The 568,388-nt window shown below is 48.2% G+C and overlaps 13 protein-coding genes, 4 long non-coding RNA genes, 1 other non-coding gene and 1 pseudogene across 85 annotated transcripts; 8 read left to right on the top strand and 11 right to left on the bottom strand.

The window, feature by feature from the left end:
• Positions 1–14,614: 14,614 nt before the first annotated feature.
• On the bottom strand, positions 14,615–35,358 carry LOC147348596 (putative serine protease 42). Of its 3 annotated transcripts, none has more exons than XR_015151735.1 (5): positions 19,100–19,327; positions 18,652–18,808; positions 18,030–18,300; positions 16,974–17,134; positions 14,615–15,476 (listed from the first exon to the last, which is right to left on the bottom strand). XR_015151735.1 is itself a non-coding variant. In XM_086368349.1 (5 exons), exons 1-5 carry the CDS (start codon positions 35,220–35,222, stop codon positions 15,243–15,245), a joined length of 918 nt encoding a protein of 305 aa, XP_086224475.1. In that variant the 5' UTR covers positions 35,223–35,358; the 3' UTR covers positions 14,615–15,242. The 3 variants fall into 3 exon arrangements, 2 of the variants coding, with proteins under 2 accessions (XP_086224475.1, XP_086224474.1); XM_086368349.1 differs by lacking the exon at positions 19,100–19,327 and adding an exon at positions 35,120–35,358 and having other exon boundaries at positions 18,038–18,300; XM_086368348.1 differs by having other exon boundaries at positions 18,038–18,300.
• An 11,417-nt stretch (positions 35,359–46,775) lies between these two features.
• On the bottom strand, positions 46,776–52,541 carry MYL3 (myosin light chain 3). Its single transcript, XM_086368926.1, has 7 exons — positions 52,348–52,541; positions 49,909–49,936; positions 49,616–49,765; positions 48,661–48,834; positions 47,402–47,479; positions 47,223–47,265; positions 46,776–47,023 (listed from the first exon to the last, which is right to left on the bottom strand). The coding sequence occupies exons 1-6, from the start codon at positions 52,486–52,488 to the stop codon at positions 47,237–47,239; spliced, it is 600 nt and encodes a 199-aa protein (XP_086225052.1). The 5' UTR covers positions 52,489–52,541; the 3' UTR covers positions 46,776–47,023; positions 47,223–47,236.
• Positions 52,542–67,118: 14,577 nt separating this feature from the next.
• On the top strand, positions 67,119–93,104 carry PTH1R (parathyroid hormone 1 receptor). 13 transcript variants are annotated; one of them, XM_086368924.1, is made up of 17 exons: positions 67,136–67,267; positions 69,710–69,767; positions 72,096–72,218; positions 83,049–83,219; positions 83,401–83,503; positions 85,340–85,474; positions 87,074–87,184; positions 87,294–87,412; positions 87,597–87,691; positions 87,865–88,057; positions 88,511–88,664; positions 90,192–90,252; positions 90,591–90,657; positions 90,948–91,042; positions 91,664–91,805; positions 91,909–91,950; positions 92,583–93,104. In XM_086368924.1, the coding sequence occupies exons 3-17, from the start codon at positions 72,144–72,146 to the stop codon at positions 92,958–92,960; spliced, it is 1,941 nt and encodes a 646-aa protein (XP_086225050.1). In that variant the 5' UTR covers positions 67,136–67,267; positions 69,710–69,767; positions 72,096–72,143; the 3' UTR covers positions 92,961–93,104. The 13 variants fall into 13 exon arrangements, with proteins under 13 accessions (XP_086225046.1, XP_086225038.1, XP_086225040.1 ...); XM_086368920.1 differs by lacking the exon at positions 83,049–83,219 and having other exon boundaries at positions 67,119–67,267; positions 91,668–91,805; XM_086368912.1 differs by lacking the exon at positions 83,049–83,219 and having other exon boundaries at positions 67,119–67,267.
• On the bottom strand, positions 68,980–70,814 carry LOC147348594 (uncharacterized). The gene is made up of 2 exons (XR_015151956.1): positions 70,684–70,814; positions 68,980–69,532 (listed from the first exon to the last, which is right to left on the bottom strand). It is a non-coding gene; the product is annotated as an uncharacterized LOC147348594 (long non-coding RNA).
• Positions 93,105–106,262: 13,158 nt separating the features above from the next.
• Positions 106,263–144,055, bottom strand: CCDC12 (coiled-coil domain containing 12). 4 transcript variants are annotated; one of them, XR_015151731.1, is made up of 8 exons: positions 142,507–144,055; positions 116,032–116,092; positions 114,770–114,837; positions 109,032–109,111; positions 108,092–108,153; positions 107,833–107,867; positions 106,757–106,833; positions 106,263–106,660 (listed from the first exon to the last, which is right to left on the bottom strand). XR_015151731.1 is itself a non-coding variant. In XM_086368343.1 (8 exons), exons 1-8 carry the CDS (start codon positions 120,196–120,198, stop codon positions 106,572–106,574), a joined length of 579 nt encoding a protein of 192 aa, XP_086224469.1. In that variant the 5' UTR covers positions 120,199–120,286; the 3' UTR covers positions 106,263–106,571. The 4 variants fall into 4 exon arrangements, 3 of the variants coding, with proteins under 3 accessions (XP_086224469.1, XP_086224471.1, XP_086224470.1); XM_086368343.1 differs by lacking the exon at positions 142,507–144,055 and adding an exon at positions 120,092–120,286; XM_086368345.1 differs by lacking the exon at positions 116,032–116,092 and having other exon boundaries at positions 142,475–144,055.
• On the bottom strand, positions 116,278–116,544 carry LOC147348592 (uncharacterized). The gene is made up of 2 exons (XR_015151734.1): positions 116,439–116,544; positions 116,278–116,347 (listed from the first exon to the last, which is right to left on the bottom strand). It is a non-coding gene; the product is annotated as an uncharacterized LOC147348592 (long non-coding RNA).
• A 592-nt stretch (positions 144,056–144,647) lies between the features above and the next one.
• NBEAL2 (neurobeachin like 2) lies at positions 144,648–175,337 on the top strand. Of its 10 annotated transcripts, none has more exons than XM_086368297.1 (54): positions 144,648–145,203; positions 153,948–154,036; positions 154,115–154,243; positions 154,345–154,426; positions 154,509–154,633; positions 154,804–154,886; positions 156,600–156,685; positions 156,778–157,060; positions 157,215–157,321; positions 157,810–157,890; positions 159,314–159,397; positions 159,800–159,898; positions 160,195–160,808; positions 160,891–161,023; positions 161,102–161,221; positions 161,420–161,741; positions 161,959–162,041; positions 162,140–162,232; positions 162,404–162,578; positions 162,706–162,839; positions 163,200–163,359; positions 163,573–163,675; positions 163,848–164,001; positions 164,108–164,266; positions 164,454–164,613; positions 164,788–164,873; positions 165,044–165,550; positions 166,181–166,359; positions 166,440–166,599; positions 166,836–166,973; positions 167,065–167,421; positions 167,508–167,657; positions 167,802–167,959; positions 168,114–168,238; positions 168,325–168,460; positions 168,944–169,104; positions 169,206–169,522; positions 169,623–169,718; positions 170,084–170,208; positions 170,291–170,431; positions 170,599–170,729; positions 170,829–170,938; positions 171,036–171,153; positions 171,281–171,378; positions 171,449–171,565; positions 172,154–172,243; positions 172,322–172,431; positions 172,546–172,718; positions 172,859–172,953; positions 173,196–173,312; positions 173,408–173,566; positions 173,643–173,791; positions 174,643–174,778; positions 174,855–175,337. In XM_086368297.1, the coding sequence occupies exons 1-54, from the start codon at positions 145,153–145,155 to the stop codon at positions 174,957–174,959; spliced, it is 8,253 nt and encodes a 2,750-aa protein (XP_086224423.1). In that variant the 5' UTR covers positions 144,648–145,152; the 3' UTR covers positions 174,960–175,337. The 10 variants fall into 10 exon arrangements, 9 of the variants coding, with proteins under 9 accessions (XP_086224423.1, XP_086224424.1, XP_086224425.1 ...); XM_086368294.1 differs by lacking the exon at positions 144,648–145,203 and adding an exon at positions 152,787–153,389; XM_086368298.1 differs by lacking the exon at positions 157,810–157,890.
• Positions 175,338–175,487: 150 nt separating this feature from the next.
• On the top strand, positions 175,488–179,246 carry LOC147348589 (death domain-containing membrane protein NRADD-like). 7 transcript variants are annotated; one of them, XM_086368342.1, is made up of 6 exons: positions 175,488–176,556; positions 176,977–177,132; positions 177,632–177,827; positions 178,076–178,259; positions 178,375–178,517; positions 178,615–179,246. In XM_086368342.1, the coding sequence occupies exons 3-6, from the start codon at positions 177,671–177,673 to the stop codon at positions 178,932–178,934; spliced, it is 804 nt and encodes a 267-aa protein (XP_086224468.1). In that variant the 5' UTR covers positions 175,488–176,556; positions 176,977–177,132; positions 177,632–177,670; the 3' UTR covers positions 178,935–179,246. The 7 variants fall into 7 exon arrangements, with proteins under 7 accessions (XP_086224468.1, XP_086224463.1, XP_086224465.1 ...); XM_086368336.1 differs by having other exon boundaries at positions 175,597–175,760; XM_086368337.1 differs by lacking the exon at positions 177,632–177,827 and having other exon boundaries at positions 175,488–175,760.
• A 2,336-nt stretch (positions 179,247–181,582) lies between these two features.
• Positions 181,583–264,535, bottom strand: SETD2 (SET domain containing 2, histone lysine methyltransferase). 6 transcript variants are annotated; one of them, XR_015151717.1, is made up of 22 exons: positions 264,403–264,535; positions 241,083–241,122; positions 235,055–239,415; positions 232,115–232,246; positions 230,480–230,608; positions 227,358–227,481; positions 223,028–223,105; positions 221,190–221,287; positions 218,940–219,066; positions 212,576–212,710; positions 211,396–211,515; positions 209,118–209,780; positions 206,250–206,532; positions 198,749–198,797; positions 197,377–197,560; positions 195,014–195,683; positions 193,576–193,710; positions 192,376–192,515; positions 189,449–189,560; positions 184,556–184,636; positions 182,754–182,855; positions 181,583–182,409 (listed from the first exon to the last, which is right to left on the bottom strand). XR_015151717.1 is itself a non-coding variant. In XM_086368304.1 (21 exons), exons 1-21 carry the CDS (start codon positions 264,474–264,476, stop codon positions 182,248–182,250), a joined length of 7,716 nt encoding a protein of 2,571 aa, XP_086224430.1. In that variant the 5' UTR covers positions 264,477–264,535; the 3' UTR covers positions 181,583–182,247. The 6 variants fall into 6 exon arrangements, 3 of the variants coding, with proteins under 3 accessions (XP_086224430.1, XP_086224431.1, XP_086224433.1); XR_015151718.1 differs by having other exon boundaries at positions 206,316–206,532; XR_015151719.1 differs by having other exon boundaries at positions 206,365–206,532.
• LOC147348588 (uncharacterized) lies at positions 189,891–194,150 on the top strand. The gene is made up of 2 exons (XR_015151733.1): positions 189,891–190,356; positions 192,599–194,150. It is a non-coding gene; the product is annotated as an uncharacterized LOC147348588 (long non-coding RNA).
• KLHL18 (kelch like family member 18) lies at positions 264,344–391,070 on the top strand. 16 transcript variants are annotated; one of them, XM_086368325.1, is made up of 18 exons: positions 264,344–265,106; positions 276,668–276,807; positions 277,691–277,790; positions 298,584–298,656; positions 301,550–301,732; positions 301,853–302,064; positions 303,390–303,544; positions 306,429–306,611; positions 308,114–308,195; positions 359,688–359,818; positions 362,447–362,587; positions 366,804–367,002; positions 369,714–369,874; positions 371,081–371,217; positions 372,721–372,958; positions 378,978–379,082; positions 380,846–380,957; positions 381,683–384,959. In XM_086368325.1, exons 9-18 carry the CDS (start codon positions 308,193–308,195, stop codon positions 382,067–382,069), a joined length of 1,614 nt encoding a protein of 537 aa, XP_086224451.1. In that variant the 5' UTR covers positions 264,344–265,106; positions 276,668–276,807; positions 277,691–277,790; positions 298,584–298,656; positions 301,550–301,732; positions 301,853–302,064; positions 303,390–303,544; positions 306,429–306,611; positions 308,114–308,192; the 3' UTR covers positions 382,070–384,959. The 16 variants fall into 16 exon arrangements, 7 of the variants coding, with proteins under 7 accessions (XP_086224451.1, XP_086224452.1, XP_086224450.1 ...); XM_086368326.1 differs by lacking the exon at positions 298,584–298,656 and adding an exon at positions 277,078–277,211; XM_086368324.1 differs by lacking the exon at positions 298,584–298,656.
• Positions 292,512–329,671, bottom strand: KIF9 (kinesin family member 9). 8 transcript variants are annotated; one of them, XM_086368317.1, is made up of 22 exons: positions 329,272–329,357; positions 328,032–328,277; positions 326,004–326,101; positions 324,185–324,350; positions 322,291–322,397; positions 319,439–319,663; positions 315,831–315,914; positions 315,626–315,718; positions 314,747–314,894; positions 313,608–313,672; positions 311,591–311,668; positions 306,133–306,201; positions 305,210–305,314; positions 303,922–303,977; positions 303,092–303,182; positions 302,484–302,617; positions 300,743–300,934; positions 299,397–299,611; positions 297,155–297,331; positions 296,740–296,855; positions 296,239–296,343; positions 292,512–292,816 (listed from the first exon to the last, which is right to left on the bottom strand). In XM_086368317.1, exons 2-22 carry the CDS (start codon positions 328,219–328,221, stop codon positions 292,766–292,768), a joined length of 2,565 nt encoding a protein of 854 aa, XP_086224443.1. In that variant the 5' UTR covers positions 328,222–328,277; positions 329,272–329,357; the 3' UTR covers positions 292,512–292,765. The 8 variants fall into 8 exon arrangements, 6 of the variants coding, with proteins under 6 accessions (XP_086224443.1, XP_086224444.1, XP_086224441.1 ...); XM_086368318.1 differs by having other exon boundaries at positions 328,032–328,274; XR_015151720.1 differs by lacking the exon at positions 328,032–328,277 and having other exon boundaries at positions 305,149–305,314; positions 329,272–329,671.
• Positions 314,620–323,707, top strand: LOC147348585 (uncharacterized). Its single transcript, XR_015151732.1, has 4 exons — positions 314,620–314,907; positions 322,471–322,552; positions 323,039–323,155; positions 323,440–323,707. It is a non-coding gene; the product is annotated as an uncharacterized LOC147348585 (long non-coding RNA).
• Positions 319,904–321,644, top strand: LOC147348586 (SRA stem-loop-interacting RNA-binding protein, mitochondrial pseudogene; annotated as a pseudogene).
• Positions 391,071–393,728: 2,658 nt separating the features above from the next.
• Positions 393,729–398,243, bottom strand: LOC147348582 (15 kDa protein B-like). The gene is made up of 4 exons (XM_086368346.1): positions 397,601–398,243; positions 396,819–396,920; positions 395,052–395,144; positions 393,729–394,450 (listed from the first exon to the last, which is right to left on the bottom strand). Exons 1-4 carry the CDS (start codon positions 397,778–397,780, stop codon positions 394,310–394,312), a joined length of 516 nt encoding a protein of 171 aa, XP_086224472.1. The 5' UTR covers positions 397,781–398,243; the 3' UTR covers positions 393,729–394,309.
• An 11,501-nt stretch (positions 398,244–409,744) lies between these two features.
• PTPN23 (protein tyrosine phosphatase non-receptor type 23) lies at positions 409,745–431,942 on the top strand. Of its 2 annotated transcripts, XM_086368309.1 has the most exons (26): positions 410,932–411,131; positions 418,039–418,113; positions 418,407–418,496; positions 423,982–424,109; positions 424,296–424,372; positions 424,863–424,912; positions 424,999–425,130; positions 425,317–425,397; positions 425,487–425,618; positions 425,702–425,749; positions 426,078–426,134; positions 426,216–426,274; positions 426,421–426,500; positions 426,613–426,727; positions 426,816–426,881; positions 427,174–427,319; positions 427,507–427,818; positions 427,894–428,048; positions 428,137–428,288; positions 428,360–428,539; positions 428,628–430,329; positions 430,405–430,589; positions 430,683–430,787; positions 430,857–430,995; positions 431,071–431,184; positions 431,255–431,942. In XM_086368309.1, exons 3-26 carry the CDS (start codon positions 418,476–418,478, stop codon positions 431,732–431,734), a joined length of 4,716 nt encoding a protein of 1,571 aa, XP_086224435.1. In that variant the 5' UTR covers positions 410,932–411,131; positions 418,039–418,113; positions 418,407–418,475; the 3' UTR covers positions 431,735–431,942. The 2 variants fall into 2 exon arrangements, with proteins under 2 accessions (XP_086224434.1, XP_086224435.1); XM_086368308.1 differs by lacking the exon at positions 418,407–418,496 and having other exon boundaries at positions 409,745–411,131.
• Positions 431,943–432,193: 251 nt separating this feature from the next.
• SCAP (SREBF chaperone) lies at positions 432,194–482,221 on the bottom strand. 4 transcript variants are annotated; one of them, XM_086368310.1, is made up of 22 exons: positions 482,088–482,221; positions 459,283–459,412; positions 445,394–445,551; positions 444,416–444,636; positions 444,132–444,237; positions 443,428–443,600; positions 442,922–443,048; positions 441,311–441,423; positions 440,269–440,363; positions 438,914–439,012; positions 438,536–438,754; positions 437,437–437,813; positions 436,755–436,943; positions 436,472–436,673; positions 436,278–436,393; positions 435,673–436,195; positions 435,507–435,592; positions 433,965–434,047; positions 433,696–433,862; positions 433,057–433,137; positions 432,666–432,872; positions 432,194–432,588 (listed from the first exon to the last, which is right to left on the bottom strand). In XM_086368310.1, the coding sequence occupies exons 1-22, from the start codon at positions 482,207–482,209 to the stop codon at positions 432,343–432,345; spliced, it is 3,840 nt and encodes a 1,279-aa protein (XP_086224436.1). In that variant the 5' UTR covers positions 482,210–482,221; the 3' UTR covers positions 432,194–432,342. The 4 variants fall into 4 exon arrangements, with proteins under 4 accessions (XP_086224436.1, XP_086224437.1, XP_086224438.1 ...); XM_086368311.1 differs by having other exon boundaries at positions 435,673–436,192; XM_086368312.1 differs by lacking the exon at positions 482,088–482,221 and adding an exon at positions 459,511–459,567 and having other exon boundaries at positions 432,666–432,894.
• On the bottom strand, positions 482,168–560,780 carry ELP6 (elongator acetyltransferase complex subunit 6). Of its 5 annotated transcripts, XM_086368329.1 has the most exons (9): positions 558,248–560,780; positions 554,627–554,705; positions 553,530–553,600; positions 550,729–550,847; positions 549,559–549,760; positions 547,525–547,671; positions 526,370–526,448; positions 517,375–517,463; positions 482,170–482,307 (listed from the first exon to the last, which is right to left on the bottom strand). In XM_086368329.1, the coding sequence occupies exons 1-9, from the start codon at positions 558,299–558,301 to the stop codon at positions 482,212–482,214; spliced, it is 936 nt and encodes a 311-aa protein (XP_086224455.1). In that variant the 5' UTR covers positions 558,302–560,780; the 3' UTR covers positions 482,170–482,211. The 5 variants fall into 5 exon arrangements, with proteins under 5 accessions (XP_086224457.1, XP_086224455.1, XP_086224459.1 ...); XM_086368331.1 differs by lacking the exon at positions 517,375–517,463 and having other exon boundaries at positions 482,168–482,307; XM_086368334.1 differs by lacking the exons at positions 482,170–482,307; positions 517,375–517,463; positions 526,370–526,448 and adding exons at positions 543,424–546,290; positions 552,719–552,769 and having other exon boundaries at positions 558,248–558,394.
• On the bottom strand, positions 493,125–493,233 carry LOC147348579 (U6 spliceosomal RNA). Its single transcript, XR_015152020.1, has one exon. It is a non-coding gene; the product is annotated as a U6 spliceosomal RNA (small nuclear RNA).
• Positions 560,781–568,388: the final 7,608 nt, after the last annotated feature.

Genomic DNA, 568,388 nt, shown 5'->3' with positions numbered 1-568,388 from the left:
TTCACTCAAGCAAACTGTACATCTGTTAAGCTGACTTATCAGCTTTTATCATGGGATATCAGTTTTACTTAAAAGAGTGACTAATAAATTGTGGTAATTTAGACTTACATATTTGGCAGACATATGATCAAGAATAAAGTTTTTTTAAAGAGTCTGCAACTTTTAAGAAAACAAGTGACAGTATTTGTTGCCAATGATAAGATTTGAGCTTAGAGGTGAAAAGTTTTGGAAAATTTATATTTGCTCTCATGAGTTCAACACCTTTCCAATAGTTAAATACTTTTCTGACAACAGTAGTGGTAACATGAGTGAGTGTGATTTTTTATTATGTAATGAAATGTGTCAACATTTGGGAATTCTATATAACAAAGTGAACCAATATTTTTCAATGATTTACAAAATTATGCATAGTTTCAAAAGATCCATTAGAAGTGAAAGATAGACTTCTGAAGTTCAGTGTATTTTCATATCCTTACTTGTCATCTGTGCCTTCTTTCTATAAAATGTTTGCTCATAATATCTACTCAGTTTTACATTTGAGCTGATTTTAAAGTACTTTCTGTTTAGTTTTTTTATATGCGTCCTAATCTTTTGTTGGAGTGTTGGTGTTGGAGAAGACTCTTGAGAGTCCCTTGCACTGCAAGGAGATCCAACCAGTCCATCCTAAAGGAAATAAGTCCTGAATATTCATTGGAAGGACTGATGCTGAAGATGAAGCTCCAATACTTCAGCCACCTGATGCGAAGAACTGACTCATTGGAAAAGACCCTGATGCTGGTAAAGATTGAAGGCAGAAGGAGAAAAGGACAACAGAGGATGACATGGTTGGATGGCATCACTGACTCGATGGACATGAGTTTGAGCAAGCTCCAGGAGATGGTGATGGAAAGGGAAGTCTGGCGTGCTGCACTCCATGGGGTCTCAAAGAGTCAGACACAACTGAATGATTGAACTGAATCCTTTGTTAGTAATGGGTATTTCAATTATCATTCATAATCATGATTTGTCTTTTCACTTGATTACATGTTTTGATGAACAAAAGTTATTTAACTATAATGCAGTCAGAAGTAACCATCTTTTTCTTTATCATCTATGCTTCTGGGGTCTTATTTTTAAAAGCCTTCCACACCCTGGGGTTTTAAAGGTACTGTCCTATATTTTCTTCTAAAAGTTTTAAACTTCTGTTTCTCATGTTTAGTCTTTCATCCATGTAGTTATTAAATACATAGCATGAGACAGGAATTCAGTTTCTTTTTTTTCTACTTGACCATGTCTCCTAACACTATGTACTGAGTGGCCTACTATGCCCCCATTCATCAACAGTGCCACCTCTTTTATATATATATACGTGTCCATAGATACTGAGTCTGTTTCTGGCCTCTCCAGTCTTTCCATCGTTCAATTTACCTATGTCTGTGCCAGTACTATGGTTTCTTGACCACCAGAGCTTTTGCGCATCAACATATGAGAGAATGCATTCTCCTACCTCAACTTCTTCATTAGGGTTTTGGCTACTCTTGGTACTCCATACACGTTTTAAAATAAGTTTGACAGTTATTTAAACTGTTGAACATTCTATTTGAATTGCATTAAATCTAAAGACCATTTTGGGGAGAACTGCCATATTCATGGTATTACCCTTTCCTATTCATGAACTTGGGGTATCTCTCCTATTTAGATCTTCCTTCACATCTTTCAATAAAATTTCATAAATGTTCCCATAAAGTCATGCACATCTTTCAGAAATGCAATTTTATGTTATTCTTTTATTTAATAATGCTATCAAATTACTTTATCAGTTTGGAAAGTTTGTAGATTTTGATGGGTTTCTATACTGACAACCAGGTTATGTACAAATAATTATATTTTTTTCTGTAATGAACATGTTCTCTTTGCTCTTCATGAACATTCTCTCATTCTATTTTGGGTAGTCCTGTCTTGCTTAAAAAAAAAAAACTAAAAATTATAAATTGTTTACACAGTCATGATTTTAGATATCTGTTATTTCTTCTTTGCTCACTTTATTTGTTAAGGTACAGGCTAAAATGTGGTAACAGAGATATCTGAAGATACAGTGGCAAAAATAACAAAGTTTACTTCTCTCATACCCGTCCACCTATAGGCAACCCAGGTCAGTTTCTGCCACCCTTAAAATGGGCATACACCTGCATCCAAGATGGCACCTCCATCTTCCTCACCTTCCACTTTGGGAAGGGGAAAGAGCCAAGAAAGTCTGCCCATGTCTGCCGAGGTCCACCCTGGCTGATCCAGGGTATTCGAAGCGGGGACAGCGTCAGCGAATACACTGGCTTTAATTAAATATTAATTAGAGATATAAAGAGTAATAGAATGAGGATAGCTCAGCAGGAAAATTCAGTGGAGAAAAGAAGCTGAGTAGCTTGGTTTACGCGGGAAACCAATAAAACTTCAAGACAAGAAGCTTGCACCACTTACGTAGGCCGCAGGCATCCTTCCGTTCTCCCAAAGGAGAGGAGACACTGAGGCCTCCCCGGTTGGATCTTAGAAGCCCAGGCATAATTAGTAAGCATTGCTGACTCCGCGCTCCAGATGGAGACTCAGCCAGAGTTTGAGAGAGAGGGAGACATGGGGAGACCAGTATTTCGAGGAACTGATCCCAATTCTTTATTTTCCAGAGTCTGTTTCTATACACTGAGATGTTATACAAAAGTCACGCGGGGACAGCAGTCCTGACTTTTATTAAAGTCAGGTGCTTCATACAAATATATACAGAGGTCTTAGTGGTGTTACATCATCTTCTGGCCAGGGGGGCCTGCTGACAATTTATGACCCTCTCTTTGTGACAGCGGTCAGTCAACCAGAACACTTATTTCTCCATGGGTGATTATTTTTGAAACAGACGCCACCCAAATAAAGTTACATTCCTATAGGGCGAGGGTGTAGTGGGTTTTAGTTAAAGAAAGAATTTACTTAGCCTAAGGTCCAATGTAATTAATATCAAAGTTTAATACTTATTTCTTCTATATATTCATTAACGTGTATAAGGGCAGGGGATGTGGAAACTTAGCAGTAAACATTGGCTCAACAAATGAAAAACCCTTCACCAATACAATTTCTAATCAGCCCACTATACTTATACTAATAGTTTTTTAACTTCTCTAAAGAACCTGTTTTTAGAAGGTTTAAAGCATCTCATGCCTCTCACGGTTGGGAGGCTGTGAGCAATCACATGTGGCCGGACAAGCCTGTCAGGCAGGCTAGAGAACCTTCAGAGGAGTTTGTAGGTTGAAACACTCCTATCATGCCCAGGAATTATTATTAACTGGAGCTCTAAGCTAACTCCTTCTCCAAAAGAGGTGGTGGGGGACAGTCCCCTGTAAAGTCAGAGGTGTAGGTGAGAGCAAAAGTAGTAAAGTAGGCAGGCTCTGGTTATGGGGGTAGATGCTCGAGAATTTCCAGGGGGACTCCTGAGGCTCGATCCCACCTTTGCGTATGTCAAGCCTCCTTCCTCATGACCTTTGCCATTGGCGGAGTGCCTCCCGCTGGCTCCCTGCACATGTCCCTTTGAAAGGCACATCCCTCCAACAGCACACATTACTTCTATTTACATCTGCTGCTGCTGCTGCTAAGTCGCTTCAGTCATGTTCGACTCTGTGCGACCCCATAGACAGCAGCCCACCAGGCTCCCCCGTCCCTGGGATTCTCCAGGCAAGAACACTGGAGTGGGTTGCCATTTCCTTCTCCAATGCATGAAAGTGAAAAGTGAAAGTGAAGTCGCTCATTCGTGTCCGACTTTTAGCAACCCCATGGACTGCAGCCCACCAGGCTCCTCCATCCATGGGTTTTTCCAGGCAAGAGCACTGGAGTGGGTTGCCATTGCTAATGAAACATAAATTAGATACATGGTCCCCCTAGGCTTCAAGGGAAGCTGACAAAGGTAATTTTTAAGTGGGTGACCACCCAGATCACTCAGGATCCATTTTACCAGTTTGGTGTACCCATCCCCAAACTGCTCTGGTTACAGCTACTAAGAACTCACACTTGCATCATTCTCAGGAGGTTTACCTTTGAGAACATGGAGTCTCATTACAGGAGGTGACAAGGAGTTGCATTCCTACTTCTGATCCTTCCAGTCATCCTGGCTTCCAGTGTGCCCAGTGATTTAGTGGTACTAGGGCACAAAAGCCCAGCTCCTGTGCCTTAAGACTGGAAGAATTCTCTAGTATAACACAGATCCCAGAATTATGCTACCATAGACGTCACCTATCATCACTTTCTTACTAAACTTTTTCCCCTTACCTATCCTGCTTCCTTCACACTCATACAGGTTTCCCCTGAAAATAACCCTCTTAAGTGTTTGAACATGAATCCCTGTCTCAGAATTTGCTTCTAGAGAAATGATCCAGTGGGTGCTGGAGCTGGCTTGTACCAGTTCACGAGAGCCAGTAGTTAATTTGCAGCAATTTTGTGAGCTAGTTGTTTAAAATTACTATTATTGTTGAAAATTAAAGTATAAAGCCTACAGTTAAAGAAATTACATTAAAAACAAAGGTAATAAATAATCAAAAGCCATCACTTTTGCATTATTTTACTGTATTTACCTGTGCTCTTGGGGTTATGTCTACTGTAGCTGTATGGTAGAAATTCTGTATAATGGTGCACATCTCTTCCCAACTCCAGACTCAATAATGTCATGTTACTTAACTTATATGCAGAGTACATCATGAGAATCGCTGGGCTGGAAGAAGCACAAGCCGAAATCGAGATTGCCAGAAGAAATATCAATAACCTCAGATATGCAGATGACACCACCCTTATGGCAGAAAGTGAAGAGGAACTAAAAAGCTTCTTGATGAAAGTGAAAGAGGAGAGTGAAAAAGTTGGCTTAAAGCTCAACATTCAGAAAACTAAGATCATGGCATCTGGTCCCATCACTTCATGGGAAATAGATGGGGAAACAGTGGAAACAGTGTCAGACTTTATTTTGGGGGGCTCCAAAATCACTGCAGATGGTGATTGAAGCCATGAAATTAAAAGATGCTTACTCCTTGGAAGGAAAGTTATGACGAACCTAGATAGCATATTAAAAAAGCAGAGACATTACTTTGCCAACAAAGGTTCATCTAGTCAAGGCTATGGTTTTTCCTGTGGTCATGTATGGATGTGAGAGTTGGACTGTGAAGAAATCTGAGCACCGAAGAATTGATGCTTTTGAACTGTGATGTTGGAGAAGACTCTTGAGAGTCCCTTGGACTGCAAGGAGATCCAACCAGTCCATACTAAAGGAGATCAGTCCTGGGTATTCATTGGAAGGACTGATGTTGAAGCTGAAACTCCAATACTTTGGCCATCCCATGCAAAGAGTTGACTCATTGGAAAAGACCCTGATGCTGGGAGGGATTGGGAGCAGGAGGAGAAGGGGACGACAGAGGATAAGATGGCTGGATGGCATCACCGACTCAATGGACATGAGTTTGGGTAAACTCCAGGAGTCCATGATGGACAGGGAGGCCTGGTGTGCTGCAATTCATGGGGTCGCAAAGAGTTGGACACGACTGAGAGACTGAACTGAACTGAACTGAATAGTTTGAAATAAGCCTGGATGGAAGTATTTCTATCACAGAAATGTGCAAATGTTACAGATCAGGACTTTTTTCCCCTACAGAGCAACTTGTTAAAAATTTTCAGGTACCTTATGAGAATTACCTAAGGCATCAGGTCATTGCATAAGACATCTACTGTTACGAAAGGAGAAGAGAATGGATATTGGGGCTAATTAGAATGCCACATAGGCCTATTTTTGTTAAAAGCTGGAGGCAAAAGTTTCATAAAGTGAAATACACAGATCTTAAATGCATGATTTAAGTTTTAATGAATATATGGGACCCTGTAACGACCATCTCAATCAAGATATAGAACATTTTGGAGTTCCCTGATGGTCCAGTGGTTAAGAATCTGCCTGCCAATGGGTATACAGGTTTGATCCCTGGTCTGGGAAGATTCCACATACCATAAGGCAACTAAGCCCATGCGCCACAACTACTAAGCCTGTGATCTAGAGCCCTAGAGCTGAAACTAATGAAGCCAGCGTGCCTAGAGCCCAAGCTCTGCAACAAGAGAAGTGAGTGAAGTCGCTCAGTCGTGTCCGACTCTTCGCAATACCATGGGCTGTAGTCTACCAGGCTTCTCTTGTCCATGGGATTTTCCAGGCAAGAGTACTGGAGTGGGTTGTCATTTCCTTCTCCAGGAGATCTTCCTGACCCAGGGATCGAACCCAGGTCTCCTGCATTGCAGGCAGACACTTTACCCTCTGAGCCACCAGGGAAGCCCTCACCACAACTAAAGAAAGCCTGCTTGCAGCAATGAAGACCCAGTGCAGCCAAAAAAATATTAAGTAAATAAGTAATCTTAAAAAGAGGTATAGAACATGTCAAAACCCCAGAGAGTGTCTGTGTGCCCTCTTCAAATCCATCACAGGCAACTGCAGGTTACCTGTTTTGCTTGTTTGGTCTTCACATAAGTGGAATCAGAATACTGCACTCTTCCAGGTCTGACTTCATTCAGTCAACATAATGTTTTTGAATTTCATTCATGTTCCTGTATATAACAGCCCTTTATTCTCTTTTATTGCCAAGTTGTATTTTAGTGACTGTCGTTTATCTGTTGACAGACATTTGAGTTGTTTCCGGATTTGAGCTATTATGAATAAAGATGCTGTGAACATTCGCAAGTCTTTGACTATACATTGTTGCTTCTTTATTCTAGTCTGTGGCTTTTATTTTCATTTTCTTAACAGTGTCTTTGAAAGAATAGAAGATTTTCATTTTGATGAAACCCAATCTTTTTTTTTTTTCCTAAATGGTTCATGCTTTTCCCACCCTATATAAAGAATCTTTGCCTACTCAAGGGTCACAGAGATTCTTCTTCCAAGTTTCTTACATTTAGTTCTATAATCCATTTTGAGTTAATTTTTCTATATACTTCAAGGTAAGGATTGAGGTGCTTTATTTTTTATTTATTTTGTATAGGAATGTCCCATTGTTCCAGCATCATTTGTAAAAATAAAACTATCCTATCTCCAGGTGAGTTATCTTTGCACCTTTGTTAAAATCAACTGGCCATATAAATGTGGATCTATTTCTTAACTCTTGATTATATTCCCTCGATCTATATGTCTGCCCTTATGCCAATATCACATTGTCTTGATTACTATACCTATATATTAAGTCTTGACTATCCTGTAGTTCTTTATTTTGCTTATTCTAGGCCCTTTGCTTTTCCACATATATTTTAGAATCAACTTTTCAATTTGTACAACAAAAGCTCAGGCTTGAAAAACATGAAATTTTTTCAAATTTGGAAATATCACACTATCAAATTTCAAGACTAACTACAAAGCTATAGTAACTAGGACACTGTGAAGTTAGCATAAAAATATACAAATAGATAAGGAATTGAACAGAGTCCCAAAATAGGTGCACATATATCCTGAAAGATGATGCTGTGAAAGTGCTGCACTCAACATGCCAGCAAATTTGGAAAACTCAGCAGTGGCCACAGGACTGGAAAAGGTCAGTTTTCATTCCAATCTCAAAGAAAGGCAATGCCAAAAAATGCTCAAACTACCGCACAACTGCACTCATCTCACACGCTAGTAATGCTCAAAATTCTCCAAGCCAGGCTTCAGCAATATGTGAACCGTGAACTTCCTGATGTTCAAGCTGGTTTTAGAAAAGGCAGAGGAACCACAGATCAAATTGCCAACATCCGCTGGATTATGGAAAAAGCAAGAGAGTTCCAGAGAAGCATCTATTTCTGCTTTATTGACTATGCCAAAGCCTCTGACTGTGTGGATCACAATAAACTGTGGAAAATTCTGAAAGAGATGGGCATACCAGACCACCTGATCTGCCTCTTGAGAAATTTGTATGCAGGTCAGGAAGCAACAGTTAGAACTGGACATGGAACAACAGACTGGTTCCAAATAGGAAAAGGAGTACGTCAAGGCTGTATATTGTCACCCTGTTTATTTAACTTATATGCAGAGTACATCATGAGAATCGCTGGGCTGGAAGAAACACAAGCTGGAATCAAGATTGCCAGGAGAAATATCAATAACCTCAGATATGCAGATGACACCACCCTTATGGCAGAAAGTGAAGAGGAACTAAAAAGCCTATTGATGAAAGTGAAAGTGGAGAGTTAAAAAGTTGGCTTAAAGCTCAACATTCAGAAAACGAAGATCATGGCATCCAGTCCCACCACTTCATGGGAAATAGATGGGGAAACAGTGGAAACAGTGTCAGACTTTATTTTTCTGGGCTCCGAAATCACTACAGATGGTGACTGCAGCCATGAAATTAAAAGACGCTTACTCCTTGGAAGGAAAGTTATGACCAACCTAGATAGCATATTCAAAAGCAGAGACATTACTTTGCCAACAAAGGTTTGTCTAGTCAAGGCTATGGTTTTTCCTGTGGTCATGTATGGATGTGAGAATTGGACTGTGAAGAAGGCTGAGTGCTGAAGAATTGATGCTTTTGAACTGTGGTGTTGGAGAAGACTCTTGAGAGTCCCTTGGACTGCAAGGAGATCCAACCAGTCCATTCTGAAGGAGATCAGCCCTGGGATTTCTTTGGAAGGAATGATGCTAAAGCTGAAACTCTAGTCTTTGGCCACCTCATGTGAAGAGTTGACTCATTGGAAAAGATTCTGATGCTGGGAGGGATTGGGGGCAAGAGGAGAAGGGGACAACAGAGGATGAGATGGCTGGATGGCATCACTGACTCGATGGACGTGAGTCTGAGTCAACTCCAGGAGGAGGTGATGGACAGGGTGCTGCGATTCATGGGGTCGCAAAGAGTTGGACATGACTGAGCGACTGATCTGATCTGATATACTGTCAATTAATTTTTGATAAAGCACCAATGCAAATCAATGTGAAAATAAATGTATTTTCAACAAATGGTACTGGTATTGGATAAACATTAGAGAAAATCAAACCTTGTTCCCTATCTCACACTGCATCCCCAAATTTAATAAACCTCAGACTTCAATGTAAAAGCTAAAATTATAAAGCTTAGGGAGAAAAAATAGAAGAAAAATCTTTGCAACCACAAGTTAAAAAGTGAAAAAAAGCAAGCCACAGACTTAGGAACGAATAAAAAGATAAGTCTCTTGATTTAAAATGAGCAAAAGAATTAGAAAGTTGATTCACAAAAGAAGATACACATATGAGCAATAGTACAGGAAAATGCACTCAATATCATTAGTTACAGGGAAATGCAAATTAAAACCTCAGCGAGAGACCACTTCATACCTGTTAGAACTGGCGATCTTCACCAGGTCCTGAGGAGGGAGGATATGGATCAAGCGGAACCACCATTTACTGCTAGTAGGAGCGTCAGTTCAGTTCAGTCGCTCAGTCGTGTCTGACTCTTTGAGACCCCATGGACTGCAGCATGCCAGGCCTCCCTGTCCATCATCAACTCCTGGAGTTTGCTCAGTCTCGTATCCATTGAGTCAGTGATGCCATCCAACCATCTCAGCCTCTGTCGTCCTTCTCCTCCTGCCTTCAGGATCTTTCCCAGCATCAGGATCTTTTCAAGTGAGTCACTTCTTTGCATCAGGTGGCCAAATTACTGGAGTTTCAGCTTTAGCATCAGTCCTTCCAATGAATATTCAGGACTGATTTCCTTTAGGATTGATTGCTTTCATCTCCTTGCAATCCAAGAGACTCTCAAGAGTTTTCTCCAACACCATAGTTCAAAAGCATCAATTTTTTGGTGCTCAGCTTTCTTTATGAGCCAACTCTCACATCCATACACGACTACTGGAAAAACCATAGCTTTGACTAGACAGACCTTTGTCAGCAAAGAAATGTCTCTGCTTTTTAATATGCTGTCTAGGTTGGTCATAGCTTTTCTTCCAAGGAGCAAGCGTCTTTTAATTTCATGGCCACAGTCACCGTCTGCAGTGATTTTGGAGCCCAAGAAAATAAAATCTATCACTGTTCCCACTGTTTTCCCACCTATTTGCCATGAAGTGATGGGACCGAATTCCATAATCTTGGTTTTTTGAATGTTGAGTTTTAAGCCAGCTTTTTCACTCTCCTCTTTCACTTTCATCTAGAGGCTCTTTAGTTCTTCTTCACTTTCTGCCATAAGGGTGGTGTCATCTGTGTATCTGAGGTTATTGATATTTCTCCTGGTAATCTTGATTTCAGCTTGTGCTTCATCCAACCTGGCATTTCACATGATGTACTCTGCATGTAAGTTAAGTAAGCAGAATGACAATATATAGCCTTTACATACTCTTTTCCCAATCTGGAACCAGTCCATCGTTCCATGCTTCCTGACCTGCATATAGATTTCTCAGGAGACAGGTAAGGTGGTCTGGTATTCCCATCTTTCTAAGAATTTTAACAGTTTGTTGTGATCCACACAGTCAAAGGCATTGGCGTAGTCAATGAAGCAGATATTTTTCTGGAATTCTCTTGCTTTTTCTATGTTCCAATGGATGTTGGCAATTTGATCTCTGGTTCCTCTGCCTTTTCTAAATCTAGCTGGAACATCTGGAAGTTCTCAGTTCACGTACTGTTGAAGCCTAGCTTGGAGAATTTTCAGCATTACTTTGCTAGTGTGTGAAATGAATACAGTTGTGCGGTAGTTTGAAAATTCTTTGGCATTTCCTTTCTTTGGGATTGGAATGAACTGACCTTTTCCAGTCCTGTGGCCACTGCTGAGTTTTCCAAATTTGCTGGCATATTGAGTACAGCACTTTCACAGCATCATCTTTCAGGATTTGAAATAGTTCAACTTGTATTCCATCACCTCCACTAGCTTTGTTCATAGTGATGCTTCCTAAGGCCCACTTGACTTCACACTCCAGGATATCCTGCTATAGGTGAGTGATCACACCATTGTGGTTATCTGGGTCATGAAGACCTTTTTTGTACAGTTCTTCTGTGTATTCTTGCCACCTCTTCTGAATATCTTCTTCTTCTGTTAGGTTCATACCATTTCTGTCCTTTATGGTGCCCATCTTTGCATGAAATATTCCCTTGGTATCTCTAATTTTTCTGAAGAGATCTCTAGTCTTTCCCATTCTATTGTTTTCCTCTATTTCTTTGCACTGATCACTGAGGAAGGCTTTCTTATCTCTCCTTGATGTTCTTTGGAACTCTTCATTTAAATAGGTAGATCTTTCTTTTTCTCCTTTGCCTTTCGTTACCCTTCTTTTCTCAGCTATGTATAAGCCCTCCTCAGATAACCATTTTGCCTTTTTGCATTTCTTTTTCTTGCAGATGGTCTTGATCATGGCCTCCTGTACAATGTTATGAACCTCCATCCATAGGTCTTCAGGCACTCTATCAGATCTAGTCCCTTAAACGTATTTGTCACTTTCACTGTACAATTGTAAAGGATTTGATTTAGGCCATACCTGAATGGTCTAGTGGTTTTCCCTACTTTCTTCAATTTGAGTCTGAATTTGGCAATAAGGAGTTCATGATCTGAGCCACAGTCAGCTCCTGGTCTTGTTTTTGCTGACTGTATAGAGCTTCTCCATCTTTGGCTACAAAGAATATAATCAATCTGATTTTGCTATTGACCATCTGATGATGTCCATGTGTAGAGTCATCTCTTGTGCTGTTGGAAGAGGGTGTTTGCTATGACCAATGCATTCTCTTCGCAAAACTCTGTTAGCCTTTGCCCTGCTTCATTTTGTACTCCAAAGCCAAAGTTGCCAATTACTCCAGGTATCTCTTAACTTCCTACTTTGGCATTCCAATCCCCTATGATGAAAAGGACATCTTTTTTTTGGTGTTAGTTCTAGAAGGTCTTGTAGGTCTTCATAGAACTGTTCAACTTCAGCCTCTTTACAAATAATTTGGAAAACTCTGGAATTTTCTAATAAAGTTAACCATACATCTATTCTATGAACAAGCAATTCCACTCCTATGTTTATTCCCAAAAGAAGCAAAAGCATATATGCACAAAAAGTCTTGTACCCGCGTGTTTACCAGCACCTTTATTCATAATAGCCCCTAACTAGAAACATCCCAAATGTCCATCAACAAGAGAATTAATGAACTGTGAAAACTCATGAAATGGATAACTATTTAGCAATAAAAAGGAATCAACTGATGATACACATGAGAACATGGATTAATCTCAAAAACAGTATGTGGAATTGAATGAAGGCAGTCAAAAGGTACAAACTTCCAGTTATAAGATAAATAAATTCTAGGGATGTAATGTACAACATGATTAGTATAATTAACAATATCACATGTTACATATGAAAGCTGCAAAGAGAACAAATCATAAGAGTTCTCACAAGGAAAAGTGTATTTCTATTTCTTTAATTTTGTGTTTATAAGATGATGGCTGCTCACCAAACTTAATATGGTAATCATTTCATGACATATGTAAGTCAAATCATTAGGCTGTACGCCTCAAACTTATACAGTGCTATATGTCAATTATATGTCAATAAAACTGGAAGGAAAAAAGACAAAAACAGTATGTGGAAGGCAGACCCAAAAGAACAGACTGTATGGTTCCATTAATGTGAGATACAATAACCTGCAACTCTAATGTGACAGTAAACAGAACAAAGGTTATCTCTGGGAGGGGATGATAGAAAGGAATATAAAGCAGCATCTGGATCGATGGAGATGTTCTCCATCATGATTTTGATGTTAACATGGGTATGTATTTGTTAAAACTCATAAAAGAGTACACTGCAATATGTGCATTTTACTGTATATAAATTATACCTCAGTAAAGAAAATAATAAGAGAAATACATTGAGATAATAGTCATTCATCAACATAAACCTCTAACCTTATCAGTTTTTAAATATGACTAGAGACGGAGTGCAGAAGAATTGATGCTTTTGAACTGTGGTATTGGAGAAGACTCCTGAGAGTCCCTTGGACTGCAAGGAGATCCAACCAGTCCATACTAAAGGAGATCAGTCCTGGGTGTTCATTGGAAGGACTGATGTTGAAGCTGAAACTCCAGTACTTTGGCCACCTGATGTGAAAAGCTGATTCATTGGAAAAGACCCTGATGCTGGGAAAGATTGAGGGCAGGAGGAAAAGGGGACGACAGGGGATGAGATGGTTGGATGGCATCATCGACTCAATGGACATGGGTTTGGGTGGACTCCGGGAGTTGGTGATGGACAGGAAGGCCTGGCATGCTGCGGTTCATGGGGTCGCAAAGAGTCGGACACAACTGAGCAACTGAACTGAACTGAGAGAAGGAAGCAATGGCACATAGCAAAGTAGAAATAAAAATAATTTAGTCTAAATAAGAAATGATTTTAAAAGCTTCTATTCATAACAATCCAGAAATAAAGCTATAATACCAACTGAATTAAAGTGAGATTTTTCTATGAGTAACTGAAACTGAAGATGATGGTGGCTCAATTAAGAGAGTTTATTTCTCTCTTGCATAAAGAGATGTGATGGCATCTATATTTGCTCTATAAATTCCAGAGAGTCAAGTTCCTTCTGAATTTCTGTTCTATACCCTTAACGTGTTCCTCATGTTCCAAGATTGCTGCTCAAGCTCCAGTCACCATGAATATACTCTAGCCAGCAAAGAAGAAAGTGACAAAGGGCTTGTTCTCCTTTCTTTGAAAGGTATCTTTAATACCTTCCAAAATTCATACTCAACATCACTACTTACATTTTATTGACCAGAACTTATTACCAAACTTAAGACAGGTGGGAAGGTTGGAAATGTATTCTTTATCCTGACACCATATATGCCCAGAAGGAAGGGTCTGAAAGAAGCCATAAGACCATCAAGTTGACTTTTTTATTCACCTAACTATTCATATGCACCTTCTCCCCATATGCAAAATGCACGATCCTCTCCTAAAAGAAGGCAAACTCAAACTTTCATGAAAGAAATCAAGAAACAGTGAAGTGCTCTGCACAATGACAGAGAGGTAATCTGGGACCACACGGTAGTGAGGGAAACAGGCCAGTAGAGACACACTGTGTGTGGTGTTGGCCGCTCAGTCATGTCCAATGCTTTGCGACCCATGGAGTGCAGCCCACCAGGCTCCACTGCCCAAGGAATTCCCCAGGCAAGAACACTGGAGTGGGTGGCCATTTCCTTCTCCAGGGGATCTTCCTGAACCAGGGATCAAACCCAGGTCTCCTGCATTGCGGCCAGATTCTTTACTGTCTGAACCCCAGTAAGTGACCCAAACTGTCCCCTCCCTGAGTCTCAGTGCTGTTCTCCATAGCCTGGCCAAGGCAGTCCGGTGCTCCAGGCTCCATAAACCTAGAAGGGGAGCAACAGAATCACACAGAAAAGTGGGGTGATGTTTAGGCATAACGCCCTGACCCCTCTCCGGCTTCCAGGCTTCTCTCTCACTCCCTCCTTCCCAGATGCAGTGGCTAGCAAACTCACCTGCAAAGGTCCCTGCAGAGATGCTAATGGCTATGAGGGACACAGAAGCAGGACCCAACTTCTAAAGCCATCTGTCCACTCACATCACATCAAATCACTTCACTCCAGGGCTTTAAAAGACCATGAATACTTTCCTAAGCTAAATGTGAGATAAGTTCTCTTCAGTGACCCCAGACCAGTAGAGCTGCAGAACACACAAATGATTCTCCAAACATTTATTGGGTTGACATCAGAAGTCTCCACACTCTGTAATACTTCAACACAACTTGGGGTGAGCCTGGATGTGGCCACTGGAGCCCTGGGAAGGGGGTTCCAAGACTGGGTTGCCCCCGGAGGGCTTGTGTGGCAGAGGCAGATACTCACAGGTGGATCTACGCTGGGGAGCAGGGGACCTTTTCCAAACCTAGATAACTGAGTCACATGAAGACATGGTAGGGCCTCCTCACTCTCTCCCAACAATCACCACACAGACCGGTTTGATAAAAGTGTCAGATCTAACACTGCTTCACCAGTGACGATGTCTCTTCTTTGCCAGATGTTCCCCATGATGTGGATGAAGCATCATGTCCACCTGGCAGATCGCTGTCCATCCAGCTGGGATGTTTTCACCCACTCCTTCCTGGCAAGCAGAGCACGGCCAAGGGGTAGACATGGATGAGGCAGGGAAACTTCCAGGGCTTCTTGCTGCCAGCTCTCTGTCATGTGAATCTCCACAAGATCAGTGGATACCAAATGGAATTCAGGAATTGGCACTAAAGTAGGAGTGGGAGGTCAGAGGCAGGGCTAGGTGTGAGACTCAGAAACAGGGGGGAGTGTGGACCAGGGTGATCACAGGGTCACCAGGAGGCCCAGGGGCAACACCACACACAGCAACAGGAGGAGCACCACTGGATACAAAGAGGCAGCCTTGTTCACCACTGCAACTAGCCACTTAGCGTAGAGAGCAGTTTCTGTGTAAACTCCAGGCGTATTGTTACGACCACAGCCAACGCCCCAGCTCACAATCCCTACCTGGACCCATGTGGTACTGTACTGACAGACCAGAGGGCCCCCAGAATCTCCCTGAAAAAGAGAAAGAAATCAAACATCAGGAATGGAAGAGCACCCACATCAGGGCAGGCTGACTGCACAGCAAGACACTGAGAGACGGGCATCTGTGAGCCTTCCCCAGACATCTCCCAGGCCCAGATTTCCGTGATGGTAAGAACTGAGGACTGAAAAGTCAACTGGAAAATTTTAGTATCCTCTGAAGACATTATGACTGGTCATTTCCTACACTACGTGCATGTGTGCTAAGTTGCTTTAGTCATGTCCAGCTCTTCGAGCCCGCCAGGCTCCTCTGTCCATGAGACTCTCCAGGCAAGAATACTGGGGTGGGTTGCCATGCTCTCCTCCAAGGGATCTTCCCAACCCAGGGATTGAACCCAGGTCTCCTGCGGCTGCTGCACTGCACACAGATTCTCTACCACTGAGCCACCAGGGAAGCCCTCCTATACTACAGTGGTTGTTAAACACTTCAAATACGACCTCTGCACTGAGCCCCTTAATCCGTACACCTAGCCTAAGTTTCTGTAGAGCTCCTGACCATACAGCCAGCTGACTCCATATATTAAGCTACACTCTCAAGACATCCCACATACTCATCCCAGCTCATGCAAACACTGCACATCCTTTTCCAAAACTGCTCTGGTGCCCCCCACCAACCAGCTCAGTCTGAAACTCAGAGTCCTCTTCAAGCTCTCCCTCACTCCCATCCTCACATGCAATTGGTTACCAAGAACTGATGACAATGTGCTTCAGATCCCCTCCACCCCTCCATGAGCCCAGGTCCTGCCTGGGGCTCAGCACCATTGCCCACATGGAGAAAACAAACTCCCGGCCTACAGGCCTGCCTGGACAGGACCAAGAAGCGCAGCACAGCACTGCAGGCCACACATTCTGACTCCAGCCCCTACTCTGGCCATACTGGCCTCCTCATTGCTCCAGACTGGAAACCCATTCCCTAAACAAGACCGGTGCTTCAGACCTTGAGCCTCGAACTCACTGCTCCCTCTCCCACAGTGATGTTCTCCTCTTGCCAGGATCCAAACACTCATCCTCTGAGACCTGTCCCCTGCTCAGGAAGCTGCTCAGGGCAGAGGGGATGCTGTGGGCCCAGGGCTCCTACAGGCACTCCCAGAGGCCCTGGAACTTCTGTCTCTGGAGGGCCCACATCTGTATAATAAGATGTATAATGTCTAGGTGGCTGGGTTGTGAGCTGGGAGACTGAGCTAATATGGGTGAATGCTGAAACTGGCACAGAAGTGCCCATAAAAAGAACTCAATTACAGGAACTACATGATTATCATCATCACCCCCAACTTCACTGCATCCTGGCAGCACCCCCAGGATGTAGGGCTCCCCCCTATTGGAGAAACAGGCCAGGCCGGCTCATGGGTATCATGAGGGGTTCTCCCCTGAATCTCCTTAAGTAAAGACTGAAAGATAAGGTGGGAAATAACCCAGGCCCTGTCACTGGGGAAGAAGGATACAGACGTGGCAAGGGACCCATGAACTTACCTGACAAGAATCTTTTCCTATACTATTATAGCCGCAGATCACTCCTTCTTGTACTAAATCCTTATCTGTTCGTAGGGCCATCTGGAGCAGCCCATTACATTTTTCATAGTACATGATATATTGGTCGATCTCCTGGAGAACTTCAGACACAAGTGGGCCTTCTACAAACAAAGAAGAAACTCGGCAGGTGGTAGATCTGCACAGGTGAGTGATAAGCCCCCAAACACCTTAAATCCCACCTCCCCCCTGAAGAAGGCATTATAGAGGTCATTGTCCCCATCTGACAATGGAAGAAACTGAAGCCCCAAGCTGGCAAGGGGAGAAGAGAAGGTAGGAACCAAATCCACAACAAAATAAGGAAGAACAGATCAGGACAGGAAGAGGCAAGCCTGACCATTGTGAGAAATGATAACCAAGCATCTGCCACTCTGCGTATCAATAGTAATCATGAAAGGCATCGCATACATTGGCAAAATGCCTTTACTTTAAAGCAGAATCACAGATGCTCAGACAAGGAGCACCCGAAAGCAACAATCCAGGCTCTTTCCAGAGATAAGAGGCCCTATAGCCTCAGCAACAGGGGTCTTCTGGCTCTGCCAAGACGCCCAAGGACAGAAAGTTCCCTACACACCAAGGCAAGTACTTCCAGCAACAGACAGCTCTGACTGGCAGACAACTCATCACATCCTGAAGAGTTAACCCTGGAGAGAACTCCAGAGCATCCGGTTCTGTCCCCAAGGAACCTAAAAATACCCCCAAACCAGTCAGGCACACTTCCCCACAAATCTGCAGGAGACTTTGCCCATGTATTTTTTCTTCAGAGGACAGCTCTGGTTCCCAGGACTGGTGCCTTTCATAAATGGCTGGCATCAAATATTTGTGTTGCAACAAAAGATTTCAATCAATTTCTGGGCTCCAGCCATTTGGGAACCATTAACCTGGCTGCTCCCTTACCCACCCGCCAGGTGGTAGCCTCTCCCACCCCACCACTTTAGTGCTATTGCTTACTCCAGGGATAAGGCTGCCCCCCTCTACCCAAGGTTACTACCTCCTCACCGTCTCACCAAATTCTTGCTTCCTTCCCCATCCGGTCACCCAGCACCTGGTCCCAGCTTGCACGCGGAAAGTCTTCTCAGGGATGCATATAGGCTGGATAACGCCAGTGAAATTTACAGGGTAGCGGAGCCGGAGAAGAGCAAGGTCATTTTTAACGGTTCCACTTGTTGAGAACTGAGGGTGAACGACGACGCGGCTGACAGGGACCACCAACCCTGATAATGTACCCTGGAGTTTCCGATCTCCCATCATGACACTGTACTGGTAACGGCTGTGGGAAGAGGACATGTCCCTCATAGAGACCCTGGGAAGCATCCTTTGTGCCTTTCCACACACATCAGCTGTTTCCCAATCTGGCCCCAACCTCCCTCACCACTCTCTCCATGCCCCTATCCCCAAAATCCCCTCCTAATGACTTTCAAAATGGATTTGCTACAACTGGATTTGATCATCAAATTAGCATTCCTGGTAACAAGACTACCAAAATGCAGAATCTCTCCCATTTTTATTGTGCGGGCTTTGGTTTGGTTTGGTTTGGGTTTTCTATCAACTTGCAGGGCAATAGAAACTAAAGGGTGTCTGAGGAGGGCAGGACTCTGGCATCTCCACTGTCATTACTCACCTTAAAATACAGTGGCCTGCAGTCAGCACCCACCTCTCTGTGACGAGGGAAGCTCCGCACACATGTCTGTTACGGACCCTCAGGCTCACCTGCCAGGGCCACTTCCCTTCCTCGCTGTCGTGTCCTCCCAAGATTTTCAGGAACACTTGGCCGCACGCTGGGGTGAGGACAGGGTGGCAAGGAGAACCTCTGAGAAACAGGCCCTGACCCCCGGGAGCCTCCGATACAGCCAAGAAGGCCATGTCCTCTTAGGCTCCAGGGCAGCGCTTCCAAACCCGCAGGCCTTGGATCCGCACACGAGGCTCACCGCACCCCCCCCCCCCACGCCTTGGGTTCCACAGCAGGGCTGCGCTGATTCAGACCCCAATCCTCCCAAGCTCCTGAGGAGCAGCAGCTCCCACCCTGGCGCCTCAGCCCGCCCCTCCGGACGCCCAACGCTGAGAGTCACCTAAGCTAAACTCCACCAACTTGGGGACTTCGGAAGCGCCTCTGAGGGGTGGCTGGGCCACCGTGCGGTTCTTCGCGTCGCCTCCCGAGGGAGCTGGAGGGGGCAAGGACGTAGCCGACCCATCCTCCGAGGCCTCCGTGAGCCAGGGTTGAAGGAGCAGAAGCCAGACCAGGAGGGTGTGGGGGCCGCCCAGGGACGCCATGGGCTCCGCGATAGCCTCCGCGCTCTGCGGCGCCCCCTCGCGGCCGGCGGCTGAGTGGCAGCATGGGGACCACGGCGCATCTGGCTGCTGCAAGCCGGCCTGAGAGCGCAGTCACGCTCTCGCTCTCAGATCCTCATCCGAGACAGTCTCCACCCAGAAATCAGCCCAAGACCGAAGGGTTAGAGTCCATCTGAGGAGACTGTCCTTGCTAGGGGCCTGCCAATTTAATGTTTTTGAATTGTGGTGCTGGAGAAGACTCTTGAGAGTCCCTTGGACAACAAGGAGATCAAACCAGTCAATTCTAAGGGAAATCAACACTGAATACTCATTGGAAGGGCTGCTGCTGAAGCTGAAGCTCCAATATTTTGGCCACCTGATGCAAACAACTGACTCACTGGAAAAGACCCTGATGCTGGGAAAGACTGAAGACAAAAGGAGAGGAGGGCAACAGAGGATGGGTGGTTGGATGGCATCACCTATTCAAGGGATGTGAACTTGGGCGAACTCTGGGAGACAGTGAGGGAGGGAGGCCTGGCATGCTGTAGTCCATGGGGTCGCAAAGAGTTGGACATCACTTAGCGAGTGAACAACAACAATTTAAAGGCAGGTGCTTCCTGACACCCCTGCCCTTCTTGGTGTGGTACCTGGCCTGGAGCTGGTGAGGATGGGCAGTCTAGGAATTTGCTGAGGAGCCCTAATTCTCCATAACAGTTTCTCAAGGCACGGCTCATTCACCAGACCTAGACTTGGAGGTAGGGGGACTGCAGATGAAGTGGGCTGGGCAAAGGACCTGGCTGCCATGGCTTTTTCCATCATGAGGATGGATACCTTTTAAAATGAGCCTCCAGCAAAGATACCTGTGGGTCAATCCATTCTTATTAGCTCTATGTCCCTGATATCTATTTGTCTTTGTTGCTTAAATGCTTCTACCAGGCCTCTGCCTCTCTGGGTTTCATTATTCCTGTCCAAGTCAGGGGGAAAACAATACTAATGTTTGAGTTTCAGTACTTCCCACTTTTCCCCAGCCAAAAGAGGATTGCCAGTTACAATGTTTTTGAGGATGTGGGTGTTCCTCTAACAATTTATTTTCAATGTCTTGTTGAGGGGGTTATTATCTAAATTCCTCTTTCTCTGCATTTCTCTCTACATTGAGCCAGGAAATTTCTGGCATATCAACTTCCTTTTGTACAGTCTACTACTGCATTCAGGTTTAAGACAACCCAATAAACAGGTATCCATAGAAGCATTCCTACTTGCCTGAACCACCAAACTGAATTCCAAATTTCTAGCAAGTGCACTCTTCATAAATTTGGCCCCAACCCTACCCAATCAAGAATCCCTCAAATCCAGTAGTATCCATATACCCTTGTTTGTTCCCATGTAGATCAGCAAAATCTTGCAGTTCTTTTTGTAAGGAAGCCTTCTACCCTGGGTTATACTTTGCCCCTATCCTAGAACATGCTGGGATCTTACACTAGTTATTAGGTCTAGAAGCAGTGAAGACTGGGTGGTATAGGGAGAGAATTCAGTTCAGTTCAGTCGCTCAGTAGTGTCCGACTCTTTGCGACCCCATGAATCACAGCACGCCAGGCCTCCCTGTCCATCACCAACTCCCGGAGTTCACTCACTCATGTCCATCAACTCAGTGATGCCATCCAGCCATCTCATCCTCTGTCATCCCCTTCTCCTCCTGCCCCCAATCCCTCCCAGCATCAGAGTCTTTTCCAATGAGTAAACTCTTCGAGTGAGGTGGCCAAAGTATTGGAGTTTCAGCTTCAACATCAGTCCTTCCAATGAACACCCAGGGCTGATCTTCAGAATGGACTGGTTGGATCTCCTTGCAGTCCAAGGGACTCTCAAGAGTCTTCTCCAACATCACAGTTCAAAAGCATCAATTCTTCGGCGCTCAGATTTCTTTACAGTCCAACTCTCACATCCATACGTGACCACTGGAAAAACCATAGCCTTGACTAGACGGACCTTTGTTGGCAAAGTAATGTCTCTGCTTTTGAATATGCTATCTAGGTTGGTCATAACTTTCCTTCCAAGGAGTAAGCGTCTTTTAATTTCATGGCTGCAGTCACCATGTGCAGTGATTTTGGAGCCCCAAAAAATAAAGTCTGACACTGTTTCCACTGTTTCCCCATCTATTTCCCATGAAGTGATGGGACCGGATGCCATGATCTTCGTTTTCTGAATGTTGAGCTTTAGCCAACTTTTTCACTCTCCTCTTTCACTTTCATCAAGAGGCTTTTTAGTTCCTCTTCACTTTCTGCCATAAGGGTGGTGTCATCTGCATATCTGAGGTTATTGATATTTCTCCTGGCAATCTTAATTCCAGCTTGTGCTTCTTCCAGCCTAGCGTTTCTCATGATGTACTCTGCGTATAAGTTATATAAGCAGGGCAACAATATACAGTCTTGATGTACTCCTTTTCCTATTTGGAACCAGTCTGTTGTTCCATGGCCAGTTCTAACTGTTGCTTCCTGACCTGCATATAGGTTTCTCAAGAGGCAGGTCAGGTGGTCTGGTATTCCCATCTGTTTCAGAATTTTCCACAGTTTATTGTGATTCACACAGTCAAAGGCTTTTGCATAGTCAATAAAGTAGAAATAGATGTTTTTCTGGAACTCTCTTGCTTTTTCCATGATCCAGCAGATGTTGGCAATTTGACCTCTGGTTCCTCTGCCTTTTCTAAAACCAGCTTGAACATCTGGAAGTTCACGTTTCACGTACTGCTGAAGCCTGGCTTGGAGAATTTTGAGCATTACTTTACTAGTGTGTGAGATGAGTGCAATTGTGCGGTAGTTTGAGCATTCTTTGGCATTGCCTTTCTTTGGGATTGGAATGAAAACTGACCTTTTCCAGTCCTGTGGCCACTGCTGAGTTTTCCAAATTTGCTGGCATATTGAGTGCAGCACTTTTACAGCATCATCTTTCAGGATCTGAAATAGCTCAACTGGAATTCCATCACCTCCCCTAGCTTTGTTTGTAGTGATGCTTCCTAAGGCCCACTTGACTTCACATTCCAGGATGTCTGGCTCTAGATGAGTGATCACACCATCATGATTATCTTGGTCATGAAGATCTTTTTTGTACAGTTCTTCTGTGTATTCTTGCCACCTCTTCTTAATATCTTCTGCTTCTCTTAGGTCCATACCATTTCTGTCCTTTATCGAGCCCATCTTTGCATGAAATGTTCCCTTGGTATCTCTAATTTTCTTGAAGAGATCTCTAGTCTTTCCCATTCTGTTGTTTCCTTCTATTTCTTTACATTGATCGCTGAGGAAGGCTTTCTTCTCTTGCTATTCTTTGGAACTCTGCATTCAGATGCTTATATCTTTCCTTTTCTCCTTTGCTTTTCGCTTCTCTTCTTTTCACAGCTATTTTTAAGGCCTCCTCAGACAGCCATTTTGCTTTTTTGCATTTCTTTTCCATGGGGATGGTCTTGATCCCTGTCTCCTGTACAATGTCACAAACCTCCGTCCATAGTTCATCAGGCACTCTATCTATCAGATCTAGGCCCTTAAATCTATTTCTCACTTCCACTGTATAATCATAAGGGATTTGATTTAGGTCATACCTGCATGGTCTAGTGGTTTTCCCTACTTTCTTCAATTTAAGTCTGAATTTGGCAATAAGGAGTTCATAATCTGAGCCACAGTCAGCTCCTGGTCTTGTTTTTGTTGACTGTATAGAGCTTCTCCATCTTTGGCTGCAAAGAATATAATCAATCTGATTTCAGTATTGACCATCTGGTGATGTCCACGTGTAGAGTTTTCTCTTGTGTTGTTGGAAGAGGGTGTTTGCTATGACCAGTGCATTTTCTTGGCAAAACTCTATTAGTCTTTGCCCTGCTTCATTCTGTATTCCAAGGCCAAATTTGCCTGTTACTCCAGGTGTTTCTTGACTTCCTACTTTTGCATTCCAGTCCCCTATAATGAAAAGGACATCTTTTTTGGGTGTTAGTTCTAAAAGGTCTTGTAGGTCTTCACAGAACCGTTCAACTTCAGCTTCTTCAGTGTTACTGGTTGGGGCACAGACTTGGATTACTGTGACATTGAATGGTTTGCCTTGGAAACGAACAGAGATGATTCTGTCATTTTTGAGATTGCATCCAAGTACTGCATTTCGGACTCTTTTGTTGACCATGATGGCAGAGAACTGGTGTGCCCTTATTATGTAATTTACTCACATGAGGTCATTACAGTGTCTGTAAGGCAGAGAGACCAGCCTTATGAAATGGGAGGAGGTGCTGTTTCTGTTAGCAAGAGAGGCTCAATGTGGCTGGGCGTCAGGGCGTCCTAAATCTATCCAAATGTATACCCCCTTGTAAATTTTCAGGGTCTCACTCCCAAATCTATGGCCTAACTTTTTCATAAGAGTGCTGATGAATCTCTTAATTCAGTTGATGTTGAAATTCAGCAAACCCAAAAATAATGAGCCCTAAACCCCGTGCTCCACAAGAAGCCACTGCACTGAGAAGCCCACTCGGCACAACTGGAGAAAGCCCATGTGCAGCAATGAAGATGCAGTGCAACCAAAGCTAAATTAATTCATTTTAAGACAGAAAAACCAATTGCAAATTTTCTATTAATGGTGAACTACAATGATATTTTATGTGTTTCATCGGTTTTTTTTTTTTTTTGCCACATGGCATATGGGATCTTACCGAACTTCCCCAACTAAGGATCAGACTCGCCCCCCTGTATTGGAAGTGCAGAGTCTTAACCACTGGACCACCAAGGAAGTCCCTATACACTTCATCTTTAAGAGTACATTTCATGCGGAGAAGTGTCACCAAATGCTATTAACCCATGAACATATGGCTTGAAGCAAAAAAATCTTCACTTGAAAGGTATTTGTTGAGTTCTTTTGGATTCTTCTCCAGTCATTTGCCTTTTATCCTGTCATTACATTGCAAATTAATCACTTCATTGAAGTTTAGGTGGAAGCCACTCAACCACCATGTTAAGTAGATTTTTGAAATATGTAAATCTCCTTTGCACTGACATTGAGGTACAAAAACTGCCTCTGGAACAGTAACAGAAAACTCAGAAAATATATCTACTGCAAATGTGCGTGGAAATGCCTGTCTTACATCTTGTTTTAGCTTTGGACAGCACAGGGACTTTATAAAGTAGCTAATACAACTTGTGATTCAAAAAATGTTACTTATCGTCAAAGTGATTTACCATAATATAGATAATAATGGGCTTCCCAGGTGGCACAATGTTAAAGAATGCAGCTGCCAATGCAGGAGACAGGAAACACGGGCTCAATCCCTTGGTCGGGAAGGTCCCCTGGAGTAGGAAATGGCAGCCCACTCCAGTATTCTTCCCTGGAAAAGTCCATGGACAGAGAACCCTGGTGAGCTACCGTCCATAGGGTCGCAAAGAACTGGACACAACTGAGCAGCAGCACACACACACATACACAGACAACAACACAAAACTAATCGAGGATTGGGAAACACTGTCACAAGGCACTTGCACTACCTGAGAAACAAATACCAGTATTTGAAAGAAGAGGACTCATCTCAATATACTCACTGTAAACTCAAGGGAGACCAAAAAAGGTAAATACTGCAAGTAAGACAACAGTGGGCCTTCCCTGATGGCTCAGAGGTAAAAATCTGCCTGCAATGCAGGGAACACGGATTTGATACATGGTTCCAGAAGATTCCCTAGAGGAGGAAATGGCAATCCACTCAGGATTCTTGCCTGAAAAATTCCATGGACAGAGGAGCCTCACTGGCTACAGTCCATGGGGTTGGAAAGAGGCGGACACGACTGAGTGATTGAGCAGAGCATGAAGACAATAGTGAGGGAAAAAAAGAATCACAAAAAAGACTCCATCGATGTAAAGAGAAGGGGAAAGAGAGGAAAAGAGAAAGAAGAGACAGGAGAAATAGAAAAAACAAGCAAGCTGGTAGATTTTAATCCAACAATAACAGTACTTACACCAAAGGTAAATGAATCTATTAGATTACATTAGTAGTTTTATTAATTCATGTTCATGTCATATTATATGAATTAAGACAGACTGCAGAGATTTTTTTTTAAAGCACAACTATTTATCCACATTAAATATAGACAGGTTATAGGGGAAAGTATAGAATATAATACATAATGCAAATACTAATCGAAAGAAGAAATGGCTAGATTACTATCAGGTAAAGTCAACATCAGAACAAAGAATATTGTCAGGGATAAATAAAGACAGTAATTGCATAGTAATAAAATCTAAATATGTTAGGATCCTAAATGGAGCTAGTAACAAATCTTCAAAATTTACAGAGCAAGGGCAAAAAAAAAAAAAGATATTATGACCACAATTAGAATTTGGAACTTTAACATGTCTTTCATAATTGATAGAAAAAGTATACAGAGAATTAGTAGGCATATATAAGATCTGCAAAACACTATCAGTGAATTAGACCTAATTGACATTTATAGAATACTCTATCCTAACAACAACAGAATATATCTTTTTTTGAGTGCACATGTAGAATACACCAAAATACAGCATATTATGGGCCATTAAACAAATGGCAGCAAATTCAAAAGAATTAAAATTGTACAAAATATGTCTTCAGATTATAACAGTATTAAGCTAGAAACCAATAATATAAAAATATCTAGAAAATTGCAAAATGTTTAGACAGATATTAAAACTTTAATTTTGTACTTCCAGAATGGCTGCGTGAGGAACTTGATTGATTCTCTCTTTAGAGAGCAAGCTATTTATAGCTGGTGAAAATTATTTAAAAAATAACTAAGTTCTCTGGAAATTGGCCTGAGAGGACACAGAAAATTGAGAAATATTTATGCAAGAAAATCTAAAAAATCTTGGTGAGAACGAAGAGTTCTTGGCAAGAGTCTGTGGTATGTGAGCCATGACCAGCTCCTATCCCCACTCCTTAGCTTCATATTATGGAACTGTGCTCTGGGCAAGTGGCCAAGTCAACTGGGTCTCCCTCTCTCCCAACTATGGTTTCACTCAGAAGTAGATAGCTGTGTCTTTCACTCTCCCAAGACCAACTGCAGAAGCTCTATTCTAGCAGGCACGACTAAGAAAACCTTCCTTCCCTCACTTAATTCCTGCTCAGAGCAGAGGCTCTAGTCCAGGCAGAGCAGGCTAAGAATCCCAAGTCTTCAATGGCCCCCTCCCAGTTCCCTCCCAGAGCAGAGATTCCAAGCTGGAGCAAGGGAGATACCATCTCACTCTCCAGTGCCCACTCCTGGAACAGGAGTTTCACTCCAAGAGAAGCAGGCTGCCATCCACTTCCCTAGCTCTGCTGCAATAGCTCAAACATCCTGCCCAGGAGAACAGGCTCTGTGACTCTGGTTGAAATAACTGAATTTATTATTATCTGGAACAAAGGGTGGAGAAACTCATGCCTAATGGAGTTGTTAAGAACAAAAGACATCTTCCTGGTGAGCATTTAAGAGAGCGGCAGTAGCTCCATGATGCTAGTGACAGATTAACAGCAGATTAACCAGAAGTTGAAAAGAGAAAACCAGTGAAAGAGGTGGCCAAGAAGAGTTCTCCTGGAAGCACACTCATCCCCGGCGGGGGGGGGGGTCTAAAACACTGCGTATGTGCTAGGCTATGCCAACTCAGGAACAATAAGAGCAGGAAGTAGGGGTTTTCCTGGTGGCTCAGTGGTAAATAATCTGCCTGACAATGCAGGAGACACAGGTTCGATCCCTGATCTGGGAAGACCCCACAGGCTGCGAAGCAACTAAGCCCCTGCGCCACAACTACTGAGTTTGTGCTCTAGAGCCGGGAAGCCGCAATTACTGAGCCCATGCACCCTAGAGCCCATACTCCTCAACAAGAGAAGCCACCGCACCACAATGAGAAGCCCAAGCACCACAACTAAAGAGTAGCGCCCCCTTGCGGCAACTAGGGAAAACTTCGTGCAGCAACTAAGACCTGCTGCTGCTGCTGCTGCTAAGTCGCTTCAGTCGTGTCCGATTCTGAGCAACCCCATAGACGGCAGCCCACCAGGCTTCCCCGTCCCTGGGATTCTCCAGGCAAGAACACTGGAGTGGGTTGCCATTTCCTTCTCCAATGCATGAAAGAGAAAAGTGAAAGTGAAGTCGCTCAGTCGTGTCTGATCCTAGCGACCCCATGGACTGCAGCCCACCAGGCTCCTCTGTCCATGGGATTTTCCAGGCAAGAGTACTGGAGTGGGGTGCCATTGCCTTCTCCAACTAAGACCTAGAACAGCCAAAATAATAAATAAAATGATAAAAAACATAAGGGCACGAAGTAGAGCAAATATAAATGTGCTTCCCAAACCAAACACAGATCTATCAGCAGAGGGCAGAACCCTTGCTAGTTCAACAGATCAAAGCACAGCCTGCACAATGAGCTTTTCTGACCCAGAGGCAACTCCTAAAAAGCCCAGCTTAAAAATAAAATCACACTCATCCATAGTTGGCTGAGAGGCAGTGCACATACCAAAGGCTGTATCTTTTAGGAATGAATGGACAGGGAATTTCCAAGTTTCTAGTCATCAGATGAACATGTGGGGGAAAAGTAAATTCCCTAAACGGTGAAAACAGTCTCCAAGACATGCACACATTTCCAAAGGTAAACAGTGAAAATAAAACTAACCAAAGGGGCTTACACACAACCAGTGACCAATAAGAGGCTTATGCTGATCCACGAGTTAACACTAGGAAGCCAGGCTACAAAATAAAAATAAGGAAAAAAAAAAAAAACATGAGCAGGGATATCAGAGGCTGCAAACTGAGAGGGAAAGAGACTTCACAAAATTATCTCACACAAATACTAAACAAACAGACAAATGATCACAATCCACGGTAACCAGGGTAAACAAATGATCACAATCAGTATCCAGGTTTGTACTACATTATCTGTGATGTCTGCTATTCAATGAAAAAATTACAAAGCATACAAAGGGATGAAATAAAATTTTAAACATAAACTTCTGTCTCCACCTGTTTGAGCCACTACCCCCTCATCTTTAGCATGCACTGTGTATCTGCATCATATAACTAAGTCCATTAGAAGACACGGGAATGCCTACTCACCAAAACAAAAGCAATTTCCTCCTGACACCAGAAGGTAACTCCTTAGGAGATGACATTCCTTTCTCAATCCTGTAAGAGGTCGCAGTAACCCTCTAACCTTACTGGACTACGTAAATTGTCAATATGTGACTCTGTGCATAAACCTTTGTCTCAAATCTTATATAACTGTGCAATGACCTCTAAGAGGCAGAACAACACAGTCCGGAGAACTTTCTGAAAGACTGTCTCCTGGATTATAATCCTCAAATTGGCTCAAACAAAAGTTTCCATTTCTTTCTTAGACTGACTGATTAATTTTTTTTATCAACAAAAGATACACGAAAGTTTAACCAATACATAGGAAAACAAGCAGATAACAGAAACTATCTTTTAGGGACCCCATGTGTTGAACATAGTAGACAAAGGCTTCAAAATAGTTATTTTAAATATGTTCAGAGAAGAAAAACAAAATAAGCATGCACACACATACATACATACATGTCATCTCAACTGAGGCAAGAACATTCCTTTCTTTGGGATTCCCTGGTGGCTCAGACAGTAAAGTGTCTCCCTGCAATGCGGGAGACCCAGGTTCGACTCCCAGGTCGAGAAGATCCCCTGGAGAAGGAAATGGCAACCCACTCCAGTACTCTTGCCTAGAAAATTCCATGGATGGGGGATCCTAGTGGGCTACAGTCCACGGGGTTGCAAAGAGTCTGACACGACTGAGCGACTTCACTTTCACTTTTCAATACTCTTTTATGATCAAAAAAAAGGAGTAAACTAAGAATAGGAAGAAACCTCCTCAATATGATGAAGGCCATATATGAAAAAGCCACAATGAGGGGCTTTCCTGGTGGCTCAGTGGTAAAGAATTCACCTACCAATGCAGGAGACATAGGTTCAATCCCTGGTCCAGGAAGATCCCACATGCCATGGAGCAACTAAGCCTGTGTGACACGACTGCTGAGCCTGTGCTCTAGGCCCAGGAGTCACAACTACTGAGCCCGTGTGCCGCAGCTACTGAAGCGCGCATGCCTAGAGCCTGTGCCTCACAACAGGAGAAGCCACCTCAATGAGAAGCCCGAGCACTGCAACTGGAGAGGAGCCCCACTCACTGCAACCGAGAAAGCCCGCGCAGCAGTGAAGACCCAGCCCAGCCAGAAATAAGATACACACATAAAATTATATATAAAAGAGAAAAACCCACTATGAACACCATAGTTAATGGCAAAAGACCTAAAGCTTTTCCCCTAAGATCAGGAACCAGACAAGGATTCCCACTTCCACCACTTCTATTCAACATAGTATTGAAGGTTCTAGCCAGGCAATTAGGCAAAATAAAGGCACCCAAACTGGACAGGCAAAAGTAAAATCATCTCTGTTCACATGATCTTATATATAGAAGTCCCTAAAGATTCCACACAAAGAAAAACCCTAATAGAGATAACAAATGAATTCAGAAAAGTTGCAGGATATAAAATCAACATGCAAAGATCTGTCACATTTCTATACACTAATAGTGAACAATCAACAAGGAAATTAAACCAAATATTAACCAGAAATCAATGACAGCTTAAATATCAAACTGAAAACTCCTAGGGCTACCCCGGTGGCTCAATGGTAAAGAATCCACCTGCCAATGTAGGAGACACGGGTTGGATCCCTGATCTGGGAAGATCCCACATGCTGCGGAGCAACTAAGCCCGTGTGCCATAACTACTGAGCCCACGTGCTGCAGCTACTGAAGCCCGTGCCCCCTAGAGCCTGTGCTCAGCAACAAGAGAAGCCACCGCAATGAGAAGTCCTCAAACCGCAACTAGAGAAAGCTCGAACAGCAACAAAAACCTAACACAGCCAAAAATAAAGAAATAAAAATTTTCATACTCCTAGAAAAAATTATAAGGGCAAAATCTGTGTAACCTTGAAGTAGGCAAATACTTTTGTGACGTAATGCGTGCTTAGTCACTCATTCATGTCTGACTCTTTGCGACCCCATGGACTGTAGTCCGCCAGGCTCCTCTGTCCATGGGTTCTCCAGGCAAGAATGCTGGAGAGCGTTGCCATTCCCTTCTCCAGGGGATCTTTCCCACCCAGAGACTGAACCTGTGTCTCCTGTGTTTCCTGCATTGCAGGCAGATTCTTTACCTACTGAGCCACAGGGGAAGCCCCTTTGTGAAGTAGATACAGAAACAACTGATAGAAGAAAAATTGATAAATTGGACTTTATCAACATTAAAGAATTCTGTTCTTTGAAAACTACTGTTGAAAGAATGAAAAATTCAAGGCAGAGATTGAAAGAAAATATTTGCAGTACATCTATAGGACAAAATATTTGTATCCAGAATACATGAAGAATTCGTACAACTCTGTAAGAAGACAAATGGCCCAGTAAAAACAACAAAAGCCAAATACTAGTGACAGGAAGCAGAGCAGTGGTTGCCTTGGGCCAGGGGCAGAGGGAAGAATGAACTGTGAAGGGACACAAGGGCACTTTTACAGGGGATGGAATTGTTCTGCATCTTGATTATTGTGGCTTTACAAATATATCTCTCTCAAAGCTAGTCAACTATGTGCAATTTACTGCACTTAAAAATACACCTTGCTAAAATTCATTTTTAAAAATAAATAAAATCAGGATTAAAAAAAGGAAATGACAAAAACAAGTCCACTTGCAATTTATATCAAAAAGAATAAAATACTTAGAAATGCATTTAACCAAGAAGGTGAAAGTATACTGAAAGCTACAAAAACTTCCTTTAAGGAAATTAAAGATTTAAACAGAAAGGCATCCTATACTGAAGAATAGGAAGATAGAACTGAGAGCTCAGAAAAAAAAACACCTCATATATATAGTCAAATGATTTTCAACAAGGGTGTCAAGAACGTTCAGTGAAAAGAGGATAGAATTTTCAACAAACTGCGCTGGTACGACTGTATATCCTCAGGCAAAAGAATGAAGTTGGACCCTTACCTTACACAATACACAAAAATTAACTCAAAATGAATCAAAGACCTCAATGTAAGAGGTAAAACTATAAAACTCTTAAAAGAAAACATAGGAAAACATCTTCATGACATTGGATTTGATGGTGATTTCTTGGGTATGACTCCAAAAGCACAGACACAAAAGAAAAAACAGATAAACTGGATTTCATCAAAATAACTTTTGGTTTACAAAGAACACTATTAGTAGGGTTGAAAGATAGTCCACAGAAAGAGAGAAAATATTTGTAAATCGTATATCTGATATGGGATTAGTATCCAAAACACATAAAGAACTCCTACAACTCAATGACAAAAACCCCAACAACCCAATCCAAAAATCAACATAGGTGGTGGGATGGGGAGGGTGGGAGGGAGGCTCAAGAGGCAGTATATATATATACATACATATATATACACACATACTTATGGCTGATTCACATTATTGTATGGCAGAAACCAAGACAACTTTGTAAAGCAATTATCCTCCCATTAAAATTAAAAATAAATAAATTTAAATGAACATAGAAATTGAGTAGACATTTTTCCAAAGAAGATACACAAATGGCCAGTAAGCACATGAAAAGACATCATGTCTTTTACCCAACATCACTAATCATTAGGAAAATACAAATCAAAACCACAAGATATTACTTCATACCCATTACGATGGCTAAAAATAAACAATCTGAAATCAACAACACAGAAAATAACACGTGTCAGTAAGGATGTGAAGAAATTGAAACCCTGTGCATTGTGGAGAGGGAAGAGGAAGGACATAAGGGGAGAGAGTAGGGAGGCAAAGCAGAGGGGGTGCAGGGAGGGACAGAATGGAAGAAGCTGAACTATTTATACACAGGAAAATCAAAACGCATCATTTGCAGAAGATACAATTGCTTTCTAAAACAAATCCAAACAAACCACCTGAAAAATTAATAAAACTATACAAAAACAAACTAAGAGGGCTGGGAGAAAAGATCAATATACAAAATCAATAACTTGCTATCTGTAGCAATAATAAATTAGAAAATGTAATAGAAAAAAAAAAGATATTGCATTAAAGATAGCCGCACACTTTTTTTTTTTAATACCTAGGAATTGGCACAAGGCTTTGCACCGTCTGCCTGTGTTCCTCTGATCTTTTTATTTTTTTAACTTTTATTTTGTATTGGGATATAGCCAATTAACAAAGTTATGATAATTTCAGGTGAACAGCAAAAGGACTCAGCCATCCATATACATTTATCCAGTCTGCCCACAAACTCCCCTCCCATCCAGGATGCCACATAACAGTGAGCAGACTTGCACATGCTATATAGTAGGTCCTTGTTGGTTATCCATTTTAAATATAGCAGTGTGCACATGTCAATCCCAAACTCCCGATCCTCTCCCCCATCCTTCTCCCTGGCAACTGAAAGTTCATTCTCTAAATCTGTGAGTCTATTTGTTTTGTAAGTAAGTTCTTTTGTATCTCTGACCCTTTCTTACCTCTCTCTTCCTCATTCACAGGGCTCCAACCCTACTGGCCTCTTCCATATGCCTCACTGCCTCCTGCCTCCTAGCCTCTGCACTGGCTGTTCCCTTTGCCCCCAGATAACCACACAGCTTATTTCCTCACCTCCTGGATCTATACCAGGATCAGTAAATTTTTCCTGTAAAAGGCCAGATAGTAAATATCTTAGGCTTTGTGGGTTGAGAGACAAAAATCTAGTGTATGCAGGTACTTAGATAACAAGAAAGAAAATGAATTTCCACAAAATGTATATTGATGAAATTTAATACACAACCAGAAGAACTGAGTACTGGGTTTGTTTGGGGTTTTTTTTTTCTTTTGGTTTTGGTTGGGGTAATACAGGTCTACTAAGAAGAATGGAATTCTTTAGGGGGATAACATCAAAATTAGTGTTCCCTATCATGGAAATGATTGCAAATGCTCTTCTGGAAAAACTATTCTTGGCTAAGAGGTGGTGAACCAGATTTGGGGTGTACTCAGAAGGCAATAGCACCCTACTCCAGTACTCTTGCCTGGAAAATCCCATGGATGGAGGAGCCTGGTAGGCTGCAGTCCATGGGGTCACTGAGAGTCGGACACGACTGAGTGACTTCACTTTCACTTTTCACTTTCATGCACTGGAGAAGGAAATGGCAACCCACTCCAGTGTTCTTGCCTGGAGAATCCCAGGGACAGGGGAGCCTGGTGGGCTGCCAGATGTCTATGGGGTCGCACAGAGTTGGACACGACTGAAGCGACTTAGCAGCAGCAGCAGCAGCAGCAAATGTCTCCTCACTGAGGCTTTCCCAGGACACCCTCTCAAAAAGTGTGCCCCTCTTCTCTGCCCTCTTGATCACCCTTATCCTCTAATTTTCTCTGTGGCACTTCTCACAATTTGAAATACTATATGTTTTACTCAGTATATGTGGGCTGTCTTCCCCCTCCATACGTAAACTTTCTGGGGACAGGGTTTCTATCTGTCTTGTCACTGCTGGAGTCCCAGCACCAGAACAGGACTGGCACACAGCAGGCACTCAATAAGCATCTGTTAAATCAATGAACGAATGAATAAAACTCTGGGGAAGAGAAATGAGCAGAGTTGAGATCAGGCACCTGTAAGAGATCAGAGCACTGCCTGGCACATGCTTTGCTCGGTATTAGTGTTACTGTTGTTCCTTTCGGCAGGGGCCCAAGCATCCAGAAAGTGTAAGCCCCAAAGCAAACAAATCTTCCAGCCACCAGATGCATCCATCGCTCACCTATCCACCTGCTACAACCCCTCTCCCTGTCCCCCAAGAGGGTTCCTGTCCCTCCACTGAAATCTGTGTCCTCCTCTGGCTCTCTCTGTCCCTCAGCTACAGACGGGGCTTCAGGACCAGTTCCCAGGGGCCCTCGCCCCCTCCAGTGCCTCTAACAGAGTCCCTACTCACTGCCAGGGATGCCTGGTACCCAACCGTCTGATTCCACTCTCCATTCTGGCCCCCACCCCACCTCTTCATTGCCTAAGTATTCTGGGCCCCCATCTCTCAGCCTGACTAACTGCACCTCACTCTTCGCTTTCTCCTCTGCAAAGCCTTTCCTGACACCCTTCCCTCACGGGGTGTCCTCAGCTGTCTATGCTGGCCCTTCACTGAACACTCTCATTCCATCAGGACATCTGTGCTGCCCTATTTATCTCCCCCGCAGGCCCTTCCTTTACCTCCCCAACTCCGCTCCAGGAAGACCTAGACTTGACCCTTGGCCCCTTAGCTCTTGAGAGTCCCCGCCTCCAGCCCCCTGGAAATTACTTGTTCCTGGGGTCCATTTGCTCCCCCTTGCTGGTCCTCTCTCTAATCCCACAACAGCCCCATCCTACAGGGGAGGAAATGAGAGGTCAGAGGTTAAGCGTTTTGCCAGGACCACACAAGGAGGCAGGAGGGAAGCGGGACCCTGGGCAGGGCTGAGGAGGAGTGGCGCCGGCAGCACTGGCCTGGGGTGCACAACATGGCAGACAGACGGAGGGACAGATTTTTGGATGAGCCAGCCGCTGGGCTGGGGCTGGAAACCAGAACGCCTCCTCTCTGCAAGGCCAGGCGTCAGGGGCTCACCCTGAAGCGGCTCCCCCGCCCGCTGGCCCACCGCCAGCCGTCATCCCCGTGAGGTCAGCCACGGGGCCGCGATTTCGGGGAAATACCAGCTCCTTATTAAAAACAGGCGGTGGTCAGGCCCCTGCTGCTTTCCCAGTAGAAACTAGGCTGTTTGTTCCAACAGGAACAAGAGTGGGCAGGGCCGCGCGGGGGCCAGAGCCGCGGTACCTGGCGGAGGGTCCAGGCGGGCCTGAGGAACGGGGGTGAGGTGGGGGTTGGCTTCCCACGTCTTAGCGAAGGCAGCCGGTAAGGGGACTGCCACCCAGCACATGGCCGCTGGGTCAGGGGCCGGGACCTGACACCGCGCGCGAGGCAGACGTGACAGGCTTCCCGGCAGCGGGACCTCGGCTCCAAACTCTGGGAGCCGGCAGCGCCAGAGACGCGGGCGGGTTGCTAAGCCCCGCCCCTTCCGGGTGCAGCCCCGCCCCCCATCCCGCGGGCGCCCGCTCGGCTGCGAGCCGCCGGGCCCTGCAGGGGGCGCCAGAGGGCCGTGCTCCACGCTCCGGGCGCCGGCCGCCGGGCATCTGGAGCGCGTTAGACCTGGGCGGCCGGCGGCGGCGTGAGCTCATCCCGGCCGGCCCGCTGCGGTTTCCAGGCGCGGCGGAGGGAGCAGAATACAGAAGCTCCGCGCCGCTGGCCCCCCGGGGGAGCGCGGCGGGAGCCGAGCTCCTCTGGGATGTGGGTGTGAGCCGGGGCGGCGGCAGTGTGTGTGTGTGTGTGTGTGTGTGTGTGTGTGTGTGTGTGTGTGTGTGATGTGGGTGGGTGTGTGTGATGTGTGTGGGGGTGATGTGGGTGTGATTGGGTGTGAGCCAGGGCGGCAGTAGTGTGTGTGTGTGTGTGTGTGTGTGTCCCCGCAGGAGAGATTGCCTGTGATAAGTTGCACACATCACAGCACATACTCCTCATTTTACAAAAAAGAAGCCTGAGTGCAGGGGAGAGAGGAGAGGGCCGGCTGGGTGACACATGGCTATGACTCCAGGTGCCCCGCCCCTCAGCCTGTGTCCGTCTGTGTGCGTGTGTGTCTGTGTGTGTGTGTGTGTGTGTGTGTGTGCCCGCGCGCGCGCGCGCGCACCAGCGATGAGCCGGCCCATCGTGTCCCACAATGCCGGGGTCAGTGCCGGAGGTGGCCAGGGGGCGGGGTTCCTTCCCACCATAAGACATTCTTCCTGGTCCCTGCCCCATCCCCTGCCCACCCCGATCCGCGCAGGACCTTGGCATTCATTTCCTTCAGGAAGCAGGGAGAGACTCCTTCACACAGAACCCTGGTGAACAGTGACACACACGTAGGTCCAGACTCGCACGTGGAGCACACACTACATAAGAGAAAACTTTCAGTTGTCAGGGCTCCCCCGAACTGGGAGGGCCAACAGGCAGATTGCAAAGTGGCGACAAGCTTTGGAGGGGCCTCTTGGTGAGATGCCCTCATCTCACCAAGGGAACAGGAGGGGCTGGAGGTCACTGAACCCTGCATCCTGGGGGCTCCAGCTCCCTACAGGGTGGGGGCACTTGTGGGCCGCACCAGATGGAGGGGGAAGCTGGGGCTGGAGCAGGCAGCTCTGAGGATCCAGGGTTCCCCTAACCCATCAGGCCGGTCCTTCCCTTGGGCCCTCACCTCAGGCACCTACTGTCCCAGCTTTGGGTGGTCATTGCGCCAGCTGTGCTGGAAACGAGGGACGTGGCCCAGCACCCGCCAGCCTTCCTGGCTGGGCTCGAAGCTCTGTCATGCCCACATCCTCCTCTCCTTGCCCCACAGCTGGGCAGAGGCTCAGAAACAAAGACCCTGCCTGCAGGACGGGCCACAGGGCTCCATCAGCCTGCTCACTATTGCTCCCTGGGCCCAAAGCACACATCTGCAGGGGGCTGGTGATGCTGGGCTTGCTGGGAGCTCTGGGCCTCTGTGACCACTCTGTGTTGCCACCTGTTTAACACTGAGGCCATCCTGCCCTGGCTAGGCCTTCACGGGAATGTAAACTGTAAAGGGCTGTGCATCTACTGTGTCCCCAAGGGTCCTCAGCTCCCAAGACACTGGGGCCAGCTGGGTGAGAGATTTTTTTTTTTTTTTAAACTGGAATGACTCTGGTTTGCATAACCAGAGATTCCAAATTACTTAGCAAAACATGTTTGCTTTTTAATTAACATGTGCTTGAAAAACAATGGTTTTAATTACAGTGGGTGGGGGAGAGAAGGGATGCTGGGGGAGAATACTGCAAGTTCCAAGGCCCTAGTCAGACTTCTTAAAAATAAAATGGGGTCTTTGCTTCAAGCTGGCAGAGGCTGAGAGGCCCTGATCCTTGGGGAGCCTTAAAAACATGCCTACCTGACTTCACCCTCTACAGCTCCCTTTCTGGGCATTTACTCTTTTGCTGATGGTTTACTCACTTACCCACTGTTTTCCTGGCCCCCTCAGGAAAGGGGTGTTTTTTTTTAAGAAAACAGTCTTGGGGAGTAGGTGAGTAGGGGTCCATCAGACAAAAGGAACAGTATGAACGAAGATGGAGAGTGTAGACCTTGTTGGGGGAACATTAAGTTTACTGGGGAGGGAGGGAGAGGAGGTAGGGGGAAGTGACCCATATAAAAGCCAAATGCCCCAGACTGGTGGGCTGGAAAGGCAGAGCTGGTCCCAGGGCCTGCTGAGGTCCGAGCCCTGGTGAAGGCGCCAGGGGTGGTACTGAGCTGGGGCCAGGAATATAGGAGTGGACGGAGGTGAGGCCACAGGAAACAGGAATAGGCAGAGCAAGGGGAAGGGCTGTGCAGACTGGAGACAGGAAGTGGCCTGGGGCTTGGGGGCTTGCTGGTCGGATGCTGGTGGGCTCCGTGGATTTGATGGCTCCAGCAGGGAGGCAGTGTTGACCCCACCATCCTGCAGGCAGGAGACACCTACCCGGCAGGTATTCAGTAAATGCTTGCAGAAGGGCGAGGATGAGAAGCTCCATCCAAGTCAGCCATACCAGCTCCCCCACTGATCATTCAGGGCCAGCACTGGGGTGCAGCCCCGTACAGGGGTCAGCGCGGAGATTGGGCAGGACCCCCTCCCCTCACCCATGCAGACAAAGGGAGGTTGAGAGGAAGCTTTTGGGGAGTGAGAGTACCCCCAGGGGTAGGGTTAGGTGACCTTGAACCCCGAGCTCCCAGTGGCCCATTCAGGACCCTGTTTCTCATTAGGGGCCTTCTAGCCTTCCCCAGCCAGCACCCCCACATGAAACGTGCCTCCCTGTACTTAATTCATTATGTGCAGGGTGGGAGGCCCAGTGGGTGGGGGTTATTTTTTCCCCTGAGCTCAGACATTCCTTGCTTTATTATTCTCCACATTTCAAAGCGACTGTCGCCTCCCCTACCCCCATCGCACCCTCCCACCCTTGCTCCTGACTGCCCCCAAACCCCCCCAACCCGAAGCTCAGACTCTAGAAGTAGCCTCTCCAGGGCTCAGAACAGTTGAGGTTCCCACACCTCCAGCCCCATATAGGAGGGAAACAGGCCCAAAGAAGAAGCCCCAGAGCAACATGCAGGGGACCCCCCTCTCTCACAACACTGCCTTCCTTGCCTGGATTCACCCCTCCAGGCCTCCTTCCGCAGAGGTGACCTCAGAGCCCTTTGTGGTGCAAAAACAGCCCTTGCCTTATGGCACCTGGAGCAGGTGCTCGGACAGTTCTCGGGGCCCAAGAAAACTGAGCCCCCAGCAGCTTTACAGAGGGTAAGGCCCATCCTGGAGCAAGGGATCAACCTAGAGAATAGCAAGACTGGGGTCAGCCTAGTGGATCACAGAAGGGTCAGGTGGGATGGGGAACACTTCTAAAGACCCAGTTTCTGAGAACTAGAGAGGCCTGGATAGGTTTTCACCCTACATCAGAGAGCTGCTTGCCTGGCTGAGCGGGCTCAGCTGAGAGTGAGCTCCATGTTGCTGGGGGTATTCAAGCAAGCAGCAGCTCATCAGACTTGTCCTGGAACAGATGTTGGCTCTGATGTCTGAGGCCTCTTCCTGCCCAACTTTAAGGTGGGAGTCAGGCTGGCAGGCACCAATAAGTGGAATCAGGGTTCTTCCCTGCTCACTCAGGTCGGAAATCACAGGCCACAGGAGCTGGGCCAGAGCCAGAGTTGGACTCGGCCAGGGAATTGTTTTAGTTCACTACAAGGTGCTGGCACCTGGTGAAGCACAGGGAGCACAGTAGATGCGTGGTCACTGTGCAGTGATGAGTTAAATGGGCCCTGCGAGAATCAGGGGAGGAAGGCAGGTGCAGGGGTCAGGGCCTCCTCCTGGGAGGGGGACTCTGACCACACGGGAGACCCAGGCAGGAGCCCAGGGCAGGCAACTTAGGGGTGCTGGGGACTGAATTTCAAGGTCACTCTTGATGCTCTCACCATTTTGCCCCTGCTGACCCTAGAGCGAGGCCTGTCCACCCTGAGTCCAGGACTTGATGGCTGGATCCCCAGGTGCCCAGGATGGTTGGAGTCACTCTGCCATGTGACCCTGGAGCCACAGCAAGCCTGGGGGTGTCCCTCACCTCCAGCTCTACCCTCCAGACCAAGGCACCCTTTTGGCAAGGGAATGCACAGTACCTGAGCTCCTGAGAGAGGGAGAAGCTGGCTACTAGCAGCCCAAGCCGTCTCCACCGAGAGCCGTGGGGTCCGGGTGTGTCACCTTCTCGAGGGCTCCCAGCCCAGGCCTTGCAGAGGAACCCCCCGAGGCTCCCGGGATGTGCCCAACTTCCCTTCTCACCCCTCAGCCCTGAGCACTGCTGCTCTGCGCCAGCTGGAAGGCCTTCAGTGTTTGCCTTTCTGCCCCAGCTGCCACCATCCCAGCCCTGAGCTGCAGCAAGGGAGGTGAGGTCACTACCACGCTGACTTCCCACCAGAAGCACACATAGTTATGGGCATCCAGCGGTTTGGAAATACCTGGAATCTCAGGATCCCAGATATTCCAGTGCAAGGAGCTGAGGCATCTTTACTTGTGTGCTCACCCTCCCCAGCCCCAACCTCACCAGTGCCTGCTTGTCGCAAGGGCTCATGCAGTGCCCCTGCCAAGCCTCCACTCCCCACTCCATCCCAACTGGCCAGGTCTCCGTTAGTCATCACCGTACAGCCCAGTTGGCACCTGATTCAAATGAGCCTTGAACCTGAAAAGGACCTGTCCCATTCAAGGGCCTCTCTCTGGGTATTGGGGGAGATTTTTTTCACTGCAACAAACTGAGATTTCCTCAAAACTCAGAAATGGACTTGTAAGGTCTTATTGTGCCAAGTTAAGACATGGAAAACAACTGCTACCAGCTACCATCCCTGATGTTTATAAACGAAATAATATTCTTAAGGCAAAAAAAAGGCAGAATGTAATCTTTGACAAAAAACACCCAGGCCCTGAAGATGCATGAATTGAGTTTCATGGATAACATGCAACATGGGCCTTATTTTTCTCCAGTGAAAGCAGTCTTGCATATTGTCATGTGTTGCACCCTGGGACTTGGAAACACCCAAGTGCTTCCAATCTCCAGCAGAGCAAGAATCCCTTCTGCAGCCTTTCTGATTGGAATTGGTTCCCCTCTGCTTACACACCCCTTGGGACAGGGTGCTCAGTACCCCTCCCAGTTAACCTGGGAGCTGAGGATGGCATTCTAGAGCAACTTTAAGTGGCTTCCAAGCAAGCCTACTATGGGAGAGAAGGAAAGAGATGAGGAGGGGAGTGATGGATGAGGTACTGAGAGGAGAGAAGACAGGCCTCCAGACCCAGAGCAGATAGTAGGGAAAAGGGGTGCTCATGTTCGGCTGGACCAAAGTATAAAAATTAAGAAGTTGGCCAAGATGTGAGACTTCCCAGGAAGCACTGTCTACCCCACCTCGGGAGCTGCAGAGCCTTCCACTGCCTTTCCCCATTCCCAGCCCTCCAGAAAGGCTCTCATCCTCGCCAAGGCCTCAGTAGACACGCCAGGTATCCAGATCCACAGACCCAAGAAGACACTGGAGGTTGGAAGAAAATGATGGAGTCTCAGGTGTCCACAGCCTGGCTGGGGAGGAGCAGCGGGCAGGGGCCCTTCCCTGTCGTGGGGGACCTGGGCCCTGGCCACTGAGACTGGAGGGGCCTGTTGGGCGGGCGACCCTGGGGAGCCTCGTGTACACACTCACATACACTCCACATTCCAGCTGTGCTCTGTCAGCATTCGGGCAAACCAGGATTGTGTGGCTTTGGGAGAGCGGCAACAAATAACCCCTAAACTTGGGCAAGGGCGGGCCTGGGGCTGGCTGGAAGGGGCTTGAGAGAACCCCAGGGAGGCTCTTCTGTGCTGGGTCACTGGGGTTCAAGGTCTGGGGTTTGCCTACTGTTCCCTGAGGTGCCTGGGCTCCCTGGGGTGTGGCTGACCCAGTACCCAAGGGCAAGGCTCATCCTTGCCCCCTCCCCTAAGCCTTCCTCACCACCCAAAACCTCAGAAACAATAGCAGAGCACTCCAGCCTGGCACCCCAAGCCCCCCTTACACAGGGTGAGGGCTGCCCAATTTCCGTTTGCTGCCCGCCCTCCTCCGCCACCTCCTTTCCACACCCCACATCTGACTTTGTGCATGCCTTCGCTTAGATCCTTTTACCCTACCCGCCCCCCATGACCCAATTTCTCTTAAGATCTCTATCAGCTTTCTGTCAGCTTCTCTGCCGCAGTGCTTTGATCCCCAGAGTCCAATGTCTCACGCCCACAGTTTGACTTCCTTCCTCCTTGTGACCTGGTAAGAGGCTCCTCTGATACCTGATTTCCTCAAGACCCTGCCTGACTTCATTCTGTCCCAGCCTGAATTTCTGATCTTCTTGGCCCCCCATTCAGTGCTATCTGCCCCACATCTCGGTGGTGGCCCCCAGATCCTTACAGATGGTGTCTGGCGAGAAGATGCAAGCCGTGGCAGGCTGCCAAGCTCCCTGGAAAGCTGAGACCTCAGAGCAGAGAGGGCTGCTTAGCTCTGGGGTCCTGAGGCTGAATTCTGCCCCTGGCTCCCCAGCCCCCTGATTGCCCCACTGACCCTCTGGTTCTGCCTCGACCAGGACTGGAGTGGTGAATACTCCTGTCACCTCACAGAGACCTCAGAGCTAAGGCCTCGGACCAGATGGGGGAAGAAAGGCATAGAGAGACCCCAAACCACATTCCAGCCAAACGGGGCACATGACCTGGCACCTGAGGTATGGAGGAGACCAGGCTGACCCAAGGGCAAGCCCTTTGCCACCCACCCATCCCTTCCCACCGGCCGCAGGGACACTGGATGGACCACCCTGCTTGAGGGGGGAGCTGGGACCAGTGTTTATGCAACTGTGGGGAGGCCACAGCCTGGCAGGGAGCGCTGCCCGCCCAACACAAGCACTGACTCAGCAGAGCCCCCCAGCACGTACACACTCAGACGTGCACACAAACAGACACACACACATACACAGAGGGAAATACACATGTGCATGTGCGCAGACGCATAGGCACCTGCATTCGCGGGTATGCACGCACACTCACAGACACAGTCCCAGACACAAGTAGGCGGGCACACTTGTGGACGCACACACACATGGACACAGGGACACACAGAAATGCACACGCATGTCACCCGGCCATGGCAGGTGGGAGGCTGCTGAGCGAGAAGCCTCACCCCCACAGCTGAGTTCCACCCTCCAGGCCCCCTCCGCTCTGACACTCAGACCCACAGTCAGTGACCCAAACCCACACGGTGTCAGCACAGCCACATACAACAGGCAGAATGCCCCCAGAGTGGCACCACAGCCATGAGTGCGACAGAGACATTCCTAGTGGAGTACAGCCCCAACAAGAGGGCGCCAAACAGTCCCAGGCAGGGCTCAGCAGACACCATAGCCCCAGCTCTGCCTCTGCCAGCCCCTGCAGCCTGTCCACTCTCGGCCCACCCTGGAAGACTGGTGGGTGGGAGTTGCAACGTGTCCTGTAGAATGTGTGGGGTATTCCCTTCCACCTCCAGGCCAAGCCAAGTAGGGTAGTAACTCCCAGGAACTAGGGGAGCCTACAGGACGGAGGGTGTTTTTGGGAGAAGGCTTGGGGCCCTGCAGGACCATCCTGGAAACCAGAGGAGAGGCGGGCTTTCTTGGGAGAGCAGAACACATATCCCCTGAGATCCCGCACCCCTGGAAACGTGGAGGCAGGACCGCTTCCTGCCTGGGGATGGTGACAGCAGGTGTGATCCCTGCCAATGGGATTCAGCCCAGGACGGGCATCCCTGGAAAGAAGAAACTGGACCATTCACCCAGGCGGCCTCTGGAGACCTTTGAAGGGAATCTCAGCTGCTCCTGGACTTGACGTCCGAGAGCAAGGTGGCTAGGACAGACAGGAGCTGCGGCCTGCCCAGAAGGATATCAGCCAATCAGGGGGCTCTCTTCCCTGACTGGGGCCAAAAGGAGACCCTGTTGTCATCTGTGGAGGTCCTCAACCATCCATTGGCCAAGGAGGCTAGGCAGAGTCCAGCAGAGTCACACGCGCATATGGACACCCCCAACTAGAGCCTCTGCTTCCTGCCCCACCAGCCAGCTGGACTGTGCGTGATGGAAGGGCAGACCATGCTCCCCAGCCCTCACCAGATCCGGGGCTGGACTGGATTGTGTTTAGATAAGGAAAGGAAGAAGAAAGCCTCAAAATCTGCCCAAGGTGTTGCTGAGAGTGTTTTCAAAAATAACCTGGAATCTGATCTCTTTGCACCATATCCGCTGGACCAAGCGTGCCTCTTATCTCTCCTGGACCCTCCTACCTGGGGTCCCTGATTCGGCTCCTGTCTGCCAGTCTGTTCTCCACACGGCAGCTGATAGACCATCTCCCCAGAGCACACACCAAAGCCGTTCCCATGGCCCAAGGACACTCCTTCGCATCCTGTCGCCGTCCCACCGCACTCTCTGCTCCTGTCTCCACTGGAATGTCTCTTCCCTCTGATGCCCTCATGGCTCCCTGGAGCAGATGCTGAAATAGTGCCCCACATGGATGTGCCAGCTTACCTCTGGGGCGCCACCCCAAGCAGCAAAGGTGGGAGCTGGTGAATGAGTGGTCTGGTTCCCTCACCCCCTCAGTGGGACAACACCACCATCTCCTGGAGGTCCCCAGCAGGGCTGAACCCCCAGGATGATCTGCTCTCATATACCCAGGGGAATTCCTTCCCTGCACAGATGCTTTCTCCTGCTCCCTGAGGCTACCTCCCAGGAACACTACTTGCATTCAAGTCCTTGTCTCATCTCTGCTGCTGGGAAAGCCCAGCCTAAGACAACACCATCTCGCCTCTCTTGTTTTTCCTTTTTTATTATTATTATTTTTTGAAATGTATTTATTTTAGTTGGAGGCTAATTACTTTACAATATTGTAGTGGTTTTAACCATACATTGATATGAATCAGTCATGGGTCTTGTTTTTCTTATCTTCCACAACACTTCCCCATCCCTCCCTCCCTGCAACCCCTGGCAACCACCATTCTATCCTCTGTCTCTGTGAATTCTAGAAACCTCCTTGGAGTGGGATCGTGCTGTAATTGTCGTTCTGTGTCTGGCTTCTTTTACTTTGCATAATGTCCTCAAAGTTCATCCACGCTGTGGCGTGTGTCAGAATTTCCTTCATTTTTAAGTCAGAATAATATTCCACTGTATGTATAGACCAACCACACTTTGTTTATGCATTCTGTTGATGGCCACTTGGGTTGTTTCCACCTTTCAGCTATTGTGAATAGTGCTGTTGTGAATACGAGTTTACAAATACCTCTCCAAGTCCCTGCTTTCAATTCTTTTGGCTATATACCCAGAAGTTGAATTTCTGGGTCATATGGTAATTATGTTTTTAATTTTTTGAAGACTGCATACTTTTTCCACAGCAGCTGCACCATTTTATATTCCCACCCAGAGTGCCCAAGGATTCCAATTTCTCTCCTTTCTTGCCAACACTTGTTACTTTCTGTTTTCTGGATAATAACCATCCTAACGGGTGTGAGGTAGTATCTCATTGTGGTTTTGATTTGCATTTCCTTAATCAGTGATGTTGAGCATTTTTTCACATGCTTATTGTCCATTTGTATATCTTCTTCAAAGAAATGTCTGTTCAGGTCTATGGCTATACCACCCTAAACGCATCCAATCTCATTTAAAGCAATGTCTATTCAAACCCTTTGCCTATGTTTGAATTGGCCTGTTCATTTTGTTGCTGTTATTGAATTGTAGGAATCCTTTATATATTCAGGATATTTACTCTTCTCTTCTCAGTCTTTGCCCAACCATTGCCTTCTCAGATAATCCCTGATCTGATTATTTAACAGGCCAACCTCCTTCCCAACACAGACACTCACACACACACCCTGAGCACACACGCACCGCACGGCCCCTCCCCTGCTTTGGGTTCCTGCCCAGCCTTGATCACTGGTTGATACACTCTATGGCTTGGCGATTTGTCAGGTTTGTATGAGCGCCAACAAGCAGGGCCTAAAGGCATACAGTAGGTGCTCAATAAATGCTGAAAAGATGACGGGAAGGCGAAACAGACTCCTACACACACACTCACAGGCCCTCACAGACTCTCACACATACTGCCAACAGTTGCCACACACACCTGCACACACATGCTCTCACACGCAGAATCCTGCCATTCTCCCCACACCACACCGATCCCCCCAGGCAGCCTGATCCATGCAAGCCCTCTCACCCACTCTCACATGCCTGCACTCACCTCACAGGCAGGTGCGCTAGCATCCACCCGCACCCTGGGGGGCTGCCCTGACCTCCCGCGTCCTCCTGGCCTGCAGGCTGTTTCCCCCCCTGTGTGACCCACCCTCTCCACTCTGGGCCCTTGATGTCCCCCACACCCCTTATCTCTAGGGCCCCCAACCCTCCCTGCAGAGCACTGCTCTTCTTCCCCATCAAATCAGAGTAGATCACCTCCTCCGGGAAGCCTCCCCTCGCCCATCCCACTAGGCTCTGAAAGGAGGGGAGGGCCTCACCCCAGGACAGGGCTGGCAGTGGAGCTGGCACTGCTGGGGGGGGCGTGTGCACCCTGGTTGTCATTCCACACCTGTCTCCTGCTGAGAAGCCTAGGGCTGAGGAACCACTGGTGGCCCTGGGGTGCTACCCCTCTGGCCGAGAATCACACCACAAGCAGAGAACAACTTCCCATCCGTGTCAGGCGGGGGTCTAAGGCCTCCTCGGCCCTGAAAGCCTGGGGACAATATTGGCTCCTCCCCCACCACCTGTTCCCACTGTGACTCAGGCAGAGCCATTCTCCGCTCTGGGCCTTGGTTTCCCCACCTGTGACATGGGTGGCTCTGGGCCAGCGCCCCGCAGTCCCCTGATGGCTGGTCGCCATGTTAGATAGCCCGCACAGAGCTCCCAGGCTGCTGGTGCATCCTTGTGTTAGAGACCAGAGCATGACTGCTATCTGCAGAAGTGGGAAAGGGGAGGGGAGGCAGTCCTCATCCAGCTCAGCCCAGCATCCTGGTGGGCAGGCACTGAGGGTCTGGCACACCAGATGGCACAGTTTCGATGGGATAAGCCAGGAGGAGAGATTTCAAAATGATTCCCCCCTACCATTTTGTCCAGAGCTCACCCTGTGTGGCACATAGATATTTCACAAAAGTCAACCAAAAGGCTATAGAGAAGAAAGAAGGTGGAAGGGGGAGGGCGGGGACTTCCCTGGTGGTTCAGTGATTTAAGAGTCTGCCTTCCAATCCAGGGGGCGTGGGTTCGATCCCTGGTCAGGGAACTAAGACCCCACATGCTGTGGGGCAACTAAGCCCGTGTGCTGCAATGAAGTCCCAGCACAGCCAGGGAAAAAAAAAGAAAGAAAGAAAGAAGGAAGGAGAGAAAGAAAGGAAGAAGAAAGCAAGGAAGTTAGGAGGAGGAAGTAAAGGAGCCATTTATTCATGAGGCCCAAGGGGTGGAGTCAGCGATGCAGTCACTGGCCAAGGTAGCCTGATGGCAGTGATGACGGCCTGCAGGGTGGTCTGCAGGGTTGTGCAGAGAGAGCCTGTGTAGGCGTTTCCATGAGCTCCCCTCCGGCCCTTCACAACTCCAAGCCTCTGGTGTCCGCATCACGAATAGAAGACGAGCTGCCCCAGCACCGTCTCCCCCCGGGCTCCCTGAGAACAAACGTGATCACAGGTTACTGCAGAGCGGGGAGCCGGGCAGCAGGATGTCAGCTGAGAACTGGCATTGCTGGGGCTGGGGAGGGGGCAGCAGGGAAGCTGGATGAAAGAGGTGGGAGGGGGACCACAGGACCGACATCAGCAGAGGTGGCAAAGGTGGTCACAGGTTTGGAAGGGAGTAGGGCGGTCTCACCTGGGGTGAGAGGTTCAGCCGGCCATGATGTGCTTGACAAACGCTGGAAAGAAGGAGAGTGAGCTGCAGGGTTTGGCCCTGGGTAGCCAAGGGTGATGACGCCCCACTCCAGCAGCCAAGGGTGGGACCCTAGGACCCCAATGCGTCCCCCCAGCAGACTCCCTGCCTGCTGAGTTTACCTTCATAGTTGATGCAGCCATTGGAGTCTTCCTGCCCCGCCATCAGCTTCTCCACCTCGTCTTCTGTCAGTTTCTCACCTAGCAGGAGTGGGAAGCTGAGTCAGCACTGTCGAGGTGTGAAGGGTGGGCGGACCCCTGACTGCCTCTGGACGGTGGGTGTGCCTCTCCAGTATTCCCCATGCCTCAGACCGGTATACCCCGAAGCCTGAGCTGTCACCCCTCAGTTCTGAAACCAGGAGAATCAGTGACTAGTCAAAAAGAACAAGCCCTGGGGTGCAAGCCTGGTGCCCGCTCTGAGCCTAGACTCCGTCCATAACAGCGCCATCTTGCTGTTCAGGTCCCCGGCACAGACTGTCCCCTGTCCTCAATAGTCTGGCGGGTCTCCCTCCATCAAGAGGAGACCAGGGAAGATGTGCAGGATAGAGCTGGGGACCTTGGGGATGACCAGGGAGGAGCTCTAGAGACACCACCACTGCTGCCCAGACAAGGCTGGCCCTTCCCTTTCCTGACTCTGTGCTTTTGTGTGCCATGCCGGTCCCCCCAGTGGAACGCCCACTGCAGTATCCCTCACACCTCCTACCTCCCCCAGCCACACACACACACACACGCGCGCACACATACATAACCTCCGCGACCGGCACAGGGCTGATCACACAGTGCTGCTGCTGCTGCTGCTAAGTCACTTCAGTCATGTCCGACTCTGTGCGACCCCATAGACGGCAGCCCACCAGGCTCCCCCGTCCCTGGGATTCTCCAGGCAAGAACACTGGAGTGGGTTGCCATTTGCACTCAATAAATATTTGATGCAGGAAGGGTCGCTTTGAGTAGACACGATCTGAGCTCAATGAATATTTGCTGTAGGAAAAATTCTGTTTGAGAAGGGGACATTCCTGCCAGCCAGGGCCCTGATGGTGGGAGTCAGGATGCCCAAGAGGCAGGCACAGTACCTTCTCAGCTCCGGAATTTGACCTTGAGGCAACAAACACCAGGACTGGATTGACTGACCCTCCTTGGGTGCACCACCCCGTCCCGCCCCGTCCTCAGAGCCCTTCCAGTTCTGTGAGCTGCACCCACTGGCTTTCTTTATCCCCCACCTAAATTTCTAAATTCCCTGCATAGATTTTCTAGGTCTCCTGCCGTGGAGGCACCTTGACAGCATCACCCTCCATTTCACAAGGGAGTAGCAGGCGGGGGACAGCGTGCTTTCTCCCAGATGTCCCCGGAAGGCGGGCTGGGAGCCGGGAGGAGGCCGCCCTCACCCAGCGTGGCCAGCACGTGGCGGAGCTCAGCGCCCATGACTGTGCCATTGCCCTCCTTGTCGAAGACCCGCAGCCCCTCCACGAAGTCCTCATAGGTGCCGGTGTCCTTGTTCTTGGAGATGTGCTGGAGCATGGGCAGGAACGTGTCAAAGTCCATCATCTTGGAGTTGAGCTCTGTGGAGAGATGGCCAAGCACCCAGCTCTGAGGGGCGGGCAGGCAGCCCCTTTGCCATGTCTGACAGTGAGGACCTGTTCCCCTCACCCAGCTCCCCAGTGCACTCTACACCAGTTTGCCATTTACCAAGCGCTCCAGCAGGCACTTTACAGTCAGCTGAGAATTGCATGACTGTCATGGTCCTCTGCTGTTCATAAGGACAGCGGCACCACTGTGGGCTGTCTAGCCCCTCTGTTCTCCTTTGGGGGAGCAGTTCTTCCTAGCACCTTGTTATTTTTCTTACAGATGCCACTCTCCTCACTACCTAGGGTGGGACAAGAGCAGCTGGACAGGTCAGAGACCTTGTCTGGGGCTTCTGTACCTGCGGCGGGGGCTTGGGTCTCAGTCTTCCTTGGGGCAAAGTGGGCAACCGTCTCTGGCCAAGGCGGTGAGGGCAGCTGGCCCTGTCCCCTCCCCAGAGGGATGTCCAGGGGGCCAGGAGGGACAGGGCGAGCATGCTGGAGACCCAGGCCAGGTCTCACAACTCCACTGGAGCTGGTTTGTGCTGTTGTCAGTCCCTATGACCAGGAAGCCCGGCTAACAGGCATGCGGCCAGATGATACAGGAGCCATCGCTGCTTGTGAGCATCCCCTGAGGCTGGGCTCAGGTCCTCCTCCAGACAACGGGAGGGTGTCAGAGGAGTGCACAGTGGGGACACTCCCATGTTGCCCCCCCACCAGCGAGGGCAGTCTCCCCCAGGGACTGGCGCTAATGGGGACATCTTAGGCTGAGTGCACCCACCTTCCTGCTTTGGCTTCCCCAGGACACGGAGCACCTCGGCCTGTGTCGGATTCTGGCCCAGCGCCCGTAGCACGTCCCCACACTGCCCGTACGTGATCTTCATCTCGCACTTGGGCGTGCGGTCGAACAGCGTGAAGGCTTCCTTGAACTCTGCCGGGAGGGGGCGTGAGCTGTGGACACTTCCAGAGGCAGCCCACCCAACTTGTCCCACACTGCCGGCAGGACTCTCAGCCTGGGGACCCGGGACCCAGCCTTGCAGCCCCAGGGCTCAAGACCCCCACACACACACTCACCTTCAATCTGCTCCGGAGTGAACTCGATCTGAAAGGAGACCCCCAAATTCTGAGTGCCGAGTTCAGAGGATGGGGCCAGGCCTCCTCCTGGTCACTCCACTCCATGGCCAGCCGGGGCCTCAACCCCTCGGTTGCCCCGACCTGTCCACATTTCAGGATCCCAGCTTCCACCGCCCAGGACCTCCTGCCGTCCACCTTGACTCCCACCCCCCACCTCCTTACCCCTCCTCACCTGTCCTATGTGACGGCATTGGGTCTGTGCATACCCAGACCTGACACCAGTTAGGCCTCATCCGGGGAAGTGATGCGGAGGGAAGCCTTGTGCCCTGAATCTCCATCCCAGGGCCTTACCTGAGACCCCCTAGTCCTGGACAGATGTGCCTGAAGCCACAGAATCTAACTACACTGGCTTTGCCAGCTCTGCTGGGCCTGGGGCCCAGTGGGCAAGTCTGTCTATGAGATGGGGGCACCTCATCTCACTGGGAGTGGGTGGCAGGTGGCAGGAGGGGCTGAGCTGAGGGTACAGGCCAGGGAGCCCTGCAACATAAGAGCTCATCTACAGGAGGGGTGTGTGTGATGAACATGTGCATTCACACACCTGTGTGTGCACCTGTTTGCGTGTGTCTGCCCCCCCCCGCCGCCCAGAGCCCTCGAGGCTGAGCACTGTCACTCACCTGGCCCCGCCTACACCTGAGTCTCACACACCCCCATCTACAAGCCCAGGGCAGCCCCCAGCGTGGCACAGGATGGGGCCAGGGCCCGAGCTGTTGAGCATTTGCAAGACCATGGCAGGGGCACCTGAGGTCAGGAGGCCTCCTGGGACCCGGTTTCCCCCTCCTCACTCAATACCAGGTCTATTTTTATCACTGCAGTCACTCAGCCCAAGGTCAAGGACGCACCAGGGAAAGGAGCTTGGGGGAGGGGGACTTGACTGGCACCTCGCCCACTGAGGCTCCCGTGGAGTCCCCGCCCCAGTGCACCCCAGCGCAGAGCAGAATCCTGCCCCAGCCACCCTGCCGGGTTGCCCCTCCCAGCCCTCCAGCTCAACCTTGTGCTGGGAAGACCCGACCAAGTTGTTCCTGGCCACCTGAAAGCTCCCTCTGCCAGGAAGCCCGCGGAGATTAGGTGCCCTGGGGTCCTGGCCTGGCTTTTTGCAGAGTTCGCAGGAGAGACCTCATGAGTTCCTCTGCTCAAGGGCAAATCTGCAACCTCAGATCTGTGGAGACCACACAAAGCCACCATGGGCCCTGGGGTTGTCCAACCCTCTGCCTGTGGGATACACACTTGGGGTCTGAGGGTGGTCGGGGTGGGGGCAGACTCCAGGGATCACTTGCTGTGAATGTTTCCCGACAGCCTGTGAGGAGGGCTCATTGTCCCATTTCACAGCTGAAGAAACCAAGCCTTAGAGCAGCGATGGCAATGGAGCAGATATGGGGGATTTGAACCTTTGTGCTGTGCTAAGTCGCTTCAGTCGTGTTCAACTCTGTGCAATCTCATGGACTGTAGCCCACCAAGCTCCTCTGTCCATGGGATTCTCCAGACAAAAATACTGGAGTGGATCGCCATGCCCGCCTCCAGGGGATCTTCCTGACCCAGGGATCGAACCTGAGTCTCTTGTGTCTCCTGCGTTGGCGGGCAGGTTCTTTACCACTGGCGCCATCTGGGAAGTGGAGGTGGATCTGTGAGGACTGGCTGCAGTCTTGCTGGGAACCTTGAAGGGCTGGGATGGCTCCACAGGGCCCCTTTGCCAGTAGCCAGGGCAGCGGTGGCCAGTAGCCAGCCAAGAACAGACGCAGGCGGGACGCCGGGTGCGTGCCACTATGTGGATGCCACAGGTGGCAGTCACGGCGCATTCTCCAAGTTTAGACTCTGAGAAAGACTTCCGAGCCAAGCTGGGGAAGGGCTCCTGGGGCCACTGGTCACAGCTCCACGACCAACTTTCTCCATGACCTAGCCAGACTGTGGCTCAGCGTCGCCACCTCAAAGCTGAGGCCCCACCAGCTCTGGGGCTCAGGGACCTTGGCGGGGGTGACTGTGACCCAGCCTGGGCAGGAGCCTTGCTTCCCACCCTGTCTCCCCCCAGGGGACTTGGCATGGACTTAAAACCCCACAGTATGACAAGAAAAGTCCCTGCCTGGCTGCAGGGGTGGGGGACACTGGCGGGCCCAGAATTCCCCAAGGATGTAAGTAAGGTCCAAGGAAAAGGACAGGGGAATGTGAGTTTCCAACCACCAAAAAGACAGCCCCTTCAGCAACACTGGGGCAGTCCTGCCTGCTGTCTGACCACCGTCTCTCCTGCTGCAGCCCTCCTGATGCTGAAGCTTCCAGCTAGAGCTCGGTACTCACTTTCTGGAGCCCACTCTCCCACTGGGTAGGTCCACTCTGGGATTCATTTACCTACCCTTCCCTTCCTACCTAAAACATGGCCTCCGCACCCACCTTGATCTTGGAGGGATCAAACTCAGGTTCCTTGGAGGGCTCGGGTGCAGGTGGGGGTGCAGGTGCGGGAGCCGGAGCTGCAGCTGCTTTGGCGCCTGCCTTGGCCTCATCCTTCTTGGGATCTGGCTTTTTGGGAGCCATGGAGGCTGTGAGCACAGAGGCGGGGCTGTAGAGAAGGAAGCCGAGAACAGGGTAGGTGAGCCTCCTGCAACCAGCCTTTATCCCGCCTGGACACCTCATGACCCCGGCCCCACCCCTGCAGGGCACAATGGGGACAGGGCCATAAAAGGACATTGGATAGACTCAGGGGCTATTTTGGGGCCTGGGAAGGGCATTGTTCAAGCTCAGGAATGGGTGGGGGAGAGGGAGGGCTCTCCAGGCCTCCCAGTCACCTGTTGAGGAGAGAAGGGGGAAGGGTAGACAGCGGCCACTGCTCAGCCCGCATGCATTCCCCGAAAAGCACACACACACACACACACAAGGGCCTGCTGTCCCTCGGAAGGCCAATAAACTGAACAGGTGCGGGAGGATGGACCCGGGGCATGTTGGGCGTTGTGCTGGATGCCGAAGGACAGGGATTACCTAAGGGCACCCCTTGGGTTACACTTCCCATCTGCACCTCGAATTCCCTGTGTCTACACGGAGGTGGAGAGGGAGGGCCGTGTCTGTCCACGTGCGTTGTCTGTTTGTCTGGGTGTTGGCATGCAGTGGGGAGGGTCTCCGCGTATCTCTGGTAGGAGGGTCCGTGTCTCTGTGGGGCCCATTCCGGTCCGTGAGTGTTGCTTCTGTGTGTTTGGGTTGGGTGTTTATTGCGTCTGTGTGAGTGTCTGGCTCGCCGGCAGCTGCGGCCCCCGGCTCTGGGAATACCCTAAATGGCAGTAAAAGGGGGTCTGCTCCCTTGAGGGCCGGCACCCAGCCCAGTTCAGCAGCCCAACAGCGCCCACCGCCTCCTGCCTCAGCACCTGCCTGGCCCCAAGGTCAGCGTCTTGGTTTCTCCCTCGCTTCCTACGGCCCCTCTTCCATGACCCCTTTCCCCACACACCTCAGGGCTTGCTCCCCACCAGACCCTCGTTCACACACCATAAACCCTCTGCCCTTGCCCCTCCTCTGGTTGGCACATTCAAGGCATGGCCTCACTGCACCCTCCCGGTCCCACCGCCCCAGGCTGCCCTCTGCCAACCTTTTAGCTGGGGCCCTGAGAGGGTCTGTGTCTCTGAAGGATCCCAGGGGGCTGGGAGGGGTGCCCCCGGGGTGTTCAGCCCGGGGTGCCCCACCTTGTCCTACCCCCTAGTGCTACCTTGAAGTGCTAGCCCTCAGCGGATGGCGGTGACATTGGGCAGCCTGGCTGGGTGACCCTTGGGAGAGATGGGAGGGCGGAGGTGGCAGGAAGCCCTTCCAGGCACAGAACTCAGAGCGCTGGGACATCTTGCAAACACATTGGGCTCGGTTCCTTGCCGGGAGTCTGTGCTGGGGCGGGGGGAGGCGGGGGAAGGAGGTGTTCCCTGTTATTTTTAAATGCCTGGAGCCTTTGATAGAAACTTCAGAGGCATTGCCCCCCTCCCCCTAGGCCCCCGGGGATTTCCCAAGTGTAGGGAGGTGGTGGGGGGTAGAGCCGGAGGGGAGGCTTCACTCCACCTGGGTGCCCCCAGGCCTTCCTGCGGAGCCCAGGTCCCCTCGGTGGGGGGGGACAGCGGTCCAGGGGTGGGGCCGGGTCCCCTCCTTGCTGGAACACAGGACAGTCCTCCCCTCATCTGGAGGACAGAACACCCTACATCTGGAAATCTGACAACATCCGGCGCTGGGGGGGAGGCAAGTTTTTCACTTTTCTTCCAGATGTTTGGCAAGAGTATTGAGAAAGAAAGGGGTGGGGGAGGGTCCTCAGAGACCAGTCAGAAATACCACAAGAGGAGAAGACAGACAGAGGGGGACACAGAGAGAGAGATCTCTCTGCTGACCTCAGGACAACTGACTCTGGACGTCCTACGGGGAGTCCAGCCACCCACAGGCACAGCCAACAAGACACTGCCCAACCCCGCTTCGTTCATCGTTGGGGGAACATGGCGGACATACACAGGGGCGCCCAGACTCCCAAGCGCATTGATCCATCCGTACACAACTGCCACCCGCCGGAAACCTCCCAACACCAGCGAGCACCAGAGGAGATGAGTGACGTGCGCCTCCTTGAGCCTCGGGGCCCATGTCTGTGATGGGGTGTGCAGACTCAGCAGGCCCACCAGAGCTACACAGCACCGCCTCCCTCTGCCTGGAGAGGGGGTCAGGGAAGGGGGGTCTTGGTCCCCTTCCCTCAAGCCCAGAGCAGATATGGTCCTGCAGTGGGGAGATCATATACAGAGCCATCCTCCACTCCCTCCCCAGGACTCAGATGGAGGTCGGGACCTGGGCCTTTGACTGTCAAAGCTCTGATTCCTGGGAGCAGCGGTGCCCAGACTCTCCCCAGAGGGCCACTCTCAACCCATTACTAATGCCCAGCCCCCAGCAGGGACTCTGCAGGGATCAGCCCCCTTGACTTCCAGCAAGATGGACTGTGGAGGACAGGAGGAAAGCGGGGCAGGCAGGTGGGCGGTGGGCAGGTAGGTGAACAGGGGCGGGGACTTTATGACAGGGAGAGACGGGCATGGAGAGTAAAGACAAGCCACACAAGGCTTGGCACTCACGCCTCTCTCCCAAGCCCCAGCCTGGGCGCCATGCCCTTCAAGAACGACAGCCCAGCAGACAAGATCCTGGCAGAGCCTGCGGGAAGACAGGGAGTCTGGATCCTTCTCCTTTGACTCCCCCAGCTCCAGTGTCTGAGCTGTGGCCCATCCAGTGCATATGGCACATTCCAGAGACCTCTCTGGGGGCAGCCACCTTACTATCCTCCCCACCCCGCACCCCGCAGCTGAGGAACACGTGGCCCCGACTTCTGAGGGGCCCATGGAGAGAGGCAGGAGATCCCTGGCCACACTGGCTTCCTTCTTAGTTCTTTCCGGCCCCCATGCCTTTGCTATTTCCTCCTCCTGGTGTCCTTGTTTACGACCCTGGCCATGACTTGCTCCTTGTCACCTCCAGGCCACAGTGAGATATCACCTCCACTTAGCAGCCTCTTCAGACTGCTCCGGACCAGCTCCACCCGCCTTATCTCTCACCCTGACCCCCCATTCTTGCACCCTAATATGAGGCTGTTCCCTTGTTTCTTATGTGAGCCCCTTTCCTTGAATGTCAGTTGGCATAGGAAGAATTTTTGGTCTTCCAGGGCTGTATATCCACAGGGTCTCGAACAGAGCCTGCTGTACACAGTAGGCACTCCATAAATGTTGGATGAGCCGATGTCCCAAACATCTCAATTTACCGACCTCTCACAGGAAGACTGGAACCCTTGGCCACACCCCATCCCTGGAGTAGGGCCAGGGGAGATTTGCTGATGGAGCGACAGTTCTGGTGTCTGCCGGGGGCGCCCCGGACAGCAGTGCAGCCAGCAGCTGCCCCTCAACCCACCTGCCACCCCCTCAGCTCAGGCCTGCTCTTCATGACACTTGCATCCATTCTGAGACTCCCCTCAAGAGCCTGAAGCTGTGGGGACGGTCGGAAGGTACAGGCAGTGACCTGACCATGATGACCAGCCAGCAGGGGGCGTAGAAGGGACAGGAACTGGTCTTCGGATCCTGAACCCAAACCTCGGAACCCAGGATCCCAACTCAGACCCAAGACTCCAAATCTGGAGCCTGGAACGCCAAGCCCAGACCCCAGACTCAGGCCTCAGGATCTGACCAAACTTAGATCCTGAAACCCCGAACCCACGACCAGACCCCACTCTGAGGACCCAGACTCCAAAACCCAGGGTGTCCAATCCAGACCTGCCACCCAGACCCCAGACCCTAGGCCAAGGACTCAAGACTCTGAAGCCAGAGTCCAGATCCAGGACTCAATACCCAGGACCCAGTTACTCGAAACCCAGACTCCAGACCTGTAAACCCAAACCCAGACCCCAGAACCCAGACCCATGAAAGGGGCCACTGGTTTTCCAGATAGACACTGCCTGCTGCCCGGTGTAGACAGGAGCAGGCCAGGGGAGGGGTGGGCTCCTGGCAAACAGCAGAGGGGGAGAGCTTGGCAGACCTTCCCACCAGTGTTCAGAGGGGCTTGAGGAATGTCCCTCATCCTGTCACAGCCAATTAGTGAGCTCAGAATATGGTGGCCACATGCAGGGAGCAGTGGAGAGTGGGGAGAGGGAGGGATGGGGAAGGCCTGGCTGTCCCTGGGGGCCAGGAACCAGAGGCAGGGAAGGAGGGTCGGGCTCCCCACGTGCCCTGTCCCCCAGGCCGCAGGCTCCACAGGCCGCCCTGGCCCGCCCAGGACCGCCTCTCCTGGCCCGCGGCCCCTGGGCTGGGACTTGGGCCCAAACTTCCCGGAGGAGTCAAGAACGCGGCCTGGGCCAGACCCAGAGCCTTAGAAGTAGGTCAAATGTTGCTGTGCAGCAGGTCCCGGGGACCCCATTTGGGCGGGGGCAGGCCCGTGGGCGGCAGTTCACCCACCAGGGCACACGCGTGTACCCACACGGATGTGCGCTTACCGCAACGTGCTTGGCGCGCATAAACATGAACCCTATGCAGAGCCCCTAGTCCCTGCCCAGCTGCTTAGATGAGGCGACCGAGGCCCCAGGAGGGGCAGGAGGAGCTGCCCAGGCTCTCTGGCTAGAGGCGGCACGAGGCAGCCACGAGGACCCGGAGAAGGAGAGGAATTTGTGTGCCATCCCACGCTCCTGGAGCCTTGGGTGAAAGTCTGACTCCAGGGAGGACTTCCCAGCAGGGTTGCTCTGCCACCAACAGGATGTGGCCTGCTTCCCGGAGGCACAGCCCCAGGCCTTGAAAGATGGGAAGCAGCGGCCAAGGGGGAGGCCGGAGACTTCTGCTGCTCTTGTAACCCACCCTGGCTGGTCCTGGTTCCTCTGGGCCTCAGTTTCCCCATCTGTACAATGGCCGTGGGTGGGGCCCGGTGATCCCGAGTTGGAGGACAGTCACTGGCCCTGAGCAGTGATGAGCCCATCCCCGCCACCCCCACACCACACACAGACAACTCTGTCCTCTGCAGGCCAAACACACCCCTCAGGCCCCTCCCTCTGCCCACTGTGCTGACGGGGACCAGATGCTCCAAACTTGTGGTTCTGGGGGTGGGGGTGGCAGGGCCCAGCGGGCTGGCAGGCAAGCCCTGGGTTTGGCCCAGGGACCTATAATCAGCTCCTGCCCCTCTGATCCCGGCCCAGGACTGACGCTTGGGGCTGTGGTGTCCTGGCCGGCTGTGGCCACGGCCGCTATATTTGGGAGCCCAATTGAGGATGAGGGAGGGGTGGGAGGGAGGCAGCCTCCAGGGACCAGCGCCTCATGGGGGACAGGGCGGGGGACACTGTTGTCCAGGCTGATTCTCCTTGCAGGAGGGCGCAGCCTGGGCTGTGGGGGTCCACTTTGGGGGGCGGCGTGCTCTGCTGTCAGGAACCCAGCCTGGGGGGGGCATCAGCCATGCCCTCAATGGCTGGTCTAAGGAGGTAGATTGGAAATCTGAGTGTGTGAGAAAGGGGTGGGGGGTGACAAGATGAATAGGAGTGGGAAACGGCTTTCACGGGGTGAGGTTTGGGAGAGAGGAGTCTGAGGTGGGAGGGATAGGAGAAGAGGGTGCCAACATGCTACGCAAAGGGATGGAGAAAACAGAGCCTTGATGCTGGGGTCCCAGGGAAGGGAGTGAGGTGCAGCCTAGCTCTGGTTCCCCCGTTCTCCTTGCTGGTGGAGCTTCTAGAGGGGCTCGGCCCCTCCCCCAGCATGGCCTGCGGCCTCCCTGAACTGCCCTGGACATTCCCCGCCGCTGGGCCAAACCCTGTACCCTCCCACCAGCAGCTTCCCAAAGAGCAAATATTTATTGTCCTTGGAAGAAAAAAAAAGAGTCCCCTTTTAGGATCAGGGTCTGGGAGCTGCTACTGAGGCTTGCAGGGGCTCGGCAGCGGCCCGAGATGACCACCTAGAGGCTGAGGGCGGAGGAAGGAGGGTGAGCTGGCCTCAGGGGAGAGGGGCCGGCTGCCCCAGGCTGCTACTGGGAGGGGGCTCTGCCCAGGTTTCCGTCTCCCCAAGATTGCCCCAGAAGGGGTCTGAGGAGGTACAGTCGCCGACCCCACGGCATGAGGTATGAACGTGTGTGCGAGCGGGTAGATGTGTGCAGTCTGTGTGTGACAAAACGCATCCCTGTGTGCACGAGGATGGGAACACACACGGGGTGTGATCTTACGGGCGTATGTTGTCTCGTGTGCTCACGTGTGTTACACGAGGTTGTGACCCTACGTGTGTAAGAAGCATGCCTGGGCGCGCCTGGATCTGTGTGCGTGTCCATCTGGGAGCCCGTTCATCTGTTAGCGTGGGGCGGGGTATGGGCATGTGGACACAACCTCTGTTGAATGGCCAATTCAGTCAAAAATGCAAGTAAATTTAGCAGGGAGAAAAAAAAACCCTGTCAGTCAGACGAGAAGTCTGAATTGGGTGGTTGTTTGACTGGATGGACCGACTGTCTCAGGCAAACAGTTCACACTGGCTGCGGGGAGGAACCAGCTCCCCTGGGCCGTCATGGAGAAACTGGAGACAGGGACCCTGATTGCGGCAGAGACGAGCCACAGAGGCTGACAGAGAGGCGGCGACGGACCCAACGACCCTGAGGTGGAGACAGGAGGAGACAGGAGCGGGAGGGTCGTTGAGGTCGGCCAGAGACAAAGGGAGCGTCCAGGGCAGGATGGAGCTGCCCAGAGCCTGCGGACAATGCATGTGCACACAGCCTTCCCGCCCCCAACCTCAGCCCTGCGCCGAGTATAAGGCAGATTCATTCTTCCCTTCCACTCCCCCTAAGGCTGCCCCAAGTGGACAAGAAGCACTCATCAAACTGGGATGCAGGAAGAGAGGGTGGGATGGGCGCTACAAGGAGGCAGTGGTAGGACTGTAGGGCAGGGAACAAGGATGGTGGGGGCAGGTGAAAGCAGGGCATGACGAGGAGGTGAGGTGGGGGTGAGAGAAGCCGAGGCAGTGGTGGCCGGGAGGGCCGCCCTCCCCGTCCCCTAGCAGACCGCACCTAGCTGGTGGCCCCACCAGACCCCGGCTGTCCCCACCAGACCCCGGCAGTCCCCACCCCACCTACCTAGCACCAGCTGTGTCCTTGCCTCCAGTGGCCACACAAACACCCTCTGTGGCTCAGGGTGTGGAGCTGCATTAAAAATGGCCCAAGCCCCCGGCCAAGAATAGTTAGGGTCAATTCCCGTACCTGCCGGTGTGGGTATTTATATACCTGCAGCCCGCCTACCCGCTGTATTTATGTCTGAAGTACAACACACACATGCGCGTTCACACACACACACACACACATTCACAGGGTCCCCTGGTCAGGCTAACCCACCCTCACTGTGTGTCTGTGTGTGTCTGAAGACGCCCACTGGTCCCTGGACGCACCCCCAAGCCACCTGATCCCTTTCAACTCTGGGGCTGACTAGAATCACAACGAAGTGTGTGCATGCACTGATGCACTCATACGTACTCAACAGGCTCACAGTCACTCAGGAAGCCTGTCCACAGGTGCTCGGACCATGAGCCGGCACACTCCTAAGCACACACCTTTAAACACAAACCCTCACACTCTGTAGATGCCTTTGCACACACCCTCATACCCAGGTGCACATACCCTTTGCCCACACATGCCCTTTGCACGCGAGTATACACTCATTCACGTGCCTTTGCATACACACACCCCTAACACCTCACACCTTCAAACTCATGGTGTAGGAAGAGCTCTGGGTGGGAATTAGAAGCTCTAGGAAGTAGGAGAAAGGCAGAACATGAGAGCAATGAGGGCCCCATAGCAGGCCTGCCTGATGATGAGGTCTGGGTGGCAGTGTGAGTGCACATGCATGTGAGTTTGAGTGTGTCCACAGTCTTGGAACCTTTCCACGGCCTCCCCTCTGAACCCCCTGGAGAGCCATCCCTACCCCCACCCCATTCACAGAGGGGAATAGAGGCCAGAGCAGAGCAGCTGGGCCTGGGGAGGTCAGCGTCCCCAGGTTCGGGGCCTGCGAGCCTTAGCATCTGTGTTGTTCTTGGAACGCCTGGGCCAGATAAGGACCAGGGTCAGAGCTCGGCTCTCGTGGGAAAGGACTCTCTGGAAGGCTCCCGACCCATTCTTTTCCCAGATGTTGGACCCCAGAGCAGGCAGTGGGAGGGCGAAGGGGATGACGGGGAACAGGCAGGGGCCATCGCGCTGGGCTACAGAGCTGCAGGGACACCAAGGCAGATTCAGACTCACAAATGCCCGGGAATGCGCAATGACCCCCTCAAACCAGCCCAGGGACCTCCAAGCGTGGGGGCCTGGAGCAGAGACACAGAGAGGACACCCAGTCCCCAGCTCTCTGCAAAATCTAGATTTGAGACCCTTGGGTCCAGGAAGCCTCTTATATTCTGGAGCCAGGGCTAATGGTCAGAGACTGTGTCTGAGAAGTCTGCAGCCTGGCTGGCTAGAGAAGCTGTTTTGAGGGTGATGGATGGAGTGCTGGGAACATCAAAGCATTACGTCCCACCCAAAGCTGATCCAGGCTTTGGTCCTGGGATTGGTTATCAGAGCCAGCAAGGGACCCCTGTTCTGATCCTGGCCCCTCACTGACTACTGGAGACACTTCCCCTCCGGAGACCTCAGTGTTGCCCATCCTGTACAACGGAATGGGGTCTTGGGTCAGCTCGGCAGACACACAAACCCCTCTGGCAGTCAGTTTGGGACATCTTTGGACATGAGTCTCCTCCTTCCCCAACTCGCACCAACCTTTGCCCCTTGCCCAGGTCACAGTGCCTCGGAGAAGGCTGGAGCTTCTTTGAGGGAGCTTAGAGCTTAGCACCAAGTCAACAAGGGAACAATCGGCTGGAATTCTGCATGAATACAGGGCTCATGCAAGGCTGCAGATAACAGAGGAGGGTCTGGGGGGCTCCTGTGCCCCTTGGGACTTTTGCCTGCCTGTAAGCCCCACTCCTCTGAAGTCTTGGTCTCCGGTAGGCATAGCAGGCCCCTCCCTCAGCCCACTTCCCACCTAGCGTGCTCAAAATCCCCATAATCAATGTAGATGCAGTTTGGGGTCAGGAACCAAGAGGAACCATCAATTGCTCCAGCCAGGAGCCCTCTCCCCTTCCACAGCCCCCTGCTGGCCTTGGGATCTCCCCAGACCCATCTTCCTACTGAGGTACTGAGGACAGAGGCCACAGGTTCAGCTGGGCTGGTCTGGCCTGGAGCACTGGAGTGGACACTCCATGCAGACCCAGGCCGCCCAAGCTTCAGTCTCCTATCGAGGTGTTGGACTCCAGCCCCTCTGGCTGTCCCCTAGCTTCCCTGATGGCTCAGATTGTAAAGAAGCTGCCTGCAATGCCAGAGATCTGGGTTTGATCCCTGGGTTGGGAAGATCCCCTGGAGAAAGGAATGGCAGCCCACTCCAATATTCTTGCCTGAAGAACTCCATGGACAGAGGATCCTGGCAGGCTACAGTCCACGGGGTCACAAAGACTCGGACATGACTAAGCAACTAACACTTTATTCCCCCAAATCCATCAGGTTTAACCTCATAAGACTCCCTGGAGAAGAACTTTCTAACACCGCAGAACAAGAGATGTGTCCAAAGGCTGGAGGAGGCTCCTTCTGAGATCCTGGGATTCCCTCCCTCCTCGTGGGGAAACTGAGGCTCAGAAGAGGAAGGCCGTCTCCATAGCAACTGAGAGATAAGAGGGGCAAGGGGCAGTCCAAAGCTCCAGCAAGTAATTCTCCTCTCCCCCAGAGATACAGGATGAGACAGGGCTTGGAGATGACCCACAGAGGTGACCCAGTCCCTGCTCTCAGGGCTTGCAGTCTCTCAAGAGAGGGGCAAAAATCAAGAACCTGAGGTCTCACAGAAGCAGATGCAGGAAGACCTAGAAGAAAAGGGGACATTGAAGAGCATATGAACCCCCCCACCAAGCAATGAAGAGGAGGGCAAGTCCGGCAGTAAGGGGCAGAGACTCCTCGGGGTTCAGTCAATGGGAACCCCGGGGCAGTGGGGCCTGTAGGGAAATGGGTCCCAAAGGCAGGGCCTCCAAGCCTCTGAAGCCAGCCCAACACACAATAAGGACTCAAACATTTGAGGAGTAAGTGATCTGATTCAGGAGGGCCACAGAAAGGCATCTGATCAAAGGAGAGGCTCCATGAGGCCTGACCCTCAAAAATACTTTCCTTTCTCTCCCATCCCGCTCCTCTCTCTGCTAGGTCATCACTTCTTTGCCCCTGTCCACCCCTAAATAGCCCTCTGTGGTCATGCTTAAATTGGAAAATGTATGTGGAGCTCCCAGTGGGAGGGGCGGGGGTGGCCACCCTTCCATCTGGGACCCAGCTCTGCTCCCTGGGCCAGAAATGGCTTCTGGAGCCGGCTGTGGGGCAAAGGGCATTGCAGGAGGGGTGGGATATGTTAGGTGGCCCAGAGGTCAGTGCTCCTGTTCCCTGCCTCTGCACCCTCAACAGCAGCTCAGGAAGGTAGGAAAGGAAAGGGGTCCCGCAGAGGCAGAGGAAGCTTAACTACCAGCCTCCCGGTGGAGAGCATGACTGAGTCCATGGTCCCCGGGGCCTCTGCTTTCCCCCTGGGAAACGGGGCTTGAGCTTTTCATTCACTCCTGAGGAGGCAGAGGGGCCCCAGAGATGGAATAGTGGCCCAGGACAGGAGGAGCTGGGTGTGTGGCTCTGAACTGCATCCAGTCCTCCCTGGATCCAGCTGGTGAGCAGTGCCCCCTCCAGGCTCCAGGGAGGTCGCTGAGCCACGCATAGCCGTTCTTCGGTCACCCCTGGATTCTCCTCCAAGGTGGTGACTCACCTGTCCCCAGCTGGGACCCTTCAGCCTCTTCCACAGCCCGAGAGGGCCCTGGGTATTGGGAAGGCTTGGGGACCTGGTCTGGGTGACCTCTGGCCTGCCATTGTCCCTCTCTGAACATCGCTCTCCCACACAGTTTTATAAACTTCCCCAAAGTACTTCCCCTTCTGGCCAGTTCAGCCAACGTCCACGGCGCCTCTGGGCCAGGCTCTGTGCCTGCCGGGTGTTGGACAGCCAGGCAGACACAGCTCTGGTCGCAGCCCGAGATGTTCCCAGTGTCACTGCCAGTTCATCGCTTCGCCCAGCTAGCGGGCCCTGAGGCTTTCAGGATGAGGGGAAACTGAGGTCCAGAGAGAGATGGCCCAGCAGTCCTCAAATGGCCCGGTCTGAACAAGGACCACCCACATAGAGGGTCCCTCCAGGCCAAGGAGAACCCCCACTTGCAACAACTAGGGGTTCCCCCACCCCAGGCCTCCCCACTACTGCCCCCAGGCGAGACCCACGGTCTGAGCTAACCCCTTTCCCACTCCTCCCTCCTCCTCCCCGGCCCCCTCGTCCCTTCAAACCGCAGGGCTCAGCCGGCCTCTGGAACGTGTGCCCAGGACCTCAGTGATATTTTGAGTTTAAGAAAACTTTGCAGTCGGCAGGAGCTCTTAAAGGTTATAAATAGCAGCAGCAGGAGCCCATGCCGGGAGAGGCGGAAACACGTGTCAAACACGCCTGGGAGGGGGGTATTCCGAGGCACAGACCCCCGTCCCCCTCCACCTCCCCCTCCTTTCCCCCACCCCCACCACCACTAGGGACCCACCAGGCTTCAGGGGATTTTACAACCGCTGGAGCGGGAAGTCACACTCCACCTGGAAGGCGTCAGGGAAAGGAGACTCCGCTCTTGCCCCCAGCCAGGGTCCCTGAGCGGATGGCCAGGATGCCCCCATGCATGTGGGGGAGCTACTGAAAGGAGTCTGTGGTGGGAAGTCTTGCTCCCACCTTCATCCTCCCTGGCCAGCATGGAACCCCGGCGGCTGAGCAGAGTTTTGCTTTGCATCCCCTCTGAGTCCGGTCAGCGCAAGCCCAGAGCAAAGAAGGGATTTTTCCAAGGTCACACATGAGTCAGGTGGGATCAGACCCCCAACCCACAGTTGTTTTCACTAAATGCTGTTGTATTCCTTCCATCTCAAGGGACCACAGGACAATATCTGACCCCATCTGATTAAGCAGAGTGGGAGGATCGTGTGGTGGGACTCTTGATATGAACCACCCCTCCTGATCTGCGAGTAAGCAGACCTTAGGACCTCATCGCTCAGTGACCCATCCAGTCCCCACGTTTCCACTTCTCATGAAGATCTGCCTTTGAATAGATGAGGAAGAGAGCGCTCGAGACGGCCAGGGCCTCTCTCCACCCCGGAGGGCTGCACACCCATGCCCACCTTGCCAGGGCGTGGCTTGTGGACAACCCAAGGACAGGCGTGGGGTCCTTACCAGGAAGTCAGCTCTGGTTTGGACCACCATAGCATCAGGCTTGCCTTGAAGGTGATGTGCTTGGAGGACATGCTCTCGGGAGCCTGGTTCTAGGGGAGACAGCCACGAAGACCACTCCGATTTCCCCAACTGCTCCACAGTACGCGTGGGCAGAAACCGTTATCCCAAGGCAAAACTCTGGCAGCCGAGGCATGTCTGGGTCCCCCATGGCCATCCCCGGCTTTGCCTCCCTCATGCCCCACATGCTGCCCACAGCCTCCAGCAGGTCTGGGGGCGGCAGCCAGGCCTGGCGTCCAGGCGCTGTGCACCTCAGGGAGCCCCGAAGGGTTTATGGGGCTCCCAATGAATGGGCCTGTTGAGCTCAGAGGGGGCCGGGCCCGAGTAAACATGACTGGGTCTGAGCTGCCATTCTCCCCCTGCCTCCTTCCTCAGGACCCGGGACCAAAATATGACTTCCTGTCCCCGGAGCTGAGAGCTAGACTCGCCCCTCAGAACCCTGGGCTGGGGCCCACTGGAGGAATACTGCCTGACCTGCACAGGCAAGCCCCCAAGGCTGATGGGGAGAAGGCACCTCAGGTTTTCAGATTCCCAGGTCTATATCCAGGACCCGAGGGCTTGGGCACTTTATGTGGCCCATTCCGGCCTTGAACTGCCCATCTGCTAATGACACATTGAGAAACCAAGGCCACGAACAGGATCCACAAGTCAGAACAGAACAGGCGCTGAGCCCCAGCCTCTCGCTTCCCTGGCCAGGAGGGATGGGAGCAGGGGGGTGTGTGTGGGCTCAGAGGGCGGACAGACTCCATGGGGGAAAGCTCAGGGCGCTGGGAAGTTTGGGACAGAGGGCACAGGAGGTCTTCCCCCTTGAACACAGCTGCCCGCTGACCTGTAAAGCTGAAGTCGGCCCCCTGCCCCTCCAATGGCCTTACTCCTCGCCCTGGGATACTCCCTGGAGTCAGACACTGGGAGTTGCCCAGGCCAGGAGCAGGAACCCTGTAAGTTCCCGTAAGAACCCTGTTTGTCATAGTCTCGCTATGTGCCCCTGGCCAGTCCAAGTCTACTCTCTAAGTTTCATTTTTTCTTCTTTTTTTTGGCATGCCGGATCTTAGTTCCCCAATCAGGGATTGAACCCACGCCCCCTGCAGTGGCAGTGCAGAGTCTTACCCACTGGACCACCAGGAAGTCCCACCGAGCTTCGTTTTCCCTACCTGGAGACCAGGTATTGACAAGCTCCCCACCCCTCTTTCCAGCCTGTGAACTAGAGAGTTACTTTCGAAACTATAAAGTGTGCTACCCTCCTCCCCAGGAGCTGGGAAGACCTGGGGAGAGGTCGCCCCTGAGGTGGGGGGGCCCTAGGAACATGCCCCAGCCACTAAGTGTGGTTCCGGGCCAGTCATCTCACGTGCTAAGCACTGGGGGTTGTGGCTGGAATGTGTGGAGCAGCAGCTACCACGTGAATCATTACACCTCGTCAGGCTGAGCCTGAGACTTCCAGACTCAAACCAGCTCAGACTGGGCTTCGGCAGAAGGGCAGCCTCTGAGCCCTGAGGTGAAGTTCCAAGATCTTACACGGTCTCCTCCTCACCGTCTTCACCCTTAGCATCCAGGTCCAGCCCTAGTTCTGCTACAGTTCATTCTGCAGAACCACAGAGGGAGGTCATCTGTCCTCTGTCCACCACCTCCCTGTGACCTGCAACAGCAGAAGCAGGCCCTGAGCCTTGGCGGGGGCCTGCTTGGGGACCGGCAGGGGCGGGGAGGGGGCGGTATGGGAGCGAGCAGCCTGTCAGGGCTTCCTGGCTGATTTCACATCAGGAGCCCATGTTCCAGTGAGTAAAGAGTCAGATAGAGAGAGAGAGGCGTGGGTCTGCAGGGATCAAGACAAGGGCTGGGTAGAATGAGGGTCCCCATCTCTCCTATCTGGGGGACACTGGGTGCCCAGTGCTTGGAGGGCAGACCTTCCCAGCCTCAGTTTTCCTGCTTGTGGCCTGGGTTTGAACCACTCTGGGCCATCACCTGATTTCTCCAGGTGTCCAAAACTTGAATGAAGTCACTCATAGGGGTTGTGCTCATATTTCATGGAGGCCTGAAATTTCTGAGATGCGGAAAAGGCTGGAAGGGGCAGGCAGTGGGTACACAGGAGCAGACAGAAGGACAGCTAATCAGAGGAAGGCTTGGCAAGGCAAGGAGACCACTGAGGCACACACACACCTGAAGAGCTGAACTGGCCTGGGCACCTGGCAGGCAAACCCAGGGACAGTAGCAGAGAGGCCCAGCCCAGGACACCTGAACACTGATTTGCTTGGACCTGCCTCTGTTCCTTGACCAGGGGTCTGGGACAAAGTCCTGGGCTAGTGCAGAGTTTGGTAAAAAAAAAAATAATTAATTTTTTTTTTCAAGTGAAAGCTCTGACTCAGGCCTTTTCCTGTCCCGAACAGCAACATCCTTGCTTAGGCCTGAACCGCAGAAGCTACTCAGGGCTATCCATGACCTTCTCATGGCCAATTTGAATCTGCTCTGTGGGTCCAGGCCCTACTTGGACGGTCTTATGTGTTCCAGGTGAGTGGGGTCCAGGGGAGCCCTGGGACTTGAGTGTAGCTGGAAGAGGGGGGCTCGGGACACCTCGTTTGGTTAGTGCGTGTGTCCCTGTGCCCGCGGGGCAGAGAAGGTATGCCTACTAGGAGACACCTATGGATCTGGTGTTACTGCAGCAGGGGGCTGTGATCATGTGACCAAAAGGGACAGAAATCCCACAACTACAGCCGCCTGCCCCTGCCCCTGCCCCAGGAGTGCTCTCTGCTTGGGACGGGGCAGCCCATCCCCCTGTGTCCCAGCTTCCTGCCATTCGCCTCCCTGAGAAGTGAGAAAGCCAGGCCTTCTGCTGCAAGGGGAGGGGGCTGCCCAACCAGCTGCCTGGGAGCCTCCAGTGACTCATCCGGGTGGGGGGTGTTTATGAGCAGCCGAAATGGCTGTAAAAGTGGCACCTCGGCTCACTTATGGCCTGGCCATCCCCTCCTCAGCCAGCCCCTTGCATTGAACAGCTTCCAGAGGGGCCTAGGAACCTGGAAAGAGGTCTGGGATTGAGGCCTGGTGGAGGCTCAGCTTGAGGTCAGGGTTCAATCAGGGGTTAGAGATCAGACTGGGATAAGCATGCAGGGGTAAGGCACGGGGGTTAAGCTAACTCTAGGGTCAGGTCAGAGGTTGGGATTCAGGCTGACTTTGGGGCTAGGGTTGAAGAAAGATGGGGGTGGGGGTGTTTCTGTCTGTGGGCTAATTCTCCCAGATAGCCTCCAGGCTAGGGAAAGGGGTTTTCTGAGGGAGTGAGGCCAGGCTGCAGAGGTCTCAGAGAGCCTTTGTTTTTCCCGTTTGAGTCTGGTGCCCACTCTGGCCCCAGGGTCTGTGTACCTTGGCCAGAGCCCTACTCATGGTGGCAGTGACGGCAGCAGAGGCCTGTCAGCCCAGGGCTGCTGAACTGGAGTCCGGCCCCTGCTCCCATTCTGAGCTCCAGCCGGCCTTGGCCCCTCCTCCTAGGCCCCAGCCTGGGGGTCAAAGAGGGGAGACCCTATCCGGACTTATTCCCACTTACCACCCCCAACCAGGCCTTTCCAGACACCATTGAAACTGACCTGAAACTGACCAGAAACTGACCCTGGGGCCCTGGGGCTTGCCTGTCAAAAAGGGTGGGCTGTGCTCTGCCAGGCACTGGGGTGCTACCAGTTAATGTGTGACACCCCCCACCCCCATGGTGGCACTTTAACCAGAGGCCTGGGGCTGATTCAGGGGGGTCAGAGGCCCCACCCACAGTGATGGAATGTCCAGCAGAAGTCTGGACTGAGGCGCATGAGTTATAGCAAAGGAAACACCCTTACGGGGCCCAGAGCCCATTAGATCCTTCTCTGCAGCCCTATCCATAGCCCATCCTGGTCCTCCCAAGCAGAAATACTGTTTGTTTCTCAATCTCAAGGCTGCTGGTGTCAGATCTGAGAAGGACCCCCTGCGTCAGCCACTAGCGCTACCCCTTAGTGCCTCCAGTCCCTCCGTGAACGTGCTTTTCCTATCATCAAGGGCTGTGGGTCATCCAATCATAAAACTTGGAATCGAATTGCTTAGAAACAGAGACATAAAGCTTCTCTGGAGTGTTCTTGAGATGCCTGCTCTGGACACCTGAGCCTCTCTCTTCTTGTTCCGGAAGAGCCCATTCATCATAGGGAGCAGCCCCCAAACCACAGCGGCTTCACTCTCCCCAGTAACGGAAGAGATGGAGACGCAAGGAGACAGAGATGTCCTTTATGTCAGGCAAAGAAGTATGAGCCTGGAAGAGGAAACTACAAAGGCAAATGCAGGGGAGTGAACACAGAAAGAGGGCCAGGAGTCTAGTGAACTAGAGAGTCACCTTTGGAGGACACTGCCTCCGACAGCACAGTCCTTAAACACCAGGGTGAGAAACTTGAGGGTAGTGGGCATGGAAGAGAGTATGGCCATAGAAACGTGAAGGAGACCGCTGTGGGTACAGTCTGGGAGATGGGTGAATTTGAGCAGGCATAGGCTGCAGTCCATGGGTTCGCTAAGAGTCGGACTCGACTGAGTGACTTCACTTTCACTTCTCACTTTCATGCATTGGAGAAGGAAATGGCAACCCACTCCAGTGTTCTTGCTGGAGAATCCCAGGGACGGTGGAGCCTGGTCGCACAGAGTTGGACACGACTGAAGCGACTTAGCAGCAGCAGCAGCAGCAGGGATGAGTTGCCAGGAAAGTTGGCAGCAACTGGATTCCAGTGGCCTTAGGGCTTGTGCACTCATTCATCTTGAAGAAAGGGGCCAACCCTGAGACATGGGGACAGTTTGAGGGCTCTGAGGAGCTCAATTTCCACAGGGTGAGCCTGGGGAGCCCTCGAGTCCACGGTCTCTGGGAAACCCCAAGAGATACCCACCCTCCAAGGCACTAAAACAGTAAAGTCAAAAGTGCCCTTTGAATCAGCTGCTGAGCTTCCCATTTTACAGATGAAGATACTGAGGCTCAGACAGCAGGAGAGTCGTCGTGTCCAGGATTACACAACTGGTAAGTGGTTGAGCTGGGGTTGCCACTTAGGGTCCCGACAGTCACATTAGCTTCCTCCTGAAGATGCCTAAAGCCCTCTGCTTCAGGCACCCCCGGCCTTCCCTGAAACTCAGCTTGCCCACTGTATACTTCGAGGTCGTAGGTTTGGGGTCCAAGGCCCCCTCCTCTGAGCACTCCTCTCCAGGGCGGAGCGGGTGCACATAAGCCCGGCCCCCGCCTGGCCCCCGCCCCCAAAGCCTCCTCCCGCCCTTTTCCCAAGTCGAGGGTCCCCAGTGCGCCAGAGCCGGCCAAGAGCTTTTGCGGGTGTGAAAGGGTGGAAGAGAGAGGCGGAACCTCATGGTGGGGGGCTCAGCTGAGTCTAGGGTCTTGCAGTCTCTAGCCGCCCGGGGTGGAGTCAGGGGCGGAGCTACAGAGGCCCGGCCGGCGTCCGGATGGGTAGAGATTCGGAGAGACCCGGACCCGGGAGAGAGACTGGGGAGGGAGGGAGAGGGGTGTGAGGCCAGAGACGCGGGGAGGGACGGGGGCGGGCCTAGGGCACAGCACACCGACCCACTCGGGAGCTGCCTGAGGCTGGGGGTCCAGGCGAGGGCGGGGCGGGCGGGAGGGCGGCAGCGGCGGAGCCAGGCTTAGGGGCTGGCGGCCGAGCAGCCTCCCCGGGGATCCCGGTCCAGCCTGAGCGGGAGTCCCGCGGGCGAACAGACAGCGCTGCAGCCGGGGGCCCGCGGGGTACCGCCCGTGAAGAGAGCCTGTTTGCGCGGCTGAGGGCCGCTATTCACCGGCCCGGGCCGAACGATCAGAAAAAAAATAAATAACGTCTGTGCCTTCCCGGAGAGGAAAATGAAGCGGCGGCAGCGGCTCGCGCCACGTTCTCGGGCCCCGATGTCAGAGCTCCCGGCCCCGTCCCCTGCACACTCACATCCCGCCGCTGTGCGACCCCTGGCCGCGGCCTCTAGAGAATCGTCCAGGAGCAGGGGCCGCGGGCTCCTCTCCGCCGCTCCGCACACCCGCGTTGGAGACGGCAGAGGGGAGCGGGGGGCGGAGAGGCCCAGGGAGGGCGCGGGGGAGGGAAGAGGCGCCCGGGCCGCGGGGGGAGGGGGAGCGGCAGACGCCGAGGCGAGGGACTCGCGCGGCGGGCGGCGGCTCTGAGCAGCGGCCGGGCGGGGGGCGCTGGAGGCCAGGCCGGCCAGGGGGGATCCCAAGAGCTCCATGAAGTCTCCCCGGGGCCGTGGACGGGGCGCTGTCCTGGGGAGGCTGTCGGGGGATCCCCGACACCCATGGCTAGGCGGGGGCCGCGGCGGCGCGCTCGGAGTAAGTCGGGGTTGGGGGCCAGCAGCGAGGGGAGGAGGATGGAGGTGGGAGGGTGACTCCCGGCCCGACCCGGGCGGGCGGGAGGGCTGGTTTGTCTCGGGGTCGGCGGCGCCTCTTCTGAGCCCCGTGGAGCCGTCAGCCCCGCGCCGCTCGGCTCCGTGGCTTTTTTGGAAACTTGCAAATGTTTTCGTAGAGAGAAAAGGGGGAGGGGAAGGAAGGAGCGAGGGAGTGACCGAAACGGAGCTCGGGGCTGCTGGAGGAACGGAGGCCAAGGCCGGGGGAGCTAGAGACGGACTGACAGACAGGCAGACAGACCGAGCGTCCCGGCCGCAGGCGCGCTCTAGCGGCGCGGGCGCAGGCGGGGCTCCGGCCGAGGATGGAGAGGGAGTTGCCCGAGCCCGCCGCCGACGGGATGGGGTTGAAGGGGCGAGGAGCTGGCGGCCTGATCCTCGAAGGGCTCAGCGTCGTTGCAAAGTTGGGCTTGAGTATCCAAGCTGCACGCCCCGAGCTGCGCAAAACGCGCCCCCTGCCCCGCCCCGCCCCCCGACTTGCGCTAGCCGCGGAGCTAAAAATAACAGTCCCGTTCGCCCCCCGCAGACCGCGACCCCAACCCCTCCCCCGACCCCTCCCCCACTGGGCGTGGGGGCAAAGCCACAGCTCCCAGTTCCCCAAAAGAAAAAAAAAGAAAGAAAAGGCGGCGCGGGGTGGGGGTGGGGGGGCGGGGGGCGGGCCGGGGGCGGGGGGCCCGGCCATATGGATGTGATTTCTCCGCTCGGAGGCAGACGGGCAGCTCCGCAGCTCTCGGCGCCCGCCCGCCGCCCGCCCGGCCCCCGGCTGCCTCCCTTCTTCCCTCCCTCTCTCTCTCTCCTTTGCGCTCGCTCGCTAGCCCTCCGCGCATGGGCCCCGCGCCGGGCCCCGGGGCCTCGGGCCGCCGGGCCTCCGGGGTCCCCTAGGCCGTGGCGTGGGCGGGGCAGCCCGGCCTGACGCAGCTCTGTACCCCACCACCACCACCACCACCAGGGCCGGCGGCGGCGGCTGCCCCGAGGGACGGGGCCCTAGGCGGTGGCGATGGGGGCCGCCCGGATCGCGCCCGGCCTGGCGCTCTTGCTCTGCTGCCCAGTGCTCAGCTCCGCATACGCGCTGGTAAGTCACCCGCTCACACTCCCGGACAGGCTTCGGGCTTGCTCTGGGGTCCCTGGAGGGGGGATGTGTGTCCAGAGCTCAGAGGCTTGAGTTCTCCCCAATAATCTGAACTTTGGGTGGGGGTCTCCTCCAGCCCGGGATCCTTGGTGCCTGCTGTCTCTGGGATGTCTGAACTCTGGGTTGCAGATGCCTATAAAGGTTTCCTTATTTCTGAAGCCTGGGGTTGGGGTCCCAGGTCTGGATATCTGTGTTTGGGGTTCTCCTGTCTTCTGCTTCTAAGAGCATCTCTGCTCTGTGTCTCCCTTGAAGATGACAGTGTGATCTAGCAGAAGACTGGGCTTTGGCCCTGACTGAGGTCGGATCCCACAGACTTTGCTCTGGGGGCCTGTGTTTTCTCTAAGTTTTGTTTGCAATCTGGGACACAGGGCTGTTGGTCTGACGTCAGGGGGTAGGGTTCAGGGACCCCCTCCAGTTTGCACCATTGCACACACACATGCAGGCTTGCACTCATGTCCAGCTTCACCCAGATTGGAAGATGTCTGCCCAGGGAGGCGGGTATGGTGTGTGGTATATGGAGAAGGGATGGAGGTCCCCTGAAGGAGATTGACCTCACAAAACACTCCCACAAGAGAAACTCGATCGGGTGCGTGAGGGGACCCACGTTGTACCCTCCTGAGAGCAGAGGCCAACAGGGGACCAGGGGGAGAAGAAGCGACAGAATAGGAGATGAGGTTAGACAGAGAGAAGAGAGAGACAGAGACAAAGAGGGTGGGAGTGAGAGCTCCCCAGGGCAAGAGGAGCAGACAGACCAAGAATAGCAAAGAAAAATAGGGGAAGACTGGCAGGGGCTGAGGGCTGGAGGCACGAAGCGTGAGTACCCTCCTCATTCTGGGCCAGGTCTGGGATCATTTCCTGGGGCGTCAGTCGGATTCCACAGCAGCCCTGTCTCGGGGGACCCGCCGTTGCTGAGGAGACTGTCCGCCTGTGCGTCTGACTTCAAGGCCCCAGTTGCTCCCCCTCACCTCCCAGGTGCGGGCATTTGCCTTCTGGAGAGACAGGCAAACGGCCCCCTCCTGCCCGGCTCCCTGTCCAGAGGGAGCCCCAGGTGGGAAGGCGGGAGCTCTTAGATTCTTCCAGTTCTGCCAAAGCCTACGTAACCTTGTGTTATCCTGGTCCCCACCTCAGTTTCCCTATCTGTAAAAAGACACCAAGAAAGAAACATCTGCCTAAGAATTCCCTGATCTGCAGCTCTCCTCTTCTCTGTTGGCTTTAGCACATCCCATTCACTGTTGTCCATGCCCACACAGCATGGCACCCCAAAGCCAGACACATCGCTGCATACAAGGATGTGTTGATGAGGAAACCGAGGTTCAGAGATGATCAGCACCCTGTGCAGGTGTGCTGCAAAACCCTGGTGAATGCCAGGGTCCAGAGCTATTTCCCAGCCTCCCCTCGGGCCAGGGTCACCCTTCCCAGGGCCCCTTCCAAGGTGCATGAGCATAGCCACTGTGCAGAGCCAGCCAGCGTGGTCTGTGGACATGCAGTGTGCAAGCGACTGTTGAGGAATAGACGGGGTCATGGGCGTGGGTGACCTATGAGTATATCTGTGTCTCCAGGAGGGGCACAGTGGGACTCGGAGCGTGGTATTCCCTGGGTCTGTGCAACTGCGAGTGTCCGAGTCCTTGTGTGAGTTCACGTGTGTCTGAGGCTGTGGGTCTGCACGTGACTTGCAGGAGCATGGTTGTGCATACGTATGTGTTGTGTATTTGTGATCACACTTGCATCCAGGTCTGTTTTTTTTTTTCCTTGTTTTTATTTAATAAATGCTTCTCTACCGCTGTCTACTTACCAAACACTGTTCTAAGCACTTTACAATATTAGCTAGTTCAGTCTTTCCAACAACGCTCTGAGAAAGGGTTGTTTTTGTCTCCTTTAACTGACCCTCACACAACCAATAACGACCATTATTTGTTGTGTGTCCACCATGGTCAAGCCCTGTGCCTCTATCAGGGACCCATGGGGACCCACACTGTTTTCCAGGGAAGCTGAAGCACATGCAAAGTATTTGCCTGGCTTAGCCCTGGCCCACGGCTGAGGGTAGGGAAAGAGAAAGGATGCCAGGGCTGGGTCTGCCCTGGGACCTTTTTGGAACATCTGTGGCTGACACGTGGGACATGAGTACATTGAACCTTCGCTGGCTCTGGGGGTAGAGGATATGGCCTGAGGGTTCCCCCAACAGCCTGTGGGCCCCCTGGGCTCAGCTGGAGCCAGCAAGAAACTCAGTCTGCCTACATCCTCTCCTACACCCAGTGGATATCGCTTCATCCTCAGCAGATAGATTCTCATCACCAAACCGACATACTGCCCACCCAACTGGCCCCAGTCCAGGGACCTCACAGTTGCAGGACCAAGAGGTCTCCCAGTGGGAGGACACTGGCTGTAGCCAGACTCAGCTGGTCCCTCTTGTGCCTTCCATCTTTTCTGTGCCAGAAAAGAGTAGCTGTAAGGTTGAGGGTCAGGTGGGGTGACATTTGGAGGGAGAGATGGGCCAACAGATTTTGAGTGGGGGAGCGGGGAAAGGGGTGGTCTTGTCCTCGGGGATGCCTCATCCTAAGGACACCCTTGGCATGCATATTGTGAAGGAGAAACTGCAGTGGGAGCAGCCGAAGGTCGGCATTGTGGGGTTGGGAGGGGCAGGCTTAGAGTGTAGAGATATGACCTCAGGGTCAGACTCAGGAGAGGGCACGGTGAGTGGGACTCCACGGAAGCACTCCTAGCATGCTCCAAGGTCAGCTAGCTACAGGGGCTCACTTTTATAGATGGGGAGGAACTGACATGTATTGAACAGTGGCTATCCCCGGATTCTGAGCTAGAAACCATCACAAGTCTTTTCTCATTCCATCTGTTCAGCCACCCATTTTATGGGAAAGGGCCCTGAGGGTCACACAGTGAGTCTGTGCCCCAGGTTAGATTTCAACTCAGGTCTTCAGACACCTGCACTGAGCTTCTTCCTCCAAAGTAGGGTGAGGGCTTCTGCTGGCAGGAGACCCCTATATCTCCCTTTGGTTTCCTTTTTCCTCCTTTTCTTTCTTCTTTTCTTTCTAGTAGAATCCTTTGGCTATTTTACTTTTATTTTCTTATTTTAATTTCAGAACTATACTTGAATTGTTTTCTTTTAGAAGATTCAAGTAATAGAGATTAAAGAGACGTTAACCTTGATTCCTCCCAAACCCCATTCTCCGTTCTAGAGAAAAAGCTTTTTTTTAAAACAGTCTGGGTGGGAGATGTTCTCCTAGAGCTTTTTCTCCAAAAAGTTCCCTTTGGTGTCCATACAAAGGAGATAGTTTTAGTCTGTCATTTTCTGTTTTTTTTTTTTTTTAGTAAATGATGGCAGTTGGTAGATAAGGGCTCTGCCATATGCATTTTTCTACTTAAAGGTGTATCTTGGAGACCTTCATGTCAGTAAATATAAATCTGTCTTTTTTAATGCTGCGTAGTATTTCCAAAGCCTGAGATTCATTAGCAGTCCCTTGAAATGTACATTTAGATCATTTCTGCATAATTTTCAAGTGTGTGTGTGTGTGAGAGAGAGAGAGAGATTTCAGACGGCAGCAGGGAAGCCCCTTGAAATGCCCTCCTGTGCCCTTGTGCAACCATTTCCCTGTAGGATATTTCTAGATCCTATCATTGCTGGGTCTGAGAACATGCATATTTTTTTTTACTTCAAGAGACATGGCCAAATAGCCCTCTAAAACGCCCATGCGGGTTTATACTCTCGGCCCTAGGAGTGACCAGCAGGCCTCTAACGCACACTCTCTGTTTCAAGGGATAGTCTGAAGATTCTTTTCCTCACGTTTGCCGTGGTGTCTCTTGTCATTTTAACGAGAACGACATGAAAAATGGTGTCTCTTGTCATGTTAATTCGCTAATGACCAGTGAGCCTCTGGACTTGTACGTTGGTTTATGGTCCATCTTCTAAGAGCTTGCTCAGAGCCATTACCCCTCTTTCTATGGGTTATTTGTCTTTTTTTGGTATTGATTTGTTGAAGCTTTTTATATCACCTGCCCTTAAACACCCCCACCCCTCCACCCGCAGCTCTGGGAGCGCCTGTGGACAGAGCAGGAGGAGGGGGCTGAACCCTCCCGGGAATTTGGGTTTTCTTCGGAATGTTTTAATGAGGCGTCAAGAGGCCTCCCCCAGATTCCTGTTGTGGGCCTTCTGGGGACACTCCCTGGTCCGGCCACCACATCAGGAAGGCAGCTCTTTCAGAAAGTCCCCAGGAAAAAGAAAGGGTGGGGTGGGGGATTTGCAGACGCCAGAAATTGTCTGCAAAATACAGTGCGACTGGGAGAGGGTGCAGAGTTTTACTCAGACTCTAAGAGACATCAGAAACCCCCAAACCTTTCAGAACCCCCAGCTCTGGAACCTGCCTTGTGCAGAGGTAAGACTTGGAAGGATTCTGTCTTGCTGACCACCTTAGGGTTAGGCTAGTTCATACCATCCTTTTGGGCCTCGCTCCCCCAGCCCAGGTAGAGGCTGCTTGTGAAGATCCACCAGGTCCTAGCAGCCAACTCTGCCACCCCAGGCTCCATCCCATTGCCTGCCCTGAAGGCTTCCACGTTGGCCAGGATGAGAGGCGTCACAGTGCCTCCCCCCAGCCCCTCCCAGCCCCGAACACAGGCAGCCTGTTCAGGAAGGCCAGGCGAGGGGGAGGAAAAGTCAGCACTTGTCAGCGGTGGCGTGGCGGGGCAGGAGTGTCCCCGGCAGGGAACCCATCCCAGCCTGCTCCGGCCAGCCAGACAGACGGAGGGCAGCAAGGGGCAGGGAGCAATCCCCAGCCAGCTGGCATGGGAGACATCGAGGGGTGCCAGCACAGGTCCCAGTAGTGGAACCTGGAGAAGAGGTGCAGGAAGGCCAGGAGGTCACCAGGGGGTCTCCTGTTAGCCAAGGTTTTCTCCTTGTGGCTTTTCTGGAGGTGCGAACTCCCCTTCCTCCTAATGTGTGAGCGAGCAGCTGTCCTCTGCCCAGTCAGAGCTGAGCGGAAGCTGCCATCACCAATAAACACCATCACCATCTGATCACCTCCACATCTATCAGCATCCCCAAATTACCTCTGTGGAAGCTGCTCTAGATGCTCTGCAAAGAGGCTCTTGCTTGACACAGTGAAAGATACAATCCAGAAAGGCTCTGAGGAAAACTGGTATTGAGGCTGACTCTAGCGGATCCATGTGGCAGGGCACCTCCTCCTTTGTTTCCCATCCTCTGGAGTTGCTGCTGCTTTGGTATCAAGCAGACCTTGGCTCCGTTCCTGGCCCTCTTCTTTCTAACTGTGCTCTCAGCCTCAGTGGCGGCGTTTGTAAGACGGAGATGTGATGGAAGGTGGAGGAGAGGTGGTTAAAGCTCCAGGGGCAGTGGTGGGTGCCAGCCTGCAGAGGGGCTGTCATGGGGTGGGAGACACTGGCCACACCCAGTGATGAACAGCAGGTAGATCTGCTTTCTCTGGAGGTGATCAAGAAGCCAGCAGCTGCCTGCCCCCGCAGGGAACCAAGCTGACCCTAGGCAGAGGGATGGATAAGATGACCCAAAAGGTCATCCTGAGGCAGATACCATCAGTAGAGGAGCCTCTGTCCCAGAGACAGGGGTGTCAGCAGCTGAAGAAGGATCCCTTGTATTTCCTCCTTCATTTTGCCCGAAGGAGGAGAATTGTAGGCATGTCTGGGATCACAGACAGCAAATGTGTGGAATTTGGCAGTTAGGAGATGGACCGAGAGGAGCAGCCCTCATTTGGTCAGTGGCATGGAGCTGGCTGTCCACCACTCCGCACCATCACACCTCCATTGCCATCACCGGCCTCCACATCGCCCCACTCGCTGTCTGCATCTCCAGCCCCACTGCCACCATCCCTGCCTTCCCAGCTCCAGTACCATCCTCCATGGGGGCACCCCGGGAGCTGAGTTAGAAGGAGCTGCTTGCCCCCACCCCTCGGCAGGAGGGGTACTGAGCAGATGGCTTTTCTCTGCCTGTGAGCTTCTGAACTCAGGAAATGAGAAACACATCCGGGCTTCTTGACCACACATTACTCTCTCCCTGAGACAGCAGCTTCTATGTTTGTAAATAACATACTGGCTTTCAGCCCCGCTCTGCACCCTGCCTGGAGCCCCAGAGATACCAACTCTGGGCTCCCAGGCCACCTCTCTCCCTGCCTATTCACAAACTGCAGATCATGTACATGTGTGCACCCAGGAAGGTTCCATGTGGGAGCATGGAATGTGGGGAGAGTGCTGCAGCCAAGCTCTACAGTGGTCAGGTCAGGGGAAGTCATCCCTAACCCAAGACCCTAGGAGGGGTGTGGGAGGAAGGGGGATTTGGGACACCTGTCCCCAGGGCTCAGTGACCCTATGAGTGGTACGTATGAATTAACTGCCCCCTTGGCCATGACGCAGCCTCTGGCCCCTCAGTCCTCACCAAGGAGACCCAAGATGCACAGACTCTCTGGATCTGAAATGATGTAAGTCTGAGTCCTCCTTACCAGGAGCCAGGCCAAGGAGACCTGAACTCTGCAGGGGGAAAGGGGCTGGTTGAGGAGGGCACAGCGGATGGAGTGGCCAGGCCAGGAGGAGAATCAGAGCTATCAGCATTTTCTGAATCTGTCCCAGGAGATACAACCTCCTCACTCAGAGCAGAAGCAGAGGAAGGGGCCCTCCTGCCCCTTAAGCCCGAGTGTGGGGGGTCTGGCAGTGACCTGGAATCTTAGTGTGAGTCCAGGGTGGATCTAGAAATCCACATCTGGAGTTGTTGGAATGCCTTTCACCCCCAAAGCTTGCCAGGCACACCTCACCCTGCAGGCTGTCCTGTACTCCCCGCCTCCCAATCGTCCCTGGAACCCCATCCCCGGCCCGTGCCCCTCACTGTGGCCCCGTGGACTCAGTCATCTACTCAATCTCCCCTATCTCTCTAGGTCCCCAGCCTGGGGGCACCCACGGTGTCCCGCAGCACAGGGGTCCATAAGCAGACTTGGAAAGCCATGACTTGGTGGTGCTGCTGACCTGGTAGCAATGGTAGCCAACAGCTTTCCATGGGCTCCACCTCCATGAAGCTCCGTGAAGGTGGAGCTCCTCCACCTCCATGAAGGTGGAGCTCGGAGCTCCACCTCCGAGCTTTTCCTGCAGTGCCTTGTTTAACTCTCACAGCAACCCTGTTATTTATTTATTTTTATCCTTGGCAGTGCTGCACAGCATGTGGAAGCTTAGTCCCCCAACCAGGGATCGAACCCATGGCCCCTGCAGTGGCAGTGCAATGTCTTAACCATTGGACCACCAGGGAAGTCCCCGAAACAGCCCTCTTATTGTCCTGATTTTACAGGTGGAAAGCTAAGGCACACGGGTTAAACAACTGTACCAAAGATACAAAGCCAGTTGGTGGTGGATGCGGGATTCACGCTCCAGTGCTGGTGGCAGAATCTCCTTAGATGAGAGGGTGCAGGTGCAGGGAGACGTGATGGCATCCCAGGTAGGGGGTGCTGTGCTCTAAAGCAAGTGGGGGTGCACTTGGTGTAGGGCTGCCCTCCATTCCAAAGCAAGTGGGGGTGCACTTGGTGTAGGGCTGCCCTCCATTCCAAAGCAAGTGGGGGTGCACTTGGTGTAGGGCTGCCCTCCATTCCAAAGCAAGTGGGGGTGCACTTGGTGTAGGGCTGCCCTCCATTCCAAAGCAAGTGGGGGTGCACTTGGTGTAGGGCTGCCCTCCATTCCAAAGCAAGTGGGGGTGCACTTGGTATAGGGCTGCCCTCCATTCCAAAGCAAGTGGGGGTGCACTTGGTGTAGGGCTGCCCTCCATTCCAAAGCAAGTGGGGGTGCACTTGGTGTAGGGCTGCCCTCCATTCCAAAGCAAGTGGGGGTGCACTTGGTGTAGGGCTGCCCTCCATTCCAAAGCAAGTGGGGGTGCACTTGGTGTAGGGCTGCCCTCCATTCCAAAGCAAGTGGGGGTGCACTTGGTGTAGGGCTGCCCTCCATTCCAAAGCAAGTGGGGGTGCACTTGGTGTAGGGCTGCCCTCCATTCCTTGGGGAAGTGCTTATATGTGTGTGTGCGCGCGCGCTTATATATATATATATATATATATATTTGGCTGCACGAGGTCTTAGTAGTGGCATGCAGGATCTTTTAGTTGTGCCCTGTGGGATCTAGTTCCCCAACCGGGGGTCGAACCCAGATCCTCTGCATTGGGAGCAGAGTCTTAGCCACTGGACCACCCGGGAAGTCCTGCAAGTGCTTTCTTGACTGACGTGAATTCTTCTTGCTGCAGTGGCAGTTCTGTTGTGATTGGGTGACAGGCAAATGGGTCATACAGTTTAGGGAGGCCAGAGATGATGCCCCTGACCCTGTGGGTGAAGGAATCTGGGGGCTATTTGATGCCTGAAGCACATACCCTCCCCCTTCCTGGGCATTCCCAGACCCACCGGGAAATGAGAGTTCAGGGCAGAGAATGTGCCTCCTCTTGGCCACAGAGGGAGTGCAGTAGTTAGAGGCTGAGCAGATGCATTGGGCCTGTGAGAGGGTAAGGAGTGAGTTCCTGGTCCTCGCCCAGCTGCACACCTGTCTGTCTGTCAGTCTGCCAAATGGGCAGTTTTCAACCCACGACTGCCTGCCTGCCTTTAGTCCAGGGCACCAGCTGTGACATTCAGTCACATCAGTGGGCTAGTCTGTCTGTGGAGAGAGCCGGTGTGCCAGGCTTTGGGGACTGGTGGAAGTCTGTCAGCTACTTGGGAGGTTTCTGTCAGCTGGGAGAAAAAAAAAACAAGTATGGTGAGTATCTGTTCGTCTTGAAAGAGATAAAGGTGGACAGAAGGAGAAGGGGTGGTGGGGAGGGGGGCTGAGGGAGTAAGACTAAGATACCGGAAAGATGGTACTGACAGTGGCTATGGGGCTGGTGGCAAGGATGGTGCTCACGTTGCCTTTGGTGGCTATGGTGCTGGTGAGGGTGGTGACGGTCGTGGTGGTCCTTGTGCTGGTGGAAAAGGCACTGGTGGTGGTGATGGTCATGATGTGCGACCAGTTGTCACGGTGCTGATCGTGGCTTTGCCAGTGTTAATAGTGGTTAGTGCTGCTGCTGGTGATGGGGGTGGTTGTGTTGGTGTTGGTGGTCAAGGTGATGATGGTGCTAGCTGACAGAGTGCCAGTTGGAATAATGGAAATGGTGGTGAAAGGGTGCTGTAGTGGGGGTGGGCTCAGACCCCTCAGCAGCCTGGGTCCCCAATGCCAGAGGCACAGAGAGAACCTCAGGTTAGTCTGGGAGCTCCCCGAATTAGGGCAGACCGGAGTTGCCTCCCTCAAACCCCAGTTCTCAGGGCCACTTCTGCCCTAGTCTGCTCAGTCATAGCTGGAGGTGGGGGAAATGAGAGAAGCTGTAGGGGCCAGCAGCAAACACGTGAGAATCTCTCCAGCCCTTCCTGGGCACTGGGTCCAGCTGAGATCTCAGGGTCCAGTGCAGATGCCAGTGATACGGGCGCAAAAAGCACGGATACCCGCGAACATGCAGGCTAATAAGCAACCGTTATCAAACACTCGCAGACACGCACAGGCGGACCTTTGCCCAGAAACACCCTCACAGACACCTCAGGCTTACGTCCCAAACGTGCACGCTGGAGATCCCCACGTGAGAATGCACAGAGACAGGGGCACACACAAGTGCACACATCGCCAGACGGCGTGTGCGCGGCCACTCAGGATGTGCAGCCACGCACGCGCACGCGCGAAGACGCGCACGCGCCTCCGCTAAGTGAAACCAGCAGAACCCACGTCCGACCGAGCCAATTGGAGACTCCTTGGCTCTAGAAGCCCTTGCTGCTGCCACCAAGAGACTCGGTCAATTAACTTCTCCCTGCAGCGGGCTCCCTGACCCGCCCGGCCGGCCGGCCCGCCCCCTAGCGTGGGTACCCGCCCCTTCCCCGGCCGCCGCCTCCCTCCTCCTCCTCCTCTGGGCTCTCCCGCCCTGCAAAGCTCCGCGCAGACTGGAGGGACCCGGTCCTCCCGGGGGATGTCTGAATGGATGCAGCTCCGCCCGCTGAAGGTCTAAGAGAACCCGGCTCTGCCCTGTGGAGTCTGAGGAGTCACAGCCCAGCTCTGGGTCTGAGTAGTCTCATGGGACACGTCTCCTAGTTCTGGGGCTCTGGCAGGGACGCGGCCCTGTCTTGGAAGGAGAAGGTGGGGCCTAAGGGGATGTATTAACCTCTTGTGGTCCCTCATGGCAGTGGCGGGGCACACTGAGTTGTTCCCGGGGCAGGATGCTGCCTTTAACCTCTGACTCCCAACCCCAAGTCAGGGAAACAGAGGCTCAGAGTGAGTCCCGCCCCCACTCCCCCCTACCATGATGTTCCTGTTTCCGTCCTTAAAATACTGCCAGTGAACCTAGCGGGTGGCAGCCAGTACCCAGGGTGTGCAGTGTTGGAAGGAAAGGAAGGAAGGACATCCCGGGCAGAGGAGAGAGCAGGAACCAAGGTCTGTCCACATCATCAGAACACAGGGTCTACAGGGATGGAGGAAAGCTTCCAGATAAGTGATGGATGTGGGTGACTCCCACCCACAGCCTGCACGGGAGTGCCCCGCCCAACCCAGACCACTTGCCAGCAGTTTCTCCATCCCCTCCCTCCTGGGACCTCAAGGGTGGGAGGGGCCGAGGCACTCGCCATTCACGGGGAAAGCACTGACTGGGGAGAGGGCCAGGATGGAAATCGGTGACTCCTAAGGTCCCACGGGCACTAGGACTTGCAGGAATCCAGGCCCCCCGTTTGTTTCCCCAGAGTTCGCCACCGCTTACCCACCCCCTCCCTACCCAGGGCCCCCAACAGACGGCAAGATCCGGTGAGCATCCATCCTGGGACATTCCATCCCTTTCCCACGCACCCTTGGGGAACAGACTGGACAGCGACTATCAGAAGCTGCCTTCTATGGGGTTACTATCGGACAAGTGGGGGACAGCCCCTCTTCCTTCCCCTTTTTTCCCTCTGGTAGGTCAGGCCGTTCCCCTTGAAGCCAAGGCTGCCTGTCTGTAAAATGGAGCTACATAAGGCGGATTTCCCACATTCTTTGTGTGTGTGTGTGGGGTGTCCCTCAAGGAGGCTGCAATGGTTGTGGCGTCCAGCACTCTGCGGGGAAGTGCTGCCTGCAATCTGACCTTCCGCTCGGTAGGTGGATGCAGATGACGTCATGACCAAAGAGGAGCAGATCTTCCTGCTGCACCGTGCCCAGGCCCAATGTGAGAAGCGGCTCAAAGAAGTCCTGCAGAAGCCAGGTGGGGGCGGGGCCGGAGGAGGGTCTGGGGGGCAAGGGCAGGAGACACAGAGGGGCCAGAGGAAGGTGGGAGCCCAGGAGGCAAAGGCGGGTGGCACCAAGGGAGGGCGGGCCCAGGTCAAGGGGGCCAGGCCACAGTGAAGACCAAAAGTGGGGTGAGTCAGGTGAGTTGAAAGTCAGCAGTTTCCGAGATGCCCTGAGCCTCCCCTCCCAGGGCTGGGATAGTAGGGCATGAAGGTAGCTACAGTCTGAATCATCTCTAATGGGTAGATGTGGTGAGGCCCGTCAAGAGCAGGAGCGCCGGAGTGGGCCAGGACTGACTCTTAGAGGAGGAAGCAGTACCCAGTGCCGGTCCAGAAGCGTGAATACATCTTTGAAAGAGGACCCCTGGGCACAGAGCAAGGCAGGGTGTCCAGGCTCAGGAGAATGGGGCTGGAAGGGAAGGAGAATAGAGGAATACGGATGGGTATCCATGTCAGTCATGGTCACTGTCCAGTAGAGGTCTCCTGAAGGGGTAGGAACGCTCCCTCCTACCAACACGGCATCTCCAGGGAACCCCAGCCATGGTCAAGCTGGGAGGGGCAGTCACCTGACCTCACAGCTCCCGCCCCAGTCTCAAGCTGGTCTCTTCCTTGAGTCCATTTCCTGGAAGCGGAAACGGGGCTTCATGAGTAACCAGCACAGCCTCTGACTTCTATTTCATTAATCCCCTCGACCTGGAAGAGACCCAGACCCCACCTGACTGGCGGGCACTGGCCTCCCTGCACTGGCCCTCAGCCCCTGGGAGAAGGTGGTGACGTACACCCCGGACGCAAGCTCACAGTGACATCCCCTGGAGCCCACAGCCCCTGCTTCCACTCACAGGGACTCACATGGTCTCTGCTGTCAGAGCCCTGCCCACACGCCCCACCAGCGGGTCCCTGGTCCCCTGCCCCAGTCACATCAGGGGCTGGGGGTGTCTGAACCCAGCCCTCTTTCTGGTTGTGGAAGCCTGGAGGCACCTCCCTCTGCTGTCTCTGTTCAACCATGGAGGCCTTCCCTTCTCACTCCATCACGTCTTGCTGCCCCTGCCCTACTGATGCCCTCAGGTTCAGGTGGGAAAATGGGCACAGCCGTTCTGTCTCAGCCCAGGGTGTCTGCAATTAGCATCCCACTGTTGCCACAAAACCCAACATGGGAAGGCCAGGAGGCTGCAGCTGAAGGTCAGATAAGGAGGAAGACTTTTCAGCGAGGAAGAGAGACCTCAGACTTCTAACAGAGGGAAAGGCCAGGTCCCATCTGAGATGGAGAGGCTCCAGTGTCCCTTGTGGAAGCTGTGAACCCCTTATTCGGGTATCCCAGGGCAGGGGATGGGGTAGGTGGGCTCATCGGCCCTCTCCTGACAACTGCACACTCTTGCCCTTGTGTTTCACACCACCAGCTTCTAGACCTACAGAGACGCTCTGGCCAGACTTCATTTTTACTCTCTCACCTCTCTGCTGACATAACCACCGCGGTCTGCTTTTGCCATACGCCCCCTGGTGGGCTTTGGCTACAACTGCTGAATCAGACACTTCTGCCTGCGTTTACTGCTCAAACTACTAGTTGATCCCACACCTGAATGGTGTTCGCTCCCCTTTGAACCCCTTGTTGACAGTCTACATGCCTGCTGATTACTTCTGTACCTGGCAAGCACTTTGCTGTTTGTAAAGCATGTCTCTACCTGTCGTCAGGCTGGGTGTCAGCAGGGCAGGGGACGACCCTCACTGTGTGGAGGGGGCGTCCGAGGCAGGAGGGGACCCTGGGTCTCCTGCAGTAGCGGCACTGTTGACAGCCATAACTGCCCTGATTTCTCTAGCCGACATAATGGAATCAGACAAAGGATGGGCATCCGCGTCCACATCAGGGAAACCCAAGAAAGAGAAGCCATCTGGGAAGCTCCACCCTGAGTCCGAGGAGGACAAGGAGGTGCCCACTGGCAGCAGGCCCCGAGGTACGTCTGTGCTTCCATGCAACCATCTGAGACCAACTCGGACCCGCCTGCCCCATGGCTCTGCTGCCTCCATGTGACGTCACACTCCTTGGCTCTTGGTGGAAGGGAGGTGCTGGGAGGAGATGGAGCGGAGTGGGCAGGCAAGCGGGATGGGCTTGGACCGAGAGGTGGGCAGAGAACTTGACCCACACACCTCAGGGGTAGACTCTGGGTTATGGCCCCTCCCATGGAGAGAGATGACAGAGAATCTGGGAAAGAGAGGAGCTAGGGAGAGGCTGGGAGAGACATGGAGACATAGACACAGAAATAAAGAGAGGCAGGGGGAGACAGAGGGGACCAAGAGGCACCGGGACGGGGACTCAGTATGTCGGAGGAGGTGCATCAAGACACATGGGGTGGTAAGGAGAGGGGGGGCAGGACAGGAAGGTGGCTGTGAATGGGGTAGGGCCAGACAGGGGGAGGAGGAGGGCAGAAGAGAAGAGAGGGAGGGACATGTGGCCTGCATTGTCCCTGGGGGAGGTAAGGAGAGACAAACGTGGAACCCAGGCTGCAGCCACAGGGCCAGTTTGAACCGGCTGGGTGGGCAGCAGATTCCAGATGGGCCACATCTGGGAGGCTGTGGTCACCCTGTGGCTCCCCGGGGATCAGAGGGAATTGTAGGCCTGGCCAGGCGGGGCTGGGAATATGGTGCCCAGGACAGAGAGCCTTTCACCAAGCCAGGGTGGGTCTAGCCATCAAGGCAACCTTCCAGGGTGGCTGGAGGGTCCTGTGGTTGGAGCCCTGTGGAGAGAGAGAAGGGAGCTGGGGGTGGGAAGTGGAAAATTCAGAGGCTGGAGTCTTTCCAAGGTCACTTAGCATCTCTGCTGTGAGGCTGGAGCCCCAAAGTGGGATGTGTTGCCCTGCCTTGAATCCCACAGTTAGCACTTATAGATTTGGGGGATTATGTGTCCCTCCAGGAGTGGTCACCAAAGTCTGAGAGCAGGTGCTTGGGGCGGGTCTTGGGTAGTGGTGGAAGTGCGTATCAATCCTGATTCCCCAGTGAGGGAACTGAAGTGCAAAGAAGGTGGACACCTGCATGAGGTGGGCAGCTCTTCAGGAGTCCAGCTGGCACTGGAAACGAGAGTTCCTGCCTCCAGTCCATGGTCCTTGGGCATGGATCATGCTGGAAGCATTCTCAGCTGAAGGAGAGTTACTCTGGGAACTTGCCCTTCTCCAGGGACACCTGGAAGGTGGGACCAAGAACAGAAAAGAGGGAGGCCTGGCCAGGGCTGAGAACTTGAGGAGGGCAGAGCCCTGGGCTGTATGACCTTGGCAAATCACTCGCCTCTCTTGGCCTCTGCTAGCCAATCTAGAAAATGGGGCCATTGCCAACACCCACAAGGAGGGGCTGTAGTGAATTCTACGAGGCCAGGGCGTGCAGGGCACAGTCGGGAGTAAGGGCTCAATACATTCTCTCCAGAATGCTCCAAGCCTGAGTTCTCCAGTCTTAGGGTGCACCCTGCAGGAGCCAGCGACCACAGGTGTGTGTATTCCTCTGGGTCACTAACTGGATCTAGACAGGTGTCCTCCACCTTTTTCTGTCTGTCTCTGTGGGCACAGGGCGCCCCTGCCTGCCGGAGTGGGACCACATCCTGTGCTGGCCGCTGGGGGCTCCAGGGGAGGTGGTGGCCATGCCCTGTCCCGACTACATTTATGACTTCAATCACAAAGGTAAGGCAGGCTGGAGTAGGGTGGGGGACCCCGGGCACCGTCAGGACTTGAAGCTTAGGGGTTCAGGGGTTCCAGACCTGACTGCCCTGACCCCGCTGCGGACCTGCAGGCCATGCCTACCGCCGCTGTGACCGCAATGGCAGCTGGGAGCTGGTGCCTGGGCACAACCGCACGTGGGCCAACTACAGCGAGTGCGTCAAGTTCCTGACCAATGAGACGCGCGAACGGGTGCGAGTCTTCCCCCCCTCCCCCGCCCTCACCTGACCAGGATCAGGCTACCCCACCACCACCACCCCCCGGTGACCTCTGACCTAGTCCTGACTCCTCCAGCAAACGTACCTGCTCTCTCCGACCCTTAACCTGGTGCTCACCCGAGTCCCAGGGCTCTGACGGTAACTCCCCACCTGCGCAGGAGGTGTTTGACCGCCTGGGCATGATCTACACCGTGGGCTACTCCGTCTCGCTGGCATCTCTCACCGTGGCGGTCCTCATCCTGGCCTACTTTAGGTGGGCGGGGCGAGGAATGGGACGCGGGTCCTTGGGGAGGGGACGTGGGCGGGGCCAAGGGCATGGTTGGGTGGGGCCGAAGAATTGGGCCTCCCTACCCATCCCTGTACCCCCTGCCCGCCCAGCACGCGCCCCCGTGCCCCCCACCCACCGTGCTGTCGCGCGCCCTGCAGGAGGCTGCATTGCACACGCAATTACATCCACATGCATCTGTTCCTGTCCTTCATGCTTCGCGCCGTGAGCATCTTCGTCAAGGACGCGGTTCTCTACTCGGGCACCGCCCTCGACGAGGCTGAGCGCCTCACGGAGGAAGAGCTGCGCGCCATCGCCCAGGCACCGCCGCCGCCCGCCGCCGCCGCCGGCTACGTGAGTGCCCCGCTCCGGCGGCCCGCGGCCGCCCGCCCTGGGCCCCTCGCCACCGCCCGCTTCGCGGGAGCCCCACGCACCCTCACCCTCACCCGTCTCCTGCGACCACGCACGCACTTCGGGCCGCTCACACCCGCCCTTTGCACCCCTCCAACCCCTGTTGCCTAGGGCTTTGTGAATCCCCTCCCCGCCCGGCGTGCACTTTCATCAACTCTCCTGCCTCAGCCCAGGCCCCCAACCACCCCACCTCTTCTCCATGATCCCTGCGTCCCCACCACTGCTCTGAGTGTCCTCCTATCTTTTCAGCACACACTCCTCAGCCCCTGCCCTTAGAGTAGCTTGTCTGATCTTACCAATCTTACGGGCATCCCCTACCATTGCCTGCCCTCAGTCCCTCCCAGCCCTCCCCAGATGCAGGCCCTGCGCTCTGGCTAACACCAGCTGGTCTCCTAGGTGGGCTGCCGGGTGGCTGTGACCTTCTTCCTTTACTTCCTGGCCACCAACTACTACTGGATTCTGGTGGAGGGGCTGTATCTGCACAGCCTCATCTTCATGGCCTTCTTCTCAGAGAAGAAGTACCTCTGGGGCTTCACAGTCTTCGGCTGGGGTACGCCGGCACGCGGGCGGGGTGGGACCATGGACAGTAGGGTCAGAGAGTGCCACTGCGGGGAAGGCACCCACACGGCACATCCTGTGCTGGATGTGGGGCAGGAGATGCCCCCCAGGCTGACCCCCCAGGCTCAGGGAGCAGGGCTTGGCCAGAGGTTCACTTGGGGTTGGCTCAGCCTGAAGTTGGGGCTCTCCTGGAGGCAGGTTCACCTGGAGTTGAGGCTCAGGCCAGTAGAGGGAAGGGCAGGCAATTCTCAGGTCAAGACTCCACTCAGGATCAGAGCGGACCTTGGGTCAGAGGTCAGCATGGGGCTGGAGTTGGAAGGCGGCTATGCTTGTCACTGTATCACCAGTACTGGAGCTGGGATCCGGAACACCTCCCTCCACCCTGAGTCCCGTTTCTCCACCACTCCCCACACTGTGTGGAGCTATGCAGGCCTCTGCCACCCCCGTGCACAGGGTCTGTGGCCCAGAACTGGAGGCCCTGGCTCTATAGCATCCTCTGGGCTTCGACAGCCCCTCTGCAGAATGGGTTGCTGGGGCTCTGCCCTCCTCCCCGATGGGCTCCGGGATTGAGTTACCGATAATTGTCCATTATTGTTGGCAGCTCCAGAGCTTGGCCGGGCTCCGGGGCAACTGGCCAGACTGCAGAGGGGCAGGCTGGGTGGGTGGAGCCCTCCCTGCGTTCAGCACCTCAAGGCCCTCAGATCGATAATCCTAGCCTCCCTGCTCCTTGGTGGACACTCTGACCTTGACCTCACCCATGGCAAGCCCCAGAATTGCAGGCTGATGCAGGCTCTGGGGTAGAGGGTGTCCGCACACAGATAAGGGAACAGACAGAACTTTGTGGCACAGGGACATCACAGCTCTTTTCCTTGCACAAACCCAGGTCATGCCCTGCCCCTCCCAAGGGTACACCTGACCTAGGATGAAGTGGGAGGGGGTGGAGAGTGGGGAATGGGGCTCCTTCCTAGAGCAAAACTCACTCAGAAGTACCACGTACCATCTGAACTGGCTCGGGCCTGGGCACACTGAGATTCCTCTGTAGCTCCTGGATCAACAACCCTCACACTATCCATCCTCATCCATGGGGACTTTTCAAAGCAGGGGATATGCTGGAACAGAAGACCCCTGATTGTAAGCTCCCCTCCACAGGGAGCCCCCAGCCCAGAACAGCACCCTTTAGAGGAGGGGAGGGCAGAATAGACTAGGTGTGAATAAATTAGTGATCCCTTATTTCACCAAGTGCCCAACAGGAGTGCATGTGTGTGGTATAAGATACAGAACCAAGATGAGGGCAGAGGGCTGAGCTGGGTCCTGGGGGCTGGAGCCCCGAGGGGAGGCTGTGGGGACCGCAGGGCAGCACATGTAAGAGCAGGGCTGTCACCAAGCAGCCCATTTGCCCAGGGTGAGGGGGGTCAGGGACAGTGGGGGGGGCTAAGCCGGGGTCACCAGGGATGAGGGGAATGGCACAGAAGTGGGCAGCAGCTAGAGCCCCTCACACTCTGTCCCGCTCTGCCCACAGGTCTGCCTGCCATCTTTGTGGCTGTGTGGGTCGGTGTGAGAGCTACCCTGGCCAACACCGGGTAGGTCCAGCTGGAGAAGGGAGCAGGAGGCTGGGACACGGGCCAGAGAAACCCCTGGTACCCTCTTTCTCTGTAGAACATATGAGGGGGCACCTCTTGCCCCTGGCCCTGAGCGGCCCCAGTTTCAGGAGTTTTCAGCCCAGCTTCAAGCTGGGTGCCCACTCAGGGTCACCAGAGGCCACTGCAGAAGGGGCTCTGTGGGTGGCCTCGGGCCCAACCACATCCCCACTCCCCTGTCCTGTGCTCTGGGGTGGGGGAGTGCAGCTGATGTCAGAACCGACTTGCCCTGGAGCCTCCTTGTGGGGAGTGTGGGGGGCTGACGGCCTCGGCCTTCTCAGGTGCTGGGATCTCAGCTCCGGGAACAAGAAGTGGATCATCCAGGTGCCCATCCTGGCCTCCATTGTGGTGAGCAGGGGACCTCAGGGCCGGGTGGGAGTGTGGACCCTGGGTCCCGGTGATCAGCCCCTGACGGGGACCTATAGGGGCTCCTCTGTACCCCAAGGTTAGAGCCACAGTGCTAGAGAGGCAGCTGACCCCCACCCCAGTCCACTTGGGGAACCAAGGACCTCAGGAGCCACCTGGAGACATACTTCGGCAGAGCAGAGCCTGGGCGGGGCTGTGGGTCCCAGAGTCCTCGCCCCTCCCTGCTGGGGCTGCGGCCTCAAGACCCATGCAGCCCTGCCTCACTCCCACAGCTCAACTTCATCCTCTTCATCAACATCGTCCGGGTTCTCGCCACCAAGCTGCGAGAGACCAATGCTGGCCGGTGTGACACGCGGCAGCAGTACCGGTGAGCCACGTCCGCCGTGCCTATACGCCTCAGAGCCCGGGGGTCGCTGGAGCCCAGCAGCACGTTCAAAAGCAGGCAGAGGCCCCAGGGATGAGCCTGTCTGAAGGAAGGGCTCAGCTCCTGTCTCCCTGGCTGGCCCTGCTGGCCATGATGGGATCTTGCCTGGCTTCTGGGGGCACCCCTTAAGCCAGCCTGGGCCACTTGGTGCCAGGCCCCTGCACTCAAGCTGGGGTCTGTGAGGGCAGGACAAACCCAGACCTCTCCTCAGAGAGCTGGTCCCAGGGAGTCTGAGAGACAGGTGGGCAGTGGGTGAGCTTGAGAAGGTGGAAGTTTGGCTGAAACCTGAGGAGGGTCAATGGGATAAGTGAGGGGAGCACCAGCAGAGTGACCAGCAGGTGCAGGGACAGGACGACATAGCTTATGGTCCACTCTGGGGCACCTCAGAATCAAGGGGCCCTATTCACACTTTGCTGAGACAGCAAAGTGTCACTGGCTTAGGTGAACTGCCAGAGCTCTGGGCCTTTTAGGGGCTTCTGGAGCTTGGGGCTGGCAGGTTGAGGTGCACAGTGCCTGTTGAGGCCGAAGTGACTCCACCCTGACCCGCCTGCCCCACTGGCCCAGGAAGCTGCTCAAATCCACACTGGTGCTCATGCCGCTCTTTGGCGTCCACTACATCGTCTTCATGGCCACGCCGTACACCGAGGTCTCAGGGACGCTCTGGCAAGTCCAGATGCACTACGAGATGCTCTTCAACTCCTTCCAGGTGTGCAGCCTTGAGGGTGGGAGGGACGGGTGGGATGGGGGAGGCTGCTTCCACCCTCTCCAGATGCCTCTCTGGGCCCTGACCCACGACCCTCTCTCCACAGGGATTTTTTGTTGCCATCATATACTGTTTCTGCAATGGCGAGGTAAGCGGTGGGCCAGACTGGGGCAAGACGGGGAGGCCGCAGGAGTTCCAGGGGCCGGGGGTGGGGTGGGGTGGGGGGACTCCCTGGCAGTCCAGTGGTTAGGATTCTGCGCTTCCACTGCAGGCGGCTTGGGTTTGATCACTGGTTGGGGAACTAAGGCGTGTGGTGTGCCCAAAAATCTAAAAATTAAAAAAAGAAAGAATAAAAAAAGGAGTGCCAGGGGCTGCCCAAGTCCTGTCCCTTCATTCTCCTGCCTGGTTTTCACTTTGTTCCTCCAAGAGCATCCCAGAGGACGTTCTGAAGGCAGAGAGAAGTCTTTCCAGATGATTCAGGCTCAGGATGTGTGGGCATAGCCAAGCGTTTTCTCAACCCCACGGTTGAATTGTCTGTCATCCAGTTTGAACACTCAGCCACCCTTGGGGTCATTTGAGCCTTCTACATGCTGGGTGTGTCAATTGCCTGCTGCCAGGCACCATGTTCTGAGAATGACGGGATTTTTCTTGGCCTTGAAATTTTCCAGTAATAGTGCTGAGCGTTGTTAGGGGCAGGGATGCGGGCACTGCTGGGGTTGGGGACATGTGGCAGAAGGGCTTGGGGCACACCTGACTGCTTGCCCTCCTACTGCCACCAAGGTACAGGCTGAGATCAAGAAATCCTGGAGCCGCTGGACACTGGCACTGGACTTCAAGCGCAAGGCACGCAGCGGGAGCAGCAGCTACAGCTACGGTCCGATGGTGTCTCACACGAGCGTGACCAATGTAGGGCCCCGCACGGGACTTGGCCTGCCCCTCAGTCCCCGCCTGCTGCCCGCGGCCACCACCAATGGCCACCCCCCGCTGCCTGGCCACACCAAGTCAGGGTCCCCGGCTCTCCAGGCCACACCACCTGCCGTGGCTGCTCCTAAGGAAGATGGATTCCTCAATGGCTCCTGCTCGGGGCTGGATGAGGAGGCCTGTGCGCCAGAGAGGCCACCTGTCCTGCTGCAGGAGGAGTGGGAGACAGTTATGTGATCAGGGACCCAAGGGTTGGACCTGTGGACGTGAGCATGGACAGGCGGACCAAGAGACGGGTTGTTGGACAGTTGCCCACTCAGGGCTGGGGCTGGGAGGACAAAACAGAAAAAAAAAAAAAAAAACAAGAAAAGGGAAAAGGAAGCAGTGTCTGGCTTCCTGAGGTCTGAACTGGGGACTCATTGCAGGAGGGGAGGGGCTGGGAGCCACGGGGGAGTTCTTGGTCTCATCTCAGGAGCAGGGTCTGGGAACCGTGGGCCAGCCCCTGGGGTATCAGGGCACAGGGGGCAGAAAGGGCCCAGGAGAGGCCACTGTCTAAGCCTAGAGAAGCTCTGGCCCCCAGTCTCTGTCACCCAGTGCTGACAGTAGACCCCTTGGGTCCCTGGCCATGTCCCCAAGCCTTGGACCTTGCTACAGGGCCCCCTTCTGCCAGTCTAGTGGCCACACTATGCCCTTTGGAGGCTGAAGCATGCAGGGAACCCTCCAAACGTGACCCCCAGTCCTGACCCTGGACCTGACACCCCTCTGGCCACCAGACAGAGGGTGCAGGAGCAGTGCCAAGGCCATCAGGTGAAAAGCGGGCTGGGGTCCCTGCTCTGGCGCAGGAACTGTGGGGGGAGCCAGGGCTCTGAGCCCAGAGGCTGGCTAGGGTGGGCGTCCAGGTGGGTGTCTGCGAGACTCCACACATCCACTCACCATGGATCTAGCGTGGTCATTAGCATCCCCACCCGACACCCACCCACCCACCACATTGCCCCCTCAGCCCCTGCTGCCTGCCCCCAGTATTGGGGTCTAGAATGGCACAGGCTCTGCTCAGCCTGACAATCTGAGAAATGACCCGACTGCATCTCCACCGTGTGTTCTGACTGGAGCAAGTTGCTTGCTCAGACCCGAAGACGCCCCTGCCTCTGGGTCTGTGCACGAGCTGGTGCCCCTGCCTAGCCCACCCTTTCTCTCATCTCCAGTTCCAACTCTGTTCTCCATGGACTCGGCATCTGGGGAGTGCTCCCTGTCTCTTATCCCCACTTCTGCTTTCTCCCACCATCAAGGGCTAGGAGAGAGGTCATGAGGCTATGACCAGAAATTCCCTGAGGTGCCAGGCACTGTGCTGTGAGCGGCTTCAGGTCCAGCCGGCCTGCCCATCTAGATGGAAGGAAAGGACAAGCAACTGTCCAAAGGCCTGATGCGCCCATGGAGTGCCATCTGCTTGGAATGGTGTGAGAGGCACAGGGCAGGACCTGAAGGCCACTGAGTCACCAGGCTGAGCATCAAGGATTCCTGTGAATGCTGGGAGCCACTGGGTGTTCTGAAGGGAGAGCAGCAAGGTCTGAGCAACGTGCTCCAGTGTCCAGGCCCGAGGAGGTTACACGGCGGTCAGGGGAGAGGTTCCCTCGCGGGGGGCTGGGGATAGGGGTGAGAGGTACTACTGTTAGGAAGGGCCCTGGATGAAGGAGACCTAAGCAGGACAGAAGCCCCATTCCCGCCCCCTGTCCCCAGGGGATTATGATGCCCGCCCCCCCGCAACTACTTCCAGGGCTTAGCCATGGGACCTCCAGATCACTGGGCCTTCAGGGGAACTCACCCCACCAACCCCACAGGCAGAGTCACTCACCCCCCAGCTAGCTGGGCCTCAGGGCCCCATCTTCCAGCCCAGATTCCTCAGGAGGCTTCCGAAGTGCAGTCCACAAGGCCTCACCCCAGAACACTCACACTGGGTACCTCTGGGACAAAACCGTGTTTCCCTTCAGATGGGGTACCCCCAGCACAGAGTGGAGCCTCCCTCAGATTTCCTCTGAACAGGGGAAGCCTCTTCCCACAGACGGGAAACTGTTCCACCTCATGACAGGGCTGTGCTTACCCCTCAGACTGGACTCCCCCAGGACTGGGCTGTGTTCATCTTTTAGGTGGCTAACACCACGCCCTGCCCCCAACAGACCGGCCACCCCCCAAAACAAGGTGGCGCTCGCCCCTCAGACTTGTTACCACTGGCCCTTCAGATGAACCCCCCGCCAAGTGCTTTGAGCTTTTTCTTTGGACTAAATGTCCCTGAGACGTGCTGGGTACCCCCTCAAGTTGGTATCCCCACACAGGGCCAGGTTCCCTCATATCCCCTTGAATGCCTCCTTCCCAAGGGCTGGCCCTCCTTCCTCAGGACTTTCGCACCCAGGACAAGGCCAGGCCTCCTCTTCTAGACCCAGGACAAGGCCAGGCCTCCTCTTCTAGACTGAGCACCATGTTCCTCCTTAACCGGATGTCCAGGATAGAACTGGACTTCTGCTATCAGTCTAAGCTCCTGGTCCAGGACAAGGTCCCCTCGCCTAGACCTGGAGCTCCTGGGCCAGGGCTGGCCTCCCCACTCAGAGGGGCCCTGAGCCCCGCCTGGGGCATCCAGGTGTTGGCAGAGGAAGTGGGAGCCCTCAGAGGGCCTGGCAGGCGGTCAGGACCCTGTTTGCCTTGAACAGGGGCTGGAGCCAGGTGGTCATTTCTCCCTTCAAGGCTGCGTAGCCCGGCCAAGCCGCAGGGAACACATAAACAGCAGCCGAGCCGGGCGGCAGGCAGGCAGGGCGGAGGACACCAGGAGACCCTGACTCGTCAAGTCTCTTTGGCCACAGTGTCTGGGCACCTCGTGGGCTGCTCTGGACTCCGACTGGGGCCAGTAATAGATGGGCTGCAGCTCCCACCTGTCTTGGATTTGCACAGGCCCTGCCTTCTCTGGCCTTGTCTACCTCCAGCCCAGGCTGAGAGGGGGACCTCTGAAGACACGAAAGGAATGCAACCCCCGGGGCTCTTGAAACACAGGCCAGGCTTGATGGGGAAGCTGGGTGAGTCCCAGTTCAGAGTAGTTCCCAGCTCAGAGCAGGTCTGAAGGGTTCAGGGGTATCAAAGACAGGCCTCTGACGACCCTCACATGCAAGCCTGTGGAGAAGAAATGACTGAACGGGGCCCATACATGAGCCCGGAGTGAGCAAGCTTTCACTGTGTACTCCCACTAGCACTCAGTCTGGGATGGTGGTAACAGAGAAGACAGAATGAGGAGAACAGAGACTCAGTTCCCTGGAAGATGAAAAGCATAGGACCCAGCCCAGAGGTCTGAGGAGAGCCTTGGTCTGACGGCGTGCGAGGGGGACGTGGGCTTCCCTGGAGGACTAAGGGGTTGCGGCCATGCGTTGAGGGCAAATGAGGAGACTGGACCCTGCCCGGGGAGTCTAAGGGGATACAATTCTGCTGTGAGGAGGCCCTAAGAGGCCTGACCTTTGCCCAAGGGTTATGTTGGGCCTGACCCCTAAGCCTGAGGAGTCTGAGGGAACACAACCTGCTCTGAGGGCAGGTGAGGAGACATTTACCTTCCGTGAGGGTCCAAGGGGAGCCGCCCTGATGAGGGTGAGGGAAGTGACAAGACCTGCTCCATGTGCTCTGAGGAGACCCAACCCTTCCCTGTTGGCACATGAGGGGACACGGACCTTTTGTGGGTGCCTGAGGGGACAGAGCTCCCCTCTGAGGGCATGTGCTGACAGAGCCTGAGGGGAGCAAGCCCTGCTCTGAGGGCACCTGAGGGAACATGGACCTCTGGGATCTGAGGGGAATAGAGCTCTGCTCAGAAGGTCCAAGCTCTGCTTGGACATCCTGAGGGGTTCTGAGGAAGACTGAGAAGTGATAGTTGCACTGTGTGGGCTACAGAGACACAATCTTCCCCTGAGGGCAACTGAGGGGATATGGACCTTTTGTGGGTGTCTGCCCCGAGGGGGAGCGAGGGGACAACACCTGCCCTGAGGAGACAGAACCTTTCACCTTTATCAGGAGTCTGAGGGCGTCTGAGGGGACATCGGACCTCCTGGGGGAGTGTAAGGGGACCCAGCCCTGTTCTGAGGGTGAATGAGGAGATGAGACTGGTCCTGTGTGGTCTAAAGACACACAATCCTTCTGAGGGGACATGGACCTTCCGTGGGAGTCTGAGGGGAGACAGCCCTGTTCTGAGTGTGCGTGAGGGGACATGACTCAGTTGGGGAGAGAAACACTGAGTGGGCACAGCCCTACACTGAGGGCTCCTGAGGAGCATGGACCTCCTGAGGCGGTCTGAGGAGACACAGCCCAGCTGTGGCTGTGGTGGGGCGGGGAGGGGAGGGGGGCGGCGGGTGGTGGACATGGGCCCTCTCTCAGGGGTTCTGATAGGGTCCTGGCTCTGCCTTCATTTTTAGATGTGAGGTCTGGCTGTGGGGACCTGGTCAGAGGGTGCTTGTGGGGCGGCTCTCATCGCCACGAAGGCTAGGTGGGTTGCGTTCAGCTATATCCCCATTGTCTCCTCAGCCAACTCCAGAATGATTCCAGCCTGAGGCTCCTGTGGCCAACTGAAACAAGCCTTGCCTGGGGCAGAGGGGCTGGGACTCCAGAGACAGGCTGGGGTCTGGGCCATGGCTGGCTCCTGGTGTCCGCTGTGTGATCTAGGGCAAGCTGCCTGCCCTCTCTGAGCCTCAGCTGCACTTCTGGGACCAGGATCCCATCTAGGTCTCTTGACCCGCGTGGTCTCAGTACCCCTTTTGGGTCCCCAGGCTGGGTTTTAGCTTCCTGTACCAGGACTTTTTCTTGGGCAACTAGGAGCCCTCAGCATGGAAGACCAAGGACACCCCCCAGTGACAGGCTCCCAAGGACACCCCCCAGTGACACGCTCCCTCCTTCTTTGGCATCTGGGTCATGCAGGTGGTGGGGGGGGGGGCGGGGGGGAGGAGCGGGGGGCCCAAGGGGGTGGGTGCAAGTTCTGTGCAGCTTCTCCCCATCCAAAGGCTGGGGGTCAGGAAAGGGGCCAGGGGCTGGGAGGCAGAAAATAGAGGCCTAAAACCATCCCTCTGGGCCTCTGCCTTCCGTGAGTGAAGGGCAGGGCTGGGGAGGTGGGGCCCTTCGTGTTCCTGCATTAATTATGCTCCTCCACCACCTGCAGGGGAGAGGAGAGAGGAGAGTTTCAGTTCCCCCAAACGACCCCTGCCTGGAAGGCCTGCTCGGCCAGCAGCTCTGGTGGGGGTCTCTGCTGATGAGCAGCCCCATGGGGCTCCTGTTGGCCTTGCTTCCCAGCGGTGAGGAGGAAGCGGGCGAGGCCAGGCTGGGAGGACGGTTCCGGGCATGGCGCGCTGGGCTTGTGGCTGCTGCAAGCTCCCTTCTCAGAGCTTCAGTACCTGTGGCTCCAGACTCCCAGGGCCTGGCACACGAGGCCAACCACCTGCTCCTCTCCCCTCCCCACGCTGCGCTCTCCAGCCAGCCCTCCTGGGGGCCTCTGCCCTGGCACCCTGTTCCTGCTGCAGCATACATGAGTCAGGGGACAGTCTTGGTGTGAGCCGCGCCCTGGCCCTGCACAGAGGCCGCACTGTCAGGATACCTGCTCCCACAAGCTCACCCCCACCAGGGAGACAAGAGAGACGTGTTGTGTGTCTGTTGTTATGTATGTTTGGGTATATGTGCCTGTGTATTTGTGTTGTGTCTATGTGCTTAATTGTATTTGTGCATGTGTCTTTGTCTACGTGTGTTTGTATGCATCTAGTTTCATGTGTCTGTTGTGTCTATTTGTATTGTGAGTTTGTAGTTCTATTTGTACCCGGTCTGTGTGCTATAGATGTGCTCATGCTTGTATATGTATCTGTGTCCATTTGCATGTGTGCATTTTCACGTGTCTGTGTGTATGCGACTGTATCGTGTGTGCACCAGTGTGTCTATTTGTATTTATCCGTGTGTATGTCTGTATATATATGTGTGTCTATTTGTGTGTGTGTGTCTGTGCGGACCCGTGGTCTGAGAACGCCGCCTGTGGGTGGAATTTGGCCTGGAGATGTGTTTGGTTTGGCCCACAGAGTATTTTCAACATCTCGAGCCAACATTTAAAAATCAGGATATTTCACATAAAAATTCAGCTTTTCAATTTCTCTTAAAAATTCAGAAGCCTTGGCAGCCTTGGGCCTGTGTTCCCATGAGGCCACTCTCCTCTGGAGCTGCACGGGAGCTGCCTCGTCCTCCCACCCTCCACAGCCTCACCACTTGTCTCGCCCACCAGCACCTTGAGGATGACTGAGCTGTGATCCCAGAGTGTTGTGGTCACAACTGAGTAGAAGCCTGCCTGTCAGGGAATGTGTGCATGAGTGTGTCTGTGTGTTTAGGGGGAGGGGGGTGAGTTTTCATGTGTGTATGTAGGGGTGTGTGTGTATGTGTATGTATAAATCCATTCTGCAATGGGGTGTGTTCATGTGTGCATAGGAGGCCAATCTGTGTGACTGGGCTGAGCGCATGTACAAACGAGTCGGTATGTGTATTAGGCAAATCTGAGTGTGTGTGGGACACGGGTGTGTGTGCATGTTTGTGAGGCATCTGTGCATGTAGGAGTTTAGGTGTGTGAATGCATGGGTGTGCAGGCACCCACACGGGGTGCGTGGACATATTCGTGCCATGTGGGATGTGTGGGCCACCTCGGGCTGAGCACGATCCGCATAGGAGCTTCTTCCGGCCTTTGAGGGGGAATCGGATTCCGCCCTTCTGGCTGGGCGGCCTTGTGGGATTTATTTCTGTCTCAGTGCCGACCGGAGGCCTGAGTAATGGGAACATTTAAAGAAAACCAGTAAATACATAAAGAAAGGGCAGGCTGGCCGGGAAATAGGCTGGACACCCCTGCCCAGCCCACGGCTGCCAGAGGCCCTGAGGCCAGGCCTGAGGCAGGCAGCCCAGGGACCCAGTGTGCACACTCACTCTGCTCTATGGATGCCCACGTGCCTCAGATCAAGGCATCGTAGAAGCTTGGCTCTGAGGAACAGACTTTCAGGACAAGCCCCGGGGGCTATGGGGACCCGAGTCTCCAGGCGGGGCCCCTTCCCCAGCCAGGCTACAGACATCCCTGGGTGTGTCCACACACCTCACACACGTGCAGACCCTCCCTCGGGAGGGATGAGACAGGGGTGGCACTCCCCTCAGGGCTGTGAGGGCACTCCATACCCTCCACTTGGAGCCCCCACACCCTGAAAGTGCCTGGGACCTGGGGAAGGCTGGCATGGGGGTGCGAGTGGAGGGTACTGATGCTCCCCAGGACACAGCCACCAATATTCTGGGTTTCAGGTTGACGGAGCCCCATTCTTGGGATCACCTCTGAGGCCAGCCCCTTAAATGACACAGGCCCCAAGGGAAAAGACAGGGGTGCTTCCTCTGGTGGGTGAGGTTTGTTACAGAAGACCCACTTGAGCAGCAGGAAAAGCAGGCTATGCTGACCCACACCGAGCAGGGGCCCTGGGTCGGTGTCCTCTGCTGCCCCCCAGCGGCCATGTGAGGACAGTTCATGGAAATGAAGACTACAGGTTGACTCTTCTCCATAAAGGTCTCTTGGCTGAACAGAATCGCTGGGCCCTCGGGGTCCTATCTACTCACTAAGGCTCGCTGTGATGCCCAGTCAGATGGTCTGGGAAAAGGAAAGTCTTTTAGACTGGTCTGACAGAAGGGATATGGCTCCTGGCACAGACCCCAAGACCATGTCAGCTCCCGGATAGCAAGGCAACGTCAGGTTCACTGGAACAGTGTTCAGCACAAGGCTGCTGTTGTTTAGTTGCTCAGTCGTGTCCGGCTCTTTTGCAACCCCATGGACCGTACACAGCCTGCCAGGCTCCTCTGTCCATGAGATTTCCCAGGCAAGAATACTGGAATGGGTTGCCATTTCCTTCTCCAGGGGATCTTCCTGACCCAGGGATTGAACCCATGTTGCCTACATTGGCAGGCGAAGTCTTCACCACTGAGCTACCAGGGAAGTCGTCAGCACAAGGCAGATACTCAGGCAACAGGATGAATTAATGCCTGAATCCCCAGCTCCTGGAGGGGTGCTGCAGCAGGCCCCAGCTGCAGCTCAGAGTCCCATGGAGAGGCCCCTGGAAGGTGAGCGGGAGTCTCACACAGTGGAGCCCAGGGGTGGGGAGCAGCAGCATGGAACCCCAACAGGGGACTTGGCTTGGAGGATGCCAGGGGCTTGAGGATGTACAGGCGGAGTCCAGGGGACTCAATTTGCCCAAACTGGCCAATTTCACACACTTGACCTGCAGTCCACTAGGCGGGACAGAACTTTCCCTCATAACTTTGGAGGCTCTGCCTCTCTCTGACCCAGAGTCCGCTGTTCCTCACATGGTACAGGCCCTGTACCAGCCAGGATGTCCACCTGGCCTCTAGGGTCCTGTTCCTGCAATCCCAGGTGTGACTTCCTCTCAGCCCTTGTGCTGTCCTCCCCCCTCTCCCCCCATCACCCAGAGGCACCCAGCCTGAGTTTCCAGGCCTGCAGGCCCTGTGCTCCTGTCCACTGCTTGGCGAAGGGGCATCCATGCTGTTGCAGGACATTTCAGGCCTGACACCTGTCCTGCAATGACCCAGAGGTCAGATGTCCTTGAGGATTTTAAGCAGGAGGAGGGGCGTGGAGCATTGGGAGGTCAGTCGGGGCTGTCCCAGAGGAGTGCCTGGTGGGCTGGGTAGCAGTGGCACACCAGGCTTCATCCAGAGAGCTGGGCACTGCCACTCAGCCCATTTCTTCTGCCCGATAAGAGGGGCTGCTGGGGCCTGAGAGCTCCCACCTCTCCCTCCAATCGAGAGTTCTTTATTATTCTAGATATGAGTTCTTTGTCAGATACGGGGTTTGCAAATATTGTCTCAGTAGCTTTTCTCTTAATCCTCTTAACAGGGTCTTTGTTGGAGCAAAAGTCAAATTTGCTTTTTTTTCCTTTATGAATTATGCTTTGTCACATCTGAGGACTCTGTTCGCCAAGCTCTAGGTCCTAAAGGTTTCCTCCTATGATCCACTTTAACTTTTTTAATAAGGTTTGAAGTTTAGGGTTCCTTTTTGAGGGGCCTATGGATGGATTTCCAATCAGTCCAGCACCATCTGCTGAAGACTATCCTTCTTCACTGAGTATCTTTGTCAAAAATTAGTTGGCTGTACCTGTGTGGAGCTACTTCTGAGTTCTCTGTATCCTTCCATTGATCTATGTGCCTATCTTTCCACCAATACCACTATCTTGATTACCATAGCTATACAGTAAGTCTTTAAATGGGTAGATTGGCTCCTCCTGCTTTATGAAAGTGGAAGTGTTAGTCGCTCATTCGTGTTCGACTCTTTGCAACCCCATGGACTGTAGCCTGCCAGGTTCCTCTGTCCATGGGATTTTCCAGGCAAGAATATTGGAGTGGGTTGCCATTCCCTTCTCCAGGGGATCTTCTCCACCCAGGGATCGAACTCAGGTCTTCTGCATTTCAAGGAGACTCTTTACCGTCTGAGCCACTAGGGGCTTCATTCATCTAGTTAAAAATTGTTTAAGCTGTTCAAGTTCTTGTAACATTCCTGATACATTTTAGAATATTCTTGTCCATATATAAAGATCTTATTGAAATTCTGATGTGAATTGCATTAAACCTGTGTATCAATTCTCCAGTAAAATCACCTGGGCTTGGAGACTTCAAGAGGTCTCAAATTATTAACTATTAATGCAATATCCTTAATAGTTACAGAGCTATGCAAATTATCTTTTCATCTGGGGTGAGTTGCGGCAGTTTGTGCTTTTCAAGGAATTGGTCCATTGAATCAACCTGTCAAATTCATGTGGGTAGTTATTTACAGTTTCGCTTTATTGTCCTTTTGATGTCCACGGGGTCTGCAGTGACTGCCTTATTTCATTTCCTAATATTCCTAATGTACGTCTCCTCTTTCTTTGTTGGTCTTTCTTTAGTCGATTACTGATTTTTGTGCGGTTTACTTTTTCTTTGCTCACCACTTCTTCCTGCATCCTGTGGCAGGCACTGCTGGCTGCCTTTCCAGCACTCTTTCTGCCCTTCTTCCTTTCTCATGGAACCTCAACATCAATCACGGTGGCAATGTGCCCAGCTTAAAATACCCTTCCTCCTGCATGTCTGAAGTTAGGACTGAATTTGACACAGTGATGGCTGATCAGACGTGAAGGCAATCGTGGGGGACTGACTGGGCTTAAAGCCATGGTTTCTTCAGCTGGTTTGCCCTTTACTCTCTCTCCCCCCACTACTCCCCCACACCTGGAGCTTGAAGCTGGAGGGAGGTGGGGGAGGCTCCTAGGGGAGCTAAGGATGGCAGCTGGGGACCCAGAAGGAACTCATGTCCTTGGTGGTCTCAAGGAGTCACTAGATGTAACACAAGAACAACAGACCTCTCCCTAAGATCTGTAGGTGCACCTGTCAAATGCCATCCCTGCCCCCACCCCACTCCTGCTATGGAGTATCCTTTCAGCAAATTTCAGTACATAGTAAACAGTGTCATAAGCCTGAAAACATCTGTCTTGCCCTTATTATTTATAATGGAGCATTATGACATAATTGACATTTATGTTTCCTCGGCACTTAGGAAAATTTTTCCTTCCGTTTCTCCTACTGATGAAAGCGGAACTCACTCATCAGTAGGCAATCTTTCTGTGTTTAGTTTTGTTTTCCTCCTGTAGCTTGTAGGATTTTCCTCTACCCATCTTGACCATTGTAGTGAAAATGCAGGTGCGGTATCACTTCAGCTACCCGAGAGGCCCTTCACTTTCAGTCTTTCTCCTTGAAAGACTGGCTTTAGGTTTCTTTTTAAATAGCATCAGACCGAGGTTTTGTTTTGTTTTGTTTTGTTTTTAAAGCAGTAAGATACATTAATAGTAATATATGACATATTTGGATGTATTTGCCTCTTCTTTTTCTCTTTGCCTTCTTTTGGATAATTTTTCTCATTCTATTTTTTTCTCAATTTCTTTGGAAGGAAGCACATTCTATGTTTACTTTTAGGGTTATTCTAGATATGTCAGCCTACCCATATACTAGAGTCTTTTCTCTCTTCCTGGGTGAGTTTGGTTGATGGCTAGAATTCAGTCACCTCTCACTTCGGGACATACACACCATGGTTGTTATGTATTCTAAGTAGCTCTTTTTTTACTTCACAATGCCTATTTGTTTTATAAGGTCAGTGCCTACTTAAATGTATATTTTCTTTCTCTTAGTTTCTCCTTATATCTCAGATTTTCCACCTGGAATTGTGGCCCTTCAGTCTGAAGACATGCATTTTAAGAAAATGGATCTCCAGCTTTACAGTCTGAAGACATGCATTAAAAAAAAAACAAAACAGCTTTATTGAGATATAATATATACCTCATACAATTCACCCATTTAAAGGTACAATACATGGGGAGGGAGATGAGAAGGAGTTTCAAAAAGGAGGGGATATATGTATACCTATGGCTGAGTCATGTTGAAGTTTGACAGAAAACAGCAAAATTCTGTAAAGCAATTATCCTTCAATAAAAAATAATTTAAAAAAAATAAAAAATAAAGGTACAATACAAAGGGCTTGTAGCATATTCACAGACTCATACAACCACCACCACAGTCCATTTTGGAATATTTTCATTACCTCAAAACAGATTTTTAGTCTGCTGGTGACAAAAATCTCTGGTTTTTGTCTAAACATATTTTGCACTTGTCAGGCATGTTCTTGTCAGGTATAGAATTTTCAACAATTACCTTTGTCTGTCAACACTGATATTAGAAGGTACCATTCCAGTTAACGCCAGCTGTGGTTGAGACATCTGCTGTGCGCTTGCTCTTTGCAAGATGATATAATCTCTAATTTAAAGATCATTTCTTGGTCTTTTTGTTCTGACAGTTTCTTACACTGTGCCCAGGTATGTGTTGGTTTTAAAATACACCCTCAAATTCTTAAAGATTCCACCTTGAGGTGTAATCTACATCTTCTCCCTCTGAGTGTGGGCTGGATAGAGTGACTTGTTTCCAACAAACAGACTGTGGAGGAATACCACTTCCAAGACTTGGTCACAACCGCCCCTGCTTTCACTTTTGAATCATTCTGCATGCATGATGCTTCTCTAAACAGTCCTTATTTCTCTCTCTCTGCCACCTTTTGGATCTTCAGCTTTAATTCTGATGTATTAATTCCTTCTTCGACTATAAGTTATCATTCAACTCATTCAGTGAGTTTCTTATTTTAATAAACATTCTTTATTTTCAAGATTTCTCATGTTCTTATAACAAATCCCTGTGCTTGAGTTGTGAGGGGGGTCAGTCCCTCTTTGATCTCTCTGGTGATGAAACAAACGCTCATTTCAAAGCCCATGAGGATGTTACTGTTTTACTTTCTTCCAGCAGAAATTCTCCCACTTGTTGGATTGCATCCTGCTTCCAACTGCAATCCCAGGAGGTGTGAGCATCTATTCATCCTTTATGCCTAGAAAGGGAAACAGCTCGAGACCCCTGGCTATGCAGAGGGAGCCTGGCTCCAGCCCTGACACCTGGGGGTCATGTCTGATCCCCGTCCCTTGTGGGGGGAATCCGTTCTGGCCTTGTCAGCCACCTACCACTTCGGCCCTTACCTACAGCTGCGACTTTCTGCCCCTTATCCTAAGAATTGCCTTTTTAGAGGAGTTGCGTCACTGTGCGTTCAAGCGTCTGCTTTATCGTACGAGTGTGGCAGTCTGTGCGCAAGCTCATTGCCCTCTGTCGCCTGACTTCTCAGCACCGTCCACCGGAGCCAGGCCGCTGTGTCCCTGAAAACTAGCACAGAGGACACAATACACTGCGATGTGACCCATGACTGGGGCAGGAGGCTCAAGGGTAATCCAGAAGGAAACTCAGGATCCTGGAGGAGATGAAACTAAATGGTCACAGGTTCCTGGAGTCAGCCTTGTGGTCAGCCGGTCATTCTGGACAGTAAGCTCCACAGGGGAGGCTCATGGTCCTAAAGCCAGGACCCTGAGGGCCCAGGGTCCAAGGCCATTCCCAACATCCAGGCTATAATACCCCAGTGGTGAGCAGAATGGGCCAGCCTTCCCCACGCAGGGGCCCTGTCCCGGGGAAGCCAGAGTTCAGCTCTGACGGGTGAAGGGGGAAGAGGGCTTTCTGGGGCTGAGTGGATGTGAATGAACAGTGCCAGGACCTCGAATCTGTGGCAGCCCAGAGCTGAGGCTTGCCAGGATGCAGCGCACCCCTGTCAGGGGCCCAGTCTCTTCTCTCTCTCTCTCACTGTCAGGGGGTCTACAGAGGACCACAGCGAGAACCTCTGCAAGGTGTCCCACAGATTACTGTGAGGTCCACAGCCATCACCCGAGGGCTTTGAGATGATGACCGCTAACCAAGGACTGGGCCAGGACCTAGACATCTGAAGGTCAGGCCTGGCCCTCCCCACCCCTCCAACCTCAGCACACTGAGCCCAATACAGGGCTTCCTCATAGTAAGCATCACCTCTGCAGTTGCCCTGTCTTGGGGCCCAAACTCAAAACATCCGCAATATTCAGACGGTTTTCTGCCACACACATGGGTCAGTGTGTTTCTATTTCCAGATAGAAAAAGAAGTTCAAAATACATAGAAGAAGCACAGATACAGCATGCCCACAGGGCTGTTGTAGCCTCTGCCCCCACTCAGCATGGAGGGGGCCCTTCAGGAGACAAGGAGCTGACCTCACCCAGTGGGACGGATGGGGTTCAGACTCGAGGCAGGGAGTCAGTTCTGAAGGCAAACTGGAGGTGGTGGCAAGTCCAGCCCCCACCCCGGCCCAAGACCATCTTCCTGTAAGACAGGCCTGGTAGCGGGTGAGGGGACGGCACGGCTCAGTCGGAGTCACAGGCCTCTGGCTCGGTGGCGGCGGTGGTGGCCACTGCAGAAGCCAGGTTCTCCTCCTGGCCCTTCAGCCTCTCGCCTGGATGGGGGCAGATGGGAGGAGTGGAGCGGGGCCGCGCGCCTGCGCCACCGCCCGGAGGGCAGGGGGCCCCGCCGTGCCAGGCCCCGCACTTACGGATCAGCTCAGCGATGGCCCTCTGGGTCCGCTTCTCCAGCTTCTCCAGTTTCTTGGCTACGTCTCTCTTGAGGTCCCTGGAGCAGGGAGGCAGGAGGAGGCGGAGGCTGAAGGCTGGCCCAGTGCGGCCCTGGGGCTCCCTCACCTCCAACAGCCCCTCTGGCATTAGGAACCACGGTGGTGTGCCTCCTCTCTCTCCCTTTCTGCATCCTCCAAAACCCAGCAGCAGCTGCCCTTTGCAGCCCCAGGGAGGCAGGGGCTAGCACCACAGCCCGCCCAACCCAGGGGGCCGAGCCGAGGCGCGCAGGCCAGATGGCCCCCAGGGCCCCCTCCCGGTCTGCTCCCCTTGGTCACCGCCAGGGAGTGACGCGCCCCGGCCCGCGGGGGGGTCCTGCTCCTCCTCTGGCCCCAGTTCCCCTCACCCCCAGGAACTTCCACAAGCACACACACAGCTTCTTCCCCCTGGTTCGGGGTTTCCGAGGACATACGCCCCATCCTTTGTCTTGTCTAATTAGAACACCTTCAGCTGGTGCCCACTTGACACAGAACTGCAAGCGAGAAGGGTGGGGGACGGGTGCCTCTGGCCCAAGGTGAACACCTGGCCCTCTCTCATCCTCTGTCTCAGCCCAGTCACAGGGGCGCCAGGACAGTGAAGATTCCCATTTCAGAGAAGAGGGAACCAGGATCGAAGGGGGACAGGCTAGCTGGTGGCGGAAGTGGGGCAGAAGCCTACATCTGCCCTTCCTGCCATCTTGCCTCCACCCTCCGGCTCCCTGAGGACAAGGGTCAGCCTTGTTCAGATGGAGCTCTCTGAGGCGCAGTGGGCCCTCATCCTTTCGGAAGGGACATTTTGGAGGGGACTGCTGAACCCCCTCTGCCTGAGCCACTCCCCACCCTCAGGTGTCCTGCCCCGCCACGTCCCTCATTCTCCACTTACATCCTTCTCAGCACATACGTCAGACTGCAATTATACCCCAGGGCTGTCTGTCTCCACTGCCTGCCTCCTGCTGCGAGCCCATGCCCGGCACCAAGAACACCCGGTCAGTCTGCACTGGTCCCACACGGGCAACACTCACCAATCCGGCTTCCGGGGCGCGAGGTTGGCCAGGTCCTGGGAGGGAGCAGACACATGTCAGTGCTGGAGGGGCTCAGGAGAAGACGGGGATAGAAGTAGGAAAAGGGGAGGAAAGGGGGGAGCGAGAGGGCTGAGGGGAAGCAGGGAGGTAGAAAGGGAAGAGAGAAGTGAGGAGAAGGAAGGGTGAGTGAGGAGAGCGGGTGGGGAGGAGAAAAGGACCCGCGGAAGCAGCAGAGGACAGGGCCACCCCCAGCACTCACCACTTCCTCGATGACCGGCTCTGGCTTGGCGGCCTCCAGCTGCTCCTTCACCTTCTCTTCCACTAGAGGGCGCAAGACACCAACGGATGCCGGTCGGAAACCAGCCACCACTCCCCGATGTGGCCAACTGCAGCCGGCAGCCGCAGGTCGCCAGGGGGTCTGCGCTTTCTTACCCCTGCCTCTCCCCTCAGCCCCTAACTCCCTAGAGGCAAAGACCTTGCCAAGACAGCTCTGGAGGATTAGATTTGTGCTCTCAGGGCCCAAGGAGATGGGGAAGAAGACTGCAGGGGTGGGGTGGGGTGGGGTGTGGCTGAGTAGCTAACACTTTATTCTTTTATAGGATAAATGTACTTAAAATTAAAAACCAAAGAATAAAAACCGAGCCAGAGTCAGGGATCTGCATCATAAGAAGCACCCAGCACCCTCCGTGTGGATGGCTGTGGACAGGCCACAGCTGGCCAGATGCTCCCCATCCAGGCGTGACTGGGCCAGGCCCCTCAGCCCACCAGCGAGGACACCTCTCCCCACCGTCTGTGCCCCAGTGCTGCCACTCCCAGAGCTGGGCAGGTGTCTGCCTGCCCAGTGCTCTCCAGGAACCTGGACAGTCAGCCCCTCTTCAGGGTCTCTCTGACCCTCCAAGGGCCCACAGGACCCTCCTCCTGTTCCTGCCGTCCAAGGGCCCAGGGCCACGTCCACCTCCCAGCTCAGAGAGTCCTCTGAGGGACCTTCCCTTGGTCCTGCAAGGCAGGGTGTGAGCGGGGCGAAGCAGGCGTGACAGGCCGCTTCAGTGCCCTGACCGCTTCTATTTGTCCATCCGCTGTGATGGTGATGGAGGGTCCCAGAGGCCCAGCTTCCAGCCCGGGCACTGCCAGTTACTCTCCAGGAGAGGGTGATGCCTGCCAAGGAGGAGGCGGCTGACAGGGCCACAGAGCCTACCTACCTGCGACTGGCTTGGCCTGGGGCACCCTCCTCTTCTTGAGGTCCTCATCCTCTGGGACGTAGTTCCGCAGCCTGAGTTCCCTAAAGGGCAGTGAGGACAAGCATAGAGGAAGTAAAGCGCGCGCGGGACACAGTCTCGTTCATCTCTTACACTTGCAGGCTGGCGCGAGATGAGGCACAGGAGCCGGTCACTTCCTGACTTTGCTCTCTCTGCAGATGACCTGGGACAGGCGGACAGCACGGGGATAGAAGCATCTCTGAGCCTCAGCCCCTCATCTTCCCGGTAGCAGCCAGGCTGCGTGCTCTCCCAAAGCCACACCTGCAGTGGAGGTTCTCGAACAGAGCTGGGGCCAGGGGCACGCGGAGAGCACTCACTTTGTCTCTCCAGCATATTCTACTTGACAGTTGTGGCAACTGAGGGTCAGAGAGTTTGCACCAGTTTTAGAGGGTCACACAGCAGTGGCTGCAGCATGAGACAAGGCAAGCTATGACTCCAAGCGAGGACCAGAGCTCTTGGGCTGAGTTACTCCTAAAAGAGAAACCAGCGGTCACCCACTGGTTCCCCAAGCCTGCCTCCCACTCACAGCCTTCGTGTCCCGGAGCCTCAGACACATGTGGCAAGGGTGTGGCACACTGGGAGTGGCCAGCCAAGGCTGAGGGAACAGGCATGGCAATGTGCGAGGGCAGGAAAGCCACAATCCGCCTGGACAGCCATAAGTTCACACACCTCACTCCTGCACAAGGGCTTGAAAATCAAGCAGGGCGGACCCCACGACCTCTATGACGGGGGAGCAGCCACGAGGAGCCAGAATCGCACGGGGATTGGCCACCCACCGTGGTCGGTTGTTTTCCTTGCATCTTCTTGGGCAGGGCGGGCTGTACCAAGTGGAGGCCTCCCTGGCTCAGCAGCTCATCAAATGCCAAGCTCCACACACAGCAGCCCACATAGAGGCCAGGTCCTCAGCTAACTCCACAGGGCAGCAAAGAGAGAGAGGTCCTGGGAGCTGCTGCTTAATAAAAGCAAGAGAGACACTGGGACAGATCCCACGCCTTGGGGGAGGCAGAAGTGCCCCCCACCCGCCAGCCTGTCAGCCAGATGGGACTAGATGTGGGTCCTTCTTCCCCACAAGCTCTTCTGAGCCCTCTCTGCACTGCTGGCCCCTCGGAAGTCCTCGGAACATTTCCCCAACAGAAGGCCTCCTGCAGTCTCTCATCTAGGGGACCCTGTGTCTGTGCCAGGGAAATGTGGCTGATTTCTCCAGCTGCGGCACAGGCAAGCTCAAGTGAAGGAGTCCACAAGGTGTGTGTGGCTACACAAGTCAGCGAGGGGCACGGTCTCAACTCGGGGCTTTTGTGAGCCTCACCTGCCCTCTGCCAGGGCCCCCATGGCCTGCAGTCCTGGGGCTTGGCTAAACCCCCATGTCCCGGGGCCATACCAGCTGGGCTGGTGTGGAAGAAGCCTGCTGCCCACTCCCACGGTCTGCCTTCTCTATGAAGCAGGGACGCTGCCCTGAACCCCATCCCCTAATGCCTGCCTCAGGCCAGGAGGTAAATGCCAGGTCACTGAAGCACCGGCGGGGAAAGTGGGGCAGGATCGCTAATGCTGACTTTCATTTATAACAGGGTGGGGAGAAAAGCGGAACAGAAACTGGGCATGGGAAGAAACCTGCAGGGATTAGTGAGAATGAAAAAACACCCTGCCACTCTCAGAAACCGGCTCCAGGGGCCTGGGCCCTGAGATGAGGGGAGAGAGGAGAGTCCAGTGGAAGCTGAGCCCTGAGATCACAGCACCCACACCCTAGCACCCCTTGGCTGGCATGAAGGGGACACAGCAGGGGAGGGGGGCGCCAGTGGCAACAGGCAAGAGCGGCATCAGCCAGTGGGCTGGCCGCTCAGCGACCACTGCCCCCAGCAGCCGAGCCGCCCGCCGTCCCTGTCCTCCCCTAGAGCTGAGCGCTGGTCATGCGGTCAAGAACCTGGGTCCCAGTCTCTGTGGGACTACCCCATCCTGAACTCAGATTTCCACACTTGTAAACAAGGAGGCCTGCTGGGTGTGTCGAGCTCTGTGGAGTGCGGTTCAAGCCCTGATTCACTCAGCTGAGAGCTAATGAGGAGACTGACCCACACTGATGTCCAATTAACTGCTCCTCCCGCCCCACCCCGATTACTGCCAAATGGCAAAAGTCTCTGGACAGAGTTCACGGGGCACTTGGTGCTGCTCTAGGGTCTAGCCTTTCTAACAAAGGACCAAGGTTGAATTCCCTCCTTCTGCAACTTAAAAAAAAAAGGGGGGGGGTGCGGAATTCACTCTTCTGGAGGCCACTAGAGGCACACGCTGGTTCTGCTACTCCAATGTCATGTTTTTAGAAATTTTTTTTAACCCCCATTTTAGAATGAAGTAGCTGCTCAGGGGAGGGGGTGAAAAGAGCCTCGTTCTGCCAACACCATGAAAGTGAAAGAGTGGAAGCCACTTAGTTGTGTCCGACTCTTTGCGACCCCAGGGACTGTAGCCCGCCAGGCTCCTATGTCCATGGGATTTTCCAGAGAATGCTGAGGGTAGCTGTTCCCTTCTTTGGGGGATCTTCCCAACCCAGGGATCGAACCTGAGTCTCCCTCATTGTAGGCAAATTCTTTACCATCTGAGGCACCAGCCTGGGCCCAAATCCCAGCTCTGATGCTTCTGAGACAGGACGGGCAGGCTCATGCTTTCACTGGCCTCCACGTGAAAATCAAGGATTTCATTTCTCTTGAGGCTGTAGATGATATAGACTGTGGACATCAACCCTGAACAGAGTGGTGCTCTGCAGAGCAGGGGTCAAATCTCACAGGGGTGTCCCACTGCTGCCCTGGAAGCCCCCTCCCAAACCCTGAGTGCTCTCTGACTGTTAGGATGAGATGAAGGCAGACTGTCCCGAAGGCAGATGGGAAGGAACAGCCCAGCAGACACACGTACAGCCTACAGAGGCTTCTCGAAATACTGCCCACGCAGGTGGCAAGTGGCCCACAGCGTGGCAGGGATTTGCCTGTCACACACCAAGTGGCAGGGCGGGCCAGCGGCTGAGGCCAGCCAGGATACAGCCTCCTATGTGCCTCCCTAGCGAGTCCTGGAGCGGGAGTGGCGCGACTCAGGGGCTGTGGGTGGGGGCCGCTCTGATCCGCACTGCTACATTGCTACATTGCTCAGTGGAGCAATGTCTGCTGAATCAAGCTTGCGTCACCGGTCTGTGAGACACTCTGGTACACAGCCACCATCCTGGGGACCCAACTGACAGACGGGAGAAGGCCTGGCACTGGCCAGCCTAAAGGGCTCGGGCACTGGGCCAGAGCTGGGCCGGGCCTCAGCTGGGGTGGGACCTTTCTCCACATGGAAGTTGCAGAACCGGTTTTCCATCCCCACGAAGGAAGGTGAGTGGCCTAGTTCCTTCTGTGGTACATGACGCTCACCCAGGGTGAACCGCCGTCCCCGAGCGGTGACTGCTCTGGCTGGGTGCTGACCACGATCTTAAGCCAGGGGCTGTGGGGGCTGAGGGTTTGGGGCTGGCTTGTTCAGACACTTAACAGGACACGCTTCCCTGCCCCGTGCCCAACGGAGTGTGCAACGCCACCCGTTCCCTCCCACCTGGCTGGGTGGCCATGACTGTTGGCCACAAGCCCTACCCTCGACATACCTCCACGGCACACACCAACCGACGTGCCATCAGGAGGAAGTGACTGAGGGCTTATGAAAAACACAAGCAACTGACATGAGTGTCCCTTTCTGAGGCCAGGTTTCCAGGGCTGCGGGATCACCTCTCCTCTAGGCGGCAGGCAGTGGGGCTGTGTTAGAGGTGGGCCATGAGGGAAGGAGGGCTGGGAGAGGAAAGACCCAGCCCAGAGGAGAAGCGGGGGTCCTCCTGGGGGTGGGAACATGTCTTTCCTTCACACAGCACCTGGTCGGCCTTTGGGGAACTGACTCTCACTAAATGGGGATTTGGTTGTAGGGGAATGGGGCAGGATTTATCCTGAAGAGAGTAAGAAAAAAAAAATGTTTTTAAGGTATTCTGAGCTATAGATTCCATGTAATACAAATGGAAACTCTAGCAAACTTTTTATTTATATTAGCTTATCATTATTTTTAATAAGTAGGCAACAATAGACACATACGCTTAGATGATGACGACATTCTGAAATTTTGAGAGGAACTGACAGGAGACAGTGTGCCCCTCCCACCGCCTCTGAAATACCCACAGGCGGGGCCACTAAGGACTGGGTTAAGATAACAGGGAGGGCACCACATCCAGAAAGCCCCCTCTTCCTCTCCCGCTTTCCACAGCGTGCCACTGTCCCCCTCGGTCACAATTTACTCTGTCATCTTCAGCAAGCTTTTAAAACAGATATTAAGCTGACTCTAAAATTTATAAGGAAAGCCAAAGGAACTAAAACAGCCATGATTCCAAAAAGGTCTCTGTGGACAGATGGGCCAGAGGACGGGCAGAGAGCAAGGTGGGTGACTCCCCAGCAAGGTTGGTGAGGGGTGAGGTACCAGGGTGCCTGCCTCTAGTCCTACTGGACTTTCCCATTTCCTCAGCCACCACCCCTGACCCTGCACTGTATCTGGGTAGATGACCAAATCTGAGACATGACTCAGGCTCCAGCCAGCAATCAAAAACCTGAGGACAAACCCAGGGGAAACCAAAGGGTCTCTCAGCAGTTTCCACAGAAAGGCGGAAACTGCAGGCACCCACCGCCAAGCCCTTGAGCCTGCGGTCACTTGGCAAATAAAAGCGACGACCTGGCCTTCGTCTCTGTCACCGGTGCGGGCTGCACAACGTGCTGGGGGGCTGAGCCCCAACGAGAAACCACAGAGCCTGGAGCTGGGGTGACCAGGGTCCCTGCACCAGCGTGGAGCATCACCAGCCTCCTCAGCGCAGGGCCGTCACCATCTCTGAAAACAAGTGAGGTGGCGAGAGCCCCAGGGCCTCCGTGGGGATGGTGTGAACACACTTTGCAAACTGTGGAGTCACAGCATGCAGACACACATGCACCCCTGTGGGCTTGAAAAGGCCCCATCTCATCTGAGGTCAGCGCCTGAACACAGAGGCGCAGACGAGGCACCGGTCCCCGGAGAGGGCTCCACTCACCCTGGCGGAGGAGGCCAGGGCAGGCTGCAGCGTCGGGAAGTCGCCGGCCCAGTGGCCCCGTCCTGCTGCACCCCCTCAATGCACAGCTCACCGGGATAAGCTTTCTCAGGGCCTCGATAGCCAGTACCGGGGACTTCCCTGGTGGTCCAGCGGCGGAGACTCCGCACTCCCAACGCAGGGGGCCCGGGGTTCAATCCCTGGTCATGGAGCTCTAGAACCCATATACCGCAAGTAGGACCCAGTGCAGCCCAATAAGCAAATATTAAGGAAAAAAAAAAAGCTCCAGTCCTCACAGGGAGCAGGAACCCAGGCTGATGGCTGAAGCAGAGCTAGACACACCAGGGAGAGTCTGGACCTGATTCTGGGGTTGCTGTAGAACCATGTCACCCCAAGTATTTTAGAAGAGAGTGAGGAGACATAATGTGAGGGGTCTGGTGGCTGAGAGTCAGATAGCCAGTGAGGGCAAGGGTGCAGAAAAGGTTCCAACAGGAGGACCATCCTGTCTGAACAAAGTGGCCATGGGGTGGAGAGGCAGCAACAGGACAGATGTGGACGGGACGATGCTGGGACGATGTGGAAACCAACAGGTATGGGAAGAGAGCTGAGTGCGAGGCGTTACCTGTGCTTCTCGCCTTCCTCCTCCCCTTCTCTGAGCTGCTTGGTGTTTGGCTCCCCGTCTTCCTTGTCCTGCAAAGGAAGGGAGAGAAACCACTGCTCAGATGAACACCCCTCCCTCCAGTCCACACCACCCAGGCAACTAACGGAGAACAGGACGGCCTGGCGAGGACCCGCCTGGGGTTCCAGCCAAGCACACGCCTGATGTAGCTGACAGGCACAGTGCTGGAGCCGCCCTTCCACCCCTTGGCTCCCCCAGCAGAATTTAAAGCCCCTGACCCCAGCCCAGGCCCAGACCCAAGGAGCCCTCAGATCGCATGTGCTGGAAGAGCTGGAAGGTCATGGGTGCTGAGAGATGATGACAGTCAGGGTCGAGGAGGGCCCACGCTGGCAGGCCACCAGCCACCCTCATGGGTCTGGACGGAGCCACCCTCAGGAGTCGGGAGGGACACAGCGAAGACGAGTCACCAGGAGCCAGGGCAGGACAAAAGCTCAGGCCTCCTGAAACCCCTCCAGGCCAGAGGCTTCTCCAGAGATACCTATTTGGCTCACTGCAAGAGAAGTATCACTCAAGTTAGGACCAGGCTTGTACAAGTTCATTCTTGCAATGTATTAAGGGGGGCAGAGGGGAGGGGAATTGGTTTGAACTTTCTATGGGAACAATTTCTTCTAAATCTGGTTCTTTAAAAAAAAAAACAAAAAACGTATTTATTTGGCTGTGACGAGTCTTAGTTGCAGCACGTGGGATCTTCCATCTTCGCCGTGGCATGCATGTGAACTCTTGGTTGCAGCATGTAGGATCTAGTTCTCTGATTGGGGGTTGAACCTGGCCCCCTGCCTTGGGAGCGTGGAGTCTCAGCCATGGGACCACGAGGGAAATCCCTAAATCTGGTTCTTTTCTCTTCCTTGGCACGCCTGGACTTCCTTCCCCCACACCACCATCCTCCCCAGCCTCTCTGGAGGTCTAGAGAAGCCACGTTCATCTCAACCCCGACGGAGTACGCTTGCTCTCCAGGTACGCCGAGAGCACGGCAGAAAGTCACCCTGTGCTGTTTCCACTCCTTCCTTACCACGAGACCACGGCCGCTGGATCAGACCTGCCCGCAGACAAGTGAACACGGAGCATGCTCTCGCATACGTGGGCCCCCGCCCCCAGTGCCTGTCCTGAGAGGCCCTGGGACACAGCCCTGTCGGGGGTCTCCCTGCACGCCAGGGCTGGCCCTTCAGAGGGAGTCCCTGTGCCCCTGATTACCAGCCATGACCTGCCTTTGACTCTCTGGAGCATGTTTCGAGGAGACGATCGGAAGCTCCTGCCACGGGGAACCTGCTGCCAGGGAGATAAGAACATACAAAGTCTAAGTAAAACAGCTGCTCGTGTCACCTCTCCTAGAGGTTTGTTTATGCTACTGACACGGCCTCCCTGAGGGTGGCACTCACATTATGAGTCACTTCCTGCCAGTGTTTGTCATGGAGACCCTGGGAGCCACCAACCCCGGCTGGGAGGTCTGGCCCAGAGAAAGTTTTCTGTGATGTGAACAGGGCAAGATGCTGACCTGGCTCTCAACCCGGGTGGCTCAGTCTCCTGGGGAGGAGGTGGCAGGAATGAATGACAGCAGCTACCTGAGTGAGGTCAACATGGGTTTGTGGGGTGGGTGGGTGGGGGGGCTTCCTACCTTCCTACTGAGGGGTGGGCAGAATGCAGGTGTCATAGGATGGGGAGATAGGAGCAGGAAGGGCGTTCCCAGAGAGGAGCAAGCTTGAGCAAAGAGCGGGTGTGGTCTGAAGAACACACAGGTGGTTGGAGCACATACACACAGGTGAGGTTGTCAAGGTTGGGGCGGGGGGGCGGTCACATAGGGCTCTGGCCAGGGTTCTTAGGCAACGGGAGCCAGAGGAGACCGCGGGAACTACAGGCGGAAGGACCAGGGGCCTTTCCCAGAAGCCTGCTGATGAGGCTGGGAAGGGAGGCACAGAGGCAGAGGCAGATTTGGTGATGGCCAAAGAGATGGGAGAGCAGAGTATAAACTCTTAACTAAAACAGAAGTCAGGGTTCCCCATGTGGCTTCCCACCTGCGGACACCCCTCCCTGACAAATGCTAGTGATTACACAAGCCAGCGGAGCCTGGCGGCCGACAGTCTAAAGGGCTGCAAAGAGTCGGACGTGACTGAAAGAAGAACACACGCACACAAGCCAGAAGCCAGGACATTCAAACTCCTTCCTAGCTGCAGCCAATGGACTCCCAGATGGCCAGCGGGCCTGCCTCAGGGGACGAGGTGATGGACACACACACACCCGACAGCAAGGACAGAGGAGAGAACAGCAAAGGCCCAGCTTGCCCCTCAAGGGGGCTGGTGGGCAAGCCCCCAGCAAGACCTCTTTCCCTGTGGGCTCTGCTAACCTGGGCCAGCTCGGGGCAAAGGGTGGGGGCTGTGGGAACAGCCTTTGGGAGCCAGTCCTTTGCAAATCCCATGCCCGTTTCCCAGCCCCCGAGCAAGAACAAACTCAGCAGTGTGTCTGTCACCACCCTCCCCGGGTCCCGGAGACGCTCAAGTGTCTCGGCAAAGGCCAAGTTACTCATTAATAAGTGAGAAAACACCCAACGATCTAAATGACATTTACAGAAAACGCCCCGCAGTCCGGTGGGCGGCTGCGGCAGCGGTGCAGGCTGCAGAGGTCAAGGAAGCCCCCTGTAGTCGGGAGAGCAGGGTCTGTGTGAGAGCAGGGGCTCAGGAATGGTACCCACGTGTGTGTGGGGGGTGGGAGCGGGTGAACAAGTGAGCAGGCCACATGAAGGTGCGCTGCAGTCGCCGTTCAAGGCAACTCGGGTAGCACGGTGAGCGTCCATGAGAAGGGTGTGGCTTGGGGAGACCCTGGCCTGGCTCACAACGCTCACACTGCTAGGCAGGGTGATAGGAGGCACTGAGCAGCCTCATGGTCCACCCAGCCCGAGAGACTCTTGAAGACCCTCAGATCTGAAGGATTCAGGACCGCCGCCTTTTAAGCCCTCAATTCAACCCACGGGGGAAGCTGCCAAGTGGCCCTCAGGGAAAGGAAAGACTGGCTCGGGGTCACAGAACGTGTCAGCGCTGGCTGTGGGTCTGGGTCGAGGTCTTCCTGAGCCCAGCCCTGCATTCCTGCCAAGGAGATGGGAGAGGCACTTACTTTCTAAAAACAGCTCTGGCCTCGGTCTCTTCTGCCACGCTCCCCCCGTGGATCAGACCTGGCCTTGTGAGATCAGACCAGTCACAGCCAGCTGGGCCAACGTCCACACCCTGGAGGACACCCAAGGGTGTGCAGGCAGAAGGCCCGAGGTGCACGGCGTCCCAGGGGATCTGGAGACTCCTCACCGCCCCCCAGACCCTTAAATCCAACTCACTGCCTAGCCCCTCCAACACACACCTTCCCCAAACCCCACCCTTTCCCCTTCTTCCAACCCCATGTTCTACCCCGCGCCCATGGTCCCCACCGCAGCCAAGCCCACAGCTACACCCCCTCTGCTTTGGAGAACACCACGGCCTGCTGCGTTCTCTCCTTGTCTTTCTAATCCCCCTCCCCTACCTCTCTCTGCACCTTGTCCATCCACATGGATGGAGCGTGTGCTCTTCTGAAAGCTCTCATTGGTCCCCATACCCTCCGGACAAGCTCCGGACTACAGCATCCCCCTCGCAGCCTCCCCAGGCCCAGCCCACTGCCCGTAGCCCGTCCGCACTGGCCTCATCCACACACTGGACCCTTCGTCTCAAGTCCTGTCCATTCTGATAACCCCAAAGACGGCCCACCTGGCCAGTCTAGACACCAGCTCAAAGGCCACCTTCTCAAGGCCACCTTCTGAGGTGACTGGGCTCTGTCACCCCTCTGGGCCCAGGACACAGGCCTGTGGTCATTCCTACTCATCATCGGCCCCCCTTCCTCAAGTCCCTCTTGGTGGGGGGGTGTCTCCTGGACTCCCTCCAGGCATAGCCTAGAGCCGGGACTAGATCACCTTCATGAACTCTTTGCCAACTTTACCAACTCTTCAACTCTCCTCACCAACTCCAGAAGAGCCAAATTCTTACAACACCAGTGGCTCAGGGCAGGGAAGTCCTGGCCTGGCCCGGGGTCCTCCCCACAGCCCACCTGTCCGTTCCTGGAGGTGCCTCACATTTCTGACCCCAGCCCAGGCTTCCACACGAGAGCCCCATCCCTGCTCTCACCCTCCTCACAGCCCATAGGAGGAAGGCGCCGCGGAGGCAGGACTTCAGGGGTTCTCAAAAACAGGCCTGCCCCAAACGGAGCCTGACTAACCTGTTTCATAACGCTTGAAATCCTTTTGCCAGAAACAACACTTTTACAAATAAAATTAGTCTTGTGCAAGATTGGTGTTATTTTTTCTTTACACATATGATAAGAACTCATCTTGGCCTGAAGTTTTCCTTTGTGAGGTTTTAGGTAAGAGGCTCATTAGATTTCCTTTTTCTTCTTGAGTCAATCTTATTACATAGTGTCTATCAAGGAAATTTCCATTTATACTGAAATTACTGGCCAAAGTCACTTATAATATCCTCTTATTATCCTTTTAATGTCTGCAGGATCTATGGTGATATCCACTGATACTGATAATTTGCATTTTTTCTCTTTCCTTATTAGACCAGCTAGAGATTTATCAATTTGGGGATACGTTCAGACTTGGTGCTTTGGTGGGGGGTTGTTCTTAATTTGGGGGCCATCCCTGATTGAGGGACTAAAATCCCATATGGCATGTGGTGCAGATAAATTTAAAAGAGAGAAAGAAACTAGGCTCCAAACCTTAGTCCCCTAGGAAGAGGGGAAAGTGGCCCTGGTTTGAGCCGTTCCAGCCCCGACTTGGCCCAGGATGGGGAAAAGTCACAGAGAGACGGGCTCAGATGCCAGGATTGGGGAGCAGAAGGGGACTGACAACGTGGAGGGTGAATGGGCATGTTCCACTGCACCACCCTGCCACACATCTTCAGAGCCAGGGCACCTTGGGGGAAGGCACAGGGACTTCCTGTCAGGGGCAGCTGCAGCAGAAGCTGTGTGCCAAGGGCACTTGAGGGTAGGGCAGTCACCCAGAGTCTGACTCATCCTGCGGAGCCAGTGATAAGAGCCACCATGCCTGGACATAGACGCTGCACAGTGCTCTACTGCCCAGAGATGGGGAATGGAGTGGGCAGGAGGGTCCGAGCCTCGTGGGCAGTGATATTCGTGGGCTGTACGGGCCCTGACTCTGCGCCCTGGCACTCAGCCTGCTGCTAGGACCACCTGGCCTGTGTGCCCACTGTCTGCCCAGGAGACAGGGAGATCCCTGAAGGCAGATGCTTGTCTTACCCTTGGGCCTGACACCGCCTACAGAAGGCACAGCTCATGGCCTTGATTTCACCTTGCTGTGTGACCTTGGGCAAGTCATTCAACCTCTCTGGTCTGGATTTTCTCATCTATGAAGTGTGATGATCACACCAACATCATGGCCCTGTTATAAGAAAGAAATGATCAGGGAAGAAAGAGGAAGGCCTGCAGCTTGGGTGACAAGACAGCAGACCCTGAGGGCAGGAAGGGCTGCGGAGAAGCCACAGGCCCAGACTGCCGGCACCTGCGGAGGCCATGAGGACTGTTCACTTTCACTGTCTCCACCAGGCATTCTCTGCAGTCCCCAGAGCATTAAAATGTCTGCTTCACAAACACATCAGAAGGCATGTCAGACAATGGGCATGGGGGGGACAGATCTCCTGTTCCCCTTGGTTCAGGCTCCACCAGGAATCAGAGGTCAGCAGGGGAGGGTGGGGACTAACGGCCCCAGAGCCGCCCAAGCTTTTAAGGGTGCGGACATTCTCTAAAGGCTTGTGAGCGGAGAGAACAAAGCTACAGGGAGCGGAGGGCTGGGAGGACAGAAAGGGAGAGGGAGATAAGGCTGCTGATAAGAGCCCGGAACTAGGTCAGGGCCAGAGCGGGTGGGGTGGGGGGGAGACAGAACAAGGGGGTGCCTGAAGCGGGAGGAGTCAGAGACGACTGAGGTCCTGACCAGGGGAGAATGAAGGTGCCTGAGACAAAAACGGTGCCAGGGCTGAGGGGACAAAGAGAAAGGGTGCGGTGGCTTTCAGGCTGTCCAGGGTTGAGGTCCGATGCCTGGACTCTGATGATGGTTGGCGCATAGGCCGAGGTTCCAGCGCACAGCCTTGCCCTGGACGACCGCTGGCGTCCTGCATGTGGCAGAGAAGCATGGGGAGGTGGCCCCAAGCCAAGTCTGGTCCTATTCTGGTCACAAGTGCAAACGGGGAACTAGTCACGCTCAAAGGAGGCGGCATGTCCTCCAGCAGTCTGTTGTTATGGTTTAGTCGCCCAGCCGTGTCCAGCTCTCTGTGACCCCATGGCTGCAGCGCACCAGGCCTCCCTGTCCATCACCATCTCCCGGAATTTGCCCAAGTTGATGTTCATTGTATCGGGGATGCCGTCCAGCCTTCTCACCCTTTGACACCCTCTTCTTCTACCCTCAATCTTTCCCAGCATCAGGGACTTTTCTAATGAGTTATCTGTTCGCATCAGATGACCAAAACACTGGAGCTTCAGCTTCAGCATTAGTCCTTCCAGTGAATATTCAGGGCCGATTTCCTTTAGGATTGACTGGTTTGATCTCTGTGCTGTCCAAGGGACTTTTAGGAGCCTTTTCCAGCCCCACAGTTCAAAGGCATCAATTCTTTGGCGTTCTGCCTTCTTTACGGTCCACCTCTCACAACCATATATGACCACTGAGAAGACCATAGCCTTGACTACACAGACCTTTGTCCAGCAGTCTACCAGTCAAGAAATACTGACTGGCTCCCTTTTGCTAGGCACTCCACACTGGGTGCCAAGAAGGGAAAAAAAGAACCAGTAGGTACCGGCTGTTCGCAGCCAATGTGGGCACTCAGCCTGGGTCCATGGACAGGATTTCATGATCAGACACACACGCAGGCCCGCTGTGCAAAGGCTAATTGTTCCAGAGGAAGAATCCACAGCTCTTCAGATTCTCAGCGGGGTGGTGGCCCAGAGGAGGAAAGGAAAGGTCACAGGGGCTTCTTTGGGTGGCACCTGAGGTGTCTGAGGAGGCTTGCCAAAGGAAATACCACCTTTCTTTCTCTCTTGTTTTCTTTTTTTTGGGGGGCCCTGTGGCATTTGGGATCTTAGTTCCTGAACCAGGGATCGAACCCGTGTCCCCTGTGGTGTAAGTGTGGAATCTCAACCACTGGCCCATCAGGGAAGACCCCCACTTTCCTTGCACTTTAAAGGCTGAGTGGGACTGGGGCTGGGAGGAGGGCAGCAGAGGGGACGAGCACCCTGAGTGTGCAGAGGGTTAACAAGGACCCTCCCACGGCCCCACGGCCCCTGCAGGAAAGCCACTGGGACGAAACACTGAGGGCAGAGCAAAGACAAACCCCTCCTTTCCTTCACACACAGCCAGCCTGGACCAGTTCCCCTGCGCAGCGAGGCAAGGCTCCCAGCTCCTGCCCAGCCCCCCGGAGGATGGATGCACTGTGGTCTGCAGGAAGCCAGGCGGCAGGGCTGGACAGACCAGCGGTCGGAAAATCCCTCTCCATCACTTACTGCTGGTGAGACAGTGGGCACCTAAAGGACCTCTCTGAGCCTCCGCTAGAGGCTCTCCCCACTCTGCTAAAGTGGGGCTGGTGCTCTGTCCCAGGGTGTTTGAGGATTAAAGACACTACCTCGGGATCCGCCATCTGGGGCAGAACCCTACATGATACCCAGTGTGGGAGAGAACCGCTGGCATCCTGGGATGTCCTGAGCCCTGCCCTCCATCAGCGGTGGGGCCTGGAAAACCAGGCGTATCCTCTCCTTTCCTCGCCACCACCCGCTTCCCTGAGCCCTCGGTATCCTTTTCTGATAGTGCTTCTTTATTTTCTGCCAAGTTTCTGTAAGTGACCAACTGTTCATTTTGAAAATTGAGACTCAAATGAAGAATGGCCTGTCTGATTCCCTCAGGGGCCCCAGGCTGGGAGAGCAGACACCACATGTGTGAGGCTTCCCTACAGAAACTTCTTTCTGCATCCACCGCAGAGCTCCACGGCAGCTGGAAGACAGTTGGTAGGTTGCGGCACTTTCCCCCCCGGCTGTGGGCAGGCTGAAGGTTACACCCCTTTTTAACAGAAGGGCGTTCTTCCCAGGCAGGCCATCAAGTGATAACTGTCCCAGACGTTTGATTTTACCTTGATTTGCCTATTCGAGATTTTGCTTGTCATCTGTCTTCCTAGATTAAGCTACAAAAGGCTTGCCCATCACTGCTCCCCAGCACCTGACACATGGCAGCAGGTGACAATGGAGAACAAATGAATGGGCAACCTGGGGTGGGGGCAGGGAGAGGCAGGATGCACATGTTAATTCACCCCCTGACAGACAAGGCTCTCCTCCCCACGTGGTCTGGGCCGCCAAACTGCACTCACGCACCAGGCATCACTATCCTTGCCTCCAAGGACGCAGGGTCTGAGGCCTGGTGACACCTAACACAGGTCTCTGTGCGTGTCGGACCCCAAGGTCTTTCCGTCAGTTTGAGACAGACAGACAACTGGAAGCCAGTTCCCTGATGCTACATACACGGTTCCTTCTACCAACACATCTGCTTGTTCACCCCTTAGCTGTCTGTCCTACCCTCCCCCTGTCAATTATCTGCACCTCTTCTTTCCTGGAGAATGAGGGCAAATAAACCCCAACCGTGCCCACTTCCTAAGAGAGTGGGAAGGATCGAATATAACAAGGTTCCACACAACATTAGAAGGCTTCCCAATAGCAGGTGAGCTCTGGGGAGGGCGGGACCCAGCTGTTCTTCACCTCTGTTCTACTGTATCTCCTAGCAGTCATAACAGGATGCCAAGCAACTGACTATTCAATGAATGGAAATAACATTATTTAATTCATCAGCATAAAAAATAGTAAGGTCAGCACTGCTTTCTCCTCTCACAGATAAGAAAGTTGGAGGCCTGGGGATGTTACTGTGAAGTAACTCGCCCGGAGTCCTGCTGCTCGGGCTTGCCGGCGCCCCAAGGGGAGGGTGGGCCTCCAGCCTCGGGGTCTCCACAGAACCTCGGCTCTGACCCTCCTTCCGCCCACCTCAAACACTCAGAGGGTCTCACTGGCATCTAACGTCACTCCACCTCACATCATAGGGCTGACATCCCTTCCTGGTGTCATCTCTGGGAAACGCAACCAAACTACGAGGAGCCCCAGGTACGGCTGTTTCTGGGTCAGGAACTCCCGTCCCAGGAAAGCACCACGGAGACAGAAGGGCGACATACACAGAGGTGCTCCCCCTGTGTCTCTCGTGATATGGAGCAGTGGGGCCCGGAGGAGGCTGTGACCTGCGGGCGCAGGGAGGCAGGCCAGCGGCTCACGCCCCCCGCCAGTCGGTTACTGGAGTAGCCACCTGACCGGCATCACCGCGAGACAGGACAGGATGCAGGGGGCGTGGAGCCACACACGTGAGCGTGAGCGAAGCCATGGCGACACTGACGCGGGACGGTCACACAACAAGGCTGTGGGCAGTGCTTCCTCCGTTTCCTTTCCTTCTGTTGTCAAATGACTTACGAAATGACTTAAAGACATAAGCGACCGGAGGAGCCCAGCTGCCTGCCGCTCTGCCTGTGCTGGCCTGTGCTCTCACCCTGGACTCTCCTGACCTTCACCTGCCCCAGCGGGCCAGCAGGGAACCATAGGTAGCCCTCAGGCCCGACCCAGCCCGGTCAGGGTTTAATGACCTTTCTCAAGCCGAAAACAAAAACAAAAACCCCAGCACTGCTGGGGAGAGAGGAGGGCAGATGGAGGCCTGCACATACTGCGGCCCTAAGCGCCCAGGGACAGGGCCCGGCGGTCCAACCAGCAGCCAGGCTGCAGGCCGAGCGCCTCCAACCAGGCCAAACGTCTCCCTGTGAATAATCAGCCTGAAGATTTCAGTTACGAAGTTAACAGGTGGTGATCCGTGAGGTCACCCCACTCCCCTCCCTGGCCCCACCATTTCCCTTTTTTGGAGGGAGGGGGAAAACGCCTCCCCCGCCACAAAGCAGAACTCACAGCCCCCGGGACTTCCTCACCGTGCGAGGCTCACAGCTAAAGCCAGAGCAAGCGAATCCCAATGGCAAATGGTAAGGTCCCCGAAGGCCCCCTGCCTGGGGATGGGACAGCCACATGCGGCTCTGGGGGACTGGCCACAGGGGACAGTCAGAGTCATCAGGCCCAGCTGATCAGCTGTGGGGAATTGAACAGCCCCCTGGAACCCCATGGTGTCTGACCCTCTCCAGGTCGGCCAGGCTGGAGAACAAACAGCTTCTGCACTTGAACTCTGGCTGATGGGCGGGGCTCTGAAGTGGAGTCCTGGAGGGAGGCCCGAGGGTGCCTATCTCCTGTGTGTTCACCATCTTGGATTCCATGGAAACAGGGCCTGAAAACTGGGAGTGGCCCCTGAAATGACACTGTCCCACCTCCCCCAGACACCTAAGCACACATGCCCGTTCACACCAACGGTGGTGACCCCAAATGGTTCTCCCAACAGCCACCAACAGGACAAGATCAGGGCTCCTGTTACCAATGTCACGTGGCTGGCTTTTTACAAGCCTGTGACCCCCTAAAACGAGCAGCTCTTCATGCGCACAGCAGTCAAAGCAAGCCCACTCCATGACTGAGCAACAGACTCACTAGACTTCACACACCGTGAGGTTGATCTTGCTGGCATGGCTGCCGCCCGCAGACTTTTAAATAAGCCCCTGCTGCTGCTGCTAAGTCGCTTCAGTCGTGTCCGACTCTGTGCGACCCAGAGATGGCAGCCCACCAGGCTCCCCTGTCCCTGGGATTCTCCAGGCAAGAACACTGGAGTAGGCTGCCATTTCCTTCTCCAATGCATGAAAGTGAAAAGTGAAAGGGAAGTCACTCAGTCGTGTTAGACTCTTCACGACCCCATGGACTGTAGCCTACCAGGCTCCTCCGCCCATGGGATTTTCCAGGCAAGAGTACTGGAGTAGGGTGCCATCGCCTTCTCCCCTGAACTCCTCCCAAACTCCTGCTTTTCTTCCAGGAAAATCTCAGCCGAACCAACTCCCAGATCACGTGCCCGTTGAACTGCTTCAATTCGTCGTTCTGATGTTTATGTAGTGCCCCGAGTCCTGTAACCTGGCAGAGGTGACTAAGACATGACTTGCTGCCCTCAGGGAGCTGAGGGGCAGGTGAAAGAGGAAGCAGACAGGTGAATGGAGAGTTCCTGCAGAGCCGTGGGAATGCAGGGTGACTAACAGCTGGGCGGAAGATGAAATTCAAGCTGACCTGGAGGGACAGTCAGTCAAAGCAGAGCAGGTAGGGCAGCGCAGGGAGTGCCAGAGTTACTGGAAATAGTGGGCGTGTGAGGCTGGGCCCTGTGTCCGAGGGGCGGGCAGAGACCCCCATGGTGCCCTTGGAGGAGGAACAGGCAGGGAAAGGCCTGCCCCGGGGGCTACAGACTTCATCCACAAGCAGCGTGAAACCAGCGAGCAGTCGAGGACAGGCAGGGGGCAACAGTGTGATGGGGTGTTCATAAAGAACATTCGGGAAGGGCCAGAGAGGAAAGGGCAGCGGTCACTGGTTGAGGCCACGGGAAAAACAAGCCAGGAATGGGTTAAAAAGGCTGGCAGATGGCAGCTGCCCCCTGGGTGTGTCTGGAGGGACAGCCCCTGCCAGCCGCACGGTGCCAGGCTGTGCTCACACAGCTGCCCACGCTTCACCAGTGCACACGGGGCCTCTGGCCCCCACAGCCACCCCTGGGGTCAGGCATTATCATCCCATCCAGACGACGCCAACGAGGTTCAGAACAGCTAAGGAGCTTACTCAACAGTTCACAGCTAATAAAAGACAGGTCAGCTTTTAAACAGAGGTTTCTGATCGCAGCACGCCCCCAAAACTCTTTCAAATAAACAGCCTCAAGGCTTGGGAGTGCTTTCCGCACAGGAGCCACCGAAGGATCACCACGTCCATTACCGAGTGAGAAAAGTAACAAAGCCACCAACTCTAGGGCTGCAAAGACCTCAGGTCCAACAAGAACTACATCCAGAGGCCCAGGACACGCGTTCAATCAGAATCTTGCAGGGTAAGACCCAGGAATCTGCATGTTTCAAGGGCTGGCCCACTCTGGGGTCACGATTCCAGTGAATGGCCCCAGCTGAGGAGCCTCTGAGTCAGACCACATCCCTCCTCTCAAAGAGGATGACCAGTGGGGGGAAGTGACCTGTATGAGGCCACCCCAAGCTGCCTGAGGGCTTACTGTGGTCATCGGGGTGGCCTCTGCATCAGAGTAGACAGGATGAGAAGAAACAGAGAAATCTCTCATACAACATAAACACAGGCCACGAGAGACCCAGGCAGAGCGCAGCATGAGAAGGCCAAGAGCTGGGCTGGTCTAGACCTGGGGTCTCTTGATTTCAATCAGACTGGTATGTTGTCTATTTTATCACGTTGCCTGGAGCCACGCAAGAAGGTGACTGGAACTTGAATTCCCAGGTCATTCTATGGGCTGCCCAGTGCCCACCCACACCCTTCTCTTACTTGGGAAGGCTCCATGTGGAGTCCTGGGAGAGGACGAGCCAGCTTCACGCTCTAGAAGCTGAAAGTGCCCACTACTCGCTGTCCCAGCAGGGAGAGGGGCCAGCAAACAGACTTCTCTCTGGAAGTGTTGGCAGCAAGCAAGCTGCTGTGTCTAGACATTTGAGGGCAAGCCCTTTTCCTGTGAAACGCTGGGCTTCTTTCTGACTGCCTATCTCCAAGGTATGCTCTCTTTTCTTTAATGAACTAACCAGCCAGAACAGATTTCTGTTGCTTGCAATTAAGTACCCTGGCTTCATGTGACCACATATAAGAACAGCACAAGAACACATCATGAGCATCACTTTAAGCACTCCAAGTTTCTTAAATACCCTGACTCATCTGATCCACAGGGAAGCCCTGGATACAAGCCAGGCAAAGGTCCTGAGGCCCAGTTTGCAAATGGAGCAGCTGGGCTCGGAATGTAAAGTGTTCTGTGGATGTGTTTCCAGAATCCCACCAGGTCCACCACAAAGGCCGACGGCAGATGCAGGCAAGCCAAAGGTCGCACCTGGGTTCCTCTCACTATCCCACTATCCCTCCATCCCAAACTGGAGGTGAGCTTGAAATGTGCAGGGCCCCCACCCTGGCACCCCGGTTCAAACAGCAAATTCTTGACAAGTCAACTCCCAGGCTAGTCAGGTTTACAGAGCAACAAAGTGCGCTGAAGCTCCTAGGAGACTAGAAGCTATTTTAACCTCTGATCAGCTGCTTCTCAGAGTGTCACAGTCTGAGAAGTACAGGGAAGACAGCTGTCTCCTCTCTGGTGTGATCTCCAAGTGATAAAGTCCTCATTAAAACCAAATTTAAACTACAAGCCAGAAGTGGCACATTTATTTGTGGGGGAAAAAATTGCTTGAACAAGGTCTTTCGGTTTTCACCTACACATATTTCCTCTGGAAGCAAAGCAGTTTTTCTTTTAACCATGTGCTGGGCTGAAAGGTTGAGAAGCTGAACCGCACAAGGAAGCAGAGCTGTGGGACTCCTCTGAGTTCGTGGGCCTCTCTGAGCAGCACTTTCCAAAAGTGCAGAGGGGTGTTAAATGAGGGAGCGTCTGTGACGTGCGGAGCTCTCTGCTGTGGCCACACCATGAACAGTAGGCGCCGACCACGATGATGATGACGGCGACGCCGGACGCTCTCACCTGCATCCTGAGCACGAGGCCCCTGAAATTCCATCACCCAAGTGAGGCCTGCTCCCTTCACCCCATCGCTGAAAAGGGGCACATGACTGACCCCACACGCACGCCTCTCCCCTCCCCTCCCTTCATCCCGAGGAGAACCTAGGCTTTGCCCTTGAGCTGACCACGGTTTAGAAGGGCAGCTCCATCATGCGTGCAGGGGATGTGAGTCCAGGTCAGAAAAGCCAGCCGCAGTGTGCGGGGTTGCTGGGGCAGGGGCTTCCACAGGCGGTCTCCCTGAAGTCAGACACCTTCCCACCGGCCTATTTTGCTCCAACCCCACCCTCCTTCTCCCAAGGCTCCAGACAGCCAGCCCCTCACACCCCTCCTCAAGGGTTTTTGCAGCACCTCCACCAGGTCAGAGTTAGGCCGCCTGGAGCACAAAGCCCAAATGAAGATGTGACCCACAGGCCAGTCAATAACATACAGGAGATTCACAGTGGGTCCAGGACTCCCTCCTCCACACTCCCTCCTCCTCACCCCTCCTGCGAGCCCACACAGCTCTCTTGGGGCACCCCCCAACACACACTCCGGCCCTAGGACAGTGCACGCCAGTCAGCAGGATTGCAACCGGTGTGCACAGGTCCATCGCCCCACTGGGCCCAGCCTCGCTGAAATTGGCCCCCATCACAGGCCCAGCACACAGCCGGCATTCCTCAGCAGGAGTGAGGCGAGGGCTCGGAAACTTGCTGCTCACCCCAGAGAGCCTGGCTCGCAAGGACTCCTGGACCCAGGGCAGGAAGGCTCTGTCAGCGGAGAACTGCCTCTCCAGCTGTCACACTCACACACACACACACACACACACACACACACTCTCTATTTAGTATTCAGATCGTGCATGCATGCGCGCGCGCGCACACACACACACACACACACACACTTCTTTTTTAGCATTCAGATCGCCCTGCCAGACCCTGTGTGCAGCCCTGCCCTGAACACGAGGAGAGGTGGGTTGGTTGGAGGGAGACGGAGTGCTGTCCTTGAAAGGACAGCCACTCGCACTTTCTCTAGACAGAGCAACTCTTGAGAGCCTGGAGTCAATATAGCCCTGGAGTGTAGATTTTACTCCCCACTGGGAGTCGTTACCATAGCAACTGTTTCTCCTCTAGGAATTCTTTCCAGAGTACAAGCTGTTGCTTCCTTCCACAACAAAACCGGGGAGAAGCCAGGCCGCCCAGGAGTGAGGGAAGGGCCCTGGAGGAAGCAGGGCCAGCCGTGACCCCCAGCCACAGCGAGCTCCGCCACGGGGTCTCCCATATCTCTGCGGGGGCTTAGAAGCTAGACACGCGAGTCCTCCCAGCTGTTCAGGGTTGTGTGTGCTGGGGGGAGGGCAGTGTTGAGGGCGTGGGGCATGGGGTGTGGGGCGTGTGTGCTTTGGGGAATTATGGGATGCGTACAGGGGTGGGATGAGGGGACTGAGGGTTGGGAGTACAGGAGGTGTGGGCGTAGTGTGGCGGGTTGCTGTTTGGGGTGTGTGGGGAGGTGTGGGGTGCAATGATGCAAGGGAGTCCACGGGGGTGGGAGGTTTGGGGGTATACTGTTGTGTGTATGTGGAGGTGAGTTGGGGTATCTGGGGGGGTGGGAAAATATGAGGGTGTGTTTTGGGGGGAGGTATTCTTCAGTATCCCAGGATGAAACATGGGGCATATCTTCTCCTGAAACAAGAACACAGAGGGAAAAGGGGGAAAGAGATGCACTGGGAAAATGGGACTGACGCACACACATTACTGCTGTGCTGTGCTTAGTCTCTCAGTCACGTCCAACCCTGCGACCCCAAGGACTGCAGCCCGCCAGGCTCCTCTGACCATGGGGATTCTCCAGGCAAGAATACTGGAGTGGGTTGCCATGCTCTCCTCCAGGGCACCTTCCAGACCCAGGGATTGAACCCAGGTCTCCCGCACTGCAGGCGGATTTTTACCGTCTGAGCCAGCAGGGAAGCCCAAGCATACTGGAGTGAGTAGCTTATCCCTTTTCCAGGAGATCTTTCCGACCCAGGAATTGAACGGGGGTCTCCTGCATTGCAAGTGGGGTTCTTTACCAGCTGAGCTACCAGAGAAACCCATACACATTACTACTATATATAAAATAGGTAACTAATAAGGACCTACTCTATAGCACAGGAACTCCACTCAATACTCTGTAATGGGCTATATGGGAGAAGGATCTAAAAAAGGGTGGACATATGTCTATGCATAACTGATCTTCTTTGCTGTACACTTGAAACTAACACAACATTATAAATTAACTAGACTCCAACAAACAAATTTTTTAAAATAATAATAATAGCACAGATCGCATTTCAATCCTGGATTACAATACTTAGTACCACAGAGCAACCACATCTTGCTCCAAGGGTCAGCAGGCGTGAATGGAAAACACAAAGCCCAAGTTTAGACAACTGACCTAGAAGCAACTGTTCGAGGCAACTCGTATTTCTAGTCAGAACAGCCCCTAGTTGCTCCAGAGTATGGACAGAGTGGATGGAGTCTAAGTGGCTTTGGGGAGCCAGTTGACAGGCCCCCGCCCTCCTCATGAGTCCGAAATAAGTCCCTTTTTGTGCACAAAGCCAACAGGCTCAGAGTTATGGGACACAGAACGCGCAAGACAACTGCCCAGGCCATGAAATGTCTAAATCCTTGTCAAAATAAATCTGAGTTGTCCCTGCTCCAAGGAGCTGCCTATCTCTTGGGGGGCTGGCATGAACTGGGACTCAGTAACATTTAAAGCAAAAAAAAATCACTACTACTATTATTATAATAATTACCACTACTCTCAGATGCTGCGGGGGAATTCCCTAGTGGTCCAGAAGCTAAGACTCTGCTCCCAGTGCAGGAGGCCTGGGTCTGATCCCTGGTCAGGAAACCAGATCCCACATGTCACAACTAAAGAGCACACGTTCTGCATCTAAGACCTGGCACAGCCACATAAATAAATATTAAAAAAAAAAGAAGTTGCGGGAGATTAGCAGTATGTCTTATCAAGGACACTGCATGCCAACCATTCAGAGAAAAATAGTCTTCTTTCTAAAAAAATAAATAGTGCTGAGTCACTGATATCCATATGGGGAGAAAATCTTGACATCTACTTTAAACCACATAAAAATAAATTTCAGATGGATCAGCAATTTAAAGGTGATAAAACTAAATCTAAATCAATAAATCTAAAACAATAAAACTTTTAGAATACAACACAAGGGGATATCAACATGACCCAGAGTATGCAGCCATTTCCTAAATGGGCCACGAAGCATTAGCAGAAAAAATGGATAAACGGGCCTATGTTAAATGAAGAATTTCTCTTCATCAAAGAATGTGATTAAAAGCAAGAAAAGTCAAGATCCAGAGAGACAGCTATAGTACATATACAGAACAAAAGACCCGCTCAGGACTGGAATAAAGAACTCTCCAAAATCAATAGGAAAAAGTGCCAGGCAACCCAATGGATGGCATCATCGATTCAATGGACATGAGTGTGAGCAAACTCTGGGAGACAGTGAAGAACAGGGAAGCCTGGTATGCTGCAGTCCATAGGGTCGCAAAGACTTGGACACAACTAAGCAACTGAACAACAGCCCAATAAAAGGCATAAACAGGCACTTCCCATAAACATAAGAAAAGATACAGAATTTTATTAGGAAGAAAATGCAAATTTAAACCACAAGGGGATACCCCTACACTTCCATCAGCAAGGCTAACGTGAAAAAGACTAACCATACCAAGTACTGGAAAGAACTCTCATACACTGCTGGTGGGAGTATAAAACGGTGTAGGCACTTTGGAAAACTGTTGAGTAAGTGATAGTCACTCAGCTGTGTCCGACTCTTTGGGACCCCATGGGCTATAGCCTGCCAGGCTCCTTTGTCCATGGAATTCTCCAGGCAAGAATACTGGAGTGGGTTGCCATTTCCTTCTCCAGGGGATCCTCCTGACCCAGGGATCGCACACAGGTCTCCTGCACTGCAGACAGATTCCTTACTATCTGAGCCATCAGGGAAGCCTACTATTAAGAGACATTTCTAAGTATAAAGACAAGTCAAGTTGAAAATTATCAGCAGATACATGTTTGACTTTATCTTATAATCTATAGATAATACATTAAAATGTGTAATGAATCCATACACCTTTTCCAAAGGAATACCTGAGACAGAAGTAGCAATAAAGTTATACACTGTTAGGCAGTATCTAACCCCCTCTGCTGTCTAAGCTCGGTACCCAGGGGATCTTGTCTAGGGCTTCGAATCCTCCTACACAAGAATCTCTCAGCAGAGCAGATGCCTGCCTAACAGTCTCTCTCCACTTAGGTGTCTAATAGTCATCTCTGAACTAAAGTGGCCTAAACTGGACTCCTGATTTCCTCCGCAAGACCACTCTCCCGTGGACTTATCTCAGGAACAAGGGCCCGTACCCACCCCTTACCCGCCCCTCCCATGGAAGCCCCTGGAGGCAGGGAGGCAGTCTTATTCACAGGTTAGATCCCCAGGGTCTGACAAACAGCTGGTACTCAATAAATACTTGTTGGGTGGCTGGCTGCAGAGTTTCTGCAGTGAGGAAGGGCTCCAGGAAAAGGAGTGTTCCACTTCCTTTTGTCAAGGGGGGATGTCCAGGGAGTGATCCGGGATTTCCAGATAAATACCGTATCAGAATCATCTGGGGAACTTCAAAAATGCTCAGATTTCTAGCCACTATCCTAAGATCCCGACAGGAGGTTTCGGATGGAGCCAGGGAAGAAACTGCAAGTTGTGTCCCCAGGTGATCCTGGGGCACCAGTAGGTGTGAAGACCTCTGACTGATTCAACACCTTTATTTGACAAATGAACAAGTCAGGGCCCTCTGAGGGGATGACTCAATCCAAGGTTTCAATACTGGTTCATCAACAGGTGTCTGTGTGGGGAGCCCAAACCTCCCACCCACGAGGTTCTCCCTTTCACTGGCCTCTAAGACCTCAGGGTCCGAGCAGAGGTGGGGAAGTGAAGATTGGTCCTTAGGATGAACGGGTACTGCACACCTCATTGAGGGTGCAGCTCTGCAAATTCACTTTTTCTTTTTTTGGTTAATCTAAACCTTCTGCACTAAAAATGAATTCTATTGATACCTTCAAGGAATTAGGGCTGGGCTGAGTAGTCAGGGGACCAGGAGGATATCCTCTTTGCTTCCGCTGGAAACAGGGTGGGCTCTACCCACTGTCACCCAGCAAAGAGGGCTGGAGGACCACCTGAACTCCCGCTTCCAGGAGGGCAGTAGAGACAGGACAGACGCCCACACTGGTAGAAGGCCCGTGTGCAAGACTTTAAGATGGACTCTTTTGGACCCCTTCTCTGTGCTCCTGGCTACGGACAAGGTCTGGATCTTACAGACAGAGGTAGGGAGGTCTAGAGCTTTAAAGATTTGCTCTCATCCGAAAGAGGTTATGAGTGGAGCTGAGATTTGAACCGGACAGTCTCCACACACAGAGCACATGCTCTCTGCTGTGTCTTGTGGATCCCTCCAGGCAACCTGGTGGCAATTTCTGTACGTGATGGGAAGGTGACCTCTTCTTCAGGGGGTGAGGAGTGGAGAGGGACACAGAGCCAGAGCTTAAGGGACCACCCGGGACTGACAACATGACAAAGCAGACATGAGAGGTCCCTACAGCCCCAGGTCTCCTGACCTATTAAATAGGGAGTAATCAACATCTATCTTAAAGGACTGCTTCAGGAATGAACAAGTCATGAGACCCTATAAGCGGTCATGTAAATGTTGGGTCTGCCAACCTGCAAAAGGCTGTCAACCCAGGAGACATGACTGCCTCAAGTGACTTAGCAATCAGGCGGCTGGGCATGGGGATGCGGCCATATGGGGTGGGGACAGAGACAGCTTTCTGAGAGATGAGCAGGTCACGGACAAGTTGGACTACCCCTGCCACCCCAGCTCGCTCGTCTCTCCTCCATCATCCCTCGCTTGCTGCCACCCTCTGCTGCCCACAACCCATGCAAGCCCTTCCCTCCAGCTCCCTTTTATGCCCTCACCCCACACTGGCTAGGACTTTACCCGCAACACCCAAGTCAGAGAGTTTCAACTTGCTCCCCTCTGCCTTGGCACTGCTTCCGCTCTCCACATGCACGTGTCTTGAGTGTGAAGATCACAATTGTACCACCGAATGGTCAGCATTCAACTCCACTGGGTGTACACTCAAAAGGTCAGGAATATACATTGGCTAGAGATGCTGGCCACAAAGACTGACAACTTCAAAGCCTTCTGCCCCAACTCTAGACCCCGAGGCTGACGTGATGGTCACCTGGGTTGCCACCTGCCCTCTCCCTCTTGGCTCTTAATAAATGGGCGTTCAGGTGAGACACTTATGGTCTCTTATGAGTTGGATGAAATGGAGCAAGCCCTCCAGAGATACACTGTTCTATAAGGCAGTCATACGTTAAGGATGGCTGTCTAAATATAAATTAATCTGCATTCGTGCTAAGTCGCTTCAGTTGTGTCTGACTCTTTGTGACCCCATGGACTGTAGCCCACCAGGCTCCTCTGTCCATTGGATTCTCCAGACTAAAGAATAGTGGAGTGGGGTTGCCATGTCCTCCTCCAGGGGATCTTCCCAATTCAGGGATCGAACCTGGGTTTCCTGCGATTCCTGCATTGTAGGTGAATTCTTTTCCACTGAGCCACCAGGGAAGCCCATGGAATAAAATTAACGCATGTTAGCCACATTTCAAGGGTTCAAGAGCCACATGTGGCTCACTGCTGCAGCGCTAGACGGCACAGATTGTACGGAGAACACTGAACAGCGCTGCTCTGCTCTCTCTAGAGAGAAAAACAGGAACTGCTGTTGAACCTGAAAGCTGACAGCCAAACCTTGGGCCTGAGGTCACACCCAATCCCTGAGGGGCTGGCTGAGCAGACAACCAGTCTCCAAGTCTCAGGGCAGAAAGAGACAGTCCAATCCAGGCCAAATGTCAGAAGAACCAACAGCCAAGGGGCGAATGTTTGTGCCAACTGAATCACTTTTGGAAGCCTCCATCTGGCTGCTGATGAGGATGAGATTAGAGAAGAAAGTGGCCTCAAGGTGCCCTGGTGGCCAGGACGGAAGAGAATGACATAGAGCTTCATCGACAGCCTTGAACTGTTCTCCTACTCACCTGGCTTGGAACTTCTGGATGAGCATCAGGAAACGAGGTTCCAATGCTACAATACAGAAATATGTGCCCGGGGAAGGCTGGCCGCCCTCCCAGCCGGAAGCCCTGGCTCCTGTAGAACTTGGCCACCAGACTGCCCAGCGGCACTTTTAGACCTCATTCCTGCCAACTGTGTGCTGTCAAACCCTCTGGAGCATCCCCTGCTGGCCTCTCTGTGCCCCTGATGTCCCCACCTCTGAAATGCTCCCCTGGAACATTCCTTTCCAGCTACTTTAATACTCCAACCTCAGTCCCATCCATCACAACTCAGCTCATGTTCCACTCTGCCTTCCCGTGAAGCATCTCTGGACCCAGCCTGGCTTTCCCAGGAACCCCAGGAGCACGGTCGAATATTGTATGTGGTCTCTCCACCTGTCACCCTGGACTGGCTGACTTGCAGGATGCTGCTACAAGTGAGGCTGCCCCTGAATAAAAGCCCCCTCTAGCAGAGGGTCTTGCTTGAGCTAGAATCCAGCAGAGTTACTTAGGCTCCATGACCTTGGGCATCCCAGCACCTCTGAACCCCATCTTGTCTTGCCCCTTCTCAAATCAGTGGCATCACATGGGCTAGCAAGGAAGCACTCTGGAAAACTGCCAAGCTGCACAACCATGATGGAGCTTTACTACTGAATAACACACGGAAACTCTGTGACTGGAACCTTGAGTCCGTCTGTCACACTCTCAGGACGGATTCCTCCAGACGACACTACATTATGAGTTTACAGTCTTGTGAGGGAGAAGATACACCATGAGGAAAATCAACCTCATGCCTGAAACCATGATACCTCCAGCAAAACCATGTGCACAGATGGTATCAATGAAGGACCTACCACTGAGTCTAGGGGCCAGCAGGGAGCCACCCCCAAGGGGCAGACAGGCACTCTCCACCAACAGGCTGAGGCAGTGCTCAAGCCTGGAGTCTGCCCCACAGCGGCCTCGTCCTCACATCAGAGGAATGAACTATAAAAGCGGGGCATCACTTCCTCTCTGGGTGAGGAGACCCCTCGCTTCCTATCTGCCAGCAGCAGGCAGGCTATACTTCCTTCCCACTCACAGGTCCCACAGGAAATGACTATGGGCTGGAAAATTAACTCTGACTGTAGACTCTTGACTGTCTTTTTCCCAGGCATCTACCCCAACAATAACGTCACTCAAGAACTGTGAAGATTAAATATGACACTAAAACCACAGGTAACAAAAGGTAAGAAAAGATAAATCGGCATTCATCAAAATTTTAAGAACTGTCGTGGATCAACGGACACTACCAATAAAGTGAAAAGACAACCCACAGAATGGGAGAAAATACTTGCAAATCCCATATCTGACCACAGTTTAATATCCAGAATATGTAAAGAAATCAACCACAACTCAACAGCAGAAAGACAAACCACCCAATTAAAAACGGGCAAAGGACATGAATAGCTATTTCTCCAAAGAACATATACAAATGGAAAATCATAAAAAGGTGCTCAACAGCAATAATCATCAGGGAAATGCAAACCAAAACCACAATGAGACACCACTTCACACCTACCAGGAGAGCTAGAATTTTTTTTTTTTTAAAGGAACATCACAAGTCTTGGCAAGTATGTAGAGAGGTTGGAATCCTCATGCATTGCAGGTGGTAGTGGAAAATGATACAGCTGCTGTGGGAAGTAGTTCGGCGGTTTCTCAAAAAGTTAAACACAGAATTACAAGTAATTCCACTCCTTAGATATATACTCAGAAGAATTAAAAACAGGGACTCAAAGATTTATACACCAAAAAGTACACCAATATACCAATGGCAGTACTAACCACAACTGTCCAAAGGTGTCCATGAACAGATGACTAGACAATGTGTTGTGTGTATATATATAAGGTGAGTGTGCGTGTGTACATATATATATATGTATATAATGGAATATTATTCAGCTTTTAAAAGGAAACTGTTACATACTGGAATGGATGGACCCAGAATTACAAGCATTATTTCACTAAGTGAAATAAGCCAAATACAAAGAACAAATACTGAAAGATTCCTTTCTATATGGGATATTTACATTAGACAAATTCAGAGAGACAGAAAGTAGGTTAGCAGCTACAAGGGGCTGCGGTAAGACAGGAATGGGGAGTTATTGCTTAATGGCTGCAGAGTTTCTGTTTAGAGTGATGAAAACGTTGCAGAAATAGTGGTGATGGTTGCGCAACATTTGTGAATATATTTAATGCCGATGAAAAACAGTTAAATGGCAAATTTTAGGTCACCCAGATTTTACCAAAATAAAAAAATATATCAAAAAGAAAGAAAAGGAACTGTGGCAAATAAGGCCACACCCATCCTTGCTGGTGTGAAGAAGGGCCAGAATCAGGACTAGTTAGGGTCTTAACCAGAAAAGATTAAGGTATGTGGGCAGCTTGGATTGAGGTCTATACTCTTTTGCCACTGTTGTTTTTGGGGGGATGTAATTCATAAAACCTCAAGGAATCACAAATACATAGGAAGGTTTCTCAACCTTCCCCACTCTGCCTCAGAGAAACCAGTCCCATTCAGTGAGTAAAGACAGCCACCCCGTTCTCGTGGTCCCTCCTCACCCCGGCGCTCATTTAGGGTACCTCCTCGTTACCTGACAAATAAAACCGCCTCATGTTTATTGGTCTCAGTGCTTCTGCCTACAAATTAGCCCTCTTCCTTCTTCTCAAGGTTGTCATCAACACCAGATAAGATAAGCCAGGCAGGTGGTATCATTAACCATGTTAAATCTGAAAATACTGTTGCCTTTAATAAAGAAATTAAACTGCCAGAGCTACTGAGTAAAACAGGAGCACCATCTATGCCCCATCTCTCTTCCTTCTTTCCTTTTCTTCATAACACCATCTCCATCTAACGTGAGATACATTTTGCTTGACTATGTGCTCCCCCAGCTAAATGGAAGCTGCCCGGGGCACAGGCTTCTGTTTGCTTGGTTCACTGTGGCACCTCCAGCGTCTGAATGACTGGTGCACAGTGCACGCTCAATAGACATCTGCTGAACGAAAGGAGTACTAGCTCTAATAACCCATGTGCAGACAAACCAAACAACATTTCATCGCCTACCACTGCTGCACCATTGACACCACTGTGTGGAAACTGAAGAATCAACTAAAAATTCTAACTTCCCTTTGTAAGCGGGAAAAGGCTTATATGAGTGGAATAGTCAAGAGCTCCTAGCTAGACCTGCCAAAAAAGGACGTTCAATGATGACATGATCTTATATGCAGAAAACCCCAAAGAGTCCACCAAAACAGACAAACAACCCAGCCAGATAAAAACAAACAAGAATAAAAATAAAAACAAAAAACTCAGGAACAATAACAAATTCAGCAAAGTTCCAGGGTACAAAATCAACTGATGAAAATCAGCAGCACTTCTGGCAATGAGCAACCTGAAAGGAATTTAAGACAACAACTCTACCTACAACAGCACGAGAAAGAATAAAATACTGAGGAACATTAATACCGATTTACCAACGAGGCTGAAGACTTGTACAGTATAAACTAGAGAGCACTGCTGAGAGGAATTGAAGATGTAAATAAACATAAAGACATCCCTTGCTCTTGAACTGGAAGACAATACTGTTAGGATGGCAATACTCCTCAAAATGATCTATGGATTCAGAGCAATCCCTATCAAAATCTCAATGGTGCTTTTTGCACAAACAGAAAAAATAAAAGTAAATCCATATGGAATCTCAAGGAATCCCAAATAGCCAAAAGAATCTTGAAAGAGAATGAAGTTGGAGGACTCATTCTTCTTGATTTCAAAGCTTACTACCAAGCTACAGTAATCAAAACAGTGTGATACAGCCCTAAGGACAAACAACAGACCAATGGGACAGGAGAGAGAGCCCGGAAATAAACTCCTGCATATATGGTGAAATGATCCTCAACAAGGGTACAAGGAACATTCAATAGAGAAAAGGACAGTCTTTTCAACAAATCGTACCGGGAAAGCAGGACCTTCACATGCAAAAGAAAGTACATTATACCATATACAAACATTAACTTGAAATGGATCAAAGACCTAAATGAAAGAGCTAAAACTATAAAACTCTTAGAAAAAAACAGAGGAAAAGCTTCATGATCTTCTATTTGACAATGGTTCATTAGGTGCAATACCAAAAGCAGCCTCAACAACAGAAAAAGGAAAATGACCATCAAAATTTAAATCTCTGCACATCAAAAGACATTATCAGAAAGTAAAAATACAACCTTGGGAGTGGGAGAAAATATTTACAAATCACCTATCTGATATAGGCTTAATATCCAGAACACATGAAGAACTCCTACAACTCAACAACTACAGTCAAAACCCAATTAAAAAATGAGCAAAGCAATAGCAAAAAGAAAAAAAAAAATGGGGAAAGGATTGATAAACACTTCTCAAAAAAAAAAAAAAAAAAAACCACACAAATAGCCATAGGCACATGAGAAGATGTTCAATATTACTAACCATCAGAGAAATGCAAATCAAAACTATAACCACAATTAGTATGTATATAATCAACAACACAGAAAATAACAGGTGTTGGCAAGAATGTGGGGAAACCGGAATCCTTAAGCACTGCCATTGGGAATGTAAAATGATGTGGTTGCTATGGGAAACACAGCGGTTCCTCAAAAAATTAAACACAGAATTACTGTAGGATCCCCAAATTCTCCTGGATATAAGTGCAAAAACAGAGACCCAAATAGATGTTTGTACACCCTCTACATACTTACAACAGCTAAAACCCAGAAGCAATCCAACTGCCTGCTAACAGATCCTGACACATGCTACAACATGGATGAACCCTGACATTATGCTGAATGAATAAGCCGCTAAACAGAGAGACGAGTACTACATGATTCTACTTATATGATACCTAGAATAGTAAAGAAACAGAAAGAATGGTGGTTGTCAGGAGCTGGGGAGACAGGGGAAAGAGACATTGTTTAAAGGGCACAGATTTCCATTTGGGATGATGAAAAAGTGTTGGAAATAGTGGTATAGTTATATAACATTCTGAATGTCCTTAATGACACCGACTTGTACACTTAAAATGGTAAATTTTGTGTTTATGTATATTCTACACAACTTTTTTTAAAGCAAAGGGAAAAAATAGGCTCGTATTTTCAGCCCATTGAGAGAATCCCTCTTAAAAGCTGAGTTTTGGACTTCCCTGGTGGCTCAGTGGTAAAGAATCAGCCTGCCAATGCAAAAGATATGGGTTCAACCTCTGATCTGGGAAGATCCCACATGCTGCGAAGCAACTTAAGCCCGGGTGCCACAACTATTGCGCCTGTATCCCAGAGCTCCACAAAACGAGAAGCCACTTCGATGAGAAGCCCTGTGCATCACAGAGTAGCTCCAGCTCGCTGCTGCTAGAGATAGGCCCACTCAGCAATAAAGACCCAGCACAGCCAAAAATAAATATATAGTGTATTTAAAGGTCAGTTTTCTGATAGCCTAGGCCTCCTTCCCATTGTAAGGGGCATTCAGGATGCTGTTTTGTTCTTTGTATTCTGCCCTCAAACCCAAATTTCAATCATCTGGGCCCTAAATCTAAGCCAACAGCTCCAGTCGACTAGCTAATGTTTATAAAATTGAGGTCCTAAAAAAAAATAATAATAAAGTTGAGGTCCTGAGCATGCCTGGGCCATGAAGTTTGCAGAGATGACTGTCGGACAGGACCGAAAAGTTGCCAATAAACACAGAAGGCAATTCTGCTGGCTTTCACTCTCTATTACTTCCCCTTCCTCTTTTCTAGCAGGACATCAGAGAGCCATGCAGAAAGGTAACAAACCAAAGGGACCTGCCTTTTTTTTTTTTTTTAGTTGGAAAATGGCCTCCCTGTTTTCCCCAATCCCTTGCAGGTCTAGATATTTAACATCCTTTGTAATTTGCACACTTGAGGACAAAGTTTTTGCCCATCCAAACACAGCAGAATAAACAACGTCCATCCTCTGTACTCTACAGTCTCCAGTGCTCTTGCATATAGATAATCTAACAGAGTAAATAACCCAGTGAGAACGAACGTTTAGGGGTTGTTACCCTCCACTGGAGACATGAAGAAACCGAGGCTCACGGAGATGAAGCAATTTGTCCCACATCCCACAACCCCAAGTGACAGGTCCAGGGTTCGCACAGAAGCAGTGAGCCTCAGAGTTCTCCTTTCCCTCGATTACTTTCGAGAGATGAACAAAGTAGAAACAGAACCAGGCCATTTTGGTGTCAAACAAGACAAAGGAACAACGCTTCCAAGTCTGGCAACCAGTAGGACTAGACGGTCCAGCCCCAAAGAAGAGTCTGGTAAACAACTAAGCGCCCGCCTCTTTCCCCGAAGTCTACCCTAATCTAGAAATGGATCATTCTTGTCGGTTTCTGCACTCAAGGCTTTCAGCTGGGCGCCCAGAGTACAGTACGTACTGCCGTTCTCCGAGCGCTCTGGCACACAGGCCGGACGGTCAAGGGAAAACGGAAGACTCAGCGTGTTCAGACGCGAACAAACCACGCCTAAACCAATGACCATGCTAAACTCGTAGTGGCCCTGGAGTCCCATACGGAAAACACAGAGGCCAAAGGGACTGCGGAGCGACGACCACTGCCCTACCCGTCGCTACGCATGCGCGACAGCACCAGCGAAGGACTAACAGCTCTAGCAACGCCACACTGGGCCGGCACAGACGCAGTGCGCATGCTCCAACAGCGCGCATGCGTGACCTCGGCCGTTGCCTTTTCCCAGCAGCCCCCTGCCCTCTCGTCGCTATGGCGGATCCAAACGTTGGTTACCTCAGCCACGGCCCTCACAGGGCATTCCTCACCTTGCGTCCGGTTTTCTCCCGTAGGGCCTTCAGCCGTTCCTTTCGCCGCAACGCCTCTTCCTCTAATCGGCCCACACCGGCTGCAGTCGCCGCCATCTTGCCCACAGACAACCCCCTCCCCCAACCTTCTTTCGCCCCTCAGCGCGCAGGCCCAAGGTGTAGATGAGCCTCTCGCGGCCAATCCAGGGACGAGAATGGGCGAGCAGGAAGACCTGAAAGCCAACCAACGGACCCGCCTTCTTCCTCCCTCGCGACTCTCCGAACTCTTCGGGGCCGGTGAAGAAGGCTCCAAGGCTCGATTCGTCCAATGCCAATTAGGAAGAAAAGCGGCAAGAGCAGCCAGACCTGAGTGAAGGAGGATAGAGCGCATCGCTCTCTCTGGTTTTTACCTAGGCGCCACTTTGCAATTCGCTGACCCATCTTTTTCTTCTGAGTAAACTGCGGGAGTTGCTGATGGACAGGGAGGCCTGGCGTGCTGCAGTCCATAGGGTCGCAAAGAGTCGGACACGACTGAGCTACTGAACTGAACTGACCCATCTTTGTCCACTTTGATTCTTCAAGGCTCGAATGCCTTCCCTGACTCCATTCCGACCCCAGATTAAGTGGTCTGCCTTTCCTTTCCTCTAAAGATACCAGTGGCTTCCATGATACACTTGTTCATGGGCCCCTGGGCCCTTCTCTGGCCGCTGTCAGCTCAGACAGAGCCTGAGCAGAGCAGGGCTTGGCTGAATGACCATTTTTCTCTGGGTTCAAGGTTGCTCCCCTCCCACCCCTAATCCCTCATGGGGTGGCAGAGTACCTAGAGCCAGACTACCTAACCTGAAGAAGAGCAAACCCCAGCTTGGCCCAGGGGGCCCCAAGTTCCTGAGAACTAAGCTGACGGTGTGGTGCACACAGTGGTGCACCAATAGGTGCACCGCTCCGTAGCTGGAGCTGCCAGGTATCCTTTCCCAAGTTAATTAACATGCCCTGACAACCTACAACAGACAGACCTCTTTGGTCGAAGTCAGTACCTTCTGATAGCCTATCCAGGTTCCCAGAGCCACACTTCCTCCCGTCTGAGGAGAGGAGGCCATGCCCCCCACCCGCCCGCCTACACTGGTGACTTGTCTCAACAAGGCTGTTCCCTGCTTGCGGTCTCCCAGTCTGACAGCAGGTGGACACCCACTCCTTCTTTCCTTCCCAGTTCCCAACAGAGATCTCCAGGGCCACACAACCCTTTTTAGCCTGTCCCCACAAATGACCCTCTTGACCTCTGTAACCTGGGCCTTTTGGTGCTCTCTCCCTTGCACTGTGTGGGGTGTCCTTCCAGGTATCCAGGTGATACACAATACGAAGGTAGTCAGTGCTCAGGAAATGTCAGAAGTAGGATGGATGGGGCAGGGGAAAAGGCCAGAGTGGAGGAGATGCCCGTGAACCCACGAGGACAGAATAGGATGGGTATGGAGACAGAGTCTGTCTCCTCTTGGCATCAGGGATCTAGTGGGCTCCAGACTAGTCAATTCCTCCAATTGATGGTAACTCTCTGGGTCCTGCAACCCCACCCCCACCCCCCGCAGCCCCAATAGAGGGCCTTACCCTTGGCCACCAAGGGCCCTCCTCACTTCTCAGGGAGCTGCGGGTGGCGGAAGTAGGGAAAGAAAGAGGCCCAGGGGTGATGGTGGCACTGGTTCTGAAAACTGTCCGGCATCTGTCCCTGTTCATGCTGCGCAAATGGTCCTCATTTGGTCCATCGGGGCTTCAGTTTCTCTGCCTGTCACAGAGACACGAGGCACCCTTTAGCCTTTATCCTCTTGAAGTTAAAAGATGTGAACCAAATGCTGAACCCTGGAGTGGAGGCTGCCTCCACTTGGAGCATCTAGGAAGGCTTCCTGAAGGAGGGGATCCAGGCGAGGTGAAGACTACTGCTAAACAGGTGGAGGAAACTGCTCGCCCAGAGCTATTTGAGTTTTGTCCTAGTTTTCTTATCCCCTCGCCCCATTCCACACTCCTGTCACACTATCCTGCTCCACTAACAATAGGATTAAAAAAAAGGTGGCACTTGGGTCTCCGCATAAAGCTCTTAGACCAGCACCTGGCACGTAGTAAGTTCTACAAGTGGTCGTCACGGTTACTGTCCTCACAACTTGTTGAAGGGCACTGTCCATCTACACGCGGCCTGCAGCCCCTTCCTCCAAGCCCGCGAGCCTCTCCCTTGCACGAATGGTGGCCGTTCCAGCCAGGCGGGCTGCTTGTCGGTCAGGTCTAGACCTGGGGCAAGCCTGGAATCCCAGACCCCGACCCTAGTCCGGAAGGCTCAGATTGGCCCTACCCGAGGCACTGGGAGGGGGCGGGGCCGCTGGGCGCCCTTCGGGCCGCCCTGACTTCAGGCTCCTCCTCCCGCCGGGCTCCCCGCCTTCTGCTCGGTCCCGGGAGGGGCGGGGCGGCGGTGGCAGCCGCCGAAGTGCAGGAAGCCGGGCGGCGGCCGACCGGGAGGAGGAGGAGCGCGGCGGGGGCCAGTACTACTTCCCCCAGTAGTACCGCGCCGCTCCGCCCTGGAGTGACGCCCTCCGCTCATGGGCCTGGCCGTGGGCAACTGGCGGGCGGCGCGGAGGAGGAGGCGGTGGCGGCAGGTGGTGTGCGGCAGCGCCGGAGCCCGATCGGGCCATGGCCGCCTCGGAGCGGCTCTACGAGTTGTGGCTGCTCTACTACGCGCAGGTGAGCCCGCCCCGCCCCGCGCCCGCCGGGCCCCCAGCTCCGCGCGCCCGGCGCCTGCTGCACCTGCGCCCGGCACAACCTGGGCCGCGTATCTGCGCGCGAGCCGGGGTTGCTCCGGCTCCGCACGCACGTGTGCGCCCCCGGCCCGCTGGTGCCTCTGGCGTTTACACCTGGGGGTCGGTCCTTACGGGCGCGCGCCACACTGGAGCCTCATGGGTGCGGACTGGGTAGCATCGGTTGTGCCGGAGGAGAGGGGCCTGGACCAAGCCGGCTTTTACCTTTTACAGATGGGGAAACTGAGGCCCCGGCGGGGGCGGGAAAGAGACTGGCCGGGTTGGGAGGCTTACTTTACATTTGGGCTTGTTCCTCCTGACGGCTGCGCCCAGTTGGGTAGTCTTGGTCGAGTGGGCTGGGTGGGAGGTCCCTACTTCGGTCTTGGGTCAACTCATCAGATCCGCTGCAGCGAACTGACCGTGGTGAGTTCCTGACCCCAGCCGGCCCCACCCCAACCCCGGGCGCGGAGGAGGGTGTGGGTTACCGGGGGTCCAGCCCAAAGAAAAGATTTTCTCTGGATGCTGAGGGTGGAGACGGGGAATGCAGACAAGCTGGGAGGGATGTTTGAAAGGGATGGAGGGATACCATTGTCTCCTGAGATTCTCATCCTGCCTCATTGATTACCTTAAGTGGCCTCAAGGTTATGGGAGCAACACAGGTGTCCCCCAAACTGTATCGAACACATAGGGCCCCATTTTCCTTCTGGGAGAGAACCAGGGAGAGAACCCAGGGCAACACCCCTCTGCCCTTCACCCAGCACCAACCTTCCTCCCTGCACCTGCCTGGCATCACACTCCTGGCTCAGGTGCACCTTGGGCACAATGGACTATTGTATGCTCCTGATCTGGGCACTGGGGGGAAGTTCATGCTCATATCAGCGGGCCCTCTGAGAAGAGGCTAGCCCACTGTCTCTCGGGACTGTAGGCTAGGTCTGGGGCCCCAGGGACCAGGAATCCAGGCCACAAAGGCCATAGCTTCTTGAGCCCGCTTGGGTGGTGAGAAATCCAGGCATCTGGCAGGAGGCAGTGAACGGAGTAGAGTCCATCTTTTGTGTGATTCAGGGCATGCATACTGTTTACACCCTGAGCTCCGTTTCCATATCTGTAAATTTGGCACAGTCCTGGCCTGGAGTGGCCTGGACTCTGCAGAGGGGTAGCCAGTATGACTGGGGTGGCCAGTATGACTGGTCTAGGCCAGAGAAGTTTCCTGCTTCCCTGCTCCATTGGATCCTGTTCCCCCGGCTTATCTGTCTCTATGTCCAAAGACTGGTCCTGGTGATGGGGAAAAGCTTTAGGAGGAAACTTGCCACTGGCCCTTATGCTTCTCATTGCCCTCGTGGTTGCGGGCAGGTTCTTGGTCTTCACTTCCTTCAGTTGTAACCAGGTGAAGGGGGGCTTGATCTGAGGGATGTTAATTGTGCTTCTGATTGTCCCCGTGGTCGTGGGCGGGTTCTTGGTTGTGAGTTTCTTCTCCGTGATCAGGTGAAGGGCTTGAATGAGGTGGTGAGTCTGAGGGCTGTTAATGGTGGGTCTTCGGGCAGGGTGGCATGCTGCTGGGGGAAGGTGTGTCTTGGTTTCCCAGAACTGTACCTCCAGCATGGGTGCCTCTTGCTGCCCCTTCTAGCTGAGCTCTGCAGGCAGGCAGTCCCTCACAGGTGTTTAGCATTCACCTGTGCTGAGTCCCTTCTCCCCCTCCTACTCCTCACCTCATTTGGAAGGTGTGGGGCACAGGCTAGCTGGTTGTAGCCTTGGAAGCCTGGGCAGGCAGGGGACAGCCTGGGGCCAGGCAAACAAATCCAGGATATGAGTGTGAACCCCGGAGCCGGGAGGGGCCAGGTTTCCTGGGGAGAGGAAGCTCCAGCCAGCCTCCCAGCACGGCCTTCCTGCCGGCTTGGTCCTGCTCCTGCTCCCGGAACGTGGTCTCCACCCTCTGCACTGAGCTCCCAGGGAGTGGTTGGAGTGGTTGGTGGCTGTCCTCGTCAGAGCCCTGCAGGGACCTATTGTGTGTGTGCTCAGGGGAGGGGAAGATAGGTAAGGGGTTGAACTGATAGAGGCTATTAAGAAACCCTGAGCTGGCCAGCCACCCAGCCAGTAGGTCCCCCAATACTTTCACCCCTCCCTTCAGCAGTAAGAGCTGACATCAGCTGGCAAACCTGTTTCCCCAGTTGTGGGTTTGGGCCCGCCCAGGGAGCACCCCCGTTTCTGCCCTTCCTTTCCCCTCACAGACCCTAGATTCAGCCCCACTCACCCTGTACCTCTGGGGGCCACGAGTGGGTGAGGGGGCTGTGGGTGGCTACTGAAGGAGGAGCAGAGTGCGCCCTAGACATCACTCAGTCCGAGCCTCCCAGGGCCTTAGCGGGGAAACCAAGGCGGGGTCGTACGAAGGTTGTCCAGCAGAGCTCCAGCCAGCCTCCGTCCTGCGCTCCTTTGCCCAGGAAAGATCTAGCCCCGTGGGCAGGACTCAGGTGGGTCTGCGCCCGGCCCCCCCCACCCTGACTGAGCTGGACTGAAGCCCAGGCATGTCCTCGTTTGCACACTCGTTGTGCTTGCTGCTCCACAGTTTCACCTCATATTTAGTAGGTGCTCCCTGGGTATTAGCTGAATAGCTGAATGGAGGCATTAGGCCCCAGAGCAGTGACTGGTCAGGGATGTGGTGCCAGAGGACGGAGTTTGGGCTTTGAGATCTGAGGGCGCAGGACAGGGAGGATCAGGCACATGGCCATGGGAAATATGAGAGGCAGGATGTCAGGAGTGAGAGGGACGGGTGGCAGCACACCGAGAGGACCCCCCCCAGCAGGGCTTCCCCAGTGAGGGCTTAGGAAGTGGGTGCAAGGGATAAGGGGACTGGGGACAGCACCCAAAGGCTAGCAACTGGTGTGTAAAGGTGATGCAAATGATGCAGATGAGCGGCCCCCTTGCAGCTGGAGCAGCAGTGTTGCTCGGTAGCCCTCCAGTGAAAGGGAGCACTTGGGTGCATGAGAGCTGAGGGGCACTTGGGGACCCAAAGGTCGGGACAGATGTTGAGGGTGCAGGTGTGGACCCCAGGCTGAACTCCGTTTATGTCATTGAGGACACGGGGCTCCAGGGAGGTCAGGTGAGAACTCCAGCTGACCTTGCTTTGCCCACCCCTCCTGGTCCCTCACCCTGACCGATGAGCTCTACTGCATCATGGAAACCTAGTCAGGCCCTCTGCTCCCTCTGGGACCTTAGCTGGGCCATATTTCTTCTTATGCCTCAGTTCACCCTCTTGAGATGAGGAAAAGGACCTCCTTGCTGCTTGGCCACACCAATCCCCTTCCATACCTCATAGGGGCAACCAGGGTTTCCTCCTCCCTGCCTTCATTACTGAGGCAACTGAAGAGGGAGAGACTGAGGTAATGGGGAGAGTAGCACAGAGCCCAGAGTTGGGGGAGGGGCTGGTAATCACTGGAGTTGTTATGGCAACTGGGGAGCTGATGTGGAAGTGTGGGGTCCCCATGGAAACAGGTCGGTTACTATGGGGACCCTGAAAGGAAATTCTTGGTTTCCATAGTGATAGGACAAGGGGAAGGTTAAGCCCTAGGGGTGTTTCGGAGACCAGAAGGTCCATGCCTTTCAAGAACCCCTCCCCAGGTAAGGGGAGCAGCTTGCCCAGCCACCTAGGCCCTTGGACCACTAGTCTCACTTGCCTTGGCCCTGGAGAAGTCCCCATCTTCGTTTCATTCCTTGGCCTGAGGTCCTCCGAGTCTGGCCTCCAGTCTTCCTGGTGTAGCCCAAAGCCACTTTCAGCTTGACATTTTGATGCTGACTGGGAAGACACCCAGGCCTGAAAGAGGTCATCCTGATTGGGCTCCATCCACCTTATCCCATTTCTGTTTGCCTGTTCCAGGAGAAGGGGTGCTGACTGGGAGGAGTCACCACTATGGAGCCTCGGTCTGCTCTCCCTACCCTGCTCCTAACACTAACCCAGGGTCCACCATGATCCTCCGATTCCACTTGCCTGGACAACCCAGCTGGGGAGTAGCCCTTGGGACCTTGGTTCAGCCAGTGAGCCAAGGTCTGCCTCTCATCTGTCACTCATGGAGGTGGGTGGGGAGAAGAGAGGGATGCTGTAGAATGCCAAGGGCTTGGGAAGGCAGAGCCCACTCACCTTACCACATGCTGGTGGGTGTGGTTGGGGAGCCTTTACCTGTTAAACAAAGCAAGGATTTTTAAAGAGGCAGCTGAAACAGGTTAATGTTTTGTTTTTTTTGTTTTTTAGATTTTTGTTTGTATTGGAGTATAGTTGAGTTACAATCTGTGTTTCAGGTGTGTAGCAAAGTCATTTAGTTACACATGTACATATGTCTATTCTTTTCTCGTATAGGTTATTTTAGAGCACTGAATAAAGTTTCCTATGCTATACTCCTTTATAATTATCTATTATATATATATGTATGTGTATATGTGTGTGTATGTGTATGTTAACCCCAACCTTCCCATATATCCTTCGCCTCTACCTTTCCCCTTTGGTAACCATTAATTTGTTTTCTAAACCTGTGAGTCTGTTTCTGTTTTGTAAATAAGTTCATCCATATCACTTTTTAAAAGTTAAATTCCACATATGAGTGATAGCACATAATATGTCTTTTTGCCTGACTTCTTTTAGTATGACAATCTCTAGATCCATTCATGTTGCTGTAAATAGCATTATTTTGTTCCTTTTTATTGCTGCATAATATTCCATTGTATATATATACCACATCTTCTTTATTCTTTCCTTTGTTGATGGACATTAGGTTGCTTCCCTATCTTGGCTATGGTAAATAGTGCTGCAGTGAACACTGAGGTGCATGTATTTTTTTCAAAGAATGTTTTTTTGTGTGTGTTTCCAGATATATGCCCAGGAGTGGGATTGCTGGGCCATATGATTGCTCTATTTTTAGTTTTTTAAGGAACCTCCATACTGTTCTCCATTGTGGCTGTACCAATTTGCATTCCCACCAACAGTGTAGGAGGGTTCCCTTTTGAGAGATTACTGTTAAGTAAGCTACCAAGTGTAAGAATCGGGACTGGACTCCAGAACCCATGCCCTTACCCACATTCAGTGTGGGACCCCCGAACTCTGAAGTTCCAGACAGAGCTGCATCTTGCGGGAGGTGCTGAGTCTGATAGGGAACGTTCAGGCAGAGGAAGCACGGAAAGCCAAACACATGCAGACCTGCGGGGGTGGGGACAGTGAGTAATACCCAGCGGGGCATCCAGTGAATGTGGCACGTGAGGCTGGAGGTGAGGTGGGCACCATGCCAGTGGGGCTTCAGTTGGAGGAGGCGGCAGTGGACATACCCTGAGCTTGTGGTAGAGCGGCCGGCCAGCTGCCCCAACAGTGGTGTAACCGATGTGCCCTGGGGGGCGCTGGGTGCTGTTTAAAGAACTTTCGTGTTTGATGGTGATGGGGGATTTGGGGCAAAGTCTGGGGCCTGGGACACAGAGTAAGCCGGGGCAGTTGTCAGGCTTGGGGTAGGGCAGGCAGGTCTCAGCATGGCGCCAGGCACTCAGTGGTCCCTGTCCCCCCGACAGATAGCCGTGCCCACCCATCCTCCTGGTTACCTCAGAGTTTGAGGAAGTGGTGGTTCCCTGCCCATCCAGGGCCTCACCAGCCCTCGGGAGCTCCCCTCCCTCAGCACTGAGTGTCCTCAAGGCTGGTGGGGCATAAATTGGGGTCCCTACAGGGATGACTCTGAGAACCGCCCCCCCCCCCGCCCCGGGAAACTGACCTCCCCCACACCCACAGTTTCTCCCGGCTGCAGGGCCCAGGGCGGAGTGTGGCTGCTCCTGACCTTCCTGACGGGAGGGGCAGGGTTGGGACCCCGGGCCAGGCAAGTGGGGTAGGGAGTGGGCTGGCCTGCCCATGCTCCTGTTCAGAGCTGGAGTGGGAAGGAGGAGCCGGCAAGGCGGAGCGTTGAGAGGAGTGTGGGAGCCCAGGCAGCACAGCCGCCTCTTTCAGGCTCTGGAAACTTCTGCACGTGGCACTGCCTCCATGCACAAGGCCCCTGCTCTGCTCAGCCTCCCAGTCCCCAGCACTGCAGCCTCAAGTCATAGGACCCGGGTTAGAGCCAGGCTGAGGCGTCCAGGGGTAAAGAGGTGAGACCCACAGAGCCAAGACAGGCAGTTACCCCTTCCCCTGCCTAGTCCTGTGCTTCAGAGACCCCTCCAGAACCCACCGAGGCTGCCGCCTGCATTGCCTCAGCCCTGGACCTGCTGGAAGTCTGCAAGACCGGACAGGCAGAGGATATGGTTCTAGGGACAGGAAGCAGGAGGTGTGCAGAGTTTGAGGGGGCCTGTCCGGGTCTGGGAGGGCTGATCGAGGTGATGGATATGAAGAGGGTGAAGGATTCCTGCTTAAGTACCACAAGCACAAGTCACAGACGGCAGCGGGGCCTGGGTGGGGAGCAGAGGCCTGCACAGGAGAGTATGCATCACAGATACGAAGGCCAGACAGGCTGGAGAAGCAGGCCCTGCTTGGACTAGGGACCCAGGATGCCTGCCTTAGCAATTGAGCCTTTATCTTTGGTCCAGGGAGGGAGGACATGATCATATGTGGCTTATAGGTGCTCATCAGAGCTACAGGGGGCAAAAGAGACTCATGTATTGGGTGGGAGAGACGGTGGCTTGACTAGGGGTGGTTTAGGAGTAGAAGGGAGGATGGTGTTGGGAGAGTTCTGCAGGTAGACCGGGATCTGTGGGATCACCAAGGCAGAGTCGTGAGTTGTGTGGTCAGCTGGGCTGACTGACTCTAGCCACCGTAAGTGGGCCTGGCCTAGTACACGGGTCTGGCTTTTAGCATCCTCAGAGGTACAGCTGCAGCTGCGGTAGTGCATGAGGCATCCCCTCAGGGGCCTCCCGTTTTCCCATCTGCCATGGGAAGACTTCAGAAGAAATAGTCTTGAGAGCCCTGGCCGGCTCTGGTGTTTTCAGGGCTGGGCATGCTGGGTCCTTGCTGGTCTGTGGAGAGGAGAGGTATGGAATGGACAGAGGTAGGTGAGCAGGGAGGCGGCCAGCAGCATAGGGTGGCGAGGTCACCAAAGAGAACTGACCGGCAGAAAGTCCTCATGGTGTGCACCTGGGTGGCCGCACCCTCTCTCTGAGCTGCCTGGGTCTCAGCTCTGTGACAAAATGTATGAGAGGGTTCAACCACGGGGTGGATGGCTGCTCTGCCGCAGTTTCTGGGAGGCCTGGCCCAGTCTGCTGGGGTCAGGCCCTCTTCCCTGGGGCCCGTTCAGTCCTGGCCCTGTGGTCTGAGGCCCACAAGTGGCCAGAAAATGAGCTGTCCATGCAAAGATAGTTGTGCAGGGCCTGGAGTTGAGGTCTTGGCAGCCGGGGAACAGTATCGGGGTGTTGCCTGTGATGAGTCCCTGGCCCGTAAAGTTTCTCCACTTTAGTCCCTGTCCTTCCCCTCTGCCCCTGGGAAAGAAAGTTGCCTTCTGGGCCCTACTGTTAGATGGGAGCTCCAGATGACGCCTTCGTCGAAGGAGGGAAGGTGGAGGGACGGAAGGAGGAGCTTAGTTCCAGGCTACCGCCCACTTTATGCCCTGGGAGGAGCTTAGAGGTCAGGGCTGTCTGGGGCTTACCTGTGTCCCTGAAGCAGAGAGACCTGCAGGGCCGATGGGGAGCCAAGACAAGACTTGGCCTGAGGGCAGGGCAAAGGTATGGATGAGTCTTCCAGTATCATTTCCTGGGCCAGAGGCCTCAGACCCTGCTCAGGGAGCTGTGGGTGCCCTGAATGAAGGGCACTATTGTAGTAGGGACCACAGCCTGTCCCTAGATAGGCCGAACTTCACGCCTGTACAACTAGTTTCTGTCCACAAACTCCACCCAGGGCAGTGTGACCCCCGCCCCTTTGTGCTGCAGGCCCCACCCCCGGCGCTAGGCTGGGTCCTTCACAGCTTCTTTTGCTGGGCCCTGGGTGCCCCAGGCCCCCCCACATCCCTGCGGTCTGCCGGGAGGAAGCGGCCCCCTTCCCCCACCGTGACTCTGCGCTTCCTGCCCCAGGGGCCAGGGCGGGAGGGGACGTTTCCCGTTCACACCAAAGTTTCCCTGGCTGGTGGCGCCCAGACTTGGGCTCAGCCGCTGTCGCTCTTGCCCATGGAACCAGCTCTGGGACCTGGGGTCCAGGTAACCAGCCAGGGTGGGTGGAGGTTCCTGGGGTGAGGTCAGGCATTGCGCCTGCACATGTGGGTGGGGTGTTGTGTGTGCATGGCTCTGCCTGGTCGATGGTGCACATGCATCCTGAGATGTACAGTCCAGGAAGGTTTCCTGGAGGTGGTGCCTGCGAAGCTGGGAGAAGGTAGCAAGCGAGAGCCCAGCCCAGAGCTTTGGGTTCAGGGAGGCTAGTGGGTTGGAGACCTATAGCCCCAGCACCCTTGTGGGCCACAGCCACACTCTAGACATGTACACACTTAAGCTCCTCCCCTGCTGGTGTCAGGCTTGCCTGGATCCCCAAGAGTTTAGGAAGTGGGAGCAGAGACTGGGAGGCCAAGAAGTGCAGACGGGGGTGCCTGGGAGAGTGGTCAGTATGTCAGGCAGTCCTCTGATGTTGACCTTCCACTTCCTGTCTTCCCCCCTTTCTCTCCCCACCCGTAACCTCCCCTCCTGCTCTGCCTGCAATCTCTCTCCACCCCCATTCACTCCCCGCCTGTGTCCACTGTGCCCCTCCTGCGCCCTCCTTTGCAGAAGGACCTGGGCTACCTGCAGCAGTGGCTGAAGGCCTTTGTGGGTGCCTTCGAGAAGAGCATCTCACTCTCCTCTCTGGAGCCACGCAGGTGAGGCTGGAGCTCCTCAGAGGGTGGGAGACTGAGGGGTCCTCGGTGCCCAGTGACGCCTCCCCCCACCCCCCGCAGGCCAGAGGAGGTGGGTGCCGAGGTGCCGCTGCTCCCTCTGGACGTGCTGCATGTGCTGGCCGAGCAGCTGGATGCTGGGGACCTGGAACAAGCCCTGCTGCTGCTCAAGCTCTTCGTCATCCTCTGTAGGTGGGTCCCTGTTGTCTTCTCCACGGTGGGAGGGCATGGAGCTGGGGCCCAGGGTAGGGACTGGCATATCACTGGGACCTCTCCCATCATTCACTCATCAGGAACCCTGAGAACGTAGAGGCGGGCTGGGGCCGGGTGCTGGCGCCCCGGGTGCTGGCGCTGCTGACCCAGTTGGTGGCCGAGGTGAGGTGGCCTCTACCCTGGGGGTGGCAGGTGGTAGCCACGGCCCAGCTAACACCCTTCCACCCTCTCCGTCTGCCTACAGCTGAAAGGACCCCCACCACCGCAGGAGGACCGTGGGCCCCAGCTAGAGAATGTAGCCCTGCATGCCCTGCTCCTCTGTGAGGGCCTCTTCGACCCATACCAGACCTGGCGGCGCCAGCACCGGGGGTGAGAGGTGGCCCACTGGCAGAGGACCCAGAGAAGACCGGGGAGAGGATGGGGTGGCCCAGGTGCAGGGGTGGGAGGGGCCGGGGTGCAGGCCCCTGAGGGGGTGTGACCCAGGAGGAGTGACGCGCAGGCCTCACCTTGGCCCCTACCCCATCCCCGCCCCCCACCAGGGAAGTCATCAGCGCCAAGGAGAAGAGCAAATACAAGTTCCCTCCAGCTGCTTTGCCCTCTGAATTCAGCGCCTTTTTCCGAGGTCAGGCCCCACCCCCATCCCACTCGGCTCCATCTGGCCCCGCCCTCATACCCGAGCCCCTTCCTGTGGTTTCCCCATCGCACATGTAGTAAGGACCCATTTACTGTGGCTGCACTTGGTGCTGGGAGAAGGAATGTGAATGGGCCTCTATAGGGAAATGGGAGTTGAGGGGCAGAGAGGAGAGGAAGGGCATGTCTGCACAAAATGAGTAATTTCTTTTCTGAGGGGGGAATTGATTTGCCTCCCTGCTTCTCTCCTATCTCCTGGATCCCCCCAGTGACTTGTACCCCATTCTGGCCTGGACCGTCTTCAAACTGTCTGGTCCAGTCTTTTTGTCCCTGTAGCTCCCCCCAGTCTCCTCACTTCCGCATGACAGTCTCTACAGTAGGTGTCCCCCCTTCCTGCTAACCCCTCAGGACATCTCTGGGCACATGTTCTCCCTGGGCACCTTATGCCCCTGGGTCTCCCCTCTCCTCTCTTTGGAGGGAGACTGGCCAGGATCTCAGATGGGCCTAGGGCAGGGTCTTTCCTGGTGGCTCAGATGATAAAGGAATCTGTCTGCAATGTGGGAGACCTGGGTCGGGAAGATCCCCTGGAGGAGGAAATGGCAACCCACTCCAGTATTCTTGCCTGGAGTATCCCCTGGACAGAGGAGCCTGGCGGGCTACAGTCCATGGGATGGCAAAGAGTTGCACATGACTGAGTGACTTGCACTAAGCCACTACTAGGGCAGGGTGTTGCCTGGACAGGGGTAGGCCAGCTTGGGAAGGCGGTGGCGTATTGGGCTAGAAAATATCTCAGTGTTTCTGGGTTGCCCCAGGGAGCCGTGGGCTTGGGTCTGGAGTTGGGGCAACACCTCCAAGAGGGGAGATGCCCCTGGGGAGTTTCCTGGCTCTGCTGTTCCACAGCCTGAGTACTCTTCTTAATACATGCAGGATTTTGTTCTCTGTGCTATAAATTCCTCTCTGGGGGCCTGACACCCTCAGAATCCCATCCTGCTCCTCCCCACAGCCTTCCTTTTCAGCCCCACTCACTCTCTGCTCTCCAGCCATGGTGCTGTTCCTGGGGAAGCCTCCCTCCCCATCCCACCGGTCAAGGCAGCCCTGCATGGTCCCAGCCCCTACACACTCATGTGACCCAGAGCTGGTCCTTTCTGCTCTCTGGGTTTCAGTTCATGTCCTGGCATCCTGTCCAGCTTGGCTGGAGCAGGGCCAGGTGGGCCTCCCAGATATGACGCTGTGAAAGCCCCTAGAAGTCCCAGTGCGGGTGTGGGGGATGGTGTGTGGGGTATCTGTGTAGTAGACACTGCAGGGCCCCCAGAGCTGCTCACGGCAAGCTCCAACCGTCACAGCGCAAAGGGACAAGGAGATTTGCATCTAAGAAACTAAACCCTAGGTTGCCGTGGGGAAGTGTGTATGGGGGGCGCTCACCCTGGGGTCCTCACTTTCAGGATTAAGGATCCAGGGATCTGGCTAGGCTCTTAGGGCAGGGCCATGCCCCTTATAAGCTCCCCAAAGAAGGGCTGTGTCCTCCTGAGAACCCCTGGCACAGAGTCACGACACTTTAGAGATTCCCAGCGCAGAGCCAGTCTTCTCCTTGAGATGTGATCTCCCAGTCTCCCCCTGCCACCCCAGGGCACCCACCTCTTGTGTGGCCCCTGGACCCACAGCCCTGCAAGCTTGCTGACCTTGTCTTGCCCCCTCTCCCGTCCAGAGAGCCTGCGAGATGCAGACCGCTTGCCTTCTGTACTCCTGCTGCGTCTCATCCACCTCTTTGGAGCTGTTCTTGCGGGAGGGAAGGTAGGCTTGGAGGAGACTGTGGGCCAGGGAGTGGCTGTCTCGGGGTTTCTCTGCTGGGTGAACCAACTCCCCATCTCTGCCCACACCTGCAGGAGAACGGGCAGAAGGCTGTGAGTGCCGGCTCTGTGCAGGGTCTGCTGGATGTGGTGCGGGGCTGGGGCCACAGGCCAGCCCAGGACCCCCGCCTGGTGCCGCTGGCCCTGGAGGTGCTGGTGGGTGCTGTACACGTCTTGCACGCCAGCCGCGCACCCCCGCGGGGGCCAGAGCTCCGAGCCCTGCTGGAGGGCTACTTCCGCATCCTTAATACCGACTGGCCAGCCGGGCCGAGCCCGGACCCTGGAGAAGCCCATGTCACCCTGCGGGTCAGCATGCTTGGTGTGTATGGCCTCTCGGGGAGGTGGCATTAGGAGGGGAAGCCCCAAATGGTGATGGAAAGGCCGGCCTGGGCAGCATGGGAGGAAGGTTTCAGGCTGACCAGAGGTGGTGCTGGCAAGATGCTTGGCGGGGCTGACCCTTGACCCCTCCACAGATGCCATCCCCATGATGCTGGCATGCGAGGACCGGCCAGTGCTGCAGGCCACCTTCCTCAGCAACAACTGCTTTGAACACCTGATTCGCCTCATCCAGAACAGCAAGGTGGGCGGGGCCCAGGTCAGGGGCCTGGAACCAGAGGCTAGGGGCACCACGTACGGATGCTGAGCAAATGGGCTGGATGCGCTGGGGCTGGTGGGGTGGCTTGCTCTTCAGTGGGAGGGCCTGGAGTCAGGATGCTCTGGACCCCATAGGAAGAGGGTGTCGTAGACGGACGGGAGCTGCCCTGGCCCCCCGTTTTCCCTTCTCCCCAGTCCCAGGTGTCGGGCAGGAGGGAAGGCTCAGCTGTTTCGGATGCAGTGTCTACTCCTGCCCACTCATCTGCCCCCGGAGCTGTCCCTCTGGGCAGGTGTGGGTGGCTCAGCTCCCTGCTCTGCCCTTGTGCCGGGGGGCACTTGGCCTGGGGCTCAGGGCACATCCTTGCCTGTGGGGGGAGCCCTGGCAGCCGCCCCAGGTCCTGCTCTAACCCCACCCTTCCCCCATCTTTTCTCTCCTCTGCCCCCTCCACCTTATGCCCTCCCGCATCCCCACAGCTGTACCTGCAGGCCCGGGCGCCCCCTGAGGGGGACAGTGACCTGGCTACCTGGTTACTGACTGAGCCCGATGTCCAGAAGGTACCACCCTCAGGCCGACACCACCTCAGTCACGCACGTCCCTGGGCATGTACCCCTTGGGGCTCCCTCTTTGAGTCTTTCTGCAGTTTGCAGGGGGAGCAAGCAGATCTGTGTGAGGCCTGGTGGAGCCTAGCGATGGGGCTGGGTCCCCCACGCTGTCTCACCGGCCTTCCAGATCCCCAGCCCAGGGAGCCACACAGGAGGGATCTGTGCCCTGCCTGGTGTTAGTCCTGGGAGCTGGGGTTTGGCTTTGCCGAGCCGGAAGGAACCTTCGATACTCAACCACCCAGCTCCATTGCACCAAAGCAGAAACAGGAGGCCAGATACTCAGGGATTTGGCTGTGGGCGCTCACAGAGGGGGTCCCTCACATGGGGCCACTTCTTTGCTTGAATCCTTGAACTTGCCCTAAGCAGGTCCCTGGGAGTTCCCCGTCCCCTCATGACCTCATGCCGTGCCCCCTGCTCACCTCACCTGCGGGCTCCAGGAGGCTGTAGGGTGTTGGTTGGGGGCTGTTCATGGGGCACCCCCTCTGTGGCTCAACACCTGGGCCCCCGTGTCCGGAGCCCTGCCCTTGCTCTGGCCTCATGAAGCAGCCCCGTGTGTCTATTGCACTTGGCTGTTTTCTGAGAACCTGCAGGTCCATTCCTCTACAAAGCAGGCGAGGCTGGTGAGACCCCTGCTTGTTACAGATGAGGAATCTGAAGCCTGGACAGGGGAAGAAGATTGCCTGAGATCCCTTGGGGAGTCGGGCAGAGCTGGGGCCAAGGGCTCCACGGAGCTGAAATAGTCTAGCAGCTGCTGACACAATGTCAAGCCCTCCTGGCCCCTCACGCCTCTGTAGGGCCGGGTGAAGGAGTCACATGCCCTGGGTCGTCAGGTCTGTCCAGGCTGAGCCTCTGTTCCCACCTGGATCTAGGGGAAAGGGGCAGGGTAGGACTTAAAGGTCTCGAAGGTTCTTTTGGTTCTAACATCCTGTGATTGATTGTCCCTAAATCCCCAGACCCCCTGTCAATCATCATGGGTGATGGGGCACTTGCCAGCCTGCCTGCACGTGTGTCTAGCTTGGGTGGGGATGGGTGGAGACTGAGGCCTATGAACCCACCAGACTGTGGTGGGCAGAGGGCTGCAGCAAAAGCGTTCACTGGTGATCTTCCCAGCCTCGGCTTCTTCCGGCCTCTCTCTGAGCGGGTCTTGCCAAGCGGTTCAGAGGGGGCCCTAAGGTCAGGGTGAAGGTCACAGTAGTTTGGGCAAAGGTAGACACACTGGTGTCCATGTCAGGGTGCCAGCTCTTGGGGCCCCAAGCCCACTCAGCTACTGGCCTGGGGGCATCTCCCCCTGTCCCTGCACCCCTTTCACTGCAGGGTGCTGCCAGCTGCGACATCCTGGCACCTGCCTCTCCTGACTGCCCCTCCCCACCCCAAGGTACTGGACCAGGACACAGACGCCATTGCAGTCCACGTGGTCAGAGTGCTGACCTGCATCATGAGTGGCTCCCCCTCCGCCAAGGTGAGGATGCTGCCGTCGCACTACAGTAGGGCCATGGGGTGGAGTTAAATAGAACGGGTCTGGCTGATGGCTGTCAGAGCAAGTGAGCTGGGGAGGTGGCCATCCTGTCCTCTGGGGTGCAGATCAGCCCATGGGGCAGGTATGGTCATTCGTCATTAGTCCTGGGAGCTGGGTGTCCTGGCTGGAGGGGAACGGATGCTTGTGGCTGACCACCATCTGCAGCCCTCCGAGGCAGAGCCGTTCCCCCCCATCCTGCCATGGGTCCCCACCCCTACTATCACTGTGATCCAGAGTCAGAGCTGGGCGAGGGAGCCCTGAACCTCCTCCAAGGTTCCCATGGGTTGTGAGCATGCCCTGGGGCCCACATCCGTGCTCGCGCCTTTCCCATCCATCCTGGCACAGGAGGTGTTTAAGGAGCGCATTGGCTACCCTCACCTGCACGAGGTCCTGCAGAGCCACGGTCCCCCCACCCATCGGCTGTTGCAAGAGCTGCTCAACATGGTGAGGGCAGGGGCTGGGGGTCAGGGTCCCTGTGGGCAGCCAGGACTGAGTCAGGGCAAGCACAGAAAATGAGCTGTCCGCTTTGGGGGACCATACTGACTGTGGCCCGTACACAGTGTGACCTGTGTCCTAATCCTGTGTGTCGGGGTCACTGGGGCGAGGACTCTGAGCTGCATGGGGTCCAGAAGCTATTGCTTGTTAGCAAGTCCCAGGACGATGCAGGAAGTCCCACTGTTGTGAGGGTGGCCTGTTCCATGCCAGATGCCTGGGGGCTAGCCCATCCTCTCCCCCCACAGGCTGTGGAGGGCGACCACAGCACGTGTCCCCCACCGCCGATCCGCAACGAGCAGCCAGTGCTTGTGCTGATGAGGTGGCTGCCGAGCCTGCCCACGGCTGAGCTGCGGCTCTTCCTAGCACAGCGCCTCTGGTGGCTCTGTGACAGCTGCCCTGCCAGCCGTGCCACGTGCGTGCAGGCGGGTCTGGTGGGCTGCCTTCTGGAGACGCTCAGCGAGGGGGTGGCCCTGGGGACCCGCTGCCAGGAGCAGTTGTTGGCACTGCTGCAAGCACTGGGCCACGTGTCGCTAAGGCCCTCGGAGCTGCGGCGCTTGCTTCGCCCGCCGCCAGGGTTGGACTCGGGGCCAGGTGGAGCAGAGGCTGGGCAGGCCCGCCACGCAGGTGCCATCATCCGCGCGCTCTCTGGCATGGCCCGGCACCAGGGCCCAGCACGAGCCCTACGCTACTTTGACCTAACACCCAGTATGGCGGGCATCATGGTCCCCCCTGTGCAGCGCTGGCCAGGCCCTGGTTTCACCTTCCATGCCTGGCTCTGTCTGCACCCCATGGCTGGAGCACCTGCCCCCGCCCCCACCCCCACCCCCACCCGGCCGCTCCAGCGGAAGCAGCTGTACAGGTAGGTGACTGCCAGGGGTCAGGGCAGGCTGCCAGGGTAAGCGGGAGAACCAGCAGGCTTAACCGGCTTGGCTGGCCCTCAGCTTCTTCACCAGCAGTGGCTCGGGGTTTGAAGCCTTCTTCACGGCGGCTGGAACCCTGGTGGTGGCTGTGTGCACCCGGAAGGAATACTTGACCATGAGCTTGCCTGAAGTGTCCTTTGCCGACTCCGCCTGGGTGAGCCTCCATCCTCACGTGGCCCGGGAGGTGCAGGGGACACCAGGGCCTCACCTGATCTCGTGGCTTCTGTTGTAGCACTGTGTGGCCATAGTCCATGTGCCCGGGCGCCGGCCCTTCAGCCAGAACCTGGTCCACGTCTACAAAGACGGCCATCTGGTCAAGACAGCACCCCTTCGCTGCCCGTCCCTTAGTGAGGTGTGCCAGGCAGGGTTTGGGGAGGTTTGGGTAGCTGGGCAGCCTTGGACAGGGTGGGCCCTGGAGCCCCTGTTTCCCTTCCCCCACCCCACAGGCTTCAGCCTCTGGGGTCTGTGCAGCCTTGGGGGTCCCTGAGGAAGGTGGAACCCCAGGCTGTAACGTGACCTGACCGACCGCCCCCCAACCCTGGCCCCACAGCCTTTCTCGTCTTGCTGTATCGGGTCTGCTGGGCACCGCACAACGACCACCACCACGGGGCTGCCTGCGCCACCGGGCCCCGCCGCCCTGGCTCACACTCACCCCTCGCTCACCCGCTCCCAGTCAGTCCCGGCCACCACAGGGCTTGGCTGGGGGTCCGGGCTGGTGGCCCCCCTGCAGGAGGGCAGCATCAGCTCCACCCTTGCTGGCACGCAGGACACTCGGTGGGGCAGCCCCACCTCCCTGGAGGGCGAACTGGGGGCTGTGGCCATCTTCCATGAAGCCCTGCAGGCGGCCGCCCTGCGCGTCCTGTGCGCCCTGGGTATGCAGCGTGCTCCCCACGCCCCGCCCCAGCCCTACCCCTGTTCCCACGACCCAAGAGGTTGGGTCTCACAAAGTGTCCAGGCCCAAAAGTAGGGCTCCAGTGGGGAGTGGGTATCCCCAAGGGTCTGTCTTCTGATCAGGCAGAGGAGAGGCAGGCTCTGGGTGGGGTCTGGCTGCAAGCCCAGCCAGGTCTGAAGCCCCCTGCCCACCTCCAGGGCCCAATGAGACAGCACCCTTCAAGCCTGAGGGTGAACTGCGTGAACTTGGCACCAGACTGCTCCTCCATTACTCACCTCAGGTATGGGGGCTGGGCAGTTGGCTCAATCTCCCCTGGCTCCCACCCTCTGTCGCCTGCCTCCCCCACCACACTGAGCCTTGCTCACCCCCTGTTCCCAGGCCTGTAAAAACAACATCTGCTTGGACCTGTCCCCTGGCCATGGGCTGGATGGCCGCCTTACGGGCCATAGAGTGGAGACCTGGGACGTGAAGGTGTGTGCCCACGTGGACAGTGTGAGCACGGGCAGTGTGCAGGGTGGGCTGGAGTGGCTCCGTGCCCTGGGAGGTCTTAAGGAGACCCAGGATTCCAGGTTGGAGGGTCTGCAGGGTGGAGGGGGCAGGAGATGATGGGGTGCTGCCCTCACGGAGGCCCCCTGCCCACAGGATGTGGTGAACTGCGTGGGAGGCATGGGTGCCCTGCTGCCCCTGCTGGAGCGAGTGGCTGCACAACCCCAGGAAGCCGAGGCAGGTCCAGCAGAAACACATGACCTTGTGGGGCCCGAACTGACCTCTGGCCAAAGTGCCCAGGGCCTGCTTCTCCCACTGGGCAAGTCCTCAGGTAAAGTGTCCCTGGTGCCTGTGTTGGTGAGAGAAGACCTTGGCCTGGCAGGGGGCTGGAGTGCTTGAGGTCTTGTAGCCCCTGACAGGCCTTTGACGCACACCTGTCCCCTTCCTGGTGGTGGCAGAGGAGCGAATGGAGAAGAATGCAGTGGCTGCCTTTCTGCTGATGCTGCGGAACTTCCTGCAGGGCCACCCCGTGAATCAGGAGAGCCTGATGCACTGCCAGGGGCCCGCCATCATCGGGGCCCTCTTGCGCAAGGTGAGGCCTGCTGGGGCAGGCGGGGAGGGGACTCCTTCATCTGACCAAGGGGCTGTTGGAGGGACCAAGCCGGGGTGCCTGATGCCATCAGTCAGGGAGGGCCTCCTGGGAGAGGTGGCATTTGAAAGGCGGGGCAGGGTTGGGCCAAGAGGGTCTGGGGAAGTACCAGCACAGGCTGGGGCAGGACACCCGCACAGTAGGCTGGGAGCTTGTACTTCAGAGGGCAGGGAGCCGCCAGAGGGTTTGGAGCAGCCAGGATGTTTGTGTCCATCTGCCTGTGCAGGGCAGGGTGGAAACTGGGAGGCCTGATAGTGGGTGGACAAGGCCTGACATCTCACCCCAGCTCCTGCCCCCACCCAGGTCCCCAGCTGGGCCATGGACATGAATGTGCTCATGTCTGCCCAGCTGCTGATGGAGCAGGTGGCAGCCGAGGGCAGTGGGCCCCTCCTGTACCTGCTCTACCAGCACTTGCTCTTCAACTTTCACCTCTGGACCCTCAGCGACTTCGCTGTGCGCCTGGGTAGGTGTGCCGACTTGGGTGAGGAGATGCTGCCAGCCAGGGTGGCAGTGGACGTTCTCAGAGGCTACAGCCCTGTAGCTGATCTGAGGGGACGACGACCCTCCCCTGGTCGGGGTGGGGGTGGGGGTCTGGCAGTGGCATGGCCCTGTCCTGGATGATGGAAGGAACCCAGCGCAGCCTGGTGGGCTGAGCCCTCTGCTGATGCCCGCTCAGGCCACATCCAGTATGTGTCTAGCATAGTCCGTGAGCACAGACAGAAGCTGCGGAAGAAGTATGGGGTCCAGTTCATCCTTGATGCCCTGCGTGTCCACTACAGGTGAGGCTGGTGGGGACAGATGGGGTGGGGTGCTGATGCTCCAGCCTCGGGCCTTGGGGGCAGGTCTGTTCAGCCCCGCAGCTCACCTGCCGGCCCTCCGTGTTCTCGCCTCCCTTCCATGTCCTGGTGGTTTCCCTGGCCCTGGGTGACCTCTCTGCTGGGACCTGCCCAGTCCGCAGCGCGAGCGCCCCCTACCCGCCGACGACCTGCGCACAGTGCAGACGTCACTCCTGGGCCTGGCCCGGGAGTTTCTGGTGCGGAGCTCTACCGCTGATGACCTGCAGGTGGTGCTAAACTTTCTGGCGGCCTTGGGTGATGATGGCCAGGTAGGCTAGAGGTTGGCAGAGGTGAAGCCTGGATGAGGGGTGGAGCGTGGACCATGTTGCGGGCCTTGGGGCTGGGTGCGATTAGCGTAAGCCTTTGTGTCCCCAGGTGGTGGGTGCGCTGGATCTGCTGCTGGCGCTGCTGCAAGGCTCCCCAGCACAGGAGTCTCTGGCTGTCTTCCTGCTGGAGCCGGGGAACCTTGAGGTGCTGCTGGCACTGCTGGTGAGGCCGAGGCCCATGCCCTTGCTGCCCGACCGAGTCTGCAAGGTACATCTAGCTCCCCCCGAACCCTGCATTCTCATTCACTGGGGCTCCTGCCTGAGTCCAGGGATAGGCAGAAGGCCCTGGGCTAGTGGGTGGAGCTGTCTTTGCAGGCCTCTCTTGGAGCCCCACCCCTGTGTGGTGGCTTACCCTCCTACAGTAACTCCTTCCCCTTGATGATGACCCCACACAGATCCTGCGCAGACTGCAACAGAATGAGCGCTTACCTGAGCGCAGCCGTCAGCGGCTCCGGCTGCGAGAGTGTGGTCTCCAGGGTCTCGTTGCCTGCCTGCCAGACGGCGCCGTTTCCCCCCAGCTCTGCCAGGGCCTCTACAAGCTGTTCCTGGGGGCAGGTACAACCTGGGCGGGGCCAAGAGGCAGGCCAGGTAGAGGGATGACATGGATCCAGGAGACAGGGCAGGTGGGAATCAGGAAGGTGTTGGTCCAAGGGCCGAGGCTGACCCAGCAACGGGGCACAGTTCCCCTCTGGGGTCAGTCCCTCAGGCCTTTTCTGGCCATCTTCCCAGATTGCCTGAACCTCTCTGATCTGTTGGCTGTGGTGCAACTGTCCCTCCAGGCTGACCTCAGCGTCCGCCTGGACATTTGTCGTCAGGTGAGTGGAAAGTGAAAGCTTTGTTGGGGGTGTGGGGTGGCTTCCACCCTGAGGGCTTTGCCTGCCTGGGATGAGGGGTCTCTGCAGGCCTCCCGTGCAAAGGCCCCCTGAGGAGGTGCTGGGGCAGGCTGTCGAGTGAGTCCCTCACTTCCTGTGCCCTGGCCTGGCAGCTCTTCCACCTCATCTACGGACAGCCAGACATAGTGCGGCTGCTGGCCCGCCAGGCCGGCTGGCAGGATGTGCTGACCCGGCTGTTTGTCCTGGAAGCTGTCACAGCCGGCAGTCCCCTGCCCTTTACCCCTGAGCCACCCACCTCCCCGGAGCCAGCCTCACACAAGCCACCCACCGAGTCGCCTGAGCCTTCAGACGTCTTCCTGCCCCCAGAGGCCCCTGACCCTGATGCCTTTTACCACGCCCTCTCCCCGTTCGCCACCCCCTTTGAGCTGGGCCTGGAGCGGGCCAGTGTGAGCTCAGGAAATACTGCCGGTGGTGGCAGTGGCAGCGGGACTGTCACTCCAGCCAGCCAGCCTGGCACACCATCCCCACTCGATGGACCCCGGCCCTTCCCTATGGCCCAGGGCCGCCACAGCTCCAGTCTCTCCAACGTGCTGGAGGACGGCAGCCTGCCAGAGCCCACCATCAGTGGGGATGACACCTCCAATACCAGCAACCCTCAGGTGAGGCGGGCTCTGAGGTAGGGCTCCTCGGGGGCCCAGGGCAGCCAGTGGAGCTTTTCCAGAGGTGTGGTACTGTTTGACATCAGGGCTGTGACGGCCGGTCAGGTCCAGCGCTGCCCCCTCATAACTTTCCTCTGCAGTGTGTTCTCTGAGGGGTGGCGGATATTCCAGAACAGGGCAAGTTGTGCTGAGACAGCTGGGGGCACTTGCCAGGCTTTGGAAGGCCCTTGAGAGCCTGTGGGACACGGGCTTTTCAGGGCTGGTGAGCAGCATGGCTCTAAGAGTCCTGCCTTGTGCTTCTGGATCTGGGGAGGGGCCTTTGCTTATTCAATGGCATTATTCCAGAGGGTTCTGGGACAGTCCTTGAGGCCTGTGAGGTAACTATGTGAACTGCCTCATCTCCTCTTAGGAATCCTGGAACCCCAGGATCCTCCCTGGAACTCAGGTGGTGGTCGAGTCCCACACTGTTTGTCTAGGCCCTCAGCAGCACACTGGCTGGGCCGTTGGCCAAAGGCTCAGCCTCCTGCTGTGCCTACTAGTGGGTGGGCAGAGGTGCTGAACAGGGATGGTGCTGGGGCAGTGATTCCCTCCCTCCCCAGCCTGCACTCCACACACCCCCTGTGTCCACAGCAAACCTGTGAGGAGGAGCTTTGTAACCTGCTCACCAACGTGCTGTTCTCAGTGACGTGGCGGGGTGTGGATGGCAGTGACGAGGCCGCCTGGCGGGAGCGCGGCCAGGTCTTCTCCGTGCTCACCCAGCTGGGGTCCTCAGCCACGCTGGTGCGCCCACCAGACTGCATCAAGCGCAGGTGAGGGAGCAGGGCTGTGGGGAAGCCTGGGGGTCCAGAAGGCAGTCAGGTAGACACCAGAGTCCCTCATTCCCCTCCAGCCTCCTGGAGATGATGCTGGAGTCAGCCCTGACCGACATCAAAGAGGCCCCCCCTGGGGTCCTGGCCAGCCTCACCCAGCAGGCGCTTTGGCTGCTGCGTCTGCTGCAGGACTTCCTGTGTGCCGAGGGCCATGGTAACCAGGAGCTGTGGAGTGAGAAGGTATGGCAGCTCGGGGCAGGAGCACTGTGTTCACATGCCCGGAGGGCTCTTGGTCTGCAGAGTGGCTGAGTATACATGTGCAATCATGGGGACCTCAGCTCTGGTATCTGTGAGCAGAGGTCTATCTGTATGTGGAAACCCTCTCTGGCCCCCAGCCCAAACCTTACTTCCCTCTCTCCTCACGGGCTTCTGGCTTCATCTGGTGATGGCCACCTGGAATATATGGTGTGCGGCAGCTGTTCGAAGGAGTGTGTAGCCTGCTGGATCGCCTGGGAGCCTGGCCACACCTGGCCAACGGCACAGCGGACCTCCGAGAGATGGCGCAGATCGGCCTGCGCCTGGTGCTCGGCTACATCCTGCTGGAGGACCCGCAGGTGAGCGCAGGGCGGCTGTGGGGGGAGGGTGCGCAGCGGATCTAGGGAGCTCGGGGAGTAGCTAGTGACACCCCTACTCTTCCGTCCGCAGCTGCACGCCCAAGCCTACGTGAAGCTGCACGCGCTGCTGCAGACCGCAGTGCCCATGCGCCGAGAGGAGGCTTGCTACGTGCTCTCCAAGCTGGAGGCGGCGCTGGCGCGGGCGCTGAACACCTCCCCATCAGAGACCCCCACCGAGAACGGGGAGCCCCCAGTCGCCGCCGCTGCTGCAGAGCGCTGCTCGTGGTTGGTGCCGCTGGTGCGCACGCTGCTGGACCGCGCCTACGGCCCACTGGGGCTACAGTGGGGCCTGCCTTCCCTGCCGCCCACCAACGGGAGCCCCACCTTCTTCGAGGACTTCCAGGCCTTCTGTGCCACCCCCGAATGGCGTCACTTCATTGACAAGCAGGTGCCTGGGGCCAGGGGCACGGGCAAAGTAGTGGGGGCTGGGGGCCCACATCGAGCGCGGTCGCCTCTCCCTGTCCGGTCCTCCAGGTGCAGCCCACCATGTCACAGTTCGAAATGGACACCTACGCTAAGAGTCACGACCTCATGTCGGGCTTCTGGAACGCCTGCTACGACATGCTCATGAGCAGTGGGCAGCGGCGCCAGCGGGAGCGCGCGCGCAGCCGTCGGGCCTTCCAGGTGTGCGACCTGCCCTGGGGGCCGGGAGCAGCTCCACACTTGGGCCCTCTGTGGACCCAGAGGACGGCTGCTGGGACTGAGAGGAGAGAGAGGAGCTGGAAGCACCCAGCGGGCCTCACCTGTTCCTCCACCCCCACCCCGCAGGAGCTGGTGCTGGACCCTGTGCAGAGGCGGGCGCGCTTCGAGGGGCTGCGATACGCGGCGGCGCTGAAGCAGCAGGCAGCGCAGCACTCCACTGCCCTGCTGCACTGGGGGGCGCTGTGGCGCCAGCTAGCCAGCCCCTGTGGGGCCTGGGCCCTGAGGTGGGCGGGGCTTTGGGAGGAGTCTCGTAGGGTGGGTGGGTCTTGGGAGGGAGGGGCCAGGAGAGTGTCTTTGAGGAGAAGCCTGGGAGGAAGGCAGAGGGGTCTGCAACCCGCTGCTTCCCACTCATGACCGTAAGTGGGGTCATATCTGTAGGGATCCGCCCACCCCCCACTGGAAGCTCTCCAGTGCTGAGACCTACTCGCGCATGCGTCTGAAGCTGGTGCCCAACCATCACTTCAACCCTCACCTGGAGGCCAGTGCCCTACGCGACAACCTGGGTGAGAGGGTGTGCCGAGCTGTGTCCACCCAACCTCATAGCCCTGTCTTGTCCAGCTCTGGCTGAGCACCCTTGGGCCCATTGCAGGTGAGGCCCCCCTGACACCCACCGAGGAGGCCTCACTGCCTCTCGCTGTGACCAAAGAGGCCAAAGTCAGCAGCCTACCTGAGGAGCTACAGGAAGACCAGCTGGGCGAGGACGAGCTGGCTGCACTGGAGACCCTGTGAGTGGGGCTGGGAAAGAGCTGCCCAGGGCAAGGGGGCCTGTCCAATGTGTGCCTGCCAGTGGCAGAGGGCTTCTCAGTGTACTTGCCCTCCTGCTGTGGGGCTAACCACCCTGAAGGGACAGTCCAAAGTCAGGTGGAAGGGTTAGGCAGATCTGTAAGAGGATGGAGAGTTGCTGTTTGATGGCCAGGCACCCCAGAGCAGGACTGAGAAGCCAGACCAGGATGTGCGCCCATGGGAGTGGGCAGGTGCTGAGTGAGGGGAGGCTGGGGACAGGGGTTGGTGTCCTGGCAGGAACTTTAGAAGCCCAGGTTTCAGGGCATGGACTGGGGCCAGTCTGGACCATGGGCAGCTCCTCCTTCTCCTATGGGATCATGAGCAGCGTGCCTCCTAACTTAGTGGTACTTTGAGAGTGTGGTCCTTGGGTTGGTTGGGAATGGGGGTCCCAGAGCCTAGTACCTAAAGTGGGTGCTGGCCCCCAGGTTGGAGGCCGCAGAGCTGGATGAGCAGCATGAGAATCTGGTGCTGTCAGCTGAGTGCCAACTGGTCACCGTGGTGGCTGTGGTCCCAGGGCTGCTGGAGGTCACCACGCAGCACGTGTATTTCTACGATGGCAGTGCCGAGCGGGTCGAAACTGAGGAGGGTGTGTTCTGCTGGAGCGGGCTGGAGGGCCGGCAGGGATGGGGGCTGGGGTCTCGTGGGGCTGGGGCGGGTAGCTCCAGCACCTGCTCTCCATCCCTACAGGCATCGGCCATGACTTCCGGCGCCCACTGGCCCAGCTGCGCGAGGTCCACCTGCGGCGTTTCAACTTGCGCCGCTCAGCTCTTGAGCTCTTCTTCATTGATCAGGCCAACTACTTCCTCAACTTCCCATGCAAGACGGGCGGGGCCGCAGCCTCATCCCCTTCCCCCGTGCCCAGGCCCCAGCCCTCCCTCATTCCACCCCACACCCAGGTGCGGAACCAGGTGTACTCCTGGCTCCTGCGTCTGCGACCCCCTACCCAAGGCTACCTAAGTAGCCGCTCTCCCCAGGAGATGCTGCGCGCCTCAGGTCTTACGCAGGTGAGAGCCCTGGAGGGTGGGGGTCAGGTGAGGTCAGAGCCCCACCACTGGGGAGAGTGCTGGCAGCCCACCGGCTCACCTCGTATCCTTGCCCCCCCAGAAATGGGTGCAGCGAGAGATCTCCAACTTTGAGTACCTGATGCAGCTCAACACCATTGCGGGGCGGACCTACAATGACTTGTCTCAGTACCCTGTGGTAAGGGCCTGCTACCCCTCCACCCACCCTCTGCTCTGCCAGCCCTGGTCCACCCAAGTGTGGGTACTGATAGAGGGCCAAGCCCTGAGCTCAGTCCTGGGCAGGTGCTGCCTGAGGCCTGGCCTCTGTTCTCGGCTCAGTCCCCCACGCCCTGCTGCCCCCACGCACACCCAGCCCCACTCCCTTCCCCTCCTGGCCTCTGTTCTTGAAGGAAATCCTGTCTCAGACAATCCCTCCTGCTCCCCGTGGTGCACCCCCACCTGTGGGCTCCACCCATCTTCCTGAGGGTGAGGGTGCGGGCAGGGCAGGCTGGCCATGTAGGTCATCAGGACCCTCATGCAGCTCCTGCCCGGGTGGGCGGCCAGTTCCCCTGGGTCCTACAGGACTACGTGTCCCCAACCTTGGACCTCAGCAACCCAGCCGTCTTCCGGGACCTGTCCAAGCCCATTGGTGTGGTGAACCCCAAGCACGCCCAGCTTGTGAAGGAGAAGTGAGTGCATGAGCAAGGCTGGGCTCGGGGCTGGGGTGGACCAGGGAGGGCTTCCACTGATTCCCTCCAACCGTGGTTCTAGGTATGAGAGCTTCGAGGACCCAGCGGGCACCATCGACAAGTTCCATTATGGCACCCACTATTCCAATGCGGCTGGCGTGATGCACTACCTCATCCGCGTGGAACCATTCACCTCCCTGCACGTCCAGCTGCAGAGTGGCCGGTGTGGAGGGGCAGGCAGATGGTGTGGGGCGGTGGGCAGGGTGGATGAGGGAAGGGTGGGTCTTCCAGGCATCCTGGACAGGCTGGCTCCCTGCTTGTCCAGGGCTGCACCTTTTCATTCCCTGTCTCCCTTCTCACTGCCTCACTTTGGCCCGTGCCCCTCCCCAGCTTCGACTGCTCGGACCGGCAGTTCCACTCAGTGGCAGCAGCCTGGCAGGCCCGCCTGGAGAGCCCCGCTGATGTGAAGGAGCTCATCCCAGAGTTCTTCTACTTCCCCGATTTCCTGGAGAACCAGAACGGTAGGCGCTGGGTGGGGGCGGGAGGCGTGAAGATGGAGGGTGGCCGGGGAGCTGGTGAAGAAGGCACAGCGAGACAGCTGACCCAGCCTTCTGTGCCAGGCTTTGACCTGGGCTGCCTCCAGCTGACCAACGAGAAGGTGGGTGATGTGGTACTGCCCCCATGGGCCAGCTCTCCTGAGGACTTCATCCAGCAGCACCGCCGGGCACTGGTGAGATGTGCGCACACATACCGGCAGGTGGCCAGAGGGGAGGGCCGAGGCAGAGGGTCCATTGTTCCTGGACTGACGGCCACCTCCCTGCCCCTAGGAGTCAGAGTATGTATCTGCCCACCTGCATGAGTGGATCGACCTCATCTTTGGCTACAAGCAGCGGGGGCCAGCTGCAGAGGAGGCCCTCAATGTCTTCTATTACTGCACTTACGAGGGTGAGCGGTGCCCTGGACGCCGGTGAGGGTTGGGGTGCAGAGGATGGGGCGTGCAGGGGGCACAGAAGGAGTCCTGACTGCCCGCCCCCGCCCCACCCCACCCCGCCCCCAACCTGCCGATGCTCAGGGGCTGTGGACCTGGACCAGGTGGCAGATGAGCGGGAGCGGAAGGCGCTGGAGGGCATCATCAGCAACTTCGGGCAGACACCCTGTCAGCTGCTGAAGGTAAGGCCGGCTGGGAAGACCGTGGTCAGGGAGGCCCTGGCCGCGGTGCTGAATGGTTCCTTGCCCACAGGAGCCCCATCCAGCTCGGCTTTCCGTGGAGGAAGCAGCCCAGCGCCTTGCACGTCTGGACACTAACTCACCTAGCATCTTCCAGCACCTGGGCCAGCTAAAGGCCTTCTTTGCAGAGGTGAGAGGAAGCAGGGTCTCAACTACCTACCCAGTGAAGTTCATTTAATTCCACGGTCCTTGCCAATCTCTTGGAGATGGAAAACCTAAATCAAAGTCCCTGATATTAAGACATCTTAGAAATAAGAGGTAAATATCGAGGAAATAAGAGGAAATATGAGGTAAACATCACTGAGGGTTGGGTGCCATCTTCATGAGGGAGGGTCAGGCCAGGTTGACTCCCCTGGTCATCCTTAGGGAGAACAGAAGGAGGGAGTCTGGCCTCAATACTCTCCTCACCTTCCTGCCTGCATCCCAGAAGGCCCCCAGCTCCAAGGTGTTCAGGCTCTCCTCTCCTCACGCTAGCCGACTCGGAGATGTGGAGTCGTGGGGTGGGATGACCAAGGTTGAACCCAAGCTTGAAGGGTCTTCCTTGTCCATCTGGTCTCTCACTTCCTGAGATGCCCTGAAGGCCCACTGCTCTCTGCATGTCTCTCAGAGTGACCTCTGCCTGTCACGTGATGCCCCGGGGCTGAGGGCCAAGAAGCAGGTAGCATGGTGGGGGCTCTAGCCGGCTGCTCGGGTAGCTAGTCCCGCCCTGCCCCCGCAGGTCATCAGCGATGGCGTGCCCCTGGTGCTGGCCCTGGTTCCCCACCGGCAACCCCACTCCTTCATCACCCAGGGCTCCGCAGACCTGTTGGTAAGTGCACCGGGCCGGGCCCCATCTCAGCTCCACCCCCGACTCTGCCCCAACCCACCTCTGTCCTCTCTCGCCCAGGTGACCGTGAGTGCCAGTGGGCTGCTGGGGACCCACAGCTGGCTGCCCTATGACCGAAACATAAGCAACTACTTCAGCTTCAGCAAAGACCCCACCATGGGCAACCCCAAGTAGGACAGAGGGTTGTGGGCCAGGGTGGGCTCTAAATGCTCTGGCCAAGGTCTCTGAAGGCGAGGGTCTCCTGTGTAGCCTGGCCTCACCTGTGGTCCTCCTCACTGGGTCAGGATGCAGCGACTGCTGAGCGGCCCGTGGGTTCCAGGCAGTGGTGTGAGTGGGCAAGCCCTGGCAGTGTCCCCGGACGGAAAGCTGCTGTTCAGTGGTGGCCACTGGGATGGCAGCCTGCGAGTGACTGTGCTGCCCCGGGGCAGGCTGCTCAGCCAGCTCCGCTGCCACCTTGGTACGTGCTGCCTGGGAGCTCAGGTTATGCGGGTGGGAGCAGGGCTCCGGAGCTGGCCAGGGAGGGGTAACTGCTCTATTTTCCCTCTTCTCCCCTCCCCTCTCTCTTTCCCGTCCCGTTTCCTCCCCTCTCCTGTGCAGATGTAGTAACCTGCCTTGCGCTGGACACCTGTGGCATCTACCTCATCTCAGGCTCCCGAGACACCACATGCATGGTGTGGCGGCTCATGCAGCAGGTGTGCTGGGTGGCAGCCCCGTGGGCCCCCTTGGTCCAGATCTGCGGCCCATCTGCCCCTCTAGTGGGCCTCCAGTCCTACCCTGCTCTCTTCCCCTTCCTACTACTACCGTGAGCGAGTCTGGGGCTCCAACTGTCTAACTTTGGATCAGACCTTCACTTTTCTGAGCTTTTAGCCTTCTCACTCTGGGGCCAAGGTGGTGGGGTGCCTCAGTCCTGAGCCAGCCCTGGTGTTCCCCACAGAATGGTCTCTCAATGGGGCTGGCATCAAAGCCCGTGCAGATCCTGTATGGGCATGAGGCTGCCGTGAGCTGTGTGGCCATCAGCACTGAACTTGACATGGCGGTGTCCGGATCGGAGGTGTGTGTCTGCCTGTGCCCAGGGGAGGCTGTTTGCTGGGCCCTGCCCCTGGAGCCAGATGCCTGTGCCCAGCACCCTAAGCTGCCTTCCTGCAGGACGGAACTGTGATCATCCACACGGTGCGCCGTGGCCAGTTTGTGGCCACACTCAGCCCTCCAGGAAGCACGTTGCCTGGACCTGTGTCCCACCTGGTGCTGGGGTCTGAGGGCCAGATTGTGGTGCAGAGCTCAGCGCGGGAGCGTCTGGGGGCTCAGGTATGGGAAAGGGGCGCCCAGCCAAGATAGGGGTAGTTGGGATTCTGTCCTTGCTAACACGTCCTGCTTCCTCCAGGTCACCTACTCCTTGCACCTGTACTCAGTGAATGGGAGGTTGCGGGCTTCACTGCCCTTGGTGGAGCAGCCCACAGCCCTCGCGGTGACAGAGGACTTTGTTCTGCTGGGCACGGCCCAGTGTGCCCTGCACATCCTCCACTTGAACAAGTGAGCCTCACTGTTTATGGGTTTGTGATCCCTCAGTTCAGTTTAGTCGCTCAGTCGTGTCTGACTCTTTGCAACCTCATGGACTGCAGCACGCCAGGCCTCCCTGTCTATCGCCAACTCCTGGAGCTTACTCAGACTCATGTCCATCGAGTGGGTGATGCCATCCAACCATCTCATCCTCTGTCGTCCCCTTCTCCTCCAGCATTCAATCTTTCCCAGCATCAGGGTCTTTTCCAGTGAGTCAGCTCTTTGCATCAGGTGGTCAAAGTATTAGACTTTCAGCTTCAGCATCAATCCTTCCAATGAATATTCAGGACTGATTTCCTTTAGGATGGACTGGTTGGATCTCCTCGCAGTCCAAGAGACTCTCAAGAGTCTTTTCCATCACCACAGTTCAAAAGCATCGATTCTTTGGCGCTCGGCTTTCCTTATAGTCCAACTTTCACATCCACTACTGGAAAAACCAGAGCTTTGACTAGACAGACCTTGGTTGCCAAAGTGATGTCTCTGCTTTTTAATATGCTGTCTAGGTTGGTCACATGATCCCTCAGGTGGTAGTTATTGGCAGAGGGACACTAGGAGGTGCTCCGTGGACCCTAACCCCTTTAAATGCCCTATGGACACATTCTTCAAGGCCTGTCTCTGTCCTCCCATCCCCCAATGGGGAGATCTTGCCCTGGGCCTCTTTTAGGCACACACTTGTGTGGGACCCTTTTGTCAGGATTTTCCTCCAGCCATCCTTCAAATGAGGACTGGGAGGTGGATGGGAGAATGAAGAGACAACTATGTGCTGGATGCAAAACTCCTTGCAGTTGCAAGTTTGTATATATCACCTCCTTCCCTCCCTCCAGACTGCTGCCAGCCGCTCCTCCCCTGCCCATGAAGGTGCCGATCCGCAGCGTGGCTGTGACCAAGGAGCGCAGCCACGTGCTCGTGGGGCTGGAAGACGGCAAGCTTATCGTGGTGGGCGCAGGGCAGCCCTCAGAGGTGAGAATGCGGGCAGGGTGGGCCTTGCACAGGGTGGGAGCGTTGATTCTGGCTTACCCATGCCTGCTCCCACTAGGTGCGCAGCAGCCAGTTTGCACGGAAGTTGTGGCGGTCCTCCTCCCGGCGCATCTCCCAGGTGTCCTCTGGGGAGACAGAGTACAATCCTGGAGAGGCCCGCTGACAGCCCGCCTCCTCCTGCCGCGCCGCCCCGCCCCCAGCGGGCTTCGCCCCAGTAGGCTCCGCCCGAGAGCCCTCGGGGGGCGGGGGGACACCCCGCCCACACTCAGGCGGGGGTGGGCGGGGCCCCACCTCTGCCCAGCTCAGGGATTGGCGGGCGATGTCACTCCAGGAAATCTTGCCCCTCGCCGGCAGAGGGGCCGCCCGGAGTCCCAGCACTGGCCCCAGCGGCCGCACAGCACTTTTTGCACAGTCTGGGGTGGGGAGCCCAGGCTCCCGATCCCCGGTCCTGGCGGAGCACAGGGGCCGGGCTGTGGCCTTAATCCTAAGGGCGACCCCTCCCGCTCTCGCATCTCAGCAATAAACATGGACTAGTTTTGTAGTTGTTCTGCCTCCGAGCATGTGTGCGCGTCTTAACTGGCACTGGCCACCGCCCTGGGCTGGCGTCCCCTGGTCCATGAGCATCCACACCGCACCGTGCCCCTAGCCCCCCAATTACGCCGCCCCTGTCCCTAGGGGCCCGGGCCGGTTTTTCTGGCAGCTTCACGCCCAGTTCCGCTTCAGGCTCACCTCCACGCATGTGCGGGTTCCTGGTCCGGGCGGGGCCAGACCGTGGGCGGCCCCGCCCCCATCATCGCCCCGCCCCCTCGGTGTCCAGTCCTCTGCCGCCCGCTTTCGTCTCCGCCGGGTGAAAACCTGGCCTCTCCAGGGACTCCACTGCGTGTTCCCTGCTGGCTTAAGGCCGGGAGGCCCCATCCTGCAGGCAAAACCGATCCTGGGACCGACGGAGGGTCAGCCACCACAGGTCAGGAGCGGGTTGGGGACATAGCGTCGGGTCTTCCTGGAAGGAGGGAGCTGTGGCTGCCTCTCTGTACCTCCCCCATTCTGGAGCCAAAATCCTGCGCGGTTGTGGTGCCAGCATCTGGGTTGGGATGCCTGTGGGAAGTCAGGGTAGTGTGGGCGTTTAGGGTGTTCCTGTGTGCGCATGTGTGCATATTTGTGGGCCTCCAGATGGGTGTGTGTGGAGGAGGGGTTGGTAGAGGCTCCAGTCTTGCAGCTCGAGGTGGGTCGGGCACAAGGCCTGGCTGTCTCTGCGAGCTAGCATTAGTCACAGGCTCACCCGCCAACCCCGATCCAGGCAGGGTTCCTTATGTGGTAAGTGACACAAATGTACATACACATCCTTCATGTTGCAAAGGTCGCCACAGGCTCCATGCCAGACCCACTTGTCTAGTGTGCGTTTTGCTGTCCACATCCGCCCCTGGCCTTATGGAGGGAAGTGAATTTGGAGTGCAGGGGTTGGGCCAGATGTGGATGTTGGGGAGTTACAGGACTTTCGCCCAGGTCTCATCTCCATCCCTTTTCCAGGCAAGCTCCCCTTCTCTGCCCAGTCCAGGGTCTCTCTATCCAGGCCTCAGGAGGGAGGTCCCAGCAGGATCAGCCCTGTAAGGACAGATGGGTCCTGGAACTGTGTGTTCTTCAGATTTCCAGCCTGCAGGCCCTTTCCAAATTCCCAGATAAGAAAGGGCCCGGGTACCTCTGGGCCCACTGTGTTGGCTGAACCCACCAAGGAAGCCTCCCATCCTGCCCCTGACCAGGAGGTAAGGGCTGGACATTGACCCTGGAGGCAGGAGTGAGAGTTAGTCACCCCAGGAACTGTGCTCTTCTAGGAACTCTGGGGAGCTTCCATCAGCCAGTGAGTCTCCGCCTGGCTCTGACTTATGGGGGACGGGAGTCTCCCTGGTCTTCCTGTGCTGGCTCTGGACTCACACCCGGGGTTTGCCAAGTCTTTGAGACAGCTGCACTCTGGTCTCCTCCAGCTTTGGCCAGCTGGGACCAGCAGTATCAGCTCCACCCCATTTGACACCAGAGGAAACTGGTCCAGATTGGCGAGTGGGAAGATGGGGAGGTGCGCAGCCCTGGAATGAATCAGGATGACATGAGCCAGCAGAGGGGGCAGACTACCCCAAGGGACTCCTGACTTGCAGCCTGAGGGATTTCCTCCTTGTTCCTACACACAGCCCCTGCTGGACTCAGAGGTCTCCCAGCTCCTTTTTCTGTGCGCTGCTCACGACACTCCAAAAACCTCCTCTAAGAAGTGCAGCCACTGGGAGCACTGCTAGCTGGTAGAACCATGCTGCAGAACTCCAGCCACAGGGAAGCCATGGTCCATGTGGGTAAGTACTTTTCGATCCAGATTTTGGGCACTGGGTAGGATGGGAGGTATCCATGGGTCCCTGGTCTTGCAGACCACATACAAGTCTGGTCACAGCCCTGGAGCATTTTGTTTTTGGTGCCCTGCCTGCACTGGATTGTAGGGACAACTGACTTGCTGGCAGAAGTGAGCAGCAGCATTTACTTGCCTTCTGGTTCAGTTTTTATTTTTGGCTATGCTGGGTCTGTGTTGCTGTGAGGGCTTTTCTTTAGTTGTGGCAAGCAGGGGCTACTCTGTTGTGGTGCATGGGCTTCTCATTGCAATGGTTTCTCTTGTTGTGGAGCACGGGCTCTAGACACAGGCTCCATAATGGTGCACAATGTGCTTAGTTGCTCTGCAGCACGTGGGGTCTTCCTGGATCAGGGCTCAAACTCATGCCTCCTGCATTGGCAGGCTGATTGTTTATCACTGAGTCACCAAGGAAGCCCCTGGTTCACTTTTATTTTGTAAAAATTTGCAAGGTCTCCCGTGCACAGAGGCTTCCACAGGGACTAGCGTGAATGACTGTGCGTGCACAGACCAGACTTGCTGGGGGCGACAGGACACGGTTTAGTGCCACTGTAGACAGAGGAGGTGCCCCAGGAGCCAGGAAAGGGAGAGACTGGGAGTCACCAAGGATGACTTCCCAGAGCAGGAGATTGCTGCCTGGGAGCAAAGGTAAGCCAGCAAGAGCAGACGTCTGGAAGCCTGGAGAAGGTACATCCGGGGCTAGGTGTCCAAGCGTGGCGAGCCAAGGGGAGGCTGTGGGAGGTGATGGTAGGGAATGAGCCAGTCAGCTTTTGTTGTCATGGTATGAGCTTTTGTCACTCCATAGTAGGGGCTATGATTTCCACCTTTTCTAGCAGCAAAATCGACCCCTGGTCTTGATTCCTTGCCGCTGACCCTGTCTGTACTTTTCTCCACAGATAAGACCCGGAGGGAGCAGGACAGGGAAGGGGTGTGGGCAGCGGCAGGGGGAGCCCTGGCCCCCAGCACCTCCTCCCCATTCTCCCCTGAGCCCCCAGGGGCCTCAGGCAGCATCATCCCTGTCTACTGTGCCCTCCTGGCCACCGTGGTCCTTGGTCTGCTTGCCTACGTGGTCTTCAAGTGGTAGGTGGTCTAGGCACTGCCCTGGGGTACCCCTCCTCCCCGTCTGGACTCCCAGCCAGCTCGCCATCTCAGTGAAGGCTGGAGCAGGCTGGCAGGTTCCCCCTGCTCCCCACAGCTGGCGCTCACGCAAACAAAGGCAGCAGCTGGCCAAAGCTCGGACCGCAGAGCTGGGGGCCCTCAGCAGGGACCAGCTACATGGGGACAGCAGTGTCTTCCGGGACTCTCCAGCTGGCCTGGAGCCCTGTGCCCCCAGCCAAGGTGAGCCCCTTCCCCTACCTGTCGCCCTTTAGACCTGCCCAGCCCCGTCGTACCAGTCTGTCTAACCCTCGCGTGCCCCTCACATCTCCCATCCCAGGGCCGCCACCTGAACTTGGCTGCCGGCTGTACCTCCACCTTCCTCGGCAGCAGCAGGAGGAAGTGGAACGGCTCCTGGAGGTGTCGGGTGAACCGGCCAACAGCTGGCGGGGCCTGGCGGGCCGCCTGGGCTACCAGGCTGAGGCAGTGGAGACCATGGCCCGGAGCCCAGGGCCCGCCTCTGCCCTGCTGAGGGACTGGGCTGTCCAGGAAGGCAGTGGCGCCACCCTCAGAGCGCTAGCAGACGCCCTTGCTGCCATGGGCCGTGAAGACGTGATTCGGGCTCTGAGCTCCCCGGCTGAGGGTTGCTCTGTGGTGTGAGTTGTGGCTCCACAGCCTGGCCTCTCAGGGAACCTGCTCTGGTGCTCCCCACCACCCCCACCTCATATACCTTCCCCTTTATGGGCTTCCTGGCATTGGTGACCTCAGCTTGTTCTGTTTTGGGGGGACACACAAAACACCAGTCACCTCCCCTCCCCCTGCCTTCTTCCAGGACAGGGATCAGGATGTGGGCGGGAGACAGCCAGACAGGGAGTAGCAGTCTTGCCCTGCCCCGATCCCCACTCACCTCCCCATAGTCTCAACTGTTTTTTCTACTTTTGTACCCCATATTAAAGGCAACTCTGGACTGTTGTAGGCTCTGTCTGGCTCCGTGGGCCTGTGAGACAGTTGGGTAGCTAATGTGGCAGAGGCCTAGGAAAAGGCTGGGCTCCCTAAGGTGAAAGGCACCCGAGACAGAGTGTGTACCCGCAGAAGATGGGTGAGTTCTGTGGGCAGAGTCGAGCTCACATCCTGCATCTGCTATTCCCCAGCTGAAGTGTGTTAGGAAGCACTTTCCTTTTTGAACTTACGCTTCCTTAGCTGGAGAACAATAGACTGGCACCTTCAGAAGCCTCCCACCTGCTAGGACTCTCAGGCCTTAGGTTTGAGACCATTTTCCTCATCTGGGCTGTGACTAGCCTCAAGGGGAGGCTGGAAGCCTGCCCCCTCCTGGGCAGGCAGTAAGAGGCAGACTGGTCCTGGGGAACTAGGACTCTGTTCCCAAGGGCCTCCAGGCATCTTTAGGTGAGAAAAAGGAAGAAAGTGTTCTCCTTTCAGGACCCACATTCCAGACTCGGGAGAGGGAGGTCCAAAGATGCTTCCACACAAGCCAAGGACAGGCAGGTCATCCCACCTACCTGAGGACAGGGCAGCTGCAGCCAGACCACCTGCATCCCTCGCATATGGCCGCCCTGAATGCAGGAGCGGCAGGTCCGTCACTGTGCTTCCAGGGTGTTGCTACAGCAGACAGGCCCTGCCTAGGAAGGAAAAATGCTACATCCTGGCATCCATCAGGATCAGAGTGCTGAAGAAATACAGCCACCTAAGCTCAGCAGACGTGAATCCAGTCACCATCCAAGTGCCCAGGCTAGACCCCGTCCCCTCGCTGAGATGTGACCAGTGTTGGCTGTGCTGGGAGACCGCTGCGGCTGCTGTTCCTCAGAGTTTACCAGGGCTGCTTAACCCTCTAACTCTTATCCTTAAGATCAGGGCAGGTTTGGAGCCACCCTCATCCGGAGATGACCCTTGGGCAATAACCCAGAAAAGAAAGGCTTGGTGTTCGGTCAGCTTTAAACAGGCCAAAGCACTGCAGACATCGTACAGGCAGGGAGTTGGCCAGAGGACTGTGGAGGATTAGATCGGCAATGAGTGTGAAATCCTGCATTGAGAGGAATGAACCAGCCCTGGATTAGCCAGTAACCCTCATCACCATTGAGGGGATTTGAGCCTAAAGGTTTCAAAGGGTGACTGGAAGGGAAGGATTTTGACAAAAAACAAAAACAACAAAACACTCCAGGAGAAATGAAGTAACAGAATTCCTCGTCAAAGTGGTCCTTTCTAAAACCTGGCAACTCCCTGGTCACCACCCTTTAACAAAAGGCTGCCTAGATTTCCTGGGAAAATGTGAAACCTGGAGCCTTGTGTAAAAGCATGAGTTGGGCTTGGCTGCAGTGCATATGGCTGCACCTCTGTATGGGAAACCTACCCCAAACACTTCTTTTTAATGTGCTCAAATACATTAGCTGAAACATCTTCCTTAATAACACTAAAATGTTAAGGGGGTTAAATCAGGGTTCCTCCATCTGATATAACATGCTTGAGTTAGGGTTAATGGTATAAGGCTGTAACCCCACGGGAAATACTCTGGCTACCTTGTTAAATAGCATATTTAATGGGTATGCCTTTAAAATAGATGTATGTCTCTCTCCACAACCTTTGATACAAAGATGAGTTACTGAGCCTCCGTGAACCTCAGTCTCCTCATCCAAGAAAGTGCCAATTCCTGTGCCTCCGGGTTGAGAGGATCAAAGGAACCCAACCAGAGCGCTCAGTGCCCAGCAGGCAGTGAGTGTTCCAACTGCTCCACGCCCCCAAGATCTGGCAGGCCCCAGCCTCTTCCCCAAGGGCATGCTGCATTGAGCAAAACCACCCCAGTGAGGAAGAGGTGGGATCAGCCTCTACAAAGAGGCTGAACGCTCTGGCCCTTCTTCCCGCCCGGGCAAGTGGTCCATCAAGGGTGGGTGTGTCTCCACTGAGCCCTGTGTCCTCTTATCACCTCAGTGATGTCCCCCTTTGATGGGGACTCCCTCTAGGACCCAAGCCCAGTGGCAGGGGGCGTGGTGGGCAGTCAGGGAACCCAGACATCAGAAGAGCATGGCTGGGAAGTCACTTCTCGCCAGCCACAAGGTACAAAGGCAAAGACAAGTGCCTTTCTCTTGAGTGGCCTGTTAACCTAAGTGAAGAAGCCCAGCACCAGAGAGGTGGCAGGTCTACTTCCTTTGCTCGGAAATGCACGTGGTAAGATGCCTAGGACCTGTGGGGAAGGCCTGGGATAAACTCCAATCTCAAGGATTAACCTTGGACTTCACACACTTAGGGCCACCATCTCCTTTCTCTCTCAGCACAACACTATAGACAAACACGCCAAGTTCTTTAATTGATTTTATTTTTTACATAAAAAGTTCAGTAAAAATTGGATAAAGTAAAGTGATTTTAAGCAGTAAATCAATCTTATCAACATAGCACAAGGCTGGCCGAAACCACAAGGCAGCCTGCTTTGGAGTATTTACATGATAACAAATTAAACCTTGCAGGAGAACTTAAACCATCCTTACAAAGTCTTCTGTGATCCTAGCACATAGAGGCTTAAAAGCAAAACAAAAAACAAAACCCAGGAAAAAAACAAACAAATTATTTTCAATATATTCACATATACATTAAAATATAATACAGATGGTCAGGGTCGGGGATTGTGGGTGGGGATGCGCATAAGCCTGTGCGCTGACAGCACCGCCAAGGAGGAGACCCAGGTTGGAGTGGGGTCAGGCTGAGCAGGTCTCAGAAGGAAGGTCTCAAGGGCCTAACCCCTGGCCTCTGATGGCCTCTACCAACAGCTCACAACCAGGGACCACGTGTTGTAGATGGAGCTCAGTATTGTGGCTTTCAGTTTAATCCGCAGGTTTGAAGTCCCCAGGGTGTTGCGTCACCAGCAGCACACAGCCCTGACGGTGGGGTGGGGAGAGGGCCCACAGGATGTCTTCTCCCCACAGTCTCTCCTACCAGCTTGCCGGGCCTCCCACCCTGGCCCCGTAGGTCACTCTAACTCAGTGTCCTCTTTGGGTTTGTAAACAGCCCCAAACTTCTGCATGTACTTCTTAATGTACTCCTTGGTTTTGTGTTTCACATTCTCATTGCACTCCAGGTCCTCGGGGTTCTTACAGTACTTCAGCTCCTTATTCATAACGCCATGAGTCAGCTGTCCAGGACACAGAAAGAGACCACAGGCCACCAATCAGAGTGGAAATGATTCAAGGGGGAAGGCAGTCTTCTGCCCCAGGACCCTTCTCAGTGAAACTAGGAGGTGAATTAGACGCAGGGAGGTTGGGGCAGGCTGGTGCTGAGGTCATCAGAAACAGGAAGCTCAGCTGTTAGAGAACCACTACCCTCCAGGAGGGTCGCCTCCCTTCCCAAATCTTCCCCTTATGTTCCTGGGTCTCCAGCCTGGGCATGTGGCAAGGAAACCCTTTTATGATGAAAGGGACCTTTTTAGAAGGTCTAGTGTGCCGAGAACGTTGTCAGACCACAAGCAGGGGAGAATACCTTGCGAGCTAGGTGTTTGAAGTCTTCGGTTGTGGTAATTCTTCCCACTTTGCAGTCAGGTTTCCGGTAAGGGTTCAGGCACTGGACGATAAACTGGGACATCTGCAGGCAGGGGGAAAAGAAGGCAAGAACGTTGTACTGAGGAAATGCAGAAAGGCAGCAAGCAGAGCCAGCCCGTCCTTCCCTTTCCCTTACTCGGGCTGGCTGGTGTGGGTAGAAGGAGTCTAGTATGCCAGTGGGACAAGAGATAAGGATCGGGGTAGCCCCAAGAGAGACAGGGCTCCCTCGGATGGGCTGGGCAATGGAGGGACAGAAAAGCAGGACTCCACACTGAACCTCATGGTAGCCCCAGGTTTCAGCTAAGAAGTCTCCTGTCCTTCTCATAAAGAGACTGTAGCTAAATTCTCTGGCTCCTGCAGGCAGGGCAGAAAGGGCCTTTCTGTGCTGCCAGGAGGCTCAGTAACCCCAGGAATGCAGGTGTTTTGTTACTGAAGACTGCTTAGATTCTGTAAGTGTTGCACTTCATGGGATTTATACACATCAGTGTAAAGCAGATGGATGGTCGCATGTTAGAGCAACTGGTTGGAGACAATCTGGGATAAGACCCCGGTCACTACACAACTTCCCAAGTCCTCCTGAGCTGTCTCTAGTGTCTGTCCTAGCCCGTAGCTCTCAAGAGTGATCTAGGCGCAGGACCTCTGGAAGCATCTGGGGCACTAAGCCACAAATTTGACTCCCGAGGACAAAGGGAGCGAGGCGGTGAGTCACTTCATCAAGGAGCACCATGAACAGGGTCTACCCATTCCTGAAAGTGAGCTGTCAGACACTCAAACGACAAGGCTGTGTCACCAGGTTGGCACTAAATAAACAGCTGCTAGCTGGCTGAGCTGAAACGCCTGCCGATCATTTTACACGGTGACAGTGAAACACTAAGGTTTATCCTTGAGGAAGGCTTTTGATCAACAGTTTTTCTGTGGTCTTCTGCTTCCATACTTTCCCTTCAATCTGTTTCCCTGAGTACAACAGGGGATTTCACTATTCCCAGCTTAAAATCATGCGGTGGTTCCCTGTAATTCAGTATGAAGCAGCACAATACTGTTCAGCTTCATCTTCCCCCACCTCCGCCACACCCTGAGCCACAGCCCCCAGAGTCCAGGAAAGGGATGCCGCCTTCTGCCTGCATTGCATATCCGGTCAATCCCGACCTCTGACTCAAGAGCCCTTCCTCACACCCTGAGTAGTGACCTCCGAGCCCCATCACTTCTTTGCAGGTCTGCTTCCTCCAATGGACTATGAGCCCCTTCAATGAATGAAGACTAGAGTTTAGAATCTGGATGCCCCGAGGCAGGAAAGGTTAGTGTTCTGAGAACTGGAAACATATACTTCTAACAGCATATAGAGGAGCTGCTTTTTCTCCATCACCACCAAAAGAGCCATCACGGGGATCAGGACTCTGAGCCAGAAGGCCCAAGTTCAAGTCTTCTGTCTAGAGCCTGTATTCTCTGAACCTCAAGAGCTCCTCCACAAGCAGAAGAGAAATGACAATTCTGGTGCTTCTACCTTGAGTGCTGTTGTGGGGGTAAAATGATACAATGGACATGAAAGTGCTTATTATCCAGCTGCGAAGGACCATACCCACGTGTCACCAAACAACAACTACACAGTCCAGTCACAGAAGCAAGGGAACACCCAAAGGCAGGGCCACCCAGTACTGCAAACAGCTGTGCCTACTTTGGACAAGAAGGAATGGGGCTCAAGTTTAAGTTTTCCAAGCTTAGTACCCACATCCCAGCCAACCTTACCTCTTTTCTGAATACTTCTTTGCTTTTCTTAGCCAGCTCACTGGAGGTGTCTGCTTCTGCTGTCTTAGGCTTTTTTGAGGTCTAGAAATGGTAAAGAAAACACCACGGTGCAAGGATGAGAGGTCAGGTCAGTGATGTCCCCAGATGGGATACCCAACTCTTGGTATTATTTATAGGGTCCTAACGGGACACAACCTGGAGTCAGCCGAGCTGTTGTTACCACTCTCACTTCATGTCTAAATCCAGCCATCTGGCTCCAGCCTCATTTCTATAAAGCAAGTTCTAATTCTCTATCCTAAGAGAAAGTAGATCTTGGGTATAGCTGGTAACCCTTTGTTTCCGGGTCACCTCTGCAAGGGAGTGTGCTGTGTGACTTGGACCACTCAGGTCCCTGTTGTGAGATGCAGCACCCCACATTGCGAAGTTAGCCCCAGGCTCACCAACTCCACCTCTCCCATCTCTTGACATCCCAGGACTCTGGGACAAAGGCAGAATGCGCTGCCCACCCGATCGTGGTCCAAATACCATGCTCCGCATCCTAGTCTCCTAGACTGTAGGAGACAGTCTCAGCATGCAGGAGAGGCTCCTTCAAGGTTGGTAGCCTCAGTCCAGGAATGGAAAGACTGAAGAGGTATCAAGGTACTAGGGGTGGGAAGCGGAGGAGATGAGAGTTATCCAAGTCACTGACCAGATGACTAGATTCAAAGACAGAAGATCCTCAGTCTCAAGATGCTGAAATGATGACACACTTAGGAATACTTCCCTCCAGCACTGCGAGCGGGGAAGCTGCCAGTCCCTGCCCCCCACCCCCCACCCCAATCAGGCACTGCAGAGAGGGAAGGGGATGGCAGCCCTGGCATTCAGAGCCTCCGCTGGGCAAGGCCATTTTCCCACATTTTAGATCACTGCCAGTCATCAAGCCCCTTCCTAGAAGCGTACTTGTCCATGGAAAAGATTATGAGCGTCCCCCTTCGAATACCACTCGCTTCAGGTGGATGCAGGAGCTGCAGTTGGCATTACAGGTACTTCAGGGTTTAGCTGGCTGCTTACAGCACAGTTTTTTCTAGTCCCAGCCTATCACCAGTTCTGATTCCTCTTTTTCAGTATGAAGGTACTGGTGATGAAGGGACAGTTCAACCCCTTCTGCTCTGGACTGGCTCCAGAGAAAGGTGGCACACCCCCTGGCTTCTGTAAATCAGCTTTCTCTGACTTGTTATAAATGCTTTGCATATTTTCCCCTTTTCTACTTTCTGTGGCTGTGGGACCAGGAAAGGGAGGCCAGGGTAGAAAGAACACACAGATTCAACCTCTGGTTTCAGGAAACAAAACGCAAATTTTCAAATGTTTTGCTTTGAGATTTTGTGGTTATTTTTTTCTAGCAGTAGAGAGTATAGGTGTGCTCCACAATAAAACCTCACGTAGCAAGGGATCAACTACACCCTGAGTAAGCCAAGATAATTTCATCACACCCTAAGCTATTCTCTTGTGGATCTCGGAAATGAGTAGCAACAGCAGTAAGTACAGAAAACCCCTCAAGGTATAACAACTACCTCAAGGCTCTGGGTCCTATAGAGGAGGCCAGGCTCTCAGTGAGGGCACTGTGTAAACAGGCATGTCCTGCTTCCCTCTGAATGGGGTATGTGTTCAGAAAGCAAAATAATTCCAGTGCATTTCTAATTTAATCTCTGACTTGGTGAGGCTGCAGGGCTTTAAAACCAATTACTGAGCACAATGTCCTGAGCTCTGTCTAGGAGCCTGGTCCAGAAGAAGTTGAGCTATCAGAAACACTGCATGTGATTCAACCTAAATTCTGCAACACACCAACCTGTACATGCCAATTCAACGGTTAAGAAAGAAACATCCTTGAAAACAATACAAAACTCAATATATTGTTTTGAAGTTCCTGCCACCTTTGATAACAAAAAGAGCAAAATAACTTTGGTTCTAGACCAGGCACTATATACCAAAAAGAGGGGTCGGGGGAGGAGGGCAGGAAGTGGGGATACAGGAACAAATTGTTTCCACAGCACTTTCAACAAACAGGGGCTGTTCCTGGCCTTTTTCATATCCACTTGTGTCCTTAGCCCCAAGTGATGCTTCTCAGATGCCTTTGCATGAATCTTCAACATCTCCATTCTGAGTTCCTCACTTTGCCTAAACTATTACAATACTCCTCAATCTGGGTTCCACTGCTGCCAACCTCATTTTTTCAAACGGGCCTGTTTCACTCAGGGGACACACTTGACTGCCGGACTCACTGCTTTAAAAGTATCCATGGCTTTTAATCATACAATAATCACACTGGGAGGACACCAAGATCTTAGACCATTAACATCTGATATACTTTTCCATATTTTTGTCTGGCTCACTACCCAATATGTACCCAAACTCTCACCATAATCAATTATTTGTATTGTTCTCTTTCTCTCTCTATATGCTCTGTCTTGTACTGACTTTATACTTTGCAAAAACTACTTTATTTGCCCAGAATTCTCTTTCCTGCTCAGCTTAGCTATAGGTCAACTCATGTTTTCTATGACATATCACTGGTGCATTTTCTTAAGACCATTAACCACTGTATTCCTATAGCATTCTGTACATTCTTCAACTACAGCAATTATCCCATTGTATTTCAAGTTTATAGATGTGGCTATTTTCTTAGACTGAACTTCATGAAGACTAGTACTCAGATTTATTTTTCCTTCTATGTGTAATACCTCATGAATTAAGGAAAATTTACAATATTATGGTCTTCACTTCCAAGGGCTTTAAAATCGAAATGAAGACCCTAAAGATGGGGGGAAAAAAAAAGAACAGAATAAACACATGCCCCACAGGCATCCTTCTGAGATGCTGGGTGAACACAGCAGGACACCGGTGAGGAAGGTGAGATCCAAATAAGTTCCTGGTTATCATACAGTCAGATCAGGTCCCCATGACAGAGACTAAGGCTTGTGCAGGACATGCGGGTTTGATCCCTGGGTCAGGAAGATCCTCTTGGAGAAGGAAATGGCAACCCACTCCAGTATTCTTGCCTGGGGACTCCCATGGACAGAGGAGCCTGGCGGGCCGCAATCCACGGGGTCGCAGTCGGATACGACTGAGCGCACAGGCACCTGCCTCTATGAGAACTCTCCCACGGAAACTTCACGCACTACTGGCAGATGCACAGTGACGTAGCAACTCGAGAAAACAGCTGGGCAGCTGCTTAAGAACTCAGACGCACATATTAACATTGTCTAATCGACCTAGCAATTCCACTCCTAGGTATCTACCCAAGAGAAATGAAAATGCATGTCCAAAGACTTGTACACCACTGTTCATATACCATTATTCATAACAGTCAAAGAGTGAAAACAACCCAGATGTCCATCAATTGGTGAATGGACAAATAAAATGTGGCACATCTAATATAAAGGGATATTAGTCAATGCGAAAAAGAAACAGGCTACCAAGCCATGAAAAAGCATTGGAGAACCTTAAATGTATACTGCTAAGTGAATGAAGTGAATCTGAAAAGGCTACAGAGTCCAAATATATGACATCTTATAAAAGGCAAAACTGGAGAACAGTAAAAAGCTCAGAGGTTGTGGTGGATGGGGACGGGGGATGGGGAGGGAGGACACGATGAAGAGGGGAGCACAGAGGACTTTCAACACAGTGAGACCACGCAGTGCACTCTAACAGGGGACACACGCCTCTACATGCTTGTCCAACCCACGGAAGTACCGAGAACCCGGAGGCAGACTGCAGACTGAGTAATAACGATGTACCAATGTAGATTCGATTGCGATAAATGCACCACACCCTGGCAGGCTGTTACAGTGGAGGACGCTGTGCATGTGTGGTGACGGGAGATGTATGGAAACTCTATACTCTCAGTTCAACGCTGATAGCAACCTAAAACTACTCTGAAAAATAAAATCTACCAAGAAAATAAGAGTTACAATAAGGACCTTTTCAGACAAACAGAAACAAGAGAACTCATCACCACTAGACCTGAAATACTCGAAATATTACAGGAAATTCTTCAGACTAAAGGAATGCTAACTATAACACTGAACAAAGAAAAACATATCCCTCAAAGTGAATAAAAATAAAATGAGCTATGGATTTGTTTCCACTTTAATTCTCTCTCACTCCAATTCCTTCCCTACTTTTCTCTCTCATGTTTCTCCACTGACCTAACTAGTTGCTGCTGCTGCTGCTAAGTCACTTCATTTGTGTCCGACTCTGTGCAACCCCATGGACAGCAGCCCACCAGGCTCCTCTGGCCACAGGATTTTCTAGGCAAGAATACTGGAGTGGGTTGCCATTTCCTTCTCTGGACCTAACTAGTTAAGTGCCTCTTATTTTCAAAATTAAATACTATTCAAATCTTAGAACACAAATATATTATCTTTGATTTCATTCAAGACACCACCTCCTTGGAGACAATGAGTCCTGTTCCAAGTGAAAAAGGATAAAGTTGTTAATTCAATTGCTGAGAGTCACACTGATTTTACATGACCTCTAATCCTAATTCAACTGGAAGCTTGGAGCATCCCCTCAGCTGTAGCAAGTACAACTGTCTCTAAATATTATCAAAAGTCTCCTGAGGAGCAAAACTGCTCCTAGTTGAGAAGCCCTGCATTAAAAAACTAACAGTATTTATCTCCAGAGCGGGACTATGACGAAATGGGAGCAATAGAAAGAAATTAAGGGTTTTATGTTTTGTTCTACCATACCTACTCTGCCCTGTGTGGATCCCCTACCACCTCCGAGAATGTTTCACATGCCTAATTCTCCAGGACAATAAGGAAAACAGAATTCCAAGATAACGTGGCTAATGGTACTAAAAAATGACAAGACAAAGACTCCCAAATGACCAGGAAACAAGTAAGCCACACTCACCTTCATGGGATTTTCATCATATGTTGGGGTTCCCAAGTCCATCTCAGCTTCATGCTCAAGGCTGGCATCATCTCCTGGGCTTTCCCAAGTAGGAGGATCCCACTGAGTCTGCCTAGAAGAAGGTAAGAACAGCTATGCTGTCATGGCCAGAAAACAGAGGACTCTGGCATAGGTATCTCTGCTCATATACTCATAAAAATATAACATGCAATGAAACACAGAGTAGGTCAGCTCCATGAGAGGGACATTCTTCCCAACAGCAATAACTCTATCCCAGAGACATGTTGTTTAGGCCACTGTATTTCTATAGCCAACGTTGTGGCAACATTTACTAAGTATCAAAGACAACAGTAAAACCAAATATTCTGTCTGGCTCTCATCTGGCTCTTAATGTCCTACAAATAGGATTCAACAAAGGCTAAGGAAAGTACATGCAGTAGGCGCCTGCCTACGCCACCCTTTTGCAGGTGAAGAGATCAATCATAACTGTACCTAGCATGTACGTGGAGGAAAAGAAAATAAATCACAACACCCTCTTCACAATCCTTGATCATGTGAGAAAACTCTTTCCTGCTTTAGGAGTCTTCTTGTTTGTATTATTAATAATAGTTTTGCTCCTCTGGTTTGATGATTGACAAAATGGAAAAGATGTGATGAACAGGTTAAAAACTTGTGCCTTCTGCTAAAAATAGTCTCAACTGACTACAAAAAAAAAAAAAAAGAAAAAGAAAGAGTTCAACCATGTTAACTCTTTGCATGTTGTTTTCTTTTTTCTTTTGGCTGCACTGCAAAGCTTGCAGGGATCTTAGTTCTCCAACCAGGGATTGAACCCTGGGATCCTGGGCTAGAGTCCTAACTACTGGATTGCCAGGAAATTACCTCACTGCATGTTTATGGTTGTTTTGAAGGTAAGCAGGCAAAAGTGGCTTTGTTTTTATTAAAAAACCTAGATCTGTAAAGTAACAAGTAGAATTAAGGAAACTCATATTCAGAAGTCAGTTGTCACAAGAAATGCTGTTAAGGGGAATCACTTAAAATGTCAAAAGCCTCCAAGAAGCTAGCAACATGCCTGACAGGTCTATCCTGTCGTTACAGTCTTGTGCTTTTCTCCCACAGCAATTTTTAGTCAGCAACATTAAAAGCATTTGATGTAAATCAGTTCTGTAGATGATTATGAAAGTATCTCTAACCGACAGAATTAATTTAAAAAAAAAGGGCTCAAGATTTCTATTGTAATCAAAGAACCACATGGAGTTGTGGGTTTTATTATGGGAATTAAACAGAGAGGGAGGTATTATGCTCTTAGGTGCTAGCTGAAGAAAAGCTAGAAAAGTGCAGACATAAATAAGAAATACAATTTTTTTTTTCCTGGAAAAAAGTGGTAAAGTTTGCTTTGGTATTGGGAAAAAAACAAAGTCCTGATAAAATTTGCAGGCACTGATTTTTAAAGTCACAACACTTTCAGTCAGCAGTATAACAAGAGCTTGTTTTATAAAGATATTTTTACAGAAGTAATGAAGACCTAAGTAGAAAGGGAAAATACTTGAGTGTATGAAATTTTTCATTTCCTTCTGTCACAAGACGTTACCAACAAGAACTTGCAATATTCTTGGATTAAGAGATCTAACGATGCTAACAGAAAATTGTAGATGCCCCAAAAAAGCAATTCACAAAAGATAAAAATGGTCAATAATGAAGACTTTCCATCTCAAAAATAAAAGAACTGAAAATGAAAGTAAGATTTCTTATCTACTTTCTTACATGAGTTAAAAAACCTACATGAAAAAAAAGGTATCTTTGTATATACATTATGTGGGAGGCAAAACTGGTATGATTTTTTTTTCTTTAAATGATAAGCTGACAATACATGTTAATTTAAAATGTATATCACTTTTGACCAAATATTTTGCCTCTAAGAACCTGCCTGAAGAAGGCAGTAATTATTAGCGTCTGTAAGAATGTCTAGCTTTAGAGCTATATATAAAATAGTAAAAATCCATCCATCGGAATAGGTTAAATAAAATTTGGTATAGTCAGACAGAAGAGCAGGGGTTAGGGGAACTTCTATAAAGGATCTGTGACCTTGTGGACCAAATGATCTCTTTCACAACTAGTCTACCGTGACTGGAGGATGAGAGCAGCTGTAGATAATTCCTAAATAAATGGGTGTGTTCCAAATAACTTTATCTGCCAAAACGAGTAGCCCATGGGCTGGGCATAGTCAACTGACCCCTACAACACATAAGCAAGTATTAAAAATACTGTAGTTTTATATTAATGGATAAGGGAAGTTCTATAAATAGACTGGTAAATAAAGCAGATGACAAAACACACACCCCAACAACTTACATTATATACCAATGTATACAGAACACATATATATTCACATAAAGCTATCTGCCTAAAATATATTTTTAAATTCTAAGAATAAGATAAATCAGGTTTTTTTATATACAGCAGGGGTCAAACTATGACTCACGAACCAAATTAAGTTTACTCAGAACAAAGACACGCCCATTCATTTATGTACTGTCTATGGCTGCTTACGCAACAACAGAAGAATTGAACAGTTGTGACAAAGACTGTTAGGCATGTAAAGCCTAAAATACTTATTCTCAGGCTTTTTACAGAAAAGGTCTGCCCGTGACCCGAGAAATCTACTACGCTAGATGAAGTTATTACCATTTTTTTAAAAGATTCCTTAATTTTCTTCAAGAGTCTTGCATATTAAAAACACCAGAATGTTAACAAAAAAGGACAGAAGTCTAACATATGTTCCAACATTTATGATGTGTTTCTGGAAAGCCAGCAGCCCTCAAGCACAGTTAACAGCTAGTGACGAGTCTATAAACATAAAACCCGCCTCGTGGAGGCAGCTTCTTTGACCAACTGAAAGCCGACGTGGGGGTGCCAGCAGCTTTTCTTACCTGGTGACCACATGGTAGTAGTAAATCTTTCCTTCTGGGTCTCGGGCTGTCTTCCAGTTGGGAGGTAAGACAATGGTTTTTGGTTTGGGAGGAGATGGGGGTGGTAAATCCAGGAGATTATTTGTCACAACCATTTCAGGCTAAAAAGAAAGACACATAAAAGGTCTTGATCAGTTGATCAGTGACATTCCTTTTTTTTTTTTTTTTTCCTTTCACTTTTCAGCTACACCACATGGCTTGTAGGATCTTAGTTCCCTAACCAGGGATCAAATCTGCACCCCCTGCACTGGAAACACGGAGCCTTAACTGCTGGACTGCCAGGGAAGTCCCGGTGACATTTCTTTTAATTTGGCTGAAAAGGACAAAAGTAGTTACCTTAAGCAGTATGTTTCAATAAAAACATTACATGTATTCTTAAAAAAAAAAGACAGAAGGGTACAACCTGGGGAATGATCAGAGATGGTTCACATGAAGAGCTTTTAGTAATCTATCAGAAAATTTAGAGCAGGCTCCAAGTTCACTATCCAATGCATCATATTTAAAAATATTCAGCAGCTCATTAGAACAATATTTTTTGATCTTAAAAAAAACCAATGCTAAATGGCATATAACCAACTCCAGGGTACTGATTAGCTGAATGGACTTAGGACATAAACACATGTGATAGAATGTTAACATTTATCCATTATTTATTTTCTATGTTTGAAATCTCATATTTACATTTTAAAAATATAGAAATGGGTGACCAGGTTGGTGGTTTTTTTTTCCTCCAGTTTAAAAATTATTTTCTAAACAAATAGCTTTTAAAAATTTAATGCTACATTATGAAAAAACAGAAAAACTTCAGGCTCCTCTGTCCATGGGATTCTCCAAGGCAAGAATACTAGATCAAGTTGCCAAGCCCTCCTCCAGGGGATCTTCCCAACCCAGGGGTCGAACCTGTGGTGTCTCCTGCATCTTCTGCACTACAGGAGGATTTCTTCACCGCTGGGCCACCCGGAAGCCCAAAAACTTTATAATCACTGTTATAAACTGAATTCTGCCTCTCTCAAATTCGTATGAAGCCCCAACCCCCAATGTGACTGTATCTGGAGACAGGGCCCTTAAATAGGTAATTAAAGTTAAATGAGGTTATAAGAATGGGGCCCTAAGCCAACAGGTGTTACTGATGACAGTTTTATCAACTAAAATATTTCTTACTGGCTGTAAGGGCTGGGGCTGCCCTGGTGCAACTATTGTAGTCACGGCTGCGGTTGGCTGTACCACCACTCCTTGTGGGTGAGCTGTGAAAATCTGTTGTCCCTGGATGTACTGAAGACTTGGCTGGGCATAACTCTAAAAGATAAAATTAAGAAATTCACAATTCATACATTTCTAGCTCTAATAAAGCTGTATCTGACTTCAAGTTGACATAGATGTTGACTGGAAGAAACATCCATTAACTTTTTTAAACTTTCAATGTGAGTATTTTACTACAAATTTGTAAAACAGTCTTTTGTAAAAAGCTAAGAAAATTGACAGCCAAAACCCAATAATGCCCATTCTCTTACCAGCTGTATTTAGCACTGTAACATTAATTCTAAGCCAAACACGAAAGGAAAACCACACATACAAAACTAAGCGTAAGAACGTCCAGTGCAGTGATATTTATAATTCTGAAAAAGAACTTTCAATTTAAACTACTACTCCAGGAAAACGGATAAACAATAACCTTACAAGCAAATGTATTATACAGTCATCAAAACACATACAAAAAATAGAGTAATTTGGAAAAATGGCTAAGAATCATGTTACACAGAAAAACATGATAAAAAGCGTCCAAATTCAAAATACTTAAAATATATAAACGTGGTAAAAGAGATCATAAAAAATGAAGGCAGTTAATACAGTTTAGGTTTTCATAATCAAAGCAGGACACTTTAAAAAGGGAAATAAAAAAAGCAGGATACTTTGTCATAGTCTTCTGAGCAAAATTTTGGTACAGCTTCATCATACACAAAAAAAACTAACAAGTAAAAATTACTTCTTTGACTTCAATACTAAGTATGTCTACAGGAAACATGTTAGGGAGTCTCTGCCATCACAACAATTCACCTTTAAGGGGTGATGAGGAATGATGGGAGGGACACAGGAATGTGATGAAGATGATGCCTTAAAACAGTCTTCTTTTTTAGAAAAGCTTAAAATGTGTTGGTTTTACAAAAGATTTTTTAAGACTTGATTAAAAACCACAAAAATAGTCACCTTCCCTCCCCCAATCCCTCTGGGGGAAACCAGCTGGAATACTGTCAGCAGTCCTATTTAGGGTGGAGTAAGGAACCAAGAGCAGCTAACAACATGTGAGTGAGCTTGAAAGTAAATGTTCCATCCTTTGTCGAGCCTTCAGATCGCTATGGCCCTGCTTAACAGCTTGACTGTAATTCTATCAAAGACTCTGAGCCAGAACCATCCAGCAAAAGTGCTTCTGAATTCCTGACCCACAGAAACTATGAGATAATTATTTATTGTCTTAAGCTGTTAAATACTTGTGACAAAACAGATAATTAGTATATTCAAAATTAGCAGCCTAAAAGTGCTCAAAGGCAGGACACCCACCTTCACCAGATTTACAGAAAAGAGGGTTTCCAAAATTAGTTACCTGCACAATTGGTGGAGTTGTCTGTGAATAGGGTGATGTCACACCATAGACAGTTGGACAAGCCTGTCCTTGGTAATATATGGTTGCTTGAGACTGTGCAGGAGAGTACTGCTGCTGTACGCTCACGGATTGTTGGTTTGAATCCCAAACACTGTAATTCTGTCCTTGGACTGGGCCTGGGGCTGGCACTGGCAAGACAGTGACATTGGAGTCTTGGTGTACCACACCGTCACTCTGGGCCACATACTGTGAACTGGAAACTTCCACAGGGGCTGCCACATGTGGCACCACTGGCACAGGTGGAGGGGCAGCAAGGGGTTCTGTAGAATGTCCCACCAAGGGCTGAGAGTGATCATAAGCAGCAGGAGAACACACAGGGTCCATGCTGGGTGTGGGGAGGAGCACCTTTCCAGCATTCGGATTGCTGGGATCCACATAGGCCTGCATGGGATAACCTGGTGGGTAGCCGGCAAAGGGGTGATGAGGGGCATTGTAGCCAAGAGAGTCATAGGGCAGTGGAGACGTCATTCCCAGGTTCTGCATCTGCTGCTGTTGTTTCTGAGCCTCCCGCTGAGCGACCTCTTGCTCAAACAACTTCCGACGCTCCTCTGTAGAAAGTTTATTTCGATCTTTAATTCGTACTTTCTTTTTAGAAGTTGGTGTATCATATCTAGAAAGAAAACAATAAAGCACCACAAGAAGTATTTCCCTAAATCAGAGACATAACCAAAGCACTAGTAAATGTTATGTCACTCAACGCTAAACCATTAACCACACCAACTCCAATTTGGCACTGGCTAAATATCATACAAAAAAAAAAAACACCCCATGATAAATATGAGTAGAAATCAATTACCAAGATAAAAAATGCTTTCATTCTATGATTTGCATTGAAGGTATTACTAGCACAGTAACACGAACAAGGCGTAAGAATTAGAAAGGAAAACCAAAACAAATTCGTATGACAGACTGTTGACAAGGACAGAAAAGGAGAGGGTGGGGCATAATGGGCAAAAAAAATCTACACTATTTAAATTAGTAAGAATTTCATATGCTTAACAAACATACGATCAACATATGCAATGGTCAACTGCATATCTGAACACTAAAACCAAACTGAATATGTAACAAAAGGTATGTTTCTCAGAAATAAATACACCAAAAGATGTGTATTTTTTAAGTTTTCCTAAAGAAAACTATAAACAATTAAAAACATTAACAAAAAACTTTACAAAAACATTAAAGAATACCTAACGAGACAGAGAATATGCAAATACTCAAAGCAGATTCTAAGGAAGAATAAATGTGAGAAAAAGACAGGAACATCCCAGAAGATCAAGTAAGGATCTGTCCTACTTGCTATCAAGACTTAAATATAAGACAGGCATAGGAGCCTCGTCACAGATCCTCCCATATGTGAAGACCTGTTGGGAGAGAGGCGGTACTGCAGATCATTGGGAAAAAGAGGAACTTTCAGAAGTAAATGATAATGGGGCAACTGGGTATTCACTTAGAAAAAAATGAGACCAGGTCCCTACAGTAAAATATATACAAAAATTAATTCCCAATGGATTAAGAACTTAAATCTCATTTTAAAAAAAAGTACACACACACAGAATCACCTTAAAAGTAGGGAAGAATTTCTTAAAATATTGTAAATGTTGACTATAAAAGAAACATACAATACTATGATATATTCAATAACATAATTAATACATCCTGAATATTTAAATACACAGAAAGAATCAAAACATAAGTCATAAACTAGGGAAATATACTTGCAGAATATTTAGAATATAGAAAAAGAACCCCTAGAACTTAAAAAGACAAAATTTAATGAACACATAATAAAAAAATTGACAACTCCATTACATAACTACTGCATCTCAATTTTTTTTAAAGTATATTTAATTTAAAAAGAACTTGTGAACAAATGTTTTCTAGTTCCCAGGAGGTGATCATGGGGCCTGTTTTTCTACCAGCAGGACAAAGACAGCCTCTGCCACAGGGATCAAACATTCTGAACAAGTATGGCACAAGAGTCACTAGAAACAAAAGTTCTGACTTTTGTTTAGAAGAATTACTGTTATCTTTGAAAGGTTATCTCCCATCAACCGATACAACCCTTTAAAGAACAAATCTTTGGCTCCTCAAATAGCACTTAAATGTTATGAAGTCGAAGCCATTCAAGTAACAAAAATCTATTAGTCTTTACAATATTATTACTGTCAAAAGACACTATCTCAATATCCATGAATACTTTTATTATAAAAGCCCATGTTGCCCCCAATCAGAAGTGTGTTGCTTGGGCTCTCAAAAAATGACTTGCTCGAGACAGAGAATAACTCACAGAAGCCACTTACCTGTCATCTGGCCTTTTGGTTCCCCGCTCATAGGCAGAAGAAGGTGGTGAGAGGGAGCCCCTTCGTTTCCTTTTCTCTTTAATTTGAGTTTGTTTGTCTGGGTCTCTCTCTCTCGACCTGTTAGGAGTCTTTGGGGCAACTGTTTGATCTCTGAAGCCTACAGCATCCCTTCCTCGTTCGGTTACTAAGGGAAAAGGGTTTTAAAAAAATTTACTTGAAGACTTTTCTCGACATGATAGTGTATAACTGTATAATAAAATTTCTATCCAACAAATGGATCAATGGACTCTCCTTCACATACCCAGTCCTGAAGTTGGATGAAACACAAGGTCTTGTATGCTTGTGTGCTTTACTCCCTAAAAGACTCTTCCAAGAATGCCCTTTTCTACCTTTTTCCACCAAAGTCTCAGTTCAAGCTTTCATCATTTCTAATAAGTTCTGTGGAACACATACATGCACGATGTTCCTGATACCTTTAATAAGGCTTTTCGATTCAAAATGCAAAAGCCTTCCACTGCCCTTATAATGCTGCATATTTACAATTTGTAGAACAGCCTGGTAGGCTAAAGCATGACCACCTCAATAGAAAAGTCTCTTACTAAAAAAAAAAAAACTGGCAGTAACTAAGACAGTTATCAAAGCCAAAGAGCTACATCTCAAAAAAACAAATGCCAGCTTGCTCCTCAAAGATGGAAGCTAACCTTCTTCACTCAGTCTCTAGAATGGTTCTCACCCTCTTCCACTGCCACTGCTCCAAAACCTGCCCTAAAGTACTACTCAGAAGCATTAGTATCTGCTTTCACTTTGATCTGCCCAATGACTATTTCCTCCTTCAAATCTAGGTTCCTTTCCCTTGTGTTAATTTCCTTAAAATGTGGCTATTTCTTCACTATATATGTGTAAAATAAGAAAAGGAATCATAGCAGTAGTATATATTTTGACTCTGTACCTTTGAATATGTGAAGCAAAGAAATCATCTTACATATAGAAGCTGATTTCCTCATATTTTAAAATGAGGAAAAAGCTAGACTACGTATTTCCCAAAGTATTTCACAATTCTTCTGAATGTTAACAGCTCTAAGCTTTTTAATTGCTTGACACTGAGGGGTAACACAGGAAATCAATGGGCTTCCCTTGTGGTTCTGATGGTAAAGAATCTGCCTTCAATGCAGGAGACCCGGGTTCAGTCCCTGGGTCAGGAAGATCCCTGGAGAAGGGAATGGCAAACCACTCCAGTACTCTTGCCTGGAAAATTCCATGCACAGAGGAGCCTGGCAGGCTACAGTCCTTGGGGTTGCAAAGTCAGACATGACTGAGCGACTAACACTTTCACTTCACCTTTTTCATGCACAAAATATCTCTGAATACCTACTCGTGCTCTCCTTTTCAGTTTGACTTTTCTTCGGAATTCGATATACCTCCTGCAAAAACACAAACCAAAAGAAGGGTTATTAGTGATGAGTGGAAGCGATAATTGCTTTGATTTCACACTGGCAAAAAAGAAATGGGGAGGAATAGTCTGGTATTTAATTATTCTTCAAAAATTTACTTATATTTGGCTTTAAATAAGAATAGATCCTGGTCCCTTAAAAAATATATAACACAAATACATATTTATTTTTAAACATCTACCAGGCTTGCATGACCTCATTAGCCAAGGAGCAGATTAAGTAACTAGGGCATTATTTCTGGCAGAAATACACCTCCTGAAAAATCTTAATTTCCATAAACTGTCTGCATATAAAATGAAGTCATCTATAGTTTCTTTCTACTGAGAGTATTCATATGAACAACTGGAACATCTCACTTGCCATCACTACTTATAGAAAGAAAAGGTTAGGAATAACAGCTTCACATCTCAGAAAAATTACATGTATAAAGATAATTCCTGCTTTTCAGTATATTTTCCTACAAATACAGAATCAATGTAGCTAATGGCTAAATGTAATTTACTCTTACACTCCTGCTGTTATTTTTAAAAAGAAAAGTTTTGGATCATTGTGGCTCTTCAAATACCATCTAATATTCTATCAAGATTCTTCTTGAGAAATATAAACTAAGTCTTGAGGTAACTTTTCTTGCTGTATGAACCTAGAGCCTAGAAATGAACCTGTTTCCTGAAAATCTCTCTCTGTTTTAAGTCCATCAAGCAGCTCTTAGACACATTCTTCCTTATCCAGTCACCTGGTTGAGTGGGCAACAGCACACCCACACATTCTCAACAGTACATCATATAAAACCCTTGCTTTAGAGTCTTTTTGAAATACTGACCACATACAAGGTGACCTGGTAATCCCATTTTTTTAAGGAACTGTACTCCAAGGAAAATCTTTCTACATGATTTTTGGTTCTAACAACATCTGTGGAAAATGGAAATAACCCATATATCACACAACTGAAGAAAGGTCAAGATATAATATTCAGCTGCCATTAAAAATGCCAAAGTGGACTATACACATACATGGCAATCTATAAGAATATAGATTTTTAAGAGAACCCTTTAATAATACTCCATGCATGCTGACAAATTATCTAATATAAAGATGATGACATTATTGAATGTGCACTTATCCTGTGTGCCAGGTGTCATGCCAAGCATTTCAAACACATAATCTTATTTGAGTTTCAAAACAACTCTCATAGTTTGTTATCTCCATTTTACAAATGAGAAAACTTACTTAAAAAGTTTAGCAACTGATGCTTTCAGAGCACTTTTGCTTTGACTCCAGAGTACATCTGTCCATATGACGAAGTGGCATATTCTGGAAAGGAGTGCCGTTTTGTGGATTTATGCACAAATGTAGTAAAAATCCACCATCCACCTAGCCTTTCCTACGTAGGATTTTCACTAGAGCTGCGATTCTCAACTCTGGCAGCATGATTAGATCACTCCAGGAAACTTATAGATGTACTATCCCAAACAAACTGAACCTAAAATTCTGGGAATGAGTCCCAGGCATCTGTATTGTTTAGAAGCTCCCCAGATGATTCTGAAGTCCAGAGAAGATTAACAACCACTGAACTACTGGCTTCTCTTAACAGGCCTCACTCATTTCTTCCTCATAAGGGAGAATCTGACAAAAGAACTATGTTTATATCCTCAGTTCAGTGCCATCTAGGCTCTTCCTCCTCTTGGGCTGCATCTGCCTAGAGAAGACCACATTCCAACCTATCCCTCTTCCTTGACTAAGTTACCTACTACCGATAGGTCATTTTCTTCCAATAGTTTCAAAAAGTACACATGGGAAATTTATTGGCAAAGCACTCCAGCACATTCTTTTTTTTTTTTTAAACACATTTCAAATGAACTCACAGAATAGACTGTAGAAAAAGGATTAAAACAAAATTACAAAACTTTGTAAGATTACTTTTTCTGGAAAGTATAAAAATTTAGCACTGATGAGACTGTTCTTTAGCTAAACAAGACTTTGAGAACAAAATACTTTACAATGAGAGTATAATTAAATTTTACCTTTTATTATATAGATATCAGATGATATATTCTGTAATAACAGATTTTTTTTTTTACAACTAAGACTATTTTTCCCTGTTAGCAAGTACAGACAGAATTGTGTAGTATGCATCAAACAAATCTTTCTTCCTAAATGATGGCAAGACTAAGAATAAAAAAGAGAAAGACTCTGAGCCAGGTGCCATTTTTACTGATGGAAGGGCACAAAAAAAGAAAATGTGAAAGCAAAGTTATGAGATATGGAGGCTAGAAGTTAAAAGTGCCAACTCCAGGTAAAAGGAATTCTAGGAGAGAAGGAACTATTTTGAGAAATAATCAAGGTGATTTTTTTCAGGATTAAAGAAATATAAAATACTTCTGATTAAAAAGGCAAAGAACATCAAATGAAGCTGGGCAAGACTGAAGGCAGGAGAAGGGAACGGCAGAGGATGAAACAGTTGGATGGCATCACCAACTCAATGGACATGAGTTTGAGCAAACTCCAGGAGATGGTGAAGGACAGGGAAGTCTGGAGTGCTGCAGTCCATGGGGTCATAAAGAGCTGGACACAACTGAGCAACTGAACAACAAATCAAATAGGCAACAAAAAGATTATGACTTAGCAAGTCTGCATCTGGGTTTATCGCTGCCTTCTCCCCCCAATCTCATTCTGGCTCATTTTAAGATAGGTAGAAAACTGCATCCATACAATGGAGTATTATTCAGCCATAAAATGGAATTAACTACTGATACATGCTACAACGTGGATAAAGTCTGAAAACACTATGCTAGGTAAGAGCACTCAGACACAAAAAGCCACATATTTCATAATTCTATCTATCCTCTTTATCCAGAGATTCTGTATCTGCAAATTAACCAGCTCACTAACATTTATTTGTAATTCCGAAATTATGTTGAGAGAAAACTTCAACAACTCTTCCCCCGAAAAGATGAGTCAATTGGTGACGTTTTTGTTATACTTTTTCCAAACAATTAACTGATAACATGATGCAACACACTTACCCAAGATGTACATGAGAATCTTTTCATTATGTGAAATAATGAAATGAAACAATAAAATAATCTTTTCATTATTTTCTCTGAAAATGCTTCTCGTATACTAGTATCCTTGTGTATTTCTTTTCCAACTTCTTCAGTATTATTTTTACTAACTTCACCCCAAGGTCTGACCTGCAGCCTGGTTCTTTAAGTATCCCTTCAACCCCAGCTAAGAATGGCTTTGCAAATTTTTAAAGGGAGGGAGAAAAGGGGAGAGAAAAAAGAAAGGGAAAGGGAAGAAAAATTCCTTTAAATTCAATCATGGATCATTGTTTGATCTTTGCAGCATTAAGGGAGAAAAGATACTTGAACAAAACACTAAAATGGTCATTTCTATGATTTAAGAACGGCTTCCCTGGTGGCTCAGATGGTAAAGAATCCACCTGCAATGCAGGAGACTTGGGTTCAATCCCTGGGTCAGGAAGATCCCCTGAGAAAGGAATGGCTACCCACTCCAGTATTCCTGCCTGAAGAATTCCATGGACAGAGGAGTCCATGGGTCGCAAGGAGTTGGACACAACTGAGTGACTAACACTTTGGGATTGAAGGAAGTCTGAAAAGTATTCAGCAAAGGTACATAACATGGGTTGTCCAGGAAGGCTATAGCAATCACTATTTTTGGATCAGAAAAAGGAGTGGAAAGAATGTAGGATTTAAATCAGAAGACCTGAATTAATTTTCTTTTTTTTTTTTTAAGTTTTATTAAAGTATAAAGGAGATAGAGAAAGCTTCTGACATAGGCATCAGAAGGGGGCAGAAAGAGTACCCCCTGAATTAATTTTCTACTACGTTGCTTAAAGTTAAATTACAACTTCATAGGCATGTTTCTTTCCATTTTATAGTTGATAAAAACACCACCACTTACTTTACAGGGCTGTAAAGATTACATGACACTCATTCTAGTTTCTGACCACCCATCAAATAAAATATACATACTATGGATTCAAGCAGCAGTGTGGTACCACGGAAAAAGGACCTTCATCATTCAAATATTTCTGAAGTGCCAAACTACACACTACACTCTCTCAGTGCTCTGGGCAGACTCGAGTGGCCACGGCAGACCCAGTCCCTGCCTCCGCACAATGTGCAATTACAAAATGGTTATCTGCTGTGACTGGAAAGGATGTTATGAGAGCATAAAGGAAAGGCATAATACTCTATCTTCGAGGAAAAGGAATGACTTTCAGGGCAAAGGAGGAAACTTAAGTGAGAAGAGACATCTAAATAAAAGTCTTCTCAGAAATGAGTCAGAGAGTGTGTGTGTGTATGTGCATGGAACATCAGTAGTATCATCCCACTGGAAGATCAGAAACGCTTGCAGTGCGAATGTATAAATAAATAAGGACCAGATTATGCCATAGTATGCAAGCTTTGTTAAGAAAAATGGACTTAACTTTAACAATGTAATAAGGAACCATTTAAAAGTTTTCAGTACAACTTTGACATGAATGCAGGTATATTTCCAAAAGGAGAACTCTGGAGACTGAATGTAGCACAGACTGGAGGGGCATAGAGTATCATTCACTATTCTTAAGTGGTAACATTATTACAACTATTATTACAAAGACACCATGATAAAAGTAACTCTTATTAAGATTAAAGAACAGTCTCTGCCATTGAAGATCTCATGGTCCTGTGAGGAGAAACAGGCATCTAAGCAAGTAATTTCAGAAACCTGGTAAATCTGCTACCACTGTACAGAAATACAGAAAAAGGAAGGCTGGATTAGAAAATCACCATTTGTTAAAAATCATAGTTGCACAAGATTCAGGCCGAATCAATGGGCGGATAAATTTCACAAAAAACAAAGTATTTGTAATTTCTAAAGGTGCTCCTATATGACACTTTTTTTTATACAGGAGAAAATAGAAACCTAGGAGACACCACCATAACCAAGCGATCAAAGTTGACAATGCCAGTAATGAGATAAATGAACCAAGCACAACTCCAGACAAAACCAAATTGAGGGGTATTCTAGAAAAATTTTAAAGTATTCAAAAATGTGAAAATTGTAAAAGACAAAGATTGAGGAACTATTTCAGATTAAAGGATACTAAAGAGATAAAAATGTAATACTTGATCTCAGGTTACATTCTGAATCACAACTTTTCTTTTTTTTTCTATAGAGAACAGCATGTGCACAACTGGCAAAATGTGAATGAGGCCTTTTTAAAAGATTAATAGTATTGTGTCACCGCAATTTGCTGATTTTGTAACACTGAAGTTATACAGAAGAATATCCTTATATTTGGGAAATAAACATTTAAAAACATCTAGGCACAGTGGGCGTCAGATCTGTTAACTTACTCTTTAAAAGTTAAAAAAAAAAGAGAAAATAATGAGGTAAATTTGGTAAAATGCTAACATTGGGGAATCTGAATGAAAGGTTTAGAGGAATGTTTTACTGTTTTTAACTACATTTGTCACTGGAATGTGTATTACATGAAGAATACATAAAGAATAGTATTCCTTCAGTTTTCCTATAAATCTGAAATTACATCAGAATTAAAAGAACATTAAGAAGGAAAATTTATATAGTCTCATTATGGTTATATATAAACTGGATTATACCAACTTATCTGTACTTGAAAAACTTCTTAAGTTTCTGACTAACTTGATCACGGTCCTCAGGGAAAAACAACATTCATTACAGGTATCTTCTAGCCCAGAGATTCCATACCGTATATAATCTTCTTCAGATAAGTCCTACATCCAAATCACTCAAAGTAACTTATCCTAAACAGAGTCAAGGCTTTTTTTAAAAAAAGTAACTTCACAGGCTATGGAAACATGATCATTAAGTCTTTAGGGAAACAGAATTAAGAGCTCACGTAAAAGAATAAACTGTCAAAATGACTTCATTCAAAATCAGAATGTTTAGAGCAGCCAGATTCTGTGTCACTCAGATCAGGTGTTGGCAAACTTTTTCTGTGAAGAACAACACAGTAAATATTTTAGGCTCTGTTGGCCATCCAGTCTGGTGCAACTAACTACTTAACCCTACCAGTGCAGTGCAAAAGCAGCCACAGACAGTATGTAAATAAATGAATTTGGCTTTGCTCTCCCTAAAACTTCATTTACAAAAAACAGCAGTGTGGCAGATTGAGCCAGCCCATAACTTAGATAAATTATCTGATAATAAAAAAACCCAGACTACTAATAAGTTTTAAACTGTGCTTGTCTTTTATCAAGTCAGATATTTATTACAAAAATTCAACACAGTGGTATCCAAAATAGTGCTCTTCGGGGGCAATTCTGAATTTTAATGAAAAGGATAACTAATATTGATCCTTATGGATACAGAATAATCTTTACTAAGGATTTTGAAATTTATAGAAAATCAGGGCACATCATTCATTTTGAAATGTTGCACAGTAGACTTCACATGTAAAATTAGTTAGGAACCAAAATTCCAAGCAGTGACAAAACCTTTTTTTTGGCCGCAAGGCTAGTGGAATCTTAGTTCCTCGACTGGGGTTCAAACCAGGACCCTCAGTAGTGAAAGTACGGAGTCCTAATCACTGGACTGCCAGGGAATTCCCTCAAGCTCAAAACTTTCCAGTTAGGTAACTCTATATTATTTAAAACTTCTGTAGAGAGTTCGATGCTTAACTTTCTAGGAAAATAATGTTTAATTAAAGATGTTTTGAAGGACTTCTTTGGCAGTCCAGGGGTTAAGACTTCGCCTTCCAATGCAGAGGGTGTAGGCTCGATCCCTGGTTGGGGAACTAAGACCCCACATGCCTCTTGGCCAGAAAACCAAAACTTAAAAGATAAATAAATAAAGATAATGTCTTGAGATAAAGAAGATAATAAGGATGGTCTTCAAGAAAAGTCCACCTTATCACATATACAAAATGTTCCTTAAATCATCTAATTGAGGTAACTAACTACTCAAATTTCACCATAAACAGACACACATCCTGTGATCTAAGTGTTCATAAAAGAGGCTCTGGAATCACTAGCCATCGCAGTCTCTCAGCTGTTTAACTGCAACTGATACCGCCAAATGCACAGGAACCTTACCTCTTCTTCTCATGATCCAAATGAATGAAGATTTTCCAGTCAAATTATAATTAATCATCACTTATAACCAGCTGTTTTGCCCTGTGAAGCGTAGGGTATATTTTCAGCACGAGGGGTGATGTACAAGAATTCCTTTTACAAACAGAAATATATGCACATTCCCCTGCTGAAAACGTTGCCCAGTTGATCTGCATGTGAAAATGAATACATGCTTATGTGTAGCAATGTGCTTAAGTGATGTTTCTTGTTGAGGTCTACTTTAGGAGTCAAAAATGTGTAAGCCTTGTGGAACCAAGGCAGTGGTCCTGTGTATAGAGGTATAGAAAAAGTAGCTCACTTAATCCTTTCTCGCCAGGAGTCGGGATTTTCCCAGAACGACATCCATTGTCGGCAATGGACGCACCAAAATAACGCCGGCGCCAGTGAGTTAACCACCTCTGTCCTCTTTTCACCTATTTTATTTTTCATGCATCATCCAACTTCCCAACCATCTTCCTGTTTCTTCACAGAATGCACGCTAGGTTCTTGTGTTTCTTCAGCACGAAGTTGGAAATGGAGTTGAGAAAAGGAGACACATGGTCAGCTGGTGATGTTAACAAGCTCCGTGCTGCCCTGAGAAGCTGGATGGAAAGGTTCAGGTTACAAGGGGGGTCATCATTAGGCCTGCGAGGACAAAGAGTCATTCCCGAAGCTCCACTCCCTTCCCTCCCACCCTCTTTCATTCCCTGGTGGTCCCTACTGTCTGCCTTCACAGCTAAAGGGCTAAGAAACCTGAGGCAACCTCTTTGAGTTCTTCACTCCATCCAGTACGTAGACAGGCCAAGTGGAACACACGTCCAGCAATGTTACAGTGGCCCAGGAAGGTCAAGGAAGCTTGGAGTGGCTAACATAACCACAGTCTTAGAGCAAGGCTTTTTAGTGTAATCTTGGAATTAACACCAGCAACTAACACGTGCTTGCAAACAGGTGCTTAAAAAAGGTTGGTTGAATAACATTTTCTTTTCTGCCAACGTTTACTTGAACACATAGGTGGAAGTCAGACAGAAGTAGTTAACTCTCTCAATGCCGGGAATAGGATGGATATATACAAATCACATCGAGGCAAGGTGTTTCTCTAAAACATGTTCAAATTATGGGTCCCTAGCTAAAGTATATATATTTTAAGGACAACTACAATCAGTTTTGAAATTAGAACCATGGTAAATGTTAATCAGAATGACAGATGAATTAAGAACTCCAGTACCAATGCATACCACAACATCACAGTTCAGTCAAGCAAAAACATTTCTCAGTACTGCAATTCTAGATGGGTAATGATTCCAGAGCAAATTATAAAGTTTGAAGAAGGAAGATTTTATTTAATGACTTCCTTGATGCTAAGAACTGGGATAAATCCAAAGTATGAAGGTGAAGAAGGATATGCTTTAGGTACAAGAAAAATTTTAAATCTCAAGTCAAGAGAATCATTCCAGATAGTACTGTGTAACCACACTGATCTTTAAGATGGGAGGATAATAAGCAGGGGAAGAAATAATTTGGTAGGACTCAAAAAAATGTATGTCTGGAGAATGAGTTTAAAATACCAGTCATATCTGAGTTAAAGATATCCCAGAGAATAATTTATATCATTACGATTATAATTTAAAAAACTACCATATAAAGAAACAAAATACTTATTCTAGATTTTAAGAAGAGACAGGTTTTTAAGAAATTAAGATGATTATGTCTTTTTTTAAAAAAATTACATCAATCAGCACCTTCTCAGGCAAAAGTGAACTACCAGGTCTGCAAGCCCGCTCTCACAAGCTGTGTCTGCCAGGGCCTTCCTGTCTTCACCTGCATGCCTGTCTCCATTTCCACCCCCCTTACTGAGTCAGTCTTCACACAGGCTCTAACAGTAGTCTCCAAACACAGGAGGGACTTCTTTCAGGGACTCCTTTGCCCTCAACAAAGCGGGCCTTAAATAAAGGTTCACACATATGACTGTCCCAGGAACTCTTTCGATTAACTGCAATTCCAGTCCCTGTGTTCACATGCTGTATCAAAAACAGATTTAACTTTGAATCTTTCCTTTTGTATTTATAAAAGGTCAGATTTCAAAAGGCTTAAGAAGGCTGAGTTTATGCTGAGCTATAAGTGATCAAATAGAGTAGCATGAGTAAGAGCTCAAATGGGTAAATGAGAGCTGAAACCACACCATCCTTAAAGAAGGGTCTCAACACAGTAAATTACAAATGCAAACACAGGCACAGTGCACAAACAACCGACTACTCATTCTGCTCAGTGTAAGGACAGTTCCCTACAGGCCCAATGGTAGGATATAACGAGTGAGTTTTGTAGTCATAAAATTGGGAACTGAGAGGACTCCTGGTTTATCTGGCTGTTCACCGCTGGTAGAAGACAGGAGGAACAGAAAAAGTGGCTGGGTAGCAACCTATTCCCACGAGTCCACGAGACCTGGATCCCAGATCCAAATCACTTACAATCAAAATTTACCACACCTCTCCTAGGCTTATCCTGTTATTCACTTCTGTGTTTTATTCAAGACCCAGACTGGGTTCTCTGCAAAGAAAACCCTGCACATCACGCTACATACTTGAACAAACGATTATATACGTATTAGATGAAACGGTTCCAGAACTCTGTTTTTTTCTTTTGGCCAAAGAAACAGGCTTTTAAAACTAGGCCTAGTTCAGAAACAGTAATAAAATTGATATGAATTAGCTTCATATAAAGTTGTTTTACTGGAACAGATAATTTATGTTCAGTCATTTTTGATCAGAACTTGCTAGAGTACCCTGGCTTTCCAATTAATTTTAACTAATTTCTAGTTAATCCAAGAAATTAATTCCAAACTATTTTCAACATTCATTTTTTTTCTTACATAGACTCTTCAAATGTAGACTCATGTTTGTTACTCAAAGGATTTTTGTTTTTAATGTGAAGACCACTTGAATGACTAAGTTTACTATCATGATATACTTTTGCAAGCAAGGAAAAAGGGGATATCTGTGTATTGGTTTGGCTGGTATTTCTGGTCAAAGTTTAAAAGACGTTATTTATAGAAATACTTATAATTGGCTGACAGAGAGCATTCCATTTTTCAAAAGTACACACAGCTAGAAAAGTAGGTAATTCAACTGAAAGTTTATGGAACTCTAAACCTGGGTAATTCAGATTAAAATGAACAGAAATGTTCTCTTACCTTTAGGTCTTTCCAACTGTCCAGGAGCTTGGTGGCCAAATCACTTATATCTACTGTTTTGTCTGGCGGTTCCTGACTTCTCTCACTCTCCACATCAGATACACCCTCCTCTTCATCTTGGGATGGTGTTTCCTCAGCAATAGGTTCGTCAAGTTTCGAGCCACTGCTCTCTTTGTGTTCTAGTTCAGCGTCAGCCTCCAGTTCGGACGTGGGGAGCTTGCTGGCCTCCGCAGCAATGTCGCTGTCAACTTTAGGCTCGGGCAGCTGTTGCACGAGTAGGTGCTGCGGCTGAGGCTCTTCCTCTTCTTCGATGGGGACATTCTCTAACTGGTCCAGGTCCTCTTTCCCATCCTTGCCTTCTAGCTCGCTGGTGGCATCAGAGATCGCACTGTCCATGCTATTTTCACTTATAATTTTAAGTCTGCGAAACATGAGTTTCTTGGGGGTGTCTGTGTCAGCTTCTGCGCTCAGCTTGGTGGAAGGATCAGGTGTGTTGAGCGGTGTGTGAGCACGTGATGTATTTTCACTAGAATACCCGTCTCCTTCACTCAGCTGAGGGATAGCAGTCTTGGTTTGAGACCAACGTTGAATAATAGGAAGTACTTTGCTTTCCTCCAACATATTTTTAGTAGGAATAGGTAAATGTTCCAGAGTCTTTATAATCTAATTAAACACAATACAAAAAAAATCACTTTGTACAGCTGACTTTTCATGAGACTCAGATCAACTCTGTAGAAACAGTGGTTTTTGCTGCCTTATTAAATCAAGATCTAGGTCTTATAATCACAGACAGATTTACATGTCATAATATTACTTTCTTCTAGTATGGAAGGAAAGGTGTTTTATTTTTTAATATTTTTCTGCTGCACCATAAGGCATATGAGATCTTAGTTCTCCAACCAGGGATGAAACCTGCACCCCGTACAGTGGAAGCACAAAGTCTTAAATAGCGAACTGCCAGCAAAGTCCCGAAAAAGCGTTTTAGTAACACTGACCAGCAAAAATATAATGTGGAGCAGGTGACTGCTCACCTATTACTAGGACTAATTTGATTAATATTCTCCACCAGTAGTTCTCAAACCCAAATGGATTTTTAAAAAAAAATATCAACACTACTGGACCTCATCTTAAGTATGTTTTTCTAAAAAATTTCCCAAGTGACTGTGATAAATGCTTGGAAACTATGCAACAAAAAATATACATTTAAATGTCTTTTTTACACACAAAAACACAGATATTACTTAACTTCCTTAGTCTTTGACAAACAGCTGTATAGCAAAGAGATTCTCTCTTCATTCCAAGATAATCATCCATCCCCACTCTCTGAAATTCAAGAATTCTTTCCAAAGTGTTTCCCCACTGTAGTTTTATAGAAACCCCAAGGCTTCCCTAATTCCTATTTATTGCTGAATCTCTTGAGAGAAGGATGGAAGCAAGGCAATCACTCAATTCACCACTCTCATATTTATGCTTTTAAAAGCATATTATTAAATGACTTTGGGATATTAGAATTTATGATTAAAAAGAACTACATTTAAACCAAGTTAGAAAATATTGTGTGTAAAGGTATAAATATAACAAGTCTAATGATGCTATCAATGAACATTTATTTAGATCTTTAAAAACACTTGATTACTCCTCAAAATGTTCTTACTCTTGTCATCAAAATTCAGCTCTTTACTAATTTTTTAGAACCTCAGAATTCAACTTCCATATAGCTTCCTAACTTTTAAAAACTATGGTTTTAGCAACACACTGGGTCTTTCATGTAACAATGTTATTATATCTTGCTCTTGCAGTTCCCAACTATGCAGTACTAAACTTTAAAAGACACCATAGGGAAAACCACTGGGCAAACTTACTTCAAGGAAGGTGTGTGTAAAGTTACAGTTACAGAAATGACACCGAGATGATAAAATTTATGCAATTATTTAATATGGGTGATAATTACACAGCTAAATTCATTATCCACCTGGCTTCCCACGTGGTTCAGTGGTAAAGAATTCACCTGTAATGTAGGAGACACAGGTGGGTTCGATCCCAGGGTCGGGAAGATCCCTGGAGAAGGAAATTGCAACCCATTCCAAAGTTCTTGCCTGGGAAATCCTATGGACAAGAGGAGCCTGGAGGGCTACAGTTCATAGAGTCTCAAAGAGTTGGACATGACTTAGGAACTAAACAACAACAAATTCATTATCACTGATATTATCAGAATGCCCTCAACCTAAATAATAAATTTAGTAGTTTAAAGAAACAAGCAGGTTGAATGTGAACTGACCTCTTCCTGAAGCTTCTGGTTACTTTCCCGGCCATCACCTAGTTCTGCCATCCAGATCCACAGCAAAGACAGCCCGTGACGTTCCAGAAAGGACTTCAGACAAGACTGTGAGTGTGTGTTCTTCCATGGGGGATGGGAAGCAGGATGCAGGGTATTGGGGATTGGAGGAAGGAGACAAATAACACCAGAGACAGCATTAAAAAGGGCCCATAGAGAGGACTGAAAAGTTTGTTTATATTCAAAAAGAAATCTAGAAATTGTTTTGATTCAATTAGAATTGTGCAATTAATAAATGCTTTAGAGTAAGATTATAATCTCTTTTGATACCTAAAATGTCAACCTGGACTTTACTAAAGTTCAATTCTGAGGGATTAAGAAAAAAACTACATTCACCATTTTTACTGGAAAAGCTAAAACTATAAAAAAATTTATGGACACAGATGTATAGAACAATCTTTTGGACTGTGGGAGAGGGAGAGGGTGGGATGATTTGGGACAATGGCACTGAAACATGTATAATATCATATAAGAAACTAATTGCCAGTCCATGTTCGATGCAGGATACAGGATGCTTGGGGCTGGTGCACTGGGATGACCCAGAGGGATGGTACGGGGAGGAAGGTGGGGAGGCGGGGGTTCAGGATGGGGAACACGTGTACACCCGTGGCAGATTTGTGTTGATGTATGGCAAAACCAATACAATATTGTAAAGTAATTAGCCTCCAATTTAAATAAATAAATTTAAATTAAAAAAAAAAAAGAATAAACATATTCCTGTTAAAATTCCTTGCTTTGAGATCATGTGGTAAAAATGGCCTTGGCATGCTAAAAATCAAGTGAGGAGGGAAGACCTCTATTAAGAACTATTACACACAAGGGCATGCTAATAATCAAGTGAGGAGGGAAGACCTCTATTAAGAACTATTACACACACACACAGAAAAAAAATCTCACCATGTTCTTTGACTAGAAAGAAAACAATATCTACTAATAGAGTAAGTGATGCTGAACTCAAGACATTTTTAAGAGTACAAGTTTTCAATGTCATATAGAACTTGCAAAACCATTCTAAAAATAAGAGTAACTCTTATTAGAATTATTCCTTTTCATCATTCTGGACTGTAGTTTAAATGTCCCACCTCAAATTCAGAAATAAATAAAGTAATATCAAAGTGTTCACCTGTATGAGCTTGAGACAGGTAAGTTTCTGTTCCAAAGTTTCAATTCTAACCATTAGCCGGGATAAGCTGAGCACTTGGTTTTTATCAGAGAGACCCTCGCCATTCTCCATCAAAGCTTCTAGCTCCCCATCCACCTGCGACAGCAAGGGAAAAAAATCTGGTTATAAGACAAGAACAACAACAAAACTCCAACTAACCTAATAATCAATTTGAAAAGATGCTCAATCTCACCAGTAATAAGGAAAACAAAATTAAGACCACAATAAGAAACCATGTTACACTTGTTGTAAGAAGTCTGATAATATTAAGTCTAGGCAAAGACGTGGATCAAAATGAACTTTAAATTAAAAAAATGAACTTTTATACACTAATAATGAAAACAAACTGGTATGATCAACTTGAAAAGCTTCATTCAGTCATCAAATACTTATCAAGCACTTATATGTCAAGTACAGTTTTAGGTGCTGAAGACACTGCAAGAAAGCAAAACAAAAAAATCTGCCTTTATGGGAGGAAAAAAAACTGTATCAGGTGAAAAGTAGGTCAGAAAAAAATAAAGCATTAGCTTGAAAAATGAAATATTTGTATCCTCTATGCCTAGCAGTTGCACACCTATGAATAAACCCAAGAGAAACTTCTGCACTTGTGCTTCAGAGAATCAGAAGAATGTTCATTGAAAAGCCATTCAAAAGAGCAAAACACTGCCAACAACCCAAATGCCCATGGCCAGGCTAGATAAACTGGCATGTTCACATACTGGAATATACCACAATGAAAGGAATCAAGTGCAACCAAATGCAACACAATTTATCAATATTTATAAATTCTTATTCTTTAGTAATACTTTACTATTTTGGGATATGAACTATCTTCAATGGGCCCAGGCACCACTTTTAATACATTCTGATAAAATATAATATACATATGGAAAAGTACTAGGTTGGTGCAAACATAATTGTGGTTTTGGATCATGAATTTTAAATCATTATAACTAGGCTCAAATTCATCTTAAGTAATGAAAATAGGAACCATTACAATCAACACATCTTTGCCAACGAGAAATAAGTTTGTTTATTCCTAGAGCATAAACGTCCATGCTTAAGGATTTGACAAACTCTTGGAAAGCATTTTCTGCCTTACGCAGGTTGTAGAACCATTTTCCCTGCAAAAAGTTGCCAAGATGCTTGAATGAGTGGTAGCTGGTTGACAAGAGGTCAGGTGGATATGGCAGATACGGCAAAATTCCATAGCCCAGTTCATTCAACTTTTGAAGTGTTGGTTGTGCGACATGCAGTTGGGCACTGTCATGGAGAAGAACTGAGTCCTTTCTGTTGACCAATGCTGGCTGCAGGTGTTGCAGTTTTCAGGGCAACTCACTGATTTGCTGAGCATACTTCTCAGATACAATAGTTTTGCTGGGATTCAGAAAGCTGTAGTGGATCAGATCAGCAGCAGACCACCAAACAGTGACCACGATCTTTTTTTGGTACAAGTTTTGGCTTTGGGAAGTGCTTTGGAGCGTCTTCTCAGTTCAACTGCTGAGTTGGTAATTGCTGGTTGCCGTAGAAAATTCACTCTTTGTTGTGTGTCACAATCCGACAGAGAAATAGTTCGTTGTTGCATACAGTAAGGGAAGATGACATTTCAAAATTACAATTTTGTTGATCTAGGGTCAGCTCACGAGGCATCCACTTATTGTGCTTTTTCACCTTTCCAATTTGCTTCAAATGCCATACGGTTATAGAATGGTCAACACTGAGTTCTTCAGCAACTTCTCACGTAGCTGTAAGAGAATCAGCTTTGATGATTACTCTCAACTCATCATTGTCAACTTCCAATGACTGATCACCATGCTGCTCGTCTTCAGGGCTCTCATCTCCTTTGCAAAACTTCTTGAACCACTACTGCACTGTTCATTAGCAGTTCCTGGGCCAAATGCGTTGCTGATATTGCAAGTTGTCTCTGCTGCTTTATGACCGATTTTGAACTTGGATAAAAAAAAACAATTGCTTGAATCTGCTTTTTGTCTAAAATAATTTCCATAGTCTAAAATAAAGAGCAAGCAATAAGTCATCAGCAAAAAAAAAAAAACAAAAACAAAAAAAGTGAGAAACGCTCATTAAAATGATGTATAATATAACCACACTTACTTAAGAATGTATACCAATATCAAACAGCAAAGGTCAACAGCAAAACCGCAATTACTTTTGCACCAACCTAAGATATAAACAATTAGCAACTAAATAGGTAAACAAGCAGTGGAGCAACATCCATAGCAACCAACACTCAGGTAAAAGGGTTGGGTGGGGTGATGGGGAGAACACCACCAGTGTTCGTGAAGGGCTGTGCATGCCACTTCCTTGTTATAATACCTTCTCTTCTCCACTCTAGAGATAATGTCTCCTAACTTTTTAGGAAATAGTACACTGATTGTTAAAATAGGTTTACTTCATATATATAAATCACTAAATATTATAATTTTGTCTATTTTTAACTTTTTGGAAATGAAATCACACTGGACAAAATTTTTGTGCCATGATTCTTTTGCAGTCAACTTTACAGTTTAAGAGTCAATGCTGTTGCATGTAGCCATATTATTTTCATGACTAGTTTTTTCATCACACGATTACATTTTAATGTAGTCATACTAATGTTAATGAGAATTTGAGTTGTTTCACTTTTTCTAATATAAGCAGTGCTGCTGTGGCTCCTGATGTGCATTTTAAACAAATCTCTCTCTGGTTATAGACCTAGGAGTGCAACTGCTGGCTCATACAGTATACGTACATTTACCTTTAGTAATAACACCAAACTGTTTTCAAAACGGACTAAAGCCATTTACACCTCCAACACTAGTTTATGAGATCTCAAACACCTGAGAGTAGTTTTAATTTGTACTCCTCTGATTAATGAGATTGAACATCTTTTCATATGTTTACTGGCTATCTGGAATACTGAAGTGTCTGTGGAAATTGTTTATTTTTCCTTTGGGGCTATTTTTTATTATTATTGATTAGATGGAGTTCTCTATATATTCTGGACACTACGATTTGATTGTTAGCTGCTGAAAACAACTATTTCCTCTATTACATGGCTATTACATGGCTTTTTATGCTCTTTATTGTGTAAATTCGGAGAAGGCGATGGCACCCCACTCCAGTACTCTTGCCTGGAAAATCCCATGGATGGAGGAGCCTGGTGGGTTGCAGTCCATGGGGTCGCTAAGAGTCGGACACGACCAAGTGACTTCACTTTCACTTTTCACTTTCACGCATTGCAGGAGGAAATGGCAACCCACTCCAGTGTTCTTGCCTGGAGAATCCCAGGGATGGGGGAGCCTGGTGGGCTGCTGTCTATGGGGTCGCACAGAGTTGGGCATGAATGAAGTGACTTAGCAGCAGCAGCAGTTTATGACACACCCAAAGAAGGCAATCATCTCTTCTGGAAGAGCTTACAGTTTTGTTAAGCAGATAAACTATATGTATATAGCTGCAATCATAAGAGCAAGGAATAAGAACTGTTCACCAATCAAGGGCTAATATGGGGTGGACAGGTACAGACTACAGTGCCATTAACATATCCCTGTTAACAGTTAAAATGCACAAAACTATGTTTGAGACTGCTCCTCTCTTTCCCTCTCCTTGGCATCCCCTATCCAACAGACTTCCAAAAACTAACACTTGGGAATTTCTTTCTCTTTCTCTTTTTCTGGGGTGGGGAGGGGCGGGGAGGGGTGACAGCTGTACCACGTGGTTTGCAGGATCTTAGTTCCCCAACCAGGGATGGAACCCAGGGCTACGACAGTGAAAACACTGAGTCCTAACCACTGGAATGCCAGGGAATACCCTAACATGTGGAAATTTCAAGAGGTGCTATTTTTGTGATTCTATTCAACTATATCCGACCAGAATTCAGAATCGAACAGGGCATTCTGCCAGAATTTCAGTAACAGACAAACCAACCAAAAGTAGAGTGAAGCTCTTCATCAGAGTCAAGGACAGATGAACTTTTTGGGATTCAGATTCATTCTGGGTCATTCCTCTATCAGGGTGAAGTTTCATCCAAAACATTTCTGTTCGAGAATAGCTTCAAATTCACATCAGGAGCAACCCATGACTTCAACCCACCAAATGACTAGATTCATGTTACATCTACTTTAGTCTACACTAATACAAAACACTGATATGCACACACTACTGTAAGAATAAAAACAAGCAAAAACCAGGAGTATCTACATCTTGGTCCCTTGGAGTTGTTCCTGAATCTTATCAGGAAGGCAGAAAGTCATCTGCTATCATTATGATGCCAGCATAATACCACTCAAGAAACCATCACATTATAAGAACATTCCCCACCAACAAGACAGTTTTTAATGCAAGTTTTGGAAACACAAAATAGCCAAATGAAAGCCTTTAAGCCTTTATGTAGATTTTAGCTTAGGTTGGAAAAGACCCTGATGCTGGGAGTGATTGGGGGCAGAAGGAGAAGGGGACGACAGAGGATGAGATGGCTGGATGGCATTACCGACTCGATGGATATGAGTTTGGGTAAACTCCGGGAGTTGGTGATGGATGGGGAAGCCTGGCATGCTGCGATTCATGGGGTCACAAAGAGTCGGACACGACTGAGCGACTGAACTGAAGCATGTTTAATGAGTTTTGTGGTTGTTCTGGTAAACTACCAATTCTATGAAATAAGCCTTAATAATAAAAGTAATTCTGAAGTTTTAAGAAAAATTTCCTGTTAACAATAAAGTCCAGAAGCTAAAAGGCTGTAACCCAGTGACCCCACTTTCATGGATACACTTTAAAGAAACATATACAGAAGAGACATGTGCAAAGACTTTAATGGTGACATGAGGAGTAAAAATTGAAAACATAAGTGTTCATGAGTACAAATATATGTAAATGAACAGTTACATGATGAAAAACTTTACAAGAGTTAAATGTGTATGTATATACCTCAACATAGATCAAATTTTAAAATAAGAGTAAAAACAAATTGCAGAAATACATATATATCATTTCTAAAACTACACAAAGGAACTCAGTATGGTTAAGAGCAAAGAAAAGAACTAGGTAAGCTCTTTTCTATTGCCTACGGAATGACCATGTAACCTCTTTGAGCCTTAGTGTTCTCATCTGTAGAGGGAAAATCTTTGTTCCTAACTTAAAAGAGCTTTTTGTGAGAAGCAAATGAGTTAATGTGTCAGGTGATTAGAAAAGTGCGTGACACACAATTATAACACGTATGCTCTCTAAAACAGAGCTGAATGATAATACTCTAAAGAGCAGTTGTTCATCCTGGGTGGTACAAGCAAAACTGTTTCTTATAAACTTTCCTTTTTTACATTTTTTAAATGACCCTTTTTTGGGGAATTTTTAAACGGCCCTTTTCAATGCTTCCTGCTATCTAAATCTTCTTATAGAATTCAGATTCTCAATTCATTCTCTGCAATTAATTTGGGTTTACTGAAATCACCTTTTAACTATTATCCCTTCCGTGTCTTATGTCTGTTGTCTGCTCATCTAAATAGTAAGATAGCTGTCATCTATGATTCTTAGTAGTATGGGTTTCTGAAAAGCCTAGAAATGAGCTAGCTGCAAGAATCACAGATAGATTTGCTGGCTGACACTTGAGGCTCCCTGGCTCCTTCACCCAGCCCTCCCTGAAGATTTGCAGGTCTAGGGTTAGGTCCCAAAATGTGCATCTTTAGGACGGACCCTGCAGGTGGTTCTGAGGTGAAGAAACACTGCTCTCACAAAGGGATCCTCAGACAGGGGAGGTTTGAAAAACAACACAAAATTCTTGTCCCAGTTAAGAGTCCCTTCAGTACCAAGATACCACTTACCTCCAGTAGTTGTCTCAGGTGTGAACTGAGGTAGAAAAAAGGCTATTAACCACTGGTATAATGGATTAAATAAAAAGACCATCTGAGACTATCCCTTTCTCACTCCTGAGTCACCTGTTACTTCTCAAAACTCACCTTATGCTCCCAAAGAGGATTAGAGATTTTAAGAACACTTGCAAACAAATGAAAACACTAGTATTAAAAGATTAGGAATGTAGATCAGACTTATGTGAGCAGATTAACATGACAGATTAACAAGTTACTTAAAATTACAAATTTTACAGGCTTTTAAAAACTATTAGCCCATGTGTTTTCAAGATGACTTCAACAGTTCTCAGTATTCAAGTGTAATCTCTATGAACTAAAAATAGCAATTGTACTTTTCCAAAATTATCTCATCTACTAACCCTGACTTTCTCTGGTTGTAGTTTAACTTTTCAAAGTTCAATCAGTAAAGTTACCTTCCTTCTCGAAATGTGTATGGTGAAAGCTGAAAGAAGAATGGAACTTACTGAATCCTTCTTACGAGATCGTTCTTTCTTCATTTTCCCTCCTGCTGCTCTGATGCTGACTCTGTTCTCTCCTCCCAGGTAACCCCGGCAATTAGCTGACCCACAGAAACACTTCTGTGCTTCTTTCCTGTGCAAGGAACATAAGAAAGATGTCTGTTATGTGAAGGTAAACCATAAAAACTGTTGATAGTAGTATAGCAATTACATACAAGAGAGAAGTCAATCCAACCTAAAGAAAAAAACCAAACAATTATTTCAAGAGATACCAACAAATCTGATACTAGCTAATGGAAATGCCTGAAAATTGCTCTTAAAAAATTCATTTTTTCCCAATCTTCTTTTATTAGCTAGACAAAACCAGCCAAGAAGTTAATAAGTAATTTCTCCATTTATGAGAGTTCCTACTAATGCATGAAAATAAGAAATCATGTATCTGTTTGGGCTAAGAACAAAATAGCTTAAATAGATCAGTATCTATTACTTACACATGAATATTTAACTGGCACACAGAACAAGATGTATTCTTATGAATACATATATAGATAATAAAATGCATAATTAGTAAAGGACACTTAGGAAACACGTGGCTACTAAAAGTTATCATTACGTAAGGATGAGACACTACTAATACATATAGTAATAAATAAATGTAACCATGGAGTCAAGGAGAAGTGGAAGAAAGAACAGGCCTAAGTTTACAGTCCTGTGTATAAATCACCTCTGCCAACTATTTACTTGGCAACCAGAGCTACCTAAGGAAAACGTGAAGGACTATTCCAAAAGCAAACTGATAGATTTTAGTATTTAACAGTAACAATCAGAGGCACAAAAATATTTGATAAATACAGCCAGGGATCACAAACAGATCTAATTTCTAGTTTCCCTTCTTTCAAAGGGGACAAGAGAAAAAAAAATGGAGCCCTATATGGAACTCCGTCAATCTCAGCATATCTGACTATTGCCTAAATCGATTAGTTCATTAGGTGTTGCAAACGGTGATACCATCACTACCTCATTTATTAGCTAAAATATCTTTATAAAGAATTCCTCTCACAAACTGCTTGAATCTAAAATAGAATTCACTTAAGAAAGGAAGGATAAATATTTGACTTTTTTCCCTCTTTTATTTTTTAAATCAGTGGTTACTAGTAAGGGGAGATAAAGGGGAAGGGGCAAAAGATGGATAGGGGATTAAGAGGTACTAACGATTATGCATAAAATAAATAGGCTACAAGGGCTTCCCAGTGGCTCAGTGGTAAAGACTCCACCTGCCAATGCAGAAGATGCGGGTTCGGGAAGATCCCCTGGCGGAGGACATGGCAACCCACTCCAGTATTCTTGCCTGGAGAATCCCACGGACAGAGGAGCCTGGTGGGCTACAGTCCATAGGGTAGCAGAGAGTCAGACATGACTGAAGTGATTTAACACATGTTGTACACACGTAACTTCTGTACCACTGCACATCAACTATATTTCAATTTAAAAAACCATAAATTAGTTTTCAAAATCACGAATTGGTTCCTTTAAATTATGACTAATGCAGTTTTAAAGAATTATTAAACTCATGGGTTTTATATACTGTGTTTCAAACCACTGGTAGTTATTCTTATTGATGCTTAAGTCTAAATAAAAACTCTCCCACTTTCAGTAAGTGAGATTCTATTCAAATTAGTCCTGAATCCTTTGGACATGACCCTCATAATCGTTTATAACTGGTTTTCTGGCATGAGGAGATAATCCAGAGTCAATACCTGTCACAAACTTGACACCTTTCTTTTAGTGGGGTTTTATAAGACCACAATATAAATGCAAGGGGTATTCAGTGCTATTGTATCAGTTTTTGGTAGATGGAACTAGGTAACAAAAATATTTTTTCAGAGAATGATATGATATAGATGAGACAAGATTAGCCATGAGCTGATAATTGACAGATGAATTATGGCTACACAGGGATTTATTATATTGTTTTCTTTATACACATCCACACCCTGTTGACATTTCTATAATGTTTTAAAATTACATTAGAAACATAATTATATAAATGAGGTTCAGAGGAACATGTAGTTCCTGCACAATATCCCTTAATGGCCTGATGTGACATGTAAAAGGAAAACACTACAAGAGAACACTAGAGATAAGAGCTGAAAGTGCATATAACTTCTTAGTAATTCACATCTAAGTTTTAGACTCCTACATCTAAACAGTATTTCCCCGTCAGAAGCAGCAGAACAGAAGAGAATCAATACTTACCCATATCTTTGGAACTGATAGTCAAATGTTAACTCTGAGCCTGAAGGAACCAGTTTGGTAGTAAAAAACCCAACTCTCAGTTGTCCATTCACAGTCCACTAAGGTGTTGTTTTTAAAAGAAAATAAATTAATGACTGGTTAATCTTTTTTTCTTTTTTTAAGATCATCATTATCTGCCTTAATTATGTATGTGTCTCTTTGGACAATAAATGCTTTTCCACACAGCAAATGGAGGAATTAAAAAAAAAAAAAGTATCAATCTTACTTAATGAGCTACCAATACAGTATCATCTATAATTTATCTCTAATAAAATTAACTGCTATTTTAACTTGTTTAAAAATACATTTCCATACAGTAAGGATTCACTTGTACTAAAAACAGGCATATAGGGAATGTTTGGTATCAATGAGTACCAAAGTTGTATTACTTTATACTATGTAAAAAGTAACTATTTTCTAAGATAAGATGGGGCGTGGAAACAGGAAAACAATAATGCCAAAGTTTAACTGCATGAAGCCGTGGTTATAATGCTGAGTGTACAGAAAGTAAAGCATCAGAAAAGAGCATAAAACTCGACAATTAAACTGGGGGTAAATATGCCAGAACTGGACCTTGTAATTCCAAAATATCTAAGATGTAAGTTGACTGGAGAGCTCCTGTCTAGACCATCTGAGCATGTTATGGATGAAAAACCCAGGCTTAAAGAGGTGAAGGGACACAGTAAAACTAGAGTCTCATGGCTAGACATGTGGCCACCAGCTGCAGTCAAAACTAGAACCAGAACTTAATTAAATAATTCCACACTGGGTTCTCCTATTCATTATATGTTTCGGCTCTTGGGAGAGCTACATCTATTAGTACAGAGATCAAAGAGCAAAAAATATCCAAGAGTCAAAACCACTATTTCAATATGAGAGGAAATTATTGATGTATTTTTCTAGGGAGTGAATCCATAGCTTTCTTAACCTAAAACAGAACCACAATATTCTAACGTGGATATATGTGTGTGAATATATGTACATATGTATATATTCATATATACACACACACACATATATGTACATACATGCACACGCGCGCACGCACACACACACGTGTGTGCGTGTTTCCTAAGCTGAAAACACAAATCAGAGGGTATGGAGATCATTAATTATCTCAAAATGTTTTATCAAATTCAGTAAATGGATTTATCAAGCATGTCAACTATGTGCCAGGCACAGGGACCTAAAGATAACCAAGACCTAAAGTCTGGCCTTGTTGAGGGTGAGAAGAATACCTACATGCACACCACATATTATCTTTCTCATCTGCAGCCACTCAGTCCCTTACAAATATTAAAACCACCAAATCTGGCACCTGGATAAGACGGATATATAATTGATATAAAATCTGAATACTGCACATTGGACTTCATCAAAATTAAAATTTAGTTTCTCATTTTGGCACCTTAACAATATATAAAACTTATAGGCAAAGAGATGTGACAAATGCAATTGGAGCTCCCGGATGGGATCTTAGACTAGAAAAATGACAGACGGCAAAATTTAAGCAAGGTCTTTAAAAGAGTTAATGGTTAATAGTATTTCCTGGATTGGGTAACTGTACTATGGTTACATTCAGTAGACAGTTGGGGAAGCTAATGTAGGATAGCATACAGGAACTCAGTCCTCACTATTTATTATTCTATAAATCTAAACTTATTTAAAAATAAATTTTAAGAACAGAGTAAGAAAAACTGATTAAAAATAATATCCATGGGTATCTTTGATATAGATCTAAAATTAATAGAACAGCAGTCCTGAACAAATATTTCAAACTCATATCTACCTCAACTTACTTTTTGAGTCTCACAGTTTGGTTCACAGCTGTGATTCATGAACCGGGAGCAATTTCCTTTCTGAGTGGCATCTATTATCTAGGGAAAAGGATAATTTAAGAGTTAAAAATGAGACCTTAAATATATGTGCATTTTGCAAAAGAAAAGCATCTGGCAAATTAAACACCCTTAATATCCTGTTCCTTTAGAGAACTCTCTCACATAACTTTACACATCACAGTGTCAAATATCCAGCTTCTTAATTCTCAAGAGATCTGCTATAAACATTTCACCTCTGGGTCAAATTATCTCCATACTGATCAATGTCTCATTTTCTTTTAGCTATTTCTTACATCCTATTATACTGCAAACTTACTTCACGTGTATAAAACTTCATTTTAAAATGTATGCATGAAATACCACAGTATGTAGCTCTCAAGTTTGGGTATGTATCTAAATCCACTGGAGAGCTTGTTAAAACTCTTGCTGGATCCACTCTAACAGTGAGAATCAGCAGATCCAAGGATAAGTTCCTACAACTTGCATTTCTAGACTGAACAGAGGCAGACATGAGAATCTAGCTAAATTTATTAAGCCAGTCATTAAAGAAATTGTAAATGGTGCTCCTCACTAAAAAACAACTTTTTTGGAAAACAATTTTCATAAAAGCATATTTGTGTCAATATATAATGGGCTTATTGTCACTTATTGTTATGTCCAAGGCCAGGGGCGGCGGCCAGGAGGAGCAACCCCACGTCCAAGGGAGCAGGAGGGCCTAGAGGAGCTATTCCACGTTCAAGGTCAGGAGGGGAGACGGTGAGGGATACCCCTCATCCAAGGTAAGGAGCAGCGGCTGTGCTTTGCTGGAGAAGCCATGAACAGATACCCCACGTCCAAGGTAAGAGAAACCCAAGTAAGACGGTAGGTATTGCAAGAGGGCATCAGAGAGCAGACACACTGAAACCATACATACTCACAGAAAACTAGTCAATCTAATCACACTAGGACCACAGCCTTGTCTAACTCAATGAAACTAAGCCATGCCCATGGGGCCACCCAAGAAGGGTGGGTCATGGTGGAAAGGTCTGACAGAATGTGGTCCGCTGGAGAAGGGAATGGCAAACCACTTCAGTATTCTTGCCTTGAGAACCCCGTGAACAGTATGAAAAGGCAAAATGATAGGATACTGAAAGAGGAACTCCCCAGGTCGGTAGGTGCCCAATATGCTACTGGAGATCAGTGGAGAAATAACTCCAGAAAGAGAGAAGGGATGGAGCCAAAGCAAAAACAATACCCAGGTGTGGATGTGACTGGTGATACAAGCAAGGTCCGATGCTATAAAGAGCAATATTGCATAGGAACCTGGAATGTCAGGTCCGTGAATCAGGGCAAATTGGAAGTGGTCAAACAGGAGATGGCACGAGTGAACGTCTACATTTTAACAATCAGCGAACTAAAATGGACTGGAATGGGTGAATTTAACTCAGATGACCATTATATCTACTACTGCCAGCAGGAATCCCTTAGAAGAAATGGAGTAGCCATCATGGTCAACAAGAGTCCGAAATGCAGTACCTGGATGCAATCTCAAAACGACAGAATGATCTCTGTTCGTTTCCAAGGCAAACCACTCAATATCATGGTAATTTTGCCCCAGATATCACAGTATCACAGTTTTTGCCCCAACCAGTAACACTGAAGAAGCTGAAGTTGAATGGTTCTATGAAGACCTACAAGACCTTTTAGAACTAACACCCAAAAAAGATGTCCTTTTCATTATAGGGGACTGGAATGCAACAGTAGGAAGTCAAGAAACACCTGGAGTAACAGGCAAATTTGGCCTTGGAATACGGAATGAAGCAGGGCAAAGACTAATAGAGTTTTGCCAAGAGAACACATTGGTCATAACAAACACCCTCTTTCAACAACACAAGAGCAGACTCTACACAAGGACATCACTAGATGGTCAACACCGAAATCAGACTGATTATATTCTTTGCAGCCAAAGATGGAGAAGCTCTATACAGTCAACAAAAACAAGACCAAGAGCTGACTGTGGCTCAGATCATGAACTCCTTATTGCCAAATTCAGACTTAAATTGAAGAAAGGGAAAACCACTAGACCATTCAGGTATGACCTAAATCAAATCCCTTATGATTATATAGTGGATGGGAGAAATAGATTTAAGGGACTAGATCTGATAGATAGAGTGCCTCATGAACTATGGACGGAGGTTAGTGACATTGTACAGGAGACAGGGATCAAGACCATCCCCATGGAAAAGAAATGCAAAAAAGCAAAATGGTTGTCTGGGGAGGCCTTACAAATAGCTGTGAAAAGAAGAGAAGCGAAAAGCAAAGGAGAAAAGGAAAGATACAAGCATCTGAATGCAGAGTTCTGAAGAATAGCAAGGAGAGATAAGAAAGGCTTCCTCAGCGATCAATGCAAAGAAATAGGGGAAAACAACAGAATGGGAAAGACTAGAGATCTCTTCAAGACAATTAGAGATATCAAGGGAACATATTCATGCAAAGATGGGCTCGATAAAGGACAGAAATGGTATGGACCTAACAGAAGCAGACGATATTAAGAAGAGATGGCAAGAATACACAGAAGAACTGTACAAAAAAGATCTTCAAGACCAAGATAATGATGATGGTGTGATCATTCACCTAGAGCCAGACATTCTGGAATGTGAAGTCAAGTGGGCCTTAGAAAGCATCACTACGAACAAAGCTAGTGGAGGTGATGGAATTCCAGTTGAGCTATTTCAAATCCTGAAAGATGATGCTGTGAAAGTGCTGCACTCAATATGCCAGCAAATTTGGAAAACTCAGCAGTGGCCACAGGACTGGAAAAGGTCAGTGTTCATTCCAATCCCAAAGAAAGGCAATGCCAAAGAATGCTCAAACTACTGCACAATTGCACTCATCTCACATGCTAGTAAAGTAATGCTCAAAATTCTCCCAGCCAGGCTTCAGCAATACATGAACCATGAACTTCCAGATGTTCAAGCTGGTTTTAGAAAAGGCAGAGGAAGCAGAGATCAAATTGCCAACATCTGCTGGATCATGGAAAAAAGCAAGAGAGTTCCAGAAAAACATCTATTTGTGCTTTATTGACTATGCCAAAGCCTTTGACTGTGTGGATCACAATAAACTGTGGAAAATTCGGAAAGAGATGCGAATACCAGACCACCTGATCTGCCTCTTGAGAAATTTGTATGCAGGTCAGGAAGCAACAGTTAGAACTGGACATGGAACAACAGACTGGTTCCAAATAGGAAAAGGAGTACGTCAAGGCTGTATATTGTCACCCTGCTTATTTAACTTATATGCAGAGTACATCATGAGAAACGCTGGGCTGGAAGAAACACAAGCTGGAATCAAGATTGCCGGGAGAAATATCAATAACTTCAGATACGCAGATGACACCACCCTTATGGCAGAAAGTGAAGAGGAACTAAAAAGCCTCTTGATGAGAGTGAAAGAGGCACTGCAGATGGTGATTTTGGAAAAGCAGAGACATTACTTTGCCATCAAAGGTCTGTCTAGTCAAGGCTATGGTTTTTCCAGTGGTCATGTATGGATGTGAGAGTTGGACTGTGAAGAAAGCTGAGCGCTGAAGAATTGATGCTATTGAACTGTGGTGTTGGAGAAGACTCTTGAGAGTCCCTTGGACTGCAAGGAGATCCAACCAGTCCATTCTGAAGCAGATCCGCCCTGGGATTTCTTTGGAAGGAATGATGCTGAAGCTGAAACTCCAGTACTTTGGCCACCTCAGGCGAAGAGTTGACTCATTGGAAAAGACTCTGATGCTGGGAGGGATTGGGGGCAGGAGGAGAAGGGGACGACAGAGGATGAGATGGCTGGATGGCATCACTGACTCAATGGATGTGAATCTGAGTGAACTCTGGGAGTTTTTGATGGACAGGGAGGCCTGGCGTGCTGAGATTCATGGGGTCACAAAGAGTCGGACATGACTGAGCGACTGAACTGAACTATTGTCACTTTTAAATGGTTTAATAAAAAAATATTTTCAACTTCTCAGCTTTTAATATATTGATAAATATAATCCACATAAACAAAAGCTCTTTAGGAGACATCAGTGATTTTTAAGAATTGTAGTGTGAAACATGCATGTTTACATTTACATATACATGTAAATACTTCTCCCTCATCCTTTTTTTAAGCAAATAGAAAAAAACTATACACATTGTTCAGCTCCTTATTTTTGCCACTTATATTTCAGTGGCAATATTATATTGATATTATAGTCCATATCAATGATCCCTTTCAAACTCAACAATTTCCAGATCTGCTTCAAAACAAACATATTCATGCCACTTACCTCATCATTCTTCAGGGCCATGAAATAGTAGTGGATGTTTTTGTTTCGTGCATACTCCTTTACCCGGGCTTTAAACTCTTTATGATCAAGTACCTCTCCACAATATTCCAGGACAAAGGTGTTCCTGGCCAAAAAAAGAAAAAGAAGTCTGTTAGTTTTCTCTAACATTTATCAATAGTCATGATTAAGCTCCCTTCTTGGCTTCTTTCAGTTAGCTTCTACCCTTGATTGTTCTTTAGTAGTTACTCATCTGTTTCTTCTCTATTGAAGGTATTAATTCTCAGTCTCTTCTCTCTCCCTTTATAAAAGCTCATTCTCACCAATGATTTCAAGTATTACCTCCATGTAAACAAATACTTCTCTATGCCTTACTCCCAAGTTCTGACAAGAAATGACCTACCTGGAAGTTTTCTCTAATCCTTGCAAAATACATATGCCCTGGGAATTCCCTGGGCCAGTGTGTAGGACTTGGTCTTTCACTGCTATAGCCTGGGGTTCATTCCCTAGTCAGGGAACTAAGACCCCCCAAGACACAAAGCAAAAAAATAAACGAACATGCCCTAACATTAACCACTGGCATTCCCTGGTGGCTCAGTGGTAAAGAATCCACCTGCTAATGCAGGAGCCATGGATTCCATCCCTGGTCCAGGAAGATCCCCTGGAGTAGGAAATGGCAACACATTCCAGTATTCTTGCCTGGGAAATCCCATGACAAAGAAGCCTGGTGGGCTACAGTCCATGGGGTCACAAAGAGTCAGACATGACTAAGCGACTGAACCACAACAAATACCCAAGAGACTTTTTAAATGTAAAAATGCAAATCATTTGTATTTGTTATGATATACTGACAAAATCAGTATATTTCTTTTTTTGGGGGAGGGGGGCCATGCTAAAAAAATGCTATGCTTAAAAAAAAAATGCTATGCTTAAAACTTTCTTTAAGAAGCCGGAAACAAATACTTAGAATAGTTAAATCCACAGAAATGGCAGATTTAGAGGTTGCCAAAGGTTGGGAAGAGGGAGCAACAAGGAGATTCTGCTGATTGGGTTAAGGGGTTTCCTTTAGGGGTGATAGAAATTTCTGTAACTAGACAAAGGTGATAGCTGCCCAACATCTGCTGATGCTCAATTGGTCAGTTGTATCAGACTCTTTGCAAGCCTTTGGACTCTGTCCATGCCTGAAAAATCTCATGGATGGAGGAGCCTGGTGGGCTACAGTCCAGAGGGTCACAAAAAAAATCAAACATGACCGAGCAACTAAACACACAACAACATTAGTTCAACCTGGACAGCACTGCCTTCCATTTCTACAACCTAAAACTGGAGGGTTTGGTAGGGATTTGCTTGGTTTTTTGGTGGAGTCTGTCATATTTTAACACTAACTAGTAGTTTTGTTCCAAACACCTACTTACACTGTGTACATCTGACAGTATGTCCTTGTTAAGTGGGAATACTCTAAAAGTGAACATCTAAATAGCTTGGAATCAGAAGTTTATAAAACTGGTATTACCATCAGCATATGGAAGTTACATGAATGAAGGTGTCAGAAACATGGCAACATTAAGTCCTAGTATATTTTACCAAAGCAGGGTTCTTTGTGAGTAGCTGAGGAAAGCTCAAGAGCTTTAGGAAATTTTAACCTGCTATGTGAACCAGTCACGGACTTTCTCCTCTCCCATTTCCTTCTTCACAAAAGAAACGGATTTCTGAGCCAACGAATAGTCTCTGTTGCATATAATAAGAATTTATATTTAAGTTGAAGCTATGTTAGTGCAGACTCTGCCAAAAGACAATAGTATCCATTACTACCCCATAACAGAAGTTTATGTCCAAACTGGAGTTTCTTTAAAAAATAAATACATTAAAAAAAAAAAAAAGATTCTCCAAAAGAGAACCCTGGCTAGCTTCAGTAGAATAAAATCTGCATCTAGATCAGAGTTAGTGACTTTAGAAATGCAGTGGACCGCCTTGGGAAATACTGAGTGTGATGTCTAATAATAGACAAGAGAAGCCTGTCTATTATTTATTTAAAATATTATAATGGATCCACTGAGTTTGGATATGGAATATATTTAGATGATTCTGTGAGATATGTTTCAAAGAAACAATTTAAAAATGGTTATGAACCAAGATATTGTGATAATACTTTGTAAAAAAGAGAAATATGACGTTTCTACTATTTACTTTTTTTTAAATGAAACATGTTTTTCTGATTGGTTCTCAAAAAGATAAGAGTGATATGAATATCAATTCCGACCTTTCAAAAGATACATGAGGATTCCTGTCAGAAAACTAAAGTACCTGGTTGCTTTGAATTCTCACAATAAAAAGATTAAAACCCCTCACCCCATTCCAATTCCCATTCAAGTGTGGCCATACGCTTAGGATTCTGAAAGAATAGCTGTGCTTTAGTCACCAGAAGCCAGCAACTGTTTTATTTTCTTCCTTTATTCCTTTGATGTATTTTAAAAAATTCTTCCATCATAAACACATGTAATCTATATATACTTAACTTTAAAGAAAAAGACAATCAACTTTCATAAGAATACTTAAATATACTACGTATAAAAAATGAGTGGCTAAAGGAAATACTGAATATGGTAGAAAATAAACTGTTTTATTACATTACATATAAAAGTAACGTGAGTTAGAAGGCAACATGTATTCATTCAAAAATGTTTACTGTTTATCAAGTATGCTTTAATTCTCTATTCTAATATCCTTAGACACTCTTCACCACTCTTATCCCAACTTATATAGATTCACTGTTATAGATTCTGTCCTAACTCCTTTTTACAGAATTTCATGGGGATTTTGGGGGTCTACACAAATACTTGGTAATTACTTGGAATTAAAGGTAATGTGACTATCAGACAAAGAAGGACTTGCCTATTCCAAACATTACAAGGGACAAACTGCTCTCTCAAATATATAGAGAAGAGATTTCTATTTAATTTCCTAAAGTGAATTAAAAAAAAAAAACACAAAACTAGCTACCAAGCGTCATTCTGCACAATAATCATTATTAAACTTTAGTGTAATAGGCAAATTATTTTCCTAAAAGGTATCTAATCAACTTCAACAATACAAATGAAATGAAAGATGATCAAAACCTAACTTACGAAGGAAGGTCTTTAGCAGCTCTCAAGCCCCAGCCTTTCTTTTCCGTGAGGATGACTTCCACATCTGCATGCTGTTTCCTCTGAAACCGTCTATTGGAACAATAATCCCCATTTGGACACCGAGAAGAACTGAAAAGAGACAGCGAGAAAATTAATTCTCCAAAGCAGCAAAAGAACTAAAAACGTGTTCACTAGAATTATGTAAATATATCTGTATCTTTATGGCATAATCAGCATATGTGTGGTAAACCTCCAAGTGACCCTTCCTCAATAATTCTTCCCATCATGAAGGGACTCCTTAGAACTGAGTGCCTACACTGTTAGTTAAACACATGGTACCCGAAATACAGTTTCTCAACTAGTCATTACCCCTCCCTCAGTGTTAAGACACATTTCCAGACTGCATGGAAGCCTGCGGCACTCTGACAACTATGCAGAGCTAACTTATTCTCAATCGGTGCGCCTTCTCTTATATTCCACTCATCACTGATTTCATCTTTTGAATGTACCTAACTACTTGAGCTACATGTAAGCAAAACCAAAGTCATTGTTAAACATATCCTTGTTCAGAGTAAGCACAACATGAAGAAGCAAGGTTCCTCCATAATGGATTCTGGAATAAAATAAAAAATTTACTGAATTCTTAATAGTCCAAAGCTGACGGGCTCCTCTGCCCATGGAATTTTCCAGGCAGGAATACTAAAGTGAGTTGCCATTTCCTACTTCCAAGGATTTTCCCGACCCAGGGATGCAACCTGCATCTCTTGCATCTCCAGCACTGGCAGGTGGATTCTTTACCACTAGCACCACTTGGGAAGCCCCCTTATACTATAAAGCACCTTAATAATCTTTTGATGGTTAAAAATGATACAATTTTCATTCTGATTGTTTTTTAAAAATCACATTTTTTAATGTAAAGATATTTACTATTTACATGAAAAATACTGAACCAAATGTCTATCAATAGAAGATTAATAATTACACATTAACTATGAATAGAATACACAATATAGTCAAGGGAAAGATTTGGGTAGGTCAAAATATGTAGCTCTGACTAGGTCTCCAAAACGTATTAAAAGCGTGTGTGGCAAGTGAGGGGGAACAAAGTTTCATAAACTACATACAGTAAGAATTTCATTTTTACACACACAAAAAAGGAAATGTCTACCTCTGCTGCTACAGGCATAAAAATTATCTGGAAAGACTACAAACAGAGGGATTGAGGCTTACAACAAGACATTTTACTTTAAGCACTTTTGAAATGTTAGGATTTTACTTCATTTTATAGTAAAAATTTAAAAATACCAACACTGACTTCTCAAGACATGAACCTTACAAGAGATAAAAGGAGACTCGGTAAAAATTAATATTGCTATGTCAGCATTAGGGCTACCTTACAGAGCACTTTCAGTGTGTATCATAATCTAATGCACAATGTGAGGGAAATCTGTCTCCTTATAAACTGGAGACTGGAGTTTTCATCTCTAGTTTCACATGGGAGATTTCATGGCTCATAAATACTCAACAGTAGGTAGGAGGAGAAAAGTCAAAATTTTACTCTTAATAATTCTTCTCAATATTTAGAGACATTTAATAGAATAACTGAGCAAAAGCAGAGCATTCTGATTTACTTACCATTCAATCATGAGAAGACGATTAAGACAATCTTCCCCACATGCTATTTCACCTTGAGCTCTTTCATCTTTAGAAAGAGGTGTACACTCACATTGCATTCGCTTAATATCCCGATGGGATTTATTCTTCTTTCTATTAGGTAAAATTTTATTAAAATTGGTTAAATAAATGTCCTAGCAATGATACAATATACACAGTCAAAAAATGCCAAATTTCATTTGTTTTCCCTTTAATGATTCTGGTTAAGTCAATCATTTAAAAAGAAAAAATGTTGAACCACTAAGCATTTATGAGACTGAAAACACAAAGAACTGTGTTACAAAACAGATGAGAGGCAATCTCAGTCTTGGCAAATGGGAAGATGGGATAAGCTCAAGTCTATCGTCTTCTTTCCTGCTGCTGCTGCTACTAAGTCGCTTCAGTCGTGTCTGACTCTATGCGACCCCACAGACAGCAGCCCACTAGGCTCCTCTGTCCCTGGGATTCTCCAGGCAAGAATATTGGAGTGGGTTACCATTTCCTTCTCCAATGCATGAAAGTGAAGTCACTCAGTCATGTCTGACTCAGTGACCCCATGGACTGCAAGCCTACCAGGCTCCTCCGTCCATGGGATTTTCCAGGCAAGAGTACTGGAGTGGGGCGCCATTGCCTTCTCCGTCTTCTTTCCTAGTCCTTGTCACCCAAGCCTTAAATTCTGAGCAGTTTCAAGTTAGTACTCATATTTGGCTCCAGAGGAAAATTGGAAAACTCATGAGTATCAGGTAATAACACAGCTGATTAATTAAAGTTAAGTTTAAGAATCAGTCCTTATGGACTTCTTTGTGGTCCAGTGGTTAAGACTTCATGCTTCCACTGCAAGGGGGTACAGGTTCGATCCCTGGTAGGGAAACTAAGATCCTGTATGCTGCCATGTGGTCAAAAAAAAAAACCAATCAGTCCTCATGGTTATACAAATAATAGTTGAGATACTAGGCTGAGGAAGATAAGGGGCTGCTAAAAAACAAAACAAACTAAAAAAAACAAAAATAGGAGTTTTAAATCAAGAATCTACCTCAATCAAACCCTTTAGAGACTCCTTCAGCAACATCATTTTTGTGCAAATCCTGTTTAAAAAAAATTCAAGGACAGATGAATAAGTTCCCCTTCTTAAGATCAGGGAACTATGACTTACTCTTCAACTAACAGACAAGTGAAGCACAGCTGCTGCTCTAGGAGACTGTCTTAATCTCCTAACTAATCTGCTTTCACCTTCAACATTAGTTCTTCTACAGTCCCAGTTTTAGAAAGTACCTAACCAGGGTCATGAGAGTTTTCACCAAGTTGCAATAATAAGAATGATTCATCTGGATCAATTTAAGACATAATTCATTAATACACATAAGAATATGCTTTGCCTGAAGAAAGATGACTAAAGATAAACAAAATACCTTCTTGCAAGTACTTAAAAGCTATATATAAAAGCAGTAGTTTTATTTTGCATTGCTCCAGAAGGCCAGATGAGGACTAACGAGCCCAGATTTCTTTCAGGTAAACCTATTTTCACTAGACATAAGAATGCTCATACTTGACAGTAACTTGTTTTCTCAGTGGGTTCTACAAATGCCCAGCATATGTCAAGCACTTTAAAATGTTGCATATGTGCTAAGTTGCTTCAGTTCTGTCCAACTCTTTGCAACCCTATGGACTGTGGCCTGCCAGACTCCTCTGTCCAAGGGATTCTCCAGGCAAGAATACTGGAGTGGGTTGCCATGCCCCTCTCCAAGATTTAAAATGTTGTATATATATATATATATAAATGCCTCCCCCTCTAGAAGGCCCTCAAATGCCTCTCACCAACCAAATTTATTGTGTATAGTCTTATATGTATCTGAAACTCACTGCTAAATAAAATCCAGAGAGTTGGGTTAATTTTATTTCTATTCCTGTACAAAGATCATGTAAGTTGCATGACTCTACTCACAAAATACCTAAGGAGTACTACTTAAAATAGTCAATATTTTGAAGTTAAACCTAATTTACAACTAGATACAAATGAATGTTACTATAAGAGGCTCTTTTTATCCTTCAAAAATAAAGTTTTGTTTTTTTTAATAGGAAAAACTTCTGATGGGTCTAACGTTAAGATGAAGTCTTTTACCTTTTCCACAGTGGAAAATGTCTTCATTTTAAAAAATTCTGAATGCTTAAAGGGATGATGGCTAAGTTGATTCTCAACTAGAGGAGAAATTTCCAAAAGGAGGTAGGTGATTAGGAGACTATAAACTTTTTAAACACATATTCAACATATATTTACATTGAGAAAATTAAGACTGTCAGAAAGAGGTGAAAGAAAGTTGACCAAAAAGCTCTGCTCTAGAGGATTATGTTTTCATTAGCCTATTCTCATTATACCTTATTTCATGTGAGGGATTTTACCATTTATTTCCTAAAAACTCATCTTATTGCCAAGTTTAATCTATTATCATCAGATTTTAAAACATGACAAAAGAACACTGTGTTTCAATCTAGTTCTAGTTTGTAAAGTACCTAAAGATATTTTTCAAAAATCTTCACAATGAAGAAAAAAAAAATCCAGCATAACTTTTTTCTTCTCTGGAGCTTTGTTCCACTTTCTATTCCAGGTTCACATGTAAAAAGAAATTTAAGAAAAACTGGGCTGCTCTATATACTTTGGTTTTAATGTACTTCTAGAACCAAAGAGGTAAAAGGAGGAACAAAAAAAAAAGCAGACATCCCCTCCCTGAGAGGAAAAAAAAATTGAGGGAGGGACTCTAACACCACCAAATCTAAATAGGCAAATATACTTTTTAGATTTTTTAATTTACGTTTTATCACACAACATATTTCACAAAACTGAGCTCATATATTAACTTCTGAAAGCTAAGTTTTTTCCTACAAAAAGAGGTTAAAACTTCTCAGACAAGTATTAATTTGGCTTACCTTTCTGTTAAATAAACATTTTCTTCAATCAGATCAAAGTAACAAGGCATCTTCCCTTGCTTGGCATATTCCTTCCACCGCTGGGGGTCCCTGAAGTCCTCCATGACACAGGAAGGCCCAACCAGCGCTGAGCCGAGAGGCACTGCTGTCTCTCCCTGCTCTATCTCCATTCGAACTTTCTTTCTGTCCTGAAGCTCACCATCACTTTCAGAATCACTCTCCAATTCCTGTCTTCTTTTTTTAAGAGGCCCTCGATCTTTCATATCATTTCTGTCTAAGTTTTTCAGAAGATCTTTCTTCTCATTCACAGCCAAAGAGTCCTTAATGGAATTGCTGCTTATTTCAGGTGCTTGCACTGAACCCTTGTCCTTCTGAAGGGACAGAAAAAATTTACTGGACTGACTTGAAAAGTGAGATCCTCCACGTTGATCCCAATTCTCCTCCTCTTCTCGGTCATCTGTTAAGGAATCTGGTACCTGCCCTTGAATTCGATCATACACAACCCCAGCTCCTGGCGGTCTACTTGCTGATCTTGGATCCCAGTAGCCGTTGCCTTGCCAGTAATTGCGTGCCCCGCTATACTGTTCTGCACTTTGCTGATACTTGTGTCCACCACAGGCTCCATAGCTGCTGTCAGGTTGCTGATACGTGGTGGTAGGCTTTTCTTGTTGAGAGAAGTCCCACCCTAGGTTTCTGAGCTCCTCTGATGAACGGAAGCCATCCACTCGGGAGATCTCACAAGAAGAAAAACTTGAGTCTGTTTTTCCCAGTCGACTATCTGGCCTGTTAGGAAAAGTAGTCTGTTGCCGAGACTTATTTGAGACATCTTCAAAATCATCAGAAGAATAAACTGGTAGCTCTTCCTGCTGCTGAGAAACTATTTTAGCTTTCACTGTTTCCTCAGAATTTGAATGACCTAGAGGGTCGGATTTTATGTCTGGATGACTTGTACTATCAACCCCATCACTCTGCGGATGAGCAATTTCAGGCAGGTGATTATCTATCTGTTTTCGGCTGGGCTGTATAAAAGAAATTTCGGAATTTTTCTCTGCTGCTTTATGAAAGAAGAACTTCTCAGTTTGAGGACAGGCTTTACTTGTTATACTCTCAAATTTTTCCTCATATGAATGTCTCCTTGGCTCCAATCTCTCATCTTCCCAGTGATCAGAATAGTGTCTGTAACTCTGACTGCTCCGAGAAGAACAAGGACTAGTTTCTTCCATGGTCAAAGTAGAATTCTTTGGCACAACCACAACAGACTGAAGACGGTTTCTTGGAATACTGCTATCATCAGAATCTGTATCCTCTGAATCACTTTCATCACTTGAACTTTCGGAAGAACCAGAATAATCTTCATGGACAGTAGATACAATCTCTGAGGCATGACCACTACTGTCACATTTTAAGGTATATGTTATACCATCACTGTCCTCCATAGTTAAATTCAAATCACAAGAAGAAAATACAACTTCTGAGTCATCAGAAGTATGTGCATGTCCTCTTCCACCTTCTTCATCTAAAGAGATCTCTGGTCTTCCTCTTCTATCAGGCAATAAAGAATTCCCTTCTTCGTGAGCCTCCTGCACACATTTCTCAGACAGTCCATTATTATGCCTGTTATCCCATGAAGCAAATCCCCTTCCTGAATCAGGAAGGTCACTACCTACTTCTATTACTGTTTCTTTCTCTGCATGCTTTAAAAACTCTGAGTTTTTACTCTTCGGCACAGCATCGAAAACTGGAGATATATTCTCTCCACACTGCAAGAGAGTTAAACTGTTCACTTTTATTCCTGGGGGAAGACTCTGAAGAGATGAAGCAATACATGAGCTCCCTGGAGTATGATATAAGTCATCAAAATGATTAACAGAAGCTGAACTAGTACTACCAACACTCTGCTTATATTCTCCACATGCAAATTTTGAGTGCTGATCAATTAGATTTCCATTATCACATATAACTGTTTTTGATTTCAAATGCACATTCATAAAGCTATTTGAAGACATCTTCGTGACTAAAGGCTCAATATTTTCAGCTCCGGAATGACATGAAGAAGGGTGGTTGTCATTTGAAGTACAGTATATATCTGAATCTTTGGTTTTACAGCAAGAAACTCTCACCTCAACTGGTTCTTTAACAACTGTTTTGGAATAATCCATAGTCATAACTGGCAAAGATATGAGTTGATCTTGGTGTGGTGACACTAGAGGTTCTGTTTCTCTAAATGGGCTTTCTGACTTACTATGCTTCATGCAAGTATCATCCAAGGCTTTTTCTTTACATCTATTAATATTCTGAAATCCATTTGATGAAAGCATGCATGTTTTGACCAAGGGGGATACCTCTGATCCAGTCACACTATCATCAGAAGACATCAAAACAGTGTCATGTTTAGAAGTGCAAAATGCTGCCAAATCAGATTCTGCCCCTGGAGACCCATTTATATTTAATTCTGTGGGACAATAACTTCTTAATTGATCATTCTTCACTTTACATAAAGAGTCTACTTCCTTAATACTATCATGGCTATCATGTCCTATAAATTCAGACTTAAAAACAGGTGATCCATCTAGCTTTTTAAAAGTAGGTGAATCATTTAATCGATTTGATGGAGACGGAGACCGAGTCTTCTCTCTCTCAGGAATTTTACTAATCACTCTTAATTCACTACCTTTTGAACAAGGAGTCTGTAAACTAAAAGAATGAGACTGTTTGGTTTCCTCATTCAATTCTGTACAACAGAAAGAATTTTTAAATTTATCAGACTTGGATACAGGTTTTGAAGGGGCAGATTTGTAACGGGAAGCATTGTTATCATGCTTGGAATATGATGACCCCCGTCGGAATCCGAGTTCATTGGGGGGAGAACAGCATCTTTTCATTGCTTCATTTTCTGAAGTCCTTTTGGATTCTCTTTCTAATTTGGAAGAATACTTTCCTCTTTTCTCAATCTCTAAGTAAGAGGACTCAGTTTTACAGTCTCGGTCAGACTTAGAATAGGATGATGATGTCCTTAGGTTTCTGTAAGAGGAAGAATGAGATGAGGTGCGCCTTGAGTATGTCTTCTTATACTCATCTTCTGAGTCAGAACTCTCTCTCGCCCTGCTATCTGTATATGCCCGAGAATAGCGAGTCCTTTCTCGATAGGGGGAACTCCTATGGTAGCGACGATCAGAGTCATAATAATGGGATCGTTCTGACCGAGAATAAGATAAACTAGTTCTAGAGCCTCTGTCAGATCTAGACCGAGATCTGCTCCTCCTTCGTTCTCTCTCTCTACAGCGAGAAGATATATACCGAGTATCTCTTTCAAGTTTTGAGTAGCTAAAATATTTATCATCTCTCTCTGTTTTAGATCGTGAAGATTTCCCTAAATCCTCACTTTTTAAAGTTGCTAAGCTCTTTTTTGAATCTCTTTCTCTGTCAATGTTTGCTGAAAATTTTAAATCATGCGATCTTTGACTTGAGGAAGTCCGTACAGAATCTTCATCAGATTCTGAACCAAGAAAGGTGCCTTCAGATTGTGAGGATTTCTTCTTAGAACCTGTTTTTTTAGAGCCCAGACTACTCTTAGAACTATCTGGAGTTTCTTCTTCCTTCCCAATATGGGAATCTTCTTTTTGTGAAGGAATATCTGCTTGCTCATTCAAACTGTGAGTTATGTGTTCTTCTGAACTATTAGATACAGGGTCCTGTTTAGTGTCCACTTCTGATGATTCTGGTACAATTGTTACTGGTGGCTCCTTCAAGGCTCTAGCAGCTACATCTACGGGTGCTGTCATCAGAACTGTAACTGGTGTGTGTGGCAAGGCCACTGGCTCTGTTACTGGTGCTGGTGATGAGGGTGTTGTGGCTTGGGGAGGTGGAGGTGGTGGAGGTGGAGATGAGGGTGGCGAGTCTACAGTTGTTGATTCTGCTCTGACTGCTGGTAATGGTGCCATGGGAGGAGATGGAGATGCCACTGCTGTGGTGGCAGTCAGCAGTGGCCTGGATGTTACATGAAGCAGATGTTTCTTAAAATGGATTTTGCCCAATTCTACCCTTGATTTCGGTGGCGAAGATTCTTCTGTAGTAGATAATGTATCTCCAATGTCCGTCTTAACTTTAGGGGTCGAGTCTACTTGAAGAGGTACAACTGGGGAATTTGGAGTATCATTTTGCTTTTCATTGCCAAGTGCAGTCAGAAACCTGTTCTGCAAAGTTTTCTTTGTAAGGCTGAAGCTGAATGACACCTTCTGTCGTCCCTGTTCCTCCAAATTAACTTTTGTCTTGGTGCCTTTGGGCAAAAACCGACTAGAAGCAACACCTTTGAACATTGGTCCTTTGATGAAACCTGTTTTCGGCACATTTTCAATCTTTGCCTAGGAATGAACAAAAAGAGCAGTTACTACTACAATAAAGTTACTTTTAAATGGCTAGCATCGCAGTTTACAATGTCAGAGAAACGAAAAGTCCTTTTTAATGACAAAAACAGCATGAATTTCATTAAGCTATAAAAGTATTAAAAAAAATCCTCTTTATTATGGAAAATTTTAAACATACCCATAGGTAAAATAGTTTAATAAACCTCTAAGTACCCATCCCCAGTTTCAACTAACCCAAAAATTATCCATATTTTTCTACTCTTATTGTCTCTTAAAGGATTTTACAGTTTTAGAACTATTTTCCAAGCAGAATTTTAAAAATAATCTGATGTGTATTTCAACATACACTATAAGAGGACATGTGGATAGACAGCAATAGCTAACATCTCCAACATGAAAATACTTTGTTCTTGTCCCTATCCTGTAAGAAACATCGTAAGTCATTACAACTAGTGGTCTTCTGGCATCACACAGAATCATCACTTGAAGGGACTACCTGAGGGGGCTTCCCTGGTGGTCCAGTGGCTAGGGCTCCACACTCTTAGTGCAGGTGGCCCGGGTTCCATCCCTGATCAGGAAACCAGATCCCACATGCCACAAGTAAGAGCTCACATGCTTCCACTAAATATCCTATGTGCTGCAGCTAAGACCCAGTGCAGCCAAAGAAACAAACAGATTAAAAAAAAAAAAGAGTCGCTTGGGTACTTGGTAGAAATATAGATCTGTGTCCAAACTTCAGGAAATATCAATTCAATAGCTCTAAAGTGAACAAGAAGCTTGTTTTGTTTTCTGAAAACAAGCATCTCAGGCAATTCTGAGGGACTTCCTAGATGTGGGGAACCGCTGGTACAGAGCAGTTTCCCACCTCATTCATTTTACAGATGAGGTAACCAAACCAAATGAGAACCAGGCCTTTCTGCCTTCCTGGAAATTACTGTCCTGGCACATTACCACTACATCTGCTGGACCCCATACATACCCAGGCCAAGCGGACTTATCGTATTACCCTACTATAAGCAACAACTACAAAGTATATATTTAAGAAGGCTCTACCCTTCATTATTTGCCAAACCACCAAAGGAACTGGTGGGCTTCAGAAGCTAAAGGCTTAACCTCGGTTGTAGACAGAACATCAGAAAAGTCTACAGCAACAAACTCAAGTCTAAATTAAAGATAGTACACTTGCCATCTACATTTTTCTAATTGATGTTCTTTAATCAACTCTGGCTATTTAAGAGAACAGTTTTCTACTTCAACGTGGTAAAAATCTGAAATCAGTTTTCAAAAATTATACAGTAACCATTCAGGTGGGAAAGTAAACATTTTTACATGCATTATCACAGAGCAGTGGTCTTCAAATATTTCTTAAGAAAGAGAATTCACTGTTCAAATTAAATCTTACACGGAAGCTCAGTGCATAAAAACAGTAAAAAATAAACTGTCTTAAGTTGCTAGCTTCCTTTACCTTGACAAAAGGTCTTGAAGCTTGAAAGTTTAAAAACCATTTTCATGAAATATACAACATCCCCACTGGAATGAATTATTACAGATTCAAAAACAAAATTAAGCAAAAACTATTACTTCATTTCATATTCAAAATGATAGCTAAATTTTGAATGTTTTCAATCTCATAATCACTGAATACCTAATTAAATTACACTTACCTCATTTTCTTCTTCTCTGTTGTCATCCAGCCAAGAAAGCATGCAAAAGAATAAAAAAGAAATCATAAATACTTAAAATGGAATGAAATGTAAGTTTTTTTATTAAAGCTTAGGATACATACAACCTCCAGGTATATTCTAAATGGGTTATCTGTCCCTTCATAGCCTTAGTTACATTTAGTATAGCAAATATTCAATGAAGATAGTGTTATGCACTGTGCTAGGTGATGGAGAGAAAAGGTGATTAAAGCAGAGTCCTTCCCCTCAAGCAGCTCTTATGGTTCTCTGTAAACATAAAATATAATTGCTCTAAAAGTAATTCCAACATAATGGAGCAAATAAATACAAGGATAGAAGTACGCACAAGTATAACAGTAAAGAGGAAGATAAGCAACTTAGTTCAGTGGAAGGATAGGAATGCAAAGAATTGTTTTTAAAAGACCTTTTTAAAGACAGTAATGAAATTGTTAGGCCATAATTAATAGCAGGAATCAGCCACAAATGTTTTTAATAGAACACTTGCTTTGGTAAATAATATAATGTCAAGAGCAAAAAATAGGAAAGTTTGAAGGAAAGTTGATAGAATAGGGGTAAGAAGTCACAGGTAGTACTGAGTCTCCTGTGCCCTCACCATAAAACATAAAAACATAATGCAAAAACATGCATTTAACTCTCCAACATGAGATCATGCTAGAATGCCTTGTTTCTTCTTTGGAAAATCTACTACAGAAGAAAAACCAGAGGAATATGCACCCAATTTTCTGTCAAAAATGTACAGTATGCAGATCTGCAGCTTACTGAAGAACTGTATTTAAAGAATTTTGACTATCCATGTCCACACAAAGACAAATCTCTGTTAGGTCACAGGACACATGTGGAAAAAGATTTAATTAACAGTTTTTGTCAGAGCAAGCTCAAAGAACCAAAGAATGACATGATTATTCAAATCGACCAATCAACCAACTTCTCAGGAAACACAGGAAGTTTCCAAAGGGAGGACGCGTATAATGAGAGAGATTTGGCCGTATCAACAAGATTCATAAATATAAACAAGTCAGATAGTAAGGAAATGTATTTCAGATACCATGTTACACAGGAAATGGTTATACTTAAAAGGATATAATTTTATTTACTCTGGAAAAAGACAAGTTACAGGACCATAGCAATGCATCTCAAAGTATAAGGAAACTTAGAAGATAAAATAGGCTTATTTTTGCACAATTCCAAAAGTTGGACCTGTGACCAACAAAAGTACACAATGACAGATTTTACCTCATTTTAAGTTAGAACATATTAGTTTTCTTTATTTGAAAAATACATGTACACAGGGAAAAACATAAAATTTACAAAAAGATATACAACTAAAATTAGATCTACCTAGAGGCGATTATTGTTATCTTCTGCATATCCTTTCAAAAAGTGTGTGCTTATATGGGCACACACATTGCTTTTAAAAGAGAAAAGACATACACAAATGGAAATTATACCTCTCTACCTTTTCTGGGCTGAAAGCCCTGGATATAATTACACATCAACGTACTTAAGATATAGCTTCAGTTGTAGTTCTACCAGCCTAACAGATATCTATACGTCATTGGCATTTTTTTCTTTTTTCTGGGAAGTGCTTTTTTCAGCTCCTTTGCCACTGATTAGGTACTGAGTTGTTAGTCTTTCTTACTGCTTTATGAAAACAAAATATGAGGTAGCTGCAACTGGAATGTGCCTCTGTACTGGGTACTTTAATTTCCTTGTCATCAGAAACATTTAAGAAAAATCTGGATAAGAACTTACCTAAGATCAGACACAATTCTTAATCTAGATATAAGGTTATAAAAGTGAGGCCCTAGAAGGTCTCAATCCAGGATTTCAGTTTATTGAATTTCCTGAACCATACATCAGATACAGCATTTTATCTTGATTTTAATAAGTAAAGGCTTTAAAGAGTCACTCCTTCCTAATCTTTAATGCTTTCTTACTAAAACTCAAATATTCCTCAAATACTTAAAGCTGGTATTTCTCATATCTGAGTGATATATGGGCCTCTTTTTATTTTTTTCTTTGCTATTACATGTGAATCTGTATTACTTTTGCATTCAGTGCAGTAGATTTTTTTTTTTTTTTGCTTTTCTTTTTTTAAACACCGAAAACATTTTGTATCCAGGGATAGCCAATTAACAATGTGTGGCAGTTTCAAGTGAACAGTGAAGGGACTCAGCCACACATACACCCATATCCACTCTCTGCTAAAGCCCCCTCCCATCCAGGCTGGCACATGACACTCTGCAGAGTTCCCTGTGCTATATATATTTGGGGGATCCAGATGAATGGTATATAAGAAATCCCTATTCCTTTTGAAATCATTCTATAAGCCTGAAATTACTTCAAAAATTTAATTATTTTTAAACATAAGATAATAAAATGTGAAAAAATATTAAATATCCTCACAGAATCCTTCATCCTTTAAGAATTTTTTTTTTTTAAGAGACTAATGGACTCTTGGGGATCCTAGAGCCTCAGCTAGAAAAACACTACCTGAAATCTTTCTAAATTTGTATTCAGGTAGGCATTGAACTCGACTCTATAATAAATAGAGTATAAAATTCAGTTCAGTCCAGTCGCTCAGTCGTGTCCAACTCTTTGCGACCCCATGAATCGCAGCACGCCAGGCCTCCCTATCCATCACAAACTCCCGGAATTCACTCACACTCACGTCCATCGACTCAGTGATGCCATCCAGCCATCTCATCCTCTGTCGTCCCCTTCTCCTCCTGCCCCCAATCCCTCCCAGCATCAGAGTCTTTTCCAATGAGTCAGCTCTTTGCATGAGGTGGCCAAAGTACTGGAGTTTCAGCTTCAGCATCATTCCCTCCAAAGAAATCCCAGGGCTGATTTCCTTCAGAATGGACTGGTTGGATCTCCTTGCAGTCCAAGGGATTCTCAAGAGTCTTCTTCTCCAACACCACAGTTCAAAAGCATCAATTCTTCGGCACTCAGCCTTCTTCACAGTCCAACTCTCACATCCATACATGACCACTGGAAAAACCATAGCCTTGACTAGACGAAACTTTGTTGGCAAAGTAATGTCTCTGCTTTTGAATATGCTATCTAGGTTGGTCATAACTTTTCTTCCAAGGAGTAAGCGTCGTTTAATTTCATGGCTGCAGTCACCATCTGCAGTGATTTTGGAGCCCAAAAGAATAAAGTCTGACACTGTTTCCACTGTTTCCCCATCAATTTCCCCTGAAGTGATGGGACTGGATGCCATGATCCTCGTTTTTTGAATGTTGAGCTTTAAGGCAACTTTTCACTCTCCTCTTTCACTCTCATCAAGAGGCCTTTTAGTTCCTCTTCACTTTCTGCCATAAGGGTGGTGTCATCTGCATATCTGAGGTTAATGATATTTCTCCCGGCAATCTTGATTCCAGCTTGTGCTTCTTCCAGTCCAGCATTTCTCATGATGTACTCTGCATATAAGTTAAATAAGCAGGGTGACAATATACAGCCTTGACGTACTCCTTTTCCTATTTGGAACCAGTCTGTTGTTCCATGTCCAGTTCTAACTGTTGCTTCCTGACCTGCATACAGATTTCTCAAGAGGCAGATCAGGTGGTCTGGTATTCACATCTCTTTCCGAATTTTCCACAGTTTATTGTGATCCACACAGTCAAAGGCTTTGGCAGTTCCAGAAAAACATCTATTTCTGCTTTATTGACTTGGCATAGATGTTTTTCTGGAACTCTCTTGCTTTTTCCATGATCCAGCAGATGTTGGCAATTTGATCTCTGGTTCCTCTGCCTTTTCTAAAACCAGCTTGAACATCTGGAAGTTCACGGTTCACGTATTGCTGAAGCCTGGCTGGGAGAATTTTGAGCATTACTTTACTAGCATGTGAGATGAGTGCAATTGTGCGGTAGTTTGAGCATTCTTTGGCATTGCCTTTCTTTGGGATTGGAATGAAAACTGACCTTTTCCAGTCCTGTGGCCACTGCTGAGTTTTCCAAATTTGCTGGCATATTGAGTGCAGCACTTTCACAGCATCATCTTTCAGGATTTGAAATAGCTCAAATGGAATTCCATCAAATTACAGAGGTAGTATTGTGAAGAGATGAAAACTCAAGAGAAAGGAGAGGAGAACTGGCTGATAACAAAAGGAAGGAAGATAACTGACAAAACGGAAGGCTAGTATTTCATAATACTGCTCGTAACATCTTAGCCCAGAAGTTGACTTCAAGCAGTACTCTGAGCTCTCCAGGAGAAAACTGGTTTGCTATACACACCAAGGCCCAAGTAAGAGCCATAGGAAATACTGGCAAGGAATCCTTCTCAAGTACTAAGTGATTATCTCCAATATTAGGAAAAAAGCAAATTTCACAGCTGCAGCCAGCCTCCTCCTACATCATAAACTTTGCAGAATGACAATCACATATATAGTCTTGATTTGCATTTATTGTGCCTGTTTTCCTTAAAACAGTGTAAATTACAAAGAGACAAAGGTATCAATAACATCTTGTCCTTACTGTACAATCTCCTTGGGTTTGCCAATCCCATTCCTAGCATAAATTCTCATTACTTTTTGAATCAAAGAAATTTCTTAACAATAACATCAGGTTTTAGCTTTCTCATTTTAAACAATTCTCAAAGGAAAAGAAGTCAATACCTCAAAACTGACCTGTAGAAAAAACAAGCCATACAAGTCATAAATTGTAACATTTGCCATCCTCTCATCCAAGTAATGGAACTCATGAGGACAAGTGAATAAAGACACTGATGAGAAATATATATATGATTTATGTGGACAAAAAAATAGCCATGAATATCACTGCTTTTTATCAAAGGCCTGGAAACTTCAGGCAAAGCAGTTTGGAATGAATATACTAACCTGAACTAGTGCCAACGGACTTGATAAACGTAGGCGCTATTTCTCATTTGCTCTAAAGCCCACATCTTCAACTAGTATAGTATCTCAAACAGAGAGTTTTAACTGATAAGAGTTTCATGTATACAGATTAAATGTTATTTTTAAATGTTATTAAAATTACAGCAAGAATATTCTCACAGTATGGCATCTTTTCAAAGCTATCTCTGGTTATATAAATAAATATAGATCAAAACAGTATTTCTCTCTCCCATGTCATATTCATCAATTACTCTTATATCCCCAAATAGTTGAAACTTTAGTTTAATGTGGAGTGTCTATATAGATAGTAAAGTTATCTTCTTTAAACAAGAAATCACTTTGTAAACACAGCTGATCTCCAGTGTATCACTGAAGAGTTTCTAGTCAGTGAGGAAAGCTAAGAATATCATCCCAAATGTTAACAATAGTATGTATACCTGAAATGTTTCTAAATTGGTCTTCCAAATTAGCCTCCAGCAACACTTGCATGAACTGAATTATGTTCTCCAGTTAAAGTAATCTGTTTTCCAAAACCCATAATTGGGCAGTAATTTGAACATTTTAGGGCTTACTATATACAAATGAGTTTTACTACATTTTTCTCTGTTTTGAGTTAAATCTCTTAAATTACCTGTTTTATTTTCCTCATTAACAAATTGTGGGAGAAAGTATAACCATTACCAAATAACGTTCAAAAGACATTATGCATAAATGCTGAAATTCATTTTTAGTACTAGCCAATGAATCACAACAGAAAGAGCTGAAGGCTAAGTTCTTAGTAACTGGACCACGTTATGTATACTACTATCTTACAGCCAATTAGACTGCCAGCACCATTATAAGTAGCTAACAGAATATTTTCCATTTTTCCAGGTATTTCATTAAATGCTTTACATACAACTAGCTCATCTGATCCTCAAATCTAAGAAGGGTATACTAGCTATTTGTGTTCCCATTTTCACAAATGAAGAAACTTAAGTTATAGCTAGTAACGTGGCAGAGCCAAATATTCAGGCTGTTTGACTGCAGAGCCCTTGCTCTTTAAGTCAAATATTTATTAGCTGGAGGTGATGGAATTCCAGTTGAGCTATTTCAAATCCTGAAAGATGATGCTGTGAAAGTGCTGCACTCAATATGCCAGCAAATTTGGAAAACTCAGCAGTGGCCACAGGACTGGAAAAGGTCAGTTTTCATTCCAATCCCAAAGAAAGGCAATGCCAAAGAATGCTCAAACTACCGCACAATTGCACTCATCTCACACACTAGTAAAGTCATGCTCAAAATTCTCCAAGCCAGGCTTCAGCAATATGTGAACCGTGAACTTCCAGATGTTCAAGCTGGTTTTAGAAAAGGCAGAGGAACCAGAGATCAAATTGCCAACATCTGCTGGATCATGGAAAAAGCAAGAGAGTTCCAGAAAAACATCTATGCCAAGTCAATAAAGCAGAAATAGATGTTTTTCTGGAACTGCCAAAGCCTTTGACTGTGTGGATCACAATAAACTGTGGAAAATTCGGAAAGAGATGCGAATACCAGACCACCTGATCTGCCTCTTGAGAAATCTGTATGCAGGTCAGGAAGCAACAGTTAGAACTGGACATGGAACAGACTGGTTCCAAATAGGAAAAGGAGTACGTCAAGGCTGTATATTGTCACTCCGCTTATTTAACTTATATGCAGAGTCATTATGAGAAACGCTGGACTGGAAGAAGCACAAGCTGGAATCAAGATTGCCGGGAGAAATATCAATAACCTCAGATATGCAGATGACACCACCCTTATGGCAGAAAGTGAAGAGGAACTAAAAGGCCTCTTGATGAAAGTGAAAGTGGAGAGTGAAAAAGTTGCCTTAAAGCTCAACATTCAAAAAATGAAGATCATGGCATCCGGTCCCATCACTTCAGGGGAAATTGATGGGGAAACAGTGGAAACAGTGTCAGACTTTATTCTTTTGGGCTCCAAAATCACTGCAGATGGTGACTGCAGCCATGAAATTAGACGACGCTTACTCCTTGGAAGAAAAGTTATGACCAACCTAGATAGCATATTCAAAAGCAGAGACATTACTTTGCCAACAAAGTTTCGTCTAGTCAAGGCTATGGTTTTTCCAGTGGTCATGTATGGATGTGAGAGTTGGACTGTGAAGAAGGCTGAGTGCCGAAGAATTGATGCTTTTGAACTGTGGTGTTGGAGAAGACTCTTGAGAGTCCCTTGGACTGCAAGGAGATCCAACCAGTCCATTCTGAAGGAGATCAGCCCTGGGATTTCTTTGGAGGGAATGATGCTGAAGCTGAAACTCCAGTACTTTGGCCACCTCATGCAAAGAGCTGACTCATTGGAAAAGACTCTGATGCTGGGAGGGATTGGGGGCAGGAGGAGAAGGGGACGACAGAGGATGAGATGGCTGGATGGCATCACTGAGTCGATGGACGTGAGTGTGAGTGAACTCCGGGAGTTTGTGATGGACAGGGAGGCCTGGCGTGCTGTTATTCATGGGGTCGCAGAGTCGGACACGACTGAACGAGTGAACTGAACTGACACAGAAATGGGAGAAAAAGAGTAAAATGTTTCAGAGAAACATATTTTGATTTAGTGTAATAGTAAATGTATCTGCCTAGCAACAGAAGGGGCTGCATCATGAAATAAAGAGTAACAGAAGTGTTCAAACTAGAGTCTTGATCATGTGTCTGTGTTTCAGGGCAATCAAACAGATGGTGAGTAATAGCTGTTCTTTATAGGAGAATTTTAGCTAATAAATGCAATAATCATCAATGGCAGCAAAACCTAGCAGATGAAAGGTTGATGAGGAACTTTTATAATGAATGGATCAAGCCAACTACACTAGAATTCGATGATTAATTTTGACGTCGCTAAAATTAAAACAACCAGGTACATGCCCTCCCCTACCTGCAGCCAACATGATACAATATGTAACTGAAAAACTACTAGCAGGAAATAGGTGGGGTAAAAGGCCTGATATAACTACCAGTCTTCAAAAAAATGTAGCAAATGTATAAGAAGACTATCACAGATTGAGATTTGAAATCTAGGAATCATATGACTATTTAGATCCTGATATTTTTTTAAAAAAATGAGCAAGGACAGTATACTAAGTAACATTAAATATTTACTGCCAGTTGCACTAGATATGCCTGGAGAAGGACATGGCAACCCACTCCAGGATTCTTGCCTGGAGAATCCCCATGGACAGAGAGGAGCCTGGTGGGCTACAATCCATGGGGTCAGAAAGAGTTGGACATGACTGAAGCAAATTAGAATGTATGCACGGGCACTAGATATGACAATGATATTGTGGTTATTTTTAAAGCCTCTCTTATTTCTGTAAGTATGAAATGACAGAATACCTGGGGTGCTTTAAAATATTCCAGAAACAACAGAAGCGGAGAAGGCAATGGCACCCCACTCCAGTACTCCTGCCTGGGAAATCCTATGGATGGAGGAGCCTGGTAGGCTGCAGTCCAAGGGTCGCTAAGAGTCGGACACAACTGAGCGACTTCACTTTCACTTTTCACTTTCATGCATTGGAGAAGGAAATGGCAACCCACTCCAGTGTTCTTGCCTGGAGCGTCCCAGGGGCAGGGCAGCCTGGTGGGCTGACGTCTATGGGGTTGCACAGTCGGACACGACTGAAGCGACTTAGCAGTAGCAGCAGCAGCAGCAACAGGAGAGTAGGAGACAGATGAAACCAGAATGGCGAAACATTAATAACTGCTGAAGCTTGATGAGTACACTGGGCAGAGCAAAGGGTATTCATTATACCATTCTCTCTTGTATGAATGTTTGAAGTTTTTCATAATAAAAAACGCTTAAGGTTTAATTGCAATACGAAAGAGGATAACCAATCTGCAAACAAGAAACCATGTGTGCACATATAGCAAGCAAAGTGCTGGCAAAAGATATGTATTCCCATTACCATCCAATCACCCATCTACCCACAATCAGGGCCTAGTCACCTGGCTGTGGCTGAGCATTAAACCCTTGACCCAAGCAAAAATCATCACCAGGATTTACCCATCTGGTTTAGAATTTATTTCTATGGTTCTAAGATTTAACTCCCCAATAATAAACCAAAATAAAATCATAAATATGTAACCATAGCAAACATTATGTATGATGGAAATATTTTCTATATATTAACTTTTGCCAAATAACATCAATACACAGTTCTACTTCAGAGTCATTTTCTTTTAAAATAGTTAAGGTGAGAAACTTAAAAAAAAAAAAAAAAGATCAGCAACAGTGAATATAAAGCAATTTTGTGTTTCGGAAGGAGAATACTAATATTCTGAATATTTGAACCTATTTTCCACCCATTTGCCAATCTCTTTGGATAAGGCACCATGGTGCTAAATTTTCACTTCCTGTGAAAATTATCTTTTGAGTTCTCAAAGTAAATCTATTAATAAAAACAGTATTCTGTATGTCATTTTGCAAATGAGAAATCTGAGTACAATTTCCACTACCAGATACATACTATAATAATGCATAATAACTTCTATACCATGTGTTTCTAGTTTTAACTTATATCTCAAAAGTCAAGTTACACTAAATTACAATTTTGAAAATGTAGTTGGTCCATAGACCTAGTCAAGTCCCAAAATATTCTAGTCATCACAGAGGGTTGGGGAGTGCAGTCAACAGCTTACTGTATGAGGTCAAAACTTATGCTCTTTAACAATGAAATACTTCAAACTGACAAGGGAGATGCCCACCTCAGAGAAACAACAAAGAGTAAAATAAAAGGATAGAAGGACTATGACTTGGAATTAACAACAGTAACTAATATCATATCCAGAAGTGCGACTAGGCAATTGGGTTTTCATGTCTGCCATCAACACCTATGAGAACACTGAAAAATCAAGGCTGACACTGCGTAAACACTGTAACTAGTACAGTGTAATGAAAAAAGTACTATATGACTGAGCCAAAGTTTTCTTTTCTAGGGCCTTTCGTTCAGAAGGCATGCTCTAATCCCCCTTCTTCCCCTTTATGTGTTTCCAAAACACCTGATGGAGAGGCATAACAGAGTCATCAGTTCAGTTGCTCAGTCGTGTCGACTCTCTGCACCCCATGGACTGCAGCACGCCACGCTTCCCTGTCCATCACCAACTCCCAGAACTTACTCAAACTCATGTCCACTGAGTCGGTGATGCCATCCAACCATCTCATCCTCTGTCATCCCCTTCTCCCGCCTTCAATCTCTCCCAGCATCAGGGTCTTTTCAAATGATCAGTTCTTCGCATCAGGTGGCCAAAGTACTGGAGTTCCAGCTTCAGCATCAGTCCTTCCAATGAATATTCAGGACTAATATCCTTTAGGATTGACTGGTTTGATATTCTTGCAATCCAAGGGACTCTCAAAAGTCAGTTAAGTCGGTTAAAAGTCAGAGAAGTCAGTTAAACTGGATTTGAAAACCAACTACAATACCAAGAACTGAAATAGTAATACTGTAATTACTTCAAAGACAATGAAAGGAGAACATCTATTTACCATAAAACTCTTCACACAGAAAATATTTGCAAACAATGCAACTGACAAGGAGCTAATACTCAAAACATACAAACAACTCGATTAAAGAAAGAGCCAATCAAAATATGGGCAGAAGATCTTTAATATAGATATTTTTCCTAAAAGACACGTTGATGCCTGACAGGTACATAAGAAGATGCTCAACATGGCTAATTACTAGAGAAAAGCAAATCAAAACTACAATTACCACCTCACATTGGTCAGAATGGCCATCATTAAGAAGTCTACACACAACAAATGCTGGAGAGGGTGTGGAGAAAAGGGAACCCTCCTACACTGTTTGGTGGCAATGGAAACTGGTGCCACCACTATGGCAAACAATATAGAGGTTCCTCAAAAAGCCAAAAATAGTTGTCATATGATTCAAAAATCCCACTCCTGGGCATATATCCAGACAAAACTGCAATTCAAAAGGATACAGGCACGCCTATATTCATAGAAACACTATTCACAGTAGCTAAGACATACAAATAATTTGAATGTTCATCGAAAGAAGAATGGTTAAAGAGGCTGTAGTGTGTGTGTGTGTTTATACACGCAATACGTGTATATATATATATATATACACAAAATGAACTACTATTCAGCCATAAAAGAAGAAATAATGCCATTTTTAACAAAATGGATGGACCTAAAGTTATCATACTAAGTGAAGTAAGTTCTAACACAAAGCACAATACACTGTCCTACCTAAGGCAGCAGTCATAATCTCTCTCAGACCACCATCACCAGATCTCTGGGTTTCATTGGTTTGTCTTCACCAAGATCAACAGAAAAAGCCTAAAAAGTGTCTTGAGCACCAACCACTTTCATAAGCTCAATACATACAACTCAATTCCCTGACCCCCCTCTCCTAATCTAATAGTTATTTAAGACAGTCTTACCATCAATGTTAGTATGATTACAATTTTCCTCATTCACTCTATGAGGAAAACAGGATAAACAGAGTTATGACCAATCAGATCAACTCAAACATTAACTAAGCACATATGACTATGTTCCCAGATGCTACTTACTGGGATTCCTCCATTTAAAAGAGTAAGTCTCTAAAACATACTTATCATGGTCCTTGGATTTTCTAGAACTAGGACTACAAAAGGCTTCCCTGGTGGCTCAGACATTAATGAATCCACCTGCAGTGCGGTAGACCTGGGTTCAATCCCTCGGTTGGGAAGACCCCCTGGAGGAGGGCATGGCAACCCACTCCAGTATTCTTGCCTGGAGAATCCCCATGGACAGAGAAGCCTGGCGGGCTACAGTCCATGGGGCTACAAAGAGTCGGACATGACTAAGCACAGGACTACAAAATCCCTTAGGTCCGAACAACAGAACCAACATGTCTAAATCATGCAACAGAACAGATAAATGCTAAGATAGGCTCCAATGAAATGTCAGCCTTTCTTTGATGGTCTGTATGAGGAACTACCCAAAGTATCTTAAAAGTTAGAGAATTATAAAAAATACACATGCATAAAAATATATCTTTTAAAATATTCGTATGAAAAATTAGTAATAAAAATACTTAATAGGGACTGGAAAAAACACAAGCTGGAATCAAGATTGCCGGGAGAAATACCAATAATCTCAGATATGCAGATGACACCACCCTTATGGCAGAAAGTGAAGAGGAACTAAAAAGCCTCTTGATGAAAGTGAAAGTGGAGAGTGAAAAAGTTGGCTTAAAGCTCAGCATTCAGAAAATGAAGACCATGGCATTTGGTCCCATCACTTCATGGGAAATAGATGGGGAAACAGTGTCAGACTTTATTTTTTGGGGCTCCAAAATCACTGCAGATGGTGACTGCAGCCATGAAATTAAAAGACGCTTACTCCTTGGAAGGAAAGTTATGACCAACCTAGATAGCATATTCAAAAGCAGAGACATTACTTTGTCAAAAAAGGTCCATCTAGTCAAGGCTATGGTTTTTCCTGTGGTCATGTATGGATGCAAGAGGTGGACTGTGAAGAAGACTGAATGCCGAAGAATTGATGCTTTTGAACTGTGGTGTTGGAGAAGACTCTTGAGAATCCCTTGGACTGCAAGGAGATCCAACCAGTCCATTCTGAAGGAAATCAGCCCTGGGATTTCTTTGGAAGGAATGATGCTAAAGCTGAAACTCCAGTACTTTGGCCACCTCAGGCGAAGAGTTGACTCATTGGAAAAGACTCTGATGCTGGGAGGGATTGGGGGCAGGAGGAGAAGGGGACGACAGAGGATGAGATGGCTGGATGGCATCACTGACTCGATGGACGTGAGTCTGGGTGAACTCCGGGAGTTGGTGATGGATAGGGAGGCCTGGCGTGCTGCGATTCATGGGGTCGCAAGGAGTCGGACACGACTGAGTGATTGAACTGAACTGAATAAGTACATGTCACAAAAGCACACAACTAACAAACTGAACAGCTAGTATGTGCATATCTGAAAAAAATTTACTATCAGAGATTCCAACTTCTGCTCCAATTTCATAACCTCTGACACTATCATTATCCTCTCCAATAATCAAGAAAAGTAGCCAAAGAAAGATGAGCCCCAAATATTTTTTGGTAGACTCACTGTCTCTCTATAATACACAAGAGTATTCTATAATTGGGGAAATACTGGTTTTATATTTAACTATCACTGTTTCAATTTACTATTTAGTTATTAACCTTAATTCTTTATACAAACTGCTGTTAATCTGCCAAGAAGACTACATACTGTAGTTTTCATAATTTAGACAACTGGTTTCCTAAATAATTATACTCTCATACTTATTTTTTAATGGATACGGTAAACTTGAGCGAAAATAAGATACCTATTACGGTGACCCTGAGGAAAACCTCAGGAGTCCATTTTAACCTATTTCTAACCAAGTGTTTTATTGTACCTCAAAACTCATCCGTTTTCTACAGATAATCTTTAAAATTTTTAGCACAGAAGCAGTACCACAAAAAGTGTAGCTTATGTTTTAGAATTGATATAGATATGAGAATTGAGGAATTAATTGAAATATACATTTAACCAGGCAATTTTAGAAAGTCTGTGTGTTCAGCATCAGAAAAACAGACTTCTCAAGAAAGGGTTTTTGCAGTCATCTATATAACTTATGAAAAAACGTTAGCCCTACTTTACAGTCATACAAAAATTCATAAAAATTTTAAACATGACATCTTCTGCTTACTAAAGTAGAGCATGTGTAATTAACAATTAATCAACAAGAAGCGAAATATCACACAAAAGACTCAAAACACAAGTTAGTCCATGAGTCTCCAAAGAGGTAACTATGAAGCAAATAGTGGTGATTACTGTATAGCCCTCCCCAAAGAGTCTAACTGCATTTGGCAGGAAGTAGGCAGCCGGAAGAGCTACAATCAGAAACGACCACTTGCTCCAGGTTCTTATACACCCACAGCAGTGCTCTCAGTAAGCAGACCTGGTAGAAGCCTGCCAGCAGGATCAAATCCCTATCACTACCCACACCATCCTAAGGATATTTTCACTAGTGAGATGTTAAAATGGGACAGAAAAGGCATTCTAAAATAAAAACACCTAAGAACCTCAGACGAACTCTAAACCTCCATCTAAATGACCAAAGTATTTGTTCAGCTGGAAAAGACACTGAAATAATCATTAAGCTTAATTAAAAAACAACCTACCAATGTTATACATGAATTCCAAAGCTGAGGGACTCAAAACACCCAATTAACGTACAATAACCAAAAATTATACAAAATAATTGCCTCATTTGAATTCATGAAAGTACATTTACAAATATAAATCCCATTATGAAAAAAAAAAACAACTTATTGAATCTTCAGTTGACTAGGTTGTTGGCTAGCTTCAAATTAACCATTTTCAAGAGACTGCTCTTAAATACCTTGAGTTGAGAAAACCAACTAATCAAAGTAGGGCAGGAATAAAAGCTACTTTAATCCATCAACACCAGACAAGACAAACAAATAAATATGGACAATAAAATAGAATTTTAAAAAAGGAAAGAGAGAAGTGTAGGAATCAAACTCTAAACAGAATCACGAAAACACTATCATAAATTACCAGATAAACTCATCCTGTGGGAAAACATTTGGAAGGAGATACTTTCCATGCAGCTCATGTCCTAAGGCTTTTAAACTACTTAACATGATATAAAATAAAGCAACTTAACATGGCACATTCACAATATAGAGTATTCCCTATTAAAAAAGATAAGCACATCTTACACACAAATGCAAGCAGGCAGATGATGCAGTATGTATAGTAGACAAAAAGATCTGGAAAGGTATACACTGAACTGTGAGTAGTGGTCACCTCTAGGATGAGCTGGATTTGAAGAGATGGAGCCAAGAAGAGATGCTAAAGGTAGATTTTTACTTTTTCCTCTGTTAAGTATATTATCTTGCCTTTTGCAATAAGCATTTATTGTTCTAGTAATTAAGAAGCCATCTCTGGACTCTCCCGGTGGTCCAGTGGTTAAGACCCTGAACTTTCTGTGCTAGGGGAACTAAGATCCTGCCTGCATGCCTCCGGGTGCAGCCTAAATAAATAAATAAAAAGAAAAAATGAAAACAGTTCAAATCAATACCAGACATTGTTATTGTTTTCAAAATATTTATGTTTAGTACAAAGAGTTAATAGTAGTAAAGTATCTTGAATTTAAAGCCCTATCTTCAGAGATTAAAAAAAATGGCAATTAAACGCAGTATGTAACCCCAGGCCAAAAAAACAGGACACTATTGAAGTAACTGGCACACTTTAAATATGAACTATATATCAAATGTAGTATTATAAATGTTAAATTGCCTGAATTTGATCACTGCATGTTGGTTATACCTAAGAGCATTCTTGTTCTCAGGTTATACTATCAACTATTTAGGTAGGGGTTAAGGGTCATGGTGCCTGCACCTTACACTCAAATGAATGAATGAGTGAGTGAAGTCACTCAGTTGTGTCTGACTCTTTGCGATCCTGTGGACTGTAGCCCCTCAGGCTCCTCCGTCCATGGGATTCTCCAGGCAAGAATGTGGTTTAGCCCAAAATAAACAAACACAGAGTTTGACAGAAAACAAAATTCTGTAAAGCAACTATCCTTCAGTTAAAAATAGATTAAAAACAAACACAGGTATATATATATTTTATAAAGAAAGATGAAGCAAATGTGGCAAAATTTCAACAACCAGTCAATCCAGATGAAAATATGGGAGTTTACTATGCTATTCTTAGAACTTCCCTGAAAGTTTGAATTTTTTTTTCCCCCAAATAAAAGATTCTTTCCCCCTAGAGAGCGATCTCTCTCAGAAAGGAAAAGAAAGAATTCTAAGCCTGAATTTCAGTGACTATAGGTGTAAATGTTTCAGTTTCTAATATGAATCGTCTCTCAGGGTCTTACAATAGCCCTCAGTACATACGTTACAAAATAAGATACTCTACAGTATCTCACAAGAATTAACAGAAATTATGAAGCTGGTCAACTTTTTATTCTAGCATATGACTATTCTTGCTTCTCTGCAAAAACTGACAATGCTCACAGAACAACACTAAACATCAGGGTTAAGAAAGATTATCATCAATATCTGTTAAACAGTAAATCACAATGCATTACAATTTAAAGGGGAATTTGTTCTTCAGTTGCTAAGTCACGCCCAACTCTTTCTGACTGACTCCAGCACACCAGGCTTCCCTGTCCTTCACCATCTCCCAGAGTTTGCTCAAATTCATGTCCATTGTATCAGTGATGCTCTCTAACCATCTCATCCTCTGCCGCCCTCTTATCTTTTGCCTGCAATCTTTCCCAGCATCAGGGTCTTTTCCAATGAGTCAGCTCTTATAGATTAAATCAATTAGTCACTACAGTGAAAAGTGGCAGAAAAGATTTGCAACACCAAAGTTCCACTAAAACTAGAAAGGGACAACTGATAGGTATGTCTTGGCAGTTTGAACATTTCTTAGGGAAACACAGCAACTGCTCATCAACAGTTACTCGATACCCTTTTAGAGATATAATCTGTCAGTAGGAAGACTCGTTGGCCGGAAATCTAGATGAAGCAAGAGCAAAAATAGGGACATGAAATCTGGAGAAATATACTCTATCCTGAGCTTCCCAGGTGGCTCAGTGGTAAAATATCTGTATGCCAATGCAGGAACCATGGGTTTGATCCCTCAGCTGGGAAGATCCCCTGTAGTAGGAAATGGCAACCCACTCCAGTATTCTTGCCTGAACAATTCCATGGACAGTCCATAGGGTCGCAAAGAGTCAGACACAACTGAGCACACACACACATACTCTATCCTAAGCAAGAGAATAGCTCCATCAGGCTTACTGTGAAGTGAAGTGAAGTTGCTCAGTCGTGTCTGACTCTTTGCGACCCCGTGGACTGTAGCCTACCAGGCTCCTCTGTCCATGGGATTCTCCAGGCAAGAGTACTGGAGTGGGTTGCCATTTCCTTCTCCAGGGGATCTTCCCGACCCAGGGATCGAACCCGGGTCTCCCACATTGGAGGCAGATGCTTTAACCTCTGAGCCAAAGTCACTGTCAGGCTTACTGTGATCACCAGGAAACCCTCCAAGCAGTAGTTTGGCCTCCCATATACCTCAGTAGCCGAAAGACTATACCTTGGCCTGAAGAACATACCTCAATCACTATAAAGCTATTTTTCTCTTATAAAATAACAAAAACTGAATTATGGACTGGCTGCAAAGCTCCTAAAGGTCCAGACTCTATGTGGAATCTTTCAGTTGGCTTCCTATGGCATCTCTAACCCCACCATAACTTAGGTGAATTATGAGAATGTTATAAGAACATGACTATCGCCACTGCTTTATATTTAATTTGAACATGCTAAAGTATTTTTGCCAGCTAATAAACTTTATTTTTGCCAAATTCACCATGCTTTTCATATCACAGTGCCTCATAAAGTACTGTTCTTTCTAGCTGAATCTTTTTAGCCAATACTAATAAAAGTTTAAAGCAATCTTCCTCCAATTAAAAATAAGCAGATTTTTCAAAAAACTTAACACTGTCCTATTTCTTAAATCCTCATAAAACCCTCTGCAGAAAATACTGTTATGATTCTTACTTTACCTACAAGGACACCAAGGCATTACAAAATTTGCCCAGGTTCATACAGCGATTAAGAGGTGAGATTCTAAACCAAGAGTTAGGATACAGAGTCCAATGGTTTAACATGTTTTGTGCCTTGGACCTTTCTGGGGTCAGGTGAAGCCTGCAAATTCCTTTTCAGCTTAATATTTTTAAATATGTGAAATAAACAAAGGGCACCAATTACCTTTGGGACAAAAACCCCAAATGTATGATACAGCACTGTATATGCTTCTCAACAATCTAGTGGTGGATCTCCAATCTACTGAAATTTCTATGTAATGATGAACGCAGATAATGAAGTATTTACAATAATCAAAACATAAAAAACCTGTGATTTGTACTAGCAGTAAAATCACAGGTACTATATTACAGGCCAATAAAATCACAGGTTAATACTACTATAGTTTTCTGTTTACATTAGTAATTAAAAGAAATGCTAACTTCTAGTTAGAGGTTAGTGAGGACATAATTTCCCCCCTAAGTTTATGGATGGTATCCATGTTAACACTGCCTTCTATATCAATCCTCTTAGCATTGCAGTTAAGAAAAAGAAATTTAAGAACGCAAAGTAGTTGTCTGAGGAAGTTTTACAAATAGCTGAGGAAAGGAGACAAGCAAAAAGCAAAGGAAAGGGAAAGATACACCCAACTGAATGCAGAGTTGCAGAGAATAGCAAGAAAAGAAGACCTTCAATGAACAACGCAAAGACATAAAGGAAAACAACAGAATAGGAAAGACTAGAGATCAAGAAAATTTGGAGATATCAAGTGAACATTTCATGCAAGAATGGGCATGATAAAGGACATAAATGGTAAGGACCTAACAAAGGCAGAAAAGAGTAAGAAGAGATGGCAAGAATACACAGAAGAACTATACAAAAAAGGTCTTAATGACTAGGATAACCATGGTGGTGTGGTCACTCACCTAGGGCCAGACATTCTAGAGTGTGAAGTCAAGTGGGCCTTAGGAAGTATTTCTACAAAGACAGTGGAGGCAATGGAATTCCAGCTGAGCTACTTACAAATCCTAAAAGACGATGCAGTTGAAGTGCTGCACTCAACATGTCAGCAAATTCAGAAAACTCAGCAGTGGCCACAGAATTGGAAGAGGTCAGTTTTTATTCCAATCCCAAAGAAGGGCGGTGCCAAAAAATGTTAAACTACCAGACAATTGTGCTCATTTCACATGCTAGTAAGGCTAAGCTACAACAATACGTAAACCAAGAACTCCCAGATGTACAAGCTGGGTTCAGAAAAGAAAAAGGAACCAGAGAACAAACTGCCAACATTTGCTGATCACAGAGAAAGCAAGGGAATTATAGAAAAACATATGCTTCATTGACTACACTAAAGCTTTTGACTGTGTGGATCACAACAAACTGGAAAATTCTTAAAGAGATAGGAATACGAGACCATCTTACCTGCGTCTTGAGAAACCTGTATGCAGGTCAAGAAGCAACAATTAGAACCGGACATTGAACAGCAGACTGATTCAAAATTAGGAAAGGAGTACGTCAAGACTGTACATTGTCACCCTGCTTGTTTAACTTACATGCAGAGTACATCATGCAAAATGCCAGGGTGGATGAATCATAAACTGGAATCAAGATTGCAGTCTGGGAGAAATATCAACAATCTCAGTTATGCAGATGATACCACTTTAATTGCAAAAAGTGAAGAGGAACTAAAAAGCCTCTTGTTGAGGGTGAAAGAGGAGATTGAAAAAGCTGGCTTGAAACTCAGCATTCAAAAAACTAAGATCACGGCATCCAGTCCTATCACTTCATAGCAAGTAGAAGGGGGGAAAGTAGAAGCAGTGATTTTCCTGGGCTCCAAAACGTGTAGTTAAAGCTATGGTTTTTCCAGTATTCATGTACAGATGTGAGAGTTGGACCATAAAAAAGGCTGAGCGCTGAAGAATTGATGCTTTAGAATTATGGCTCTAGAGAAGACTCTTTGGAGTCCCTAGGACTGCAAGATCAAACCAGTCAATGTGAAATAAAATCAACCCTGAATATTCACTGGAAAGACTGATGCTGAAGCTCCAATACTATGGCCACCTGATGCGAACAGCCAACTCACTGGAATAAACCCTGATACTGGGGAAACTGAAGGCAAAAGGAGAAGAATGCAGCAGAGGATGAGATGGTTAGATCATCAAAAACTCAACGGACATGAAATGGAGCAAATTCCAGGAGACTGTTAAAGGATAGGGAAGGCTGGCCTGCTGCAGTCCATGGTGTTGCAAAGAATCAGACACAATTTAGCAACTGAACAACAACAGTAATCTCGTGTCCTTTTCTCTGTCCACACTGGATCCCTTGGTGCTCTCATCCAGTCTTGTGGCTTTGAATACTACCTAAGTGGCTGACTACAAAGTTTATCTCTAGTCCAGACCCTTCTCCTAAAGTCCACACCTGAATGTCAATTCAACCAGAATATCTAAAAGGCATCTCAAACTTACCACTTCTAAAACTGAACTCTATTCCCCAAACGTGCTCTTCTCACAGTCACCCCTATTCTAGTTGATGGCAACCCCATCTTCTCACTGCTCAGACCCAAACTCTTGGAATCATCCTTGACTCCTCTCTCACATGCTACATCTGATCTATCAACAATTCACATTGGTATGGTCTTCAAAATATATCCAGAATTCAACCATTTTTCACTATCTCCTGTTACCACCTTGATAGAAGTCATGAGCATCTCTCTCAACTTCCAGCTTCCTTATAATTATATGTATCTCCCTGCTTCTACTGTTTGTTCCTCTCTGCAAACTTCAGTGATCATTTGGAAGCTGAAAGCAGACCGTGTCACTCCTTGGTTGAAAACTCCAGGCAAAGAACTTATAAACGCTCTACAAAGCCCTGTGAAATCTGTACCCCATCCTAACATAATGTATTAATACTATTACTTTTTTGTTCATTCCATTCTAGCCATACTGAGCAGAACTCTCTAGGTCTGCCTCAGTGTCTTGGAACAAACTATTCCCTCTAACTTCCTCCCTTTTAAGTCTGCCTAAACATTACTCTCAAGAAGGCTCACCCAATGCACCTCATTTTATATTTCAACATCTACCCCAGAAATTTTGGATTCCCCTTATTGTGCTCCACTTTCCAAAGTAATAACCTTTGAACATTCTATACTATGTATTATCACCCCTCACTAGGAAGGGTGCAAACACAAGCAAAATTGTTTTGTACGTCGCTCACCCCAGCATGCCTATGTTTGGCACAAAGTAAATATGCATACAATCAAAGGACAGCAATCTCTGTAAAGGATTTGCCTGTGTCTCATTAGAAGAACTCCTTGACGTCTCCAGCTGGATTTTTAATTTGCAGTGTCAACACCTGGCCCTGGGTCTGCTCAACAGCAGACACCTAATGCACAGATACTCAGGTGATTAGTCACTTTCACCTGAAACATAATCCTAGATGCCTGAGGAAAAGCTAGGTCTTACAGCTGTGTCTCATTAAATAGTTGGTAGGAGACAAACAGAACATCAAGTTCCAACTGTTACTTCAATCAAACTGAATTTAAGTTTCATGATTCATTTCTTCATGTGTCTAGGAAATATTTCAAACCAGCTACAGTCTGAAAAGGGCCCTTGGTCATTCCTCCCCCCAGCCATTGGCACCACCTCTCTAGCCCACCTAATCTTTTCATGCTTAACATCCTACCTCTTAAGCGTTCCTTGATGACCCCAGCTAGAAGCACTTACATGTGTCACACTCTGTGTCAAGTGCTTTTCATCTATTATTCTCATTTGGTTCTCCCAAAAGTCCTATGAGGTTGCTTCCATTACAACACCTATTTCAAAGATAAGAAAAACTCAAACTTAGAGAGATGAAGTCACTTGTTCAAGGTTCAACGAATGTTCAAACCCAGGTATGCCTGGCTCTGAAATCCAAGTTCTTTAACCACTATACCACTTTTCTCTCTCCAGGGTTATACACCCTAACTAGCTTATACAAACTACTTCATGGGATTTGCTGTCACTTCTTGTTGTTCAGTTGTTTCTGCATCTGTTAAAGCAGGTGATATCATTCAGGATGCTTCCTACCAAGACCCCTCCCAGTTCTTACAGTATTACAAAACAAAACGTTTTATAATTCTCTACATACTCCTTGTAGATTAATACACACACACACACCACACACACATTTTAGCACTTAGTCACTACAGAAATTAGAAATCTCCACTGTTAGGAAGCAGGACAGATAGAAAAGCAATAAAAATTAAAAAACTCCAAGACCTTATATAAAAAAATATAACACTTCTGATTCCTCCCCACATTCCTCCCCATGTCCATCAAAGATGCACTTGAGTCCATTATTCCATATAATATGAAAAGCTGTATTTTCTTTCAAGAAGTTTAAGAATGTGATCCTTAAGGCTTCTGTACTTCACCAAACAACCTGGTAAAAAAACTGAAAAGCAAGCACTTAAGACCATTCAGGAACTAGCATGTTATTTTGGACAGGACAAGTGCTCAATGAGCAGTTATTGGATCATGATACAGAATTTTCCTTTTTGTGAGGTTTTCCAAGTCTCAAACCAAGAGCCTGTAAAGAGTCATAGCAGAACTAAGCTGAAATGTGTCAAGAGAGCAAATATCTTGGAAGCATTCCGGTCATAAAAGTGAATTTCATTTGATATCTCTATCAACTGTTTAGGTTTGAAATATGCCATACATTTGTAGGTCCAGACTTGAGCCAACACCAGCAAATGCAGTTTAAGTTTCAAAACAATAGTCTTGGGAGGACGTGGGAAAGAAGTGAATCCAGGCTCTGGAGTGGAAGCTCTCAAGAAACCAGATACAGTAGTTGATACGGCCCTCAACAGCAAAGTAAAAATGTCCCAGGCTTAAAATATACTATTGGTTTCTAGATATTTCCGTTTTCAAGACCACTGTCTTCTTTAGAGACTCCTCAAGCGATTCCTGCTTCTTAACAAAGTCTTCACAAGGAGTAGAAAGTCATCTATTCACGGCAAGAGGTTGCTGTTACCGAGGAAGTTGTGTGTCCGAAAGTGTGCAAATCTCATAATCTGGTAGAGAATGTATACCCCTCCGGAGGCTTTCATTTTCGGGCGGAAAAACAAACCCGGTGTCACCTCCACATTGGGGCCACTCAAACCTCGCCACCATTACAAAACCGAAGTGCCAAAGGTGCAGAATGTGAAGCCGGAAGCACTACCACGCCAGGATCAAGTTCCAGGAGAAGAGGGAAAAAAAAAAAAAAAATCAAAACCGAGAGTGCAGCGCGGGCCCCTCGGCCGCCCTGGGCCGAACGACGCACGTAGGCCCTTCCGGTCAGAGCCGCCGTCGCCGGGAGGCCGGGCGACGGGCCGGGCTTCCACCTGAGCCCGGGGATTCGCGGCCTACTCTTGCCGGTGCCCCCTCGCCGAGTCTGGCACCGGCTGCTTCTCCAACTCGGTCCCTTTCGTAGGTAGCGCAGCCCAAGTGGGCCACGAGGATCCGGGGGAGGCCGCCGATCCTAGGGCGGGCCGGATCGGTACAGACGCGGCGGCGGTCGCGGCCGCGCCGCCCCTCCCCCACCGGCCCGGCCCAACCGCCGCGGCGACGCGAGCAGCGGCGCCAACGCCGGGCCCAACCACCGGCCCGCGGCGGCCCGGACAAGGGGCCTGTGGCGGCGGCGCGGGCCCGCTCTGCACGCCGCCCGCGCGAGTTCACCGCGGGCCCGTTACTCCCCGCGCCATCCGCCAGGACGCGCCGCCCTCGGCTCGGGCTGAGATGGCCGAGGGCAGCGGGAGGCCGCGGAGCTGATACTTACTCAGGGGTTGGGTGCTCGGGGTCGTAGAAATCCCCCATCTTTGGAGGCGGCTGCGGCGGCAGCTGCTGCTTCATCGGGAGCCGCTGGAGACCGCGACTCGAGCCCCCTCCCCGCGGCAGGGCGACGCGAGGGAGGGGAGGGGAGGAGGCCGCTGGTCCGACCGCGGCGGCGGCAGGGGCGGCCCGCGTCGCTGGCCCGCTCGCTCCCTCCCTCCGGCGCCCGCCCGCCGCTCTCTCCCCCACACACTCACACGGGGAGCGACGCTTACCCCGCCCGCCCCTTAGCCGCACAGGCCCAGCCCCTTAAAGGGACACGCACCCGCCGCGCCTCCGCCGCCAGTCGGCGCGCCGGCAGCTGCCGGTAGTCCTCTGAGAGGAGCGGCGTGGGAGCAGCTGTGCGAAGCCCGCCGACCCGGCCCGACTTCGCCTGCGACTTCCCGGAACAATAAGCCCCGGGCCCTAGCGCTGTCGGCCTAGCTCGGGGCCGAAAGCTGCTGCGCCGCGACCCCTCCCTCGGGCTTGCTGTGGCGGCTGGGGCGCTGAGGTGTGACACGGCGCGCCTCGGGGTTGTTTGCGGGCGAACAGCCGAGCCCGCCCAGACACTACGAGCCTTCCTGCCCCGCCGCCCTCGAAGACCTGCCCTCCCGGAGCGCCGGAGTCCTCAGCGGCGCCGAGGGCCCCTCCCCTGGGCTTGCGGGCTCTGAGGTAAGGCGGGCGCCTCTTTTCCCTAGTCTCTCGCCCCTCTCTCCTTTATTCCTCTTCGCCTTCTCTTCCTCTCGCCTCTTCATCTCGTCCCGTCGACAAGCACGGAAGTAGAGCTAGGCCGGGGATTCGCGCTGAAGCCGAGCTCTGGGGACGCCCCTTCCTCCTTCCCGCCCCCGCCGGGTCGGCCGGGCTCAGTCTGCCCACCGCCCGGCTACGTCCCGCCACCTCTACCCTCCACCCCAACATCTGGGAGCGGTGGCTCCCGTGTTCTGCGTGGTTCTTACGACCTTGGAGGAAATGTCCTTTAAGAAAAGGTTATGAATCGCTTTCCTGCCCTAATGACGTAGTAAGATTAAGTAGGATAACTTGAAAGGGCTGTGGGTTTTATTTTTGGAAGGATAAAGAGTGTATAAAGCCATTAGCTAAAGGCTAAGGGGGTGGGGAGGGTTTCATAAGATCTGATTTTTTTGTAGTTTTATTTTTTCCACTGTAATTTTGAACCGGATTTTACTAGCAAGCAACTGGATGGAGGTATGTGTTAGGAACTGAATGTGTACTCCATCCCCTAAATTTATATGTGAAATTCTATCCCCCAAGATGTGGGGCTTTCGGAAGGTGTTTAGGACAGGACTGTGGAGCCTGCATGAATGAGATTAGTGGCCTTATAAAAAGCCCTTGAGAGAAGGAAATGGCAACCCATTCCAGTATTCTTGCTTAGAGAATCCCATGGACAGAGGATCCTGGCAGGCTACAGTCCGTGGGGTCGCAAAGAGTCCGACACAACTGAGTGACTGAGCACACACAGATTTTTTGCAATAGCCTTGCAGAGTTTCTGTCTTTTGCCTCTTTCTTCATGATCCTATTGCTCATGGCTTCCCTGGTGGCTCAGATGGTAAAGAATCTGCCTGCAATGAGCGAGGCCTGGGTTCAGTCCCTGGGTCTGGAAGATCCTCTGGAGAAGAGAATGGCAACCCACTCCCGTATTCTTACCTGGAGAATCCCATGGACAGAGGAATCTGGTGGGCTACAGCCCATGGGGTGGCAAAGAGTCGGACACGACTGAGCAACTTGCACTTCACTCAAAAGCCCATTGAGCCCTCTCCTGTTAGTTCTGAGGATATAAGGAGAAAACTCAGTCTGCAACCCAGAAGGTGGCCCTTGTCAGAACTCAGTTATACTGGCAGCTCAATCTCCAACTTTCAACCTCCAAAACTGTCTGAGAAGTGAGTTTCTGTAGTTGATAGCTACCCACTCTATGGTATTCCATTTTAGCAACCAAAGTATATGAGAGTATAAAGCCTCTCCTAGCTCTTTTTTATATCCTATATAAAAGGATATAAAATCTTATATATCCTACACACACATATTTATATGTTAGTGTCTATTAGTGCTTTATCATCATTGTTTCTCACTTGAGGATTATTTTGTTTTTTTGTTGGCTTTTCAGCATATCCAGACCCCATCTGACTCCCTTGGTTCAAGTCTCTCATGGCCACTTCTTTACAAACTATGAATATTGACTAATTTTTCTGCTTTTTCTCATTGTAAGATGAGAATATTAATGTGTACAGGACCTCACTGTTGCGAGGATACAATGAGATAATGTCTATAAAGCTTTAAACTTTCAATAAATGTCAGCACTTACCAGAGTGCAATGATTAAGAGCTACCTAGCACTGTATACCCGCCCTGCCACTTTCTAGCTGTGTGACATGAGGCATGGTTACTTTTCATGCTTGCAGTGCCTTATCCGTAAAATAGAGGTATTATCTACTGCACAGAGTGTTGTGATTATTAAAATTGTATAAAACGTGCTTGCACAATGCCTCTCCCCGAGTAAAGTTATCTTTTAGGCTTTGAAAGAATAAATTGGAGCCCTATGCCTTGGGTACCACATAGGCTATTGGGAGCCACTTCACATTGGACAGACCGGAAAGGACTATGATAAATATAGGTGAAGGTGGCTGAAATAATGTTAAGTGTGAGGTGACAAAGACCTAAACTGAGATAAATGAGAAAAAAGCAGTCAGTTACAGGTCTCCTGTTTCCTAAATAACAAAACAGATAGCTCTCTTGCAGGAGGTACCAGTTGATATCTCTAATACCTAGTCTTAGGATAGCATTAGTCTGGTTAGAAACCAAAGCAATAAGCATGCTGACCTGTGGGGTTCAGTGGGAAATACTAAGTCCCAAACATAAATAAATGAACCAAGTTTTTACAGGCAAGATTGAATACTATTAAATGCCCTCATCTATGACTGTACTAGGAGTTCTCTGTACAACTATTTTAAATTCAAAGAGAATGTGTTCACAAAATGTATACTTAGGCCTGGCCTCTTGATCAAAGCTGTGGAATAATTTGGTCTATAACTGACCATCTCCCAGTTTCTTGTTTAAGACTGCCTACAAATAAGTTTGAAGGAAAAATGTCAAAAGTTTTAAAATGAAATATTATTATAAGAGGCATTCCATAAAATCCTTCATAATTGTTCCTGCCATTACTGCGCCTGTAGGCCCAGAGCACTCCATCTCAGGGAACCCAAACGAAGCCAGTAGTGACCCTGAAACAAAGTTGACTCAGGCATTTCTTGCCTTAGGGGAGGTGGAAGGCCAAAGATCAGACATTGCCCTCAGTTATGCTCTTGGTACCTAGATGGGAAAAGAAAAATCATTTTTTAAGGTGGCTGCTACTAAGTCACTTCAGTCGTGTCCGACTCTGTGTGACCCCACAGACGGCAGCCCACCAGGCTCCCCCGTCCCTGGGATTCAGAGTATCAATTGCTTGCTTGAGCACATTTTCCAGAACTACTATGTGTAAACATAATTTTTGAAGTAATGTGTTGACAAGGCGGTTCTTAGGACTGGTACAACTCAGAAACAATAAGTAAGATCAAGACAGCCAGCTATTCTGAGGTACCACTGGGTGGTTCCTCTTTTCAGTGTGCCAGGCCAAAGCTCTGCTGCTTCAAATGAGAACCTGGCTAAGGCTCTGAGAGAGAGAGAAAAGGTTGTTTCCCCCTCAAAGTAGCTGGAGCTGAGTGAGGAAGCTGCCCCTACCTATTTAACCTCGTCTCCTACCATCCCATTCTGCCTTCAACAAATCCTACCCCCACCTGAGTGAGGATTCTCAGAAGACTTCCTCGAGAAATGCCAACTTGGGAAGGACATACAAGAACTAGGCCTTCAGTCCTACGGCTCCCCAGAGTTCCTGTCTTTGTCAAGAGGGAACAAGGTTGGCAGTGGCAACAAATCCAGTGTGGGCAGTGTGAGCCAGGGCAATGTGGGAAACCCTGTCTCTACCCATGTGCTCCCACAAATATCTTCACATTGGCAAAATTAGGCCCATTCTTAATGGCCATAGCCCGTGGTTAATAATGGTCCGCTGGTGTATAAAAGGTTGAATTTAATATCAGAGAGGCAGTTTGGGAGTATACATGAATGATATACAAGACTGGGTTATATCAAGATCAAATGTTTGAAAGTTGAGACTTGCCAATACAAGGTTTATGAAGATCACAGCAGTTTGTAAGACACCTAATTACTTTCCTTGATTATTTATTACCTTGAATCTATTCCTTAGTGTTAATGATCCTATCATCAGTTTGTTTTTTTCTAGTCCAGTGTACTTTTAAATAGAGGAATTGTGTTACATATTCCAGAAATGTATTTTTCCAGAAATGTATTTTTCATTATTTGTAATGAAAAAACAAAACTGGCTGTTACTGTAGTTGCACATTAACCATAACATCATGACTACAAACAAGTACATCCTAACATTAAAATAGAAACATGATTTGGTTATCAATGAGCTGTTATATGGGCTTCCCTGGTGGCTCAAAGGGTAAAGAATCTGCCTGCAGTGCAGGAGACCCGGGTTCAATCCTTGGTTTGGGAAGATCCCCTGGAGAAGGGAATGGCTACCTACTCCAGTATTCTTGCCTAGAGAGTTCCATGGACAGAGGAGCCTGGCAGGCTACAGTCCATGGGGTCCCTAAGAGTCAGATAGGACTAAGTGACTAACACATTCACTTTCAAGCTGTTATATAGGGTTTCCCAGGTGGTGCCAGTAGTAAAGAACCTGTGTGCCAATGCAGGAGGCGTAAGAGACTAAGGTTCAGTCCCTCGGTCGGGAAGATCCCCTGGAGGAGGGCATGGCAATCCACTCCAATGTTCTTGCCTGGAGAATCCCATGGACAGAGAGGAGCCTGGCGGGTTACAGTCCATAAGGTCACAAAGAGTTGGACACAACTGAAGTGACTTAGCACACACCATTTAATAAAAACTGTGTGTGTGTGTGTGTGTGTGTATCTTTTGATTCAGCAAATTCTGTTTCTGAAATTCTACTTCATAGACTATTCATACCAAAGAATATTGTCATTAAAAAGAAAGAATTTTCACTGTACTAGATGTTCTGGAGGAGTTTTTATGAGGTTTGGGGATTTTTTGAATGGGAAAAGCAAGATTTTTAGACATATATAAATATACATATATACATGCATATATTTATTTGATTTTGTGAGGATGATGAAAGATATGAACAAATATATGCCATTTAGTCAAGTTGTTTTGAGAGTTGAAGGAGGGAATGAGAAAAAAATAAGGAAAAATTACTACTACCATACCCTGATAAATATATATTGATCTATAGATGTTTGTATATATTTAGAGCGCCTTTAAGAAATTAGGAGAAAAAAGTGTGTATCTACTGGCTTAAAGGGGTGTTAACTTTAAAAAGTAAGTATTTGGAGTCTATGTCTATTAAACCAAGATATGCATGAAAGTGAAAGTGGCTCAGTTGTGTCCAACTCTTTGCGACCCCATGAACTGTATGGCATGGAATTCTCCAGGCCAGAATACTGGAGTGGGTAGCCTTTCGCTTCTCCAGGGGATCTTCCCAATCCAGCAATCGAACCCAATCTCCCGCTTTGCAGGCAGATTCTTTATCAGCTGAGCCACAAGGGAAGCCCAAGATGTGCATACTAATATATTAATAAGTGCTTGTGTAAGTATATCCAAACAATGAGAAGGGTGCAGAATGATACAGATGAGTTTGTTAATATTACCAGTGTTTTGTATGTGAGGTATGAGAGAAAGAAAGAAATCAAAGATGAATCCTAAATTTTTACCTCAACACCTAGATAACTGGTGAAGACTTGAGACCAGGAGAAAGAGGTTGGAATTAATAATTATGCTTTCAATGTATTAAGGCAGGAAATGCTGATAAACATTCAGATGGAGATATCAAGTGAGCAGTTCAAAATACCCATCAGGAATTTAGAGGATTCCTCATAAGAAAATAGAAATTTTGGGGTCCTCAGTATACAAGTGATATTTAAAGCTATAGGACTGCACAAGATTTCCTAGGGAAAAAGTACAACTAAAGAAGAAAAGCAGATAAAAGGACAGTACTCAGGATTGAGCATTTGAGACTTAGCCTTTACAAGTTATAAAGAACAGTAAGCCAGCAAAGGGACACAGGTGAAATTAATAACAAACAGGAGAGTGTGGCCACATAGAGGCCATGAAAAGAAAGCTTCTAAATGAATTAACAAATTAAGAAGCAATATTGCTTTTTGCTCTCAGCTACTTTGCACATTTATCCTTGTATCGGTTCTCAATTGTCAGGCCTAGTGGGAAGCCAGAAATCTGTACTTCTATCCAACAAGAACAAGGCACCACTCCCCTCTGGGGTATCATAGAAGGTGAAATGGGAAACCTGAAATTTCACCCCCACTGGCACTTAGGACATGACACTCTATTCCATCTGGCCTAGTGTCAGAGAGGTCATTCTAAAATAGAAGGTTTACAAAAGATCCAGAGTCTCATAATGCTCTGACAGTCCAGGATGCCATTTTAAAAAAATCATTCATCAGGAGAATTACAAACTGAATGACAAAATACAATTTTGAAAGATGCTGACACCAGAAAGAGAAAGACGCATAACATATCACTTACATGTAGAATCTAAAATATGGCACAAATGAACCTATCTATAAATCAGAGTCAGAGTCCCAGAAGAAGAGAAGAAAGAAAGGTCAAAAGTATTCAAAGAAACAATGGCTGAAGACTTACAAATTTGTCAAAGTAGATACACCTACAGATTCAAGAAGCTGAACATATCCAAAACAGAATAGACCCAAAGAAATCTATACCCAGGTACATCCAATTTAAACTTCTGAAAACTAAAAAAAGAAAAAATCTTGAAAACTGAAAGAGCAATAACACCTACAGGAAACATTTTTTGGATGGCAGATTTCTCATCAGCACCATGGTGGTCAGAAGGAAGTAGCACATTATCCAGTTTCTGAAAGAAAACTGTTAGGCTTCCCTGGTGATCCAGTGGCTAAGGCTTGGCAATCCCAATGCAGGGCGCCTGGCTTCGATCCCTGTTCAGGTAGCTAGATACCACATAGGCAAATAAAGGTCCTGTATGCCATAACTAAGACCTGGTGCAACCAAAATAAATAACAACAATAATAAACCTATGGGAAAAGAAAAACCCTGCCAATTCCAGATTCTACATATGGGAAGATTATCCTTCAGGAATGAAAGAAAACTTAGAAAAGCTAAGAATTTGTCACCACTGAACCTACTATAAAAATTTCTGGAAAATGTTCTTCAAATATAAAGGAAATAATGAAAGATGGAAGTTTAAGCTATAAGGAAAAAGGAAAGCACAATAGAACAAAATATTACTAAATACAATATACTTCCTTTTCTATATTATGTTTGACGGTTGAAACAAAAATATATCTCTCCATAATATCTGATTTGGTTTGCAGTGACTATAGAAGAAATATTTAAGACAGTTATAAATAGGGGAGGCTAAAGGGACTTAAAGGGAGCTACGGTTTCTATACTTAATTTGAACTGGTAAAATATTAAAACCAATAGACTGTTAAGTAATTTAAATATTTAGAGTAAATACCCCCAGAAAAATCTGTGCAAGAGATACACTCAAAACATTATAGAACACTTCCCTGGCGGTCCAGTGGTTAAGGGTCCACCTGCCAGTGCAGCAAACTTGGGTTCAACTGCTGGTCCGGAAGATTCCACATGCATAGAGCGCTTAGCCCATGTGCCACAACTACTGACCATGCGCTGTAGAACCCGCGAGCCACAGCAATGTACTCGGATCCATATCTCACACTATAAACAAAAATTAACTCTAGAGGAGTCATAGGCCTAAATGTCAATCCTCACATTATAAAACTTCGAAAAACAGGAGAAACCTTTTGTGACCTTGACTTAGGCAATAAAAGCTCAGTCCATAAAACAACAAATTGACAAAATGGACTTTACCAAAGTTAAAAATTCCTGCTTCTTAAAAGACAATGTTAGGAAAATGAAAACACAAAGCACAAGCTAGGAGAAAAATCTTTGCAATGCATATATCTAATAAAGAACTTGAATCCAGAATATGCAAAGAATTGTCAAAAATCACCAATAAGAAAACAGCACAATTTTTTAAATGAGTAAGAGTTCTGAACAGGCACTTCATCAAAGAAGATATCCAGATGGCAAAGAAGAACATGGAAAGTGCTCAACATCATTAGACATTGAAAGTGAAAGTTGCTCAGTTGTGTCCAACTCTTTGCGACCCCATGAACTATATAGTCCATGGAATTCTCCAGGCCAGAATACTGGAGTGGGTAGTCTTTCTTTTCTCCAGGGGATCTTCCCAACCCAGAGATCGAACCCAGGTCTCCTGCATTGCAGGTGGATTCTTTACCAGCTGAGCCACCAAGGAAGCCCAAGAATACTGGAGTGCGTAGCCTATCTCTTCTCCAGTGGATCTTCCCAACCCAGGAATCGAGCTGCGGTCTCGCACTGTTATGTGTATTCTTTACCCAACTGAGCTATCAGGGAAGCCATTGAAGAAATGCAAATTTAAAATGAAACAAGATGTCACTACACACCTGTCAGAACAGCTAAAGTCAAAAAGGTTGACTATTTCCAATATGGGCCAAGATGCATTTTACTTTCTTCTTGCTGGTGGAAGGTTCAAGATGCAATAATTTGTCTTTTGTTTTGGAAGTCACATCCCAGACTACAGAACTCCTAACATTTTTTACTGATGTGGTGGCCCCCAATTCTTCATAAGATTTATCTTCCAGTCATTGTAGCACATAACGAAGAATCCTCTATGCTAGCCATTTATTGCTTATTTGGTCCATTAATATGATGTCATCAACATAGTGAACCAATGTGATATTCTGAAGAATGTCCATGTTATTTGGATTTCTCCATTTTATAGTTTGACCACAGTCAAAGAGTTAAAGTAGCTTTGGGAAAAATTATAAATGTGCACCATTGTCCATTGCAAATGAATGTGAACTGTTTTTGAGATTAGAGATTGTCCAATGTTTACAGACTCTTTTAACCCTATTGTAATATGCAGAGCATCTGTTTGTTTGGTTCATACTACTTAACCCTAGCATATGACTGAACATAATTCAACATAGCCAAGTACCCCATATGGTAGAGACAGTTTTTTTTTGTCATTTTGTCCCTTATACAGTCTAATTTCTGCCTCACCAGACAGCATTCACGACTCAGAGAGGAAACTCATGCAGTAATTTTCCATGCTTTTTTAAAATTGAGGAATGGTTTGTGTCTAGAGAACTGATGCTCAGATCTACTGAAAAGGCTCATTTGTATTGAGTTACACAAATGGTGCCCTTTGCTACTGTTTCATCTAACCCAAGGACCTAAGGAAGTTGAAATTAATCCCAAGCCTGGAGTAAGAAATTAGTAATCTCTTCTTCCCTCTATGAACATCCTTTGTTTTTATTTTTTGGTTTACCAGTTATGATGGCACTAGAGAACTTTTTAAAAAATGTACTCTCTGAACAGCAATTTCTTGACTCCTCTCTATCTGCCAAAACTTGTGGGTAGAAACAGGGTATACAGAGATAAAGTAATCTCTGGCTTTGGGAGGCTCTCAGAGTAACTGGGAAAACACTTCAAATAGTTCAGGGACAGTACTGTATTGAAAGTACTGTAAAAACGGAACCAGAGTGCTATGGGAAAAGGAAGTAACTCTTTATGCCTAGAGGAGTTTAGAAAGGATGTGATACATACACTGAGCACTGATTAATAATCATCTGACAGAAAAGAGGGCAGATGAGGGCAATCTAGGCAGTGAACGTTAGCCCCATTAACGAGTTTCTTAGTAACTTTGGATCATACTTAAAGCCAAGTATGGATCATACTTGAAGAAGGGTTTTCTTTGCTATAAAGAACCAAAGCAGTGGTTAGACAGCTTTATATGCTAGGTTATGGGAATCTGAGGGCTTCCCTGATGGTAAAGAAGTCTCCTGCAATGCAGGAGGCCTGGGTTCAATCCCTGGGTTGGGAAGATATGGAGAGGGGAACGGCTACCCCAGTTCCCTGCCTGGAGAATTCCATGGACTGTATAGTCCACGGGGTCACTAAGAGTCAGACACAACTGAGCGACTTTCACTTTGATGAGAATCTGAATGTCTTTACATGGACTTTCAACAATGGAGCAGCAGCTAGCTAAGGTGAAAGACTACCTGCAATCATTCTTAAATATTAATACATGCTTATCACGTGAGAACGTCTGGCTCACCTGCCATGTCTGGCTTCCTAGGGTTTGCACTGTGGTGTAGTATCACAGCCATCAGGAATGAGCCTCCTGTTCCCTTGGAATACATTTTCACAGCTTTAAAATTTTTTAGTCTTTTACAAATTCATGCAGAATGAGGAATCCAATGATCATTTATACTTGGGCTCCTTGGTGGAGTGAGGGCTGCTTTTTTCCTCAAAGGATGCTTAAAGGATCGTTTGGGTCATCACGGTTGAATTTTGTCTAAGTTTTTAAAATGTTGGAAACATGACTCATACAAATACAGAATGACTATGTGTCAAAGATTTACTGTAATAACTTATTAATAAGGGAGCCAGTTAGTTAAGGCTGGTTATAAGAGCATGTTGAAGAATTGGGTATTCATAGAGATTTGTAAAAGAAAACTAAGAGTAAAAAAGGAATGTTAGAATTAAAATGTTAGATTTTATATAAAAGAGGAGAGCATTCAAACTGTACCCTTTGGGGTTATTTTTTCTGTTGAATAATATCAAGCATATAATTTGAGATTCTAAGCTCATAATTGATAGTAATAACAATGCTTTATTCCCTTAGGCTAGGTAATGAAATAACTCTTGGACGAGACCACCAGCCCTCTTAGTTTCTAGTAATGCACTGAAAGTACGTGCCACCTACCTTCTTGCCTTTTTTCCAAGTAATTTTTCTTAACATTTCATGTTTCTAAAGCCAGGCATTTGAGCTGTCTTATCCCACCCAACCCCTGTCTGTCCCAGCATGCCTTTGTAAGCCGAACTGCCCTCTACCCTTACTCTCTACGCATACCACTCTCTTCTACTTTAGAGCTATTGCCCACCCTGTCCCATCAGCCAAAGACCCTGAGGTTCATTGCCAGAGGTCAAAGAACAACTTATCCTTCAAGGGCAAATGCAGTTGGCACCCTCTTCTCAGAATCAGTGCTGTAATGAATCCCACTTGACACTCTTCCAAATTACTTAGTACCAGTTTATCTTGGCTAGTCTTAAAAAAAAATGGTTTCTTGGGATTTCACTATTTTATTTGCTTGGAACATCTCTAGAGACAGCCTGATGTAAAACTAAGTCTTCAGCTATTAATGCATTTGCTCCTGTTTAATTGGATTTGATGGCTTGGGCACACCTGCACAAAAGCTTTCAAATGAAATGTGCATTTTGTTGTGTGAACCTAATTTAAAACTGGCCCTAGGGGACATTTTGTACAATTGGTGGGGAATTTGTGATATCTTGTTGAGACTTAAAGTGACTAAATTCAGCTTTGACTGAATTTTTGATGCAAAAAAAATAAATTTAAAAAAACCTTGCAAATTGGACCACAAAAAGAAGTCTGAAAGGTCATTAATTCAGGCAGTTGATCATGGGACAAACTGCATATCCAAATGCAAAAGAATGAGTTTGTTATCATACTAAGTGAAGTAAGCCAGATAAAGACAAATACCATATATATGTTTTATCTGAAAAACATGATACAAATTAACTTATTTACAAAACAGCAATAGACTCATAGACATAGCAAACAAGCCTACCAAAGGAGAGAGAGGGGTGAGGGACAAATTAGGAGTTTCAAATTAAAATATACAAACTGTTGTACTATATGTAAAATAGATAACCAACAAGGACTTACTGTATAGCACAGGGAACTATACTCAATATCTTGTAATAACCTAAAATGGAAGAGACTATAAAAAATATATATATATAACTGAATCTCTTTGCAGTATATCTGAAACTAATGCAATATTATAAATCAAGTATATTTCAATGAAAAATTTTTAATGCAAAAAAGAAAGTGAATTTCAACTACTGCCTCACAAAATTAGCTCAAAATGGACTAAACACCTAAATAAAACTGTACAACTCTTAGATGAAAACATAGGCATAAGTCTTTTTGACCACGAATTTGTCAGTGTTTTATTAAATTTGATACCAAAAGTGTTTTGTGTATTCTCCCCATCTCAGATGGCGTTCATTTCCTTCTTGTGCTGAATCTACTTGTGTCTAATCCATGGACTGTTTTCTCAACCCATCCTCTGATTTAACCTTGTTCATGGGAGAGCCCAGAGGACACTCCATTTATCAAAGCAGTCAAGAATGCACAGGTGAGAGAGGTACTAGCATCAAGAAAAAACAGTGATGACTGGTCTTTGAAGTCTGGGGCTAACAGTGGAGATGCTCTTAGACAACCAGCCTTCCTCATAGGATGCAAAAATATCAATAATAGAGGCCAAGTGATATAGCATGTAAAGTGGGCACAATTATCTTAATTACATGAAAGCTCTAGAATGGGTTAATAGAAATGGGGAATAGTCATCATCTTACCTTATCTTCCCAACAGTCCAGTGAGGCAAATATTCGATCCCATTTTATAGAGAATCTGCATGCAAGTCAAGGCTGAGAAGGACTGACACCTTTGCCAAAGATCCACAGAAAGAGGCCTCAACTCCAGGGCCACCTACCACTCAAGTCCAAGTATTAGCATCAGACCACACTGCTTATGAAAGAAGTATGAGAGACACTTCCAACCCTGCCAGTGGCTGATAGATCTCTGGGAGACAGAAACAGCATGAACTTATTCAGAGGAGGAACAGAAATAATGTGTGTTGAAACTTGATTTTATGGAATTTTCATCAGAACTGAGAAGTTAGCACTGAACTGCTTAGATCTACTGCATGAAGCTGATGAATTGAACAGCACAAAGGGTGCTGTACATCACCCAAATTCCCCTCTGGACCTACTAGGCACTTACCTCACTAGCAGCCCGTGGGTTCTAATCACAGGACATAGAGCTTCTGAAATTCCATACTATGCTCCATGCTTGACCTCATCACAGCAGTGGTGCTCCTTTAAAATTGTGGAGGTTCATCCTCCTATCCTTGAACACTGTAAACTCACTTGCTCCCTTTACTTCCTCAGAGAATCACGGGTCAACTACTGCAAAAATTTCCTTTATCTTTACCCTGGCATCTGCTTTCTTCCCTTTAGGAAGCTCTCCTGCTCTTAGACTGAAAACCTGGCTGCTCTGTGTCTAGACTGTAGAAGTTCTGGAGATGAACAGTGCTGATGGTTTCACAACAATGTGAAGGTACTTAATGCCACTGAACTGTGCGCCTAAATACAGCACATGTCATCAGTGTGTTTTGTTCATAACCTTGGAACTGCAACTTTCATTCCTTTAAGAGATGGAAAATGCTAGCTATATAACCCAGTTGTTAACAACTTTCCTCTTTGCCATTAAATCAGAATTACTTACTGTCAGAAGACATCTGAGTTTATTTTTTACATGAAACAAATACGTTAATACTTACTTCAAGGAACATGACAGTAACCACTAGGAAATAAACCTTATAAGATTTTTAAAATCCATCAGGTTTAGTTTAAAGTGATACAGATCTAATATAATTAAGTTGTCCATTCTATAATTATTAAAAACCAGATAATATATTAATATACTTTTCTTAGGACTTTCTTGGTGGTCCAGTGATTAAGATTCTGTGCTGCCAATGCAGGGGACCCAGGTTTCATCCCTGGTCGGGGAATAGATCCCACACCACAACTAAGAGTTCTAAAGATGCTGCATGCCACAACGAACACCAAAGGTTCTGCGTGCCCCAACCAAGAACCTGGCGCAGCCAAATAAGTAAAGGGGTAAAATATTTTAAATATGTAGATATATTGCTTCTTAACTAATTTCTAATACAGTGTAATATATAGCTAAAATTATAAATCACTTATGAAGCAGAGTATGATAAATGCATGGTTTCCCTGGGTAGAATATACATATGGATGTGATGCAAATTCTGGCGTTTAACTTTTAAAAAAATAAAAAATCAAGTATGAAAATAGTAAATAACTCGATTATTTTCATTACAAGAGATCTTTTCCTATTTAATGAAGCAGAAAAGTATTTATTACTAAAAACTGATTAAACTAGCATGTAATTTCTTTCCCCCCCCAGGCCAAAAAAACAAAAAAACCCCCTCAGGTTTTAAAACAACAAAGATTTACCATAATAACAAATATTTCATGGTATGATTTGATAAAAATTTTAACTAGTCAAGTAATGCACAACAACTCTAAAATAAATCACTTAAAAGTCTTATCTGGGAATTTTATCCAGTGTATCTGAAGAGACTTAGTAGTCCCATTAAAACATTCCAGGTATATTTAAAAGAATCACTGTCAATAGTTGATGCTTTTTTTCTTTCAGAAATGATCATTTAAAGACCTGCTTACATTACATAAATACAGAAAGATATTTTTGGCATACAGGACTGAATTTCTTGTTTTTTTTTTAATTGAAGTATAGTTGATTTACAATATCACGTTAATTTCAAGTGTGTAACACAGTGATTCAGTTATACACACACACACACACACACACACACACGCATATACGCACATATATTCCTTTTCACATTCTTTTCCCTTATAGTACTGTGTGTATGTCATTCCCAATCTCCCATTTTATCCTTCCTCCATCCCCTTTGGTAACCATAAGTTTTTTTTCTAGGTCTGTGAGTCTATTTTGTAAATATGTTCATTTGTATCATATTTTTAGTTTTCATGTATAAGTGATATCATATGATATTTGTATATAAGCTCTTAGTATGATAATCTCTAGGTCCATCAATGTTGCTGCAAATGGCAATATTTCATTCCTTTTTATGACTTAATGCTCATGCTTTTTGTGGTCTGCTCACAAGTGATTATCTAACAAGAGCTAGGCATTCTTGGGCAATAGGGGATAGAAGAGACAAAATTTATTTAGTAAAAGTTACCAATACTCCCACTGCCTCACTCTATCATTTATCTGAATTCAGAACTTGGGGCAGAGTGCCCTGTTCTTAATTTAACTTTACAGTAGAGATGAGCCCAAGACAGAGAGAGAGACAGGAAACCCCCTCCAAGAGTAGAGAAGGGTAAGGTGTATGCCTTTTTCTTATAAAGGGACAAAGAGCTGTTGGTGATCCAGACCTAGATCTGACCAATGTTAGAAAATTTATGGGCAATGAGGACCTGGAAACATGTATCAAAGCCCTAGGAAGGCCTTCTCATGCCCCCAGGGGAATCAGATCCTGCTTTGCAAGACCACACATCTTAGTCACAGTGGAACTGGTGAAGTGATGTTGCCTCTTCACTCTGCCAAATTCAGAAGGAATTGGAGAAGTCCCTTCATCGGCCAGAAAAGGGAGGGACTATGACTTTTTAATGAGTAATTAATAATACCTTTCTTCTTAATTTGTACATGGTTTTCATGAATACACTTTATTTTTATGTACTGTTGCTTTTATTATTTATGTCTAGTGCTTGTCATACACACTGGTTTTCATGTTTATTTGACATTAAAATTATTGAGAGATCTTTTAATTATTTTAATAGTTAGCCAAAATTTTATTTTCTCTTTAGAACTGTTTTGTTTGATCTGTAATCACTGTGATTTTAAGTTCCTTTATTGAGACTACTACAAACACTTTTTAAAGGCTCAATCTACCTAAACTATTAGACTTGGGAAATGGCTCAAGAGACGCTCATTTATCAACATAATGAAATACCATGCAGTCAACAGCAATGTTGAAGGCAAACAATATGGACTTGCACAATAGCATCTTTTTTAAAACTGTTTTGCTTTATAGTTGATGGACAAATTAGTGTTTTATGTGTACAGCATAGTGATTCAGTTATAGTGATACATATACTCATTCTTTTTCAGATTCTTTTCCCATATAAGTTAATATAGAATATTAAGTAGAGTTCCCGGTACTATACAGTAGGTCCTTGTTGGTTATCTATTTTATATATAGTAGTGTGTGTATATTAATCCCAAGCTTAAATAGCATCTTAAACGCAGAAACTAGAACACTGATTAGAGTGAGTCAGATTATTTCAGTTCAGAGTTGAATTGGAAAAATTTAACATATTAAGTTGGGAGAAACATGAGGAATTTTTCCCTTAAATTGTTTTCTTCAAAGTGGTTAAAATATGTGTTACACAATAAAAATATGCAGTGTATGTCAAGAGCAGTGATCATTGTTAATGAGTAAACTAAAATATTCCTTGAAAATTGATTAGTAAAGAAAAGGACTTTAAAAGGGCAAAGAGCTTAAGTTATAAAAGGGAGAGTTGGTTATAGAAAAAATGTATTCCGCAAAAGCCTGCCGGAAAGACCCGAAAAACCTCTCTCCTGAGGGTAAATTCAAGAAAGGCCAAGGTAAGAGGCTCCCAGAGTAATCAACAGATCTGTATAATGCAGGTCCAAGGACCTGTTGCTGTTGATAAGCTTGAATATTTTGACATTCCCCCACACACACAAAGGGAGAAAACCAGACATGGCAAAGGGAAATGTAGTGTATATAAGCTCAACAACCACATATCAAATGTGTGTAAATCTCTGCCTCTGTGTTACAGCATTTGCCCCCCTCCCAAGGATTCTCCTCGTCTTACCCTCCTTTCTGGGATCCTAGGTAGGGAAGCTTGAATGGGGGAGTGGATGGTCCTTCCTTGTTAACCTACGTATACTACTTGGATTCTGCCTCTGTTCTGGCACCTCACTGGGATGTGCTGGCCAGTGAAGCTGAACTCAAGCTCCACTGCCCGGGAGATTTCCTCAAGCCACAGTTACTCTGCAGCTCAGTTGCCTTGTTGGTTCTGATGTCATGTTGGATGTAGCACCGTGTTGGACAGAGTGCCACGGTGTGGTGCAGCTGTCCTGTGATGCACCACTGTGCTGGTGGTGACAGCACGTAAAAGGAATTCCACGTTAGACAGAGTGCCTCGTTGGCAGCAATACATGTTGGATGTAGCACCATGTAGGCGGTGGAACCAAGTAGAAGGGGGCATGTTGGTGGGCCCTTAGGGATTACTGAGTGCTGCACAGGATTTCTAAGTGGCTGCTCCAGGGAACCCAGGACAAAATGTCTACTCTAGGATTTCTCAGTTCGGTATCAGTTCAGTCGCTCAGTGGTGTCTGACTCTTTGCAACCCCACGAACTGCAGCATGCCAGGCCTCCCTGTCCATCACCAACTCCTGGAGTTCACCCAAACCCATGTCCATCAAGTCGGTGAGGCCATCCAACCATCTCATCCTCTGTCGTCCCCTTCTCCTCCTATCCTTAATCTTTCCCAGCACCAGGGTCTTTTCAAATGAGTCACACTTCAACACTGTGGGTCCTTAATACGTATATTGTCCTTAGAAATTCAACGCTGAGAGAAGTGTAGAACTAGAGCTCCCATCTCTGACATCCTCTCCTCTTGCAAAAAAATCATAAGTAAAAATCACCCATCATTCCACCCTACATAGATAGCTACTGATCAGATTTGCATAATAATTATTTGTGTATATATTTGAGTGAAATGGCATACATTATACATAATGTTTTATAGTATTTTTATGTAATAGTATATCTGTCAGTCTTTATAGTGTGGGTAATTTAATTTTTATTAAATATAATTGATTTACAATGTTATGTTAGTTTCAAGTGTAAAGTGATTGAGATATATATAGAGATAATGTGTGTGTGTGTGCGCACACATGTGCACACGCACACACACAGTCTTGTCTTAACTCTTTGCAACATGGACTGTAGCCCACCAGGCTCCTCTGTCCATTGAATTTTCAAGGCAAGAATACTGGAGTGGGTTGCTGTTTGCTGCTACAGGGGATCTTCCTGACCCAGGGATCGAACCCACAACCCATATCTCTTTCACCTCCTGTGTTAGCAGGCAGATTTTTTACCACTGCACCACCTGGGAAGCCATATATATATATATATGGTCTTTTAGTTTCTTTTTTATTATAGGCTAACGTAAGATATTGAGTATAGTCCCCTGTGCTATACAGTAGGCCCTTGTTGTTTATCTGTTTTACATAGAGTAATGTGTATATTTTAATCTCAAACTCCAAATTTATCCCTCCCCCACGTTTCCGCTTTGGTAACCATAAGTTTTTTTTTCTATATCTGTGAGTCTATTTCTGTTTTGTAAATTATCTTTATTTTTAATGGCTATATACTCCTCCGTAGTATAAATGTACAACTCCTTTAATCAATCCCCTCTTCATTTTGGGTGCTAACAGTTGTTCGCTCTCATATACAGGGGTGTTTATCCTTGCAGAGAAATCTGTTCACCACCATGATGTTTTCATTAGTAAATTTCCTAGAATTAGAATTTCTGGTTCAAGGGATAAACTGAAGTGATGCCTGCTCATGGTGAAAATTCAAACAACACAGAAGTTATATTGCTGATAGGTATATACTCTTCCAGCCTTTTTTCTCTGCGTGTTCTCACACTATGTGTGTGCACGCACACACACACACATGCTCATAAAAAGTAAAACGGTATCCTATTATGCATACTGTTCCAAAGCTTGCTCTTTTATAAAAAGTACAGTAGATCATGAACATCCTCCTGGTGTATAAGTTTACCTCATTTTAAGTTGCAAAATATTCCAGAATATAGGTTTATTTTGTCAGCCATTCTGTGTGGACAGACATTTAAGTTGCTTACAGTTTTTCTCTCATAAATTTGGTGGCAGTAAATACCTCTTGTTAGTAGAACTTTCACATGTGTAATTCTGTAGGATAAATTTCTAGAAGTGGATTTCTAGGTGTTAGGAATGTACTGAAGTTCAGTCTCAGTGTTGGTATTCTACCAAAATCTGATTTTTAAGTTTGGCTTTAGCCAAATATCAAAATGCTTGCCTTGTGATCACTTCTGATTTCCTTAACCTTCTCATCAGTGGTAGCCTGGATGTCAACAAAATTCCTGCTTTACTATTGACTCTGGTTTGTAGAATAATGCCCTCCCCCAAAGATGTCCATTTCTAATATCTGAAGGCTGTGAATATGGTAATTTACATGGCAAAAGGGGATCAAAGATGCAGACAGAATCAAGTTTGCTAATCAGATGATATTAAAATAGCTTATCCTGGATTATCTGGATGGGGACAAGAAGGAAGCTGAAAAGGAGGGTCAGAGGGAGTCAAGACTATGGAAAAATAGTCAGACAGATGGCTTTGAAGATGGAGTAAAGGGGCCACAAGTCAAGGAATATAGGCAGCTTCTAGAAACTGGAAAAGGCAAAGAAATGGATTCTTCCCTTTTGTTACATTCATTTTAGCCCCATATCAGACTTCAAACTATAAAATAGTAAAGTTGTATTGTTTCAAGGTATTAAGTTTGTGGTAATTTGTTACCAGAGCTTCCCTGGTGGCTCAATGATAAAGAATCCGCCTGCCAGTGCAGGAGATGCAAGAGATGTGGGTTCAATCCCTGGGTCGGGAAGATCTGAAGTAGGATATGGCAACTGGTTCTAGTACTCATGCCTGGAAAACTCCATGGGCAGAGGAGCCTGACAGGCTACAGTCCGTGGGGTCACAAAGAGTAAGACACAACAGAGCACGCACACACAATCTGTTACAACAGCAGTAGAAAACTAATATAGTGATCAAAAGGTTTCTGGGCTAACAGCAAATCTGGTTAAGTAAGTAGCATGGAAAATCAATGAGGAAAATATCTGATAAGTGTCCTCGACAATGGAACACACATGGTAAAGATCGTGGGCAGTTTTGGAGTCATAAGCATATAGTGTTTTGTCTGTAGCCTTCAGCAGTTTCTTCAGAGTAAGGATGTGTTGGTGAAAGGCAGAGAATGGACGACTTTCAACACTTTTCTTTAGGCCAAGAATTACTTGACCTGTCTTAGATTCAGGAACTGTCTTGTCACACATACACAATTTGCTCAAACAAGAAACTGCAGCCATTAGGTGCAACAGGATAACAAGAAGCCTTATCACTATTTTTTGATAATACCAGCATAGTAGGACTTAATAACAACCAATGGTTGCTTACAACAAAAATAGTTTGCAGGAACCTGATAAAGGGAACTGAAACCAATTTAATTTCCTCTCTTTGGGTTTAAGTTAAAAAAAAAAAAAATGGGACTAGGCATACTTTCCTGTCCTTATACACTGAGAACACACAAAAATAACTTGGCTCTTTGCTTCAGTAAATATTTGATCCTAGAAGACTGTGAACTAACAGAAAGAGCTTACTTGTCAAAACTAGCATTTTACTCATCAATACTTGCTTAAAGGCTATTGCCTCACAGTGCCTATCAATCCAAAATTATTGTTATAAACTCTGCCAAATTTCAGTCAGTTTCCTGCTTTGCAAGACGTTCCTTAAATCTACCCAGTTTGGGTCCTGTGTGTGTATTAGTCACTCAGTTCAGTTCAGTTGCTGTCGTGTCCGACTCTTTGCGACCCCATGAATCGCAGCACGCCAGGCCTCCCTGTCCATCACCAACTCCCGGAATTCACCCAAACTCACGGCCATCGAGTCAGTGATGCCATCCAGCCTTCTCATCCTCTGTCGTCCCCTTCTCCTCCTGCCCCCAATCCCTCCCAGCATCAGAGTCTTTTCCAATGAGTCAACTCTTCGCATGAGGTGGCCAAAGTACTGGAGTTTCAGCTTTAGCATCAGTCCTTCCAAAGAACACCCAGGATTGATCTCCTTCAGAATGGACTGGTTGGATCTCCTTGCAGTCCAAGGGACTCTCAAGAGTCTTCTCCAACACCACAGTTCAAAAGCATCAATTCTTTGGCGTTCAGCTTTCTTCACAGTCCAACTTTTACATCCATACATGACCACTGAAAAAACCATAGCCTTGACTAGACCGATCTTTGTTGGCAAAGTAATGTTTCTCTCTGCTTTTGAATATGTTGTCTAGGTTGGTCATAACTTTCCTTCTAAGGAGTAAGCGTCTTTTAATTTCCTGGCTGCAGTCACCATCTGCAGTGATTTTGGAGCCCAAAAAAATAAAGTCTGACACTGTTTCTACTGTTTCCCCATCTGTTTCCCATGAAGTGATGGGACCGGATGCCATGACCTTCGTTTTCTGAATGTTGAGCTTTAAGCCAACTCTTTTACTCTCCTCTTTCACTTTCATCAAGAGGCTTTTTAGTTCCTCTTCACTTTCTGCCATAAGGGTGGTGTCATCTGTGTATCTGAGGTTATTGATATTTCTCCCGGCAACCTTGATTCCAGCTTGTGCTTCTTCCAGCCCAGCATTTCTCATGATGTACTCTGCATATAAGTTAAATAAGCAGGGTGACAATATACAGCCTTGATGTACTCCTTTTCCTATTTGGAACCAATCTGTTGTTCCATGTCCAGTTCTAACTGTTGCTTCCTGACCTGCATACAGGTTTCTCAAGAGGCAGGTCAGGTGGTCTGGTATTCCCATCTCTTTCAGAATTTTCCACAGTTTATTGGGATCCACACAGTCAAAGGCTTTGGCATAGTCAATAAAGCAGAAATAGATGTTTTTTTGGAACTCTGTTGCTTTTTCCATGATCCAGTGGATGTTAGCAATTTGATCTCTGGTTCTTCTGCCTTTTCTAAAACCAGCTTGAACATCAGGAAGTTCACGGTTCACATATTGCTGAAGCCTGGCTTGGAGAACTTTGAGCATTACTTTACTAGTGTGTGAGATGAGTGCAATTGTGAGGTAGTTTGAGCATTCTTTGGCATTGCCTTTCTTTGGGATTGGAATGAAAACTGACCTTTTCCAGTCCTGTGGCCACTGCTGAGTTTTCCAAATTTGCTGGCATATTGAGTGCAGCACTTTCACAGCATCATCTTTCAGGATTTGAAATAGCTCAACTGGAATTCCATCACCTCCACTAGCTTTGTTCGTAGTGATGCTTTCTAAGGCCCACTTGACTTCACATTCCAGGATGTCTGGCTCTAGGTGAGTGATCACACCATTGTCATTATCTTGGTCTTGAAGATCTTTTTTGTACAGTTTTGTGTATTCTTGCCACCTCTTCTTAATATCTTCTGCTTCTGTTAGGTCCATACCATTTCTGTCCTTTATTGAGCCCATCTTTGCATGAAATGTTCCCTTGGTATCTCTGATTTTCTTGAAGAAATCTCTAGTCTTCCGCATTCTGTTGTTTGCCTCTATTTCTTTGCACTGATCACTGAGGAAGGCTTTCTTATCTCTCCTTGCTATTTGGAACTCTGCATTCAGATGCTTGTATCTTTCCTTTTCTCCTTTGCTTTTCACTTCTCTTCTTTTCACAGCTATTTGTAAGGCCTCCCCAGACAGCTTTTTTGCATTTCTTTTCCACGGGGATGGTCTTGATCCCTGTCTCCTGTACAATGTCACGAACCTCTGTCATAGTTCATCAGGCACTCTATCAGATCTAGTCCCTTAAGTCTATTTCTCACTTCCACTGTATAATCATAAGGAATTTGATTTAGGTCATACCTGAATGGTCTAGTGGTTTTCCCTACTTTCTTCAATTTAAGTCTGAATTTGGCAATAAGGAGTTCATGATCTGAGCCACAGTCAACTCCCGGTCTTGTTTTTGCTAACTCTATAGAGCTCCATCTTTGGCTGCAAAGAATATAATCAATCTGATTTTGGTGTTGACCATCTGGTGATGTCCATGTGTAGAGTCTTCTCTTGTGTTGTTGGAAGAGGGTGTTTGCTATGACCAGTGCGTTCTTTTGGCAAAACTCTATTAGCCTTTGCCCTGCTTCATTCCATATTCCACGGCCAAATTTGCCTGTTACTACAGGTGTTTCTTGACTTCCTACTGTTGCATTCCAGTCCCCTGTAATGAAAAGGACATCTTTTTTGAGTGTTAGTTCTAAAAGGTCTCGTAGGTCTTCATAGAACCATTCAGCTTCAGCTTCTTCAGCGTTACTGGTTGGGGCATAGACTTGGATTACTGTGATATTGAATGGTTTGCCTTGGAAACAAACAGAGATCATTCTGTCGTTTTGAGATTGCATCCAAGCACTGCATTTCAGACTCTTATGTTGACCATAATGGCTACTCCATTTCTTCTAAGGGATTCCTGCCCGCAGTAGTAGATATAATGGTCATCTGAGTTAAATTCACCCATTCCAGTCCATTTCAGTTCGCTGATTGCTAGAATGTCGACTCTTGCCATCTCCTGTTTGACTATTTCCAATTTGCCTTGATTCATGGACCTAACATTCCATTGGATTGGGTTCCTATGCAATATTGCTCTTTACAGCATCGGACCTTGCTTCTATCACCAGTCACATCCACAACTAGGTATTGTTTTTGCTTTGGCTCCATCCCTTCATTCTTTCTGGAGTTATTTCTCCACTGATCTCCAGTAGCATATTGGGTACCTACTGACCTGGGGAGTTCCTCTTTCAGTATCCTATCATTTTGCCTTTTCATACTGTTCACGGGGTTCTCAAGGCAAGAATACTGAAGTGGTCTGCCATTCCCTTCTCCAGTGGACCACATTCTGTCAGACCTCTCCACCCTGACCTGCCCTTCTTGGGTGGCCCCACAAGGCATGGCTTAGTTTCATCGAGTTAAACAAGGCTGTGGTCCGTGTGATTAGATTGACTGGTTTTCTGTGATTATGGTTTGTCTGACCTCTGATGTCTCTCGCAACACGTACTGTCTTACTTGGGTTTCTCTTACCTTGGACATGGGGTATGTCTTCATGGCTTCTCCAGCAAAGCACAGCCGCTGCTCCTTACCTTGGACGAGGGGTATCTCCTCACAGCCGCCCCTCCTGACGTTGAACGTGGAGTAGCTCCTCTTGGCCCTCCTGCACCGGCGCAGCCACCACTCCTTGGACATGGGGTTGCTCCTCTCGGCCACTGCCCCTGACCTCAGGCGTGGGGTAGCTCCTCTCGGCCATCACTCAGTCGTGTCCAGCTCTTTGTGATCCCATGGGCTGTAGCCCACCAGGCTCCTCTGTCCATGGGATCTTCCAGCCAAGAATATTGGATTGCGTTGCCATGCCCTCCTCCAAGTTTGGGCCCTAAAGCTCTATATATATCCTCTCTGACTTTCCCTTCTGAGAAATTGTTATGACACTTTGGCAGTCTCTTTAATGCTGTAAGTTTATTAAATTTAACTTTACTTGAACAGATTTTCAGGGGGTCCTTTGGAGAGGTTTACTGCCTGGTGGCTCAGAGGTTAAAGCGTCTGCCTCCAATGTGGGAGACCCGGGTTCAATCTCTGGGTTGGGAAGATCCCCTGGAGAAGGAAATAGTAAGCCACTCCAGTATTCTTGCCTGGAGAATCCCATGGATGGAGAAGCCTGGTAGACTACAGTCCATGTGTCGCAAAGTCAGACACGACTGAGCAACTTCACTTACTTAATCAATAGAAGTAACCTTGAGAGTGCTAGTCTACTTACTGTGTGTGCACGTGCACTCAGTCATGTCTGCCTCTTTGTGAACCCCATGGACTGTAGTCTGCCAGACTCCTCTGTCCATGGGATTTTCCAGGCAAGAATACTGGAGTGGGTTGTCATTTACTTCTTCAGAGGATCTTCCTGACCTGGGGATCGAACCCACATCTCTTGCATCTCCTGTATTGGCGGCAGAAACCCTGCTCTGAAGATTCTCCTATGTTGTCACTCCAGGAAAAGTGCTGCAGTTGGTGTGTATGCAATGGAAGCTGAGTACCACGTAGATATTCATAGACAATTTTGTTTTCTTAAACTCAAATCCCCTTGCTCCACAGCAACAGTTCTAGGTCCAAAGTCAATGGAATCTATACATCAGAAATAAAAATATATAAGTGAAAATAGCAGTGTTACCTCTGATATTTAGTGTTTCCTTCAAGTAAAGCAAAACGCTTCAGTTTGTGTGTTTGCTTCAGTGAAATTGTATCATCAACCTAGCATCAAGTCCAGGAATTGAAAAGGAGATAAATCTTTACCCAGTCAGTTCACTATTAGAAAGGAAGGAAACTTTAATAACTTGATGACAGCATCACTGTCAGCTGAACACTTTACTGTAGAACCTACAGAAATAAGTCTGGCTTCTTTACTCAATGCTGAAAATGAATGACTATTTAGTATCTTAGAAGTACACACAGTAATTGACCAGCCCATGGTACTTGGAAATCATGGTACCCATGAGTATTAAAATGTAAAACTTACAAAATCTGGCAATAAATAAAATAATTATAATTATCTATAAAATAAATGATTACTATATAATAATATTTTGAAATAATTTTACAATAAAATAATTTACATTTGCATTTGACAAAATATGTTTATGGTACACATCTGTTACACACAGTTGTTAAAGATATGGCCAAATTTTTGTCCAAAAAGTTTATACTAATGCATAAAGTGTGTACCAGTATATGTTGTTAAGGCTCTGGAAATACACTGCCTAATTGTCCTCCAGAAAACATGAGCCAGTTGATTCTCCAACACTGAAGAATAATGTCCATTTATCTCTTGTTAAAAGAGAATTTTTCATGGAAGTTATGAACAGGAACAAATAATGGGTATTTCATGTGCCTGGCCACATCTGTGACCACATTCTCTATGCTCTCAGTTTATCTGCTCCAGGGACTGGGAGCCCAATTTGTACCAAGATCATCCATTCTGCAGTTGGAAAACTCTTGTTCCATTTTTGCCTCCTAAAATAAGAAAAAATGTCCCTTTTGGATTTCTCTCATTATTTCTCCATGCAGTGGGAAAATTTTTTCTAGCTTACCTCTTTATCAGATAACGCCACCTTTCTGCAAGGAGTTCTATTTCCATCTTCATATGAGGCATGCTGCTGCTGCTGCTCCTGCTGCTGCTGCTGCTGCTGCTAAGTCACTTCAGTCGTGTCTGACTCTGCAACCCCGGAGACGGCAGCCCACCAGGCTCCCCCCATCCCTGGGATTCTCCAGGCAAGAACACTGGAGTGAGTTGCCATTTCCTTCTCCAATGCATGAAAGTGAAAAGTGAAAGTGCAAGTGAAGTTACTCAGTCGTATCCAACTCCTAGCGGCCCCGTGGACTGCAGCCTACTAGGCTCCTCCATCCATGGGAGTTTCCAGGCAAGAGTACTGGAGTGGGTTTCCAGGGGCCAAGTCTTATTTCTCACACTTACGTGGACATGAACACTCAAGAGCAACCATCCACTCACACACCTCCCAGACACAGCTGGTTGACACTGACCACTCTGGTTTTCAGTTCTCCAGCTCCTGGCAGTTCCCTTTCTTTTACAAATTTAGCTTTGCATTTAAAAGAATGGTATACTTTAGACAGCATCTCTGTTCGTAGTCAGAGTATCTTCAGGTTATCTTATTCTGTCATATTGATGGAACTGGAAGTCCCCTTCAGGGATGGCCATGATGGTCAGATTAGCTCAGAAGGAACTACTTTCTAGAACAAAAGGCACATTTGAGTGGACATGATGCCCCTAGCTCCCTGTCATGTTGGAAGCATCTGCTCCTCTAAGGAGTTTGTGTGGAGGGTGGTTGACTGAGCACCATCCTGGCTTATTCCTGTGGCTCTGCCCACACTGATGATTACTTGTTTCCTTTTGTGCCAGAACTGACCAAAGAGGCCTGTGTAATGATGAATGAGCTAGAAACAAACGGGACCAACTGCCGTGACAGAGGCCAAGCCTGCCCTGGCCTGCAGGCCCCAGGTCTGGCTGCCCAGGAGTTCTGTCCATGGACGTTCAGGATACCATATGCTATTCTAGCATATGGGAAATGAAGGGAAGAGGAGAGGGGCTTGTAATGCTACAAACGGCTACTTCCTTTGGCACCCAACAAAATGTACCCCTGTGTTTTCTGTTGTTATTTAGTTGCTAACTCTTGTAAAACCAACTAGACTATAGCCCGCCAGGTTCCTCTGTCCGTGGGATTTCCCAGGCAAGAATACTGGAGTGGGTTGCCATTTCTTTTTCCAGGGGATCTTCCTGGCCCAGGGACTGAACCCAGGTCTCCTGCATTGGCAAGCAAATTCTTTACCACCGAGTCACCTTTACTACGTTCTATTTTCTGAGCTGTTCTAAAGACCCAGGAACCCCAAACAAGTCCTGGTAATGGCAGGGGCAACCAGAGAAGGGAAAGAATCTGAACTCTAAGGCCTCCAGCTGCTGGGACAATGCATATTGCCTGGACACATCTGCCGTTTGGCCACATTTAAAGGAAACATGAGGACTGACCATCAAGGCTGTGTGCACACTGTCAGTGCTAATCAATCAGTGATAGCCCCCATGTATCATCAAGGGGAATGAAGTCTGGGGACTTCACAACTGTTCTGGGAATCTGTTTTAGGACCACTGTGCACCTGCCAGTCAGTGAAAGAGAAAGGGGCTGGACAGGAGAGAAGGGACAGCCCTCAGGGAAAGCCTTTCAGCCTTCTCTCAACAGAAGCCCCCATCCAGCTGCTCACTGAAGGCCTGAAGAGCAGAATCATGGGGCCTTTGATTGGAAAGGTACTATTTAGTTCAGTCTTGCAAATAGTGCAGGTTCTGCAGTTTCCTTGTCAGCCTCCCACCATGGGGTTCTCACTACTAATTTCATGGCAGGAATGATCTCATTTTAAGCGTCTTCTTATTTTGTGATAAAAACCTGCCTTTCAGTCATTTCCACCTACACCCCATCCTCTACGTGTTGCTGAAGAAGGGAGTTCTGCCTTCAACTGGCTCAGGAACACAGAGAGCTATGGCCTGAGCCATGAGAACCAGGGCTCCTCAGACCCAGCTCACCCCAGGATGGCCATTCAGAAAAGGAAAGAGGCTGACCAGTGGGACCAAGGCCTGCCAGGGGCTACTTGTCCACTTTCTAACTGGAGACTTGTTAGGACCCCACCTCTGCATAGGGAAGACATCCTCCCAGATAGGAAATAAAGTTATTTGGGGACTTCCTTGGTGGTACAGTGGTTAAGGTGCTTCCACTGCAGGGAGCACAGGTTTCATCCCTGGGGGTGGGATTGGGACCAAGATCCCACGTGCCATGTGGCATGACCAAAAATAAAAGTTCTTGGATGAGCACTGAAAGTCGAAACCAAAAAGCTGTTTTATCCTGTCCCTGCATATCAGACAGCGTATTGAAACCGAAAGCATTCTGTGAAGGTAGTCAAGGGTGTCCTTTGAAGGCTGTTCCGTCAGGCAGGCCACTGTGTTCCCTGGACTGGGCCCCAGTCTCGGAGCAGAGGGGTTGGAGTCTGGGCAGGAGTGCTGGTAGCTTCTCTAGAGCAGGCAGGACTTACTGGGGATCTCATCCTTCAATGCACTGGCCGTGAGTCCCTATTTTCTGTGTGCCTGCTGGAGGCCCATCATGGTTTTCAAATAATTGTGCTGGACACAGAAAGGGGGAGAAAATAGGAACTGATCAGGACCTGCAGACCTAGCAAGGCCTCAGAAGCCACACCACCTATATCCACCCAACATTCTTCCTGCAGATATCACCATCTGGGGACAAGGACCCCCTTTGATGAATCCCAGTTCTGTGAGAAAAAAATGTTCCATTCAGTCTGTCTCATTCTTTCATCCTAAAGTGTATAAAATGTTTTAAATGTTGAAAAGCAGACATGCATATTTCAAGGGCTCACTTGAAAGTTTCTCATAAGAATTAGGTTCAAAAAAAGAAAAGAAGAGGGCTTTCTCTCCAGAGGGAGGGGGACCCATGTACTCTGAAGGGCTTTCCCTCTGCAAATCAACTAGGTGTTCATGAATCCTACCTTTTAACGCACTGCTAGGCTCTTGGGAAGCAGGTGGGGAAAGGAAGCTGAAACAACATCAGTGGGCAGGGCAGTGAGCAAGCAAATGCCAAACCCACCAACTTGGAGTGTGGGGGTGAGTCCTAGATTCCCCACATGGTGAATCTGAACTGAAACTGAAACTTCCACTTGAAGCTGGAATTATTTTTTATTGTGGTAAAATACACATAAAATAAAAATTTCTGCCTTGGCCATCTTTAAGTATACAGTTTGGTGGTACTGAATACATTCATAATGTACAACCATCACTACCACCCATCTCCCTAACTTCATCATCCCAAACTGAAACAGCATATGTATGGAGCAATAACTCCCCATTCTCCTCTCCCCCTAGACCCTGAAAAGCACTATTATACTTTCTCCCTTTCTGATTTTTAAGTCGTTTTATTTTTTAAAATAACTTACTGGCGAATACTTGATTTACAATACTATGTTAGTTTCAAGTATACAGCAAAGTGATTCAGTTATACATTATGTATACATATATTCATTCTTTCTTACATTCTTTTCTCATATAGGTTATCACAGACTATTGAGTTCCCTGTGCTATCCAGTAGCTCCTCACTGATTATCTATTTTATATATGGTAGTGTGTGTATGTTAATCCCAAGCTCCTGATTTATCACTCCCTCCTCGTGTTTTCCCTTTAGTAATCATAAGTTTGTTTTTGATATCTGCGTGTTCCTGTTTTGTAAATAAGTTCATTTTTATCATTTTTAATTAGATTCCACATATGAGTGATATCATATGATACTTGTCTTTCTCTGATTTACTTCACTTAATGTGACAATCTCTAAATCCATCCATGTTGCTGCAAATGGCATTATTTCATTCTTTTTTTATGGCTGAGTAATACGTACCACATCTTTATCCACTCCTCTGTCGATGGACATTTAGGTTGCTTCCATGTCTTGGCTGTTGTAAATAGTGCTGCAGTGAATATTGGGGAGCGTGTATCCTTTTGGATTATGTTTTTCTCTGGATATACCACTAGGAGTGGGATTGCTGAATCACATGGTTGTTACATTTTTTTAGCTTTTTAAGGGACCTCAATACTGTTCTCCACAGCAGTTGTACCAACTTACATTCCCACCAACAGTGCAGCAGTGTGCCTTCTTCTCCACACGCACTCTGGCATTTATCATTATTGTCTGTAGACTTCCCCCGCCTCAGCTTTATTGAGATATAAGTGCCATAGAATATACTACTGCATACGTTTAAGGTATACAATGTGTTGACTGGACACACTTACATATTATAAAATGACTGCAACCACAGCATTAGCTAACACTTCTATCACTTCACATAATTACTATTTCTTTTTCTGTGGTGAAATCCTTTAAGATCTACTCTCAGCAACTTTCAGCTATTGACATATTATTAACAGCATTATTAACTATAATAGCCATTCTATACATTAGACCCCCAGAACCAACTCATCTTATAACTGGAAGTTTGTATCCTTAGACCAACATCTCCCGTTTCCCACATTCCACCCCCATTCCCTGGTAACCACTATTCTAATCTCTGTTTTTATGAGTTGAACATGTTGTTTGTGGACTTTTTAATGATGATCATGCTGACTGGTGTGAGGTGATACCTCAGTGTACTTTTGACTTGCATTTCTCTGGTAATTAGTGATGTTGAATATCTTTTCATATGGTTTTTGGCCATCTGTATGTCTTCTTTGGAGAAATGTTCATTTAGATTTTCTGCCCCTATGATTCTTTTTTTCCAGTAAACAACTTAGTTTTTTATTTGTCCAAGGCCAGCTGTTGCAGGCACTGAGACCCCAAGACTTCCAGAAGGGATGGGGGGAGCAAGCCATCCTGCCTCCCAGGTGCTGCCTGCCCCATCCTGCTTCCTGCAGGAGATGGGAGAGTAGATAAAGTATACCCTTGTGCCATCAAGCATCTCCTCAATTTTGTGAGTGTGTCATTCATTCGGGTCCAACCCTGCGACCCCATGGACTATAGCCCACCAGGCTCTGTCCAAGGGATTCTCCAGGCAAGAGTACTGGAGTGGGTTGCCATTTCCTTCTCCATGCCCCTATGATTTTTGACTACTTCATATAAGAGGAACTATTTATTTCAACTTACTCCATCTAAGTGGAACCAAGTAATTTCAACTTATTCAGGACTCCTAGAGTTTTTAAGTTCAATCACATTTTTGGTCAGCTGAATTTCAACAGGGGTACCAAACAGTTCAACAGAAGAATCATTTTTTCAACAATTGGTACTGGGAAAACTGAATATCCACATGGAAAAGAATAAAGTTGAACCCCTGCCTCACCTCATATGCCCCCTCCTCTCGGCCGAGAGGGGTAGGCCTCTCTGTGGTCAGATAAGGTAGCTCCTGCATAGTGGCCACAGTCAAATGATCTCTGAAGCTGCTGGGCTGCCTACGCCTAGTTGACCTTACTCCATCCTCTCTCATAGAGCCCTGCCTTTCCACAGAGGCAGGGCCCTGTTCACTGATCTGGGCCTCCCTTCAGGGGCCAGGGTTAATAAAGCTTAATGCTCACAGCATAAGGCTAAGTGGCTGCCTGGTAAAAGCCATCCTCTTGCTGAAGGAGTGGGCCCAGGCAACTAGGATTGGCAGGTGACCCTGCCCCAAGCCACAGCTGATTGAACCAAGACTGCACACTTAACACAAGAAGAGCATAACTGGCCTATGCCTCCATCGGAGACCTCCATCGGAGAGGCTCTCCCCAGTAGGCAGTGGCCTCAGGGGAGCCCCAGGCCCTGACCTGGCATGTGAACCACACACGGGCTGTCTTAGCACTCACTGACCATGTCCACGCCTGGCCAAGGTCTGTGGGACCACTACTGTGTGCCACTCTGGAGTTGGCAGAAGATACCCACTGACTCTGGGTGACTGGATTTCCTTGGGCTGGTGTTTTCCCCCTCTGCCTCTAAAGTGGGGAGGGCCATCCTGGGTGTCCCAGTACTGAGGTCCCTGAGGCCTTGCCTTCCTGGAGACCCAGATCCCCCAAGTTACCTTCTGTTCCATCTTGACTTTGGCATTGTAGAAGGAGACAGAGTCAGGGCCCTCGGGCAGCGTCGTCTGCTGCAGCTGGCTGAACCTGTCCTGGTCATCTTCTCCCTAGAAGAAGCCCAACTCAGCACAGACCCTTTGCCTGGCATCATCAGGATCTGCTCTGACGGGGCCTGTGGTGGGCATCAGGGCAGACCCTCATCGGGCTGGCAAACCTCCATCAGGAGAGCTCACAGTCCTTCAGCCCCAAGTTTCCCAGTGTCATCACAGATGCCTGTAACCACCATCAGGACAAGATGAGCCACTCAGGAAGGTTGGCAGCAGCACATGGTGTTTCCTGGGTCCTCATCCCCCAAAACTGAGGAGAGATCTGTGCCTGCCCACCTGCCTGGGGCAGCTGTAGGAAGGCCAGGAGCAGCCCATCCACTGCTATGCTTGTGGAGGGGGCAGGGGGCACTGCCCTGTGCTCGTCCACCATCCCCACCCCCACCCTGTGCCACTCACCAGAGACACAATCTTGCTGAGAGGCATCATGCCTGGCCGGATGCTGCCACCTGGCTTCACTGCCATCTGCAGGTCCTCGGGGACGAAGAAGGACTCATTGTACCAGATGTCAAATTCTGCAGGGAAATGCAGAGAGCGCATCATGAGGGTGGGGAGTCTCGAGGAAGCAGGTCAAGGCTATGTGTGCCTGTCCTGTGCCTGTCACGGACTTGCCCGCTGTTCACTTCCTGCTCCCAGGTCTTATCCTTTCCCATCTCCATTTCCTGCCCTCAGAGTCCTGGAAACACATCTAAAGCCCTGTCCCCCTGCCTCTGCCACAGAGAAGTTCAGAAGCCACTTCTAGAATCCAGGCTGTGGCCCTGCCCTGAGCCTCCTGGAACCCCAGGTGGCTGGCCAACCTCCCCAAATGGCACACCCGTGAGCAGGCGGTGTCGACACTGGTCCACCAGGTGCTGGCAGTACTGGATCTCAGCCCTGAGGTCACGGAGGTCCTGATACTCCGTCCGGTACTGCTTCTTGAGGTCTTTAAGCTTCAGGATCAGCAGGAATTCCTCCTCATCGATGATCATCAGCCCTTTGTTCTCATATTCGCCTGCAAGGGGATGGAGGAGGTCAGGGAATGAGGGGCCCACCTGGGGTGCAGGAAAGAAGGTGGTCAGAGAGGGCAGTGCTGGCAAAGCATGAACACAGGGCGAGGGGAAGGGCTGGCAGTGCAGCGAAGAGGTGGACAAGGCATGAGAAGGCTGGGCTACCAGGACAGGTCTCACAGGGAGAGGGAGCTCAGGTGAGGGGACCACAGGAGAGGCGAGTAGAGGAAATGGTACAGATGGCCCACATTCTATGGTTATTTTGATCTTAAACCCCATTAACCAGAATATCCAGTAAATACCTCTATTATACAGGTGTTTATCTTTTTCATAAGTTATATAAACAAGCTGCCACGACTGGCTAGTACCACAAGGCAGTTGGGCAAGATTCTTTATTAACAGTAGATGTAAACCCAAATTTCAAATTGTCCTCTTAACTTCAGCATTCACCAGCTACCTTTTAGAAAGCATCAGACATCTGTATTGTGTCTGGTGGCTGACAGAGGGCTCCAGGAGGGAGGGGTCGGTCATCCTATGAGTCTTATGTCCTCCACTCACGGTCTCTTTGCACAGTCCTTTTTAAGGGCTGTCAGTTTGATGAGGGTTGTTGGGTTAAGATAGAATTACCTGTGGAGCCACTCACCTGGCAGTCTACTGCCTATAGCACTTGAAAGTCCAGCAAAGGCATCACGTCAGTACCCAAGCCCAGGCTCCTGGAGAGTTAGTCCTGTGTGTGACTGAGGTGTGCGGCCAGGGTGCCTGAGGCGGTCCCCAGTACCTGGGAAGGCGTTAGCACCTCCGCTGATGTTTACAGAGGGCAAGTGAGGCACATGGTGTCACTGACACCATCCATGGAGAGGCAAGGGCTCCAATTCAAGGTGTCTGCAGCGGGGAGGCCAGAGTTTCCCTCACCTTCACTGCAGAGCAACCTGATCAGCGGGCTGTGAGCCAGTCCCAGTGTGGTTACTTGATAGACACAAATCTTTTTTTTTTTTTTTTTTGAGCTGTACCATGGGGAATGTGTGATCTTAGTTCCCTGACCAGGGATCAAACCCACTCGTCCTGCATTGGAAGCACTGAAGAACCACTGGACTGCCAGGAAAGGCCCAAAAATCCATCACAGAGACTTTACGGCACTCTGTTGAGATAGGGAGTGATAACATCTCTTATACTTCCCAGAGGTTCTCTGATTATCTCCAAAGAAAAAAATTTCTAAGAGTTGAACTTAAGATGATTTTCATTTTTCTTTCATGGAAGACATGTCTCATGTCTAATGTCCCAAATGACCACTCTGGGCTGACAAGTGGCTGCCAGTCAAGGTACCTAGCAGGTATGTTAAAAAATGAACTACTTGATCTGTTCCCTTAAGATAAAAGTTATTTTACTTGGTATTTTACCAACCAATGGGAAAACAACTGCTTGGGGGGTAGGGAAGGGCAAAAATGTTTTCTGATATTCATAAAAGTTTAACTATTTAAAAATACTGCTTATTTTTTCTTCTTCCCATCCTTTAAAAATAAACATTTTCCAGGCATATTGAGGAGTAAGTGATATATCAGCATAATATGCATATGATTTAAAATATGTAAATATATGTTCAGTTCAGTTCAGTTCAGTCGCTCAGTCATGTCTGACTCTTTGTGACCCCATGAATCACAGCATGCCAGGCCTCGCTGTCCATCACCAACTCCCGGAGTTCAAATATATAATAAGGAGTTGTATATTCAAAGACCTGGAGAAGGACGTGGCAACCCACTCCAGTATTCTTGCCTGGAGAATTCCCATGGACAGAGAAGCCTGATGGACAACACACAATCCCTGGGGTTGCAAAGAGTCAGACACGACTGAGCGACTAAGCACATATTTAAAGAAGGTGTGGGCAGAGGGACAAAGAAGGACTCTAGCTCCCCAGGGCTGGCCAGAGCCAAATGATGCCCCAGGGATGAAGGGTGCACCCCGGCATCCCCTGCGGCTCCCTTCCAACTTGGTCCTCCAGTGCCCACGTCTGCCCATCCCAAGCAGGATGACTGAGATCCCACTGTCCCCCAACTACCTTCTCAGCATGCTCACCTTGCTTCTCTCGTAGTGATTTCTGTAAATTGAGTGCCTCTTTGGTCATGTCGATCTCCCGCTTGATGGCATTGATGTGCTGTGTGGTCTCGCTGGCCCTTTTCCTCCGTTCGTTCAAGATGGATTTGTTTTCTTTGAAGATGCGGTTGATCTCACTACCCCGCTCATTCTTAAAGTCCTCAAAGGCCACAGGCTTGGCGGGTGGGGTGCTAGGCCTGAAGATGGAGAGGGAGATGAAGGGAGAAAAGGGGCAGCTGTCTTGGAGCCACCGGGCACTTTACATTTCTTCCCTGGAGCTTCTGTGAGCTGGAGGTCAGAATTCCTGGGTACCACCTACCCTAAATGAGAGGTAAACTGTATAGGAATCATTCTCTCATCTCTGTTCTATTCAGCCCACTGCAGAAAATGAAAATAAGGAAAAATAAAAAAACAAAATACCACTCATTACCTACTGGCAACCACACTTTAATGTATCTCCTTCAGGAATTTATTTGATACACTTTTTAATATTTGGATCATGCAGTATATATAATTCTGCATCCTTCGCAGAAGCATTCTTTCATGCTATTAAAAACTCTTTGAGAATCCTAGTTATTATTAACTAGATGTAAGATGAAGTGCCGTGTAGGTGAAGGTAGATTGTCTGCAACTGAGTTTGAAATCCGTTTAAAAAAAAAATGGATGAAAAGATGGAAAGAAAGACACATGATGAAATACTACAGTAACAGTACAATCAGGAGGGTGTTCACTATACAGATCTTTCAACTTCTCTGAATGTTTGGAAATGTTCACAAGCTAGAGAAAAATTCTTCATGTACATCTGTGTACATTTCAAGGGCAGAGAGAATCATTCACTTGGTGCCCTTTCCCTAATGTTGACTGCTGAAGGTGTTACCAAAAAAATTTTCCTTTTGCTTTTTAAATTAATGACACAATCTTTTAATATAAATTTTTGTCTAAATCTCTTTATTATTTCCTCAGGACAGATTCCTAAAAACTCAATTACTGACTGACCGGGGAGAGGAACTGGGTAGCTGGAGGAAGGGTCTCACACTTGAGAATTTTGTATCTTTTGAATACAGTACTTAGCCATAACGTGCAAATTTAATTATTTAAATAATTGCTGTTTGGAGGGTCTAAAATGATTTTGCGTGTCCCTGCATCTTGGGTGGCTCCTGAGGTTGAGCCAGTGTGTGCCTGTATAAGCCACCACGTTTCTCCTTGGGGGTATGCTCCTAGTCTTTGCCTGTCACCCTTGTTTAGCTCTCTTCTATCTGCAGGTGCTCTTTCCACGTCATAGTCTGGTTTTGTATGATCTGGCGCAGGAGCTAGCATTAGATGGTCACCTGGGTGGGCGTAATTCCTCCTTTGGGGAGTCAGAGGCCAGGGGCTCAGTATTGGAGGTCTCCCGGTCCCGCACAACCATGTCTTTGACATCCCCATCCTTGGAGGACGGGGTCAGCTGGGTCTTGGAGGTGGAAACATCCAAGTCCTTGCCACTCAGAGGGCTGCTGGCACCCTCCTTTCTTGCTGAGGAGCTGGAAGGAGAAGGGAGGGAGACCCCGGGCTCAGTGTCTCTGATGCTGAGGGGAGTAATCTTGCTCAACACTCATACACCGGAGCCCCATCCCACTCAGCTCCGGTCTTAACACACACCTCAGCCAAAGGGCGGAGAGTACAGCCCTAAGCCATGCACGTGGGGAGGAGGAGGGGAGCATTTGTCTCCTGGCGAGAAACCTCCCAGGAGACTCCGCATTCCTCCCAGGAGAAACCTGGGAGGAACGGGGAGTCTCCAGTTTGGAAGCATGAGGACCTTGGGGTGGGCCACAGGCTCTAAGGAACATCCTGGCTGCTGAGGCAGGAGTCACACAGGTGCTCCTGGGAAGGAAAGCAGAGCCCTCACCCTGGGCGCGTCTGTCTGAGGCCCAGCAATAAAGACAGACACGTCTGCACCCCTGCTCTGACCAGCCCACGACCCGCTCGCCCACCTACCATCAGTGCCCACACCAGCTCCCGGGAAAAGAGCCATCCCTCTCCACGTGATGGTGCCCAGGGCCCTGCCTCCCGAGAGGCACGTGAGAGCAGGGCTGAACTGAAGGAAGGATGCGTGGCTCCCTCTGTGACTGCTTCCTTCTCTGGTTTTCTTGCAACAGGTGTGGCCTGGGGCCCAAGCCTCGATCAACTGTCACACTGATTGCCTGACAGCCGCACAGAGGGGGTGAGTGCCCTGCCTGAAGAGGCAGGAGGAGGCCAGGATGCCCCGCTACCCGACGCCAGTCCTGCACGTGACGGTTTGCTACCATCAGCGTTGACCCATGTCCTTTCCCAAGGAAAAGGTAATGATGGTTAACAACATGTTGGTATTGAAGTCTTCCAGGGACGGGGACTGCGTTTACTCACTTATCCTCAAAACCACCCCAGTGACTAATGCTGCCATTATTATTATTCCCACTTAGGGGGAGGAAACCGAGGCAGAGAAGCTCTCATGCCTCACAGAAGGTGACCCTCTTGGGTGAGAGAAGTACACAGCAAGGAGGTGAGCCCAGGAGTTACCCTCAGAATGGGGGCTGTGTCCACCACAACACAGCACTTCCCAGAGACGCTGGCTCATTAAGGGAAGCTTGACATTCCTCCCACCCTGCACCCACAAATGTGTCTTGCCTGCAAGGTGAGCTGGGGTTTTTATGCGACATGGGTGCCAATTAGCTGGGTCACAGAAGGAATGTGGTGGTGGGGTGGGTTTCCACGTGAAGTACCAATGGGCAAGTGGCAGCCCAGCATCTCATTTCCACTCTACCACTTCTCAGCAGTGTGACCTTGGAATGACCTCCCCTCTCTGAGCCTTGGTTTCCTCATTAGTAAACTGGAGATGTCAACTCCCACCTCACAGAACCGCTGTGAGCATGACAGATGAGCAGTCCCAGCCTGGGCCCAACAGACACTGTTAGTATTAGCAGGGGTGATGTCCATTGTGACCACCCCACCCCATCACTAAGACTGGGGGAAGGGAGGGACAGCTGTGTCCTCACTTCACCAGCCAAGGAGGGCAAGGTGCTGATCAGCAGGAGCATCAGGAACGTTACTCACCTAAGCTGCTCTTTAAACATCTTCTTGGACTTGGATTTCTTCCCGGGTTTGGTAGAGAAAGGGGCGACTCCAAGTCCGAAGCCTTGTCCATCAGGCTCACCCACTAGGTGGCCGTCAGCATCTACGAGCCCTGCCTGGACAGAGGCCAGTCACAGGTCTGCAGGTCAGATCAAGTGTTCAGGCCCCTGGGGGACCCTGGTGTATATGGACATGTTCATCCCACACACCAAGATGTGGCTCCTGCGGATGTCACTTCAGGCTGTCCCCACGCCAGCTGTCTCTGACCACCCCACCAAACATCCAGTGTCTCACCAACTGTTCTCATAGCTGGGTGTCTCATCCATACTCTGAGACTCCTGAGGCCCATTTCCAACCTAACTGTGGGAATTGTCTTGTTTGCTGCTGGGCACATCTCCAATTTATGGAGATCATTTTGAATTCATACGTGGTTGACTCTTGCATGGGTCATTCCATGCTCACGCTGGTGTTAACCTTTACCTGTTACAACCCTAGATCTGCTTTAATGTAGGACACTCGTTGCCTCTGGCAAGATCTGGGAATGCAAAACTCTGATGTGAGTCTTGTCGGCAAGAGGCAGGCGTGCTTACCTTCTGGACAGCAGAGATAGCTGCATAGTCATTCTTGTCTATGAGGGTGTACTTCCTGCGCAAAGTGGACTCCACTTCCTGTTCCTGTTGGCTTGGGAGACAGAGTGAAAGAACCCCTCGCACCTGGGGCAAGCTGAGCCCCCTGGGCAACACCAAGTTCTGGAGTTAGAAATTGTTTGTGTGTGGCCCCTGAGACAGAGCCACACCCTCATCGTGAACCAGACCAGACAGAACACGCTCACTCCCCGCTCCCCACTCCCCAAAGCATGTACCCACTGTCCAGTCTCCAAATCCACAGGGGTCACCCTATGTGTCAAGGACAGCTGCTGTAAGATGACCTTTGACAAGGACCCCAAGCCTGCATCATGCATCCCGATCTGTCTCTAACTGGCCCTTCGGAATCACGTGCCCAGCTTCTGTGATAACACCCAGCATGAGCCAGTCAGGCTACAGGTATGTCTGTACCCCAGAAAACCACAAATCCCTCTTGAGGTGGGGAGGAGGGTGCCAGGAGCATCAAAACACCCTGCTTTGGCCACATAAAAACCTCCTGTCCAGTGAACAAACTCAGGAAACCAGTGACTACCTCCTCTCTGCATAGCCCTCAAAAGGGGGGCTGTCCCCACTTCCAGGGGAAGGGAAGGGTAGGAGGACCTGAGAGCTCAGAGGCAGACTGCTGGGGTCACCCGGGGCTGCCATACCCAGAGGCCTCTGATCCGGCTCTGTGCACACCAGACAGAAGGCAGAGCACCTGGAGGCCGGCACCCAGACCATGGGAAAGGAGAATGGCAGCCTGATGCAGGACTGGGTGGGTGTGGTGGGTCCCTTACCTCAGCACCACCCGAAACTGGTTGAACACCTCCTGGATCTGTCTGAGGTTGATTATCTGGAGAGGATACCAAGGCAGAGGTTAGACCAGGGGCACCACGGAACTAAGGCTGTGTCTGTAGAGAAATCAGGACCCCTTGACTAAGCCTTGGACCATATGTCTCAAGAAGGGGACATGTACCAACACCCTCTCAGCAAAGTGGCAGTCAAGCCCTCCTCAAGAACAGAGAAACCCTTGATTAGTAGTTTGGAAACTATTTATTGAGGCTATAAAAAAATCACCTTTTCTGACTGAAGATTTATATAAAACTGAAATGACTCTAGTTCTTGAAGGTTCTAAGAAAACATCTAAATAAAATTAACTGTCCTCAGCTCTCTCCTGCTTCCAAAAGGATCCATCATGAACCATTCTGTGTGGGTACAGACAAATGCACACACCTGCGGCTGAAGGAAGACCATCAGCCTCTCTTGACCCCAATGCCCTCTAGCATTAGCCTTGACGCCTCGGTCATTCTGGGGCTGCCCTTCCTAGGAAGATCAGAAGAGCCCTCAGCTGTCCCAGGCCTGCCTCTGGCAGCTGCTGACAGTAACAGGCTGGACAAGGTTCTGTCCGTGAGCCCCATGATGAGAAGTCTGCCAGCATGTGCTCTGAAAACAGAATGCCTCTTTCCCCCTGAGAGCCTTCCCTTTGTGGCTGCTTTATTCCTCCTTGGCCCACTCCAGCATGGGCCCTGGAGGGGTCCACCTTGCAGACAACCAGCATGACTGTCATCCTTTAATGCCCTCCCTCTGCCTGCCACAGATAAGCCCCCGAGGTGTTGCACCTCAGTTCATCCCAGCTCGGTTTCCCTCCCCACCATACAGGTCAGGCCACCAGAGTACACGAGCTTGAGCATTTTCCTGAGGCCACTCAGCAGGGAGACTGCTGAGCTCTGAGATTCGACCCAGAGCAGCTTGGCTCTAGGATCTGTATTGGTGGCCCCATGATGGACCACCCCCACTGTATTTAAGGCTTGGACCACTTCCCACATGGTCAAGGCTTGGACTACCTCCCACGTGGTCAAGGCTTGGACCACCTCCCCTGTGTTCAAGGCTGTAGGCCACTCTGTGGGGCACCCACAACCTTGCAGCCTCAGTGGGCTGAAGGGCCCTGAGGCCAGGAGTCCAGCACCACCCACCCTATACCCCCTGCACCCTCTCAGTGAGGTTCCCAGGCTAGCAGAGCATACATCAGAGATGGAGACAGAGGCCCTGGCCAGCCGGATATGGTGGTCCTGAGGGGCTCCTTACGTCAATCTCTTCCAGCGTTCCCTCCAGGTACCTTCGCACCTGGGAGTTGATCTCAGCAATCTGGATTTCATCCATAGGGTCATAGTTCACGAGGGTACGGTTGGCCTTGGAGAAGGAAGAGGGACGTACTGTTAAGCTCCAAGCGCCCGAGCCCAAGCAGGGTGGCAGGGACCTTTCTGAGGACCAAAGTGGGGAGGCTGGGCAGAGAGCCTGGCTACCCAAGCCACTCCACTCCCTTCATCACCATGTCCTGGTAGGGAGGGCCTGACTCACAGGCCAGGTAGTTGGGTCAGCACGGGACAACCAGGTGGGACAGGGAAGGAAAGGCTGCCAGACAAGGGCCTGCTCCTCCAAGCCGGGGGGCTCTGCTGGCTGAGTCTCAGCAGACTGTGGGATGAGGGCCACAGGAGGGAGGGGGCGCCTCTGCCTTGAGACCCTCTGGACCATGAGCATCAGCTCAGACCAGCACTGGAGGTGTCCTGCCCCCCCACCCCTGCCTTCCAGCTCCCTGCTGCCCCTAATAACCATCCAGCCTATCCACCTCCCTGACCTTAGAGCCGTCATCAGGCTGTCTGCCTCTGTACCCCCACCTGCCAGGCTTGTGGCCCCTGCCCTTCATCCCCCTGCCTACTGCCTGGCTCTGCTCCCTGACCATCTGACAGCCCTGCCCACATCTTGTTCTTCCAGGGTCTCTGCCCAACAGACATCCCTTCTGCCCCCGCAGTCTCTGTTCCCCCAGTCCCCTGTCTACTCAGCCCCTGACCCACATGGCCCCCCGTCCACCCAGTCCCTCTGCTCACCCAGCCCACCCTCTGATCCACCCCTGCCCTGACCCACTGCCCCCTCCCACCTAGTCCTTCTTCCCACTTGGTACCCTGACCCCAGTCCCTCTAGTATTCCACCCACCACCTCTAGCCCCTTACCAGGCTGTCATGGATGGCTAGTTCCTGCTTGAGCAGTGCTAGCTCCTTCTCCAGGTTCTTGACCATTCTCTGCCAGGGAAGCATATTGAGGTGGGTGGTAGCAAGGAGGACAGTCAGAGAAACCACTTATAATCCCCTACCCTGTCCTCAGACATCCTGGCCCTTGCAGGTAATCCATGGAGTGTGATCTCAACATTTGGACGATTCCCTCCCAGCTGTTGACTTTTCCTCAACTGGGTGAGTTTAGGGTTTGAAGAGGTTTCAGCACTTCTCTGTCCTTTGCCTCTTACTTGCAGGGGAGACTGAGAACAGAGTGAATATGGGCACCACTAGGGCCACCCTAAAGCCCGATCCAGAAGCTCCAGCATACTTCAATCCACCAGGGTCACTGCCCTCTCCGTGCAGCCTGTGCCTCCAGGATGTTGTCACCCTCATCCTCTCCAGCCACTGCACAAAGCATCACCATTCCCTACTGACAGGTATGCCACCTCCATTTATTGCTGCTATAAACAAAACTGCAGAACACCTTTGCTCTTACATCTTTGTGTAGGATAACAGTGACCTATGCACTATGTCGGAGAAGGCAATGGCACCCCACTCCAGTACTCTTGCCTGGAAGATCTATGGATGGTGGAGCCTGGTGGGCTGCAGTCCATGGGGTCGCTAGGAGTCAGACACGACTGAGCGACTTCACTTTCACGCACTGGAGAAGGAAATGGCAACCCACTCCGGTGTTCTTGCCTGGAGAATCCCAGGGACGGGGGAGCCTGGTGGGCTGCCTATGGGGTCGCACAGAGTTGGACACGACTGAAGTGACTTAGCAGCAGCAGCAGCAATGCGCTGTGATCTGCCCCATTACTCCTTGCCTATGCTTCTGCCCCTGCTCACGCCACTCCCACCAAATGACCACACTCCTGCCTCTGTGCTGCCCGTCCCCTCTGCCTGGGACACTCTTCTCCCAGGTATTCGCATAGCTCACCTCCCTCAAGTCTCTGTTCAAACACTGCTAAATTAGGCGCCCCTCAGTTACCCCATGTAAAACTGCAATCCCCTCCCACTCTCACACCACTCTTTTTAAAAATCTTGCTCTAGTTTTTTTTCATAGAACATACCCTAGAGCGGTGCTAACAGAACTTGCTGTAATGATGGAAAGGTTCTGTTGTGCCACAAGCCACATAAAGCTATTGAACGCTTACAATGTGACTAGTGGGACAGAGGAAGTGAATTTTTTAAAAATTTTTAATTTTATTTCATTTTACTGATTTCAGAGCACTTCCTTGGAGGTCCTATGGTTAAGACCCCGCACTTCCACTGCTGGGAGTATGGGTTTGATCCCTGGTTGGGGAACTAGTATCCCTGTGGCATGAGGTGTGACCAAAAAGAAAGTTTTTTTGTTTTTGTTTTTTTACTGATTTCAGAAGCCATGTGTGAGCAGTGGCTACTGTATTGGACAGTGAAGCTCTAGAACTTAACCTATTTTAGTTTTAAGAAAAATTATATATAAGGTGTACAACATACGTTTTGATATACATGTACACAGTGAAATGACTACTATAATCAAGCTAATTAACATATCCACTAGTCACCATTTTTTGTGTATATGGTACAGTTTCTGAGATCTACTTCCTTTGCAAATGTTCAGTATACAGCACACTACTATTAACTATATTCACCATGCTGTATGTTAGATCCCCGGAACTCATTCATCTTAGGACTGAAAATATGTACTGTTTGACCCACATCTCCCATATCTCAGCCTGCCTGCTCCCACTCCTGGTAACCACTGCTCTGCTTTCTGCTTCTGTGAATTTGGCTTTGTTAGGTTCCACATATAAGTGAGATCATGCAGTGTTTTTCTTTGTGTATGTGGCTTATTTCACTTAGTACAATGTCCTCTAGGTTCATCCATGTTGTCGCAAATGGAAGAATCTAGAACTGACTGATTTCTTCTGTTTATTACATCTGTCTCTCCCATCTCCAGTGAACTGTCAGCTCAAGACAGATTTGTGTTTCTGTTGGTCCACTGACGTGTCCCAAGTGCTTCAAAAAGTGCCCGGCACATGGTAAGTACTCCATAAATTTTAGCTGAATGAATAAATGATACATTTCTAGAAGCAGAATTGCTTAGTCATTTTACATCTGGTACTATCCTTGAGTCTTTCATATAAGCCCAGGACTTCATGTTGAGAACCTTCAGTATGAACAACAGGCTTCTTTTAGTTGTCCAAAATGCCCACTAGAGGGAGCCCCTGCCAGCTGGGTCTCGGGTTTAGTTGTTCGGTCACTAAGTCATGTCTGACTCTTTTGCAACCTCATGAACTGTAGCCTGTCAGGGTCCTCTGTCCATCTGGTGACCAAAGCAGGGACCAGTCTATAGCAAGGGGTCCTGGTGGCTCACTGGCAAATCAGAGCACAAAGCCTGAACTCAAGACACATGACCAGGGTCCAAATTCTGACTCTGCCCCTCTGGGCAACCTCAAGATAGTCCTTCAGTGGATTCCTATGAGGTGACTGAGGGAAGTCCTATGAGAGAGGGCTGGTGGCCAGCCCCTACTCATATTCATCCCCTCGTCTCAGCTGAGGGATCTCAGTTCTAGAAAATGCACTCTACCCAGCCAGGGAAACTGGCTGAGCTGCGGGGGATCTCCAGCTCGATGACTTCTCCATCCACCGTGGTGTGAGGAGCCAGGCTGAGACCTCTGGGCCAGTCAGGTGATGGCGGGAATGGGCCATCTGCTTCCCTGGGTCACCAGGCTCCAAGCTGCACCCTGAGAGCATAGAAGCCACCTTCTTACTGCCTGGCAGGCTTAGTGGCCTCTATCTGTCCTCTTCTACTGACTGACTGGAAAGAAACTGCCTAGAAACAGAGCTGGAACAGCAGACCCCACAGAATAGGGTCTGGCAGCACCTCCTGGCGGACCAGCTCCCTTGTAAGACAAAGGAGCATTTTCTGGATGGAAAAAAAAAAAAACACCTTGGAGACAAAACAGACCCCATGTAAGTTCCTTGATGGTTAGGTGTTTCCATTATAAATGTAATGAGGATAATTCAGAGAGTTCTGCTTAAGTTCACAGCAGGCTGGGAACAGCTCTCAGCCAAAGAAGTTGCCCTATTTGACCTCACTGCAGTGTGTAAGTGCATTTCTTCTTGGCAGACTAGGATACCCCAAGTCTTTCTGCTGTCTGTTTATACCCATGACTCACAACCCTTCCACCACCTCATGGAATCACAGACATAGTGGGAAGGTCACTAGAGGTCTTCAGTCCAACTTCCTAGTTCACAGATGAATACCCTGAGGCTCAGACTCTGAGCAACTCACTGCAGAGAGCTGGTAGCAGAGGAGGAACTCAGTCTCCCACCTTTCAGCCAGCCCCGCCAGCCAAGGAACCCTACAGAAGCTATTCCAGTCCCTTGAAAACAGGCATCAGTACTGAAAATTGTGCTGGAGACAACCTGGGAATACTGACCACAGTCTAGGAAAGGCGGCACTAAAATACTTTGCCAGGTCTCTCTCAAGAACTCGTGCACAGAAAGGAAAAGGCTCATCGCAAAGATTATAAACACATTCGCATTTGGTGACAGGGCAACTTGGCTGTCCAGGACCAACAGTGCAGATTTCAGAACAGGAATTACATTAAAATGAAAGTCCCTGCCATCAGGTGCAATGCCCACCCAGCCAGGTTCACAGGTGGTAATGTTGTAGTCCTAAGCTAAGTGAATACCAAATAAGAAAATAAGAAAAATAAATAAGAAAAGCTCCAAGCTACAGAAAAGCATAGAAAATAATGCCATGAAACTGTGGGAAGACCACCCTAAAATCTGACTTTTTAACAGCATGCTAAATACTGGCTGCAGGTATTTTTTATTTTTAAAAGAAATAAAACATTTAAGATAAATGTGAAGCCCCTGGACCCCACTCTGAGTCCATTCCCCACCCTGACATCCAGAGGGAACCCCCAGCTTGCTTTGGTCTTTTCACTCCCACACATTTTTTTCTTTGCGCGCACACGTATGCACCAAGAACAATCAGCATTGCTTTTTATGTCCTTTATCCTTGGTATGAATGATAGATGCCACCATTTCAATCCCCAAGTTGTTTTCTCCCTAGAGATTATCCATGCTCAAAGCTCAAGCTCTGCTCCCTCCCTCCACAACCTATTTAGCTACTCTTCCGTTAAAGGCTATTAATTGCACTCCTAACTTTTCACCATCGCAGTAAGCGGTGCAGCACCGTTTTCTGTAAGTCTCTCTGTGCATATGTGAGAATGCCACTGGACTGTACACCTAGGAGTGAGGCTGCTGGTCTGCAGAACTGAGTGGACTGCTAACTCACATATCCTAAACATTTACGCCATGACAGCACTGTGCTAAATGATTTCTACTCATTACCTTACTCTTCACAACATCTCTTTGAGGGTGGACTCTGTTATTCTTCCCTTAGAAAGAACAAGTATCTCACTGAGGCTAGACAGCTGAGAGAACAGGCTACTGAACCAGGATAGCCCAGTGCACGTGCCAGGGCTCTTAACTACGGTGCAAGTCATTCTCCAAGTGAGGTCCCAGAACAGCAGCACTGTGAACACTTAGGAGAAGTCTGAACCCTCAGCCCCACTCCAGACCGAGGCAATCAGGAACTCTGGGAACAGGTCCAGTGACCTGTGGTTCAATGAGCCCTTGGGGTAAGCTCTAAGCTCTACTTCTTCTTCAACCTCCAAACCATGGTTTAGATACACAGAGCCCTGGAACTGTTATTTTCCTTCAGGATTTAGAGTCTAGAAAGTTTAGGTGATTTGTCATGGGTTTAGGGCACACATGTGCTCCTCTCCAATAACTATGATCGCATAAGCATCTTAAAGGAAAAGCAAATTATTGGTAAATGTATTTTTACTTCAGTAGATGTTGCCAAAATGCTCTCCAAAGTGGTTGGCAGTTACCCTTTGACCAGAAATAAATAAGATCTGTTGTTCTGCACATACTCACCATGTTTTACATTGTCAGAAAATGTCTAATTTTTGCTAGTTTGAAGGTAGAATTCCACTAAGGTTTTAAATTGCATTTCCCTGGTTAGTGTTGATGGTGAGCATTGCTCCTGATTGGTCAGCTGTATGCTGAGAGGGATCACTCAGGCTGGGAAGAAAGCTGTTCAGTAGTGACCTAGCCAGATGAGTCTGAGAGACAGCCCACACGGATTAAGCCCAGAAACAGCTCTAAGGGCTCCCATGCAGAAGCCCGGGGTACTCAGAAGCCTTGAGGCCCCATGCATTGGGTGGGGGCCTGACCTAGCCCTTTCACCTTGGTGGCAGCCCCCAAGGGGACCTACCCCAGAACAGAAAGTGACTGACTCAGGATAGCATGGGTATCTTTGATGGAAGCAGGAAGGGAAGCCAGGCTCATGGGACCCAGGGAGCAAACCCATACATCTTCCCCAGAGAGAGACACCTGCCTACACCCTTAATACCTCAGCGTCATACTTTTCATTGACGGTAGGCTCAGTGGTGACCAGCTTCATCCTGCTGGCAAACCGCAGTGAAGACAACTGAAAAACAGATCAGACAGACCTCTATGTTCTTGGCAAATTACTTGTGACTAGAGACATTTGCTAAACAATGTCTAAAGGAGTCCACTAGAAAACAAATCTCCCCAAAGAGAGGAATGCTCCATGAGCTCATGAAGTGACATCCGGGGGGTCTTGTCTGTGTCCCTCCAGGGGCACAGCCAGCCAGGGGTGGTTATGGCTGGAGGCCCATGGGTAGGCACTTGGGAGACAGCCCCAGAGCACTGATGTTCCATGAAGAGTGGGGGGCTGCTCCCTGGTGTGAGGAGCAGCCAGAGGCACATGGGGCAGGCCCTGACATCTCAGCCTCAGACTATGCTGGGCTGACTCAGGGCCTGAAGCAGGGAGGCAGACTCAGAGGAGGGATGGGTCACCCAGAAATAGCCTGAGGAAGGCCTGAAAGGCCTCTTCCACTGGACAGTCTTGCCTAGTGGTTAAGAGCTCTGCACAGACCAACCGACTGTACATCCTCAGATGGGTCTTATAACCTCTCTGTAAAATCAGGGAGACCTGGCTCACAGGGTCACTGGGAGACTCAGTGCTCAGGTGTGTAATGTGCTCTGGACAGAACTGACCCACAGTCAGCCCTCAAAGAGGCCCCTGTCATTAGAGTTACTTCTATGTGGGGTGAAACCAGACTCCTGCTGCAAGTACAGCAGCACGTGTGGCCACGACTCCCTTGTACACACAGGCAGGGTCACTGCATAAAGCAACATGAATCACGACAGGCACTGTTTTAAAGTTAGAAAATTTGGAGAAGAGAATCATGACCTTCCACACTGCCAATCTGCCTTTGTCCCAACCCAACACCCCTTCCCAGCAGCTCCTTGGGGCTCCTCTGGGCTCGGTCCTGGGCAGAGATCCCAGGTGGTATGGGCACGAGCCTCTGGGGACAGCAGGTGCCAGGAGAGCTGCTCCCTGTGTGACCATCTCAGAGGTGGGCATACGGGGAGAGAGGGTCTTCCACGGTCTAGGAGGACAGATTTCTAAACCAGGCAGCCAGGAGGCCCAATAGTCACATGACTCCTCTTGGGGTTCACTCACGCTTTATGATACTCTGAGACTAGTAGGTCCTGAAGCCTTCCTCTGGGGATGCTGCCTGCACGTCAGCTGGAGCTCCCCTCCCTGGCCTCCCACGTCCCAGGACGCTGAGTGTGCAGCAGGAGAACTCCCCCTGGAAGGTGGGACGGTCACTAATGCACAAAGCTGGGAGGCCCTGCAGGAGCGTCTCGCCCTGCAGTGTCTGACCTATTTCACCGAGTAGATTCTGCATATGACTGAAGCTTGCCCTGAGCCATCCACATTTGAGCAAAATGTCTAGGGAGAGATTTCCAGTCCTATCTCACTTAAGATGAGTTGGGAGGAGAGGCGGGGAGCCCCAGCTATGTGGACTCTCCTGTGTCACTAGCTCAGCTTGTATTCCTGCCTCTGGTTCTCATAAGCCTCTCGCCTCCTCAGATCACCTGTTTCCTTGCTGCTGGGTTCATCTCCCTGAGTCATGAGTCTGGCCACAACCCTCTTTTACTAAAGCCTCGTGACAACCCCTGCCATCTTCAGGAGAGCAGCCAAGGCCCCAGCATGGCCACCAGGGCCCCTCCAGCCACTCACCTTTTCCTTCCTCTTTCCTGAGCCTCCCACTGCGTGGGTCAGAAAACACAGTGCTTGCCCCACCCAGCTGACGCATAGCCTCGTCTCCTCAAAGGCTTCCACACTGAGCTTGCCCCCTGCCTTGCCTCTCCCTTGACACAGCTTCTGCCCCTTGGGACTTGGTATCTGGATCCTGGCTGGAGCCCTTTTGGCTCAGACTCATCCCCTGGATCCGTCCACTCTTGACCATGTCTGCGGCTACTGAGTCAGTTTACCCAGTCCGGCACGCCTGAGGATGGATGCTAACCCGGCTGCACTGATTGTCCTTACATACCGTCTCTTCTAACTGAGCAGCTTCTCCATAGATGTTTGTCACGAGGACCATGTTGCAATTTCCCCCTGCAGAAAGCAAGACACAGAAGGTCCGTGAACCATGTGGGTTTTCTGCCAAGACATTCATTTGAGGCTGGTGGTGGTGATCTGTTATTATCTGAGCGCTTGTGTCCCCTCAAAATTCATATGTTGAAGTCCTAGTGCCCAAGGTGATGGCATTTGGAGGTGGGGCCTGTAGGAAGTGATTAAGTTTAGATGAGGTCATGAGGGTGGAGCCCCATGATAGGATCAGCGCCCTTAGAAGAAGAGAGAGAGAGACCAGAGCTCTGTCTCTTTGTGATCTCTTTTCTTTCTCTCTTGGTCATGTAAAGACACAAGGAGAAAGTGGCCATCTACAGGTCAGGAAGACAGTTTTCACCAGCAACCATTCCTGCTGGACCTTGATCTGGGACTTCCAGCCTCCAGGAGGGTGAGAAATAGATGTCTGCATAGTGTAAGCCCCTCAGTCCATAGTATTTTGTTCTAGCAGCCTGACCTGTTTGAGGGCCAGAGAAGACACACGAAAGCATGCACAAGCCTGGGAGGCAGGGGGAAGACGGAGAGAAGAGGGAGAGGCCGCCAAATGTACCTTTTAAAGAGGAGCTGGGGAGAAAGCAGAGGCAAGATGGCTGGGGCAGGGCAGAGGCCTGTGGCCAGGGCTTTGCTTATGGGGGGCACACAGTTAATAATCACACACCCACCTTCAGGCCCAAAGCAAAAACTTGGGAACACAGGATGACAAGACACAGCCCCTGCTCCTCCATCAGGGAGGCTGAAGGAAAGGGAAGACCTCACAGGAGAGGCCCTCCACCTGGGGCTTCAAGGTGCCGAAGGATTCTGCTGGCTGGTTAAGGGATGGCAGGACATGAGAGGGTGCCCCCGGTAGAGGCCAAAGCTTAGGCAAAGCCTCTGAGGAGGGAGCAGAATGGCATAGGGGACACGAGAGGGCACTGTGCTTGATTTTGCCTTTCCAGGTGTGTCTGAGGTCACTGTGAAAAGGCTGCAGGCAAGTCCATGCCACCGGGAGGGAACAAGTCCATTACCACCAGTAGCAGACACGCCAGTCCTGTTCCTCCTCCCCGCACACCAGCCACCCCTCACCTAATGAGTCCTTGAGGGCGTGGGTGAGCTTGCACTGCCGGAAGGGAATGTGGTCTCGCTTCTGGTCCCCGAGGGCAATGATGGCCTGCTCCAGGAATGACAGCGACTTGTTGATGTAGGTGGCTTCCTTCAGGACTCGGCCCTCAGACTACAAACCAAAGGTCAGTTCTGCTTCAGGCCAAGTGGAGAGGCTGCCCCACAAAAAACACTGCAGGTCTGTGGCCAGGCCAGAGCCTCCTGCCCAGAAGCAGGGTCTTCTCTTCCTTGTATTCCACGTTGGGCTAATAAGAACACTCCCAGGAATGCTGATGCAGATATTCATATGAGTGAATGCTCATATGAATATGAATACTTGTGTGAATATTCATATGAATACTCCCTTAAGGGTCACACTGTTATGAACACACAGGGGAATATTTGTGCAGATATTTGAGCAAATAATCCTGGGAATATACAAACATTCATTCAACACACAAATACAAACACTCATCTGAATGCTCTTGTGAATACTTATGCTAATACTCATATGAATATTTATGTGAGATGAAAAATTCATGTAAATATTCATCACATGAACACTCATGCACAGAGAAATGCTAATATGAGCATGGAGCACTGACTGAGCACTGACTGCCAGGCACTTTGCTAAGAATTTAGGAGCCATCATCTCATTTAGCGTTTACAACAGTCCTGCCAGGTAGGAATTGCCTCTCTGATGCAGCTGTTTCACCTCTGCTAGTTCTGTCCCCCAAGCTGAACTGCGCCTAGCTAGGAACATTGTTCACAAATGCCCAGTGAGGGACAGTCCACATACACAGACACAAAGCTGGAAACAGGGCCATGGCTTGTTGAGGAGGAACTTCCTGCTCCCCCACTTACCCTAGACTTCCCCAGCCTCTCCGAGCCTGCTAGATCCACCAAGTTAATTTTGGAAGTCACATACTTTTCATCTGATAAGGTCCGTGAACGGGCCTGTGAAACACCCAAAACAGAGGTTAGGCTGTCACAGTGAAAAGCTTCTTACTGAACAGGCTCCATGGGAATCGACCTCCCTTCCCAAGCTATTCAAAGAGCTTGTACTTACCTCCACATAGATGGTAAAAATGCAGTGTGACCTGGATGAGTTCTTGTTCATTGTGTGGGAGGCTATAATCCTGTTGGTCTCTCCCTAAAGAAGAGAGAAAACATGTAGACATTTTGACATATTGAAATAACAAGGCATTTGAGTCATTTTTTAACTATACAGAAATGATCTTTACATACAGCTCTTGGTCAGGCCTTCCAGGGAAATCTGATTTATAAACTAGTAGAACAGAAGACATATTGGAGTCCAGACCTATACTTTCACTCACTGCTAGCGACATGTGAATTTGTATAATATCTTTCCGAAAAGCAAAGTGGCAACAAAAATTATGAGCCTAAAAAATGTTCATAGATATTAAGTCATAACCAACCTACATATCCAACAATTCAGGAATGATCTGTCTGGAGAACAATGTTATGTGACCAGAAGAATGCTGACAAATAGCTTTTAATAACAATAATGCAGAATCCAAAAATCAGAGCAAACTGCCTTCAACAGCACAATAAAAGGACTATCCACCACAGCCAAATGGAATTTAGCCCGGAGGCAAGGATGGTTTGACATACACAAATCAATCAATGTAATCCACCTCATTAACAAAATGAAGGACAGAATCATATGATGGTACAATCTGAGGAATGCAGAAGCATTCATAGAAGAAGGAATAAACAGACGGTGCTACCAAGATGTTAATAATGGTCACTTCTGGGTTGGAGTTTATAGGTGGATCTTTTATACACAGGTTATGCTTCCATATTTTTAAAATGAACATGAATTACATTTAAACATTAGGAAAAAAATCAGTAATTTGTATCTTTAAACAGACAGCCCTTGCCTCTAATTCACAGGATTAGGCACTATGACCAGAATATACTTAAAAGGAGACACGTAGAAACGGCTGTACTTAGAGAAAAAGATTCTTATGGGAGGGACTCCTGTCTCCTTAAAGGACCCTGAGAAATGCTATGAAGAAACCCCAATCAGTGATACTGCCTTCCCCTGAGGAGAGTGGAGCACCTAAAGAGGAGGGGAGGCCCTGGGCTGTGGAGGAGGCCCGGCTGGCTCCCAGGCTACATCCCCAAGGTCTCATTGTCACATTCAACTAACCTAAAATTAAGAATATTTGTTCATCAAATTGACATATCAAGAAAAAAAGACAAGTCACAGGAGATAGAAAACAGTTGTAATACATACAACTGAGAAAAGAACTAGTTTTCAGAATTTGTAAAGAATTTATACAAACAAGAGAAAAAAAAGACATCTGTAAAGATAATAATCAAAAGACATGAACAGGGAAATCCAAACGGTCAATAAACACATAATTAGGTCCCTAATCTCACTGGTAATCAGGGAAATAAAACCCAATGAGTGAGGCCATAATGGGAAATAATACACACCAGCCAGACTGGTCAAAATTTTAGGATCAGAATAATGGGAATTCTGACAACCTGTTGAGGGAGTATGCCATTATTGGTATCGTTTAAGAAAGCTTAAGACACATACTCTCTGTGACCTAGCAATTACAGTTCTTGGCTTTACCTAGAGAAATGCATGCTCATGTGCATCAGATATACATACAAGAACATTCCCAGTTCTAGTTCCTAGTGCCATTGTCTTATATATCCCCAAATTAGTAAAACCCAACTGTCCATCTGAAGTAGAATGGATAACTAAACTGCAGTATGCTCACACAATGTAATATGATAAAAGTGAAAACCGTAGAATACCAGATGAATTGCACATAAACAGTAGGTAAAAGAAATAAGACAATTCATCCTACATGATTCCTTTTATATAAATTTCCAAAAAGGTTAACTTACACTATTTGAGGAGATATAAGTGTTATGCTACAGGTGGTTAAGCCCTCATGAAGACCAAGGAAATGATTACAAGTCAGGAGAGTGCTTGCTTCCAGTGTTAGTTGCTCAGTTGTGTCTGACTCTTTGTGACCCCATGGACTATAGCCCACCAGACTTTTCTGTCCATGGTATTCTCCAGCAAGAATACTGGAGTGGGTTGCCATTTCCTCCTCCAGGGATCTTCCTGACCCAGGGATTGAACCCACGTCTCCTGTATTAGCAGGCGGATTCTTTGGATTAGAAGCCCAGTTACTTCTACGGGTATGAATAAATACTTATTCATGATAAACTCTTCACAAACTTGGACATTCTTTAACCTTAAGCCAAGAAACTTTCGGCAAACATCATTCTTCATGGTGAAATGTTAGGAGCAGCAATAAGATGAGAATGTGTTTTTGCTGCCTCCTGGCAGGCTCTTTCTTCTGTGTACGTGCAAGGGGTCTGTGTTTAAATCACCTCTGAGGACACCTAAGTGACTTTTTTTTTAACTTTTATTTGACATATATTTTAAATACCCTAAGATTCACCATTTTAAGTGTTATAGTTCAGTGATTTTTTAAATCAGTAAAATTACAGGGTTGTGTCACTATCACAATTCTATTTTTAAATTGTTGCATCACTCCAAAAAAGTTTTCTCAGGCCTATTTACAGTCACTTCCTGCTCCCCTCCCCCAGGCAACTACTAATCTGCTTTTTGTCTCTATAGATGTGGCTATCAGGACATTTCAAATGAATGGAGTCATACATTAGGTGACCTTTTAAAATTTCTTTTACTTAGCATTTTTCTGAGGAGGGAGGAGGAATTTCATCCATGTCATAGCATGTACCAATGTTTCATTTCTTTTTTATCGCTAGTTTTCTATTGTTTGGATGTACCATATTTTGCTTATCTATTCTCCAGTTGATGAATATTTTGGTTATTTCTGGTCTTTGGCTATTATGAATAATCTTATTATGAATATCTGTGTACAAGTCTTTGTGTGCACATAGATTTTCATTTCTCTTGGGTAGATCTCTAGGAGCAGAATTGCTAGGTTCAATGAAAAAATTAATGTTTAACTTTTTAGGAAACTGCCAAAATGGCTACAGCACTTTATAGTTCACTAGCAATGCATAAGAATTTTAATCTACATGATTTTAAAAAGAATAACAAATCCCAGGGAATTTTTTTATTGATTTGTAAGAGCCTTTATATTTCAAGGACATTAATTTTTAATTTTTTCTATATCACAAATGCCCATGGTTAACTTTTTAAAGGACATTGTCAATAAAGAAAAAACTTCAAGAGAAAAAAAGACTAGAAGTCAAATTTATTAAGCCAAATATATATTATTGGGACTTCCCTGGTGGTCCAGTGGTTAGGACTCTGCACTCCCAATGCAGAGGCCCAGGGTTTGATCCTAGTCAGGGAACTAGATCCCACATGCCATAACTAAAGATCCTATATTCTGCAACTAAGACCTGGTGCACCCAAATAAATAAATGTTTATATATATATATATATTTATATATATATACACACACAGACACATTATTATTGCCATATGTAGAAAACAGATGAGTGAATTCTTTTTTGCTTCTATATTTTTTCATTATTATCTGAACTTGCTAAACAAGTATATATTAACTTTAATTCTGGTTATCAAAGTAAGAAAGAAACTAAGGAGGAGGGAGGAAAAGGGGAACAAAAGAAAAGAAGGGAGAGAGAAAAGGTTAGGAAGAAGGCACCTGTGGTCCTGATCATCTCACCTCAAAGAGGAGGCTGAATGCATCTTCCTCCTGACTTGTGAGGTGGACCGACAAGCCCTTAATGAAGACCCCTTGAGGATTCTCCACGATGGTCATAGGTGTGACTGAGGGTCCAACATATGGCAGCGTGGATAGGAGATCAAACAGGCTCTCGTTATAGATTTCCAGGTAGGAAACGCGCACAGTAATGGCATGTGTGGGACGTTCTTCAATCATCTTAAAGACCTAGATGGGAGATTGGACAGCCGTCACCAAGAGCAGAACTCCAACGACCAGCCAGGATTAGGGGAGTTCTTAGCTCAGGAGAGAATCCTCACCCTGGAAGAATTTACGGTCTAGTTACTGTGATGGTCTTCATCAACAGCTAGTAGTTCATCGGGTGATATTCACTATCATCTTGTAGTTTTTTGAGGCCTGACTTACAGATTGGCTAATAATTATACAGTCTCAAGAAGTAGAGGCATGATGAACGGAAAAGACTGTGAAGTGAAAATATCATTTTGTGGAGTTTTACCACACAGAAGCTTCTTTCACATCCATTATTTGATTCTGTCCTCCTAACTCCACTGTGACTGAAGCAGGGCAGGGGTCACACCCATCTGTGGTGGCTCGGCTAATAAGGGAAAAAGCCAAGCCAGAACTCAGCCTTCTCAACTCCAGTGCTTATCAGCAGGTGACTTTGGGCTGGTCTTTTCCCTGTCTCTGGACTTTAACTTTCTTATTTGTTCAATGGGAAGCTGGGCTGGATGATCCCTGAAGTTCCCCCTTATCCTAACAGGCTAGATCTGTGCTGTGCCACATGCCAGATACTAGCCACATGGCTGCTCAGCACTTGAAATGTGGCTCACACAAATGAGGAATTGAATTTTACTTAACTTTGACTAAATAATTAAAACTGATACTAAATTCAATTACTGGTAAACTTTTAAGTATGTTTGGAACAATTTGCATTTATGAGTCCACCCTTTCAACTGTCAGTTGCATGAAATATAAATACAGAGAAACTATTTCTGATGAATATTTAGGGTCTAAATTGAAATGGGGACTTCCCTGGTGGTCCAGTGCTTAAGACTCCATGCTTCCAATGCAGGGAGTGTGGGTTCGATCCTGGTTAGGGAACTGTGATCCCACATGCTGTGCAGTGCAGCCAAAAAAAGGATGAAATGGGCTGTTAAGTATAAAATACGTTGTTGTTGTTTAGTCGCTAAGTCACATCCGACTCTTTGCGACCCCATGGACTGTAGCCTGCCAGGCTCCTCTGTCCGTGGAATTTTCCAGGCAAGAATACTGGAGTCAGGTGCCATTTTTTTCTCCAGGGGATCTTCCCAACCCAGGGATCGAACCTGGATCTCCTGCATTTTCAGGGGCATTCTTTACCATTGAGCTACCTGGGAAGCCCATGTAAAATACATTTCAAAGACTAGTGTAAGGAAAAAGAATATAAAATATCTCAATAATTTTCACATTGATTACATATGGAAATGATATTTTGGCTATATTGAGTTAAATAAAATATTATATATCACTTAAGTGAAAATTGCTCAGTCATGTCTGACTCTGCGACCCCATGGACTATATAGTCCATGCAATTCTCTAGGCCAGAATACTGGAGTGGGTAGCCTTCCCCTTCTCCAGGGGATCTTGCCAACCCAGGGATGGAACCCAGGTCTCCCGCATTGCAGGTGGATTCTTTACCAGCTAAGCCACAATTCATTTCACTTGCTTTACTTTTTAAAATGTGGCTACTGGAAAACCTAAACCTGCATATATGAGTTACATTATATTTCTGTTGGGCCGCACCGAGCTAGATTATCAAGGTCTAAGATGCTAAAGATGGGGGGGCTTCGGCAGCGAGGGGCACTATGGCTCTGCGTACAAATATCGGCTGGCTGGTTGCGTTTGTCAGAAAAATTTCAGGGAAGGCAGCCTCAAGTGAGCTGAGAGAACACTTTGCACAACTTGGCCATGTAAGAAAGTGCACTGTTCCTTTTGACAAAGAGACTGGCTTTCACAAAGGTATGGGTTGGATTCACTTTTCTTCAGAAGAACTTCACAATGCACTACAACAGGAAAATCATGTTATTGATGGAGTAAAGCTCCATGTTCAACCTCAAAAACCCAAAGCTTTACAAGGAGACCAAACATCTGATGAAGAGAAAGATTTTTGAGACCCTCACTGCCTACTGAATAAAGTAAATAAAAGAGGGGGGGAAAAAAAAGGTCTAAGATGCTGAGGCATTGACAGTGGGATGTTAAGGATATTGCTTCAAAAAATTATAGCATGGATGGTTATGCACAAGAGGGGCAACTTCACTTCCTACTGGACAGGGCTATAAAACTTCAAGTTGCTGTTTAGGGAAAAATCCTCTGCCTCCCACTTCCAAAACAAGGGTCCTCACAGAACACAGGCTAGCAGACTCCAAAGGAAGGCCCTCCTGTCCTGTCTTCAGTCACACTTCCCAGACCCCCAGGGCTGACTCGGTCCTGAAAGCTCATGTCGTGTGATGATAGTGGAAGAAGCCAGAGCAGGCCAGTAAGGAAGCTCTGCAATGGTCCCTCCCCCTCATTAAAACCAGGAAGGAACAGAACTAGGTCCTCCGTATCCTCTGTTACAGGGCCACAGACCAACAGAGCAGCAAGAAGCCAGTCTGCACATCTGACTCACTCTACCAAATGGGAAACAAGCTTAGCATGCGAGTCGGTCACACACCCACACACACACACTCCACCATGCATAACCTGTCTCCCCTACAGGCTGTAGCTCCTTGGAAGCCTGGATCCCACTGGCTCCAGGAGCTGGCCTGGGATGGGCAGCTTCTATGTGCCATCCTGCCCACGGGCCCATGCTCTACCTGCTGTAGGGCACGAGGGAGGATCCCTCGGTGCTTGTAATTCTCAGTTGCCCCCGTCATGGTATACGTCTTGCCAGCTCCTGTCTGCCCATAACACATGATGGTGCCTGCAAACATTTCAAAACACATTTTGGTGACATCCAGGAAAATAGATCTAAGGACAGCTTTTCCCTCCCCCAGCACGCCCAGCGCCAGCCAGAACCCTGGTGTGAAAGTGGCCATCAGGAGCAGCTAAGGACATCGGGAATTCCTGCCATGTAGGGTGAGTGGCTGAGCAGGGAAACAGGATGTAAAGGGTCAAACACAGACAGCTGCTCTGAATCTGTGGTCCATGGAGGGCTCTACTGCTTCCCCTTCCAAGAGGGGATCTGATCTTAGGGCTTCTGAGGAGAGCAGAGAATTCTGGGCTACACAGGACCTGGGAATTTTCCTAGCAAGATGAGGGTGATGAGAGCGTTGAACTCAGCCCTTCTTCAGCAAGACCATGGACAGCTAGGCTCCCAGGGCTAGGTCTCCCAGTGAGGCTGCCCAGACAGAAAGAAAGAAGAGCTTTCAGAATCCCCAGGAAGAGATGGGAGTGGGAAGGGCATTTTCTGTTACTGGTGAGAATTCTGTGTAGACAGCACATTCCCACAAGACCAAAGTTGGTCCCAGGCCACTTTCAGAAACCGAATACTGTGACTAGGTCCTGATCTGTCCCAGTGCCCTCTCTGGACAGATGTTCACTTGCACCTCACTCGTGCTTTAGGTCTACCATCACCACCAGGCTGTGGGACGCAAACCAGTCACCTTGGGCTCCAGTTCCCATCTGCTTTTCCTCCCGACTCGGGCAACCTGAACCAGACCCAACCCAAAGGCTGCTTCTGTAGGTATTCACACAGCAGAAATGCCCAGGCAACACTGGGTGGTGGAAATCAGTGTCCGCCTTTTCCACATCGATGCTCTAGTTCCTGGGATTGGTAGGTTTTAACACAAGGGGCCTGAATTCAGCATTTGCACTGGAGTCAGAAACAGTATCTTTAATCCTGCAGGAATGTGCAGGAAAGAATCAGTTTAGCTGGGACACAGAGCCCATTTGTGGCTCCACAGCACCCAGCGCCCATGACTCAGCCTCCCTGGGCCTTAGCTCCTCTGTCTCTACTTCCTCAGGGCCACATCCCCTCAGGACGAATGAGGACCACACCTATATATCACGCACAGGCTACAGTGTTCGGGCATCTACACTCAACTGACTTCTAAACAGAAGACCTAAAACTTGCAAACGGGGAACATTCTTGTCAGGAGCCGCCAGACAGGCAGTCTACAGACTGATGTATTTTTTCTAAGGACTTTAAAATCTTAAGATTCTTAAGATTTTAAAACAATCTTAGACCGAACAAGTTTGTACAAATTTCCCTATAAATGTTAATTTGCTAAATGGCTTTTTTGTTAAGCTTTTACCTTAAGAATATCAAACTCTACTCAAGTTTTTAGTGATATATGTAAATAATTTAATACTGGAATGGAACAGATCGATTGTGCTGGTAGGATAAATGGAAATAGCTCCTAGCAGGTAGCCAGGAGAAAAATGTTTTGACTCCATCAAATTTATCATAAAGACACTGTTTCAAAACTAATATTCGAGGAATGTGAAACAGGATAATAGTTGAATCCCCGTGACCTATAGAGAGACAGGGTCATTAAATCGTCCTATGAAGGTAGGAACCCAGAACCATGGGTCAAGCCATGACCACCATGTCACCAAAGTTTTCCATCATAAGAACATGGAGACAAACAAAAGTTAGTAAGAGAAATTGTAGTTTATTTTATTCACCATAAAATCCTTGTACCTCTTCCTGGGTGGGGGTGTTCCCCAGGTTCTTACGTTAAAACAACAGTTAATTAACTAAATTACCGTTAAAGCCATTGAGGGCCTGAGAAACCACATCCTTCGCAACTGTCTCATAAACCAGGTCCTGGGAGGCATCATGGAGAACTCTGTCCAGTTTGAATGACCAGTCTGTCTGCTGGTTATTGACAACTCCCCTCCGAGAATCTTTTTTTAAGTGAATATCAATGGTCTAGAAAGAAACGAAGACTTGTTAAGAAACTGGTATAAAAAAGTCAATGGCAGCCAAGGCCTGACCTGGAGGAAACAGAGGAGGTGAACTTGAGGAACAACAGGGACTTGCATGTATCCTGGAAGACCTTCAGGATGGGGGGAAGAGAGCCACTTCAGGGAGGCCACACACCCTCAGGGTGGAAGGAGCAGGAGACAGGAGCACATGCTGGTTTCAGCACATCTCACCCTCGTGGACAGGGGGCTGTCTGTCTTGGTTCCCTCATCTGTGATATGGGGTGAAGCACATTTATCACATTCTCATTAAACAAGTTTTAGGTAAGTCCAATAAGCACAGGAATGCCTTCAAACAGGCCAGAGAGAACAGTGTGCTTGGGAATGGAGGCCTGGGCTAGAGCCCTAGCTCCTTGGTGACTGGAGGTGAGGCCTCCCTCAGCGTTGTGGTGAGCAACTACTCCCTCACACACTGTGGGCCACAGTGAGCAGTGAAGAAACGATAGCCACAGGAAGGGCACTGGTCTATTCCGACATAGTAACTCGCTGGCACTAAATCAAGCGTGCCTGCTGACTTGTAATCAGCACGTTTTCAGATGCAAAGATTTCTAAAAACTTTATTTTTAGATTTTTAGATCCCTCTATGGCAAGTCTCTTTGGCAGCAGCTGGTTTAGAAATATATTGGGTTAGATTTCACTTTCACTTTTCACTTTCATGCACTGGAGAAGGAAATGGTAGCCCACTCCAGTATTCTCGCCTGGAGAATCCCAGGGACAGAGGAGCCTAGTGGGCTGCCGTCTATGGGGTCGCTCAGAGTCGGACATGACTGAAACGACTTAGCAGCAGCAGCAGCAGCAGCTTAATGGTAGATTCCAATCTTTGAAATGAGGACTTCTGATGTAAATGGACTCTCACTGGACTCTTACACTGGCTGCCTTAATCCAGAAGCCAAGACACAGCCACACACAGAAAAAATAAGACCAGCAGAGCAGGGCTTGGTCCATTCATAACGTTAAACGTTCTGTGCTTCAGGGTCACTGAATCCACGTCCAGCAGGGTGTACATCACAGGGTTGCACCTGAGTTTCTTTCTGACTGCTAGGACTTTAGAAGCTTGAAAAGTTGACCTTTGAATTGCTCCCTTGAACAATGTCTCCATGCTGCCCATAGTAGATCCACAAATGTTTGCTGAATAAAAATATTCCGTAACTCTCAAGGTGTGCTAAATCTGTCTCAGGCTTCAGAATAGTCCTCAGGCATTGGTGAGGACATGGGGCGTTCTCACCGTAAGAGTTTCTCCCACTCTTTGGTAAGTTTAACAATAATCAACTGAAGACATTCCTACTGTACTCCCTGGGAGATTGTACAGTGGGAGATCTGATCACCAGAAAGTTTTATGAGTGTGGACAAATGTCACCTTCCAGTGTCAGATACAAGGATAAAGGCAAACTATTAACCAAAAAGCCAATAAACATGGGAGTTTCATGAGCTTCCTCATCGACAGCGTTGGTGGGGGAGTACTCTGGACTTGAAGGACTCTAGATTCCATCTGAACTTTTACCAGTTCTGTCCTGGTCCTTACAAGGTGGTCTGAAAACAGAGTAGTGAGAAAGCACTGAGAGATTCTCAGGCAGGTGAAGGCAAACACAACTGTACTTACTTTGTTGTCATCTCTATATTTGATCATTTCATGAGCAAAGTCATCAGTGGGTCTGACACGGACAAATGCGTGAACTTTTTTCCTAGAACCCATTTTAGCTAAAAAGAAGAAAACAGCAACATTTTCAGTAGTCATCCTCAAACAACCATTAGAAGGGAGATGTCATTGATCAACAAGATCGGAAAGCATGATGTGTGATCCATGTTTTCCTCTCTCAGAGAGCCAGCCTTCTTTTTGCCCCCTAGCATCTCAGTGCTCTGCCCACAGGATCCTGCTCAACAAGTCTGTGTACTTCCAACTTTCTCAGGTGCCTCACCGTTCTCCACCGACCCCCTAAGAGACCAAAGTACAAAACAAAAAGAATGCTCCCTTCAGTGGGCCTAAGTTCAGATGTGGATTCTAGAAACGTTCTGTATCAGAGTCCACCTACACTTTGCCTTCTTCATTGTATTTTCCTCTTAAAATACTTACTATGAAATGCATTAGAACTAATTTTTTTTTCATTAACATACCTTACCTGAGATGTAGCACCTCCTCCTCTACTTCCATTAGACTAACATAGATCAGAAAAAAAGATTTCCTGGAAGTATATTTAATGGAGCCTGCAGTCAAATATTCTTTCTTCTCCACCACTCCATTGAGAGAAAAATCAGTCCCCTACCTCCTCTGCCTCCCTAAAACCTAATTATGTGCATTCTTATCATTTTCAGGTAGACACACATATGTCTGTATTCCTTCATTCATACTATCATGAATAATTACCATGTGTAATAAAATGTTAAACACCGAATGTAGTTTCATCAAATAGGATGAAGGCTTAAAGCTGTAAGTGACAGGGAGGGAAATTTAGGTAAATAACCTTATTATTATGTAGAATTTTCCTATAGTGGAAAAGACTCTCAAAATAAGGACTATAAACATCATAAACAGTAAAGCAAGACACCAGTTAGCAGAGATGCTAGAAAAGGGGCTGTTGTCAGTTAGATCTCTAATATCTTGTATAACTAAAGTATTTCACAAACATTTAAAAAAACTGAATTGTGCCACCCTCCAAATGATAACTAAGAAATCTCACATTTTATTGGATACTAGTCTCATTGGTCAAATCACACTAGGTTCTCTCTCCTGAGAACGTCTGTGTAAATATATTTAATACTGTCACCTAGTAAATTCTGGTTCTAACATTGATCAAGAGTGGAAAAGCAAAGAAAGTTATTAAATAGAAGTAATAATCACACTGATTTTTACTGCTTTAAGGGGGAACTTAAAATGTAATCAGCTCTTTAGGTGCCTCTTATACACCGATGACAAAAGATGAAGTACTGAGAGAAAATGTCAAATAATTCTAAGGAAAGCTAAAAATCTTTCCATTTTTAGAAAATGAATGTGAAAGGTATTCAGGTGGGTAAGGATCATGCCTTGTCCCATTTCAGGTCTAAAAATTTTGTTTGTAAGACTGAGCTCTAGAAATAAAAAGTCCCAAGTAGCTCTAACAGGACTGCTGAATTGAAAAAGCTGAAAAGATTATCTCATCTCCAGGTTCACTTTGATCTAGGATATTGGGAGAGTGGAGAGTAGAGGGAGGTGTGCTGACTTAGGCAAGCAGTGTCACTCTCTAAAGTTCCCCATTCCGGTCTGAGGGCCCGTCCTCCTGCTCAGGGAAGTTAAGATGCTGTCCAGGGTGCCCTCTGAAAGGGAGCATGTTCTGGGGGCAGGTGCCTAAAACTCCCTCCTGGCAGCCCCTACCCACAGACAGCCCAGGAGCAGCACAGGCCAGCTCCAAGCATCACCCTCCCCTCAGAGCCTGCCCCCTTTCTGCCCAGGAATTTGCCAACATGCACATGCAGCCATTCTATCTGTGCTTCCCAATTCTCCCCATGCTCGCGCCATTGCTCCAGGCATGCCAGGAGCTATATTCTCCCCAGACAAACCTCCTCTATTAACTGCATGCCTCCTTTGTGTCCACTAGCCAGCAGCCCCTCAAACACCAGACATTTAGGGACCCCATGCATGCCATCTTGCACTTACTGAAATAATGCTTGTTACTGTTCTTAGACCGCATCATTTGAGACAGTTTCAGCTCCCAAATTAAATAACAAGCTGCTTGAAGGACTGGATGGTGCCTTTTATCTTGTTTGAATCCCCCCTCTAAGTCCAGAACACTGCCAAGCACAGAGCAGGTGCTTAAGAAATGGTGACTGGTGATGGTGGTGGTCATGGCTGGAAGTCAGAGGGTGGCTGAATCTCCATGTGTAGGTCCATCTTCAGTCACTACTGAGAGAGCCCCAAAGGGCACAAGATGTCACTCCCTTCCCTCACCACCACCAACCCCTGAGCCCACAGCCCTTCCAGGAGGACACTAGGTTTCCAGGCACCATTTGGAAAAAGCCGTCTCAGTTCCTTACCACGCTCTCCCTTTTAGTAGAGTCCTTCTCTCTAGGATCTTGTGGGGAATGCCTCTCCCTCATGGACACCACCCTTAGATATCTCTGGTGTAAATAAGTGAACCTCTGAGTAGTCACCAGGAGCCCTCTCTGCTTAAAGGCTCACAGTTTCCTCACTTGTTTTAGGGGTGAGTGAACAGATTGCCACCCAGCACCCCTAAAAACTGGAGAAAAGCAGAGGTTCAGGTGGGTTCCTGTCTTCAGCGCTCCTGTCCAGAACAGACTCTCAAGAACAATCACAGCCACCAAAAAAGCAGCAGCATCTTAGGTCCCCAAATTCGGACCGAAGCCGAACTGGCCTTTCTCCTTTTTCTAACCCAACAGGCTGGACCTCTGTGTGGAGTCTTGGGAGGCAATGGGCCTTGGGACCATTTCTGTGTCTCTCTGGAGCGGTTTCTGTATCTATAAAGAAAAGGGTCGGGACTGGTAATCCCAAAGCTCTCTAGTTAGTAAGTCATTTCAGTCGCTTAGTCATGTCCGACTCTTTGCCACCCCATAGACTGCAGCACGCCAGGCTTCCCGAGTTAGAAAACCGACGAATAAAAAAGGGTCCAGAAGAGCAGAGGTCCCTGAACCTCAGGCGCGACGCAGGACCTTCGTGAAACCAGGGAATATTAGATCCGAAGGCCCTAAGCGGCAAAAAGGCTGAAAGAATCCCCTTGACACCGCACCCTCCTCCGCCCGGTGGAGGAGACCAGCGAGCCAAGTCGGGGAACTCCCACGAGGAGCGGTCTTCAGATTCCAGCAACTGCCCGTCACCGGGCGGAGACCCCCCTTTCCAGCCTCCCTTCTCCCCATCCCGAGCGCGCGTGACCCCTGCTCACCGCTCGGGAGGCAGGAGCCCTCTCCCAGCCGGACCGCTGCATTAGCAGCTACGGAATACCGGCAGCGCCGCTGCCAGTCTGTGTATACGGTCGCCGTGGCAACGGGCCGCTTCTGGCTATTCCGGAAGTACGAGGTGGTGGCGGAAACGAAGTCCGCGGTCCTCTGTTGCGATATGAATAAGGTCAGGGCCGAAAGAGGAGGACAAGCAATGGGACCGATTAATCCAGAAAGACTGCGGGAGCTGCAGGCACGAAGCCAGGGTCGGGGTAGCTGGGGAACGGAGCCGCAAGACCTGGGAAACTGCGAGGCCCGGCTTCCGGCGCAGACCAATTTGAGACTACGGCGGCCGCGCAGGCCCATTCGACGCCGGCCCGGCGCTCCGGGCCGCCGTCCGCCCGCGCCCTCGCCCCGCCCAGTTTAGTTCCGAGCCAGCACAGCCAGGCCTGCGCAGTCTCGGCGGCCGGGGAAGATGGTGGAGGACGGCGCGGAGGAGCTGGAGGACCTGGTGCACTTCTCCGTGTCCGAGTTGCCTAGTCGCGGCTACGGCGTCATGGAGGAGATCCGGCGGCAGGGCAAGCTGTGCGACGTGACGCTCAAGGTCCCAGGGGTCGGGCAGCGCGGTGCTGAAAGGGCCGGGGGCCGAACGGGGAGGGAAGAGAGATGGGGGGATCGGGGAAGAGAGGTCTAGCGCGCTGAGGGGTGGGGAAACGAGGTGGGAGTGAGAGCGACCGGCGGGGAAAGAGAGGTGCCGAGCGGCAGAGGGGGCTTGGGGCTGAGCGGGTAGACGGACAGGGTCAGCCTTTCAGTCTCAGACCTTAGAAGGAAACGCTAAGAGGTGCGCCGCTGAGGCCCTCGGAGTGGAGACCTTGGGGTACCCGCCTCCTTTTTCTGTCACACAGACGAGGAAAAAAAAAAAAAAAAACGGACTTGCAGCCGCTCTGTGGAGAAAGGGGGCGGTGGCTCTTTCTACCTTTGATGGGCACCACGGAAAAGCACCTTTTCTTGTCACCACAGACGTGCCCCCTCCTAGTTAGCTGCGGTGTGATAGAGGCGTGGGCTCTTCCTGAGGAGTCATTGCTCCCCCTGCCTTGTCTCGTAATAAGAGCTTTTAAAATCGGATCTGGAAATCTTTTGAGGTGGGCCACTCCCCTGACCCCACACTGGAAGGCACGCTACCAGCACCGCAGGGGTCCCGGAGAATGGACTGATGGCCTCCCGTGGGGACAGGGCTCTCTTAACCACCTGTTCCTTGTTGGCATTCTGGGCACAAGACCCAGCCTTCCTCCCGTGCTTTTGTATCCATTCCTGCTGCGGAGGCATGCTGTCCTGCTCTGCGGCCGAGCTGCTGAGCCAGGTGGAGCTCTCCAGGTGGAGATGCTGCTGGAAATCCTGTTCCCTGTTGGGCTTGGGCTAGAAGGATGTTAGCATCTGCGAAGGCCCCTGTTTAAAAAATAAAACTATGCAGAGATCTTTGTGCTCTTCTTGTTTTCCGCAGGGTTAAGGAAACTTCCTCTTCCACATTTCTGAGTCAGACCTCCTGAGACAGTTAAGTAGAATGGTTAGGAGTGTGGCTTTGGAGACAGAAGAAGGATTTGGATTAAAATCCTTGGGCAAGTTACTTAAGCTCTCTTAGCTTCAGCTTTCCAAATGTAAAAATAGGGATGATTTCTAATTCTTAGTATTCATATGAGGATTAAATGAGAAAACTTGCGGTATTCTTTGCATAATGCCCAGCCAAGGTTTTCGTCACTCTAAACCCCTTCTGAGACAGAAACCAACACAGTATTGTAAAGCAATTATCCTTCAATTAAAAATAAATTTAAAAAAATTTTTAATAGGAAAAAAAAAGCCCTCCTGAAGGAGATTAGTTTTCCAGGAGAGGAGTGAAGTGGACAGCAAGGGGACAGCATCTTTTGTGGGGAGCGAGTGGTTTGAGAAAAATGAGCTGGACTAAAGGAAACAGAAAATAAATATAAATGAGAGGTTTTTTTGTTCACAGTGATCACATGGAAGCAGGTGTTGAGGGTTCTAGAGATTTGTAAGCAAGAGAATGATCTGTTTGTGGCAGTAACACTTGGGGTGAGTAGAGACTGGTGAAAAGCAATAATGGGGGTGAATTTTCGGATTAAGATTTAGGCTGTAAGGGTAAGCCAGGGAAAGCTTCTAAGACACAGAGATGCAAAAAGGACGTGATGGAGTAAGATGGTCACACTAAATAACCCTCACCCTAACCCACTAAACCCAAGTACACAATTTTCACTGAAGCTGACTTTAAGGGCCACACATTTGAATCTGGAATCTTGCCTAATTTGTTGTCATACTAATTTTGTGATGAAAGAGTAGGTGGAGGAGGATATTAGGAAGTGAGGTAAGGACTTGTTGGTGCGCGCCATTTTTATGTTGTGTGTCATTACTGAGTTATACCAGTATATTTAGAGAGCTGCTGCTAAGTCGCTTCAGTTGTGTCCGACTCTGTGCGACCCCATAGACGGCAGCCCAACAGGCTCCTCCATCCATGGGATTTTCCAGGCAAGAGTACTGGAGTGGGGTGCCATTGCCTTCTCCCATTAGAGAGCTAGAATAATCATATTAAAAGGAGCCATCGAGGTCTTCTAACAAAGCCATCCATTTCACAGATGAAAAAACCCTGGGGCTTAGCGATATTAAGGGATTGCCTAAGGCACAAAGCTGTATTATCTGAGATCCAACACAGCTGTTGGTTGGTGGAAGCAATGCTTTTGCATTCTCTGTCAGATTACTCACCTGCTAATGGTGTATAAAGCAGAACAGGAAACAAGCTGTCCTCTGTCAGCAGCGTCCTCTGTGAGCACAAAGGACAGTGATGTGTACGGCCAGGTGCAGTATCGCTCTTCTATTTCAAGACAGGAGACAGACACGGGCTTTTTCTGCTAGTCTTCTGGACCTAAGACTTCTTGACTTTTGATGTGGAGATGACCCTGTATTGGGAAATCCTGTGCTTCTGAATATTGTTCATTACCGGGGCTCTCTACTCACTTTTTTCAGGTAGCTGTGTTTCCTTTTCAGCCTTGCCTCTTTTTGATGAGTAGTTAAAATTAAGGGGAAGAGTGTGTTCCATTAGAGCACATGTTCACATATCACAGTGGGCACCTGTGCTATGAATTCATAGTCATCAAAAAGTCAGTTTTGCTCTTTCTTTTGTGAGTTATGTCGGGGGTGTTGTTAAATTTGGACACTGATTTAGATGAATGAAAGCGCTTGATGCTGCCTGACTGTAGGTGGAGAAAGAGAGTTACATGGTCAGGCTACTCAAGATGGCTGTTGTCTTGCTCTCTGAACATCTCCTGCCCAGCCAGTTCCTGCTCCATCTATATCCTGCTCACATGACTGGCCTTTCCACCCTCTTATTGCCTGCCCCCCTCACCCCTCACAGTTTGGGGTGTGCCTTCCGTTGGTTTCCCTGGTGACTAATGAGCCCACCTGACATCAGGTTCCCTACTACTGGTCATCTCCTTCCACTTGGGAGTGAAGACTACCCCCATGTCCTGCCTGCCTTCTGCACACAGTGGGATGCCCCTCCAGGACCTTGTTTCAGACGTATAAGATCCCTGCTATCCATTAAACCGTTGATGGCTCTGTTGCTGACTTCAGGTTCTTCCTTTGGTCTTAAAGCTGGGCACATACAGGCCTTGTAGGCCTGCTGTGTGCAGCCCAACTGAGGTACCTTGGAAAATCAGTTCCTAACCGAGCAACGTTCACTGGGTTCATCCTGTGGCTTCTGGCGCTTGGCCAGCCATCTGGGTGAACGTCAGAAGCCTGTCTTTGGGGATGCTTCGTACTGCAGGTGGTTCCTTTATTGTTTTGTACATGAGACTCCATTGTTTGCCCCTTGGCCACACCTGGTTCAACTTGTGGGCTGATTGATGGAAAATGAGACCATGTCCTTTCTCCAAAGATGTGTTCCTAGCTCCTCCTGAATTACAAGTATGGCATCTGCCTTTCTACTTTAGGTTTGTTGACTGTTGGCACTCCCATTGTCTCCTTGGCATAGAAACCAGCCAACTTCCTCACAGTCCATCTAGGCCTTTTCTACCCAAACAGTGGATCACATCATTACTTGTTTCTAGTTGGGGAGGAGAAAGAATGAACCAAGATGTGTGAACCAGGAGCTGGCAAGCATATTCTGTAAAGAGCCAAATAGTAAATATTTTAGGGTTTGTGGGTCACACTGTTTCAGTTGCAGCTCTCCAACTCTGGGTGTTGTAGCACAGGAGCAGCTGTACATAGAATATAAATGAGTGGGTCTGGCTGTGGTCCAATAAAACTTTATTTATAAAAACAGGTGTTGGCCAGACCCATTGGCTGACCCCTATTGTATACTGATACAGCCTCTGTAAAGTTTAAGACTTGTGGAGTAAGTTACACTTGCTTTATTGCCCCAGCGTCTACTTCTGTGGTTTCAGAGATTGGAAGCAGCTCTTGTTAAAGAGTACAGGTGAACCAGAAATGGAAAACTTTTTTTTTTTCCCCAGCTCACAGCAGTTGATCAAGGGACTGGCCTGGTCTGTGACCGATAACTGACATAGGAGAAGCTACTGTTACGTTATGCATCTCATCTTTTTTTTTTTTAAATATTTATTTATTGAGCTGTGCTGGGTCTCTGTGTGGCACATGGGTCTTCTGTCTTCCTTGAGGGATCTTTTTAGTTGCAGCACGTGGGGTCTAGTTCCCTGACCAGGAAGCGAACTTGGGCCCCCTGCGTTGGGAGCACCTCAGCTTCCAGACCACCAGAGAAGTCCCAGTATCTCGTCTTTAAAGCCTTGCAACTCTGTTGAAGCTTGAAGCTGACTATTCCGAAATATTAACCGAGGACACCATGGTCCCTTTCTGTCTCAGTGGAAGCTGAGGATGCTTAGCTGCTTGCACAGGGGCAGGCCAGAGGAGACCGTGATGGCTCCTGTGTTCCCATGGACCTGACTGGCTGTGTGCAGGGCTGGGAAGGTAAAGGCCAGAGTTCGGGCTTGTGGCAGGCCAGGTAGATCAGTAGCTCAGGTGCGGCTCAATATGTCTGGGCAGTGTGCTGCATATATGATGAGAACACAGAAATGCTTTTTTTGGAAAATAAGCTCAAGAACAGATATGTGTACAAGCTAGTTCATAGCATCATTGTTCACAGTGTCCAAAAGACGAAAGCAGCCCAGTGGTGTGCTGCATCAGTGGTTGAATGGATAAACAAGATGTGGTCTATTTTGTTCCATACATTCAGTGGAATAATATTCCATATATCCACGGGAATATTCAGTTCAGTTCAGTTGCTCATTCGTGTCCGACTCTTTGCGACCCCATGAATCACAGTACGCCAGGCCTCCCTGTGCATCACCAACTCCCGGAGTTCACTCAGGCTCACGTCCATCGAGTCAGTGATACCATCCAGCCATCCCATCCTTTGTCGTCCCCTTCTCCTCCTGCCCCCAATCCCTCCCAGCATCAGAGTCTTTTCCAATGAGTAAACTCTTCGCATGAGGTGGCCAAAGTACTGGAGTTTCAGCTTTAGCATCATTCCTTGCAAAGAAATCCCAGGGCTGATCTCCTTTAGAATGGACTGGTTGGATCTCCTTGCAGTCCAAGGGACTCGCAGGAGTCTTCTCCAACACCACAGTTCAAAAGCATCAATTCTTCGGCGCTCAGCCTTCTTCACAGTCCAACTCTCACATCCATACATGACCACAGGAAAAACCATAGCCTTGACTAGACGAACCTTTGTTGGCAAAGTAATGTCTCTGCTTTTGAACATGCTATCTAGATTGGTCATAACTTTCCTTCCAAGGAGTAAGCGTCTTTTAATTTCATGGCTGCAGTCACCATCTGCAGTGATTTTGGAGCCCAAAAAAATAAAGTCTGACACTCTTTCCACTGTTTGCCCATCTATTTCCCATGAAGTGATGGGACCAGATGCCATGATCTTCATTTTCTGAATGTTGAGCTTTAAGCCAACTTTTTCACTCTGCACTTTCACTTTCATCAAGAGGCTTTTGAGTTCCTCTTCACTTTCTGCCATAAGGGTGGTGTCATCTGCATATCTGAGGTTATTGATATTTCTTCTGGCAATCTTGATTCCAGCTTGTGCTTCTTCCAGTCCAGCATTTCTCATGATGTACTCTGCATATAAGTTAAATAAGCAGGGTGACAATATACAGCCTTGACGTACTCCTTTTCCTATTTGGAACCAGTCTGTTGTTCCATGTCCAGTTCTCACTGTTGCTTCCTGACCTGCATACAAATTTCTCAAGAGGCAGGTCAGGTGGTCTGGTATTCCTGTCTCTTGAAGAATTTTCCACAGTTTATTGTGATCCACACAGTCAAAGGCTTTGGCATAGTCAATAAAGCAGAAATAGATGTTTTTCTGGAACTCTCTTGCTTTTTCCATGATCCAGCGGATGTTGGCAATTTGATCTCTGGTTTCTCTACCTTTTCTAAAACCAGCTTAAACATCAGGAAGTTCACAGTTCACGTATTGCTGAAGCCTGGCTTGGAGAATTTTAAGCATTACTTTGCTAGCATGTGAGATGAGTGCAATTGTGCAGTAGTTTGAGCATTCTTTGGCATTGCCTTTCTTTGGGATTGGAATGAAAACTGACCTTTTCCAGTCCTGTGGCCACTGCTGAGTTTTCCAGATTTGCTGGCATATTGAGTGCAGCACTTTCATAGCATCATCTTTCAGGAGTTGAAATAGCTCAACTGGAATTCCATCACCTCCACTAGCTTTGTTCGTAGTGATGCTTCCTAAGGCCCACTTGACTTCACATTCCAGGATGTGTGACTCTAGATGAGTGATCACACCATCGTGATTATCTGGGTCGTGAAGATCTTTTTTGTACAGTTCTTCTGTGTTTTCTTGCCACCTCTTCTTAATATCTTCTGCTTCTGTTAGGTCCATACCATTTCTGTCCTTTATCGAGCCCATCTTTTATTCAGCCTTAAAAAGGAAGGAAATTCCGACCCTAAGCGCAAATGGATGAACCTTAAAGACATTACGCTACGTTTCAAAATAAGCTGGTCACAGAAGGACAGATATTGTATGATTCTTCTTAAATGGGGTAACCAGAGTAGTCAACTTCATAAAAAGAGAGAGTAGAATGGCGATTTCTCAGGGCCTGGGAGGAGGGAATCGGGGTCAGTGTTTCATGGGTACTGAGTTTCTGTTTAGAAAGGTGAGGTTCTAAAGATAGGTGGTGGTGATGGTTCTGCAACAGTGTGTCACTGAACTGTACACCTAAAAATGGTTAAAACAGTAAGTTTTATGTATATTTTACTACAATTTAAAAAGAAGAGACAAGCTGAAGACTTGTTAGCTAGTGGGCCATTGAGATTGCTTACAGTGCTTTGTAACTGGAAAGACACTAAAAACAGAATTTGTCTCTCTTCCTAGATCCCCTGGTCAGAAACATTTCATGCTAAGGAGTAATCGTCCTTAATCTTCAGTGTTTGCAGTAAGTCACTTCACTCATTAGGAACCACATTTTTTATTAGCTCACCCCTATGACTGCACTTCAAATGGTCACTTAAAAGAAATCAACTTCTAAGAGATGTACATTTAAGTGAGGCATACACGTTATAAGCTTTTTATTTGTAAAATGTAAAAGTCATGTCATCTTAACAGAGCTAGAGGATCAGTGAAACACATTATGCTAACCTGTCTTCCAACAGCATCTTTCTTGGCATAGTCTACAAATTACAAATGCCTTTCAGATCTAGGTTTCAGCCTCTTGTTTCTCTCCTGAGCACTGGATCTGCATTCCCATTTGTCCTGTTGACCCTTACGCTCGTTGAGTCTAAAATGAGGCCTCTTCTAAACCATCTCTTCTTCTGTTTGCTTTGTTTAAAGATGGCACACCACCCGTCTAGTCGTGTAGGACTGAAACTCTCAGGTTGGTTTTATCTCGTCCTCTCTCTTTCAGGTGCCTTTTGTGACATTTATCAGTAATGATAATTACATAGTTATCTACAGGATTATAACTCCGTGAAAACGGGCTGTGAGTGCAGCATTTAGTGAGGCGTCTGCAGAGCAGGTGCTCAGTAACCCACTGTCCCAATTCAGACCCTTTTCACCTTTTCCTAACCTGGGGATTCTTTAACTCTGGCAGCGTGCTGAGAATCGCTGCAGACCCTTTATGGGATGGTCTTGGTGCAGCCAGGGGATTGGTTTTCAGGTCTGTCCTGAGTGGCCTCCCTTTCATTCTCATTCAACAGGGTATCAGCAGATAATGTCAGCGCCTTCCCTGAGTCGAGCACTGTCCGAAGTGCCGGGGCAGGAGCCAAGCAGGCAGAGCCCCTACGGGTGTGAGCTTACTACCTTCCCCAGCGGGGCACAGTGAACAAATGAACAGTATAAAATGTCCAGCGGTGACATTGACAGAAAAGTCAAGAAGAATAGTAAGGGGACTGGGTGCTGGGTTTTTTTGGAGGGACCTGAGCCAGTCTCTCTGAGTAAAGACCTGAAGGAAGTAAAGGAGGAATACATGACCGTATCTGAGGGAAGAGTATTCTAGGCAGAGCGAATGATCAGCACAAGTGAAACAGGAGCATAGTTCACGTTTGTGGGGACAGCAGGCAGCTGGTGTGATGAGAATAGAGTGGCCCAGGAAAATAGTAAAAGGACGCAGGATCAGAGAGGCAGCCCCCAGCCCAGCATAGTTCCTTTTTTTTTTTTTTTTAATTTTATTTATTTATTTTTTTTTGTGGTGGCACTATTTATTTCATATCTAATTTCACATCATGGTAGCTAACATTATTTGGGTGAAACTCTCTGGTACATATTATAATGATGAGTGATGAGCTGAGTTGTACAAACTCTCTGACTACCCTTCATGATGAAAAAAGGCAATAGACCCCAAGAAGGACTTCATTAAGTGTGTTTCTGGTCCAATAATCAATTTCAGGACATACTGCTTCATCACCATCATCGAAGAGAAACTCTGACTGACCTCACAGATTCTAATCATGCTGAGTCACTTCAGTCATATCTGACTCTTTGTTTTTTTTTTTTTTTTTTTTCCTTGTTAATTTTCTGTTTAGTTGATCTATCCATAGGTGTGAGTGGGGTATTAAAGTCTCCCACTATTATTGTGTTGTTGTTAATTTCTCCTTTCATACTTGTTAGCATTTGTCTTACATACTGCGGTGCTCCCATGTTGGGTGCATATATATTTATAATTGTTATATCTTCTTCTTGGATTGATCCTTTGATTATTATGTAGTGACCTTCTTTGTCTCTTTTCACAGCCTTTGTTTTAAAGTCTAATTTATCTGATACGAGTATTGTGACTCCTGCTTTCTTTTGGTCCCTATTTGCATGGAAAATCTTTTTCCAGCCCTTCACGTTCAGTCTGTATATGTCCCCAGTTTTGAGGTGGGTCTCTTGTAGACAACATATGTAGGGGTCTTGTTTTTGTATCCATTCAGCCAGTCTTTGTCTTTTGGTTGGGGCATTCAACCCATTTACGTTTAAGGTAATTACTGATAAGTATGATCCCGTTGCCATTTACTTTATTGTTTTGGGTTCGAGTTTATACACCATTTTTGTGTTTCCTGTCTAGAGAATATCCTTTAGTATTTGTTGGAGAGCTGGTTTGGTGGTGCAGAATTCTCTCAGCTTTTGCTTGTCTGAAAAGCTTTTGATTTCTCCTTCATACTTGAATGAGATCCTTGCTGGGTACAATAATCTGGGCTGTAGGTTATTTTCTTTCATCATTTTAAGTATGTCTTGCCATTCCCTCCTGGCTTGAAGAGTTTCTATTGAAAGATCAGCTGTTATCCTTATGGGAATTCCCTTGTGTGATATTTGTTGTTTTTCCCTTGCTGCTTTTAATATTTGTTCTTTGTGTTTGATCTTTGTTAATTTGATTAATATGTGTCTTGGGGTGTTTCTCCTTGGGTTTATCCTGTTTGGGACTCTCTGGGTTTCTTGGACTTGGGTGATTATTTCCTTCCCCATTTTAGGAAAGTTTTCAACTATTATCTCCTCAAGTATTTTCTCATGGTCTTTCTTTTTGTCTTCTTCTTCTGGAACCCCTATGATTCGAATGTTGTAGTGTTTAATATAGTCCTGGAGGTCTCTGAAATTGTCCTCATTTCTTTTAATTCGTTTTTCTTTTATCCTCTCTGATTCATTTATTTCTACCATTCTATCTTCTAATTCACTAATCCTATCTTCTGCCTCTGTTATTCTACTATTTGTTGCCTCCAGAGTGTTTTTAATTTCATTTATTGCATTATTCATTATATATTGACTCTTTTTTATTTCTTCTAGGTCCTTGTTAAACCTTTCTTGCATCTTCTCAATCCTTGTCTCCAGGCTATTTATCTGTGATTCCATTTTAATTTCAAGATTTTGGATCAATTTCACTATCATTATTTGGAATTCTTTTTTTTTTTTTTTTTTTTTAAGTCTTAACCACTGGATTGCCAAGGAAGTCCCTTTGTTTTTTTTTTTTTTTTTTTTCCTTTCTCTAATTTTATTTTATTTTTAAACTTTACATAATTGTATTAGTTTTGCCAAATATCAAAATGAATCCACCACAGGTATACATGTGTTCCCCATCCCGAACCCTCCTCCCTCCTCCCTCCCCATACCATCCCTCTGGGCCGTCCCAGTGCACCAGCCCCAAGCATCCAGCATCATGCATCAAACCTGGACTGGCAACTCGTTTCCTACATGATATTTTACATGTTTCATTGCCATTCTCCCAAATCTTCCCACCCTCTCCCTCTCCCACAGAGTCCATAAGACTGTTCTATACATCAGTGTCTCTTTTGCTGTCTCGTATACCGGGTTATTGTTACCATCTTTCTAAATTCCATATATATGCGTTAGTATACTGTATTTATGTTTTTCCTGCTGGCTTACTTCACTCTGTATAATAGGCTCCAGTTTCATCCACCTCATTAGAACTGATTCAAATGTATTCTTTTTAATGGCTGAGTAATACTCCATTGTGTATATGTACCACAGCTTTCTTATCCATTCATCTGCTGATGGACATCTAGGTTGCTTCCATGTCTTGGCTATTATAAACAGTGCTGCGATGAACATTGGGGTACACGTGTCTCTTTCCCTTCTGGTTTCCTCAGTGTGTATGCCCAGCAGTGGGGTTGCTGGATCATTATTTGGAATTCTTTATCAGGTAGATTCCCTATCTCTTCCTCTTTTGTTTGGTTTGGTGGGCATTTATCCTGTTCCTTTATCTGCTGGGTATTCCTCTGTCTCTTCATCTTGTTTAAATTGCTGAGTTTGGGTGTCCTTTCTGTATTCTGGCAGTTTGTGGAGTTCTCTTTATTGTGGCGTTTCCTCGCTGTGTGTGGGTATGTAGAGGTGGCTTGTCAAGGTTTCCTGGTTAGGGAAGCTTGTGTCGGTGTTCTGGTGGGTGGAGCTGTATTTCTTCTCTTTGTTCAGTCGCGCTGTGGGGAGGGAGGGAGGGATGCTGCAAACAAATGACACTGGCGTGCGCTCGAAGTGCCTCAGCCACACTGGGTCTGCCCCCGCTCACGGCGCGTGTAGCCTCCCTGCCCACACTGCTCAGGCTCTAGGTTGTTCCGCCGGGAACAATCGGAGGCTGACCCTGGGTTGCATGCACCTCCCAGGTCCAAGCCTCTCAGGTTCAGGCACTCAGGTAGTCCTCAGAGGCGGAGACTCAGTTGGGCCTGCGTTTTGTGCTCTTCCCAGGTCCGAGCAGCTCAGGTGATGAGGTGTTTGGTGAGCGCCAATGCTGCGACTTATCGCCTCCCCGCCACTCGGTTATCTGGGTGTAAAACCGGCGCACCTTCTCAGGCAGATGTTGACCGTCCAGACCCCCAATAAGTTTTAGTTAGCAAAGAAGCCAGTTTTATAGATAATGTCTCTCTGGGGCTGCGATTGCCCCCTTCCGGCTCTGGCTGCCTGTCACCGGAGGGGGAAGGTTTGCAGCCGGCTATCTCTGTTTAGTCCTTTGTTCCGTGCGCGGGCTGGCGGTGTCTTAGGTTAGGGCTGGCTTTTCGCATGGTAGATATCCCACAGTCTGGTTTGCTAGCCCAAATTATTTCGCTCAGATAGTGCTCAGGGTATTCAGGCCAGATTCTTACTCTCAGCGATGCAGCCCACGCCGCGCCTCCCTGCCCAGCCCCCGCTTGCTAATGGCGGATGCAGGCGTCTGCGCTGCTTCTCCGCTGGGGGAGTTACCGTAGGGCTCGCAATCTGCGAGTTTTAATTGTTTATTTATTTTTTCTCTCTGTTATGTTGCCCTCTGTGCTTCCAAAGCTCGGCACGGATTCGGCAGTGAGAAGGTTTCCTGGTGTTTGGAAACTTCTCTCTTTTTAAGACTCCCTTCCCGGGACGGAACTCCGTCCCTCCCTCTTTTGTCTCTTTTATTGTCTTTAATATTTTTTCCTACCTCCTTTCAAGGAGTTGGGTTGCTTTTCTGGGTGCCTGATGTCCTCTGCCGGCATTCAGAAGTTGTTTTGTGGAATTTACTTGATGTTTAAATGCTCTTTTGATGAATTTGTGGGGGAGAAAGTGTTTTCCGCATCCTACTCCTCTGCCATCTTGGCGCCTTCCCCCCAGCATAGTTCCTTGCACAGTACAGTACGGCTCACAGATACGTGTTGAATGAGCAAGTGAATGAATGAAGCCAGATATCATTTATTTATCTACGGATGAATGAATGAGGGGGCAATGAAGGCAAGGCAGACTGGGTCTTAGAGATGTATCTAAGGCTGCAGGTGTATCTAAGGTAGGATGCGTTTTCCACAATTCATGAAGCAAGCACACGGTATCGTTTGCACTTTCCTCTTCTTTTCCCGTTCAGGAGGGAGAATGCTAATAGCCAGAGCAAGAGACCAGTTCTGGCTTGTTCTTGAAGGAACGTCTGTTCTTCCACACCACAAAGAAAATCAGAGGTTAGAAACTTGTTGGTGGAGCAGGAAGGTAGAACAGAGCTGCTCAGCTCTTGGTGGGTTTCAGAGGGGCTCCTGCCCACGTTGGGTGAAGCTCATCTTTTGTCCTGCGTGTCTGTAGGCCGTCTCGTCACTCTAAGTCGGCGAGACGTGGGGAGAGCCGTGGGGTGGTGGAGCCCAGGAGCAGCAGACGGTGGCTGGTTTTCCGTAGGATGGATGGAAGGACTGCTGATCTAACTGAACCTCTGATTATCCTAAGCTGCTCTCAGAAATCCGTGGCTGCCTCCTGGGAGCTTTAAGAGGAAGAAGCTTAAGGATGTTCTAGGGGCCACCCTGCACAACTTTTCTAGATCTCCACCTGTGTTCTCGATACTCCAGTTCCTTCAGACCCGGCCCCTCTCTGCCCTTCTCTCCTAGCTGCCCACAGTCTCAGCTGCTGACTGTGTCTTAGGACATCAGTTCTCCATCTTCTGGGCCTCCGCTCTAATATTCCCGGGGCTTGGAGTATCCGCTCCCCTTGGCCAGCAGAGTCCTACCCACGCTTCATAGCTCCTTTTGCAGTTTTCCCTTCTCAAAGGGAGAGAAGCGACCAGACACTCCTTTCTCTGTTCTCCTAAAACACTTTGCATTTGTGTCTGTTCAGCACTGTCTTGTGGTCCTAAATTTGCACACCTGACTCCCTGCCAACCTGTATGGGCAGAGACCCGTGCCATCTGCTTTCTTTTGCCCTATCACGGTGGGGAGATGTTGTGTGAGATATGACAGTTTTCTCATGTCCTTCCAGGTATAGTTAATCTCTCCCACTTTACTTCAACCCCTGCTTACTCGGAGTAGCATCATGGCATCGGCCTCAGCCTTGCCTAAGAGCCTGTAAGCAGTGCAGACTCAGGCCCCACCCTGGAGCTTCTGAGTAGACTCTGGTGTGTCCTATGCACCTGCCACCCGCCAACCCTGCTTAGCACACTAACACAGAGACATGTGAGAACGTCTTTCTCCCTCTAGACGTTGAGCTTCGGAAGCATGGGAAGCATCTCTTATCTAACACTGTTCTTGGCATGTTTCAAGCTCTCAAAAGTGTTTGCTGAGTGCCCTTCCAGGGCCTCTGGCGTTAGGTTGGAGATACTCCTTCAGTCAGCATATTGCTGCAGTGCATTTAGCTGTGCATGATGCTTTGCTGCGTGTGTGAGGCACCCTGCCATGAGTGGGAGTCAGCCTCTTTCTTTGGACTTTAAAGATTGGTAGGGGAAATAGATAGCCATCAGTTAACTGTGAGACAAGGCAGAGGGTGGTAAGTTCTGTAACTGCACCAATATCACCAGAGGCCTGAGGGATGGCAGTTACTTCCAGTTAAGAGGGTTTGTGATGGTTTCGTCGAGAGGATGGTGTCTCGTTGGTACCTTGCAAGATGAATAGGACTTTGACAGACAGACATGGTAGGAAGAGCCTGGGGAGAGCCGGTTCAAGAGCCCAGGCTTGCAGGAGTGTATGCAGGATGTTTCTTGAGCAAGTAAGACACAGGGGAGCCAGGCGGAAGGTACGATTGGGAAGGTGGGTGGAATGCTGACTGAAGTCCTTGAATTCTCACGGTCAGGCATCTGAGCTGGTGAGAAACATTTGCAGATCGAATGTGGTTGGTATGGTTAGATGTTCAGTGGTTTCTGAGGGCTCCTCCCTCCCGTCTCCCTTTTTCCTCCCATCCTTCCCTACTGGACGCGGATGAGGCGGGGATGGGTTTGAAAGAGGTGGGGACAGGCCTGAATGTTTAGCCAGCTCTTGACTGCTTCATTCCGTGGGACCATAGCCCCAGGTCTTTTTTTAGTGCTAGCTGGTCAACCACTTCCTCCCTCACCCCCTTCCTGAATCACTTACCCAGTGAGGCCCCCTAAAGCGGAGAGACCCAAGCTTCATCACAGAGGGTTTCACACTGCTTTTTTTGTTGTTGTTAATTTTTATTTTGTATTGGTGAAAGTGAAAGTTGCTCAATCATGTCTGATTCTTTGCAACCCCATGGACCATACAGTCCCTGGAATTCTCCAGGCCAGAATACCAGAGTGGGTAGCCTTTCCCTTCTCCAGGGGATCTTCCCAACCCAGGGATCGAACCCAGGTCTCCCGCATTACGGGTGGATTCTTTACCAGCTGAGCCACAAGGGAAGCCCAAGAATACTGGAGTGGGTACCCTATCCCTTCTCCAGCGGATCTTCCAGAACCAGGAATCGAACCGGGGTCTTCTGGATTGCAGGTGATTCTTTACCAGTGGAGCTATCAAGGAAGCCAGTTTTGGGATTGGGGTTTAGCCAGTTAACAAACTGTTACAGTTTCAGGTGTACGGCAAAGGGACCCAGCCATACATATACATGTACATACCTGTACATATACATTCTCTCCAAACTCCCATCCCATCCAGGCCACCACACAACGCTGACCAGAGTTCCATATGCTGTAGAGTAGCTCCTTGTTGGCTGTCCATTCACAGAATGTGCTTTAAAACAGCATCAAACCCCCAGACTGAACCAGTTCCGTGCATTCTGTTGTACTTGTCTCATTCCCAGCCCCGTGGGTTTGTGAGGACTAAGCATTTCTGCTTGTAGTAGGATGAGCATCCTTCTGCCCCTGTCCAGGCCTGGCAGGCAAGCTATCCAGGGACACAGCCCCACCCCTTGTTGGATATGGCCCTGAACCGGACATCTACAGCGAGGCTTGTTTATTTCTTCTAGGGTCCAAGATGCACTGTTAGTGTGGAAGGCAAGCCCTCCACGGGTTGGCCCCAAGCTTGATCCTCTTTTTCTTGAGGCTTTTACTTCAGCTGACGAGTTTTCAAATAAGGTCAGAGAGTAACGCTCCTTATGCTCTCTTCAGTCAAGGGCCAGTGTCTTCCTTCCACTGGCTCCCCCAGCCCTGAGCCAGAAAGATGAGGTGAAACTCCTCAAAAGTTGGGTGACTTGTACCCCAGATGAAGGACTGAGAGCTCTCACCTTTTAGATGAAATCATTTTAGGATTCATTCGGCAAACTCAAGAATGAGGCACTGTGTTAAGTGCTAGGATTCAATCTTTCCTTTCCGTGGGAAGATTCTTCAGCCTGGATGGGGAGACATTCATTAGGGGCAACATAGTGCGGTATCTTCTGTGCTGGAGGCTCCTATCAAGTGCTGCGGGAATGGGGGAGCCTACTGCCTGGGGGTCAGGGAAGCCCCTCAGAGGAGGGAGCAGTTGAGCTGGATCTTCAGAGGTTGAGGAGGAAATCACCAGGCAGAAAAGTAAGGAATAAGGATCCAGGCAAGGGAATAGGGCCATGTAAGGGAATTGGCAGCAGCTCAGAAGAGAGGCATGAACGTGTGAGTCGCTCAGTCTTGTCTGACTCTGCGACCCCATGGACTGTAGCCTGCCAGGCTCCTCTGTCCATGGAATTCTCCAGACGAGAATACTGGAGTCGGTAGCCATTCCCGTCGCCAGGGGAATCTTCCCCACCCAGGGATTGAATCCTGGTCTCCTGCATTGCAGGCAGATTCTTAACTGTCGGAGCCACCAGGGAAGCCCAGAAGAGAGGCCTTGGTGAGGCATAAAACTGGTTAGGTACATGGGGGCCAGTTTAGAATTTGGATCTGACTCAGGCAGTAGGGCGGAGAAGGCAATGGCACCCCACTCCAATACTCTGGCCTGGCAAATCCCATGGATGGAGGACCCTGGTAGGCTGCAATCCATGCGGTCGCTAAGAGTCGGACAGGACTGAGCGACTTCACTTTCACTTTTCACTTTCATGCATTGGAGAAGGAAATGGCAACCCACTCCAGTGTTCTTGCCTGGAGAATCCCAGGGACGGGGGAGCCTGGTGGGCTGCCGTCTATGGGGTCGCACAGAGTCGGACACGACTGAAGCGACTTAGCAGCAGCAGCAGCAGCAGCAGGCAGTAAGGAGCTCAACAAAATGGGGACTGACATGACCAGACTCAATTTTAAATCGAGTTGATTCATTCACAGGCTTCATTCATTTAACATATAAGGAGTGTTAATTTCTAGACAATCCCAGGAAACATGAGAAAGATTGCTCCTTTGGTGGAACTCAGGATAAGTAAGTTCTTCATGTCAGGGAACCACCATCTGCTCTTGTCAGGGTTACCGGTGACCTCCGCTTCCTCAGTGCAGAGCTGCCCCGTGACCTCAGAGATGTCCCTCGTGCTGCCCCTTCATCATCACGTCCACCCCCTCCCGCCCACCATCCCTAATTGCTGGCAACCGCTGATTTGTTCCCCACCTCTCATTTCAAGAATGGTGTATAAAATGGAATCACAGAGTATGTGACCTTTGAGATTGGCTTTTTTTCACTCGCATAGTGCATTTGAGGGTCATCTAATTTGTTGTATCAGTAGTGTGCTCTTTAATATATCTGAGGAGTGTTCCATGGTGTGGATGGATGTACCACATTTTGTTTAACCCTTCACCCACTGAACCTTTAGGTTCTTTCCAGTTTTCACATATTACGAGAAAGGGTGCTGTGAACATTCATTTACAGGGTTGTGTATGAATGTCAGTTTTCATTTCTCTGGGATAAGTGCCGAAGAGTACAATTGCCATGCCACGTGGTAAATTGAGTTTCAGTTCTAGCAGAAATCGCCAAATTGTTTTGCAGAGTGACTGTGCCATCTTACATTCCTGCCAGCTTGTCTGAGTGCAATGGTTAATTTTGTGTGTCAGCTTGACTAGGCTGCGGTGCCCAGTTGTTTGAGCAAACACCAGTCTAGATGTTGCTCTGAGCGTATTTTTTTAAGATGTGATTAATGTTTAAAAAGTGAACTTAGAGTAGAGCAGATTACCTTCCAAGATGGGGTGGACCTCATCCAATCAGTCGACAGTCTTAAGAGCAAAAACTGAGGTTTCCCAAAGAAGAAACGATTATTCAAGATTGCAACATAGAAATGCTTCCTGAATTTCCCACTTGCTGGCTTGCTTTCAAGATAGCAGTTAATTTTTATAAAAACCGAGGTGTATGTCGAAGTTCTTTTTTTTTTTTTCTAAGGGTGTCCAATTGCTCCAGTCCTATTTGCTAAAAAGCCTGTCTTTCTCCCATGTGAGGTGCGCAGATGCTTTTGTGCGTTTGTCAGAAATCAGTTGGCTGTCCCTGGATGGGGCTTCTTCTGGGTCCTGCATTCTCTTTCATTGGTCAGTGTCTCTCTCCCTGCTCCGGGACAGCACGGCTGTGCTCACTCTGGCTTTACGTGTGACAGGTAGTGAGATGGGGAGAGCTGCTCCTCTCCCTGTATTTGTTCTGTCTCACCTGTTCCCCATTTGAACCATTTCAAGCATACAGTTCAGTGGCCTTAGGTGCATTCGCAGTGTGGGATAGCCGGTGCCCCTGTGTGTTTTGGAAACTTTTTCATCAGTTGAAGCAGAACTCTATAAACATTGAGTAACAAGTCCCCAGTGCCCCTCCCCCAGATCCTGGTTTCCTTCGTTTTATAGAGCCAGCCAAAAAGTTCATTTGAGTTTTTCCATGACATCTTATGGGAAAACCCAAACAAACGTACTGCAGAACCCAGTATTCTCTTGTCTGTGTGGTTTTCACGATTCCACACCCTTCACATAAGTGGAATCATATAATATTGTCCTTTTGTGCCTGGTTTATTTCACTTAGTATAATGTTTTCAAGGTTCATCCATGTTGTAGTGTGTATTAGAATTTCATCCCCCTTTTAAAAAAAGTCTTCTTTTTTTTTTTTAGAGCAGTTTTAGGTTCGCAGCATAACTGAACTGAAGACAGAGATTTCCCATACACTCCCTGTTCGTGCTGCACACGGAGCCTCCCCACCATCAGTATCCTGCACCCAGCTGGTACACTTGTTACAGTCAGTAAGCCTATATCGACACGTCAATACCACCCAGAGTCTGTACTTTACATTAGCGTTCACTTTTGGTGGTGTATGTCCCAAGGTTTTGAGAAATGAATGGCACATGCCCACCACTGTAGTGTCACAGAGCAACTCATGGCCCAGAAAACCGTCTGTGCTGCACCTGTTGGGCCCTCCCTAAGCCTGGCAACCAGTGAGCCTTGTACTGTCGCCATAGTTCTTGCCTTTTCCAGAATGTCAGGTAGTTGGATGCATGCCTTTTAAAGATTTTTTTTCTTTTCACTTAAATATGTATGTAAGGGTCGCCTATGTCTTTTCATGGCTTGATAGCTCTTTTGTTAACTCCTTTGGGAAAATTCCAGGGAGCGTGATTGCCGGGTTACATGCTAAGAATACGTGTAGCTTTGTCAGAGGTGCCACACTGCCTTCCAAAGCAGCTGTCCCGTCCTGCGTTCCCACCAGTGGTGAGTGAGCGTTTTTGTTGCTCCGCATCTTTGCCAGCATTCAGTGTCGGCAGTGCCCTGGGGTTTGGCCGTCCTAGTGGATATGTATTGTTACTTCATTGTTTTAATTTGCATTTCCCTGATGACATGGTGTGGAGTGTCTAATATGCTTATTTAATACACTTATTTTTTGCCATCTGTATTGGGGAGATGTCTGTTAAAGTCTTCTGCCCATTTTTAAATTCAGCTGTTTTCTTATTGATGGATTTTTTAAAGTTTCTTGCATCTTTTGAATAACAGTCCTTTCTCAGACACGTGTTTTACAAATATTTCCTTCCAATCTGTGGCTTATCTTTTTCTTGATTCCATCCTTTTTAGGGCGGAGCGGTGATCTGTTATATGTATATGCCGCATTTTATTTATCCCCTTATCTATTGACGGGCGCCTGGGTTGTCTCCATCTTTCGGCCACTGTGAATACTGGCGCTGTGAACACGAGTGTACAAATAAATCTTTGAGACTGTGTTCAGTCCTTTCGGATGCATACCTGGGAGCGGGACCGCTGCGTCATATTGTTGGTCTGTGTTTAACTTTTTGAGAAACAGCCAGACTGCCTTCCATCATAGCTGCGCCATTTTGCATCTCACCGGCAGTGCTCATGGGTCCCAGTGTGGTCACATCTTCATCGACGCTTGGGACTTTCTGTTTGATTTTTCTTTTTCTTTTCTTCCTTTTTTTTTTTCTTCTAATAACAGCTACACTCACGAGTGTGAACTGGCATCTCGTTGCGGCTGTGATTTACATTTCCCTGACGACTAATGATGTTAGACATCTTTTCATGTGCTTGTTTGGCCCTTTGCACTTAATTTTTGTTCAGAACTACTTTAGCTATTTTAGTTCCTTTGCCTTTCCGTATAAATTTTGGAATAATCTTGTTTATAGCTATAAAGACTCTTGCTGGAATTTTGGTAGGAATTGCATTAAATCTATGCACTGATTTGGAGAGAAGCAACATTTTTATTGCGTTGTGTCTTGTAATCCTTGCACACAGTATGTCTCTCCGTTTATTTAGATCTTTGATGTCTTTCATCAGCATTTTGTAGCACATCAATCCTGTTAGCTCGACTTGTTAAATTTGCATCGTTTAATTTTTTTGAGCAATTACGTAATTATATTTTAGATTTTGACTTACACATGTTAACAGTATGTGGAAGTACAGTTGATTTTCTATGATGATATTGTGTCCTGTGGCCTTATATACTGGGACCTTGCTGAACTCACTCATTGGTTCTAGGTTATTTCTGGGTGGTGTTTGGCATTTTTTTTGTGTGGGGAGGGTACTGTGGGGGTTGGTAGATTGCCTTGGATTTTGTACCTAGACCATTGTGTCATTGGCAAATAAGGATACTATTATTTCTTATTTTCTGATGTGTATTCCTTTTATTTCCTTTTGTTACCTCACTGCACTGGCTGGAACTTTCAGGACTATGCATAATAGCGATGGTAGGAGTAGACAACCCTGCCTTCCTCCTCTTCTCAGGGAAGAGTATTCAGTCTTTTACCAGTAACTATGCAGGTAGCTGATGGTCTTTTGTAGATGTTCTTTATCAAGTTGAAGCAATTCCCCCTATTTCTAGTCTTTTTAGAGTGTTTATCATGAATAGGTGTTGAATTTTGTCAAATGCTTTTTCTGTTGTACATCCCTGATTGAGAGGGTCATGTGATTTATTTTTCTTCTAACCTGTTTTTATGGTGGATTATATTGATTGAGTTTTGAATATTGAATCTCCTTTGGATCCCCCAAATAAACCCTACTTGGTTGCAGTATATGATTCTTTTTGTATTTTGTTAAAGGATTTTGCATCTATATTCCTGAGGGATATTGGTCTGTAGTTTCCTCTCTTTTGTACTCTCTGTTGTCTACTTTGAGTATTAGCCTAATACTGACTTCAGTTTGAGTTGTCCCTTTCTCTTCTATTTTCTATAAGAGATAGTTTAGAATTGGTATTAGTTCTTTTTTAAGTGTTTGGTGGAATCCTCCAGGTCTCAGCCTGGAGACGGACCTTCTTTTCGAGACTTTTAAAATTACAAAATCAATTTCCTTATTAGCTCTAGGGCTATTATAATGGTCTCATTTTGGTGTGTGAGGGAGAGAGAGCAAGGTGAGCTGGGAGTCACATTGCTCTGGAATCCACCGTTCACACTTACAGAGGAGGACACCAAGTGGCCCTAGTTCCCGTCCACCTGGCCTCAGGGGGGTCACACGCTCCAGTTACGATGGGCAGTCGGATGCTGGGTTTGTTTATCCCTTTCCAGAGTCAGGATATTTTCCCCGATTCAAAAAGTGAGTTATCTTCACGGCAGATAGCTGTCGACCATTTCTGCGTCCCCTGCAGTGTGTTCCCAGTCAGTTCAGCGCTGTGTTTGCTCTGCCCTTTGATGCCTGCAGCAGACGCCGCTTCTGTGGCGTTTTCATACCTGGGGTCCTTGAAGACGTAACTGATGAGCTGAGTGGGGGCTTCCAGGTAACCACCAGGGGCCAGTCAGAGCTGAAACCACCTTTGGTTAGAGCCCGTTTGTGAAGACCAGGAAGGAAGGTCCCCCTTTCTTGCATTTTCCCAGGGCTTTCTCCAGACCACAGCGCTCAGAACTCTTAAATGCAGAACCAGCCTCAGCAGTCTAGACCAATCATTCACTGTCTCATGTAATTAAACAGGAAAAAAGATGGGGAGCTGAAGTGCTGCCAAGGCCCCTGCCCTGTGTGGTCAGCGTCCTCCCACCGCAGACTGCTTCATCACACACAGAAGTTGGTGGAGCCCCCGCCAGCTCCTTGTTACCTGGAGCTGTTGTCATCATCATTGCGCTATTACAGAGGATTCGTAGCAAATATATTATTAAGCATTATTCATACATAGCTAATAACTTTATATTACATAGCTATAGAGGTCATCGTATATCTAGATGATAATGAATATTCATGATAGATTGTTGTTGTACTAGCCATCAAGCGTGTGGTTATTTCTAGGTTTGCGGTATCTGGTGGTGGTGGTTTAGTCGCTAAGTCAAGTCCGACTCTTGCAACCCCATGGACAGTAGCCTGCCAGGTTCCTCTGTCCCTGGAATTCTCTAGGCAAGAATACTGGAGTGAGTTGCCATTTCCTTCTCCAGGGGATCTTCCCAACCCAGGAGTCAAACCCAGGTCTCCTGCGTTGCAGGCAGATTCTTTACCAAACGAGCTATGAGGGAAGCCTTACTGTATCTACTTATATATGTAAAAAAGTTTTGAATGAAATGAGTAGAAAATTCACAATGCCCCCTGCTCAGTCTTCCATATCCTTCTCTAAATTTAACTGAAGGAAACTGTGGTCCATTTTGGCTATCACTTTTAGCGAAACTGCCATTTTTTCCCTACCATATTACTTTATTTTCGCAAAGATTCGTTGATTTTCTGGGTAGCCATTAAGGATGGAGTTGGTATTTTAATTTCAATAAATATTTACTGAACTATTTAGGGGATGTGCAAGACCGTTATTACCTCAAGGAGTTTGAAGTCCACTGGACTTCAGAACAGAAAAGTATCATGCTTAAGACTGAGGCGTCACATCTCAAACATGCAGTAGCCTTACTTGTCTGACACGTGAATAAGATTCTGGTTTGGGTGGGCAGCTGGGCCTCACTGGCTTTGTGCTGGGTGGTTGCTGAATAACGTGGGGGATTGGTAGGTTCCTGAGGTCTGAAGGCAAGTGCTTCAGGGCATCTCCAGGCAGTCCACCTCCTGCATTGCTGGTGCACAAGGCTGCGTTATTTGCTGAGGCTGATTAGCACTGAAACTCCATGGGGGTGTTGGAGAAAGGATGATTGATTGTGTAACTATGGTTAAGAAACTGAAGTTTAAAAAAAAAAAAGGCAACTGGTGGTAGCAGGCCCATACAGGCCATTCATGACTCCTGTGTGAACGCCTCTATTTCAGGCTGAGCTCACTTCCTTTTCGAAAGGAACGAGTGTTTTTGTATTAGACACTGTATCCCAGTGTTGGGTTCCACAAGGTGTAGACAGTTCATCCTAGTTCAGCAGGGTGTGACCTCTGAAAATCAGGTGTGATGTGGGTGGGGCATGGGGTGGTGTCTTAAATAAGTGGTCAGCATCTTTCCCTTTCTAGAGAATGTGTTCACCTCCCTCTTCATAATATTTGTTCCCTATGACTCTAGAGCAGAGGTCAGCAAACTTTTTCTGTAAAGAAGCAGGTAGTTTTTTGGTTTTGCGGGCCAGTGGTCACTATCTCAGGTACTCAGTTTGCTATTGTATGGGCATGTCTGTGTTCAAAAACAAAAATTTTATATATGGTTACTCAAAGTTGGATTTTATATGATTTTCACATGTCATGAAATCTGAGGCTTGATTTTTATCAACCATTTGAAAATGTAAAACCTATACTTAGTTCAAAAACAGGTAGGCAGGCCAGATTTTGGTCTATAACCATGGTTTGTTGACCCCTTCTTTAAAGGAATTAAAAATAACTTCTGTGAAATTCTCAATATAAGGACATTTTCTTTCTTTCTTTCTTTCTTTCTTTCTTTAACAAGCACTTATGTAGCACATCATATGTGCCATGCACTTTTAAATGCCTTGCAGTAAATGCCGATATAATCCTCCCAATAACCCCATGAGGGAGGTACTGTTTACCCCACTTTTGCAGATTTGTGAATTGAGGCAGTAAAGTTAAATGACTAGCCCAGGGTTACATTGCTAGTAAGTGGCAGAACTTAGATTTGAACTCAGAGTAATTAATAATTTAGCTGTTAATTTAGTTCCAGAGTATCTGTTCTTATCTACCATGATAACTGTCTCTCTTAAAGAGACAATTATTGACTTTCTAGCCAGAAGGAATTTTACAGATTAACCCATGCCTACTCATTTTTATAGGCTCATCCTTACCCACAAGATTCATAGCTTTTATGATTCAAATGTGTGCCTTAGTGAAATTATGGATTACTACTTGTCATGCAATTTCAGCATCTCTTGTGACTGCCTAAAAGCTTAGTCTTAAACCTTACTGATCCCAAGGGGATTCTGTCTGCACAGGCAAGGCACTTAACTATTCACTTACTGTTTTATTTATGTTTATTGTGGGCTCCTTGAAGGTAGGAGGAATAGGATCAAAATGTTTCCCATCAGACAGAAATCAATTCTAGATTTCTTGCTTTCTTTGGGGACGCCTGTCTCCGATTACTCCCAACTCAGATTTCGCCCGCTGCTTTTCCTGCCTGAACAAGCAACTAGTTGAATCTTGAGTCTCACCTGCCTTTGACAGGAACAGAGTTCATGATATCATGCTACACTATCTGTGCTGATCCAAAGATACCTGGGCAGGGTCAGGAATGAAAGATTTCTTAGTCTTTCCAAGGAAGAAAATGGGAAAATGTGTGTGTGTGTGTGTGTGTGTTAAAGCAAGTCACAACTTAGGTACAGCTGAGGTGCTCAGGATTTCTGATTGCATTTGCTCAGTCAAGGTCTCAGACACCACTAACTAGGAGGGATCTCCAGGTACCTCTGGTGCAGGGGTTCCCATGCTAAAGGGATTCTGCAGAATTGTTGCAAAGGGCCCTCAAATCAACACCTGCACCAGTCTGTGGGCCAGATAAATTATATTGTTTAGGTGTAGGTACAGCTATTTTTCAAATGGCATGTAGGTGCCATCACCTAAAGACAAATTAGTTGTTCCCCTTAACTGAGCACGGAATTCAGATGTAATCTGGCTAGCATATCCCAAGATAGGCCTGTCGTCTCTTTAGCTGAGCTTTTTTGGGAAATCAGGTCACCCAATTCGTGCACATACAGCTTGTCCTTTTGTCTTCTGTTTACTTTCTGCATGAAAAATAAATGCACAGGAGTTTTAACACAGCAAATTGAATACACATTTTATCCTCCATTCCTTCCTGTAATACTGTTAAAATGGTAGTAAGAGGGAAAAGGGGGCTCCCTGGGTGGCTCAGTGGTAAAGAATCCACCTGCCAGTGCAGGAGACACTCATTTAGATCTCTGGATCAGGAAGATTCCCTGGAGGAGGAAATGGCAACCCACTCCGGTATTCTTGCCTGGGAAATCCCATGGACAGACAAGCCTGGTGGGCTACAGTCCATAGGGTTGCAAAAAGTCAGACATGACTCAGCACACAGAAGAGGGAGAAGAGAGATCAGCAAATGAGAGGTCATTGGAATGTCGAAGCCAAGAAGTGAGTGTGATGAACTTAGTGGACCTGAGGAATTGAAAGTTCTTGCTGAAGGTGTGGGGAGAGAACTAACAAGAAAGAGGATTTGTAATGCGGAACCCTGGATTAGCTCCAGAACTGGAGAAACCAAATACTGAAAACAGGAAGATTAGTTGAAAGTCTGTGTAAAAAACAGATGCCTACAGCCCCTCCCCTACTCTCACAGGAGACAAAAATTTTAGTCTTAGGTATTGAATCAGAGGTACACCAAGCACAGAAGATGGGATGGAGTACAGAGCAAAACTGAAAATAGGGGCTTTAAGACAAAGTTATAAATATAGTGATTAGTAGAACAATTCCTCTCTCTCACAGTTTTCAGAATATTTGCAGGCAGATGCTCCCATGCAAAAGACTGAAAGGTCTTTCTCTGATAAATATAGTTCCAGAGAAGTCCTAAAGATACTGCCTACTTTGAGGGACCCTCAAAAAATGGCAGATTCTTCTTGCCTGATTACACTAATGTGAAGTGCTCAAGTTGATGAGCTTAGCTATCATAAACAGAGCTTTCCAGCAGCTTTAAAAGTCTGAGCAGATAGCCAGGTGTTATAAGACATTTAAAGGATATAAAAGACAGTCTAAAACAAATGAAAGAGAAAAGAACTCAGAAGAAACAGTAAAAGCAGGGAGAAGGAGAAGGAAATATTTTAACTATAATATCTTGAGAGAGATTAGAGAAAATATTGCATTCATAAAAGATGAACTAGATTCTTAAAAAATAAATAAAAGGAACCTCCAGAAAACAAGACTTCTTAGAAATTAAAAGTATGATAGCAAGTATGAAAAATACCACACAGAAATATTGAAAGGTAAAGTTAAGTAGATTCTCAGAAGACAGACCAAATGAAAGAGATGAAAAATTGGGGAGAAGAGAGAAATTATAGAGGATCATTCCAAGAGGTCTAATACCTAACTAATGGGAATGTGAGATGAAATAAACAGTAGACAGGAGGAAATTATCAAAGAAATTGTATGAAAAGGTGTTCTTAGAACTGAAATAATGTCTATAGAATGATGCTGCACAGTAAATAAAAGAAAATTGACTCCAAGTTACAGCCTTATGAGGTTTCAGATCTCTGAGGAAAAAGAGAAAGTCCCAAAAGCCTCTAGAGAGAGCAGTCACACACTTAGGGTTAGTATTCAAAATGGCATTAACTTTCTTGAAAGTAACAAACTAGAAGACACTGGAACGACACCTCTGAATTCTGAAAGAGGGCAATTCCCTGGCAGCCTAGTAGTTAGGATTCCACACTTTGACTGTCAAGGGCACAGTGAATCCTGTGGTAGATCTCTGGTTGAGGAATTAAGATCCCACAGCACTGCCCTCCCACCCTCAAAAAAAAAATTCTCAACACAGAATTTTATAGCCAGCTAAAATACCACCCAAGTTTAAGGGTAATAAAGACATTTTCAGACATTTTGTGCATATGCCCTTAGATATTGTGATATAATAAGAAATATATATTTGGTCTTTGTCCCTGATTCCTGACACAGAGCTCCAAAAACCCTTGTAACTTTCTGAGTTGTAGGGCTGATACGAGCTTCTTCTGTTGTAAATACTTGCCTTTTGTTCTGAGTTCCCAACCCAAGAGCTTCTAAAACCCTTGGAATTTTCTAAGTAATAGGGGTAAGAGGAGAAGTCAGCCATACCTGTGTTTATGCTAACGAGGTAACTCTTTGTGGGCCCCTCCATAACTTCAGAATGAGAACTGGTTGCCAGAAGAACCAACCGTGTGATTAGAGGTTTGGAACTTTCAGCACCATCTTGCTGCCTCTAGAGAGGGGAGAGGGACTGGAGATGGTGTTAATCACCAGTGAGCAATGAGTTAATCAGTCATGCTTACTTAAAAATACCATTCTAGCAAATTCTCAAACCTGAAGAGGGGAATTGTGGGGAACCCCACCGCTCTTCTGACCTTATAACTGATTGGTCAGAAGTACAAGTGGCCCAGACTTGCAGTTGGCATCTGAAGCAGGAGCAGTCTGGTGGAACTGTTAAGGGTCCACACGAACTCTACATGGTGTCAGATTTGAATTCAATTGTAGGATACTTTGGCCGCCTGATGCAAAGAACTGACTCATAGGAAAAGACCCTGATGCTGGGAAAGATTGAAGGCAGGAGGAGAGCAGGATGACAGAGGATGGGATGGTTGGATGGTATCACTGACTCGACGGACATGAGTTTGAGCAAACTCCAGGAGATGGTGATTGACAGAGAAGCTGGCATACTGCAGTCCATGGGGTTGTAGAGTCAGAAGTGACTGACCGAACTGAACTGTAGGATACCAGTTGGTGTCTGGAAAGTTGGAGAATTGGTTGGTGTGAGAACAGAGCCAACGCATTTGGTGTCAGATATGCTGTGAGTTAAAAACAGTTCATAGTACACCCTTTTTAAAGACGCTCTGCTAGAAGACACTTTTTACCAGAAAAAGGAAACTAATTTAAAGGAGAATTAAATGGGATCCAAGAAACAAGGATTCCAGTACAGGTTAGGGGAAAGGAATTCCCCTATATATATCTAGTATAGATATATCACAAGAACAAACTGATAGAGTAGTTGATGGAACATATTAAAGGGAGTTCAATACTTTATTATCTTCAGGGAAAATAGGCTTTATACCAACAAAGAAATGCAATCATAGTATACGTCTTGGCTTGGCTACAAATAGTATTCACATAGACCTAATAATGCAACTCTTAATGCTAATTTAACCAAAATTTGTCATAATTCTATAGAAAAATTGAGAGTAAGCAGAGTAGTATGTGACAAAAGCATTAGAACAAAATCCTAATCTTCCATCATTAGAATTAAATAGATACCATCATAGTTATATTTTGCTGCATAACAAAGTACCCTAAAACTTAGTGACTTAAAATATCATATTTATTGCCTCACAGTTTCTGTGGGTCATGAGTTGAGAAGCCCTCATGGGGTTGCAGTCCAGGTGTCACCTTGGGCTGTAGTCCTGTGGACCTCTCCTTAGTGAAAGTCACTCAGTCGTGTCCAACTCTTTGTGACCCCATAGACTATACAGCCCATGGAATGCTCCAGGCCAGAATACTGGAGTGGGTAGCTGTTCCCTTCTCTAGGAGATTTTTCCAACCCATGGATTGAACCCAGGTCTCCTGCATTGCAAGCGGATTCTTTACCATCTGAGCCACCAGGGAAGCCCGGACCTCTCCTTTGGATATGTTGTTACCTGGCTTCCCTGAGAGTACCCCAGGAGAGACAACCAGAAGAATTTCCAGTGTGTTCTGTGATCCAGCCTCAAATGTGACCTACCGTCATCACTTCTGCTACGTTCCATCAGTCATGCAGACCGACCCTGAGACATTGTGGGAGGGGCCTGCACAGGGACATGGATGCCAGGAGATAGGGGTCAGTTAGGAGCTGTTCAGAGGCTGACTACCACAAGTAATAACTAGCAGTGAAAATTAAAGAAATAATTGTTGTTTATCTGCTAAGTCGTGTCCACCTCTTTTGTGACCCCATGGACTATAGCCTGCCAGCCTCCTCTGTCCATGGGATTTCACAGGCAAGAATACTGGAGTGAGTGGCCATTTCCCCTTCCAGGGTATCGTCCCGACCCAGGGATGGAACCTGCGTCTCCTGCATTGTCAGGCGATTCTTTACCACTGAGTCACCCGAGAGGCCTCAAGAAATAATATTATAGGCATATTACTTAGAAAGGTGGAAAGAAATACCACAAGAAAGAGGCTGCCCTTAGGAGCAGGAATCGGGGGACCAGAAACTTCTAGTTTTCATTACAAGCCTTGTAGAACAATTTTAAGAAATATTGTGTGTATTGGTGTGATTTTTTTTATTTATGAAAAACCTTCAGTGTGCAGCCATATAATGTCACCAACGCTGGTAGTAGAACAACACGTGGATTATATGAGGAAGATGTAGAATCTGAATCTGGTTAAGGATCCTTTGGTATTTAGAAGGTGGTGTGCCTGTTCTTGAAGCAGTTAACGGATAATAAACCTAAAGTTCAGTGAAAAAGAGGACACGGTGACACAGCCTGAGCTAGAATCCTTGAATAAATGTGACCCAAAGAGATGAGTACGAGGTAGTGAAATGGCTTTGGCATTTCACTAATGTGGGACTTGGATGAAAAAGGAAGGAAAAAACCAGACTGTTTTGCTCTTTCTGATGAGTAGAAAGTTCTTAAGTGGAAATGTTTATGTGTCTTGGAGCTATAAATGGCAAAGCTTGTTAAAAGGAATATCCTTTTGGCAGACAGTGGGAAAGCACTTTGGAGAACTCCCCAGGATTAAGGATGTGTCCGTGAGGGTTTGGTACAGATTAGAAAGAGTCGGCCTCTGTCCCTGTGAGCCCTGTGAGCTGTGCAGAACGCCAGCCAGTCCACAGCCCGAGTCCTTCCAGCTGCTGCCAGGGTCACGTTCCTAGGAGAACTCTGGGCTCCTTGTGGTCTACCACAGCCTGCTTGGCACCCCAGGACCCCATAATAACTGTGCCCATGGTATTTGCTCTGTCCTTGATCCCCACATGTGCCCCCACCCCCCAGCACTTTTCAAGCCTGGTCTTATTTCTCATGTGTTTACTCTTCTTGAGGAGCCTCCTGTTAGGTGCTTCAGGGCTCTTGGCTAGTTTGTGTCTTCCATCTGAATATTGGGATCAGGAAAAAGGGTTCGGGAAGTCAGGTCTTTGAATTGCTAGGAGATGTGTGGAGGGGTGCAGTGAAGACTGCTGTGTAAATAAAAACTTCTAACTACTTTAATACCTCTTAAAAATGTGCTATTTGCATTCTCCTACTATAACTGAGTATGCTGAGTTTAAAGTACTTCAGGGTCTTTGTGGAATGCCTCGGCCATCACGTACTGGGATGCCCTCAGTACCCCTCCACTGGGCAGACAGTTGACCTGTGGAAGGAATAGGGTGGGTTTTCACATTTGCGTTGCTCAATGTCTGTCTTTGTATTTTACTTTGCCCACAGATCGGGGACCACAAATTCAGTGCTCACCGGATCGTCTTAGCAGCCTCTATCCCGTATTTCCATGCTATGTTTACAAATGACATGATGGAGTGCAAGCAGGATGAGATTGTAATGCAAGGAATGGACCCAAGGTGCGAAGTTTGTCCCTCAGGTTCCACAGCCTGCTTTCAGCCTTGTGTTTGGTGCCCTTTGAGGGCCTTCCAGTGGGACCCAGGATCTAGCACAGCTCCGCACACATAGTAGGTGCCCAGTAAACAAGCTAGAACCTCAGCCACTGGCCTGAGACAGGGTTAAAATAAGGAGTTTTGATGTGTTTTTCCTCTATTAGAGTAACATGTCTCATAGGAACTAGGGTTCAGTACAGAGATGGTGGTATATTATTCTCTTCACTTTTCTCGCAGCCTTTTAAGCTGACAAAGTAGTCTTTCCAATAAGTGTCTTCATTCATTACCCTTTTCCTCAGTCAGGAACAGCGTTATTCATTAGAGCTTCCTGTATGGATGGAGATGTTCTGTTTGTTGTCTCCAAAATGGTAGCCCTTAGCACATGCAGCTGTTGAGCACTTGAAATGTGGCTGGTAGGACTGAGAGACTGAATTTTAAGTATTATTTAATTATAATTAATTTAAATTTAATTTTAGGGGAATCCCCTAGTTGTCCAGTGGTTAGCACTCCACACTTTCACTGCCAGGAGCCCAGGTTCAGTCCCTGGTTGGGGAACTAAGATCCTGCAAGCCACACAGCATAGCCAAAAAGATAAATAAATAATAATAAATGTAGTTTTAAATAGCCATGTGTGATTTAAATACTCTCCTGATCAGGAGAGTTTTTCCATGAAGAGAATCTAGAAGTAAGGACAACTTTAAATAGTGCATAAATGATGCACTTTCAGTGCTTCCAGTTCTGCCTCCTGACCCTAAAATTCATCTAGGGCAGAATTTCTCAGCCTCAGCACTACTGACATCTGGGGACAATGATTCTTTGTTACGGAGGGCTTTCTGGGACACTGAAAGATGTTTAGATGGGACATATTTCATAGTATGCCTTTTTTATTTTTCTCCCTGGAGAAGGGAAAGGCTACCCACTCCAGTATTCTGGCCTGGAGAACTCCATGGGATCACAGAGTCAGACACGACTGAGCGACTTTCATTTTCTTATGCCTTTTTTGGGCCTTGAGAGGAAAAAGGTGTATTTATATGACGTAAAAGAGTGGACTGCAAGTCTGTGAATCGGGGCTGTTTGTTCATAACCTCGGCTACATGCAGAGGTCCATTGCACCTACTCTGCCTGGCGTTGTGCTGGGGTCTGGGCACATAGCAGCCAAGAGGACACACAGGATGACTCTTGTTGGGGGAGACGAGAAACAAACCAGTGACTCTAAAATATTAGCGCGCAACCTATCCTTTGTCACCCGACTTCTTAATCTGCCAGCGGTGAAAACTCGAAGGAGCAGCTAGGAGACTGCAGTGTCCTGTGGATAACTGAAGGTGACCTGCCCTAGCACATGGCGAGGGTTTATATACCCACTGCAGGGGAGCAGCCCCAGGCCAGCTACCTGTGAGGAGAGACAGCAACGTGTCTATCTCCACGGGCAGTTGAACATGCTCTTCTCTGAGGTCTGCGTCTGATGGAGCCATGCTAATCGCCACATGCCATCCAAGCACCTCATTTAACAGGTAGACGGAGCACCTGTGATCTGTGCTGCTGTAGGCACTGAGACACAGCGTTGAGGAAACAGCACCTCTTATTACGCCAGCTTTCTGGTAGCAGTGATCTGGTAGTAGACAGCCAGATACAGCTGGGAAGCAAAAAGAAAAGCAGACAAAGGCTAGCAAATGATGGTGGGGGTCCATGCTATCTCAGAGTGATCAGGGAAGCCCTCTGTGTTGAGGTGACATATGAGGTGAAGTGAGGGAGTAAGCCATCCGGGGGAGGAGCCCTCCAAACAGAGGGAGCCGCCAGTGCAAAGGCCCTGAGGTCAGAGTGTGTTCAACATGTTGGAACAGAGTAAGGGGAAGAGTGGAAGGTGATGAGGTCAGAGGTGGAGGGGCCAGACCATATACAGCCCTACAGACAGAACTTGGATTGCATTCTTGGTGTGAACTGGAAGGCAGAAAAAGCCTCATGCTGAAAGTTTATCCCAAGGAAATAATCGGAAAACATTATTTGTAATAGCTATTATGCTTACCAATAAAGAAAGAAATTATAGCATATTTATGTGTTGGACTACTATTTAGCACCCGTTAAAAATGTTAAACATGGGGAGTTTGCTGGTGATCCAGAGGTTAGGACCTGGTGCTCCCACTGCCATGGCCTGTGTTCAGTCCCTGATTGCATAACTGAGACCCTGCAAGCCTCACAGTGCAGCCAAAAAACCATGAATACAGTGTAGAAACATCGGAAAGGGCTTCAAAATGATTATATCCATACAACTACAGCATGCAGGCAAGTAGGAAATGAAAACGAACCTAGAAATGACTACAGTTGACTCATTCAGTGGTGAGATTCTGGGTTGTTGCTTTCTCTTTGTAGAACTTTCTGTAATAAAAATATTTGGGCAGTAAGGACACTCTAAGAAGTAGAAGTATAGCTACGGTGAAATGATTATCCTTTTCAGGTAAATTCTCAAAGGACACAGGCTAATTGTATCTGCGAGTGGGGGGCCATCCATTCTCAGCTAACAGTGTCAGCTCACTGAGGGCACGAGTCTCCTGTAAGCCAAGCCCCATCTCTGAAGAGCATCTTTCCTCTTTGCTCTAGTGCCCTGGAAGCTCTGATCAACTTTGCCTACAATGGCCACCTCGCCATTGACCAGCAGAACGTGCAGTCCTTGCTGATGGGGGCGAGCTTCCTGCAGCTGCAGAGCATCAAAGACGCCTGCTGCACATTCCTCCGAGAACGGTGAGGTGATGCGATGGGCGTGGCCCGTGGTGGCGAGCGGACCGTCTCATCTCTGGGATCCTCTGCCAGTTTGCTGAGTCTTGGGGGCGTGGAAAGTCTTATGAAGGGAGTGAGGAGCTGGGAAGATAACTGCAGAAATGACGTTTCTTGAAATCATTCTGAAGCAGTACCCAGTTCTTTGGGATGCACCTTTTAGGAGCAGGATTTATGGAGCCCTGCCTGTATTTTCCCTTGGCCTGACGTGTATGTCCTCTCCTGGTCCTCTGCAGTCTGACCAGCCACCTCCAGATTTGGTCAGCATTGCCTAACGGTTCCACAGCTGTCTCCGTCTTTGTGTGGATCCTTCCCCTGCTTGAATTTCTTAGCCTTCCTTTTTCCTTCTGCTCTGAAATACCCCTGCCAAACTTCACCTCCTAGAATTCTCTGTCCCCTTTAACCTTTAATCCCCTGGGAACAGTCACTGTGTGCTTTTAGGGTCAGGGCCATGCATTATGGCCTTACCTAAGTCCAGCGCTTGGCCTTGACCTTTTGAGGACTTGGCAGATAAAAAGGCTCTTCCTCCCCTCAAGAGGCAGAGATCTTAGTCACAAAGTAGAGGCGACTCTGAACACTGGAGGCCCAGGGCTGAGGGTTAGTGCTGGGCCACACACAGGCAGAGACAAGCCAGAACAGCACCCCACAGCACTCCTCTGTCTGTGGTCTCTCCAGGGCCTGGCTCCAGCTGAGCTCCCCTGATACGGGGCCCCTGGTCTCAAGACCAGCATTCCTCTCGCCTCACACCTGCCCTCCTGAACCTCATCCCCTCTGAAAACCCCCCCTTCCCTCTCCCATTTCTACTCCACAAGCCCAAATCTCTTAACAGCTCTGTGGACCCCCACTGCTATCCACATCCTGCCCATGTGGTGCTCAGGGGCATCAGTGAGCACTGCTGTGTGTGCAGCTGGTCTCAGCAACCGTGGGAACGATGCTAACAGGCAGGGGCACCCTTCGCTGGTTTCATTGGGAGGTGGGTGGTCCTGTTTGGGTTTTGCAGTGGAGACCATGTAGTGAGTGCAGCCCCAAAGCCTGACTTGACCAGCCCTAAGATGCCTTCTGGGTCAAGCTGCGTGTGGCAGGCCGTGGGGCACTCGCTGTCTGTCCTACTCCTGTGTGAGCTTAAGGACACGGACTGGACTTGATTCATCCCTATATTCCCACAGAACTTGGAGACTGACTAAGGCCCTCTGGAAGGGAGGAAAGGTGGCCATTCTCACGAGGGGACAAGAGCGCCACCTAGTGGCCTTTGAGATCCTTGCTGTCAACACTGGATCCAGGCTCTATGAGTGTCACTGAAAAGATTTTTAGACCAGTGCACTTTTTACATGCACCAGTAATGACATCTCAGGAAAAGGTGCTTAAACACAAAGCCTGATGTTTTGAGTCCATCCTTGACATTTTTCTGTTCAGCACTGGGAGCCTCCTTCTGAAGCCTAAGCTCACACCTTATTCCTGTTTTTTATTCCCTGCCACAGGCCCCTGAGGCTTGACCTCCTTTCTGTTTTCTTTTCAATGGCTGCCATCACTGCCCAACTTTCTGGGGGGTGATTCTCCCTGAGCCTGACTGTAGAGCGTGATGGGGTCTCCCAGCTGCCCCCTTGACAACAAGTACGTGGGCCCTTCACTTTCGAGGTCTGATTACTAAAGACTTGAGGGAAGCCATCCTGAGCGGTAGTGGAAAGGCCAGGGCTTGACAGAGCACAGAGAATGTATGAAGCCATCAGAGTTCTTAGAGCAGTAGTTCCTGAGGCCGCTCTGCCTGTGAGGTCTGCAGTCTGCTGATATTTTTTTCCCCGTGAGATTGGGGTTGATTTTTTTCTCTTGACCCCTTTTCCAGCCTTCAGATGAATGGACCTCCTTGTTTTTAGGTGGACATTAGAAGTGGGTATTTTCCAAAATCTCCTTTCAGAACTGGATCGGAACATCAGATGCACCTGTAAACCAAGCCAGTAACTTACTCAATTCAAGTCGCTGCTTCCTGCCTCCGATAAAGCATTGCATCTTATCCTGGTTAAACAGTGTCAGCCCAGAAGGAGGCTGGGAAGCGGCTCTTGACAGATGTGGGCCTCTGTCGGCCCTGTGGGTTACTGTCCCTCTTGTCTCCCTCCTTCTCCTGAGTGGCCCCCTCTCCTGCACAGCTCTCCCTCCTCCTTCCCCACCAGTTGGCTTTCAGACAGGCTCCCCACATCCCATCCTCTTAGATGTGAAGACCCACTTCAATGGAAGGTGTGTTTTGCACTCAGTATCATGGCAAGCCAGTCAAAGGTGAGATGCAAGAATCCTGACCAGAGGGAGGGGTTGACATGTGTCCCAGGCAGCAGTGTGGATCGTCCTTTCCCACGTCTATGGACTCTACCAGCTCCCTGTCCATGGCATTTGAACCCTCTTCTTGATGTCAGAACAATGGAGTTGAGTGACCATGTGCTTATAGAGGCTGGAGTGGGGTAGGGGGTCTCTCCTCGTATCTCATCTGCCAAATGGTATGAGGTGCTTTGAGCAGGTCTCATCCTGAGAAAGGCTAATGATATCTGACAGATGACTGAGCTGACACTCCGACCCTGAGCCCTGTGTTCCCCCCTGGCCATGCTGCTTGTCCATAGGTGCTCCGTGCTCATGTTTCCTTGGCCTTTGAAACTACACTTAGCTTTGCAAAGCAATGGACAGAGCCAGCTCAGGCTGGAACAAAAAACAACTATATAGAATTTAGTCATAAACCAGGCTCCCGAGATGCTCCGCCTTCTCAGTCCCTGACAGGTCTGCTGCTGGGGGGCAGTGCTGAATATTGGTTGGTACGTATAGCTTACTGTAACCCTTAAATCAATAGGGGTGGGAGAGGAGAGAAGGCATTCTCACAAGGAAAGGTGAACCTGGGCAGTTTTTAATGTAATATTTACCATCTCCTACCACAAGACTATCAGTCACAAAATCAAAATAAGAAAAGCCTTGTCCCTCAGGGTCTACTGGTACCATCAAGATTTCGGAACCACATTGAGCTCAGTGGGAATTTTCTCAGATGCAATAATAGTTGGAAAAACAAGCATACTAGAAAGTACTAGAAATTAAACCTGCAGCTGACTTCATACCAGACACCATGCTGAGTGCATTTCCTATGTTCCTGCCTAATGGCCACAGCCCCAGGAGGTGGGTAGCTGTTGGCATCACCTTTTTCTAGGTGAGGTTACTACTGACACTTGAGGAGCCTAAGGAATCCCCCCAAGTCGCCCAGGGTGTCAGGGCCAGAATTGAACCCCAGGTTTCCCTGGCTCTGATGAGCACACGTCTGCCTGAGGGCTTTGGGAACGTTCAGTCTCAGCATCCCCACTTGCTTGTAGAAAGACTGTGAGCACATTTCTTTGTTTCTCTGAGCCTCAGTTTTCCACCTAAAAATGAGCGCAATTACTGTTATTTTGGGGTGTTGTTTAAAAGATCCTAGAGAGGGACTTCCCTAATGGTCCAGCGGCTAAGACTCTGCTCCCAATGCAGGAAGCTCAGGTTCAATCCCTTGGTTGGGGAACTAGATCCCACGTGCTGCAACTGAAAAAGAACCTCATGATGCAACTAAGAGCTGGCCCAGCCAAATAAATAAATATTTTTTTAAAAAAAAGAGATCCTAAAGAATACGTATGGAAGGCCTGGCGCCACATAAGTAATGCATGTCACTGTTGTCTGAGCAGCCAGGCCCAGAGAGCCTCTTTCTGTTTATAAAAAAAATTAAAAAAGAAAAAAAGGAAAAACGTGGAAGGGTCCTGACGTAAGAGAAGTCATCTCTGCATGTGGTTTAAACTCTCATTCTACAACTTCAGGGCCTTCCCGGTGTCCAGAGGTGGACCTTCAACCAAGAATGTCAACGCCTGAAGGAAAGCACAGTTTCCCAGAATGTGCTCCGTTCTCTCCCGAAAGGTGCTTTGCAGGGCTTCCCATAGAGCTCTGTCCACCCTGGCGACACCCGAGTCCCATGAGGCAGACGTCTTTGAAGAGAATCTGCCTTAGTTTTATACCTTTAACAAGTGGAGTCCCAGAGAGGCTCGGCCTGTGTCACCCAGGGAGTTTCCAACAAAGCTGAGGGCCAAGCTTGTGTATTTTCCCCATTCTGTAGCTCTGCTCAGAACCAACTCGAGCATGACGCAAGATCACGTTCCTCCTCTTAACTTTCTTCTTCTCACCTTCTCTATGCCAAAAGGCTTCACCCCAAAAACTGCCTGGGCGTGCGCCAGTTTGCCGAGACCATGATGTGCGCCCTGCTGTACGACGCGGCCAACAGCTTCATCCACCAGCACTTTGTGGAGGTGTCCATGTCAGAGGAGTTCCTGGCCCTGCCCCTGGAGGACGTGCTTGAGCTGGTGTCTCGGGATGAGCTGAACGTGAAATCGGAGGAGCAGGTCTGTAGAGCAGAGTCTGCAGGTGACACGGGGGGCTGATGTTCTTCCTCATCTTTGGAAAAAGTAAAACAGAAGACAGTGCAGATCGTGGTGTGTGTGCCCCGTTGCTGCTCATGGGTTCACTTTATCATACCATCTGCACATTTCACGAGAACTTTTTTCCCACACATTTTAGCGTCTAAATAATACTCAGCTGATTTTATCAACTGCGTGGTCCTCATTCTTCGATGTTTGGGTTATTTTCTCTTAGAAGTAATTTTAGAAAAATTTAGAAAAATTTACTAAGAAAAATTTACTTAGAAAAATTTACTCTTAGAAGTAATGTTTCCATGAACTGGAAATGAGCACAGATAACTTCTTGAAAGAATCTTACTCTAAAGGTGAGTAGAGATAGGGGCAGTGGCTAGGGGGCATATGAAGTCAAGAGGGTCTTGATTGTTTTACGATGAGAGAAATTACAGTACAATTGGACTGTTGATGGGAATTTTCCAGAAGAGGGAAGAATTGGAAATGTAGGAGAAAGGGGAGATTGTTGTCCTGGGGTAAATGAGAATGGACAGAGTGTAGGGTACAGGGAGGGTGTCTGAGAGGAGCTCGGGCCCCTCATGTCCAAGGCGAAAAGGAGAGCCCATGCCCAGCACAGCAGGAAGGGCGGTGTGCTGAGAGAGTCTGCTTACATTGTCTTCTGGTTTGTTCCTGTGTTCTCAACTGAGAGCGAGGGTGAGGGAAGAATGTTAGACGTCTGAGGAGAGATGAAAAGGTACGAGCTAGGCATCAAGGAAAGAGGGGAGAGTAAATAGACGAAGCTCGGGACTTGGAGAGGGCTGGATAGGAGGCAGGGCCGGGTGAGATCTGCAGTCGCAAGTGTCACATAAGCTGGTCGGCCCTGTTGTGTGTTGTCTGTCGGCTGTATGTACTGCTGCAGGGTAGAGAGTGGGTTGTGTTTAAAGAGCTGGGCTTTATCAGGGTACTCAGGTTTTTTCTAGGTAAGTGTGACTAAGAGAAATAGGAGACTAACATGGGCATGATAACCCATGGAACCCGTGTAGGTGAGAGAGCTAAGGAAATGGGCTGGAGGGGGACCTGAGAGGGAGGTGTGGAGTGAGGGAGAGCCATGCCCAAGGCTAGGTAGAGTTGGTTGCTGAGCTGGAAGGACTGGAGGCAGTGGTCAGGTGCTGCTGCTGCTAAGTCGCTTCAGTCGTGTCCGACTCTGTGCGACCCCATAGACGGTAGCCCACCAGGCTCCGCCGTTCCTGGGATTCTCCAGGCAAGAACACTGGAGTGGGTTGCCATTTCCTTCTCCACTGCATGAAAGTGAAAAGTGAAAGGGAAGTCACTCAGCCCTGTTCGACTCTTCATGACCCCATGGACTGCAGCCCACCAGGCTCCTCTGCCCATGGGTTACTGGAGTGGGGTGCCATTGCCTTCTCCGGGTCAGGTGCTAGTATACTTAAAATCATGGAAGGTACTGGCCAAGCGAGGTGTAGGCGATTATAGGGTCCTCTCAGGATAAAGACAACACCTTAGAGTAATCAGGAAAAGCTTAAATGAGGGGCTTCCCTGGTGGATCAGTAGCTAAGGCTTCACACCCCCAGTGCAGACGGCCCAGGTTTGATCCCTGAGCCAGTACCACAGGGAACTGGTACCACAGGCCGCAACTAAGAGTTTGCATGCTGCAACCAAGATCCCACGCAGCCTAATTAATTACAAAAGAAAATCTTAAATGAAAGCGGATGGTTTTAATAGCCAGAGAGGAGTGAAGGTCATCCTTTCTGTTGAACAAAAGTGTGGTGCAGGGTGTCTTAAGAGGACAGTGAGTTGGAGGGCAATGAGGGCTGGGCAGTGAAGGGCATCAGCCACAGGGTTGAGAGGAGGTGTATTTGGACCCAGCACTACAGACACCCGGAGCACCATGGCAGCAAGGCCTCTGCTCAACTGGCCACAGGTCTGGGAGTATCATGAAGCTGTACCTTGGCCGAAGGAGCCCCAGGCTCCATCAGACACTCAGCAGAGATGTTAGTCCCAGCTCAGCTCCTTTCCTTAAAGTCCGAAGAGTCCTCTCCCCTGCATGTTAGTGACCATCAAAGAAGCAAAGCCTGAGCTCAGCAGCATGGACCCTGAGATTTAGAGGAGCACACCCTATCCCAGGAGCAAGGTGTCCTGCACTGGTTCGTCCACTAGTTAATATGGCCCAGGGCAGCTCACATGTGCTGTAGTACATTCTTCAAGGGCCTTTGGGCTTCAGAGGGAGAGATGCTTGTGACTGGAGCCCCCGGGGAAGGCTCCTTGGAAAACCCACTTCTGAATCCAGGCCTTAAAGAAATGGGAATGAGTTTAGATGGAAAGGAAGAGATTCGGGCATTCTAGGTGAAGGGGGCAGCCGGCCTGCCTAGAGAAGAGGATGCAGGAGCTGCGGGAATTAAGGTCGACAGTGCTTTGTTGTAGGAGAGGAAGAAGGAACCTCGGGCAGGTTTTCATTAGGAAGTCATAGTGAAAGCGAGGATGGTGTTCCAGTAGCCTCGGCTTGCCCCTCAAGAGACTGGACCGGATGGGGTAGCTGGGGACGTGGAGAGAAGGCGGTGGATTCAGGAGGCAAGTCAGAGGAAAGATGGGTGGGCCCAAGGGAGTGGAGGGTTTGAGATTGGGGGGTACTGGGGTGCAGGCTCTGGGTGGAGGGGTTGCTACCAGCGTTCCCCTCTCTGTTGTGGCAGGTCTTCGAGGCCGTGCTGACCTGGGTCAGGTACGACCGGGATCAGAGGGGGCCCTGCCTGCCCGAGCTGCTCTCCAATATCCGCCTGCCCCTCTGCCGGCCCCAGTTCCTGTCGGACCGCGTGCAGCAGGATGACCTGGTGCGTTGCTGCCACAAGTGCAGGTAAGCGGAGGTGGGCCTGCACACGGATGCTGCCCAGGGTCTGGCGGGGAAGAGAACCTGGCCGCTTCGTTCAGGGGAAGAAGCATTTGGAGTGGTCATTCTGAATTTGTGGCACACAGGTTGATCTGCCTTCTGTCTAGAACCTAGAAGGGTCCAAGTCTGTCACGTTGAGCAGAGAAATGTGCCCTGTTTAAGCATCAAGACAGAAGGGTCTTCCTCCCCTAAGTTATCTGAGGATTTTCTAGCATCGCCATCCATTGAGCTGTTATGAGCTTACAGACGTCTGTCTTGCGTGCCCTGACCCTGTTCTCACCAGCAGCTGACTTAGTGGTGACTTCCTGGGGCTCCTTGTGCTCCTCCGTAAACATTAGTCAGTGTGCTGGCCTTGGGTGGGTTTGTCCAGCTGCAGTACTGGGCGGGGTGGGTGGGGCATGTTTAGGAGCAGGCAGAAATGGTACCCAGGGTAAACCAAAGAGACTGTGATGCGGCAGAGCCACCAAAACAGCTCAGGAGACGCCATCCGCGGGGGAGGAGGTTGTAAAGTAGAGCAGCAGCGGAGCGTCTGCGTCTTCCTTCTTGCTCATCACATTCCACATTCGCAGCTGGCTCAGGAGGAAGTCGGGGGGTGGGGGGGCAAGCAGTGTGAAGGTGTGTGTCAGGTTGGGCTGGAGGTGTGGCTGGAGGCAGCTGAGCCCCTGGAATGAGCAGTCTCAAGGGTGCCGTTGGGGAGTTTGAGCTTGGTTCTGTAGGCAGTGGGTAGTTACGGAAGGGTCTTAATTAGAAAACCAACCTGGACGGCAGGGTGGAGGCCGGCCTGGAGTCAGGGGGTCTCTCAGGAGCAGGTGGCTTCTGCCGCCTCAGTCCAGATGAGATGGTTCATCGCAGGGTGTGAGTTACAGGAAAGAAAAGGAAGAGCTGGGTCTGAGTGGCAACAGGATGCAGGCAGCTTGTTGAGCCTCCCCAAGCCCAGCTAGTTTATACAAGACTGTTTTTCTTCTATTTAGCTAGCGGAGGTGGGCTCCACTCATCTCGTCCCTCCAGTGTCGAGTGGGTCTCAGTGGTTGTGTGTAGTTTCCCTGGACTCGCCTGCGTTCTTTGAGACCAAACCTTCCTCCTAGGCTTCCCATGCAGTTGTGGGTGGGACCTGAAAATGTGGGGCAAGAGAAGAGAGTCCTTCCTGTCCTGGATTCTTGCACTTTATTCCAGGGACCTGGTAGATGAAGCAAAGGACTATCACCTCATGCCAGAGCGCCGGCCCCACCTGCCGGCTTTCAGAACTCGGCCTCGCTGCTGCACATCCATCGCTGGGCTCATCTATGCTGTGGGGGGCCTCAACTCAGCAGGTATCTTGCAGCTCCCCTTCATAGAGCCCCGTCTTGGCCGCCGTGGTTGAAGAAGCACCCAACAAGCTAGCCTGGCTCCCCTGCTTCCTCTCCCTGGTGCCTTTTGATTTTATATCATCGCTCTGCTGTTAGGGCATGTCAGATATTAATACTCTTGAAACAGAATATCAGAGCACAAAAGGTCTTTAGAAATCCTGCAGGCCTGGCCTTCACAGTGAGGAAATTGAGGCTCAGAGAACTTGATCTGTGTTCACACAAGTTCTTTGGGCTGAGCAAGGGCCTGGCTCCTGGGCCCACACTCATTCTCTAATATCCTGTCAGCTACGGGATTTACTCGGCTCTGGATAGGATATAATCAGAGACCCAATTCTGTTACCAGGCTAATCACATCGGGTCGTGTGGCCCTCTGGGCTTAGACTCTGAGATGTCACCGTGTAAGAAGCCAGATTCTCCAAGTACGCAGGGTCTGCACTGTCAGTACTTTTCACTCTTGGACTCTTAGCCTCTAGTGAAATACACGTGCCTTATAGTCCTCGTGTTCTTGGCACTCCTGTGTCATACAGTCAGGCTCTCAGGAACGCTCCCTGGAGCCCGGGCCCCTCCTGCCCACCCCAGGTGTCACTGTCGGGCGGGAGTACTCTAGGAGAGGGCAGTGGAGACTGCTGAGTCCTTGCAGTGCAGAGGCACAGGGAGTTGTCACCTAGGATGTGAAGGCCTGGCCTCTTCAGAGGCTGCCAGGCTGATGGGAGGTGGGGAGCTGGTGGGCAGTCCTGGGCAGTTTTGCTTTTGATTGAAACTTCGTGGGGAGATGGGTCCTGGCCTCTGCTGCTTGTTAACCATATGACCTGGAAAAGGTAAGTCCTCAACTAGTGAACGTAGAGCATGGCAGGTGCTGAGTGTCCCAAAACAGAAGAAAACAGGGAGGGGGTTATTTTATTTGATCTTTTTAAAAAAAAAAACAACAACAATAGTGAAAATGGTGGGGTTGGAGTTACTCCTGCTGCCGTGGTTACCATTTGTTGAGCACGGGGTATAGTCTAGAACTCTGCTAGGTGTTCTGTCATGTAATCCTCGTGGGAACTCTGCCCTGGAAATGATCTCACGTGTGAGCACAGAAGATGGGGATGCCAAGCAGCTTGCCCAGGGCCCCCTGCTAGGAAGCAACAGTCGCACTGGAGCCATGCCCTGCTCTGTGGGCATGCCGCCCGGGTCGGGGAAATAGTGGACCCCATTTGCCTTCACCTTTGCCTTTCAGCAGGTGAAGAACCTTCTTGCCACTTAAAAGCGCCCTGTCTAGAAAGGAAACAAGCGCCTCCAGTCTGCTTCTGATTTCCCTTAAAGAATTAGGTTTGAGGTTATCCCCGGCTCCAGTTCCACAGGGGGCCCTCCAGCCTTGAGTGATTGTGTGGGAAGAGCTGATAAGATCAAGTCGAACATGCCATGTAATCATTGCCCAGCAGCTGTGATCTAAACGAGCGGTCTCATTTGTTTTAATTTGAGTAGCAAATTTTTATGCAGGTGACTCCCTGAATGTGGTGGAAGTGTTTGACCCCGTCGCCAACCGCTGGGAGAAGTGCCATCCCATGAGCACAGCCCGCAGCCGCGTCGGCGTGGCCGTGGTGAATGGGCTCCTCTACGCCATCGGCGGGTACGACGGCCAGCTGCGGCTGAGCACCGTGGAGGTCTACAACCCGGAGACGGACACATGGACTCGAGTGAGGAGCATGAACAGCAAGAGAAGGTATTCTGGGAGCAGGCTGCACGTCCTGCGTCACTCTTTGGGACCCCGTGGTCTAGGATGGTGGCGCCATCCTAGATCAGCAGGACACGAAGTAAAACAAACGCAGGCTTCGGCCTGGGGATCCCTGCAGCCGCTGCCCGTACCTCCTGGGAGCCAGCACCCCCGTCTGCTTGTGGTAAAACCCCTGCCTTGTCCTTTGAGGAACCTGGGGAGATGACACAGAGGCGTGTGGACATTGTACTGTAACTTAAGTGCCAGATAAGGACTGGAGGTTTTTATTATGGAAGACGCGAGGAGGGAGAGAAGCTGGGCTGGAACATCGGGAAGGTTTCGGCAAAGAGGTGCCGGGACCACAGTTTGAAAGCTGAAGAGTAAGGAGGATTTAACTTCTGTCAGTCACACGAGGGAGTTGGAGGGAATTCCTCCCTATGCTCTCTTTCCCCCCAGGATCCCTGCCCCACATGCTTTCACTGGCAGGGGCTTTGTGGAGCACAGCAGTGCTCTTTACCTGGGGGCTCCACACGGTCCCCAGGCCTGAGCACACAGCTGGCTGTGAGGTGGACCAAGCTTGGGTCTCCTAACGCCTTCCAGCCACTTGTCTGCTTCTGCCCACGTTTCCTGAGTAAGACGAGAGATGAGAGGACATCCAAGGTGCCCTGTTCGTTTAACCAGAACGGTTGTGCGTTGATCCTTTTTATGTATTGCGCCTCCTAGACATATGCCCAACTTTGGAAGGAAAAAGTTAAGATGATATTATTTTTGAAAAGCCCTGGACCAGCTGCCCTTTAAGGGCCTTGTCTACTTTTGTAATTCTGTGGCCTGAGTATTTGCCTCACAAACCCCTTTGTCTGGCTGTGATTTGGGTTTTGTCCTCGTAAGCTCATGTGAAAAAAGAGAGAGATGCCAGTCACTGTGTGTGTGAGGAAGAGGAGTCATGTTTCAGCGTGGAAGTCCTTTGCCACATGGAAGTGTCACAGCCATGATACACGTTGTCCTCATTCAGTTGTGTCTGTGTGTGACCTCGAGCAGGGAGGAACCTGCCTTTGTATCAGTGAGATTCACAAAAGGCCAAAGAGCTTCGTTTTTGGAAGAAAATATATGTAGAAAAGATCTGCCCTCTAGTGGTTCCTTCTCCTCCTGCCTCTGCCTCGGGGCTTCCCCTTCTGGCTCCTTCGGTCCTTTGCAGCTTTCTATGGCCTCAAGTGACTCACTGCTCAATATCCCCCATCAGGAGGGCCTTTTTCGCTTTAATGGCCATGAGTTGTTTTTCGTTGCGTGTCTGCTCTGGGCTGCTTGCTAGCTTCGACGTCACAAGGTCTGGAATGCTGTCTGGGAGGAGCCCGCCGGGTGGCACCTTCTCTCACTGTGGTTATTAGGCGCACAGGCCCAGCTCCATTGCATCCCCCTGAAGTGACAAACTGCCTTAAAATGTGCATGGTCACTTCTCCTCTGATGAACCACATGCCTTCTCTCCTGCTGGCTGGTGACAGCCTCCTTTCTACCGTTGTTCCCTGCCCTCCTCTAGTCCTGCAGGCTCCTTGCCCAGAGCCCTATCCCATGACTGTTCCAGTCCACAGCGGTCAGTTCAGTTCAGTTTAGTCGCTCAGTTGTGTCCAACTCTTTGCGACCCCATGGACTGCAGCACGCCAGGCCTCCCTGTCCATCACCAATTCCCCGAGCTTGCTCAGACTCATGTCCATTGAGTCGCTGATGCCATCCAACCATCTCAACCTGTCTCCCCCTTCTGCTCCTGCCTTCAGTCTTTCCCAGCATCAGGGTCTTTTCAAATGAGTTAGTTCTTCGCATCAGGTGGCCAAAGTATTGGAGTTTCAGCTTTAGCATCAGTCCTTCCAATGAATATTCAGGACTGATTTCCTTTAGGATGGACTGGTTGGATCTCCTTGCAGTCCAAGGGACTCTCAAGAGTCTTCTCCAACACCACAGTTCAAAAGCATCAATTCTTTGACACTCAGCTCTCTTTATAGTCCAACTCTCACATCCATACATAATTACTGGAAAAACCATAGCTCTGACTAGATGGACCTTTCTCGGCAAAGTAATGTCTCTGCTTTTAATATGCTGTCTAGGTTTATCATATCAGTAATCTCAGATATGTAGATGACACCACCCGCATGACAGAAAGTGAAGAAGAACTAAAGAACCTCTTGATAAAAGTGAAAGAGGAGAGTGAAAAAGTTGGCTTAAAGCTCAACATTCAGAAAACTAAGATCATGGCATCTGGTCCCATCAGTTCAGTTCAGTTCAGTCACTCAGTCGTGTCCGACTCTTTGCGACCCCATGAATCGCAGCACGCCAGGCCTCCCTGTCCATCATCAACTCCCAGAGTTCACTCAAACTCACGTCCATCGAGTCAGTGATGCCATCCAGCCATCTCATCCTCTGTCATCCCCTTCTCCTCCTGCCCCCAAATCCCTCCCAGCATCAGAGTCTTTTCCAATGAGTTAACTCTTTGCATGAGGTGGCCAAAGTACTGGAGTTTCAGCTTTAGCATCATTCCTTCCAAAGAGCACCCAAAGCTGATCTCCTTTAGAATGGACTGGTTGGATCTCCTTACAGTCCAAGGGACTCTCAAGAGTCTTCTCCAACACCACAGTTCAAAAGCATCAATTCTTTGGCGCTCAGCTTTCTTCACAGTCCAACTCACATCCATACATGACTACTGGAAAAACCATAGCCTTGACTAGACGGACATTTGTTGGCAAAGTAATGTCTCTGCTTTTTAATATGCTGTCTACTACTACTACTACTAAGTCACTTTAGTCCTGTCTGACTCTGTGTGACCCCACAGACAGCAGCCCACCAGGCTCCCCTGTCCCTGGGATTCCCCAGGCAAGAACACTGGAGTGGGTTGCCATTTCCTTCTCCAATGCATTAAAGTGAAGAGTGAAAGTGAAGTCGCTCAGTCGTGTCCGACTCTAGCAACCCCATGGACTGCAGCCCACCAGGCTCCTTCGTCCATGGGATTTTCCAGGCAAGAGTACTGGAATGGGGTGCCATTGCCTTCTCCAGAATATGCTGTCTAGGTTGATCGTAACTTTTCTTCCAAGGAGTACGCGTCTTTTAATTTCATGGCTGCAGTCACCATCTGCAGTGATTTTGGAGCCCCAAAAAATAAAATCTGACACTGTTTCCACTGTTTCCCATCAGTTCATGGCAAATAGATGGGGAAACAGTGGGGAGCCCCCACGGTTTTTTGGAGGCCCCAAAATCACTGCAGATGGTGATTGCAACTATGAAATTAAAAGACGCTTAGTCCTTGGAAGGAAAGTTATGACCAACCTAGACAGCATAATCAAAAGCAGAGACATTACTTTGCCAACAAAGGTCCATCTAGTCAAGGCTATGGTTTTTCCAGTGGTCATGTATGGATGTGAGAGTTGGACTGTGAAGAAAGCTGTGTGCCGAAGAATTGATGCTTTTGAACTGTGGTGTTGGAGAAGACTCTTGAGAGTCCCTTGGACTGCAAGGAGATCCAACCAGTCAGTTCTAAAAGAAATCAGTCTTATGGACTCTGTGGGAGAGGGAGAGGGTGGGAAGATTTGGGAGAATGGCATTGAAACATGTAAAATATCATGTATGAAACGAAAAAAAAAAAATCAGTCCTGAATATTCATTGGAAGGACTAATGCTAAAGCATCCAATACTTTGGCCACCTGATGCCAAAAGCTGACTCATTGGAAAAGACCCTATGCTGGAAAAGATTGAGGGCAGGAGGAGAAGGGGATGACAGAGGATAAGATGGTTGTATGGCATCGCTGACTCAATGGACGTGAGTTTGGGTAGGCTCCGGGAGTTGGTGATGGACAGGGAGGCCTGGTGTGCTGCAGCTCATGGGGTCGCAAAGAGTCGGACACGATTGAGCGACTGAACTGAGGTTGGTCATACCTTTTCTTCCAAGGAGCAAGTGTCTTTTAATTTCATGGCTGCAATCACCATCTGCAGTGATTTTGGAGCCCAAGAAAATAAAGTCTGTCACTGTTTCCATTGTTTCCCCATCTATTGTCCAAGAAGTGATGGGACCAGATGCCATGATCTCAGTTTTTTGAATGTTGAGATTTAAGCAAGCTTTTTCACTCTCCTCTTACACTTTTATCAAGAGGCTCTTCAGTTCTTCTTTGCTTTCTACCGTAAGGGTGGTATCATCTGCATATGTGAGGTTATTGATATTTCTCCCAGCAATCTTGATTCCAGCTTGTGCTTCATCCAGCCCAACATTTCACATGATGTACTCTGTATATAAGTTAAATAAGGGTGACAGTATACAGCATTGATGTACTCCTTTCCCAATTTGGCACCAGGCTGTTGTTTCATGTCCAGTTCTAACTGTTGCTTCTTGACCCACATTCAGATTTCTCAGGAGGCAGGTCAGGTGGTCTGGTATTCCCATGTCTTGAAGAATTTTCCACAGTTTGTTGTGATCTACACAGTCCAAAGCTTTGGCATAATCAATAAAGCAGAAGTAGATGTTTTTCTGGAATTGCCTTGCTTTTTCTGTGAGCCAACAGATGTTGGCAATTTGATCTCTGGATCCTCTGTCTTTCCTAAATCCACCTCGGACATCTGGAAGTCCACAGTTTACGTACTGTTGAAGCCTGGCTTGGAGAATTTTGAGCATTGCTTTGCTAGTGTGTGAGATGAGTGCAGTTGTGTGGTAGTTCCCCTTGTCTCTTCACACTGTCTTTACCATTTCATTAAAAGGTAATGTCACATGGTTTTGTGGCACCTCTCAGTCCTTCTTACATTTTTGTTCAATTCCACAGTTGTTACTTTTGCCTACTTCTAGAAGGACAGTAACATGTCTAGTGAGTTTGTGACCTTCCCACAGTCCTCTCCTCAGGCAAGTCCTGTCCTCTTTCAGGCTGACTGAGGGATGTCACGTGGATCACTGTGATTTGCTGTGTACATTAGAAAGGGGGCTGTAAAACCTGGCATCCTTTATTTTACTGTTTGTTAGACACCGAGATTCGCTTTTAATCTTCTTCAGCATCAGGTCTGAACACAGTGAATCGGGCAGCTTGGCACTCATGTTTCATTTTCATGAGGCTTTGTGTAGACCAGAAGACTGTATGATTACACCAGATCCCTGCTTCTTTGGTATTAGGAGAGCTTGGCACGATGAACAGTGTGGGAGACAGGCCCTCTGGGCAGCCCTGAGAGGATCGCCTGGCCTCCTCAAGCCACAGCTGCCCATCTCTGCAGGGGTGATGGTGATGCCTCCCATGGGATCGCTGAGGGTGCGAAATAGCAAGTAGAGAGCACCTGCTGTGTGCAGTGGGTGTGAAATAAACAGGAGCTGTTGCCTGACCCCTCAGACAAGTTAGGGGACATGCAGGGCCATGTATGTAACAAAAAGATGTCTGCCATACCTTATAGTGAAATGTGTGGGGAGATCACAGTCACCCACATGTTAAGGGATTGTTCCTTACAAAGCACCACACTCAGCAGTGTCAGGGTCTCACTGTGAGGACCCCTGTCTTCCAGGAGGTCCCCACTTGTCAAGAGATGGCGGGTCGATGTCTGGTACCCCTCTGGGCAGGGCCTTTGGCTCGCTCGGCTCTCTAGACCCGGTGCCCTGGACGGTATGCCTGGTGAAGGTCTGGTGTGCTGGACGAATGGGTGATGGACAGCTGTGAGAAAGGAGCTGCGCTGGGAGTGTGAGGTCGGGAGGGACTCATTCTTGCTGAGGAATCCAGGATGGCTTCTGGAGGAGCATAGGGAGGAATTTGACCTAGGCCTTAAAGGTGAATCCTACCCTGAGCACGGCAGGGCAGAAGAGCATATCAAGGGCTGAGAAGGAGGTGGAGGAGGCACCCCGGGCAGGAGGCAAGAGGAACCCCAGGGCGGTTCCATTTCCATTTTACACCGTTGCTTAAGCACATACCTGGGATTTAGGTCTGTTCTAGAAGGAGGCGGTTTGGGGCTCAGCTTACTTCTCTGCACGTGAGAGGTTGCCTCGGGAAGTCTGAAGCCCTCGGGATAACAGCTGTGTCTGTTTCAGTGCCATGGGGACGGTCGTGCTGGACGGACAGATCTACGTCTGTGGTGGCTACGATGGCAACTCTTCTCTCAGCTCTGTGGAGACCTACTCACCTGAGACAGACAAGTAAGGAATCCAGCTCCCCTGGGGCATTGGAGCTTGTTAGAGTATGAAGATCAAAAGTGCTCTCCTCATGCTTCTCGAGGTTAAGGAAGATTTCTCCTGTTCAGCCCCTGTGGCGTATGTTAGTTGCTCAGTTGTATCTGACTCTTCGCAACCCCATAGACTACAGCCCTTCAGTCTCCTCTGTCCATGAAATTCTCCAGGCAAGAATACTGGAGTGGATTGCTGTTCCCTTCTCCGGGATGTTTTCCCAACCCAGGGATCAAACCCTGGTCTCCTGCATTCAGTAAAGAATCCAGGCAGATTCTTTACTGTCTGAACCACCAGGGAAGTCTACCACCTGTACTTCCTTGCATGTAATAGGTATTTAATAACCTTTGATTAAATGAATGAATAATTAAATTTTAAAAATAAATAGTCTGCATAGGTACTTGGAAACACCTGTTAATGCTCTGTACCACTTAAATAAATCAACTCATTTTAATGGAAATGCATGTGAAAGGGCATGGGAAATAGATGAATAGCACTTTCCAGAATGGGTAATATATGATTTTGGGGGAAAAAATTATACACTAAATTAAAGAAGCTTGGGAAACATTGATGTCTGTACCACCAGAGGCCTCGTCTTCCCATAACACATATTAGCATTTTAAAAGACTGAAAAATTCTGCAGTAGAGAAACCTCTTTAATTTCACTGTATCTGTCACCATCCTGTGGTCTCATTTTGTGGAACACTCTTTGAAAAACACCAGCAAGGTTAGCCCAAGCTTTTCATTTCAGTATTTTAATCTGCTTGTATTCAGTATTTGAATCCTACAGTATAAACACATTGGATCCATCACAGAGCGTTTAAGCCTTTATTCCACATGCTTAACCAACCTATTAAGTGTCAGGCAGCGAGCAGGATTTCTAAGATGGTTAAGCAGCACCTCGTCTGCCGGGGCCAGTGCACACAGCGATGGTCTTCCTCTGGGGGCCTGTGTCTAGAGCTCTTAGGTACAGAGTGGGGAGGGCTTCCATCTTCCCACGGCTGAGGGGGCAGAGTCAGGTTGCAGAGATACCTTCTGAGGGGAAATGCACATCCCAGGAGAAGAGACAGCAGGGAGAGAGGCTTGCAGATAAGAAAGAGCTGCTGTGTGAGGTTGAGGAGCAGGTGTGGGTGGCACATGGCAGAAGGCACAGCTGGAAAGAGGATGAGGACCCAGTGGCAAAGAAGCACGTTAAGGAACTTGGAGTCGCCTTAGAGGAAATAGGAGTTGTCAGAGGACATTCCGTGCCCGGGGGGATGGGAATGATCTGAAAGCCAGCCCCAAAAGCAGGCAGTGGCAATGGTCCCACAGGAGGCCACAGCCAGCGCAACGGCAGTGAAATGGGGACAAGCAATGACCAGGAGGCAAACCAGCGGAGATATGGTGACCACAGAATGTTGATGATGGAGAAGTGGTCTTAAAAAATTCCGAAACTGTAAATCTAGCAGCTAGATGGCTGGTGGTCCCATTCACAAGACCAGAGGTATCAGGGAGGAGCAGATCTGTCAGAAGGCCTTGCTTGGGCGTCCTGACTTTGAGTGTGTGAGCCTGAAGCTTAAGCGAAGGGCGGCAGCCAGAGTGACCTGAGCAGAGGTGGTGGAGGAGGCCATAAGAATTGGGGGGATCGTCCAGGGTAGGACAGAACACAGCACAGCTCCTCCAGATCCTCTGCTGTCTTGGGAGGGCAGGATCCCCAGATCTCATGGCTCCCTTTCTCCTTTGCCTCTTTCCTGAAGGTGGACAGTGGTGACCCCGATGAGCTCGAACCGCAGTGCTGCGGGGGTTACAGTCTTTGAGGGCAGGATCTACGTGTCGGGCGGCCACGACGGTTTGCAGATCTTCAGCAGCGTGAGTCTGGGTTCCTCCTGGGCTAAGGGCACCTACGCTCCCTTTACCTGTGAGTGTTATTTTGAAAGGACATTCTTTGGAAAAAGGCTCAGCCTGGCCACTGCTAGGGAAAGTGTCATCTTGGGGCCTCAGGCCATCTGCCATGTGCTCTGAAATGCCGCCTCCGAGTGTGGGAACCCATGTGCACAGAGAGGGTTAGAGTGTGGCCTTAGCATTCTCACCCCAACCCTGGTCAATTCCTCAGTGAGCAGCGCATGAGACCTGCTGAAATTCCTGCCCAGAGGAAGTGCAGTCATAGACAGAGTGGGAACTTTCAGACAGTTGCGTTCTTCTGGCCATTTGACTTGAAATTGCATTTATTTTAAAAAGAGCTCCAGAGCCATTGAGTGTCATTCCACCGTCCATCAGGGCTGCGGGGGAGCACACAGTGGGGATCTCGGGAGACCCCGCACTCCCGCTGCTCTGTCACCACACAGAGCGAGCGCATCACGGGCAGCTCTTTGATTTCTTTCTGTGGGTGTAGACAGAGCTGGTGAGGCCAGGCCATCTCCCTGTCGCCCATCCCTGTCATCTCACAAGCCCGTGTGCAGCTGAGGAACGTGGGCCTGGGGGCCAGGGCCCAGCCCGGCAGAGCTCCTCGTCCCCCGAGCCTCTCCCCGGGCGCTGAGGGCAGCCGGGCCGCCGGCGGCCGAGCCTGGGCCTGACCGCCCCTCTCCCTGCTGCAGGTGGAGCACTACAACCACCACACGGCCACGTGGCACCCGGCGGCCAGCATGCTCAACAAGCGCTGCCGCCACGGGGCCGCCTCCCTGGGAAGCAAGATGTTCGTGTGCGGGGGCTACGACGGCTCGGGCTTCCTCAGCATCGCCGAGGTGTACAGCTCAGTGGCGGACCAGTGGTGCCTGATCGTGCCCATGCTCACGCGCCGGAGCCGGGTCTCCCTGGTGGCCAGCTGCGGGCGGCTCTACGCTGTAGGGGGCTATGACGGACAGTCCAACCTGAGCTCGGTGGAGATGTACGACCCAGACACGGACCGCTGGACGTTCATGGCCCCCATGGCCTGTCACGAGGGCGGGGTCGGTGTGGGCTGCATCCCTCTACTCACCATCTAAGGCGCAGGGGTGGGCCGTGGTGGGGCAGGGATCTGGTACAAACACGGGCAGCACTCCCTCCCGGGGACCGTCCCCCTGGGGAGAGGTGCTGGCCAGACGACAGGGTGAAACGGGAGCTCGCCGGAGGTCCAGGGTTTCAGGTGCTTGAGTCCTCCCTGGCTGTGCAGCCCTTGTGATCTTCAGGCCTGGGTGACCAGGATACACAGCGGGGGACAGAGCCCCTGTGGGTCCCGCCGCCGGCCGGTGACAGAGCGGCTCGGCCGGTCCACACATCCACGGGCTCCATCCAAGCCCACCTCCAAGCTGCCATAGCTCCGTGGGCCGCCCCTCTGCAGAGGGCTTTCCATCTTGACAGTCCTCGCCCACCGCACGCCAGCCGTATCGTGGCCAGTTTGCGATGGGGCAGCTGCAGTGGCCGAGGCCACTGAAAACTGTGGGATGTGGCCGGGGGAGAGGGACACAGGCCAGAGGTCCTCACTTCGAGCCTGCAGCATGGCAGGGCCAGCTGCACACGGGCCCCTGTGCCTCCTTCCATCCAAGGGCCCCGAGGATTCTTGTCTACATTGCTGAGCAAGCAGGGAGAACAGAAGCTTTTCCTGTGTCTAATTTTGGGATTGCCATGAGGTCTTTTTCATCTTATTCGAGAGAAACCGAGAGAGAAGGAAAAAAAAAAGATACTTGAAAGAAACTGAAGGAAAGTTAAAGAAACATTTGAAAGAAACTGGAAGGAAGAATACTTTTTTCAAGTGAGCTTTTTTTTTTTTTTGCAAGAAGAAAACATAAAAGACACTAAAGGCAGTTACGTGTTTAAATGGAAAACCGCCACCCGCCATGAAAAGGGTGGTATCTGCTCCCACATTCTTCGGATCCCAGGGTCCCGAGGCCTCGAAGGGCACGCGGGGTTCCCTCTGAGCCCTTCCTCGCGTCTGGAACCAGTGCACTCTTACCCAGTCCTGCAGCACGGTGCTCACAGGGTTTGTCTCCACACCCACTGTCAGAGGACTCTTTTAATCGTAGGCTTAGCGAGTTGGCTGAGTTATCGCCGCCTTTCTAGGTGGGAGCTCCCAGCTCATCGCCGGGGCTCCGCGTGCCCGGTGGCCCCCTCCCGCTGCCACCGTGGAGCCCGTGCAGAGCGCCACCCCCCCGCGCCCCTCCCTCCCTTGGCCGGCAGGAAGCAGCAGGTCTGGCCAGATGCTCATTTGCCCACCTGTCCTCCTCGGATAGTTTTCCTCTTCGTGACGCTTCTGGGGCACGTCGACCGTTCGTACCTCGAGAACCTAACCAGGGACTTGGTCCTTCCACCAGCCCAGGGCTGGCTTGGTCCAGCCGCCGCCTCTCCCCCGCCAGTCGGCTGCTCCCCCATCCACTCGCCAACTCCAGGGGTCTGGCCTCCCCTCCAGCCCTTGGCAGACCGACCAGCAAGGTGGACCTTTACACTCTCACAAAGCCGGCTTTACGACCCAAGGAAGTAAAAGCCGAAAGAATCTCTTGCTGCTGCAAAGAACAGATTTTATATTTCTTCCTATGATCTTAGCAAACGACCTCTTGAAGAGACTCCACGCTCCTCCTTCGTCCTCCCTGGATAGGACCTTGACGTTGCACAGCGGAAAACCGACGGGAGGACACTTCTGTGATCGGTGCGCTGGGCAGGGGAGCTGTTCCTCAACTGCTGCTGCCAAAAATCAGGTTTTCCTAAAATGCTTCCAGTAGAGACTTAAGAGAGGATACGTTTCCAACGCGAGATTGGGTCTCAGGGTCCCAGTCTCTACTTGGTTGGTCTCCTGCCCATCGCCGCATCTGCCCGGGTGTCCTGGAAGCCCATTCAGAAAGGCACAATGTGGCATTCTGAGACATCTCTCCTACCCTGGGACCAGGAGGCTTACCAATGTGTGCAATCGCCATGTTTCCAGAGGAAGTACCTTTGACACCTGCCACTTAGGTGGAGCTGGGCCTTTGCTAAAAGCACCCGAAAATGATGTTTTTATTTTAAAAGACTAAACAGTCTGATCCAGTTTAAGCCCAGGCTCACGGTGGAGCTCTAGCATTTCTCACTCCCTGTTTGCCTCTCAAGGTAGACTTGGAAGGAGGGTGGGGTCCGTGTTTCCTGTTAAGAGAGGAGTTTCCGATGCACATCTTCTTCTTATAAGCCCCTTCCTTTTGTGAATTTGCAACAGCACTGACAAGCCTGAGTTGTGAATGTGTTAAGAATCAGCAAGGGGGCCTCGCCAGGTCCTTAGGATGCTGACCCAGATTTTGCCATCGGGGTTGAGAGCTCAGTTTCCCACCATCTGCCACTCTTGCGGTGACCTTCCTATGCCTACCCCCACTTCTCCAGGGCGGAGTTACACTGCCGCACCTGGGCTCAGTGTTTCCAAGTAAGGTGGAGCCAGTGCTTTGACTTGGGTTCTGAGCACAAGCGAGCCGACACCAACATTTCACGCTCTCCACAGTAGGTTCCTCGGTCTGACGGTCATAACTTTTCACAGGTGGCTGGTCTGACCCTTTGGTGTTGGAGCCTTTCCAGGAAAACCATGAAAAGACATCACCCAGAGATACTGTGGAAGGGATGTGGGACAGACACTGTGAACAGTAAGCCTTGGGGTCCAGCCCAGCTCTGAGCAGAGGGCTGTGGCCTCAGCTGTCCTTGGGTATTTTCCCTTAGGTAATAACACAAGGAGCCTTCTCTTCTGGGTTTCATCTGAGAGCAAAGCCAGGATGGGAGCTGAAGACCAGCCTTTTGACTTGGCCACAGAGATGTGAGTAGGTAGGAATTCTGACTCTCCCTCCCCCCAATTTATTGTTTCCCAGAAAACCTTCATTCCTTTTATTTATAGAACGCATGTCTTTTGTGTTAAGAAACCAAAGAGAAATAAAGAGTACACTCCTAATACCTTCTTGCCCTTCCCTGATTTATTTATTTATTTTTAATTAGAGGTAAATCATATTTTTATTGTAATTCAGTGAAAAAATATTGGACAAAGTGAAAACGTTTCTGTGGAAATAAGAAAAAAGCCCAACTGGATGGCAGATGTAGTTTTCAAAGAGACGTGTGTGTATTTTATAAGAATGGGTTCCGATGAAAAAATACGCAAAAAACTTCATGAACATGTTGCATGTTTGCTCCTGTCCAGATCACCCCTTTCTTGGATCTCCCCACTGTTCTTCACTCCCTGCCCTAAAACTCCACAAGAGTTCCTCAGCAGAATGTGACTGGCCTGTGAGTGCCTGGAACCAAAACACCCAGCTCTTTTTTTTTATACTCCAAGCCGGAGGTACTTAGCTTTGGTGCACGTAGAAGTCACTGGAAAGTTTTTAAACCACAGATTGACCCCTCCCCAGAGACTGGTTCCCTTGGACTGAAGTACAGCTCAGGTCCTTATGCAGACAAGTCTCCGCCGTGGTTCATAGGCTTGCCCATGTGTGAGAACCGGGCCCCTGTGTGCAGTTTCCACTTCCCCGGATGGAGCCACGTTCCACATCTGTCTTCCTGAGACTGCACGCTGGTTACTGTGGCGGTGGGTCTTAGGAAACTCTGCATTCACACTCTTCCTAAAGTCAGCTGTTGGCGAGTCTCATCCAGGGGGTGATGGTTACACTCTCGGATAACAATTAGAAGTTTTTGGAAGGGTATGTCACCCACATTCCCCCACCAGCACTGTTGATTCTCGCTCGGGCCTCTCAGTAAGTAACCTCCATGCTCAGGCCCTTGTGCCTGTTACTTCCAGGTAACGTGGCTCATTTTAGCATAAAGAAATGATCTCAAAAGGTCTGAGCAACTGACCTGATTTATCAACTAACCGATAGTATTGTCAAGAACCGAGGCCAGATCTCCATGCTCACTGTCCAGTTCAGCTGGGGGAGCAGTGTCTTTGTCCTCTGGAGCAGCTGATCCTGCAAGCCCCCAGCGTGAAGGTCTGCCGCCCAGTACCGTGACGGGCCTTCGAGAAGCAGGCTGAGCAGCGAGGGAGAGAGAAGAAACCGTGTTGTAATTATGGAAACAGGTACCTTTATGTCGAAACAGGAAACCAGATTAGCTGTGGGCTCTGGGCTGTGGGAGAAAGGCCAAATGCCTGTGATGTGCTAACAGCCCTTTCCATGTAACCTACACCGCTTTGCTCAGAACCACAGGGTGGCCCAGGGAGCTCTAGCTCGGCTCATCTGCTTGACTTTCTGTTTCTCTGTTGTTGTTCACTGAACTCCTCTGCCTTCACAACTAGCAACAGAGCCCACTCCTCTTCACCCCAAAGACCAGCAGCACTGGTTTTTACTGCTGCTCACAATAACATAGTTTTACCCAACCGGAAAATGGCAGGGGAATCTCACGGTTCTCACCAGTTATCTCCCAGGCTTACTGTTCCTTTTTCATCTCAAGTGATGACACAAAATGTTTTTCTCTAATGGAGCTCGGTTCCCTGTTTAACTCACTCTCTCTAGGTTTGCAGTTCAGGGTGAAAATGCAAACCACCTAGCAGGGCGGAGAAGGCTGCTGTGGTCTGGCCTCTCTGGCCGGCCCAGGACGTCTCCTCCACGCTTGTTTCTAACAACCCCAGCTGGACAGTGGCCTGTGTGCTTGTCTCACCCACGAGATGGTGAGCTCCTTAACAGTCACCCCTATTGTGTGCCAGCCCCAGACACACAGAAGAGACACGACCATTATTTTCTTGAAGAACTTGAGGGCAGTCAGGTATATGCAGATCCAAAGTTCACCTAATCATGCTTCCTAGTTTCCCTTTGTTTTGAATCACTGGGTTTTTAAAAATAATTTTAATGAGGTGTAATGTACTCACTCATTCTAAGTGTGCAGTTCAATAGTTTGTAGTAAACGTGCAGAGTTGTGCAACCATTGCCGCTGCCCCATGTTACGATATTCTCATCACTCCATGAACTTTCCCCATGCCCATATGCAGTTAGCCCTCATTCTCACCCTCATCCTTGGGCAACCACTATTTTGCTTTCTGTTTCTATGGATTTCCTTGTTCTAGATGTTTTGTATAAATAGGATCATACAATATGTGGTCTTTTGTGTCTGGCTTCTTTCCTTGGAATACTGTTTTTGAGATTCATTGATGGCATAGAAGGTATTGGTAGTTTGTTCTTTTTATGTTATTGTTCCTGTGAATAGATTCCACTGTATGCATATACCACATTTTGTTTATCCATTTTTTTCCACCAATTGATGAATGTTTAATTTGTTTCCAGCGTGGGGCTTTTATGAACAGTACTGCTCTGACGTACAAGATTCTGTGCACATACATTTTCATTCCTCAGGTAGATTGCTAGGAGCAGACTTCCTGGATCATACATACGGTAAGCTTATGTTTTAACTTTTTAAGAAACTGACAATTTGTATTTCTCTCTAATGGCTAATGGTTTTTGAGCATCTTTTCATGTTCTTGTTAGCCATTTGTATATCTGTAATAAAATATCTACTGAAAACTTACCCTTTGTAAGTTGGGTCATATGTCTTATTGAGTTAAAGAATTCTTTACATATTCTAGATACAAATCCTTTATCAGATAAATGATTTGCAAATATTTTCTCCCAGCCTATAGCTCATCTTTTCATTTTCTTAATAGTATTGAAGAATAATATCTTAATAGTGTTGTAGAAGTTTTTAATTTTGATTAAGTTTAGTTTTATAAATTCTTTTATGGATTGTACTTTTTGGTGTCATATCTTAAGAGTTTTGCCTAGCCCAAGGTCATGAAGAAATTCTAGAAGTTTTATAATTTTAGCTCTTGTGTAGGTGTAGAATCCATTCAAGTTAATTTTAAACTTCATTTTGTGTCTCTGTGTGTGTGTGTCTGTATGTGTGTGTGTGTCTGTGTGTGTGTGTCTGTGTGTATCTGTGTGTGTCTGTGTGTTTGTGTGTCTATGTGTGTGTGTCTCTGTGTGTGTGTATCCATTTGTCCCAGCACATTTGTTGCAAAGACTATCTCTTCCTCCATTGAATTGCTTTGGTACCTTTGTTGAAATCACTTAACCATAAATATAAGGGCTTATTTCTAGACTCTCAGTTCTGTTCCACTGATCTATATGCCTGTCCATGAGCCAATACTATGCTGATTGTATGGTACTGAGTTTTCCAGCATTAAAGTAAATCTTAAAAATAGATAATGTAAGTCCTCCAGCTTTGTTATTTTTAAAAATCCTTTTGAATATTTTAGGTACTTCGCATTCCTATTAGCTTTTATAGGCCAGCTTGTCAGTTTCTACAAAAAGCTTCCCGGGTTTTTAATAGATGCTGTGTTGAATGTAGAGATCAATTTGGGGAGAATTAGCATCCTGACAATGCAGTCTTCCAGTCCATGAACATGGAATATTTGTCATTTGTTTAGATCTTCCTTGATTTCTCCCAGCAATATTTTCTCATTTTTGAAGGGTTGCACTGCCTTCTGTTAAGTTGATCCTAACTGCTTTTGTGTTTTATGCTGTGTGGGTGTAACTACACTGACTTAATTTTATTTGGGGAGGTGTTTTTTGTTAGTGTATAGAAATACCATTGGTTTTTTGTATGTTGATCTTGTATCCTGTGACGTTGCCAAACTCATCCATTAGTTCTTCTTTCTTTCTTTTTTGGCTGTGCTGCACAGCTTGAAGGATGTTCCCTAACCAGGGATTGAACCTGAGCCATGGCAGTGAAAGCCCCAAATCCTAACTACTAGACCACCGGGGATCTGCTAACTACTACACTACCAGGAAATTCCCTTTAAAGTCTTTATCTTTAAAAAAATTTTTTCACATATGTGTATTCCTTGGGATTTTCTATGCATATGATATTCCATCTGTGAATAAAGATAGTTTTATCTTTCCAATACAGATGCCTTTAATTTTTTCCTGCTTTGTTGCACTGCCTAGAACCTCCAGTATAGGGAGTTCCCTGCTAACCTAGTAGTTAGGACTCAGAGCTCTCACCACCATGGCCTGGGTTCAGTCCTGGTTGGGGAGTAGATCCCACAAGCTGCATGCTTTGGCTGAAAAAAAAAAAAATAGAAAAGAACCTGCCGTACAGTGTGGTGTGTAAATGCCACAGATAGACATGGTTGCCTTGTTCTCAGTCTTAGGTAGGAAAACGTGGTCCTTCACCAGTGAATATGTCAAGCTGTGGGGTTTTCATCAGAGACCTTTTTCAAGTTAAGGAAGTTGCATTCTGTTTTGTCATGAATAGGTATTAGATTTCATCAGATGCTTTTCCTGCACCTATCAGCTTTTCCTGTCCTTTCAGCTGTTAATACGGTATATAACATTAATTGATTTTCAAGATACTGATACAACATTGAATTCCTAGAATAAATCCCACTCGGTCATGGTGTGTAATCCTTCATATGTTGCTGAATGGCTTGCTGATACTTTTTAAAGGAGTTTTTTATAATACATCTGTGTTCACTAGGGCTATATTCTGTAGTTTTCTTTTCTTCTGATGTCCTTGGCTGGTGGTACTGGCCTCATAGAACGAGTGAAGTGTTTCCTCCTCCTTTATTTCTGTAAGAGTTTGTAAAGAATTAGTATTATTTTTTTTAATATTTGATAGAATTCACCAGTGAAGCCATCTGGGCCTATTATTTGAAGGATGATTCTAAATTTATAATTCAGTTTTTTCACTTGTCTCCAGGTGCCCTGAGGGTGGATACCCACTTCTCTTAGGAGATTGGAATGATTGATGTTTCGATACAGCATGAAAGAATCTCAAAATAATGATGCTTAGTGAAAGAAGCTGGTCAAAAAAGGAGGACATTGCTGTGTGCTGTGTCTTGGTCTGTTCAGGCTGCTATAAAAATTACCAAAGACTGACTGGCTTATAGACAGCAGAAATGTATTTCTTGCAATTCTGGAGGATGGGAAGTTCAAGATGAAGGGACTGGCAGATTCAGTGTCTAGTGAGGCCCCGCTTCCTGGCTCACAGACAGCCACCTTTTTGCTGTGTGTCTTCACATGGCGGGGATGGCACGCGAGCTCTCCACAGTCCCTTTTATAACATCAGTTATTCCAGAGCCCTCGTGACCTAATATCAGTACATCCCAAATGCCCAGTCTGCAAATACCATTACTTTAGAGGTTAGAATTTCAGCATGTGAATTTTGAGGGAACACAAACCTCCAGTCTATAGCAGATTTCCATTTATACAGAACTCTACCCAGCACGTCATGGCAAATAGATGAGGAAGCAATGGAAACAGTGACAGACTTTATTTTCTTGGGCTCCATAATCACCATGGACAATGACTGCAGCCATGAAATTAAAAGACACCTGCTCCTTGGAAGAAAAGCAGTGACCAACATATTAAAAAGCAGAGACATTACTTTGCCGACAAAGGTCCAGACATCTAGTCAGAGCTATGGTTTTTCCAGTAGTCGTGTATGGATGTGAGAGCTGGACCATAAAGAAGGCTGAACGCGGAAGAATTGATGCCTTCAAACTGTGGTATTGGAGAAGACTGTTGAGAGTCCCTTGGACTGCAAGGAGATCAAACCAGTCAGTCCTACAGGAAATCAGTCCTGAATATTCATTGGAAGGACTGATGCGAAAGCTCCAATCCTTTGGCCACCTGATGGGAAGGGCTGACTCATTAGAAAAGGCCCAGCTGCTGGGAAAGATTGAAGGCAGGAGAAGGGGACGACAGAGAATGAGATAGTTGGATGGCATCAGCGACTCAATGGACATGAGTTTGCACAAGCTGCGGGTTGTTGAAGGACAGGGAAGCCTGGCGCGTTGCGGTTCACAGGGTCACAGAGAGTCAGAGACGCCTGAGGGAACAACAAGTAGAAAATGCAAACTAATGCAGCGACAGAAGTAGATCGCGGATTGCCTGAGGACAGCAGGGCGATGAGGACTCAGAGTTTAACGGGTGTGAGGAGACTCTGGAGGGGTGGTGGGCATGTGCACTATCTTGTGGGGATGGTTTCACAGATGGACATTATGTCAAACTTATCAAATGTATACTTTGAATATGTGCAAGTTATTCTGTGTCAACTGCAGCTCAATAAAGCTGTTTAAAAAAGAAAGTTGGACACTGATTTGCATTGTGGCCTCTAAGGCCCCAAGGTTTACCGTCTCTTCTGGGGCTCCAGATCCTGGGGTGCAGTTCAGGCCGAGATGATGAGGGGACCTGTGGACTCCAAGGGCTCTGTGGTCTCCATCACGTGGAGATAAACCCAACTTAGCAGGTCCTTTGCTCAAGTCTAACACAAGCATTTTCCTTGATATAACGTTGTCTTCAGATTTACCTTAAAGGCTGTACAATATGCAATCCAGTGAGTATAACACAGATTACTTAACCATTCCTCTGTTGGCTGGGCACTCAGGCCATTCCCTATTTCCAAGTAGCATAAATAAAACTGCCAGAACAGCAATATTGCTTAATTACTGTCTACAATCCTAGATAGTAATTTACCAATACATTAAGTTCTTAACATGTTCATACACTCTGATACTACTTCCATTCTAGGAACTTATTTTTATCTCAACATTGTTTAAAAACAAAACAAAAAAACGGGAACAACTTCAACAGCAGGAGTAACTTAAATAAATGGAAGTCTAGTCACCCAATGGAGCATAAGACAGAAAAAAGGAAAAAATGTGACCCAATAGGGACTGAAGTGTATTGGCTGATAGGTTAAAGGAAAATAAGCTGGTTGTAAAATGGGACATAAAATGACTATGGTCATTTTTTCTTTTAAAAATAAAGCTCACATCATATCTGTCTATGGTGATGGTGGTTTAGTCACTAAGTCCTGTCCAGCTCTTGTGACCCCATGGACTGTAGCCTGCCAGGTTCCTCTGTCCATGGGATTCTCCAGCAAGAATACCGGAGTGGGTGGCCATTTCCTTCTCCAGACTTAGGAATTGAACCTGGGTCTCCTACATTGCAGGCAGATTCTTTACCAGCTGAGCTACAAGTATCTGTACAGGGAGCGAAAGTTGATTTCTGCAGCCGTTTAGATGTTAACCTAGAGGTCTGCTCACCCATTGTGTTCCCATGCCCAACCCCGGTGAATTCTCCCTTCTCAGTCTTGCTCTGATGGCTCTGAAGACTTTCAGAAGCTGCCAAGGCCAAGAGGCTGAGCTGTGTTTGGCGCCTTGGTGCTGTCTCAGGGCCTGATCATGCTGGGACTAGGAGAATGCAGCAGGGCAGCCCAGCAGAGCCTGGTGGCTGGTCCCATAGGCCTGCCTCTCACTTGGTACAGTATGATGGGCCAGCTTCCCCAGACCGCGTGTGATGCAGCATTGACCGCCACAGATGAGTCTTGAACTTCCGGGGAGAAGTTGCTGAGCCCCATTACTGTCCAGGGCCCCACAGAAGACCTGGCTGAGGCCTGTGAGTATTCTCTTGGGGATGGAGGTCAGGCAAGAGAGTGGTAGACGGTGTGCCTTAGCTGCTGGCACCTTCTGTGGGGCTACAAGGGCCTTCTCCAGGTGAACATCATCACCCCACCACAGGGAGAGATGGTCTGAGGTCTAGTTTATCCTGGTCCACCCAAACCTGCCCATTTCCCACCTGAGGGTCACTCCCTCAATTTAGATTTAGATTACACGCTCCTAGATTTAGATTACAAGGGGGTTGGAGTGTAGACTACAGTCGAGTCAACCAATTTCCTTGAGGCGTAGTTTTCTCACTAAAAGTTGCTGGTGATGCATGCACCTTGCAATACTGTTCTAAGACCTGAGAAGTGTGTTTCGGTTCACTGGGAAGTAGCGTTCATAAATCATGGCTATTATCATTAACAGGAGTCTTTGGCTTCCCTGTGCTGTGCTTAGTCACTCAGTCATGTCCGTCTCTTTGCAACCCCATAGACTGTAGCCCACCAGCTCCTCTGTCCATGGAATTCTCCAGGCAAGAATACTGGAGTTTGTGGCCTCTCCTTCAGGGAATCGTCCCGACCCAAGAAGTGAACCAGAGTCTCTGGCATTGCAGGCGGATTCTTTACCAGGTGAGCTACCAGGGAAGCCCTGGCTGAAAAAACCCATTCCCCCGAGGGGCTCTACACTATGGCCCCTCAAATGAGAGGGTTTCCCACAGATATTTCTCTAGCAAAGATTTGAAAAAGGGGGCCTACTGGTGAGAAGAAAAGGGCTCTCGTCCACTCAAGTATTTACTGAGCAACTGCCATGTGCCAGGCCCTCTTCACAGGGCTGGATGGATCAGGAACTGAGACCAACTCTCCAAAACCAGACTCTCCCTGAGAGACAGCAGAGAGTCTGAGCAGGGCTCACGTCCTTGGGTGGATGAGGCTGCCATCAGCTGGATTGGGCACTAAGAAGGGCGGTCTGGAGGGAAGATTCTGAGTGGGTGGCACCCCAGGACATCCATGGGGAGGCGTCTATGAGGCCATCTGATGTGCGAGTCTGGGGATCCAGAAGAGGTTCTGGCTGGAGCTTCATGATAAAGAAGGAAGAATAAAAGTAGCCGAAAGGAAGGAGAGGTGGTTCCAGAATAACCTGGGGGCAGGTTACTTTGCCTTTGAGCTCCCAGCATGGCCCTCAGATGGCGCCCCTCATTATCCCGTTTCTCGTCACTGCCACTGCCCTGACCGCAGGGAGTCTGTGTGCCCAAGGTGCACGGTGGAATCTCACCCCCAGGACCTGCCTCCTTGGTCTCTTCCTCCTAAGTCCAGCTGGTTCATCCCTGGCACTTGATTCATTCACTTATTCACATCATCGTTCAACTTAGAAACGTTTTATTGAGTTTCACTCCTGGCGCTCTCAGCATAGGATGCCCTGGCACCCTCTTGGAGGTGCTAGATACATGAAGGGACATTTCATTATCACAGTGACTGAGCAGGGAACAGGGGCACTCAGGGTCCTGCCCAGAAAGAACTGCCCTCCTGGGATTCAGGAGCACTTGGCAGAGAAACTCCCTCCCCAGCCCCCTGCAGCTGGCACAGGAGGGCCCCGCTGGGAGGAGAGACAGTGCTCTGTAGCCCAGGACGCAGCTGGTACTTGCCAGCGTGGTTTGAGGATCGTGACGGCACCACGGTCGAGGGAAGGACACGTGCTGCTCAGGGAAGAGCAGAGAGGCTTCCTGGGGGAGGTGACTTTGGACCTATGCCTGGAAGGATGTGGAGCATCCACAGACACGGGATGGGCAGGAATTCCCCGGCAGAGGGAAGCAGGTGTGCAAAGGCTGAGGAATATGGGTGGGCTCATTTGCAGGCCAGGGAGTGCTAAGGGCAGCAGAGGCAGAGAATGGGTGGGAATCGCAGGTCGCTGTGGGCTTGCAGGGCATCCCTTCCCTTCTCCAGGCCTAGAAATTCCTCAGGATGTTGGAGATGATCTCGTACTTGGCTCTCTGGTACATGTCCCTGACCGCCGGTGGCAGATTGGAGCTGTCAAGTTCTGGAGGGTCTTCCCCAGCAGACCCAGCAGAGCGCCTCTCCCGGCGGGGCTGCAGAAGTGATGCCGCGGTGAGCGCCCTCATCGATCGCCCACCCCCCCCCCCCCTTCCTGTCCCACGTGCGGCCCCTCTCTCCCCAGGTGGGGATGGGTCTTGAGGTCCAGGCAGTGACCCTGGTGATGGTGCTGGAGGGGTCCCCAGTCAGGCCCACTCCCAAAGCCCAGAGGGGCTAGAAACGCCTGCCACTCTTGTCCACCCCGGCTATTGCACTCACTTACCAGGAGGCTCCACCTCCGGCTGGTCTTCCCAAAAGTGGGATGGGGAGGCGGGTTACCAGAGCTCAAGGCCCAGAGAACAGCCGGTGGAAGACTGAGTCCCCTCCCAGCCCCAGGAGGAGACCATCAGTTCCTGCCCCCAACCCCTTCTGCCAGAGGACTAGCAGTCAATCATCAAGGTCTGGCCACGCCTCTCCCCTCCAGACTACTTGAGTTTAGACCGGTTCAGTTTCCAGGTCTAAGGTCTGGGACCTCCAAAACTGAGGTTCCACGCGCCTAAGTCAGTGGCCCGGATGAGGGACCCTCGATCACTGGCGGTCACCAGGCAGAGCGCCTCTGAGACGGGAACTGGGGCAGGTGAGGGCGCAGGGGCTCACCTCCGGCTCCAGCTCACGGTCCGGAACGCAGTTGAGAGACAGGAGGCGGAGTTGCCGCAGCATGAAGAAGGAGCCGGTGCAGTTCCGCTCCTCCTGCCGGGGAGCAAGCACACAGGCTGTAGCAGACGGCGCCCTCGCCCAGGTCCCCCGACTCCCGAGCTCCAATCCACCCGCTAGACGCCGGAGGGAGCAGCGGCCGCTGGGGACACCCGGGCAGGCTCCGTGCGCGCCCGATAGCATTAAGGACTTTCATGCAAGTTCTTACACGGGAAAGGGTCTCCATAAATTAGCCGAGAGGGAGTTATATTGTTTAAAACACTCGTGTGTACATCAAAAAGGTACCGAAGATGATACACCAACAGTTAATGTTGTCTCCTGAGTAGTGGGGTTGCAGATTTTTTGTTATTTACTTCGCTTCTCTAAATTTTGTTAGTTTGCTATAATAAAATATTTTCCTAATATTAGAAAAGCAGTTATCTGTTCAGTTCAGTCCCTCAGTCGTGTCTGACTCTTTGCGACCCCATGAACCGCAGCTCGCCAGGCCTCCCTGTTCATCACCAATTCCTGGAATCCACCCAAACCCATGTCCATCAAGTCGGTGATGCCATCCAACCATCTCGTCCTCGGTCGTCCCCTTCTCCTCCTGCCCTCAATCTTTCCCAGCATCAGGGTCTTTTCAAATGAGTCAGCTCTTCGCATCAGATGGCCAAAGTATTGGAGTTTCAGCTTTAACATCAGTCCTTCCAATGAACACCTAGGCCTGATCTCCTTTAGGATGGACTGGTTGGATCTCCTTGCAGTCCAAGGGACTCTCAAGAGTCTTCTCCAACACCACAGTTCAAAAGCCTCAATTCTTCGGCGCTCAGCTTTCTTTATAGTCCAACTCTCACATCCATACATGACCACTGGAAAAACCATAGCCTTGACTAGACGGATCTTTGTTGGCAAAGTAATGTCTCTGCTTTTTAATGTGCTGTCTAGGTTGGTCATAACTTTCCTTCCAAGGAGTAAGCGTCTTTTAATTTCATGGCTGCAATCACCATCTGCAGTGATTTTGGAGCCCAGAAAAATAAAGTCAGCAGTTATCTGGGTGGATTATAAAAGCATCAACAAAAACTAAAATATAATTTATGGTTTTCAACTGTGGTGTTGGAGAAGACTCTTGAGAGTCCCTTGGACTGCAAGGAGATCCAACCAGTCCATCCTAAAGGAAATCAGTCCTGAATATTCATTGGAAGGACTGATGCTAAAGCTGAAACTCCAATACTTTGGCCACCTGATACAAAGAACTAACTCATTGGAAAAGACCCCAATGCTGGGAAAGATTGAAGGCAAGAGAAGGGGACGACAGAGGATGAGATGGTTGGATGGCATCACTGACTCATGGACATGAGTGTGAGTAAGCTCCAGGAGTTGGTGATGGACAGGGAGGCCTGGTGTGCTGCAGTCCATGGTGTCGCAAAGAGTCAGACACACCTGAGTGACTAAACTGAACTGAGGTGGATTATGGTCCCCCTTTGTTCTTTCTCTTTTAATATTTAGTTGCTTCTTTAGCATGTATTGCTTTTCTAATAAGGATGGGCAAATTGTAGTAAGAAAAAGCCATAAGGAAAAACCCAATTTTTTAAAAAAGCTTCCACAGTCAAACCTCACCTGTCTGTGGGTGGGTGGAAGCAAACTTGGCCTCCGGGAAGGAGGTGAGAGAGAGGGGAGATTCCTTGTCCTTCTCATTGGGGCGGGGAGCCAGGGGATGGATGGGAGACTCACCCCGCCCTCCCTGAAAGGACACTGTCGGGACCTTCGGCGGTACCAGAGCAGGAAGCACACAGTCTCTTTAATCCTGAAATTGAGCGGGATCGTGGTGGAGTTCTAAAGAAGCAGGAGAAGAGTCACAGTCATCTCCCTTTTACACAGGAGAGAACAAAGGCAGGGAGGAGAGAGATCACAGTTCCAAGTTGACAGGGCTTGCCCAAGGTCTGCAGTTCCCACCTAAGAGAGGCGGCTGCTTCAAACAGCCTCAGCAGAGACTGAAGGCGCGCACGGCTTCTGGAAACCAGAGGAGGCCACCACTTCATGGCTGGACCACCTTGAGGGGTCACCTCCCATCTCTGCACCTCAATCTCCTCTTCTGGGACAAAGGACCTAGAATACTTGCCTTGCACACTCAACTGCCAGGAGAGAGGTAAGGGGGTGGGAAGGGGGACCCTGGAAGGCCCTGCTGAGGTGCCTTCTGGTGGGACCAGTCTGGCTCCTGTCCATCCTTTGAAACAGCTCTGCTTACTCCTGAGTGCAGGACTGGACTCCCAGACCCCACATTCCACCCTTGGGCAAAACCCAGAATTGATCAGCTAGCCAGCTGTCAGGCTGGAGAGAGATTCCAGTCTCTGTTTTACCTTCTGAGTGGAGAAACATCATAGTAATAACAGCAGCATCTGCTGTTAACCAAGCACTTTGTGCCTGTTTGGGGCACTTGCTCCTGCCTGCTGGTCTCACGGGATGCTGTGAGGTAGGTGGTACCCACTCCCCGGGCTTGAGCCCCTGACCCTCACCAAATCAGGTGGCGGCGGGGTGCTCTCCAGCAGGCCAAAGATGCGCTGTCCTCGCCGCCCCTGGTTGAAGAACTTCAGGGCCTGGGTGACGATCTCTTCATAGCTCAGGCCACGCTGGGCCACACAGGCCACGGCTGCCAAGCCTGCCACCAGTACCAGCGCCTTCCAAGCCCCTGCCATCGTCCCTTCTCGGATCCTCTGCCACTTGTGACCCCCTTTAGGTGGTAATCACGCAGCCTTGCCCAAGGCCTGCTGGCGACATGCGGGGGCTGAGGCCTTCCTGAAAGGGGCCTCTCTTTTCCTTTGCTAGGCACCCGGTGTTAGCCAACAGTCCAAAATACCAGTGACTAAGAGGCAAGGAGGATTGGGCAATTGGCCTAGGAGTGAGGCAGCCCCGAGCTGGGGGCAGGAGACCGGTGCGATGCTGGGCACGTCCCTTCACTTTGGCCTCAGTGTCCATCTCTCCCCCAACCCTGTGCCACGGGGAGGCCACCTCTGGCTCTGACACTCCAGGACCCTGTGCTGTCTCTTGCCTGGTTGGTGTGGTTTGGTTCCAAAACAGCTGCCTGGGATCCATGAGTTCTCTGTGTGACCACTTCTCAGCTGAGAGCACAGACAGATGGTCTGGTTGAAGGCTGTACTCTGGCTGACACCTACCATGTTGCATATATTTTTAAAATACTGATTGTTGTTGTTTTAGTCGCTCAGTCATGTCCAAGGCTTTTGTGACCCCCTGGACTGTAGCCCACCAGGCTCCTCTGTCCATGGGATTGCCCAGGCAAGAATACTGGAGTGGGTTGCCATTTTCTCCTCTAGGGGATCTTGCCCACCCAGGGATCGAACACACATCCCCTGCGTTGGCAGGCAGATTCTTTACTGCTGAGCCACTGGGGAAGCCCTAAAATACTGTCAGTCCTTAAAAATCTGGATGCCTGATTTAATTCAAAAAAAATCATAAGATCTGACAATTCATGGCTCACTAGTCCCTGTCATTGGGTTTGATGGCAGCAACCTCTCCAGGGAGAGCCTCGCTGCCCACATCCCCCAGGCCAATCCCTGCAGGGCAAAGAGGGGAGGCTGTCCCCAACAGGATCGGGGTAGGGACCCCTGGCTGTTGACACAGGTGGCCCCAGGCAGCAGCCCACAAGGGGAGCCGCAGGAGCCTCCCCCTCCTCCGAGGGCTCCCATTTTCCTCAGCTCCCTGTTACTGGGGCCAGGGTGTTGACTTGCCAACCGCCCTTGGTTCTGGGTTCCTGTTCCACAGGAGACTCAGAAACTGGGGAGGAGAGGAGTGGCTATGGTGTTCTCACTGAAGCCCGCCAGTGGGGAAACCAAGGCACAGAGCAGCCCACCCTTCCTCCAAAAGCTAAGGGTGGAGCTGAGAAGGACAGAGCCAGAAGTAGGGAGAGGGGGCAGAGCACAGAACAGTCTTTGGCAGACCCAACAGGTCCTCAAAGGCCTGAGTCTCATCATCAGATCCATGCAGCCGTGGCGTATAATGGTGAAAAATTAGAGACAATATAAACATGCTTCAAGAGCAGTTTGGTTAGAGCACTCAGGGTATTCCTACTCATGGAATACTGTTGCTACTTGTTGGAATACGTATCCAGTTATTAGCGGGATTGCATTCATCAAAGGTTCTTAGCTGGAGAATGAAGGTTCTGCTGCAGCTGATCTCGTGTCCGTCCCAGGAAGTGTGATAAGGCGAGACGGCAGGTGATCACTGTAGAATCCTATGCTCTTCCTATGAAACGTCCTAATTTCTCCTCCGAGTTAAAATGCAATTAGAATCTGTGTGGTAAAAAGGAAAGTGCATTTTTAATTTTCTTGCTCTCAAGAAAGCTTTCCCCTAACTGTTGGGGGCCAGAGTGAGGCACTCGGCCCGTGGCAAAGGTCATGAGGAAGGAGGCTCGACATACGCAAAGGTGGGATCGAGCCTCAGAAGTCCCCCTGGAAATCCTCGAGCATCTACCCCCATAACCAGAGCCTGCCTACTTTACTACTTTGTGCTCATCTACACCTCTGACTTTACGGGGGGCTGTCCCCCACCACCTCTTTCGGAGAAGGAGTTAACTTAGAGCTCCAGTTAATAAAAACTCCTGGGTGTGACAAGAGTGTTTTAACCTACAAACTCCTCTGAAGGTTCTCTAGCCTTCCTGACAGGCTTGTCCGGCCACATGTGATTGCTCACAGCCTCCCAACCGTGAGAGGCACGAGATGCTTTAAACCTTCTAAAAACAGGTTCCTTAGAAAAGTTAGAAAACTATTAGTATAAGTATAATGGGCTGATTAGAAATTGTATTGGTGAAGGGTTTTTCATTTGTTTAGCCAATGTTTGTTGCTAAGTCTCCACATCTCCTGCCCTTATACACATTAATGAATATATAGAAGAAATAAGTATTAACCTTTGATATTAATCACATTGGACCTTAGGCTAAGTAAAATCTTTCCTTAAATAAAACCCACTATACCCTCACCCTATAGGAATGTAACTTTATTTGGGTGGTGTCTGTTTTAAGAATAATCACCACTGGAGAAATAAGTGTCCCGGTTGACTGACCGCTGTCACAAGGAGAGGGTCATAAATTGTCAGCAGGCCCCCTGGCCAGAAGATGATGTAACACCCCTAAGACCTCTGTATACATTTGTATGAAGCACCTGACTTTGATAAAAGTCAGGACTGCTGACCCCGTGTGACTTTTGCATAACATCTCAGTGTATAAAAGTAGACCACGGAAAATAAAGAATTGGGATCAGTTTCTCGAAATACTGGTCTCCCCATGTCGCGCTTTCTCTCACTCTGGCTGAGTCTCCATCTGGAGCGTGGAACCCGCCATGCTTACTAATTATGCCTGGGCTTCTAAGATCCAACCGGGGAGGCCTCAGTGTCTCCTGTCCTTCGGGAGAACGGAAGGACGCCTGCGGCCTACGTAAGTGGTGCAAACTTCTTGTCTTGAAGTTTTATTGGTCTCCCGCATAAACCAAGCTACTCAGCCTCTTTTCTCCACTGAATTTTCCTACTGAGCTATCCTTATTCTATTACTCTTTATATCTTTAATTAATATCTAATTGAAGCTATTGTATCCTGATCCTCGCCGACGCCGTCCCCGCTTCGAATACCCTGGATCAGCCGAGGCTTGGACCCCGGCACCTAACCTTCACACTGGCATCCTATCTCACTTTCAAGTCCTCAGGAGGACTTCCTCCCCAGGCCTTCCTACGCCCTCATCTCTGCTTTCTTATTAAGACACAACTTTCTTCATAGCACTTGCTGTTGAGTAGCAACAGTGGCTTATTGTTTATTTTATTTCCCACTTTGAGGGTAAGCTCCTTGAAAGCTGATTGCTTACCCAGCGCTAAGACGAGTATCTGGCATATAGTAGCTGCTCAGTAAATGCTGGCTGAGGGAATAAATGATTTTACCCTTGAAGGATTTTATGCATAGCTCAAAGACCAGTTCCTCGTACCCCACACATTTCCACCCAGTGTGGCTCAGCTTGATGGCAGCAAGCTTCTCTGACACTCAGAGCATCCGGAATGGAATTTTGTTACAGCCAGGCCTCTTTTTTCTGGGTGTCTAGCTGCAGCACGTATTCCATTTCTGGTACAACAAGTTGACAAGAAGCAAGGATTCTCAGCTGGGGAGATTTTGCCCCTGGACCCCCAGGACAATTGTCAATGTCTGGAGACAGTTTTGAGTGACACAGCTGAGGAGAAGGCGCAACTAGCACCTACTGGATACTGCTGATCACCCCACAGTGCATAGGGCAGCCCCCCCAAGGAAGAACGGTCCAGCCCCAAATGTCAGTGCTGAGGCTGAGAAATCCTGAGACAGAGCAGCACACCTGACGAGCACATAGCAACTGGACGGATCGGTCTTAAACACACGGTGCTTGGCCAGAGAGGAAAGAAATAGAATGAGATCTGTAACAACCCCCCCGCCCACTTCTCTCTAGCCATGTGTATGCGTGGAAAATACATCAGAATACATCCTTGAAACTGATTAACATTTTATAACACCTCCAAGGCCCAGGTAAAAATGAATGATGGTTGAGAGGGCAGAAAATGGTATGGGAGGGAAAAAAGGCAGAGAGGGGGCTTGCACAGACCAACACAGCCCCCACTAAGGTTCGGTTCCTTTTACAGACAAGTGTACACTGGTCAGTATCCATGACAACATCACTAGCAAGGTGCCTGAAAGGATGTTTGCTAAAATGTTAGTAATGATGACCACTGTGCTTTTCTCTTATGGAGCTGGCAAAGGATTCTGAGGTTTGTTGTTTTTTTTTTTTCAACTTTATTATTTGAATTTTTTTTTTTTACAATAAACATCTTTGTTTTACAAAAACCACAAAAATATTTTTATTTTTTAAAATTATTCATTTTAATTGGAGGCTAATTACATTACAATATTGTAGTGGGAAAACAACAAAAATATTGTTAAAATACTCATATGGAGTCTATGTTTTATTCCATATCTGCAACTGTTATTTTTTAAAGATGAATGGAGCTCTTTTTATTGAGATGAAATTCACATATCATAAAATGTGCCCTTTCAAAGTGTACAACTTATAACATTTTCATCCTCCTAAAAATAAACCATGTGCCAGTTAGCAGTCACTCCCTGTTTTCCCTTCCCCTTTGCCCCTGGCAGCCAATAATCTTCCTTCTGTCTTTATGGGTTTCCTTTACTGGAACATTTCATGTAATTGAAATCATAAAATATGTGGTCTTTTGTATCTGGCTTTGTTTACTTAGCATCATGGTTTCAAGGTTCATCCATGTTGTAGATTAATTCCTTTTTATGACTAAGATTTCATCATATGGATAAACCACATTTGTTGATCCATTCATCAGTTTATAGACATTTGGATTGTTTCCACATTTTTGCTTTTGTGAATCATGCTACTATGAATATTCACATACTAGTTTTCTATGTGGACATATGTTTTCAGTTACCTTGGGCCTATACTTAGGAATGGAATTTCTGGGTCATATGGCAACTCGGTTTAATTTTGTGACGATTTATCAAAGTGTTTTCTGAAGAGCCTGTACGGGTTTACACTCTCACCAGCAGTCTGTGGTATCCCACATCTTGCCAACAATTATTATTGTCTCTCTTCTTATAGCCATCCTAGTGGTGTGAAGTGATATTTCATTATGGTTTTCATTTGTATTTCCCTAAGAGCTAATGACATTGAATATCTCTTCGTGTCTGTTTATATATCTTCTTTGGAGAAATGTCTCTGCAAATCCTTTGTACAATTTTTAATTGGGTTGCTTGTCCTTATATTGTGGAGTTGTTCACATAATGTTTTTAAAATTAAAATGTTTTAGATTTCCATTGGAGGGAAAAATACCTCCAGTAAAACCAAGGCTTTAGATGTGTAGAATATTTCTTCAGGGACCTTGCAGACCCCCATCCCATGGCTCCCCATCAGCCTGAGAGGCTCCGGTTGTCCCCAGCCCTAATCAGTGAGGCTGATGAGGCCTGGAGAAGTTAGTAAGGATGCCCAAGTTACACAGTTGAGTCCTGTGTAGAACGATGGGGAACTGGGAAGTTTTACCTTGAGGAGAGGGCTGACAGGGTGACTTTGATTCCCTGCTCTGTCTCTGAAAGGCTGCCACGAACAAGAGGACCAGACTGTTTTTGTGGACTCAGAGGACAGAGACAGAACCAAAGGTTGGATTCCCAGGAGGAGACATGTCAACAAGAAAGGTCTCAAATCCAAGACAGGTCCCCTTGACAAAAGCTGGAGTGTGGCGTGGTGGAGGAGGCCTGGGAGACGTTGAACTGAGTCTGGAAGACCACTTGGCAGGGAAATTGTAGGAGACTTGAAGGGTCATTTGACACCTGGCTTCTCCAGCATCCATTTCCCCTACCCCTTCTTCCTGCCAGTCAGGCCCAGTTCCCCTTAGAGGATCTGCATGGTTCTGGGAGAGTAAAACTCAACTTGGTCCATGTCGAGAGAACCTGTCATCTCTCCACCACGACTGGTGATGGGATTCAGGGTGTGCATGTGATTAAGCTGCCCCACTTAGAATGCATCTCTGAACTTTCGGTGGGAATACTAGGCACTTGCCCTCCTCCTGGAAATAAACAAGGAAGAGACAAAGAAAACATCTTGGGATGTGAGGTAGGCCCCTAAGGATGAGGTCAGCACCACAGAAGACAGAGAGAAAAACAGCTCCTTATGACATCACTGAGCTGCTGGGTCACACCTGGCCTGAAGGTGGAGGGCCTCTGGATGTTACCGTTTAAGCTACTTTGAATGGGCTTTTCTGTTACTTGCAACATGTTACAACAAATTTAGGGTTCAAACATCCAGTATAGAGGCATAAGGACAGTAGCCTTTATAATCCCATCAAATCGTAAGACTGACATGTCCAGAGGTTTGAGGTTGGATGGCATAGTCAGGGCTGGGAACTCAGGTTGGGGGCTCTTCAGTGGGAAAAAAAAATTGGGATTTTTTTTTTTTTTTTTTTGACAGGTAGACTTTACAGAGTATGAGTTCAAAAGGTCACACTCTGTGATAGCCACATAAAAATCCTTCAATAATTTGTGCTCAATAATTGACCTAGAGCAATGCAGAATACAGCTGTCTGAGCCCTGCCTCAGCTTCAGGATTCCATAGATCTGGGTTCACATCCCACTGCTGCCACGTCTCCACTGCTGCTTGGCCAGTCTCTCTGGGATTCAGTGTTGTTGTCAATCGCTGAGTTGTGTCCGACTCTTTTGCGACCCCACGGACTGTAACCCTCCAGGCTCCTGTGTCCATGGGATTTCCCAGGCAAGAATACTGGAGTGGGTTGCCATGTCCTTCTCCAGGGGATCTTCCCGCACCAGGGATCGAACCCACTTCTGCACTGGCAGGTGGGTTCTTTACCACTGCTGGTATTCAGTATGTCTCATCCTTGCAGCGGAGATAACAACCTTACCTTGTAAGTGCGGTGAGAGGATTAAGGCTAATGTGAGTGGAGGCAGCTCAGGTGTGGTGGTTTTTAGGGCAGTGATAAGTCAGATGCAGCTGAGACCATTAGTAAGCACGGAGCTCCTAACCCTCCAGTCTCTGACAGAGGGACTCAATTTTGCAGAGAGACCCTGATTACAGGGCTGGTCGGTGAAAGTGCCAGGATTCCAACCCCGGGTCCCAGGGTCGTGTCCTCCACCGTGCCGCTCTGCCTTCAGCCTGGGGGCTGCGTATCTTACTCCCTGGATGCTGGGAGCTGAGCTGCAGAGGGTGAGGGCAGGATTCCACGTATCCAGCAGGTTTCTCCAAGACCCACCCAGCCTGTGACTGGACCCTGGGGCCCGAGGTTGGAGCAGGGCATGGGTGAGGCTCTGGAGGGCAGCTGGGGGTGCAGGGAGCAGGAAGTGGACACTCCAGGGAAATGTCTTCCACCTGCTGGAGGTACGAGATCCCATTTGAGTGACCGTTTCCACTGCACATTCTACTGGCCAGAACCACAGACAGCTGAGACCCTCGATTCCTCCTGAATGACCCCATGGCTTCCATGCCTCCTTGAAATGTTTGGAGCAAAAAGCCTTCACAAGGCCTTAAATAATGAAGAAAGAAGCCTGGTGGGATATTGGGCAAGCTCTGCCCTTCACGGGCCTCAGCTTTCTCCTTGCTGTAACAGGGTGGTCAGGAAGGGGACACAGATTTCAGAAACTCTTAGCCCTTGCCCAAGTGACCTGTGCAAGTCCAATAGGGTGTGGAGAAAGTTGCTGTGGCCACCTTGGTCCCCCGGGGACACACATCTGATGTTCTGGAACCAGCAATCTGGATATAAGCTGCCCCAGAGACACAGAGACTTCTGGGAAGACTGTGGCCTCAGTCCCACAGGGTGACCTCAGTCCTGAGCCGGCAGGTTTGTACCCCCTACCCTGCTCTACCCCCCGCCAGGGGGTGCCACCCAGCCTCCAGGCTCTCACTGCCAAGGCCAGAGTGTCTCAAAGTTCTGCCCCATGTGGCGGTGCTGCCACTCACAGCCTGGCACCATGCAGTCGGGAGGGTGTGTCTGGGGCATCCCGAAGGCCCTATCTACCCTGAGGCGCTCCCTGGCAACGCCTGAACGAGGACATCTGTCCTCAGCAGGGGAGGAACAAATCCCCCGTTGCCCTCCTTCCACTCACAGGCACCCCAAGAAGTAAACCTGGTTCTGAGCAAAACAAAACACGTCCCTAATTCCCAATCTACGGGGCTTTGGTGCCATCAGTGACTCCCAGGAGTGCAGCTGCGTCGTTACAACCCTGTGGCCTTGCTGCCATCTGCTGGCCAAGTAACTTGGCACTCGGGAGAGGTTCGGTTTCGTGACTGGGCCTCAGAGATCCCCAACCTTCTTCATATTTGCAAACCTGTCTTGTTGGAACCTTTTCTATAGGGAGAAAGTAACCAATTCCTGGAGGGCTCTGGACACTCTGGAGGGAGGAGCAGCTACTTCTTCGCTGCTCTTTCTGAACCAGGGGAGTAGGGGGCCACCTCGGTGTCCCCTCCCCGAACGCCAGGAACACGGATGTTGGCTGAGACAGAAGAGACACAGTGCGATTCTTCTGCCTCTGGCCTCTAGGCTGCCAGGTCTGAGACCGGGAGACCTCCCATCTTCCCTTCACCCTTCTTCTCTCCCTTCCCTGGCCACACCAGGCCTCTCCTCTGACCTTCCCTCAGAGGCTCCATGGTGTTTGGGGCAGCCTCTTTCCCCTCTCCTTGCCTCAGTCTCCCCACCTGTAATGCAGTGATTCTGGATTCACATCTAAGAAAGGTGGCCCCAGGGGAGGACTCCATGTTTCCTGTTTGGTGGCTATGACCCTTCTTTCTGGACACACCTCCTGGTGTTCCCTGGGCAGGAGTTGGTCAGATGTCCTGAATACCCTGTATTCACACACCCAGAAATTCCATTGCTGGGGCACCGAAACATAGGGAGTTGTCAACTGAAAAAAAAAAAAAAGGAACAACCTAAAAGTTGAGAATTATGTTTTATTCAGAAGCCTCACTGAAGACTTAAGCCTGCAATGTAGTCTCTCAGCTCGGAGGGACTGTTCTAAAGATGTAAGGGAGGAGCCAGAATGTATGAGGTTTTTTGTTTGTTTGTTTGTTTTTTGCTGAGGAAAAAATGTGCAGTTGGCCATCCAAGGGCTTCCCAGGTCGCACAGTATTAAAGAATCCTCCTGCCAATGCAGGAGATGAAAGAGAACGTGGGTTCGATCCCTGGGTTGGGAAGATTCCCCTGGAGTTGGAAGTGGCAACTCACTCCAGTATTCCTGCCTGGAAAACTTCAGGGGCAGAGGAGCCTAGTGGGCTACAGTCCATGGTTGCAAAGAGACAGACACGACAGACACACAGACGCATGCACGCCATCCAAAGATTACTGCTAATCACAAAGACGGACACAAAGATCTCAAGTTAATGATTTGAGAGCTTTTCTACATGGGAAGATGCCAGAGGGTGGGCTTGTTGAAATCTTTCCTTTGATAAGCATGCTATTTAGGGCCAGTGTCCTGCTGTTCTCCATCCTGAATCTCTCCCGGGGCACGCAGGGGACCGTGGTGGCTGATGGCTTTGTGGTCACAACATTCTTCATTTACTGAAATGGCAGGTGACAGTCTTTGTTCACAGCGTCAACACGACTAAATCATGTCAGTTTCCTGTAGCGGTGGCACCAATTCCAGCCTCGTTTGCAGCGCGTGAGAGGTCCTGTGGCTCCACGTCCTCACCAACACTGACATACTCATCCATTAGGCTCATTTGTCCCATGAGCACAAAGTGAACTTTCCCTGCAGTTTGGGTCCCATCCTCGTGGTTACTGATGAGGTCTGACATCTTTCCATGAGTTTTTGGCTGAGAACTTTTGAGATTTATATATTGTAGATGGTCCTCTTTCTTGCTTATGTCTCACAGATATCTTGTCTCGATTTGGTCTTTCCATTGTCTTTATGGTGTCCTGTTTTAACTGCCATCTCATATACTGTATATTGTTCATTGTGTTAATATCTAACTCCCCCATTAGACTGTAATCTCATGAGGGCAGACATCTTTGCTTGTTTTATTCAGCAGTGCCTAGAACAGTGTCTAGGGCACAGTGGGTATTGAACGGACACTAGCTAAATAAATGAACTAGAAGGGAGGAGACCCAGGCCCTTCATCCCCTTATTGGCAGACTTGAGTGGCCCACTCCCCAACCCAGGCCTCAGTTTCTGCATCATTAAAATGGATCCACATTAATAAAATGGGGGAGGGTGTCTGTCTTTGAGGTCATTCCAATTCTGACAAGATAGTTGTCTTGAGAGAAGGGTGAACAGGCCAGTTTACCTTGGCTGAACGGGGTATTTGCTGCCCCCTAGTGACGGGACCTACCCTTCAGCAGTACAAGTGAGTCTTGAAAGAAAGTGAAGTCGCTCAGTCCATGGGATTCTCCAGGGATTCGTCCACGGGATTCTCCAGGCAAGAATACTGGAGTGGGTTACCATTTCCTTCTCCAGGGGCTCTTCCTGACCCAGGGATCTAACCTGGGTCTCCTGCATTGGAGGCAGACGCTTTCACCTCTGAGCCACCAGGGAAGCTCAATGCTGCCCATCTCTGTGAGGAAATAGGCGCACTACAAGGGCAATGGCATTGGAGAAGGAAATGGCAACCCACTCCTGTATTCTTGTCTAAAGAATCCCATGGACAGAGGAGCCTGGTGGGCTGCTGTCCATAGGGTCGCACAGAGTCGGACACGACTGAAGTGACTTAGCATGCGTGCATGCGTTGCAGAAGGAAATGGCAACCCACTCCAGTATTCCTGCCTGGAGAATCCCAGGGACAGAGGAGCCTGGTGGACTGCCGTGTTTGGGGTCGCACAGAGTCGGGCACGACTGAAGCGACTCAGCAGCAGCAGGAGGGCGCCACTCACCCCAGAGACATCTTTTCTGCTGTATCGCTTCCAGTGAGCCATCCTCACCCCAGTGCCTCAGTATTCCATGCCCCTTCACCCCTTGGTGCCTCTTTGATGCCTCTCATGCTAACTGCCCTTCATGTCACTGAGACCATGTGTTATGGGTCGAATTATGTCCCTCAGAATTCATATGCTGAAGTACTAGCCCCCAGTACCTCAGAGGCTGACTGTATTTGGAGATGGAATCTTTAAAGAGATAATTAAATGAACCCGAGGTCATGAGGGTGGACCCTAATCCAAGGTGGCTGGGATCCTTATAAGAGGAGATTACAACAGAGACATGCACAGAAGGAAGACCACGTGAAGACACAGGCAGAAGACATCCACCTACAAACCAAGAAGCAAGGGTTCAGGACAAACCAGCCGTGCTGACACCGTAGTCTGTTTTTCCACCTCTGAGCAGGTGGTCCCAAGATGGTCCTCCAGAAACAGGCTTTTTAAGATGCTGGTAAAATTTTCTTTTTCCTTAAAAAAAAAAATTACCTGCAAGATCTTACATTAAAAAAAATTCCATTTTAACCATTTTTAAGTGCACAGGTCAGTGGCATTAGGTATTAATACATTCACATGGTTGTGCAGTCATCTGTCTCCAGAATTTTCTCATCATCCCACCCTATAACTCTGTGCCCACTGAATACTAATTCCCCATTCCATCCTCCTTCCAGTCCCTGAGAAGTCACCATTCTACTTTTTATTCTTACAAATTTGACTACTCTTAACTGATTTAGGTGGAATCAGCTCAGATGTTAAAGAATCCTCCTGCAATGCAGGAGAGCCAGGTTCAATCCCTGGATTGGGAAGATTCCCCTGGAGAAGGGAATGGCAACTGCTCCAGTATTCTTGCCTGGAGAATCCCCATGGACAGAGGAGCCTGGTGGGTTACAGTCCATGGAGTGGCAGAATTGGACGTGACTGAGGGACTAACACAGAATCTAACACAGTATTTGTTCTTTGGTGTCTGGCTTATGTCACTGGCATCGTGTCTTCAGGGTTCATTTATGTTGAGCATGTATCAGAATGTCCTTCCTTTCTGAGGCTGAAGGACACAGTCCAGTGTATGCTGTACCACATCTCCCTTACCCATTCATCTATTGATTTATTTTTACCTCCTGGATATTATAAATAATGCTGCTGCGAACATTTGTGTACTTGCATTTTCTTTTGCTCTAACTCCAGCTGGCATGAAGGTAGATCCTGGATTGCAAAGGGGACCTGGGCCCTTGGTTGTGAGTGAACCCTCTCTTTTGAGCCATGGTCTCCTCCACATCTTCTCTTGAACGACTTAAGGGAATCTATATCCAGCTCAACACAGACAGACCTGAACCCTTGTTCTTCTCTTCCAAACCTCTTCCTCCCTGTTTTACCATGTCAGAAAACAGCTGTGGAGCCACCCAGGTATATACTGGCTAGAAACTTGGAAATAATCTTTTATATTCTCAATCTCCTACATCCATTCATCCCAAGTTCTGCCACTTTTTTCCCCCCAAACATTTCTCAAACCTGCCCGTGTTTCATTTCCCTTTGCCCCAACCGGACAACATTTGTCTCCTGCAAGACTACAAAAGGTTCCTCGCTCATTTCCTTGCTTCTACTTTTGCCCTAACAAACCATTCTCCATTTTATGTGTTTTTAAAGCTAGGTAATATACACATAATTTTAAAATCCTTGCTCTACAGGTCATCTCTTCAGAGCTAATAACTGTTCTCTGCTCCCTGGTCCCGTTCCAGACTGAAAAGTATTCGCGTGGCTGTATATAGTCATCCCCACCCCCATCGCTCTAGGCCTCTCTCTCTTTTTCCCCTTCCGCTTTACACTTCATTTACCAGTTCTCTCCCCATCATCAAAAACGGACTTGGCCGTCTCTTAGGCAGTGCCTGGTCTTACAGGCTCAGCCGAGCGTGCCAGTCTCCAACCAGTTACTCCTCTGTTCCAAAGCTCTACACCTGGGGTGAAACGCCTTGCTTGCTTCTTAGCCCTGTCTCCTTGGCCAGGCAGCCCCTACTCCAAGGCTGTTTTTAAGTCACTTCTGGGGGTGGCCTGCCACCACGTTATCTCTACCATAGCATCTGACCACATCTACCAAGGCCCTCGACACTACTTAGGGTCTACAAGTCTATGGCTACGTTCTCTAATGTCCTTCCCCTGAGTGGGGAGCGCCTGGAGCCCGAGCCAGGTCCCTGCGGTCTACTTAGGCCAGGAAGAAGAAACCAGTTACCTCCCTGCTTAGCAATTAGATGCAGATAGACTACGACTCCCAGAAACCCTTTCGCCTCGGGCTGGAGGTTTGCCCTCTACACGTGCCCGCATGCAAGAAACTGAGCATGCGCACCGGAAAATGAGCCTGCGCAAAAGGCTGCACGGGAGGGGACCGCCTCTCCCAGCAGGCAGTAGGGGCATTTTTTTCATCCCCGCGTGACAAGTGACTTCCGGCGTGGAGGGGCGGGGTGCGTGGCTGAGCCTGCAGCTGAGAAAGCTTGGGGAGCGGCCGGGGGGCCGGCGGGTGCCTGCGGCCATGGAGGCCGTGCCCCGCATGCCCATGATCTGGCTGGACCTGAAAGAGGCCGGTGACTTCCACTTTCAGCCAGCCGTAAAGAAGGTAAGGGCAGCTCCTCCTCCCCGCCCCCGCCCCTCTTCTCCCGCGTCTCTCCGTCCGCCGGCTCGTGACGCCCCCTGCGCGTCTATCATCTCCCCAGGCCCTGTCGCAGGGTCGGGTGAGGCCAGGAGGGGCCTCCGCTGGCTTTCCTTCGCCTGGCGCACCACCCATCGCACCCTGTCTGACCCCTGCGCGCTCGCAGAGCTTCTCCCCCCACCCCCCCCCCACCCCTCGACCCCACCAGCCCCGGGTAGCCCCCGCTGTCTGATCGGAACCTGCTTTCCGATTCCTTCCCTGGCCATCCGCGATCCCCGCCGAGGCACCTCACTTCCTCGGTGTGACGCTTTGGACCTAGTTCTGCTCCTCCCCTCATCCACGCCAGCACCGCCCTGGGGGATCGGTGGGTGGCCTTTAACCGTCTGGTGGAAAGGCTGTGCCTGGCCCTCGTGCTGTCCGTCTACGACCGGACTGGGACGGATGCCGAGGATGGCTCAGGATGTGTTTTAAGGCCCCGGCCAGCCTGATCTCTGCGATTGGAGTCGCTCTAACACTTGGTGCAATTCTGTCTGGTCTCAGAAGAAGACCCGTAATCTGGAGCCCCTTTGGACCGAAAGATACAACTCTGTCGTTTAGGGGAGCGTAACTGCTTTCGCGACTGCACAGAGGGGATAAATAGTATTGTAGCTGCCAGAGCAACGCTAGCAGTCCTTTGTTGACTGTTCAGTTGGATGGAAGAGACAGGCAGTTTTGGCGTTGAGGGAGGCAAGGGACCGCTGTTGGGAGGTCAGGTGTGTCGACTGGGCATCAGGTACCCTGTGAGACATCTGCCTTGGGAAGGACCGTCTGGTACCATTGAAAGACAGAGCAGAAGTGAAAAGGAACAACCAGGAGGCCGCTGCAGGTTGACATCCTTGTGGTTTTAATGTAGCTGCTGCCAGAATCTTGACAGTGCCCCACTGAGTAAGGTGGTGGAGAAAAAAAAAGAAAGAAAATGGGTTGGGGAAGAAGTTTTCCAAGAAGGTCTCCCTTTCTCTGTTCACACTGCCACTGCCTTCCTTCAGACACTAACAGTTTGTATTCCTTTGAGTCCATCATTTAATCTCTTTGAGCATCTTTTTCCTCATTTGTAAAAGCAGAAAGTTAGATTAAAAAAAAAAAAAACAACTTTGGCCGAGCTTCCCTGCCTATGGGATCTTAGTTCCCTGACCAGGGATCAAACCCCAGGCTCCAATGGAGACTTCCCAGAAATTAGGTTAATTGATCTAAAGTTCCAAAATTTTACTTCTTCGCCAAAGTTTGGTCTCCTTTCCATCTACTGTTTTAATTCCAAGATGTATATCAAATTCAGAACAGAAGCTAAACACTCCCATCACCCACAGAGGGTAAAAAGAATACATAGAGGAAGGAGACCTTGTTAGTATTAGAGAAAGTGAGACAAAATCTTGACCCTGGGTCAAGAATTAGGAAATTTGGCTCAGAGTTCTAGAACTGCCGTTGTTGCTGATCTCTCTCTCCCGTTTTTCTAACCTGCAAAAGAATGGCAGGATCTGGTGATCTCATCTACCCCTGGGGCGGCTCAGCTGGTGAAGAATCTGCCTGCAATACGGGGGACCTGGGTTCCATCCCTGGGTTGGGAAGATCCCCTGGAGAGGGGAAAGGCTACCCACTCCAGTATTCTGGGCTGGAGAATTCCAGGGACTGTATAATTCATGGGGTCACACAGAGTTGGACATGACTGAGCGACTTTCACTTTCATCTGCCTACAGAATTCTGGGCCATTGGTTGCTTGGTAAAAGGGCAGAGTAATGTCACAGAAATAGTATAGACACTGGAATCAGGCAGACTTTGGTTTAAGTCCCACCTTTTCGACTTACTAGCTGAGTGACTTCAGCTGTTACAGATGATTACCTCACTAATTTGGGCCTCATTTTTCTCACCTGTAACAGGACTAATACTACACCTTATAAGCTTATGGGCATCAAGAGTTAACCCAGGGGCTTTGCTGCTGGTCCAGTGGTTAAGAATCTGCCTGCCAATGCAGGGGACATGGGTCTGATCTGCGGTGCAGGAAGATTCCACATGCTTTGGGACAGCTAAGCCCGTGTGCCACAGCTACTGAGCCTGCGCTCTAGGGCCCACGTGGCGCAACTCCTGAAGCCCTGGGCCCAGAGCCTGTGCTCTGCATCAAGAGACGCCGCCACAAGGAGAAGCCTACGCGTTGCAGCAGAGTAGCCTCCGCTCGGAGCAACTGCAAAAAGCCGGAGCACAGCAGCAAAGACCTAGGGCAGCCAAAAATAAAATAAATAAAGAGAGAAAAACAAGATATACTTAAAAAAAAATGAGATAATGCATTTGAGTCCCTAGTACAGGCCTTGGCGTATTGTAAACAGTACTTTCAGCTTAGCATCCTCTTTCTCTGTTTAGGAAATAGCTCAAGTCCTATGACAGTTCTTTGAGTTAGACATAGCAGGTAATTGTCCTTGTTCAGCCAGTAAGTCTTGTTCAGCTCTTTGTGACCCCATGGACTGCAGCACGCCAGGCTTCCCCGTCCTTCACTATCTCCCAGAGCTTGCTCAAACTCATGTCCACTGAGTTGGTGATGCCATCCAACCTTCTCACTGTCGCCCCTTCTCCTCCTGCCCTCAGTCTTTCCCAGCATCAGGGTCTTTTCCAGTGTCAACTCTTCACATCGAGTGGCCAAAGTATTGGAGCTTCAGCATCAGTCCCTCCAATGAATATTCGGGATTGACTGGTTTGATCTCCTTGCTGTCCAGGGAACTCACAAGAGTCTTCACCACAATTCAAAAGCAGCTACTATGAACACCATATAACAGGTGAAAAGCCAAGCCCTGACCTCACAGCAACCTAAGGGCACAGCCAGGACTTGCTGTGTTTTGGTGTTTCTCTTTGGAAAAAGTCTTTCCAGCCTGTGTATCTTTAACTTATAACTTCTTTCCCTGCTTTTTCCTCCCAGTGGCTCTGAACCCTGGACATGCTTTCAACATGAAACTGTTCACAGGTCTCATTGTTCGCTCAGGAAAAAAGAACCCCAGCTTCTCTAAAGCCTGGCTGGGCTCGGGGGCCCCTGGCCCTCAGCCCCAGCTGGCTGTCGTTTGTGTGGGTGCGCTGGGGTCCTGGCGGTGCCTTCTTGTATCTTACTCCGAATCCGTGTTGCCGAGGTCCAGGCTCTGCCTGCTGCAGGGCCTGCCTTCTCAGGCTCTATGGCGACCCTCACGTCCTGACCAGACCTTGTTTCTCGCCCTGCAGAAGTCTGTGCTGTAGGGACACTGTCCGAGAGATGGTCTCTGTCCTTTACTCTTGAACCTTCATCCGCCTCTTACCTCTGTGTAGTAGGGGGAGTGAGTGATCAAGCCATAGAGGATTTCGTCAGAGTTTAAAAAATCACCTCTCGGCTCCATTGACTCACCTTGTGGCCGGAGATTCGTTTTCACTTCCCATTTTTTTGGTGTTTTATGAGAACTGTATTTAAAAAATAGAAATGGATCGGTCTGATGTGTGGTCAAGAATATGGGCTCTGGAGCCCAAACGCCGGGCTTCGCATCGGTGCTCTGTCGGTGGTTAATGCTGTGACCTTGGCGAGTGTCTCACCTTCCTTGCCTCAGTGTCCTCAGCTGTCAAATGGTGGTGACAACGCTGTCTACCTCTTTGGGTTGTTATTAGGGCTGAGTGACTTCCTAGGCACTGGGCGAGTGTCTGGCCCGTGGGTGGGAGCTCTGTGTTTGCTGCAGATCTTGGAGGAGGAATAAGACAGGTAGACAGCCTCCTTCAGGGACAGTTTGCTGCGGTCAGAGGCATCATCTCTCACCCCTTCCCCACTGCGTGACCGCAGGGACAGGTGTTCCCAGCGATGGCAGCTGAAGCCCTGTTTCTGGGACTCTCGGATGTCACTCAGATCCCTTCGGCCTTTGTCCCACAGGGCCTCTGGGCTCCACTTTTACTGTCGCCTTGGGGTGACAAACAGAAGCCTCCTGTGAGAAGGGAGTTAATCAGAGAAAGAACATGTTCCCATTTAGATAGTCAAGTTTTACCCTGTAGCTCAGGTCACATTTTATGTCTGTGAATTGGGGGACGGGCGGGGTGAGGGATTGGCTAGATCACAGCGAGGATTATAAACCAAGAGCCCATAAACGGGCTTCAGCATGTCTGTAAACCCCCTGAACATGTTGGCAAATTCTTGTGTTTATGCATAGATGAATATTTGTAGGGAGATTGTTTCGTGGCTTTTATCATGTTCTCAAAGGATCCAACAAGAGGCTGAGAAATGATGATGTAAAGAAAGTATTTTTTTAGGTATCATTTAGCTCAGCAACTCATTTTTTTTTTTTTTTTTTGGCCACATTGCTTGGCGTGTGAGATCTCAGCTCCCTGATCAGGGCTTGAACCCAGGCCACAGCAGTGAGAGTGCCAAGTCCTAACCGCTGGACCACCCAGGAGTTCCCTCAGCAGCTCTTAAGACATTTGTTTTCCAGATTTCAGACATACAGAAAAGTCGAAGGAATAATGCAGTGCTCACCCAAACTCTATCTACTTAATTTTGATAGTTGGGCTTCCCTGGTGGCTCAGTGGTAGAGAATCCGCCTGCCAACGCAGGAGAAGCGAGTTTGATCCCTGGAGAAGTGGCAACCCACTGCAGTATTCTTGGCTGAAAAATCCCATGGACAGAGGAGCCTGATGGGCTACAGTCCATGGGGTCATGCAGAAAAGAGCTGGACATGATTTAGCGAGTAGACAAGAGCAGTGGTAATAGTTCACTTGCACTGTATGTGTGTTCTGTCTAAACACACACACATGTACATCCCATGGACCTTTGCAAGTAAGCTGTGCCCATCTCAGCAGGTCCTAAGAGGATTTTCTCCTGTATAACTATACTGTTAGCATCACACCTTAGAAAATCCACAAACATTTTCTACTATGTTTTATATTTAAATTTCACCTGTTATCCCCAGACATCCTTTATAACTGTTTTTTTTCTAAACTCAGATCCAATCATGGTTTTCATAGGGTCATTGTTCTTTTTTTTTTAATCTCTTTTAATCTACAATAGTCTCCTGCCCTCTAGCCCCCTAAATGATACTTGTTTTTCAAAGAGACTGAGATAAGTGTTGGGTAAATTGTTACATCGTCTCAATTTTTCTGAGTGTCTTCTTTGGTATTACTCAGTCTGTTCATCCATCCTGTGCATTTCCTGTAAAGGCAGCCATTTGCTGAGGATCGAACACATTGCATCAGGCCCCTGCCATTCCCGATAGACTCGTTATTTGGGGTGGGGGTGGTCGCTGATGTGACGCTGCTGGGAGGCACACTTTCTCAATGTGGGGAGAGCAGCCGCTGGTGCTATGGGAAGTGGTATTTTAGCTGAGCCTTAGCAGAGAAGGTGGTGGGGGCAACGTGTGGACAAGCATTGAGAGCTGAGAGCGGTCATTGCAGAGTACTGTTGGCTGGGTGTCCCTGGGAGCTGAAGGCTGTTGGGAGCTGACTGTGAAGATGAGATTTGGCCCCGGAGGTTTGGGGAAGCACTGTTGTGCACATTCTTCTCGGATTACTTCCCCCCACCCTTTATATTACAGCTCTTTCCCCATAATCTCACTGTCCTGAGAAAAGCAAGCTGGGCTTTATTTTTTTTCCCCCCAGGAGTGTGTATGTTTCAGAAGGATATAAAGTCAGGAATAACACTGGAGTCATGTTAGAAAGACAAATCTGACCACTGGATGAGAGGTGGATTGAAGGGGTGGGGAGTCCGGGCCAGAGGTGGACGGGGATAGCGAACTGGCAGGAGGTAAAACCAGTGGGAGAGGGTCGGGCTCAGAGATCTGGAGCTGAAGGAAGCTCAGGACTCGCTTCCCTCTGCCTGCCCCTCCTCTCGCTTCCCTGCCAGGCAGCTAACGAGGTGACACGGCCTCCCAGGCTCCCATGGGCTCACCGCGTGGCCACGTGTACAGTCCCTGGAACGGGCCCGGGAGACGGGTGGGCCGCCGCTGGACAGCGCAGGCCACCCCCTCCCTTCTCCGCCTCACAGACCTTGGCTGGGGCCTTAAGGAGCCTTGGGAGTTGGGGGTCCGTGCCCTTAGTGCATGTGGAGTGATGGATCTGGGCCCCCAGACTGCAGACCCAGACGCCAGGTCCCCCAGCACGAGTGGTGGAGCTGCCACGATGTGTTGGTCTTGGTGGTCCAGGCCCCGCCTCCAGGCTGGCGAGTGTGCCCACCGTCTTGAGAGTCAGCCCTGCCGTGGGCGGGGGTGCCAGCCCCGCCTCTGATGTGCGGAGTGACCTCCCCATCTCCCTTCCCCCGGATCATTCCCATCACACCGCCACAGGCCTTTCCTCGCCGAGGAGGACGCTTATTTCTGTGGCGCCCCTTCCCCAGGTGGGCGGGCTGGCAGGGAAGGCTTTGCACACCCACTCTTCTGTGACTCTCTTTCTGACATTTGCTGGCGGGTTGGGATTACGATGGTGATCCCGGGCCCCAGCAGGGTCCCAGACACAAGGGAGGCTTGAAGTCGTGGCCAGTTTACGAATGCTCAGTAGGATCCCACTTCAGCCGACTGAGTTCCCCGGCTTCCTGAGCTGGCCCAGTTCTGGGTTTGGTAGGGAGGACGGCAGCATGGTGAGGGCCAGCCAGGGGATTCCAGCCACGTTGTGCAGGCGTATTTTCCATTTTGCTCAAAAAAGGAGGGTGCCCCAGAAAGTGTCTTAGCGCTGCCTTGCTACGGAGGCCGAGTTCCCAGTGGGGCAGGAGATGAGATGGTGGTAGAGGGTCTGGACTCCATCCTGAGCCATGGCTGGTGCTTGCGGGGGATTCCGAGGGCAGAAGCGGGAGCAGAAAGGATGCTCTGTGCCTGGTTCACAGCCTTCCCTCTCCCTCTCTCTCTCTCTCTCTCTCTCTCTCTAGTTTGTCCTGAAGAATTATGGAGAGAATCCAGAAGCCTACAATGAGGAACTGAAGAAACTGGAGTTGCTCAGACAGGTAGGAAGACAGTGTTTTTACACAGGTGTGAACAAAATTGGTTTGATTGGGAGATAAAACTGTTCTTATTTAAATTCAATCATTTTTCCTCTGTAAAAGCAAAATGATGGAAAATATATAAACTGTTGTCATTGCTCAGTCGTATCCAAGTCTTTGGGCCCGCATGGATTGCATTGCGGCAGGCTTCCGTGTCTTTCACTGTCTGCTGAAGGATGCTCAAACTCACGTCCATTGAGTCGATAATGCCGTTCAGCCGTCTCCTGCTCTCTGAGTCCTTGTCTTTCTGCCCTCAGGCTTTCCCAGCATCAGAGCATTTGCAGTGAGTCGGCTGTTTGTATCAGGTGGCCAGATTTTTAGATTCAATGTCAGCAACAGTATTTCCAGTGAGTATTCAGGGTTGATTTCCAATAGGATTCACTAGTTTGATCTCCTGGATTGATGTTTATTTTGACTAGCTGAATGGGACTGACTTAACTGAATAAATAAATGTACCTTTTTCCCCACCCACAATTTGCCTTTGTAAGTTATGATTGCAGAGTGCACAGTAGGTTGCGCTACGGCGTAGCACAGGTATTTTCCAGTGGTCTGTTTTCCTTAGTTGAGTGTGTGTAGCTATGTCTTACCCTTTGAATATATCCCTCATTTCCTCTAGGTCTACCTCTGGTAAAATAAGCTCGTTTTCTATGAGTGACAATCGGCGCCCTTTGCCACAAAGCTCCTGTGTATCAGTTTTCAGACGCCGCCTCTTGCGGTTGTCTGGACGGTCCCTTCTCCGTCTTGGTCGCTTTGTAGCGTTCTGTCTTGGTCTGTGTCGCCAGTGGCGCCATTTCACTCTGGGCTGGGCTGATCTTCTTACACTGTAAAGCTCTGCTGCATGCTTCTTTCCTGCAGCCCCTATGCTTGGAAATTTTGCTTCTGCCCATGTCTCAGTTATTCTGTTGCTTCAGGAAAGGACACCATCCGTGGGTCTGTTTGATCAATGGTTGTACCGTTGATATCCAGCCTCATGTGGCCGTGCCGGATCATGGAAACGGATGTCAAGTTCCGCCCTTGGGGACCCTCCTTCTGGGTCTTCATAGTGCCTGCTGCCAGTTTCCGTTTCTTCCCACATCTTTGGGGCCTTCTGTTTCCTCCCTGCTCTGTCCCAGTTTTACTGTCAGCGGTCTTTTTGTTGATGTTCATTCTGAGCAGGCGAGGAGGTACCCCGTTGCAGTTTTCATGTGAATTTTCCTGCTGATTAGCGATGCAGAGGCAGTGTTCCTAGGCTGTCGTTTAAGAGAGTCCCAGTCCAGTTTGTACCTGGTGAACGGGAGCTCTGGAAAGTGGGCCCCTTTTTGAATTCTGTTTTGATTACCCACCCCAGGACATTTCTGGAGGGCACGTGTCATTGAGAGCCCGGCAAGCCTTGAAAATGAATCCTGAGTGTGTTCCAAAGCACCGGGTTTCAAGCTGCTGTTATAGGAAACGGCCACAAGATGGCAGCACTTTTCCTGCCCAACTGGTGACTCTGGCAACAGGAACCTTGGAGAAAGTCCTGCTCCTGGGCTGTCAAATAGAGGGGGATGTCCCCAAAAAAAACACTGAAGGGCTGGGGTCCCTTGCTTCTTTCTCCTCACCTTTAACCCTCCAGACACCTCCCAGCCCCTGGAATCAAGGTGCTTAGGTGGTGGTGTTCATGGGTGGCCCAATTTCATTTTTGGGGGGAAGGGGTGTTGGGGCTGATATTACACTGTAAAGCTGTACTAATTTGTTTTTCCAGGCTCTTGTGCTTGGAAATTTTGCTTTCTCCTATGTCCCATTATTCGTACTATTGCTTCAGGAAAGGACACCATCCATGGGTGTGTTTGATCAATGGTTGTCCCCTTGATATCCAGCCTCATGTGGGCCTGCCAGATCATGGAAACGGATGTCAAGTTCCGCCCTTGGGGACCCTCCTTCCGGGTTTTCATAGCGCCTGCTGCCAGTTTCCGTTTCTCTCCACATCTTTGGGGCCTTCCATTTTCTCCCTGCTCTCTCCCGGTTTTAGTCAGTAGACTTTTTGTTGATATACATTCCGAGCCGGATGTGAATTTCCCTGCTGATTAGCCATGCAGAGGCAGTTTTCATTTAAAAGAGCCCGAGTCCAATTTGTACCCCATGAGCAGGAGCTCTGGAAAGTGGGCCTCTTTTTGAATTCTGTTTCGATCACCCACCCCAGGACATTGCTGGAGGGCACGTGTCATTGACAATCCCAGCACACACGCACACACAGGTCTTCAAGCTGCTATTCCAGGGAACAGCCACAAGACAGCAGCACCTTTCTTGCCTGACTGGTTCCTCTGGCAGAAAGCCTTAAGGAGTCCTGCTCCTGGGCTGTCAAATAGAGGGGGATGTCCCAGAAAAACCCTGAAGGGCTGTGGTCCCTTTCCCCTCACCTTTCACCCTTAAGACACATCCCACCCCGTGGAATCAAGGTGCCTTTAGGTGCTGTCGTTCCCTGGTGGGCCAAGTCTCAGGCTGGAGGCGGGACGTCCAGCACAAGGAGGCAGCCTGCAGGTCCTCTTTCAGCTCAGAGGTTCCACCATCCTTTGGGAGTGCCTGCTTGGTTTAAGTGCTTGAGGGCCCAGCTGGATCTGCAGTTGGTGGTCCCATCCAGAGGGTTCAGGCCCTCCAGGGGCAGATCGCAGGCTCACTGGCTGACTTGTCCTCCCCAGCTCTCCCAGCCAGCCATGTGGTCGCGCCTTGATTCCAGAGCTGCCCAGACCCAGGCACGCGACAGCCAGACCTTGTCACTGAGGCCTGAAGGCCTTGTAGTAGACTCTTTTTGTTATTTAGTTCTTTATTTGGTATTTCATTTGGAGCTGATCAATGCGTAGAATATTTTAAACATATTTTTTATTGGTTAAGTGTACCTAAATGAGGTAGCCGGATATATGCAACTGTCTTTTACTTTCCACTCGTTCACTGCCTTTGTACGTTGTGACTCCGCAGTGTAGAATAGGTTGCCCGTTGCTGTAGCATGCGTCTTTTTTCAGATAATGTATTTTCCCTACTTGAGGGTTGTACCTGTGTCTACCCTTTGAATTTCCCGCTCTCTTCCTATCCCCGTGCCTATGCGTTTCATCACGTAGGTCCTGTCACTGGTTTTGAGACATCACGTCTTGTGGTTACCCTGTGATGGGTCCCTTTCTGTTTCTTCGTTCACTTGGTAATGTTGTGTGTGGGTCTCTGTATGGTGATAGCAGTGGCCCAAATTAATTTTTTTTTTTTGTGGGTGGGCAGGAGCTGATATTATTACATTGTAAAGCTGTGCGGCATGTTTGTCCAGTATTTTTATACTCTGTTGTTTTGTTCATTTTAAATTTCATTTCAAACTTATCAGTGCATAGAGAATATTTTTAATGTTTATTTTTCCTGAGCTCTGATTGATTGATGTAGTGCGATAACATGCATGTTTTTCTACCCCGGGATTATTTTTTTCGCACGCTGTTATTACACATTCTGGAGTAGGTTCCCCCGTGCTGATCTGGAGTTACTGGGCTGTCCAGAGTGGACCAGGTTCTCCATCTGCAGGGGCTGCTGTTTTTGGCATGTACTTCCCAGTGCCTCACGCCCAGTGCACTCCCACCCGGGAACCCTGACCTGCCCAGGTTGGGCGATGTGGGTCCCAGTGTAGGCTACCGAGGCCTCAGGGGAACAGAGCAGGCAGTTGGTTCAGGTTTTTTTGTTTTAATGCAGTTTTATTCTCTGAGTCATTTACAATTGTGCATGTGCTTGAGATAAGGGAACATGATCCACATATGCATGTATCAGTTCTTTTCCCATTCTATTTTCATATACATCATCACAGAGTGGTGAGCAGATTTCCATGTACTATTCAGTTGGACCTTTCTGTTCATCTTATAGATGAGCATATTTAATGTTATATGTATACATAATATATACTTTATAGATAGTATAAAGCATACATAGATTATGTATGTATAATTATGTATATCTTATTCAAAATGTTTATATCTCCATCTTCTCCAGCTTTCCTTTTATGACTCTAAATTTGTTTAGTAAGTCAATAGTAGGTGTTTGGCAAGTTCATTTGTATCCAGTTCTTTATCTGTGATATTACAGAATGTTTTTCTTTCCATATTTGACTGACTGTGTGTTATCATCTCCAGATCCATCCAGGTTGCTGCCAGTGACACTCTGCATTCTTTTTTATGGCTGCTTGTCCGCTGTGTGGCTGTAGGTTTTGGACGCTTGCATCATTGCCTGTTGTAAACAGTGTCCCAGTGAGCTTTGGGGTTCCCATGTCTTTTGAAGGATGGTGTTCGCTGCATCATTCCTAGGAGTGGATTGCCGCACGGGTTGGTCGCTTGTTTCCGTTCATGAACCCGCATCTGTAGCATGGTGGCTCTTAGCAGTTTACATTCCCAGAGCAGTGTAGGATGGTTCCCTTTTCTCCATGGCTTCTCCAGCATTTAACTGTTTGTAGACTTTGTGCTGAGTACTGAAAGATGATACCTCATCGTCATTTTGATTTGCACTTAAGAATTAGGAGTGGTGAAGGTATGTTTATGTGCGTTTTTACTTTCTAAGGATGAGTAAGATTTACTTTGGAAGTTGGCTTTTGAAAGCCATTGCTAATGAATTCTTACCTACCGCTATTTCTAGAGCATACGTGTCTTTTTTAGTCTCACAGGCCTTGTGAGTATTTTGCGTTCTTGAGCACAGGTTTTCCAGTTGTTGTTACCAGAAACGGCCATAAGATGGCAGCATTTCTTCAGACCCAGCTTTAGTCACTGGAGCAATCAGAGTCTCAGGAGAAAGAGTTGGGTTCCTGGGTTGTAATTAGAGTGCAAAGTGCACAGAGAAATATGCAAGGGCTTGCGTCTCACCCTTCCACTACTTCCTCACTACTTCCTCACACTTCACCCACCAGTCAACGTAACCCCAGAAAGGTGCTCTGTTGGGGGTGCTGCCAAAGGTCTGTGGATGGACTTTAAGGGAGGAGGCTGGAAGTGGGCTGCAGACTGTAGACTTGCAGTAGCTGTGGGAGGGCCGGCCTGGATCTGGAGTTTGGGGTCCCGTGGAGAGGGGACCAGACAGTACAGATCCAAGGATGGCTCAGATGGCTGCCCCAGACTCCCCAGCTCCCTCAGCCCTGGGACAGTCCAGCCCTGGGACCCAAACCTGCTCAGGCTGTGAGGATGGCAGCAGCCCAGGTCACCGAGGCCCGAGGGGAATACTGCAGGCCTTTCTTCTTCTATTTCTTTGTTTAAAAAGTTTATATATGTATAGTGGATTGATTAGCAGTGTCGCTTTAGGTTATAGCAACCTGATTCTTTATATTTTATACCATTCTAACATTTGAGGAGAGAGTTTACTTACCAATAAAATCAAAATGTCCCTGTATGTATGTACAGAGTAGGATGCACTACTGAAACCTACCCAGGGATCATCTCTTCAGATGGAACTGTGTAGATTTCTCTCTTTGTATAACTAGTTGGCTCTGTTTCTGTGAATTATGTTGCTTATCTTTTAGATGCGTCTTTCTCCCCAGCAGTAAGCGTGTTATGGACATGTTGACATGTCAGTAGAGAGCCTTGTCCTCAGTTGTCATGGCTCTTGTAGCTCATATTTTTAGATACAGAAATATGGGTCAAACATTAAGTACATTAAAAATTTTAAGGCATGTTTTATGGAAAAGTGGAGCCGGTTTGGTGGAAGCGTCTGGCGGGATGGTTGTGCAGTGACTGCAGGTAGCTGTTGCCTTCCTTTGGTTTCTTACGCTGCACAGTCCGATAGCCCCGACGTGTCCGTCTGGGCCTTTGTGGGCACACAGGCGCGTCTTCCGCTCCAAATGATGGCCGGCCTCCTCTCACCCTCCCGCAGAATGCCGTCCGTGTCCCACGTGACTTTGAGGGCTGCAGTGTCCTCCGCAAGTACCTGGGCCAGCTCCACTACCTGCAGAGTCGGGTCCCCATGGGCTCGGGTCAGGAGGCCGCCGTTTCTGTCACCTGGTGAGTGCAGGCGGGCAAAGCCAGGGCAGCCTGGAGGGTGCCCCTCTCCCCCTCCCCGTTTCCTTGCTGTAGAGGATGGGGAGCTGCTTGGGGTGGTTTTCCCCAGACCCCCTCCCTCCTGCCCTGCACTGGGAGGGGGCTCGCTTCACCAGCTCCCCCCTCACAACTGTGGTGGCCTGTCCCCAGGACTGAGATTTTCTCTGGGAAGTCTGTGGCCCACGAGGACATCAAGTACGAGCAGGCCTGCATTCTCTACAACCTTGGTGAGCTGCCTCTCCCCTTCCCTGGGGCCCCCTCGCTCCCAGCCCTGCCCCTCTCAGCAGAAGACACCTAAATCCTGACCCTGTCCTGCCTCCGTCAGCTCTGCCCGCCTCCTGGGCCGCAGGGAGCCCCCTGGTGGGAGGCTCTGCTAGGCTGCCTGCTCTTGGAGTTGCTGCTGTGCTCCAGGCACAGAGCTGGCCTCTCCTCTTTGTCTGGACACCCCATCTCGCCCCCCACCCCCATGGTGGCTCAGGTTTGCTTCTGGCTGGAGGAGACCAAGGCTGGCCTAGCCATCAACCCTGCTGGTGCAGCCTCAGCCTGGGGAGCAGAGTCCTGTGAGGGCCCCTTCTCTCCCCTGGTCCCTGCCTGGCGCAGAGCTGGAGCTCCGTCCCCCAGATCCACTGGGTCCCCGCCCACCCCGCGCCTCACCCTGGGCGCCAACGTGGGCAGGAGCCACAGCTGAGCCCTGACCCATGTTCCTTGCCTCCCTAGGGGCACTGCACTCCATGCTGGGGGCCATGGACAAGCGGGTGTCTGAGGAGGTGAGGAAGCAGGGTGGCATGCTGTCAGCTCCAGAGTGAACCCCATCCCCTGGAGCGGCTCCGCTTCTGACAGCCCCTCCCCCCAGGGCATGAAAGTCTCCTGCACCCACTTCCAGTGTGCGGCCGGCGCCTTCTCCTATCTGAGGGAGCACTTCCCCCAGGCCTACAGCGTGGACATGAGCCGGCAGATCCTCACTCTCAACGTCAACCTCATGCTGGTGAGGAGCCGCCCTCGCTAGGGCTGGATGGTGGCGCACAGGTCAGGGAGGGACAAGCCGGGGCCTGGGCTGCGACCCTCTGAGCCCCAGGTGGGTCAGGAGCTACTTGGAGGGGAGGCTGGGCAGAGAGGGGTGTGCGCGGTCTGTCCTGGTGAGGAAGGAGGGCCTCTGCACCCACTGTTCCAGGGCCAGGCGCAGGAGTGCCTCCTGGAGAAGTCCATGCTGGACAACAGGAAGAGCTTCCTGGTGGCGCGCATCAGTGCACAGGTAGGCCCAGGGGACCGTGGCCCTCTAGGGACTGGGGCCGGACCTGGCCTCCTCCCAGTCCCCAACTTGGAGCCCATCCTGGCCCCCAGGTGGTGGATTACTACAAAGAGGCCTGCCGCGCCTTGGAGAACCCCGACACTGCCTCGCTGCTGGGCCGGATCCAGAAGGACTGGAAGAAGCTGGTCCAGATGAAGATCTACTACTTCGCAGCTGTGGCCCACGTGAGGGCGCCGCGGGCGTGGGGGTGGGGTGGGGCGGCGCTGGGGTGTCCCCCTCAGTAAGCAGGGCTGTGTCTTCCGTCCAGCTGCACATGGGGAAGCAGGCGGAGGAGCAGCAGAAGTTCGGGGAGCAGGTGAGCGAGCTGGGGTCAGGAGGGCGCTCAGGCTGTTCCAGCCCCGTTGGATCCCCGGTGGGGAGTGGTCCCCTCTGTCCTTCACCCCTCGGTCTCTGCCACCCCAGGGGACAGGCGCGGTGGTTCCCCTGAGTGGCTGCCTGGAGGTGGGCACTGTGGGCAGAGCTGCAAGCGGACACTAATGTTGGTGCTGTTGGCTGGCTGGCGTTGGCAGCCGCTCAGCCTCCTGTCTCCTCTGGGCTACCTGCTGGTCAGACAGGCTGGGTCGGGGAGGCAGGAGGAGCAGGGTCCACCAGAAGGCTGGACCAGGCTCTGCTGGCCTCTGCAGGTTGCGTACTTCCAGAGTGCCCTGGACAAGCTCAACGAAGCCATCAAACTGGCCAAGGTAATGATGGGGGAGAGCCTGGCCGGGCCAAGGGGGTTCTGGTGCCGGCCGTGGTTGTACTGAGCTCCGCTCCCTGCACAGGGCCAGCCCGACACCGTGCAGGACGCACTGCGCTTCGCTATGGACGTCATTGGGGGAAAGTGAGTCTCTGGGCCTCGAGGGGCTCTGGTTCTTTGCCTGCATCGTTGGGAGGAAGCCACCAGGGCCAGAGAGCAGGGGCCCACATGGCAGGGGCGAGGTCCTAGGTCCCTGTTGACCACTCAAGACTGCCCCCCTCCCATGCCAGGTACAATTCTGCCAAGAAGGACAATGATTTCATCTACCACGAGGCCGTCCCAGCGCTGGACACCCTTCAGCCTGTGAAAGGTCTGAAGCTGAGGGGAGCCTGGGATGGGGTAGGGGGCGAAGATGTCGCACAACGGAGGCAGTTAAGGTTGTGTGGGCCTGGTCTCCAGGACTCTCTGCCTCTCCCTCCCAGGTGCCCCCTTGGTGAAGCCTTTGCCGGTGAACCCCACAGACCCTGCTGTTACGGGCCCGGACATCTTTGCCAAACTTGTACCAATGGCAGCGCATGAAGCCTCATCACTGTACAGGCGAGTGAACAGACAACCCTGTTAGCCCAAGTTGGGATGTCTCAAGAGACACGGGCTGCCAACAAATTGGTCTGTCCCCTCCCTGCAGTGAGGAGAAGGCCAAGCTGCTCCGGGAGATGATGGCCAAGATTGAGGACAAGAACGAGGTCCTGGAGTGAGTGCAGAGCTGTGGGGAGGTGGGGTGGGATCCTCTAGTGCAGTCTGCAGCAGAGGGAGGGAGGGAGCGAGGGAGCAGGGTGGTGAATGGCCATGGAACAGCAGGCTCCTGGCTCAGCCTCCCTGCCCAGGGCCTCGTGTGCGTTTCCAGCAGTGCCTAGGGCAGGTTTTGTGCTGGTGGCTGGGACACTGTTGTGTTGCTAGGACCTTGGACGTTGCTTCATTTTGTGGGGGGGCTCCTTCCACGTGAGGGGTTGAGTCCACACCCACCTGGTCCTGTTGCCCCACAGCCAGTTCATGGATTCCCTGCAGCTGGATCCTGAGACAGTAGACAACCTCGATGCCTACAACCACATCCCACCCCAACTCATGGAGAAGTGTGCGGCTCTCAGCGTCCGCCCCGACACTGTCAGGAATCTCGTCCAGTCCATGCAGGGTGAGTACAGAGCAGGTGGACGTCACCTGCTGTCCCCTGCTGGGCAGGGTCGGAGGTTCCCACCTCCCCGGGCACAGTACCCCCCGTGCCCTGGGGCTGCACTGCTCAGCCCGCACTGAGCTGCACGCGTGTGGGACGGGGCAGTTGTGCCCCAGGAGCTGACCCCCTCCTCTGTGCCCACGCACAGTGCTGTCAGGGGTGTTCACCGACGTGGAGGCCTCCCTAAAGGACGTCAGGGACCTCCTGGAGGAGGACGAGGCATTGGAACAGAAGCTGCAGGAGGTGGTGGGCCCGGCAGCGGCCAGCACGGCCACGTCCAAGGCTGAGCTGGCAGAGGTGAGGCGAGAGTGGGCCAAGTACATGGAGGTCCACGAGAAGGCCTCCTTCACCAACAGCGAGCTGCACCGCGCCATGAACCTGCACGTTGGCAACCTGCGGCTGCTCAGCGGCCCCCTGGACCAGGTGCGGGCCGCCCTGCCCTCGCCGGCCCTCAGCGCAGGTGAGCCCTCCTACCCCCTCGGGGCGGTCGGGCGGGGCGGTGGGGCTCCGGCCTCACTGCTGCCGCCGCTCCCAGAGGACAAGGCAGTGCTGCAGAACCTGAAGCGCATCCTGGCCAAGGTGCAGGAGATGCGGGACCAGCGTGTGTCCCTGGAGCAGCAGCTGCGAGAGCTCATCCAGAAAGACGACATCACGGCGGTGCTGGTGACGGCCGACCACTCAGAGATGAAGGTGGGCCGGGCGTGGGCGGCGGGCTGGCTCTTGGCACCCCACCTCAGCGGCAAGGCCCTGAGAACCTGTCCTCCCCACACCCCCACAGAAGCTGTTTGAGGAGCAGCTGAAGAAGTACGACCAGCTGCGGGTGTACCTGGAGCAGAACCTGGCCGCCCAGGACAACGTCCTCCGGGCCCTGACCGAGGCCAACGTGCAGTACGCGGCCGTGCGGCGCGTGCTCGGCGACCTGGACCAGAAGTCAGTACCCAGCCCTGGGCCCACCCCCCGGAGCCGGCCTGCAGCGACTAACCTCCCGCCCTCTGCCCCAGGTGGAACTCCACATTGCAGAGCCTGGTGGCCTCCTACGAGGCCTACGAGGATCTGATGAAGAAGTCCCAGGAGGGGAAGGACTTCTACGCAGACCTGGAGAGCAAAGTGGCTGCTCTCCTGGAGCGCACACAGTCCGCCTGCCAGGCCCGCGAGGCGACACGCCAGCAGCTCCTGGACAGGTGAGTGTGGGGACACCCCGGGCACAGCTGCAGAGCCAGGCCGGGCTGAGGGGGCTCTGACTCCCCTTCTCCCTCGCTCACCCCACAGGGAGCTCAAGAAGAAGCCGCCGCCACGGCCCACAGCGCCAAAACCACTGCTGCCCCGCAGGGAGGAGGGCGAGACGATGGAGGCCGGGGACCTGCCTGAGGAGCTACGCAGTCTGCCCCCAGAGCCCTTCCTGGGGGCTGCCGCCCCACTCCACTTCCCTCCTGGCCCCTTCCCCAGCTCTGCAGGCCCAGGACCCCACTACCTCTCTGGCGCCTTACCGCCTGGTACTTATGCAGGTCCCACCCACATGCTGCAGCCCAGGGCCCCCCAGCCCCCGGGGCACCCAGGGGTGGCCGTGGCCCCTGGACCGGCTCTCTACACGGCCCCCGCCTATGCCCCAGAGCTGGGCCTCGTGCCCCGGTCTTCGCCCCAGCACGGCATGGTGAGCAGCCCCTATGGGGGGGTGGGGCCACCCCCTCCGCTCGCTGGCCTCCCCTCAGCGCCCCCTCCCCACTTCTCAGGCCACGAGTTGGTCGTGGGGGTTCGGCCAGCCACCACCACCGTAGATAGTGTCCAGGCCCCCATCTCCAGCCACACAGCCCCGCGGCCAAACCCTGCCCCGGCCCCTCCCCAGGCCTGCTTCCCGGGCCCCCCACCACAGCCGTTGCCCCTGCCCTACACCTACCCAATGGGGCCCAAGCAGCCCCTCACAGCACCCCTCGCCCAGCACCACTTCCCTCCCGGGGTGCCTGCAGGCTTTCCAGCCCCGAGGATGGCACCCCAGCCTCCCCCCCAGCCCCTTCCACTCCAGCACCCACATGTCTTCCCACCCCAGGCTCCAGGCCTGGTGCCCGCCCAGGCCTCCTACCCCTTCGCCCCTCAGCCTGGGGTCCTGGGGCAGCCATCACCTGCCCTGCACACCCAGCTGTACCCCGGCCCCTCTCAGGACCCTCCACCCCCCCACTCCGGGGCTTTGCCTTTCGCCAGCGCAGGGCCCCCTCAGCCTCCCCACCCCACCCTGGCCTATGGTCCTGCCCCTGACCCCAGAGCCCTGGGCCCGCAGGCAGCCCCTCTCTCCATTCGAGGCCCCCCACCTGCCATCCAGCCAGCCCCCACTCCCCACCTGGTGCCTTCACCCGCCCCTTCCCCGGGCCCCGGCCCCGTGCCCCCTCGGCCCCCTGCAGCAGAGCCACCCCCCTGTCTGCGCCGAGGCACCGCTGCTGCTGACCTGCTGTCCTCCAGCCCTGAGAGCCAGCACGGAGGCCCTCAGCCTCCTGGGGGTGGGCAGCCCCTGCTGCAGCCCACGAAGGTGGATGCAGCTGAGGGCCGGCGGCCACAGGCCCTGCGGCTGATAGAGCGGGACCCCTATGAGCGCCCTGAGAGGCTGCAGCAGTTGCGGCAGGAGCTGGAGACCTTCCGGGGCCAGCTGGGAGCTGCGGGGGCCCTGGACACGGTGTGGCGGGAGCTACAAGACGCACAGGAGCTCGACGCCCGGGGCCGCTCCATCGCCATTGCCCGCTGCTACTCGCTCAAGAACCGGCACCAGGACGTCATGCCCTATGACAGCAACCGCGTGGTGCTGCGCTCCGGCAAGGACGACTACATCAATGCCAGCCGCGTGGAGGGGCTCTCACCCTACTGCCCCCCGCTGGTGGCCACCCAGGCCCCCCTGCCTGGCACAGCGGCCGACTTCTGGCTCATGGTGCACGAGCAGAAAGTGTCGGTCATTGTCATGCTTGTGTCGGAGGCCGAGATGGAGAAGGTGAGAGGGAGAGGTTGGGCGGGCACCCGGTGGGGACCCTGGAACACCAGCCCTAACTACCTGTTTGTGCCACAGCAAAAGGTGGCTCGCTACTTCCCCACTGAGCGGGGCCAGCCCATGGTGCACGGGGCCCTGAGCCTGGCCCTGAGCAGCGTCCGCACCACCGAGACGCACGTGGAGCGGGTGCTGAGCCTGCAGTTCCGTGACCAGAGCCTCAAGCGCTCCCTCGTGCACCTGCACTTCCCAACGTGGCCCGAGCTGTGCGTCTGCCTGCCGCCCTGGGTGGTGGTCGGGGGGTGATGTGGGCTCAGACTGGGTCTGGCTCAGAGCCCCCATCCCCCATCCCCCGGCAGAGGCCTGCCTGACAGCCCCAGCCACCTGCTGCGCTTCATCCAGGAGGTGCACGCCCACTGCCTGCATCAGCGCCCGCTGCACACGCCCGTCGTCGTCCACTGCAGGTAGGTGCGGGCAGCTCATGGGCTCCTCGCGGGCCCGGGGGCCGGCCTGACCCCATCTTCCGGCCGTAGCTCGGGAGTGGGCCGCACGGGGGCCTTCGCGCTGCTCTACGCGGCCGTGCAGGAGGTGGAGGCTGGAAGCGGGATCCCCCAGCTGCCCCAGCTGGTGCGGCGCATGCGACAGCAGAGGAAGCACATGCTGCAGGAGAAGGTGAGGCTCAGCGGGCGGGCATGCGCCCTCCCCCCAGGGGACGGCCCCCAGCTCACCAGCCGTGTGCCCCCGCAGCTACACCTCAAGTTCTGCCACGAGGCAGTGGTGAGACATGTGGAGCAGGTGCTACAGCGCCATGGCGTGCCCCCTCCCAGCAAGCCCACGGCCGGCACCGGCATCACTCAGAAGGTGAGGGGGGGCCCCTCCCGGGGGCTCTGAGCACCTCATGCATCCTCTTCACCCACTCCTGTCTCCCCAGAATCACCTTCCTCAGGACTCCCAGGACCTGGTCCTCGGCGGGGACGTGCCCATCAGCTCCATCCAGGCCACGATTGCCAAGCTCAGCATCCGGCCTCCTGGGGGGATGGACTCCCCAGTGGCCAGCCTGCCAGGCCCTGTGGAGCCCCCCAGCCTGCCGCCTCCCAGCCTCCCAGAGTCCACCCAACTCCCCTCCTCTTCCCCACCCCCTCTTTCTTCCCCCTTGCCCGAGGCCCCCCAGCCTGAGGAGGAGCAGCCGGTCCCTGAGGCCCCCAGCCTGGGGCCGCCCTCCTCCTCCTTGGAGCTGCTGGCCTCCCTCACGCCTGAGGCCTTCTCCCTGGACGGCTCCTTGCGGGGTAAGCAGCGCATGAGCAAGCAGGACTTCCTGCAGGCCCACAACGGGCAGGGGCTGCGGGCTGCGAGGCCCACCGACGACCCCCTCAGCCTCCTGGACCCGCTCTGGACGCTCAACAAGACCTGACCGGGTGGACACTCAACGAGACCTGACCGGCGTGCCCGCCTGGTCCTCACTACACCGTCTCCTGGGCCCGTCTCTCATTCCTGCTGCCTTCAGCCCTGCCTGCCTTGGCCCGCACTTCTGTTGGGTACTGGGTCTTGGGTCAGGCTCCGCTCCTCTGTGGGACCTGTTTTTCAGCTCTTTGCTATCGAATAAACAAACCTGTTCTGTGGCCGGTGTCTGCCCGTTGCTGCTCCTGGGAGGCCACTCCGACCTGCTTATGCAAGGAGTGTCTAGAGCTGGCGCCAGGTCGCCCCCCGCCCCAACTTTGTAACTGGCCTGACTTCACGTGGCTCCTGGCAGGAGCCGCTCTGAGCTGAGCAGGGTCTAACCCAGTGCTGCACTTCAGGCACCAGGAGGGTGTGAGTGATGGCAGAGCCCGTCCAAGGGAAGACACAAGTGGCTCAAAAGGCCCCTGGCTGATGTCATTTAAAAAAACAGATTTAATATTACAGTCATGAGGCAGGACAGGACAGTCAGAAGCAGCTTTCCCAAGACTCAGCACTCCCCCCGTCCAGGTCCAATGTGTTGCCAACCGAGCGCCCCAGCCAGAGGGGTGGGGAGGCCCACCCTCAGTCCAGCTTCTCCAGCACAGAGGGCACGTACACCAGGCTGAGCTCGCTGCCAAAGTTGCAGACAATGGCAGCGTTGTCCAGCACCAGGATCTGGCGGGCCGGCTGGGCCTCGCTGTTCTTGCCCAGGTAGACTGTCTGTAACAGGTCCCCGTAGTTCAGGTCCCAAAAGGAAACACAGCCCTGGCCGCCGGTCACCAGCAGGTTGTCGGAGATGACACCCAGGCTTGCACCACAGCCCAGGTCCTGGAGACAAGGACAAGACAGGCTCGGGGTCTGGAGCCCTTCCCGACAACCAGAGGCCCCGTGGCCCCCACGCCTACCTGCTGGATGGAGTAGAGCTTGATGCCCGTGCTGCGGTCCCAGATGCTGATGAGGTCGTCCAGGCCACTGCTGATGACGCACGAGGTGGTGCAGGTGAGGGAGGTGACATCCCCACGGTGAGCGAACATGTGGCTGACCCGGCTGCCGGTCAGCACGTCCCACAGGCAGATGGCCCCGTCTTGGCCTCCGCTGGCCAGCACCATGGTCTGCAGGAGTGGGTGTGGGGGCCTGGTCACTGGTGCCACCTCTGTCCCCAAGGTGTCCCAGTGCCCGGGTGGGAGGGAACCTTCGCCTGCCTCTCGGAGGCCCTGGGGACCAGCTCCCAGGACTCAGAAACAAGGCCGTGGTGGGTCTGGCTCAATGCCCCCACAGCCCACCCACGGCCCTCACCTGGTCAATATACACGGTCGTGATGGCCCCCGAGTGGCCCTGCAGGGTGAAGAGGCAGCACGAATCCTCCAGGCGGAACACCTGCGGCAGAAACAGGCCTCAGGTGCTGGGCTCCTTGGGGTTTTATTTTAATTAGAGGAGAACCGCTTTACAATACTGTGCTGGTGTCTGCTGTGTGTGAATCAGCTGCGAGTACCCACGTGTCCCCTCCTTTGTGTCCCCCACACCTCCTGCTGTCCACCCCGCCCCTCGTGGTCTCCAGTGTGCGGCTGCGCACGCTGTGTCGCACAGCAGCTCCCCCCGACTAGCTGCTCCACACACGGCGCTGGGTGCCAGTGCCACTCTCCCAGCTCACCCCACCTCCTTCCCCGGTGTGTCCACAGTTCTGTCCTCTATGTCCGCGTCTCTCTTCCTTCCCCGCAAATGGGTTTAGCAGTACTATTTTTCTGGATTCCACAAATACGTGTGATTATGTGATTTTCATTTTTCTCTGGGTTTTTCCAAATCACACTTCGGTCAGGAATTCCCTTCCACAGTTCATCCAAGACACCTCCAGCCTCTCTCTGACTGACCCCAGATGCCCTCCCCCGACCCCTGTGCTGGGCCACCGCGTGCCCAAGAGATGGTGCCGACACTTACTCTCAGTGTGTGGTCCTGGCTGCCAGTCACGAGGCGCCCGGCAGCGGCCTTCAGGGCTGTGATGGGCTTCTGGTGTGCACAGGGCACGGTGTGGGTCAGGTGGCAAGCCACCCTGTCACTGCTGCTGCACGCAGGGGAGGCAGGGGAACTGCCCCGCCCCGGGGCCCCTGGGGACAACAGGCCAGGTGAGGGGCCTCGGAGAAGACACCTGCAGCGGCCCCCGCGCTCCACCCACTAGGTGAGGCCCCTGGCCTGCCCAGGTCGCTGACCTCGGAACTGCAGGGGGCTGAGGGCAGTGTGGGTCTCCAAAGAGAAGAAATCGAGGGAGCCATTGAGTCGGGCGGCCACAATCCTGAAAGACAAGAGTGGCTGCCAGGGGGCTTGCCCTTAGAGCCCCTGGCCGTGGGGCTGAGCGCCACGGGCCTAGATAGGCCCATCCCACTGGCCGGGGAGCAGTGAGGCCGCAAGAGACCTCAGCCCAGACGGAAGCACAGGTGCTGGGACCAGGTGCAGAGCAGGAGGGCCCTGCAACCCCAGTGCCACCCTCTGTGCCTCAGATACTTCATGTGTGAAAATGGGAACAACCGTGTGCGCCTTGTGGGGGCGGGTGGTCGTGAAGAGTAAGTGAGCTGATGATAGTGTAAAGTGGTACCTGGGGAACATGAGTAAGACTGGAAATTTAAAAGTCTGGGGGAGGGGAGTCCCCCTCCACAGCCTGGAGCCATAGGAGAGGCTTCAGTGGAGGTGAGAGGAGCTGAGGCAGGGCTGTGAGGAGCCGCAGAAGGCACTGCTGCCCTATGATAGAAAGGCAGCTCCAACACAGGCACTGCCTGCTCCGTTTCCTGTTTCCACAAGGAAATAAGGATTCTCTCCACCGCCTGGCATTCCTAGGCACAGGCTGATGGGCAGAGATGAAGATGTGTGTGCTCTGTGGCCCCAAAGCCTTGGGGCGAGTGGGGTTCACAAGTTTTCAGCCCATAAAGCTGAATGGTCCACAGCAGAGCTGGGGCAGAGGAAGGAGAGGGCAGAGCCGTGGACGCAGAGCTAGGCTGAGACACGTGGGCTTTCCCTAAAATGTCAAAAAACCACCAGTGGGGGAGAATTCCAAGCTCGGGGGAACCCAGTGAACTTGGCCAGGCTACACAGTAGGATGTCAGCTGAGACCTAAGCAGAAAGCCACCAGAAACTGACAACTCAGGGCGAGGGGTGTCCCCACCGCAGAAAACAAGGCTCTGCTCTAGCTCAGATGCCGGGCCACACACGCTCAGGGACCTGGAAGGAAGAGCCAGCCAGCATGATGGGCAGCTGAGGCGGTCACCAGAGGCACTTGGGTGGGTGAGCCCTGGGTCTATCAGCCCAGAGGTGCGGGGGCCCAGTCTGAGTAGCTGGGACCTCCCCCGACCACCACCACCATGGAGGCGATGGTGTGATGGCGTGCTGGGAACACCTGGCCAAAAGGCATGGTGAAGAGGCAGGCAAGAAGAGTCTACAGCATCAAAGGGGAAGGCGAGTTTTTACAAGGCAGTAGTTCTAAAGATGCGTTTTTCTGGAACTGAAAACCCAGAAGGGTCAGTAGTGATGGCTACCTAGACGAGTCTGACCTCAAAGGGTGAGAGGAAGACTGTCAGTGGTGAAGGGCCTTCTTTCACTCCCCACCTTTACCCTTTTGAGTTGTCACCTCCCATCAAGGCAGACTTCCTGCAACTCACAGGTGTGGGCTGTGTCACACCAGGGAAGGGGGAGCAGGGCTCGACCTCAGTGTGTGCAGAGCTGGGCGTCTAGGGGTGAGGCGGGCTTCCTAGCGCTCCCACCTTTTGTCCAGGAAAACGAGGGCCGTGATGCCTGATGACACTTCCTCACTGCTGCAGCGCAGGGTGCCCTCGATGGCGTCCCACACCTGGGGGCCCAGAGGCTGTGAGCACCTGTAACTGGGAACACCCACGACCCCCCTGCCTCCCTCCAGCCCCCGCTGCCCACCTCCAGCCGGCCACTGCTCCGCCCCACCACGATGAGGCTGCCCTGCAACTCCAGACTCCAGATGGAGCCATCTGCGCTGGGGGCCCAGGCGAGGGACGGGCAGCTCTTCTCGGGAGGAAAGCCAGCCTCGTCCTCAGGGGCCAGGGGGAACGTGGGCCCGGGAGAGGGTGGGCGCAGGGCTGGCGTGTGCACGGGAGCCATGCCCCCCTCCTGGTACACGCGCTGCACCAGGCGGCTGAAGTCGTAGCCTGCGGAGTCTTGAGCACGGCGGCCCGCCCGGTACCGGGGCTCGGGCTGAGCCGGCTCGGGGAGCTGTGGCCGCGCTGAAAAGTTGGTGTCAATCAAGCAGGTGAGGTCTGGCTGGTCCCCAAAGAGGGCAGGGGGTGGAGGGCCCCGGGGCCGGTGCCGCAGCGGAGGGCTGTCCCCAGGCTCCTCCGGGCCACCCTTCCCGCCGTCCGACAGCCGTTCCCAGGTCTCCTGAGTCTCCAGCCCGCTACCAACACCGCTGTCCCGCCGCTGCCTGCTAGGGGCGGGGAGACTGGGTGAGGGAGAGGGCGGGGCCTGGGAGAAGGAGGGGCTAGGGCAGGGCAGGGCGGAGCACCTACCCCGGGTGCGGGATACGGGTGAGGCAGTCTCCGGTCTGCGCGTCCCATACACACACGTGGCCTGCCAGGCAACAGCTCACCAGTAGCATCCCGTCGCTGGCCAGACACTCGATGTCCTGCGGGAGCGCGGCATGCACATGGGCACTGGCGGCGGCGCGGCTCGGCCCCCCGCGCCCCCGGCCCCGTCCACTCACCATGAGGTGCCCGCGCAGCACCAGGGGCACAATCTCCGTCTCGGGGGGCGCGTAGCCATAATCGTCGCAGGGCAGCTCCCCCCGCCGCCGCCGGCCGGGCCCCGCGCCGGGCTGCCCGTAGTTGCGCGGGCAGAGCACACGGTACAGGCAGAGCAGCAGCAGCACAAGCACGATGCCTGAGGCCAGGCCAAGCGCCGCCACCCTGCATCGGGCAGAGCCTGGTGAGACCTGCCCCGGCCCCCCGACCCCGCCAGCCGCCCCACCCCCGACTCATGGGCCTTACTTGTACAGGGTGAGGTCTCTGTGCGCCTGCGCCGTGCCTGGCCCCTTGGGGCCGGCATCCCAGAGCCCTCCCTGCCCAGGCCGGGGCGGGGGCCAGGCGCTGCGGCCGTCCTGAGGGTGCCGGCCCTCCAGAGCCTCCCGCGGGTTCAGGCGGAGCGTGACGGGGATGACAGGCAGCAGGCTGACGTACCTGAGCCGGGCAGCGCTCAGCCTCAGCGGAGACGCCCTCGGAGGGCCTGCTGCTGCCCAGGGCCCCCTCTACTCTCCCCATGGGACGCGGCCTGCTCTGCCAAGCTCCAAGAACATCCTCCCAAGACAGTCTTCCCAGCAGTAGGCTCCCCCGCTCCAGCTCTGGCACCCCAACCTTGCCCTGTCACAGACTCCACCACCCTAGCAATCACTGTCCCTCTGTCACCAATTCTGGCAGAGTGGGGGGAAGTGAGGTGTGGATCTCATTTTGGCTAAGTAGCTGACAGCGACCTATGACCTCACAGAGCGGGGCCCAGGGACTCAGGTTGTGGCTACTGAGAGCACTGCTTCCTACCCCACAACCTGATGGGTGTTTATTTGAAAGAAAATTCAGAATTCAAACCCACGGGTCTCCCTCCTGAGGGAAGGGGTGCTCTGGGGGCAGTGAGCTGACACGACCAGGTGGGAGGGGGGACTCAGCTCAGCCCACCCACCTCTTGGCCAGTGTGATGTTGTAATAGCTGAAGAGCGTGGGCCAGTGGCGGAAGGACAGTTTCCTCCAGAGCTCCTCGTCCTCGGGCCCCCAGGTGACCTCTGGGGCCGGGCTGTCATGGACGCCCTCGGCGAGACCCCCGGGCTCAGGCGGCTCCCCTGGCAACGTCTGGTTCTCGGGTAACTTGGAGGCATCCGGCGGGAAGATGGAAAAGGCAGGATCCGGGTGGCTGGCAGGCAGCACGCCACTGGGCACAGGCAGAGGAGCCAGGGCACCCTCGCCCAGCGGGCTCTGCTCCGTTACCTGGGCGGCCAGGTAGGTGCGCAGCCCAGCTGGGTCCGTGTACACAAGGATGCCGATCCACACCACCGTGCCAGCCTGCAGCAGGGAGTGGGGGCTCAGCAGGACCCCAGGGAGGAAGGGGCAGCCTTCACCCGCTGTACACTCGGCCCTCACGCTGGAAAGCGGCAGGCCAGAGGGTAGAGAGAGGACACAGGCCACCTGTCCTTCCCTTCTGCCTCAAGTCCTCTATGACTAAGACCAACTGTCCCCCTGGACGGACCAAGCTCCCTTTCCATGCTCGGGTTTGAGACTCCTGGCCAAAATAGAGAGAGGCACCCTGGGTTTGATACAGAACTTTCCCACCCTAACCGCTCCCTCAGCTTGGGCCCCCATGGTCAGCATAGCCGCAGGGACCAGCTGCCTGACCTGCTCCAGGGACACCACGGGTCTCAGTCCTCAGAGGGCCTCAGCCCCGCTCCCCTCTCACTTCAGCCAACCTTGCTCCTTCTTCCGTCTGCCCAGCCAGCATTTCCTGCTGCCTGCACAGTGAACCCTGACTTGGGGAACCACCTGGTTCCATCCCAGAGCATCCGTCCTGGTCACTCTGGGCAGACTCTTCTCCCTGATGACACCAGCTGCTTCTCCAGAGACAGGCTTCTCACCCCAGAAACCACAAGGTCTGGGCAGGAGGGGAGAAGGGGAGGCTTCCCAAAGCTAGGCTTCCAGGGGCCACGAGGGCCTGGGGAGCACCCCCCCAAGACAAATGCAAACGGCAAGAGGACTGTGAGTGCGGGCCTGCGGGTGGGGGTGGCAGGTACCATGATGAGGCGCTGTGCCAGGCGGGTTCGGGCCAGGAAGTAGATGACACGCAGCCGCTTGGGGAGACGCAGGTTGCGGAAGGAGGACGGCTGCAGTGTGATGGTGTGGGGCATGGATGGCCGCACAGTCGGCTGCCGCTCAAAGCGTGTTGGCCGCCCCACCGGCTTGGCTGGGGGCAGGCAGGCCTCAGGGGGCAGCCGCTTGTTCAGGTCCGCCAGCTGTTGGGGGTGCAGTGGTCAGGGCCTGGAGCCGCGGTCCAGAAGCTCCCACTTGGGGCTGCGGCCCTGCCCTAGGTCTGCCCTCTCTTTCCCAGAGACCCCTGAGCACAGCCAGGGCTGAGGAGGAGGTGGTTAGGGCAGGGCTCAGCCCACTCCTACCTCCATCCGGCGAATGTCAATGGACAGGACAGTGGTGAAAAACAGCATCTGAAGGAAAAAGTCAGACACCAGCCCCACGACGGCAAAAAGACAGAACTCCTGGAAAAAAGGCAATGAGAGGACACTGACCTCAGGGCCCAGTACTGGAGAACCAGTTCCCTGCCTGCTGCGGCCGCAGCCCCATGTGGGAGCCTCATGGGCCCTGACCACTGCACCCCAAACAGCTGGCACCCTGGACGCTGCAGGGCAGTTTCTTGCGAGGCACAGCAGGGAGGAGAGATGCTGGAACTTTGACATCCAGGAGCAGGATGCAGCAGCAGCTCCCTCCCTCCCCATGAGGGGGCAGCAGAGACCCCTGGCACTGATGCCCCAGCAGCCTGCAGTACTCCAAAAGCCCTCCCTAACTGAGGCCCTAGCCCTGCTCATGTACCAGAGACCAACACCTACCAAGAGCCCAGGCCTGGCCTGGTTTGGAGGCTCTCAGAAATTTCTTATTCCTGGCCAATGACTACACTGGACCAATGAAAGGAGAGGAAGAGCACAGGGGAGAATTAATTCTACCCAGAAACTGAAAAGGGGAGTCTCTTTCCTCCCCAGGCTCTGTGGATAGATGGAGTTTTCTCGGGTTTAGGTTTTCCTCCTCTGCCCTTGTTGAGACCTCTGGTGCATCACCATGGCTTCTACTCAAATGTGAGGAAAATGAAGAATGGAGTGCACAGTGGCACATCAGCCCTCATGTCCCAAGACTGTCCGCGTCCTGCAGACGCCCTCTGGTGGGGTAGGGTGGGGAGCCTGGGAGCCCTGGGTTCCTTCCCAAACCTCAGCTGGCCTGCCAGTCGTGGGGAAAGGACAGGAGGCAACAACTCCTTACTCCCTTCACAAAACTTCCAGGCAGCAACAGTGGGCTTCCTGCTCGCAGCCCCAGGGCTCAGCAATGGCTGGTGGCTCTCCCACGGTTGGGCCACGGGTCTCGAGGGTGCAGGGGCGGGTCAGGGCTCAGGCCCTGAAAGGCAGGGGGGCCTCACCACTTTCTGCCTGAGAACTGGGAAACGGGGCCTGACTGGACTGTGCTGCGGGCAGCCAGCTTCCTCTCCTGCCACTTGAGTGAGGGACGGCAGTGAGTGGTCATGGGTGAGGGGTCATGGGTCTGAGACTGCCAGGCTGTAGCTCGGCTTACTGAGTCCTCCTCCTGGGCCAGTTCCACCAGGGCCTCTCTGTGCACAGTGACAGCCAGCCTGCCAGTAGAGGGGCCACCTCACAGGAGAGGGCAGCAGCAAGGCAGGGTGTGCCCTGCACAGCTGGGAGGCTCAGTAATGGGCTCCACGCGGCCCAAGCTGCAGACCCGGAGGCCTCACCTGGATGGCAGGCACTAGGGTGAAGTAGCCAATGAGGACGATGCCCAGCTCTGTGGCCATGTTCTTCATGATGGACCAGCTCTCGCTGCTCAGGCCTGCAGGGGACAACGGGGCCATACGGCAACACATAACCTCTGTCCACTGCATGTGGGCTGACGACTGCATGGCCCACAAGACAGCTGCCCACCAAATGCTCCAACCCTAAGGACCCTGCTATGGGCACAGCTTTACAGGGAAGTGGGGCCTGAAGGTCCAGAGGAGAGCTCCGACCATCTGAGGAAGGGAGAAGCGGGTTGCTGACTTGAGCAGACCTAGGAGAGCCACATCCACCCAGACCGGCATGTCCAACCTCGCATGTGGCAGAGGGCTCGAGGGACAGGAGAGCCGGCTGTGTCCTACCTCAGCCCCTCCTGGGCCCCGGGCCACCACACAGTCGCACATTTAAAGCTCTGAGCGCCTAGTGGGCAGCGGCCGTTTCCCCCGGTCTCCTCGGAACCCCATGTCTAGTGCAGGGCCTGGCCTCTCACGCAGGCTCACAAAGCTTTGCTGAGTGAAGGAACAGCCTGCCCCGGCCCTGTTCCCACAGATACGGGCTGAGGTGGAAGAGGAAGAGGAGATGTGACAGTTCAGACCTCCGGGCCCAGGCTCTTTCCCCACTTTCCCCAGAACCCAGCTCCCCAGCTCCTGCCACTAAGGCCACGCGGGTCTTTCCTGGCAGCTGTGGAGGCAGCGTCTCTGAGCTGACCCGCTCCAGGGGTCTGGGCCTCACGTGATAGAGTTGGGCAGGAAGAGAAAAGACCAGCTGCCAGCCGGACAAAGGGCCAAACACGTGAGCCCGCAGCAGAGGCGGTTTGTGGTCTTACTGACATGTGGACCTGGACAAAACAGGGCCCTGGGCTCCATGGCTGCACAGGGCTCACGCTAACAAGTGGGCGTGTTAGTAGAGGCCAGGGCGAGGGAGGCTCCTGGGCTCCCCGTTCCCTCGGCAGGAGGAGGTGCAGCACAACCCCCGCCGCCATGCCCCCTACTCCCCTCCTGTTACCTTGGGCAATGCGCAGCTTCACCTCGAGGTCCACCGGGGTGGAGACGACGGACTTGGTGAGCACCAGCACGTTCTCCAGCCCGATGACTACCACCAGGTAGGGGAAGATCTCCCTGGGGACAGAGCGGGGTGGGGGGAGGAGGGTGCTGAGGGGGCCCCCAACACACGGCTGCTCCTCAGCAGGCCTGGCTCCTGGGGCCCTGCGGGGTCTGGCCCACAGTGGGGGCTGCCAAGCAACTCCCACATCACAGGACTGGAACCCCACCCTCCAGGAGGCCTTTGTCTACATGGCTCGCAGCTTTCAGGCTGGCTTCCAAGTCGTGCCGAGGAGCCAGCCACCATCCTGCTCTCCATCTGTCCAGCACCGTGGGAAGAGGCCCCCACTGCCCAGCTGCCAGAGCACAGCTCCCCGGCCCTTCCCACACCACACCATCAGCCAGAGGAGCCCCTACCACAGCACGCCAGGCCAGGCCATCAGGACTAAATGGAAGGGGATGAGGCCAGCCTGAAGCCCTACTCGCCTCTGAAGAGAAGCTGCGTGTAGAGAAGGGCAATCGTTTCTAGAGAAAACTCCCCCAGCTCTCTCAGACCACAGGCTCCCGCTCCCTGACTAGGGAACACCAGCCGAGCACAGCGCTGGGATCTCCGCTAGGGGGCGGTGCGGGGGGGGGCTCTGAGGAGGCAGAGCAGACAGCTGTCGTTGAGGGGTGATTAGCATCATCAGGTCTAGGAAAGGAAGCAAATGTTCTACAAGCAAGGGAAGGAAGAGGAAACACAAGATCGCTGTTCCTGGGAGCAGCCTGACAAGCCAAGGCAGGGCACAGGCCAGTCGGCCGTGATCACTAACAGGCTGGCGGGGTCCAGGGCAGGACCATGTTTCTGAGAGAAATGGAAGGGAAGCAAACGGTGGGAAGGTGACAAATCAGAGTGTGCTTATGGCCTGTATCTTTTAAAATGCTTATTCCAAAGGGACCTACCAAGCAATTTAAATGTTTTAATATTAAGAAAGGACGAAACGTAAGGTCTCTATGACACACTCATCTACGGCTTAAGCTGTTGAGAAGCAACGTGCACATGTATTTAAAATATATAAATACATGGTTGGATGGCATCACCGACTCAGTGGACACGAGTTTGAGCAAACTCTGGGAGACAGTGAAGGACAGGGAAACCCGGCGTGCTGCAGTCCATGGGGTTGCAGAGTCAGACACAACTCAGCAACGAACAACAACAATTCACACATCTATACACCCTCAGACACACAGACGCACACAATACATTCCCACACATATGCGTAAACACATACATACACACATATAAATACTTACCCCATATATACACACAAACATACACATGAATATACACACACACACACACACCTATGGATGTATTATATGTAAATATACATATGGTTTGTATATAAATATGTATGATCGTAAGCCAGGTAACTCAAAAAAGAAAAAACACATACCTCTTAAGTGTCAAAATTACCATGTGAAAATATAGGGTAACAGCAAGTGTCGAGGGCAGGGCAGGCCAAGCACCCAGAGGTGCATGATGCTCCGGCCTGCGGGCCCACCCTGCCCCCCAGGGGAGCCTGCTGGGACCTACCCGCCATTGAGCGTGGGTGTCAGGCCGAAGAGTGTGCAGAGCCCCACAGACATGAGCAGCGAGCTGAGCACTGTGACGACGGCAGCCAGAGCCAGGCCCCACTTGGACTTGACCATGTCGATCTTGCCTGGAGGGCAAAGAACACATCAGGGCAGCCTCTCCCCAGAGCCTGGCTCACTGGGCCCTGTATCCTGAGAGCTGGGAGGGGGTGTGCCTGACATTCGAGGAAGAGAAGGCCCTGGTTTACGCAGAGAATGTGTACCCTTCCCAGTCTCGGGGCACAGTGTCCTTGAAAACCTTCCCAGGAAGGGACTCTGTGAGTAGTGGGAGGAACCCTGGACCTACCCAAGCCCCTCAGGCCCCGCTGGGGGATGAAGCCCCAGCTTCGGTGACCAGCTGGCACATTCTACATCTCTGCCTGGGCCCCTGAAGAGGCAGGGAAGGAGTGATCTGGAAACGCCCCAATTAGCTGGGAGAAAGCCCTGGCCTCTGTGCTGTGGACCTACGTGTGGAGAAGTAGATGTAGGCGAACAGGATGATGTAGGTGGTCACCAGGGGGATGAGCTCAGCGATGCCAATCTCCTCCTTGAAGTGCACATGGACCAGGCTCTCTGCTCTGAGGCTGCAGTTGGGGCTGGGGTGCAGGAGCATCAGGCGGGCCCGCAGGCTGCCCAGGAACCTGGGTGGGGGGTGGGAGATGGCCTGTCCCTCTCTGTCCGGGGGACAAAGGCAATCCCTGAAGGAAGGTCAGCTGGGGATTCCCTCCTCGCGGTGTCTAACCTTCCCTCCAGTCTTGAGGGGGTTGGCCCAGCTGTCTCAGAATGCCCCTGAGGACCCCACTCCCAACCTATCACTGCGCTCTGACTGCCACAGGCCCAGAACAGCCCATCGGGGGCCCCCTCCGTGCCCTCGCCCCTTGGAGAACTGTCTGCTGCGCTCTCCCAAGTCACATGGGGCTTGGCAGTCACCAGCTGGGGACCCCCACCCGAGGCTCCAGAGAGACCATGGGGGCACCAGGACCCTGAGCTTGCCAGGCCTGCCTTCCCCATTGTTCTTAGTCAGCTGTCAGGTGGCCCCCCTCAAGCGTGAGCAGACAGCACCCTGAGGGACATGAACATTTCAGCAGAAGGCCTGAGAACTCCAAGCTCCCGGGGGCACTGTGGACACTCCAAATGGAAAAGCTGCCTGCTGTGCCGCAGGCCAGCCTTACTTGGCGTGGTAGTGCTGGAAGACCAGGGTGATGGTGTATGAGACCAGCCGCTTCCTGGTGTACAGGCTCACCCCGCTGTACTTCCCAGGGACGCCAAACAGCAGGTCTGCAGACAGAGGGCAACAGGTGCTGACAAAGGACCGGCAGCTACGTAGAGATACCAAGGACCCCTTTCTACCCAACCCTGAGAAACTCAGGGCAACCCCAGATCTGCCAGAGCAGCCTCCAAAGAGGATGTGGTGACTGACAGGCCCCCGATGGCTCTCAAGGGACTGCCCGGGCACCTTTGAGTGTGGCCGAGGTCTGCAGGGTTTTGGGCTCGTGCTGGTGGATGGTCCTGATGATGTCGGGATCTGCGTGGAAGCGCTCCCTGTCATTCTGCCAGAAGTTCCCGGGGGAGAGCAGCAGGCATCCATGCTCGGGCAGGAGGTTGCGGAGCTTCCTGAGGCCTGGCAGCAGGTCAGTCACCTGCAGGCACACGTCCTCCAGGCTCCTGGTCCCGGAGCTGTGTGGGGGACAGGACAAGGCGCTGCCGAGTCTGCCGGCCCCACACAGCCCCGCGCGTGAAGCTCCCAGGTGCCTGGTGTCTCAAAGGGCCGAGGACAAGGGCAGCCGGGGAAGTTCTTCCAGGGGCTCAGCCACCACACGGGGAGGCAGCCTGACCTTCCAAGTGCACGTGGAGCCCCAAAGCCCAGCCCCTCCGAGGAGAGGCGTGCTTGGGAGTGAGCACAGCTCCCTCACTAGAACCCCTGCAGTTCGGCAGGCAGAGGAGGCAGGATGAAAACCAGGGGCTGTGTGTGGCCCAAGCCCTCAGCTAACCTCAACTAGCACTGAGGCAGCCTGCAGGGCAGCACGCCCCAGAGAAGCACTGGTGGGCTGGGACTCCAGGAGGGGACCTCTGGGCACAGCTGGCTTCTCGTCAGCTTGGCCACCATCACACTCGCATCTCACAAGCTCTGGGCAGTGAGCCCTCAGGGCCACCAGTCAACCGGGTCTCGGAGAGCCTGTCCCAGGGTCAGCCCAGTGGATCTGTCTGTGTGAGGCCTGGGGACGACGCTCAGGGCTCTCGGCACAGGTCTGAGGGGAACACAGCTGCAGTGGACCCAGCAGCTGTGTGGACTTTCGCCCCTGAGAAAGGCGAAGCGAGCTCACCCACCCTCTTAGTCTCGCAGAGCTAGCCAGCTCGGTAGATTTATGCTGAGGGCTGTGCCCCACCTTAGGTGTGGAGCTGGGTCGGGGAGGCTGGGGCCTGGCATGGATACCTGTCTTTCAGCACGTGGTTCCGAATCTCCTCCACCAGCTGGAATGCCCTCGACAGAGGTGAGCGGAACACATCTACTGCTAGGAGGTTCTTGTGCCAGGGAGACACGGAAGATTTCACAAATATCTGCTGGATATAAGCCACCGGGGCCCCCACGTACTGCGGAAGAGATGGGGGATGGTAGAAAGGTCAGTACTCATGCTGGGAAAGTCCCATGGACAGAGGAGCCAGGCGGGCTACAGTCCATGGGGTTGCAAAGAGTCGGACACGACTGAGTGACTGAACCACCACCAGCGAGATAGCTCAGCACAAGAGGGAGAAGCACGGCCGGTCCTGGGCGAGGACTGGCTGAGCACCCAGTATGGGCAAAACCGTACAGCCCTTCAGACACGAAGATGCCCAGGGACTCCCATGGCAGCCCAGTGGTTAAGACTCTGAGCTTCCACAGCCGGGGACTCGGGCTGGATCCCTGGTCAGGAAATGGATCCCACATGCCACAAGTAAAGATCCTGCATACCCGCAAAGATGGAAGATCCCGCGTGCCACCATTCAGACCTGGTACAGCAAAATAAGTATTTAAAAAAAAAAGACTCTGTCCTTCCACCGCAAGGGGTGTGGATTCCACCCCTGGTCGGGGAACTAAGATCCCACATGCTGCGTGGGGTGACCAAGAAAAATTTTTTTTTAAATAATGAAGACGTTCACAAGGGCCTTCTCACCACTGAATAAACCACTTTCCTACCTATTTCTCAACAGAACAGTGACCACAGGCCATTAACTGAGTCTGGCACCTGTTTTACTAAAGAAAGTTTTCCTGGAACAGAGCCACAGCCACCACATTCCACACTGTTCTGCTTTCACACAACAATGAGAGGTGAGAGTTCACAACAGGCAGAGTGACCCTCAAAGCCTGCACAAGACCTGTATCACCCAGCCCTTGACGCCAAACGCCTGAGGACCTGCCAAGAGGCCACAAGCTCCCCAAGGGCAGAACCCACCGTGCTGACCCTGGTCTTGCCACTTGCAGGTCAGTGGATTTTGAGCTCAGCAGACCCAGTCTTAAATCTCTGCTCTCCGAAGTGTGTGGCCTTGGAAATAACTTTGACGTCTCTGGATTTCAGTTTCTTCAGCGTGACATGGGGATAATGACGTTCACACTGCAGCATCACTAGGATGCGTGTGCACACACACAGTGCAAGCAGAGACTAAGTGTCCATGGACATGTAAGCGAGCACAGGTGTGGCGTGTCCTCTCACTGGCCAGCACGACTCTCCTATGAGACGCAAAGTGACTCCAGGTCTCCGGACTTGAGCAGGATGTGAGGATTCCTACCCAGATCTCACTGAAACACCACACTCCCCTCACCAGAACCTGCCGTATATCCTTAAAGGCACTTAAGTGACAAAGTGACACACACATAACAGGCAAGGAACGACTCCCAGCGGTGGACATGTCGAGAAGCAGCCCTAAAACAAGACTGGACTGGCCGCGGCAGGGTTATGGCCGGGAGGAGCTGCGTGGGGGCTGTGAGGTGGGAGGGGTAGTGGGCGGGTGGGAGGGGTAGTGGGCGGGTGGGAGGGGTGAGGCGGTGAGGAGGGGGTAGTGGGGGGGCGGGAGGGGTGGTCAGGAGGCGGGGGGCAGGAGGGGGCAGGGGCAGCTCAGACAGCACAGGGGTGTCCTGATGGGAGTAATGGAAATCACAGGGCAATGAGGGGGCCGGGATGACGCCTGACTGAACTGTCTGGGTTTTAACCAGGTGACGAAGAAAAGCCCTGACTGTCTCAGAGGGAAGGGCGACCTTACAAAGCAGCGCTCCAGGGAACACTAAAGTTAGACCATCATCTACCCGGAGACAGGGAAGGCCAGCCTGCAGCCCTGGGGTGCTGTGAGGTGCCGGCTGGAGGGAGCTGGGCCTGGTTGGGGATGGGGGGACGTCCCGACATCTGTGCGGCCGTCAGGAACTCTGAAGGGCGGGTGTGAGGAGAGCATGCCATCCACCAGCAACAACGCGGTGCTCCAGCATAAGCACGGGCCAAGATACTGATCATACAAAGCACCCCAGGCACCACCTGAGCCTTGGTGAAATGTGCATTTCTGACAGGCGCTGGGGATAGAAGCCTCACCAGCTTAGCCTTCTGCACAGACCAGACCTGGCAGACGATGTCAGGAGGTGCAGAGGGACCTGCACAGAACGGACGCCACCTGAGCTCCTCGACTCGACCCAGCTCGCAGCTCCAAAGGGAGAGCGACACTGGGGTGAGCACCCTCCAGCATCTCCGCGAAGGACATGACATGGCACCCAGGGACAGCTGGCCCGGTAGAGCCGCCAGACTGTTCCCAGTGGGCACGAGGCTGTGACCGCAGAGACCACCTCCTCCACCCCTCAACCCGGGGCCCAACTGAAGCTTCAGTTTCCAAGCAGGACTGCTCCCTGGCCCTCCAGTCCAAACCCAGACCCCACCAGGCCTCCATTTCAGCAGAGCAACAAAGAATGTACTTCAGAACCAGAGCTCTCCATCAGGGCTCTTGGGATGGCCCCAGGAGTTCTGTAAGCACCCTGACCAACTCACATTTCTTCTCAGAAGTGTCTCTACTATCATAACCTCGTCATTGTTAGGGGAGAGGATCCACGGCTTTCAGATTGCACAGAATCTGAACCCCCTCAGCCCCGCACGCCTCTCTCTCCTTTGACCTTCCATCTGCTCAGGTAAACCCCCCTGCTCACCTGCTCCCACTCCTCAGCAGGTGAGGCTCACCAGGCAAAACCACAGAGAGGAGAGCCCACGCACAGCCGTGCGCTTCGCCTGGCCCTCCGTCTGCAGGCCGGCCCTCACTCGCCTTCCCGACTTCCAGCTGAACTCTCCAAGCGGCTATCCCACATCCGCCCAGCTCTTTCAGGATCTTGGGTCAGTTTAGCATGTCTGTATCAAACTCATCGTCCAGTGTATGTGCCCTCAACTCCCCTCTTCCAGGCATCCCAACTCTCTTACAGTGGTTTATCTAACAGGCAGGAGCCTAACTCTCGTCATTCATGCACTGTCCCACTCACTGTCTCGGTTGGGGTTCCCCCAGCAGCACACCCTGGACACATGGTGTCCTCAGGAGGTGGTGTGAACACGGGCAGGGGAGCAGGGACAGGGCAGGGCAAGGAAGGCCACCACCAAGGGTGGGCTGCTGAGCAAGTGACCCTTGTGGATGATGGTTTAGCTGAGTTACCCCACATAAAGGATGATGGCTGAGGTTACACACCAACTCCTCCTACAGTTACAGGATAAGGGCAGCTCCTAGGGGATGTGAATTCTCCAGCACCTCAGGCCTTCCGTGCCAGATATCTTTGACAAATGAGATGCGGATGCTGGTAGCTGGCAGGCACGAATGTGGGAGCAGAAGAGGTGGGCAGGACCTACCACTTACTGCTGGGCCTTACCATAATCCCCGCCTGAAACTCGAGTAAGACACAGACATGGAAGCCTACGACACGGAAACAGACGACACAAGGTATCCTAAATGGGTGATGGAGAGCGCCTAAGGGCCAGTGGAGTCCAGGTGCCTCTGGGAACAGAGGGAGGGGCCCTCACAGATGGGGGCTTCTAACGTGGCCCCCAGTAAGCCCCACTTCCTCATGCTCATGCTCAAGCGTAATTCCGCTGGAGAGTGGGCTGGACCTGGTGACTTGCTTCTGAAAAACAGAATATAGCAAAATGATGAGCTCTTTATTTCTGAGATTGGGCTACAAAAGACTATTACTCTTAAGGCCATTATGCTAAGTGAAATAAACCAAGCACAAAAAGGCAAACACCACCTGATTCCACTGATATGAGGTGCCTAAAGGAGTCAAATTCAGAGTGTCAGAAAGCAGAAAGATGGTTATCAGGGGTTGGAGAAGGGTGAGTACAGCATTATTAACTGGTGCAGGGTTTCTGTTTTATGAGATGAAGCATTATAGAGAAGGATGGTGGTAATGGTTGTACAATGTGAATGCACTTAATACCACTGAACGGTACGCTTAAATAGTTAACAGAGGGAATTCCCTGGTGGGCCAGGGGGTAGGACTTGGTGCTTTTGCTGCCACAATTTGTTTTAAATGGAAGGAAAAAACATACTGACTCTTCCTTGGCCCCGTCCTTACAGCCACCACTCTGGTGATGTCAGCCGAATTGTGAGACGCTCCAAAAAGGTCCACAAGGCACGGAACTGAGGGGACTTCCCAGCCAATATCCAGTGAGGGACCAGAGGCCCCAGCCCACAGCCTGCAGGGGGCGTGCTTCCCTCACTGTCTGATGTGGATGCAGGCTCTGAGACAACCGCAGCCTTCATAGTAAGGGACCCTGAGCTAGAGGACCCAGATAAGAAAATCTTGTTATCTCAGAGAGATAGCAAGAGTATGCCCAAGGCCACACAGCAGCACAGGCAGGAGTCAAGCCCAGGGCTGCCCAATTCCCAATCTGTGAGTCCTACATGCCGGGGTGGTTCTGAACCATGTGGATCCCATGGAGAACAGGGAGCAGAAGCAAAGGCCCAGCACAGCAGTGCCGGAGGGGAGCTGAGGTCCTAGGGCCCGCGGGGTCTCAGCTGCCACTGTCTCAGCATGAGAGCCCTGACCTGGGCTCCTCGGAAACCTCGCATTCAGGCTTAGGTCGCCACCGCCCACACTGCAGGGCTGGCCTGGAAGCCCAGGCACCCAGGCGGACCGGCAGGCAGGGCCTGGCGTGAGGCCCAGGTTCCCATGGTGATCCAGTCTAGCAGGGCCAGGCCAGAGCAGGACATCTCAGGCTTGTTGTTGCTTTAAACACAATCCCGGGGCCTCCCTGGTGGTCCAGTGGTAAAGAATTCGCCCATCAATGGACACAGGTTTGATCCCTGGTCTGAGAAGATCCCACGTGTTGTGGAGCAGTTAAGCCCGTGAACCATGTCTGTTTAGCCTGTGCTCTATAGCCCGGGAGCCCTAGGGTGCTGAAACCCGCACACCCTAGCTCCGCACCAAGAGAGGCGACTGCAATGAGAGGCCTGCGCACGGCAACTGGAGAAAAGCCAGCGCAGCAACAAAGATACAGCACAGCCAAAAATAAATTAAAAAAAAAAAAAAAAGCTTGTTTAAACACACACACACACACACAATCCATCCTTCACTTTCAGAGAAAACATCCTAGAGCTCCAGGCCCTTTGCCTGTGTGCTGACATACCCAGGGGCCCCTGACAGCACTCCCAGCGCTCAGCTCCTTGAGGACAGGGCTCCTGCTCCTTGTTCCCCAGCCCTGGACAGGCGGGGAATGGCTGTGGGGGGAGGCGCAGGGGCCATGCTGGGCTTCACATTCTAGCTCCACCCCCAGCTGCGTGCCTTGGACAAGGGTCTCTACGCTTTCCAAGCCTCAGTCCCAGACTTGAGGGAAACGGGGACAGACCCTCAGAGCTCGGCAGATCACTGTGCGGACCAAACAACACAACACAAGCAACCAGCCAGTAAGGCATGTAGCCTGATGCACGCCAGTTCCATCTAGTGTATCATTATGTCCTAAAGCTCTTACAGGTAGCCTTGCGATCCCTATAAAATGAAGCCCCCTTCCCCTCTCTGGCCCCCTCACCCTCCTCCTAGGCACCATCATCCCCATCTCCAGGTTTCTCTAAGACTGACCATCTTACCACCACTCTCACACCAAGTCGCTGCCTCTAAGGGCTCAGCTTCCCACTGCTGAGGGGATTCATTTAAACTCCAGAGCCCAGGATTTAACTTGGTCCCAACTACCTGATCACCTATCAAGCTCCAAGAAGAAAGCCTCACTTCAGACTTTGGTCTCTTGGTGACAGACACGGAGAACACGCCCAGTGCACTTAGAACCTCTGAGCACAGGAACCTCCGCCCGGCCCTCCGCCCTGGCCAGATGTAAGCAAGGACAGTGGTGACAGCCAGACTCATTTACAGATGCCAGCGATGGGCCAGACGCCGACCTGAATTTGCATCCTTTCACTTCATCCTGTGACAACTGTAATGCAGGTGTAACTATTATCCCCATTTTACGAATGTGGAAACTAAGGTACAGAGTCGTTACATAAGCTGCCCAAGGTCACACAGCTGAGAAACGGGAAGTCTTCACCTTTCTGCTTTGCCCTGGTAAAAACACCCCTCCTCCCAGTGGGAACTGACCTCCCCGCACCCCCACATGGGGGTGATCAGTGACTCCAACACACGCCAGGCCTAACCCAGGGCACAAGATGCCGGCAGAGTTGATTAGAGTCCTTTCTGGAGGACAGACACGCACGAGGCCCAACCGCAGGGTGCAGCCTCCATCCCAGTGCGGGAACACGTCAGTAAAAGGGGAGAAGAGGGCTACACAGAGAGACACCTCCAGCACACAGAAAGAATTATAATTCAGTAAAAGAAATCCATCACCCACACACCTACGGGCACCTTATCTTTGACAAAGGAGGCAAGAATATACAAAGGAGAAAAGACAGTCTCTTCAGTAAGTGGTGTTGGGAAAACTGGAGAGCCACCCGTAAGAGGATGAAACTATAACACTTCCTAATGCCACACACAAAGATAAACTCAAAACGGATTTCAGACCTAAATGTAACACCAGAAACTATAAAACCCTTAAGAGGAAAACTTAGGCAGAACACTCTTTGACATAAATCATAGCAAGATCTTCTATGACCCATGTCCTAGAATGATGGAAATAAAAACAAAAATAAATGGGATCTAACTAAACTTAAAAGCTTCTGCACAGCAAAGGAACTATAGGCCATCATCAAAATATCTACAAACAATAAATGCTGGAGAGGATGTGGAGAAAAGGGAAACTTCTTGCACTGTTGATGGCAATGTAAACTGACACAGACACTGTGGAGAACAGTGTGGAGCTTTTCTTTAAAACTAAGCATAAAACTACCATATGACCCAAAATCCCACTACTGGCCATACACTCTGAAAACACCATAATTGAGAACGACACGTGTACCCCAATGCTCACTGCAGCACTGTTTACAACAGCCAGGACTTGGAAGCAACCTAGATGCCCACTGACAGGTGAGCGAACACAGACCTTGGGGCACACATATGCAATGGGTATCACTCAGCCACACAAAGGAACAGATCCGAGTCAGTTCCAGCGAGGTGGGTCAATCTAGGGCCTGTTATTCAGGGTGAAGTCAGAAAGAGAAAAACAAGTATCACATAGCAATGCATATATACAGAATCTAGAAAAATGGTACAGGTGAACCTGTCTGTAGGGCAGCAACAGAGATGCACGGGAGACGAGTCATATATCTTACTAGTCACACCCTCATCTCCCGTGCTAGCAAGGCTATGCTCAAAATCCTTCAAGGTAGGCTTCAGCATTATGTGAAATGAGAACTTCCAGATTTGTAAGCTGGGTTTAGAAAGGCTGAGGAACCAGAGATCAAATTGCCAACATTCTCTGGATCATAGAGAAAGCAAGGGAATTCCAGAAAAACATTTACCTCTGTTTCACTAACTACATGGCACCCCACTCCAGTACTCTTGCCTGAAAAATTCCATGGATGGAGGAGCCTGGTGGGCTGCAGTCCATGGGGTCACTAGGAGTAGGAGAGACTGAGCGACTTCACTTTCACTTTTCACTTTCATGCATTGGAGAAGGAAATGGCAACCCAATTTCAGTACTCTTGCCTGGAGAATCCCAGGGACGGGGAGCCTGATGGGCTGCTGTCTATGGGGTCGCACAGAGTCGGACACGACTGAAGTGACTTAGCAGCAGCAGCACTGACTACCCTAAAGCCTTTGACTGCGTGGATCATAACAAACTGTGGAAAACTCTTAAAGAGATGAGAATACCAGACTATCTTACCTGTCTCCTGAGAAATCTTATGCAGGTCAAGAAGCTACAGTCAGAACCTTGTATGGAACAACTTACTGGTTCAAGACTGAGAAAGGATATGACAGGGCTGTTTATTGTCAACCTGTTTATTTAAACTGTACACAGAGCACATCATTCAAAAAGCCAGGCTGAATGAGTTACAAGCTGGAATCAAGATTGCTGGGAGAAATATCAACCAACTCAGGTATGGAGATGATACTACTTTAATGGCAGAAAGCAAACAGGAACTATAAAGAGCCTTTTGATAAGGGTGAAAAAGGAAAGTGAAAAAAGTTGGCTTAAAACTCAATATTAAAAAAACGAATGTCATGGCATCTGGTGCTATGACTTCATGGCAAATAGAAGGGGAAAAGGTGGAAGCAGGGACACATTTCCTCTTCTTGGGCTCTAAAATCACTGTGGATGGTGACTGCAGCCATGAAATTAGAAGATGACAGCTTCTTGGCAGGAAAGTTATGGCAAACCTGGACAGTGTGTTTAAAAGGAAAGACATCACTTCGCCAACAAAGGTCCATCTAGTCAAGGCTACGGTCTTTCCAGTAGCCATGTATGGATGTGAGAGCTGGACCATAAGGAAGGCAAAGCACAGAAGAACTGATGCCTTCGAACTGTGGTACTAAAGACTCTTGAGCGTCCCTTGGACAGCAAGAAAATCAAACCAGTCAGTCTTAAAGGAAATCGATCCTTCATTGGAAGGACTGATGCTGAAGCTCCAATACTTTGGCCACCTGATGCAAAGAGCTGACTCAGTGGGAAAGACCCTGATCCTGGGAAAGACTGAGGGCACAAGGAGAAGGGGACGACAGAGGGGGAGATGATTGGGTGGCATCACCGATTCAATAAACATGAACTTGGGGAAACCCTGGGAGATGGTAAGGGTCAGGGAAGCCTGGCGTGCTGCAGTCCATGGGGTCACAAAGGGTCAGACATGTCTCGGCAACTGAACAACAACAGAGATGCAGACACAGAGAACAGACTTAAGGACACAACGGGGGAAGGTGAAGGTGGGGCGAATTGAGAGAGAGCACTGAAACATTACCGTATGTAAAACAGACAGCTAGTGGGAAGTCCCTGTATATATACAGGGAGCTCAACAGTGCTCCCTAACAACCTAGAGGGGTGGGATGGGGTGGGGGCTGGGAGGGAAGTTCATGAGGGAGGGGACATATGCCTGCCTATGGCTGATTCATGCTGATGTATGGCAGAAAGCTGATGTATGGGCTTCCCAGGTGGCTTGGATGGTAAAGAATCTGCCTGTAATGCAGGAGACCAGGGTTCGATCCCTGGGTTGGGAAGATCCCCTGGAGAAAGGAATGGCAACCCACTCCAGTATTCTTTCCTGGAGAATCCCATGGACAGAGGAGCCTGGCAGGCTATAGTCCATGGGGTCGCACAGAGTCAGACACAACTGAATGACTAACATTATGGCAGAAACCCACACAACACTGTAAAGCAATTTATCCTCCAATTAAAAATACATTTTTAAAAAGTAAAGGCTTATAAGCTTCACATGGGAAGAATAGGGACATCACAGTTATCCTGCAACAATTCTAAATATAAACTTTTCCTAAGGGGAGGGAAAATCACTTAAGAGGCAAAAATGCCAGTTACAATTACATATCCCTGAAAACCTGTACCTGTCCATGTTTAACATGTTAAGAAGAATGATAAACTATTCTCTTGGTACAAACTCCTTTCTAAGATACATTAAACAAGAAACAGGGAAAGTTTGTTAGAGAAAGTGCTAGCGTTTAATCTTTTTGAAAATTTATCTTTTTTTTTTCTTTTTGTAAAAGCAATGCAAGTCTATTGTAATACACAACCTAAAAGTAAGTGTTGTTTGCATTTTAATGGATTTGATACTAGTTTTTTTCCCACGCACCAGGGCTTCCCTGGTTGCAATGCAGGAGACCTGGTTTTGATCCCTGGGTTGGGAAGATCCCCTGCAGTAGGAAATGGCAACCCATTCCAGAATTCTTGCCTGGAGAACTCAATGGACAGAGGAGTCTGGCAGGCTACAGTCCATGGGGTCACAGAGTTGGACATGATTAAGCAATTAATACTTTTTCTATGCATGTATTTTTTAAATGGTTGGTATAGTACACATACTGTTTTATCTTCAGCTTTTCCTACTTAATCTACTTTGTTGAGCTTAAAAATCTATTTAATGGGTACATTCAAGTTTATGGGTGTAGTATAATTTAGTTATTTCTCTATATAAGGATATCTAGATTATTGCACTTTTTCCATTATCAATATACTTCTTTGAATAGCTTTGCATATTAAAAAAAATCCACACAACTCAGCTCAAAATGAGCAAAATACTGAAACACTTCACAAAGGAAGATGTGCAAATACAACAAGACCTCAACAATATTCATCTGAAAAATGCAAATTTAAAACCACAACTAAGCACCTCCCTGATGGTCCAGTAGTTAGGAATTCACCTGCCAATGCAGGAGACATGGGTTCAAACCCTGGTCCAGGAAGATTCCAGATGCTGCGAGGCAACGAAGCCCGTGCGCCTCAACTACTGACCCCGAGAGGCACGACTACCAAAACCTGAGCACTCTCGGGCCTGTGCTCCACAAGAGAAGTCACCACAATGAGAAGCCCGCACACTGCGCCTAAAAGGCAGCCTCCACTCGAGGCAACTAGAGAAGCCCACTCGCAGCGATGGAGACCCAGCACAACCAGAAATAAATACAGTTCTCAAAAAAGAAAACAACGAGATGTTTCATATTTCTGTAAAAAAGACTAAAAACAAAAAACCACAAGAAAACCCCTGATGGTGCCAAGAACTTCAGAGCACAAAGACTAAACTTTACAGAAATTAAAAAAAAAATACTTTAGGAGGCTGACAGATGTGAAAAGAATGACTCTGACCTCTGCAGTCTTCCTTCTAAAACCCCACAAGCTGAGACTAGTCTAGAGAGATAGAAACAAATCCCCGCTTGAGGAACACTCCTCGAAACTGTCAAGCTCATCGAGAACAAGGCAAGTCTGAGAAACTATCACCAAGGCAAAGTAAGGAAACCAGATTTCCTCAGCTTGTCCCCATGTCCTTTCTCTCTCCTGAGATCTCATCCAAGATACCATGTTATATCCAGCTGTCCTGTCTTGTGAGGCTTCTCTTGGCTGGGACAGTTTCTTGGACTCTCTTTTTCTGATGACCTTGACAGTCATGAGGAGTGCTGGTCAGGACTGTGTAGACCACTCCTCACAGATTTGTCTGATGTTCTTCTCGTGATCAGACTGGGATTACGGTGTTTGCAGAGGAAGAACATACAGGTAAAGCACCCTTCTCGTCACACATCAAGGTACATACCATCAACCTGATCTGCCACTGCTGATGGTGACCCTGAACACTGTGTCGAGAGCTATCTGTCAGGGTTTCCGCTGGAAAGCCACTCTCTCCTCCCCTCTCCACTTGGCACTCTCTGGAAGGAAGTCACTGTGCGCAGCCCACAATGAAGGAAGGGGATTAGATTCCACCTCTCTGAAGGCAGAGCGGCCACATAAATTCAGAATTTTTTGCTCAGATCTGTCTATTCTCCTCCACTTAGTTATTCAAGCACACGGACTCAGCTATGTATGCATTTTGCTGCAAAATGTATCTTTTTTTTCAGCACTGACCACTGGGAGCTCCTGGGGCTGGCTCCTGTGTGCTGTTGACAAAAGAACCCACATCTCCATGTGCTCTTCCCAATCACCGTGCGTCTCCTCCAGGGCAGTGAGGCTCCATATGTCCCCACGATCATTCTGCCAGGCACACTGAAGACAAGGAATAAACGTGCTGAATAATAAAGGAATGGATGAGGAATGAAGGACCTCACAGCTTCCTGCTGTGAGCAGCAGGCGCTTGCGCTGTGCTGCCCAGGGCCTGCACTTCCTAATCTTCCTTTGGAAACAGTCTCTCACCCGCAGTGTGGTGATGAAGCCAACCAGCAAAGCACCTCCCTGCTCACAGGGTCTTGGGTGGGAGCAGGTAGGTAATCCCATGCAGAGCCAAGCGGGCACCCACAGGGCTGAATCTGCTGTAGCCCCCATTAGGGAGAGGACAGTGAGCTGACCCGGAGCGGGTACAGTTGAGGGATGGACTCCTTCTGAGGCCTAACCCATGCTGTCGGTTAGTAAGTCCTGCCTGTGGGTGAGCTCTATGACCCCAAAATGCCCTTCTCACTTCCCCAGGTTTGGGCTGAGTTTTCTGTTCCTTATACTTAAAGCAATCCTTACAAGTTCTGCATTGCTGACCTTTACTGTTACAACAGTCAATTCTGGTGAGGTAACTGACCACAGAGAGGCCTGACACCAGGTGACTGAGCCAGGGCCTGCATCTCTTTCTCAACCTTTCAGGGGCTGCAGACCCCAGTGAGAAAGAGAAACCCTCAAGCTATTTTGTACCCCCACACTATCATCATCCCAGGCCAAAAGAGGACATCAAGAAGTGGAAAGGGCTCACAAACAAGTGAACCCCTGACCTTGGATAGACCCCTAGCTGTACCATCAGGCCCACTGAACTCTACTAGTCACAAAACACTCACAAACGCAGACTACCCCATTGTGACCAGGAACCATCAACTCCATTATGTGGTAAAACCCCATCAAGAGGTTAATGGAGGGACTTTCCTCCTGGTCCAGTGGTTAAGAATTCTACTTCCAATGCAGGGGATGCAGTTTCGATCCCTGGTTGAGGAACTAAGACCCCACATGCTGCTGGGCAACTGAGCCCGTGCACCTCTACTAGAGAGAACCTCGCATGCTGCAATAAAGACCCAGTGGAGCCATAAATAAATACTTTTCTTTTTTAAGAGAGAGTAAAAGAGACAAAAGGCTTGATCCCACAATGAGCAAAGTGTCAAGCTGAGACATGAAGCTATGAACTGGTTTCCGCCTCATCAGCTCACCCTAACCTTCGTGGCTGAGTACCACTGAGCCTGTGTTCTCTACTTCCTCCTGAAACCATGTGTAGTCATAACACACACCTATCTAACCAGATCTCTACTTTAGCAACATTAGAGCAAAGCTGACATCAAGTTACCTGGCTGCTACATTACCCAGAAAGGCAACAGGAAGGAATGTGCAATCACTGGCACAGAGAGGGTGGGAGAAGAGGAGCAGTGTGCCCTGAGCTGGGCTCTGCTCCTCAACAACAGACTCAGCAAGCCCGGCACCAACCCATGGGACCAGGGCCCAGCACGTGAGGGAAGAACATGTCATCCACAGCTGGCAGGTACAAGCCAGCAGGACGAGCTTATCATTTCCTGTAAGGTTTCCAAATAATGAGTCCAGAGTTCCCGCGGGTTACATCCCGCAGCCCAGACCCTCACCTGGAGGTTTTGCATTCCTGTAGGTTTTCTTCCTGTTTTGCATTCATGCTCAGCTCAGAGACAGCTGGCTGAGGACAGCACGATTCAAAAGTAGCAGCTGGCTTCAGGTCAGGAGATCTGGAGTTCTAACCCAGTGCTGACCCCATGACAAATGAACTGAAACTGAGGCACACTGCCATTCTCGGCTCAGTTCGCCCAACAGGCGAACAAGCAGAACCTGCACGCTTTACCTGACTGCACTGTGAGGATAAAACAGCACCTACCAGATTTGAAAAAGCTAAGCGCTCACTGCTAACATTAAATGGTGATGGGACTCGGAAGATAAAACATTCTCCAGGGATAGTCAGTGGTTCCCGCAACCACTTGGGCTCAAGGAGGAGAGGTCCGTTTGCCAGGGCACTGCCTGGCCCAAGTACCCACAGTATGGACCCAGACCCAGCCAGCCGGAGCTACGGCAACCACAACCCAGCTTTTCCAGGACAGTCACCTTCCTGCCATGCCATTTAGTGTTTCCTTTCAAAACAGGAATGTGTGACTGGATGTACTATTAAATGTAAGCTAAATATTTTCAGTGCCTTTATAAAGTGGTTCAAGTGTTAAGCATTCGCCCATCAGAAGCTGACCACCCTCACTCCACGTAGAACCCCTGCCACGGCCAATCCGCACCCAATGCCCAGGGCGCTCCTCAGGACATGCTGAGCACCTACCCACTCTGGCTGCTCATTGGGCTCTCCAGGCTTGTGGTCAGAGGTCAGAGGTGGGGGCGAGTAATCTTTCACAGGAGTGGTGAATTCCACAGGTCCTGTTCCTGGCAAGGGCAGCTTCAGCAGTGGGTAGCTGGAATGGACAAAAAGGAGAGAAAAGTCAGGACATGATGGCAGGTAGAATCCATGCTGAGATAACAGTGACATGGGAATCACTGCAGCTGCACTCACCTCCTGTGCTAGGAGAACTGCACAAATGTACGAAACACCAGTCATCAAACTTCAGGGCTACAAGGAAACGCAGGAGCCTCTAAATTAGAATTTTCAAGCTCCTTTTTGGTCACAGGAAACCCAATTCATAAACTACTTAATGAAATAGGTTACTGGCTGAAAATTTTTAGAAATGTAATAAAGGCAAGATGCTAAACAAACTTCTGGTCATATTGGATACACGTAAGACAACAAGAAAAAACTGGGGAAGGACTTCCTTGGTGGCCTAGTAGTTAAGACTCCACGGGGGCACAGGTTCGATCCCTGGTCAGGGACGTTCCACATGCCAGGCAGTGTGGCCAAAAAAGAAAAAAGAAAAAAAAAAAAAAAAAAACCAGGGAACCAAAAATCCAGAAGGATCCTGATTCAGACTGTTGCAAAAACTGCTTCAGTTTAAAAGGACAGACCATAACATTTTGTGTAACACATTGAGGGTATGGTTTACACTAGACCAGGCTGAATAGAAAACAATGGATCCACCACTGGCAAAGGAAAAAGCTTGGACTAACATCAAAAAGTTGGCAAATGGATGTGCTTTTGTTTCTGACTTCATTTCTTCAAAACTTTTTTTTTTAGAATTTCCCTGGTGGGCCAATGATTAAGACTCCGAGCTTCCGGAGTCTGCAGTAAACGCAGGTTCAATCCCTGGTCGAGGAAGTTCTGCATGCCACACGTGGTCAAAAAAAAAATTTTTTTAACTGAGAATTAAGTTTTATGTAATACAATGCACGAATCTTAAGCATACAGTGAGTGCAATGAGTATTTACACATACATACACCTGTGTACCCACTATGTAGATCAAGCTACAAAATATTTTTAGAACCTTAGAAGGTGGCGTTATGCACTAGTGAAGGGCATCGTCTACCACAAACCGCTATCAGAATTTCTATAATCACAAATTAGCTCTGCTTGTTTCTTCTGGCATATAACTGAAATCACCCATTCCACTGCGTACTCCTTTGTGACTGGCTGTTTCAACTTACATCTACCGGATTCATCCACACTGGTGCATGCAGTTTCATATATACGCACTGTTTCATGCATACGCGCTATTCCACCAAATGAACATATTACAGTGCATTTATCTATTCTAGTGTTGAGGAACATTTGGCTGTTTCCAGCTGAAACTATTAAGAAGAGAAATAATGGAAATGTTTATGTATACACTCATTCTTATGTAAGCACTCATTTCTGTAAGGTATGTCCCTTGAACGAAATGGCTGGGTTGTGGAGCCTACTCATGTTTAGCTTTGTGGATTACACCAGATTTCCAAAGTACTTATTTGAATTTGTATTCCCGCTGGCGGTGCGATGGGAGTTCCAACTGCTCCACCTCTTGATCTTGTCAGTCCAATTAATTGGAACCATTTAAAGGAGGAGGCGGAGAAGGCAATGGCACCCCACTCCAGTACTCTTGCTTGGAAAATCCCATGGACGGAGGAGCCTGGTAGGCTGCAGTCCATGGGGTCGCTAAGAGTTGGACACGACTGAGCGACTTCACTTTCACTTTTCACTTTCATGCATTGGAGAAAGAAATGGCAACCCTCTCCAGTGTTCTTGCTTGGAGAATCCCAGGGACGGGGGAGCCTGGTGGGCTGCCGTCTATGGGGTCGTACAGAGTCGGACACGACTGAAGTGACGTGACATAGCATAGCATAGCAAAGGAGGAGGTGCTGGTATAGCTCTGTGGTTTCAATATACAGCAAACAATGTATGCTTATCTTTCATATGCTTATTGGCCACCTGGACAATTTCCACGTATTTCCAATTTTCCTTCTTTTCTCGATTTTTAGTTTCATTCCACTGTCACTGGAACAGATCCTCTGTATGATTTCAGTCTTTCTAAATTTATTGAGACTTGTGATCTAACACAGGGTCTGGCCTGGAGAATGTTCCGTGTTCACTTGGGAAGAACAGGTACTAGTGCCGTCGGTTTCAGGGTTGCTCAGGTCCTCCATTTTCCTTGCTGACTCTGTCTGGTTGTATCCATCACTGAAAGCGGAGATCCACTGTCACGGAGACTGTGTGTTTCTCTTTTCAATTCTGTCCATTTTTGCTTTATATATTTTAGGAGTCTGTTAGGTGTTAAGAGGTTTATAATCATTATATCCTCCTGTTATACTGAAGCATATATATAGTGTCAGCATATCAATATGATCAATATATCATCAATATATAGTGTCCTCCTTCTTGGTCTCTAATAAGCTTTTTAATGTTGTTTGATAATAATATAGCCACGTCAGCTCTCTTTTGGGTATCATTTAGCATGGAATATCATTTTCCATCCTTTTACTTGCAACTTCTTTGTGTTCTAATGTCCAAAGGGTAGCGGATGCCTACAGTGTCTCCCCAGGCACCACAACTGGAGCCTGCGGGCCACAATCACTGAGCCCACACACTCTAGAACCCGTGCACTGCAACAAGAAGAGAAGCTTGTGTGCCTCAGCCCAGAGCCCAGGTGTCGCAACAAAGACCCAGCACAGGCAAAAACAGAGAGCACGCAGACACTGTTCTTAAATATACAAACCGTGCTGCCTTTTTTTTTGTTGTTGCACTGGGTCTTCGTTGTTACGCACAGGCTTTCTCTAGTTGCAGCGAGCGGGGGCTACTCTCCTTTGCGATTCGCAGGCTTCTCATGGCTGTTGCAGAGCACAGGCTCTAGGTCTGTGGGCCTCGTAGCTGCAGCTCACAGGCTCAGCAGTTGTGGCTTGTGGGCCTAGCTGCTCCTCGGCATGTGGGATTCTCCCATGGCATTTGCGATCTTCCCGGACCTGTGTCCCCTGCATTAGCAGGCAGATTCTTTTCTTTTACTATTTAAATATTTTATTTATAAAATTTTACCTCACATATAGAAGGAATTCTAAATAATAAACAATTAGGTAAAATGTTATAAAGATAATTTAATAATTATTTTTACTAGCAACAGATCCTTGGTCCCAGGTACTCCAAAGGATTATCCTGGTAATCCAAGGCACTTTAAGCAATAAAGTAGGAATTCTGTATATAACTGGATCTGGATTTTTCAAATGTGTGGAGAGCAATAGAATTTTCAATGGTATTTTCATACATTTTCAATGGTATTTTTTTTATTAGCAGTTATTAATCAGACCCTTAAGAAAGAAAACTTTCCAAAAAAATAATCCTTGAAAATGGTTTAAAATTAAATCCATTAACTTCATAGGGTTTCTATTCAGTCATATAGCTTTTAAATGTCAGACTGTCAGGCTTCTTTCCTGAAGGGAGTATAACAGTGCCTGTATCAGAGAATAAAACTATTTCTAAATATTTTTAAATTGCCTAAAATATAATTTTATATAAATGGTAAGAATTAATTTGGGCAATCAAAAATTTATTGTAATTAAATTGCAAATTATAGTATTACATTGTATTATAGTATTACATAGTATTATATAAAATATATATATTATAGTATTACATTGAATACATTGTTTTTTGGCCTATAATAAGAAAGACACAGGTTGCTGTACATTAGGAAGTCAAAAAAAAATCAATATAAATTAAGTTGAAGCTTGAGAGGTTAGCTCTGTCCAGAATCAGTGTTGATTTAAAAATTAATGCAAGTTTAAACAAACATGCTTTGCTTTACCAACAAAACATGCATAACACTAAGACAGAGTAAGCAATGCATTAAAAAAAAAAACAACAACAAAAAGGTGCTTTCAGCCTGCGTATGGACATGAAAAGGTGTGCACAGAAACACAGATCTGGACAGGCAGATTTTTCACCATGAAAAACCAGGGAAGTCTAGATTCTTTTAAAAATCAAATTGTCTTTTAGTAGGCGAGTTTGATCCACTTATACTTAATGTGAATACCCACAGGGAAGGGTTGACTTATGCTGTACAGCTATTTGTTTTGTTTGTCAAATGATTTTTGCTCGTCAATTCCTCCATTGCTTTTAAAAAAAAAAAAAAACAGGGAGAGAGTTGATTTTTTGTAGTGTGCCACTTTGATTGACTTCTACTTTCCTGTTCTATATATCTTAGAAGTTATTTTCTTAGTGATTACCTTGAAAGTAAAAGTCACTCAGTTGTGTCCAACTCTTTGGGACCCCATGGACTATACAGTCCATGGAATTCTCCAGGCCAGAGTACGGGAGCAGGTAGCCTTTCCCTTCTCCAGGGGATCTTCCCAACCCAGGGATCAAACCCAGGTTTCCCACATTGCAGGTGGATTCTTTACCAGCTGAGCTACAAGGGAAGTCCGTAGTTACCTTGGGAGTTCTATTATTAACAACTTATAGGACTTCCCTGGTGGTTCAGTGGTTATTAAGAATCCACCACTAATGCAAGGGACACGTGCTCAATCCTTGGTCCAGGAAGATTGCATATGCTGCAGGAAAACTACTGAGCCCACGCTCTGGAGTCTGCGAGCTGTAACTGCTGAGTCCACGTGCCATAACCACTGAAGCCATGCGCCCTAGAGCCTACGCTCTGTAACAAGAGAACCCAGTGCAGGGAGAAGCCCACATACACCAACAAAGACTCAGCCCAGCCAAAAATTAAAAAAAGACAACAAAACCTTGTAACAATCTAGGCTGAATAGTATTATTACAGAGGAGTTCAAAAGCAAATCTGAGCAGACAGAAGAAAGGATCAGCAATTGTGAAAATAAGACAACTGACTGAGAGCTTAGCATCCACAGTATGCACTCTGACAGTACATCCCATCTTTTCCCTTTTATACTGTTACTGCCACAGATTACACTTTATACATTTATTCTCATCAACACAGCTTTTACGTTACACTTAATACACTTGCCCTTTAAATCACAAAAGACAAAGAAAGAAATTACAAACCAAACCAAAAGCACAGCAATACTGATCATCTTTACTAGTGTTTATTTTCTCTTATGGTTTCAACCTGTAGGGCAGGTCCAGTGGTAACAAATTTGCTCAGCTTTTGTTTATCTGAAAATGCCTTAATTTCTCCTTCATTACCAAAGTACAGTTTTGCACAAGATAGAACTCTTGGTTGAGTTTTTTCCTTTCAGGACTTTAAATGCCTCCATGGTGAAAAAGCTGTCTTAAAACTCAACATTCAAAAAGCTAAGATCATGGCATCCAGTTCCATTACGTCATGGCAAATAGATGGGGAGAAAATGGAAACAGTAAGAGATGTTATTTTGGGGGGCTCCAAAATCACTGCAGATGGTGACTGCAGCCATGAAATTAAAACACGCTTGCTCCTTGGAAGAAAAGCTACCAACCTAGACAGCATATTAAAAAGCAGAGACATTACTTTGCCAACAAAGGTCCATCTAGTCAAAGCTATGGTTTTTCCAGTACTTATGTATGGATGTGAGAGTTGGACTGTAAAGAAAGCTGAGTGCTGAAGAACTGATGCTTTTGAACTATGGTGCTGGAGAAGACTCTTGAGAGTCCAGTGGACTGCAAGGAGATCAAACTAGTCAATCCCAAAGGACATCAGTCCTGAATACTCATTGGAAGGACTGATGCTGAAGCTGAAATTCCAATACTTTGGCCATTGGCTGCAAAGAACTGACTCATTGGAAAAGACCCTGATGCTGGGAAAGACTGAAGGCAGGAGGAGAAGGGACGAAAGAGGATAAGACGCTTGGATGGCATCACCGACTCAATGAACATGAGTCTGAGCAAGCTCCAGGAGCTGCTGATGGACAGGGAAGCCTGACATGCTTCAGTCCATGGGGTCGTAAAGAGTTGGACAAGACTGAGTGACTGAACTAAACTGATGGTTTCTATCAGCCATTAATCTATTGAAAATTCTTTTTATGTGAAGAGTTGCTTTTCTCTTGCTGCTTCCAAAAGCTATAAGGTTCACCTGTTTGGAAGCAGGTATCAAGAGCTGTCTCTGGACTTAGCTAAGGTTCTGTTGGGGAAAACTGTGCACAAGGGCTGGGCTGACCCCGGGGTGTAGAGAGGAGTCCAGGGCCCAGAGGTAAGGCTGCTGGAGCTCTAGCTCTACTAGAGATGAAGGCGGGCCATATGTTGTATTTATCTACATTCACTTTCCACACAGTAGCTGCTCAAAACACACTCACTAAACTGAAGGCAGCCTGTTTCTCAAGATTTGAAATATTTAAAACATCTGTGAATTCCAGGAGTTTAAACATTTCAGCAAGGAGATCAAATCAGTCAATCCTAAAGGAAATCAATACCCTGAATATTCACTGGAAGGACTGATGCTGAAGCTTCAATACTTTGGCCACCTGATCCGAAGAGCCGACTAAGTGGAAGAGATCCTGATGCTGGGAAAGACTGAAGACAAGAGGCAAACGGGGTGACAGAGGATGAGATGGTTAGATAGGATCCACTGACTCAATGAACATGAACTTGGGCGAGCTCCGGGAGATAGTAAAGAACCGGAAAGCCTGGCATGCTGCAGTCCATGGGATTGCAAAGACTTGGACGTGACTTAGCAACTAAACAAAAACAACAGCAAAACATTCTAGCAGGAAAAAAAAAGAAGGGCAGCACACCCCAGAGCATCCACTTTCTTAGGATGAAATCTATTCGGAAACAGCCACAGACCTTGAAATGCTTAAAATGGCTCACGGTGGGTCATTCTCCAACTTTGTCCTGGAGCCACATACAACTCCCCTTCTGCTTCTGAGGCGCTGCCCCTGGCTCTTGCCCCTTCTTCTTCAAGATAACTCAGTTTCAAGCCTCAGCTGCAGTATTCCTTCCACAGGAAGTCCTTCCGCTCCCCCCAAAGTCCAGGTTAATAAGGCCTCTCCTGCTGCTGCTGCTGCTAAGTCACTTCAGTCGTGTCCGACTCTGTGCGACTCCATAGATGGCAGCCCACCAGGCTCCACCATCCCTGGGATTCTCCAGGCAAGAACACTGGAGTGGGCTGCCATTTCCTTCTCCAACGCATGAAAGTGAAAAGTGAAAGGGAAGCCACTCAGTCGTGTCTGACAGCGACCCCATGGACTGCAGCCCACCAGGCTCCTCCGTCCATGGGATTTTCCAAGCAAGAGTACTGGAGTCGGGTGCCATTGCCTTCTCTGGCCTCCCCTCCTAGGAGCTACCAAAAAGCCCCATACTCATCCCAAAACGGTCCTTACCATTGACCATGAACCTGCCTCTTTCCGTCTCTGAGAACCTGCGATGTGCCAAGTGCCTTCCATCTTTTTGCTCAGTTAAGCCTCACCACAGCCCAATGAGGCACGCAGAAGCTATATCTCCCCCAAGAAAGTGACAGAACAAGTATGTGAACACAGGCAGTCTGGGCCCAGAGTCCACTCTCTTAATATCATGCTATACTATCTGGTATTACAGTTTTGTTTTGTTTTTTTTTTTCAAAAATGACCATAAATTCCTTTTAATATAAGCACAAGAAAAAGATTCTACAGAAATACAAAATGCAAGGTAATCATCACCATCCATGGCTACCAAATGCGAGACCAAAAGGAATGCTTGGAAAAAAAGTGTCGGGCAATTTTACAAGCAAAAGCACTCACTTTATCAAGGTCAGAAAAAAAAGACCAAAGATAGAAACTGGAGGTTTCTACCACCACCCCACATTGCTTCTGCAAACTCGTTTCAGTAAGCCAGATTCTGTCGTGGCTTACTCTGACCTTACAGGGGCACAAGGAAGGAACCAAGTCTTCAAACCCCTCCCTGAATTTCCTGTCTCAGCTCCACCCATCCAGCTGCTCAGACCAAGCACTCTGAGCTTGCACTCTCTCACACTCCACACCTGGTGCTCAGAAAAATCCCAAGACTCCATCTTCAAAATACATCCAGACTTGGCCACATCTCACCACCTCCAGGGCCTCCCCTTAGACTGAGCAACAGCTATCAACTCTTATCTGGAGTAATGCACTAGTCTAGCTAGACTTCCTGCTTCTCCTGCTGAAATCACTTGTTTCCTCATCAGGTACAAGTACACTCTGAATCTCCCCACCTCCCAGCCCACACACCTCTCTGTTGCTGTGCCTGCAGAGCCCACGGCTGGCCACCCAACACCTCTCCAGGGCCTGCTGCTGCCCTACCCTTGATCCCCCTCATCTGATCTCTGGACATGCTGGCTCAATTTCCAGCTGCCAGCACTGGCATCTCTTCACCTGAGAGTGTTCCACTGCTGCTGGAGGCCTCTCTGCCTCACAGAGACGGGCCCCAAGTGCCAACTGAGGATTAATGCTAGCTGGAAGCAGCCCAGTCGGTGGTTCATGTTATTATTGTACAGATTAGGGGTCGGCAAACTACAGTTCATGTCCTGTATTCATGTGGTCTGTGAGTTCAAAGTGATTTTTACATTTTAAAAGGGTTAAAACCAAGAAGACCTACAATTAACACCACCCTCCTCCCCCTCCGCCACCAAAAGATGCCACTTTCACCATAGAGGACTGGAATGCAAAAATTGGAAGTCAAGAGATACCTGGAGGGGGAAAAAAAAAGAGATACCTGGAGGAACAGGCAAATTTAGCCTTGGAGTACAAAATGAAGCAGGGCAAAGACTAACAGAGTTCTGCCAAGAGAATGCACTGGTCATACCAAACATCCTCTTCCAACAATACAAAGAGACAACTCTACACATGGACATCACCAGATGATCAGTACAAAAATCAGACTGATTATATTCTTTGCAGTCAAAGATGGAGAAGCCCTATACAGTCAACAAAAAGAATACCTGAAGCTGAGTGTGGCTCAGACTATGAGCCCCTTCTTGCCAAATTCAGACTTATGTTGAAGAAAATAGGGAAAACCACTAGGCCATTCAGGTATGGCCTTAATCAAATCCCTTATGATTATACAGTGGAAGTGACAAACAGATTCAAGGCATTAGATCTGATAGAGTGCCTCAAGAACTATGGATGGAGGTTCTTAACACTGTACAGGAGGTGGTGACCAAAACCATCCCAAAGAAAAAGAAATGCAAGAAGGCAAAATGGTTGTCTGCAGAGGGCTTACAAATAGCTGAAAAAAGGAGAAGCGAAAGGCAAGGCAAAAAAGGTAGATACTTAACTGACTGCAGAGTTTCAGAGGATAGCAAGGAGAGATAAGAAAGCCTTTTTAAATGAACAATGCAAAGAGGAAGAGAAAACAACAGAATGGGAAAGACTAGAGATCTCTTCAAGAAAATCAGAGTTAACGAGGAACATTTCATGCAAAGATGGACACAATAAATGACAGAAACAGCAGGGACCTACCAGAAGCAGAAGATACTAAGAGATGGCAAGAATACACAAAACTGTACAAAAAAGGTCTTAATGACCCAGATAACCATAGGTGTGTGATCACTCACATAGAGCCAGACAATCATGGAGTGTGAAGTCATGTGGGCCTTAGAAGGCATTACTATAAACAAGGCTAGTGGAAGTGATGGAATTTCAGCAGAGTTATTTCAAATCCTAAAAGATGATGCTGTTAAAGGGCTGCACTCAATATGCCAGCAAATCTGGAAAACTCAGCAGTGGCCATAGGACTGGAAAAGGTCCGTTTTCATTGCAATCCCAAAGAAGGGCAATGCCACAGAATGTTCAAACTACTGGACAACTGCGCTCATTTCACATGCTAGCAAGGTAAAGTTCAAAATCCCTCAAGCTAGGCTTCAAAAGTATGTGAACTGAGAACTTGCAGATGTTCAAGCTGGATTTAGAAAAGGCAGAGGAGCCAGAGATCAAATTGCTAAGATCCACTGGATCCAGGAAAAGCAAGAGAATTCCAGAAAAACATCTACTTCTGCTTTATTGACTATGCAAAAGCCTTTGACTGTGTGAATCACAATAAACTGTGGAAAATTCTGAAAGAGATGGGAATAGCAGACCACCTTACCTGCCTCCTGAGAAATCTGTATGTAGATCAAGAAGCAATAGTTAGAACTGGACATGGAACAACAGACTGGTTCTAAATTGGGAAAGGAGTATATTGTCAAGGCTGTATATTGTCACCATATTTATTGAATTTATATGCAGAGTACATCATGCGAAATGCCAGGCTGGATGAAGCACAAGCTGGAATCAAGACTGCCAAGAGAAATATCAATAACCTCAGATATGCAGATGATACCACCCTAATGGCTGAAAGTAAAGAGGAACTAAAGAGGCTCTTGATGAAGGTGAAAGAGGAGAGTGAAAAGGCTGGCTTAAAACTCAACATTCAAAACACTAAGATCATGGCATCTGGTCCCATCACTTCATGGCAAACAGATGGGGAAAAATGGAAACAGTGAGAGACTTTATTTTTTTAGGCTCCAAAATCACTGCAGATGATGACTGCAGCCATGTAATTAAAAGACCCTTGCTCCTTGGAAGAAAAGCTATGACAAACCTAGATAGCCTACTGGAAAGCAGAGACATCAGTTTGCTGACAAAGGTCTGTATAGTCAAAGGTATAGTTTTTCTAATAGTCATGGTGGATGTAAGAGCTGGACCACAAAGAAGGCTGAGCGCAGAACTGATGCTTTTTAACTGTGGTTTTGGAGAAGACTCTTGAGAGTCCCTTGGACTGCACAGAGATCAAACTAGTCAATTCTAAAGGAAATCAACCCTGAATATTCACTGGAACGACTGATGCTGAAGCTTCGATATTTTGGTCACCTGACGCGAAGAGCTGACTCACTGGAAAAGACCCTGATGCTGGGAAAGAGTGATGGGAGGAGGAGAGAAGGGGACAACAGAAGATAAGATAGTTGGATGGCATCACTGACTTAGTGGACATGAGTTTGAGGAAACTCCAGGAGATGGTGAAAGGCAGGGCAGCCTGGCGTGCTGCAGTCTATGGGGTCGTAAAGAGTCAGACACAACTGAGTGACTGAACAACAACATATAAAACAAAACAACCAAAGAAAAATTTGTGACAGGGGCTCCACGTGGCCTTCCTATGCGGCCCTGCAGGGAATGAGTCTGCTGACCTGGCAGAGGGTGCAGCTCCCCTGATCCGAGGGGGAGCTCTGAGGCGGAAGACCTGCACTGTTCCTCAGTGTCTCCGAATGTGACTCTGGGGTGGCCCGTGGTGTAAACTTGCTGGATAATGTACCTCCCCTTCCAGCTCCTTCTCCCACCCGCTGACCACTGTTCATTCCATCTTGCACATAAGCTGCTGCTGCTGCTGCTGTTAAGTCGCTTCAGTCGTGTCCGACTCTGTGCGACCCCATAGACGGGGGCCCACCAGGCTCCCAGGTCCCTGGGATTCTCCAGGCAAGAACACTGAAGTGGGTTGCCATTTCCTTCTCCAACGCATGAAAGTGAAAAGTGAAAGTGAAGTCGCTCAGTCGTGTCCGACTCTTTGCGACCCCATGAATCGCAGCATGTCAGGCCTCCCTGTCCATCACCAACTCCCGGAGTTCACTCAGACTCACATCCATCGAGTCAGTGATGCCATCCAGCCATCTCATCCTCTGTCATCCCCTTCTCCTCTTGCCCCCAATCCCTCCCAGCATCAGAGTCCTTTCCAATGAGTCAACCCTTCGCACAAGGTGGCCAAAGTACTGGAGTTTCAGCTTCAGCATCATTCCTTCCAAAGAAATCCCAGGGCTGATCTCCTTCAGAATGGACTGGTTGGATCTCCTTGCAGTCCAAGGGACTCTCAAGAGTCTTCTCCAACACCACAGTTCAAAAGCATCAATTCTTTGGCGCTCAGCCTTCTTCATAGTCCAACTCTCACATCCATACACGACCACAGGAAAAACCATAGCCCTGACTAGACAGACCTTTGTTGGCAAAGTAATGTCTCTGCTTTTGAATATGCTATCTAGGTTGGTCATAACTTTTCTTCCAAGGAGTAAGCGTCTTTTAATTTCATGGCTGCAGTCACCATCTGCAGTGATTTTGGAGCCCCCAAAAATAAAGTCTCTCACTGTTTCCACTGTCTCCCCATCCATTTCCCATGAAGTGATGGGACCGGATGCCATGATCTTCGTTTTCTGAATGTTGAGCTTCAAGCGAACTTTTTCACTCTCCACTTTTCACTTTCATCAAGAGGCTTTTGAGTTCCTCTTCACTTTCTGCCATAAGGGTGGTGTCATCTGCATATCTGAGGTTATTGATATTTCTCCCAGCAATCTTGATTCCAGCTTGTGTTTCTTCCAGTCCAGCGTTTCTCATGATGTACTCTGCATATAAGTTACATAAGCATAAGCTGCACTCAAATCCTTGTCTCAGGGAGACCAAACTAAAACATGCCCTCTACCCACTAAATGCTGACCAAACTCCCGTGTATCCTTCAAGGCCACCTCATCTTTCCAACCCAAGCAGTTAGGCACCTCTCTTCTACACTCCCACGACAACCTGCAGACACTGCTCCTCAATTCACCTGCTTAATTAATGTAAGATATATGAGGTGGGAACATGTCCCTCTAACTTTCGCATCCTCATACCAGCCACACGGAAGATGTTCAAGATGTGCAGGCTGATTTTTAACCTACCAGACGCTGTACCAAGGACTAGCTTCATGGTGTGCACCTATGTGGCTGCGTAAGGCCCCACGTTCAGAAGGGCCTGGAGCTTGGGGTTTAATGCTCTGCAGTAGATATGCAGAAATTCTTAACAAATCTATCTTTTGATTTGTGCTTCATAAACCAAGTCCATCACAACGGCACATGATGTGGAGTATAGGTTCACAGGTGGTCCCTCCACCCTCGGACAGGTGCGTGACCACCAGCGCCCCTGCTCACCTGTGTCCCAGGATCTGGCCATCCCCTCCCAGTCCAGGTATCCATATGCTGCTGCTGCTGCCTACAGGCGCCCGACCAAAACCAGTAGGTGTTCAGCAGCGCACACCTTGCTGGGTCCTGGAGCTGGGTGAGGCGTCGGCCGTGGCTTATCCCAGGCTGGCTGCACCACAGCACAATGGATGGCAGGAGCAACTGGGCAGGAGCAAGCCTTTCACCCACGCGCATCTGAGCATACTGCAGCACCTTTAGTGGTACTTTCCCCTGCTTTTTGAGGAGGCAGCCCTGCACCTTCATGCTGCACTGGGTAACGATGGTGTTACGATGGGAGCTCAGGCGACACTGAAGACACACAGGAAGAGCACCCAGAAAGATGGCACGTGGGGGCGTGGCACAGGACTCCCCTCCGGAGGCACCAGCAGTCAGACGTGCTTCCTCTCTCCCCTTCTCAGGGGAGAGCAGCATAGAACTAGGGTGGGGCGGTGAAAGTCTACAAAGGGAAACTTCTAAGATCTCTTGATCTCTCTTCTGTTTGAGGAAGTCTGGGTTGATAAGGGCGCCTTTGATCTCCTCCAAGCCCTTCAGAGCTTTTCCGGAGTTTGTGTGCAGGGCCAGAGGTAACTTCTGCTTGGAGGGAGCCTCTGGCTTCGGAGTGCTGAACAGGACCCAGGAGCGGCTGCTGTAGCTGGGCCCTGGGCTCCTGCATCTGGGTTTGGGGACACAGGTCCACGGTGCTCAGACGTCCTTCCCAGCCTACCAGCCCAGGTCTCAAAGCACAGGTGCAGACCCGGCTTCTGTTACTCAGATTTCTTTCTCATTCATGAAAAGAATCTAATCATGTTCAGAGTGGTCACAGGGTACAGAAAGAAGGAGCCTGCTCTATAAGCCCCTGAGTGCCCACCTGCAAAGGGTCCACAACAATCATGGGAAAACCGGGAGAGAGAGGTTGAGAGCAGAGGCCACCACAACCGAGACGTCCAGTCTCAGCCTGAAAGGGCTGCTTTGCTCCAGAGAAAAAGGAGGAGGAAAGGGCCATGTCTGCACTTGGATACCCACACACTCTGCAGGATTCACCTCCCTCAGGGGGTTTGGAATGGTCTCATGGTGATTCCAACTTGCTCTCTAAGGTAAAATTCACCCTCTGTAACCACGAGCAGCACGTTATGGAATCACAAGTGACCCACTGACCCCCACATAAACCTCTGGCCCACAGGGACGGCAACCCAGCTGGCCTGGCACCCAGACACTGTTCCTTCATGCCACGGTGCACCCACCACTTCCCACAGCAGGCCCAAGCAACAGCACCCTCTGCCTTGCTGGGCCGCTACTGGGCATCCTGGTGGCCTAACTAGCTCTAGGAAATGTAAACAGACACCTGTCGCCACAGTGCCTACTTGCTACAAGTTTCATCAGATTTTCCCAAAGGAAAGAGCATTCATGGCTCCCAGGGTGACCCTGTGATGAACAGGCACACAGCTCAGGAAGCTGCTAGAGCCAGACAGAGGGAACAAAAGCAGCAGTCCCTTCATCAAGCTGAATAAGTCTCTCGTTCCATGTACAATACAGGTAAGCAATTGAATGGAGCCTGGGCATCTAATGAAACCACTAAAAGCGTTCTATTCACTTCTCCAAAGAAGACATACAGATGGCCAATAACCACACGAAAAGATGCTCGACAGCACTAATTATTCAGCTCAGTTCAGTCGCTCAGTCGTGTCTCTTTGCGACCCCATGAATCGCAGCACACCAGGCCTCCCTGTCCATCACCAACTCCCGGAGTTCACTCAGACTCATGTCCATCGAGTCAGTGACGCCATCCAGCCATCTCATCCTCTGTCGTCCCCTTCTCCTCTTGCCCCCAATCCCTCCCAGCATCAGAGTCTTTTCCAATGAGTCAACTCTTCGCACGAGGTGGCCAAAGTACTGGAGTTTCAGCTTCAGCATCATTCCTTCCAAAAAAATCCCAGGGCTGATCTCCTTCAGAATGGACTGGTTGGATCTCCTTGCAGTCCAAGGGACTCTCAAGAGTCTTCTCCAACACCAACAGTTCAAAAGCATCAATTCTTTGGCGCTCAGCCTTCTTCATAGTCCAACTCTCACATCCATACATGACCACTGGAAAAACCATAGCTTTGACTAGACGGACCTTTGTTGGCAAAGTAATGTCTCTGCTTTGAATATGCTATCTAGGTTGGTCATAACTTTTCTTCCAAGGAGTAAGCGTCTTTTAATTTCATGGCTGCAGTCACCATCTGCAGTGATTTTGGAGCCCCCAAAAATAAAGTCTCTCACTGTTTCCACTGTCTCCCCATCCATTTCCCATGAAGTGATGGGACCGGATGCCATGATCTTCGTTTTCTGAATGTTGAGCTTTAAGCCAACTTGTTCACTCTCCACTTTTCACTTTCATCAAGAGGCTTTTGAGTTCCTCTTCACTTTCTGCCATAAGGGTGGTGTCATCTGTATATCTGAGGTTATTGATATTTGTCCCAGCAATCTTGATTCTAGATTGTGCTTCTTCCAGTCCAGTGTTTCTCATGATGTACTCTGCATATAAGTTAAATAAGCAGGGTGACAATATACAGCCTTGACATACTCCTTTTCCTATCTGGAACCAGTCTGTTGTTCCATGTCCAGTTCTAACTGTTGCTTCCTGACCTGCTTACAGGTTTCTCAAGAGGCAGGTCAGGTGGTCTGGTATTCCCATCTCTTTCAGAATTTTCCACAGTTTATTGTGATCCACACAGTCAAAGGCTTTGGCACAGTCAATAAAGCAGAAATAGATGTTTTTCTGGAACTCTCATGCTTTTTCCATGATCCAGTGGATGTTGGCAATTTGATCTCTGGTTCCTCTGCCTTTTCTAAAACCAGCTTGAACATCAGGAAGTTCACCAATAATGTACTGTTAAGCCTGGCTTGGAAAATTTTGAGTATTACTTTACTAGCATGTGAGATGAGTGCAATTGTGCGGTAGTTTGAGCATTCTTTGGCATTGCCTTTCTTTGGGATTGGAATGAACACTGACCTTTTCCAGTCCTGTGGCCACTGCTGAGTTTTCCAAATTTGCTGGCATATTGAGTGCAGCACTTTCATAGCATCATCTTTCAGGAGTTGAAAGAGCTCAACTGGAATTCCATCACTTCCACTAGTTTTGTTCGTAGTGATGCTTTCTAAGGCCCACTTGACTTCACATTCCAGGATGTCTGGCTCTAGATGAGTGATCACACCATCGTGATTATCTGGGTCGTGAAGATCTTTTTTGTACAGTTCTTCTGTGTATTCTTGCCACCTCTTCTTAATATCTTCTGCTTCTGTTAGGTCCATACCATTTCTGTCCTTTATCGAGCCCATCTTTGCATGAAATGTTCCCTTGGTACCTCTAATTTTCTTGAAGAGATCTGTAGTCTTTCCCATTCTGTTGTTTTCCTCTATTTCTTTGCATTGATCGCTGAGGAAGGCTTTCTTATCTCTTCTTGCTATTCTTTGGAACTCTGCATTCAGATGCTTATATCTTTCCTTTTCTCCTTTGCTTTTCTCTTCTCTTCACAGGCCTTATTTGTAAGGCCTCCCCAGACAGACATTTTGCTTTTTTGCATTTCTTTTCCATGGGGATGGTCTTGATCCCTGTCTCCTGTACAATGTCACGAACCTCATTCCATAGTTCATCACGCACTCTGTCTATCAGATCTAGGCCCTTAAATCTATTTCTCACTTCCACTGTAGCTACCATACGATCCAGCAATCCCAGTCCTGGGAATATAGTTGGAGCAAACGCTAATTCAAAAAGGTAACAGGCACTCTTAGGTTCACAGAAGCACTCCTTACAAGAGCCCAGACATGGAAACCACCTAAATGCCCATGGACAGATGAGTGGATACAGAAGATGTAGCACATTAAAAAAAAAAAAAAAAAGGAATATTAGTTATAAAAAGGAATGAAATAACGCCATTTGCAGCAACATGGATGCACCCAAAGATAATCATACGAAGTGAAGTCAGCAGGAGAAAGACAAGTACTATATGGTATCAGTTATACGCGGAAGCTAAAATATGACACAAATGAACTTATTTACAAACAGAAACAGACCCACAGACATAGAAATTTAAAACCAGTTACCAATGGGGAAAGGGGAAGGATACATAAGGAGTTTAGGATTAGCAAATACAAACTACCATATTAAAAAATAGATAAAACAAGGTCCTACTCTATAGCAAAGGGAAAAATATTCAATCTCTTGTAACAAACCATAATGGAAAGAATATGAAAAATAGTATGTATACATGGATAACTGAATCACTTTGCTGTAGAGTAGAAACTGACACAACATAATAAATCAACTATCCTTCAATTAAAAACAAAAATTACAGGAATTCCCTGGTAGTCCAGTGGTTAAGGATCCACCCTGCAGGGGCTTCCCTGGTGGCTCAGCGGATAAAAATCCACCTGCCAACGCGTGACACATGGGTTTGATCTCTGGTCCAGGAAGATGCCACATGCCAAGGGGCAACTAAACCTGTGCGCCAGCACTACTGAAGTCACGTGCCTAGAGCCCGTGCTCTGTGACGAGAGAGACCCATACAATGAGACGCCCATACCACAACTGCAGAGTAGCCCTGCGCACAGCGACTAGAGAAAAGCCCGTGCAGCAAGAGGACCCAGTGCAGCCAACAGAAATATACAAAAATTATTTTTTAAATAATAATAAACACACAAACTTAAAAGAAAAAAAAAATCCAGTGGCACTGCAATTGTTTCTCTCAGGCTGAGACTATGGGAGGGTCTGTGTTCGGCATTACCGTCTGGCACAGCTCTTGGTATATACTACAGCCATCTTCATTGAGGTAGCTATAAAACTCAACTGCATACACTCTCCTCAACGTCTATTATGTAGGGCCACTACCTCAAAAAGCCTCTCTGTCCTCTGTCTAGGCAGATCCTGGCACACTGCAACTGAGACTCTCTTTCTCCAGCTTCTTGGTCATGGAGCAGACCCCTGCAGTGAAAGTTAACAGCACCAAAGTGTTCTTCATAAAGTTCACATCACCCCAGTGAAGTGGAGAAACCACAGATGTGGATCCACCACACAGACCTGCCAGTTGCAGCACACCACTTACTATCTCGCCGTACAAGCTTCATCATCAGCAGAGGAGCTAATAACCACCTCCTCCAAGGATGTCAGGTGAGCAAATGAAACAGCATGTGTGGAAGTGCTTGTGCACGAAGCCAGTGCTCAGTGAACATGAGTCTCCACTCCCTCTCACCAGCCCAGTCCACCCTGAGGGCCCCCACCCGTTCCCAGGACTGATGTTCCGCCAGACACACCTGTGGGATCTAAGACAGGCATCCGCCCAGCTTGACTGCAACTGGGCTGCTGCTGCTGTTCAGTCACCAAGCTGAGGCCGACTCTGTGACCCCATGGACTACAGCATGCCAGGCTTCCCTGTCCCTCACCAGCTCCAGGAGTTTGCCCAAGTTCAAGTCCATCGAATCAGTGATGCCATCCAACCATCTCATCTTCTGTCACCCTCTTCTCCTTCTACCTTCAATCTTTCCCAGCATCAGGGTCTTTTCCAATGAATTGGCTCTTCACATCAGGTGGCCAAAGAACTGGAGCTTCAGCTTCAGTGTCAGTCCTTCCAATGAGTATTCAGAACTGATTTCCTTTAGGATTGACTGGTATGATCTCCTTGCTGTCCAATGCATTCTCAAGACTCTTCTCCAGCACCACAGTTCAAAAGCATCAATTCTTCGGCACTCTGCCTTCTTTTATGGTCCAACTCTCACATCCATACATGACTACTGGAAAAACCATAGCTTTGACTAGATGGACTTTGTTGGCAAAGTAATGTCTCTGCTTTTTAACACAGTCTTGGTCATAACTTTCATTCCAAGAAGCAACTGTCTTCTAATTTCAAGGTTGCAGTCACCATCCACAGTGATTTCAGAACCCAAGAGGAGGAAATGTGTCACTGCTTCCACCTTTTCCCCTTCTATTTGCCATGCAGTCATAGCAGCAAATGTCACGATCTTCATTTTTTGAATGCTGACTTTTAGCCAGCTTTTTCACTCTCCTGTTTCACCCTCATCAAGAGGCTCTTTAGTTCCTTTTGCCTTCTGCCATTAGAGTGGTATCATCTGCATACCTGAGGTTGTTGATATTTTTCTCAGCAATCTTGATTCCACTTGTAACAGCCAGCCCAGCATTTCGAATGATGTGCTCTGCATATGAGTTAAATAAACAGGGTGACAATGTACAGCCTTGACGTACGCCTTTCTTAATTTTGAACATCAGTTGTTCCAAATAAGGTTGTAACTGTTGCTTCTTGACCTGCATACAAGTTTCTCAGGAGACAGGTAACAGGTAACCTGTCTCAGGAGACAGGTCTGGTATTCTCATCTCTTGAAGAGTTTCCCACAGTTTGTTATGATCCACACAGTCAAAGGCTTTAGCATACTCAATGAAACAGAAGTAGATGTTTTTCTGGAATTCCCTTGCTTTCTCTATGATCCAATGAATGTTGGCAATTTGATCTCTAGTTCCTCTGCCTTTTCTAAACCCAGCTTATACATCTGGAAGTTCCTGATTCAAGTACTGCTGAAGCCTAGCTTGAAGAATTTTGAGCATAACATTACTAGCATGGGAGATAACTGCAACCGTCCAGTAGTTTGAGCGTTCATAAAGAAAGCTGAGTGTCAAAGAATTGATGCTTTTGAACCGTGGTGCTGGAGAAGACTTTTGAGAGTCCCTTGGACTGCAAGGAGATCCAACCAATCCATCCTAAAGGAGATCAGTCCTAGGTGTTCATTGGAAGGACTGATTTTGAAGCTGAAACTCCAATACTTTGGCCACCTGATGCGAAGAGCTGACTCACTGGAAAAGACCCTGATGCTGGAAAAGATTGAGGGAAGGAGAAGAGGACGACAGAGGATGAGATAGTTGGATGGCATCACCGACTCAATGGACATAGGTTTGGGTGGACTCTGGGAGTTGGTGATAAACAGGGAGGCCTGGCGTGCTGCAGTTCATGGGGTCGCAAAGAGTCAGACATGACTGAGCGACGGAACTGAACTTGAACATTCTTTAGTACTGTCTTCTTGGGAAATTGGGATGAAGACTGACCTTCTCCAGCCCTGTGGCCCCTGCTGGGTTTTCCAAATTTGCTGACATACTGAGCGGATCACTTTAAGAGCATCATCTTTTAGGATTTTAAGTAGCTCTACTGGAATTTCATCATCTCCACTAACTTTACTGGCAGCAGTGCTTCTTAAGGCCCATTTGACTTCACACTCCAGGATGTCCGGCTCTAGGTGAGTGATCACACCATTGTGGTTATCCGGGTCAATAAGATCTTTTCTGTACAGTTCTTATGTGTATTCCTGCCACCTCTTTTTGATCTCTTCTACTTCTATTAGGTCTTCACCACTTCTGTCTTTTACTATGTCCATCACTGCATGAAATGTACTTTTGATATCTCAAATTTTCTTGAAGCGATCAGTAGTTGTTCCCATTCTGTTGTTTTCCTCTCTTTCTTTTGAAAAAGGCCTTCTTGTCTCTCTCTGCTATTCTCTGGAACTCTGCATTCAGGTGAGCATACCTTTCCCTCTCTCCCTTGCTTTTTGCTTTTCTTCTGCAACTGGGCTACACTGGTTGCTAAATACTATCACATTTGCCTCTTCCCCTATCCCCAGCCCCATTCGAATTCACCTTGAGTCATGGAATCTTCCATACTTGAGACCTTAGCCACAAAGGTCAGAAAGTTTTCATACCAGAGGCCCCTATCATAAATCCAAGGACAATTTGTTTTGAAACACATGTGTGATATCAAATTATTCATTCAAAGATAAATCCCAGCTGCACCCAGCTACACTCACAGCTGCTGCCCCCATCACACACTCCCTGTCTGGGAAGCTGTCTGGACCCAGCTGGCCAAATCCAATCCTCCAAAGGTGAATGGCAAGAAGAAACACCCTTTCCTTTCTGTTACTAGAGCTGTCCTTGTGGAAAGGGAGTCACAACTACCTCTTCAACTGCCCACTGAGAAGACAAGCTGAACTCAGGGTGCTCATCCATTATAGATTTACCTAGCGCCCTCCCAGGTGCAGAGGCACATGCACAGAGGCTATCACACAAGTGAGGATGTAGGACAGGGGAGCTGGGCACCACCCACCCCTACAGAAGGCGACAGGAGCAATAACGACCAGGAGTGTCCCCACAAACCACTGCTCCAGAAGTCAGAATAAAAAGTACTTTTAGCTGAGATGTGGTAGAACTTTTCAAGACAGACACACAGTCTAATGTTCTCAGCATGTAGACCCCTGGCCTGGGAAGTTGTTTAGAGACGCACATTCTTGGCTTCACTCAGACCTGAGGAACGAGAAACTCTGGGGTAGAGCCCGGCAGTTTCGTTTAACGGGCCCTCCTGGTGATTCTGATGCTAGAGCAGCTTTAAGAATCACTGTCCAAGCACATGAGCCAGACCTAGAAAAGGATGATTCTCAAAGACAGAGATGTGTAAACTGACTTAAAGGAAAGAATACAAGCAAAACCAAGAGCTGGGTTCTCAGAACACTCCTAATTCATCAGGTGCAGGATAAAGCCACAAGCATCTTATCATGTACAACACAAATTAACAAAGTTTAAACAAATACACTGAACCAGAGTGACAAGAGCGGGGGACACAGTGCCACAGGTGCAGGCACCAGGATCCCTGGCCTGGATCTGAACTCGGTTCCCTGCTCATTGGTTGTGTAGACTAGGCAAGCTTTAAACCTCCATCCTCCCTTTGGTTAAATGGAAATATAACTGGACCATTTCCCAAGGTTTTTCTGAGGATCAACGAGACGTTTAATTATATACCTGCTGAAGCGCCCAGCAGGAAATTCTCAAGAATATGCTCATCTTTCCTTGTCCTAATTAAGGAAGAACTTGGGATCATTAACAACCGAACCATCTTTCTTCCAGCACAGCAATGTAAACTTCTATAAACATTAGATGTGCAATGAATCTGGAAACCAGAATTCTTCCCAGAGACAAGGACAACGAGGTAGGCTCTTTTCTTGTCAGTGTTTGCAAGCCAAAGGGGACCCCTGGTTATCACCTTACATCAAGCCTCTCCTTCTACAGTGTCTTCATCAGCCACAGCTTTTAGGGTTCTCCGGGGCCCTGGGACAGCGCAACAGACATGGAGAGAGGGCGGCACAGCTCTCAGTGCTGGTGAGTGCGGCGGGCCCAGGGACCAACCAGGTCAGAAGGAGGCTCCCCAGGAACACAAGAAAATGACTGAAGAGGGAGGTGCCTGGTGATCCAGTGGTTAAGAATCCACCTTGCAATGCAGAAGACACCGGTATGATCCCTGGTCCAGGACCTAAGACCCCACATACTGCAAGACAACTAAGTCCAACAACCAGAGAGCCCGCACACTGCAAGTACTGGGCCCACACATAACTAGAGAGTCCATGCAACAAAAGATCCCGCGTGAGGCAATGACAGGCCCGTATGTAGAAAACCCTATCCTGGGATTAGCCTGCAACACTGATGGTATCCCAAGAATTGTTGAAGTGGACTGTTCTTGCAACACTCCAAGGCTCCTGCTCTTAACCAGATACCAAAAGGAAGCTACCACTGCTGAGAAGGAAAATTAAAAGATCACGCTTTTATTCATCCTGCAGTTTCTTAGAAACATCTCAACGTTATTTTGAGAAATTCTCAATAATATGAACAAATCTGGCGACTTACTAAATTAGGGCGAGCCTGGACTGTTCTAGTGCAGTGGCTTCCACCCCAGGACTAGAGCTTCCCACTGGTGGGCCGGGATGAACCTCAAGTTCCACTGTGTAAAAAGACACAGTCCAAGGGCTACACAACAGTCAGGGTTAGGAGGTCGACTGGCCCACCATATACAGGGCAACTTGGAAACATACCAGCAGGCTAAGATGCAGAGCCCCGTGAAGAGAATGATGGGGATGGGGTAGGACGCACAGAACAGCCCATGGTTGTAGAAGGCCTGAGATATCTTCTCACGCAGCCTTTCAGTCAGGGTCATCCTCAGCTGAAGTCACCTTGCTGCCATCCCGGAAAGTGACCATGGATCAGCCTGGCACACGCTGGATGGAACTGACAATGTACACCATTTGCAGACACCTGGCAAGAAGGGAGAAAAGCAAATTAGCAAAGAATACCTGGCTGTGAACACTAGGGCACCCAGGGGAGGTGGCACGGATGTGGAGACCCAATCAGGATGTGTACAGGCAAGAGCTGGAGACATCAACTCCAGCCCACACATGCATATACACATGTGCATAATCTTGGTCAGCTCCTAGTGACTGTGGGCAGTGTCCAAATAAGTCTAACCAAAGAAACCAAAAAACTGCCCCTCTAGTTCTAGTAACAAACTCTCAACCATCTTCCACATTAGGCACTGTCTTAAAAAGGCCACTCCCTCGAGAGGGCATTGTTCTCATATGTGGCACAGGAGAGCATGCCTGTGTAATCGACAGCACCTTCAGCTGCTCTCAGCCAAATGGACTTTCTGGAAACCCTCCCCCCTGTTCTTTGTGCAAAGGCCAGACCAAGAGAAATCCTTGGGAAAAACCTTCAAGGACTGACCCCTCAAAAAACACATTTCTTGCACAAACAGTGATTCACTGATAAAGAACGTTCAGTGAGGTCAGCCCTCAACGTAAAAACACCAAAAAGCCTAGGCCCCTGACATAAAACAAATTGCACTGCAAGGTGGAAGTCTCTGCTTCTGGTCCCCCGTTGCTCTGGGAACATGTGGGGCAGAGGGCCCCTTCTGCTCCTGCTGCCCAAGCTGTCTCCTTCTTTGAGGGACAGCGCCCAGCACGACTCAGAACACTAGCTTTCTGCACAAGATCCACCCTGTACGGACTGTCAGTTAAGGTCCTCTCCCTGACCCCCATCAGGCTGGTCATGTCTGTCTCCCTGGAATTTGACTTCTGACAAAAAGAAGCAAAACTGGACATGGCGGTACTGAATCCTCCGAGAGGTTCCAGCTCCCAGATCACTGCACTGCTCTGGCTCCAGTCCTTTCTGAAGACTCATTAGGTCTTCCTTCCGGCCATTCCATATCCTTCCAATTAAACCTCTGTTTTGTCTGTGCCTTGCTTCCCAACAGAGAAACTTACACCCCAAAAAATCAGAATATAAAATTCTAACAGAAAGCCCCAGAGATCTAGAATTCCTTTCCCTGCTGAGCTCTCCAATGAAATTCACGTTTAAATCTACTTCTGGAATTCCCCAGTGGTCCAGTGGTTAAGAATCCGCCTGCCAATGCAGGGGACACAGGTTCAATCCGTGGTCTGGGAAGATTTCACACGCTGTGGAGCAACGAAGCCCGCAGGCCACAACCACTGAGAGCACTGTACTGAAGCCCATGAGCCGCAACTGCGGAAGGCGCGCACACTGACAGCCCGCGCTCCACAGCACCAGAAGCCGCGGCAAGGAGAGGCCACACAGCACGGCTAGACAGCGGCCCCCACCTGCTGCGACTGGAAAAGAGCCAGCGCACGGCAATGAAGACCCAGCGCAGCCACGACACTAACAAATAAAAATAAAACCATACTTCTTAAAAAAAAAACTACTTCTCCTGTTCCGTGTTGCTATTTTCCAGTCTGTGCTGGACGTGTGTCTCAGCGTGATCTGGCTCACTGATGAAACCCAGGCCAAAGAGGTGATGCCTCAGAAGTGTGAGACCAGAAAAAAGAAGCAAGAGCAGTCACACCACAGCCAGTTAACAAGAAGGGATTCACTCCATCAGCCTGCCTGGAGGCACAAGCCACAAGCATGCGTGCAATCCTCCAGTCCAAGAACCTTCTAAGCAAACACGACACTGAGCCTCTGTGGGTCAACTCAAAAGGCAGCAGGCAGGGGAGCCAGCAAGTGACAGCTCTGCCCAAGTAGCAGAGCTGCTGACAAGAGCCCAGCCATTCCCCAGGCTCACCTGCAGCCCCAGAGCTCACGAAGGTCCCAGGCCAGGGCCCGCAGAAGGACCCCGCAGCTGCGCTCCCCACCAGCATAACCCAGGACTCTGGGGAAGCGACCTTTCTGCTCCCACGCCCCTAACCCTCCATCCTGCCCCAAGGGGGAAACAAACACTAACGAGAAGCCTGTCTGTGGAAAGACACTGTCAGGAACAAGCTGGAGCTTTTCCAACCTCAGTCCTCTGCCAAGCCCCACGTCTCTTCCCTTAAAGGTCCCCAAACCAAGTCCACCAGGAAACTGTGATCCTACTAATCCTAATCTTCTTCTCAGGCCTTTTCTGTTATCTTATACATGAAATTACTAATATGAGGAAACAAAAACATCTCCCTTCATTCTGCACCAAGTCCAAGTCATTTCTGACATGATCTTAGTCATTTTCAGTTCCCATTCATCTTTATTACAAAGTAAAGTTATGACCAACCTAGACAGCACATTCAAAAGCAGAGACATTACTTTGCCAGTAAAGGTTCGTCTAGTCAAGGCTATGGTTTTTCCGGTGGTCATGTATGGATGTGAGAGTTGGACTGTGAAGAAAGCTGAGCGCTGAAGAATTGATGCTTTTCAACTGTGGTGTTGGAGAAGACTCTTGAGAGTCCCTTGGACTGCAAGGAGATCCAACCAGTCCATCCTAAAGGCGATCAGCCCTGGGTGTTCTTTGGAAGGAATGATGCTGAAGCTGAAACTCCAGTACTTTGGCCACCTCGTGCGAAGAGCTGACTCATTGGAAAAGACTCTGATGCTGGGAGGGATTGGGGGCAGGAGGAGAAGGGGATGACAGAGGATAAGATGGCTGGATGGCATCACCGACTCGGTAGACGTGAGTCTGAGTGAACTCCGGGAGTTGGTGATGGACAGGGAGGCCTGGTGTGCTGCGATTCATGGGGTCGCAAAGAGTCGGACATGACTGAGCGACTGAACTGAACTGAATTGTTCATTTTCATAGCACCCGGAAAACAAAATCATGAAACAAACAAAAAAAGAAGTCCAAATTCTAGTTCCTTACACAGCCCACCTACCTGGACCTGGCAAGAGAATTAACTTATCTTTCCTCCACTATGTTCACTTTGACACAAAGCTATTCCAAAGCCCAATTTATCCAACCTGAACTGAAATTTTCTCTTTCCTATATTGCCCCACACTTATAAATTTCTTCAGCTCAAAATCTACACTCTGAACTCAGCTTCTCAAATTTAAAGAGACACAACAGTTTTTATGTGATATGTACACATACAGTGGAATGTTATTTGGCCACAGAAAGGAATGAGGTTCTGATATACACTACAACATGGATAGATCCTGCAAACATGCTAAATGAAATAAGGCAGACACAACAAGACAAACTTTATATGATGCCACTTATAAGAAACATCTAGATTAGGAAAATTCATAGAGACAGAAGACAGATTAGAGGTTACTAGGAGCCTGGGGACAGACAGGATAGGAAGTTACTAATTACAGCTTCTTTCTGGCTTGATGAAAAGTTTTCGAAATAGATAATGGTGATGGCTGCACAACACTGTGAATGTAATTAATGTCCCTGAATTGCACAATTAAAAATAGTTATCATGGCAAATTTTATGTTTATACATACTTTAACACAATAAAAATAATTTAAAAAATTAAAAACATAATTAAAAAAAATAAAAAATAGTGACTTGAAATAATTTTTAAAAATTAAAAATAGACACAATATGTAGAAGGGATGGAGGCCCTGGGGGCCTGAGTGGACCTATTACACAAAAATGTAAATGATTTTGTCCAATGCCTTCACGGGAGACCCTGCTACAAGCAAAAACAAAGGGCTCTGTTGTTATAGACCAAAATTATAGAGCTGTATCAGAGAAGGCAATGGCACCCCACTCCAGTACTCTTGCCTGGAAAATCCCACGGACGGAGGAGCCTGGTAGGCTGCAGTCCATGGGGTTGAGAAGAGTCGGACATGACTGAGTGACTTCACTTTCACTTTTCACTTTCATGCATTGGAGAAGGAAATAGCAACCCACTCCAGTGTTCTTGCCTGGAGAATCCCAGGGACGGGGGAGCCTGGTGGGCTGCCATCTCTGGGGTCGCACAGAGTTGGACACGACTGAAGCGACTTAGCAGCAGCATAGAGCTGTATGTATAAAGAAAAAAAACTATTGGAACCAGAACAAAGAACAGCCCTGGAGGAAGTCTACAGAGAGGACAAGCCCAGATCAAGTCAGACCCACTGGCTCAGAGGACAAAGGGCACAAAGAACAGGAGGAGTCCCTGAGGGCAGGCTGGGGAGGCAGACGGGTGCCACTGTGTCACGAGCTTGGCGAACCTGTGATTCTGAACCAGCCCCAAACCAGATCACAGATGCTCAAGTTTTAGAAAAATCCATACACGTAACATACATTAACATAGAACATTATTTTTTTAAAAAAAGAGATGATGGTCTATTTTGTGCCTATATTCACCAAACTTTCAGCATTTAAAATTCTCTTCAACCAACTCACAAAAGTTAAACACTCAACCAAGAAAAATAAATGTGTCAAAGCCCCAAGGAGAGAGTAGGAAAAGAGATGCAAAAAACGACATAGACTGCAGGCTCTGTCTCAAAGCTTTCCAAGATCATTTGTTGAAAAGCCTTACCATCTCCCCTAAATTTCAGCCACACTGGACCCATCATGCTTATTCTTACCACAAATATTTACTATCTCCTTTCTCTGGAATAAATACCCAGAAGTGAAACTGCTAGGAAACATAAAACGTACTATACAACCTAAGACTGCCAACGTATTTTCCAGAGTACCCACACCGTTTTACACTTCCACCAGACGCGACTTCGTTTCTTGGCATCCTTACCAGCATTTGGTATTGCTACTATTCTTTATTTTAGCCGGATTAATAGGAGTGTATAAGTATCTTATTTGATCTTGATTTGCATTTCCCTAATGGCTAGTGAGAAGAAAAGGAGAAAAAGACAGATACACCCATTTGAATGCAGAGTTCCAAAGAATAGCAAGGAGAGATAAGAAAGCTTTCTTCAGTGATCAATGCAAAGAAATAGAGGAAAATAACAGAATGGGAAAAACTAGAGATCTCGTCAAGAAAATTAAAGACACCAAGGGAACATTTCATGCGAAGAAGGGCACAATAAAGGACAGAAATGGTGTGGACCTAACAGAAACAAAAGATATTAAGAAGAGGTGGCAAGAATACACAGAACTGTACAAAAAAGATCTTCATGACCCAGATAACCACAGTAGTATGATCACTTGCCTAGAGCCAGACATCCTGGAATGTGAAGTCAAGTGGGGCTTAGGAAGAATCACTATGAACAAAGCTAGTGGAGGTGACGGAATTCCAGTTGACATATTTCAAATCCTAAAAGATGATGCTGTGAAAGTGCTGCACTCAATATGTCAGCAAATTTGGAAAACTCAGCAGTGACCACAGGACTGGAAAAAGTCCGTTTTCATTCTAATCCCAAAGAAAGGCAATGCCAAAGAATGTTCAAACTACCGCACAATTGCACTCATCTCACACGCTAATAAAGTAATGCTCAAAATTTTCCAAGCCAGGCTTAACAGTACATTATCTGTGAACTTCCAGATGTTCCAGCTGGATTTAGAAAAGGCAGAGGAACCAGAGATCAAATTGCCAACATTCACTACTAGATCATGGAAAAAGCAAGAGAGTTCCAGAAAAACATCTACTTCTGCTTTATTGACTACACCAAAGCCTTTGACTGTGTGGATCACAATGAACTGTGGAAAATTCTTCAGGAGATGAGAATACCAGACCACCTTACCTGACTCCTGAGAAATCTGTATGCAGGTCAAGAAGCGACAGTTAGAACTGGACATGGAACAACAGACTGGTTCCAAATTGGGAAAGGAGTGCATCAAGGCTGTATACTGTCACCCTGCTTATTTAACTTATATGCAGAATACATCAACATCATTCGAAATGCCAGGCTGGATGAAGCACAAGCTGGAATCAAGATTTCTGGGAGAAATATCAATAACCTCAGATACAGATGGGCAGATGACACCACACTTATGGCAGAAAGTGAAGGGCCTAGAGAAACTAAAGAGCCTCTTGATGAAAGTGAAAGAGAAGAGTGAAAAAGCTGGCTTAAAACTCAACATTCAGAAAATTAATATCATGACATCCAGTGCCATCACTTCATAGTCAATAGCTGGGGAAACAATGGAAACAGTGAAGAGACTTTATTTTTGGGGGGCTCCAAAATCACTGCAGATGGTGACTGCAGCCATGAAATTAAGACACTTGTTCCTTGGAAGAAAAGCTATGACCAACCTAGACAGCATATTAAAAAACAGAGACTACTTTACTAACAAAAGTCTGTCCAGTCAATACTAGTTAAATCTTCTTTAAAGATTTGACAGAATTTACTAGTGAAGCCATCTGATCTTGGGCTTTTTCCTTCTGTGTGGGAAGTTTTTAAACTATTAACTCAATCTCTTTATCTGTCAAGTCTATTCAGATTTTCTATTTCTTCTTGAATAAATTTTGTTAGTTTCTTTCCAGAAATTTGTCCATTTCACCTAGGCTATCTTATTTATTAGCATAATATTTGCCGTTCATAGTATTATAGTCATTTTTATTACTGAAGGTTAGTGGTACTGTCCCGTCCCCACTTTCTGTAATGATTCCAGTTATTTGAGCTTCCTCTTATTCTCTGTTGATCTTTTAATAAAACAAACTCTTGCTTTTATGTACTTCACTATTTTCCTAGTTTCTCTGCATTTGTTTACACTCTAGTCTTTATTATTTTCTTCCTTCTGTTTGTTTTGGGTTTATTTTTATCTTTTCTAGCTTCTTTTTCTTCTTTCTCTAGTTTCTTAAGGTTACTGATCTGTTTTTTCTTTCTTAATACAGGCACTAACAGTTGTAAATTTCCCTCTAAACACAACTGTAGTTGTATCCCACAGCTTCTGTATTTGTGAATTTTTGTTTTGTTTTCATTCATCTCAAAAGTATTTTCTAACTCCTCACATACTTTCTTCTTTGATCCACTAGGTATTTAGGAGTTGCTGAGATCTCCTTATATAATATATTCTAGTTATTCTAGATGTAAGTCCCTGCCAGATATATTGTTCACAAGTATTGTCTTCAAATCTGTAACCTGTCTTCTTAAAATTCTTTTCACAGACTCTATGATAGAGCCAAAGCTTTTAATTTTTGATCAAGTCTAATTTATCCTATTTTTTCCCCCTTTATGGATCATGCTTTAGGAGCCATGTATAAAAATTCTTCACCAGACTTCCTTGGTGGTGCAGTGGATAGGAATCCACCTTTCAAAGCAGGCGACACAGGTTCGATCCCTGGTCTGGAAAGATCCCACATGCTGAGAAGCAACTAAGTCGGTGGGCCACAACCACTGAGACAGCGCTCTGGAGCTTGCAAGCCGCAGTTACTGAGCCCACATGCCACAACTATTGAAGCCCACGCACCCTAGAGCCTGCACACCCCAACTACTGAAGCCTTCACTCTAGAGAGTCTGTGCTCTGCAACCAGAGAAGCCACCACAATGAGAAGCGATGAGAAGCTCATGCAAAGAGTAGCCCCTGCTCGCTGCAACTAGAGAAAGTCCATCCAAAGCAATGAAGACCCAGCACAGCCAAAACAAAATTAAAATGCTACAACAGATAAAAAATAAATTTTTAAAAAAGAATTATTCACCAAGCTTTACTTCTAAAATCATTCTCTGATGTTTTCTCCTAAAGTTTTTAATTGTTGTATATTAGTGGCTCAGTGGTGTTTGACTCTCTGCGACCCCATGGATTGTAGTCCACCAGGCGTCTCTGCCCATGGAATTCTTCAGCCGTTCCTTCTCCAGGGGATCTTCTGGAACCAGGGATCAAACCTGGGTCTCCTGCATTGCAGGCTATCCTTCACTGTCTGCTGCTGCTGCTGCTGCTAAGTCACTTCAGTCGTGTCTGACTCTGTGCAACCCCACAGAGGGCAGCCCACCAGGCCCCTCCGTCCCTGGGATTCTCCAGGCAAGAACACTGGAGTGGGTTGCCATTTCCTTCTCCAATGCATGAAAGTGAAAAGTGAAAGTGAAGTCACTCAGTCGTGTCCGACTTTTAGTGACCCCATGGACTGCAGGCTCTCCATGGGATTTTCCAGGCAAGAGTACTGGAGTGGGGTGACATTACCTTCTCCGTTTACTGTCTGAGCCCACCTTAAATCTATGAAACATTTGAGTCAATTTTTTGTGTAAGATGTGAGGTTAGGTTTGCATTTTGTTTTTCCCTGTCGCAACACCGAATGTTAAAAAGACTACCTTTCCTCCACTGAATTGCTTTGGCACCTGTCTTAGCCCTCTGGGCTGTTACAGCAGAAATAGCATACACTGGTGGCTTAAACAATAAATATTTACTCTTCACACTTCGGGAGTCTAGGAGTCCAGGCCGAGGCACTGGCGGGCTCAGCTGCTGCTGAGGGCCCATCTCCTGGTTCACTGGTGGCCGTCTGCTCACCGCCTTCACCTGGCAGAAAAGGCAGTGAGAGCTCTCTGCGGCCTCATTTACAGGGCTGGTTCCCATTCATGAGGACTCCACCCTCATGACTTAATTATCCCCCAAAAGGCTATGATTTCCTGATATAATCACACTGAGGGTTTCAACATAAGAACTTGTGGGGGACACAAACATTCAGTCAAAAAGCAACTGGCTGTACCTGTGTGAGTCTATTTCTAGGTTTTCTAAACTGTTCCACTGATCTGTGCGTCCGTCCCTCCCCCAACACCACGCGGTCTTGATGACTGTAGCTCTAAAGTCTTGAAATGGGTAAAGAGATTCCTCTCATTTTATTCTTCTTCAAAATTGTTTTACCTTTCCTAGTTTCTTTGCCTTTCCATATAGATATTAGAGTAATCTTGTCTATGTCTAAAAAAAATTCTTGCTAGAATTTTGATAGGAATTACAATAAATTTGCATTATCAATTTTGAGAAGAAATGATATTCCTGCTATGTTTAGTCTTCCAACCTATGAAGGAAATATCTCTATTTATTTAATCTTTGATTTTTTTTCCCCTTGGCAGCACTGCAGCTTATGGGATCTTAGTTCCCTGACCAGAGATTGAACTCATGTCCCCTGCAACGGAAGCAGAGAGTCCTAACCACTCACAGGAACTCCCTCTTTAATCATTACTGTATTACTTTAATCATTACTGTTTTTAGCATACAAGTGCTATACATGTTTTGTTAGATTTACACCCAATTTTTTTTGACTGGTTCTGTTTTCAATTTCAGTTTCCCCGTGTTAATCGCTAGTACAAAGAAATATAACTGATTTCAATATGTTGCTCTTGTATCCTGCATTTGTGCTGAACTCAATAATTAGTTCCAGTCTTTTTGTATATTCCTTGGGATTTTCTAAGTAGAATATCATGTCAACTGCATAAGAAACATCTTTCTTTCTTCCTATAATGTCCACACACACTTTTACTGCACTCCATCTCCACTCCTTCTGAGACTTTGATAACATGAAAGATAAACGTTTTGTTATTTTCCCATGGGCCCCTGAAGATCCCTTCATTTTTCTTCAGTTTATTTTAAAAATCTGTTGTTCAAATACATACGTTTTGCCCTTCTACCTTCAGGTTAACTGACTTCTTAATATATCTCTATTCTGTCACTGAGTCCACTCAATGAATTTGAAATATAGTTTCACTTATAGAACTTCCAATTTAAGTGTCTATCTTTCCATTTGTTTCAGAAATGTTCACCCTCGAGGAATAACGTGGTAGTCCAGGGGTAAAGAATCTGCCTGCCAATGCAGGAGACACAGGTTCGACCCCTGGTCCAGTAAGATCCCCAAAGCTGCGGAGCAACGAAGCCCACGTGCCGCAACTGTGGAGTCTGTGCTCTGGAGCGTGGGAGCCGCAACACTGCGACCCGCGCGCTACAGACCCTGTGCTCTCGACAAGGCAAGCCACAGCGACGAGAATCCTGTGCACCGCAACCAGCGAGCAGCCTCCACCTGCCACAACTAGAGAAAAGCCCACGCAGCAACAAAGACAAAGCACGGCCAAATAGAAACAAACTTAAAAAAAAAAAGAATGTGCACCCTCAAGTATTAGAGCCAGGTTTTAACTAATAATTATAGTTTAAATTCTTTGTGATTCCAACACCTTTGTTATGTCATGATGGCCATCTGTTGACTGTCTTTTCCCCTTAGGAGATGGTAAGATTTTCCTGATTGTTTATATGTGAGTAACTTTGAATGTTTGGATACTATGCTACGTTATTCTGGATCTTGTTCAAGTCCAATAGAAAATGGTGGGCTTTTTTCTTTTTAGTTTTTAATTGGACGATATTTGCTTTACAATATTGTGTTGGTTTCTGCCATTATCAACATGAATCAGCCAGAGGTATACATACGCCCCCTCCCTCTTGAACCTCCTCCCACCTCCCACCCCAACCCACCCCTCCAGGTTGTCACGGAGTCCCTGATTTGAGTTCCCTACCTCATACAGCAAATTTCCACTAGCTAACTATTTTACATACTGCAATGTATATGCTTCCATCCTGCTCTCGCAATTCGTCCCAGCCTCTCCTTCCCCCACTGGGCCCACGAAAGTCTGTTCTCTATGTCTGTGTAGCCACTGCTGCCCTGCAAATAGGTTCATCAGTACCATCTTCCTAGACTCCATACATAGGCACTGATGTACAGTATTTGTCCTCTCTCTGACCCATCTCACTATGTATAACAGGTTTCAGGTGCATTCAAATGCGTTCTTTTTTATGGCTGAGTTTTCCATTGCACACAAGTACCACAACTTCTTTATTCACTCATCTGTCAGTGGACATCTAGGTGCTTCTAGCTATTGTAAACAGTGCTGCAGCAATCACTGGGGTTCATGCGTCTCTTTCAATTATGGATTTCTCAGGGTATATGCCCGGGAGTGGGATTGTCGGGTCATATGGTAGTTCTATTCCTAGTTTTTTAAGGAAAAAAATAGCAAACACTTCAGGAACTTGCGTGTCATCCTTGCATAGGGGCCATGCTAATCTTCTCTGTATTGTTCCAATTTCAGTATATGTGCTGCTGAAGCAAGTGCACATTTTTGTTTTAGCAGCAATCTCCCTGATTAGGTCCAATCCACAAATTCCTTTCCACTCTCCCTGGGCTGTGCTTCCAACATCAGATCATTTCAAAGCCCCTGTGGTACCGTTCTGACTTGTCTCAAGCATACTGTGCAGATTCCGGCACATGATTTGGGCAGCAGTCTAGCCTCTGGTGTGCTGTTTAGGATCAAATGCACAGATAATATTTAGGAGAACCCAGGAGTTCATACACAGTATTATGGGTTCACTTTGTTGAGCTCCTTCCTCTTTCCAGGGCTTCCCTGACAGCTCAGCTGGTACAGAATCGCCTGCAATGCAGAAGACCCCGGTTCGCTTCCTGGGTCCGGAAGATCCTCTGGAGAAGGGATACGTTACCCACTCCATTATTCTTGGGCTTCCCCTGTGGCTCAGCTGGTAAAGAATCTGCCTGCAATGAGGGAGACCTGGGTTCGATTCCTGGGTTGGGAAGATCCCCTGGAAAAGGGAAAGGCTACCCACTCCAGTCCATGGGGTCGCAAAGAGTCGGACATGACTGAGTGACTTTCACATTCCTCTTTACAACCTTTCCAAGACATTCCAGCTCCCAGAGGACCTTTTGCGGGTCTACTGGCAAGAAAGGAAAGAATTTCATTTCTTTCTACTGCTGAGCACCTCCCACAACTGTGACTGCTTTCCGGGTCAAGTAGTAAGAATTAAGAACAAAATCAGCAAATTTCCCCATGCTCTTGAGACCACAATCCCTGTAAATAGAAGGATTCCTCTCCCTGCTGGCCGCCAATGTCACTATTGCCTTCACCACCACAAAATTTCATGGGGGACAAGAGCAGGAGAAAATGGAGGGGAGAAAAACAAATAAACAAGACACAAGCTTTTCTTCCTGCATCCCTACCCTCTAATCTCTTAAGAAGTCCCTTTCTCACTCCTCAGACTAGAAAGACAGGCTTCTCTTGAACTTCTGTCCAAACCTAGTGTCCAGTTCCAGGTTCTGGGTTACCTTTGAGTCCATGCTAGAAGATACTCTATGGAGAGAAAAAACAAAAACAGTTTCCTTTCCAATCGCTGGCCCATGCCATCGGCCCTAGTCATTTAACTGTATTTAGCCAGGACTTCCCAGGTGACGCCAGTGGTAAAGAACCTGCCTGCCAATGCAGGAGATGTAAGAGATCCATAGAGAATGGGCTCCCCTGGTAGCTCAGCAGGTAAAGAATTTGCCTGCAACACAGGAGACCCTGGTTCAATTCCTGGGTCGGGAAGTTTGCTTGGAGAAGGGACAGGCGGCTACCCACTCTAGTTTTTTGGGCTTCTCTGGTGGCTCAGATGGTAAAGAGTCCGTCTATAACGCGGGAGACCTGATTTTGATCCCTGGTTTGACCCTGCTGGGAAGATCCCCTGCAGGAGGGCACAGCAACCCACTCCAGTATTCTTGCTTGGAGAATCTCACAGACAGAGGAGCTTGACAGGCTACAGTCCATAGGGTAGCACAGTTTCGGACACAGTGAAGCTACTTAGCACACATGCAGCCAGAGGCCCAGGGTACTGTGTGCTTACTACATGCTGAGCAAAATCAGGACCCTAACATTTTCACTTCTTTGTTTTAAGGCCATGTCATGCAGACTTAATTCCCAACCAGGGATCGAACCCGTGCACCCTCCATGGGTAGCATGGAGTGTTAACCACTGAACTGCCAGGAAAATCCCAGAACCCTTACATTTTTAACATAAACATCTTAAATTTTCGGGTTCTTTGCCATCAATGAAACTTTCCATACTATGGTTCTTGGCATCATTTTGTCGCTCATATCGTTATTCCATTGTGAGAAGCATGGCCTTTCTGTGTTTAGCAACTTTTCTAAAGAGAACATGTACTTTTCCAATCAGGAAAAAAAATTAAGTAAAGGATATAGGCAAAAGACGCACAACAGGACTTCCCTGGTGGGCCAGTGGTCAGAAGACTCTGCACTTCCAATGCAGGGTCATGGGTTCTATCCCTGGCTGGGGAAGTTCCACATGCCACGTGGTCAAAAAAAACCACAACAAGAGAATGGAAAGAAATGTTGGTAACAGTGGTTGTTTTTCTCCATGTGATATTCTTACATGCAGAGGCAGTTTAAGTCAACTTTCTGTACTTGTAACCTTTTTATAATGACTATTGAGTCAACATTAAGTAAACTTTTAAAGTTTAGCATAAAATATCACAGAAAAGCACACAGATTATAAGCACACAGCTCCATGAAAGTAAACACAGCCATTTGATCTAAATATCACTCGATCAAGAATGAGAGTATCACCCCCAAGTGACCTTTTATGAGTTGCAATGGCGATTACTTTTCAATTACAGAAGTGGTATACATGGACTTCTATCAAAAGTACCGGAAGGCAGTTCCGATTTTACTTATTTTAATGCTTACTATCTTCACAGATCGTCAAGATATGTAATATTCACTTTTTCAACTCTTACAAAATCTTCCATATGTTTTCTACAGGTTGATTCTAAAACTTAATAACCATTAAAAAAGCATTTGGAGTAGCTGTTAATGACATTTTCATTTACTGAGAAATCCCTAGCAGGTCTGATAGGAGTTGTATCTCTCCTAAAGCCCGGAAGAGATGATGGCTTCAAGTGCAAAGACAGCAACATGAGACTTCACGGAATACGAAAACTCCATGAAACATGACACCAAAGGAACACAGCAATTCTTCAATTACTGACCCCAAAGAAATGGAGATCTGCAATGTACCCAACAGAAAATTCAAAATATTTGTTTTAAAGATATCCTTAATGAGCTGCAAGAAACAGACAATTCAATGAAGTCAGAAAAATCATACACGAACAAAAGTGTTGGTCACTCAGTTGTGTCCGACTCTTTGTGACCCCAGGGACTGTAGCCCACCAGGCTCCTCTGTCCGTGAGATTTCCCAGGCAAGAATACTGGAGTGGGTTGCCATTTTCTTCTCCAGGGGATCCTCCTGACCCAGGGACAGAACCCAGGTCTATTGCATTGCAGGTGAGATCTTTACCATCTGAGCCACCAAGGAAGTCACATGAACAAAAGGAAAAATTTAACAGAGAGACATAGATCATAAAAAGAACCAAACACAAATCATGGTGCTGAAAACTAAAATGAATGAAATGAAAATGCACTGCTGCTGCTGCTGCTGCTGCTAAGTCGCTTCAGTCTTGTCCGACTCTGTGCGACCCCATAGACGGCAGCCCACCAGGCTCCCCCGTCCCTGGGATTCTCCAGGCAAGAACACTGGAGTGGGTTGCCATTTCCTTCTCCAAGGCATGAAAGTGAAAAGTGAAAGTGAAGCCGCTCAGTCGTGTCCGACTCTTAGCGACCCCATGGACTGCAGCCCACCAGGCCCCTCCGTCCATGGGATTTTCCAGGCAAGAGTACTGGAGTGGGGTGCCATTGCCTTCTCCATGAAAATGCACTAGGAAGTATTAATAACAGACTTAATCAAGCAGAAGAAAAAAAATCCATGAAGTCAATGACAGGTCATTTGAAATTATCCAGGTTAAGGTGAATGAAGAGAAAATATGAAAAAGTGAAGAAAGCCTTCACAAATTATGGGGTATGAAGAGAAACAACCTAAGCATTGTTGGAGTCCCCAAAGGAAGAGAGAGGGAGAAAGGGGCAGAAAACTTATTTAAAGAAATAATAGCTGAGATCTTCCCAATCTGTGAAGAGATTTAGACATCCAAGTTTTTATAGGTCCCCCAAAAGATCTCGAGACACACCATAATGAAATCACCTAAAATCAAAGACAAAGAGAATTTTAAAAGCAACTAGAGAAAAAAATTGCTCACATACAAGGAAACTCCCATAAGGCTACCAGTGGATTCCTCACATATTGCAGGCCAAGAGAGAATGAAATGATTTATTCAAAATGCTGCAAAAAAAAAAGGAAAGAAATCTGCCAACTTATATCCAGAAAAGCTGAAAACTCTAATTTGAAAAGACAGATGCACCCTAATGTTCTCAGCAGTACTATGTACAACAGATAAGTACCCCTCAAAAGATGAATGGATAAAGAATATGTGTTCTTTATGTGATACACACATACCCACGCACATGCATACAATGGAATATTTCTCAGCCATTAAAAAAAGAAAGAAATCCTGCCATTTGCAGCAACATGGATAGACCTGGAGTACATCACACCAAGTGAAGACAAAGACAAGTATTATATCATACCACTTAAATGTGAAGTCTAAAAAATAATACAAACCATCTTATTAACAAAACAAAAACAGGATCACAAAGCAGGTCTTGGTAAATTTAAGAAAGTTGAAATTATATCAAGCATCTTTTCCAACCACAACGCTATGAGATTAGAAATAAACTACAAGAAAAAAAAACTATAAAAAACACAAACACATAGAAGACAACACGCTGCTACACAAGCAGTGGGCACGGAAGAGCTCAAAGAGGACTCAGAAGACACCTAGTGATGAAGGAGAACAAAAGCACGCGGTCCCAAACCTACAGGGTACAGGCAGAGCAAATCCAAGAGAGCGTTTCACAGCAACACAACCATATTTCAGGAAAAAATAATCTCAAATAAACAATCTAAACTTACACCAAAAGCAACTAGAGAAAGAGCAAAACCTAAAGTTAGTAGAAGGAAAGAAATCATAAAGGTCAGAGCAGAAATAAATGATATAAAGCAACGATATCCCAATAAAAATTAATAAAATAAAGATATAGATGAAGAAAACAATATGAAAGGTCAATGAAACTAAAAGCTGATTCTTTGAAAAGATAACAAAACTGATAAACCTTTAGACAGACTCTTCAAGAAAAAAGGGAAATGACTCAAATCGAAATCAGAAATGAAAAGGAAGTTACAACTGACAGCACAGAAATACAAAGAATCATAAGAGACAATTACATTTTTGAAAAATATAAATGTCCAGGTATTGCTTCTTTCCTCCAAAGCTCCAGAAATGTTTCTGATGAGCAGCCGTGCTTAAAAACAACTGGACTATATGACGATCTTTCACTTTTATCTAGTTTGTTCCACTTTTTCTATTTCATATTCAGGACTTCCATTTCCTTTGTTTTCTAATTTCTCCATCCCTTCTCTTTTTTTACGTTCTTTCTCAAGCCTTTATCAAGTGTAGTATATACACACATATATATATAGCACGTATAATATATATTTTAGAAAACTAATGAATTTTTGTCTAAAAAATTTATGACATTTTGATTCCACTTGTTTGACCCAGTATGAATAGAATGCTAGATTTCTAATTTAAAAAAATAGATATGCAACAAGAAACAAAAGTTCACCATATAGCACTGGGAACTATAGTTAATATCTTTAATAACCTATAATGGAAAATAATCTGAAAAATAATATATGAATATATGTGTAACTGAATCACTTTGCTGTGTACCTAAAACATTGTAAGGCAACTATACTTTCATAATATATATATTTTAAAAACAGACTATTATAGCAACCGTACACCAATGAAAAGGACAACTTGGAAGAAATGGAGAAATTCTTAGGTACAATTTCCTAAGACTGAAATAGGAAGAAACAGAAAATATGAACAGACCAATCACAAGTACTGAAATTAAAACCGTGATTAAAACACTCCCAACAGGACTTCCCTGGTGGTCCAATGGTTAAGAATTTGCCAGTCAATGCGGGGACACAGGTTCCATCCCTGGTCCAGGAAGACTGCACATGCTGTGGGGCAACCAAGCCTGTGCTCCACAGCTACTGAGCCCGCACGCCTGAGAGCCTGTGCTCTGCAACAAGAGAAGCCACCGCAATGTAACACAACGAGAAGCCCACTCACCACAACTAGAAAGGAGCCCTCGCGCTCTACAACTAGAGAAACCCCACGTGCAGCAACAAAGACCCAGTGCAGTCAGAAAAAAGAATAATGGCTACCGTTTTTTTAAAAATTAATGTTAAAAAAAAAGACAGAGAGAAAGAAAAAGAAACGTGTCTACCTTGGGGAAAAAAAAAAAAAACCTCTCAACAAACAAAAGTCCAGAACCAGATGGCTACACAGGCGAATTCTGTCAAACATTTAGAGAAGAGCTAACACTTATCTTTCTGAAACTGTTGCAAAAAACTGCAGAGGAAGGAAATCTCCCAAACTCATTCTGTGAGGCCAACCATCACCCTGATACCAAAACCAGACAAACATACCACACACACACAGAATAACAGGCCAAGATCACTAATGAACAGACACAGAAATCCCCAGCAAAATTCTAGCAGCCCAAATCCAACAATACATTAAAAAGATCATACATCATGATCAAGTGGAATTTATCCCAGGTATGCAAGGGTTTTTCAATATCCATAAATCAGTGTGATACACCACATCAACAAATTGAAGACTAAAAACTATATGATCATCTCAATAGATGTAAAGAAAACTTTTGACAAAATACAACATCCATTTACAATAAAAACTCCCCAGAAAATAGGCACAGAGGGAACCTACCTCAACATAATAAAGTCCACTTATGACAAACCTACAGCTAACATCATACTAAATGGTGAAGCGCTGAAAGCATTTCCTCTCAGATCAGGAACAAGACAAGAATACCCACTCTCGTCACTTTTATTCAACAGAGTTTTTGGAAGTCCTAGCCATGGCAATCAGAAAAGACAAAAGAAATAAAAGGTATCCAAATTGGAAAAGGGAAAGAACCAGTTAAAGTGTCACTATTTCAGATGACATGATACTGTACACAGGAAATTCTAACAGCACTGCTAAAGCTCATTAATGAATTTGGTAAAGTTACAGGTTACAAAATTAAAACACAGAAGTCTGTTGAATTTCTATACACTAACAATGAAAGATCAGAAAGAGAAGTTCAAGAAACAACTCCATTTACCAGCATATCAAAAAGAATAAAATACTGTACCTAGGAATAAGGAGACAAAAGACCTGTGCTCTGAAAATTATGACACTGATGAAAGAAACTAGAGATGACACAAACAGATGGAAAGATACATCATGTTCTTGGATTGGAATAATCGATACCGTTAAAATGACATACTACCAAAGGCAATCTGTAGATTCAGTGCAATCCCTATCAAATTACCAATGGCACTGTTAATAGAACTAGAACAAAATATCTTAAAATTTGTGTGGAGACACAAAATATCCCAAATAGCCAAAGCAATCTTGACAAAGAAAAATGGAGCTGGAGGAAAAGGCCCCCTTTCTTCAGACCACACTACAAAGTTATAATTATCCAAACAATATGGTATGGGCACAAAAACAAAGACGGATCAAAGGAAGAGGACAGAAAGCCCAGAAATAAACCCATGTACCCATGGCCAGTTAATCTAAACAAAGGAGGCAAGACTACACAATGGAGGAGAGACAGTCCAAACAGTGCTTGGAAAACTGGACAACTCACATGCAAAAAGATAAAATTAAAACATTAACACTATACATACACACAAAAAATTCAAAATGGATAAAAGATCTAAACATGACGCTGAAAACTATAAAACTCAGAGAAAAACACAGGCAGAATACTCTCACGACAGAAATCTCAGCAATATCTTTTTGATCTGTCTCCCAGAGTAATGGAAATAAAAACAAATATAAACAAATGAGACCTAATTAGGCTCAAATTTTGCACAGCAAAGGAAACCATAAACAAAATGAAAAACAACTCACATACTGGGAGAAAATATTTGCCAGTGATGTGACCAACAAGGGATTAGTACCCAAAATTTACAAACAGCTCATGTGGCTTAGTATCATCAAAAGAAACAACCCAATCAAAAAATAAGCAGAAGACCTAAACAAACATTTCTCCAGAGAAGACTTACAGAGGGCCAAGAGGCACATGAAGAGATGTTCAACATCGCTAATTACAGAAATGCAAATCAAAACTAAAATGGATATCACTTCACACTAGTCAAAATGGCTATCATCAAAATCCACAAACAATAAATGCTGGAGATGGGGTGTAGAGAAGGGAACCCTCCTACACTGTTAGTGGGAATACAAAATGAAGCAGCCACTATGGAAAAAAGAAGTATGCAGATTTCTAAAGAAAATACAAATAGAACTACCGTAAGATCCTGCAATCCCACTCCTGGGCATGTATCCAGGGAAAACCTGGTCTGAAAAGATACATGCACTCCCCATGTTCTTTTCAGTACTGTTTACAATAGCCAAGACATGGAAGCAACCTAAATGTTCACCAAAAGAAGAATGGATAAAGAAGATATGGTACATATTTACAATGGAGTATCACTCAGCCATTAAAAAGGATGAAATAATGCCATTTGCAGCAACAAGGATGGACCTAGAGAGTGTCACACTAAGTGAAGTAAGTCAGAGTAAGAGAAATATGGTATGATGTTATTTATATGCAAAGTCTTTGAAACATTATACAAGTGAACATATTTACAAGACAGAAATAGACTCACAGGCTTAGAGAACAAACTTATGGTTACCAGAGAGGACAGGCTGTGGGAGGGACAGTTAGGGAGTTTGGGACTGACATGTACACATTGTTATACTGAAAAAGGATAACCAACAAGGACCTACTGTATAGCAAAGGGAACTCTGCTCAATACTATGAAACAACCTAAATGGGAAAACAATTAAAAAGAACAGATACCTAAAAAACATTGAATCATTTTGCTGTACACCTGCAACTAACACCACATTGTAAATCAACCATATTTCAATAAAACAAAACAAAGCAAAAAAATCTGCCAACCAAGAATACTTTACCTGGCAAACCTACCCTTCAGAAATGAAGGAGAGATAAAGACTCTTCCACACAGGAAACTTCTTGGTGGTCCTGTGGTTAAAAATCCACCTGCCAATGCAGGGGACATGGGTTCGATCCTTCGTCCAGAATCTAAGATCCCACATCCACAGGGCGACTAAGCCCACGGCCACAACTACTGGAGCCATGTGCCCTGGAGCCCAGGCTCTGCAACAAGAGAAGCCACAGCAACGAGACCCCAGCACAGCTAGTGCCGCACCCCACTGGCCACAACCAGGGGGCTTGCTCATAGCAAAGAGTCCAGTGCAGCAAAAAAGAAATATATAAATTAAAAAAAAAAGAGATTTTCCCAGTCAGACAAGTGTGTAAAGCATTCATCATCACTACATCTGCCTTACAAGAAATGCTAAAAGGAGTTCTTCCAGCTGAAATGAGAGGACATTACTAACAGGAAAACATAAGGAAATATAAAACACACTGGTAAAGGCAAGTATACAATCAAATTCAAAATACAGTTGGCCCTCCCTATTCAAGAATTCCACATTCACAGACTGAAAGAAACTGAATGAAAATATTTGAGGAAAAAAAGTCTCAGAAAGTTCCAAAAAGTAAACCTTGAATATGCACTACTCCAGCTACAATTTACATAGCATTTACAACTACGTACATGATATTTACACTGCATTAGGTATTATAAGAAATCTACAAATGACTTACAGGTTATATGTAAGCACTACTCCATTTTATCCAAGGGACTTAGGCATCCATGGGTTCTGGGTATACACAAGGGATGGGGGGGTGTCATGGAACCAATCTCCTACATACTGAGGATGACTTTAGTACTGTATTATGCTGGTATGTTATCTCTTAACTCTAGTATAAAGGATAAAGCACAGAAGTATTAAAAGTCACTATAGCTACAATAATTTCTACATGAATATACAATATAAAAAGATGTAAAGTGTGATATCAAAAACATAAAGTGGAAGAAGAGAGAAAAGCACGGAATTTTTATATGCTATCAAAGTTATTAGCTTAAAATTGATTCTTATAACTGTAAGGTGTTTTTTATAACCCTCACAAAAATCACAAAACAGAAAACTAGAGCAGACAGATAAAAGATCAAGATCAAAACATGCCACTAAGGATTCTCCAAAATATACAAGCAGTTCAGGCAGCTCAATATCTGAAAAACAAACCCAATTAAAAAATGGGCAGAAGACCTAAACAGACATTTCTCCAAAGAAGACATACAGAAGGCCATCAAACACATGAAAAAATGTTCAACACCACTCATTATTAGAGAAATGCAAATCAAAACTACAATGAGGTATCACCTCACACTAGTAAGAATGGCCATTATCAAAAAATCTATAAACAATAAATGCAGGAAAGAATGTAGAGAAAAGGGAGCGCTCTTGCACAGTTGGTACGAATGTAAACGGACATAGCCACTAGGGAGAACAGTGTGGAGATTTATTTAAGAAAAAAAATAAATAAATAAAACTACCATAGGACCCAGTAACCCCACTCCTAGGCATATATCCTGAGAAAACCATACCTGAAAAAGACATATGTACCCCAATGCTCAGTGCAGCACTATTTACAAAAGCCAGAACACAGAAGAAACCTAGATGTCCACTGAAAAATGAATGGATAAGGAAGTTGTGCTATATATATACAATGGAATATTACTCAGCCATAAAAAGGAACAAAATAAACAAAAAGGAATAAATCTGAGTCAGTTTCAGTGAGGTGGATGAACCTAGACCCTGTTATAAAGAGTGAAGTAAGTCAGAGAAAAACAAATATGGTATAACAATGCATATACACAGAATCTGGAAAAAATGGTGCTGATGAACCTATTAGCAGGGCAGCAATAGACGCAGAGAGAACAGACCGTGGACACAGAGGGGGAAGGAGGCGGGCCAAACTGAGACAGCAGCGCTGACACATGCACATTACCACGTGTAGACAGAAGCTAGGGGAACGTTGCTGATAACACGGGGAGCTCAGCAGTGCTCTGTGGCAGCCTAGAGGGGTGGGATGGGGGGCTGGGAGGGAAGCTCAAGACGGAGGGGGCGTGTGTATACTTATGGCTGAGTCACATTGTTTTACGGCAGAAACCAACACAACATTGTAAAGAAATTACTCTCCAATTAATAAAAACAAACAAACAAAATTGTTAAAATACAACTCTTTGCTTTACATTGGAGGCTGATTAGATGGGTTTTATTTTTTGTTTTTTTTTTGTGGGAGGTGATAGATATGTATATTATCTTGATTGCAGTGATAGTTTCAGGATGTGTATGTATATATATATATGTTAAATTCATCAAATTGTACTTTAAATATTGTGCAGTTTACTGTATGACAATTTTACCTCAATTAAGGCACTAAAAATACTTTTAAAAAACTATACCACTAAGGAAAATTATCAATTAAAAAAAAATGATATCAAGAGGAAGAAAAGAACAAAGGAACTACAAAACAGTCAGAACATAAAAAGATACAACCAGCTGAGCTAACGAAAAGACCTAGTAAAACCTTACCTATCAATAATTACTTTAAATTTTAAATCTTTAAATCATCCATCTATTCAAAAGGCATAGAGTAGCTGAATGGATTTAAAAAAAAAAATAGACCGAACTATATGTTTCCCACAAGAGACTCAATTTAGCTTTTTTTTTTCATCATCAAGGAGAAACTTTATTAGCACAGGTAACCAGATGACATTTTATATGTTTATATCTATCTATCTATAAATATATTTATATCTATTCAGAGAGACTCAGTTTAGCTTTAAGGACACAAAAAGACTCAAAGTAAAGGGATGGAAAAAGATATTTCATGCAAATGAAAGCAGAAATGGCTATACTTACATCAGATAAAAACTTAACAAGAGGGCTTCACTGCAGGCTCACTGGTAAAGAATCTGCCTGGTAAGGCAGGAGACATGGGTTGAATCCCTGACCCAGGAAGATCCCACATGTCACAGAGCAACTAAGCCCATGAGCCACAACTACCAAGAGTGAGCTCCAGGGCCCATGCTCTGCAACCAAAGAACCACCTCAGGGAGAAGACCATGCGCCACGACAAGCGCACAGCCCCCGCTCACCACAACCAGAGAAAAGCATGTGCAGCAACGGAGACCCAGCGCAGCCAAAGATAAACGAAAACAAAACGAACAAAAATACTTTTTAAAGCTGGACAAGAGACAAAAAAGGTCACTATATAATGAAAACAAAGTCAATTCATCAGAGGATGTAACACTTGCAAATACACACGCACCCAGTATCAGAGCACCTAAATATGTTAAACAAATACTAACAGATCTGACGGGAGAAAAAGACAATACAGTAACAGTAGGGGACCTCTATACCCCACTGTCAACAAAACAGAGACTGTCCAAACAGAAAATCAGTAAGGAAGCATTTGAATTTGAACTAAACTCCAGAACAAATGGACCCATCAGACATACATGGCACAAACTATTTCATGCAAACAGCACCAGAACACACATTCTTCTCAAGCGCACACGGAACATTCTTCAGGATAGATCCTGAGTTAGGCCAGAAAACAAGTCTTAGAAAATGTATTAAGAATGAGGGAGGGCCTTCCCTGGTGGTCCAGTAGAGAATTCGCTTTGCAATACAGGCGATACAGGTTTGATCCCTGGTCAGGGAACTCACACCCCACACGCCAAGGAGCAACTGAGCCCGTGCGCTGCGACCACTGAGCCTGCGCCACCACGAGGCAGAGGCTGGCGCTGCAACGCAAGGCCCTGCAGAAGCAGCTAAGGCGGACACGGCCAAGACAGCAACACTTAAACAAGGAAGCATCCTTCTGACCACAATAGTGTGAAACTAGGAATCAGTAACAGGAGGAAAAATGGAAATTTCACAGATGTGGAGACTAAGCAACAAACTCTTGAAGAACCAATAGATTAGAGAAGAAATCAAAAGACAATCTAAAAAATTTTAAAAATCATGATACAAAAATGGAAACACAACATACCAAAACTTATGGAATGCAGCAAAAGTAGTTTTAGGAGGAAAGTTTATAATAATAAAGGTCTATGCTTAGAAAAAAGAACTATCTCAAATAGACAACCTAACTTTACACCTCAAGAACCAGAAAAAGAAGAAACTAAGCCTTCTACTTAGAAGGAAGGAAATAACAAAGATCAGAGTGGAAACAGTCTAAAAAGACAACAGAAAAGATGAATGAAACCAAAAGCTCGTTTTCTTGAAAAGACAAAACTGACACACCTTTAGCTAGACTCACCAAAAGAGAGGATTCAATCAGAAATGAAAGCAGATGATATCACAGAAATATAGAGGATCATAGGTCCAGTACTTTGGCCACCTCATGCGAAGAGTTGACTCATTGGAAAAGACTCTGATGCTGGGAGGGATTGGGGGCAGGACGAGAAGGGGACGACAGAGGATGAGATGGCTGGATGGCATCACTGACTCGATGGACGTGAGTCTGGGTGAACTCCGGGAGTTGGTGACGGACAGGGAGGCCTGGTGTGCTGCGATTCATGGGGTCACAAAGAGTCGGACATTACTGAGCAACTGAACTGAACTGAACTGAGAGACTTCTATGAAAAATTAGATGCCAATAAAATTGACAACCAAAAAGAAATGAATAGAATCTTAGAAATATACGACCAATAAGACTAAATCAAGAATAGAAAATCTGAACAGGCTGATTACTAGTGAGAAGACAGAAAGTTTCAGTCACTCAGTTGTGTCCAACTCTTTGTGACTTCGTGGATTGTAGTCCACCAGGCTCCTCTGTCCACAGAATTCTCTGGCACAAATACTGCAGCTGGGTAGTTCCAGCTTCCGGTTCAAGATGACAGAGCAGAAGGACATGCACTCATCTTCTGCCAGAGCACCAAAATCTCAACTAGCTGTTGAACAACTATCGACTGGCAGGACCCACCATCCTGATATCCAACATCCAAAGACAAAGAAGAAGCCACAGTGAGATGGAAGGAGGGTTGCAATCATGATAAAATCAAATTCCGTAACTGCCAGGTGGGCGACCCACAAACTGGAGAACAATAAATCAAAGAAGTTCTCCACAGTTATGAAGGTTCTGAACCCCACATCAGGCTTCCCAGCCTGCGGATCCAACAAAGGGAACTGGGAGTCCCCAGGGAATCTGATCTTGAAGGCCAGCGGGATTCGATTATAGGACTTCCACAGGGCTGAGGGAAACAGAGACTCCAGTCTTGGAGAGCACAAACAAAATCATGCACCGAGACCCACAGCAAAGGAGCAGTGACCCTACAGGTGACTGATCAAAACCACCTGCTAGTGTTGGAGGGTCTCCTGTGGAGGCGCAGGTCAGCAGGGGCTCCCCACAGGGACGGGGGCACTGGCAGTAACAGTCCTGGAAGATTCCCCTTGGAGTAAGCCCTCTTGGAGGTCACCATTAACCCTACCATAGAGCTTGCAGATCCCAGAGTTGGGTCACCTCAGGCCAAACAACTAACAGCAAGGGAGCGCAACCCCACCCAGCAGCAGATAACTGGATTAGCTCACCAATGCAAAACCCAGTTTTTCCCCACAGCCACTCCCTCCCATGTAGAAGGTTACTCAAGCCCTTTAGCCTCCTCCATCAGAAGGCAGACAGAAGAAGCAAGACAGTCACAATCCCACAGCAGCTAGAACAAAAACCACATTACAGAAAGTGAATCAGGGTGAAAAAGCAGACAGTTATGTCCCAGAGGAAGGGACAACATAAAACTGCAGAAAAACAACTAAATGAAGTGGAGATAAGCAACATTCTAGAAAAAGAATTCAGAATAATGATAGTGAAGATGATCCAGGATCTCAGGAAAACAATGGAGAAGATGTAAGAAATGTTTACCAAAGACCTAGCAGAACTAAAGAACAAACAACAAACAGAGATGAATAATACACTAGAAAGAATCAACAGCAGAATAACTGAGGCAGAAGAATGGATAAATGACCTGGGGGACAGAATGGTGGAAATCACTGCCAAAGAACAGAATAAAAAAGATAATGAAAAAAAAAAGGAAACAGCCTAAAACACACCAACACTTGCATTATAGGGGTCCCAGAAGGAGAAAAGAGAGAAAGGACCTGAGACAATATTTGAAGAGATAACAGCTGAAAACTTTCCTAACATGGGAAAGGAAATAGTTAACCAAGTCCAGGAAGTAGAGAGTCCCAGGCAGGAGAAACCCAAGGACGAACACACCAAAACACATAGTAATTAAATGAACAAAAATTAAAGACAAAGATAAAATATTAAAAGGCCCGAGGGAAACATGACAACAACCTACCAGTTGATTTCTCAACAGAAACTGTACAAGCCAGAAGGGAATGGCAAGATTTATTTAAGGTGACAAAAGGGAAGAACCTGCAGCCAAGAACACCCTACCCAGCAAGACTCACATTCAGATTTGATGGAGAAATCAAAAGCTTTCAAGACAAGCAAAAGCTAAGAGAACTCAGCACCACCAAACCAGCTTTACGACAAATACTAAAGGAACGTCTCTAGACAGAAAACAGAAGAGAAGGAAAAGACCTACTGAAAATAACCCAAAATAATTAAGAAAATGGTAATAGGACCATACATATGGATAATTCCCTTAAATGTAAGTGGATTAAATGCACCAACCAAAAGACATAGACTGGCTGGGCAGATGAAAAAATGTGCATGTATGCACTTCCACTTACCACATCATTCTGCTTGACCACCCCCCACAAGTTGTTGGTAATTATTTTATTTTTTATTTATTTTTTTATTTTTTTAATTAATTTTTTTTTCATTTTATTTTATTTTTAAACTTTACAATATTGTATTAGTTTTGCCAAATATCGAAATGAATCCGCCACAGGTATACCCACGTTCCTCATCCTGAACCCTCCTCCCTCCTCCCTCCCCTACCCTCCCTCTGGGTCGTCCCAGTGCACCAGCCCCAAGCATCCAGTACCGTGCATCGAACCTGGACTGGCGACTCGTTTCATACATGATATTATACATGTTTCAATGCTATTCTCCCAAATCTCCCCACCCTCTCCCTCTCCCACAGAGTCCATAAGACTGATCTATACATCAGTGTCTCTTTTGCTGTCTCATACACAGGGTTATTGTTACCATCTTTCTAAATTCCATATATATGCATTAGTATACTGTATTGGTGTTTTTCTTTCTGGCTTACTTCACTCTGTATAATAGGTTCCAGTTTCATCCATCTCATTAGAACTGATTCAAATGTATTCTTTTTAATGGCTGAGTAATACTCCATTGTGTGTATGTACCACAGCTTTCTTATTCATTCATCTGCTGATGGGCATCTAGGTTGCTTCCATGTCCTGGCTATTATAAACAGTGCTGCGATGAACACTGGGGTACACGTGTCTCTTTCCCTTCTGGTTTCCTCAGTGTGTACGCCCAGCAGTGGGATTGCTGGATCATAAGGCAGTTCTATTTCCGGTAATTATTTTATATTGTTAGGTTAATCATGTTCCTATTATGGCCTGCAACTGCAACTACCTTTTATTCTTTGTCTGGCTATTGACTGTGAAAACTGATAAAAATCTTTTACTATTGTGATTATGCAACTATTACTCACATAATACCACTGTATCATGATTGGTCAACAGAAAAATAATAGAATTCTATATCACTAAAACTATCATTCAATAGAAAAAGTTGTAATCACTTTTTAAAACCCAATGCATATCAGAATCATCTTGGATTAAAAAAAAAAAAATGCCCAGGCATTACTTTTTTCCCTCTCCAAAGCTCCAGATACCTTTCTAATGAGCGGCCATGTTTAAGAACAACTGGACTATATGATTGATGACCTTTTACTTTTATCTAGTTTGTTTCACCTCTTCTATTCAGGGCTCCCATTTCATTTAGTTTATATTTTACAAATTTTCCATCATTTCTTTTGTTTTTGATGTTCTTTCTCAAGCCTTTATCAAGCATGGTAGAAAAGCTTTTGTATACATAAATAATATGCATTTTATATATATTTAAAAACTTATGATTTTTTGCCTAAAAAATTTATGACATTTGGCGGGGAGGGGTGGGAAGAATATTGGAGTGGGCAGCCATTCTCTTCTCCAGGGGATCTTCCCAAATATCGGGATCAAAACCAGGTCTCCTGCATTGCAGGTAGATTCTTTACCATCTAAGCCACCAGGAAAGCCAGAAGAGACTGAATGAGAAATCAAAAACCTCCCAACAAACAAAAGCCCAGGACTAGATGGCTTTACTGGTGAATTCTACCAAACATTTAAAGAGGAGTTAATGCCAATCTGTCTCAAATTCTTCCAAAAAAACTGAAGAGGAAGGAAGTTTTCCATACTCATTTTAAGAGGCCAGCATTACCCCGATACCAAAGCCAGACAGGGGACACTGTGAGAAAAGAAAATTATAGGACAATATCCCTGACAAAAAGAGAGAGTCAAAACTCAACAAAATCTTAGTAAACTAAATTCAGCAGCACACTGAAAAGATCACACACTTCCCTGGTAGAGAATTTCCCTGGTGGGCCAGTGGTTAAGAATCTGCTTGCCAATGCTGGGGACATGGGTTTGATCTCTGGTCCAGGAAGATCCCACATGTCACGAAGCAGCTGAGCCCATGCGCCACAACTACTGAGCCCATGTGCTGGAACTACTAAGCCCAAGTGCTAGAACTACTGAACACCTACACAGCCTGTGCTCAGTAATAAGAGAAGCCCTTGCGATGAGAAGCCTGCGCACTCCAACGAAGAGTAGCTCCTCCTCGCTGCAACTAGAAAAAGACTGAGCACAGAAACAAAGGCCCAGCACAGCCATCAGTTAGTTAATTATTTAAAAAAGATCACACACCATGACCAAGAGGATTTACTCTGGAATGTAAAGATGGCTCAACTTGCAAATTAATAAAGGTGATACTACACAGTCACAGAATAAAAATCCTATGATCATCAACAAATACAGAAAAAACGTAACAAAACTCAGCATCCTTTCATGATAAGAAAAAACTCTCAACATACTGGGAACAAAGGAATGTACTCAACAGAGTAAAGGCCATATATGACAAGCCCACAGTTAACATCATCATCAATGGTGAAAAGCCAAACGTTTTTCCTCTAAGAGCTGGAGCAAAACAAGGGTGTCCATTACTTTTTTTTTTTTCCTGGCCGTGCCATGTGGCTTGTGGGATTTCAGTTCTCTGACCAGGGATTAAACTCAAGCCCTCATCATTAAGAGCATGGAGTCCTAACCACTGGACCACCAGGGAATTCCCATCAAAGTGAAAGTTCTGCAGTCATGTCCGACTCTTTGCCACCCCATGGACTATACAGTCCTTGGAATTCCCCAGGCCAGAATACTGGAAAGGGTAGCCGTTCCCTTCTCCAGGTGATCTTCCCAACTCAGGGATCGAACCCAGGTCTCCCTCACTGCAGGTGGATTCTTTATGAGCTGAGCTACAAGGGAAACCCAAGAATACACAAGTGGGTAGCCCATTCCTTCTCCAGCGGATCTTCCCAACCCAGGAATTGAACCAGGGTCTCCTGCACTGCAGGCAGATTCTTTACCAAGCTACCAGGGAAGCCCTGGGAAGTCCCATGGGTGCCCACTATTGCTGCTTCTATTTAACATGGGACTGAAAATCCTAGTCAAATCAATTAGGCAGGAAAATAAAATTTTAATACTCAAATTGGAAAGGAAGAAATAAAACTGTCTCTGCTTGCAGATAACATGATCATATGTCCTAAACTCCACCAAAAAAAACTATTCATACTGATAAATTCAGTATGGTGGCAGGATATAACATCAATATACAACAGTCATCTGCATTTCTACTGGGTTGGCCAAAAGGTTTCGAGCTTTTCCATAACGCCTTACAGAAAAATCCAAAGGAACTTTTTGGCCAACCCAATAAATATTAACATCAAATTGTCAGAAAAAGAAACAAGAAAACAATCCCATTTACAGTATGATCAAAAAGAATAAAAGACTTAAGAACAAATTTAACCAAGAAGGTAAAAGACCTGTACACTGAAAACCATAAGACATTGATGAAAGGAATTGAGGAAGATAGAAATAAATAGAAAAAAATTCCAAGTTCATGAATTGGAAAAATATTGTTAAAATGTCCATACTACCCAAGCAATCTAGATTCAATGCAACCTCCATCAAAATTCCATTGGTGTTTTTCACAGAAACAAGAAAATAATCCTATAATTCGTGTGGAACCATAAAAGATCCCAAAGAGCCAAAGCAATCTTGAGAAAGAACAGTAAAGTTATAGGCATCATATACTATAATAATCCGACAGAATGGTACTAGCATAAAAAAACAGAAACACAGACCGGTGGAACACAGCAGTTAAGTTCTGCTATAAACCATACATGTAGGGTCAACTAAACTTTGACAAGGAACCAAGAATATACAATGGAGAATGGACAGTCTCTTCAATAAATGGTGTTTGGAAAACAGGATATCCACATACAAAAGAACAAAACTGGATCCCTATGTCAGTGGTGATCCCTTGCACCACTTACAAAAGTTAACTTAAAATAAACAGATCAAAGACTTAAGTGTAAACTCTGAAATCATAAAAAATCCTAGAAGGTTACATAGAGAATATGCTCCTTGACACTGGTCCTGGCAATGCACAGGCCAAAAAAAAAAAAAGTAAAGGAAAAGAGTATTAGGTTGGCATAAAGTTCATTTAGGTTTTTCTGTATCATGAGAACATCAGAACAAACTTCTTTTTGGCCAAAACAATACTACATTAAAGTACAAGGCTCTACACAGAAAGGAAACAATCAATAAAATGAATAGACAATGTATGGACTGGGAGAAAACATTTGCAAACCATATATTTGATAAGGGATTAATATCCAAAAACATACCACTCGACAGCAAAACAAAAAACAAAATAACCTGATTAAGAAATGGGTAAAGGACCAGAACAGACATTTTTCCAAAGAAGATACCATTTTTCCAAATGGTACATGAACAGATGCTCAACATCATTAATCAGAGATATACAAATCAAAACCACAGTAAGACGTCATCTCACACTATTAGGATGGTTTCAATAAAGAAGACAATATACGCTGGCAAGGATGTGGAGAAAGGGGTTTCTTGTACACTGCTGGTGGAACTGTAAATTGGTACAGCCATTATGGAAAACACAATGGAAATTCCCCCAAAATTTAAAAACCAAACTACCATTTCTTCAATAAGGAGTGCTGGGAAAACTGGACAGCTACATGTAAATGAATGAAACTGGAACACTCCCTAACACTATACACAAAAAATAAACTCAAAATGGATTAAAGACCTGTATGTAAGGCTGGATATTGTAAGACTCTTAGAGGAAAATATAGGCAGAACACTGTTTGACATAAATTGCAGCAAGATCTTTTTTGATCCACCTCCTAGGGTAAGGAAAACAAATAAAAACAAATATAAACAAATGGAACCTAAACTAAAAGGCTTTTGCACAACAAAGGAAACCATAAACAAAAGGACAACCCTCAGAATGGGAGAAATATTTTCAAGTGAAGGAACCAAGAAGGGATCAACCTCTAAAATATATTAACAGCTCATGAACTGCAATATCAAAAAACAACCCAGTCAAAAGGTGGGCAGAAGATGGGGCCTCCCTGTGGTTCAATGGTGAAGAGCCCACGTGCCAGTGCGGGAGAACCCCACGTGCCTGAGCAGTGGGCCCGTGCTCTAGAGCCCAGGAGTCAGCGCTACTGAGCCACAAGTTGCATTACTGAAACCTGCACACCCTAGAAGCCATTCTCTGCACCAAGAGAAGCCCCTGCAGATGCCCACGCACCACAACTAGAGCGTAGCCCCGCCAGCCACAACCAGAGGAAAGCCTGCACTGCAACCAACAACAAGCGGAGCCAAAAACAAATACTTTAAGTGGGCAGAAGATTTACATAGACATTTCTCCAAAGATGACATACAAATGGCTAAAATGCACATGAAAAGATGCTCAACATCACTAATTATTAGAGAAATGCAATTCAAAACTATAATGAGGTATCCCCTCAGATGGGTGAGAATGGCCATAATCAAAAAGTCTACAATCAATAAATGCTGGAGCAGGTGCACAGAAAAGGGAACTTTCCTACTGTTGGTGGGAATGTAAAGTGGACAGCACTATGGAAAACAGTATGGAGGGTCTTTAAAAAAATAAAAGCAGAGCTACCATGTGATCCAGCAATCCCACTCCTAGGCATATACACAAAGAAAAAACCGTTGGAAAAGATACATGCATCCCAGTGTTCACTGCAGCACTATTTGCAATAGCCAGGACATGGAAGCAACCATGTTGCTTCCATTTTAAGATGTAAAAATGCTCATCGACAGATGAATGGTTTTAGAAGATGTAGTATATATATACAATGGAATAATCAGTTCAGTTAGCTCAGTTCAAAATAATGAAATAATGCCATTTGCAGCAACAGGGATGGACCTATAGATTGTTCTAATGAGTGAAGTCAGACAATCATACAATATTGCTTATATGTGGAATCTAATAAAAGGGTACAAATGAACTTATCTACAAAACAGAGAGCTACAGATGTAGAAAACAACTAATGGTTACCAGAGGGTAAGAGCAGGGGGATAAATTGGAGGATTGGGATTGACATATACACACCACTATACATAAAACAGACAACTAATGAGGATCTACTGTAGAGCACAGGGAACTCCACTCAATACTCTGTAACAGCCTAAATATGGGAAAAGAATCTAAAAAAGAGTGGATATATGTATAACTGATCCACTTCACTGTAGACCTGAAACTAACATAAGACTATAAAGCAACTGTACTCCAATAAAAATTTAAAAAAAACAAAAACAAAAACAAATCAGCCTACCATATGACCCAGCAATTCCACTTATAGGCATACATCCAAAGATATCATTTCTTGAAGAGATTATTTGGATGCCTAGGCTCAGTTCAGGATTATTCACAATAGCCAAGATATGCAAACAACCTACCTGTCCATCAGCAGATAAACAGATAAGGTAGGGTTGTGTGTATTAACATATTAACTAGTCACAAGAAAGAAGGAAATTCTGAAATTTGCAGCAACGTGGAAGAATCTAGAGCACACAAAGATAAGTGAAATCAGCCAGAAAGACAAATACTGTATGATCGCCCTCGTAAGTGGAATCTAAGAAAAAAAATGTCCAACTCACAGAAACAGAGAGTAGAATGGTGGTCACCAGGGCCTGGGAGAGATGGAGAGATGCTGGTCAAAGGGCAGAAGCCTTCACTGATAAGATGAATAAGCTCTGGGGAATTTAACATGTAGCACAGTGACCACAGTAAACAATACTGTGAGTGCCTGAAAACTGCTGAAAGAACAGACTGCAAGGATTCTCACTACAAAGAAAAGAAAAGGCAACTGAGGTGATAGACGTGTTCATTAACCTGACTGCGGTAATTATTTCACAAAATACACATATGTCAAATTACCATGTTGTATACTTTAAATAAACACAATTTTGTTAATTACACTTTAAACTGACAAAAGCTTGAATATTTATATACATATTTACATTTAAAAATATACAGTAAGATACAGACATCAACCACATATTTACATCCTTCTCAATCTCAAAGCTAAAGTCAAGCCTAGTGGGAACACATTAAAAGACTTCCCACTCAAGTCAGAGGCCAAACAAAGCCACATGCCTCACCACCAGTGTTTACCACTGCTGTGGAGGTGCCACCAATCACAAAAGACAACAGAAGTAAAACACAGGTATACAACCAGAGGAAACATTTATTTGTGGATAATATTATAAACCTAAAAAATCCAAGAGAAGCAACTGAAGACCTATCATAATTAATTAAAAATCAGGTAAGATGATGAAAATTAATATATACAAATCAACAATTCCACATACATCATCAAGTAGGTAGAAGGGAAAATGCTTCAGCATTAAAAACAAACAAGAAAGACCTGAGAATACACTTGGCATAAAATCCAAGTGTATTAAGAAATCCATCAAAACTAAAACCAAACTCAGAGAGAAAGGCATGTAATCTTAGCAGGGAAGATTCATCATCAAAATGTCACTTTTCTTACACTAAGCTAAAACTGTAATTTAGTCCCAATAAAAACAAACAGGACTTTTAACAAACAAACTTGTCTTAAAGTTCATAAAGAAAAACAAAAAACAGCAAGGAAAGTTGTGAAAAATAAAGATAATGAATTAGAATTTACTTTACCAAACACTGAAATATGCTATAAAACTACGGTAACTAAAACAATATGATACCAACACATTAAAACATGGATTAATATCTACAATTGAAAGTCCAGAAATAGACCCAATATACATGGTATGTGGCAAAGTACATCATACATAGTAAATGATGAAGGATATTTAAAGAAGTGGGGAAAAGATGAATTGTTCAATAAAAGGTATTTCAACAAATGAGCAGCCAATTCGGAAAAATTAAGTTGGACCCACACTTCACACTAAAAAAAATTTCAAATGGATAAAGGTAAAACATGAAACATAAAAGGTAAAAAGGTAAAAAATGGATAAAAGGTAAAAAATGAAACATAAAAAGTACTTTAAGAAACCACAGGATAATTTTTCATACACTTCTACCAGGGAAAATCTTTCTATGTATGACAGAGAACCCATAAGCCTTAAAAAGTCAATTAAAAATCAAATTTTTTTTTCATGACAAAACCATTCTAAGTATCAATAAAAAATATTTTAAAATCTATAAAAATATAACTGCAATTCCTATCACTGACAAAATGCAAAGTTTCTTCCTATATAATTTTTTTTACAAAATTAAGAAACACCAAAGCCCAGTAGAAAAACAGGCCAAGGATACAAACTGACTTCACAGAAAACTGAAATGGCCCTTAAACCTTAAATTAACTTTTCTACAGGATGAACTATGACGTTTTGGAGGAAAAAAATCTAGTTTTTTTAAGCTAACAAACTGGTAAAGATCAGGACTTCCTGGTGATTCAGCGGTTAAAAATCTGCCTTGCAATGCAGGGGACACGGGTTTGATCCCTGGTCCAGAAGCTAGATCCCATAGGACTTGGAGCAACTAAGCCCGCGAGTCACAGCCACTGAGCCACTGTGCCACAACCAGAGAGACCATATGATGCAACAAAGATCCCCTGTGCTGCAACTAAGACTCAACACGGCCAAGTATATAAATTTAAAAACAAACAAAAAAACTGGCAAAGTCCAAACTGTGAGATATCACGGCGTTGGTGAGGGTGTGGATAAACAGGCACTGCCACACTGGCTGGGAGCCTAAATGGACAAAACCTCTACGGAGGTTTAACTTGTAAGAGCTGTCAAAATCACAGAAGCACATACTCACCACCCAGCACTCCTGCCTCAGGTAAGTGAATGGACACACGCCCTTGGCCATGCGTGGACCGATGTATACAGAACGCGCCTCAGTGGTGTCTGCATTAGCAAAATGTAAAACACCTTACATATCCATCCATAGAGCGCTGGCTAAATAAAAGTACATCCTGACAATGGAATATTCTCCAGTTGTAAAAGACAATAAAAAGCTCTTCCGTATTGACAACGATCTATCACAAACAGAGAAAAGAGCAAGTGTGCTACTTTTCATGTAAAAGAAAGGAGCTCTCTGTGTATTCGTCTGTATTATGCACAGAACAGGCCTGAACAGACACTCGAGAACTTGTAACTCTGGCTGCCTCTGGGAAAAGGATCTGGTGGCCAGGGGCAAGATGGAAGGGAAACGTTCTGGTGTATACCCTGCTGTACCTTTTAAATTTTGTGCTATGTGAATACAGTACTGCCCTGAAAAGCTAAAACTAAAAAAAAAAAGTGAAAGCCTCCTTCTAGGAGCAGCAGCCTTCTACTCTGAGCTTCTGCAACTGTATTTCCACTTGGCCCTGTGTTTATTCTGACTTCCCCAGCCTCCCCTGACTGACTGCAGTCCCTCCTGGGAGGTCACAGCTGAATCACCTTTGTGTTCCCTAGAGTGGTCAGCACCTCCTTTGGTGCCGAGAGGAAAGTCACTATAGGTCTGTTCACTGTGCTAAACTAGTCCACTGGTGCAAAGAATTCATCTTTGGAGGGCAAGTTGATTTGCAAAGTGGATCAATGATCAGGACAGGAAATTCTGCTTCTCTAAGCATTAAAATTACCCAAATAAGCTGGAAGGATTTTCAGCAGACTTAAATTAACAGTACTGAAAAAAGAAAGGAGTTTCAGTTAACGAACGAAAGCTGATTTCAAAGAATTTGAAGCCTGAAAACATCATATTCAAGAGGATGAATATTGCCACAATTAGGATAATTGTTGGGATGGCGCAGCAATACTCGTATTGAAGGAAGACTAAATTAAACAGTTGTGATGATCATCGCAAATAACCATTACAGGACGCTGACCCCTCTGCACAATTCAGCATCAACAGATACACTGAAGACTTTCTTCCACAACACCAGCAACCTACATTTTCATTCCTTCTTGACGTGGTCAGCAATGACTAACAAATGGACTGAACTGACTGCTAAGAACATGGGCAAAGAATCTGTTTTAAAGCTAGAAACAATGCAGGAGTTCAATAGGGCAGCCCTGTCATTTTGTAAGACTGCGGGCCCAGAGGTAGGGTGCCCTCAGCCTTGGTCTCAGAAGTACGGCCAGGACCAGACTCCTGCTCTCAGCCACACATGGGTATGTCCAGACCTCACAGAACGGAAGCCTCTTGCCTGTGGCTTCCTGAGAGAAGTGTGTTCTTCTGCAAAGTACCATGCTTCTTGAGAGTTTTCTCAAAAGTGAAGGTGTGATGAGTTTAGATTTTATTACTGTCTCAAGAGCTTTTAATATAAACACCACATGGAAGATGGTTGCATTCCAAACACAAAACATGCAGAAGACCTGTTTGTGAGGGAGAGAATGCCAAAGAGAGCCAGGAGATGGTACAGGTACAGGACACCTGGTAAAAGTTTTTTCAGCAACTGGTGCTGGGAAAACATGACAGCCCCACGCAAAAAAGTTAAAGTGGACCCTTGTATCATATACAAAAACTAACTCAAAATCAAAGACCTAAACAAAGAACTAGAACTAATAAAACTCTTAAAAATATAGGGGTAAAACCTTCATGATACTGATTCTGAAAGGATTTTGTAGATGTGACACCAAAAGCACAGAAAAACAACAACAACAGATAACAAAATCACTTTTGTACCTCAAAGAAAACTATCAACAGAGTGAAGAACAACCCACAGAATGGAAGAATATATTTGCAAGTCATATATCTAAGAAGAGATTAATACCCAGAATATAGAAAGAACTGCCACAACTCAGCAACAACAAAAAACTCGATTCAAAAATGGGTAAGTAGGGACTTCCCTAGGGATCCAAAAGACTCTGTGCTTCCAATGCAATGGGCATAGGTTTGATCCCCGGTAGGGGAACTAAGATCCCATGTGCCCGCTGCATGGCCAAAAAAAAAAAAAAAAGGGCAAAGGACTTCAATAGATACATTGAATATAAATGGTCAAAAAGCACATAAAACTGCTCAACATCACTAATCATTATAGAAACAGAAATCAAAGCCATAATGAGATATCACTTCACACCCAATAGGTCGGCTCTTATTTCTTAAAAAAAAAAGAAAAATAACAAGTGTCAGGACACAAGACTGTGCTTGCAATTCATCTAAAAACTAAGACATGTTATTTGAGAAAATGTATTAAGGAATTTGGAGGGAAATCGCTGTATTACTTTATATGCAACATACACTGTATGTATGTTCTGTATATGTATAATCAATGCACTATTTCTTCTCAGTCTGGTTCTGGGAGTTATGTGAATGCACAATGATTAAAGTACCCCCCATAAAATAAAAGGGACTTCCCTAGCAGTCTAGTGGTTAAGACTGCGCTTCCAATGCAGGGGTGCAGGTTCGATCCCTGGTTGAGGAACTAAGACCCCACATGCTGTGTGGCGTAGCCAAGAAAAAAGTATTGGTAAGGATGAGACATAACTAAGTGATACATCACAATGGATCACTACTCTCTGCTTTTGTGTATATTTCAATTTAATGATAATAAACATTAATAAGCAGAGAAGTCCTTTGAAATGTACAAGGCTTTTTCAGAATGTACCCCTTTACAAAATTTGGCAGCAATGAATACACAAGGATCAAAGATCTGAACTTAAGACTATAAAAACTCTTAAAAGAAAATAAAGGGCAAAAGCTTCATGTTAGATTTGGCAATTCCTTGGTGTAACACCAAAGGCACAGGGAACAAATGAAACGTAAACAGACTGAACTTCATAAAAATTTTTAAATTGTGTGCATCAAAAGAAACTATCGACAGAGAACTTCCTGGGATCCAATGGCTACGGCTCTGCATACTCACTTCCGAGGCCCCAGATTCAACCCCTGGTTGTGCAGCATGGACCAAAAACACAAAGATTCTGTCAAAAGGGTAAAAAGGCAACCCACAGAATGGGAGAAAATAGTTACAAATCATATATCTGACAAGGGATTAATATCTAGAATATGAAGAAAAGTCCTACAACTCAACAACAGAAAAATCTGATACAAAGTTAAAAGTTTAAAAACAAATAAATAGAAATTTTTAAAAAGTGATCTGATTAAAAAATGGGCAAAGGGCTGGAATAGACATTTCCCCAAAGAAGATATACAAATGGCTAATAAAAGCATGAAAATATGCTCAACATTACTGATCACTAGGGAAATGCAAACTGAAATTACAATGAGTCAATAGCAACCACGGAAAACACTTCAGAAATATTAACAGAACTTGCTCTGAACCCAGGACAGTGCTAGTGCTACAGCTGCTCGGATTAAAAATACAAAAACAAAAACCCACCACTGAACTGTGTCAATCCAGACTCCTGACCATTTATAAACATTTAGGAAGGCAGGATTTAGCAACGTGAAGTGAAGCAGGGGGCTAGTAATTTGAGACAATATACAATCAATACTGGACTTCCCCGGCAGCTCAGAGGTAAAGAATCAGCCTGCAATGCAGGAACCACAGGAGCCACAGGTTCAATCCCTGGGTGGGGAAGATCCCCTGGAGGAGGGCGTGGCAACTCACTCCAGTATTCTTGGCTGGAAGCATGGTGGGCTATATACAGTCCATAGGGTCACAAAGAGCTGGACACACTGAAGAGACTTAGCACACACACACAATCGATACTAGGTTGTGGGTTCAGAATACAGATTCATCATTTCTTTCTTTGTGAATTTAAGCAGATGCCAGTATACTTAAATACATATTGCTACGACCTTACTTCAATTTATTAGATATCTCCTCTGTTGTCTCTTTCATCCATTTTATAAACTGTATAAGCACAAATTTAAGGCAGTCTTTACCATTTTTTAAAAATTTATTTATTTTAATTGGAGGCTAGTTACTTTACAATATTGTAGTGGGTTTTGCCATACATTGACCTGAATCAGCCATGGGTGTACATATGAGTATTTACCATTTAAATTATGAATACTTTTAAAAGGTTTTAAGGTCAAATTGAGTACATGAACTTCAGGAATATTAAAAAAAAAGGTCAGCTCTGTGATTATGATATTTAATTGTTAAACTGCTTATGCTATAATAAATTTCAAAGTACACATGTAAAATGAGATTTAGAAATGCTGCTCCCTTCTAGGCTCATATCTTCTAGAGTACACTTCCACTTCCACCTTAGTTACTGAAGATATCTTTCTGAATCAGTGTATGATGCTGTCAACGGATCCTATCTCAGGTCATAAGTCTTCACTTGCAAACATTAAGAAAGTTACTCTTAATCTGAATACTAATCAAGGGATAAATTTTAATTGTATTATTTGTTAAATGCTGGACTATATTACAGAAAATGTTTTTTCAAGAAATCATTTTAAGTATATAGATCAGTGTTTTTTACAGGTAAAATGCTAAAATAAGCTGCCCATGATAGATATGAAATGTTTGAGTTTTATAGAATATTACAAATTAAAAACAGGAAAAAATATTTATTTTATACAACAAATACGTTCACACAAATTTGTAGGACTTACAAAAAATTGATATTTGAGAAAAGCTTTGGTTCACTTACACTACATATACCTTCAGAGTATTAGGCACCTTGTACTTTAAACCTGTGACGAACTGACAAATTTTTAAAGGGGAAGTATTACTGTGAAATGAACAGTTACATATTTCTAAAGACTGTACGGCTGCACATTTGATAGGTAAAGCTCTTTATTTAGAGTTCTGAAGAAATATTCTCTCTTCAATGAAACATTTTCATACTGGAATGATGTAAGTTAAAGTGATAAAGAGTATTATTAAAATAAATGTTTATATATAATAAAAGAAAATTATTCTTAAAATGTATTCTCAGTGAATAGTTGAGATCTGTACTATGCAACCATTTTCTATGTTGATTTTAAGTGATCCTTTAAGAAATTTGTTCATCAAAAAAATATTTTATAAAAACTACAAAGAGAGATAATCACCTCATAGGCATTACAATGGCTACTATCAAAAAAACGAGAAAACACCAAGTGTTAGCAAGGATGTGAAGAAACTGGAACCCTTGTGTATTGCTGGCAAGAATGTAAAATGGTACAGCCTCTGGGGAAAACAGTCTGATGGTTCCAAAAAAACGAATCATAGAATTACCATACAATCCAGCAATTCCACTTCCATACTGGCCCAAGAGAACTGAAAACAAGGACTTGAACTAAAGTTTGTATACCCATGTTATCAGCAGCATTACTTACAACAGCCAGAAGGTGGAAACAATAAAAACGTCTATCAACAGATGAATGGATAAACAAAATGAGGTATACACAGAATATTATTCAGCTTTAAAAAGGAAGTAATTCTGACCCATGCTACAACATGAGAATATTATGCTACATGAAACACACCAGTCACAAAAGAGTAACAGGGTATAATTCCATTTACATGATATACTTAGTCAAAATCATAGTCATATAAAGTATTTAGGATGGTTACTGCCAGGTACTTGGGAGGGGAGAAAATGAGCTACTACTTAATGGATATAGAGTTTCAGTTTTGCAAAATGAGGAGAGATACAGAGAGAATGAGCTTCCCCGGTAGATCAGCTGGTAAAGAATCCGCCAGCAATGCAGAAGGTCCCGGTTCGCTTCCTAGCTCAGGAAGCTCCCCTGGAGAAGGGACAGGCTATCCACTCCAGCATTCTTGGGCTTCCCTGGTGGCTCAGAAAGTAAAGAATCTGCCTGCAATGCGGGAGACCTTGCTTCGATCCCTGGGCTGGGAAGATCCCCTAGAGGAGGGCATGGCAAACCACTTCAGTATTCTTGCCTGCAGAATCCCAAGGACAGAGAAGCCAGGTGGGCTACAGTTCACGGCGTCGCCGAGTCAGACACAACTATCCACAGCACAGAAAGAATGTGGTGATGTTGCGAAAATTTAGAAATGTTCTTTAATATCACTGAACTGTACACTTAAAATGGTTAATATGGAAACTTGTATATTTACCACAAGAGAAAACTGGAACAACAAAAAACAATGAGGAAATGGCAGGGGGCAAGCAAAAGCAGGCTTCAGAGGGATTCAAGTATATGAAAAAAAATGAAAGGATATAGGATAGCAAGACAGATTTGGAGACAAGAATGTAATCACTGTAATGTTTAGAAAAGACATGAAATTTGTTTTTCATGGTAAAATTTGAGAGAAAGAGCAAAATGTCTAGCTATTAAAAAGAAAAAAAAAAAAAAACAATGTTATAAGCCAGAAGAACGCACAAGCCAGAGAACTCTGAATATAAATGAGACTATGAGCTCCCTAGGGACCAAGGCAAAGAGAGGTATGGTTTAAACAAAATCAAACCAATGGTTCAGAAGAGGCATGACCACTCCCAGGCACTGGACCTGAAGGAAATTTCTAATTGGACTCACAGATTTTCTTGGAGGCTTCTTATACAGCTCTTAACACAAGCTGATGGGGCCGTGTGAAGCGGAAGGAGGCCAGAAATATGCTAATGATCCAGTTTCATTCAAAGACAAAACACTGCCTAGAACAGGTGCACCGAAGCCTGTGCCAGAACAATCCCACGGACATGCTTTACCACAGTTGAGTTCAGGACAGCTTTTATCCTCCTGACAAGAATATGAGATGCAACATTCTCTGGGGCCTGCTGAAGGCACGTCTTGATATTCCTAACAGTCACTGTTGCTGGGGGGACAACTGAGAATGAATGTCAAACCCAAGCAGGTCTCATGCCTGAAAGATGAGAACTAATCGCTCCCTGAAGCTGGGACAGCACAGGGCTTCCCTGGTGGCTCAATAGATAAGAATCCAATTGTCAATGCAGGAGACACGGGTTCAATCCATGGTCTGGGAACATCCCATATGCCGTGGAGCAACTGGGCCTGTGCACTGCAACTGTTGGGCCTGTCCTCTGCAGCCCAAGAGCCTCAACTGCTGAGCCCATGTGTCCCAACTACTGAAGCCTGGGTGCCCTGGAGCCTGTGCTCAGCAACAAGAGAAGCCCCCACAGTGAAAAGCCTGCACGTGGCAACTGGAGCGTAGCCCTCACTCACTGCAACTAGGGGATTCAACACAGCCAAAAATAAATGAGTAAATTTATTTTAAAAATTCTTCCATCCAAGTGGCCTCTTACAAAAAAAATAAAGATAAGGCAGCATAAACACTGCCTGGCAGAGGGAAGAAGGGGTGGATGTGCCACCCTGGGGCAGATTATAAGAGTGGGGAGCTACTGAAGATTGTTGAGAAAGAGAGACCATGATTGAAGACTTTGTGAGTGACAGCACAGTCTTCTGAAAGGTGCAAACAAAGCCCACAGCCACATGCAGCAGGGTGGACTGGACAAGGCTGCTCAAAGGGAAAGCCACTGAAAAACATCAAAATAAATGAGAGCCCATGTTTTTTTAAAAAAAATCAAAAATGTTCTACAACAGTTTTATACATGAAAAAAATGTTCACACAGAAAATGGATACAGAACAGTATGAACCCATTACACAGAGAAAGAAAACTTCTGAATGAGCAAGAAAGAAGCCTGAGAAGAACCCTGCAGGTGGTTACCACTGGGATTACAGACAATGTAAATTCTGTGCACGCATATGGGTGAGCTTATCAATTTTTAAGAAGATGAGTGATTCGAGTTAAAACAACAACTCTAATTCCTCAACCTAGAAACTGCAGGGAAAGCAGAAACAGCACTACAGTTGAGAATATAATTATGACATTATCTACAAATAAGAAAGAAACGGACTAAAACCAAGAGCCAGATACGCACAGATCTTCCTCAGTTTACAGTGGAGGCACATCCTAATGCATGTGTATGTGTGTGTGTGTGTTAGTTGCTCAGTTGTGTCCAACTCTCGGAAACTCCATGACTGTACCCTGCCAGGCTCCTTGGTCCGTGGAATTCTCCAGGCAAGAACACTGGAGCAGGTTGCCATGCCCTCCTCCAGGTACATGCTAATAAACCCATCCTAAGCTGAAAACACTGCAATGCCGAAATTACATTTACTGCACCTAGCCTGCTGAATGTCATCACTTAGCCTAGCCTACCTTAGATGTGCTCAGATCACTGACATTAAAGTTGGGCAAAATCATCTAACCCAAAGCCTATTTTATAATAGTGTTGAATATCTCATGTAACTTACTGAATACTATACTGAAAAATACCAAAATACCAAAATGAAAAAATGGTTGTCTGAATACAGAATGGCTCTAATTGTATTAGTTGGTCACCCTCATGAGTACATTGGGCACCCTCATGAGATCCAACCAGTCCATTCTGAAGGAGATCAGCCCTGGATGTTCTCTGGAAGGAATGATGCTAAAGCTGAAACTCCAGTACTTTGGCCACCTCCTGCGAAGAGTTGACTCACTGGAAGAGACTCTGATGCTGGGAGGGATAGGGGGCAGGAGAAGGGGACGACAGAGGACGAGATGGCTGGATGGCATCACTGACTCGATGGATGTGAGTCTGAGTGAACTCCGGGAGTTGGTGATGGACAGAGAGGCCTGGCGTGCTGCGATTCATGGGGTCCCAAAGAGTCAGACATGCCTGAGCGACTTAACTGAGCTGAACACGAGTACATGTCTGACTGGGAGCTGTGGCTCAATGCCGCTGTCCAGCATCACGAGAGTGTTGCTGTCAACATATCACAGCCCTGAAAAGATTAAAAATTCACAATCTGGAGCGTGGTTTCTACTGAATATATGATTGCTTTGGCACCATCATATCGCTGAAAAATGGTAAGTCGAGTCATCATTAATTCAGAGGACTGCCCGAGCTTGGCAAAACTAAGGCGATGCTGATGAGATTCTAAGTGAAACATGAAAACACTGACCTCGTGCTCTGGTTTTAGAGCCAGGGCTCTCAAACTGTGGTTCCCTCAGGCAGCAGTGGCTCAGCAGTAAAGAATCCACCTGCAATGCAGGAGACACAGGAGAAGCAAGTTCAATCTCTGGGTCAGGAAGATCCATTGAAGAAGGACATGGCCACCCACTCCAGTATTCTTGCCTGGAGAATCCCATGGACAGAGGAGCCTGGTGGGCTACAGTGCATGGGGTCACAAGAGTCAGACATGACTTATCAACTAAGCATGCAAGGCAACAGTAGCACCACCGAGCAACTTGTTTGAATTTCAAATTCCAGGGTCTACCTCTGACCTACAGATTCTGGAGGTGAGGTTAAAACAACTCCTCCAGGTAATTTCAACTCACACTTAAGTTTGAGAACCTAGGTATGAGTAATACTGTCTCATCTGGATAATATCAGCTTATATAATTAGGAAACTACATTTCTTGCTCAAAACCCATTCTGTTATTTTAACCTAAACTCCTGAAGAACACTAATCTATTCAATTGTGAAATAAGCTGGAAGATGACAAAGATTTAATTAGATACAATTCTGAAACCACTCATTCTGAAATAATGTACTAACCACTGCAGTGGAATGAACTAAAGAATCTAGTCTGTAAAAAGTGATAAGGAATCAACATGCTTAGAATTTCAACATTTAGATGATACGAAAATATTCTAAGGTTGCAGAATACCACAACTACAACTATTATAAATGCCATATTTGTGTACACTGATTAGTCTCTTGGGCTTCAAACTCAATTAAGTTGTTTAAAATAGAAGAAGTTCACCTGCTACAATGTTGGTGGGAATACAAACTGATACAGCCAACAAGAGGAACAGTGTGAAGGCTCCTTAAAAAGCTAGAAACAGAACTACCATATGAACCTGCAATCCCACTCCTGGGCACACATCCAGAGAAAACATAAGCTAACAGTATACATGCACCCGTGTTCACTGCAGCACTGCTTACAACAGCCAAGACAGGGGAGCAGCCTAAATGCCCATCAACACAGGAATGGACAAAGAGGCTGTGGTATATAAACACAATGGACTATTACTCAGCCATTGAAAAGAATGAAATAATGTCTTTGCAGCAACACAGATGGACCTAGAGAGTGTCAAACTGAGTGAAGTAAGTCACGCAGAGAAGGAGAAATATCTTACGACATCCCTCACATGTGACATCTAAAAAGAAATGATACAAATGGATTTTCTTACAAAACAGAAAATGAACTTACGGTTGCCAGTGGGGAAGGGAAAGTTAGGGACTTCAGGAAGGCCATGTACACACCGCTCTATTTAAAAGAGATAACCAACAAGGACCTACCACATAGCATGTGGAATTCGGTTCAATGTTACAATATGTGACAGCCCGAATGGGAGTAGGGTTTGGGAGAGAATGGATACATATGTATGTATGGCTAGTCCCTCTGCTGCTCACCTAAAACTACCACAATATTGTTACTTGGCTATACTCCAATATAAAATTAAAAAGTTAAACTCTGAAAAAACACACAAGAGGTTCAACAAAATTTTTTCTTTTTTTTTTTTGGCCACACCACACAGCTTGTGGTACCTTAGTTTCCTGAAGTACCCAGGCCCTCATCAATGAAAGCACAGAGTCCTAACCTCTGGACAGCCAGGGAATTCCCAAAGCTTTAACTTCTAAAGGGTTATATCAGTCACTATAGCTTCAAAGGTAAAGAGTACTACTATATTTGCAACATAAAGGCTAATGAAAAACCAAATCTTTCACACTCAGAATACAATTTCTAAAATAATTTATACTTGGTTATTAATATGAAATACCCTGATTATGTAGAATTACACTGAACTTCACTAGACTTCCAACTTAGGAACAAATGGTTAGCATGACACATTACATATTTTATGAATTCAGAAAATGCTGAGTATTAAATAAACCAGGGGGTTCTTAATGTTTTTATGAACTCCCAACAACAAAAACTCAAGTACATATCCCCAATATGTGTGTACATATCTCCAATTTTTGTGCAAAAATTATATGTATGTACTACTGTGATCAAGATTGCCAGGAGAAATATCAATAACCTCAGATATGCAGATGACACCACCCTTATGGCAGAAAGTGAAGAAGAACTAAAGAGCCTCCTGATGAAAGTGAAAGAGGAGAGTGAAAAAGTTGGCTTAAAGCTCAACATTCAGAAAACTAAGACCATGGCGTTCGGTCCCATCACTTCATGGGAAATAGATGGGGCAACAGTGGAAACAGTGTCAGACTATTTTTTTGAACTCCAAAATCACTGCAGATGGTGACTGCAGCCATGAAATTAAAAGACGCTTACTCCTTGGAAGGAAAGTTATGACCAACCTAGATAGCATATTCAAAAGCAGAGACATTACTTTGCCAACAAAGGTCTGTTTAGTCAAGGCTACGGTTTTTCCAGTAATCATGTATGGATGTGAGAGTTGGACTATAAAGAAAGCTGAGTGCCGAAGAATTGATGCCTTTGAACTGTGGTGTTGGAGAAGACTCTTGAGAGTCCCTTGGACTGCAAGCAGATCCAACCAGTCCATCCTAAAGGAGATCAGTCCCGGGGGTTCATTGGAAGGACTGATGTTGAAGTTGAAACTCCAATACTTTGGCCACCTGATTCGAAGAGCTGACTCATTTGAAAAGACCCTGATGCTGGGAAAGATTCAGTGCAGGAGGAGAAGGGGACAATGGAGGATGAGATGGTTGGATGGCATCATCAACTCAATGGACATGGGTTTGGGTAGACTCCAGGAGTTGGTGACGGACAGGGAGGCCTGGTGTGCTGCGGTTCATGGGGTCGCAAAAAGTCGGACACGACTGAGTGCCTGAACTGAATTACTGTGATAATACCAACTGTATTTATAAAATACAAAAAAAAAAAAAAATTAAGGCTGAAATAAAAAGACTGGCTTTATTTTTTTTCCCTGAGACCCATGTGCCCCCGTGATGCATACACACACCCTCTTTGGACTCTACTGCAAAGCTGCACAGCCCAGCAGCCCTGCAAGCTGTGTCCCAGACCACTGAAGGGGGAAACTATGGAATACAGAGGTCAAATGAATATCTCCTGCCTGTTAAGTTCGACCATCCCTGACTCAAGCCTGTGACTCCGGGCTCCTCCCTTCACCCCAACATCGTCTTCTGCTACCTCTCATTTGGTGGGTAGTGGAGAAGACTGTGAAGCCAGCAGACGCAAGAAGGGCATAAAAGCATGGACTCTGTTTTCAAACAAACCTGGATTTGCAACTGGGCTCGGCTCCTAACTCACTGGGTTACCCAGGGCCAGTCAGATAACGTTTCTAAAACTAATGAGTAAAGAGGGTGATAACAGGGTCATCTCTCCTGGTTATTATGATGGTTAAGAGAGATAGGCTGCCATGAGAGCATCAGCAGAGAATCTAGATAGCCCAAGTGCTCAATAAAATATCTTACCCAGAATTATTACTTCAGGAGGCAAAAGAAGTCACCTGGACTTTGTTTCAGCAGCCAACTCAAGAAGAGAATATGTTACTGTGGAAGGCCTCCCTTGGGGCTCAGCTGGTAAAGAATCCGCCTGTGATATGGGAGACCTGGGTTTGATCCCTGGGTTGGGAAGATCCCCTGGGGAAGGGAACGGCTACCCACTGCAGTATTCTGGCCTGGAGGATTCCATGGACTGGATAGTCCATGCGTCGCAGAGTCGGGCACGACTGAGCAGCTTTCACTTCTACCCTCTCCTGTGGAAGTAGCAGGCAGTGTTGTCGGGCAGACTTGGTTTGAAGGTCTGATCCCCACTGACAAGCTGGGTGACCCTGGCAACTCCATTTCTCTATGAGAGGGGCGTCTTCTTATCCGTTCAATGGGAGTGTTGATACAAACTCTACACGAAGTGCCTGTCAGAGTCAGAAAACTAACTCTCTCTTTGTCGCGAAGTCGTGTCCGACTCTTGTGACCCCATGGACTGTAGCCTGCCAGGCTCCTCTGTCCATGGGATTCTCCAGGCAAGAATACTGGAGTGGGTTGCCATTTCCTTCTCCAACACTTGGGAACCAAATGGCCACCAAGGGTGAGGGTAAGCGAATAACACATAAACTAAGTGTTATTGCACAGTCCTTGGGACACATTCAAATGCACACTAAGAGTAAGCATCCTCTAAAGCCTACCATCAAATGTTAATAAATGCCTATGTACCAAACGCCACCGGTACGGCTCATTTCCCAACTGGACAGGTGACTTCTTCATAACTGCTTGAATTCTTCAAGCAATTCACAATCTTCATCCTCCACTGTCATAAACTAGGAGTAGTAGAGTTTTCATACCCACCTACGGACAATAGGCGAATCTAGATGAGGGAGCGGGGCGGGGGTGGGGGAGACCTAAACCAGTAATGACACAGCGCATGGAGACCACCGCACGGAGACCACTGGGAGAGGTGCTGTTTCTGCCACGACAGCAAAAGAAAAGCGGGGTCTCTCAAACACCAGAGGAGCTCATAATCAATGAGAATTACTTCAGCTTCAACAAACCACCGAAAGAATAACTGTAGAGATATATTAATACACATTTTTTTTACATCGCATGTCCCCCACAGGAAATGCTGCAAATGTGTGAGACACCTACAACACTCATCAACATAAAATTATAGACTAGTCGTCAATTAGAGGAACACCTAAAAATACACCCAACCGGACACCCTTGCCCCTGACTCCCTTACAAAAGCTTCAGTTTTTAGCTCGACACCCTAAGATGGCAGCACCCCCATAAGGACACTGCATAACCCAACTTCACAAACGTTGGGTCAGAAGCACACTCAAAGCTAGCATCGTGAAAGAAACCTTTACTAAGTCCTCTTCACAAAATGCATTGCAAAATCCCCAGGAGTTTAGTCGCCCAGCTCTATCACCACAGACGGTGCGGGCAGCGAGACGACCGGGGAAAGTCACCACGGCCAAGAGCATGTCCACCTGGACAACTATCCTGACTTCAGGCTCCTGCATGGTACACTGGGGTGATAAGCCCACCCAGAGTATAAACAGAGGCAACGGTAGTGAGCACCTTGATTTATGAGGGAAACAGAAAACTAGACACCAGGCAGAACCCAGGGAAGCAACTAGCTACGTGTTGCCTCTCAAGCACATTTCACAGAAGAGACAGGTGCGGACAGCGTGCTCTCCCCTCCCCGCAACACCCAGACAGTCCAAAAGCAGGTTCTAGAACCTGCAGCTCCCCGGGGCACGGCGGGGCCCCGGGGGCGCAACAGCGCGACCCCCGGTCAGGCCAGCGGTCGCCGGGGGGCGAGGAGGAGGGCGGCAGGCACGCGCGGTGGGCCCGGCCGGGGGCGCGGCCGCGGTGAGGGTGGGGTCGCGGCAAGCCGGCCCCCTCTCCGGCGCGGTCTCCCGGCGCGGCCCTTACGGCTGCTGGACAGCGCCCACGCCGGCGCGCCGCGGCCCCCATCCCGGAACCCCGCGGGCCGCGCAGCGTGAGGCCCGGGCCGGCCGGCGGACGCTGAGGGGACGCGCGCGGAGGTACCTGTGGCGGCAACAGCTTCTCGGTGGCGGCGGCGGCCGCGGCGGGAGGACGGGGGCGGGGCGCGGCGTGCGCGCTCCCGGCCCGCGTGGTCCGGGGCGAGGCGCCCTCCCTCACTCCTCCCTCTCAGTCGCTCTCTCCCCGCCGCCCGGCGCCCGCGCAGCTCTCCGCCCCTTCACCTCTCACCTCCTACCTTTCCCCTCCCGCTCCCGCCCCCGCCGCACTTCGCACGTGCTCCCAGCGGCGCGCGCATGCGTGGTCGAGCCCTGCCGCCCGCGACTCCCGCTCGCCCCCTGGCGGACGCCGGGCCGTACGACTCCCTGGTAGGGAAGATGTCCGGGCGGGGCCGGCGAGGCAGAGCGTCACGCTGGGACAGAGCCCAGAGTACAGCACCGGAGCTTTTTAACAGAACATTCCAGGGTATATTAGCAAGAACACTTACAGGACGCCCGTGTTCCCTGTTTTATAACAGCGAAAAATTAAAAGGCAGCTGAAGTATGCAACAAATGCAATTGGGTCAAATTATGTCCATGAAAGTGACTTTCTCTAAGGCGTTTTGAAAACGAAGTTGCTGTTCAGTTGCTAAGTCGTGTCTGACTCTGCGACCCTATGGGCTGCAGTAGGTCAGGCTCCACTATCTCCCAGAATTTGCTCAAGTTCATGTCCATTGGGTTGGTGATGCTATCCTACCATTTCATCCTTCTCTTTAAAAGGATGTTTTATGAATACTAATGTGGAAAGATGTTCTTAAGAGAAGGTTCAGACTGAGCTCAATTTAAAAAAATAATCCAAGGAAAGGATTCTAGAGTGATGCTGATGTGCGCTCAGTGGACACCTCTGGGTGAAGGATTAGGGTGTTGAGATTTTTCCATTTGCTCATGGGCACACAACCATTTTCTACATGGAACACTTTGTTGTAATAGCAATATCTATGTCCACCGTTTACTCCGTGCCAGGTGCTTGAAACCAAGTCACCCTAAAACCAAGTTCTCTGTGCAGTTTATGATTAACCTCTCTAGCCAAAATGTTACTCCCTTTCTTGTCTGATGCCTGTTTCCCTAGAGACTGAGGAGTATCAGAGTAAAGAGGGGATTGAAACCGACCAGGACCCTGTGGTGCCCTCCAATAAGCAGGTAAGTTAGGGGGTGCCCGGAAAAAGAATACCAGATGTGGCTTTCTTGACATTTTATGATCCAATCCTATGATTTAAGGGCCCTGTAAGGGCCACCACGATGCTTGCTCTTGAACAGGTGTCAGTAATTAATGATCTTAAGGGAAGAGAGAAATGCAGGAACAGAAAAAAGCCCATCAATCAATAGTCCAGGGATAAAGCAGAGACCTAGTTCCCCCTCAAGAGATACACACAACCATACATCTTTGAGTTCTGCAGGAACCAGGCCTGCACCCAATGAAGGATGGAAAAATGGTGTTGACCCTCCTGACATCAATCAACTAAAGCTTGGATTGCAGTTTCAATCCCTGGATCAGGAAAACTCCTGGAGTAGGGAAATGGCAACCCACTCCAGTATTTTGCCTGGAAATCCCATGACAGAGAAGCCTGGTGGGCTACAGTTTAGGTGTCGAAAAGAGTCAGACATGACTGAGCACACGTGCACACACCCTTAGCTTAGTTCAGTTCAGTTCATTTCAGTCGCTCAGTCGTGTCTGACTCTTTGCGACCCCATGAATCACAGCACGCCAGGCCTCCCTGTCCATCACCAACTCCCGGAGTTCACCCAGACTCATGTCCATCGAGTCAGTGATGCCATCTAGCCATCTCATCCTCAGTCGTCCCCTTCTCCTCCTGCCCCCAATCCCTCCCAGCATCAGAATCTTTTCCAATGAGTCAACTCTTCGCATGAGGTGGCCAAAGTACTGGAGTTTCAGCTTTAGCATCATTCCTTCCAAAGAAATCCCAGGGCTGGTCTCCTTCAGAATGGACTGGTTGGATCTCCTTGCAGTCCAAGGGACTCTCAAGAGTCTTCTCCAACACCACAGTTCAAAAGCATCAATTCTTTGGCACTCACCCTTAGCTTAAACCTTCCCCAATTTTGCTGTTTGGGGAGACACTGCTTTGGGAAAAATGCCTGGTGTTCTCCTTACTTGCTGCAAGTAATCATCAAACATTCCTTCTCACAAACTTCGACTTGGTTGTGTCTGTTGCCTCAATACCAAGAGGCAAACCCGGTTTTCAGGTAACACTCCTGGGTAAAAAAGCCTTTCTGTGGTGTCCCTGTTTCTTGTTTGTAGGAAAAAGGCTTGACCTTCCCTGAGTTCCAAAGGGCAAACTCAAACAGTTACTAACCCAGGAAGTGAGGGAACGCAGAAACAGAGGGAAACAGTCCCAGTTCCTCCGCCAGGGATTGATATAACAACAAAACCCTTTGAATTCTTCTGCTTGAAGGAAGGCCCCCAGCCAGGTGGATGATAGTAACTTCAGGCTGAGTACAAGCATCCTAGACCACCACCCTGTTCATCACCAGCCATTATATCTACTACTCCAGGCAGGAATTCCTCAGAAGAAATGGAGTAGCCATCATGGTCAACAAGAGTCCGAAATGCAGTACTTGGATGCAATCTCAAAAACGACAGAATGATCTCTGTTTGTTTCCAAGGCAAACCATTCAATATCACAGTAATCCAAGTCTATGCCCCAACCAGTAACGCTGAAGAAGCTGAAGTTGAACGGTTCTATGAAGACCTACAAGACCTTTTAGAACTAACACCCAAAAAAGATGTCCTTTTCGTTATAGGGGACTGGAATGCAAAAGTAGGAAGTCAAGAAACTCCTGGAGTAACAGGCAAATTTGGCCTTGGAATACGGAATGAAGCAAGGCAAAGACTAATAGAGTTTTGCCAAGAAAATGCACTGATCATAACAAACACCCTCTTCCAACAACACAAGAGAAGACTCTACACATGGACATCACCAGATGGTCAACACCAAAATCAGATTGATTATATTCTTTGCAGCCAAAGATGGAGAAGCTATATACAGTCAGCAAAAACAAGACCAGGAGCTGACTGTGGCTCAGATCATGAACTCCTTATTGCCACCCTAGACCATACAGGTATGACCTAAATCAATTATGATTATACAGTGGGAGTGAGAAATAGATTTAAGGGTCTAGATCTGATAGATAGACTGCCTGATGAACTATGGACTGAGTTCATGACATTGTACAGGAGGCAGGGATCAAGACCATCCCCGTGGAAAAGAAATGCAAAAAAAGCAAAATGGCTATCTGAGGAGGCCTTACAAATAGCTGTGAAAAGAAGAGAAGCGAAAAGCAAAGGAGCAAAGGAAAGATATAAGCATCTGAATACAGAGTTCCAAAGAATAGCAAGAAGAGATAAGAAAGCCTTCTTCAGCGATCAATGCAAAGAAATAGAGGAAAACAACAGAATGGGAAAGACTACAGATCTCTTCAAGAAAATTAGAGATACCAAGGGAACATTTCGTTCAAAGATGGGCTCGATAGAGGACAGAAATGGTATGGACCTAACAGAAGCAGAAGATATTAAGAAGAGGTGGCAAGAATACACAGAAGAACTGTACAAAAAAGATCTTCACGACCCAGATAATCATGATGGTATGATCACTGACCTAGAGCCAGACATCTGGAATGTGAAGTCAAGTGGGCCTTAGAAAGCATCACTACGAACAAAGCTAGTGGAGGTGATGGAATTCCAGTTGAGCTATTTCAACTCCTGAAAGATGATGCTGTGAAAGTGCTGCACTCAATATGCCAGCAAATTTGGAAAACTCAGCAGTGGCCACAGGACTGGAAAAGGTCAGTTTTCATTCCAATCCCAAAGAAAGGCAATGCCAAAGAATGCTCAAACTACCACACAATTGCACTCATCTCACATGCTAGTAAAGTAATGCTCAAAATCCTCCAAGCCAGGCTTCAGCAATATGTGAACCGTGAACTTCCAGATGTTCAAGCTGGTTTTAGAAAAGGCAGAGGAACCAGAGATCAAACTGCCCATCTGCTGGATCATGGAAAAAGCAAGAGAGTTCCAGAAAACATCTATTTCTGCTTTATTGACTATGCCAAAGCCTTTGACTGTGTGGATCACAATAAACTGCGGAAAATTCTTCAAGAGATGGGAATACCAGACCACCTGATCTGCCTCTTGAGAAATTTGTATGCAGGTCAGGAAGCAACAGTTAGAACTGGACACGGAACAACAGACTGGTTCCAAATAGGAAAAGAAGTACGTCAAGGCTGTATATTGTCACCCTGCTTATTTAACTTATATGCAGAGTACATCATGAGAAACGCTGGACTGGAAGAAGCACAAGCTGGAATCAAGATTGCCGGGAGAAATATCAATAACCTCAGATATGCAGATCACACCACCCTTATGGCAGAAAGTGAAGAGGAACTCAAAAGCCTCTTGATGAAAGTGAAAGTGGAGAGTGAAAAAGTTGGCTTAAAGCTCAGCATTCAGAAAATGAAGATCATGGCATCTGGTCCCATCATTTCATGGGAAATAGATGGGCAAACAGTGGAAACAGTGTCAGACTTTATTTTTCTGGGCTCCAAAATCACTGCAGATGGTGACTGCAGCCATGAAATTAAAAGATGTTTACTCCTTGGAAGGAAAGTTATGACCAACCTAGATAGCATATTCAAAAGCAGAGACATTACTTTGCCAACAAAGGTCCGTCTAGTCAAGGCTATGGTTTTTCCTGTGGTCATGTATGCATGTGAGAGTTGGACTGTGAAGAAAGCTGAGTGCCAAAGAATTGATGCTTTTGAAGTGTGATGTTGGAGAAGACTCTTGAGAGTCCCTTGGACTGCAAGGAGATCCAACCAGTCCATTCTGAAGGAGATCAGCCCTGGGATTTCTTTGGAAGGAATGATGCTAAAGCTGAAACTCCAGTACTTTGGCCACCTCACGCGAAGAGTTGACTCATTGGAAAAGACTCTGATGCTGGGAGGGATTGGGGTCAGAAGGAGAAGAGGACGACAGAGGGTGAGATGGCTAGATGGCATCACTGACTCGTTGGACGTGAGTCTGGGTGAACTCCGGGAGTTGGCGATGGACAGGGAGGCCTGGCGTGCTGTGATTCATGGGGTCGCAAAGAGTCGGATACGACTGAGTGACTGAACCGAACTGAATGAGAAGAAAGTCACACACACTGTAGCCCTCATCCCAAGTTTTGCCTATAAAACCCTGAAAACCATGGTGGACATTCAGGTCTTTCAAGAACAAGTCACCCATTCCCCTCAACTGACCATTGGAATCTATCTTTCTCTGCTCCAAAGGCCTACATTTCTGTTTGTCGGGCCTCACTGTGCACCCACCATGTGAATTTGGGTTGGAAAACATGGCTGAGCTGAGCAATTTGCACAGTCCTTGCATCTGACCTTCCAAGAAACCCTGAGCTAGGTCTTGTTACCAGGTCTCACAAGAAGAGGCTCTACCCGAGACAAGGGTACAGGTCCCAGTGGACCCATTGCCCGTCCATTCCTGGGATGGGTAGTGATCATCTGCGGGTCTGGGGGAAGCTTGGCCTGATCACGCCACACACAGGTCTCGAGTGTCAAGGCTCAGCCTCACCCCATCATGCTACCCTGGGCACACTCCCTTCAGTTTACCCACACCCACCCTGCAGCGATCTGGACATGCAGACGAACCCTGTCCTGCCCTTGAGGGTGGCATCACTGGGGTTGCATAAAGGACAGATGTAACCACACCAAGGCTAAAATCAGTGGCAGCCCTTCAGGCAGCTCCAGCCCCCATCACCCCTCACAAGCCAGTCATGCCCCCTCCCATCAACCCTGTACCAACATCTCCAAAACCTTGCCTTCCTCCTTGCCCACACCGCCGTCATGGCAAAATTAAACAATAATGGTGTTGGGCTGCACCCCCACAGGCTTACAAGCCCTGTGCTTGCCCGCTTCAAGACAGAAGAATGAGCCTAGAGTCAGCAACAGAGACATCGACAGTGTGAAGAGGTGGTCCCCAACCTCTGGCACTGGGGACTGGTTTTATGGAAGACAATTTTTCCATGGCCTGGGGAGTGGGGGTCAGGGGTGGTTTGGGGATGATTCAAGAGCATTACATTTATTGTGCACTTTCTTTCTGTTATTATGACATCAGCTCCACCTCGGATCACCAGGCATTAGATCCCAGAGGTTGGGGACCCCTGCTTTAAGGATGGGGGAGCTTACCTAGTCTAAAGCAAGGTCCTGGAGCAACACCCCACCAGTGCCAAGCAGACATGGAAGAAAGGGAACCTGATGACCAGCTGTAGGGGAATTGATGTCAGGTGGGCTCATTAGTTACCAGGGAAACCAGTGGGAGGAGCATGTACCAGATGGGCCCTTTGATCAGACCAATCACCAGCTGGGGTGGGGCAAGTACTAGGAAGGTCAGGCACATGAGCAGTGTACAGGTGAAGCAGGCATATCTCAGGCAGGGCCAATGTACCAAGAGCAAGAGAACAGCCATCTTGAGTGGCCTGACCGTACAAATGGGGACAATGACCTCGGCCCAGAGTGACCTTTTAACATTTTGCCCTGTATTCAGACTTGGCTTTTGGCTTTAAAAGAGAATGTTTATTCTATAAAGGAAATATTCTTTTGTTATTTTTAGAGGGGCAACGACAGAGCAGTGTAGGGGAGCCTGACCTACACCCTTACCCAGCTTGCATCGCTCTACGTCTGATCCTTTATAACCCATGACCGGGCCCCTTGGAAGCCTTGGGCAAAAGGCACCTCAGTTCTCTGTCACCAGTCTTCCTTTGCTCTCCACTGCCTCATTCCTTTTGACAAATATGAAGTCTATCCAGTGTTTTTCGTTTTCCGAGTGATGTCACCCTGCGTGACCAAGTCCCAGTCTCTTCCTTTCACCGTCAAATTCCTACAAAGAATATGGCTCTGAACTTGGCTCGCAGCAGAAAATCTTGGGGGAATGTTCAGTTAAGTCAGAGTCTTCCTGAGCCCCACCCCAGGCCCACGGGACCCAAGTCTTCTCTCCAAAGAGCACTGGAAACGTCTTTTCACAAGCCCCACCACAGGGATGTACGTGACTAGACTGTCTTTTGGGTACTCCTGTCACCCTGCTTCCTCCCCATCCATTCCCCACCCAACCATTTCACCCAACCTTAGTTTACAGGGAACTGACTCTCAACAAGATCTATATGCCTTCTCCCAAAAAACAAGGGCCTCCAGAACTGACACTTGGTTAAGTGCTTCTGCACCCTGCAGCACTGCCCCAAATCCCCCACTGCACAAGAACCACTGGGGTCCCTCTGGGGACCCTAAGGCTCATGGGTCCAGGGTGAATCCACTCTTGAATCTCCCCCAAGGAGTTGAACGTAAAGTGGCCATGATCTTAGGTCTTCTCCAACAAATTATTATAAAAACATGGGGAAAAGTTGAAAGAACCATATAGTTAACAACTATGTATTCTAGATTCTACAACTATTAACATTTTCTAGTGGTAAAGAATCCACCTGCCAGTGCAATACACGCAAGAGATGTGGGTTCGATCCCTGGGTCGGGAAGATCACCTGGAGAAGGGCATGGCAACCCACTCCAATATTCTTGCCTAGAAAAGTCCATAGACAGAGGAGCCTGGTCAGCTACACTCCATGAGACTGCAAAGAATCAGACACAACTGAGCGCACACAAGCAGTATCACGTTTTTCTAGAAACAACCAAAAACACCATCCCTTTATCCACCTGTCAATCTTATTTCCTATGCATTTCCAGGTAAGTTGCAGATGCCTGATTTTCATTTTTAAATACAACTCAGGTGGAACAGCTTGTCAACTGGAAAACAAACAAACAACTTAGACGTGAGAATGGTGTTTTCTTTGGGGACATGACAGCCAACTAACTACAGCCTGGAAACAGCCTCTCAGATAGCTCTGAGGAACTGTTTCCAAGAGGTAAGAGATGAGCCAGGATACACAGCAAACAAAGAAAAAACATGTAGTCAAACACCAAAAGTCTACTGCTAATCACAAAAACAGACATCTCAAGTATGGGAAGATGCTGAGTCTGGGCTCCCTGAAATCATTCCACTGATATGCATCTTAACCATGAGGGCTAGTACCTGGTTTTCTTCATCCTGAGTGCCCCTCGGGGTGTACTACTGGTGGGAGGTAGGCAGCTGCAGTGGCTGATGGCTCAATGGCAGGCAACATTTTTTACTGAAATGGTCTACAAGCTCCACTTGCCCTTCCTACCCAAAGCTCAACCTTATTTTGGATTGCTCCCCATGGTAAATTAAAAAAAAAAAAAAAAAAGAGCTTTAGAGTTCATCCAGAAGAACAGTTCCCAGTTCTTGAGATTCCACGCGGAGCCAAATCTCACGACAATCTTGAAAAATAAGGGTTAGGTCTATTTCACAAACGAAGACAACGTCCTTGAGAGGGGAGGACATTTGCCCAGGGTCATTCTGGTAACTGATCAAGCACATAACAGCCACAGGACTCTGGCTGGGTTCCAGCCCACTGCCCGGCCACCTCAGCCTGTCATGGACACGGAGAAGGGTATTCATGATGAAACGGTGCTCTCTTTGCAATCACTTGCACTACCGATCATGCTCACGTGGAATTAAGCATTAGTGATAGCAGCTGGCAACGTGATAAGAGCACAAAGGCCGCTTTAGGACCAGAATCCTTGGATTTGAGTTAAGGGTCTGACATGCAGCTGCTCTGCAGTCGGGAAAATGAACTTAACCTCAGGGAACCTGGACTTCAGAGTCAGGTTCCAAGACACAACCAAGAAAACTGACCTCTCTGGTTTCCAAAAAACTTACATCACTATGAACACAGGTAAAACTCTTAGATTCTTAGAGCCAGCAGTCATCTGAATAACCATGATAACGGTCATTAAAAATACTCAAAATCTCCAAGTTGTATTAATATTCAATCAATGCCTTTATTAACTATCAAGTTCCTATGTGTCAGAGACAGGGATCCAAGTTAATTCTCTGCACTGGAGAAGCTGTCTTAGTGCACACCTTCAAACAAAACCTTACAGGCAATATTACGAGGTCATAATAGCTGCCAATAATAGTGACAACTATTGATTGTAAAGCCCAGAGACGGGCTTTACAATATTATTACTACCTCATAAAATCCTCACCATGGCCTTTAGAGGCAGGTCAGGTACATACGCCTCATTTTAAGGATACAGAAATGAAAGCACCCAGAGCCATAACAACTTGTTTGAGGTCACAGACAGGCAGCATCAAATGGCCACCTGCACAAGCCCGAAGTCGAACTTTTGCCACTGAGCTTTCAAGTGCTGTGGGTGGGAGTTGGTGGGCAGGACACCAAAGAGAAGGGACCACCAAGGGGATGTTGTATGAGCAGGGCCTTGTAAGGGAAGAGTTTGCAGCGACAGCCACTGCTTAAACCACATGCCAGGGCTATCTTACTTTCATCACTTATTTGATCCTGACAATGTTTTAAACGCCATGAAACAGGCTCTTCTTATCTCCCCATTTTGTAGATGATGAAACTGAGGGCTGGCAAGGTTAAGTCACTTGAGACTGTAGTCAATGACTTCATTGTTCCCTTCTCTGTGAGCAGATCCTACACACAGCCCTGCCCACGGTTAAGTGACGGTGATCGCTCCCAGTAGGGTGAGCAACTTCAGTGTCAGCCCTGGCCACGTCTTGCTTCGGTCAATGGAGTGTGAGTGAACGTGACCTCCACAGGTCTGGCAGAAGTTTTTTTAAGCGCCATTGCTTGTGTGGGTCAGCCTCTTGTTCTTTCCCTTGGGACGAAAGAGCAACAGTCCTGCTTTGGGACTGCTCCTTCCACTTGGGTCCCAGACTGAGAGGCCCTGGAGCAGAACTGTAGCAATGAGCTGCAGCCCCTGGACATGCCATGCGAGTGAAGATTACGTTTGGTAATGGAAGTCACTAGGATTGGGGGACTGTTTGTTACTAACACAGAGCTCTCAGTGAAGAGGAGTCAGGATGCTAACCTCAGTACCCATCATTTAAAGGCCATAAAATTCACCTGTTTTAGGTATAAAGATTTTTAGTAAAGTGCAACTATCACCATAATGTAACTTTAGAACATTATCATCATCCCAAAAAGAAGCCCAGTGGAGCTGTTTCTCATTTTCACCGCCCTGATAGCCCCGCCCCCCCATCCCACAGGATTGTATGACATGTAATCTCTGTGTCTGGCACAGAGTTATGGAAGTTCATCCATGCTGCAGCATGTATCAGTAGTCCACTTCTATTTATGCCAAGCAGTACTTCATTGTATGGAGATATCAGACTTCGTCTGTCCTTTCATCTGCTGACGCACTTTTGGGTTGCTTGCACTTTCTCCGATTGTAAATAACACCGCTGTGAGCATTCACACGCGTGCTTGTGTGGATGTACGTTTCCATTTCCCTCGGGTAAGTACCTAGGAACTCAATGGCTGGGTCACACAGTCAATCTACATTTAACATTTTTAAGAAACTGCCCAACTGTTTTCCAAAGTGGCCACACTATTTTACATTCCTGCCTGCATATGTGAGGATTCCAATTTCTCCTTATCCTTGCTAACAGTTGTAATTGTCAGATTTTTTTTTTTTTTTTATATAGCTGTTTCAGTGGTAATATGGTGGTATCTCATGGTGGTTTTAATCTGTATTCCCCTAATGGCTAAAGATGCTGATCAACTTTTTAGGTGTATGTTGGTTATTCCTATGCCTGCTTTGGTGAGGTGTCTATTCAAATCTTTTCCCCATTTTTTAACTGGGATATTTGTCTTCTTATTGAATTGTAAGAGTTCTTTATATATTCTAGATACAAGTCTTTTATTGTATATCTGGTTTACAAATGCTTTTTCCAGAAAAACAAATAGAATGGGTAACTATTTCAGAAATAAATAGTACTAGCACTGATACAACAAAGAAAAGTAGCCATAAATAAAGGCCAATAACAAAGAAAAAGTTTTAAATTACCTCCAAAAAGTTACTTGACCTTGACCAACCCAAGTCCAAGTCCTCAGAATAAAAAGCACTAAGAATTTCAAAACATATAAAAAGCAGCAAATTCCTCAACATGGTTTATGAGACACATACGGCTCTATGCTCAAACAACTACAGTTTTTTACATGAGAGGAAGAAGTTCCTGAAGAATATTTTACACCTTGGTAAGATCTGGTAAATTTCATCTGGCTAAATACTGGGCTGGACCAATATTTATCCATAAGATGTTGCCAAAAAACGCAAATGAACTTTCTGGCCAACCCAGGAAGTGGGCATAATATCCTTTAAGTGAAGACTATTGTTTTTTTTTGCCTCACCAAACAGCTTGTGGGATCTTAGTTCCCTGACCAGGAATTGAACCTGGGTCCTCAGCAGGGAAACCCCAAGTCTTAATGACTGGATCACCAGGGAATTCCCAATAATGAAGAATCTTGATACTGACATACATTAACCTTTCAATAGTTACTAAAGACAAATTTCAGAGAGGTTCATTTATGAACTTCACACATAAATAAACCACAACTACATAAAGAGAAAAGAACATTACTTCTTAGTAAATACTATTGGGTTATTTATTAATAGCTATCAACATGAAGACAAATTACAATACTGTAAGAAATTCTAAACAAGTCTAAATTTTAAGCATATTTTTTAAACTGTTGATATTTTAAAGTAGGGAAAAAAACAAAGAATAGCACCTTCATTCCAGCAAGGAAGAAACATAAATTTCTGAATTCTGAAGAATTAACATACCATCAGAAAAAAAAAAAGAACATTTCAAGGTCCTGTTCAAATAGTACTGCTTCCATAAATTCCTCCCTGATTCTCTGCCCCCTCAATTAAAAAAAAAAAGTCAGGGTAAATAATTGCTCTTTCCTCAGACCACCAGCCTATAAGCCTCACATTACTTGAACTGCCTTGATGGGCCTGTTACCTTCTCCACTGCATCACATTTAGTTCCTATTTTCTATGCCCATTCAAGTACAGCAGGTGTCATTATTTTATTAAACTCTTATATAAAATAGGTGTTTGAAAAATATTTCTTGAATTGATGTGTATCTGAATATTAAAAAAGTTTCTGAAGATTATTTTCTAAAAACCAGAATGTAGAAAAACATACACAAAGGCAATAATAAAATCTGACTTCCCCCAATATTACAAAGAATAAAAAAGAAGGTTGACACCAGCTTTTAAATGGTAAATGATTAAGGGTGAGAAATAGATCCTATACACATGGGAAAATTCAGAAAATCATATCTATTCTTCAACCTGATGTTGGTGGAGGAAACCAACAGGTGACTGGTAACTGGTGCAAGCATCCAGAATGGAACGACTTGATGACAGCTGAGGGCCGGCCCATGCTTTCAACCATAAATTCTACTTCAGGGAGTAGGCTCTCAAATGTCATTATTCCTTACCCTCGTAGGCCTCCTCTCTGCTTTATTTAGAGCACTGATCATGGTCTAACTCTACATCCCTTAATTCTCAATTCTGTTGTCTGTCTCCTCCCCTGGAATGTCAGTTCCATGAGGGCAGAGACCTATTTTGTCATTGTCACACCCTCAGAAAGTGTTAGTTGCTCAGTCGTGTCCAACTCTTTGCGACCACATGGACTGCAGCCTGCCAGGCTCCTCTGTCCATGGAATTTCCCAGGCAAGAATACTGGAGTGGGTTGCCATGCCCTTCTCCAGAGGATCTTCCCGACTCCGGGATCAAACCCGGGTCTTCTACATTACAGGCAGATTCTTTGCCATCTGAGCCACCAGGAAAGCCCCACACCCTCAGAAGGTGCTCAGTATTTGCGGAATGGATTAATGTTCTAAGGAAACAAGTACTTGCCCAATCCCCAAACAGGCATAGTATATAAAATTCATAACAGCGTAATTTATAATTACAAAAATCAGAACCCACATGCCCAGAGAATAGCTATGCAAATTAGAAATTAATGATACCATAAAATGCTAAGTAGCTATTAAACATTAAAAGTTTACTGAAGATATTTATATACCAAGAGAAGAAATACCATATCATGTAAAAAGCGTCCTGCGGTGCCTTACCCATTCAGAACTGCAGCTCATATGAAGCGTGTATAAATATTTACGTACTAATAAAAGAATGGCATTCTTTAATAGCTACTTTAAGTGACTTACACTCATAATTTTAAAATATTCTATCAAATGCCATATTTTCAGAAGAAAAGCAGCTACTGTGTCAATGGAAAAACCTACACAATAGTCAGCACGACTTGAGGAGCAGGGCGATAAATTGTTCCCTTTTACAAAGCTAAAAAATGTTCAGTTCAGTTGCTCAGTCGTGTCCGACTCTTTGCGACCCCATGAATTGCAGCACGCCAGGCCTCCCTGTCCATCACCAACTCCCAGAGTTCACTCAAACTCATGTCCACACTGAGTTAAAAGTAAACACTGGTTATGAAAATGTCCTTAGTCCCTGCAAAGCAGTGTTATCTTTTTCATTTTACTTATTTCTTAAGGTCGAATTCTTCATAGCATAACATACATACAATAGAATGTACCCATTTTAAGAAAACAGGCTGAGGTGACCTTGACTGAGGGGCTGAGTGTGGCAAGTGGATCACAGGATGCTGGGCGAGAGCTCCCTGCCTTCAGTCTTCACACGAGAGCGAGGCACTGGCTCCTCCTCAAGGTCCTAGCCTGCCTGGAAGCAAGAACATTCGTTCCCGGCCTCACCAAGGCCATGCAAACCTGTGCCCCATGGGGGCCCTGTGTGGCCAAGCCCAGGGCCTTGATGGCTTGGCCTCAACGGCATGCTGGGCCAGGAACCCAGCAACCACAGAAATAAGAGGAGCTAACCTTTGAACAGGGTGGAGCCTGCCTCTGGTTTCCACGCGGGTCAGTTGGCAATCTGTAGCCTAATCTCCTAATCTTTAGCCTGCTCTATGATGCTGAGCGTGCTTCCAAACCCCTCGAAGCCTGCTTCCTCAATGGACTGAAGAAGAAGAAAATCCCCTTGCAATATGAAGGTCAAAGTAAACGTGACCATCCACAGGAAGCCACGAGGTGGGAGCTCACTGTGTATCGGCCACACTTATCCTAGATGTCACCGGGACACCTGCCATCCAGGATTGCCTCTTGGCTGGCACGTTCACACCCACTCTGGCTTTGAGTCACCACAACCAAAAATGGGGAGTTGGAGCTAAAGCGTTTTGAATGAGGAAGGCTCCAAAGGACCCCGTTTCTGCTCAGTTGCTTGATCTTTCACCACCAAAAAATAGTCCCAGGTAGCTTCAGCTGCCCCTAAATCAGGTCACAGAACAGCAGGAGACATTCCTTTGGCGAAAAAGGATACACTCTTGTCCTGTATCTTGTACTGGTACGTGAGGCTTCGATCCCGGGGGGTGGTGGGCTGCAGTGGTCTTCTCCACAGGATCCTCAGCTAAGTGACGAAGAGAAGAATGAAAGAGGAGAAGCCCCCCAAGTACCTGCTCCAGTGTGAACCCTGTCTGCCTCCTCGCTGACCTTCAGCTGAGGTCAGGTGCGATGCGGTAAATGGGACCAACCTCTGAAACAAAGCTCACTACCCGTCACCTAAAACAGAGGTTTCCCCTCCATTACTATAGTAATATTTGCTCATCCTGGAAAACACGGAAGACAAAGAAAAGTAGAAAATACTCATCCAGAGAAAAACCATGAAAGTACTTTCGTGTATTTCCTTTCGGTCTTTTCTGTGAGCCTGGTTTTGTACTTTTGGGCTAGATGAACTTGGAAGGCCAATGCAATAGAATGCACACACTCAATTCTGAGGCTCCGAAGACTAGACATTTGTCCTGAGTGACTACATCGCTCTGCGGGGCTGAGCGGCTTCAGAGCCACACGCTGCCAGTGGAAGGGTCTCCTCGGGGTGTGCCTGGCATACCACCAGCACAGCCTCTCTGAGCCTGCTCGAATGCTCTGATTTCCATACCTGACTCTGAATGACTCTGGGCCAAAACTCCCACCCACCCTTAATGGGTCAAAAGTGGTCAAAGCGAAGTTAACCTGGAAGAGGTGGCAAAGGCTTTGGGGTGATCCTGAAAGAGAAGTTTCAGAAGGCAGAGAACCATGGCAGCCCCTGGGCATGGGGAGAACCTGACCTCCCTTCCAGGCCACAGGCAGGACTCCATGCTTCCCCCTAAGTACTCCAAACATCCCGGTGGTGGGGTTAGGGGGTGGCAGTAACGCCAGCCAGGAGAATAGCCTCCCAAGTCTCCATTTGAAAAGGAATGGTGTTGGCCTGAATACACAGAGCCTGCTATGACCCTGTGGTAGAAGTCTGCTGTTTACTGCCTTCCCCAGGGGATAGCTGGACAGTCATCTCCTCTCCAAGAACTCCCCTCTGGCCGCAAATGACCACCGTGCAAAACCTGCCCTGGTGCACAGGGCCAAGAACCCCTGGAGCGGACTCGGATCTGCATTCACACAACTTCTGAGACCTCCCTCCCACCCAAGGGCATATCCTAGTGGACTACCCCCAGGCCCGACACTGTCCCGGGGCAGTGGGGCGCACAGAGGAGGCGAGCAGCTCCTGGTGAGCCAGGGCCCCGCGCACCTGCCCGTGCCCAACACTGTCCCGGGGCAGTGGGGCGCACAGAGGAGGCGAGCAGCTCCCGGTGAGCCAGGGCCCCGCGCACCTGCCCGTGCACATCTTTGCAGAAGCCGGTGGCCAGGCCCTCAACCCGCAGGATCAGGTGGCTCTGGTGACTAAGGCCATTCAGCAGGACGTCACTCTCCTTGTCCTCGGCATCTCCACTGTCATGTACGAGGGCCACGACGTTTCCCTGCAACAGATACAGGCTGTCAGGAGGGACGCCAGGCTCAAGACACGCGGGTCTCTGGGAGCCTCCGCTGCCCTGCACGCCCTCTCACGGGACTGGGCTCAGGGCTTGGGCCTGCAATCGTCTGCTGGAACAGCTTCACCAGCACACCCAGCCTGGACGTCCAGCTCAGTTTGTCTGTAAGCAAGGAAGAGCATCCAGTCGTGAAAAAGAATAAAACAGATCAGTGTGTTCTGTTTTGGGGGCAGTGGATAGCAAAACACACACTGTGTGTTAGTAAATGAAAAGAAGTACCAAACTGTGTGGATGGTGGGTTACTCGGAATGTGAAAAGAAAAGCAGGGAGATGAGCATACATACAAATGCATTTATGACTGCTCAGACGCTCCGGAAGGATATATGAGGGAGGGAAGGAGAGACCTACTTTTTGCTACAGTAGACTTTATATCCTGTTTATATCTTTTTTTCTTTATTAAACTATTTTAATATTAAAACTTTAATTAAAATATTAAAAACTTTATAATATAAAAATATTGAAATTTTAGTATTAAACTACTTTCTCTATTAAACTATTTCCAAGTTTTACTTTCTTAATTAATATAAGTATTTTTACAAAAAGAAGTTGATAGTGGCCCACACGGGGCTTCCCTGGTAGCTCAGCTGGTAAAGAATCCGCCTCCAATGCAGGAGACCCCGGTTCAATTCCTGGGTCGGGAAGATCCCCTGGAGAAGGGATAGGCTACCACTCCAGTGGTTCAGGTGGTAAAGAACCCGCCTGCGATGCGGGAGACCTGGCTTTGATCCCTGGATTGGGAAGACTCCCCTGGACAAGGGAACAGCCACCCACTCCAGTATTCTTGCCTGGAGAATGCCATGAACAGAAGAGCCTGGCGGGCTACACTCCACGGGGTCACAAAGAGTCGGACACGACTGAGCGACTGCACACAGCACAGTGGGCCACACGGCAGGCTGAGCTGCACAAACTGACTGCCTGCTTCACTCCTCCCCCAGCCCCGCTGAACTGTGTCCTGAGGCCCCTTACACGTCCCCCCCCCATTCTTTCCCCATCACCCTGGCGCCCGGCCCTGCGACTGTAGGCAGGATGGCCTAAGGTCCCCTAAATCCAGCTTCCAGGCAGGACCCTGCACGCAGGAGGTGAGTGGCATGCACCGCTGGATCCACACACCCTGACTAATCCACTTCCCCCGTCCCCACTGCCCTGTGCCCAGCCTGGCCCTGTGGGACACACGCTCAGCTGATGTCTGTAAGCTCCCCCTCACTTAATTCTTGCGGTCTGGTTCCTGGGAGGTGGGTACCACAGGTGTTACTGTTTTGCTAAAATCCCTATGAGGCAAAATCTCTATTTTTGCCTCATAACTTAACAATGAAGGTTACACCCTACCCCTGCATTGCACCTCGCAATTTTCATATTGTTTTTGTTTTGGGACACACTGTGTGGCACGTAGGATCACAGTTCTTTGACCAGGGATCGAACCCACGCCCCCTGCAGTGGAATCACAGAATCTTAACCATTGCACTGCCAGGCAAGTCCCTTCACCTCACAATCCTTAAAGCAGTTTTACATCTATTATCTTAACTGACCTTCAAAACACACTCAGAGCGATACTGTCGTGTGGCAGAGCGGGGACAGACGCAGGACCACACGTGGCCAACCCCACTACAGACAGGGCCAGGCACCCTTCAGTTTTCAGGATCTTACTTTTTAGCAATGGCAGGTAGCACAGTGCAGGCTGCATGGGGTGAAGATTTCTGGGGCTGCCGGAGTAAAGAAAAAGCCCCGAGCCATCAGACAGAAGAGATAACTGCCAGCAAGTGGCCCTCTGGGCCCGTGGGGTTCACGGCAGGACCTCGGGGTGCAGCGCCCGATTACCTTCCATTCCCGGCACACGGTGGCCCTGCAGTAATGGACGAAGTCCAGCACCGCCACCGGCCCCACGCCCAGGCTCAGCAGCACGCTAAGGTCGTCCACCAGCAGCACCGGGCACCTCCAGGCAGCCTCCCCACAGTCCACAGGCTCCAGGGCGTCCCGCACAAATGCATACAGCGGCTGCAGGTCCCCAGCATTGGCCTCCCTGGGACACAGGGCAGAAGTCACCAGACAGCTCACGTGCTCTCCAGATGTTCAAGAGACAACTCAGCAGCACGGGGGGTGAGGGGTGGAGGGGATGGGGGAGGGAAAGAAGTGGGTCCAGTGCTTGGCACCAAGAGGCTCATGAGCTGCCTGGAAAGAAAAGGCACGCTCCCGTGGGCATGTTTATTTCAGTTCAACTATTCCCTGAGGCCTGCTGGGTACAGAGCACTGTGCTAGCAACTCAGGGACACAGAAATAAACCCCCCAGAGGCCCACACAGCCTCTCAGTCCAAGGGCTTAAGGCCTCTGCTTTAAAGGGAGAGGCCTTCCTGGGAGGTCATAACTGAGGATGAAAGCTCAGCAGCAGTTCACACGTCCAGGTGCGAGCGGCAGCCTGAGCGCTCATGTTCGGACCAGGTCTGACCTACTACTGGCCCCGCTACCTCCGCCTCCCCAGTGACTGCAGCAGTGGTCTCCCAGCAATGGGGGTGGTGGGGAGGTGGGCTCAGAAATCAGAGCCTGGGGCATAGGTACCGGCCTCACGGCCCCACACTCCAGGGCCAAACCCCGTTAACAGCAGGTAGAATGATGCTGTCTATATAATCTGGGCTCAGATGGAGACCAGGCCCACCCATTCAAAGACACCAGCTTCAGAGACGGGACAGGCTGTGTGCAAGGCCACACACACAGGCCACACACTTGGCCTTTTTTTTTTTTAACATTATTTATTGATTTGGCTGTGCTGGTTCTTAGTTGCAGCATGCAGGATCTCCCATCTTCGTGGGCTCCTTAGCTTTCTACAGCTTCCGGGACAGGCACACAGCCTCTGACAGAGGCGAGGACCTTGAGTGATGCCGAGACACCCGGGCAGTGCCTGCCTTCTGCAGCCGGCTCTGCCCTCCTACGTCGGGGAGAGAGAAAGGGGTTACACGGAGACCCGGGGCGGGGCCCACCTGCGGGCTGACTGACCTGAGGAACTGCAGGGGGTGCGGCTCCTCCCGGGGCCGGAAGAAGATGTCCACCGCGGACTTGAGACCCTCGAGGACCACCAGCTGCCCGCGTTCCCGCGCTGTGGTCAGGCTGACACCCTGCACCGACCACGGAGAGGAGAGTGAGTTCCCGGGCTGGCGGGGGCCTCATTGGAGAGGACTTGGCACCAAGGGGCTCACGACTCCAGGACGCCAGCTCCTGAGAGGGCGCCGGGCCCGTTTGGAGCCCTGCGGACGTGCGTCTGGCTGCCTGACATGGGAGCCCAGGTCTTGTCTCCCCTGGGTGCGAGGGCGCCGGGCCCATTTGGAGCCCCGCGGACGTGCGTCTGGCTGCCTGACATGGGAGCCCAGGTCTTGTCTCCCCTGGGTGCGAGGGCGCCGGGTTTGGAGCCCCACGGACGTGCGTCTGGCTGCCTGACACGGGAGCCCAGGTCTTGTCTCCCCTGGGTGCGAGGGCGCCAGGCCCATTTGGAGCCCCGTGGACGTGCGTCTGGCTGCCTGACATGGGAGCCCAGGTCTTGTCTCCCCTGGGTGCGAGGGCGCCCGGCCCATTTGGAGCCCTGCGGACGTGCGTCTGGCTGCCTGACATGGGAACCCAGGTCTTATCTCCCCTGGGTGCTCCCCACACACAACCCGTGTTCTATTGTCAGATGTGCATTTACATGTAGTTTTCACATTTTCTTAAAACAAATTTTTTTTGTTAACTCTCTTCTTTTCTTACTTGGCTGCGCTGGGTCTTAGTTGTGGCACGCAGGCTCTTTTGCTGCACCATGAGGGGTCTAGTTCCCTGACCAGGGATCGAATCCGGGCCCCTTTCACTGGGGACACAAAGTCTTGGCCACTGGACCACCAGGGAAGTCTCTACTTGTCACATTTCTTAAAAAACTTACTTTCTTTTGCTTATATACTTATTTTTTACCTAGTACTGCTTTTTACTTTATGATAGTAATATAAAGTTGCCTTTTTAAGGGCATATATTACAAAATAAAGTACATTTAAAAACAGAAAGTAAATAGTAACGTGGTGGTGGGGTGACAGTCTCTGTTGCAACAGCTCAACTCTGCTCTCATAGCAGCCACAATTGGGGGTGGCTGTGCTCCAATAAAACTTCACGTACAGAAAACAGAGGGTGCAGACTGTGGCTGCTCAACCCCTGCTCCCGACCAGTGCTTCGTAAACATGGGTCTTTATGAACCATGTAATTAAGAATCTCCTGAGGGCTTTCTTGGTGGCTGAGTGGTAAAGATCTGCCTGCTAATGCAGAAGATACGGGTTTGATCCCTGAACTGGGAGGATCCCACATGTGTCAAGAGCAATTAAGCCCCTGCACCACAACTGTGGAGCATGTGCCCTAAGCCTGGGAACTAGAACTACTGAAGCCCACACGCCCTAGAGCCTGTGCTTCCCAACAAGAGAACCCACTGCAATGAGAAGCCCATGCACCACAGCAAGAGAAAAGCACCCTCAGCAATGAAGACCGAACATAACCAAAAATTAAAAATAAAAACAAGAATCTCCTGAGATACCTGATTAAAATGCAGATCTCTGGGCCCTACTCCAGAGCTAGAAGCCTTAGGGGCAGGGCCTGGGAATCTGCATTTCAACATCCCGTGATGGTGACACTGTCCAGACATGCAACCCGCGGTTCTGCAGAAGCAGCAGGTGACATAGAACTCAGACTCCTTGTGTCCCCAGACCAGGCCTTGATCGCTCAGTCACACACTGTTTTCAGTGTTCACTGTGCAGCACCATTAGCAACAACGGCCCTCCTGGCAGACAGAAGGACTTCTGACCGTCTCCTTTGCTCTTGCTCATGACTACTGTACTGATGTAAGAACAGCACTACAGCAAGAGGACGGAAACTCACGCTCTAGTGCTGGGCACACCCAGAGCTGTGCATGCCATTCCTGCCGGGTTGGTGAGTCAAAGGTAACAGGAAAAGCAGCCAAACCAGATATGAGAATACACACCTTTCTCATCCTAGCTCACAGATGCCAGGGCCAAACGCACGCCTCACCGACCTGGAATGCAACCGTGTTCCTGACACGACTGTGCTCCCTGAGCCTGTGCTCTGACCTCTGGCACAGGAACTTCTCCCTTCCCTGCAAAGCATGGGAAACCCTCTCGCTCTCTCACTGGTTCCCCCCATCAGAGAAGAGGACTGACAGTAAGGCTGTCATTTCGAAGATCACTGCTGATGCGTGGCCTGGTTCTCTCCCACTCTGAGCCTGACTTAAACCAAAAACACGTAACAACAAGAGCCCCAGAAATTCACCTGGTCACAGGTCACAAGTAATGTGCCAGGTGAGGTGCCAGGAGGGTCACCAGCCTCTCAGACATCTTACTCTTGCATGGCTGCATTTAGTAAGACAAGGGGCAAACCAAGATGAGGTGAGGGGCGTGTGACAAAAGCCCTAGACTAAGGGAGAGACAGTGGGAGGTACTCAGCTGGGCAGAGACCAAGCTGTGATCTCTAACCCACTGGGGACAAGATTAATGTTCACCCTGAGAAGGAAGAAACCTTAACTGGTCCAGACTCAGTGGAGAAGGGTTTGATTTAATCCATAACAGGTCTGGTTCTAAACACTTGACAAATGAACAAAACACGCAGAGATGCTGCCCTTGCCCTTCAGATAAAGGGTTCAGGATCCCATGATTTCCTTAGTCCTTCCCTTTCTAAGTTCCCTGCAACCCAAACAGGGAAGCCCAGCCTGACAGCATACGTATGCCTGGCGCACACACTCACTCAGGGGTCTCATCACAGAGGTCTAACATACTTACCAGCTTCTGCCCCACCATATTATAGTGACTAAAGGACTGGACGAGGGCCACAAAGCAGACTTTACAATTGGCTGGAAAACAAAATAAACTGATTTTTAACCAACTCTCTATTTACAATCAGTCTCAGATACTTCTTGCCTCTGGAAACAAAAGAACTGAGGCAGATCTAGAGAACCCATGCCTTGCAACCTGACATACTCAATTTGACTTGAAGATGTACTTTTTTCATATTAATAATTATACCTTATATTAATAATTATATCTTATTTCATTGATTCTGAGATGTACTTTACCTGTGAGATGTATCACCAGGAACCTTAGTTTGTTCCCCTGAAAATACATTATAGTTTTTAAAAAGCTGTATTTTTCTAACTCCTTGTTGGTTACAGAGATACAACTGAATTTTTAAACCAGTCTAATACCCGAGGATATAAGAACACAAAGAAACTCTAGCTACCTTATGAACTTAATTAATTCTAAGAACTTATCTGTAGATGCTTTTGCTCTGTACAAGCTGACAATAACACCATCTAGAAAGGAAAATCACTTTCAAAGCTGTAAATGATTACAACTCAGAGTGCCAAAGGTCAACCTTGTATCCTGGCCTGGCTCAGTGGGGACTCAAGGAGAATCAGTTAAGTCTTTATTTTTCATTTGGCTGTTTTCTTCTTCTAATCGATTTCTGTATGTGAACTGCAGAGCTGTTTTCTGTTTTTTTCCCGCCTCTGTTCCTTAGGAAGCATCTATTGCCAGGGCAAAGTGTTAACGGGTTGATGCCTCGAGACTTCAAACCACCCAAGGCCCAAGGATCAACAGAATGAAGAGGCCACACAAGGCCCTAAGGGAGTCAGTGCCTGCACAGGGGGTGGAGAAATGGAAGGCAATACTGGATACAGTGAATACACGGCAGTCGCTGGTATGGTAGAGGTGGGAACAAGATGGGCCATTAATCCCATTAACTAACAAATAGCCATCTGGTTACCCAAACACCAAAGGCCTGACTAGTTAATACTATTTCTAGTGCTACCTGAAACAGGCCTCTTTCCGCCCCCATCCCCCGCCCCGGCCTTGGGTTTTCTTTTTCTATAGTCTTATACCTTTGAGGTAGAAGGAGAGAAAGTGGTGCACAAGGAAACTGCCATCTGTCTTGGCATCACAGAGTAGAGTCAGCTTCCCCTAAAAGTTAAGAAGAACACAAAAAGATGTATTAGACTCCCTGGAAAGAGGTCAACTGAGTGTCAAAATCTAGTGGATTGTGTCTACTTTTAAATTTCTATACCTGGAGACTCATGTGCGTGTGTATTTGTGTATTTAACCAGAAAAAGAAGAAAATAAGTAAAAATTATAGAAAAACCAACAATGAAAGTGATTTGTATTAAACGTACTTATTTTGGGCAAGCCTATCTCAAGCTATCATCTTCCCCAGGCAACGGAGAACAAAATCCCTTCTTTTCCTCACTCCTCTCCAGTCTTGCTGCTGCTGCTAAGTCACATCAGTCATGTCCGACTCTGTGCAACCCATAGATGGCAGCCCACCAGGCTCCCCTGTCCCTGGGACAGGGGAGGCAAGAATACTGGAGTGGGTTGCCATTTCCTTCTCCAATGCATGAAAGTGAAAAGTGAAAGTGAAGTCGCTCAGTCGTGTCTGACTCTTCACGACCCCATGGACTGCAGCCCACCAGGCTCCTCCGTCCATGGGATTTTCCAGGCAAGAGTACTGGAGTGGAGTGCCATTGAGAAAATTAAATCCTGAACAAAGTAAGATTTTACCATCAGAACCCAATAAAAATCACTGACTTTCCATATTGCAAGGGGTCTTCTAAAAGGTCATTTAATCCAATGTCCTCCCTAACTCTAATCCTTATGCCAATTCTGTCCCATAGGCAAGGGATGAGAAAGCAGTTGTTCCAAGAGACAGCCGGGATCAAAGTCCTCCTCCCAGTGGCCTTGGGAACTGCGTCAGGCAGAGCTCTCATTGTGGAGAGCCCGGGAAAGACCTCCAAAGATGGCCTTTGCAGGGGCTGGCTGTCCCGCTCCAGTCAGCCTTTGTTCCTTGTCAGTGATAGGGAAGGTCATCTCTCTGTTGTCCTGATATTTTTTCCTCTCATAAAATATGAAAGATTACACTAGCAGACTCTGAAGTTTACCCCTGGCACTGTCATTTCCTGGTGCCCACTTCTATCCCTCATTGTAGCCCTCGGTTTGGTCTTTGGAGGTGCTAGTAAGTAGGAACTGGCAAGGTCAGCAGCGCCATCTGGAGGCTTGGGCAGAGAAAAACTGCGGGGCAATTAAAATGCACAAGGATTTACTGAAAACTATTTGCCTGGGACTATGGAATTCCAGTTGAGCAATTTCAAATCCTGAAAGATGATGCTGTGAAAGTGCTGCACTCAATATGCCAGCAAATTTGGAAAACTCAGCAGTGGCCACAGGACTGGAAAAGGTCAGTTTTCATTCCAATCCCAAAGAAAGGCAATGCCAAAGAATGCTCAAACTACCGCACAATTGCACTCATCTCACACGCTAGGAAAGTAATGCTCAAAATTCTCCAAGCCAGGCTTCAGCAATACGTGAACCGTGAACTTCCAGATGTTCAAGCTGGTTTTAGAAAAGGCAGAGGAACCAGAGATCAAATTGCCAACATCCGCTGGATCATGGAAAAAGCAAGAGAGTTCCAGAAAAACATCTATTTCTGCTTTATTGACTATGCCAAAGCCTTTGACTGTGTGGATCACAATGAACTGTGGAAAATTCTGAAAAGAGATGGGAATACCAGACCACCTGATCTGCCTCTTGAGAAACCTGTATGCAGGTCAGGAAGCAACAGTTAGAACTGGACACAGAACAACAGACTGGTTCCAAATAGGAAAAGGAGTACATCAAGGCTGTATATTGTCACCCTGCTTATTTAACTTATATGCAGAGTACATCATGACAAACGCTGGACTGGAAGAAGCACAATCTGGAATCAAGATTGCCAGGAGAAATATCAATAACCTCAGATATGCAGATGACAGCACCCTTATGGCAGACAGTGAAGAGGAACAAAAAAGCCTCTTGATGAAAGTGAAAGTGAAGAGTGAAAAAGTTGGCTTAAAGCTCAACATTCAGAAAACGAAGATCATGGCATCCAGTCCCATCACTTCATGGGAAGTAGATGGGGAAACAGGGAAACAGTGTCAGACTTTATTTCATGGGGCTCTAAAATCACTGCAGATGGTGACTGCAGCCATGAAATCAAAAGACGCTTACTCCTTGGAAGAAAAGTTATGACCAACCTAGATAGCATATTCAAAAGCAGAGACATTACTTTGCCAACAAAGGTCCGTCTAGTCAAGGCTATGGTTTTTCCTGAGGTCATGTATGGATGTGAGAGTTGGACTGTGAAGAAAGCTGAGCGCTGAAGAATTGATGCTTTTGAACTGTGGTGCTGGAGAAGACTCTTGAGAGTCCCTTGGACTGCAAGGAGATCCAACCAGTCCATTCTGAAGGAGATCAGCCCTGGGATTTCTTTGGAAGGAATGATGCTAAAGCTGAAACTCCAGTACTTTGGCCACCTCATGCGAAGAGTTGACTCATTGGAAAAGACTCTGATGCTGGGAGGGATTGGGGGCAGGAGGAGAAGGGGACGACTGAGGATGAGATGGCTGGATGGCATCACCGACTCGATGGACGTGAGTTTGAGTGAACTCCGGGAGTTGGTGATGGACAGGGAAGCCTGGCGTGCTGTGATTCATGGGGTAGCCAAGAGTCAGACATGACTGAGACTGAAGTGAACTGATGGAGTAACAAAAAGACTTTACACACTAGGTGTCTTGGCCGCCTGGATGAGCTTACCATTTCATCAGAAAGACAGGAGTTATGAAATAAATCACCTATGTTCCTAGGAGAGGCAACCCTCGGACTAACGCATGAACATTTTTGAGTTGCTGTAGACCGTGGAAAGGAGAGAGCGAAGAAAACAGAGTAGGGAGGCTGTGGTGCCAAAGGCGGGATTGTGCAATCAAACGTTGGCTGCGAGCAGCTTCAGAGAGCACTGTTCAAAACCATGAGGAGGAAGACGAGCAGAAGTGTTCGCTGAAACCTGCCGAGTGCTCCCGGGACAGAGTGGGCTTAAGGTCGTTAGGAAGTTGCTCCCTTATGATGGTGGGCGGGGCGGGGGGTGGGGTGTTCCAGGTGGCTCAGTGGTCAAGAATCCGCCTGTTAAGGCAAGAGACGCGGGACAGGCAGTTCCATCCCTGCGTCGGGAAGATCCCCTGGAGAAGGGAATGGTAATCCACTCCAGTATTCTTCCCTGGAGAATCCCACGGACAGAATAGACTGGCGGGCTACGGTCCATGGGGTCACAAAGAGTCGGACACGGACAGAGCGACTAAACCACCACCACCAACCTCTGTTTGGGCGCTAGGGCTCCCACCACGGTGAACACGCACAAGGGTCGCCTATACACTTAAGTCAACCCAAACGTATAACGTGCTTGCTGCGGTCTTTCAAGGGCGCACGCGACCTTCGAAAACGCGCAGGATGCCCACCTTTCGCAGGCCTAAGCGTCCAGCCCAGCCTCGGGGGCGGGCCCTCTGCGGACTACAACTCCCAGGCACCCCCCGGCCACGGACATCACGTGATTTCCCACGGGTCTGCGCGCGCTTCATCCGGGTGTCCGGTCTTGGGCCGCGCTCCCAGAATCCAACCTCCTCCTCGACCTTGCGACCTCTTACCTGCTCCGCCCCTTCAGGGGTGGTGTTGAGAAGGTTATTGAGTTCTGGGAACATTCCGAGCTCCAGAACGCACGGGGGCCCCGGATGGGAAGATGGGCTGCCACGGATACAGCGGAGGTCGGAGAGCAAAACCCACCACACAGGAGCACGCGGGAGGAGTGCGCATGCGCAATTCCCCTGGCCGCAGCCAATGAAACGCGTGGATCGGCCGCTCTCGGCGCATGCGCAGAGACGCGCACCAGGCCGGGGGAATCTGGACGCTGAGCCGTGCGGGCTTCTTACCTGTATTCCACTCGCAGAGAGTTTCCCCCAACCAAGGCATCAGGAGGTCGGGTCTCTTCTTCCTTACCTCAACCGCGCGTTCTTCTCATCCCAGAGCCTCCTGTCAAGCTTCTGCGGTGTGCCTCACACTACTAAAGGCTTTGGCTGCAATGGGCGAACCAGACAGGCAAAGACGCTCGCTCTCGCACAAAACAGAAAACAGACGTAATAAACATGGAATAATACATTGAAAAATTCTGTGTGGCGGATAAAATGAAGCTGGATAAAGGAATAACGGTGGGATGGGGGTAGGTTTTGGAATAAGACAGGTTATCTGGGTAGGGTCACTGACCAAGTAGGGTTGGAACACGCCCTGCATGCTTCTCTTTGAGGTTTTTGCACTGTTTACCCTCCCTGGGCTGCAGCCGTTAAAGAAAAAACAAAACAAAAAACGCCACTTCTTTCAGGTCTTTGTTCACATGTCAGTTTATCAGCGAGGCCTTCCCCAAGCCTCCATGGAACTAGAGATCAATTGCCAATTTTCCACTGGATTATCGAAAAAGCAAGAGAGTTCCAGAAAAACATCTATTTCTGCTTTATTGACTACACCAAAGGCTTTGACTGTGTGCATCACAATAAACTGTGGAAAATTCTGAAAGAGATGGAATACCAGACCACCTGACCTGCCTCTTGAGAAATCTGTGTGCATGTCAGGAAGCAACAGTTAGAACTGGACGTGGAACAACAGACTGGTTCCAAATAGGAAAAGGAGTACATCAAGGCTGTATATCGTCACCCTGCTTGTGTAACTTATATGCAGAGTACATCATGAGAAACGCTGGGTTGGATGAAGCACAAGCTAGAATCAAGATTTCCAGAAGAAATATCAATAATCTCAGATATACAGATAGGCAGATTACACAACCCTTATGGCAGAAAGTGGAGAAGAACTAAAAAGCCTCTTGATGAAAGTGAAAGAGGAGAGTGAAAAAGTTGGCTTAAACCTCAACATTCAGAAAACTAAGATCATGGCATCTGGTTCCATCACTTCATGGGAAATAGATGGAGAAACAGCGGAAACAGTGAGAGACTTTATTTTGGGGGGCTCCAAAATCACTGCAGATGGTGACTGCAGCCATGAAATTAAAAGATGCTTACTTCTTGGAAGGAAAGTTATGACCAACCTGGACAGCATATTAAAAAGCAGAGACATTACTTTGCCAGCAAAGGTCTGTCTAGTCAAAGCTATGGTTTTTCCAGTCGTCATGTATGGATGTGAGATTTGGACTATAAAGAAAGCTGAATGTGAAGAATTGATGCTTTTAAACTGTGGTGTTGGAGAAGACTCTTGAGAGTCCCTTGGACTGCAAGGAGATCCAAACAGTCCATCCTAAAGGAGATCAGTCCTGAGTGTTCATTGGAAGGACTGATGGTGAAGCTGAGGCTCCAATACTTTGGCCACCTGATGTGAAGAGCTGACTCATTTGAAAAGACGCTGATGCTGGGAAAGATTGAAGGCAGGAGGAGAAGGGGACGACAGAGGATAAGATGGTTGGATGGCATCACCAACTCAATGGGCATGAGTTTGGGTAAACTCCAGGAGTTGGTGATGGACAGGGAGGCTTGGTGTTCTGCAGTCCATGGATGGGGTCACAAAGAGTCAGACACAACTGAGCAACTGAACTGAATTTCCCTAAGCATCTCATTTAAGTTCTTAACTGTCCCTTCCCCAGCAATTCTTATCCTTTCCCCTCACCCCTCTTTTATTTTTCTCCATATCATTTATATCTAGAGCTAGTGAAGGACAGGGAAACCTAGTGTGCTGCAGTCCATGGGGTCGCGAAGAGTTGAACAAGATTGGGCGGCTGAACAAGACAAGAGTTATCAGTGAGGCACGAGGAAGTGCTGCCCCCTTGTGGACACATCGCAGAACAACTTGACAACCACGCAGCTTAATCTGCAAGGAGGCGGGCGTGCTCAGTCGTGTCCACCTCTTTGTGATCCCCGTGGACCATAGCCCGCTACCCCTGTCTCTTTAGAAATTTCCAGGCAGGAATACTGGAGAAAGTTGCCATTTCTTCCTCCAGGGGATTTTCCTGACCCCAGGGATAGAACCCGTGTCTCCCACACATCTCCTGCACTTCCAGCATTACAGGCGGATTCTTTACCACTGAGCCACCAGGACAGTCCACTGCAGTTGAAGGGCACTTCATATTCACAAAGCCTGCGGGGCTGTAAAGGACACCTGCCCTCAAGAAATGTCAAAAAAAAAAAAAAATGTCAAAAGGCAGGGAATCGATAAAGAATTCAAAAGAGGGCAGACTTGGGACTTCCCTTGCGGTCCAGAGGTTAGGAATTCGCCTTCCAATGCACTGGACACCTGGTCGATCCCTGGTCCAGGAACTAAGATCCCACATGCCATGGGGCTACTCTAAGACCTGACATAGCCAAACAAATGAATAAATGTTTTAAAAAACAGAGCCGACTTTCAAGAATCCAATTGCAAGAGGGAAACTACACTCACACTGTTTAATACAAAAGCACAGGATAACATGCTCCACATTGCTAATTATTTAAGAAATGTAAGTGAAACTCACAACTGGGTGTCTTCTCCAACCAGACAGAAATGGCCACCTTCAAAAATCTACAAAAATCAATATGAGAGGGGCATGGAGAAGAGGAAATCTTCCCTCCTGCGCCTGTATGGGAATGTAAATAGCTGATAAGGTGCTATGGAAGCGCCATAGGAAAGGAAAACCAGAGCTACATTAAGATCCTGCAGTTCCACTTCTGGGCCTATTTGGATGAAACCATCATTCAAAAAGTCGCATGTACTCCAAGGAGCACTGCAGCACTATTTACAATACCAGGACAGGGAAGTCACCAAAATGCCCAATGACACAGGAATGGAGAAAGGAGATATGGCCCATATTTACAATGCGATATTACTCATAGAAAAGGGTGAGATGATGCCATTTGCAGCAACAACAATGACCGAGACATGATCATACAAAGTTAACTAAGAGAAAAAAAAAAACAACATGTTACCATTTATGTGTGAATTTGAAAATCTGATAAAATTTAACTGATTTACAAGTAGCAACAGACTGACAGCCCTAGAAAACAAACTTATGATTACCCAGGGGCAAGGGGAGTGAGGAGCAGTAAGTTAGAAGGTTGGCATTCACAGATACATACTTATATATATGTGTGTGTGTGTATATATATATACATATACATATATCGGCAGGGAAGCCTGGCAGTGCTGCAGTCCATGGAGTCACAAAGAGTCAGACATGACTGAGCGACTGAACTTATATATATATATATATTCACATATAAAATAGACAGTCACATGGGATCTACTGTGAGCACAGGGAACTCTACACAACATTGGCCAATAAGCTGAACAGGAAAAGAATCCATAAAAGAACAGCTCTCTGTATATATAAAAATGTATCACCTTGCTGTACATTTAAAACAAACAAAACATTGTAAATCAATTACACTCCAATATAAAGCCCAAATTTGTAAACAGAAAGGGAAACAAGAAAGAAATACCTACTGTATTCCGCTCAGGCCTCAGTGTCCTGTGCTGGCTCACCTCCAGAAAGCCTGAGCGGGTTTGGGTTTCAAGCCTGGAGTGTCCTGGGGCACCGGGAGCAGTGGAGAACGTGCCACAAACGAGCGACACCTTCCATGCCCCGGTAGCACCTCGTCCCCTCTGGAGGAAACCACTATCTCAGGATAGGGGGGCCCCTAAAGGTAAACCAAGCCAAGTGCACCCAAAGGATGCTGGACCCTCTGGCCTGGAAGAGGTCTGAAAAGTCACCTGGTCTCCACATCTCTTGGACCTGACGCTCCCATGGTCAGCCTCCTTCCTTAAAGTTGCTGCTGGTATTTAAACCAGCAGCCGAAGTATAGAGTGGTTTGGGATTCCTTGCAGGGCATTGGGAGAAAGGTGAGGGTAAAGAAATAATGGAATACAAGCCCTTGGGTGTTTATGCTGGCACATTCCAGTCTTGTTTACACACCAGGAACGACTTCGAAAGTTCCGCTTGCTTGAGTTCGAGTGGGGCATAAGGAAGTGCTGCCGCCTTGTAGACATTTCTCCTAATAATAACTTTACAACCACCAACGCGTAAGGGTCCTTCATATTCACAAAGCCTGTGGGGCTGTAACAGACAGCAGCCCTCAAGAAGTGTCAAAAGGCAGGGAATCGAAAAAGAATTCAAAAGAGGACAGACTTGGGACTTCCCTTGTGGTCCAGTGGGTAGGAATCCTCCTTCCGATGCATGGGAAACTGGTTCCATCCCTGGTCCAGGAACTACGACCCAGCAGCTCCCAAGGCCATGTTAAGACCCCACACAGCCAAATACATGAATAAAGAAACATTAAAAAATAAAATCAGAATTTTCAAGAATTCAATTTCAAGAGGGGAAACTGTACTCACACCCTTTAAAAAATAGCACAGAATACCATGTTCCATCCGCATGACTAATTATTAAAGAAACGCAAACAAAACTGACAACCAGATCACCTGGACACGATCATACCAAGGGAACTTAGAGAAAGACAAATATCACGTTACTACTTAAAGTTGGAATTGAAAAACTGATATAAATTGAAATCATTTGCAAAACAGGAACAGACTCACAGACTTAGAAAACAAACTTAAGATTACCAAGTGGAAAGGAGGAATAAGTTAGAAGGCTGGCATTCACAATATGTATGTGTGTGTGTTTGTGTGTGTGTGTGTCTGTGTATATAGATATACACCTATCTATTTTAAAGATATTAGAATCATGTCTAGTTCCCTTCTTGTTGCTGCAAATCTCTCCCCTGGGGACCTGTGTTGCCTGGTCCCCTCTAGAAGAAACTACAGTCTCCAGATGGGGGATGGGGGATGGGGGTGGGGGCCCTCCTAGAGCTGAACCAAGCTTAGTGCAACCAAACGTGCTCACTATCTCTAACAGTTAAGGAAATGCAACCCAAAGTACTGTGATGTAACTGCCGCACCCTAACATACTATTCTATGTATAATTTAGATAACCAACAAGGACCTACCTTGTAGCACAGGTCAGTATATTCAATATCTGCTGATAACGTATAATGGAAAAAGCTATCTATCTAGTTACGTTTATCTATTTTTAGTTATATATAGATAGATCAATAACTTCTGTACAACAGAAAGCATGTCAATTCAATATACTTCAATAAACAAAATTACCCACTGTGTAATTCACAGCATTCAATTCCATACAAACCCTCCTCCAAATCATGGAACAATTTCTAATAAATGATTCTGTACTTCTGTTCTTTTAACATGTCCTTTAGTTTCTCTGGTTTGCCAAGTCGTTGGCTTTTTAGACAAAAAGATATTGCACACCTAAGAGACTAGTATTTTTTCAGTCACTCAGTTGTGTCTGACTCTTTGCAACCCCATGAACTGAAGCACACCAGGCTTCCCTGTCCTTCACCAACTCCCAGAGCTTGCTGAAACTCATGTCCATTGAGTCGGTGATGCCATCCAACCATCTCATCCTCTGTTGTCCCCTTTTCCACCCGTCTTCAATTTTTCCCAGCATCAGGGTCTTTTCCAGTGAGTTGGCTCTTTGCATCAGGTGGCCAGAGTATTGGAGCTTCAGTTTCAGCATCAATAGTATAATGTAAACTAAACTTTTGTATGCACTGGGAAACAAATAAATTCATGTGACTCCCTTTATTGTGATATTCACTTCAATGTGGTGGTCTAGAAGTGAACCCACACTGTCTCTGAGGTATGAGAATAATCATTTTGAAGGAATAAATTTATGCATTTTTCTGCAACCGTGAGTTGTCTTTTCACTTTCCCCCCACTTTCTTGATGATGTTCTTTGAAGCAAAAAAGGTTACAGTTTTGATAAGGTCCAATGTATTTACATTCTTTGGCATTGCCTTTCTTTGGGATTAGAAGGAAAATTGATCTTTTCCAGTCCCGTGGCCACTGATGAGTTTTCTAAATTTGCTGGCATATTGAGTGCAACACTTTAACAGTATCATCTTTTAGGATCTGAAATAGCTCAAATGGAATTCCATCGCCTCCTCTAGCTTTGTTTGTAGTGATGCTTCCTAAGGCCCACTTGACTTCACATTCCAGGATATCTGACTGTAGGTGAATGATCACACCATCGTGGTTATCTGGGTCATGAAGATTTTTTCTGTATATTCTTCTGTGTATGCTATGCTATGCTATGCTAAGTCACTTCAGTCGTGTCTGACTCTGTGCGACCCCATAGACGGCAGCCCACCAGGCTCCCCCGTCCCTGGGATTCTCCAGGCAAGAACACTGGGATGGGCTGCCATTTCGTTCTCCAATGCGTGAAAGTGAAAAGTGAAAGTGAAGTCACTCAGTCGTGTCCGACTCTTAGCAACCCCATGGATTGCAGCCTACCAGGCTCCTCCGTCCATGGGATTTTCCAAGCAAGAGTACTGGAGTGGGGTGCCATTGCCTTCTCCGATTCTTCTGTGTATTTTTGTATATTCTTTTCTGTATATTCTTCTGTGTATTCTTGCCACCTCTTCTTAATATCTTCTGCTTCTTTTAGGTCCAAACAATTTCTGTCATTTATTGTTCCCATCTTTACATGAAATGTTCCCTTGGTATCTCTAATTTTCTTGAAGAGATCTCTAGTCTTTTCCATTCTACTGTTTTCCTCTATTTCTTTGCACTGATCACTGAGGAAACCTTTCTTATCTCTCCTTGCTATTCTTTGGAACTCTGCATTCAAATGGGTATATCTTTCCTTTTCTCTTTTGCCTTTAGCTTCTCTTCTTTTCTCAACTATTTGTAGGGCCTCCTCAGACAACCATTTTGCCTTTTTGCATTTCTTTTTCTTGTGGATAGTCTTGATCCCTGCCTCCTGTACAATGTCATGAGCCTCTGTCCATAGTTCTTCAGGCACTCTGTCTGTCAGATCTAATTCCTGGAATCTATTTGTCACTTCCACTGTATAATCATAAGGAATTTGATTTAGGTCATACCTGAATGGTCTAGTGCTTTCTCCTACTCTCTTCAATTTAAGTCTGAATTTTGCAACAAGGAGTTCATGATCTGAGCCACAGTCAGCTCCGGTCTTGTTTTTGCTGATTGTATACAGCTTCTCCATCTTTGGATGCAAAGAATATAATCAATCTGATTTTGGTATTGACCATCTGGTGATGTCCGTGTAGAGTCTTCTCTTGTGTTGTTGGAAGAGGGTGTTTGCTATGACCAGTGTGTTCTCTTGGCAAAACTGTATTAGCCTTTGCCCTGTTTCATTTTGTACTCTAAGGCCAAATTTGCTTGTTACTCCAGGTATTTCTTGACTTCCTACTTCTGCATCCCAGTCCCCTATAATGAAGAGGACATCATTTTGGGGTGATAGTTCTATAAGGTCTTGTAGGTCTTCATAGAACCGTTCAACAGCTTCTTCAGCATTACTGGTTGGGGCAGAGACTTGGATTACTGTGATATTGAATGATTTGCCTTGGAAACAAACAGATCACTCTGTCACTTTTGAGATTGCACCCAATAACTGCATTTCAGACTCTTTTGTGGACTATGATGGCTACTCCATTTCTTCTAAGGGATTCTTGCTCACAGTAGTAGATATAATGGTCATCTGAGTTAAATTTGCCCATTCCAGTCCATTTTAGTTCACTGATTCCTAACATGTCGATGTTCACTCTTGCCATCTCTTGTTTGACGTCTTCCAATTCACCTTGCTTGATTCATGGACCTAACGTTCCAGGTACCTATGCAATATTGTTCTCTGGACTTTACTTCCATCACTAGTCATATCCACAACTGGGTATTGTTTTTGCTTTGGCTCCGTCTCTTCATTCTTTCTGGAGTTACTTCTCCACTGATCTCCAGTAGCATATTGGGCACCTACCCACCTGGGGAGTTCATCTTTCAGTGTTCTATCTTTTTGCTTTTTCATACTGTTCATAGTGTTCTCAAGGCAAGAATACTGAAGTGGTTTGCCATTCCCTTCTCCAGTGGACCACATTCTGTCAGACTTCTCCACCATGACCCATCTGTGAACTTCCAGATGTTCAAGCTGGATTTAGAAAAGCCAAAGGAACCAGAGATCAAATTGCTAACATCCATTGGGGATCATCAAAAAAGCAAGAGAGTTCCAGAAAAACATTTATTTCTGCTTTATTGACTATGCCAAAGGCTTTGACTGTGTGGATCACAGCAAACTGGAAAATTCTGAAAGAGATGGGAATACCAGACCACCTGACCTGCCTCCTGAGAAATCTATATGCCGGTCAAGAAGAAACAGTTGGAACCGGACATGGAACAACAGACTGGTTCCAAACTGGGAAAGGAGTACATCAAGGCTGTATATTGTCACCCTGTTTATTTAACTTATATGCAGAGTACATCATGAGAAACGCTGGGCTGGAGAAGCACAAGCTGGAATCAAGATTGCTGGAAGAAATGTCAGTAACCCCAGATATGCAGATGACATCACCATTATGGCAAAAAGCAAAGAAGAACTAAAGAGCCTCTTGATGAAAGTAAAAGAGGAGAGTGAAAAAGTTGGCTTAAAATCAACATTCAGAAAACTAAGATTATGGCGTCTGGTCCTATCACTTCATGGGAAATAAATGGGGAAACAGTGGATACAGTGACAGACTGTATTTTCTTGAGCTCTAAAATCACTGCAGATGGTGACTACAGCCATGAAATTAAAAGATGCTTGCTCCTTGGAAGGAATGCTATGACCAACCTAGACAGCATATTAAAAAGCAGAGACATTACTTTGCAGACAAAGGTCTGTCTAGTCAAAGCTATGGTTTTTCCAGTAGTCATGTATGGGTGTGAGAGTTGGACTATAAAGAAAGCTGAGCACCGAAGAACTGATGCTTTTGAACTGTGGTGTTGGAGAAGACTCTTGAGAGTCCCTTGGCCTGCAAGGAGATCCAACCAGTCCATCCTAAAGGAAATCAGTCCTGAATATTCATGGATATTCATCAGAATAACTACTGATGTTCAAGCTGAAACTTCAATTCTTTGGCCACCTGATGCGAAGACCTCATTCATTTGAAAAGACCGTGATGCTGGGAAAGATTAAAGACGGGTGGAAAAGGGGACAAGAGAGGATGAGACGGTTGGATGGCATCACCAACTCAATAGACATGAGTTTGAGCAAGCTCTGGGAGTTGGTGAAGAACAGGGAAGCCTGGTGTGCTACAGTCCGTGGGGTCGCAAAAAGTCAGACACGAATGAGCAACTGAACTGAACAGAACTGAATGTATTTACTGTTTTTCCTTTGATTGCTTGTGCTTTTGGTGTCATATCTAAGAATCCATTTCCAAATCCAAGATCATAAAGATTTACACTTGTGCTGTCTTTTAAGAATTATGTAGTTTGAACTCTTACAGTTAAGTCATCGATCCATCTTGCGTTAATTTTTGTATATGATGTGAAGTAAGAATCTCTGTCATCTGGGATTCTGATAGGGATTATGTTGAATCTGTAGATGAATCTGAAGCACATTGCTATCTTAATGATGTTAAGCTTTTTTGATTCATGAACCTTGGATACTTCTACATTCATTTAGATCTTCTTTAATTTCCTTCAGTGTTTTACAACTTTCAGAGTATAAAGTTTGTACTTCTGTTATGTCTATTCCTGTATGTTTTATTCTTTTTTGTGCAATTGCAAACAGAAATTCTAAATTTTATTTTTCAGGCTGTTCGCTGCAAGTGTATAAAAATACAATTTTGTCTATTCATCAAAATAGATGGGTTGTATCCTGCAACCCTGATAAAATATTTGTTCCAACAGATTTTTAGCAGATTCCTCAGGATTTTTTGTATATCAGACCTTGTCATCTGCAAGTAA

Source organism: Bos grunniens, chromosome 22, assembly GCF_055505025.1.
Source record: "Bos grunniens cultivar Pamir isolate PY7600 chromosome 22, Bosgru_T2T1.0, whole genome shotgun sequence".
Taxonomy (NCBI): domain Eukaryota; kingdom Metazoa; phylum Chordata; class Mammalia; order Artiodactyla; family Bovidae; genus Bos; species Bos grunniens.
The sequence above is the reverse complement of the archived record's forward strand: the minus strand, read 5'-3'. Positions and strand labels throughout refer to the sequence as shown.

Bases quoted from the DNA above. Each gene is read 5' to 3' on its own strand.
- ELP6 (XM_086368329.1), bottom strand. From the start codon at position 558,301: ATGTTCCCAGAACTCAATAACCTTCTCAACACCACCCCTGAAGGGGCG. The intron at 554,706-558,247 runs GTAAGAGGTCGC...CTTAACTTTTAG, and splicing joins CCCCTGAAGGGGCGGAGCAG to GGGAAGCTGACTCTACTCTG. The intron at 547,672-549,558 runs GTAATCGGGCGC...TATCTGTTGCAG, and splicing joins CCGTGTGCCGGGAATGGAAG to GGAAACGTCGTGGCCCTCGT.
- PTH1R (XM_086368924.1), top strand. From the start codon at position 72,144: ATGGGGGCCGCCCGGATCGCGCCCGGCCTGGCGCTCTTGCTCTGCTGC. The intron at 87,413-87,596 runs GTGCGAGTCTTC...CCACCTGCGCAG, and splicing joins CCAATGAGACGCGCGAACGG to GAGGTGTTTGACCGCCTGGG. The intron at 90,658-90,947 runs GTGAGCAGGGGA...TCACTCCCACAG, and splicing joins CCATCCTGGCCTCCATTGTG to CTCAACTTCATCCTCTTCAT.
- CCDC12 (XM_086368345.1), bottom strand. From the start codon at position 142,876: ATGCGCTCTATCCTCCTTCACTCAGGTCTGGCTGCTCTTGCCGCTTTT. The intron at 114,838-142,474 runs GTAACCAACGTT...CTTCCTTTGCAG, and splicing joins CTGTGAGGGCCGTGGCTGAG to GACAAGGAAGACGGGGAGCC. The intron at 107,868-108,091 runs GTGAGTGCTGGG...GCTCCCTCCCAG, and splicing joins AGCCGGTCATCGAGGAAGTG to GACCTGGCCAACCTCGCGCC.
- KLHL18 (XM_086368321.1), top strand. From the start codon at position 329,742: ATGGTGGAGGACGGCGCGGAGGAGCTGGAGGACCTGGTGCACTTCTCC. The intron at 362,588-366,803 runs GTGAGGTGATGC...CTATGCCAAAAG, and splicing joins TGCACATTCCTCCGAGAACG to GCTTCACCCCAAAAACTGCC. The intron at 371,218-372,720 runs GTATCTTGCAGC...TAATTTGAGTAG, and splicing joins GGGGGGCCTCAACTCAGCAG to CAAATTTTTATGCAGGTGAC.
- NBEAL2 (XM_086368294.1), top strand. From the start codon at position 152,802: ATGCCCTGGGAGGAGCTTAGAGGTCAGGGCTGTCTGGGGCTTACCTGT. The intron at 157,061-157,214 runs GTGTGTATGGCC...ACCCCTCCACAG, and splicing joins CCTGCGGGTCAGCATGCTTG to ATGCCATCCCCATGATGCTG. The intron at 173,567-173,642 runs GTATGGGAAAGG...TGCTTCCTCCAG, and splicing joins GGGAGCGTCTGGGGGCTCAG to GTCACCTACTCCTTGCACCT.
- LOC147348582 (XM_086368346.1), bottom strand. From the start codon at position 397,780: ATGGCAGGGGCTTGGAAGGCGCTGGTACTGGTGGCAGGCTTGGCAGCC. The intron at 396,921-397,600 runs GTGAGGGTCAGG...CTGCTTCTTTAG, and splicing joins CCCCGCCGCCACCTGATTTG to AACTCCACCACGATCCCGCT. The intron at 395,145-396,818 runs GTGAGTCTCCCA...GCTCCCCGGCAG, and splicing joins GTCCTTTCAGGGAGGGCGGG to GAGGAGCGGAACTGCACCGG.
- PTPN23 (XM_086368308.1), top strand. From the start codon at position 411,048: ATGGAGGCCGTGCCCCGCATGCCCATGATCTGGCTGGACCTGAAAGAG. The intron at 425,619-425,701 runs GTGAGGGCGCCG...TCTTCCGTCCAG, and splicing joins ACTTCGCAGCTGTGGCCCAC to CTGCACATGGGGAAGCAGGC. The intron at 427,320-427,506 runs GTGAGTACAGAG...GCCCACGCACAG, and splicing joins TCTCGTCCAGTCCATGCAGG to TGCTGTCAGGGGTGTTCACC.
- SETD2 (XM_086368304.1), bottom strand. From the start codon at position 264,476: ATGAAGCAGCAGCTGCCGCCGCAGCCGCCTCCAAAGATGGGGGATTTC. The intron at 230,609-232,114 runs GTAAGTAAATCA...GTCTCTTTTCAG, and splicing joins CGTCTTCTCATGATTGAATG to TTCTTCTCGGTGTCCAAATG. The intron at 182,410-182,753 runs GTATTCTCCCCT...TGTCCTGGACAG, and splicing joins TCAAACACCTAGCTCGCAAG to CTGACTCATGGCGTTATGAA.
- KIF9 (XM_086368315.1), bottom strand. From the start codon at position 329,632: ATGGGCCTGCGCGGCCGCCGTAGTCTCAAATTGGTCTGCGCCGGAAGC. The intron at 305,315-306,132 runs GTAAGGGGCTAG...TCCTTCTCCAAG, and splicing joins TAGCCATCCATGACAGCCTG to GCCAACCGTACCCTCGTGAA. The intron at 303,183-303,921 runs GTAAGGGACCCA...CTGTCTCCCAAG, and splicing joins CAGTTTCGGGTGGTGCTGAG to CCAACAGGAACAGGAAGTGG.
- LOC147348589 (XM_086368342.1), top strand. From the start codon at position 177,671: ATGACTGTGCGTGCACAGACCAGACTTGCTGGGGGCGACAGGACACGG. The intron at 177,828-178,075 runs GTAAGCCAGCAA...TTTTCTCCACAG, and splicing joins ATTGCTGCCTGGGAGCAAAG to ATAAGACCCGGAGGGAGCAG. The intron at 178,260-178,374 runs GTAGGTGGTCTA...TGCTCCCCACAG, and splicing joins GCCTACGTGGTCTTCAAGTG to CTGGCGCTCACGCAAACAAA.
- MYL3 (XM_086368926.1), bottom strand. From the start codon at position 52,488: ATGGCTCCCAAAAAGCCAGATCCCAAGAAGGATGAGGCCAAGGCAGGC. The intron at 49,937-52,347 runs GTGGGTGCGGAG...GTCTCCTTTCAG, and splicing joins TTGATCCCTCCAAGATCAAG to ATCGAGTTCACTCCGGAGCA. The intron at 47,480-48,660 runs GTGAGGGCGGCC...CACTCCTGCTAG, and splicing joins CCACGTGCTGGCCACGCTGG to GTGAGAAACTGACAGAAGAC.
- SCAP (XM_086368310.1), bottom strand. From the start codon at position 482,209: ATGACCCTGACTGAAAGGCTGCGTGAGAAGATATCTCAGGCCTTCTAC. The intron at 440,364-441,310 runs GTAACAGGAGGG...TGTCCCCTGCAG, and splicing joins GAAGCTGCGCATTGCCCAAG to GCCTGAGCAGCGAGAGCTGG. The intron at 439,013-440,268 runs GTGAGGCCTCCG...CCTTTTTTCCAG, and splicing joins CCCTAGTGCCTGCCATCCAG to GAGTTCTGTCTTTTTGCCGT.
- LOC147348596 (XM_086368348.1), bottom strand. From the start codon at position 19,301: ATGGCGTCCCTGGGCGGCCCCCACACCCTCCTGGTCTGGCTTCTGCTC. The intron at 18,809-19,099 runs GTGACTCTCAGC...TCCTCACCCCAG, and splicing joins GTTGGTGGAGTTTAGCTTAG to CGTGCGGCCAAGTGTTCCTG. The intron at 18,301-18,651 runs GTGAGTAATGAC...CTCTTCCCACAG, and splicing joins GCAGGCCACTGTATTTTAAG to CCGTTACCAGTACAGTGTCA.